General features: G+C 41.4%; 2 protein-coding genes and 1 long non-coding RNA gene across 6 annotated transcripts; 2 read left to right on the top strand and 1 right to left on the bottom strand.

The window, feature by feature from the left end:
* Positions 1-22912: 22912 nt before the first annotated feature.
* On the top strand, positions 22913-70212 carry LOC136875405 (uncharacterized). The gene is made up of 2 exons (XR_010860423.2): positions 22913-22986; positions 70028-70212. It is a non-coding gene; the product is annotated as an uncharacterized lncRNA (long non-coding RNA).
* Positions 70213-86072: 15860 nt separating this feature from the next.
* Positions 86073-324416, top strand: LOC136875406 (sodium-coupled monocarboxylate transporter 1). 4 transcript variants are annotated; one of them, XM_067148953.2, is made up of 15 exons: positions 86074-86166; positions 88508-88752; positions 123620-123779; positions 135728-135793; positions 155076-155127; positions 172416-172483; positions 172561-172715; positions 213429-213569; positions 214151-214259; positions 214343-214452; positions 231216-231399; positions 264142-264228; positions 264308-264489; positions 311685-311886; positions 323876-324416. In XM_067148953.2, exons 2-15 carry the CDS (start codon positions 88547-88549, stop codon positions 323942-323944), a joined length of 1791 nt encoding a protein of 596 aa, XP_067005054.2. In that variant the 5' UTR covers positions 86074-86166; positions 88508-88546; the 3' UTR covers positions 323945-324416. The 4 variants fall into 4 exon arrangements, with proteins under 4 accessions (XP_068084296.1, XP_067005054.2, XP_068084297.1 ...); XM_068228195.1 differs by lacking the exon at positions 88508-88752 and having other exon boundaries at positions 86073-86166; XM_068228196.1 differs by lacking the exon at positions 213429-213569.
* A 36591-nt stretch (positions 324417-361007) lies between these two features.
* On the bottom strand, positions 361008-546053 carry LOC136875457 (sodium-coupled monocarboxylate transporter 1-like). The gene is made up of 14 exons (XM_067149006.2): positions 545848-546053; positions 541325-541484; positions 527006-527071; positions 502760-502811; positions 462777-462844; positions 462545-462699; positions 420795-420935; positions 420155-420263; positions 419962-420071; positions 405057-405240; positions 392801-392887; positions 392570-392721; positions 365948-366167; positions 361008-361148 (listed from the first exon to the last, which is right to left on the bottom strand). The coding sequence occupies exons 1-14, from the start codon at positions 546051-546053 to the stop codon at positions 361008-361010; spliced, it is 1851 nt and encodes a 616-aa protein (XP_067005107.2).
* Positions 546054-572220: the final 26167 nt, after the last annotated feature.

Here is a 572220-nt window from a genome sequence, read left to right as displayed (position 1 = left end):
GGTTTCTGTCGTCACAACATCCAGTTCGTTGTCCCTGCTTGGTAGGTTTGCACACGTACCTGTTGACTCAGGAGTGCTGGCGTCGCTCACTGTACTGCTATTCTTCCGCTTAGTTGACGTATCAGGACAATGCCCTAGCTCACGTAGTTGACCAGCTGTCCATGCCCTGCTCCACGAATCGTCTGATATAATAAGTCTGTTTCCACGTATAAAGGCCTTTAGTCCCGAATGCCTAGATTTTCCTTGATGAAAACGTAGTGTTCGTACATTCTCCATTTCTTCCTTGTCGAGATCTTTCTTTATCCATATCTTCGTGCCTTTCAAGTTTCTCGTGTTTTCCAAAATTTTGCGGGCCTTCAAACCAGATACCATGCAGACTTTTACTGGTGTTTTTCCCACATTTCTTCCTAATCTGAAGGCGTTATCAATATCACTATCGTTGCACTCTATTTTCAAATTCTCTTTGATTAGAGAGAGTACTCTATCTATCAAGTCATTGAAGTTCTCTCTTCCTGGTTCTGCCAATCCGTAGATTATTATGTTTTTCTTCCTCTCTTCTTTCGACCGTGTTTTTCCTTTTTCCTCGAGTTTCCTTAATTTTTCTTCTACATCCAGTGCTTTCTTCTTCAAACCATATATTTCGTTTTTATTTTGTAATACACTCCCTTTAATACCCTTCAGTTCTGTTTGTATAAATGATTTCAAGTCCTTGAGTTCATTTTTTTGTTCTGGTAGCATTTCTTTGGTCTTTTCTGCATGGCATTCTTGCATGACCTCTTTAATCTTCTCAATATCGTCCCATGTCAGTCCTGGGCCAGGGTTCATCTCCACTCCGCCAATCACTAATAGTACCATCACTACAACTAATGACACTACTGTATGAGTGATGTTGATATCGTTTTTCACCGTTTGTAACGACTTCTTCCTACATCGGGCCTGCCATCTGCCTATAGCACATCTGTATTGTTCGATTGACACTCCCATGTTCGCGCACTCCTATACTTCCCGCACGTTCAGCACTACGTCCGTTCACCTCGCTAGCTGAATTGCAACTGAGTGGGTAGTATATGTTGAAATGTGGTGTTGGAAAAGTATGAAGATGTAGTAATGTAATTTGGCTATTTGTAAATTTTGGTTTGGTGGAAGATGGAGTTTTCGGTAGGTAATTATGATGGGTATTAGGATGAGTATGAGTGTATGGTAAATTGAGTATGGTAGATGAGTGTGTGCTAGAGATGAAAGGTGGTGTTGGAAATAGAGGTGGTATATGTTGAAATGTGGTGTTGGAAAGGTATGAGAAGTAGTGGTGCACTCATGAGTAAGTTGTAAATGAAGGTGGTTTGGTATTCAATGTGATATGAAATTTGGAGATGGAGAAGTGGTGGTACTTTTCAATGGCAGATTTAAGTGTTGAGAGGGACGCGAACTGAGAAGTGGTGTTTGTTTAAGTGTTGAGAGGGATGTGAATAGAGAATTGGTGTTTGTTTGTAAACTTTGGTTTGGTGGACGTGATGACAAATGGATGATGGACGTTTAATTATTGCTATATTATGTGAGTGTTAAGTGATGATGTATTGGTATTAAATTGCAGTAGAGACGGTAATTTATTGCTGAAATGTGGAGATGGAGAAAGGGTGGTATATGTAATGGCAGAATTTAAGTGCTGAGAGGGAGGAGAATTGAGAATTGGTGTTTGTTTGTAAACTTTGGTTTGGTGGACATGATGACAAATTTCAGGTGGAGTATGGCTTGGTATTTAAATTGATTAAGCATGGCTGACAAGGATAAAATTGCAACGTGAGCATACGTGAGCATGAATACGCAATGGCAGAATGTAACGTAAGTCTGGACTCAGCAACCTGGAGTGGGTCAAGTAAAATAAGGTAGGAGAAATCGAATGTGCAAGGGTTTGCGTGTCTAGTTAAGAGAGGCATGAAGGTCTTTGACATTCTTAATACTGCTGATTTTATTTCAACTTTATTATGTATTTTAATTATGTTTATTTAAACTACACATTCTGGGAAAACAACAGGAATATTCAGCAAGGACATTGGACGTGGCATGAAAGGGCCGAGGATGACTACCGTGGTGACCCTCACTTTGGGGGTTACGTTTCCGGAGTATCTGAGGAATTTCATGGCATGTCCATGGAGTACGTTTGATTTTTTTTATTTTATTAATATTGTTTTGTTTGCTCATTTTTGTTCTCTGCGTGTTTTATATTTCTTTTCTTTTTTCTGTACAGTATGTAGAGTTTGAAAGAGTGAATTTTGGCATGGGCTGAAGATGTTATTTTTCTCATTTAAAGGATCAAATGGGTATTATTACTGTAGATCTAGAGAAAAATAATAAAGTAAAGTATTAAGAAAGTACAATTACAGTTTATTAAAGGATTTTGGGCTTCGAGCCCCAGATTCACAATTCTTCAGCAATTAGCCCAACTTTACTTATGTATAAGGTTCAACAAAGGGGCAGAAAACCCCAATCATACCAAGGAGCACTAGCTCCCAATTACCCAGTAAAGCCTCCTCGAGGCACACAGAACCCAAATTTAAGAAAGAGCAACCCGCTCTCAAAGTTCAAGCCCATCAACGGCCACACCAAACTCCACCTTCAAGCTGTCCTCCGGACACATAAAAACAGGGGTAAAAATACCCAACCTACTGAGGCCTATTCAGTAAAGAAAGAGGACAATGACATGGCCCCAAAATAACAACTTGAGTGGAGGCGTACCGTACTCAGCACTCCTAATACACTTTATTAAAACCTAATTTGGCCCTAGGCCGCTTATGCAAGGGCTAATCCCATACTACGGAGGTGACACGAAATAAAACTTTATTACATTACGAAGAGATGGGAAACTGTTATAAAAATGTAGTCACCTCAAAACAATATGAGTGGGAGCTCGAGAGGGTAAGGCACTCTCTATCCCAATTTGTAGTTAAAGAGACAGAACTTTATACCAAGTGTCTTTTACATTTTAAAGGAAGGTTACATGATAAAAGTTTCGAACCTGCCCCGAGGGTTAAACTGCTGAGCTAGCAAACAAAGAAGTTATTAAAAGGCCATTACCTGATGGATGAACTGCCGCCTGAAGAAAGGGGCGCTTCCCGCCCCCTGCTATATAATCACACTAGGAAAGATGTTACTGAAGTGGCCCCGAGACCAGAAAATCAGCAGTTTATATATCCTCGTGGAAGATTCGAGACGTTTCATGAATTATTACAACCCGCCCACAAAATTTTATTGGTTACCGAACGCAGTTACAGAGCAGGTTGGGGAAGAAAGCCCCGATTGGTCGAAAATGAATTTAAGAAATTCGGGATTGGCCAATTTCAAAACTGGCGGAACGAACGGATTAATCTTGCCAACTCAAACAATGACAGAAAGAAATGTAACAAAGAACAAACTTATGACTACAAAATTTCTTCCAAAAAAAGGTTCCTTCACTTCTCAGTAGGGTGCATAATTGTAGTTCTTAAGTGGTGCCATCTAGAAGAGAATGTTCACACTTCTTGCTACAGAGAAAACAAAAACGAATCGAAACTGACATAGTTCAGAACACTTCAAAATTTACAGAAGTCTTAGAATTAATGTGGTTGTTAAAGTTCAGGCTTCCTCCAATAGAGGAGTTTCAACTGGCGCAATGTTTGAATTAGCGGCGTGGAGGTGTACCGCCCGGTACAATATATAAAACGTAAAGCATCCAATTATAAATTTCAGTATGACACCGTAGCGAAGCACGGCTATCTTGCTAGTTACTTATATATCAGAACATTATCTATAGAATATATCTAAGGTAATGTACTTTCTTCATGTAAATATTAACCGTAGGATCTATGGGCTATGCCATGAGTTTTACCAGTTAGTCTATAAGTTGCACAGTTATAGTATGTTGTAGAATTTAACATAAATTACATAGTGTATTATGGTTGGGCATAATAACAGGCTCTATAGCTTGAGCCACGCCATAGAAAACAAGACGATAATAAATAAATAAATACATTAATTAATTAATTAATTAATTAAATAAATACCGTAAATAAATACATAAATCGGCTGCGGGGAACTTTCAAATAACATACTTTTAGAATTAAAAATGGCAATATAATTCATTGTTAAGCAAATTTAATGAGAGGTTAATCATAGATTTTCGTACAACTCACCTTAAACAATATTCTTCTAAATGAGTTCAATCCGCCTGTCCTTAATTTTAGCAAATATGTCTATTACTCTCGTCTTCAGTTCCTTCTCTATAGCTAGAGTTCCCAAGTTGGACAGTCTCTGGTTGGTCATCGAATTCCTTAAATAGGTTTTAATTCGTTTCGAGGCACTCATAGCACGTTCGCTAGAAACTGACGTTAACGGAATAGATAGCATCAAGTAAAGAAATTTTGTTGTTTCCGTATACACACTCTGGTGTTCATTATTTAGAATGTACGCCAATAGTTGCTGTGGTCGAATATATTTATCGGGATCAGAGTAAATGTTGATAAGTTCGTTCTTAAGTTGATGTATATGGAAAACCTTAGGGTACATGGCCATGAGTTCGTTTAAATGCTGTTGGGGAAATTGTGAATGACAAATATTAAATTTAGCTTCATCAAGTAGTTCTACGAAACGAAGGCTTTCGTAATTACCGAAACGTGTTTCTAACTGAAGCAACAGTGAATTGTGTACCTCGTAGGCAAATCTTCTTTGACCTTGGTTAATATTCACGACATTTGAACACAAAGCAGAACATTCTTCTTCAATTTATTTAATTACTCTATCACTTCTGAGAGATCTGATGTTAGTAGTAGCAACCTTCACTTCTTTAATACACAAATTAACATCAGAAGAAGTTTTCGACTGCAGAATGATAAACAAGATGTCGGTGTAGACAACAATTCTACAAAAGAGACAGAGGAGGAAGAAAAATTTGTGATTGTTCAATATATTGTCTATTCCTATTTCTGTCTGGATTGATTCTAGATCCCAGGTGTCAGAATTTATGATATGATCCACTGCCCTTTTCAACTTGGAATAATATTTTTTCACGGTTATAACAGCCCGAGAATGATAATTCCATCGGGTGGGAGAAGGATGAGGAAGCAGAAAACCTTGCTCTCTCAGCAATTCTGCACGACGTGAAGAACGAGAGAAGAATGTGTGGAAGACAGATAAATTGCATATGAACAATTTAACCTCTCTTATAATTTTCTCAGCATGAAGAAGAACCAAACTGAGTTGATGGGCGTAACAATGTACGAAAATGGCAAGAGGTAATACTGTCTGACAATTGCCTGGACACCTCCTTTATGGCCAGGCATTACTGTAGCTCCATTATACGTCTGACATACGAGTCTGGTATCATCAATGTTCCATTCTTTCAGAACTGAGATTATGACATCAGCTAAACCCCTAGCAGTCTTGTCAGCAGACACGCCATAAAAGCCTAGAAACCGCTCTTCGACTTTACCATTAACACAATACCTCACAATAATACTTAATTGTGATTTAACGGAAACATCCGTAGTTTTGTCAGCTTGGACAGAAACGAATTGAGCTAATTTTATCTCTTTTCGAATACGTTCCTGAACGGCAACAGTAACAGCTGTAATCAAATCATTTTGTATGTCACTAGAAGTACTTTCGAAGACATTTTCTGATTCTAAATGGTCTTTCATGAAAGATTCCTCCGAAGCCAGTAAGTCAAGAGTAGCCTTTATTAAATGAACATAAAGAAGAACATTGACTTTCTCGATGACCCCTGAAGTGACAAACAACGTCTACTAATCTGCTGACAATTTTCCATTTCATTGTATTAATGACCTGTAGTCTCTGCCCCTCTGAAACGATACGGCACCACTTTATATGATTCTCAGATGCCGCGTGCTTTTTTAGCTTTCTTCTCGAATTTGTTATGGTGTTTACACCCGTTCTGCGCCAAGAATCTACCCCCGACAACGCCAAACATCAAGCAATAAAAACACAATAACTTTTGTTCACGACCTTTACCAGTTACACACAACCATTGATATTTTTCATACCAGCTTTGCTGAAATTTTCGAACAAATTTTTTATCGTTACCTTTTGTTCTAACAACAAGGAGGAAATACCGTTTTTAAGTAAGTACACAAGTGAATCGAAGTCAGGACTGTTAAATTCAGAAGCCATGATAGGACTATTATCAATAAACACAAACTGCCACACGAGAAAACAGGAACTGCACTTTATATTTTATCACCAGTAACTATTCATTATTCCTTTATAATGAAAAATTAACACTTCGGCCTATCACTTTATTATAAGACACTACCCTATTAGCCACTTGCTCTTAAGTCTCACACCACATTAGTAATTTTGAAACTGTAACAGTTCGTTTCCGTTATAATGCCGTACCGTAACTAATATTGGCGGGCAAGAAAATGCATATACTTGAAGGGTTTGGTGCTATCATTAATTTATTAGGTGTAAGTTTGCTATATTTCGTATTTGAATATTATCATATCATTACTTTATTTTTAGTAAATTCAAATTAATTGCATTTAAAAGCATGCCTGAGATGGTAGCCAATAAAGAGCATATTTATAACTGAGGTCCAAATACTAGCCAATGAGAGCAAGAGGAGACGCTGGTAAGTCTGTCTACTGGGCGGAGCAATCTCGCTATAGGAAAGTAATAGTTCCACAGTCAGCGCCTACAGATAGCGTTGGTGTCGCTCTACCTGAACAAGGTCTGTCTAGGGAGGTCTGGTCACGCTACCATAATCCTTTGCGGTGGCGGCCATATTGGGTCTTAAATATAGTTATATGGGCGTGCCCGATGTAATGATGTGAGTTATTAGTTGTATTTTGAAGGAAAATGGGATACTGTGCCTCACCAAATTGTCAAAATAACACAACTGACGGAATTAGAGTGTTTCGCTTCCCGAGAGTTAAGCAAAGGAGAGCTCAGTGGGTACAAAACTGTAGGCGTGACAAATGGTAATCTACAGATAATTCCGTCTTGTGCGCGGTTAGTGAACTTATACACTCGTATTATTCCTGAATAATAATAATAATATGTTTATATGAACTATGTTTCATATTTATAGGTCTTATTATGTATTTTCTTCTACCATAATTTTGAAGAATCGCAATTTGAACTAAGGAGGGCAGATGAACGTAAACTACTCAAGTGGAATTCCATCCCAACAATTTTCAACGTCCCTAATCCTCCCAAGTCTTTGACATATGATAGGAAATCTCCCAAAGAAAGAGAACTGTCTTTCAAAACAAGCAAGAAAAGTAACAGGAAATGTGTAATAGTAGTATTGTTGTTTATGAAAATTTCCTTTTCATGTGTCCGGCTCCATGGCTAAGTGATTAGTTGGTCATAGGGGTCCCCGGGTTCGATTCCCGGCAAGGTCAGGAATTTTAACCTTAATTGGTTAATTTCGCTGGCCTATCTCTTCAAACCAACAATTTGTGTCCAGCTTGCCATCATTACAACAATAATTGTTAATAGCAGTCTTATACGGTACTGCAGTTATTATTTACAGCTATATTTCATTCATCTTAAATGTTCTATGGAGTACGTTATATGGCTGGACAAATACTTAAAGATCACAACACTCGCACTAACCAACTACTGTAATTTAACGTACCGTAGCCAAACAAATATCCTAATGTAATCCCTAAAATAGCTTAACCTAGGTTAACTCAACTTAATAGTGACTGAATTTCTATTTCTTATGGAATCTTGTCTACCAATGGCTTTAATTTTCTTAACCATTATTATTATTATTATTATTATTATTATTATTATTATTATTATTATTATTATTATTATTATTATTATTGTACCGGATGGTACACCTCCATGCCGCTAATTCAAACTTTGCGCCAGTTGAAACTCCTCTACTGGAGGAAGTCTGAACTTTATCTACTGTGTTAATTCTCAAGTTTCTCAGAAGATGTCCCTACTTGTAAATTTTGAAGTTTCTGAACTGGGTCCTTTTCGATGTATTTTTGTTTTGCCTGTAGTAAGAAGTGTGGACATTCTCTTCCAGATGGCACTACTGAAGGACTACAATTATGCACCCTAGTGCGAAGTGAAAGAACTGTGTTTTTTGAGAAATTTTGAATTCATAAGTTTGTTCTTTGTTAAATTTCTTTCAGTTATTGTTTAAGTTGGCAATATTAACCCTTTCTTTCCGCCAGTTTTGATTTCGACCAATAAGGAATTTCTGTAATTAATTTTCCACCAATAATGTGTTTCTTCTTCATCTAGTGTAGGGGTTTTCGTTGTTAGCCAATAAAATGATTGTGGGCGGGTGTTCTCATTCCTGTAACGTCTCGAACTTTCCACGAGGGTATATAAACTGCTGATTTTCGGGTCTCCGCGCCACTTCAGTAACATCTATCAGTGTGTAAAGTACGTAGCAGGGGGGCGGGAAGCGCCTCTTTCTTCGGGCAGCAGTTCAACCACCAGGTAATGGCCGTTTAATAACTTCTTTTCTTGCTAGCTCAGCAGTTTAACTCTCGGGGCAGGTCCGAAGCCTTTTTACCATGTAACTTTCCCCTAAAATGTAAATACACTTGGTATCAATTCTATCTTTTTAAACTACATATTGGGATAGAGAGTGCTTAACCCTCTCGAGCTCCCACTCATATTGCGTTGAGGTGAACTTATTTTCACAACCGTTTCTTCCTTAACGTAATGTAAATTGTCTCCTTCTATAAGTCACCTCTTTAGTATGGGATTAGCCCTTGCATTAGAGGCCTAGCGCCAAGTAGGTTTTAAATAAAGTGTAGTAGGAGTGCAAGAACGCCTCCTCTCAAGTTGGTATTTTAGAGGCCATGTAATATTTCTGTTTCTTCTCTAAATAGGCCTCAGTAGGTTGGGTATTTTTACCCCTGTGTATGTGTGCTTGGAGGACAGCTTGAAGGTGGAATTTGGTGTGGCCTTTGATAGGCTTGATAGGGTCGCTCTTTCTTAAAATTTGTTTCTGTATGCCTCGAGGAGGCTTTACTGTGTAATTGGGAGCAAGAGCTCCTGGGCATGATTGGGGTCTTCTGCCCCTTTGTTGAATCTTGTATAGCGTAAGGTTGGGCTTATTGCTCAAGAATTATGTGTCCGGCTCTCGGAGCCCAAATCCTGTAACTCTGTAATTGTAGATTCCCGTTTGGTTGCTTTGCTACTCTGTACCTGCCATTCTTGTTATTTCTTGATTTTGCAAAGAAAATATAACCTTGTTAAATTTTATCTTAACTTTAATTTCGTATTTTTGAGACCTGTTCACCCCCGCACCTTCTTTCACCTCTGCACACCCACAAAACTCCGTAACAATTATTATTATTATTATTATTATTATTATTATTATTATTATTATTATTATTATTATTATTATTATTATTATTATTATTATTATTATTATATGCATGAATGTTAGGATTCAGTTAACAGCCCCGTGGTCGCCAACCCACGCTCCCTAGTTAGGAGCTCCTGACGCCCCTTTCAGTCACATCTTATGACAGGCAGGGGATGCCGTGGGTGTTATTCTATTGCCCCCACCCACAGGGGGAAATCAATTTGAGTTGTGACTACGGGGCCCTTAGCTGAGTCTTGACATTGCTTTCACTTGTGTTAGGCTCTCACCTATTCTATCCCATCCGACCTCCCCTGATCAACACTTGTTCTTTTCCGACCGCGACGGCATTAGCGTATTCGAGGCCTAGGAAGTTTTTCATTTACACGCACTTTGTGGCCTTCATCTTTCTTTTGCCGATACCTTCATTTTTCCAAGTGCTGGACCCCTTCCATTTGTTTTCTTCTGATTAGTGTTTATAGAGAATGGTTGCCCAGTTGTACTTCCTCTTAAAACAATGATCACCACCACCACCACTTGGTACTATATAGCTGCATGGGTTATCAATAAACTAGTTAAGAGTAGCTAAGAACATCACTCTTGTTGCACATGTGCAGAGTATTTTTACCTTAGAACCCAAAGAAATACCACATGAATGGATAACAACAGTTACCATACATCATTTAATGCACTCAACTCAAGAGACATTCAGTGTTTGTCAACATGCTGGGGTAACGTGTTAGAAACGCAGTATCGGTAATTACTTTCTTAATAAAGAAAACGCTGAAGGTAATTTATTACAACTGTCTTTTAGTACTTTGAGTACAGTAATTCAAGTTCAATATTTCATGTACCGGTAATCATAATATGACACAGGTACTGTATAGATTTGTATGTTTCTTTCAATAAGATTAGGTACGTATTTGACAGATGATATTAATAAGAAACACAGTAAGACAAAGTTGTAAGGAAGTAAAAGAGTAGGACATGATTACATGAGCTTTCCTGTTGATTCTTGTTTCTCAAAAAAAAAAAAAAAAAATCAGGCCCTGCTAATTATCTTCATATTCAAATAGCTGTGAATGTACTAATGTCATTTTAGAGTAGATGCCCAATTAAATTTCTTACGAAAAATAGTAGGTGTTTTGTTTTTATTTCAATGCACGGCATCGAAATCCTCTAAATTCAAATACACTTGCCTTTGGTTGCGCTCGCCTAAAGACCCAATATGGCGGCTCCATAAGAAGCATTCGTGACTTGACCTCCCTAGACAGACCTTGTACCTGAAAGCTTTGAAAATCATAGGGAAAATACACAGAATCGACAGCGTCTACTTTTGTCTACGTGCTTCGTGTAACTAACGCGAGCCTTAGCATCGCCGAAGTGAGTCGGAAATAAGTAAAGCGGGGAATACAATAATGTCTTGTATTTGGAAATAATTAATGCTCTATAAAAATAATAGAATTTACTAGACAATTTCTCGTTCACAAAATTTTAAGGGTACACGCTGTCTACCCTGTCTTCGCCCCTGCTATTGGGATAATCAGGCGTTCCATGAGCATGTACACGACATACAAGATAAGTTGGTGATGACGAAATAATCACAACGAACGCGAATGAAAGAGACAATGCTTTGTGAACAACCGTTCCAAGTCATAGCTAGGGAAAGAGGGTATTGTAGAGATCTTCAATAATCTTTATGGTCACGTGCTGTCAGTTTCGGCATCTACACGAAGGTCCACGGGAGACATTTGACTAACGCTGCTCGAGAATGGTTTGTTGTTATTGCAACGATAACAGCGCTGCCACGAGGGTTGGCTTGCTTTCAGTCGCTGTTGCAATATTGTTCGGAGTGGCTCTGTGTTACTTGTTTACGTGTTTGTTTTCTGAATATTATGTTGTTTTTTTCTTTTGTAGGTAAATAAGTGGCTAGTTGGAATGTTCTATTCTGTATTTAACATGTGCATTTGTTGAGGTTATTGTCAGAAACGGATGATTTTGTTAGTGGTTATGAAATCTCATATTTATCGGCAACTAGCTGATGTATCCGTGCTTCGCTACGGGATTCTCAGAAAGACTGACTTTGTGGTTTTCCTAACCTGAAATCAACATAGGTCATTACAAAAACGCAAGTATGAATGTAGCGATTAAAAGCAATGCTATCATATAAAATACTCGATCAAATGGAAAGCCGCACGTTTTATCACTTAACGAACCGTGCTGCAGTTAGATTGCGGTGCCGATCTAATAGTCCGAAGTTCCAGAGCTGGGATGACCAGGCCGCAGATTGCCATGAACACTCATCTGCCATTATTCCACTAAATATGCACACTGTTCATTCCAATCAGTGCCTCAGAGTAGGGATTGAATAGCCCGAATGCTATGATGATCCAGTGTGTTACGTACCAGTAGTATCAGAAAATTTATAAACCAGGGGAATGGCATGCTAAAGAAGAAAGTTATCTAACTCCCCAGCTACTTCCCATCAATATTCAGACAGGCTGTTACACACTGGACGACTGGGCGAGTTGACCGTGCGGTTAGCGGTGCGCAGCTGTGAGCTTGCATCCGAGAGATAGTGGATTCGAACCCCATTGTCGGCAGCGCTGAAGATGGTATTCTGTGGTTTCCCACTTTCACACCAGTCAAATGCTGGGCCTGTACCTTAATTAAGGCCTAAGGCACTCCTAGCCCTTTCCTATCCCATCGTCGCCATAAAACCTATCTATGTCGGTGCAACGTAAATCAAATAAAAAAAATACCCTGTACGCAGCAGTAATCCTATCTACCGGAGATGAGGGGCAACAGAAGACACAAAGCACATCACGACACACAATGGTCAATGTAATGTTATTGTTGATCAATGTTATGAGCTTTCTATATTGTCGGCCTTCACATTTAGTTTTCTTTCGACTCTGTGATTTGTAAAATATTTTATACCACAAACTGTAGTTTCTTATTCTCCGACTTTATATACCGATTTTCATTAAATACTGTTTACCCATTTTCTCGTTACTCGGCGCTGATATGGACTTAGTAACAAAAATCCAAATTCATGAATATCTTTGTGATCATAGCCAGTACGGTAACAATGTATAAGACATGAATAATAGGAAATTTAATACTATATAACCTTAGTTATTTAGCATTCATCGATTACACCTCTAATAAGAAATATTTGAGAATTACATTTTAGGCCTTCCCCTAAACTACCATTTCACTCAGCGTGAATAAAATAATTTACAGCCTAGACTATAGCGACTTGTTTCCTGACTTTGCATACCGATTTTCATCAAAATAGGACTACTAATAACAATACTTGAGAATTAAATTTTACGCCTTCCCCTAAACTACCATTTTTCTCAGCGTGAAAACAATTCTTGATAGCCTAGATTGTAGCAACTTATTCCCCAACTTTGTATACCCATTTTCTTTAAAATACGACCACTAATAACATAAATAGTTGAGAATTCAATTTTAGGTCTTCCCCTAAACTACCATTTCACTCAGCGTGAGTAAAATGATTTATAGCCTAGATTGTAGAGGCTCATGCCCCGACTTCACATACCGATTTTCATTAGACCACTAATAACATAAATAGTTGAGAATTCAATTTTAGGCCTTCCCCTAAACTACCATTTCACTCAGCGTGAGCAAAATGATTTATAGCGTAGATTGTAGAGGCTCATCCCCCGACTTTACATACCGATTTTCATTAAATTCTCTTCAACCGTTTTCTCGTGATGCGTGTACATACATACATACATACATACAGACAGACAGACAGACAGACAGACAGACAGACAGACAGAAATTACGGAAAAGTAAAAAGTGCATTTTCTTGTTACTATGGACATGACCGATACAGAAATACCATTATTTTCAAATTCTGAGCAATGTACAGACAAAGTCTTATTTTATATATATAGATGACGTGTTCTGTCTGAAATGCTGGAATTATTAACACGAGCTTAGGAACAGGTCAAAGGTTATTGAATTTAATTAGGCCTACGTGTTGTATTAAACACTGTACCTGTATGAACGAGTGATATGCCGCAGATTGAGGTAACTATGACAACGCAGTGTTCTTCATAGTTAATGCTTTCGCCGATCAAATGTCAGACTCTAATTCTCGTGGGCCCAACCTTAGCCTACAAATAATAATATAGCTTTTTATTTTTTGCAGTTGATATCGGTTATTTAAAGTGATTTATTTACAAACAACAGTTAATACAGTTTCCAATCGTTTAACAAAATTAACATAGAAAATAGAGAGAGAGAGAGAAGAACACAATCAAAAACCATCTTGCAACTTCCTGTTGCCTGAAGTTCGTGAACTAAATGTAATATTACACTTTTTTGCAGTTTTTTAACTTAAAAGAATCATTATACTTTTAAACTGACAAAAACAAATTAGTAATTGAACAATAACTTATACAACCAGAAAAAATCAAAATATTTTGTTTTTACAGTTCCACACTAATTTCAAATAAATGAAGCACATTCAATAGATTCACTGTTTCTTCCACTCCTTTTCGCGTTCACACTGTATACTCGAGCGTGCTCGAGCGCACTTGCACTTGGTCAACATAGGCCAATCCAGCTAGTTTACTGGCATATTACCCGAAGCTCGTTGGTTGTCAGTGTGACCTTGAGAGAATGAACTACGGTATTGCCATCTGTTGTCAGTTACTGGAACTGTTGCAGCTATTGAAACTGGTTTATGAAGCCCAGAGGAAGCTTCGTCACAATGAGAAATTCCTTTAAAGTGATGCCTAAAAAACTATAATTTAAAGTAAACAGCATGAAAATCGGCCTAGCAGAAGTCACTGGCGAATTATAGATAGAAAGCATACTTGTCGTATGTGGGCGAATAGCATTGGGCACATGTCAATTTCGTAAAATAAAATACTAATTATGCTTGACACATAACCACGTAAGTACATTTCATCTAAATCATTTTTCAGAAAAAGCGGTTCAGTGGACGTTTGCTAGCCAAAAGAAGACGCCCTGCGTTTTAAATAATAATAATAATAATAATAATAATAATAATAATAATAATAATAATAATAATAATAATAATAATAATAATAATAATAATAATATCGTATGGCAGCCCTCATCAGATAGACCTTCCAATTACGGTGTGCAGAGTATGTTGTCGTGTATGGAAAAGGCTGCCTGCTATTGTAGTGGAGGATAGTGTTATTTCTGCGGCGTAGATTGCAGGGTGTTGATATAAAGTCCCCGAGCCATAGGAATAAACCGTTTTAAGGTTAATATCTTCGACACGGCCGAGAGTCGAACCCGGAGCCCTCTGAACCGACCACTGTGCCAAGAAACCGGACAAAACAAGCTGCTGAGAACATTGAACGTACAGCTTTTCATACACCCTGGTAGTTTTAGGTTGGAGGAATGTGTTCACTATTAAGTGTCTTTAGTATCTATGAAGACAAATACTCAGTCCTCGAATTAGTGGAATTAATTACCGTACAATACAATTGCGCTTTACGTTTCGCCAATACAGATAGGTCTTGTGGCGACGATGGGACAGGAAAGGGCTAGGAGTGGAGAGGAAGCGGCTGTCGGGAAATGTTAAAATGTGGTCTGATTTCCAAAATATGTTGAACCTGTAACTAATTTATACTGAAAATGTTAATGATATTTTCTGATTTACTAACATTTACTATTGAATCGCATCGCCATTTCTCCTCACTCCCATCTCTTTTCATTCTTGAGGTCAGATTTTTCGATCTCAAGGTTGCAGAACTAGCCAACAATAGCCGAGAAAGGTGAGCAGTTTCTTTTGCGTTTAACAACTTATTTGTGTGAAAGACGATCCAAATAACTTGTGAATAAACACTGAAACATGCTAAACTTTACAAGCCTAATATAAAAAATGCAGGTTCATCCATAAGCAAGTACAGCTTGTTTTATTTAAGTATGTAAATGTTTACATTAAACTTTTTGTTTTGTATTAACCTGTGAACACTTATCTTCCAAATATGTGTAAAACTTACAAGCTTAATTTGATTTTTATATTTTTAAAAATATTTAAGCGTTCGTTATAAACCAGTAAACAAGTAACAGAGGCTACACTTGCTTTCATTTTGTTCTGAAGTAACTTATTCCCCTCGACGAATTTCTCTGCTGCTCTTTCTACAGTCTGCACAGCCCTGGACACAAGTGTTCTCAATTGAGAAGATTGTCCTCCCACTGGGGTTCCCCAATTGAGCCGCCGTCGTGATGACGTGGTCATCACTTTGCCACACCGGGAATCAACCTTGGCTTGTGGATCACGAAGGATTTATTCCTTCCCTACTAAAGTCGCATTGCACTTAATCCCTGGCTACAAAGCTCTTTCCTGATTGAAACCAGATGAAAGTGTCACTCATGTCCGTATATCTAACTCTGTATGTTATCTCTATGAATTCCTTCAATATTTCCCTCAATCGATGACTGTAACACTTCCTTGTGATTGAGTCCCGACTTCCAGCTGAATACCGCTCACGTTGGGTGTGGTATGTAGGTTATGATTTTCAATTAATTAACACTATTTTTATCTAACAGTGTATGTTGTTGTTGTTCGAGTCATCAGTTGTTAGACTGGTTTGATGCAGCCCTCCATGCCACCCTATCCTGTGCTAACCTTTTCATTTCTACGTAACTACTGCATCCTACATCTGCTCTAATCTGCTCGTCATATTCATACCTTGGTCTACTCCTACCGTTCTTACCACCTACACTTCCTTCAAAAATCAACTGCACAAGTCCTGGGTGTCTTAAGATGTGTCCTATCATTCTATCAGTTCTTCTTGTCAAATTTAGCCAAATCGATCTCCTCTCACCAATTTGATTCAGTATCTCTTCATTCGTGATTCGATCTATCCATCTCACCTTCAGCATTCTTCTGTAACACCACATTTCAAAAGTGTATGTGTATTTAAAACTCATTTACATAGAATAATAAAAATAATAATTGCGAATGGCCTCTGGAGAAGTGCAGGTCTTGGAACTACAGGTGACGTGCGCGTTTGCGAGAATGATGATTTCTAACGCTCAGTACGACGAACATACCCAGTCTCCATGCCAGAGGAAGGTTTAAATCCCCGACCAGAGCAGAATCGATCCCTGAACACCAAAAGAACGCTAACCATTTAGCCATGGAACTGAACGACAACGTCACTGTTTAGTTTGCTTTTCATGTGAATGATGATGGTTATGTTTTCACATTATGTTTTTCATTACGATGTACTGTTTCCATTTATTTTGTCTATTGTGCATCATGCTCCTTTTTGTTCGAAGAGCACAGGTGGTGGTGTTTTGTTGTTTTAAGAGGAAGTACAACTAGGTAACCATCCTTGAAGCGCACAGCGCGTAATTTTCAACCTATTATCCAGGGTTTGTTTGATCTACTGCCACAACGAAAACTCGAGTAGGTTTTCGTTTGCAAAGTGGGCTATGAAATAACAGTACAACGAGCCTACAGTGGCTTTTTTGCTATTTGCTTTACGTCGCACCGACACAGATAGGTCTTATGGCGACAATGGGAGAGGAATGGGTTAGGTATGGGAAGGAAGCGGCCGTGGCCTTAATTAAGGTACAACCCCTGGTGTGAAAATGGGAAATCACGGAAAACTATCTTAAGGGGAGCCGACAGTGGGGTTCGAACCCACTATCTCCAGGATGCAAGCTCACACCTGCGCGTCCCTAACCGCACGGCCAACTCGCCCGGTACAGTGGCATTTATTAAGACGAGTTTCATAACGAGCGTCTTAAAGATGAACAAAAATTAAATGTCTACGTTTGGAGTTCTTACAATATCGTATATATTACCTTGTTAATTCACTGATAATGATGAAACGGTGACCATTCGTCTTGTTCTCGTCTACTGCGACAGATATATTGACGGTGAGTGTTCCCGACTAGTTCAACAGATGGCTGTGATTTGTAGGTTTTAACCTCAAAGCAAGACACAGTAAAACACCGAAAAAGAGTTCCATTTTTCTTCAGTCCATGATCTGCACATAGAAATTTTCCTTGAGTTTTGGGGCAATAAATTGTTAATAACATTCAATGCTTCTGCCGCAATTTCCGACCGTGTTAGGATTGCACGTCTCTGTCTCTTTCAGAACTCGCACTGCTGCTTTCAAGACTTGACGATTGTTCCTTGTATGATACTGGTTGGTAGGAATTCGATAATTGGAGTAATAAGATAACTTTAATGTATATTAATAAGATATAGTGACATCACATTTAACTAGCATAATTATTATAGTATGGCCATGGTTCATGTATTGAAGATACATGGATATAATACATCCTATACAATATTTCTCTTCTTCTAGAAAATTCATGGCCTACTGTACATCAAGGCCTCCTCGATGTGCTTCCAAAGAACAGCCAATATCAAAGAGTACATAGTATAACAGCGTAAACGAAGAAATATCGGTAATAATTAATTTTTTAATTAATATTTAAGAATTATTATAATAGGTTTGTTAGCGAACAACTGATATTTTTGTTAAGGGAATAGTTATGTGTGCTGCACTTGTGTATTTCCACTGCTGAAGAGAGAAACATTCAAAATCAAATACAGGAAATGTCAGCGAAACGCAACTAGAGAAAGGATGAAGACCGAAAGTAACTAAATATGGTGGTGATGATTACTGTTCTAAGGCGATGTACAACTGGGTGGCCATCCTCTATTAACTTATCTGAGGGGGAAAAGAAAAGGTTCAACACTTTGAGAAATGAAGGTATCAGCAAATGATAGGGCAAGGCCACGAAGGGCGTGAAAATGAAATACTCCCTAATAACGTGGGGTTTGGAAGTGAACAAGAGTTGACCAAGAGAGGTCGAAAGTGAAGAGTCTGCCAAAAGGAAGTGTTGCAATGAGGAATCAGTCTGTATGCTCCGATTTGAAATACAGGAGAATATGGAGCGGTTCTTTACAGCAGTGGCACAACTGAGACCCCTGATTGGCAACAAAACTAGTTGTTTGCCCAGTTTCACACCTACTGCAATGCTGCATTCTCCCTTTTGTGCCAGGCTCCTCACTTTCATCTATCCTATCCGACCTCCCTTGGTCAGCTCTTGTTCTTTTCCGACCCCGACTGTTGAGACCTGGGGAGTCTTTCATTATGATACCCTTCGTTGACCTTCCGTTTCTCTTGCCGATACCTTTATTCTTGAAGGACGGAACTCTTGTTTCTTCCTTCTGATTAGAGAATGGTTGCTCAGTTGTACAACAACACCTACTACTTTCTCCAAATGGACGGATATTCTTCCCATTATCACAGGAATGGTTCTTCCACAGCGCTGGATTGCTTGTGGTACGGGTACCAAGGAAGACCTTCTTCCATGGCCACCCCATTCGCTGGACCTCACGCCTTGGGAGCTTCCCTTTGGAGAGTTGTTAAAGACAGGGTTACGTCGCACCATTACCCATGGTTGGGTAAGACGTACACTGATGTGATTATTAGGTCGATGTGTGCCGAGTGACCAAAAACTATTAATAATGCATCTCAAAATTGGACAGCGTAAATTGGACCCTCGTAAGGCAAGGAATAACTGCTGCATTTTATTTTTTGTAAAGACCTTTACACGATCATAACGTATAATAATTAGCCAATTAGCCTATTGGTAGTGTTATGTGTGTTTCCTTCGTAAGACTGCGTTTTACGTGTCGCATGGAGGGCTGACGCCGTGGCCTTGCTGTTGGTCGAATTTAATATCGAAATAGCTACTGTATGACGAACTCGGGAGCAACCGTTATTTACAGCTCCCCTGCTCTCACCAAGAGATAAGAAGTTCAATTTACGACATAAGCTCCTCTCTCCAGTAAGAACTACCTCACACCAGTTACTTGATTCTTTTTCGTCCCACTAACTACTTGTATGGTTTTCGGAGACGATGAGGTGTAAGAATTTTGTCCGTCAGGAATTCTCGTGTCGTCTCAAAATATCCGAATTCCACTGCACTGTAGCCTGTATGTATTATCAGAATAAATGTGAAGTAATAGAAGAAGATGTGAAAAGGTTTTCTATTAGCACTAGCTGGGACTGTCTGACCTCTTCTAATACTGGTACCTCAATCTTGAGGTGTGTCTGTCGTATGCGGATATAATGCGGATGTAAACTGTGTGGCAGTGCGGATAATTTTGCTGATAATTCCTAAATAACAATGTTTATTGATTTTCACTCAGGTACACTCTAGAAATCTCGACAAGTCAGTCTTTTGTGCATGTTATAGTTATATCTGCTTGTGAATAGGCGACCCTTGACGTTGCAATGGGAGAATGGTGATATATAAAGAGCCGTGAGTCAATAAAGCTGTAAATGTGACCCAGGCCTAACTGGTACCTGTCCGCAATTAGTGGAAGGAAGGTTCCCAAAGAAAGAAAACCACTCAATATGTCCGTAGGAAGAGGAAATCTCTCACAAACCTGTGAGTGTTAGGGGTCTGGTGCCTGGTTATGTTAACAGATCTATCCGTTTCAATACTTTGAGAGTAATATAGTCAAATAGTTGCAATATCCGCGGATGCCGATAATCCCCGCAGACCACGCACAAACATACACAACAGGGGTCAATTCACTGAATATGCAAAGTCACGCAGCTATGGTGTTACAATATTTTCGTCAGAATGTTGCCACACGTTTCAGTCCATTGTGATAACGTTAGAGATTATTGTGAAAATTGTGCAATTTCCTCATATTTAGCTGTAGCCTTGTTGATTCTTTCGTCCTAAACGCAATAGTTCTTTCTTCCCTTAAACCTTCGAAATTCATGTCCGTCCTGGCTATTTGAAGATTACATGTTCCAGCTTCTTTTTTCAAACAAGACACGAACTCCTTGAAGCGGGGATCAGGTCTTTTTGTCAGACGGTCGAACTTAGAATACCATCATTCAGCGGCATTGTTTGTTCGGTACCGGGCGAGTTGGCCGTGCGGTTAGGGGCGCGCGGCTGTGAGCTTGCATCCGGGAGATAATGGGTTCGAATGCCACCGTCGGCAGCCCTGAAGATGGTTTTCCGTGGTTTCCCACTTTCACACCAGGCAAAGGCCACGGCCGCTTCTTTCCAACTCCTAGGCCTTTCCTATCCCATCGTCGCCATAAGACCTATCTGCGTCGGTGGGACGTAAAACCACCAGTTTTCCATGACATTTCCACAGCTCAAGTGGCATTTTTAGATTGTCCAGCCACTGGTCGTCGAAATAGTCGAAAAAGTCTTTCATATAAAATTAATAATAATACAAAAAATCCCCCTCAACGTATCAAAGAACGGGCACTCAGGCAATAAACTTGAGAACTGTTTGTTTTTTGAAATCCCTGTCACCTGCACTTCTCGGTTATTTTGAGACTCATTAGCTTATCTACTGATCCTGCTTTCACCGGGCGAGTTGGCCGTGCGCGTAGAGGCGCGCGGCTGTGAGCTTGCCTCCGGGAGATAGTAGGTTCGAATCCCACTATCGGCAGGCCTGAAAATGGTTTTCCGTGGTTTCCCATTTTCACACCAGGCTGTACCTTAATTAAGACCACGGCCGCTTCCTTCCAACTCGTAGGCGTTTCCTATCCCATCGTCGCTATAAGACCTATCTGTGTCGGTGCGACGTAAAGCCCCTAGCAAAAAAAAAAAAAAAAAAAAGATCCTGCTTTCTGTCAATTACCTGTTGGGATATTTTGAGACAGCACGAGCAATTCACCGACGCGAGACTGGCGTATTTGATCACCACCACCGGACTGATCAGGGATCGAACCCTTGAGTTTGTACTACCCAGCCCGGCAACATCTGGGCAGCCTCCTCTGGCGCAGAATAGGTCTATAGATTTGGGAAGTTTAAAATCGAACAGTGTTAAATATCAAGGACCTCGATATGACACCATCTCGTGGGGACTGCAAATCCCGCTTTAGAATATCGACTCGTGAGAGAGGTGGAACACTGTAGGGGCAGCACAAGATGCGACCGTGACAATTCCTGTTACCATAAGCAACCAGGACCGTAAATATTATAATCTTGTCAAAAGTTAATTTGGTAATAAATAAGTTAAAAACCATTAAAAATATTAAAACCAGCATGCGGTGCACCTCGCTCTGGGTGGTGGTGATGGTTACTGTTTTATGAGGAAGTGCAACTAGGCAACCACCCTCCATTAACATTAATCAGAGAGAAACAATTGAAGGGGCCGAGGACTTCAGAAAATGAAGGGCCATGAAGGGCATGAAAATGAAAGACTCCGTAGGCCTTGCGATATGGAGAAGAACACGAGTTGACCAAGGAAGGTAAGCTTGGCACAAGTCTCAGCTAAGGCCTCGCTCCCAAGTGGGATACCGTAGCGTGTGATTTATCTCACTGAGTTCTATGCGCTCGTTGAAAAATTGAGGAACTTGTGTTGTCGCAGCGCATGGACAATAACTGGCTGGTCAGTGTTCCTAAAAGTATAAAATGCGGAGTGTCAAAGGGCGTCTGAAAGTTAAGTCGTCCGAATGTCGTCAGAGGAGTGATGGAAACGGATTTGGAATTCATTGACGCAATCTGCTCGAATTTGCCCTGTAGATATGTAACAATCTCATGGTGACTAGTTGGGCCTAGAAGCCCCCTGTCTGTTACTGAACCATCACATAGGCCTAAGCGGTAGCTGGCAATACAGAGAGGACAAAATACGACACAGGAAACGTGTACGTTAATGCAAGGTGTATTCGACCCATCCTTATCCACCACGCCCTCCCGCTCCTGGGAGTTTTACCGTGTATTCCGCTTTGAACATACACATGAACAGATTCTTCCAGCTGGCGAGTCCACTGTGTCAAAGAACCTGTAGCACTGTTTTCGAGTCATCGTTCGTTCCTCCATGCTTTTCTTGCGGGGCTGAGTGCTTTAGACGGTTGAGGCGCTGGCCTTCTCACCCCAACTCGGCAGCTTCCGGTGGTATTTGAGGCTCTTCAGCCTCGTGTTGGTAGATTTACTGGCATCATCAATAAATCACTACTGATCTGCATTTATTTATGGAAATTTATTGAACAACTCTCTTGGTAAGTTATTCCAATCCCTAACTCCCCTTCCTAGAAACGAATATTTGCCCCAATTCGCCCTCTTGAATTCCAGCATGTAAGATAACTCCTGCGGGACGAAATTTCGGCACCTCGGCGCCTCCGAAAACCGTCAAAGTAGTTAGTGGAACATAAAAACAATAACATCATTATTATTATAAGTCCGGCTCCATGGCTAAATAGTTAGCGTGCTCGCCTTTGGTCACAGGGGTTCCGGGTTCGATTCCCGGCGTGGTCGGGACTTTAACCATGATTGCTTAATTCCTGTGGCACGGGGACTGGGTGTATGTGCCGTCTTCATACTCATCACGACGCGCAGGTCAAATAGAAAGACCTGAACCCGTCCTGGGATATCCCGGCACTAAAAGCCATACGACATTTCATTTCATTACTCTACTTTCTCCAACCCTTAACAATTTAACATTTTGAACTTGTTATCTTGAAAATGCACAATGAACATTGCCGAACAGTAGTGGACAGCCCTGGCCCTCGCCCTTATAAATAGCATGAGAGAAGTGCGCAGTCCATCATTCAGTGTCAACATGACCGCCTTGTTTCTCGTGTTGCTGCTGCTGTCAGCAGGAAGCCTGCTCCATGGAGGTGAGTAAGCGCTTACTTCTCCACTGGTCGCTGTGAGCTTGCATTGGGAAGATAGTGGCAAGCCTACTCTATTAACAGTAAAGACAGGGGGAAAAATGAAAGGCACTTGGAAAGATGATTGAAGGCTTCGGGCAAACAAAGACAAGGGCTACGAAGGGCATAGGCATGAAAGACTCCTTAGTATTCGAATGCTCTAATACCGTCAGGACGAAAAGAACAAGAGGTGACCAAGGGAGGTCGGATAGGAGACATGAAAGTGAGGAGCCTGCACAAATAAGTGGAAGCAATGCTAGGACTCAGCTAAGGGCACAGTGGTCGCCAGACCTAGGGCAGACATTTGCGAGATAGTGCTTCGAATGCCACCGTCGGCAGCCCTGAAGATGGTTTTCCATGGTTTCCCATTTTCACACCAAGCAACTGCCAGGGCATTGGGACGTTAAACCACTAACCATATAGGCAAGGGCGACCTGCTCGTCTCGATGCCGGCACGAAGCCACAGTGTTATGTTTGGAAGTACTGCCGGCCATTTTTTCCCCCAGGAGGACTCGAAGTGACACACGTTGAGGACCATGGGCACGCACCTCGCCGTCATAGCGCTAACCGCTACGGCATAGACATGCTCAGATTCCAAACTTAGAAAGAAAGAGCTGACTTTTATTAACGTCCTTCATCTTATTGCGAGACCGCTATACAACTCAATGACTACTTATTATTCCGGACACAGTGTTAAGACCTAAAGCCAGTCTCTAAAGGGATAAGTGTACAAAAGAGCTAGTTTATTTTTCCAGGCGGTTACATAAGTTGAAGGGTTAACAGGACTCTCTTTTTGCGATATATAAAGCCAATCAAATACGGGATCGGTGTCTTCGACGAAATCCTATATGTGACGCTATTCATGTATCGCCAAAAGTGATTAGACTATGGCACGGTGTGACTTTAGATGCGAGATCTGACAGCAACATTAGAATGAGGTTGTAAATTTAAAAAATGTATAGTAATACGAATTCGGGCATATTTTAAAAAAAATGTTCATATATGAGAATAATAAGCGGGTGACGGCGCCTTACAGGAGGAAGTTAGACGCAATGAAGGATCGAATATGGAGAATTCTATCGGCTGTAACCTTCGCATGTTTTTTTTCGGCACATGTCCCGCCGGATGTTCCGTATTTTCGAATAGAAATAAAGCAACGTATTTGTTAATGTAATTTAATTTTAATTGCTGTTTTGGCTCAAATTCTCTTTGTTGTATTATTGTGTAACTGGAGGAATCGTAAACATAAGCAGATATGCTGTTATAAAGTTATGCACTTAAAAATGGAAACATCGAGTGTAAAAATGTGGAGGTGTTATTGAGCACAAATGCAAGGAATCTCCTCGATTTCAAACTCTATATGTATGATAAGAACTGTTTCCAATTGCCGTTGTCAAGACTCATTTTCAGAATCTCAGTTGTAAATAATTTCATGTTAAGTAACCACGAACTCTTGAAAGAAATGAACTCGTAAGAAATGCTTCACTTTCTGTAGATTATTAAAATGGCCACGGTGTGCAATCTTCCTCTAGCAATTGTGGATATGTAATCAGTCCTGTTTTGTCCACTTTCTAAATTTATGGTTTCTTTGAACGGCGTAACTAAAGGGATGTTAGTGGTTCAACCTCACACCAACACATCGAAGGTTTTCGGGACAGGCTAGGACTGGGAAGGTAGTGCTGGCATTTGCCTGACCTTCAGCGCTGTCGACGGTGGGGTTCGAACCAAACATCCGGCGATACCACTCTCTATGCACGATTCAGTACATCAGAACCTGTATTAGCTGCAGCGGTTTTGTAGTGTATCGATCGTTTTATATAGATGTCGAAGACGGCAGATGTATCGATTCGTCATTGACAATACATTGGTTGTCTAGTCGCCATATGTTATAAGAGATCAAGATGAACGATGTATGTTACTGTATTAGCAATATATTTAATAAAGTATTCAAAAAAGCAAAGTCACCTCCGTACAGGCATGGAAGGCCCTTGGAGGAGTGGAAGGTAAAGGCGTCCACCATTGTTAACCTCGGCACGTGATGGGGTAGAGTGGTTAGCTCTACGCCCGGCCGCCTTTGCCCCCAAGAATTAACCTGGTACACATTTTTGGTGTAGGCTGAGTGAACCTCACGGCCATATGCACCTCCGGAAGTGGAAATCGCGTTTCTTAAATTTTACGACTTCCTGACGGGGATTCGAACCCACGTCCTTCCTACCACCTCGGCCAGGCAGCCCGTTTAATAAAGTATTCAAGTATCTAATATCCAGTATACTACAGGTTAGCTTTATACGAGATTTCAGAATGTAACTTATTGCTCATTTTCTGTCAGTTCATGAGACACCAGTTACGAATATAACAAACGTATAAAAGAATTTTTCCGGTTACATTTAGTTTCACGCTGAAACTAGGCGCCCCGTTTCATTAATATCCTGGAAATATTTCTTGGAAAAAATGTACCAGTGCTATGAAAATTCTAAACGTCAGAGAAATAAGGAAGTACTGAGGTTCAGGAAGAAGGCAGTCAACTTCCCTTCCCACTGACAAGCTGACTAATTGCTTCTGTCAGCTCGACAGATCTATTATGCTGAATCTTGCAGTATTATTGCACTTCCTTATATAAAGTATCCCGTTACATATTGGAGCCATTCCGTCCCGGAAGTATCGGGTCCGAACTTCACGAACTCTAGACAGTGCCCACATTACCTGAAAGGCAGGGTTTATGTTCTGACCTGAAGACAGTGAAATGAAATGTCGTATGGCTTTTAGTGCCGGGATATTCCAGGAAGGGTTCTGCTCGAAGGCGATCTGCGCGTCGTGATGAGGATGAAATGATGATGAAGACAACACATACACCCAGCCCCCGTGCCAGTGGAATTAACCAATTAAGGTTAAAATCCCCAACCCGGCCGGGATATCGAACCCGGGACCCTCTGAACCGAAGGCCAGTACGCTGACCGTTCAGCCAACGAGTCGGACCTGAAGACAGTGATGGACCCGTAACAGCATGTAAGAGGTCTGCTGCAGGCCTGCGAGTCTACGAGGATGCGGCCCTTTCTATGATGAATTGTAATGCTGAAGGCCCAGCGGAATTAACCAACTAAGGTTAAAATCCCCGACCCGGACGGGAATCTAACCCGAGACCCCCTGGAACAGAGGCCATGGAGCCGGCCGTACATGACTCAGCTATCCATTACTTGTCTTCCGCATGTTCTAAGCAATGTTTCATGTTCCGCTGGTTCTCCAAACACCACCTGGTTTATTTACTTTCATAGCAAAACCTTACAACTCGCTCGACATTTTTCATGCATCCCAACTGAAGAGCCATTTTTAGTGGTGGTGGTGGTGGTGGTGATAGTGGTGATTATTGTTTTAAGAGGAAGTACAACTAAGCAGCCATCCTCTATATAACACTAATCAGAGAGAAACAATGCAAGGGGTCCGACACTTCGAAAAATGAAGGTATCGGCCAAAGGCTTGATAATGAAACACTCCCTAGGCCTCCGGTGCTCTAATACCGTCGGGTTCGGAAAAGAACAAGTGTGGACCAAGGGAGGTCGGATAGGATAGATGAAAGTGAGAAGCCCGGCACTAGTAAGTGGAGCAATGCCAGGACTCAGCTAAGGTTCCCGTGGTCGCCAACCCACGCTCCGAAGTTAACAGTTCTGGGGCCCCTTTTAGTCACCTCTTACGACAGACAGGGGTACCACTCACAGGGGGATGAAGAGCCACTGTCATTGGCAGAAATGCATTACGTATGACACCACTTCACTTCAGATATATTTCATTGCCAACTATGGCACAATAAAAGTTCCTGAGTGGATGGTCATAAATTAATATGCAAATACATAAAAGTGTCTAACCCCCTTAGACAGAGCGAACTGACAGTGACTAGCGATTAACCCACCTATAGAGCGTTCCAACCTTAAATTGCAGTACAGCGTAGATGGAGCGCGCTTTTGCGAAATCGACTCGTGAAGATCACGCTCGAGTGTGACTCAAACAGGGCGTCACAGGTCCACATTTTTCGTTTGTAATTTTGTAATTTTAAGTTCAGTCATTCATAAATTATTTTTTGTAGTATGGTAAAATAAATACAACATACCTTAATCACTGGCGTTGCTCTCAGACATTGGATGTACACATTCTAACATTTCTGCAAGGCCTGATGTTCCCGCTTTGGATGAAACGGGTTCGGGAGATGAACTTGAGGATGATCCGGACGATGACGAAAGTCGTATTAAAAACTTTTCATCGTCGACATCGTCCTGTAATTCGCCTGCTTTAAACAAAACTCTTTCATTTTTCTTTACTTCGTTCACGTAATTTGCCCAATTGTCTTATGTTTTTATGGCATAAAAATTTTAGTTCAGCATTTGGAACAAAACCATGTTCATTACCCGCGTGGACTAAGGCAAATCACGGTCCTCGGCTTTTCGGTGGCCTAAATCCCGAACTCACCCCTTCAAAAGCGGCCTGCCGTGCACTTTTCACTGTCGTATCCTTCCATTCTCTTGTCACTGTCTGCCCAATATTTACCCACGATTCATCTGTGTAAATTATAGCTTTATTTTGTGCCCTCAAACGTTTTATCTCCCTGAAATATCTGTGCCTTCAATTAATAATTTCATCGGTTTCGGTGAAAGCTGCTTTATTACCCCGTCTTAAATAACGGAAGCCTATATCATGTAAGAAGCGATACAACGTAGTTTTGGAAAATCGTGGCAAAGAATCTTCTCCATTTACGCGACTCAAAATCACGTTCAATGTCGGTGGTATGTTAGCAAATAAAAGAGAGTTAACCATCCGACTTCTAACAATTTCATCATATTTAATTTTTCTGTCGTCCTTCTCTTTTTTTTTTTTCTCGAGAGTTCGCAAAGGACCATGTGTGTGCTCCTTCCTTATAGCATACGTAGATTGTTCTTTCGGAACAACCTGTAGCTTTAGCTGTTTCACTGATTGCACTGCTCATATTCATAGTCTTTAAAAAAATAATCCAGGACACTCATTACAATATTGCGTTCTTTTCCCCTGAGTTCACCTACGGAACGTTTCTTTTTAATTTGACGATCCATTATACATCCTTCTGCACTTTTTCTTCGAACTAAGAACTATACATACGAGCACGAACTGACAAATACACAAACTACACAAACACAATCCACTCGTCCTCAAGAACTATACATTTATCACTGATCTTGTACGGCTCCATGGCTACATGGTTAGCGTGCTGGCCTTTGGTCCAGAGGACCCCGGGTTCGATTCCCGGCCAGGTCCAGGATTTTAACCTTCATTGGTTAATTCCAAAGGCTCCGGGGCTGGGTGTGTGTGTGCCGTCTTCAGCATTAGAATTCATCACAGGTAGGGAACCCATTCTTATAGACGCGCAGGTCGCCTATGCGGCGTCAACACTGGAAAGACCTGCACTTGGCCTCTTAGGAGGCCACACGCCATTAAATATTATATATATATATATCACTGATCTTTATTTAATTAATCTTATAATACTGATTAAATGAACACCACTGCACACGGCTGCCAGTATATTTAAAAGCTCAGCCAGCCGAGTCACTCGTGAAACGTAAACAAACGAGACGTTCTACCTGTCATAAATTAAGAGATAACGAGATAGGGACTTGAGGTATGATTTAAAAATAACTTCCATATTCTAAGAGCGTTTGCTTTGCTTTAACCACGCCATGATCCTTCTGCACATTTTCTTCGAAATTAGATCCCCACGCACGAGCACGAACTCACGAACCACACAAACGAAATACACTTTCCCTCAAGAATTGTGCATATGTCACTGATATGTATTTAATCACTATTATACATACTACTGACGAAATGAGCACTGAACTGCATGCGACTGTCAGGAAATGTTAAACGCTTATGTTTGGGAGATCACTACCGGTACTTCAGCCAGCCAGCCAGCCAGCCAGCCGAGTCACGCGCGAAACCAAAATTCAAGGAGATATTCTTCCTGTCACAAATTAATAACTAAGCAAGATAGGAACTTCGGGATTGTTTTAAAAATAACTTCCATATCTGAAGACCATTTGCCTCGCTTTGACCCTTCATGCAAATTCAATAGGAAAGACGCTGGCCAGCGGCTGACTTTTTCGTGCCTGTACATACAATTCCCTGAACATGACTGAAAATAAACGCATATGCTGCATTTTGTTATCATTTAAATTTAAAAATAAACTTATCTACATCGAGCTAAAATGTTTCTTTACCAGCAGTGAAAAAATTAGGAAAATAATGAATATAAAATAGGAGTTATGGCATGATAAGTTCTATGCAATGAAGATTTTGAATTTGGCAAAACTTTCCATTATATTACCATTTTCACACTAAATTATATTTTTACATTTTTTTTGTTAACGGCATCAAATGCGCCTTGAAATTCTGTACATAACACGATATTCACCCATTTTAACCGATAACATTCTGATTCATGGATATTTGGCAAACCCGCTGCATTAGAGTAGGACAGCGCTATCCGCAAAACATGGGAGAAGGAAAGAGACGGAATTATCCCATTACGGCTGTACTGCAATTTAAGGTTGGAACGCTCTATACCTTCATAGTGGTGTGACCAGTTCTCAAATCGTAGACCTTTCCACACGTACATATTTTAAAACAACGCATTTTTCAAAATGTACTGCCTTAATAAATAAAAAATAAATAAGTAAGGAAATAAATAAATACACAAATAAATAAGGAAATAAATAAATAAATAAATAAAAATAAATAATAAATAATTTTAGTTCACCGGGTTAGTGAAGTCCTTGAGGTTGAACGTTGCTTACAATATTTCAGTGAAGGGAGCTAGTGGATGATCGTCTTTACTCTTGGCGTATTTAATATGTGAGAAAGCTTTCATTTCAGAGAAAACCTCCCTACAAGGCCGTTCTCAGACGGGAGATTCAAGCACACCCCCACCCAAACAAGCATTTGCAAAATAAAACACTTGAATTTAACCTACAGATAGTGTTTCTCTATAACACATTTTCTGAAAGCATAATGAACATTTTAATTATCTTATAGATCGTTTGTTTTTAATGGTCTTAATACATTTCGCACCATCAATCTATTACTTTCACTCCAGACCAACTCAATTATGCTGAAATGTTTTGTTTGGTCATTTTATTATCGTCGTATAAATAAGGTGAACGGAAAACAAAGCCTATTATTTTGATATTACAAGTGTTATAGGCCTAACACTAAATATTTACAATAATTCTTGTTCACAGTTCATGTGGGTCAAGTTTCAGATATACTCTATCTGCGGTCAGCACTATATTTTTGTTTTACGGTAGGATGCCCTTCCCGGAAAAATGTATTCACTATTGCGTGTGACGTCACAAAGACCCAGTCCCCGAGCTGGCCAAACGTGATTAAAATCTCCTGCCTACTCGGGGAGATATGAACCATATGGCTATTCAGCTAAGGAGGCGCGCTTTCAGATACATTAAAGAGTCTGCAATAACATTCTTCATGTTCCATAGTCTATAGTATATACAGTAATTCAAATAACTGAGTTGTTTTTGAAAATAAAATAATGAATGTTTATTTTCAGATGGTTCGGTTTCCTGTTAGACATCGTCCCAAATAGTTGTCACACATCCATGAATATAAACAATGATTAATTAGTTTTAAACAATTCAATGCGATCACAATTCTTTTTAATCATTTCGAGTTTTCCTCAGAGTAACATTGCCTGAGTCAGTCGAGAAACGAAAGGCCAATCCCTGACTCGGAAGCAAGGAAAACAGCCCAACAGATGTAGTACAGATTCAGAGGGAAAACCCCACAGGTTGTTCTTATTAGCAGTAAATAAATGGAGAAATTTAGCAACGTTAGTCGGTCTAAAGTCTGACTATCGCATGGTGCTGGTCTCGTGAGTTATTTATTCAAACATCCCAACTACGTGGTGTGATTCATACTGTATTATGGTATAAGAATGCTTTACGTAAGTAGCAGTGTTGTCCTGGTATGAGATCCTTAATTCATTTGTGAAGTTAAATAAGTGGCAAAGTCAACAGCCATATGTAGTTGTGAGGCTGACTAATTGAAACCTTACCGTGCACATAACTCCACGTTTAATTCACGTTTCCAATGTTACTTTTAATCTTCACCACATCAATCTCTGATCGTTGTTCCAGCGCTAACAGCCTTAGTAAGTCTATGAAACATTTCATAGAAATAACTTTCAGCTCGTTTTTGTTGTTTGAGTCATCAGTTCATAGCTCCCCATGCAACCATATCCTGTGTTAATGTTTTCATTTCTACGTAACTACTGCATCTAGTCTAATCTGCTTGTCATATTCATACCTTCGTCTACCTCTACTGTTCTTACCGCCTACACTTCCTCCAACAAGCAACTGAAGCAGTTCTGGGTGTACTATCATTCTATCTCTTCTTCTCGTCAAATTTAGCCAAATCGATCTCCTCTCACCAATTCGACCCACCCCTGTGGGTGGGGGCGGTAGAATAACACCCACGGTATCCCCTGTCTGTCGTAAGATGCGACTAAAAGGGGTCCTAGAAGCTCTCAATTTGGCGACGTGGGTTGGCGATCACGGGGCCCTCAACTGAGTTCTAGCATTGCTTCTACCTACTTGTGTCAGGCTCCTCACTTTCATCTATCCTATCCGACCTCCCTTGGTCAACTCTTGTTCTTTTCCGACCCCAACAGTATTAAGTGCGGAGACCTAGGAAGACCTTGGATCGAATGTTTCCTGATCGATGGATAGATAGAAGTGGCCCGATTGCTTGGTCTCCACGCTCTCCTGATCTGAACTCTCTCGTTTTCTACTTGTGGGGCCATTTAAAATCATCGGTGTATTCGTCTCTGGTGCCTGATATGGAAACCCATCGGAATCGAATTGTGGCATCGTGTGAGGACATACCCAATACGCCTGGTGTTTGGGATCGTGTTCGCAGGTCAATGAGACATCGATGTGAGGTCTGTATTCAAGCAGGAGGTGGACATTTTGAACTTCTTCTGTAATGACAATGACCTGCGGAAGAAAAACGTTCCGGTCAAGTTCAGTGTTGTTGTGAAGGCCATAACTCGGAAATGAAGCATTTCCGGACACATGTTGTAATGAACTATTTTCATTGTCTACATATTACAGGTACATACCTGAAATTATGCCCCCTATTTTTGAAACACCCTGTATAGAGGACGGTTGCCTAGTTGTACTTCCTCTTAAAACAATAATCACCACCACCACCAATTCGATTCAGTATCTCTTCATTCATGTTTCGATCTACCCACCTCACTTTCAGCATTCTTCTGCAACACCACACTTCAAAAGTTTCTATTCTCCTCCTTACTGAGCAATTTATAGTCCATGTCTCACTTCCATACAGTGTCACGCTGCATACGAAAGTCTTCAAAGACATCTTTCTAGTTCCTATATCAATGTTTGAAGTGAGCAAATTTCTTTTCTTGAAATACATTATTTCGTTGCTTGTGCTAGTCTGCATTTTATGTCCTCCTTACTTCCGCCATCGTTAGTTAATTTACAGTATTCATCTACTGTCTTTGAGACTTAATTTCCTAATCTAATATTTCCTGCATCACCTGACTGCTTTCCATTACTTTTGTTTTGGTTTTATTTATTTTCATCCTGTACTCGTTGTTCAAGACTCTGCCCATACCATTCAGGAATTTCTCTAGATATTCTGTAAACTCAGATAAAACAGCTCCTGTCACGTTAAACTGTACATAGTGATTAAAATGACTGACGTAGATTCGCAGTATGGCGATTAAATTCCATGTCCTATCTGTAATGAATTTGGTAAGTGGACGTTAGGAGTAATATTCACATACACTTTATCCAGATCTAGCTTTTAATAGACGTTTCGGTAGATGTTGCCAAGTTTAAAGATCAGCTTTGTTTCCGTGCGACGCCACCAAGTCGCGAATGTAAAGCTCATGTGGAAAATAAAAATCTCAAACATAGCATTAAACGATCAGACGTAAGCACTTACATTGACACGAAAACAAAGAGTTAGGATTAGCGAGCACTTAAACAATTAACGTAAGATTTTTTGCTATTTGCTTTACGTCGCACCGACACAGATATGTCTTACGGCGACGATGGGATAGGAAAGGCCTAGGAATTGGAAGGAAGCGGCCGTGGCCTTAATTAAGGTACAGCCCCGGCATTTGCCTGGTGTGAAAATGGGAAACCACGGAAAACCATCTTCAGGGCTGCCGAAAGTGGGGCTCGAACCCACGATCTCCCGATTACTGGATACTGGCCGCACTTAAGCGACTGCAGCTATCAAGCTCGGTAATTAACGTAAGAAAAGTAATACGCATGTACAGGACGGAAATGACAATGAACATAATAACAAGACACATGAATGTCCTTGTGGCGATATGGAGGCCGTCAATCAAACACACAGAAGTGACATGAGCAGGGGGCAGTACAATCTCCCCTCTCTACAGAGACGATGAACGCCATCCAGAATTCTGTCGCTTTCCTAGCATTTCTGACTAACTCTCACCTCTCAGCTGTCACCGGGATTGCGGCCTTAGATTTTCTACTTGCCTTAAATTTTAAGTTGCATTGTTTCGGGAGTATGAGGTCTGTCGTCCGACGTAGTTCAAACTCACGCTCAAGCTCCCACGAAAAATGCACTTCAAACATGCACAGGAATTCCTTGACTCAAAAGACCATAAACAGGTAAACTGCGACAGAGAGCGAGTCAATAATGAAGATCCTTAATCAATATTTTAATGGGAAATGCTACAGACAGGTAAACGCAGCAGTACACTGCACTATTTACTGTGGTAACGAAATATTCGAGCGAAATCACACTGAAGCGTCAACAATAACAGCTAAGGCGCCCCAAGCATACGCATTGTCGACAACACGGGGTCGTCTCAGCCAACAGTATTTATTACTTACTAGCATGTACCCGCGGCTTCGCCCGCGTTTATTAATTCAGCCCTTAGATGTACCCATTTATTTGAAAATAAAAACATTATTTTTATTAGGAGACACATCGTTTTTACATAAATTGCATGAATTACATTAATCTCTACTAATATTATAAAGAGGAAAACTTTGTATATTTGTTTGTAACGGATAGACTCAGAAACAACTGAACCAATTAAAAAAAATTACTTCACCTATATAACGCTACATTGCCAGTGAGTAACATGGGCTGTATTTTATTTTCAAAACAATTCGAGATGCGGGGGTACAGGGGGAGATATAAAAATAATAGGCTAATATAGGCAAAATATCGACTTTGTCGTACAAGGACGAGACAAAGCTCTATTTAATCCCCTTGACGCAAAGAACAAAACACGGTAAGCCCTACTGGCCCGGAAACCAAGTTTCCAGGCCCTAAAACCAACCGTTACGTGGATATTGGCACCACACTACCCCTGCGCTAGGAATCAGATAAAGAAATGAACTGCCGTAACCATGGCAACGTCTGCTCCAGGATTCTACAGCAGCGAGATCATCTATCTATATAAATAAAATTGTAGGGGGTCCGCTGTCTGTAATTTTTTTTGTTTCGCCAATTTTTCAGATATTTATCCGTTTTAGGTCAACTCAAGACCGAATGGGTGGTTTTTACTTCTCGTGTCTGTTTGTTTGTCTGTTTGTCAGTTTGTCTGTTTGTCTGTTCCATCACCACGTCGAAACGGCTGGATAGATCTCAACCAAACTTCATATTTAGAGTATACTCATCCCGGGGGGGGGGGGAAGATTTCGATATGCATATCATTTTAAAATCTTTGAATAAACGGGGTTTATAGGAAAACCAAAATGGTTTTCCTGGAATTCCACCTCTAAAACTTTTCTTCATGTGCATTTTTTCGTCAGGAGGATTAATAAGGGAGATATCATGAATGGTCAGTTTTCCAGGTTAAGTCCAGCAGACATAGCCCAAAAGGTGTTGTACATGGAGCAGATTCCTTATCTATATAAATCAAATCGTAACAACTGTGTGCCTCTACATTGACTATTTGGCGAAATTTTCGAACAGCTTTCCGTTTAACGGGTAATAATGACCATCTGCATAATTTTTTGTTTAGTTTCCTGAAAGTCCTAATTTTTACCCTCCTCGCCCAAAATCCAGATTGCGGCATAATCTGCCAGAAGAAGAAAGATAATTGAAATTTGACAAAATTATACGTTTTAGCCTGTAACGGACGGAAAAAATCCAAGATCATTAAATTTTTCACTTTTTATCCCCGAAGAATATCGAAAGATGCAGGCAATTTTAATGATGGTGCAGACCTTCGGAAAGTCCTATCACACAACGAATTGCACAAACTTCGTTCAATTTGGAATGATCTACAACCTTGGTCTTATGACTTTTTGCCGTATCTGTATCCCTTTTACGTTTGATTTTTCTCTATTAATCGATGTTAAGTAAATTTGGACTTTTCACATGCATAATTCGTACTTTAAATTGATATGTATGTAGCTGTCACATAATTATCCGAAAAGTAATGCAATGTGAGATAATCTTACAAAACTTCACCCTGTTCAACGTTTCTAACTCAATCTGACCCAAGAATAGATGAGATATCATAGGACCAGCCATTTAGGCCACTAAATCCGGCATCTTATGGTATAATCCTTTCTCGATATGACGTACGTTTAGCAGCAGTTAATCTGTAAATGAAGGCCTGCAATATTGTAAACACGCATATACTTTCGTATGTCGATCTATATATATTCCACTGATGTCGATTTGTAGCGATCGAGAAAGGGTGGGTCTGCTATTGTAATTAGTACTCCCCACACGCACTTTGACTGGCAGTAGGAAAGGGGTCCTTCTCCAACTCCTGTGTAACTGTCATGAGTAAGGAAGGCCTACCATTGTAATGGTTAGTTCACTTCTCGATTTGACTTGCAGAAGGCAAGGGAGCATGCAGTTTTGTTTAAAACTCCCCTACCCGATTGTGTTTGGCAGTAGGCAAGGGTGCCCGCCATTATAAACAAATGTCCTCATCTAATATGTGACTGGCATTAGGCATAGTGGCCTGTTATTTTGATGGAACCTCACCAGCTTGGTGTGACTGGCAGTAAGCTGGCTGACAGTAGGAAAATGGGCCTGGCATTATAATGATAACTGCACAACTCAATTTCGAGTGATAATAGGGTAATGGCCTGCCATTATAATAAAAACACCTCAACTGTAATCTGTCTGGAAGTAGGAAAGGAGGCTGCCATTTTAACGAAAACTCCCCAAATGGATTGTGTCCGCGCAGTAGGCAGTGGGGCCTGCAATTATAATGTAAACTTCCCAACTCAATTGTGAATGGCAGTAGGCAAGTGAGCCTGCCGTTATATCACAAATCCGTAACAAACACTTTACATTGGAAACAACGTACGGGGACTTCCCCATGCTCTTTGTCGGATAACGCTAAGAGACATGCAATTTTAAAACAATCTTATTTACTGCATGTACAGTATTTACTTCGATATTCGAATACAATGTAGAATACCGTAGCGAAGCACGGGTATATTTGCTAGTATATATAAAGTAACTTGTCCTGACTGACTGACTGACTGACTGACTGACTGACTGACTGACTGACTGACTGACTGACTGATTGACTGACTGATTCATCATCGCCGAGCTAAAACTACTGGACATAAAGAAATGAAATTTTGAGGATATATTCATATTAAGATGTAGGTGCTCGCTAAGAGAGGATTTTTGGATATTCCGTCGCTAAGGGGGTGAAAAGGGGGGTGAAATCTTAAAATGAGTTTATCTATATCTCAAAACTTTAAAAGTTTACAGATGTGAAAATTGGTATTTAGAATATTCTTTAAAAATAAGGAAACACGTATTATTTAGTTTTCAGAAAATCCCAATAGGAGCGGTGAAAAGGGGTGGAAAAGGGGTTGAATGCCTTTAATCAGGATACCGGTACTTATATCTCAGAAACTGAAGATATTACAGACCTGAAAATTGGTACTTTTGATCGCTTTTAAAAATAAAGAAACACGTACTTTTTTGTTTTTGGAAAATCCAATTAATGGGAGGGTGAAAAGGGGGGTCAATTTTTAAAATGAGTCCATCTATATCCCAAAAGTTTTAAAGTTTACAGATGCAATAATTGATATTTAGAATCTTCATTAAAAATAAGGAAACACGTATTTTTTGGTTTTCGAAAAATTCCAATGGGAAGGGTGAAAAGGGATGAAAAATTGGTTGAATGCCTTTAAAGAGAATATTTATATCTCAGAAACTGAAGATATTACAGACCTGAAAATTGGTGTTTGGGATCTCCTTTAAAAATAAAGAAACATGTATTTTTTTGTTTTAGGAAAATCCAGTTAATTGGGAGGTGAAAAGAGGGTTAATTTTTAAAATAAATGTATCTATATCTCAAAACTTTTAAAGTATATAGATGTAAAAATTGGTATTTAGAATCTCCATTAAAAATAAACACGTTTTTTTTGTTTTCGGAAAATCCCAATAGGAAGGGTGGAAAAGGGCGAAAAACAGGTTGAATGACTTTAATGAGGCTACTTATATTTCAGAACCTGAAGATATTACAGACCTGAAAATTGGTATTTGTAATCTACTTTAAATATAAAGAAACAGGAATTTTTTCGTTTGTGGAAAATCCAAATAATGGGGGCGAATTTTTAAAATGATTGTGTCTACATCCTAAAATTCTTAAAAGTTTGCAGATGTAAAAATTGGTATTTAGAATCTCCCTTAAAATAAAGGAACACGTATTTTTTTGTTCTCTCTAAATCCCAACAGGAGGGGTGTAAAAGGGTGAATAATGGGTTGAATGCCTTTAATGATGATACATATATCTCGATAACTGAAGATATTACAGAACTGAAAATTTGTATATGGGATCTCCTATGAAAATAAAGAAACACATATTTTTTTGCTTTCGGAAAATTCAATTAATGGCGGTTAAACAGGAGTGAAAAATTGGGGTGAATTTTTTGAAAGACTATATCTACAGAATATCTGAGAAACGTAAAATGTTACAGACGTAAAAAGTGGGTATTTCAATCTCCTGTAAATGTAAAGAAACATAGGTGATTTTGTTTTGGGAATTCTACTTAAGGGGAACTAAAAAGGGATGAAATTTTAAAATGAGAATTTCTACAGTATATCTCAAAAACATAACATGTTGCAGAAGTGAAAAATGGTATTTTTTATCTCTATTAAAATAAAGGAACCTGTGTTTTTAGTTTTCGTAAATACCACTTGGGTGGAGGTGTGTGTGTGTGTGTGTGTGTGTGTGTGTGTGTAAAAGTGACTGAAAATTGTGTTGAATTCTTTTAATTAGGCTACTGATATTTAAAAATTAAGACGTTACAGACGTAAAATTTGATATTTGTAATCTGCTTTAAAAGTGAAGAAACACGTATTCTCGAAAAATCCAATGACGGGGGAGGGGGGTGAAATAATTTAAAAATTAATTGACTTAATTGTATGAGAATACATATCGGTATTTTGATCTCCTTTAAAAACAAAAAATGCGCGTTTGGGGGGGGGCATCTTGGGGCGGGAGTGAAAAGGAGTTGAATTCCTTTCATGAGGACACATAAATAAAAAAGTGAAAAAGTTACAGTCGTGATAATTGATATTTAGAATATCCTTTACTATTAAAGAAGCAAGAATTTTTTGCTGGAAAATTCACTTGGGAGTGGGGGAGGCGAGGGTGAAAGTAAGTGAAAAAATGTGAATTATTTTTATGGGGATAATTATATCTCAAAACTGAAGGTAATAGACAGTAGTATAATTGGACAGTTCTGCCGCCACCGCCACCGCGGGCTCCCAGAGGCCACCTCCACCGCCACCACAGCCAGAGGCCTCCCAGATGCCTCCTCCACCGCCACCACAGCCAGAGGCCTCCCAAAGGCCTCCTCCACCACCACCACAGCCAGAGGCCTCCCAGAGGTCTCCTCCACCACCCGCGGGAAATTTGAATTTGTAAACAAAGTCACGTGCTTTTTGACAGCTATCATCGACAACAACGCATCGCTAACCTCAGTACTGCCATCTTGACGGGCCTAAACATCAGTAGTACCAACTTAACCTAACTAGCGCGAGATTTGAATAGGTAAACAAATCCACATGTTTTTTGACAGCCACGTGCTTTTTGACAGACAACAACGCATCGCTAACCTCAGTACTGCCATCCTGACGGGCCTAAACCTCAGTAGTTCCAACTTAACCTAACTAGCGCGAGATAAACAAAGCCACGTGCTTCTTGACAGTTGTCATCCGCCATCTTTAAACCACAGAGCACCGTGCTGCCCTCTTTATCGTAGTAGCAGTAAATTCATCACCTGTCATCCGCAGTGCTGCCATCTTAACGGGCCTAAACCTTAGTGCTACCAACTTAACCACACTAGCGTGAGATTTGAATCGGTAAACAAATCCACGTGCTTTTCTGACAGCTGTCATCCGCCATCTTTAATCAACAGAACACCATGCTTCCCTCTATATCTTTGAAATGTGGTGGTGGATAATTTGAAAAATGCTTTTTGATAGCAGCCATCTTTAATCAAGAGAGCACCGTGCTGCACTCTATGTGGTAGCGGCAATTTGAAAACTTCTAAGTGCCCCTGTTTGGAAACAAACCACGTGCTTTTTTGACAGCTACATCCGCCATCTTTAATCAAGGGAGCACCGTGCCGCACTCTTTAGTTGAAATGTGGTGGCGGCAATTTGAAAAATTCCACGTGCACTTGTTTGGAAACAATGCTACATGCTTATTTGACAGCTACCGCCCGCCATCTTTAATCCATAGAGCACAGCGCTGCCCTCTTTAGCTATTTACCTTTGAAATGTGGTGGCGGATAATTTGAAAAATGCTTTTTGACAGCAGCCATCTTTAATCTAGAGAGCACCGTGCTGCCCTCTTTAGCTAGATACCTTTGAAATGTGGTGGCAGGCAATTCCACATGACAGCAGCCATCTTAAATCAAGAGAGCACCGTGCTGCCCTCTATGTGGTGGCGGCAATTTGAAAAATTCTACATGCTTTTGTTTGGAAACAAATTCACGCTCTTTTTTGACAGCCGTCATCCGCCATCTTTAATCAACAGAGCACAGTGCTGCCCTCTTTAGCTAGATACCTTTGAAATGTGGTGGCGGCAAATTCCACTTGCACTTGTTTGGAAACAAAGCCATGTGCTTTTTGACAGCTGTCATCCACCATCTTTAATCAATAGAGCACTGTGTTGCTATCATGCGGGCAATTTCGTCAGTTGTCATCCGCCATCGTTAATCCACAGAGCACCGTGCTGCCCTCTATGTGGTGGCGGCAATTTGAAAAGTTCTGTTAGCTGTCATCTGCCATCCTTAATCAAGAGAATACCGTGCTGCCATCTTTAGCTAGATACCTTTGAAATGTGGTGGTGGCAATTTGAAAAATTCTATGTGCTCTTGTTTGGAAACAAAGCCACGTGCTTTTTTCTGACAGCTGTCATCCACCATCTTTAATCAATAGAGCACTCTGCTGCAATCATGCGGGCAATTTCATCAGATGTCATCCGCCATCTTTAATCTACAGAGCACGGTGCTGCCCTCTGTAGTAGCGGGCAATTTGAAAAGTTCTGTTAGCTGTCATCCGCCATCTTTAATCAAGAGAGCACCGTGCTGCCATCTTTAGCTAGATACCTTTGAAATGTGGCGGCGGCAAATTGAAAAATTCCATGTGCTCTTGTTTAGTAAACAAACTCACGCGCTTTTTTTGTCAGCTGTCATCCGCCATCTTACATCGCAAACCTCAGTGCTAGACTCTTTAGTTGAAATATGGTGGCGGATAATTTAAAAAGAAAAATTCTACAGCAGCCATCTCTCGACGCTAATTGCACAAGATGGTGGCTATACATGACTCATTAAAGGTGCTCATGCAAGATGGCTACTATACATAGATTCTTATGAGACGCCCTTGGGATGCTAGCACAAGATAGCGGTTATACAAGGCTCCTTATGAGACGCCCTAGAGATGCTTGCGCAAGATGGCGGTTGCTCTTATGAGGCGGCTTAAGGGTCCTTGCACAAGATGGCTAGAGACGCCCTAAGGAAGCTTGCGCAAGATGGCGGACGCAAGATGGCAGCTATACACGACTCCTTATGAGACGCCTTAAGGGTGCTTGCGCAAGGTGGCTGCTGCTCTTATGAAGAAAGCCAGCTTAGAGGCTAACGTGTCGTGCTAGTTCGATTCATCAAATTTGGTGCTTAAATGCAAAATGTTAAATATCTCGAAAACGGTGCATCGTAGAACAAAACGGACAAAATTTTTCTACCCAATACCTCGGTTCGCAGTATGGGGAACAAGTAAAACATAGTCTATTGATGAGATCAACGGGTCGGTTCCTACTTAGGCCCTTTGGCATTCGCTCTGTTTTAGCTTGTATTGAAGCAAGTCTTCGCAACATGATCAAGTCTAGCTATGGTAGATATTATAACGTGCCGTGCAGGTTCGATTCATTTCATTTGGGGCTTAAATGCAAAATGTTAAATATCTCGAAAACGGACAAAATTTTTCTACCTAATACCTAGGTTTTGCAGTATCAGGAACATGATAGCATAAGAAAAACATAGTCTAATGATGAGATCGACGGTTCGATTCCTACTTAGGCCCTTTGGCATTGCCAGCTATCTAATTCTACAAGATGACGGCTATACATAGCTTCTTATGAGACAGCTTAAGAGCGCTTGCACAAGATGGCTGCTGCTCTTATGAGACGCCCTAGGGGTGCTTGCGGGAGGTAGCAGCGACAAGACGATAACTATACACAGCTGCTTATGATACGGCTTAGAGGTGCTCACACAAGATGGTGGCTGCTCTGATGAAGAAAGCTAACTTTGCATCGCGCAGGTATTTTTACAGCACTAAACCTCATACCTTTGAAATTTGGTGGCAGGCTATTTGAAAAATTCGACGTGCTTTTTCTTCTCAGCAGCTATCTTTAGACAATAGCGGCTATACATAAGCTGTTAAGGCCTCCTCTTATGTCAAGGCATAGCTCTATCGAATAAGTTTAAACCTGCACCGGGATAGCTAGAGTAAGCACGTGCTGCAGTGATGACGTCATTATGCATGTTTAGACTTGCAAATCACTAAAGAAACATAACAAGACTAGAATCGAACACTGCACTCTATACCGTGATCATGTGATCGGAACATTGATTGAAGTGTTTAGAACACTAAATAAGTGATCAAGACTATAATAGAACACTGTACTCGATACAACTTGTGTTTAGAACATGTCAGGGGATACCTTTGTTCTAAGAAGATTAGATTGCCGCACATTCCTTGTACGGCTAATAGGCTAAAGGGCTAATGGGCTAAAGGGCTAATGGGCTAAAGGGCTAAAGGGCTAAAGGGCTAATTGGCTAAAGGGCTAAAGGAGCAACAACCTCATCGATCGCTATCAGCAAGAACGCTTGTACTTTGTTAAGTGTAGAACATTAATCTTTATTGGTAAATGGTTTCATGTCCAGAACAAGGAATGGAACCTAGGGGTTACGTCTTACCTAATGAAATCCCCGAGGTGCGATGAGTTACCTTTTTCGAACTAGTGTTTGGAACACTGAACTTTTCAAGATGATAGCAGAGAGTTTAGCAATGTTCTGTTGTTGGATTATAAATTCCGCGCTACAACATGCATAAGGTGGCAGCCTTGAGGTTTACTGCCGTAAAGATGACAAGAGTGAGGTTAGCAATGTTCCGTTGTTGGATTTTAAATTCCGCGCTATAACATGCATAAGGCGGTAGCCTTGAGGTTTACCGCCGTAAAGATGGCAGCAGTGAGGTTAGCGACGCTCTATTGTCCTTCAAAGTGAGGTTAGGGTTCGTCAAGAAGACAGCTGTCAAAAAAGCACGTGGCTATGTTTACCAAACAAGAGCGTGTGGCTGTGACGTCATGGTCACGTAGTATGCTGCGTCAGCATGAAAAGATTAATGTCTACACCTACGTAGTTAACACTCTGCTATGTTCACAAGATTTTTTACACATAAGTATTCTTTATGCTTTACGTTCGTGTACATAGGTTATGTTAAGATAGCAGCAGATACAAGCGATGGTCACACGCTCTAGTAGAAGATGCATGCATTATCAAAAGGTGGTGTGTACACGCTTTTAAACCTTGCTATTCTTACCGCTGCCATGTTCACAAAATTTTTAAACATCGCTATTCCTTGTACTTTAAGTTCATGCACATAGGCTATGCTAAGATAGCAGCACAAACACATGCGAACTTCGTACATTCTAATGGAATAAGTTTAGTACTGCGTGCATCATGGATACATGATGTGTACACGCATTTAAACATGGCTGTACTTAATGCTGCTGCTTTGTTTACAAGATTTTTATACATTGCTATTCTTTATGCTTTAAGTTCGTGCACACACAAGCGATAGTCGTACGCTCTGGCAGGAGAAGTTTAGTACGATAATCGATACATACATTATCGATAGGTGATGGGTACACGCTTTAGAACATAGCTCTTCTTTGTGCTCTAAGTTCGTGCACAAAGGTTAGGGATACACAAAAGCGATTGCTACATACTCTAGCGGAAGAAGCCTAGCACGATACTCGATGCATGTAAAATCGATAGGTTATGCTAAGATCGCAGCCCACTTACACGATTTTAGCACAATCTAATGGGAATAGTTTAGTATGATAGTCGTTTCATGCAAAGTCATTAGGTAATGTGTACACGCTTTGAAACAAGGCTATTCTTTGTACTTTAAGTTCATGCGTACAGGTTATGCTAAGATAGCAGCACAATCTAGCGCAAGAAGTTTAGTACGATATTTGATGCATGCAAAATCGATAGGTGACGTGTACACGCTTTAAAACATGGTTATTCTTCGTACTTTAAGTTCATGCGTATAGGTTATGCTAAGATAGCAGCACAATCAGGCGGAAGAAGTTTAGTACGATATTTGTTGCATGTAAAATCGATAAGTGATGTGTACGCACTTTGAAACATGGCTATTCTTTTTACTTTAAGGTCATGCGTATAGGTTATGCTAAGATAGCAGCACAATCTAGTGGAAGGAATTTAGTACGAGAGTCAATGCATGCAAAATCGATAGGTAATTTGTACACGCTTTGAAACATGGCAATTCTTTGTACTTTTAAGTTCATGTGTATAAGTTATGCTATAAGATACCAGCATAATCAAGCGGAAGAAGTTCAGTACGAGATTCGATGAATGCAAAGTCTATAGGTAATGTGTACATGCTTTGAAACATGGCTATTCTTTGTACTTTAAGTTCATGTGTATAAGTTATGCTAAGATAGCAGCACAACCTAGCGGAAGAAGTTTAGTACGATATTTGTTGCATGCAAAGTCGATATGTAATGTGTACACGCTTTGAAACATGGCTATTCTTTGTACCTTAAGGTCATGCGTATAGGTTATGCTAAGATAGCAGCACAATCTAGTGGAAGAAGTTTAGTACGAGAGTCGATGCTTGCAAAATCGATGGGTAATGTGTACACGCTTTGAGACATAGCTATTCTTTGTACTTTAAGTTCATGCGTCTTAGTTATGCTAAGATAGCAGCACAATCTACCTGTAGAAGTTTAGTACGAGAGTCGATACATGCAAATTCGATAGTTAATGTGTACACGCTTTGAAACATGACTATTCATTGTACTTTAAGTTTTGGGTATAGGTTATGCTAAGATAGCAGCACAATCTAGCGGAAGAAGTTCAGTACGAGATTCGATGAATGCAAAATCAATAAGTAATGTGTACACGCATTGAAACATGGCTATTCTTTGTACTTTAAGTTCATGTGTATAAGTTATGCTAAGATAGCAGCACAACCTAGCGGAAGAAGTTTAGTACGACATTTGTTGCATGCAACGTCGATAGGTAATGTGTACACGCTTTGAAACATGGCTATTCATTGTACTTTAAGGTCACGCGTATAGGTTATGCTAAGATAGCAGCACAATCTAGCGGAAGAAGTTTAGTACGAGAGTCAATGCATGCAAAATCGATAGGTAATGTGTACAAGCTTTGAAACATGGCTATTCATTGTACTTTAATTTTATGGGTATAGGTTATGCTAAGATAGCAGCACGATCTAGCGGATGAAGTTTAGTTCGATGGTCGATGCATGTAAAATCGATAGGTGATGTGTACACGCTTTGAAACATGGCTATTCATTGTACTTTAATTTTATGGGTATAGGTTATGCAAAGATAGCAGCACGATCTAGCGGATGAAGTTTAGTTCGATGGTCGATGCATGTAAAATCGATAGGTGATGTGTACACGCTTAAGATAGCAGCACAATCTAGCGGAAGAGGTTTAGTACGAGAGTCGATGCATGCAAAATCGATAGGTAATGTGTACACGCTTTGAAACATGGCTATTCATTGTACTTTAATTTTATGGGTATAGGTTATGCTAAGATAGCAGCACGATCTAGCGGATGAAGTTTAGTTCGATGGTCGATGCATGTAAAAGCGATAGGTGATGTGTACACGCTTTGAAACATGGCTATTCACTGCACTTTTATTTTATGCGTATAGGTTATGCTAAGATAGCAGCACGATCTAGCGGATGAAGTTTAGTACGATGGTCGATGCATGTAAAATCGATAGGTGATGTGTACACGCTTTGAAACATGGCAATTCATACTGCTGCTCTGTTCCCAAGATTTTTAAACATAGCTAATCCTAATGCTGCTCTTAACGACGTCGAGCTAAGGATTGATTACGTAACCGTGACGTCACAGCCACGTGCTCTTGTTTGGTAAACATAGCCACGTGCTTTTTTGACAGCTGTCTTCTTGACGAACCCTAACCTCACTTTGAAGGACAATAGAGCGTCGCTAACCTCACTGCTGCCATCTTTACGGCGGTAAACCTCAAGGCTACCACCTTATGCATGTTATAGCGCGGAATTTAAAATCCAACAACGGAACATTGCTAACCTCACTCTTGTCATCTTTACGGCGGTAAACCTCAAGGCTGCCACCTTATGCATGTTGTAGCGCGGAATTTATAATCCAACAACAGAACATTGCTAAACTCTCTGCTATCATCTTGAAAAGTTCAGTGTTCCAAACACTAGTTCGAAAAAGGTAACTCATCGCACCTCGGGGATTTCATTAGGTAAGACGTAACCCCTAGGTTCCATTCCTTGTTCTGGACATGAAACCATTTACCAATAAAGATTAATTTTCTACACTTAACAAAGTACAAGCGTTCTTGCTGATAGCGATCGATGAGGTTGTTGCTCCTTTAGCCATTTAGCCCTTTAGACCTTTAGCCCATTAGCCCTTTAGCCCTTTAGCCCATTAGCCCATTAGCCTATTAGGCCTACAAGGAATGTGCGGTAATCTAATCTTCTTAGAACAAAGGTATCCCCTGACATGTTCTAAACACAAGTTGTATCGAGTACAGTGTTCTATTATAGTCTTGATCACTTATTTAGTGTTCTAAACACTTCAATCAATGTTCCGATCACATGATCACGGTATAGAGTGCAGTGTTCGATTCTAGTCTTGTTACGTTTCTTTAGTGATTTGCAAATCTAAACATGCATAATGACGTCATCACTGCAGCACGTGCTTACTCTAGCTATCCCGGTGCAGGTTTAAACTTGTTCGATAGAGCTATGAATTGACATAAGAGGAGGCCTTAACAGCTTATGTATAGCCGCTATTGTTTAAAGATAGCTGCTGTTAAGAGAAAAGCACGTAGAAATTTTCAAATTACCCGCCACCACATTTCAAAGGTATGAGGTTTAGTGCTGTTAAGATACCTGCACGATGCAAAGCTAGCTTTCTTCATCAGAGCAGCCACCATCTTGTGTGAGCACCTCTAGGCCGTATCATAAGGAGCTGTGTATAGTCACCGTCTTGTCGCTACTACCTCCCGCAAGCACCCCTAGGGCGTCTCATAAGAGCAGCAGCCATCTTGTGCAAGCGCTCTTAAGCTGTCTCATAAGAAGCTATGTATAGCCGTCATCTTGTAGAATTAGATAGCTGGCAATGCCAAAGGGCCTAAGTAGGAATCGAACCGTCGATCTCATCATTAGACTATGTTTTTCTTATGCTATCATGTTCCTGATACTGCAAAACCTAGGTATTAGGTAGAAAAATTTTGTCCCTTTTCGAGATATTTAACATTTTGCATTTAAGCCCCAAATGAAATGAATCGAACCTGCACGGCACGTTATAATATCTACCATAGCTAGACTTGATCATGTTGCGAAGACTTGCTTCAATACAAGCTAAAACAGAGCGAATGCCAAAGGGCCTAAGTAGGAACCGACCCGTTGATCTCATCAATAGACTATGTTTTACTTGTTCCCCATACTGCGAACCGAGGCATTGGGTAGAAAAATTTTGTCCGTTTTGCACTACGATGCACCGTTTTCGAGATATTTAACATTTTGCATTTAAGCCCCAAATTTAATGAATCGAACTAGCACTACACGTTAGCCTCTAAGCTAGCTTTCTTCATAAGAGCAGCAGCCATCTTGCGCAAGCACCCTTAAGGCGTCTCATAAGGAGTCGTGTATAGCTGCCATCTTGCATCCGCCATCTTGCGCAAGCATCCTTAGGGCGTCTCTAGCCATCTTGTGCAAAGACCCTTAAGCCGCCTCATAAGAGCAACCGCCATCTTCCGCAAGCATCTCTAGGGCGTCTCATAAGGAGCCTTGCATAACCGCTCTCTTGCGCAAGCATCCCAAGGGCGTCTCATAAGAACCTATGTACAGTAGCCATCTTGCATGAGCACCTTTAAGGAGTCATGTATAGCCACCATCTTGTGCAATTAGCGTCGAGAGATGGCTGCTGTAGAATTTTCTTTTTAAATTATCCGCCACCATATTTCAACTAAAGAGTCTAGCACTGAGGTTTGCGATGTAAGATGGCGGATGACAGCTGACAAAAAAAGCGCGTGAGTTTGTTTACTAAACAAGAGCACGTGGAATTTTTCAATTTGCCGCCACCACATTTCAAAGGTATCTAGCTAAAGATGGCAGCACGGCTCTCTCTTGATTATAGATGGCGGATGACAGCTAACTGAACTTTTCAAATTGCCCGCTACTACAGAGGGCAGCACCGTGCTCTGTAGATTAAAGATGGCGGATGACTGCTGATGAAATTGCCCGCATGATTGCAGCACAGTGCTCTATTGATTAAAGATGTTGGATGACAGCTGTCAAAAAGCACATGGCTTTGTTTCCAAACAAGTGCAAGTGGAATTTGCCGCCACCACATTTCAAAGGTATCTAGCTAAAGAGGGCAGCACTGTGCTCTGTTGATTAAAGATGGCGGATGACGGCTGTCAAAAAAGGGCGTGAATTTGTTTCCAAACAAGAGCATGCAGAATGTTTCAAATTGCCGCCACCACATAGAGGGCAGCACGGTGCTCTCTTGATTTAAGATGGCTGCTGTCATGTGGAATTGCCTGCCACCACATTTCAACGGTATCTAGCTAAAGAGGGCAGCACGGTGCTCTCTAGACTAAAGATGGCTGCTGTCAAAAAGCATTTTTCAAATTATCCGCCACCACATTTCAAAGGTAAATAGCTAAAGAGGGCAGCGCTGTGCTCTATGGATTAAAGATGGCGGGCGGTAGCTGTCAAATAAGCATGTAGCATTGTTTCCAAACAAGAGCACGTGGAATATTTCAAATTGCCGCCACCACATTTCAACTAAAGAGTGCGGCACGGTGCTCCCTTGATTAAAGATGGCGGATGTAGCTGTCAAAAAGCACGTGGTTTGTTTCCAAACAGGGGCACTTAGAAGTTTTCAAATTGCCGCTACCACATAGAGTGCAGCACGGTGCTCTCTTGATTAATGATGGCTGCTATCAAAAAGCATTTTTCAAATTATCCGCCACCACATTTCAAAGATATAGAGGGCAGCATGGTGTTCTGTTGATTAAAGATGGCGGATGACAGCTGTCAAAAAAGCACGTGGATTTGTTTACCGATTCAAATCTCACGCTAGTGAGGTTAAGTTGGTAGCACTAAGGTTTAGGCCCGTTAAGATGGCAGCACTGCGGATGACAGGTGACGAATTTACAGCTACTGCGATAAAGAGGGCAGCACTGTGCTCTGTGGTTTAAAGATGGCGGATGACAGCTGTCAAAAAAGCACGTGGCTTTGTTTATCTCGCGCTAGTTAGGTTAAGTTTGTACTACTGAGGTTTAGGCCTGTCAAGATGGCAGTACTGAGGTTAGCGATGCGTTGTTGTCTGTCAAAAAGCACGTGGCTGTCAAAAAACACGTGGATTTGTTTACCTCGCGCTAGTTAGGTTAAGTTGGTACCACTGATGTTTAGGCCCGTCAAGATGGCGGTACTGAGGTTAGCGATGCGTTGATGTCGATGATAGCTGTCAAAAAGCACGTGGCTTTGTTTACAAATTCAAATTTCCCGCGGTCGGTGGAGGAGACCTCTGGGAGGCCTCTGGCTGTGGTGGTGGTGGAGGAGGCATCTGGGAGGCCTCTGGCTGTGGTGGCGGTGGAGGAGGCATCTGGGAGGCCTCTGGCTGTGGTGGCGGTGGAGGTGGCCTCTGGGAGCCCGCGGTGGGGGTGGCGGCAGATCTGTCCAATTATACTACTATAGACGTGAAATTGGTGTTTGGAATCTCCTTTAAACTTAAAGAAACACGCCTTCTTTTATTTTTCGGTAGTGGGGAGGTGGTAAATAAACTTAACGGCCGTGGGGTGTAAAAGAAGGTGAGACCAATTGTTTTTAATGTTCATAATGTACTTATAAGGAGCCTTCGTTGCTCAGGCGGCAGCGCGCCGGCCTCTCTAGAGCTGGGTTCCGTGGTTCAAATCCCGGTCACTCCATGTGACATTCGTGCTTGACAAAACGGAAGCGGGGCAGGTTTTTCTCCGGATACTCCGGTTTTCCCTGTCATCATTTATTCCAGCAACATTGTCCAATATTTCATTTCATTTGTCATTCATCGATCGTTGCCCCAGAGGAGTGCTTCGGCAGCCGGCACAATAACTATTGTGGCCACTAGATGGGGCTTTATTCATTCCATTCCTGACCCTATCGAATGACTGGAAACGGGCTGAAGATCTTCGATGTACTCATTCTGATCATATACGGGACATTTTTAATCTTACCTGGGTTCGTTTTCAACAGCCACCTTTTCCTTCGGAGAACGTTTTTAGATTACAGTAGATTCTCGTGGCATATAAATAAAAATGTAAACACATTTGAAATAAACGATGGGAATGAGATTGACCGTCAAATTGTTCACCTCTATAATAAGGGCAATAATGCACGGAAGTACTTCATTCGTATCGCCAGAAATCCCGCACACTTGCCTACGCGCGACAATGGTGGTGGTCACATTGTCAACAATGACAATGGCAGCAGATGTAATTTACCGCCAAGTAGCTGCCTTGCATCTTGCTGTGGGATCCAGAACATCTAATAATAATAATAATAATAATAATAATAATAATAATAATAATAATAATAATAATAGTAATAATAATAATAATAATAATAATAATAACGTTCTGGACCGTCGTCAAATGTGCGGACCGCACTGAAAACGGGTCCTGGACGGGTAATGACTAAGAATGCAGTCCGGCCCGGCCGCGGGTTCAGTACAGCCAAGGCACCCAAGACGACACCACGCCGCATCTCTTGAAGGATTTGATCCATATTAAAAATGCTTATAGGAAAAGATGGCAAAGATTTAGGGACCCAACTGACCGGGTGAATTCCTGGACCAAGCTCGGGAAGTACGAAATCGATTGCTGGAAAGAAATATTGAAAAATGGGGGGGAAACTTGACGTAATCTACTAGAAAACGAGTGAGATAGCGAATATTGGCGGATTCTCGCAGAAAACGAGTCAGATCGCGAATTTCGGCGGATTATATATCTAAAACAATAAGCATTCAATTAAAAATTTCAGTATAATACCGTAGCGAAGCACGGGTATCTTGCTAGATTACAATAAATCACAAAAACCTAACATGTTACAGACATGAAAACTGGTATTTGGAATCCACTTTCAAAATAAAAGAACACAAATGTTGAGAAAATCCACTTAAGGGGAGGGGCGTGAAAAAAAGTGAGGAAGGAGTTGAATTAATTATTTATATGAAGATACATATATCTCAGAAAATGAAGATGTTACAGACGTTAAAATTGGTACTTGGAATCTCCTTTAAAAATGAACACACTTTTTTTTTTGGAAAAACCACTTAAGGGGGGTGAAAAGAATTTAAAAGCGGGTGAATTTTTAAACTGAGTATCTTCTTCTTCTACCGCTTTACCCACACCTGTGGGCTTGCAGGTGCGAAATGTGTCGCACATGTGGATTTTACACTGTTTTACGGCTGGATGCCCTTCCTGACGGCAACCGTATGTGTAGGGAAGTAATAACTATTGCGTGTTCCTGTTGTGGTTGGTAATGCGGTGTGTTGAGTGAATATGAAGAGGACAGTGTTGGGGCAAACCCAAACAACCTGCCCCCGCGCCAGATGAATTAATCACACGCGATTAAAAACCCAGACCTAGCCTGGAATCGAAGCCGGAACCCTGTGAACCGAAAAATTCAACGCTCACCACTCAGCCAAGGAGTGGGGCATATTTTATAATGAGTATATCTCATAAACGTAACCTGTTACATACGTGATGGTATCTGTAGTCTCCTTAAAAAATAAACACGTACTTTTTGTTTCCGGAAAATCAACCTAAGCTGGAGATCGAAAATAAGTGAAGAAGGAGTTGAATTCTCTTTATGAGGATACTTATTTCTCAAAATTAAGATGTTATAGACGGGGAATTTGCTATTTGGAATCTCCTTTAGAAATAAAGAAAACTTTGTTTTCGGCATAAAAGAGGACTGTTTCTCACACATGTCCCGTGTTTCAGATTTAGCTCTGCCAGTAGCTTGGTCATCTTAGCCCCAAAAGGCAATGCCACAAACGTGGTTTACAAAGAGATTTTGGGGTAAATGAAATGCAATATTTCAGCGAGATTTTATACTTTAGGGATTTACAGAAAATGTCTTAGTGCAGTGCCGAGGAAAAGTAAATTTTTATCAAATTACGAAATCCTCGCGAGCGAAGCCGTGGGTAACAGCTAGTTACTTGCTTCAGAAACCGGGCTGGTGGATGCTACAAATAAAATGCAAACAATCTAGAAACAAACTAATTTTTCCTTTTTCCAACTCTTGAACAACCCACGAATGGTTGAGAATGGAAGAATCACGAGTCCTATTGTCCGCGTGAGTTGTTGATGCTCGAACTGCAGACTTCATTCACCGCCCACTTGACTAAGTTGCAGCCCGAAGTCATCTTCATACCCGTACGCAGAACCGAGGGGGCTGTGTTTTAACATTGTGGTGGTGTTTATAAAATTACTAGCTGATGTACCCGTGCTTCGCTACGGAATTCTAAATTTTATACAGAATTCTAGGTTAGGTAGTGTACACGTTATGAGCAAGATTATATTAAGTTGCATGGCTCTTAATGTTGCCCTAGATACACGACGGGGAAGTCACCAACGTCTTTTCTCATATGAAGACCGGGTTAGGGAATTTTCATTGCAATGGTAGGCCAGCTTGCCTACCGTCAGTCACAATCAGGTTGGGGAGTTTTCATTATAATGGCAGACACTCTCAGCCTGCCTTTATAGATTCTCAGAAAGACTCTAATGAACATGGGTCATTACAATGACGTTAGTAGGAATGGCGCTATTAAAAGCAATGCTTTCATATGAAATACTCGATCAAATGAGAAACCACACATTTTCTCACTTTTAACGAACAGCACTATGCTTCAAACTAACAGTCCAAAGCTACTGAGCTGGAATGACCAAGACGCAGACATCCGTGATCCGTGAACAATCTTCATCCTTTTTTCGGCGGGGGGTTCAAATAGTGGACAGTCCCAAGGCAAAAACTATGCCCGTTTACTTATCTGTTTCCTGGGAGTACCCGATGAGTCGGAAAATCTCAATTCACTACACTGGCGGGGGAAAGAACTATCTGACGTGGAGGCAATTTTTCCTCCAAGCCAGAGAAGAAACCACATCTTCGCTGCTAATTTGGAATAAAATTAATGTAGATTTAATAAAAGTGAAGAGAAAGAAGCATTTCTTAAGAAACGGCCCTTTTCAGGGTTGAATTTTCAGTTATTTAGTGAACTATGGTACTATAATTTGGAATAGGCCTAAATTGTAATTCTAGACCAGTTCATACTACTACTAACTGAGCCTCTGACGTAAGTGCGCACACTGCTCATTCAAAACAGTGCGTCAGGGTAGGTATCGAATAACTGGCATACTATGATGAACCAGTGTGTTACGTACCAGCAGTATCAGAAAATGTATGAACCAGAGGAATGGCATGCTAAAGAAGAAAGTTATCTTAACTCCTCAGCTATTCCCACCAATATTCAGTTAGGCTGTTATACTCGGTACGCAGCAGTAATCCCATCTATCGGAGTTGAATGTCCGCATAAGAGACATAGAACATTACAACAAACAACGGTCAGTGTAATGTTATTGTTGATCAATGTTACACGCTTTCAATATTGTAGGCCTTCACATTATTAATTGTCTTCCGGTTCTGAAATACCACTCTTATCATAGTCGGTACGGTAAAACTGAATAAAACATAAATGATCGGAAATTGTATTCTCTATAACTTTTGTTATGTAGAACTTTTCCATAGGACCAAGAACATAGGTATTTAAAAATTAAATTTTAGGTGCCTTCCCCTAAACTACCATTTCACCCAGGGTGAATAACATTGTTTATAGCTTAAACTGTAGTTTCTTATTCCCCGACTCTATATACCGATTTTCATTAAATTCTGTTTACCCATTTTGTCGGGGCTCGGCGTTGATATGGACTTAGCAACAAAAATCCAAATTCATGAATATCTGTGTTATCATAGCCGGTACAGTAAAAATGTATAAAACGTAAATGACCAGAAATTTAATTCTATATAACTTTAGTTATGTAGTGTTTATCGATATGACCACTAATAATATAAATATTTGAGAACTGAATTTCAGGCCTTCCCCTAAACTACCATTTCACTCAGCGTGAATAAAATTATTTATAGCCTAGATTGTAGCGGCTCACCCCCCGACTTTACATACCGATTTTTATTAAATTCTCTTCAGCCGTTTTCTCGTGATGCGTGTACATACATACAGACAGACAGACAGACAGAAATGACAGAAAAGTAAAAACTGCATTTTCTTGTTACTGTGGACATGATCGATACAGAAATACCATTCTTTTCAAATTTTGAGCAATGTACAGACAAAACTCTTATTTTATATATATAGATTACCGACAGATTTCACATAAGCGGAACGAAAATTCAGTTGCTTTTGTTGGGAGCTTTCGCTTTTGAATACCACGAAAGTGCCCGCGTTCTAGAAAGTTGTTTTCGAACTATTAGACCTTTTCATTTTTGCCGCCTTGGTCCCGGGGCCATACGGCTCTGAGTGTACCACTCTGACACAATTCTCACACTCCTTTCTTAAGGATCTGGAGACAATTACATGAAGTTCTGTAAAAGAATAATCGATGCTGCGTGATACTTGATAGTGCCAGGAAGGTGAGAGGGAAGCTAGAAAGTCACTCACTTGGCATGCATAAAGAAAGTGTTTTATGGTGGAAGAAAACTACGTGATGAGATGAGACGATCCTGTCCGTCGTGGTGCCAGTTACCACATAACTTTATGAGTGTCCTCTTCTGAGTTCGTAAAGCCTGTGAACTTCTCCGCAGTCAGATCGCTTGATGATTGCCACCGCCGGCCGAAAGGAGACTCACATGAGGCTGTTCTACTCAGACTTCAACATTAGTTCAAAATTTGAAATTTCAATTCTGGGAAATAGGAAAAAATAGTAGGCCTAGTAAGGATTCTGATGGACTATCTATAGGTCATTCAATTCTATCTGTACCTAAGAACTTGCATAGCACTCCTCCGAAGAGGAGAAAACAATAAATATGTACTTTCGATGTTTGTAAATTCTCTTGAAATTACCGGACGAGTTGGTCGTGGGGTTAGCCCCCTGTGGGTGGGGGCGGTAGAAAAGGCTCTGAACTTGGGAGCGTGTGTTCGTGACCACGGGGCTCATAGCTGAGCCCTAGTATTGCTTCCGCTTACTAGTGCCATGCTCTTCACTTTCATCTATCCTATCCGACCTCCCTTGGTCAACTCTTGTTCTTTTCCGACCCCGAACGTATTACGTATGGAAGCCTACGGATTCGTTCATGTTTATGTCCATCGTGACCCTTGTCTTTCTTTGGCCGATACCTTCATTTCTCGAAGTGTCAAATACCTTGCATTTTTTCCCTCTGATTGCAGTTAGAGTGGGTTGCAGGCCTCAAGATCGTCGCCGATGTGTTAATGTGACGTGAAACCGAAGGCATGCCAGACTCAGCTAGGGCCACATGGTCTCCTGAAAGGGGAGCACGTCATTGTCACCTGCCCTAATTAATATTTTAGTCTCTTTCTGTTGCCTGCCATTTTTTAAGATTTTGCGGACCTTTCGGTTCAACACCAAACACATTTCCCCCCAATTTTAGAGCCTTGTCACTTTCACTACCGCCATTGCTAACGTCACAGAACGTAGTCAATCTCTAATGTTTTTTCTTCCATATGATACTTCGAATCATGCCTGCGCACTGAATAGTAGTTTCGTCAATCAGAGCATAGATAAAGTATGGACTTCTTTTACTTTCAATTACTGTATTTTCAACAGTGAAGAAGCAACTGCCTGAATCTACTAGATGCTAGTAGATGATCGCTAAATACTGACTCCGTGACTCCACCAAGGAGGCTGCTTCTAATTCCCTCGATTTAAAGTTTTATTTCTTTGTTGTATTCTGTGATGTCTCAGATAGTGCGGACCTGTTCTTAAAGAACATAGCTTTATAATGAGAGTGTTATGTTTTTATTTCAAGCAAACGATTATAGAACATTAATTACCATCTTTACGTCTATATATACAGCACCTCCTTATATACAATGCAATCTTCCAGCAGGCATACAAATTGCTAATCATTTTTGCAAATAGAAGAGAAAATATTATTGAATGATTTAACTCCGCAGAAAGCTACATATAATTGGCCGTGTAATGCAGTCCTGCTCGTCGCAATGTGTGGCCTTGAGATTTATTAATAGTCATAGCATATGCTATTTTAATGGGGAACTGCTTTCGCGTCATATGGAACGGGATAGTGGGATCCGATGGGGTTAGTGATATTCCGAGAATCACAACTGATAACTTTTCCAGTGACAGCGAAATCATGCAAGTGAGTTATGCCCATTCTCGCGCCGTTTATGAGCCCTTCCTTAGCATTGAGAGCATTACAGTAGTATTTTTCTTTAGCACTAATGTGTGTGACGGAAGGCCGGAGGGATTTAAACTGTGGAGAAATTCACCCGAGTTACGATTGAATCGCAGCTGTAATAAGATTTCGTTTCGCCTCGAACTATACTTTGAAGTCTTTGAACAATGCAGTTGTTAATTAGGCACTTCCAATAGTGAATTAGAAACATTGAACTCGATTTTAAATGTGAACTATGTGATGGCATCACCACGTCGATGCGTATCACTCAAGCAAAGGGGATCCGATGAGTCCAGTTCTCTTCAACGTGATGAGCAATCTATAGACTCAAGAACAGCCAAACTGCTTATGTATGCGGATGCCATGGTCATCCTTTCAAGATACCGTGAAGACATACAAACAGCCATGGAGAACATTAAGGTATGGGCGAAAGATAATTCTATGGTAATACGTAGTTCCTAAACAAAGTCTATGAAATTTAGAAGGGGAGCAAGGATATCTAATATTGAACCCTTTAGGTCCATATTGAGGGATACCTACCTTTCTTACCTATCAGCAAAGTTCATGAGATCTGTCTCTTGGGTCGTATCGGGTTCTTCGTCACTTGCTGAGGTAAAGGTAGGGTTCAGTAATTCTAATCTATCTACTGGAATGAAAGGTCTGTTTAAAAGATTCATATTTATTCAGGAAATTTTGAAGCCTTCTTTTATGTCAATGGTATCATAGAAGTCAATTGTGTCCACTGGACACCACAATCATTTTTACATAAAGGTCAGAACACTGGTGTGAGACTTTAACGTACCTGCCTGACGGGCATTCATACTAGAAACCATTGTCTCAATTATTAATCCTTTAAGAAAGGAAAGTCTGGAAATCCTTAAATTCGGCTTCCATGTGAGACCACATGTACCATCATAGTGATTCGTTATGGTCCAGCCCTCGTAACACGAACTCTGGGTATAATTAAGGCCGTCCAATCGGTGTGTGCCACACAGTGATTCTACGCCATGGACCCTTAATTGAATCGATGTGACCTGCGTCTATGTCATGGACCGACATCTAATCTTCTAAGTTACTTTAAAGTCATTGTGGATGATGACCGCAAGGAAAGGATGCTACAATGGCATATGGCCCTAATCTAAGTCACTGAGGTTGATGACCCCCTGACCATCCAAGTTTCTAGGCTGAAGGCTAAACACAATTAAGTTACATTGGTTGATGTCCAAAGTTCCACTTTACTATCCCAGCACATTCACTGCTCAATCAATCAAAGTTCAATAATTACAACAATAGCAATGCACACAAACTTTGTGGCAGTAAAATCCATTTCCTTCGGATATGTCCCTTTAATCGTTACTTTATTTTTTAATATTCCCCAGAAAACAAACTAAAATTTCCAGAATGCATCTCCAAGTTATTCGCTTGATTAAAGTTATTTCAAAATGCGGTTTCACTGAATTTAATAATTAAATAAATTTAAATGATTTAGCGAAATGTTAAAGAACAGTAAATTTTATCTCCGCGGACTCTGGTTTCTTCACAAATTTCTACGCAGCTGTGATGTGAATTCATTATTGCGATGTTTATCTGGCTGGAAAAGAATTGTTACATAAATCATGTCCATTTATATATCTTGTCTTGTGATCTCACACTTTTAAAATCTAATCTAGTCCTAACCGTTATTAACACTTGGATATCCTAATAATCTACGTACAAACCAAACAACTCGCCATATAATTACGATGTCATATCTCGTCTTACCATTACGAATTTTGCACACCCCTCACAGACAAACCGATCATCACAACCATCGCTCTATATTTTGGACAACCCTGAATTTGGTTACTCTGTTCCTTATACTCAAAGTACGTGATTTCAAATGTTAATCACGTCCCCAATTACAGTATTTCACAATACTCAGATCATTACCGGCTATGAATTTCAACTAAATCCAGCATTTTAACGTTTTCCCTGGCCGAGAAATACAATCTCAATTCCACGCCTGTCCCGTTATATCACAGCTGAGGCCTCTCGTCCCCCAAGCTTGCTTGGCAGTTACATGAAACACCTGGTTTATTCACAGTTGACTGGCTTCTCAAAATGCTCTCTTTAAACTCTGCCGACATAATTAAACAAATACGATATTCTAACCAACAAAATGCACAGATTATGCTTCAAGATGCCCACACTAATTATACGCGTCGCCAATTGATACCGCTATGGATTTCTATGAATTTCATTCCATTCTCAACATTATAAAATATTCCTCGGGCTATCATGTCCCGGCTTCAATGACAGGACTCTAACCTGAATCGCACATCTCATCTCAACTCATATAAAACATTCCTCGGGCTCCCGTGTCCCGGCTTCAATGACAGGTCCAACCTGATTCACAAATCTCATAACAACACAACTAACCCCTGTTTCCCAGCTCCACAATTATCATCGACAAAGAACTGGAATAAAATCCTCACTAGAAATCTCGACGTCTAATATGGCACAATGCATTACTCATGAATAACTTCGCATAAATGAGATCGTATTTAATAACTTGATTTTTACGAACAAAATGACTGAAACATTCTACTAGATCTTTTTATTGTCAGTCAGACACAGTTTAAAATGGGCATTAAAAAAACGTTTCTCTCCGTGACCAAATTCATCACCCTAGGTTCTCACCCGACAGCGCGCTTCCACTCGATTGAAAATGAGTGACCATGGATTATTATTATTAACGTCAAATTGCAGACAGGAAAAATTTACGTCGAATGAACATCTTAATTTGACATCACAAAATATAGGCAGTACACTCACACGGATAACGATCTACATTGGACGTGATATCACTTCGGAACCCTATTCAATAACTTTTTACAACATTATACGGCACTCGCAAGACTTCAAAATTTTATCCAAGTGGAAAATAAAACAAATGACTCTTTTAGTCGTACTCTCACATTTACAAAACTTAGTAGGGGTGACCACTGCGTCGTATATCCCCATTCAAATACACCTTTAGAGATCACGAGACAAGATATAAGAGGTAGTAAGATGGAAAGTCACCTACCTCATGTCGTCACGCCAGTGTTCGTCATAGGGCTCACCTGCGACCCTGGCATTTTATTTAGCCATTTTTACATTCATGGCTTTACAAACCATTATGTTTCTTCAGGTTTCCTGGAATAAAGCATAAAAAAAAGAAAATACCCTTCACTTGTTTGCTGAGTGCACACGATGGACTATAATTATTTCCGCACACGAATTACTTAATCACATTAGAATTTATTCAGTACTTTGACCCTCCTATCTGGTACAATTATTTCACTCAAGAAAACTATCTCCTCATGGAGTCAAGACCTAGCCACACTGGCTGAAATCTGCAGTTGAACTCAGTCTACTTTCGTTGTTTGATTTCGCAGAGCAGCTCAACAATTTTTCGTCCGCTTTGTATCACAAATGCCGGAGAAGGAGACTTCGTCATGGCGTCCCTTCATATTTATAGCAGTTACCCCCTCTCTTCGGATCTCTCCCTTTGCCGCCAAGAAAATTTCTATAAATTTTCTGACTTACCTAAACTGTAATTTCAAGAGTTTTGAAAGTGACTACATGCTTGCTACATTTCTGGCGGTAGTGTTCATGGACATTTAAAATTTTTACGGGTTCGATTTGTGAGATGATTGACCCCCTTTGATAGGCACTATATTTTTTTGACTTGGCTTGGGTCGCCATGTACACGCGCTTTGAAATAGTTCACAAAATGACTTGAGATTCTTCCGCCGTTGACACGTGTGGCTGACGTCACGTACCCCAGAGCGTGGGACCGAAGGTAATCACCTCCTCGTCACGTGTCAAATCCATGCTATCAAGAATCCAACTTTTAAATGATTGTTCATTTATGCATAATGTTCTTAGGGCACGAAGGTCATGGGTTCAATATGGACCAACTAAAATGCGGAGAAGAACCTTTAGAATTCGTATCCAACTTCAAATACCTGGGTGTCGTATTACAAACTACTGGAACTGCTTTCTCCCTACATGTACAGCAGCGACCTACTGTACCGGTAACGGCGGTACAAACTAAGTCCCCGCCATAGAAATTTTAAAAACTTACGTGTTACGCTCCGGGCCGCCTACGAAAGACTGACTGGACGGCGAGCAACAGCTGTGTGCGTGTGACGTAGAGAGTGGGTGACGTCACAGCATGCCTCGCCGAGATACAGAGCCTAGACTGATGTGGAATGTTCTTCGAGTTTCTATGGGTAATAACTTTCCCCACAATAATAATTAAACAAATTTAACAACATCACTATATAACTCGATCCCTTATCTATGTTCCTGCTGAGTTTCGCGTAAATCTGACATGAGGCGATGAAGTTATGGAACGAGAGGTGAAGGCCCGGATCAGATATAAATACGCACTGCTTCGCTCAGCAGACCAGTGTGTTGCCAGTGTGTTGCCTGAGTGTGTGGCCTGAGTATGTATGTGCACGCTAGGCAGTGGAGTTCACACAGTCGGTTCGCGAGCACCGTGATCGAGCGTGAAGCAGCTATTAATCTTCGAGTCCGTGGACTTAACCTAATCGCGTCGAATATGGACTGGTACGGATTTCTTTATACTGTGACAACTTTTTACTCCGACGGGACGTGATATGAATTGTGCTTCGTTTGAACATCATCAAGTGACTGTTATTCTACACGAGTGTCTGAGACTTGCGAATGTTTTCGAGTGCTCGTAATTTGAAGTTTCATGTTATGGACAGGACTTAGAACAGTTTGCTCCTTACAGAGTACTAAATACTTCGAGTTTATGAGACTGTATTTGAATCCAGATTTACTCGATTCCAAGCATGACTACGTCACTAATTTACCATTTCACGAACTGTGTAAATATTTTTAGGTCATGAACTGTGAACTGTGCATGTGTGAACTGTGCATTTCAATTCTACTAAACAGCACATTTCAATTCTACGAACATTCAGTTTACGAACAGTCGAACCGAGGACTGTCAATACTCGATTAATTTCGTCTTTTGATTTCATGTTGTTATCAATACGTGAATGAGTTCTAATTCACGAGTGGAACATCTTTATTTTCGAATCCAATTAAATTATGTTGAACAGTGCTTCAAAGAACTAAGTCGTGCGGCATTACTTTACATTGTACCAAGTGCCACAAACTTTAAGTGACTCTGTTAAAATTCGACGATAAGTTTCGAGTGGACTTTTATTTTTATGAGTATTAAACTTACATGCTCATTCGAGTCTAGTGGCCTTCTTTCATTTAACACGGGACAAAATATAGTGACATTTCACCGTGTGATAATCTCTCAAGGATACATTTTTGTGTTTGAACCTTGTTAAAACATTAATAAACTTTCCTCTCATCTGTGCAGAAGCAGTCTTTGCATTAACTCGCCCCAAGGCTTAACGATGTTCATTCACGTTCATCATTCACGAGGACTACCTCAACGTCCTTCATCAGCATTGTATGGATCTTCAAGACGTCGAATGGATTTTCTAGAACTTCCATCGGGGGATGAATGGTGGTTCACTGGTATGGGAAAAGGAGGAGCTGCCGGAATCCAAGGACATCGCCAGCCCTGGGACGAGGAACGTTTTCTACTGTATCTGCTGTACAGAGGTGACTTTGAATTTATTAATAAACTCAGAGGAAAAAATTTTAAGATTTATTTCTAAACAAACCCTCTCCCTCTGTATGCACTTCAACGAATGGTACACGCCCTGCGTCTCATGTCTACCGAAGTACCACATTTACTGTTACACTACGGCAGCAACGAACGTCTCACACGACATCCCCAAACTCCAAAACCTATCAACAGCAATGAAACTATTCAAAATTAAAGTTATGCCGACTGCCACATATGGTATTCAATTAATTTGGTCTTACTTGTCGGTGAACAACCTTAGGAAGCTAGAAAGCGTCAAAGCGAGATTTATTAAGACAGCTCTCTCAATATCAAAATTCTCAAGAAATACCTACGCCTATAAAATAGCGCAGGAAACCTTCTTCTTGGAAGACGTAAAGCACATTTTTGGTCCCCGGAAACGCGTGCATATAAAACTATCATCGAGGAGAGACAGAAAATAGCCGCCGAGATACCCCAAGAAATAATGGAGACTGATACAATGAGGTCAGAAATTTGGAAGGGACCGAATTTCAGGCTTCGAAATCTATACACACGATTCGCTGTCCACGGGTTTCATGGAAGGATTTGCTAGAATGAGGCATTTCATGAACCCAGGGAGGATTGCGTCTGCGAGAAATGCAATAATCCATGCTCTAAATACCATTTACTGGAATGTGTAAACAGACCTCAATCTCTAATTACAGAAATGACAGAGTGGTGAAAACCTGATTGTACACATTGTGTTTAATAAAGAAATTAATAATAATAATGATAATATTTAGGGCACAGAATAGCACAGTGTCGAAAGTGACACGCCTCCTCTGTTTGGTTGGTCGGTCGGAGTACAGACCAGCCGTGGTCACTTGTGGGCCGACGAGAATGCAATCAAAGCTAGACGAGCATTTTAAAGCTGAAATTTCAGAAGATGATCAAAAGTTCAAAACAATTATGAATTTAGAAATTCACATTTTGCTTCCAGGGCAACGTAATGTACTACAGAAGCCCTTTCCGTCCAGTACCACGCACTTGGTGAGCGTGAGCGCCGCCTTCTCCAAACAGAGCAGAATTTCTGGACGAGTTTCTGAATTACACGCTTCCTGGAGTTTCTCCTACAAGATGGAGTTATTTATCCAGGCTGGTAAATTGCGTTCATAGTGACCAAGAGCATTTGTGTAATATGCTTGACGTAATGTTAATAACCACTGACGAAACTGAGCAAGATATTCTGGTACAGGTAAAGGGACGCCTTTTCTCGATAGTGCTCTTTAGCACTGACAGAAGAAAGCAGCGCCCACAGGTGTCACGTATCCCAAACACTGTTGAGCCTCCAGACTCCCATTGGTTCTCCAAGTGGAATGTCACGTCCTTAAGACACACATAGGATCTGCAGTGTTACATTACCGTAGTGGCAGCAGTTACAGCGCTCATAGATTGTGTGTGAGAGTGTAATCTACGAGGATTGGGGCAAAAGTCATGGCAACTATCTGTTTCTTTTAGATATGTGAACGGATCACAAACGTATATATGTCGTGTGGAAGTTCTGCCGGCGTAGTGTGTATGCAGAACAACAGATGGCTCTGTGATAACTGGTAGTAGTGCAGCGAGGGATGTGAAATCTGTCAGTTAGTGAGTGTTGTGCGAGATGGAAGTAACCCGTGTTGAGCAGCGCACTTACATCAAAATAGCCGTTCTCCGAGGGAGAAATGTGATGGAATGTCACAGTAATGCCCTACCATACCGTACAGTAGCACGGTGGGTAGGAACGTTTCAGCAAGGACGTGTGTCAACCAGTGATGAGCATCGTTCGGGATGACCTGTCAGTGTGCGGACCGACGTGGCACGTGCCGTCATCGAGCAGCTCCTGGATGAAGACAGACGATGGACGCTGCTGGAGTTAGAGAGGGCAAGTGGCATCGAGAAACGCACCGTCAACAGGATATTGCGTAATGAGCCGCAACTGCTCAAAATCGCTTCGCGGTGGGTACCGCATGCACTGACGAAAGTTCAAAGATGGGTGCGCTATGCAATATGCTCCGACCACCTTGCACGCTGGCAACAGGACGGCGATCAATTCTTCTCACGAATAATCGCCATCGATGAATTTTGGGCCAGGGCATGCGAACAAGAACTGAAACGTCAGGCAGAAGGTCCGTCAGAATCCTTCCCCAGTCAAATTGATGGTGATCGTCGCGTATGACGTCAGGGGTGTCATTATTTGCCACTTTGTTCCACATGGCAGAACAGTGACCGCACAGTACTACAGGGACTTCCTGGTGCAACAGGTACGACGTGGCGTTCGGGAGAAACGTCCGGATCTTGTGGACAGTGCAATAATCCTGCACGACATTGAAAAAGCACATAAAGCAGAGTGTGTAGGGCAGCTACTGCGACGTTGGGGTGGGAAGAATTGGAGCACCCACCGTACTCTCCCGATATTTCTCCCTGTGACTTTGATCTCATTCGAAAGATTAAGGAACCATTACGTTGTAGACGGTTTGCAACACGAGAGGACATTGCTAATGCTGTGCACCAACAGGTGACCCGATTCACACATGGTGCGGCAAATGCTGAGGCAGATGGTATTCAGCGCCTCCCACATCTTTGGCAGCGTGTGGTGTCAGTAGCAGGGGACTACTTTGAGGGTCTTTAGGTCCAGGTTTGTCATGTCAACTGTATGTGTACTGTGTTGTCATTCTTTTGCACCGGGAAGGCCATATTGGCCTGTATACTACCGCAATAAATGAGTGTGTTACGATATTTCAGTGCTGTTAATTGTCCACACATGTAGGTAACAACTTGTCCTTTCGTCTGTATATGTCGAATTTTCCAACCGTACTGGTATCCTCAAGAAAAAAAAATAGTTGCCATGACTGTTGCCCCAACCCTCGTATGAACCTAGTAATCGGCAATTGGAGTACACTACCATAGATACCTCTTGTTACATTTTCGTGTGTAGCTGGCTGTTCGATTTTTTTATCTAAAGCTAGTACAATGAGAGGTGTGACAAACTGTTATTTTTTATAACTGCTACATCTGTCACTGTTACAATAAAGTAACTGTGAAAAGTAAAAGTTGAAAATAACGTCCACACCTTTTATTGGTCACAGCCTGATCACGAGCTCAAGCTTGTCTCCTTACAGCACATGCGCGCACGCATCACTACACTGTTGAAAGTCGGTGCAGCAAAACACGCATTCCTATTTGCTATAAAGTTAACGAGAGGCAGACAACGGATGAAATGAGAAGACAACATAGCGTCTTTTCTGAAATCTAGAGGAGTGAGTTTGACAATGCCCCGATCAAGGATAGAAGACAAGAAAACATGATGATCTGTTTGCCAAACCTCAACACAAACCGGTACAAGAAGATCGATTAAATAAAATGAAGTAATGTTACGTTATCTATAATATCAGTATGGAAAGTTAGCATACTAATTTATTTATGGTACAAGAACAATATTACGGGTGAAACGTATAATGATTAGAGGCCGGAAGTTAGGCATTTATTTTTGGTTAAAATAGGCAGGCAAAAAGGCACTTGAAATACTGAAAAGAGGCAGTACTGTAATTAAAATAGGCATTTATTAGGAGTGAAAGCAAAGCGGAATCTCACTCATTATTAATGAAAATATGTATTTTAAATACTCATTCATTTCTTTATTATCAATTTGTCACATATTTAGCGTACCTACTCTTACTTTCCTTGGTTACAACCAACAACAAGGTGCTTTTCCAAAGTATCAACTGTCATAGACAGATGCTTGTCGGAAAGAATGTTTATCATCATGGAAAAGGAACGTTCTACTTCCAATGAAGTGATTGGCGCAAATTTGAAACAAGCTATTTCGGAAGGACACATGCCAGTTAAAACAGAATTTTCACCTTTCAGAACATCACGAATGTTCTTCATTTTTTCAGTGTCCACATTAGCACTCAGAACACGTTTACACTTTTCACTAACACTGCTTCCTTTTTCTCATGGTGCTTGCAGCAGTTGATTTACTGCATCTTCGAAGATCGCCATAGATGATACCAGCGTATCATCTCTTTTCTCCAACTTCAAGATTGCTTCCGGTATCACACTATAATGTGCTGTTATAAATGCCAGATCATTGCTGAGCTCCTCATGACCCAACAACAATTTTACCTCGCGAACTGAAGCAACTTCGTCTACTGATACGGCATGAAGTACCTCACGTATCGTGTGCAAATTGTTGCTGTAATAAATGACTGCTGAGATCCAGATTCCCCGTCTGATGAGAACTGGCTATGGAGGTAAAGGGAGCTCTGGTGCCACGTCTTTGAAAACCCGGATTCTGGAGGGTGATTTTAGAATATTTTCTTGGTATTCGAAACTAACTTATCCACGTGAGGATACAAACTTCTTATCTCTTCAGCAATTCTGTGCAGTCCATGGGCTAGACATGTGAGGTGGAGCATTTTAGGAAAGAGAACTTTCAAGGCTGTAGCTGCTTTTTCCATGTAAGGTGGCGCACCTGTGATAATAAGTAGGACATCATCATGCGGTATTCCATCCTGCCAGAGTAACATTAATGAATTTGTGAACAACTGTGCCACTGTGGAACCATTTGCTCTCTCCATCCTTTCTGTCGTCAAAAGAAATACTGCTGATACGTCAGTTTGCTTTGCTTCCATAGTTTTAATGATGACGTTGGCCATGTAACGTCCCATTGCATCCGTAGTTTCATGAATGGAGCTCCAGATCTTCTTTTCTGCAACTCTGCTTCGAATCCTCTGCAGGGCCTCTTCAAAGGAGATATTAAAGTACGTTTTTCTTAATGTGGATTCTGACGGAGCATCTTCTTTAGTGTACTTCTGCAGAAACGTCCTGAGGGATTGATTTTCCAGTTTCCAGAACGGAATTCCGGAGTCCAAGAAAGCTTTACATAGATCCAGGGAAAACTGAGATTGCCTGCTGGATGTTGTAACTGCTGTTGATATTCTTAGGGCCAACAAGATTCAACCTAGATTTATGTTTCGTTGTTGCGAAATGTTGAGTTATAAAGTACTTTTTTCGTGATTAATAGATTTTTCAGAGATTTTGTAAAAGAGTATAGCTCTATCAGGAGAAAATGTATCCAAACCGAATTCGCGAACATAGCCATGTAATTTACCACGCAACGATGAAAATTTCGGCATGATAAATAAGTCAGCGCGAACACCCGAGTTGCCTTTAACAAGTTCAACAGTAGACTAACAGCTTCTTTTATGTTTGACCTGTTAGACAGAAGTGATTTCCTCCCTTCCTCTACATTTTATCATTTCGAAATCGGGAATACCAGATAATTACGCATTGTCACAGCAAAATTGGTGTGAGGAAGGAGAAGAGACGTACTTCCCTCATCCTCTCTCTTTCCTAATATTCATTACCCTTGTGCATTCCTTTCACTAATGAAGGTTCTGCTATTTACATAGGTTAAATGAATGGGTTGAGAAAATAAGCTTTCGAATGCCTGAAAACAAATTAACGATTTACAGGGAACAATATTCTAAATAGATATTTGTGACAGCAATATATAACTTACTTTGTGCAACCCTTTCTGTCTTCGATGTACGGAAATTCATTATGTGCTTTTTAAAATGTGTAAATCGCAGAAAATTATGCATAACGATCAAAAAAGCAAAAAAGGCTTTAGATCTTAAAATAGGCAACGGAAGCAAAAATAGGCAAAAAACACAAAATAAAAATTGTCTCTACACTTCTTAAATGCACGAAAACATATTTATCTCTATCATTCAATATATCCAGTCAGATAAAAAAGGCAATTTGCCTAACTTCCGGGCTCTAATAATAATATTATAATGTAGGTAGCGCTGCGCGATGTCTGAGCAGTTGAGTATGTCATAACAGTTTACACTTTAGTTAGCAGATGACAACAGCAACTTAAACAAATACACTATAGAGTATTTTATACACTACAGTGTATTTGACTTAAAGCGCTCTCACTTGGAAGACCTGCTTTATCTGAACTCTGAACGTCACATTCTGTGTCTGTAAGCTGCTACTAGTGACAGTTGCTACTTCCCAGTTACTGTTTTCACTAGCACGTTATTCTGTTGTAACTTGGTAACCTGTTATTTTTTATCCTCGTTACATTTGTAACAGTGACAGGGATGTAACTGTGACACAGCAACTGCTACGTTATTTTTCAGCCATCTCTACAGTACAATAAAGAAACATTTTAAAGCAGGACGCTTAACACGACAGTAGACTGAGCGGTACAGTACTAGTTTAACACACCCGGTAAATACAACACCATCACTTCACAGTCATCAGTTCACCGTACTTTGCTTTCTGCGATCGAGCTTTTACTTTAAGCACGTCGAATATAAGACCAAGTGTGAGAACTCAGCCATTATAGCATTGTAGTTTGTGGTCCCGCCGCTGCAAGCACTGCAAGCGTTTATATCCAACACGTGCTACAGTAGTTCCGGCAAGTCGGGTATAGGAAAGTGCGGGAGACGTTCCTATGCGAGACATTTCAGTCAATAAGTTGAATGTTCTTTGTTTTCAGTTCCTAAACACAGTTCATTGTGTGTTGTGTACTTCAAGCGTGTATCCTGTGTGCCTTGCCGTACTGTTTTGTGCCTGGCTGTTCGTGATTCTTTTCACCACCGAAGGATAGAAATCCATTTCAAAAGTGGGCTAGAGCTATTCCATGGAAGGATACTAAGTTAACGCGTAATAGCAAAATTTGTCATGTTCATTTCTCTGATGATTTGATCGTAAAATCAGGTAATTTGATACTGAATGGTGAAAATATCTCTACGCAATATCTCTACGCAAGCTTTCGAACGTCCAGTAAGCGACGAATTGAGTTGGTAAGTAGAGTAGTACCTTTAAATTTGTTATTTGTTTGAATATTTTGGGAGTTAAGTGCTATTTACTCTCCAGTAACCTGTGCTTTCCGCAACATGCGATGAAGGCCGTAGCTCTTATTTCCACATATGATTCTTTTCGTTGTTCCCTGCCGTAGTATTTGAATTGTAATCCCTCGTTTTTTTTAAGTACGGTGTATATACTTACGGAGTAATACGTTTCTTCTGGCGTCAGCTGATCGGTACTGAGGAGCTTGCCCACTCTAGCGCTGCCTGGCGTCGACGAGTCCTCACACTTGTTCTTATATCAACACGCCATCTCTAGTTCATCACGTAATGTACGCTTAGTAAATGCTTGTGTATGCCAACATGTTCGCTTCCTTAGACTCCTTGTAGTATTTCTTTTCAAGGGGAGTTGCGATTTTAGACCAGTTTTAACTTTAAAAATACCCCAATTCTTCCTTTTTCGAATCCCGTTATCACCTCTGCTCTAAGTGCCGGATTTAAAGGGTAGCGTTATGCCCCTTCCTCTCCGGCTGTGGGAAAGTTCATTCAGACTACCATCAATAATCGCGCTGTAGAAGGTCACAAGAGTAGAACGAAGTCTGAGGGAGCAGTTTTAAAGCAAGCATACTTCTTAAAACTTTCAATTCACTTCTGCTAGTTTTAATTTTATCAATTCATTGCCAAATACAAAATACTCCTTACGACAGAGTTCTCATCAGAATCCCCTTAAATTTTGTCTTTGCCTTAAATTACGTCTCATACCTGAATATTACCTTCATATTTTTTCTCCTAAAATACCACCAAACTAGATTTTTGTTATTATATGAATAATGAAAAAACGAAAATGTTGTATCTCCAATAGTTTACACCTGACTGCAAAAGCCAGAGTTATAATTAACTATATGACTAAATCTGTCCAAGTGTAACGCGAAAGTAATGAGAATTGTGCCGCAAGGAGCAGGAAACAAATATTATTTGTTAATAACTTGACATCAAATGAATTAATCTTCCAATTGTGTGGTGCTTTATGCTTGTGTTTTAAATTTGGTAAATTGTAGATGACAGCCATAAAACAAAAGTCACCACCACCACGACCGTCCATCTCCAAGTCGCTTGGACCACGTAATACTCGACTCCTGTTCTTCAACTAGTGAGCTGATTGTTACTGTTTCTCTTGTCTTGTTTCAGACCCGAGGGCGCTGCGAGTGCGCCGGGATGCCTGCGACCTGACGCCATGGGACAGCGTGAATCACGCTGCGTGCGAGGCCAAGTGCACGGTGGACGGCTACAGTAAAGCTCGCTGTATCTTTGGTCGATGTGTGTGTTCTAACATCTAGTAATCCTTCATCTCATTAAAGGACTTTATTAACAGATCTACTCGTTTATTTGTTGAATGTCCTGTTTCCTCCGTCTCAGGGCTCCTCCGCGGTGAGCCGACATCTACAGCACCACAAACCTTCTCATACAGAGTCCTCTTCAACTATCATTAATTTGAGGTATTGACATGGGAAAGGTTGTAAGTCATAAAAAGTGAATTTTACAGGAGAAGAAATGAGTACTGTACTTTTGTCATTTTTCTGAAAAAGATTTTATTGAAACAAAAATCATGTAAAATCAAGGAGTAACCCATTTATCAGCTTAACACGCAAAGTTATGCTAATTATGTTTCAGGCCCAAATTGTGTGATAAAACACGTGAAAAGTTACAATTCGTCAGATGGCGTGCGTGTTTTCGTTTCGTGGTTGTAAGGACTGTATGTTGCTGATCATGCTCCTTCCATGGTTCTAACTCACCGAATGATTGCATTTTCTTGATTGATGGGAGTTCAGCTCTTTAAATTCTTATCCACCTCACAGTGAGTGAGAGGCGGGGTATTTAAATATAGCGTATCCTACTTTCCATGGCGAAGTTACAAATATCCACAGGCATCATCATGATTACACAAAATGGTCGCCTGTCTGATCATTTTTCACAACTTCCTCTGCAGCCATTGTTTGGCACAGACAGTAGCTATTTATGAAAAAAAGAACTACTATGAACGTCATTTTTAAAACTAATAACAAATACATCGCAACTGGGAAAAGCCCGGTAGCAATGATCACTTACAGTGGTGTGATAAACAACAACAGCTACTCCACGGTACTTTAACAGCATCATTCACACACACTACGGCTTACTATGTTCAGTTTACTAATGGCTTAACATTGAAAAATGAAAATGAAAACCTACCACCTGTTTTCCAGTCAATGACCGGGTCAGGGTGAGATGAATGAAGCCTCCAACTTGCGGCGAGGATAGGAATTGTGTCGGCTACCGAGGCCTGTCGCATTCTTCTGGGGCAATGATTAATGACTGACAAATGGAATGAAATGATAGTGGAGAGTGTTGCTGGAATGAAAGATGACAGGGAAAACCGGAGTACCCGGAGAAAAACCTGCCCCGCCTCCGCTTTATCCAGGACAAATCTCACATGGAGTGACCGGGATTTGAACCACGGTATCCAGCGGTGAGAGACTGAAACTCTATATACTAACTAGCTACCTGAACGAAATACTCCTTAACAACCCTAACCTACTAAATATATCCTATACAAGATAATTTTATCTGTACAAGTCACCGATTCCTCGTTCCAGCACACTCATCACGTGTCTTTATGCATTCATCAACTTGCGTCACATTCATTGTTCCCTGACCTACTCTCGATGAATACCAAAACAACGCTAGTCAGCAATTACATTCCATCCTGTCATATCACAAACGAACAGTCCCTATCTTTACAAAATCACACACCATTCACCCAACTCCACCCACTCCACTATTTACCCAATACCATTACTCCCCTCACCATTAATTTTATCACACTATCTCCATCCAGTGCATATCATCAAATTATTAAACACGCTTACCTTATCCCCGTGTCCACCCTCTAACTCTGCTTCTTTCATTTTGCTCTCACAGGACTTTTTTTACCGCACATAGATACCTGTTCAACTCGCCCCCGTTTTCCCACTGCTTGATAATCCATCTTAAAATAGCCTGCTCATCCCCTCTTCCCAATAGTTTCCTATGTTCGGCACTCAGTAATCAACTTCTTATCTTACTTGTTCCCTCGCAGTCACTTAGTAAGTGAAAATCGTCATTCACTGACCCACATAGTATACACACTGTCTTGTCTCTCCCTAGTAACCATCCCTTATTTTTATGTAATCCCAAAATCCACCACACCATCCCACGCCTATTTATCCTGTCTACGTATCTAATATTTATCCCTGTTACCTCCTCTATTTTAATAAAAACGTTCAGCAAATTTCTCAGTCTACTTTCCCCCAATAATTTCTGCCTATGAATGTCCCTAATCATCCTCTCAAGCACCCTCATTCCTCTGGCTTCTGTCTTCGTCTAAACCACCCCCCACAGATACCCTATTCTAAAGTTATCAGCGATTTAAGAAATGAGTTAAAAGCTCGCGAAAATGAAATTCTGGAATTAAAGTCTTTATTGAATTATAAAATGGACGAAATTGAACAATACCAAAGACGAAACAGTATTCGAATTTTTGGGTTGCCCGAAGAATCTGGTGAGGATACAACTCACTTAGTGCTCAATGTGGCCCAAAAATTGAAAGTCCCCTTAAGCGCTGAAGATATTGACCGCTGGGTCTGGGAAGTCAAGGGCTATCATATGTAAATTTGTCTCCTACACCAAGAGATCTGCAGTTTTCCGTGCGAAGAGGCTGTTACGTGGATCCAAGGTGACGATTCGTGAAGATCTTACCTCTACCAGACATCATCTGTTGAAACAGGCAATTTCCATCTTTGGCGAAAAGCAGGTGTGGACTTCTGATGGCACAATTATCGTACTACAAGGGGGTGTTAAACACCGTGTGAGAAATACTGTCGAACTTAAAAAGATCTCTCCTCGCTGAAATTAAATTAGTATGTTCTATTCAGTATTCTCTTCTCTACTTTGCTTCAGGTAATCTAAAACTGTATGTAATTTTATTAGGACCTATAACTGAATATTAATTTTCTGGAATTTTGCAACCAGCCAAATTCAAGTATGTCTTCTAAACTTAAGTGTTCTGAAATTCACAAAATCATTGAAGATCTATCAGAAACCTATCCCTCTGATTTGAAAATAATTCACTTAAATGCTCAGTCATTAGTTGATAAGGTACATTTCGATGAGTTTTTTGACTGCTTTGTTGATTCAAATATTAACGTTATTGCTGTAAGTGAGACATTTTTCAAGGGGTCCATTCCGGACTCAGAGGTTAACATTCCTGGCTTTAATCTATATAGAAACGATAGATTGGGCAAGAGAGGAGGAGGGGTGGCTGTGTACGTAAGGAGCAATATAAAATGTAAAATAGTTCACACCTCCCCTGCAGAATATTGTCGTAAGCCAGAGTATCTTTTCCTACAACCTGAATTATCTATGGGTAAAGTATTATTTTCATGCATCTACCGTCCTCCCAAAATTGGTTTCATGGATTCGTTTGTAGAGGCGACGTATAATTACGTTTTTCATTATAAATATGTTATACTTGCAGGTGATATGAATGGGCATTTTGGATCAGGGTCCTCGGAAACTGTAGTAATCGATGATGCACTTGACTCATGCAATTTAACTAGAATACCATTTGATGACATATACCACACTGCATATTGTCACTCTAATCTCGATACCATAGCTTCAAATTGTAATGATACCCTTCTTAAATTTGGGCAGACCCCAGCGAGTGGATTTTCTGGACATGATATGCTATATGCTGTCTTCTCTATATCGACACCCAAATATGAAAGAAAATGGATCACATTTAGGGATTTCCGCAGTTTTAATCCTGAAGATTTTCGAAAAGACGTAATTTCCGCTCCCTGGTATGAAGTATTTTCTCAGCGTAATATCGATGATAAAGTCATCAAATTTAATAGTTTAATTTCCGCGTTGTACGACAAGCATGCCCCATTAAAACTCGTTCGAGCCAAACACCCACCTAACCCGTGGATAACGTCTACAATTAAGAAATTAATCTCTGCGCGGGACAAGGCAAAAAGAAAGCACATCAAAACCAGGAAACCTGAAGACTTTGAAACCTTTCGCATCTTGCGTAATAAAACCAAACTCGCGATCCGTGATGCTAAAGTCAAACACATGCATTCTTTGTTCAGTAAGAGAACAACTCCGTCTGCTGTCTGGGGAACTATAAAATCACTAGAAAAATTCGCAACATACTTCCTCATTCATATCTGAAGAATTGCAACATGATTATTTCTTAAAGATCTCACCAGTGAACAATTCTCACAGAATATCCGAAATTATTCATAGTTACATGAACACAAATGAACCTCAACATGATCTCTTTCACTTTTCGTACATTTACCCAGAGGATATAGTCAAGGTATTTAAGAGCATGAATACCAAGGCTGTTGGACCAGATGGTATCTCACATCCCCTCCTAATGAACTGTTTGGATATAATCACTCCGGTTATAGCTCACCTATATAATTTCTGTTTACAATCAGGAGTATTTCCAGCTGTATGGAAAATGGCCAATATAAGACCTGTTCCTAAAGTTCCTTCTCCTCAAAAATTTGATGATTTCAGGCCAATCAGTATTTTGTCAATATTAGGTAAAGGATTAGAAAGGATTGTTTACCAACAACTCACTTCGTATTTAAATACTCATTCTATACTTAACACATTTCAGTCTGGTTTTCGAACAGGCCATAGCACTACGACGGCACTTCTCAAAGTCACCGATGATATCAAGTTTGCAATGGACAGAAAGGAATTAACGCTTCTGGTATTATTCGATTTAAGTAAGGCATTTGATAGAGTTCATCATGACCTCTTTCTGAATAAATTACGCACAATGGGCATATCTCTATCAGCTCTCTCTTGGTTTGAATCGTTCTTGAAAGGGAGATCTCAGCGTGTAGTATTTGACAAACAAAATTTTTCTAAGGGGTCTAGTGTACATTCTGGCGTCCATCAGGGTTCCGTGTTGGGTCCCGTTTTGTTTTCGCTGTATATAAACGATCTGCCTGGAGTTTTACGCCACTCGAGACATATGTATGCCGATGATTTACAGATCTATTACCATTTTCCTGTGAATCGTGTTGTCGAAAGTATTAGTAAAATAAATCTAGATATAGACAGACTACATCAATATACACTAAGTCATAATTTACTATTAAATGAAAACAAAACTTTAGCTATTTTTCTAGGATATCGAAGAAACTTATCAAATCTTTTCAACAGGGACATTCCTCCAGTAATTGTAAACGGTTCTGTAGTCAAGTATCAGGAATGTGTTAAGAATTTAGGTATTCTAATGGATAACACTCTGTCCTGGACCTTTCATGCCAAGCACTTGGTCAAGAAAGTGTCTGGCATATTGCATCAGTTTCGACGAAACTTGCCGTATCTTCCTTTCTCGGTGAGAAAGATGCTGATCCAGACTATGGTATTTCCTATTTTAGATTACGGCGCTGTAATTTACAGCGATATCTCTGAGAAATATAATAGCAAACTCCAACGTATTCAGAATGCCTGTGTTCGATTCGTCTTCAGTATTCGTAAAGACTGTCACGTAACATCTTACTACAAAGCCGCAGAGTGGTTGAAACTCAGGGATAGACGATCATACTCAGCTGCTTGTTTACTTCTGAGAATTTTAAAATCTAATGCTCCCTCATATTTGACCAAGTCCTTTGTCCAGATGAGTCAAGTGCACGACCGGGACAATAGGTTTACAGCTAACACCCTTCAGGTTCCACAGCATCGTACGGTAAAGTGCAGTAAGTCGTTCACTGTCACTGCCTCCCAATTATACAACGATCTTAAACTATATGAAATTCAGCAAAGTAGTGTTGGAACTCAGAAAAAATCTCTTAAATACCGCTACCTTTCCACTTATTAAGCCATGTAAATCAATTTTCACCAAATTAATTAAATAGTACGAAATATCATAATCCCCTAGATACATTTTAGATGCTCAGTTTTACTCTTAATTCATCCTCGGCTTTAAAATTCTTAGGTTTCTGTTTCGTCTTCTGTTCCTTGTTAGTATAGTGTATGTTTATGAAATGTTAAAAGTATTATTGTAATCTCCTAGATGTTTAGTTTTTAATCTTATTCTTATATCCTCAGTACGAAAATGTATCTTACGCTTTTTATGTATTCTTTCATTAGATTTTGTATGTTAGGTGATACATTTAAGTTAAAGTGGCAGTTAGTTACAGCCAAAGGGACCTCTGGTCCTACTTGTAATTAACTTTAAATAAATATATTTCTATTTCTAATCCTATCATCTCCAAATATCCCTTAATTTTTTCTAGCCAGCCGCCCTTATACATGCTCTTTCGTTGTTGTTCATACGCGGCCTGTAATACTCTCCCCCTTCCTGTCTTTTTAAATTCATCCAATATCTAACTATTCTTTTCAACACTCAGATTCCAGATCCTCCCCACACATTAATTCCGCCCCTGCATTAGCTGTGCATCTCGGCAGACCCATCACTATCTTACCAAAACTACTAATAATACGTCTTAATTCACCTCTTTTCTCATCCAACCCCCATACTTCTGCGCCATACAAAACCTTCCCGAAAATCACCGATCTTAACACTAACCTCAGGGTTTTATAACTAATACCCGGATATTTAGCTAACAAGTTTTTGACTGAGGCTAGGGCTGCCAAGCCTCTGCTTTTCGCCCTAATAATCTGATCGTTCCAGTTTCCTTTACTGTTAATAATTACTCCTAAATATTCCAACTTCCTTACTTGTTCCAAGCTTTCTCCCTGCAGGACCCATTTTCCTTCCGCCCCTCTTCCTTTGTTTCCCTGGGCTACTAGCGTTTTAGATTTATTCCCATTAATTCTCAAGCCCCATTTCTTCGCAAAAAGCGACCCTACATTTAAAGCCTCCTTGCATCCCTCCTGAAGTTAGAGTCATCAATAACATATCATCAGCAAATATCAGTCCCAGTACCTCTAACCCATTAATTACCGGCACAGCCCAATTGCTGGTCCCATGCTCCTCCAAGATACGTTAATAAATTAAATAAACAAAATTGGCGATAATTTACATCCTTGCTTTAAACCCACCTTAGACTTCAAGGGTCTGCTCAATCTACTGTCTCCCAATTTTACACAAAACCTGACTACCCTATATATTCCCTCCACTGCCCTCAACATCTTTTCCGAAACCCCCAACCTACCTAATTTCTCTAATAGAGCCTCTCTATTCACCTTATCAAACGCTTTTTCAAAATCTGTTGCTGCTACATAAACCGTACTTCTAGACAGGCTCCTATACTTTTCTAAAACGGTCTTTACTATCATTATATTATCCACTGTTCTTTTCTTTTTTCTAAATCCTCCTTGGAAATCTGTCAATATTTCATTTCCCTCAGCCCATTCACTTAACCTGTTCGCCAACACCCCCGTGTAAATTTTAGTTAAGGAGTCTAACATAGAGATTCCTCTATAATTGTTCAAACTGTTCCTACTACCCTTTCCCTTGTATATTGGACATACAATTCCTGATTCCCATTCCTTCGGGTACTTATCCCCCTCATAGATCATATTGAATAGTTTAACTATGCCCTCTATCATTCTCTCATTTTTGATAATTTCTTTCCAAAACTTGTTATTTATCCCATTACATCCCCCCGCGGACTTGCCCCTGACTCTTCTTATCACTCTCAATGTTTCTTCCTTTGTAATTTCCTTGTCCAATTCATAATTCGCCACTCTCATATTCCTCCAAATTACTTCTTTCTCCGTCCCTCTCCACCTTTCTTCCCCCTTATCACCGAGTAATTCCCCAAAGTACCTCACCCACTTAACTTCCTCAATGCTCATTCTCTCTATATTCCTTCCACCCTTAATTATTCTATTCACCTTTTCCCATACTTTTTTCAATGCTGTTAGTCTTACAATCTTTATTTATAGCTTCAATTTGTTCCTCTAACCACGCCTTTTATTACTTCGCAAATTTTCTTTTTGTACTCCTTCCTCAATTTGCAGAAAACCTCCCTTTCTGCGCTCCCACCTTTCTTTCTATACTCTCCTAACTCCCCCAGCACCCTCCTCCTCATTCCTTCACACTCTCTATTAAACCATTCTTCACCCTCTTTCTTATTTCTCCTTCTACATTCTGCCTTCTGCGCTACCTCTAGTCAGTTGACCCCCCCTCCTCCCCGAGGCTGAGTGGACTCCGTCCCAGCTTACGAACCATTTTTCCAAATTTCGTAGCAGAGCCGGGAATCGAATCGAATCGAATCCGGGCCTCCGGGGGTGGCAGCTAATCACACTAACCACTACACTACAGAGGCGGACTTATAGTCAATCAAAATACGGAAAGGTTTGAGAAGTCGTTGCCGTGGTTAACAGGCGATATTTTTTTCTTAAATGGCAACAAGACTGAATAGTGTTTCTTTGATGTAAGCAATACGTTAACTGGAATGTTCGTACACAACTGCCCAGAGTGATCGGAACTAAAGAAGTGTGTTAGCAAACCTCACATGTTTGTTTTTCGCTCACATCTGCAGCAGGGAAGAATAGCAATTGCAAGTTGCTTTAACACAGATAAGTCTTATGGCGACGACGGCTAGGAATGGGAAGGAAGCGACCGTGGCCTTAATTAAAGTACAACCCCAGCATTTGCCTGATGTGAAAATGGGAAACCAGGGAAAACCATTTTCAGGGCTGCCGACCTACTATCTCCCGAATACTGGATACTGGTCGCACTTAAGGGACTGCAGCTATCGAGCTCGGTAAGGAAGAATAGCGTGGGGGCATTCCGGGAGGCCTCAGGACACTTTTATACGGTAAAAGAAAACAATCAGGCACATGCACGGATTATCCTGCAGGGCATTTTTCCAGAAACTTCCCTCATGCCTATTGGACACTGCGGCCGCTCTGGATGCGGGAGACGCCTGGGTTCGAACCCCACCTTTGGCTGCCTGGAAATGGTTTTCTGTGCATTCCCATTTTCACTTCCAGGCAAATGACAGGACAGTTCCTACTTGTAGGCCGCAAACGATTTTTCCCACCTTCTTACCCAGTTTCATTCACAATCATTCATTCCATTTTGATTAGCTCCTGGAACGTGCATCTCACCTCATCCCCGACCACTTAAGACGGGACTAAGGGGCAGAAGCCAGGTACGAGTAGATACTCTCGAGTTAGACGAAATAAAATTTAAAAATTCACATGTAATTATACAGGAACGATTCTTTTTAACAAGCTCTCATTGGAAGTAAGAGAACTGTAGACTGAAGACAGTATTTAGAGTATACTGGAATATGAAGATAAATTGGTGCCCCTATGTACAAGTATTAGTTTAGTACAGTACGTGATCGAAGGGAGATGAAGTGGAAGAATTTACCTGTATTGTGAAGCGTTGTATATTCAGAACTTTTTGAATGTATCTTTACAATCTACGTTGTTTAATGACAACAAATGATATTCTATTCTCTTCTATTGGGTGGTAAGAACAAGCCAGAAATACAGAACACCGAACGTTCTCTGAAATACAAACTTGTAGAGGATTTTCGGAATGAATTATTTATTAAAGGATAGAAAACTATATTTTGCGGAATTTCCCGATTCTTTAAAAAAACAGTGTAATAGCAAATTATACAAATAAAATATTAAATCACACCAAGAGTGATCGTCAGCTTCAAAATTATTCACAAATAAAGGTAATTTTGTGCAGATTTGTGCATGAAGTTGGTACTTTGAACAGGGTCGAAAATATTTAAACACTGTACTTGTTGGCGAGTGTTCGACACAAGCACGAACAATGTCTTCTCAATATGAAGGGCCGTTTGTTAACGACACTGGCTTCTCTTATGAGATGAAAGGATCCTATTTTTTGTTTTGTTTTGACTCTATAATTTTCGAGAAAACAATAGATCAACCACCTAATGAATACACAATAAATAATCTAAAAATATTATTTATCTAACAAAAGTGGACATGTTTCGGCTCTTGGAGCACTTACATGAGATTAATACTACATTTAAAAGGAAATCATGAATACCAAAATATCTTGCTGCTATTTATGTCCTATTAATATGTATTTATGTCCTGACGATGGCTGAAAGAGCCAAAACATGTCCACTTTTGTTAGATAAATAATATTTTTAGATTATACTGTGTTTATTTTCTCAAGTCATTACGGACCAATATGAGCAAAGTTACTTGTAATCTATAAAATTCTCCATTGTTTTCTGGATGCAAATGTATAGAGGGTTAGAGAGCTAAGGTATGTGCGTCAAATAACTCATAAACTGTTGTAGAGAGCAAAACACATTGTGGTAATGTTGCCCACAGGTTCATAGTCTTCCACTAACCTTACAAGTACGACACTTACTTGAGTGTCTTCACACTACCAATGAATCCTGAGCCGTTCACTTCTTTGAACAACTTTGTGTCCAAGGATATAAAATAATAAAATCATCGAGTGAGTTGGCCCTGCGGTTACGGACGCGCATTCGGGAGATAGTGAGTTCCAATCCAACTGTCGGCAACCCTCAACATGGATTTTTGTGCTTTACCATTTTCACACCAGACAAATGCTGGGGCTTCCTTCCCACTCCTAGGCCTTTCCTATCCCATCGTCGGCATAACACCTTTGTGTGTCGGTGCGACGTAAAGCAGACTTTAGAAGATAGTGGTGATAGTATTGTTTTGAGACCAATCAGGAGGAAAATCGAGACTGGACAACTCGGAGAATGGAGTCGACGAAGGAAACGATAGATCTCGCACAGCAAATACTGTCGCGGTCAGAAAACAACAAGAGGTGCTACCTGACGCAGGTAAGTGGGAGCAATGCGTGACTCAGCGACAGGCAGGGGATACCACGGGTGATATTCTGTTGCCCCACCCAAAGCGTGATAATAAATACGGCTCTGATGTTTAAAATCTAAAACGCATTCAAATATCCGAACAAATATGACCAAATATGTTTAAAAATAACTAAATATGACCCAAAATGGACTTTTCATGGCCCGTTTTAAATTGAAAGCCACAAGTAGAAAATTTGTTATGCTAAATTCCTGCATAAGTATTTGTTCTTATTCTTATTCTTATTCTTGTCACTTCCATAACCGGTTTCTGAATATACACATGTAACCACACGTCTTCAATGGCTGAGCTATGGAACTGAATGCGTGTGTAACGAGGCTACGTACAAGTGTTGGACGTTTGATAATGAGGTAAAAGAGGATTGAAGAAAACTGGAATCAATATTTTATTTAAAAATTATAATGTTAAAGTAATAGAGCCTCCGTGGCTCAGGCGGCAGCGCGCCGACCTCTCACCGCTGGGTTCCATGGTTCAAATCCCTGTCACTCCATGTGAGATTTGTGCTGGACAAAGCGGAGGCGGTACACGTTTTTCTCCAGGTACTCCGGTTTTTCCTGTCATATTTCATTCCAGCAACAGTCTCCAGTATCATTTCATTTCATCTATCATTCATTAATCATCGCCCCAGAGGAGTGCGACAGGCTTCGGCAGCCGGCACACTTCCTGTCCTCGCCGCTAGATGGGGCTTCATTCATTCCATTCCTGACCCGGAAACAGGCTGTGTGGATTTTCATTTTCAATGTTAAAGTAATAGTCACAAATGTTTCATTTAATTTCAACGAGAAAAAAATATACATTCCTAAACGAATTAGAAGCGATACAGTCGAAATGCATGCAGGCCTACTTCCTCACTACCTTCTATTGAACTGTATAACGAGACTCTTCTTCAGGCGGGTTTTGAAAAAAATCTTCAATTGAGAACTTTTCCGACGAATGAATAAGTAGTCGCATTAATTATGTACGTCGTATTCGAAAATGCAAATGAATTCTAATGTATTTATAGATATTTCAGGAAATTTGTGGCCAGTTAAATTAGATAAGGAAAGGGTTCTCTTGCTGTTGACTGATCGCTGCATCATACACGGTGAAAGCTAGAAAACCCCTTAAAGTGTTTCAGACCAATTTCAAGCACGTTAGCATGCTTAGCCCATGCGATGCATACGTCTGAGGTATGATAACGTGAATACACTGATTTATTCCACAAAAAAGGATATATAAATGCATAAAATATAATTAGTCTTGAATACATTTATGATTAATTAAATCGTATATTTAAAAGCATAATTTAATATTCTAAAACATGTTTTGACACAACAATTTCATATTAAGGGTATTCTTGAAAACTTCTTCTTGTACTGCCAGATTTGTCGTTGCCAGCACAGCCTGTTCTAACCGGATGGGGTATGGCATTATGCTGTCCGGCTCATGGCTAAATGGTTAGCGTGCTGGCCTTGAGTCCCGGGTTCAATTCCCGGCAGGCTCGGGAATTTTAACCAATATTAATTAATTTCGCTGGCAGGAGGCTGAGTGTATGGGTCGTCTCCATCATCATTTCATCGTCATCACGACGCGCAGGTCGCCTACGAGCGTCAAATCAAAAGTCCTGCAGGTGGCGAGCCGAACATGTCCTCGGACACTCCCGGCACTAAAAGCCATACGCCATTACATTTCAGAGCATTGTACTGGAATCTTTTACTGCGATAATTTCGAAGCAGTTATGTCAGTAAGAAATCATTAGTCTAGGTTGAATAGTAAACTTACTGAATTTTGATTGTATTATCAATGAAATGAATGCTATTTCTTGGGCATAATATGGCTTAATTGAATTATTTTTCCGGGTTTATGCCGTGGACAGTTTTCCACTAGATGACGCAACTTGCGTTTAAGAAGCGCGAGTGGAATTCAACAAAAAAGAATGTGAAGCAACACTTGATTTGTATAAAATCAAATGTTTGCAAATTGCCCGCTGCAACATCGAAGGTGGAAGCTACAGGTCCAATTGAATTGTCGAATTGCTAGCAGTTATTGAATATATTCAAACGTGTTTGCAATCATCTGACGGCGAATTAGCTGCGCCAATTGGAGATAAACTGAACAAAGCTGACCTTACTCTGTCCTAAATGTCTGTATTCAAGTTTGAACCTGCCACTTCTTGTGACGCAGAAAGAGCATTTTCTGTGTTCAAGAATGTGCTGTCACATAAACGGATGAGGTTAAATGAACGAAATTAGTTGTTGTACACTGTTTGAAAAGGAAATGAAAATCTAACAATGTTAATTGTGCATGTTCTGTCATATGATAGTGCATGGAGATCCGGGCTCTTCACCTCATTGACTTTAACAAGAGTATAGCGCTAAAAACCCGCTAGATCCTCCTAGTTAAATCGTTGTGGGGGGGGGGGGGGAGGTTGAAAGGTAAAGTGGACGCAAAGGCCGAGTATCTGCAAACCTGTTCAGAAGATTGCACATGTGTTTGAAAACTGAGGGACGTCACTTTGAGCGTCTCCTTTAACGGATGCCGGAAAAGAGCGAACACGGAAATTTGCAAACACATCATTAAAGCGGAAATTTGCGCACACTAGGGATTATTACTACTTGACGAGGGTTTCCCAGGTCTTGGTAAATATTTCGTTGCCGGAAATCTGCGAACACTATCCTGAGAATCCCATCTGGATCAGCTTTCCGATTTTAACATTGTGTTTGCAACCTCCCACACCATGTCACAAACATCTACAAGGTAGTTCTGTAACTATGCGAACAATAGTGGGGATATCCGCTGCGGCCGGTTCGGGGCGCATACCCGTACTTTTAACCTCCATAGCGTTAGCAATATTGAGTTACCACGAGCAGGGGTAGGCCCTCCGCTCATTATAATGGTTACGCGTAACGTAAGCATAGAGAAACAAAAGCAGGTGTTCTTACGTGGCTATGTTTACGCCAAAAGTCATGTCACTGTAAGGGATTGATACGGTCGAAGAAAGAAGGAGTACTTTATGTATCCGAACATTTGTGTGGACCACCTGATGACGCCGCTCAAGAAGTGAAGAAGCATGTGTGTGACGCCAAGAAGAGGGCTCGAGAAGAAACTACACAGTTATGCGAGGTATACACCGATGAAACAGAAAACCTACATAATAAAGGTTACTAAAGAAACGTTCTTATTTATATTATAATAACTTTCGTGTTATATTAATATAAAGTACACGTGCCATATGGTAAAATAAAGCAAGAATGAGTTTTGTATTACAAATCATGTTATAGGTCAATAAATAACAATGTGTAATGTATATTTACGAAAATTCATATATTTATTGCTAATATAGTGTACTATTATTTGGCATAGCCTGTACATCCGGAAACAATAAATTGTTGGAGCTCTTCTACTCTCTTGCCATGAATTGTTTTTTTCTGTTGTTGTGACTTTTATCTTTAGATGGAACTTCAAAGCAAATTTTGACCGAACACTAATTATAGAGGTTATTATGATTGAAAGGTTAGAAATAAGAATGACAGAATATATTTTGATGTTTTAATATATTCTCTAATAATATAATTAAATTTAAAAATTAATCAATATGGTCGTTTCAGGTTATGACTTTGTGACAAAAATGCTCCACGCAGAATCAGCGAAGTAACGAGCGTAGAAATCAACAAGAGCCAAAAGAACGTGCTGACATCATTCTCAATGAAGAAATCTTAAAAATGACAGATGGTAGCAGTTTTCTTCTTGTAGATGACGAACTAGAAGAAAGAATCCTAGTTTTCAGTAGAGACAAAGGAAAGGAAAGTTTAAAAACATCTAGGATGGTACATTTAGGTGCTACAGCAAACAGTTTGCACAAGTCTACACTGTTCACGCAAACCTAGGAGGCCGGCCGAACGAAACAAATGTGTTCCCTGTAACATTTGCCCTGCTCCCTATTAAGAAGGAAGACACCTACATTCGCCTGTTCCTTCTTGTTAAAGTAGTAGTTCCACAGTGGTGTCTCTGTAAAATCAATGTCGATTTTCAGGCAGCTGCAATATTGGCTCTACATCAAGTTTTTCCCTCAACTCAAGTGAGTGGGTGTCACTTGCATATGAAGAAATGTAATAATAATAATGTTATTTGTTTTACGTCACACTAACTACTCTTTTACGATTTTCGGAGACGCCGAGGTGCCGGAATTTAGTCCCGCAGGAGTTCTTTTAGGTGCCAACAAATCTACCGACACGAGGCTGACGTATTTGAGAACCTTCAAATTCCACCGGACTGAGCCAGGATCGAACCTGCCAAGTTGGGTTCAGAAGGCCACCGCCTTAACTGTCTGAGCCACTCAGCCCGGCATGAAGAAATGCTTATGGAGAAAAATTCAAAGTCTGGGTCTACAAGAGGAATACCATTAAGGCTTCACGTCACCATGTGTGCGGCACTGGCATTTTTGAAACCGGAGGACGGATGGCTCTAGATTCGTGCGGAAGCTCCCGACAACCAGAAACTCTTCGAGTTTTTCGACTACTTTGTGGATACACGGCTACAAAATGAAGAATTCCCCATCGAAATGTGGAGTTGCTACGGTAAGAGACATAGAACCACGAATGCTGTAGAAGGATGGCACAATGAATTAAATACTATCGTTGGAAGCCCCCACCCCAGAGTCTTTTTTTTTTCTAGTTGCTTTACGTCGCACCGACACAGATAGGTCTTCTGGCGACGATGGGACAGGAACGGCCTGGGAATGTGAAGGAAGCGGCCGTGACCTTAATTAAAGTACAACCCCAGCCTTTTCCTGGTGTGTAAATGGGAAACCACAGACAACCATCTTCAGGGCTGCCGACAGTGGGATTTGAACCCACTATCTCCCGGATGCGAGCTCACAGGTGCGGGCCCCTAACCACACGGCCAACTCGCCGTCTTTTTTTTTTTTTTACAGGGATCGCTTACATTACATATCTTGTTTCCTTTTTTGAAGATAGTGTTCGCAAATTTCCGACAACGAAATATGTACCAAGACTTGGAAAATCCTGTTCACGTAGTAATAATCCCTAGTGTGCGCAAATTTCCACTTTAATGATGTGTTCGCAAATTTCCGTGTTCGCACTTTTCCGGACACCCCTTTAACGCCAGGTTTCTTGACGTTGTGTAACGCACATTGTTCCAGGTCTTGTGCACAGTTGTAAAATAAAGACCCTGCACTTATCTCCCGACATATGACAGGTTATTTGGGAAAGAACTGCAGACGTCTGTCATTTCTTAATCCATCTCAAATAATGAAGTGACGTCACGATTCTGGAGCCAATAACAGTGAGCTCGAAAACAAAATGGCGGCACGGAGTTCGAAATTTGACAGAGTGAGTGTTCACCTTGGCGGTGAAATTTGTACTTAAAGAGGAGTTAATGCAGGACGAGGTCACACGTCACTCAGTGGAGCCGCACTCAGCAAAGAGCAGTGTCTGGAACGAGTCGTAAGTACAGTTCCCGTGCTAGTCTCAAGAGATTTCCAGTGAGTTGAAACTAATGTAAGATTAATAAATAGTACTAAATATCTGAAAAAAAAAAGAAAATATTTAATTATTATGAGGCCCCACGCCATGGAGGCACCGTAGCTGAGGTCGAACCATTATAGTAATAATAATAGTTTTATTATTATTATTATTATTATTATTATTATTATTATTCCGGTTTTCCCAAACAGTGGAGGGGTGGCGGGTGCGATTTGTGTCTCTCTCTTTCTCACACACATACCTATGCAAATATGTTTGTATGTAAGTAGGTATAAATATATACTGTAGATTGATTTGGCCCTGTTCTGCGGCCGGATGCACTACCCAATACCAACACTGTGTGGAAGGATGTGTTAAGTATTACGTGTTTCTGTGGTGTGGTGTGTTGTGTGAATATGAAGAGGACAGTTTTGGGACAAACACAAACACCCAGTTCCCGAGCCAGTATTAATGAAACACGATTAAAATCCCTCACCTCGCGGGTAATCGAATTCGCGACCCTCCGAACTTAAAGCCTCAACGCTGATCATTCATTTAAGGAGCCTATTATTATTATTATTATTATTATTATTATTATCCTAAAAGACTTTGCCATATGGACTATCGAAGGTAATGAACCTTAAGTGGAGCAAGCTCCGATTTACAGCTATGGTTGTTAACCACAGAAGTTGTAGAATTTATAATAAGGGGCTGGTACAAGATCAACCCGAAGAGCATAAAAGTTGGACGTTCCAAACGAAATTTAAGTTTAAACTGTTTAGGATTTGCTGATGACCTTGCTCTATTGTCCAACAATATTCAGGAAACTTGACACAAATTAAATCTGTACAGGAAATATCACAAAAAGTAGGTCTTACAATATCCTTTGAAAAACTGAGCTCATGTTTACACATGCGCCACTGGTAAATAAAATAACTACCGATGGGCAAGAAATCAAAATTGTTGATAAATTTAAGTATTTAGGAGAAATCATAACTTAAAGAGAAACCAGCTTGGTGTAACAGAATAAGTAAATTAAACAAAGCAAATTATTATTATTTTTTTGCTAGGGGCTTTACGTCGCACCGACACAGATAGGTCTTATAGCGACGATGGGATAGGAAAGGCCTAGGAGTTGGAAGGAAGCGGCCGTGTCCTTAATTAAGGTACAGCCCCAGCATTTGCCTGGTGTGAAAATGGGAAACCACGGAAAACCATCTTCAGGGCTGCCGATAGTGGGATTCGAACCTACTATCTCCTGGATGCAAGCTCAGAGCCGCGCGGCCAACTCGCCCGGTAAACATTCTATTAAATAAGTTTGGAATTATTATACATTTCAAAATTAAACTATTGTTAGTAGATAACATTTAAGATATTGAAAAAATATGGAATAGCAAGACCCAGCTTAAATGGATCACGGAAATTAATTAAAGAACTACAAATAACAATAGACGATCTCAAAAACAAAACAGAAAAATAAGATACTTGAGGACACACACACCAGGCTATAGACCAATGGGAGGGTATTTGCAACAGAACAAGTATTGAGCTGACTGGAAATCAAGAAATCCTTTGTATTATTGACTAGAGTGGCCATAAAATGTAAAATGAGATAAATGAATTATTATTGTTATTATTCACCTGCTCCTCTTCATGAACTCGCTATGCTGTTTCTTCCGTGCTTCGTTCAGCGAACGTGTGTTTTGCAACCAGAGTTCCAAAAGCCCTGAGATCCCTGATGGTATCTTCCGTGATGTTCTGCTTTATTTCCTCTAACCAGCTTATTTTGACCTTCATTGAATTAATTATACCAAACAGTTTTTTTGCATATCTAGTGTCGTCCATTCTACAGATGTGGCCATAGAATCCCAATCGTCTCCTGCGTACGGTATCGGTGAACTTGTCGATTGCTTTGTACAAATCTACAGTTTTTCTTTTGATCCAATGTACCATTTACATGAAAGGGGCTATATATTTTCCAAAAAAAAATTCGTTCTTGTTTTTTAATTTCATTCATTTAGGTGACCTCCTGGAGGTGTGGTTTCTGAGACAAACAAAGCTTCCGGAAGAACAACAGTCTTGTAATGCCGAAGTTTTTCATTTCGTGACATCACTCTGTTATTGTAGTGATTCCATGTTGTTCGGTATGCTTTCAGGAGTTATTATTATTATTATTATTATTATTATTATTATTATTATTATTATTATTATTATTATTATTATCATTGGGCTACAGTGCTGCTCGCCACACATCACTACTGTTTCAGCGGGGAGATCACATGCCATGCAGTGGCGTACTGCTAATTTAACCTTCGTTTTCCAGAGTGAAAGAACTGCTCTACACTCAGGAGCATACTTCATCATGACTGGCACCACTGTAGAGGAGCTTGGTTCGATGCTCCAGAGGTTTGCAGTAGCGGACTACATAGTATTTACACTGATGTTGCTGATATGTGCTGTTATTGGAGTGTACTACGGGTTCTTCAATAAGCAGGTGACATCAGATGACTACTTGGTGGGCGGCCGGAAGATGAAGATCTTCCCTGTCTCCATGTCTCTTATAGCCAGGTACGAGACCATTATTATTATTATTATTATTATTATTATTATTATTATTATTATTATTATTATTATTATTATTATTACTATTATTATTATGTGTATCTGTTTATGGGGCTGATCTCGAAAACTACGGCACGCATTTTGTTGTGGCTTTCATCGTTGTACAGAGCCTTTATGGAGGAAGGTTTTACTACGAAATATAATAATCTATGGCAAAAGGGAGCGTAGAAAGCCCGCGACAGGACCCTTGTACTGACAGGCCTTGCGTAGTTCGGTGCCTCCTGTCTGTTAGCTCGCTCCTGCGGTGTCACTGTAAGGGCGATAAGCATTCACATCCTGTAGAAACTATTGTTAATATTGAAGGGAATAAATAACTTCCTTCGGTAGGGGTTACACAGTTAATGCGAACTTATGGTGTCTAATTTTAACGTTCAAACAATAATAACATTGAGGGCTAGGTACGTAAAGACACAATTGTTATAGAGCTCTTTATGTTTTTGTACTTGGAATCTCTCTGGCGGTTTAAGAATCTTCAGTGAAGAAAGCTCTCGAAGTCCTGCACTAAACTGGTCACTTGTCGGCTCACGTTTCCGGCAAATTAATTTATTGTTTTATACAGTCAATGGTTCGTCGACGATAGCTCTCTCTACACAACGGTGAAGCCACATCAAGATCCGTTGGGTGGTTCTCGAGTTAAAACTTCTGGGGTCTTTCTTTTGTGATTTGTTGAAGTAAGCCTTACTCCTCTACATCTACTCAGTATTATGCCACATGTACGCGGATAGCCAGCACGCATGCAGGATGCCACCGCACTACAAACTACGCTAATCACCTACTCCTACCTACCACCTAAAAATTAAGTAGACTGGTCACTGCGTCAGCCCTGGTATGGAACACAAGCCCACCAACCCGCTGACAGCAGCCACCAGCCTCGCCACATGAGAACTGATATCCCTATCTCACCGACACTTGCTGACACTGTGTTCCTTCCCTACTATGCATAACAAGCCAGCTTGGCGGAAACCACACCCAACACTTGGCCTGCTACGCACTTCCGCTATGTTCGTCACACCTACTCTGATCCATTGTCAGCGCACTACCTTCCCTCTCCTTTTTCTTCTCATGCAGACATGCCCAAGCCTTACTTCTTTGGGGTGGGTCAAGTCCCCACCCCTCCCACTTCCCTTGATACGTCACCCTCTCTTCTCTCGCACTATTCCCCCTAACTACATCTCACCCTATTAAGCTTAAGTCTTAAACATCAACTAACAATCATTTTACATCCCTCATCAATGCACGTAAAGCAATTTAACAATTTTTTCACACCTCACTTACACACATGAAACCGTTAGTCTTATCCCAATTCCACTATCTTATTAAACTTAAGGCTTACACATCAACAATCCATCATTTTACTACCCTCATCAAGGCACCTCAAACACTTTAACATTTTTTGACTCTATGACATACTTTCATAGTTTCCATACTGCCAACATTTTCTCCTTAAATACAGTCCCACTTAATATGCCTTAATTACTATTGCATACACCTTCTTTATCCTCCCTCCTCACACAAATCCACTTGAACAATCCAAATTTTTCCCACACCTCATTTACACACAAACAAACAGTTCTCCATTCCAAGTCCATTAGTTCACTCAGTCTTCTCACTATTTTTATAGCCTCCAACTAAGCGTCATTTCAACCATCAACAATAAACTTACACTATATACCAACTTCTTAAATTTACACTACCCTCAGAGCCTACTCAAACTCCCCTTTTCTCAACTCTTTCCTAATTTTCTCAGGTTTTCCCTTGTTACCAGCTCTTCTCATAAACACATCTACTCTCGTATTCCTCAAGTCTTAAATCTACTACACCCTCCCATCCTACTATTCCTCGATCTACTTCCCAACAATTTGCCCCAGGCGGATCACCTTTCCACAGGGCAAGGTGCTCTCCCCACTTCTCCTAACACTACAGCCCCCTCTTCAAATATCATGGTCACCATGATACCCTTCCCGCATCTGCTCAGGGTGGATATCCATTCCTCTGAACAGAATGCCTTCCCCGTTCCTCCCTCGGCATGAACTTTATCTGCACAACCCCTGTTATTCCCTCAGTTTCTTTATAAATCTAGCTCTAGCCACATTTCAGAATTTCGCTATATTCGTTCCTTTCTCTCACTCTCTACATAACCAAGATGTCATCTTATAGCTTTCCCCTATTTTAACCACCTAACTAAGTAGTTTAATCTTTATCTTCTCCAAAGCTCGGCATTGATTAAAAATATGCAGGTCCGCTCACCTCTCTCTACATAATACACATCTATCCTTATTCTCACTACCTAGCCATTAACTGTTTCTCGGAACTCCCAATACCCACCAATACAAACACATCTCGTCCCTTCTACCTCAAACTCAGTTTTCAGGTTTATTACTTCCACCAATTTATTTAATACTGATAACGAGACTCTCTCTCTACATTCCCTTATTAAACTCTGTCCTTCAATATCTTTTCCCATATCCATTTATTCCCACTTCCCCCAAGCATCTCCATATACCCCCAATCCAATCTATTGTAACCATTTTTTGCACTTATTCACTCAGTAACCTTCATTCGTCATACCTTTCTGAAAACTAAACGTTTCTTGTACTAATACCCCACCCTTCCCTTCCTCTAATCTAATCCAATACTTGAACACCCTCTTAGCTATTTCAACCTCCATCGATTCTTTACAAACTAATCTGGTACCGGCATTGGCTGTATAGTTCGCGAGGTCCATCATGATCTTACTAAAGTTCGCCACCACCTGGTTTAGTTCAGCCCTGCCCTCCTACACTCCCCACACTTCCACCCCAAATAGCATTTTGCCCATTACCAGTGATTTAAACACCGTTTTCTGAATTTTGTATTTAGAATCTGAAAATTTATTTTCTATTACCTCCACTTCCGCAAGCGCTCCTCTTCCCTTTAATTTATCCTCCTACACTGTTCTTTCGAAGAACCATTCTTACTAATTATTACACCTAGATACTCAATTTTCCCCCCTTGTCTAATTTCTTCCTGATCAAGCCTCCAGACTTCCTCATTCTTTCTCCCACTCCTTTTCCTACAAACCATTATCTGAGTCTTTATTACATTTACTCTGAGAGACCACTTCCTAGTATACTCAACTACCTTGTCCAACCCTTTTTGCAACCCACTATCCGTCAAAGCCAAAAGCAATAGGTCATCCGCGAATAGCAACCCCGGAACCTCCATTTTCCCTATCCAAATACATTGCCATCCCTCTCCTCCATGGCCCTCTAAAATATTATTTATAAATAATATAAATAATATCGGGGATAGGTTACACCCCTGTCTCACCCCCCTCTTTGATTAAAACACTTACTCATCCTTCCATCCTGCAGTTTAATCATCACAAACACTTTCTCATAAATTGCCACCCTCATTTTCTTCGACATTCCAACCTCCCTTAATCTCAAGAATAGCACCTCCCTACTGACCGTATCGAAGGCTTTTTCTAAGTCAATCGCTGCTACATATCATTAAGCTCTGCTATCCTCACATACTTTGTAATCAAGGTGTCCAGAATCCAAACATTATCAACTGTGTTTCTTCCTTTCCTAAATCCATTTTGAAACTCAGATATCCTACCATACTGCTCCGCCCAATTTGTTATCCTATTCGCCAAAACCCCTGTGTACACCTTCGACAACGCGCCTAGGAGTGTAATTCCTCTATAGTTGTTAGGATCGCTACTAGCCCCTTTATTTTTATAAATAGGGCACAATACACCCTTCCTCCATTCCCTCGGAAATTTCCCCGTTTCCAGCAACATATTAAATGAACATCGGTTCATTTGCCCCAACCTCCTTTCACACACTATTGGAAATACCGTTCACACCTCCTGCAACCTTGGTTTTAGCATTTTTTAATACTCTCATTACCTTCTGCCTTGTTATCTCCTCATCCAATATGGGAATATTTATTTCCAATTCCCTTCCTACATACGACTTGTGTAGTTGTCTACCCAAACCCACTCGTTTTCTCCTATTTTATTCCCCTTCCCCACCGGTTTCGTTCTTCTAATCTTGTTTATTGACTCCCATATCCTCTCAAATTTCTTCTCTCTATAATATCTATTTATTTTTCAGCTTCCGCTCCTTCCATCCTCTTTTCTTCTCATTCAATACCAGCCTATATTCCCTTCTCAACTAACGATATTCCTTCCTTTTTATTGCTCCCCCTCCATCCTACACTCCGCTAGGGCTCTCATTACAACCTCACGTTTTTTCTCCTACAGTCTTCATCAAACCATCCATGCATTTTGTTCTTTTTTCCGTCTACCCTTCTTTTCACTTTCTTCCCCACCCTCCCTACAGGGAATTCTATTAATTCTAGCACCCTATCCATATCATTCCCTTCTGCGGCCCTTTCAATTCCTACCCTTAATGTATCTCCATCCTCTTTCAAATCCCGTCTCAATTTGTCTTTCGCATTATCATCCCAAACATACTCCCATCCTCCATTCCTATATCTCTCTCTACTTTCTTCCATCTTGCCCTTCTCCTTAGCAATCAAAGTTCTCAATTTTATTTTGATAGGTATATGTGCAACCTTACCAAAAAGCACACAAAACAACAAATGAAAAAAACACAATACTTACCGTAAGGGAGGTAGCACAAAAATACGAAGCGTGGAGGGCAAAAGCATGAAGGAAAAAGGGCAGGATCTTATCATTAACGGTTGACAGGTTGCCAGGTCAATATTACTAACTACTAAATAACACACGAGATAAAATTTAAAATAAATAATATCTACTTAGTAAATAAAATTTGAAAATTAGAATAATGTAAGAACGGCTATATATATATTCCATTTTCTAAAAAAAATGTAAAACGCAATTAAAATAAAAGGGAGAAACAGTATTTTAAACTGAAATTTAAATTAAGATGAAATGAAGCTAACATTAACATAGGCTTCCATAAAATTAAGTTGGAAACTCATATCAAATAACATTAAATTATTCAATTACATTACCTTAATTATTTCATGGAAATTCATTTAAAATATAAAATAGAGTATTACAGTATGCGGGCCCGCGATATAAATACTGTTCAAAATTGAAATTTGCTACACTACTAACAAATAAGAAGACACACGAAAAAAGCACACACAATAACACACGTACAATAGGCTAATAAATCAGTGGCTCCAACCGCGAATAAAATCTACATAAATTAACGCAACCAGAATAAATAAAATAAAGGGGAAAAATTATCCCAACTGAATAAAAATATCAATGGAAAAGATACAATATACGTTCGCACTTAATAACAGAACACAGAAGCACACAACAGGAGTGGCATTTTCCGACGCCAAGCCATCATCCCGTTATAATCATCAAAGCCACCAAAAGTTTAATCATCGAGTCCATCAGATAAGATAAGAAAGGGATGACCATTACGTAATAATCCACAAAGGCAAGGAACTCAAACAATGGGTAGTATGTGACAAGTAAACATTAAATTAAATGTCGACCAGCAAATTTCAATTTTTCACAGACTCGACCTTACAAAAAATCATAATAATAATTTAAATTATTACTCCCATGGGTTATAGTACGAAAATACATTTACCTATTTTTAAACAGTACGCCAACAGCTTAGATAATTTAGAATGGAGAGGGCTTTGGATAACGCTAAGATGCATACATGAGGTGTAATTTAATTAACGTCCCGACAATGCAAATAACGATCACATACAAGTGGTCAGCCAGGAAACGCAAAAGCAACACAGTTGGAAGGCAAATCCAAACAATGAAGAAAGATTAGAGAGGAAAATACACATAGAAAAATAATAATAATAATAATAATAATAAAAATCACGACGGAGATGATAATAATAATAATAAAAACATCACTAAGAATGGGTGGGCAACAAGATACGAACCACAACACAGTAAGTTTAAACAACACCCACGAACTACAGCCTCATACACGCATACCTAGCGATTCCAAGTTCCCGTAAAACTTTGTTACATACTTTTACAAATTTAAATCCTATCCGTTACAGTAAATTTTGTTACCAGACGTTTACAGTTTTTTTTAATAAACAGACGTTTCGAAGATGTGCTCCTTGGCTGTACGAGGTCACTTTAATAATATATACTTTACAGTACTTACTTGAGTAGAGTTAAGATATCCAACTTACAACACATTTTGCACATCCCATCGGGTTAACGGTAAACACTCACACGAAGTTTTCTTCTTACACCAATAAAAATAAATTAAGGTTGGAGCACACTGAGAAATATTTAAAAAATAAAGGGCATAGCCCTAATGTTCAGTAGATTATCCCCCGGAGTTAGGCTCCATTACAAAACCGCTCCCGTTACGCGAAGATGTCTCTTTAAAGGTTCTCCTCAACACAGCCATGTTGAAAGCTTCAACGCAACAGGCCGACTGCCTCACTCCCCGCAGAGAAACCGGAAGCTCACAGTACCCAGAATTCAAAGTCGCACACTGCGTTTGCCTGCACGGCAATCGATTAAACTCGAACGAATCAGATTAATCCAGCAAATACGTAATAATAGGAGAAATAGTTTGAATTAAGTGTGCATGGCAAGTTCCACAACTAGATGACAGTTTCCAACAATGAACGATAGATAACGTCTAGTTTCACAAGTACACATGCCAGAGACATAAATAAATATTCATAGGTGTTTTCAAGTAGTAATTCCATCATGCCAAATAAATGTTAGTTCCCATTTTCACGTCACAATATGGTCCGTTAACCCACATTCTAGAACACCTCAAAACTTATTATTCTCCTTAACGCTATTCTGAGCGTATTCCTATGTCCACTACACTCCCTCCATTTGTTGTAATCTACGTCAAATCTCCCACACAATCCCCCTTCATCCGCCCATTTAAAATAAATGTTATACAGCACATACAACTCTAATAACCTTTCTCCATAATTATTTACACCATTATCCTTACTCTTTCTTTGCAACCCCCGCCTACTTTTACTTCTTTCCCGTACATCAGTACCCTATTGCTCGCTCTCGGACTCCAATCGCCAATAAAATCATCCCATCTTCTACATACAGCCCTTTAATTGTGTTTATTACTTCAATCAGTTCGTCAAAATGTTTATTTGCATAAACTGAATCCCTCAGATGGTTATAAAGCAGGGCCAGACAAATTGCTTCCGCTGCCCCTTTCCCCATTTTTACTCTCAACCACACTACCTCCTCTACCCTACTCTGTAACATCTCCACCCATTCAGCTACCACATTTCTTATTAGAACTACTATGCCCCCTGGCTTTCGGCCCCTCTTCCCTATTTTTTCCTTATCATGTTAACTACTCTATAACCGTCCCATTTAATTTCAACCCCTTTCCCTAACCACGTCTCCACTAGAGCAATTATCTCAAAATCTTTCACTAAATCCGCAATTTCCCTATTTCCTAACTTCCCCATCAACCCCTCAATATTCAGCACCCCTATCGCCATCTCCAGTTATTTATTTCCTCCCCAACTCTCTATACTTCTCCGCTTCACGACTTCTCCCCTTACTTCTCGTAATTCTTCCTTGTGGCTCCTCCCCATTCCTATCCCCTTTCCTCCCTTTCTTCTCCCCCCATCCTTCCCCTTTTCCGTGTCGAAGCCTTTTTTCCTTCCCCATAAATCTTTTAAACTTAACGATCTCGCCTTATTCAACGCCTGATTTCTCTCCAACTTTCTTTCTGCATTCCTCTTATTCGGGGAGGTTAAGTCACTACCGTGACTCCTTTTCCCTCCCATCACCTCTTCACTACCTGTACTCACTTCACTTCGGTCTAGTGCCTTATTTGTCGATCCACTCATTCCTGGGTTGTTCTGACACTCCAAGGTCTATGCTATCCCCGCCACGAGACCGCTGACACCTCAGTCCCCTCTTCTCTCTTCCTTTTCCCCACTGCTCTGGATTTCTGCAACTCTTTTCCTCCTCACATTTCTCCATCCTCATCAGTTCCTCCTGTGCACCACGATCGGGACCAATTTCTACCTGAAGTCACCAGACACCTCTCCACTATCTTGACTCGCAATCCCTGCGCTCTAGCCCGCCACATGTGCCGCTTAAGGATATCCAACCGCATCCTGTTTTCTTTCTCTGTCTCAGCCTTCAAATAAATGTTCGATCCTTTAAAATTTCCACATTCCTCATAATTATATCTGCCATCAGGGTTGAAATTAATCTTAACTTCACTGGCCTATGTCCCTTGTTCCTTCCTACTCTATACATATCATCTGCATCCACTTCAGAGAAGTTTATCTTCATTTTGTTCGAAACTATGTCCACCACTTTCAATACTAACTCCACTCTTGATTCTGTTCCTTCCTCTTGTACACAATACACAAACACATTTTTTCTTGCTGATTCGTTTCTCGCTAGCCTTACTTCCCTTTTCCAGTACCAACACCTTCTTTTTCAAACCCCCTACTTCACCTTCTATCTCCGCCAACTTGTCATTTACCCCTCTAATTTCTTCTTTTATAAATTTTTTAAAGTCATTCATCTCCTTCATTTGGGTTGCCCGGTGTTCCTGCATCATCTCCTTTATTTCTTCTCCTTTGCTCGCTTCCTTCATCACTCTCTTGATTTCTTCAAGTTCCTCCCAACCGAACGGTCCCTGATTTGAACCCGAGTTCTTTTCTATACCTCCTACCACCAGCAACATCGCACACAACATAATCTCCAACAGTCCTTTATAACCACTAATTTCTCTCCCTCTCTCTGCTCCACCTTGCACCATGTCATCTTCTAATTCTTAGCCTCTATTGCTGTAATGTTACTCCCATCTTGCACTCCTCAGCTCACTCACACGTCCGCACTTCCCGATGTCTCGCTCGTGACTGAAAAGAAATTACTTCCTTTCACATCGTTGTACTTTGATTTCGTACCGTACCTATTTATTCCTTTATTGATCATGTACTGTACAACCTACAGATTACTGACGAATACCGAGGCGAAATAAAATTTATTTTTATTTTATAAGTGAATTCGTGTGAGGCTCATGGGGACTCACAACGAAAAGTATGCCGACGTCAGTATACGATTCCCTCTCGTGCAACGACTGTCATTGGCTATTTATCACACTTCAACAAGCTGAAAACACACCTGTGAGTTGGGTTGCAAAATACAATGTTTCCAGGAATGTTTTAAACATAGTAGTCTCGCCATTCGGAAGGTAGAACCCCTCATGACAACATTTCTGCAGGTAGAGGGCGGTTACGAATATAAATTAAAGTACAAATTATTATTATTATTATTATTATTATTATTATTATTATTATTATTATTATTATTATTATTATTATTATTATCATCGAATATGCGAAGGATCATATTCCCATACCATGTTCAGGCCCTTCCTGTTCCATTTACGGTGAGTGCATAGTTCGAACTAAGCTGACGAACAGCCAAACGTTTTCTCTCACGTAAACGTGGCATGCAGCTTAATTAAGTTACATTTTGCTTCATTTTATCGCCTTGATTGCTTGTTTACATAATTGAGACACTTTCTTAAAATTAAATGTTCAGTGACTTTAAGGGAAACGTGTCATCAGAAACACTCACGACATATATAAAGAGCCACAGGAGAGCATACGATATGGAACCACAAGAAAACATAAGAATTCCCTTAAGACAATATAACAGTATAAGTTTCATTTCTTCTGTTCCACTGAGACTACCGCTCGACGATTCATTGTCACAATTAACGCTAATCACAAACCTATCTTCCTCGCCATCCATTAGGAAGTCCACGTATCACAATTTCTTCTCTTCTTCCACCTGACACATACTTTTCGCGTGTGACTTCGGCGATTCCTTCCTGTAGAAACCTTTCGACACCGTCAAGTTTAAAAGTGGTGTTGTTCCGAGCAACGTAACCTTTTACCTGGCTCCATAATAGCTCTCTCGGGTTCAGTATACACTGATATGGAGGTAAACGGAGCACAGTATGTCCAGCCAGTTCAGCAATGCTGTCAATACGGTAACCTTCATACTTATGTTTTACAGTTTGAATGAGTTCTACTTTTATCCAGCTGTCCTCGAAGTACACTCCCTCCTCCCTTAGGAACTTCTGGATGTCAGTTTTCTTGGAAGATGATGTAGGGACCCTTTCAAGCTTTACAGAGTGATAACTGGCATAACAGTTATTATTATTATTATTATTATTATTATTATTATTATTATTATTATTATTATTATTATTATTATTATTATTATTATTATTATTATTATCATCATCATCGAATATGCGAACGATCCTATTCCCATACCATGTTCAGGCCCTTCCTGTTCCATTTACGGTGAGTGCATAGTTCGAACTAAGCTCTCCATGCCACCCTATCCTGTGCTAACCTTTTCATTTCTACGTAACTATTGCATCCTACATCTGCTCTAATCTGTTTGTCATATTCATCAATCACACTATTCGGCTGAAGTTTCGGCAATAGTTCTTTAAACCAAGCTTCGAACCTGGGACCGTCCATTTCCTGGTGATAATTTCCACTGAACTTTCTGGCTCTAAATACAAGTCCCGCACCGTGAACGAAACCGGTCTCGTTTCCACAATCTACTATGATTACCCGACCCCCCTTGTCATGTCCAGGGACACGAACCTTCATCAAGTAGCAGCACATAAGTAATACATAGTGAATATTTTGTTAACTCAATCCATTGGCCTTGCTGTCGAAGCAGCCATGTGTTGGGGGTGATATAGAATGACAGTTAAAAACAGAGTTGTGTGAGGTCAAGAGGTCTCACGAGGAAGTCGATACGGACAAATCTAAAAAGTCACGTCCTGTCGTCTGGAGATGGCAAGAAAATGGGGGTAGTTTGAAGGATACCATACTTAAAATTAATGGGCGACCCAATTAAGTGAAACGGGACGCAGTGTCATGTTTATGATGACAAGTATTAGAAATGGGGAAGTTATTTTATGAGCATAGGTTTAAGGGCGAGAAGTCAAGTTCATGTTAATAAATATTGCCACGTGCATAGTGTGGGATTTGAGATACATGGGGGAGGTGGTAGCACCAATAGTAAGCCAGTAAGGCTTTATCTGAGAGGAGGGGAGAACCTCATATCATATTGCTAGTCCCTTTAAATACGTATGTAATTGAAGGAACAAGCGTCTTATTGCATTAGTCTTCGCTTTGGGAGCCTTGCCTTCCGCTCACGTTAGAGGGTTGCGATCAATTCTCCAAGCGGTCTCGCTACTTAGAATATTTCTTAGTAGATCAGGTTGAACGGTGGTGCTAACACTTGGTATTCACCATTCATACTTTGATTCTCGACTTAAGCCCGAGTTCTTCTGGGTTTTATCGTAGTTGGCAACTTAAAGCTTGAGGAATCTCTGTGAGATTTCACGATACTCTGTTTTTAACATCGCTTAGCATTTCAGTGGTACTCTAATGCTTTAGAGTCCACTTGCATTTACTTGGAGTAGCCGTTCTGAGGAAGGCTAGTTCCAGTACGTCACAATACGTGACCGACTTCAATTGTACGTGTATATTCTTTGTACATCATCTGTCAATATACGCACATATATAGGAAATCATATGAGTTTCAACTCTTAACAACCAACTTACCTAACGCCTATAAATTACCATCTTATATCCCTTTCGTTTTTAGTACTGTTGTTAGCCATCAGGTGATTCCACTCACCGCTCGGCGTCTCACCTGTTGGCCGGGATACGACAGGAGAAGAAAAACTGGTGTCAGTTTTGTGGGGTTGGTCCTGAGTTCGACGTCCATCCAGGGTGTTTAACTCTTAACCAGGCGTTGGTGGTTTCCTAAGCGGCTGTCTATCCTAGTAGACTGAGGGGCGGTCGGAAGAAAGAAGAAGAAGTCCGGAGGCTGTCTATCCTAGTAGACTGAGGGGCGGTCCGAAGGAGAAAGAAGAAGTCCAGCGGCTGTCTATCCTAGTAGACTGAGGGGCGGTCGGCAGGAGGAAGAAGAAGTCCGTAAGCAGACAGAGAGCAGAACCAAGAAGGCGCAAGGGCTGGCCCACGGAGTAGCAGAAGGATTCATAGGAGTCCAAGGAAGGAAGACGCAATCGACCCGGCGTACCTGCACGTCGTCAGCTCACCATCAGCACGCAGTAGAAGACCAAATATTGTAAGGTAAGCCAAACTCAAAATCAGTATGTCTAATTCTGAAGTGGGAAGTGCCAGTGATAATTCAGATAACAATTATATTAATATCAATCAAGCGTTCAAGTTAATCGGAGATCCTTTTGACGGGAGAAATCGGAGTAGGTTGAAAGAGTTCTGTGCAAATGTAGATTCAGCAATAGAATTTGTTCAACCGGATGAACATCCGCTGTTTTTTAAATATGTTCTTACCAGAATAACGGGTGAAGCTAGAAGCAAGTTATTAGTAAGACAGGATGTTACGAGCTGGCCAAAAGCGAAGGCAGCTTTGTTTGAAAATTATGGAGAGCGTAGGACTATTGATCACTACGCATGTAAAATGTTTAAAGCACAGCAAAATAAAGATGAATCTGTAATAGCTTGGGGTTCGAGAATGGATGCAATGGTAAGCGAACTTAAGGAAGTTGCCACGGCAAGAGTCGAACCGGAGGCAAAAGTTCATAGAGCGAATTTAATAGGAGAGTTAGGGATATCATGTTTTGTACAAGGATTAATTGATAAAAGCATTCAAACGATTGTCCGTAGTAGGAACATTACGGATGATTTCGGTTTAGCAGTTGAGGTAGCGGCCCAAGAAGAGTCGGCCGTACTCTCAAGTAAAGAAAAGCACGGTGAATCAGTTAGGAGAGATAAATATTGTAGTAATTGCAATAAGAAAGGACATTCGGCATCCTCATGTTTTCTTAAAATGCGACCAAAAGAAGTTAAGGCAATAACGTGTTACAATTGTAATAAGGAAGGGCACTATTCACGAGAGTGCAGAGTAATAGTTTGTAAACGTTGTAAGAGAACAGGGCATGTAGAGAAAAATTGTAAAAGTAGTAAACCGCAGCAATTCACTAATTACAAGGGTAAAGGTTACGAGAACAAGCAGGCGGAAAACTAGAACAGGATCATGACGCAAGGCCGGTTATAGGTCCTAAAAGTGTTCACATAGGCCAAGTACACAATAAGTGTAATAACAATGAAGGGACAGTTTTACTATCTATAAATGATGTACACGGACCTTTTCGATTTTTAATCGATACAGGCTCAGAAATAAGTGTAATAAAGAAACAATGCGTACCGAAGGAAATAAAGATAGATACAAGTGATAGATTAAAATTGCTAGGAGTTAGCAAAGGAACACTATTCACGTGTGGAACCGCGAAGGTAACTTTGGGAACATCTCAATGCAAATTGCATGTAGTAGATGTTGAATTTCAGCTGTCACAAGACGGATTGATAGGTAGAGATTTATTGAAAGATTCTGTAATTAATTTCACGGAGGAATTCATAGAAGTAAATGGTGATAAACATCAAATAGAAATTAGAGAAGCTAAAGTAATAAAAGTACGTCCGAGAACGGAAACTATGTATGACATAGGACAAGACGAAATTGCGCACGTATTGAAGGTAGAAAAAAGTGACGCACAGAAATGTTCACAATCGAGAACTCGAAGAATAATCGAACTAATGAGGGCAAATCATATGTTAAAGAGTGATAGAGAAAGGATATTTGAATTATGTCCAGAATTTAATGATAGATTTTATTTAGATAGAAAATTAAACGAGATTACGATCGGTAGCATGTACCCTATACCAGGTACTACGGAGTTAAGTAACTCAATAGGGAAAGCGAATTATTTCTCGACAATCGATTTAGCCAGTAGCTATTATCAAGCTGAAGCAGAGAAAAAGATATTGAAAAGATCACATTTTCGGTATTAGATAGGCATTTGATATAAATTTATGCAAATGACGTTCATGAGATTAATTAGCGGAGTAAATGGAACTAAGTGTTTATGCTAATTATATTACAAGAAACACAGTATTTTCAGCATTAGATCGGAATTTTGAAAATAAACGTATGTCAGTGACGTTCATGAGATTAATGACAAATGTATTAACGGAAGTAAAGTGAATTAAATGTTTATTAAATGAAATTAAATTATATAATTATTTTGGAAATTCAGTAAAATAATAATAATAATAATAATAATAATAATAATAATAATAATAATAATAATAATAATAATAATAAAATTATCGACGTTTTGGGGAAGTTAAGAGAGCTTTTCTCAACCCATGACCACGAAACAACTTAAGGGATTTTTGGGATTATCGGGATATTACAGACGTTTTATACCAGATTATAGCAAAATTGCTAAACCACTGTATGAACTTTTAAAGAAAGAAGTAGACTATAAATGGGAAACTAAACAAGAGGAAGCATTTCAGACTTTAAAGAATAAGTTGATAACGTATCCGATTTTACAATATCCAGATTTCGAGAAGCCGTTTATTGTAACAACCGATGCAAGCAATGAAGCGTTAGGCGCAGTATTGTCGCAAGGGAAGGTAGGAAGCGATTTGCCAGTAGCATACATATCTAGAGTATTGAATAAGGCAGAAAGAAATTATTCAACAACAGAAAAGGAAATGTTAGGAATTGTATTTGCAGTAAAGTATTTTAGACCGTATGTCTTAGGACGAAAGTTCACTGTAGTGACGGATCATAAACCACTTAAATGGGTATTTAATGTGCAAGATCCAACCTCAAGATTGCTAAAATTTAGATTGAAGTTAGCAGAATACGATTTCGATGTTGTTTATAAACAAGGAAAGTTAAATACAAATGCAGACGCACTGAGCAGAATACACAAATTAGATGAGGTGAACAAGAAGAAGTTTCAGAAATGGAAACAGATGAGAAATTCACAGAGAAATTAACAGAGGATGAAAAGAAAGAGATTATGAAAGAATTTCATGCATCTTTAGTTGGAGGACACCAAGGCATTACACGCACGTATGCTAGGTTAAAAGATTGTATTGAGTGGCCAGGAATGAAGCAATACATTCGATTATGTCATTCATGTCAAACTAATAAGTTTACGAAGCCAGATACGAAGGCGAGTATGGTTATCACAGACACACCGCAGATTGTGTTTGAGAAAATAGCGTTAGATGTGGTTGGACCACTTCCACTTACACTCGACGGAAACAAATTTATTTTAACGTGTCAAGATCAGTTATCGAAGTACTTAGTAGCAGTGCCAATGAAAAATCAAGAAGCAGAGACAATTGCAAGGGCATTGATGGACAATGTAGTACGAACATTTGGAATACCAAGTGTAATATTAACTGACCAAGGTAGCAACTTTTTGAGCGAAGTTATGAAGAAATTATGTAGATTATTAAATATTAGGAAGATTCATACTGCCGCATTTAGGCCACAGTCAAACGGAAGTTTAGAGAGGTCTCATGCAGTATTAGCTGAATTTTTGAGACACTATGTATGTGGAACCCAAGACGATTGGGATAAGTTCATTTCAATGGCAACTTTTGTATACAATACAACGAAAAGTACGTCAACTAATTTCACACCATTTGAATTAGTATTTGGAAGAAAGGCGAATATACCAGGGACATTGCAGAGAAAACCAAACGAGAAGAATTATAACGAACACGAAAGCTATGTGGAGGAATTAGCTCGAAGGCTTAGAGAAAGTCACGAGGTAGCACGTAAAACTCTAATAGAAACCAAGTTGAAAAATAAAGTCCAGTATGATACAAGAATAAACGAAGTAACGTTTAAGATAGGAGACCAAGTTCTTTTAAGAAATGATTCAGTAAGACGAGGTCGTAGCAAAAAATTAAGTCCAAACTTTGTTGGCCCGTACACAGTACAGGAAGTTTCAGGAGTGAACAGCGTTTTGAATATGAATAAGCGAGGGAAGCGCGTTACAGTACACAGTAACCGATTAAAGTTATATATTTAAATGAGAAGGAAAATTGTATGTAAATACATTGTGAACAACCAGTAATAAATTATAGGCAACGCAAGGTAACACAAATCTGTTACTTGCAGGTCAATGGCGCTGATAGCAGCGGCGATCGCAGTGATGGCGATATTTACGAAAGGAGGAAGGGCAATTGATTTCCAGCTCCAACCATATGAGTCCACACCAGGGGTTTATTTCGACAAGCTAGGTGAAGTTCAACTCTATAACACTGAATGGAAGGTAGTAACTTATGTAAATTTAGGAAGGTTAAATGATGCGTATAATGTTGGTAAGAAATACATTCAGAGAACCATGAGATTGTGTTCAGAACTGGAAGTAAATTTAACACATACGTGTGAGAATGAGGTAAAGCTTTTAATTATGCACTTAAATAAAACTCAAAATTTGCGTGAATTAATAAGACAAACAACTAAGACTGAGGAGAAGGAAAATTCAGATCAAAATAGAATGAAGCGAGGAGTTCTTAATTTTGTAGGAAGTATTGCTAAAATTTTATTCGGAACCTTAGATTCGCAGGATGCAGCCTATTATCAAAGTCACATTAAGGATCTTGAATCAGAGAATTTGTCGATGTTAAAAGTCGCGAAAGAACAGATGATTGTAGTAAAAAGGACGTTACAATCAATGAATAGCTCATTGTATGACGTCGCTAAGAACGAAAAAGAATTAAGCGATAATATAGCAACAATACGGGGATATCTGGAGGATGAGATTGAGCAAATAGAAAGCGCATTTAGGAGAACGGAGATTGAAATCGCGGTCAATAGGCATTTAATTGACACGCAAGGATTCTTAGCGCAATTAAAAGATCATTATGAGATTCTGTTAAATGGAATAATGTTGGCTCAAAAGGGAGTCTTACAACCTCAGATTATAAGTCCTAGTGATATAATAAAGTCGTTTTCAAAGGCACAGAATAATTTCCCACCAGGAATGACATTACCTGTTGAGTTGAGACTGGCTTATGGCTATTTAATAACTAGAATAGCAGAGATTGAAGTGTTCATTACTAAAGAAATACTTGGTTACATTGTAAAGGTACCTTTGGTAGATAAGGTAAAATATGATCTTATTAAGGTTATACCATTCCCAACAAGAGTGAATGGTGAGGTAGATAACTTTGTTTTTATTAATAGTGAAAATGAATTTATTCTTTTGGACCAGAACAGGCAAAATTATGTAATGTTAACTGAAAATCAAATTAATAATTGTAAGAGGTTGAATGATAAACTTAAGGTATGCAAACAAGAGTTTGCTATCAAACTAGCTCATTCACATGAGGAATGTGTAGTAAAATTGTTGACAGGGGCACAGGTTATGCCACAAGATTGTCAAAAAAATGTAATTAGAGTACGAGAAGTGATGTGGTTTCCCTTAAGAGAAAATAAATGGATTTATATCGCTCCACAGGAGGTAAAAATAACAGTAATATGTCAAGAGTTGCACACAAGTGATGCTAAGTTAACAGGTACAGGAATAATAACAATGTTTAATAGATGTACGGCCTTTGGGCCAAAATCAAAAATTCAATCTTCAAATGTAATTAAAACAAATAGTACCAAAGATCAAGGGTTTGTACCTGATCTATTGTTACAGTATGACTGTTGCGATCATTTAGGAATTAACACTAAATTGAGTCAATTGCAGGATGAAGGAAAGATACCGTTGGTAAATGTGCTTCACCATGCAGAGGAATTAAAATTAGCAAGTCATAAAGTAGAGGCAGTTGAAAAATTAATACTTGAACAGGAGGATGAATTAAAGCAAAATCATAAATTGGATAAGTTGAATTTTCTGTCTTATATAGGTGGAGGAACAATTGCTGTTATTTTGTTATTATTATGTTCCTGCTGTTTTTGCAAAAGATGTTGCAAAAGATTTAGACTTGCTCATAAACTGTCAGAGCTAGGAGATGAGTGTTGCGGAAAGGTATGTATCCGCCAAACTATAATTAATAGTCCTAACTCACATTGTTCAGACGAGGACGTCACAGTGCACTTTGATAGGCAGGAGTATGTAAGAGGTAAGCGCGTAAATGAGCGCATGGGTAGAAGTATGACAGATCTTACTACTTCCAGTATAGAGCTTAATGAAAGGTCTCTCATCAGAGAGCCAAGGAGGCAATAAAGAGGGAGCGTAACCACATTAGTAAAGTAAAAAAGAAAAATTTCAATGACCATTGTATAAGTAATGAATCACTAGTAAGACAGTGTTAAGGCTGTAATGTAACAAATGTAACTTTAAAATTGTTAAAGTACGAAAAAAACAGACTTGCCAAAGGGCAGAGTCGAACAGGCAACCTTATGTTAAGGTAAAATTTCATGAGACTGGCCTAAGGAGGCACAGTTCGGGCTTGTCGAGGGAGGCAAGACCCAAGCGTCCATTCCTATGAGTTTGGTACGGGTAATGTCAGTAATAGCTGCACAAGAATTTGTGAGACTGGCCTAAGAAGGCACAGTTCGGGCTTGTCGAGAGAGGCAAGACCCAAGCGTCCATTCCTATGAGTTTGGTACGGGTTATGTGTCAGTAATGACTGCACAAAAATTTGTGAGACTGGCCTAAGGAGGCACAGTTCGGACGTGTCGAGAGAGGCACGGTCCAAGCGTCCATTCCTATGAGTTTGGTACGGATAATGTGTCAGCAGTGACTGCACAAGTTTGTAAGACTTACTCAAGAAGTATAGTCAGGGGAACCGAGTTGCTATTGCAATCTCGAAGCCGGCCATTCCAAGAGTTTGGTACGGAAGTAAAAACCGACCAGAGAAGGCTGGAAGGTAAAGTTGTATGTACTGTGAAGCATATAAATTGATATGTGTTAATTACTGTGAAATGTGAAATGAAAAAAATGTGAAATGTAAACGAGTGATATTAAGTACTGTAAAATGAAAAAAATGAAGTGTTATATGTACTGTGACATATATAAATTGATATGTATTAATCACTGTAAAATGTGAAATGAAAAATGTGAAATGTAATATGTAAATGAGTTATATCAGTACTGTGAAAAAAAAAATGAAATGTTATATGTACTGTGAAACATATAAATTGATATGTATTAGATGTTAAATCTAAACTATGTTATATTAAGTACTACATGTACTGTGGAATATATGAATTGAAATGTATTAATGCAATATGGTTTACTGTGAAAGAATATGTTAATTGTAATGTGAAATGTAATTTTGAATATTAATTGTATGCAGGGTAAAGAGAATTGTATTAATGTCAAAATGTAATAAGTTGAAGTGTATCTATGAACTGTAATGTAATGTTGCTAAAATGTAATGTGCCATGTAAGGTACATGCGGTAATTAACCCTGTATGTACGTGTACTCAGGTGGAAACCAGTTGCATGTGTGGCAACTAGTTTCTTTCCTAAGGGGGGAGGTGTCATGTCCAGGGACACGAACCTTCATCAAGTAGCAGCACATAAGTAATACATAGTGAATATTTTGTTAACTCAATCCATTGGCCTTGCTGTCGAAGCAGCCATGTGTTGGGGGTGATATAGAATGACAGTTAAAAACAGAGTTGTGTGAGGTCAAGAGGTCTCACGAGGAAGTCGATACGGACAAATCTAAAAAGTCACGTCCTGTCGTCTGGAGATGGCAAGAAAATGGGGGTAGTTTGAAGGATACCATACTTAAAATTAATGGGCGACCCAATTAAGTGAAACGGGACGCAGTGTCATGTTTATGATGACAAGTATTAGAAATGGGGAAGTTATTTTATGAGCATAGGTTTAAGGGCGAGAAGTCAAGTTCATGTTAATAAATATTGCCACGTGCATAGTGTGGGATTTGAGATACATGGGGGAGGTGGTAGCACCAATAGTAAGCCAGTAAGGCTTTATCTGAGAGGAGGGGAGAACCTCATATCATATTGCTAGTCCCTTTAAATACGTATGTAATTGAAGGAACAAGCGTCTTATTGCATTAGTCTTCGCTTTGGGAGCCTTGCCTTCCGCTCACGTTAGAGGGTTGCGATCAATTCTCCAAGCGGTCTCGCTACTTAGAATATTTCTTAGTAGATCAGGTTGAACGGTGGTGCTAACACTTGGTATTCACCATTCATACTTTGATTCTCGACTTAAGCCCGAGTTCTTCTGGGTTTTATCGTAGTTGGCAACTTAAAGCTTGAGGAATCTCTGTGAGATTTCACGATACTCTGTTTTTAACATCGCTTAGCATTTCAGTGGTACTCTAATGCTTTAGAGTCCACTTGCATTTACTTGGAGTAGCCGTTCTGAGGAAGGCTAGTTCCAGTACGTCACAATACGTGACCGACTTCAATTGTACGTGTATATTCTTTGTACATCATCTGTCAATATACGCACATATATAGGAAATCATATGAGTTTCAACTCTTAACAACCAACTTACCTAACGCCTATAAATTACCATCTTATATCCCTTTCGTTTTTAGTACTGTTGTTAGCCATCAGGTGATTCCACTCACCGCTCGGCGTCTCACCTGTTGGCCGGGATACGACACCCTTTCCACGTGGGGCTTTCAACCCGGTACTGACATCAAGAAAGCCTGGCGCTTGCTTTTAATCGTACTGTCCTGTCATACCTTAGATGGTGTGTGTCCAGCGTTACACCATGTTTCGTCAAGGTAATAAACCGTGCGCTTCTGTTTATGATAATCCTTGATTGACCTTAGTACATGTGACGCCACTGAATTAAATCCGTTCGTTCCAGTAAAGATTCCGCCTCTTGAAGATCATCAATTGTACTCTCACTGAAATCAGGTAACTGCAACTGTCACATTCTTACAATACAATGGATTTATTTTGTCTGGCAAGATTAAGGCCATTAGGCCCTCTCTTCCATCTAACCAGAAAATACAGTTTCTACATGTGCAAAATTGAAATAAATACACTTACAATTGAAAAATTTTGCAACTAGTAAACAATACAATATTATGATAAAAAATAAAAATAGGAGAAAAAGAGAACGATGATGATGATGAAGATGATTATTTACACAATTATGACATGATTAGCTAATTTCTATTGTGTGTGTTTGAGTCATCAGTCCATACTCTGGTTTGATGCAGCTCTCCATGCCACCCTATCCTGTGCTAACCTTTTCATTTCTACGTAACTATTGCATCCTACATCTGCTCTAATCTGTTTGTCATATTCATACCTTGGTCTACTCCTACCGTTCTTGCCACCTACACTTCCTTCAAAAACCAACTGAACAAGTCCTGGGTGTCTTAAGATGTGCCCTATCATTCTATCTCTTCTTCTCGTCAAATTTAGCCAAATCGATCTCCTCTCACCAATTCGATTCAGTATCTCTTCATTCGTGATTCGATCTGTCCATCTCACCTTCAGCATTCTTCTGTAACACCACATTTCAAAAGCTTCTATCCTCTTTCTTTCTGAGCTAGTTATCGTCCATGTTTCACTTCCATACAATGCCACGCTCCACACAAAAGTCTTCAAAAACATCTTTCTAATTCCGATATCAATGTTTGAAGTGAGCAAATTTCTTTTCTTAAGAAAGCTCTTCGTTGCTTGTGCTAGTCTGTATTTTATGTCCTCCTTACTTCTGCCATCGTTAGTTATTTTATTACCCAAGTAACAATATTCATCTACTTCCTTTAAGACTTCGTTTCCTAATCTAATATTTCCTACATCACCTGCCTTCGTTCGACTGCACACCATTACTTTTGTTTTGGACTTATTTATTTTCATCTTGTACTACTTACCTAAGACTTCATCCATACCATTCAGCAACTTCTCGAGATCTTCTGCAGTCTCAGATAAAATAACAATATCATCGGCAAATCTCAAGGTTTTTATTTCCTCTCCTTGGACTGTGATTCCCTTTCCAAATTTCTCTTTGATTTCCTTTACTGCCTGTTCTATGTAAACATTGAAAAGGAGAGGGGACAAACTGCAGCCTTGCCTCACTCCTTTCTGGATTGCTGCTTCTTTTTCAAAGCCCTCGATTCTTATCACTGCAGACTGATTTTTATATAGGTTGTAGATAATTCTTCGTTCTCGGTATCTGATTCCTATCATCTTCAGAATCATAAATAGCCTGGTCCAATCAACATTATCGAATGCCTTTTCTAGATCTACGAATGCCATGTATGTGGGCTTGTCCTTCTTGATTCGATCCTCTAAGATCAGACGTAAAGTCAGGATTGCTTCACGTGTTCCTACATTTCTTCTGAAGCCAAATTGATCTTCCCCCAACTCAGCTTCAACTTGTTTTTCCATTCTTCTGTAAATAATACGTGTTAAAATTTTGCAGGCATGAGATACTAAACTAATGGTGCGGTAGTTTTCACACCTGTCAGCACCAGCTTTCTTGGGAATAGGTATAACAACATTCTTCCGAAAATCGGATGGGACTTCTCCTGTCTCATACATCTTGCACAGTAAATGAAATAATCTTGCCATGCTGGTTTCTCCTAAGGTAGTGAGTAATTCAGAGGGAATATCATCAATTCCAGGTGCCTTGTTCCTATTTTGGTCACTCACAGCTCTGTCAAACTCTGACCTCAAAATTGGGTCTCCCATTTCATCAGCATCAACAGCCTCTTCATGTTCCAGAACCAAATTATCTACATCGTTACCTTGATACAACTGTTGGATATGCTCTTGCCATCTTTCTGCTTTGTCTTCTTTCCCTAGAAGTGGATTTCCATCTGAGCTCTTAATATTCATGCACCTAGATTTCCTTTCTCCAAAGGTTTCCTTGATTTTCCTGTATGCAGCATCTACCTTTCCCAGGACCATACAGCCTTCAACATCCTTGCACTTCTCCTTCAGCCATTCTTCCTTAGCTACCTTGCACTTTTTATCCACTTCATTCTTTAATCGCCTGTATTCTTTTCTGCCCTCTTCATTTCTAGCATTCTTGTATTTTCGTCGTTCATCAATCAGGTCTAGTATCTCCTGAGTTATCCACTGATTCTTAGTTGAGTTTTCTTCCTTCCTAACATTTCTTCAGCAGCCCTACTGACTTCATTTTTCATGACTCTCCACTCTTCCTCTACTGTGTTTCCTTCGGCCTTTTCACTTAGTCCTTGTGCAACATGTTCCTTGAAACAATCCCTCACACTCTTTTCTTTCAACTTGTCTAGATCCCATCTTTTTGCATTCTTTCCTTTCTTCAATTTCTTCAACTTCAGATGGCATTTCATGACCAACAAGTTGTGGTCAGAGTCCACGTCTGCTCCTGGGAAAGTTTTGCAATCCAACACCTGGTTTCTGAATCTCTGCCTAATCGTAATGAAGTCTATTTGATACCTTCCAGTGTCTCCAGGTCTCGTCCACGTATACAGCCGTCGTTTGTGGTGTTTGAACCAAGTATTGGCGAGGACTAAATTATGATCAGTGCAGAATTCAACCAGCCGACTTCCTCTTTCGTTCCTTTGTCCCAGTCCAAATTCTCCTACTGTGCTACCTTCTCTTCCTTGGCCCACCACTGCATTCCAGTCTCCCATCACAATTAGATTCTCGTCACCTTTAACATATTGTATTAAATCTTCTATCTCCTCATCTATTCTTTCGATTTCTTCATCATTCGCTGAACTAGTAGGCATATAGGCCTGCACTATTGTGGTGGGCATTGGTTTGGTGTCTATCTTGGCGACAATAATTCTTTCACTATGCTGGTCGTAGTAGCTTATCCGCTGTCGTATTTTCTTATTCATTATTAAACCAACTCCTGCATTTCCCCTGTTTGATTTCGTGTTGATAATTATGTAGTCGCCTGACCAAAAATCCTGTTCTTCCTGCCAACGTACTTCACTTATACCAACTACATCTAACTTTAGCCTATCCATCTCCCTTTTCAGATTCTCTAACCTACCACAACGATTCAAACTTCTAACATTCCACGCTCCGACTCGCAGAATGTCAGTATCCATCTTCCTGATGGTCACCCCCTCTCGTGTAGTCCCCACCCGGAGATCCGAATGGGGGACTAGTTTACCTCCGGAATATTTTACCCGGGAGGAAGCCATCATCAGTACATCCTTCATACAGAGAGAGCTGCATGTCCTCGGGAGGTAGTTACGGCTGTAGTTTCCCGTTGCTTTCAGCCGTGTAGCAGTATCAACACAGCTAAGCCATGTTGAGTATTATTACAAGGCCGTATCAGTCAATCATCTAGACTGCCGCCCTTGTAACTACCGAAAGGCTGGTACCCCCCTTTCGATGAACCATTCGTTAGTCTGGTCTCTCAACAGATACCCATCTGATATGGTTGCACCTGGCGAGGCGAGCGTGCAGTTATTATTATGTGAGGGCTCAGTAAAGACGTCAGAACTGAATATTTCTTTAACTTGCAATGTGATTATATTAGACAAAGGTATGTATTTTATATAGCATGTAGCATTTTCTGAAAATTACTATACTGTTGTCCGGAATATGCACTTAAAATTCAGGTACACGGTGTCCAAGCGCTATCTAATTATACAAATTTGAGCTGACTTGCCTTTGATTTCCGCAATGAAAGTCTTTTGGATGAGTTATCTATACCTTAATGAATAGAAAACTGTGACTTTCTGGGTGAATTTTGTAGGTAGAGTTTTGGTAAGGTGAAGTTGCTTATGATTTTTGAACAAAGCCGAGGATGTGAAATGATTATAGCTTGAGATTTTACGTTATTTAATGTAAGTCCATGCATGTCAGTCCAGTTACAGATTTCTTGTAAGTCTCTATTGAATTTTTTTTTAAATTTCATCGGTTAGTCTTTCCGGTTGACAGTGCAAGTATAGTTGTATATCGTCAGCGTACATGTGGTGTCTGCAGCTGTTTACCGACGACGTAATATCATTGATATAGACAGAAAAATAAGAGCGGTCCTAAGATAGACCCCTGAGTAACACCAACCTCTACGGATCGCCAGGATGCATATTCATTATTGTTATTTCTTACACACCGCAGACGACCGCGGAGGTGCGAATTCATCCACTCAATACTGTTTGACGAGAACTGGAGTTTAAATAGTTTGGAAAGTAGTATGTCTATGTCAACTGAGTCAAAAGCTTCAGAAAAGTCAAGAAGAGCTAGGATGGTAACTTGTCTTTTGTCCATCGTGTTGCGAATGTCGTTCGTAACCTTAAATAGTGCAGTGCTAGTGCTGTGGTTACGTCGAAAACCAGGCTGGTATTCGTCAAGAATATCGTGTGTTTACAAGTAGTTGGAGACTTTGAAAGGAGCGATGATATGCTCACAGGTCTGTAGTCGGTTACGTCTTCAGGCGGTGATTTTTTAGCGAGCGGGTCGATAACAGTATGTCTTAATAAGTTCTATTTCTATGTTGTCTATCCCTTTGGACTTCGATTTTATTCTAAACATGGCTTGTTTAACTTGCAAGGGTGTCACATATTGAAAAGTAGAATTCTTCTCTGTCAGGTGCAGGGGAGTTGTAATTGCTGTATAGCGTTCTATGTTTTCTTTCACTGTCAATGGCATGTCCGGGAGTGGTAAAATATGTATTGAGGGAGTCCTCTTTGTTTACCTATTCCCATGTGTCTTAGTTCTTTCCACGCCATAGCAGCTCTAGTATTTTGTTTTAGCAGGGTATGTGCATGTCTAATTCTAGCGTTGAGTACTGCCTGCGATGTTTTATTTCGTAGGCGTTTAAATGCGTCAAATTTTCTTGTGTTGGTTGTCGCTTAAACTTTCTATGTGCGGCATTAACTCCTTTAGCTCCAGGTATAGCCACGGTGCTGGGACTCGTGTTAACCGTACTGTTTTCGGAGGGGCGTGTCGATCATAGAGCGCTGTCAGATATTCGTTAAATATGTTTACTTTAATGTTAACTAGCTGATGTACCCGTGCTTCGCTACGGGATTCTCAGGAAGACTGACTTGGTAGTTTTCCTAACTGAATTCAACATAGGTCATTACAAAAACGTCAGTAGGAATGTAGCGCTTGAAAGCAATGTTATCATATAAAATACTCGATCAAATGAAAAACCGCACACATTCTCACTTTCAAGGAATAGTACTACGGTGCCGATCTAACAGTCCAAAGTTCCAGAGCTGGAATAACCAGGTCGCAGACTGCCGTGAACACTCCTCTGTCATTATTCCGTTAAATATTCACACTACTCATTCCTATCAGTGCCTCAGAGTAGAGATTGAATAGCTCGAATGCTATGATGAACCAGTGTGTTACGTACCAGTAATACCAGAAAATACCAGAGGAATGGCATGCTAAAGATGAAAGTTATCTAACTCTCCAGCTACTTCCTGCCAATATACACGCAGGCTGTTACACTCGGTACGACCAGGCGAGTTGGCCGTGTGGTTAGAGGCGTGCAGCTGTGAGCTTACATCCGGGAGATAGTGGATTCGAACCCCACTGCCGGCATCCCTGAAGATGGTATTCCGTGGTTTCCCATTTTCACACCAGGCACACCAGTCTGTACCTTAATTAAAAACTAGGCCGCTTCCTTCACACCCCTAATCTTTTCCTATACCATCATCGCCATAAGACCTGTGCCATGCGACATAAAGCAAATTTAAAAAACCTCGGTACGCTGCAGTAATCCTATCTATCGGGGATGAGTGGAAACAGAAGACAAAAAGCACATCACAACAAACAATGGTCAATGTAATGTTATTGTTGATAAAGTTTATGAGCTTTCTATATTGCAGGCCTTCACATTAGTTTTCTTTCGACTTTGTGATATTAGGGCGTCTTCAAAATTATTTATATAGACTGTATTTCCTTATTCTCAGACTTTACATACCTATTTTCACTAAATTCTGTTTACCCATTTTCTCGTGACTCGGTGCTGATATGGACTTAGTAACAAAAATACAAATTCATGAATATCTCTGCGGTTATATGCGGTACGGTAACAATGTATAAGACATAAGTGATTGGTAATTTAATAACTTCTTATATAACTACTACTAACTTACGACTTAAGTAATGTTATGTTAGTTATGAAGTATTTATCGATACGACCACTATTAACATAAATAACTTATTTGAGAATTACATTTCAGGCCTTCCCCTAAACTACCATTTCACTCAGCGTGAATAAACTAATTTATAGCCTAGATTGTAGAGGTTCATTACCCGACTTTACATTCCGATTTTCATTAAATTCTCTTCAGCCGTTTTCTCGTGATGCGTGTACAGACAGACAGACAGACAGACAGACAGACAGACAGACAGACAGACAGACAGACAGACAGACAGACAGACAGACAGACAGACAGACAGACAGACAGACAGACAGACAGACAGACAGACAGACAGACAGACAGACAGACAGACAGACAGACAGACAGACATTACGGAAAAGTACAAAAAGCATGTCCTCGTTACTGTGGACATGACCGATACGGAAATACCATTCTTTTCAAATTCTGAGCAATGTACAGACAAAACTCTTATTTTATATTTATATAGATTACACTCTTCAGGCCTTCCCCTAAACTACCATTTCACTCAGTGTGAATAAAACTATTAATGGCCTAGATTATAGCGACTTATTCCCCGACTTTGCATACCAATTTTCACGAAGATACGACCACTAATATAATAAATATTTGAGAATTAAATTTTAGGCCTTGCCGTAAACTACCATTTTTCTCAGCATGAATACAATTATGTATAGCCTATATTGTAGCGACTTATTTCCCATCTTTGTCTACCGATTTCAATTAAGATACGACCACTAATAGCATAAATATTTGAGAGTTAAATTTTAGCCATTCCCCTAAACTGCCATTTCACTCAGAGTGAATACAATTATTTATGGCATAGATTATATGGACTTATTACCCCTACTTTGCATACCGATTTTCATTAAGACACGACCACTAATAACATAAATATTTGAGAATTAAATTTCAGGCCTTCCCCTGAACTACCATTTCACTCAGGGTGAATAAAATAATTTATAGCCTAGATTGTAGTGGTTCATTACCCGACTTCACATTCCGATTTTCATTAAATTCTCTTCAGCCGTTTTCTCGTGATGCGTGTACATACATACAGACAGACAGAAATTACGGAAAAGTAAAAAATGCATTTCCTTGTTACTATGGACATGACCGATACAGAAATACCATTATTTTCAAATTCTGGGCAGTGTACAGACAAAACTCTTATTTTATATATATAGATGTCGTCAGCTGTCAGCATATGCTGCTATGGAACATCTAGTGCGTCTTCAGTGATCATACTGTAGTCAATTTTAGAGAGATCTCTGAATGTAAGAGTCCTTGGTTTTGTCTTTCGTGTCTTTAAGGAGTAGGATATGTATATTAGGTCATGAGCTGAAATTCCTGGTACAGATGTCTGTCCGTGCTGTAGTATCTTGTCTGTAATCTTGACAATCATAAGTCGATTGTCGTGTGTGACGTGGCGGTGTGGTGAGAAGGGTGTGTTTGCAAAATGCTCATGTTTATAAGCTGCCGACACTCGGCATTGTTGTTTCCGGTGTCTGTTTTAAAGTCGCCCATGACAATTACATGTTCATATTGCTAAAGTACGTGTAACAATGCGTTCTCTACGTCTTCCAAATGTCCAATCGCAGACGCTACAGAGACAGCACATTTCTGATTGGCTACGATTATTTTCAAGAGCAGGAACTCGGGTCGTCTATTGTATTCGCTATCTGAACATGCAATTATCCTAGGCTTTAAACTGGTTTTGACTATCGCTACCACACCTCCTCCCCTCTTTCCTGCTCTGTCGTTCCGAAGTAAACAGTAGCCAGGTATTAATGAACGTAGGTTTTCGTGGCTCATTGTATTAACATAAAGAAATAAATGAACTGGATTAAAGCCACTATATATACATTTATTTAATAATAAATCCAAGCTTTCAGCCAAATTGCATTGGCCTTCATCAGGGCATGTGAAGTTTTGCCTCCGACAGTGAGCAAAGAAATTCTCGGAAGGAATGTGGAAGTCATGCCCGTACTATCCACGGCCTACCCCACTAACTGGACTCAAGGATCGTGGCGCTGTGCTGTGGTGGTTGGGTGGGAAGTTACTGATTCACCGCCCTCTGTCGACAGTTTGAGTGCGTCCCGCTGTGCCATGGTGGTGTTATGTATGTATTTGTGTAGTACAGGTCTCCATGTATTTGATAACTTGAAGCTGTCTTCCCTGTTGATGTTATTTGGGCGCAGCTCTATCTCTGTGGCTTCCCTCACAAGACAAGCATAGAAGTCTTTTACAGGCGCGATGACCTTCGCCTGGTCAAAGAGGATTTCATGGTCTGTACTGTAGAAATGTTCTGCTATGGCAGACTGGCTTATAGCGTTCTCCGTGGAGGATGAAAGAGCGACATTCTTTACCGATCTGATGTGTTCTTTCACCCTGGCGCTAACAAGCCTTTTTGTCATGCCAACATATGAACAACCACAGCCACATGCAATTTCATATACGCCCGGTGTTTCAAGATGTGGGTTTTCTTTGACTGGTCGAAACAGAAATTTGAGCTTCCGGTCTGCGGTGAAAAGTGGAATTATATTGTACTTCTTTGTCACCAGTGGCTGCTAATGTTTGTAAGGAACACTTTGAGTCTACTACATTAACAACAGCGCCATTGAAACCTAAGTGCTTCTATCGTTACGTGGATAACACATTTTCTGTCCGGCCACATGAAGGGAAACTTTAAATGAATGTTTGGAGCACCTAAATTCCATTAACAGTAAGATCAAGTTCACAATGCAAGTAGAAAATGAAGGCAAATTACCTTTTCTTGATGTGTTAGTATACAAGCAGAACGATGGTACACTAGGCCATGCAATGTACAAGAAACCTACACATTCTGAGAGATACCTTCATAAGTATTCACATCACCACCCCTCCCAAAAAGCAGCTCTCCTTCGAACGTTATATACTAGGGTGAATAATGTTGTAGACGATGATAACCGCTCGAGTGCATTGAGAGAACTGACAACATCCATGAAGAAAAACGGCTATACATCTGGAGACATAACAGGAGCTATGAAGATCAAGGAGCCTAACTTGGATAGTACCAGCCAGGAATACAGCAAAAAGAAAAAGGTATTCTTTCCTTACGTGGCAGGTATAGCTGACAGAATAGGGCGCATTCTTAAGAAGTACAATACAATTTCAGTTTTCACCGCAGACCGAAAGCTCAAATCCCTGTTTCGACCAGTCAAAGAAAAACCTCATCTTGAAACACCGGGCGTATATGAAATTCCGTGTGGCTGTAGTTGTTCATATGTTGGCATGACAAAAAGGCTTGTTAGCACCAGGGTGAAAGAGCACATCAGATCAGTAAAGAATGTCGCTCTTTCATCCTCCACGGAGAACGCTATAAGCCAGTCTGCCATAGCAGAACATTTCTACAGTACAGACCATGAAATCCTCTTTGACCAGGCGAAGGTCATCGCGCCTGTAAAAGACTTCTATGCTCGTCTTGTGAGGGAAGCCATAGAGATAGAGCTGCGCCCAAATAACATCAACAGGGAAGACGGCTTCAAGTTATCAAATACATGGAGACCTGTACTACACAAATACATACATAACACCACCATGGCACAGCGGGACGCACTCAAACTGTCGACAGAGGGCGGTGCATCAGTAACTTCCCTCCCAACCACCACAGCACAGCGCCACGATCCTTGAGTCCAGTTACTGGGGGTAGGCCGTGGATAGTGCGGGCATGACTTCCACGTTCCTGCGGAGAATTTCGTTGCTCACTGTCGGAGGCAAAACTTCACATGCCCTGATGAAGGCCAATGCAATTTGGCTGAAAGCTTGGCTTTATTATTAAATATATATATAGTGGCTTTAATCCAGTTCATTTATTTCTTTATGTTAGTAGCCAGGTATGTTGAAAATCTACGAAGGGATCAGATCATGAAGCCAGATTTCAGTGAGAAGGCAAACATCAAATACGTCCGAGACAAGTTCTTTAAGTTCGTGGAAATGAGCTGACAATGAATTGTACATTTAGATGAGCATATGGAGACTAGAGATGGCTGAAAAATAACGTAGCAATTACTTTGTCACAGTTACATGTCCGTCACTGTTATAAATGTAGCGATGACAAAGAATAACTGGTTAACGAGTAACTACAACAGAATAATGTACTAGTGAAAACAGTAACTGGGAAATGGGAACTGTCACTAGTAGCAGCTTATAGACAGAATTTGACCTTCAGAGTTCAGATAGTCCGCATGTCTTCCAAGTGAGAGCGCTTTCGTAGGAGATCGCTTTAAGTCAAATACACTGTAGTGTATAATATACTCTATAGTGTATTTGTTTAAGTTGCTGCTGTCAACTAAAGTGTAAACTGTTATGACATAATGAACTCCTCAAGTTTAATCGTTGACTCAGACATAGCGCAGGGCCACCTGCATTATAATATTATTATACGTTTCACCCGTAACATTTTTCTTGTACCATAAGTAAATTAGTATGCTAACTTTCCATATTGATATTATAGATAACATAACATTACTTCATTTTACTTAATCGATACTCTTGTACCGGTTTGTGTCGAGATTTGGCAGACAGATCATAATGCTTTCTTGTCTTCTATCCTTGATCGGGGCATTGTCAAACTCTCTCCTCAGATTTGCAGTTTTGAAACATACTCCTAATGGCTTGGCTATAGTAATTCTGCAGACGGTCAATGACACCATGGACCACCAATTCCTTTCCCATCAGATAACAGTTTCCCAACAAGTTCTTTTTTCAATCTACGAAGCCGAGCAGCTAAGCGTTTCTGGACGTACAGCTTTTCGATTGAAACTTGATCTCCGTATGGCCTACTCTATCCCCATCTCCTACATATTGGTTGTATACTACTCACTCCTCATGTCTGAATGAATCTTCAGCACCTTCAGCTTCCATTCCACCGCTACTCCCCTCAAAATTTATTGCACAGTTTTCATGTTCATGTTCGGTAAAAGTGGGCGTTGTCTTTCACGGTGCAGCATAGTAATTTATATGTTATAAAATGATCAATTTTCATAGTTTTTTACTTTTTTAACAAATTCTTGTTCTCTACGTTGTAAACAACTGAAAACGCCCATTTTTTTTTCGTCCCAAGAATGGTCTCTGTTACCTTAGAGAGAAGGAAGTGGGTAATTCCAGGAGGGGTCAGTGGACAGTTGTCACAAGGTCGTGTTCAGTTTGTGGAGAGTGGAGGGGTGAGTGAGGCCTTGTGAGAGGAGAGTGACCCATTACTTCTTGTAACGACCTTATGAAAAATGAATAATTATGTGAATGAAATAATCTAACTACATTGAGCTAATCTAATTAAATTACACTAAGGTGGTATTAAAATAAAATAAAATAAAGTAAATAGAGATCAGAACAGTCAAGTTTAGTTGCTACCTCTATCCTCTGGTAAGTCACACACCCGGTTAAAGCGCACTTTACCCCCATCGGGTTTCTTAATGATGAATGATGAGATCACCGTCTGCAGTCCAACAGTTGCCTACATGGAAACGGTGAATAGCGGCCTTCAGTATGGAGAGTCTAGCGGACGTGAGATCTTCGCGGATGGTAACATGAGTGCTCTTTAGTCTCCTTTTGTTATGGAATACTTCTTGTCGTGTACGATAGGAAGTAAACTTGACAATGATAGGCCGAGTTTTCCCTACTGATTTAGGCCCATATCATTGATATTTACCGTATATTCACGCCTATATCTCTGAAGACGTTTGCGGCAAGTTCGTCAGTATTTTCTTGTGAGCTCTCCTGCACTCCAAAGATTCTAAGGTTATTTCTCCTACTACAGTATATTGTTCGAGAGACTCGCTTCTAGCTTCGAATTCTGACCGAAGTGCCTGGATTTCCTTGTCCCGACAGTCAAGTTTGTTCTTTAAATCCGCTACAAGTTCAGCATTGAACTGGAGAGAGTTCTCTAGTCCCTTTACAATAAGTGTGGCCACTCGTTGCGATCGCCTCTATAATTCTGTTACCCGAGCTGAGAGTGTCATTCAGGATCCTCGTGACGGTCGCTTCCTTGCTGTTGCGCTTGTTGTTCCTGGTCATCTTGTTTCACAATGGAATATTTTAATGAACTGATAAAAATATGGCCACGACAGGGAGACACTTTCAGATTATGTTTGCACACTTTAACACAATGCTTGATATATATTACTAGGAAATAACACCTGCTAATTCACTTTGATTGAGGAGCTGATCACACGCACGTACGTCAGCCATATTTCAGTCTTCTATCAAACAGTCGGAATTTCGTTCTTAAGAAAAATCTATGCACTTTTCTCCGAACGCCACTTAAAACAAAATCAGAATATTGTGTCACATGAACTCTCTGCCCTTTGGACGCCGGTCGACCTGTCGCCAGAGACTTCAATTTTCCGTGGAGCGGCGTAAACACTGTACACAGAAACGCCGGTCAGCTGCGCGGTCTTTTTCACCACGTCTTCCACAGTCCACAGCGGATTCTCGTCTCGTAGGCTACTGCAAACGTTTAAAACAATTTGTTTAGATTTTCAACTTAATTTTTCTCCACTTTTGTTAGCTTCAAAGCATTTCACAGCATCACACACGTGTTGCTCACAGACGGCAGCCGTTATGAATACTGAATACGCTGCTGCAGTCAGTATTGCCAACAGTTTTCTTCAACGTCGTAAATATTATGCGAACTTATCAGCAATGGAATGAACTCGAACAAAGCTTACAAAGTACTCAGTACAATAAAATATCAATCTCATGTTAAATAATTATTTATTTAGCTACATACACCTGAGTACAATAACTATTCACAGCCATTTACGTATCAATTATAAGAGTTGGTAACGAATCAGAATAACATACAACCTGTGATATATTTTCCATATTTATAGAGCACAAACATTTTAATTCGTCAAGTCGGTTCACCAGAATATCTAACCAAACTGAAGGACGCTCCTGACTTCAGGAACGAGCAACAAACCTAGTAACTATTTAGCGCTTCGGAAACCTTTTCACTGACCAGAAGTCTGACTAATATCAAAGGGTTGACTCTCAGTATAGTCGAACGAAGAGTGCAAGGTGGTGTAATGCTCCGCCAGTGGCTTGTTGGCCCCTAACGTTTGAGAAGTACCAGGTGTATGAATACGTTTTTGTCGGTTTTGTGGTAAAGAAAACTCGTAATTTTCAAGGGAAATTCATTTTTTGTTCATTCAAAATATTGGCCATCGGCTTTTACACACTTCGCCCATCTTTCAGGTAAGTTATGAATACCATGCCAGAAAAACTGCTTGTCTATTGCGGCAAACCATTCGACGAGCCATTTTCCAACTTCCTAGAAATTGGTGAAGTGCTAGAGGTGATAGTGAGATGGCGCCAGGTCGGGGCAGTACGGCGGGTGCGGAAGGATGTCCCATACAAGCGATTCCAAGGTGTCTTTCACTGTGAGACGGTGCATTGTCGTACTGATCCTCCGCTGTGTTTCTTGTGACACTTGTGCCAATTGCTGTTGAGTTTGAGTTGGGTCATCATCCAGTAACATCTGCAATTGTTCGTCTTCGCACGTCTGTGGTCTACCAGAGCGCGCACTGTCTTTCACCTTTCAATTGTCGAAACCATGTCTCACATGTTCTAATCGATGGAGCTTGTTCAGCTTATGTTTCTACCAACAAACTAAGACTTTCCACAGCCTTTTTTTAGTTTGATTAAATAAGAAAAGCAATGCGAGCCGCAAATGTTCTTCCTGAGGCACAAACTTCGACATGATCACTGAGCGATACAACACAGACTCGGACTCAACTTGTGTGTGTTGGTAGGTTATTATTAGACGAACAAACCGACGTATGTGTCAAATTCATACGCTGCGTACTGTTCGCTGGCGCCATCTCTTAGTGATACATGAAAAGACCTATGCATACACCTGCTACTTGAAAAATGACTGTTCCTTCTTATTTCCAGCTTCATCTCAGGGATCACCCTCCTTGGCACGCCCACTGAGATATACCTGTATGGAACGCAGTATCTCTATATTGGCATCGGCGTGGTGCTCATGGGCTTTGCCATGACCTACGTCTACCTGCCCGTGTTGCACGACCTGCAGCTCACATCAACGTACGAGGTACGTCACATGTTAAGAATTATCTCAATCGTGAAATACATTACCTTCTTGTTGATATTATCTTTTCCATCGGTGAAATTAAATTGTGGTTTTGTGCGGTGAACTTCCGCCTGTTGAAATAGCTTGACGAATGCCATATTCTCGTGTCAGGCCAGACCCATGGAGGCAGCTGAGCAGTGATATTCAGAGCACTGGATGCTCTGAAAGGGGCTATTCAAAGGGCCGGCCCTGCTGCAAGAGCATTTTATGGCTCAGTGTGAAAGCAACAGCAAACTACCTCACTGCTCGTCAATACTACGATGGTGCTAATATTTGAGAGTCCACCAAGCCTTCGGGCTGAAGACCTAACTGAGACAGGCATTCCGAGAATATTATAGTAGATTATGCAACAAGCCTATAATGGCAATAATAATCCATTATGGACGAGTTGCATGCGACTGTTCATGCTCGACGATAATTATAACTCTATTTTTTAAATATTCATACATTTCTGTCGAGATGTCGCTTGACAGTTGAGTTTACTGAACAGAGCGCAGAGCGCATGCGCAAGGTTATTGATTTTCCGTGAGTGGATCAGAGACTTTGACAATGTCATATGTTTTCTAAGCTTTGATAGAAGGTTATCATAACCTAGCTTTATTTCAAATACAAATTCTTTATTGTACAGTTGGAGACGTGAATTTGCGGGATTGTGCCGTGTGGTTGTGGAATATTGGAAGTAGAAGGTGTGTCCGACAGCCCCAGGGGCTCTGAACTTTGGAGCGTGGGTTGGCGACCACGGGGCCCTCAGCTGAGTCCTGGCATTGCTTCCACTTACTTGTGCCAGGCTCCTCACTTTCATCTATCCTATCCGACCTCCCTTGGTCAACTCTTATTCTTTTCAGACCCCGACGCTATTAGGTTTGCGAGGGCTAGGGAGTCTTTCATTTTCACGCCCTTCGTGGCCCTTCTCTTCCTTTGGCTGATATCTTCATTTTTCGAAGTGACGGACCCCTTCCATTTTTTCTCTCTGATTAGTGTTATATAGAGGATGGTTGCCTAGTTGTACTTCCTCTTAAAACAATAATCACCACCACCACCACCGTGTGTCCGACATGTTTGATTTCGGAAACAAGTCCGAAGCTAGTGCGTTGAGCGCAGGTGCGATGCTATCCTTACCTAATTGGTCGAACAGTTGTATCATAATGAAAATCTGAACTCTGATTGGTGGAGAACCTGTATCATAATGAAAATCTGAACTCTGATTGGTGGAGAACCTGTATCATAATGAAAATCTGAACTCTGATTGGTGGAGAACCTGTATCATAATGAAAATCTGAACTCTGATTGGTGGAGAACCTGTATCATAATGAAAATCTGAACTCTGATTGGTGGAGAACCTGTATCATAATGAAAATCTGAACTCTGATTGGTGGAGAACCTGTATCATTATGAAATTTGAACTATAATGAGCCTCATTTAGATTCAGTTTTCTCGCATATAATATTTATATGTCGGCATCGTCGAGCATCAAATATTTTATGGTTGGGGGTAGCAGCCTTTCGGAAGTTGCAAGGGTGGCAGTCTAGATGATCGACTGAAATGGCCTTGTAATAATACTCAACATGGCTTAGCTGGGTTGATACTGCTACACGGATGAAAGCAACGGGAAACTACAGTCGTAACTACCTCCCGAGGACATGCAGCTCTCTCTGTATGAATGATGTATTGATGATGGCTTCCTCCCGGGTAAAATATTCCGAAGGAAAAATAGTCCCCCATTCGGATCTCCGGGTGGGGACTACACGAGAGGGGGCGATCATCAGGAAGATGGATACTGACATTCTGCGAGTCGGAGCGTGGAATGTTAGAAGTTTGAATCGTTGTGGTAGGTTAGAGAATCTGAAAAAGGAGTTGGATAGACTAAAGCTAGATGTAGTTAGTATAAGTGAAGTACGTTGGCAGTAAGAGCACGATTTTGGTCAGGCGACTACATAATTAACAACACAAAATCAAACAGGGGAAATGCAGGAGTTGGTTTAATAATGAATAAGAAAATAGGGCAGTGGGTAAGCTACTACGACCAGCATAGTGAAATAATTATTGCCGTCAGGATAAACACCAAACCAATGCCCACCACAATAGTGCAGGTTTATATGCCTACTAGATCAGCGGATGATAAGGAAGTCGAAAGAATATATGAAGAAATATAAGATTTAGTACAATATGTGAAAGGTGACGAGAATCTAATTGTGATGGGAGACTGGAATGCAGTGGTAGGCCAAGGGAGAGAAGGTAATGCAGTAGGAGAATTTGAATTGGGACAAAGGAACGAAAGAGGAAGTCGGCTGGTTGAATTCTACACCGATCATAATTTAGTCCTTGCTAATACTTGGTTCAAACACCACAAAAGGCGGCTGTATACGTGAAGGAGACCTGGAGACACTGGAAGGTATCAAATATACTTCATTATGATTACGCAGAGATTCAGAAATCAGGTGTTGGATTGCAAAACGTTCCCAGGAGCAGAGGTGGACTCTGACCACAACTTGTTGGTCATAAAATGCCATCTGAATTTGAAGAAATTGAATAAAGGAAGGATTGCAAGGAGGTGGGACTAGACAAGTTGAAGGAAAAGAGCGAGAGGGACTGTTTCAAGAACATGTTGCACGGGGACTAAGTGAAAAGGCTTAAAGGAAACACAATAAATGAAGAATGGACATTCATAAAGAATGAGGTCTCTAGAGCTGCTGAAGAAAGGATAGAAAGAAAGGAAAGTTACCCAAGAATCAATAGACAGCTCAGGAGATACTAGACCTGATTGATGAACGATGAAAGTACAAGAGTGCAAAAAATGAAGAGGGCAAAAAGAATACAGGCGATTAAACAATGAAGTGGATAGAAAGTGCATGAAGGAAGAATGGCTGAAGCAAAGTACAACGATGATGAATGTTGTATGGTCCAAGGAAAGGTAGATGGTGCATACAGGGAAATCAAGGAAACCTTCCGAGAAAAGGAAAACTAGGTGTATGAATATTAAGAGCTCAGAAGGAGAACCAATTCTAGGGAAAGAAGACAAGGCAGAAAGTTGGCAGGAACATATCCAACAGTTGTACCACGGTAAAGACGCAGATGATATGGTTCTGGAACTAGAAGAGGCTGTTGATGTCGATGAAATGGGGGATCCAATTTTGAGATCGCAATTTGAGAGAGCTGCCAGCGACCTGCATAAGATGAAGGCACCTGGAATTGATGAGATTCCCTCTGAATTACTGACTGCCTTAGGAGAAACCAGCATGGCGAGGTTATTCCATTTAGTGTGTAAGATGTATGAGACAGTGGGCAGAATGTTGTTATACCTATTCCCAAGAAAGCAGCTCCTGACAAGTGTGAAAACTACCGCACCATTAGTTTAATATCTCACGCCTGCAAAATTTTAACCCGTATTATTTGCAGAATAGAAAGACAGGTTGGAAGTGGGAGAAGATCAATTTGGATTCAGAAGAAATGTAGGAACACGTGAAACAATCCTGACTTTACGTCTGATATTAGAGGATCGAATCAAGAAGGGCAATGCAACATACATGGCGTTCGTGGATCTTGAAAAGGCATTCGATAATGCTGATTGGACCAAGCTATTTTAGATTCTGAAGGGGATCGGGATCAGATACCGAGAACGAAGAAGTATCTGCTATCAGTCTGCAGTGATAAAAATCTAGGGCTTTGAAAAAGAAGCAGCAATCCAGAAAGGAGCGAGGCAAGGTTGAAGTCTGTCCCCCCTACTTTTCAATGTTTACATAGAACATGCAGTAAGGGAAATCTCAGAGGAATTTCGTAAGGGAATCGCAATCCAAGGAGAGGAAATCAAAACCCTGAGATTTCCTGATGATATTGTTATTTTATCTTAGATTTCAGAAGATCAGGAGAAATTTCTGATTGGTATGGACAGAGTCTTGGGTAAGGAATACAAGATGGAAATAAATAAATTCAAAACAAAAGTAATGGATTGCAGTCGAACGAAGTCATGTGATGCAGAAATATTAAATTAGGAAATGAAGTCTTAGAGGAAGTAGATGCATATCATTAGTTGGGTAGTAAAATAACTAACGATGGCAGAAGTAAGGAGGACATAAAATGCAGACTAGCACAAGCAAAGAAGAGCTTTCCTAAGGAAAGAAATTTGCTGACTTCGAACATTGCTATAGGAATTAGAAAGACGTTTTTGAAGACTTTCCTCTTGAGCGTGACACTGTATGGAAGTGAAACATGGACGATAACTAGATCACAAAAAAAGGGAATAGAAGCTTTGAAATGTGGTGTTACAGAAGAATGCTGAAGGTGACATGGATAGATCAAATCACGAATGAAGAGTTATTGAATCGAATTGGTGAGAGGAGATCGATTTGGTTAAATTTCACGAGAAGAAGGGATAGAATGATAGGACATATCTTAAAACACTGAGGACTTGTGGAGTTGGTTTTTGAAGGAAGTGTAGGCGGTAAGAACGGTAGGGGTAGACCAAGGTATGAATATGATAAGCAAATTAGAGCAGATGTAGAATGCAGCAGTGACGTAGAAATGATAAAGGTTAGCACATGATAGGGTGTCATGTAGAGCTGCATCAAACCAGTTTATGGACTGATGACTCAAACAACAACAACATGATCGTAGCAGAGACGTTGTGGTAAGGACGTAGTTTTTATCACACATTACTCCATTTCAAGGACTTAATTTTCGACTTTATTCGGAGAGATCCTCAGCTGGCAAACCCTGCTATGTTTTTGTTACTTTAGGCTACAGTTTTCATATACAGTGATAAGAGTGGAACGTGACTACTGGCTGCATGAGTAGCGAGATCTCAGCGCATTTGATTGCAGCCAGATTTTGGTGCCACAAGTAAGGTCCCCCTGTGGGTGGGGGCGTAAGAATAACACCCACGGTATCCCCTGCCTGTCGTAAGAGGCGACTAAAAGTGGCCTCAGGGGCTCTGAACTTTGGAGCGTGGGTTGGCGACCACGGGGCCCTCAGCTGAGTCCTGGCATTGCTTCCACTTACTTGTGCCAGGCTCCTCACTTTCACCTATCCTATCCGACCTCTCTTGGTCAACTCTTGTTCTTTTCCGACCCCGACGGTATTAGGTTTGCGAGGGCTAGGGAGTCTTTCATTTTCACGCCCTTCGTGGCCCTTGTCTCCCTTTGGCCGATACCTTCATTTTTCGAAATGTCGGACCCTTCCATTTTCTCTCTCTTATTAGTGTCATATAGAGGATGGTTGCCTAGTTGTACTTCCTCTTAAAACAATAATCACCACCACCACCACCATATACACGGGACTTACCTCACCACACCTGTCTGCTCCGGGGTGCGATGTGTTGGTAAGAGCACAGTCTCGCTATCTGCGCCATTTGACTCTCGAAGCAGACAAATGAGTCGAGATACCGACTGGTGCACACCGATGACAGCGTGCAGAGACAAAGGAGCCCTCCTGCCAGGCAGGTGGAGGTGGTGTCCTCGTACTGCGACTGTTCCTATGGAGCGAAATGGGACCACTGAAAGGCCAAGGAAGAGGAGATAATACAGTAGGAGAATTTGGACTGGGACAAAGGAATGAAAGAGGTAATCGGCTGGTCGAATTCTGGATCGATCATAATGCAGTCCATGTTAATTCTTGGTTCAAACACCACAAACGACGGCTGTTTGTTTCAGAAACGACACTTCTCCATCGTACCAAATTGTTCAGAAATGAGGAAAAAACTGTCTGTAGTGTGTAATGTCATTTCTATCCTTCCGATATTTATCATGGTTATTCTACTGTTGAAATGACTATGACAGATAGGTTGTTTGTATGAATTAGCCCAATAAGTTTCTTTACAGACTTTGTTGAAAATGATGGAGATGTGTTGTTTCTGCAACAAACACCATTAATGAGAATATAAGGAAGTGAAACATTGATTTTAACGTCATTTCAATTTCAAAAGGAACTTTATTTGTACTGAGGAAATAGTGTTTAAACCCATTATTTAATAGTTATTTGTAAGACTTACTTATTTCCACATATTATGATTAGACCATATTGTATAGAAAAATAAACAGAAGAATTCTCCTCTTATGTCCCTTTCCAAAGTTCAAAAGATATATAAAACAAAACAACACAATATAATACGAGTAACATGTAAGTCTCTTATCTTTGAACAATGCTTCTCACTTCTATTGCGCTGATGTTGTCCATGCAAACAGTTCGTTATATAACTCATGGTGTTCTTCTGGTATGTAAGATTCCACCTTCTTTATGTCTGCTAATTTATTTTCATTTAATGGAACACAGCCTTGTGGATAAGCAAGTCTAGTTGGTAACATAGGGAGACGGGTTGCAGAAATAAGCAACTTGAAAGTATGAACGCACAGTCCATCAATACAGTATTTTCCCGAGACATGATTTGCCTCATACTGAAACTCCATAATTTGATTTGTATGAAACGCGACTTTTGCATCTCTTTTCACACCTCTTCCTAGCGACTCAAGTGAAAGAACTGACTTCTTGAAGGTTTGAAGTAAAAACAACATCTCTCCAGGATAAGTGTTCTTTCTGCACAAAACGGAAACTTTCATTCGCGACTGACAGGCAGAGATATATGGTAGAAGTGTTTTTTCTCCACAAAATGGTAGCCCTTCGTGCATTAATAATGGCAGTATTAATAACTCATATAGTGTCAAAAAGTGGAGAAGTGCTGTTTCTGCAACAAACGATTCATATGTGGACGATACCTGGATATGCAGGAAGAAATAAAATAGACTGCGTTATGATTAGACAGAGATTCAGAAACCCAGTGTCGGTCTGCAAAATCCCAGGAGCAGACGTGGGTCTGACCACAACTTGTCATCCCAAGTTGAAGCAATTGATGAAAGGAAGGAATGCAAGGAGATGGGATCGAGTCAACTTGAAATAAAAGATTGCAACTGATTTTTTGAAAGAACATGTTGCACAACAACTAAATGAAAAGGCGGAAGAAAACATAATTCAGGTGAAGAATGAGATCAGTAGGGCTGCTGGAAAAAGGAGAGATCAAGTAAGATTCAGAGGATAACGTTGGAGATGTTAGACCTCATTGACGAATGGCGAAAGTACAAGAATGAAAAACTGAGAAGGGCAGAAAAGAATACAGCCCAGAAAGTGCAGGACAGCTAAGGAGGAATGGTTGAAAGAGAAATGCAAGGACGTTGAAGATGAATTGTACATACCACATGCAGAAAAATCAAGGAAACGATTGGGGAGACGAAATGAATATTAACAGCTCAGATGGAAACGCCATTCATAGGAAAAGAAGATACGGCAGAAAGACGGCAGCAACATACCCAACAGTTGTATCAAGGGAAACAAGTAGATGATTGGAGAGCCAATTTTGAGGTAGGAATTCGACAGAGCTTTGAGAGACCTAAAAGGAACAAGGCAATTAGAATTGATGATATCACCTCAGATTTACTGAATGCCTTAGAATAAACCAACATGGCGAGATTATTCCATTCGGTATGTTATGGTACAGAAAAAGTGCCAGCCGATTTTAGACTAAATGTTGTTAAAGCTATTCTCAAGAAATCAGGTGCTGACAAGTGTGAAAACTACCACACCCTTAGTTTAGCAACTCATGTCTGAAACGTTCAACACTTATTATTCACAGAAGAATGGGAAGACAAGTTGAAATTGAGTTGGTAGAGGAATAGCATGGCTTCAGAAGACAACTAGGAACGTGTGAATGAATCCTGACTCTACATCTGATCATAGAGGATCGAATTAAGAAGGACAAGCGCCCGTACTTGGCGTTAATAGATTAAGAAAAAGGCATTCAATGATGTTGATTGTCCCAAGCTATTTGAGATTTTGAAGGTGATCGGGATGGGATACCGAGAAAGAAGAATGATCTAAAATCACTCTGCGGTGATAAGTAATCCAGAAATATGTTAGTAGGGCTGCAGTTTGTCCCCTCTACTTATCAATGTTTATGTAGAATAGGCAATAAAGGAAATCGAAGACGACTTTAGAAAGGGAATCAAAATCGAAGGAGAGAAAATTTAAACTCTGAGATTTGCCGATGATTACTTTATTTTATCTGAACTCGCAGAAGATCTGGGGAATTTGCTGAATGGTATGGACCGAGTCTTGGTGAAGACTTAAATAATTCCAACACAAACGCAATGATATGCGGTCGAACGAAGTAAGGTGATGCCGGAAATATTTGATTAGGAAATTCTTAAATGAAGTAGTTGAATACTGTTACTTGGGTTGTACAAAAACTAATGATGGCAGACTTAAGGAGGACATAAAGCAAGGAAAGCTCACTTTCAACATTGATACACGAGGGCCAGGTACAGAGAGCAAGCGCGTCCGTCAGTTGTGAGCCAGACTTTCACATCTCACGTAGTGACCAGCGGTCTTACATCAAAATTGAAAGTCTGCGGAGGAAAAACACCTATTGAAGTTCACGACGCTCTAGTTGAAGTTTGTGAGGATGGGGAACAGGATCGAAGCACTATGCCACGGTGGGCTTCCCGTTTTCGCGGAGGCAATACAAGTGCTGAAGACAAGCCAAGGAGTGAGCCGCCGGTAACTGCAATAGACTACACTTCCGCTGTCATCATTGGTAACATTTTGCAAGAAGATCGACGAAAAACATGCGAAGACATTGCAGATGAAGCAGGAGACACGGACTTTTTGCGGCCAAAGAAGTTCCGACACTTTCTCAGTTGGACTGCTCATTCTGCATGATAACGCACGACCACATTCTGCTGAACCAGTACGCAGAGTTTTGGAGAATTATGAATAGACAATCCTTCCCCATCCACCCTACAATCCTGACATGAGCCCACCAGACTTTGGTTTCTTTCGAAAACTCTACTCCGAGGGAAATGTTTTCAAACCACTGATGATGGAAGGCCGTTGTTTTTGAGAAGAATGGGGATTACTTTTAAGGCTTGTAAAGAAGAAGGAAGCATTATTTTACGGTGTGCAGAATTTTAGAAATGACCTTCGTAGGAATTAGAAAGATGTATTTGAATACTTTCGTGTGGAGCGTGGCATTGCATGTGTTACAAGCCAAATGTTACCTCTACTACAGTGGTAACACCAAACAAGGCACAAACACAGTTAAAAGGGGAAGGTAAGAGCACAATACACAATATAAGAAAACACTACACACTCGGAAAAACAGTAGCTAGCATTACGCGGATCTCCAACAAAACATGTACGTAAATATCAGTAGGGCCAACTAGTGAACAATAAACCGGGAAGATGAAAAGAACTGGGAACCTACCAAAGGCATGGACATGGCTTAGATAGCGGATTCCGAAATAAATCCCCGTGATCCTTAGATCTTAAAAATATTATTTACAAAATAATTTTACAAATACATTTCAAATACAATTCCAAGTTACGAGCTATAAATTCAGTGATATACATAGCTTTTTCGTGGCAGTGTAAATTCAAATCTCAAATCAACTATACATCTATTTACCAATGCAGTTGTACAATGCAATATATTGTGATGTGAAAAGGGTTATCCAAAACTTAGCGTACCTAAAGTGATACAGAACTACCAGAGGCAAACCCCAAGGGAAATAATATTAAACTACATTCTACATATTTTAGTGAAACAAGAAATGGGAATGCCTCGGAAACGAACAGGTAAGCCCAGCTGAAAAACTAAGGCGTCATAAGTAACTAATTTGGTGAATCTAGGCGAGGTTAGGGCAGACTCCTGTATGAAAAGCAAATCGGAACATTACGGATATTTTAGCAGGACGGAATTCAAGAATGCTTACCCGAGGAGAGTGCCATCCCGGAAACCGGGGGACGTCAACCAGACAGGCTGCTCGCAGACAGATAGACCAAGACCGACAAAATTCAGGATACAGAATTAATTCGAACACTGCCTCGCTCCCTATATATAGGAATTTCTGGCCTTGGAGGCAGCCAATCAGCGTGCACGAGTTCCCTATCGCCACCTAGACTCACCAATCACAACCTTACTTTCGATCGCGAACTTTGACTAACATTCTAGAATACGCCTGATCGCGAATGTCTTATTTCCAGAACAGTCAGAAATATTTTCTAGAATACATTACAAACAAAGTAACACACCCTGTACAAAAGTTATGTAACGTTCTGGATCTTTCCAGGAACTATAGAACAGAATTCTGCTATTTACAAATGCCTATGTTACAATATTATACAGTACAGGTTAGGTCTTTAAATTATTTTATGCTCTACAAATAACAGTACAGGTTAGGTCATAATAAATAAAACATTATATAGTACTTCGCCAATAAAGTCTTAAAAAAATTACATTCCACTCACACTACATAGTTCACTTGTAACAGTATGGAAGTGAAACATAGACGATAACTAGCTCAGAAAAAGTTACAAAAGACGTTACAGAAGAATGCTGAAGGTGAGGTGGATAGATCGAATCACGAATGAAGAGGTGGTGAATCGAACTGGTGAAAAGATAACTTATTTGGAGAAATTTGACCAGAAGAAGATATAGCACGATTGGAGACATGTTAAGACACCCAGGCCTTATTCAGTTGGTTTTTGAGGGAAGTGTAGGTGGTAAGAACGGTAGGAGCAGACCAAGGTATGAATATAACAAGCAGATTGGAGCAAATACAGAATGTAGTTGTTAGGTAGTAATGAAAATTTTAGTACAGGATAGCGTGGTATGGAGAGGTGCATAAAACCAGGCTATGGCCAAAGAACAACGTGTATAGGTACTTTAAGACATAAACAGGATCTAGGAAGGACATTCCATGAATTATTGACGTGCGTGTATATTTTCGCACCGACGCAGTTACGGTGACGATGGGAGGCGCCGTGGCCTTAATTAAAGTACAGCCTGGTGCGAAAATGGGAGACTACGGAAAACCTTCTTTAGAGCTACTCGAAGCCACTGTAAGCTGACAGCTGCGGCAGTGTCTAGCCAGCAGGAATTAAGATTATGTCCAGGCGGAGGATTGCAATTTACAAGGCTATTTAGAAAAACGTTGCAAAAGTTGAAAGTTAAAAAAGGCCGCTGGATCTGATAAGATTTCTCGGGCTATCTAAATGCGTCCGCCTCTGTGGTGTAGTGGTTAGCTTCATTACCTGCCACCCCCGGAGGCCCGGGTTCGATTCCCGGCTCTGCCACGAAATTTGAAAAGTGGTACGAGGGCTGCAACGGGGTCTACTGAGCCTTAGGAGGTCAACTGAGTAGAGGTGGGTTCGATTCCCACCTCAGATATCCTCGAAGTGGTTTTCCGTGTTTTCCCACTTCTCCTTCAGGCAAATGCCGGGATCGTACCTAGCTGAAGGCCACGACCGCTTCCTTTCCTATTCCTTGCCTGTCCTTTCCGATCTTCCCATCCCTCTACAAGACCCCTGTTTAGCATTGCAGGTGAGGCCAGCTGGTCGAGGTACTGGTTCTCCTCCACAGTTGTATTCCCCCGACCCAAAGTCTGGCGCTCTAAGACACCGCCCTTGAGGGGGTAGAGGGGGGATCCCTCACTGAGTCCGAGGGAAAAGCCGAACCTGGAGGGTAAACAGATTAAGTTAGTATCTAAGGGCAATGCGTTGAGACATAGTACAATATCTGTAGCACTTAATTGGTTACTGTTTCCACGAAGCAGCTAAAACAAATGAATGGGGACTTGCTATAGTAGCTAGAATGTACAAACATCAAGTCAGTCATCTTGAATTGCTGGGAAAGCGATCTTATATTAGGCAGGTTGACGAAATTACCAACTGGTTTGATAGAAAGCAAAATACAGCAGGACCTCAAATGGACTGTACCGCTACTGCCCTATACAAGGCTTTTGATAGGGCAGATCATGGAAGTCTATGAAGGCTATTGTACTAGACAAAAGTGTGGCTAAATTTGTAGAAAATATAAGTCAGAGAATAAGAGTACTGTTTTCTTTACAAATGATCTCTTTCTCTTGCAGTACTTGGAGCTGAGGTTCAACAAACAAGCCCGCCTCTTCGGCTCCGTGCTGTTCGTCATCAGCTCGGTAAGTTACCTCCCAGCGCCACAGCCTTGGTTCCTAATCAAGTGCACTATTTGAGAAGGAGTCTCGTGACGGGAAGTGGGGACTACATTCCATTACGGTATATCACTGCGCTGTGAAATGCAATTGAATGGGTCAGATAAAAAGAGGAAAATATTCCACTCGCAGCAGTTTTCGATGAACTAAAAAACTGTTTCACTACAAAACTATTCCTCAGATCGAAAAACGTACCATCACATATTTGTTTGTATGTACCTAATTAGTCACCATACTGTAATGTATACTTTTTCTTTCTTTCTTAATCTGCTTGGGTTGGTTTTTCCCTGGGACTCGGCGAGGGATACCACCTCTACCGCCTCAAGGGCAGTGTCTTCGAGCGTGAGACATTGAGTCGGGTTGTACAACGGGGGAGGATAACCAATACCTCGCCCAGGCGGCCTCACCTGCTATGCTGAACAGGGGCCTTGCGGGGGGATGGCAAGATTGGAAGGGATAGATAAGGAAGAGGGAAGGAAGAGGCCACGGCCTTAAGTTAGGTACCATCCCGGGATTTGCCTGGTGAAGTGGGAAACCACGGAAAACTAATTCGAGAATGACAGAGCCGGGAATCGAACCCGGGCCTCTGGGGGTGGCAGCTAATCACACTAACCACTACACCACTGAGGCGGACTTTTAAAATTATTCAGCACGTAAAACAATGTTTTCAGTAGGCTATATTGTTTATCATATAACACTAGTCACTGCCATCAGCACTTATCGGTGGGCAAATTTTTGTGTTTTCTCTGTACATTGCTCAGAATCTGTATCAGTAACAAGGAAATGCACTTTTTAATTTTCCGTAATTTCTGTCTGTCTTGATGTATGTAGAAGCATTCACGGTGAGTGAAGAGCTAGTTTAGGGCAAAGCCTAAAATTTTATTCTCAAATATTCATGTTATTAGTGATCGTATCGATAAATACTACATAAGTAAAGTTATACAGTATTAAATTTCCGATCATTTATGTCTGATACATTGTTACCGTACCGGTTACGATCACAGAGATATTCATGAATATGGATTTTTGTTACTAAGTCCATATCAGCGCCGAGTCACGAGAAAATGGGTAAGTAGAATTCAAAGAAAATTGGTATGTAAAATCGGAGAATAAGGAACTACATTCTATGCTATAAATAATTTTATAAGACGCCCTAATATTACAGAGTCAAAAGAAAACTAAATGTGAAGGCCTACAATATACAAAGCTCATAAAATTGATCAACAATAACATTACAATGAGCGTTGTTTGTTGTGATGTGCTTTGTGTCTTCTGTTGCCACTCATCTCCAATACCGAACATTTTTTAAAATTTGCCTTATGTCGCACCGACACAGATAGGTCTTATGGCGACGACGAGATACGAAAGGGCTAGGAGTGTGAAGGAGGAGAAATGGGAAACCACGGAAAACCACTCTGAGGATGGCTGAGGTGGGAATTGAACCCCCTCTACTCACTTGACCTCTCAAGGCTGAAAGAACCCCGTTCCAGCCCTTTCCAAATTTCTTGGCAGAGCCCCTGGGGGGCAGCTCACCACAGAGGCGGACACCTGAAATTAATATATGCCTAGACTATAAGACCTATCTGTGTCGGTGCGACGTAAACCAACTCGTTGTACAAAACATATAGCTGCGACGAGACTCGAACTCATATCGTCCAGGTTCGCACAGAAGTACGGAGACCCACTGCCCACCGCTCCCGTTGACTGCGCTGTAAGTACATATGCGTTGTATTGGAATCGGGGATTCATCAATTTTTTGGAAATTATTAGGTTGCAGAGCTGACATGTTTAAGTAAAATTTGTTCGCCTTTTAGTGTTCTGTGACCTCTATTTGGTCCGAAGCGGATCCTGCCCCGTGACATTCGACCTCAATTTTTTCGAAAACGGAAGTGTATTGATCTAAACAAGAGTTACTGTTCAGTGCCCTCCAACAGGTACATCGAAGCACGCTGAAATGGGTTGAACGCAAGGTCTAGCCTCTCCATGACTGTTTCAAGCCTTAGACATCTTCTTAAAATAACCAGGCCGCATTTTTTGTAGTCCTTAATTTATTCATTTAGTAGGCTAATTTATGAACACAAAATAAAGGGGATATATATATTTGCTTCTATGATCAATTTATCGTATTTTCGAAGCCTTACAAAAGCAAATTGCTTACATGCTGAGTTCCCAGTTTTCACTCTGAACTTCAACCTCCAATAACGCCATAGAAATTCGTTTATTCTATTCCTCCTTTCCACTTTTTGTTGCGACTGCGTATAAGCTACGTAATGGCTATCTCAGTTTAATTTGACCAACAAATTTTAACCTCACCCATTCAATTAAAGTTATACAATTTAAAGATATCGTTCGATTGACACGATGTATTTACTAAAAAATGTTAATTTCTCACCTAAAATCATAAAATACAAACACTGTTATGTTGAGCTGTGTTCTTATTTTACATCCCTCCGACACAGAGAGATGTTATAGTGGCGATGGGACAGGAAAGGAAGCGACTGTGGCCTTAAATAATGTACAGCCTCGCGCACCACGCATAGCATTCCACACTCTGTAGTTAGTTTCACGAAAGAAAATGTTGAGAAAGCTTCTTAGAAACACAAGGAAATCCAGTTTTGCTCGAGCTCCCCTAAAGGAAGTGCGGTCCCAACTGGAACTATATTGAAAGTGTGGTGAAAATGGTGGGTAGAAAAAATCTGGAGAAGGAGAAACAGAAGATTAAGAATAGATGGTGGATGACATTGTGCAGTTGATGGACCAGAGAAGTTCACTCAAGAATAAAGACAGAGAAAAGTACCACTTATTTGGATCAAGAAAATAAGTAAGAGCTGCCAAGGAGGAGGAGCTGAATGCGAAATCCAAAGAAATTGAGGAGTTTCAGGGCAAACACGACCACTCCAGTGTTTATCGTAAAATCAAGGAAGCTACGTGCAAGTTTAAACATTCCTCCTCAACAATGATGGAAACCTGCAGTTAGAAACTCTAATATCGAGTGCTTATTCCGTACTCGACTCATTGGGCCGGCACGAGAATAACAAGCTCCTGCAAAGTGTGTATTCTCTAGTGTCAGATCGGTATTTCACAAATACTACCGACTGATTGACCAATAGGTAGGTAGGTAAGGGTTGTTCTGCCCCGAAGGCAGGTCCGAACCTCCGCAGAGGTTTTCCTGAGCCGGAGTTTACGTGCGGTAGGGTGGCCAGTTCCTTTCCGCTCCTCCATTTCCTTACCCCCCACCAACAGCGCGTGGCAACCCATCCAATTCCTGACCACGCCCAATGTTGCTTAACTTCGGAGATCTCACGGGATCCGGTGTTTCAACACGGCTACGGCCGTTGGCGATTGACCAATAAACCCGAGTAATTTGAGAAATAAGGAGCACATAAACAACTCAGCGAAATGAGCGCCTGCGGTCGACAGTGTGTGGCATGTAAAAGTGGTACCACAAAAAGTGTACGAACAGTGTAAACAGTTACACGGAGTGGACTTGCGACAAGAACCAAGAAACAGTGCGCGAAAATCAACATCATTGACTACCACGGCAGTATTTGCGAATTATTGAAAGAGTTAACTGAAGAAATGAGGAAAATGAAGGAAGACCAGAAGACTCGAAAGACAGATTTAGGTAATTCCCTTGAACTGTGTCACAAGAAATTAGATGATACGGTACTTCTGATTTCCAAACAGCAAAAAGATATGCAACAGTGTTTTCAAGCTACATAAACCTCACTCAGGAAAATCATCTTCTGAAGGATAAAATAAAATCCTTAGAAATCCGTGTGGGGGAAGCTGAACAGTATACGAGAAAGAATACCATCGAAATACATGGGATTCCGGATATACCGAATGAATTAGTTCTAGACACGGTAAAGAAAGTCGGGCGTGTGTTGGACATAGAAATTAAAAAAGAAATGGTGGAATGGTGGATGCTTGCCATTGACTCCCGAAGGCACCAAACCAGAAACATTGCGGGATCATAGTGAAATTTGTAAGAAGAACGAATATAAACCACTTCATGGAGCGGAGGCGAGTGAAGTGAAATCTCTCCAACAGACAACAAGGATTTCCTGGTGACAACATCATCTACGTAAACGAGAGTCTGTCCCCTCAGAAGAAGAAGTTGCTGGCTCAGGCCCGTGCAGTCCGGAGGGAGAAGAATTACACTTACATTTGGGTAAGGAATGGTATAATTAAAATAGGCAAGACCCAAAAGTCTGGAGTCATTGTTATCAATAACCAGGACGATCTGTCTAAATTGTAATTGTGATTGAGAAAGGTAGGCTTTCCATTTATCACCAGAATGCACGTGGTCTTAAGACAGTAATAATTTCGACGTTATAATGCTCACTGAATCCTTGCTAGATGATAGCATCTCGGGTAGCGAGGTCTGTTGTAAAAAGTATAAAGTATACCGTGCTGACCCAGTAAGGGGCTCAACAGCGCGGGGAGGTGGGGTAGTCATAGCAGTTAGAAGCGTCACCTGTCCTCAAGGTCGAGCAAACAACGGAAGAATTCGAGGGGTTATTTCTGAAGGTAAATATTCGGGGAAAGGTCTGATATCTAATTAACGTGTACGTATCTCCAAGCGCAAAACTAGAGGTTCATTGTGATTTATTTAGGTGGATGGAGTCTCACCATGAAATAATGGATAGTAATGTAATCATTACGGGAGACTTTAACTTGCCAACAGTAATTATTGAAAACAGTGACTTAAATTTAACGACACAAATCCAATACTTCCTCAGTTTACACGACTTGAATTCCTATAATTCCGTTTCCAATAGTAACGGTAAAACATTGGATTTAGTATTCGCCAGTCAGACAATAACGAATGTCACTTGTAAAGAGAACACTGATCCGCTGTTACCTGAGGACTCCCCTCAGCCCGCCCTAGAAATAGAATTAAAGATCACTCCAAACCGTAGAAACTGCAAAAGGGAAGCTCAAAATACTTACAATTTTTAAAAAGCTAATTTTGAACACTTGTTCACAGGACTAAGATAAGACCTGTACGAATGCACTGATGTAGACAAAGCAGAGGCCTGTCTTTATTCTAAAATTTACGCGGTGTTAAAGGAGACTGTTCCTAAAAGCGGCCCGTGGAAAGTCAGGACATACCCAATTTGGTTCACAGAGAGAGAGAGACCAGATACCGCCATATATTATAAAGGGTTGCAAAGATGTACTGAAATATCCTCTCCTCTTCATTTATAACTTACTTCTCAAAACGTCCGTATTTCCCACAGTATGGACACTGTCCCGTGTATGTCCTGTGTTTTTATCGGGTAAAATGTCGTATGGCTTTTAGTGCCGGGATATCCCAGGACGGGTTCGGCTCGCCTGGTGCAGGTCTTTCTATTTGACACCCGTAGGTGACCTGCGCATCGTGATGAGGATGAAATGATGATGAAGACAACACATACATCCAGCCCCCGTGCCATTGGAATTAACCAATTAAGGTTAAAATCCCCGACCCAGCCGGGAATCGAACCCGGGACCCTCTGAACTGAAGGCCAGTACGCTGACCGTTCAGCCAACGAGTCTAAATCGAGTAATCCAAGGTTAATAAAAAACTACCGACCAATATCAATTATTTCAGCTATTGCCAAAGTTTTTAAATTTATATTATGTCATACTCTCACTGTCTATACAAGACCTTTAATAACAGAACAGAAACATGGATTTATTTCAGAACGATCTACAGTAAAATATCTCATAAATTTTGCGCAATCAATATCCGCAGAACTTGAGAGAGGTGGCCAGAAGATGCAATATTTACTGACTTCGAAAAGGTCTTTGACAAAATTGACCACGACATACTCCAAAAAAATTAAATATGCTTTGATTATCTTACCCACTACTATGCCTTTTCAGCTCCTACCTGAGAGAAAGAAAGCAGTATGTAATTTATCAAAGAAACTCATCCAGAGAATACCCTGTAAATTCAGGAACAGTCCAGGGCTCTAATAGCGCGGCCGGGTGACTCATTTGCCGAGAGATATATTGCTTCATGGCCTGCTAAGGTGATCTATTGCAGTACGGTAGCGATAACCATTGCCTCTGTGGTATTGGTAGCGTGTTAAATGTGTTCGCTTTAAAATAGCGTAGTTTCTGTAGGAAAACTAATCGTGTGTTTAACGAGTGATGTATAGAGTATTCATTGTGTTGTGCTGTCGCTTTCGATTCATTCGCAAATTTCCACACGCATTCTCCCTCCCCATAGGAGTACGGTACGTAAAGAAGTTCCGCACCACCGGGTCCATTCTTAACAAGAAATCACGCAGGAGATGAACTATTTTAACAGAGGAAAAGCTTGACGAAATAGGAGGTCTCTTGGAAAGAACTCCAACAAAATCCCTGTCGCGTCTCACCGTACAAGCTGATTTGTCATTATCTTCCGGCCACAAAACAAAAAAACTGTTAAAAGCTAACTGTACAAACCCACCCCTGCGCAATATTTAAGAGGATCTGACAGTTTCGCTAGGGTCCGGTGTTGTAATTGGTTGCTTCAGTCAGTTCACGATGGGTACGCTGACCCAGAACTTTTATTTTATAGTGATGAAGCATGGTTACACTTAAGTGGCTATGTAAATAGTCAAACCAATCGCTACTGATGTGCAGAAAATCCCCACCAGTTGCATGTCCGTCCAATTCGTGATGTAAAAATAGGAGTTTGGTGCGCAATACGTAGTAAGTGCTCGCGGATTTATAAGGCCTATATTTTTCCGTGAAACAAATGCTGATCGATATATAGACCTCATTCTCAGAACATTCTCTCAAGAGATGACGGAAGAAGAAAGGACTAATGGTTCTGAAGGGGTGGGGCGGGCCACCTAGAGGGTGTCGCCCTCTCTCTGGCCAAGATATGCGGGCAGGTTGGGGAGATGTGACGGAAGAAGGATATGGGTAAAGGATGTGAATATGTAGGAGATGGCGAGGTGCTTTATTATATCAAGGGGTTTACAATAGGAAGTACAGAAAATTTTTCAACAGTGGTATTACAGATTTACAATTTCGGTTGCGGCATGTTATAAACATTATAAATATGTAGGGAAGCATGGTGGGGTAAAGGAATAATGCACAGGGCTGTGGGACTAGTGAGGGGTGTGTGAGAGGGGTGAAGGAATGGGCTAGGTTGTGGAAGATACAAGAGAAATGATGCAGTGAAGTGAGTAAGACATGGAGGGGGTTTGTTAGGGGTGGTGGTGGGGGAGAGAAATTGGGTGGAGGCGGGTAAAAACGGATGTGTGGATTCGGTGGAAGGAAAGGTGGAGCTGGCCGGGGACGGCGACGAGGTGTGGGAGGTCGGGTGGAAGTTTGGGGAGAAGAACGAGAGGGTTCAATCTGATGAAGGCGGCCGTGGAGATGAATTCCGTTGTCTATGAGGTGTTGAGCGGTATCCGGAGTCGGTAGATGAAATCGAACAAGGTGCGTGGGTCCTGAGGCATTGAAGATCCGCACTGGTGTTCCGGTCTGGCGAAGGGCTTGGACGATGGTATCCGTGGATAAGAGCAGGTCCACTCCTCCGATGACGCAGGTGTAAGCTGGCGATAATGGTGGCGTCGTGTCGGTGGCAGTTTCAGATGCTGCTTATTGGCTTGATGGGGTAAGGTTGGGAGGGGAGGGGACAGTAGTTATCATTATAGGGGTTGGATGGGTAGTAACCGAAGTGGTGAGAGAGTTTGTGATGGGGTTGTGAACAGAGGAGATGATGGTGGTAATAGAGGTGGTAGAAGTGATGCAGAGAGAGGACAATGGTTGTGGCAGGGTGGGGTAGGGAGGTGGCGTAGAAGCAGCAGTAGAAGCATCAGATGCAGGAAGATCAGATGAGTAGTCCGGTAATTGTTCAAGAACTTGGCTAGGAGTGGGTTCCACGCGATGGAGACGGCTGCGAATATGGGCACCAGTGGCGAGAAGATGGTCACGGTCGGTCGGAGAGGTGAGAAATAGAAGGATGTCTGGTGATGGAGCGGAGCCTTCGTAGAGTCTGGTTGCGCTGTACACTCCCGTCTTGCGGAGGTCGGAGAGGATGGTTTCCTCCGAGATGAAGCGGTGGACGTCCAGGACAATACAGGTGAACATTGTCTATAGCCGACTTCCAACTGGGCGTCCGGCCGATATGCTTGTTGGGTCGGCTGGGTGCGATGGTAAAGTTGTGACGTCACCCGGCCGAAGCAAAAGAATGAGGTGAAGGATTACCCCGGTTATGAATTGTGCGTTCCCTTTTTAGAGTAATGGTTACTTTATGCAAGATAATGCGACGGCACACACTGCTAATCGGTCTATGGAGTTAATACGGGAAGTTTTCGAAGATCGTGTGGTTAATTATCCCCCTAGATCCCCTGATTTACATCCCTGTGTTTATTATCTGTGGGGGATGCTGAAGGGAAAAGTGCATGTGAACAACCCTCACACAAGAGAACATTACACAGGTTAATTCGAACATCACACGCGCTGAGATTCGCCGAGTGTCTGCAAACATACACTGACTGACAGAGCAAATGCAACACCAAGAAGGAGTGGTTCGAAAGGGATGAAAGTTGGGGAAAAAACAGAGACGGCACGGATGAATAATTGATGTTTATTTCAAACCGATATGCAGGTTACACAATGCGCACGGCATCGACTCAGTAGGATGTAGGACCACCGCGAGCGGCGATGCACGCAGAAACACGTCGAGGTACAGAGTCAATAAGAGTGCGGATGGTGTCCTGAGGGATGGTTCTCCATTCTCTGTAAACCATTTGCCACAGTTGGTCGTCCGTACGAGGCTGGGGCAGAGTTTGCAAACGGCGTCCAATCAGATCCTACACGTGTTCGATTGGTGAGAGATCCGGAGAGTACGCTGGCCACGGAAGCATCTGTATACCTCGTAGAGCCTGTTGTGAGATGCGAGCAGTGTGTGGGCGGGCATTATCCTGCTGAAACAGAGCATTGGTCAGCCCCTGAAGGTACAGGAGTGCCACCGGCCGCAGCACATGCTGCACGTAGCGGTGGGCATTTAACGTGCCTTGAATACGCACTAGAGGTGACGCGGAATCATACGCAATAGCGCCCCAAACCATGATGCCGCGTTGTCTAGCGGTAGGGCGCTCCACAGTTACTGCCGGATTTGACCTTTCTCCACGCCGACGCCACACTCGTCTGCGGTGACTATCACTGACAGAACAGAAGCGTGACTCATCGGAGAACACGACGTTCCGCCATTCCCTCATCCAAGTCGCTCTAGCCCGGCACCATGCCAGGCGTGCACGTCTATGCTGTGGAGTCAATGGTAGTCTTCTGAGCGGACGCCGGGAGTGCAGGCCTCCTTCAACCAATCGACGGGAAATTGTTCTGGTCGATATTGGAACAGCCAGGGTGTCTTGCACATGCTGAAGAATGGCGGTTGACGTGGCGTGCGGGGCTGCCACCGCTTGGCGGCGGATGCGCCGATCCTCGCGTGCTGACGTCACTCGGGCTGCGCTTGGACCCCTCGCACGTGCCACATGTCCCTGCGCCAACCATCTTCGCCACAGGCGCTGCACCGTGGACACATCCCTATGGGTATCGGCTGCGATTTGACAAAGCGACCAACCTGCCCTTCTCAACCCGATCACCATACCCCTCGTAAAGTCGTCTGTCTGCTGGAAATGCCTCCGTTGACGGCGGCCTGGCATTCTTAGCTATACACGTGTCCTGTGGCATACGACAGCACGTTCTACAATGACTGTCGGCTGAGAAATCACGGTACGAAGTGGGCCATTCGCCAACGCCGTGTCCCATTTATCGTTCGCTACGTGCGCAGCACAGCGGCGCATTTCACATCATGAGCATACCTCAGTGACGTCAGTCTACCCTGCAATTGGCATAAAGTTCTGACCACTCCTTCTTGGTGTTGCATTTGCTCTGTCAGTCAGTGTATTTACGAGGTGTCAGGCGTGTTTGACAGCTGAGGGGCAACATTTTGAACATCAAAATTAATGTCAGGTAGGTTTTAGACTAATAGTTTCACTAGAAATGGATTTCTATAAGTAATATAATAATTTCGTGTGGTTATTTCTAGCCGAGTGCAGCCCTTGTAAGGCTGACCCTCCGATGAGGGTGGGCGGCATCTGCCATGTGTAGGTAACTGCGTGTTATTGTGGTGGAGGATAGTGTTTTGTGTGGTGTGTGAGTTGCAGGGATGTTGGGGACAGCACAAACACCCAGCCCCCGGGCCATTGGAATTAGCCAATGAAGGTTAAAATCTCCGACCCGGCCGGGAATCGAACCCGGGACCGTCTGAATCGAAGGCCAGTACGCTGACCATTCAGCCAACGAATCGGACATTTCTATATGTGTGAATTGCCGTGAGTAGTGGTGAGGAAAAGCGCGCTAGCGACAGCCGTGCCGTGTTGCAGAGCGAGCCAGAAATGATCCTGTAGAATACGCATGCGTTGTGCAGCCAACAAAATATATAATGCGCAGGTCGAAAAATTCCAAAAGATATGTTTAAAATACTTACATTTAGAGAAAAAGGTAATTACCCACACATAGCATACAACGAACTTCTCCTAAATTTTGAAATAGAAAGCTTGGAACTGAGGAGACAAAAGAATGACATGAAGTTTCTGTACAAAACTGTAAATTCTGTTATTGACAACCTGACTTTTTACGCCTCTTGTGCTTCCACGTGCCCCGCTTTAATGCGAGAACAAATGCAACTTTTTATAATAAAAACGTCAGAACAACTGCTCACAAAAAGTCTCCACTCTGCAGGCTATGCAATGTCTACAACAGTACAGTTCAGAAAAATAATTCTTTGGACTTCTGTGTACCTTTAGACCTGTTTTTACAACAATTCACCAGCTCCGTGAAAAAACTCTAATTTGTAATGCTGATTTGAACTACAAAATGTATTCTACATTAAGCCCTATCCCATGAATGTAATTATAAGTGTTAGAACTGCCGTAGAAGAAAATGATAGTTTAGATATGAAATTTACGATTTTTACAAATTTAATTATTTTATTCTATCCTTTCTTGTAAAGATTAAATTAGACTAGATGTGAAATAGTGTTCCTTTCTCATTAGAATAGTTCAGATGTTAGGTTATTAGAATATTTTAGATACCGAAATTATGCTTTTTATCTTCTTGTTTCTTGTAAGAATTAAATATGTAATATTATTTCTTTCTCAACGCAAATATAATATTAAAATAGTTCAGATATTAGTTTGTTAGACCGATTCGAAGCATTTAGAAAACACATGTAAACATTTGCCACTGTAATTGGGATTAGAAATCCTGCAGTGCGCAATAAATAAATAAATAAATAAACATGAACAGCACTCAGATATTTGCCGTGAGCGATAACTCGGTACGAAGAGGTTGTATTCAATTACGCACATGTTGGGGTTAGACGCCTCCTGATTGCCAGTTTCTGGTGTACCACAGCTGTGGTAATGCCCTGTCACCTAATGTTGTAGATGATACCTCATGAATCTTCTGTTCCGCCTAAAGAAATTCCCTTCTTGAATTTGGATCACGTATGAATGGAAAAACATCGATTTCCTTGCGACACAACATGTCCTGTGTCCGTCTTGGACAGGTGGAAGCGTTTGCGCCCCATTCCTTTGTTCCGCAGTTTTATTTTAATGTTCTTTCGAACTTCTGCTGAGTTACCTGTTGGAATGTCGGGTTCTACTTTACAGCAGTTCGGCAGGTGATGGAGTGTTCCTATATCGACCGCAGGAGGGTATCTGGGACCCTAATTTTAACTCCTCCGACACGAATCGGATGTCTCCATCTGAATAAAGGACTAGAGGAAGCCCATAACGGGAAAACCTTTTTTTCAATCGTGCTATAACCACTTGGGACGTCCACGAGCTCCAGGAAACGTGAGTAGTAATCTACCATTTGCCATTGAGATTTGCTGCCACGGACCTCCAGTCGTTAGAAGTTGGGCATGTGGCTTCTGCCTGTTGGCTGCAACATCCATGCTCTTCGGCATTTAAACAGTCCCTGGTGTCCAAATTGTAATTTCTCCGACTTTTCCGGTATAAAAATCTGCATTAGCAAGCCTTTCACACTGTTCACCTCTATCATGTTTCTAGAACTTTCCCATTCACCATGTAGAATATTTCTGACAATTTCCTTGCTTTCGGTGTCATCTTCTTGTCGTCGTTTCATTTCATGGAGTTTAGAGTCGGATCATGGCAACTCTGGACAATGCCATCTACTGGAGATGGCGGTATTTAACGTAACAGTTAAGATAACAATGTTCCAGCTTGCTGACATGTTGCCAGAATAATATGTTACTCAATTAAGCCTGTTATATTTGTAACAGGTAGCAATTCTTCCTCAACCCTTCATTATTTCCTTAGTCATTCCTTCGTTCTACATTACTCGGTAATTACTGAAGTTATTTTAGTTCAATACGATTTAACATGGTTGCGTTTCTTCGGCGTATCTTGTGGAACAGTGTTCCATCGCGATGACTGTTCAGTCGAGATAACGCTGTTCCACCACAAGCGAGTATTACGGCCAGGTAAGAGTCACAGCATTGTAATTCCTGAAGCGTGTCGTTATTCTGTGAAGTCCTAACGTTTCGAATGGTGTCCGCTCAGATTTATAATGAATAAAAGATCGATCACAGCTTAGACTATATAAATAAATATTTTTCAGTGAATAAATTCATTTTGTATGATTTTTGTGATCAAAGTCGCTAATTTCAAAAATTCCAATCTAAATATGAGAGCCCATTCACACTCAGCCTCTTCACTTTCTGCCGGAACTCACAATATAAGGAATAGTAGTGGAAGTGGGAGAGGGGGAGGGTGGGGGGCATAACAATTACAGACAAGAACAAGTACCCGGGTTTGTTAACAATTAAGTAACAAACCAGCTTGTACAAATTGATTGTCCTATAATTCCTAGCTTCGGGCGGCTAAAATGGAATAAACGTGTAATGTTTTTTCCGCAAGGTGTGGGGCGACTGCCTCGACCCCTCAATCCCCACTGTTTACATCACTTAAGGCCTACTATGCCGTCAAATTGAAATGAAGAACGGACACAGTCATCTCAATCACCACAACCTGTCACAGGCAAACAAATATCCATTTTTTTTTGGTAACATTCATACTGAAAAATGTTTTCCTAAAATATATGGTCTTGTTTCAGTGCGTGATATTTTGTGTTGACTTCTCTTTCCTGATTTACTGATTACCGAATGTGATTTTAACGTACGGTTGTCTAGTGAAATAGTAGAAGTTGGTTACGCATATTGGGCGGTGAGTTCATTACTTGTTTGAACTTATTTGCTTTGTGTATTATTTCCAGACCTGATTTTCAAGATAAAAGGTATTTATAACAATTTATAATCTATACCATATGCATTTTATGTTCAGTGATTTTATATTTGACTAGGTGATGTACCCGTGCTTCACTACGGAATTCTACATTTTATACAGAATTCTAGGTTAGGTAGTGTACGTGTTATGAGCAAGATTGTCTTAAATTGTATAGCTCTTAACGTTACGCTAGAAACGCGACGGGAGGTCACCAAACATCTTTTCTCATATGAAGACTGAGAGAATTTTCACTGTAATGGTAGTTCCAATTTCATACCATCAGTCGCAATCAGGTTGGGATGTTTTCATTGTAATGCCTTTTTGCATCCTCAGAAGACTGTCTTAGTGGTTTTCCCAACTGAAATGAACATACAATGACGTCAATAGGAATGGCGCGATTAAAAGCAATGCTTTCATACTACGAAATACTTGTTCAAATGAAACACCCCACATTTTCTCACTTTCAACGAACAGGACTACGCTGCCTATCTAACAGTCCAAAGTTCCAGACCTGGAATGACCAAACCACAGACAGCCGTGCTCTGTAAACACTCTTCGGCGGGGAGAGGGTTGAATAGTGGAGACTCCCAGGGCAAAATCTATGCCCAATTACTATTCTGTTTCCTAGGAGTACCGGATGAATCGGAAAATATCAATTCACTACACTGGCGGCGGAAAAATCTATCTGACTTGAAGGCAAATTTTTCCTCCAAGCCAGAAGAGAAACCCCTCTTCACTGCTAGTTTGGAATAAATTGAATGTAGAATTTAATTAAAAGTGAAGAGAAAGAAGCTTTTCTTAAGAAACGGCTCTTTTCAGAGTTGAATTTTGAGTTATTTAGTGAATATTGTGGTGCTATAATTTGGAAAATGCCTAAATTGTTATTCTAGACCAGGCCATACTACTACTACTACTACTACTACTACTACTACTACTACTACTACTACTACTACTACTACTACTACCACCACTAAGTGAGGCTCTGCCTTAAGTATGCACACTGCTCAAAGAAACAGCGCGTCAGAGTAGGGATCGAATAGCTGAAATACTATGATGAACCAGTGTGTTACGTACCAGCTGTATCAGAGGAATGGCATGCTAAAGAAGAACGTTTTCTAACTCCCCGGCTATATTCAGTCAGGCTGTTATACTCGGAGTTGAGAGGCAGCATAAGAGACAATGAACATCACAATAAACAATGGTCAATGTAATGTTATTGTTGATCAATGTTATGCACTTTCGATATTATACGCCTTCATCTTTTGTTTTCTTCCGACTCTGAAATACCACTCTTATCATAGTCGGTACGGTAAAACTCAATAAAAGATAAATGATCGGAAATGTTATTCTCTATAACTGTTTTATGTAGTACTTTTCGATAGGACCAATAACATTGGTATTTAAAAGTTACACTTTAGGCACCTTCTTCTAAACTACAATTTCATCCAGGATGAATAAAATTGTTTATAGCTTAGACTGTAGTTTCCTATTCCCCGACTCTATATACCGATTTTCATTATTTATTTTATTTATCGTATGGCATATACATGAACAGTACAATAAATTACAGGTTTATATCTACCGGTACATTATTTACATAGGTAATCGCCTGTGGTGTCGCCAGGAAAAATTCACTTGTTTCTCCACTGAAACGTCTCAGTGGGCATTCTTGTGTGATGTGCTTCACAGTTTGCCTCTCAGCACCACAGTCGCAGCAGGATGTAGACTTTTTCTTCCATTTATACAGAAGATCTGCACACACACCATGGTTAGTCCGGATCCAGTTTAACTTGGACCATACTTTCCGCGGATGTTCAAAGCCAGGTACCTTCTGTGTAATGCATGGCATATTTAAGGATTCTGCAGAAGCAAATTATCTCCATTCATTAGACCATCTCTCAGTCAGATTGAAATGACTGGCTACAAGGTTCTCCGCCGTACAGATGGGTGGACGTCTTGACTTAAGTCTGTCTATATCCTCATGAATGGGCAATCTTTGATTATTCTGGATCTTATTGTATTCATTCATCAGAGCAGTGCATCTACGGAGGTGGGGTGGAGGAATATGGCTTAGTACGGGCAACCATTGAATTGGAGTTGATCTGATCGTACCAGTGATCATTCTCATTGTATCGTTTAACTTAACGTCTATTCTCTTCACATGAGGACTGTTCATCCAGACGGGGGCACAATACTCCGCAGTAGAGTAAGCTAGACTTAGAGCTGAGCAGCGTAGAATAATTGCACTTGCACCCCAAGAAGAACCACACAGTTTTCGAATTATGTTGTTACGTGTCTGAATCTTGGCAGCGCTCTTTCTCAGATGTTCTTGGAATGACAGTGTTCTGTCGAGTGTAACACCTAGATATCTGGGGTGTCTATTGTGGCGGAGGAGAGTGTTATCGAAGTATACTTTGAGGTCCCTTGAAGCCATTCGGTTGTTCAGATGAAAACAAGAAACTTCTGTTTTACTCATACTTGGTTGAAGTCTCCATTTTCGAAAGTATTTTCCTAAAACAGAGAGATCTTTTGTCAACGTTTCCTCTGTCTGCTCGAAGCATAGGTCTTTAGTGGCAAGAGCCCAGTCATCTGCATACCCAAATTTCCTGGATCTTGTGGATGGTATATCTGAGATATATAAACTAAACAAGAGTGGGGCAAGCACTGAACCTTGTGAGAATCCATTATTTAGTTTGCTGGGTTTGCTGTCATTAAATTCTGTTAACCCATTTTCTCATAGCTCGGCGTTGATATGGACTTAGCAACAAAGTACAAATTCATGAATATCTTTGTTATCATAGCCGGTACGGTATAAATGTATAAGACATAAATGGTCGGAAATTTAATTCTCTATAACTTTGGTTATGTAGTATTTATCGATACGACAACTAATAATATAAATATTTGAGAATTACATTTAGGCCTTCCCCTAAACTACCATTTTACTCAGCGTAAATAAAATTACTTATAGCTTAAATTGTAGTGGCACATTCTCCGACTTTGCATACCAATTTTCAATGAAATAGGACCACCAATAACGTAAATATTTAAAAACGAAATTTTAGGCCCTCCCATAAGGTACCATTTCACTCGGCGTGAATACAATTATTCATAAGATATACTGTAGCGACGTATTCTTCGACTTTGCATACCAATTTTTATGAAGATAGGACTACTAAAAACAAAAATATTTGAAAATGAAATTTTAGGCCTTCCCCTAAACTACCATTTATATCAGCGTGAAGAGGGGATAGACGGGCGATCGTCGGCTGCTGGGGACAATAACGACCCAGATCTATTATTTTTCAAAAGTTTCCTGCCACAATCAAACAATTTGCTCTTTGAGTCAGCGATGGCCGTTAAAACAAGTGAGTGAATTGTTGGATGTGCTTGTGAACGGTCGGCTGTTGAAAGAGCTCTTGCATTATTGTAGTGACTAAAAACCTATTGAAATTGTTTAACTTTTGCGTGTGTGTGATCCATTTGGTGCCATTTATATATTGGTGTTTAGTGCTAGTTGGTAGAAATTGGGAGTGTGATATTTATTTGAATTTTATAACAAGTAATTCAATTGGTGTTCAGTAGATTAAGTTTTCTAGGTTAAGTACAACTAGCTAGGTGTACCTGTTTCGAATTTAGGTTTAAGAAATACTTTAGGTAATAATGTTAACTTTAAAAAATATTTTTAAACATCTGTACGTTCGTTAGTATAATAAAATAGTATAATATAAGGCAGATTATCACGAGGAGTTGTAACTTCCGCCGCAACATTTCCGTATTTCGTATAGATATCCGTTCAAACTATCACGCCTTGTAAACTTCGATTTAAAAAGAAGTTAAAGAGAATACACGGTAATTTAACTGGATAATTACGGTACTTAACAGTTTTCGGATTGTTGACGATTGTTGCTAACTACTATTTTAAGGTCTTCGGAGACGCCGAGGTGTCGGAATTTAGTCCCGCGGGAATTCTTTTACGTGCCAGTAAATCTACCGACACGAGAATGACCTATTTGAGCACCTTCAAATATCACCAGACTGAGCCAGGATCGAACCTGCCAAGTTGGGGTTAGAAGGCCAGCGCCTAAACCGTCTGAGCCACTCAGCCCGGCCCGATGAACTGTAGTCTAAGTTCCTGGCATACTTTGTACTAGTACCTTCGTTTATTCTTCGAGTAAAAGTTAATAATCAAATTCCTATATCCCAATAATATTGCATTTCAAGCCCCCGGCGTAGTTTTGACAGAAATTATTGTAGACAACCTCTTATTTTTCAGCATTTAAGGACACTTTTATTATCAGTCCCGCGTAACAGGGAAAATAATAGTAATCCGCCAGCGGTAAAAATCATTTAACCACATTTCAGTCTATTGTAGTGTAGATACGGTATATTTAGATAGTACCATATCTTGACTGCTATATTCGTGTATATCTTTGTGTGTGTATCTTTCGTGTGTATCTATTAGAGCATAGTACTAATAATAATCTGTCTAAGCATTTAGCTTTGTTGGTAATCTTTGAGTACAGTAGTTCTTGCATATTTCAAACTTGCAATTTTCATTTCTGTTTGTGCTTAGTAGTGACATACGGTACCGGTATTGTAATTAGGATACGTCTGAACGTAGTTTAAAATTATTGTAGTGTGCTGTACAGTAATATCTTATTAGAAATTAGCGTGATTATTTTATATTGTAAAATATTTGTGTAGTATAGTAGAGGTACCCGTAGAAACTCCCTTGCCAGAATTCTGTTGTTGTAGTTAGGATAGGCTTAACTGCAGTTTAGAATTGTGTAGTTCTTGTGTATTCCTTTTGGAATTCAGTAACTGAAAGCAGTTTTTATCCTGTTAGGGTGTTGTAGGATAAAAATACTGTACGACTAAGTAGTATTGTAGTGTAGGTAAGGTAAGGGTTATACTGCTCGAAGGCAGGTCCGAACCTCCGCAGAGGTGTTCCTGAGACGGAGTTTACGTACGGTAGGGTGGCCAGTTCCTTTCCGCTCCTCCATTTCCTTACCCCCCACCAACAGCGCGTGGCAACCCATGCAACTCCTGACCACGCCCAATGTTGCTGAACTTCGGAGATCTCACAAATAGGAAACAACGGAAAACCATCTTCAGGGCTGCCGACAGTGGGGTTCGAACCCACTATCACCCAGATGCAAGCTCACAGCTGCGCGCTCCTAACCGCACGGCCAACTCGCCCTATTGTAGTGTAGTCGTATATTAATTGCCTTATTGTCGTGTGATCTTTGAGTAGACCTACTATCCTAGACAATATTTCTTTCCGTTCACTTTTTTTTTGCACATAACAGGGTATTTTATTTTTCCTTTTCTTTTCATTCTTTCCGTAAAGAATGGATAAGAAGTGCAAGTGTAGGTACTGTGGGTGTGGCGAGGCATAGAGGGGTATAAGGGAGGTGTTGGAGAGTTTGAGGGAGATAATTAGGATTCTCACAGAAAACAAGAGGGCAGGTAGGCCTCCCTCAAACAATGCACATGTTACAGTAGGTGAAAAAGAAGAAGGGGAAGGAAAGGGGGGAATTGTAGAAGACAGGTGGTCTAATGTTCCAAGGAGAAGGAGATTGCAGGCTAAGGGCTCTATTCAGGATCAGAATTCAGGACAGGTGTCTGTGAGATATCGGTTCGAGCCACTCCAGGTAAAACAACAGAGGGAAGATGAGGAACAGGGAAGTGTTGCTGATTGAGTGGAAGTAGGAGGAAGGGAAATGTAGAGCAGAAGATAGGAAAAGACAGGTGGAACAGGGTCATGGGAGGGAGAAAAAGAGGAGGAAGTAGCTTGTGCAGCTATCAGGAAAGATAGGGCTGCCCAGCACGCAGAACTGCGCTGAACCAATCACATCGCTGTTATAAAGATGTTTCGTATGCATTGTCCATTGTGTTATTGTGCTCTAACTAACTGCTTCCATTGGTTGTTACAGATCACGTGGATACCCATTGTGATCTACGTACCAGCGCTGGCCTTCAACCAAGGTAAGTCTTATAGTGGAACATAGAACACGTACTGTATATACTGTAGCCAATGTTTTTGTTAGATGGCCTTTCAATTACAGAATATTAAATCTAGCAACCGACTTGCACATTAAAAGAAAAAGTTTTTGCAATGGTTAATTTTATGAACGGCACGAAATAACAATGCCATTGATAACTTTCCTCCTGATTTAGTATGAGCTCTACAAACTGCCACAAGTGGTGTCCTCGGAGCTGTGCTCGAGCTTGGCTTGGTGGTAGTGATTATTGTTTGTACCGAGTCCCGGTCGCTGTCTCACTGGGCTCCTACATTTGATTCGTGTCATCCCGCTTTTGTTTACTTTTTAACGTCAATGCGTTCCATTGGCTTAGTAATACTCTTCCGAAACGTTAGATGTCGCCAGTGCTCCGCTCTGCTGTATCAGATTATTTTCCCTTCCCTGTTTAATTTTACGTCTTTTGGTTGTTGCCTCTCTGCCCCTCGCTGGGACAAGAAGGAGTTCGTCTGTTTTTATTATCAGATTTTTTCACATCTTAAAACGCTTTGATGGGATGGATGTCAGGACATCCTAACTTTTGATCGGCTTGTGTGTTACATTCCTTTTTGACATTGATTATTTTTCGCTGCTCTGACACGTTCTTAGTTATCGTGTCGCCTCGTAAGATATCTCCATGTTGTTGACAGAGGGTTTTATTCCCAGCTCATTCTGCTAGGGTGTGTGCTTTTATCATTCCTTTTCCGTTCATATTTTTATGCGTTTTCCTAACAATTGGCGTACGATTCAGTATTGTATGACTGATGTTTCACGCGTGCCTTTTGCGGTGTCTACATGAGTTTCAAGCCGGTTTATAGTTTTGTCTCTATGGCTCAGTTCTTTTATGGAGTGGCATACTACCCCTTGAATCTGTGAGAGGTGTTGTGGTGACAGCGGTATCGGTAATTTTGTCCTGATTGGGTGAATGTCTTCATAATGACATTGATGTCCACGATATAATATGTGGGCCCTTTGACTCTATGTACTGCTCCTTGATTCTGGACTTGTGTCTGCATCATCTGTGTGGTTTATATTAATACACCTTTCCAATGCTATTGCTGGTTCTGAGTGTGTTTTATGCGCATGCCTACGAGATATACAAGGCCGGGAAATAGCTGCTAATTTGGCCACTAGATATCAGTTTTCTGTTCTGCTCTCGGCTGACTTTAACATTTTGATGTTGTGCTGATTTTATGCAATTTATTGTGAGTATTGTTTCTGTCCGGTGGTGGTGATTTTTGTTTTAAGAGGAAGTACAACGAGGTAATCATCCTCTCTGAACAAATTAGAAAAAAATGTAAAATAAAAACAAAATTATTTATTCAACAAATGAATTTGGAAACGCAGTACAAAATAAAACAAAAAATTATTGAATTAGGCCGAAAAATTAGTAATGAATCAAAAGGGAATCTGCGTTCCCTGAGTAACAATTCACTTGTAACTTACATACCCTTCATTAATCCACTGTCGCACATAAAGCGGGTGACGAGATCAGCAGTAGTCGCGTCATCGGCTAGTATGCGTTCGAGTGAAACACACAGGCCGAGGCTCCGTCTTAGGCCAGAGAGATCGGCGCACTCTGTGAGGATGTGGGCCACGGTGAAGTCGGCACCAAAAGAACACACTGGGGGGTCTTTCTCTTTAGGAGATAAGAGTACGCAGATTGTAAATGATCTATCCTCAGCCTGTACAGTACTATGGCCTCTCTCCGTGAAGGCCGGAAACAGGACCGCCACACGGTAGCTGTCTTCTTAATTGCTCTCAGCTTGTTGGGAGTTCGGATAGCTGGCCACTCCGATTCCCAGGACGCTAAGATGGTTCGACGTACCTGAGAACAAATATCGTTAGCAGGTAAATTGACAGGGCTTGGAGGTAAACGTACTGCTTCCTTTGCAGCTTCATCCGCAAGTTCGTTTCCCGCAATCCCAACGTGGCTTGGAAGCCACCGAGCTCGATAGCTGCAGTCGCTTAAGTGTGGCCAGTATCCACTAATCGGGAGATAGTGGGTTCGAACTCCACTGTCGGCAGTCCTGAAGATGGTTTTCCGTGGTTTCCCATTTTCACACCAGGCAAATGCTGGGGCTGTACCTTAATTAAGGCCACGGCCGCTTCCTTCCCACTCCTAGCCCTTTCCTGTCCCATCGTCGCCGTAAGACCTATCTGTGTCGGTGCGACGTAAAGCAAATAGCTTGGAAGCCACGCGAAAGTAATTCTGGTGCCAGCATAACTTAACCTGGCTAGAAGGTCATCAATCTGCTGCACCAGTGGGTGTTGCGAGAAACAGGTTTCAATAGACTGCACAGAGCTTAACGAATCGGTACACATAAGAAAGTGGGTTCTTTCGTCACCCAGTGCAAACTGCAGAGCTTCTAGGATGGCGTAAAGCTCTGCAGTATAAACGCTACATACACTAGGAAGCGATATCTTTGTGCTCATATCATCGGTGATGAAAGAGCAACCAACATTATCTCCGATTTTAGAACCATCCTTGAAGATATGTCTCGCGGCCGGATATTGGTCAAGGAATTCCTGGAAATACCTCCGATAAACGGAGGAATCCGTGTTCACCTTGGGGCCACAGAATAGATCTAGACGTATATCCGGTCGCGGAACCATCCACGGTGGTACCTCACTAAAAGTTTGTTCAAGACAACCACCGATATCGATATTGAAATCACGACACAGGCAATCAATTCGAAGCCCACCCGGCCGTGTGGCATTCGGCCGGTTTTGGTACCTCTGGTGGCATTGGGTACTAAAGATTCATTGCTAGCCTGGATGTAGCGGCATTTCACGAACGTGAGGATTAACTGCTGCCTCCTTATCCGTAAAGGTAGAACTCCCGGTTCAGCAAGTAGGCTAGTACTGAAAGCTCCCGTTGCCAGTTTAACACCACTATGGTGAATACTGTTCAAAAGACTCAGCGTAGACTTTGATACTGAGGCATAGTCAATTCGGGAGAGGACCGTCGCCGTGTAAAATAGTAGCAGTACCGCACGGTCAGCCCCCCACGAAGTGCCGCTGAGAAACTTAAGCATGTTAAGTCTCTTCATGCAGGCAACCTTCAGCTGACGGATGTGGGGGCTGCTACGTTAGTCTTTGATCAAAATGGAGACCCAGGAATCTGCAGGTGTGTACCACTGGTAAGACACTGTTTCGCAAGCGGAGCTCTGGTTCAGGATGCACAAGCCGACGTCGACAGAAGTGTACAACTGAGGTTTTCGCCGCTGAAGGCCCATCTGTCGACTCGGTTAATAGCTTGCTGCAGCTGTCTCCACCATTCCGGAGCTGTAATGTAGAGCTAAGTCGTCTACATACGGCGATGGAACGACTGCGGGCCCAGCAGCGGCAACTATGCCGTTGATGGCGATTGCGAACAGCATGATACTCAATACAAGTCCCTGAGGTACTCCATTTTCCTGAACGTAATACTGAAAAAAAAGCATTCCCTACTCGGACTCGAAAGAGCCGGAGGCACATGCAGTTCTCAATAAACGTGGGCAAATTTCCCCGAAATTCCGACTGGTGTAGAGTGGAGAAAATTCCATATCGCCAGGTAGTATGGTAAGCTTTCTCCAGGTCAAAAAACACGACGACTAGGTGTTCCTTCCGGAGAAAGCCCTGCTGAATGGCGCTCTCCAGTCTGACCAGATGTTCAGTGGTTGTTAGACAAGAGACCTTCCTTTTCCATGGCCCACACAAGACGCCGGTTAACCATCTTTTCAAATAGCTTACAAAGGCCATTTGTAAGGCATATTAGCCTATAACTATCCAGGAGATTTGGATCTTTACATGGCTTGGGAACTGGGATCACAATTCCCTCACTCCATATTCTGTTGAGTGTCCGTGAGGGGCATGGTGTACTGTTGTATACCTCTATGTATTTCGGATACCGATAAAAAGCAAAAAATGTGCATAGTTTTCCTTCGCATGCGGTTTAAGAGAGAAATTCAGGCAAGCTATTTCGAGGTACGAGTAAGTAACTTGCATTTTAATACATCAGATTTCAGTGTAAGCATATAATCAAACGAATTCTCCCCAACGAAGTTCCTTCTCTTTTGAGTGTATATCCTGGTCACAAACAGAAAAGTGTCAAACGCAGGAAGGATCCAGCTCCCATAAATGACGTATTGCCATCAAAATTTAGTAAAATTTCTGATTCAGATAACGATGAATATACCATATCTTCAGCATATAACTGTTCTACGTCAGGCACAAAAATAAGGTACAAGTTTAGCTTCTATGTCAAGGAAATGCTACGAGTATCTCTGTTAAATCTAAATACATATTGCTGAGATTTCAAATATCAGATTACGGAAAACAGTCCTTATATTGAGAAGTCGGATATGGTAATGAAATCAGAAAAATGCTTTAAGATACCTGAACTTGACCAAAAAGTAATCCTTATTGAAAATAATGGTACAAATGATCATTTAGTAGCTTTAATCCTGTTAGAACAAATTGAATCTTAACGGGAAGAAAAAGTGAAATGCGGAGAAAGGACGCTACAAATTTGCGTCCTCTGGCATAAGAAAGCACCGACCGGCTACAGATTTGAGATTATTGCACTGCCTAAGTGTACCACATCCGAAAATGCTGAAAAAATATATAGGATTTTCTAATGGCGAAACAGGTATAACACTGCTCTCCAAACAGCGGCTTCAATACGAATGTCGCAACATCAGATGTGTGGAGGAAAAATAGGATCGCTGATAACTGATAAGATGGCGATTAAACCCAAAGTCATTTATGGCCGTAATCTCGATCCGTTTTTCAGATACACTGAGACAGAATTTGAGAAAATGGGAAGAAGTGAGAAACTCGCTAATAGACTTCTCAGCTTCTTTCGTGATTTACTTATTTCGTTTAAGCAAAGTGTAAGAAATACGATGTAGAAAGTAAGTCATACAACTGCTCTTGGTCTATTTTTTAATCTCATATCTGTTTGCTGTCGTCTAGTTTTAATGAATTTTAATAACTTCTCCTACTAGAACATGTTGCAATGAGCCGGCGATACAGCGATACAGATGTTATGAAACGGTATCCTGGCGGAGCTTTCCTATTCCAAAGTGTACACATTTTATGAGTTGTTTCGCCGCATGCCATGTGTGCTTTACTATAAGCTTCAATTTGTACGATTAGAAACAGTGCCAGTCTCCATGTTTCTAATACCACTTCTCAGTATTACTACAATTTTTCTTACCCTATAATTTGATTTACGTTTTAAAACAATTTTAATCATGAGAGCACCGTGCTGCTACCTTGCGGGTAATTCCGTCCGCTGTCATCCGCCATCTTTAATCAACAGTGCATCGTGCTGCTATCTTTAGCTACATACATTTAACATCTGGTGGCGGCGATTTGAAATTCTATCCAGATGCCATCTTTAATCAACAGAGCACCGTGCTGCTATCCCTTTGAATTGCGGTGACGGATAATTTGAAATTCCGTTAGCTATCATCAACTTTAATGCATTTGCGAACCTAACCTCTCATCTACCATCTTGAAGGAGACCATACAACAAGATGCCCCTCCCGACGCTAATTACTACTTAGAGGTTACTACACAAGATGGCGGTGGCTGTTATGGCTACCTCCTCTATCACCTACTCCTCCTCTGTCAAGGCATAGCTTTATCCCCTGACATGTTCTAAACACATGTTGAAGTTAACAACATCGATTTAGGTCTTGTTATGTTTCTTTTGTAATCCGCAAGTCTAAACATGCACAATAATGTTTTCGCTGCACACTCTTGCCTTCGCGATGCGTGTTCGATAAAGCTATGCCTTGACAGAGGAGGAGGTAGGGGAGGAGGAGGAGGCAAGTCGTCTTGTTACGGGATGAAATATGATTATTATCTTTGTTCGAAGTCTCAAGCTGAGGGATATCGTCGTCAATAATTTAATTTATTATTATTATTAGAATTATTATTTATCCATTGTATTATCGTTGTGTCAATTTAGCGTAATTATACAAATGACGTCCGCGTAATTTTACTTGCTCCGGTCACATATTATTATCCCCCTGTGTGTGGGGCGGTAGAATAACACCCACGGTATCCTCTGCCTGTCGTAAGAGGCGACTAAAAGAGGCCACAGGGGCTCTGAACTTTGGAGCGTGGGTTGGCGACCATGGGACCCTTAGCTGAGTCCTGGCATTGCTTAAATTTACTTGTGCCAGGTTCCTCACTTTCAGCTATCCTATCCGACCTCCCTTGGTCAACTCTTGTTGTTTTCTGATCCCGACGCTATTAGGTTTGCGAGGGCTAGGAAGTCTTTCATATTCACGCCCTTCGTGGCCCGTGTCTTACTTTGGTCGATATCTTCATTTTCCGAAGTGTCGGACCCCTTCCTTTCTTTTCCCTCTGATTAGTGTTATATAGAGGATGGTTGCCTAGTTGTACTTCCTCTTAAAACAATAATCAACACCACCACCACTCACATATTATTATTATTATTATTATTATTATTATTATGATCATATTATTATTATTATTATTATTATTATTATTATTATTATTATTATTATGTCATTCTTATTATTTGGGTTATGACATGGTCACGCCCGTAGACTTCTCAACATACCGGTCGCGTTTACAGGCATTCAATAGTCAAAAAATTCCTTATTATTATGATAATAATTATTATTTTGATCACTACGATTTATCACCGTCCTAACGTTATTATTATTATCGGTTTTAAATCATCAGTTCTATTCCTCTTTAACACATTTATCATTGTCCCTTCAGTTACTACGGTCCAAATTTAGATCTATAATACTACTACTACTACTACTACTACTACTACTACTAATAATAATAATAATAATTATTATTATTATTATTACAATCATCATGATTATCATCACTCGTCATTCTTAATCATTATACCATACGATCATTTATGTGGAATCTGAACCTCTTTAGTCTTTGGATCCGTAGTCTTCCAAATGACCTCGTACGTACTGCACCCGATTATTTACATTGTTATTATTTAATACTGTCCGTGCTACAAATTTAGGATGGGGTCGTTAAGCGACTCATCTTGTTACAGAAGGTAACCAAATCTAATCAAATTATCCCCATTTTTCCAGTCACGCTAACATTTCCCAAATATTATTTACAGTTTAGTACTCATCTTAGTTATCGAATCCATTGCAGCTTGGCAGATGAGAGGCTCCTTTCGGCCCCTCTCCGCCGTTCTTACTCCTCCATTCTTGATGGCGTATTTCCACAAATGATTTCCTGGCACATTACCATTTTACACTAATACCTTAATTATCACAATAATTTACCATTGACAAGGTTAACACTGAACATTTACTTTTATAAAACAAATTAATACCCTAGACCCAAATTTTTAATATTTTACACTGTTTTAAGCTTCGTCCAATTACCGCACAATGGACATGGACACGTACGGCGGTGTGTCGAATTCTACGCCCGTCGCGATTTATGTCGTCCGACGCGATACGTCTGTTTCATACGGCCCTCTTGAAGTGTTCATGATATCGGTGATATTCCAAAGTACAGGCTATTATTCCCTCAAAGTACTGTTCGTCACACAGTATGTTATTTACGCACTTATTGCGGTGCAATTTATATTACTTACTCTTACAATGCAATTAACTGACTTCACTATGATATTTATAACTGACAAACACTGTCCTAAGTTAACTATTTCCAGTTCATGTTGCTTGAGCGCGATCACATTTTATAAGTACTGGCGGATGCTCGCGCCATTAAATGTTGAGTTACTATACGCCCGACGGATTTGAAGTCAGCTGCGAACGACGGTTCAGCTCCAGAGATTCATTTCAAGTGTGTTTGCGAGTATCCCTTGCGCTCGTATATATGGATGAAGCTTTCCCTCGCGGATTCATTGAGGCCATACCCATGAGGGAGGGGGTGGATTTTTAATATCGGCACTTGCACTCCGAATTTGACGTTAAAATTTATATCAAATTAATCCACTCTTCTAGCTTATTTGCTGGATTAAATATGAACTCCTGGCGATCATAGATTTAGGAGATACGGGTGGATTTAGCTCCTCACATTTCGCGCCTTTGGAAGCGTCCCTTACAACGTGGTCTTCGTCCAGCCAATGACATTCAAGCTGTCTGGTTTCCAAGAAATCCAGCCTTCAATTTATTTAATTTGCCAATAATTATTGATTATTTTTCCATGCGAGACATCTAATAAATTCATTACATTGCTCCGTGTACCCACAATAATTTATTACTGATTACTTTTGAAGTTACGAGAATATCTCATCCATCATCTCTTAAGATGGTATCCCTGAGTCTTCCATCAAATTTTAGCGATTGGCCGGCAAATGGTCACGTGATTTAAATTTCCACCTGCCCGAACCTAGGCTAGCGAATGTCCTCGCAAGCACTGTAGTTTTCCATGACGTCACGGAATCTCCGTTCGCCAAAAATATCCCAGCGCATTACTCATGTTGCGAGCTTCCTTTGTGTCACCTACCCCCTTCTCTTTCTGACCAAGACTTATTTGTGGACTTGTATTTTCCCTGTTCGCCAACTAATGAGATCCCCTGCTGTTAAGTAGCTAAATGTTGTTGTGTCGAGCTAAGCCTCACGGCTCCAGTTTGTCGCGTACTCAACCTATTATTTCAACAAAGCTTGTACGGAATAAGTTTTCTGTATTTCAATAAATGTACCATATATTATTTTATCAATCAAATCATGACTGACTATGGACCTATGTCACTCGGGTTCAGTACCACTACGGGTTCGAATCCTGCCCTCTACGTAATTCAATTTTACTCTGTTACATTGCCCGCATTCGTACACTCATTTTCTCCGTGTTTATCATTAATTTCATACATGTCCTCGTATCATAATATCTTTCTACACAGCTTCAGTATACAGTAAGTGTCCCCATACGGACTTCCTCTTTCTTCATATTTCAGCATAATTTTATTCAATTATTAATCGCAGAGTTCTCAACTGACTTATTTCTCATCGACGACATCGAACGATATATTTATATCCTGACTGCATGATTTTTACCACGTCTCTCTTCACATGTGATTTACTTCTGAGGTCATTCTCCATAAATAATCGCAAAGGCCTGTATTTATATTCGCGTAAGAATCATGAATAGGCCTACGTAGTCCTGCTAATAATTGCAAATTAAATATCCTACATTTATTTATAAAATATTAGGGCCGTAATTTAAACCACACATTTTATAGCATTTAGGGTTTGTTCGCACCGGTAATATTACTCATAATTAGTATATCACAAATTTTAATTATCGCCATATTTTAAGTCCAGTTAGAAAAACTATTCGGTCATTAACGATTCGCATTTATCTTAACATATTATCTATTAAAATTTAAATGTTTATCTGTGTTCACATTTTAATACGATATTTCATGAATTATTATTATTAGTTCGTGACATTCCCTACAAAATTCGTCCAGGTAAATTTATAAAAAAACGAAAAAAAAAACAAGAAAAGAATTTAACACAACGGAAAACAGTGGCATTGCAAGTGGCTGGAATTTCCATAGAAATTATCACACAAATTGTTACCAAATGACTGACATAAAAAGCAAACTCTGGGTCAGTTCTAACACTAAACATAAAATTAATATCGAGAAAAGCTCGGCTAGATTAATATTATAATATATGCATGACGTAAGTCACCACCCCACACCTACGATAAGTCGCTTAAGTGCGGTCAGTATCCAGTATTCGGGAGATAGTAGGTTCGAACCCCACTGTCGGCAGCCCTGAAAATGGTTTTCCGTAGTTTCCCTTTTTTCACACCAGGCAAATGCTGGGGCTGTTCCTTAATTAAGGCCACGGCCGCTTCCTTCCAACTCCTAGCCCTTCCCTGTCCCATCGTCGCCATAAGACCTATTTGTGTCGGTGCGACGTAAAGCAACTAGCAAAAAAAAAAAAACAACCTACGATAAAGTATGTACAACACAGGAAATCTATTATCTGACCCGACATTTACCTTACTATAATTTAATTCCGTTCGTGTATCCTAAATTTAGAATGGACTCGGGATGCGATCCATTTGTTAGATGAAGTAACCAAGTCTAGAATACCATTACTCCCCCTAATCACGGCAACATCCCCAAATAAATTTACATATTAGTACTCATCTTTGGTTGATATCCTTGGTCGGCATTGCGGACGAGAGGCCCATTCTGTCCTCATCCGACTTATTCTTCCATAATGGCTGGTTTCATTTCACACTCGCATTTGATTACAAGGCGTTCTGCCATTACAACACTGATTTAATATTTTAATACGTGAACACTGACACATTGGTATTTTAACTTCAACATATAGTAACACTGATGTACCTAAGACCCAATTTTATTCATATACACTAATTAATCTTCGTCCTTTCCCGCACAAAGAGCTGGACACAAAAACGACGGAGTGTCGATTAAATCGCTTGGCGCGTTCGCGATCTCCGACACGGCGCGCCCAAATTATTATCAAGCCGCACTCTTGATGTGTTCACATTGACGGCGGTTTATCTCAGCTACCTACAGTACAGGCTCAATTATTCTCTACGAATTCCATTTACTATCCGTCACACAGTTTAATATACCTGCTTTCACTGTTGCTTTAAAAGAAGACAGCTTATCACTCTCTGTTATTATTACATCTTCACTTGAATTTACAGTATACAAATCGAAGGCTCAAACCGTAACACGACCTGGCTTACTCGATACGCGGGTGACAACCTGACACAGAACACAAGTCACTTTGCCCGAGCTCCGAGTACAATTGAGAGTATGGTCCCTTCCTTTCACTCGTATTTACTGACGTCACACCTTGGAGAGAGGGGGTTGGTTTTCTCAAATCGCCACTGGCAGTCCGAACTGGAAGTTATAATTAACACCAAATTAATCCCCTCATCTGGAACATACTCTTGGTTTAATATGATCTCCTAATGATCGCAGATTTCTGAGATATGAGCAGATATCGCTCCTCAATATATCGCGGGTTCAGTAGCGTCTCTCACAACGTGATTACCTGTCGGCCAATAGCGTTCGAGATCCACCGGTTCCAAGAATTTCAGTCTTCATTTTATTAAATTTGCAGCTTATCATATCTTATTCTTCTACGCATGGCATCTAAACAGTTCCTTAATTCGATTCATATAATTGCAATTTTTGATTAATGATTACTTTGGGAAATAATTTATATTTCATTTCATCTCTTTTCAAAATGATATCCCTGGCTGTCCAAATGAATTTTGTGATTGGACTAGAGCGATCGGTTTCCTCCGTGATAACTTGACAGGAGCGCTGCGCTTTTCCATTCTCCAGTTCCGAGAATGCGTGACGTCAGGGAAACTTCTAACTGACAAAAATACATCTTCGCAGCGCCTATGCCATTGTTCCTGCTTACTGTACGAAACACATTTGGGGGATGTCACAGAACAATACTTACCGATGACAGAATTCAAAGTGGAAAGGAGAAGCCCACTCCAAGAGTAGAATCATCAAAAGGCCAGGAACAAATTCTGACCTAACGCTTTTACGCTCCTTACCATGTCATGTGGAATGAGCCACACCATTAAGGTTAAAAGTTTTCAATAAATGCATTTACACCTACAGATGCAGTTAAAATTTTACTAACTAAATGAAGAAATGTCTTGTCAATAAATTAATATGGTGAAACCAATAAAATCAGAACTTGAAATATTTCTTAGATCAAGATAAAATAAAAACAAAGCTTTGAGGTACCTCAGAACAACCTTAATTGTATCTTAATCACTTATTATCATCACAATAAATTATTATTGAAGTATGAACAGTATCCGGAACCTCAAAATTAGACCAGGTCTTGGTTAACTAGGCAGGGAATACAGTTAAAAATAAAAAACGGGATTTTGGTACTTGACATGCACAATCAACTGGCAATACCAACAAATTGACTAGCACAAATAATTCAACAAAAGGGATCTACATTTAACTGACTAGTTAGCAGAATAAATGACATAGTCATTAAGCACAACTCCATCCATGAGTAATATTCGAAGACAGTCATCTATTTCTCAACAACAGAGAGGGCAAAAAAAACAAATCATCATCAAACAAACTCGTAACCGGCAACCAGACATAATAATAGGCAAGGCAATAAGCTTAGAGAAATCTAACCTTACGGCCACTAATAATTTTGAGGTTTCGTTTACATTAGAGAAGAATGCCTCGAAATCCAGTTTTAAATTTTTAGGCCTGCACTCAGTATGCGATGTTCAGGTAACACCTTGAATAAACCTTAACCATGAATTAGAACCATGGTATAGCTTTTAAAACTTACTAGAAGGTTATCATTTTAGCACATTTTAAGGATTCCAACCAGAAAAATTGCGATTTACAGGAATAGCATATCTGCCGATCACACGGCCACTGGAATCAGATCCACATATAATTTGGATTTACAGCATCCTAAAGAATTACACACATATATATATGCCACTCTACTGAACTAGAAATAAAAAAATAGATCACCAGGTGAAAAACTGATTTGCCCTAAAAGAAAAATAAATATCATTAGTAAATCAAATAGCGGCTATTGCCGATTTGAAGTATACATCTCGAAAAGTTGAAACCCATAAGGGTTCCTATCCTGGATCAAAATCTTCTCTTCCAGAAATAATTTTCTGACACACAAACCAATTTGCTTCCAATTCAAAAAACATCTTGCTTGACTATAAAGGTCATAATTCACTTGTCCAGTTCAACTATTTGTGTCATTTGAAACATGCTACTGTAGCATGTTCTCTAAAATGATTTTACCCATGTCTTAATGAATATGTATCTGCTTCGCTTAAAGTGGCTTATGTACTTCTGCTTTCAATCGATAGAAGGCAGCTCCCTCAGTCGCGAGCACGAGGGATCATTATTTCGGCGAGACTCTTATCATCTCCTTGGAGAGAATCTTGTTGTGTTTATGCATGCTAATTTAATCAGGGAGCCCTCACACACAGTAGCGGCATTTTTATATTTTTAATGGGTGTTTAATAGATGTTAAGCTGATCTAAACTACCGCATATTTATCATGCCCCGATGATTGATATTGAAAGTACTGTAATAGTTTGAAATGATATTATTTTTGCATTCTCTGTTTTCTTTTTCTTTTCTTCATATAATGGCCGAACGATACGCATCTTTGTACTCGGGGTGAGAATGGTGGTATGTCAGGGTTGGACGTGATTGTGATGCATTAATAGCTGGGTCTCTGTTTATTTTGATTCGCTTCACTATGAAATATTTGCCATCGTTTGGAGGTATGCCCTGCATGTCGGCTGGGAGATCTATTCTGGTCCTACGCATTGTGTATGTGATGGGTCTACGCGTGACCGTGGGGTCACGAACGTCCTGTTGGCAATTGCCCTGGCTGAGCTAAGTATCTATAATTAATGTGAGACCTAATTTGTGAAACGATGGGTTGCACTGTACGAGTTGCCTTGATTTATTTACTCGTATCAATCTGCTGGTATTGTTTGCCTAGGAGGGCAAAAAGTCGTATGTTTGAATGAATGTGAGGATGAATGAGCGGGGTGTAAGTATGACGTGTCGACCAGCTAAATTAATTTTTATTTATTCTTTACCGTGCTTTGTTATTTCTTGGGTGCGATGTCGTTTATTTGTTTGGTGTCCGTCCTGGTCGTTTTTTAACCTGGAGGGCGCCATGTTATTTCGTTTCTTTCGGGGGCGTGCGCAGGCCCATGTTATTCTTTGAGATTGGCATTCTATTCATTGCTCCAGAGAGCTTTCTCTCTGCCCTTTGATGAAATCTTCCTTGGTCGTACACTCTCTGGTTTAATTTATTATTATTATTATTATTATTATTATTATTATTATTATTTTATCCGCTCCTCGGTGTGGGGAATCTTTTAACGAGAGGAATTGTTGAAAAATGATTTGAAAAGATAACAGACGCCCACGCTTGGATTTAATTTTTTCTCACTGATGGAATGATCAAATTAAGCCCGCGCAAAGGATATTGACATCACAGCATTATGTTGCGAGGTCACTGATTATTCGATGGAAACATTGTATGAATAACTATGCCTGGTGTTTAAAAGAATTGATGAGGTCACGTTATGTTGACACGTTTTCCATTTGGGTCGACATCAAACAAGTATGGATTGCCCTGTTTCAATGCTGGTATCTCCCCGTAAGTGATTTATTTGATTTGCCTTATATTTCAATAAACCCTCATTTGGTATTTGTATGGGTTTTTACTCATAGTAGTATTAGTCATTAACTTGAATTGCGTTGATAAGAGGGAAATTTCCAGTTCAGGGCTGCGTCGTTCGCCCTTCCTGGTCGGGGATCTACGCCTCATTTTTCATTGTGTAGTCTTTAGGGTGGGTGTGGCACACATTGTCGGAGTTCCGACAGGCAGCCGCGTGGAGCGCCACCGACTGGGCGATCCTTTATTAACGAGGCGCGCCAACAGTGAGCGAAGGGATGCACACTCGTTTCAATTCATGTGACACAAATCTCAAATTACTATCCAAAAGAGTACAAGTTCCTTAATAATGTCACAGGAAACATCCTTATCTTCTGGTCGGTAAATTAATAGGCCCCCTACCGGGATGAGCGACTCTGGCCATTGTGACAAACTAATCCTCACGGCTCCAAACAATCGCCTTGTCAGCTTGTATTTCCACACTCCTTCGGCCAGAAATATTCTTACCCGATTCTCTCCATTTTAACATGCGTACCATATTCTCCTTCAGATATCAAATCATGATTAAATTACGATCCCTATCATCCGGGTACAATATCTCAGGATTTGAGGTAAAGATGTTCTCTACAATATGATACTTGTAAGGAAGCTGTTATACAAAAAGAAAATCCTTAGCTGGGCTGAGTGGCTCAGATGGTTGAGACGTTGGCCTTTTGACCCCATCTTCGCAGGTTCGATCCTGGCTCAGTCCTGTCGTATTTAAAGGTACCGGTATTCAAATATATCAGCCTCGTGTCGGTACATTTACTGACACGTAAAACTCCTGCGAGACCAAATTCCGGCACACCGGCGTTTCGGAAAACCGTAAAAGTATTTAGTGGGACGTAAAAGAAATAACATAAACCATTATTATTATTATTATTATTATTATTATTATTAGAAAATCCTTATCCATTCCGCTTTTTTCCAGAATCGAGGTAATCAGTATGTTCCTACGAAAGATGTCCATGTGTTAAACTTACTGAGATGTATTTTGGAGAGAATACATGTATTGGTTTCAGCTCAGTCATGAAAGAAAACGTACCAAATGCAGTCACAGCCCAGTTGTATGTAACTTTTTCAAGTTAAAGCTCACATCCTTTAGACCTAAAATCCAAGGACATGCGCGTTTATCGCCTTATTAGTGTAATTTCATCGCTGTACCTGGAGAGCCCGCTTGATGGCCATGATCGTTAAGGCGTTGAAGTCTAAACGGTATGACACCGTTGATCGAAAACAATGTTGGTCGGCAGGGTAGGGGATTTCAAATCACTAAATTGCGTGACCAAACCCTAAAGTAAATTCCAAACCTCTCTGCAATACTCATATGGCGCTGTTGGACAGGGGTAGGCTATGTGTCGGTACCGGGATTCACCCTCTCCTTTCCTAGTATCATTCTCTGGTGAGGTTGACGTCAGGAACGGCATCCCTTCATGGCAGATTCATCTCACCTCATAGAAGAATGTGGTTTAAGCTCAGTCATGGGCGAGAACATACCAAATGAATTCACAGCTCAGTTGTATATAACTGGATTGGACAAACAAACAAACCTTAAAATAAGTGTGAATCATGCTGTAAGAGAGTTGAATGGAAATAGATTTGACGAAAGATCGGTCTAAAACGGGTTGGTTATTTTTAAGCATTGGTAAATTTCTATATCAGACTTTCTTTCTGTCAAGAATAAAATAAAGGAACTAATAGGTCTAAGTTATTATTTCGATGTGCTTTTAATTATTTTAATTTTCTCCTGTCCAATATTCCCATTTCGGTTGCTGTTTTACATTAAAGCATCGGGATACTGTAGTGACGTAAGATGGCGGCGGCCGCACGCTTCCAGCTTCAGAATCCTGCTGCTCATTGCCAGTCTAAATCTGTATGTCTGTGGGCAGAGCATCCTCCTTTCGTTTATTTTGTGTTACGTTCTAGTGTTGCGTCACCTTTTCTCTCTTGTCCTTCGCGATTGTAAGTGGTTTCCGTGATTTTGGTTTGTTAACGTCTGTGGATTCCCTCATTGGGACTTTTGGAATTATGGTTCATTGTGAATTAATTTCGGAATATACTCCTATGTTTCACATCTTCCTGTTCATTTTACAAAACCTGATACGGGATCCAGTAATACACCGTGACGGAGTGTTGAGGTCGTCTAACGTTATTAAAAGGACAGGTGAAGTATACGATTGAGACCAGTGAGTTCATGTTATCAGAGGTTGTAAAAACCAGATGGTTTAAATACTGCAATGGAGTGCTTCTGTGAGCACTATTCCTTGGCGTTACTTGTCTCAGTCGAGACAAGTTTACTATTTTTATCTTCCTTTTGATTAATAAAACCTGTGTTCTTTCTCTAGGCTTTGGTTTATTTAATCTTCTTGCAGAGTGTTTTTTTCTTTTTGGAAGCGGGGTCGGGTACTCTCATATCGGGTCCGACTTCATACGGATTTACGTTTGCCTCGGCTGCAATTTACGGCCCGTTGGATATTCGTTTGTATACTACCACCGCACTGGTGTTTCTGCCAACTTCGCGGTTGGTGGTTTCCCTGGGCGATGAACTCGGTACAAGTACAACTAAACAACAATCCTCTGTTAACACTAATCAGAGAGAAAGTTGGAAGAGGTCCGACACTTAAGGTATCGGTCAAGGAAAGACAGGGACCAGGAAAGACTCCCTAGGCACCGAGACCTAAAACTGTCGACACTAATGTCTAAGTAGTAGTGCTCTGCATATTGCCGAGACTGAAGGGGACGGCGGGCTTCCTAGAAGGTGACGCCGTCTCTCAGACCAGAGAGATGTGATACGGTGAAGGAGATGCTCGGAGAAGATGAGAGGATTAGGGGCCATGGCCTATACTAGGAACTGTCCCGGCACTCACCTTAGTGCAGGAAAACGGTGGGGATCAGCCCCGAATACAGAAGAGTGGAGCCACGATAGAGCTGAGGCCACCCATCCTCTGCAGCCTACTCTACAAGCGCCAACGTACTGCCAAGTGAGATTAGTGACCAAGCTCCCTCTCTGTTCCAGTGACTGGAGTCAACGTCCACGTGGTCACGCCGCTGGTCTGTGTCATCTGCATCTTCTACACGTGTGTGGTGAGTGTCCACTCCTTTTACTGAGCTCACACATCAAGTGTTCCTCCAGCTTCCGTAACTTGCTGCTTCTGTTCCAGGGAGGTTTGAAGGCCGTTGTTTGGACGGACGTCATCCAGACGATCATCATGTTTGGAGCGATGATACTCGTCGCTGTAAAGGGCTCCATGGATGTCGGTGGAGCCGCAGTGGTCTGGCAGAGGAACTTGGACAGTGGTCGAATAGAGTTACCAAAGTTAGTCCACTCAATACTTGTTCTGTGTAGAAATGTGAAATATGTGGACGTTCCGTAGAGCTTTCAAATGACGCGAGCAGCTGGACTGTATATCCCAGACTAGAGCTCCCATCACTTCCACAATGTGACCCACTGCGCCGATTCTTACCTCGCATGGCGCCTTTTCTCCATTATAAGCTGTAAGTCCGTCATCTAGGGAGTGAGACTATGACAGCTTATTTTCTTTACCTTACTTATTGGCACACAAGATACTTCGACAGCATGCATTCACCAACCAGACTCAAACTAGCAGCTGTTTCCTCTAAAATGGTGAGTGTCATCGGCTTCAGTGATGACGGTAGCTAGCGCCGTGTGTGGGGTCTGTGTATAACTAACTTGAAGATCGTCATGAAATTCAATGAGTGGCATCTGATCAATGGGGCTCGTGTTAGTAACAAACGTTGTATGGAATACCTATTACGGGAACATGATCTTTACAGTTGTGGTTAATCTTTACCAGTGTGAATGATATGTAGCTCCAACAGGTACTCCAATTCACTGAAATCTGTACATTATTACCTAACACAGCTAGATGTCATCACCAAACAATAAAATGACCTAAGCTAATATGGCTAAAAATGGCAATGAAACATATAAATTATCACATACATGCCGCTAAATGGGACTAATTTGTTAGTTCAATAATTCAAATTTCGAACATAGAATCCACTGCTGTCACGTTAATGATTATTTTTACCCTTTTTCTTCCTGTGGACATGTAGTATGTCCAGTCCGATGGTCTTGAGCTAAGAAAATCAGAAGTGTGCCTTACCCGCATGTTCGCACCCGTGTAGAGCACTATGCCTCACTCCAGGTCACTCGCCGGTCTATATGCACGCCAAGAAACTTACTCCAACCGCAAACACTCCCGAACGTACGAATAGAGTGTGCTCTTGTGGCACGTTGCTCCTCTAAACAAACCATCGAGGGAAGGGTACCAAATATTTAGCCTTAGTTTAACGGCCAATGAGCCAAGGCTGTATACACATACCTAAACAAAGTCCACGTATCGTGCCATTTCACTGTCCTGAGAATATAATTCAGTGGAGTTATGATGGTCGCAATTGCCGATAAGAAATTTAAACAGAAAGTATAAACTCGATAATATATATCAAGGAGATACGATATAGCGCGAGGTCGGAATAGTAAAGATCAACATGGCAGTGGCTGAGACAAAACAAGACTTATGCCCGGTTTCTGGAATGGTGAGAAATCTCTTCGATAGCTATTGCTTTGTTACAGCTGTCGACTCGATAAATCTTCGCTGCGTTGCGCAGCGGAACAGCAGCTAACTTATCAAACTGTCAACTATTGCCTCGTTGATCAAGTTTCATAAATACACACTAGATGCCACCCCTCGTACTGATATGTTTTTGTGCATTAGGTGTGCTTCCTAGATTGTCAGGCGCATCCGCAAAAGTAATGCACCACATTTCAGCTTTCCGTGCAGCTCCTCTGTGCCATGCAGCGATAAACTGGTATTCTACTAGTTCTTGCAGACATGGGTGTCAGTTTCGTAATGTTTAAGGACTGTCAGAAGAACCTGACATAGAGGAAATATGCACACCAGTATCACATGCAATTAGCCTTCCCTGTTTATCCAAAATGTGAACACTGACCGCAGTACAACGATATATATACAGGGTAATTGATATAATTATATAACCTGTTAGTTCCTTGTAATGTAATATCGTTAATTAAAAACAATCCCGCGATAAAAGTATAATTATCCTCACTGCCAATGCAAGTAGGCCTACTACGATAAATGTGTAATTATCTGCAATACTCAGTTAGTGGTACCAGTGATTTTATAGGCACTAATGCAGTCACAGATACAAATATGATAAGACTCATTAGCATTGAGTCTTAAAGTGTATCGTAATTAATAATCGATCAACAGGGGACAATGGAAAATTATTTGTCACAGGACGCAAATTGTCGCCTGTAACCTCTACGAAACCTATGACAGTATATTTGTTTAGCCTCAGTCTGTCTTTGAATTACTTCATTAGAACATTAGGCCGATGATGGTATACTGTAATGGTGGTTATTCAAGAATGTTGACCATTTCTTCGTCGGAAGAAGTTCAGAAAGCCATAGAAACTTTTAACAAACACATGTTAGCTGCTGATACTGAAGTACTGCGATATCTCCTGCTCAGGGTCCTAGGCAAGACCGACTCCAATCCTCAGACCGTAATATAAAAAAACATGGCGGCCGAAGTAGCCGGATTGCTGGTAGTGGCTAACAAGAAAATATCACGCACATATTATATAACCGGCGGTAATTTAACATGATAAATGTAACATCATAGGGAAAATCGCTTTTACACGTATGAAAACGCCTCGCCAAGAAGTATGCACCACATATATTCTACTAGAAAAGAGCCCAACAAGGTGATTATTTAGAAATTTCTTCGATAAATGACGTTTTCTCTTAGATTTCACTTCGCTGGAAAGATGAAAATACACGATAAAAATGTTAAAATGATATTTCTAACATCATTTTGAATGTTTCAAAATAAATTTAGGTTCGAAATTCCTCAATTTATTCGCTCTCATGAGAACTGTGAAACATAATTTGTTACCTTAGTTTTGAAGTGGTGGACAATTTCTTAAATTCAGCACCCAATGAATGGGAAGTACACCCGAAATAATCATGTTACGGTATTGGTTTTACGTCCTACTAACTGCATTTTTTACGATTTTCGAAGACGTCGAATTGCCGAAATTTAGTCCTGCAGTAGTTCTTTTACGTGCCAGTAAATCTACCGATACAAGGCCGACGTATTTGAGTACCCTCAAATACCACTGGACCGAGCCATGATAGAATCTGTCAACTTGGGGTCAGAAAGCCAGCTTCTTAACCGTCTGAGTCACTCAGCCCAAGTACATTCGAAATGATTATGTTAACCCAATGAACGACCCTGGTAATGTTAACATAATGTTGGCATAACAGCATTTCACACAATGATAGTAACATTAGTAATAAAACGTTCAGATACTAAAGATATAATCGGTTTTTACCCATTAAAGAACATGAGCGCAAAAACTATATTGACTAAACATTGGTATTTAACCACATGGACGAGCTTCAGTTCGGCGCTGTCTGCTTGATAACAGATAACCACAGCATGAATCTGAAGGTGTTGGTAAAGTAAAACCCTACGTTACAAACCCAGATAATCCTTCAAGTCACTATTTCTTCTGTGTAACACTATACAGATTGCTCCAACTGTCACACTTACAGTAGAAGTTTTGTTATACTCCAAGATCCAGCCAAACATTTCCGCAGGCAAAGCACAGCTTATTGTAAAATAAACCTGCATCTAAATCACTCGATATTTTGAAGCACATATACACTAACGGAATAACAATATATCAGTTATACTATACCTAAATTAATATTTGTCGAGGAATACGAATAGTTTGGAAGTAGAGAAATGGGCTCCCTAACCTCAGACTTATTCTCAAAATGATGTATGCACAGTACAATTTTCTCATGGACTTCAAAATAATCACGATGTATATTTCTAATCCATTTCTCTCTTAATGTTCTATTCCGAAGGAAACTTACGAATAGTTGTGTGAGAGGCATCGCCATAGTTAGATTAAAACCTGGTCCACCTAGTGCACTCATGTTCTCAATGAGTAAAAACATGATCAAAACAAGCACATTCTCACATTACTGTGTATAATTACAGATCCTATGTGTCCACTGACTCATAAATACACTCGCACACTTATATTCTACAAATAAACTAACATTTATCGTCAACTTTCATAAAATTACACCGACTACACACGATAACAACAAACCAAAACAAACCCACATTTCCAATAATTCCGGCTACTGGATTCGCCATCTTTGAACGATCGAGCGTAGCATTAAGGTCTGAGGATCGGAGTCAGTCTTGTTCTAAGTTAGCAAGCGATTTATCGAACCGATAGATGTACAACGCCAAAACACAAGTTAAACATTCGAAACCGCTATAGGTTCGATATCTCACGTTCCAGAAACCGGGCATAAGTTAGCAGGCGATTTATGGAACCGATAGATGTATATTACGTTCGTGCAACGCCAAAACAAATGTTAACCACTCGATACCGCTATAGGTTTGATATCTCACGTTCCAGAAACTGGGCATCAGAATTGTTAAACACAATACTAATGAAAAATGATAAATGAACTAACCATAATTGAGAGAGGACGTATTGATTCGAGGAAGCAAGACACGCAATTATAAATTCAAGACTTAGAAGAAAATTATCAGAAAAATAGGGATTATAACGCTAAAGCTAACTGAAAAGCAGATAGGTATAATAGCAGTAATATAATCTGCGAAATAAGAAGAGTATTGTAAAGGCAATACATATTTCAGTTCATCACAGCGAAGACTAGGCCTTGATTCAATAAGAAGAAAACGAACTCTTTATAAAGCACCAATACCTAATTGAACCTTTTAGAACAATAATATACGATACATATAAAGCTGAAACAACCGTAGACATATTGGAGATCTGCAACGTTATTCGTATAAAATTCGAGCTAAAAGAATTATCAATGAAACTGTTATGTTAGAAGGCTTTGAATTCAACGTAATGTCACAACTAACGTCCTACATGTATCGTTATATCCGTACAATTAAAGCTGCTCGGATTTGGTGGTTTGGAGCGAAATTGTGTCTGGAATAGGAAATCCGTGAACAGTAAATTGCGTTATTACGTGTCCTAGTTCATATCCAGGCTTTTACCTGAACGGTTGCCTTGTATAGTGTACGGTCAAGTGTAGTGTAGTGCAGTGTGTGCTACATAGCGTATTACTATCTTTTACCTCTTTGTGTAGTGTGTGCGATATGGCAGAACATAATGGGGGTGACGAATCGCCTGATCCGTCACAGCTACAGGTTGAAAGGGAAATAGAACTCCGTATGGAAGATGATAACTCCCTACTTAATTCCGCTCAATTACCCAATTCTTCTTCTCAGAATATGGAAGGATCTAATGATCCACCGCACTCTGATTCTACTCCGCCTGTTGTAACCGAAACGAATCCTAATAATCATTATGGACCATATATTGTATATGTGCAATATATCAATCCACGGAATATTAGTCATTTGCACTCGATGGGTTTGGGGCGCAAATTTCATGAAAATAATTTAAGACCCAAATCCATTACTCGCAAAGGACGTAATCGACTTCAAATTGAATGTTCATATGCAGTGCAAGCCAATTCTTTCTTAACTAATCCTCTTCTCATTACTCTCCAAGTTAAAACATTCATACCCAGTTCCAATATTATGTGTGTGGGTATCATCCGTGATGTTGAAAAATCACTTACTGAAGCTGAGTTTATTAAAAACTTAACATCGATCCCAGTTAAATCTGTTAAACGCCTTAACCTCCGAGTCACGCAACAAGGTAGTACAGAATATCTACCCACGGGCTCTGTTAAAATACTCTTTCGTGGTCACGCACTACCTCAACATGTTTCCCTATGCAGTGTTTATATGGAGGTTGAACCGTTAATCTTTGTTCCTATTCTTTGCCGCAAGTGCTAAAGGTATGGGCATACTTTGGTGGATACCTTTACAAGCGATCACTTTCCTATCATTATTACGTACGGCCTCAGTAGACCGAACCCGTCTCTGTTTTACAGCAGACATATTCCTACTGTACGATCGTTTAAGACCTTTAACGCGAACACCTTCAGCCACTTTATCGCGACTCAATTTTCTCTTATGCCTTCTCATATGCTAACATATGACTCACTCCTGCAGATCGTCTTTCGCTACATTAATATCTACCACCCTTTTAAAGTCGTTCAAACACCTCAATCACGGCAACCTTGTCGTCTACGTTGGTGGGATGATGAGTGCCACAAAATTATACAAAAACGTAAAAGCTTATTTCGTACTTATCGAAAACACTTAACGCCTCACAACTATTTCGCTTTAAAACATATTGCTTATTCTCGCCGAGTTTTTAATGCCAAGCGCCGGAAAGCGTGGGGGAACTTTATTTCATCACTTACAACATCCACACCGGTTACGCAACTCTGGAATGCTGTTCGAACACTGACTCGTGTTTCTCAACATGCCACAAGTGCGATAATCCCGACTGATGTGCTTGAGCAATTTCTTCATTCTCTCACTCCGGACTACGTCGTCCCTGCCAGTACCTTTTCACAAGCCGATTCCAGTCGTTATTCTTCCGTTTTATTACAACCTATTACATTATACGAATTTGAAGCAGTTATCCCTACAGTATGCTGCACTTTTTGCCTCACGCAGCTAAGCAAGTCATTCTTAAATACTGTAATACCATATTTTCTACACTTAAAGTGCCCTGTCAATGGAATGACTTCTTTCTTGTGCCAATCCTTAAATCGAATAAGATAGCCTCTGATTTTCACAGTTACCGTGGTATTGTTTTCTGTTCGTGTATGAGGAAAACATTTTTTAAAATACTACTCCAGAGATTTCTTTGGGTACTCGAATATTATAACTTGGTCCCAAACAATCAGTGTGCGTTTCTTAAAGGCCGTAGCACTCACGATGCTATAAATACCTTTGTAATCGACCTAATATTGGCCAAGGCACGTCGCCACAGTACCATAACTACGTTTCTTGATATTCAAGGCGCCTATGACTCTTTTCCGTTACATATGTTATGGGATTGTCTTTCTGCTAAAAACTTCCCACCTGGTTTTATTTCCCTTTTACAGCACTTATTTACATACCGTAATCTTATAATCAAATCGTCTCAACATACTATTTCTAGTCGGCAGATGTCAAATGGCTTACCTCAGGGGGACATTTTCAGCGGGATACTTTTTGCTCTTTATATGAGCGATATTGACAGGTTAGTAACACGCTCCGCTCGCATAATATCGTACACTGATGATATCGTTCTTTACCTATCTCACATCAACATAAATACATGCCGCGAGCGAATGTCGCAACTTATGAGTGAGGCTACCTCGTGGTTGGATTCCCATGGCCTTCAGCTTGCAATATCCAAATGCTCAAGGATGATCGTCACCCATCGCCGTAAATATGACCGGAACCCTCTTCTATTCGATACGTATTTTATCCCTATCTGTAACCATTATAAATACCTTGAACTACATTTATACCATAAACTAACGTGGACTCACTATATTAAACATTTACGTAACAAAGCTACTTCTTATATAAACGTCCTCCGAACTGTTACACGCAGAAAGTGGGGAGCGGAGCCGACCACCGCTCTTTCTTTATGTAAGGCCACCCTCCGTTCCTATATGGACTATGGTGCCCTTGTCCTAGATATGGCTTTAGCACATCTAAATACGACACAATTCAGCGCTCTCCGTATTTGTCTTGGTGCTCTTCACACAAGGCCTACTAACGCATTACTTGTAGAAGCTGGCGATCCCCCTCTAAAAATACGTCGACTTATGTTAACAACAAAATACCTCTTCAAGAAATTTGCTACCATCGCTACCCCCCTCATACCAAAATTACAACTATTGTTCGAACTATACGCTCTTCCCCGTCACCGTCTTTATATCATATATATCAAGCGTATAGTTATTTACATGGATATCGAGATTCTCTTTTGCGTATGCCTACACTGCCGTATTACTCTTTTTCTTATGAATGTTTCATTCATCGTCCTTACATTATTCTCCCTGTTGCTTCTAACTATTGCCGCGATACAAATTAGAACTGCACACAGGCACAGCTTCACAAAACATTACGTGTCTCCCCCTTGACAAGTACTGTCGATATATACACAGATGGCTCTAAGTCAGTGTCTGGCGTTGGAGCGGCCTTTTTTGCTGTTCAACCTCAGTTAGCCCAACAATTTAGATTACCTAATCACTTCTCCATTTATTCTGCTGAACTTTTTGCCGTACGCCAAGCTCTCCTCTACACTGATTCTATGAGTGTATTACAATCACTCTCCTCCATCTCCTTCTCATACAATTGGTACATATATAACGTAAAACATCTTATTTCAAACGTCTACCTCACTTTCGTCTGGGTGCCAGCGCATATTGGAATTTTTGGAAATGAACGAGCCGATACTTATCCAAAGCAAGCAGCACGTCTTCCGCTTCTCGCCTCTACTATAGCCATTCCCCCACTTATTATTTTATGCATGTCAAAAACAAGGCTCACTCTGATTGGCCATCAGATTGGCATGATACTGCCAACTACATAACAGGCCAGTACTCTAGACGACATATAACTACTATAATGCCCTTACTCCGCTTTATAAATATCGTTTTAATCTGACAACTCAACCCTTTTGTGAATGTGGTTACCCCGATGGAGATGCTAATCATATCTTTTTCCAATGTCCTTTATATCGTTCAGCTCGCCAACGTCTTTTACACCACCTTATCCAGCACAAATTTTCATTGCCTACCAGTATTTCTTGTTTACTCTATAATCTGATACCCACTGCAATATCAATAATTACTACTTTTCTTGATGACTCCAACCTCACTTTATAACTTGATATCATATTACTCTTTCATTTTTTGTCGGTATGCTCCTGGCTTTCTTTGTGTATATAACCTGATCGTTTAGGTTTTTTGTGGTGACTCTCTTCATTCTCAGTTTTTCTTCTATTTTGTTACTGGAGCTGATTAGTACCCTCTCTATCAAGCTTATCCCTTGCATACTATACCGTTACCGCTCTATGAGTTTATCAAGTCTATCATGCGCACCTCTTTTTCCAAACACCCTGTGTTTTATGCCGTGTGTATAATACAGTGCTCCTATTTCTTTATTTATTTTTATACAGATATCTATATAGTGTTTTATAAATCCCTTAAGCATATTGACTGGGCGAAAATCATAAGGAGCCCAACACAACATTTCATGAAGGAGAAGAAGTATCTTTATATCCCTATTGCGCAAGACCTGGCCGCCATGCAGTTTTAAGAAGACTAGGCCTATGGGGAGATTGTCTGGATGAGGCCAAGCTGAGATGACGGCAACGGAGGACCACATCGCCGAGAGCATCTCGATGACCAGCGGCAGACATAATGCAATCAAGGAGCCGAAGGAAAAAGACAAGTTTTTCATTAAATTAAGGTAAATGAGTGCGTTATAAATTCCAAAGTAGTCATCAAAATTGATTGTGAGTAGATGTTAGATCGTTAATATCTTAGAAATGATTCAATTATGTTAGATTATCGCGGAATAATTTTACATTTTTGTCGATTTACACGGAGATAGGTAGTAATACTAAAGTTAAAACCAGTCCTAATTAGGGAGTGAAAAGTGAATAAAACAGGTATATTAATGCCATTGCAATTAAAACAAAGAATATTAGAGAGTTATACTATGTGAAATATGAAGTGCTAAGTGGTAGGATATTTAAGGATATACACTGACTGACAGAGCAAATGCAACGCCAAGAAGGAGTGGTCAGAACTTTATGCCAATTGCAGGGTAGACTGACATCACTGAGGTATGCTCATGATGTGAAATGCGCCGCTGTGCTGCGCACGTAGCGAACGATAAATGGGACACGGCGTTGGCGAATGGCCCACTTCATACCGTGATTTCTCAGCCGACAGTCATTGTAGAACGTGTTGTCGTGTGCCACAGGACACGTGTATAGCTAAGAATGCCAGGCCGTCGTCAACGGAGGCATTTCCAGCAGACAGACGACTTTACGAGGGGTATGGTGATCGGACTGAGAAGGGCAGGTTGGTCGCTTCGTCAAATCGCAGCCGATACCCATAGGGATGTGTCCACGGTGCAGCGCCTGTGGCGAAGATGGTTGGCGCAGGGACATGTGGCACGTGCGAGGGGTCCAGGCGCAGCCCGAGTGACGTCAGCACGCGAGGATCGGTGCATCCGCCGCCAAGCGGTGGCAGCCCCGCACGCCACGTCAACCGCCATTCTTCAGCATGTGCAAGACACCCTGGCTGTTCCAATATCGACCAGAACAATTTCCCGTCGATTGGTTGAAGGAGGCCTGCACTCCCGGCGTCCGCTCAGAAGACTACCATTGACTCCACAGCATAGACGTGCACGCCTGGCATGGTGCCGGGCTAGAGCGACTTGGATGAGGGAATGGCGGAACGTCGTGTTCTCCGATGAGTCACGCTTCTGTTCTGTCAGTGATAGTCACCGCAGACGAGTGTGGCGTCGGCGTGGAGAAAGGTTAAATCCGGCACTAACTGTGGAGCTAGACAACGCGGCATCATGGTTTGGGGCGCTATTGCGTATGATTCCACGTCACGTCTAGTGCGTATTCAAGGCACGTTAAATGCCCACCGCTACGTGCAGCATGTGCTGCGGCCGGTGGCACTCCCGTACCTTCAGGGGCTGCCCAATGCTCTGTTTCAGCAGGATAATGCCCGCCCACACACTGCTCGCATCTCCCAACAGGCTCTACGAGGTGTACAGATGCTTCCGTGGCCAGCGTACTATCCGGATCTCTCACCAATCGAACACGTGTGGGATCTCATTGGACGCCGTTTGCAAACTCTGCCCCAGCCTCGTACGGACGACCAACTGTGGCAAATGGTTGACAGAGAATGGAGAACCATCCCTCAGGACACCATTCGCACTCTTATTGACTCTGTACCTCGACGTGTTTCTGCGTGCATCGCCGCTCGCGGTGGTCCTACATCCTACTGAGTCGATGCCGTGCGCATTGTGTAACCTGCATATCGGTTTGAAATAAACATCAATTATTCGTCAGTGCCGTCTCTGTTTTTTCCCCAACTTTCATCCCTTTCGAACCACTGCTTCCTGGTGTTGCATTTGCTCTGTCAGTCAGTGTATGTGAAGTGATGATTGATAATTTGGATTATGAAGGAAGTCAGAGTAGGATTATATGTGTGGATATGAGAATAAGCCGAAGACATGTTGAGAATAGATACGAAGATATTGAATCAATGAAGTAAATAATTTGGAATGAAATGATTTTAAGTGTCAAGATGAGTTATATATGAGAATTATTGGAAAGAAATTTAAGAGATATGATATGTGAGATGAAAGTGATGTTGTAATGTTATACGAGTATAATGAAGGATAGAGAGATAGAATATACGATGGTGCGTTAATGAAAGAATTTTGAAGAGAAAGGTGATGATAGTCGACGCAATCCAGGATCATTTATGTTCGTGATACCATGATGGTATTTCACTGACAGAGAATCCATATCCTATGATAGTAACGACGTGTTATGGCATAATTAGATCATCATAATGAATGACTTTAAGAAGTGTTGCAACCAGCTCGCTAACAGTGATGATGAATGAAGTTGGGAAGAGAACGTCAAAAGGAAATGCGCACACAAGACAATTAAAAAAAGCAAATAATTCTGAATAAATCATATAATAACACATCAAATATACAAGGAAGCGAGGAAAAGTACTGGAACCTACCCATAAGAAAGGAGAGAGGAGGGGCTCCCAGGAATTGCGAAGAAATTCACCAAGAACGACACCAAGATTTTCAAGAAATTTAATATAAAAAATAATGAATAAATAATATTTACGCTACTATTTAAATTTGAAAAATTAAATAAAACTCTGGGAAATAATGAAACTTGCAAATAACACAACATTAGGGAGGATAATAAACACTCATTAAATAAATGACTTAGATGTAAATAAATTCATATCAATAGTAAATAATTCCTTTCTATCCCCCCAAAAATATACTGATGCATCAGCCTACCTTAATAATTACCTTCGAAAAACACATATTTGAAATGTATCAACATTAAATGGAATTTAAAATTTAACAGAGAAAAAAATGGATTGGATGGCAAATCGAGGGCTTTTGACAGCACCCAGTGGAGGCAACGTCTCCACTAAACCCGCAAAAACGAAGGTCACACGACAATACAAACTAACACAGAACACAATAAAAACCGACCATAACGTCACCACACCAGGCTCGCCCAGAATAAGAAATTCAGCCCAAATTAAAAATAATTTAAAATCGCAAAAGCCATGGTAAGCAAAGGCAATAAATTAAACACCGGAAGCATATTTAAAAGGGACGAGCCAGTTCACATCACATCACCGAGACCGAAAAATGACACGGTTTCAGAAGAAAACAATCCAATGTAGTATTCACGGAGCAATACACAAGATGCTGTTATCGCGGCAGAGACAATTCACAATAATCATCAGGTTACATAACTGCCAAGCACAAGAGATAAGCAACAATTGGCAGAAGAGATAACAACAGAACCCATATTACGCACACTAGGGTTGTCCAAGCCCCTCGATTATAATAGAGACGTTACCAGTACATTGTTGAAAAGTAAGATACCAATGCGGTATTATGCGGATAATTTGGGAAAGAATAACGTTAAACGCCCGCAATAGAAATGAAAATACACCAACCCAGCCCAAATAAAAATTCCCCAGGAGATATTAAATTTTACAAACTTACAGCAATAATAATAATAATAATAATAATAATAATAATAATAATAATAATAATAATAATAATAATAGTAATAATAATAATATTTTAAAAATAGATAGTAGTGTAAGCGCAGTATTAGGTCAAACACGGGCACTCACAGGCCGAAACACACGAAACGGTGCACGAATCACATATAAGAGAATTACAACCAAAAGTAAATACGAAAAAGAGCACACATACACAACACGGATCACGAAAATAAGTACCAAATTTCAAACACGAGACCGCAAACGCATCCGGAAAATAGCAAGAGAAAACAAAAAACCAGCGCGAAATAAAATTTAAATAAAAGGAACGGGGAATTTTGAAAGTTATCTAAGCACTATAATGGACACACGCCTGAAGCAAGAACGCCCAAAAAGAAACTGAGATATAAGATAAAGTCACACCAAACACACGAACGAAAATTTCACTACAATACACAAGAAAAATCTACACAAGCATAAGGAAATCTTGAGAGGCGTACTTACTTGAATCCATATGTACTTAGATGATATCTCCCGTGTTTTAGGCCTAATACAATTACACTCACAAGTAAGAAAACAAACAAACTTACCAACGAGCTAGAAAGAGGACTATAGAGTGGCTATTGGACCGCCATATTTGAATCTACTTGAAAGCCACGTCCGCCATATTGTAAGCGACCAAATCGAGTGGGCTTGTGATGAAGCAAGTACAGAGGCTGCGGGAATAAATACCGTTTCACAGTTTTCTTTATTAGGGAAGCACTCAAAGATGCGCAATGTCTGTTTAAAAGGACATTAAAAAATACAAGATACAGGCTACGTACTTACATATTGTATAAAGAAAGAAAATTAGCGCATTTCCACTAGTCCGAATTACAAAACAAATCACAAGACATTGCCAAAAATTTAGACCCACTTACAGGGAATGAAAATATAGAACAGAAAACCTTGAGCAAAGCAATATAACAACATCGAGAAATAATTCATATAACTTTAATAATAATAATAATAATAATAATAATAATAATAATAATAATAATAATAATTCTGATATCTTTCCATTTACCTGGAATTGGCATTTTGTATGGATTTAGCCTAATTTTACGACCGGATGCCCTTCCTGACAACGCCAACCCTAGGTGGAGTGATGTATTTACTATTGCGTGCTTCTGTAGTGGTTTGTAGAATGTTCTGTTGTGTGTAGATGAAGAAGGTTATCCAGTCCCGGATCCAGAGGAATTAACTGTGGACTACCCGGTTAAAATTCTCAACCCGGTCGAATCTGGTGCCCTCTGAACCAAAGGCCAGCATGCTGATCATTCAGCCAAAAAGCCGGACACTAAACAACTTGGCAGGTTAGATCCTGGCTCAGTACGATAGTATTTAGGTGCTCAAATCCCTCAGAACTCCTGCGGGACAACATTCCGGCACCTCGGCTTATCCGAAAAAGTAGTTAGTAGGGCGTAAAACTAATAATAATTTACGAAAAATAAGTATTCTAGAGCCGTGGGGTACAAGGTTTGAAGTGAACAATGATGTAATAAAGTATCCCTTAATAATAATAATAATAATAATAATAATAATAATAATAATAATAATAATAATAATAATAATAATAACAAGAATTTGTAGGATAAACAATTTGAAATAATTGCTAAAAAAAGAGAACAGTTCTTCTTGTGATAATGATCTTAAATCACATAAGTTAACTTTCCTGAATAATTCACTTCGATTATCTTCGGAAGAAGATTATGGTAACGCCGATTTTTTATTTGCCTTATGTAGCACCCACTCAGACACGCCTTATAGCTACGATGGGATAGGAAAAGGCCAAGACTGCGAAGGAAGTGTCAGTGGCATTAAGGCACAGCAGCCCCCGTATTTGCCTGATGTGAAAGTGGGAACCACGGAAAACCAGCTATCAGTGCTGTCGGCAGTGGGATTAGAACTCACTATATCCCGAATGCAAGCTAAGAGCTATATACCGCGAACCACGTAGCCAACTCGCTCAGTAGTAGTGGTGATGTAGGACTGAAAGTCCTCATTACTCCGTATCGTTGGCAAAGGGGATGAGGTGACTAGGAAATTCTAAATATTGTAGGTGTGGCGTTGGACAGCAGGCGTCTTGTAACATCGTTGTTCACTTTATATTTATTTTCAAAATGCTGGGGAAATGTGCTCTGTAGGATACAATGTAATAATAAATAGTGGTATTGGTTTTTTCGTCCTACCGACTACTTAGTACGGTTTTCGGAGAAGCTGAAGTGCCGGAGATATGCCCCGGTGGAGTTCCCTTACGGGCCGGTAAATCTACTGACACAAAGGTAACCTATCTGAGCACCTTCAAATACCAAATACAAGAAAATAAAAGTAGGCCTAATGTACACGTGCTGGATTGTGCTACACAGGCAACGTAATTCTGCTAATCGCCCAAAACTGTGTACTTTAGTAAAAAAAGAATCTTATCTAAAATATGATATTTATTCTTCATGTTTTCTCTACAATTTATGCAATTGCATGCCACACACGTAGAGAGCATATTTTCTTCGATCTAATCTATTAGAAGTATCGCACCGTATGCGGAGAAATTATATGAATGGCGCTTAAACTATGGAGTCGCTATTTCGCCTTGGCACCACCCAGAGCACTGTAGCAGCCATGTTAGCCACTCTATAGTCCTCTTTCTAGCTCGTTGAAACTTACATAATTAATATAATAGTAAAATGTTACATTTTTAATTTATAAACCAAACATCTGTCCTCGTCCTAGGGGATATACTTCCAGTTACCCAACACCGATCACCTCGGTCATTATTATATTAGGAGCAGCACAGCCGTTAGACATGGCCATCAGCGTCTACTCGCGAGCAGTTCCAACACTGAACACTCCACTCTTCGCCACCTGTGGCGACACAGTCTGACACCGAAACACGCTCTGGCGGAGACCGCCAAAACACACACTGTAGTTGCAAAATACGCACACAGATAGCGTAGGAATACGCGTTGCTGTCCTCAGTTCTATCATACACACCAAATAAAACTTGCAGGATAATTAGGTGCAGTTATGTCCTAATAGCCATAGATACAATTAGTTGTTTACAAGCAAATTAAATGTCCAATGCGCCCATGCACAAAATTATCAGATTCCATCAGACACGTAATTTCGTCATCTAATACGTCAAATAGTGTCGAATTCCAGTCTCATATAATAATGGTAATTCCACAGCTCCGTATACAGGCACTTTGCCGATAATGCAGAGTTCAATAGTAGAATGCATAATTCCCCAAAGATCACTTGTACCAATAATGCACACAAATTAAATATATGTCGCGTATTGTCGCGTATACAGGTGATAGTCCAAAATATACCACATTATTAGTGTATTTTGCATAATAACGCCTCATTGTTGATTAGTAATTTGATAATTTGAACCTAGTATCTCTACCATAAGGTTATATTTTTCCTGAATGGTAAGCATGGCATACATCAAGTCACGTGGATAGGCAATGATGATTTTCTATAAATAATTCCACGAGGATAGTTAATTTCTAGTATCTTCATGAAAGATATCCCTTGTATATTTAAATAAATGACACAAGGTAATATGTTAAAATTCAGACACTCATGTGAGAATATATTTAATTAGTTAACTTTTATGGTTAAACGGAGTCAAAGATTAATTTGGTGAATGATATATTTATCCTTTTCTCGACTCATATACATGCTTTGATAGTCCCAAAACAAGAATTGAGCATAATACTCATCCTAAGTTATCTGGAGTCCGACAAAGACAAAACAACTTAACGTTATCCTTAACTTCCCAAGTGGATTTGTATTTATTTAAAGATAATTTAATTTTGATTTATACATATTTTCTTAATTCGATTGATAATATAATTTCCATCCTTAATATTTTTTTAGTATGCCTAATTATCATTTTAATGATCAACATTCATATTTAGCCTATCGAAGCAGTCTCAATGAATTTAATGCGAGATAATTTGATTTCATTCTTTTCTCAACTTTATAATTTGCATAAATGATTATGTTTAAGATATACTTGAAGCACTATTCATCAACTTGGTTAAGCATTTTAGATAGATTTAGAGTTAAGGCGTAATATAAATCATATTTTGCGATAACCAACGATTTGTAGGATGGAGACGTCAATCGTTATTTCTGGCAAGTAATTCGTTTATCAAGAAGCCGTTCTCGTCTTATTCGGAATTAACGTTAAAATATAATAATAATCGAAACCTGAGGGTGTGCTGGCCTGGCTTTATTTTATGACCCGTCCTGGACGCAGGAAAGGCGCAACACACACACACCATCATTATAGACACTTATGCCTTTCAGCGTTCAGTCCTCAAGCCTCTGTGAAGTGACTAACCGTCGCCACATTCCTCTATTCACAACTAGTGTTGTGGCGTCATTTAGTTCTATACCTTTTATCTTTAAATCGATAGAAACTGAGAATAACCATCGTCGTCTTGGCCTCTCTCTATTTCTCTTACCCTCCATAACAAGGTAAGGTAAGGTAAGGGTGTATTCTGCCCCAAGGCAGGTCCGAACCTCCGCAGAGGTCTGCCTGAGCCGGAGTTTACGTGCGGTAGAGTGGTCAGTTCATTTCCGCTCCTCCATTCCCTTACCACCACCAACAGCGCGTGGCAGCCTATCCAAATCTTGACCACGCTCAATGTTGCTTAACTGCGGAGATCTCACGGATCTGGTGTTTCAACACGGCTACGACCATTTTTTTCTTTTTTCCTTTCGCCTCACATGGCCCCACAACCGAAGCCGGTTTAAGCGTACAGCTCCATCCATCAAGTTCATTCCTAACTCGGCTCGGTACAAGTATAGCTCTATTAACACTTATCAGAAGGAAAGCTGGAAGAGATCCGACATTTAAGGTGTTGGTCAAGGAAAGACAAGGACCAGGAAGGACTCCCTAGGCACGGAGACCTAAAGCTGAAACCATACTCGTTTCCATTCTAGGCAACCCATCTTCCTCCAATCGCCTCGCATGACCCCACCACCGAAGCCGGTTTATGCGTCCAGCTTCATCCATCGAGTTCATTCCTAAATGAGCCTTTATCGCCTCATTCCGAGTACCTTCCTGCCATTGTTCCCACCTCTTTGTACCAGCAATCATTGTCGCTAATCTCATGTCTGTTACTTCTAACTTATGAATAAGATATCATGAGTCCACCCAGCTTTCGCTCCCGTAAACCAAAGTTGGTCTGAAAACAGACCGATGTAAAGAGTTTCTTCCAGGAGCTGACTTCCTCCTTACTACTGTTGATCGCAACTGCGAGCTCACTGCATTAGCTTTACTGCACGTTGATTCAGTCTCACTATATTACAATCCTGGGAGATCACACACATTCTAAATACTTGAAATTATCTACCTGTTCCAATTTTGTATCACCAATTTGACATTCAATTCTGTTGAATTTCTGACCTACCGACATCAGTTTAGTCTTAGAAAGGATAATTTTTATACCATACTCATTGCACCGGTTTTCAAGTTCCAAGACATTAGACTGCGGGTTTTCTGCACAATCTGCCATTAATACCAAGTCGTCAGCATAGGCCAGACTGCTTACTACATTTCCACCTAACTGAATCCCTCCCTGCCACTTTATACCTTTCAGCAGATGATCCAAGTAAACTACGAACAGTATAGGTGAAAGATTACAGCCTTGTCTAACCCCTGTAAATACCCTGAACCAAGAACTCATGCTATCATCAATTCTGACTGCAGTCCAATTGTCAACATAAATGCCTTTGAACGATTTTAACAATCTACCCTTAATCCCATAGCCCCCAGTATGTTGAACATCTTTTCCATCCGTACCCTCTGATATGCTTTTTCTAGATCTACGAAACATAAACACAACTGTCTATTCCTCTCATAGCATTTGTAATTACCTGACGCACACTGAACGTCTGATCCTGACAGCCCCTCTGTGGTCTGAAACCACACTGGTTTTCATCCAACTTCCTTTCAACCACTGATCGCACCCTCCGTTCCAAGATATCAGTGAATACTTTGCCAGTTATACTAATCAATGAGATATCTTGACAGGTGTTGCAATCCTTCCTGTTCCCTTGCTTGTAGATAGATGACATTACTACTTTTATCCAATCTGAAGGTACCTTACCAATACTCCATGCTAATCTTACTACTCTATGAAGCCATTTCATCTCTGCCTTTCCAGCATACTTCACCATTTCAGGTCCAATTTCATCTATTTCTGCTGCTTTATGACAATGGAGTTTACTTACCATCCTTTCCACATCCTCAAGCGTAATTTCACCAAAAATATTTTCCTCCTCCCATAAGCTCGGTTGTTGGCGACATCACCAGGAAGATATCCTTTTACGTTGGGAAGATTTTCAAAATATTCCCTCCACCTGTCCAGTGATTCCCTGGGATCTATTATTAGTTCACCTGAATTACTCAATTCCTTTTTCTCTCCCTTTCTAAGATTCTTTATTACACCAGAAAAGTTTCCCTGCTGCTTGACCTAGCATTTTCAGGTTATCAGTGCCGGATTAAGGTGTTTGGGGGGCCCGGGCTAATTAAAAATGTGGGACCCATTCTTCGTAACATCACGTAAGACTAGCATACTGAAGTCGTTTAGAATTACTTACACTTAAATTGATGAATAGGGAAGTGTTGAAATAGACTACAATTTTTCTCTATTTTTCATGTTAATATTTCCTAATGCCAAAACATATTTTACATTTGTCTCATCATCACTGTCAAATCGGCACACAAAAGAGAACTTAGGTTTTTTGGCACCACTAGGATATTTCTTATCCATTTTACAAGAACATTACAGTTGTAAGTTACGAATGGTTCAACAATCAGAGGTGAACTGGAAGATCTCTTCCTGATGCAAAGATATGGTATAGCATGAGCATTCCACCGTGCTTCTCCCTGTCCCCTCTCGCTCACTTCCTAGACCTCTTCCCCCTTCTCCCTCTGCCCGTATCGAAAACTGCCAGATTTAAAATTTTCATCAACAATAACCTTTATAATAATTACAGTGCGTAAGTAGCGAGGATTCGTGTCTGCGGACGGTAATTGATTCTAGCAGTGATGAAATACTAACGCGGACAGCTGATAAGAAGGAAGGAAGTGTGCGTGTTCGATATTTTGCGAGCGTAGCTATTCATATACATGCACGGAGGTGGAGTAGCAGGCCTTTGTATACAATTTGATGTTCGGCGAAGGGCCGCGGCGCCTTGGCACGCGGGGCCCGGGGCTGCAGCCCCATTAGCCCCCCCCCCCCTCAAATCCGGCCCTGCAGGTTATTACCAAAATCTTCCCACGACTTCTTTTTGGATTCAACAACTATTTGTTTCGCTCTGTTTCTTTTATCTATGTACAATTCCCTGTTCGCATCAGCCCTTGTTTGGAGCCATTTCTGATAAGCCTTCTTTTTCCGTTTTCAAGCTGCTCTCACTTCGTCATTCCACCAAGATGTTCGCTTTTCCCATCTTTGCACACAGTTGTTCCTAGGCATTCCCTTGCTGTTTCTACTACAGCTTCCCTGTATGCCACCCTTTCTCCTTCTATATCCAGAACCTGCCTACTGTACACTATTCGGAACTTCTCACTCATCATATCCGAACAAGAAAGCTGGATTAAATAATTTCTACATTGTGATGCGTAAACTAACATGTTTTGGTAAAGCGGTCTTAGTTAAACCCTGGTTTGAAAATACACAAGAACTTTCAGACATTCTTGGGGAGTGATAATTGTGATGATGACAGCATTTATCAACCATATGTGATCTAATCATCGACCACTTCTGTTTGGACACTAGTGTGGTCAGCGCTGAAAATGTTGGGTTAAATGAACCTAATAATAATTGACATATTCATATGTATGAGAACGTGGTTCAACTCATTTGAACTTTACTTGGTATCGACTGGAACTAATGTTTCGTGCTGTATGGCTCTGTCTGATGCTGCTCTCTCCTGGAGGGAGCGCGAACTTGCTTACTTTTGCTCTAAACTACTGCGCAGCTGATCGGGCATCTACCTGGCGTGTGTAAGCGAGCCTGTTGATGCGGAAGCGGGAGTGGATTCTGTCTACTACGAGCATGGAGGCCGGATGGGCGCTTTTATTCACGCCGCGCTGTGAATTCATCCGATCCGATGGATCCTAGTTGATCTCAAAGATACCACGGGATTAATTCCCCATGAAAAATTCTTCATGGGTTTGGTCCAGAAACACTTTCGCCTTTGTGTTTGTTTCAGAGCCATCTACAGTTAAAGCCGGAAGGTACGCTTGGCAAGTGGAGGCCGAGAAAAGAGGCGGCGTGTCCGATTTGGAATGACTTCACTACACTAGCTGATGTACCCGTGCTTCGCTACATTGTACACAGAATTGTAGGTTAGGTAGTGTACTCGTTGTATGAAATTGCATAGCTATTTACGTTACCCTAGAAACGCGAGGGGGAAGTCACCAAACTTCTTTTCTCATGAAGACTGAGTTGGGGAATTTTCACTGTAATGGGTGTCATTCCTTAATACCTCCTCTCAACATGAGAGGAAAGGTATGTGCTGTGTTTGACTGCAGTAATTACGAAGTAGAAAAAAATGCGCGGTCGTTCTTCAGGTTCCCTCGTGACAAGAACATGCAAGTAATATTGTGTGTTGCATATATATTCTTCCAGTGACAGAGATTTTGATAGTACTTCATAATCTTCTGACCTGCTCGACCCATATTTTAACTGGCTTAAAATATAATACGCATATTGTATTGTATAGTGCAGCAGTTAACCTTCAATCCCGATGTGTTGTTGTAGGTGTGATCTGTGGGTTTTGAAATGTCACAGAAGTGATTTGGATAAGGTGTACAAGAAAGAAGGGACGTTACGCTTATATAAGAATTATAAGATCTGTTCAGATCATTTCTAGGCCAGCGACTTTAAAAATCCTCGACTATACAGCCAAGGGTATGTTACATTTTTATTCTAATTGTACGTAAATATTCCTCAAAGCATCACTATCGACAACATTTTCATACTTTTCTTTCTTTAATCCCTCAGATTAAAGCCGGAATTTTATAGATTTTCTTTCTGTTAGTAGGCTTCATGTTAAGAGGAAAATTGTCCAGCTTTCAAATGTTAATTCATTGCATCATGTGTGTAAGGAATATGCCGATATTTTTATTGACAAGTGTCTTAATGTGATCATACAATGTTTTTAAATGAGAAAAAAGACAAATCCAACCGTAAAAGTTCAGGCAGGAATGCTAAAGCTAAAAGAGTAATGCATAAATGAAAGATCAAGCCATTTCACAGCAGCCCATTTCATATCTTGCTTGTGTGTCTAATTTCAGTCTTTGAATAATAACCTTTTAAATAATTCTTCATTCACTTATCCAGAATTGCTTTAGCAACTTCGAAGTTAATATCTCAATACCACTTTCTTTCTAGACGTAATTTATTTATACATTTCCGTATATGCATTTCCATTGATATTTGAATTTAGCGCGATTTGTTCAGGTCAAGTCACTAGGAGCGCCACCGTCGAATTGTCTCCCATTTTAGCAAGCCGAAATCCGTAAGTGTCGCGTATTGTCTCTACTGTATTTGGTATGCCCACTGCTCATTCAAAACAGCCCGTCAGAGTAGGGATCGAATAGCTGGAATACTATGATGAACCGGTGTGTTATGTACCAGCTGTATCAGAAAATGTACGAACCAGAGCAAAGTCATGCTAAAGAAGAAAGTTTTCTAACTCCCCAGCTATTTCCCGCCAATATTCAGTCAGGCTATTATACTCGGTACGCAGCAGTAATCCCATCTATCGGAGTTGAGAGGCAGCATAAGAGACAAAGAACATTACAACAAACAATGGTCAATGTAATGTTATTGTTGATCAATGTTATGCGCTGTCGACATTTACATTTAGTTTTCTTCCGACTCTGAAATACCACTCTTATCATCGTCGGTACGTTAAAACGGAATAAAACATAAATTACCGGAAATTGTATTCTCTATAATTTTTGTTATGTAGTACTTTTCAATAGGACCAATAACACAAGGTATTTAAAAATTATATTTTAGGCACCTTCCCCTAAACCACAATTTCATCCAGGGTGAATAGAATTGTTTATAGCTTAGACTGTAGTTTCTTATTCCCCAACTCTATATACCGATTTTCATTAAATTCTGTTAACCCATTTTCTCACGGCTCGGCGTTGATAAGGACTTATCAACAAAAATACAAATTCATGAATATCTGTGTTATCATAGCGGGTACGGAAGAAATGTGTAAGACATAAATGGTCGGAAATTTAATTCTATATAACTTTGCTTGTGTAGTATTTATGGATATGACCACTAATAATATAAATATTCGAGAATTAAAATTTAGGTCTTCCACTAAACTACCATTTCATTCATCGTGAATTAAATTATTTATAGCCTAGATTGTAGGGGCTCATTCTCCGAATTTTAATACCAACTTTCAATGAGATAGGACCGCTAATAATGTAAATGTTTTGTAATTAAGTTTAAGGCCTTCCCCTAAACTACCATTTTACTCAGCGTGAATAAAAATTATTTATAGCCAATATTGTAGCGACTTATTCCCCGACTTTGAATACCAATATTTATTAAGATAGGACTACTAATAACATTAATATTTGAAAATTAAATTTTAGGCCTTCCCCTAAAGTACCATTTCAATCAGCGTGAATAAAATTATTTGTGGCCTAGATTGTGGTGACTTATTCCCCGACTTTGCATACCGATTTTCATTAAATTTTCTTTAGCCGTTTTCTAGTGATGCGTGTACAGACAGACAGACAGACAGACAGACAGACAGACAGACAGACAGACAGACAGACAGACAGACAGACAGACAGACAGACAGACAGACAGACAGACAGACAGACATTACGGAAAAGTAAAAAGTGCATTTCCTTGTTACTGTGGACATGGCCGATACAGAAATACCATTCTTTTCAAATTCTGAGCAATGTACAGACAAAACTCTTATTTTATATATATACAGTAGATTTAGACCAAGACGATGATTATGATAAATGCACACTCTTCGTAAAATGGTCCTAAGAAACACACACATCAGTAAATTCATTCACTGAAGTTAGAAATACACATTTTACATGAATAAAAACAAGACTCTTTAAGAACAGTACTCAAGCTCAATTATTGTGGAGCGTTGACAGCTTCCTCCGCTCAGTGCTGACATAACTCGTGTTCTTCAGTCTGCTTTCAGCACTTATTTAACACGACATTGGAAAATGTAGACAATAAACAATCCATCGCACCATTATTGTCACGCCCACAATGACGGCGTTCAAACCAGAACTGTTGATTGTCATCTCTTCCTAAAGCAACTCTGGATAGAGAAAACAGAAATTATTTATAATATTCACAATCCAGGTGGTCTTCGTATACCACTGTTCTGCAGACACACACAACACAATGTGATGGCACCTCTCTGAAGTTCTTCAAAATAGGGATCAACTGTTTCATTACTCTGCAGAAGATCTAAACAAGTGTCACAGCTTATCCTTCTGGATATTGTCCTTAGTGTATAGACCTACCCTGAAATGTAAATTCACATGTTAAAAGTGAGTCTCACTTGTTTATTACTTCCATTGAGCCCAATACCATCTGTCTTGGTGGAATCAGACATTTCTAATTGACTACAGCCAAACCTCACTTTTCCACACCATCACCACCTCAACCCTGGAACACCCTTAGCCCTAATGTTCATCTCACTTTCTAGGACTTCAAGTGCAGTAACAATGTACTTACAACCAATAAGCTATAAGTACTGACTAAACCTTGTTTCTAAGTTATGACTTTGACAGTTCCTTGACAGTAAATAATTTGCTTTAAGAGTTCCATCCCCCTGTGGGTGGGGGCGGTAGAATAACACCCACGGTATCCCCTGCCTGTCGTAAGAGGCGACTAAAAGGGGCCCCAGGGGCTCTGAACTTTGGAGCGTGGGTTGGCGACCACGGGGCCCTCAGCTGGGTCCTGGCATTGCTTCCACTTACTTGTGCCGGGCTCCTCACTTTCATCTGTCCTATCCGACCTCTCTTGGTCAACACTTGTTCTTTTCCGACCCCGACGCTATTAGGTTTGCGAGGGCTAGGGAGTCTTTCATTTTCATGCCCTTCGTGGCCCTTGCCTTTCTTTGTCCGATATCTTCATTTTTCGAAGTGTCGGTTCCCTTCCATTTTTCTTTCTGATTAGTGTTATATAGAGGATGGTTGCCTAGTTGTACTTCCTCTTAAAACAATAATCACCACCAATCACCACCTTAAGAGTTACAAACGAAACTTATTAAGTAGGGCCTAAATCTTCTTCCTTTTAGTGCAAATAATAATAATAATAATAATAATAATAATAATAATAATAATAATAATACTTTCTTTATGTTCCATTAACTACTTTTACGGTTTCTGGAGACGCCGAGGTGCCGGAATTTAGTCTCTCACAAATTATTGATTTACCTTCCGAATGTTTTCTTTTAACAACACTTTTCGATGACAAATATTTTGGTAAATTTGGGAAAATAATTGGACATGCATCAGGGAGAAGCTCATTAGTATGTTGACTATCACAAATGTTATCCCCTACTGAAAAGAATTCGTGTGTGACATGTTTTTTGCATACGACCGAATCATTCCCAGGTTCCCAATTATCCCGTTTAAAATGTCAAGTCAAATTCAGTCCTCACTTTTACAAATAATAACGTTATTGATTTAACGTGCCACTGACTATTTTTACGACTTTTGGGAGACGCCAAGATGCCGGAATTTTGTCCCGGAGTTCCTTAACGTGCCAGTAAATTTACCGACACGAGGCTGACGTATTTGAGCACCTTCAAATATCACCGGACTGAGTTGGGCTTAGAAAGCCAGCTCTACAGTCCAAACTACTCAGCCCGGCTTAGCCTTCACATTATTTCGATAATAGACTCTACGTACGCTCATTCTATCACTTATCTTGTTGTATATACTCGAACCTATCCGTGAAACATTAAACGAAACACGAGGAAGTTCAGTAGACATCAACATACACGGATAGATACCGCGCTTTCACCTTGGCCTCCACTGAACGTGACTCCGGCTTGTAACTGTAGTCGGCTATGGTTTGTTTTAATTATGAGATTTTCCCCTAGCCTCATGGTCGTAAGTATGGCGTGTGCATTGGAATTTCGACTACACCTAAGAGATTGTAAGTTTTAACCTTTCTGATTGAATTTCGAAAAAATTCTTCAACTACTCAGCTATTGGTATTTCGACGTAGTGTAATCAAGCACTTAAAATATGTCGTACGAGTGATATTTCGGAATTATAAAACTGTCTATTATACCTTCTGGGAACTTGGTTCGTGTATTATTATTATTATTATTACTACAATTATTATTATTATTATTATTATTATTATTATTATTATTATTATTATTATTATTATTGTACCGAGCTCGATAGCTGCAGTCGCTTAAATGCGGCCAGTATCCAGTATTCGGAAGATAGTAGGTTCGAACCCCACTGTTGGCAGCCCTGAAAATGGTTTTCCGTGGTTTCCCATTTTCACACCAGGCAAATGCTGGACCTGTACCTTAATTAAGGCCACGGCCGTTTCCTTCCCACTCCTAGCCATTTCCTGTCCCTTCGTCGCCATAAGACGTATCTGTGTCGGTGCGACGTAAAGCAACTAGCAAAAAAAAAAAAAACAGAATTATTATTGTTCCGTGGTATTTCGTGGATCGCAGAGGTGAAAGAAGGTGCCGGGTTGAATCGGCCTAACTACAATGTCAAGATTTGAATTTAAAACTTAAACTGAAGATTATATTTTCAAACACAAAATTTAACAGTTTTACAGGTACAATTAGCAACTATTAAACAGGATTGTGTAAAATCCAAGATTCAGAACCTTAACTCTTTGGGCTTTAAGCCCATAGCTTTACGTTTCCTGAGCTACAAGCTCAAATTTACAAAGAGCACAAATTTACACAAGGGCAGAAATCCCCTTATACATGGAGCACTTGCTCCCTGAATTACATTATCAGGCCTTCCAGAGGCACTTTTATAAATAAATAAAAAAGAGCTAACGTGCTCTCAGTTTTCCAACCCTACTCACGGCAACATAACATGAAACTCTAATAATCTCTGGCCTTATAAGACACTATTTACACATAGAAATTTTATTACACAGAAGTATCTAGTACCCAACCTACATGGCCTTAGTGAAAAAGAACAGGTTAAATAAACGGCCCGATTACAATTTGAATGGAGTCGAAGACTGAGCTCCAAAAACATATTTAAGACCTATAGGGCCCTTGGCCGACGAAACAGGGGCTGGTTAAACTGCGAAGCTAGCAAGAAATAAAGATGATATGTAGCCATTACCTTGTCGAAGTTCCAGCAGCTGACGAAGAGGCCTCCCGCCTCCTGATTTGACATACACACTCAGTAAGGTGACAATCAATTGGCCAAGAAAATTGAAAATCCGTAGTTTATAAACCCTCGGGAAAGTACGAGACCATTCAAGATTAAACTAGCCAGACCCTCTCATTTTTATTGATCAGTTTAAAAGTTACACTCAAAATCGAAGAAGAAGGCTGTGATAGGTTGAAAATTAATTGCAGAAATTTGGGATTGGCTAGATTCAAAACTGGCGGGAATAAAAGGGAAATATTGTCAACCCAAAAATAAATGAACTTCAATCAGTAAAAAAAAAACTTATGCATACAAAACTTCTTTGAATAATAAGTTCTTATACTTCGCACCAGTGTGCATAATCATAGTTTTTGTTAGTGTCATCTATGAGAGAATGTCCAAACTTCTTGATGAATGGGAAACAAAACAAGTAGAAATTCACACAGTTCAGGAAACTTCACAATAACAAAATCACATCAGATTTTAATGGTGACATCTTCTGAGTAAATTTCTAAGTTGGTGTATTTTCAGTTTCACCGTTTCACCAATAAAGGAGTTCATTTAGGCGCTAGATTTAAATGCGTGGCGTTGGGGTGTACCTCCCGGTACAGACCTCCCCTCCCCAAATATCCTTCCTTGGGGTGACACAGAAGAATTTTGAAAAGAAAAAAAATTTCAAGTTGAAGAATATTTCTACGTTTTTTTGAAGTTGAGAGGTAGAAACTTGTTAAATTCCAGCTTTAGAGTGTCCTTGTACTCATAGCAGGTTAAATACATGTGAATATTTTTGACGGCAAGTTCTGCCGCCGCTGCCGAGATCCTGTTGAGGTCGCCCGGACCCCTCACGTACCCTCAGATACACCTCTCCCGCTACTATGAGAGGGGTAGTCGTGGTGATGGACGCCGCAGATTAGAAGTATATATACAGTCCCCGGATGAGTTGGCGGTAGGGGCACCGCACTTCAGCCTTTGCCGGAAAGATGCACTCTGGCGCTCCCTTCGCGAGGAGGCCTTACTAGAGCGAAGAGGGCCCTTTCATCTCCCTGGTGTCTCTCACCAGATGTTAAAATACGGCGGCAGCCAGCTGAGGGGGCACTGAAACAGTAAGATCTCGGCCACAGAAAAGTGTTGTTGGAGATTTGAGAGTACGAACTTTATTGGTGATGCTGAGGGGCAAGCGGCGTGGAAGGTGCTTTCTTGCCAATAGTGTGGATATGCAGGAGACGGAGGCTTGGTATTGGCCAAAAAGGAATTAACAGCGGGAAAACCAGAGGGGAAGATCGTACATACAAATTACATATAACTAAATCAAATAATTTAGGGCAGAAGGCCTCCAAAATAAAAATATATATGACCTTCAAACTCCTGTTAACGTCGATGGCTAAGTTAACAATGACATTACACAGGTTTCACCTGAGATAGGTGAACTCTAAAGATCCTGTCCGTGGCTGGATTGCTCACTAATAATGTAACGGGAGTCAGGCAATCCAATATGATGCACGGCTCATGAAATCTGGGGGCAAGTTTGCCCGCGGGAACAAAATTCCTAACCATGACTTGATCTCTGACTTTTAAATTGGTGGGCCTCCGTCCACGATCATATCTTTCCCTAAACTTTTCATGAGAAACTTTCAGGTTGTGCTTAGCTTTCTTCCATAGATCCCTAATATTATCGGGATCTATTATCTCTGGTAAGATATCATTGAGTGACCAAACGTTAGAGAGCGGCGTGTTAGGCACAAATTTAAACACCAGAGAAGCTGGAGTGAACTTATGGGACTCATGAACTGCCGAATTCAAAGCAAAGGCCAACCAATGCAGGGATGTATCCCATCTGGAATGATCTTCATGATGAAAAGCAATGAGAGCCGATCTAAGATTCCGATTGACCCGTTCGGCCAGAGAAGTAGTTACATGTGAAATAGACAAGTCAAAACAGAATTTACGGAAGTGGTTGAATGTAAATGCTTTAGCATTATCAGAAAATATATACTGACAAGGACCAAAAGAAGCAAAGATGGTATTCAAACAAGAAATAGTGGACTGAGCGGTTGCCAGCTTAGTCGGAAACAACCAGGAAAATCTTGTGAAAACATCTACACACACGAGAATGAATTTATTGGCGTTCCCCTTTGATTGGGGGAAGGGTCCGACGTAGTCTATATACAGGCGCTCCATGGGGCGCGACGCTTGATGAGAAGATAATAGACCTACCTTAGTGGACAAGGTGGTCTTACTAAGCAAGCAAGATTTACAAGCTTTTACCAGTTCTCGAATTTCACCGTCCATACCTTTCCAGATAAACATCTCTCGGATTTTTTCTCGAGTTTTGAAGATGCCTAAAGTTCCCCCCCCCCAATGGGGTCTCGTGATAATACTTAAAGATCATAAGCACAAGAACAGCTGGGACCAGTACTTTCATCGTTTGGTAATGCCTCGACGGGCAACACAAAACCCCGTTCCTCAACACATAAGGGACGATATGTTCCTCAGAAGAAAGGGTTTCCATAATAGGGGCCAGCTCAGGATCTTCACGTTGATATTTTTCAATAATCCTAAACAACATGGGGGCATCAGTTAGAACGGGATTTACACCCGGAGGTATGGGCGTGGGAAGAGAAGAACTATCTTCCTGTTGAAAGGTCTCCACGTCATGAGCAAACATGCGGCTTAGTCCATCCGCAACAACATTTTCGGATCCTCTGATATCCCTAACATCAAATTGGAAGGCAGAAATCCTAATGGCCCAACGGGCTATACGACCACTACGACGCGGTCTAGCTAAGACCCAACTTAAGGCTTAGTTATCGGTTTTTAGGTCGAACGTGACGTGTTCCAGATAGAGGCGGAACTTCTCTAATCAAATAAGACTGCCAAACCCTCAAGTTCATAGATAGAATATTTGGCCTTTTGAGCCGATAATGTCCTAGATGCATAGGCGACGGGTCGCCTTCCGAGTTCAGTTTCTTGAAGAAGCACAGCAACCACGGCCGGCGACAAGGTGTCGGTTTGAACGATGAATTTCTTCGAGAAATCAGGCATAGCAAGGACAGGGGCGTTGCAAAGAGTTAATTTCAGGTCTTCAAAAGCGGCTTGCTGGACGGCCTCCACTCAAATTTGACGCCTTTCCTACGAAGTAAGTTCAAGGGCGCCGCTCTGTTAGCGAAGTTAGGAATACATTTCCTGAAGAAATTCACCGTGCCGATGAACCTGGCAATACCTTTGATGTCCTTAGGGGGTTTGAAATCACGGATGGCATGTGTTGTAGAATGATCGATCGGAACACCATCGGGCGACACAATATGCCCTAGGAATGACATGGAAGGTTTAGCAAAAGCTACCTTAGATAACTTCACAGTCAACCCTGCCTTACGAAGGCGATTAAGGACTTCTTTTAGATGATCAAGGTGTTCTTCAAAGGTCTCAGAAAATACGACGACATCATCCAGATAATGGTACAAGTATTCAAATTTGACGTCGGACAAGGCCCTATCTAGCAGTCTCATGAGCACAGCTGCCTCCGTGGGGAGCACAAAAGGCACGCGGTTGTACTCATACAAGTTAAAACCAGCAGCAGAAGCTGTTAGATGTTTCGATTCTTCAGCTAGAGGGATCTGATTGTACGCCTGATTAAAGTCTAAGATGGTGAAGAACTTAGCTTTCCGAAACCATGAAAAACAAGAGTGAAGGTCGGGAAGAGGCACAGATTGTAACACCTCCTAACGATTTAAAGCCCTATAGTCAATCACAGGCCTGAAGCCACCTTGGTGTTTCGGAACCAGAAAAATGGGCGACGAATACGCCGATTTAGAGGGTCGAATAATATCATCCTTTAACATCTGATCGATGATCTCCTTGAGAGCCTTCATTTTAGGAGGAGATAGCCTATAAGGTGGAAATCTATCCGGGATCGAATCCGTAACCTCAATCTTGTATTCAATAAGGTCAGCAACACGAAGAGTATCGGAAAATACATCCGGAAACGACTGACACAACTTACGGATACTATCAGCCTGCTCCTCAGGTAGATGTCTAAGGTCTAACAACATCTCATCCTGGGTAGGCGGAACAGATGAACATGACACAGAATTACACTTAAGCAAAGGAATTTTTCAGTTACTAGCAAATTTGAAAGTGCACGACTTGCTCTGAATATCGAGCACTAGACCGGTATGAGAGATGAAGTCTGCTCCTAATATTATGGGGCAAGACAAGTGCTTAGCCACAAACAATTTAACTTTCCAGGTGAATTTAGAAATCCGAATTTTGGCAAAGATAAACCCTAAAATTCCTAATGGAGAGGAATTAGCCGAAACGCATTGAACCGAAGATGAACAATAATCAGAAAACTTACAGACAGACTTTAATTTAGAGTACCACTCCGCCTAAATTATAGAACAAACATTCCCAGAGTCTAATAGAGCCGTGACCGGTTCATTGTTCAACTCAATTTTGAGAAAAGGGACCAGTGCGGGGGTCTCCGCTGCAATCCTAAGGCATTCTTTTGGACCTTCAAATGATAAATTAGAAGAGCCTTCATCCGTACCTGAGCTTTCGCTGGGTTTAACAGGGGCTGAGCCTGGAAAAGGTGAACACGCCGACTCAGCCGATGACACTAGTCATTTCCTATTATTAGAGTTTGCGGAGGTTGCACCAGAAGTTGAACAGGAGGGTGTGCTATTGGAGTTAGGGCAAGTCTTAGCGATATGAGAAAACGAGCCACATTTAAAACATCCTTGTGATGACCCTGCTCCATTCTTTGTCCCACTCGATTTATAGATTTAATTACTGGGCACATGTTACGCAGATGATCCGTAGACCCACAAGCATAGCATTTGCGGGTGGTGAAAGTTCGGCGAGGTGAAGGCCGAAAGTTATCAGAAGATGGAGGGGGCTCCTTAGCGACTCTTAAGGTGTCGGCATACCTAACTCCTTCGGCTGAGACCGCCATAGCTTCTAATTCCGCAAACGTTTGAGGACGCGACGCGAAAGACAAATATGACCTGTATGGCGGGGAAATCCCTTCAACAATGGTCTGCACAATTTGATCTTCTGGGAAATGAAGAGCAAATACTCTTGTGTAAAACTTAATGTCCTGGATGAAGTTTGCTAGGTTTTCATCCAGTCGCTGTACTCTGTAAAAGTACCTTTGGATCAAGGAAGACAGGCTCGAGCCGGAATGAAATTAGCCAGCAGATATGCGTGGAAGTCTTCTATGGAAGATTGTTCGGCTATTGCTCTCACTATTTTGTCCGAGAGGACACCTATGGAGTAAGGGTAAATAATTTGGGGAATTTGAGAAGAAGAGAGAGAAAACACTAGGGCGTGATCTTGAAATTCAACTAAGAACCTTAAAAATGAAATGACCTCATTAGTAGAATTAATAGAAAACTTAGAAAACTTAGAAATTCCCCTAAGCAACATAGCCAAAGGATGAGGCAAACTACTGAACCCCCTTGACATAGTAGGTAACGGTCTAGGGGGTGAAGAACCTTCAGAGACAGCATTATTTAAAAAGAATAGTGGAATGGATGTACGACGATCCGGTTCATTACCGAATGGGGCAGATGTTTGTTGAACTGCTACCGATTTCCTGCTTTCTTCGCCCTTGGAAGAATCCTCCTCACTTACGATGCTTACCACAGTGGGTTGGTTGGTTTTAGTAGTAGTTGTCCCAGTCAACAATTGAAGAACTTTATTTGACATTTCAGAAAGGTGATAGTGGATAGAGCCTCATCAATTTCCTTTTCCCCCAAAGTGGGGATACTAATAGGTAACTCTAATGACTCTTTAAGCTTGGTGGTATCTGCCGCAACCGTGCCTCCAGATTGAACATTCCTAATAAGAAAAAATCAATTCCTCCTTGCGCAAGTAGCCGGGATGCCGGACTTAGCGAGGGCCAGACATGATGAAAGAAAATTTACAATTTTAGAAGAGAAGGAAAAAATCCAGCGACTGTGAAAAATTCTTAGAGTTCGAAACGGATACTATGATTAGCCGTCAAAAGGGCTTAATTGACACCCATTCAATCACGCTCTGCTACCACTTGTTCCGTGGTATTACGTGGATCGCAGAGGTGAAAGAAGGTGCTGGGTTGAATGGGCCTAACTACAATGTCAGCAATTGAATTTAAAACTTAAACTGAAGGTTATATTTTCAAACACAAAATTTAACAGTTTTACAGGTACAAGAAGCAACCAATAAACAGGATTGTGAAAAATCCAAGATTCAGAACCTTAACTCTTTGGGCTTTAAGCCCCTAGCTTTACGTTTCCTGAGCTACAAGCTCAAATTTACAAAGAGCACAAATTTACACAAGGGCAGAAATCCCCTTATACATGGAGCACTTGCTCCCTGAATTACATTATCAGGCCTCCCAGAGGCACTTTAAAAAAAAAGAGCTAACGTGCTCTCAGTTTTCCAACCCTACTCACGGCAACATAACATGAAACTCTAATAATCTCTGGCCTTATAAGACACTATTTACACATAGAAATTTTATTACACAGAAGTATCTAGTACCCAACCTACATGGCCTTAGTGAAAAAGAACAGGTTAAATAAACGGCCCGATTACAATTTGAATGGAGTCGAAGACTGAGCTCTAAAAAAAAACAAATTTAAGTCTTATAGGGCGCTTGGCCGACGAAACAGGGGCTGGTTAAACTGCGGAGCTAGCAAGAAATAAAGATGATATGTAGCCATTACCTTGTCAAAGTTCCAGCAGCTGACGAAGAGGCCGCCCGCCTCCTGCTTTGACACACATACTCAGTAAGATGACAATCAATTGGCCAAGAAACGTGAAAATCCGCAGTTTATAAACCCTCGGGGAAAGTTCGAAACCATTCAAGATTAAACTAGCTACACCCTCTCATTAGCTGCCTCTGTGGATCAGCGGCAGAGTGTCGGCCTCCGGATCCCAAGATAGCGGGTTCAAACCCGGCAGAGGTAGTCGGATTTTTGAAGGGCGGAAAATAGTCAATTCGACACTCCATGTCGTACGATGTCGGCATGTAAAAGATCTCTGGTGACACATTTGGCGTTTACCCGACAAAATTCATTAAATCTCAGCCATAGACGGCCAAGAGAGTTTCGGTTTACTTGGTCTGCCATCTAGTGGGGGCCTAGAGTAAAACGGAACGTCGAAATTGACTAGCAGACAGCCAGATGGCGTCAAATTAAAATGTCTGCACACGGTAGCTGAGGCCATACGATTATTATTATTATTATTATTATTATTATTATTATTATTAATATTATTATTACCCTCTCATTTTTATTGGTCAGTTTAAAAGTTACACTCGAAATCGAAGAAGTAGGCTGTGATAGGTTGAAAATTAATGACAGAAATTTGGGATTGGCTAGATTCAAAACTGGCGGAAATAAAAGGGAAATATTACCAACCCAAAAATAAATGAACAGCAATCAGTAAAAAAATTATGAATACAAAATGTATTTGAATAATAAGTTCTTATACTTCGCACCATGGTGCATACTCATAGTTTTTGGTAGTGTCATCTATGAGAGAATGTCCAAACTCCTGGATGAATGGGAAACAAAACAAGTAGAAATTCACACAGTTCAGGAAACTTCACAATAACAAAATCACATCAGATTTTAATGCTGACATCTTCTGAGTAAATTTCTAAGTTGGTGTATTTTCAGTTTCACTGTTTCACCAATAGAAGAGTTCATTTAGGCGCTAGATTTAAATGCGCGGCGTTGGGGTGTACCTCCCGGTACAATTATTATTATTATTATTATTATTATTATTATTATTATTATTATTATTATTATTATTATTTTGGACGTAAGGAAATCTTTGTAAATCAGTTCCCATTGGTTAAAACGAGTGTCTGGCTAATTATTATTCTAAAATGGTGTTCTAAACCATAATTTTATTACTGTTATTATTGATTGGTAAAACCTCGAGCGCTTGTTTGAGGGCTGTGTCTGTGTAATTGTAAAGTTACTAAGCGAGGCGGTGTTCACAAGATTTATGTGTTTGATGTTTCATTTCCTTCTTTGATTTTATTCTGTTTTCTTTTTTCTTTTTCCTTTTGTTTAATTTTGCTGGGGACTTGATTTTCTGATTTTCTTTTGTCCCTAACTTTGCATTGTTCCGTGCCTGCTTGGGATTGGCCCAACCCTTTCTATCGTGGGTGTGTTTTGATGTTGTTGTTGCCATGGTAATATTTATTAATTTGTAAGTAATGTTGATTGCTAATCTTGCCTATTTTATTACCTGAAGATAATTTGAGTGTGATTGTGTTAATATCGCCCTATCACTTTCGCTTTTCGGGATATGTTTCTACTGTCTTACGCCCGATTCCTTTTGCGTAATTTATTCATTTATTTTACCTCATTCTATTAGTGAATATGTCGTAAATTTTCTAGTGGGAGCTCCTCTCTTAGCACCCTATCTAGGTTTTAAACCTGATTTAAAGGTATTTCTTATGGATCTGAAATTTCAAGCAAATGGGATGACAAAGCTGGTGAAGTCAAAGGCACCGAGCTTGTAAACTAGGTTAGTTGGTTGGGCCAGTTAAATAATAGATATTGTTAATTAGGATCGATCGATCGCTAGCGAAAACACTTAGATTGCTTAATATCTTTTTCTATTTCTTGAAGGTCTTCTGCATTTTTATTGTCCAAAGAATATTTTAAATTAAAATTGCCTATGTATTTTGAGAAGAACCATGATGTTGTCTTTAAAATTCATACAGTGACGCGTCTATTTTCTTTCCACGCTTTTGTGGTCACCTGCACAGCTTGGGGTAAGTAATTTCTGTATTCCTTGTGTTGTTGTGATTTTTTAAATGTGACGTTGGCTTCCACTTGTTTCTTTTTTGTTGTAAAGTTAGTTTTATTGTTACTGGCAGTGTGGACAATTGGGGGATGTTGTCCGACTGTGGCAATGTGAACCGTCTGCAGAGCAATGGGTGGCGCGTAGTTCACGGTAATTACAGTTACTGTTGTACTGTTTCAGAAAATGTCAGGAAATCCTCATCTGTAAGTATGGAAAAGTAGTCTCTCGTTAGAAGGTTTCCCAGTGACTCCTACATTCCGGCAATCTTCACCATTTAAAAGATTCTTCTTCCTCAAATTAGTTTCTTTTACACAACAAGCAAAATTTCTCGGAAATAAAAAGATATACATCCCTCTGAGGACCCGTATCATCACTGGGCATCTCACCCGCTCCCTCTCTTGTCTCAAAGACAAGATCTACTATCACGCTTGATGGCTCACGGGTGGCACAAATGTTTTCTTACATATCTTATTTGGAATAAACTGATTTTCGAGAATGCTGAGTCATCGCCCTCTTGTACTAAAACTCTCAGTTCAACAGTAACAATATTTTCGAGGGGTTCGGAAGTAGCGGAGTTCTTAGAACTGCTCGTGCGTTATTCAAAGAACTTATCAAACTTACCACCAGGTGGAAGAAGTACTCACGTTGTAATTTCATTTTCTGATGCCTGAACTCTTGTCCTGAGCACCGGATCTCGCTACCTACTACAAGGTCTTCCTTTCCTTTTCCTTCTCGCGACAGTTTGGAACAGGACCCGACGATGCCACACACGTTTTGGTCCGTGTCAGAAGGTAGCAGAACATGTTGGTATGGTATAAAGACACAGTGATTTTTGGCGGTTGTAAGTGTTAATCATTTTAACGTGAATACGCCTATTGTTTTCTGCCGAGGTATGAATGACAATATACAAATCGCATGACGACACGCCGTGGTCAACTATCATAACTCAGAAACGAATAAACCTAGGGCTAAGTAACATATCGACGGCCTAGTTTTAATACCATATCTATGACAATACTGCTCCTATCCATCAGTCTCCTTATGACTGGTCGCGCCTCCCAACCACATATGCATATGCATCCATTTTCGTTGGGCTCATTTCCCTATGATGATGTGTAAAGGAAAATGAGCCTTACTGTGCAGTACTGGACTGTCATGTCCAGGGACACGAAACTGCACTAAGTAGCATAGAGTGGTTACTTTGGAAACTCAGTCCATAGGCCTATGCTAACTAAGCAGCCATGTGTTGGGGTGAAAAGGAATAAAGTAAAACAGAGTCTTGTGAGGTCGGAAGGTCTTACAAGTAAGTCGATACAGGCAATCTAGTCACGTTCCATTGTTTGGAAATAGCAAGTGAAGGGGTAGTTTGAAGTGTCCTATAACTTAAAAGTAATGGACCACCCCAATCAAGTATTACGTGGCTGAGAGTCATGTTGATTATGGCATATATTAGAAAAGGGGGAGTTAGGTTCTGAATATAAATGTTAAGAGGTTAGAAGACAAGATTGCTACGTGTATAAGAGTGGGAGTTTTCATACATGGGGGAGGTCATAGAACCAATAGAGGGTCGGAAAAGACTTAGCTAAGAGTAAAGGATATTCTCATATTAATTGCTAGTTTCTTTAAATACGAATATAAACGAAGGACCAAGCGTCTTATTACATTAGTCTTCGCCTTGGGAGCTTTCCCTTCAGCTCACATCAGAAAATCGCGATCGATTCCAGAAGTGGTGTCGCTACTTAGAATATTTCTTAATCGATCACGTTTGGAGGGTGTTGCTAACACTTGGTATTCAGCATTCATACTTTTATTCTCGTCGTAAGCCCTAGTTCTTCTGGGTTTATCGCAGTTGGCAACTTAAAGCTTGATGAACCTCTGTGAAACTCCACGATAATCTGCTTTTACACCGCTTTAGCATTTCAGTGGTACTGTTATGTCTTAGAATCCACTTGCATTTATTTGGATTAGGCATTCTGAGGAAGGCTAGTTCCAGTACGTCACATTAAGTGACCGACTTCAATTGTACGTGCATATTCTTTGTATATCATCTGTTTAAAATACGCACATATATAGGAAATCATACCAGTTTTAACTGTTAACAACCTACTTACCTAACACCTATCTTCTTCAGTCCCTTTCGTTATTAGTACTGTTGGCCATCAGGTGATTCTACTCACCGCTCGGCGTTTCACCTGTTTTTTATGCCCTCCTACAGAATAACGTAATTAAGATTCATTTTCCTTTACACATACGCCGAGGAAAATGAAGACAACGAAAATTATTCTGAGAGAATGCATATCAAATAACTATTATCGGTGGAAAACGGTAAATAAAAATGTAAACAGGCTCTGGGATGGGTTTAAAGAAATTGTTGAGGAATGCGAAAACAGGTTTGTACCTTTAAGGGTGGTAAGGAATGGTAAAGACCCACCTTATTATAATAGAGAAATAAAGAGACTAAGAAGGAGGTGCATACTAGAAAGAGTTAGAAATTGCTGTGGAAGTAAGGAGAAATTGAAGGAACTTACTAAAAAAATGAATCTAGCAAAGAAGGCAGCTAAGGATAACATGATGGCAAGCATAATTGGCAGTCATACAAATTTTAGTGAAAAATGGAAGGGTATGTATAGGTATTTTAAGGCAGAAACAGGTTCCAAGAAGGACATTCCAGGAATAATTAATGAACAAGGAGAATGTGTATCTGAGAATCTTCAAAAGGCAGAAGTATTCAGTCAGCAGTATGTAAAGATTGTTGGTTACAAGGATAATGTCGAGATAGACGAGGAGACTAAGGCCAAAGAAGTAATAAAATTTACATATGATAACAATGACATTTACAGTAAGATACACAAGTTGAAAACTAGAAAAGCGGCTGGAATTGATCAGATTTCTGGGGATATACTAAAGACAATGGGTTGGGATATAGTACCATATCTGAAATACTTATTTGATTATTGTTTGGTCAGAGGAGCTATACCAGATGAATTGGAGAGTTGCTATAGTAGCCCCTGTGTGTAAAGGAAAGGGTGATAGACATAAAGCTGAAAAATACAGGCCAGTAAGTTTGACATGCATTGTATGTAAGCTTTGGTAAAGCATTCTTTCGGATTATATTAGACAAGTTTGTGAAATTAATAACTGGTTCGATAGAAGGCAGTTCGGTTTTAGGAAAGATTATTCCACTGAAGCTCAACTTGTAGGTTTCCAGCAAGATATAGCAGATATCTTGAATTCTGGAGGTCAAATGGACTGTATCGCGATTGACCTGTCTAAAGCATTTGATAGGGTGGATCATGGGAGACTACTGGCAAAAAAGAGTGCAATTGGACTAGACAAAAGAGTGACTGAATGGGTTGCTATATTTCTAGAAAATTAGAGAGAATTAGAGTAGGTGTAGCTTTATCTGACCCTGTCATAATTAAGAGGGGAATTCCTCAAGGCAGTATTATCGGACCTTTATGTTTTCTTATAGATATAAATGATATGAGTAAAGGAGTGAAATCGGAGGTAAGACTTTTTGCGGATGATGTTATTCTCTATAGAGTGATAAATAAGTTACAAGATTGTGAGCAACTGCAGCGTGACCTCGAAAATGTTGTGAGATGGACAGCAGGCAATGGTATTTTGATAAACGGGGTTAAAAGTCAGGTTGTGAGTTTCACAAATAGGAAAAGTCCTCGCAGTTTTAATTACTGCGTTGATGGGGTGAAAGTTCCTTTTGGGGATCATTGTAAGTATCTAGGTGTTAATATAAGGAACGATCTTCATTGGGGTAATCACATAAATATGATTGTAAATAAAGGGTACAGATCTGTGCACATGGTTATGAGGGTGTTTAGGGGTTGTAGTAAGGATGTAAAGGAGAGGGCATATAAGTCTCCGGTAAGACCCCAACTAGAGTATGGTTCCTGTGTATGGGACCCTCACCAGGATTACCTGATTCAAGAACTGGAAAAAATCCAAAGAAAAGCAGGTCGATTTGTTCTGAGTGATTTCCGACAAAAGAGTAGCGTTACAAAAATGTTGCAAAGTTTGGGCTGGGAAGAACTGAGAGAAAGAAGAAGAGCTGCTCGACTAAGTGGTATGTTTCGAGCTGTCAGCGGAGAGATGGCGTGGAATGACATTAGTAGACGAATAAGTTTGAGTGGCGTTTATAAAAGTAGGAAAGATCACAATATGATGATAAAGTTGGAATTCAAGAGGACAAATGGGGGCAAATATTCATTTATAGGAAGGGAAGATAGGGATTGAAATAACTTACCAAGGGAGACGTTCAATAAATTTCCAATTTCTTTGAAATCATTTAGGAAAACAACAGATAGGGAATCTGCCACCTGGGCGACTGCCCTAAATGCAGATCAGTATTGATGTATTAATGGGAGGCGTGACCATTTTTAACAATGGATAAGAACAGTATTGTCGGCTACGTGGTATTAGAACTAGGCCGTCGATATACCATCATATGCAGTACATAATTATGGACGGAATAACATAACAATCACACTCACTGATGTCATTACAGCGCAATTACGGAAATCAAAATGGCGCCGATTGCAGCGACCTTAAAAAAGATGTCAACTGTAACTTGGAACTCAATGGACGAATTTCAATAAGCGAGACATCATTTGTCATAGAATAACGAGTCCTTTAAGACATAATAGACTGATGTGCAGTGACATTTGAAACAATGGTATACAAGACTTGCCTTGGACACTGATGACTATGGACTGTAATGATCAGAGTGCCAATATGCAACTTTCAGAGGGCTTCAGAGAGGCGGTTGTTATGAAACAACAACAACATCGACAACTCACATTTCGTTGAGGTGTTTCTGGAAAATGAATTTGACCACGAGCGATGATCGTTGGCCGTTCGAGTGCGACTTGAATCCCCATAAAATACATGTTAGCATTTAGACCAGATAGACGTATTCACGCTTGCGACTGAGCCCAATTCAGCCTAACCACAATATTTTTTGTTGGCAGCCTGAGTATAGATCCCTTAGAGCGACACACTCTTGTAATAATGGTGATTGGAGGATGTGTCCACTGGATTTATAATGGGGGGATTCTGCAGATCATGGCCCAGCGGTACCTGTCGCTGCCCAAGCTGCGTGACGCCAGGATGTAAGTACCTGCCGCCTCTCTCGACCCGTGCGAAGCCCGCGCTGCGAATAGCTTCGCAATGACCTTACTGCACCTTCCAACATTGCCAAGAGAAAAAGGACGATGTTGATGATGAGGAGGAGGAGGAAGAGGAGCAGTAGGAGGAAGAGGAGGTAGAGGAACAAGAGGAGGAGGAAATTGTGGTGGGTATATTTGGTGGGGAAAACAGAGGTTTCTTAAGAAATGGGAATACCGAGGAAGTCTACAATACCGGTATTCATAATGTTCTATCCAACTTCGTAAGATTCCTTCGTCATGTGTTTCTGTACTCCTTGTACTTGAAGTCGCATAACACTGGCTGAATTTAGACTTCTTCAATCAATTTCTCTTCCACTTTGACAGTGGAAGTCATTTAGATGCTCCGTCCAGAATAGAAAAATGTGGTGGGACGACTCAATCCCAAGTTGCACAGATCACTCCTCCTAGGTCCTGTAGCTCGTGCGAAGGAGCTACGCAACTCGCGCCTCGCATGGGTCGAGTCTAAACTAAGTGTTTTGATTATGTGAAGCTCGTGAGGCTGAGTACGTCAATGCTACTTACAGAGCTGTTTGGATCTTCGTGGTGGGAGCGCTGTCGCTCGTCGCAGTGTGTGGCTACAGTGGTCTGTTGATATACGCCACGTACTATGACTGTGACCCACTGGCCACCAAGGTAAGTGTGGTTTGGTTGTTCTAAGTGGAATACAACAAGGTAACACTCATGGTGGTGAGTGATGGCGGGTGTTCTGTTCGCAGCTCGCCAAGGCTAAGGACCAGCTGCTCCCCCTGTTGGTGATGCGGACTCTTGCCGACTTCCCCGGTCTGCCAGGCTGCTTCGTGGCGGGAGTGTTCAGTGCAGCTCTCAGGTACAGAGTGTAACACCATTCCTCAATGTTATGTCCACTCTGATATCAGGAGGTTGCTTCGGGGGGACTGGTGTTGTATATGAAATGGGCCGATCCAGCCACAAACCGAGTGAGTGTGAAGAGCAGCATTTGTCTCGAACAGGAGCTACGTTGGCTAGTCACTTTCTGAGACAGGATTTGTTTCGAACAGGAGCGAGGTTGGCTAGTCATTTTCTGAGGATTTGTTTCGAACAGGAGCGAGGTTCGCTAGTTACTTTCTGAGACAGGATTTGTCTCGAACAGGAGCGAGGTTGGCTAGTCACTTTCTGAGACAGGATTTGTCTCGAACAGCAGCGAGGTTGGCTAGTTACTTTCTGAGACAGGATTTGTCTCGAACAGGAGCGAGGTTGGCTAGTCACTTTTTGAGACAGGACTTGTCTCGAACAGGAGCGAGGTTGGCTAGTCACTTTTTGAGACAGGACTTGTCTCGAACAGGAGCTACGTTGGCTAGTCATTTTCTGAGACAGGATTTGTTTCGAACAGGAGCTACGTTGGCTAGTCATTTTCTGAGACAGGATTTGTCTCGAACAGGAGCGAGGTTGGCTAGTTACTTTCTGAGACAGGATTTGTCTCAAACAGGAGCGAGGTTGGCTAGTCACTTTCTGAGACAGGATTTGTCTCGAACAGGAGCGAGGTTGGCTAGTTACTTTCTGAGACAGGATTTGTCTCGAACAGGAGCTACGTTGGCTAGTCATTTTCTGAGACAGGATTTGTCTCGAACAGGAGCTACGTTGGCTAGTCACTTTCTGAGACAGGATTTGTTTCGAACAGGAGCGAGGTTGGCTAGTCACTTTCTGAGACAGGATTTGTCTCGAACAGGAGCTACGTTGGCTAGTCATTTTCTGAGACAGGATTTGTCTCGAACAGGAGCGAGGTTGGCTAGTCATTTTCTGAGACAGGATTTGTCTCGAACAGGAGCTACGTTGGCTAGTCACTTTCTGAGACAGGATTTGTCTCGAACAGGAGCGAGGTTGGCTAGTTACTTTCTGAGACAGGATTTGTCTCGAACAGGAGCGAGGTTGGCTAGTCACTTTCTGAGACAGGATTTGTTTCGAACAGGAGCGAGGTTGGCTAGTCACTTTCTGAGACAGGATTTGTCTCGAACAGGAGCTACGTTGGCTAGTCATTTTCTGAGACAGGACTTGTCTCGAACAGCAGCGAGGTTGGCTAGTCACTGTCTGAGACAGGATTTGTCTCGAACAGGAGCTACGTTGGCTAGTCACTTTCTGAGACAGGATTTGTTTCGAACAGGAGCGAGGTTGGCTAGTCACTGTCTGAGACAGGATTTGTCTCGAACAGGAGCTACGTTGGCTAGTCATTTTCTGAGACAGGATTTGTTTCGAACAGGAGCGAGGTTGGCTAGTTACTGTCTGAGACAGGATTTGTTTCGAACAGGAGCTACGTTGGCTAGTCACTTTCTGAGACAGGATTTGTCTCGAACAGGAGCGAGGTTGGCTAGTTACTGTCTGAGACAGGATTTGTCTCGAACAGGAGCGAGGTTGGCTAGTTACTGTCTGAGACAGGATTTGTCTCGAACAGGAGCGAGGTTGGCTAGTTACTGTCTGAGACAGGATTTGTCTCGAACAGGAGCGAGGTTGGCTAGTTACTTTCTGAGACAGGATTTGTTTCGAACAGGAGCTACGTTGGCTAGTCACTTTCTGAGACAGGATTTGTCTCGAACAGGAGCTACGTTGGCTAGTCATTTTCTGAGACAGGACTTGTCTCGAACAGCAGCGAGGTTGGCTAGTTACTTTCTGAGACAGGACTTGTCTCGAACAGGAGCGAGGTTGGCTAGTTACTTTCTGAGACAGGACTTGTCTCGAACAGCAGCGAGGTTGGCTAGTTACTTTCTGAGACAGGACTTGTCTCGAACAGCAGTGAGGTTGGCTAGTTACTTTCTGAGACAGGACTTGTCTCGAACAGGAGCTACGTTGGCTAGTCATTTTCTGAGACAGGATTTGTTTCGAACAGGAGCTACGTTGGCTAGTCATTTTCTGAGACAGGATTTGTTTCGAACAGGAGCGAGGTTGGCTAGTTACTTTCTGAGACAGGATTTGTTTCGAACAGGAGCGAGGTTGGATAGTTACTTTCTGAGACAGGATTTGTTTCGAACAGGAGCGAGGTTGGCTAGTCACTTTCTGAGACAGGATTTGTCTCGAACAGGAGCGAGGTTGGCTAGTCTTTTTCTGAGACAGGATTTGTTTCGAACAGGAGCGAGGTTGGCTAGTCACTGTCTGAGACGGGATTTGTCTCGAACAGGAGCGAGGTTGGCTAGTCATTTTCTGAGACAGGATTTGTTTCGAACAGGAGCTACGTTGGCTAGTCATTTTCTGAGACAGGATTTGTCTCGAACAGGAGCGAGGTTGGCTAGTCACTGTCTGAGACAGGATTTGTCTCGAACAGGAGCTACGTTGGCTAGTCACTTTCTGAGACAGGATTTGTCTCGAACAGGACCGAGGTTGGCTAGTCATTTTCTGAGACAGGATTTGTCTCGAACAGGAGCGAGGTTGGCTAGTCACTGTCTGAGACAGGACTTGTCTAGAACAGGAGCGAGGTTGGCTAGTCACTTTCTGAGACAGGACTTGTCTAGAACAGGAGCGAGGTTGGCTAGTCACTTTCTGAGACAGGACTTGTCTAGAACAGGAGCGAGGTTGGCTAGTCACTTTCTGAGACAGGATTTGTCTAGAACAGGAGCTACGTTGGCTAGTCACTTTCTGAGACAGGATTTGTCTCGAACAGGAGCTACGTTGGCTAGTCACTTTCTGAGACAGGATTTGTCTCGAACAGGAGCTACGTTGGCTAGTCACTTTCTGAGACAGGATTTGTCTCGAACAGGAGCTACGTTGGCTAGTCATTTTCTGAGACAGGATTTGTTTCGAACAGGAGCGAGGTTGGCTAGTCACTTTCTGAGACAGGACTTGTCTAGAACAGGAGCGAGGTTGGCTAGTCACTTTCTGAGACAGGATTTGTTTCGAACAGGAGCGAGGTTGGCTAGTCACTTTCTGAGACAGGATTTGTCTCGAACAGGAGCGAGGTTGCCTAGTCACTTTCTGAGACAGGACTTGTCTCGAACAGCAGCGAGGTTGGCTAGTCACTTTCTGAGACAGGATTTGTCTCGAACAGGACCGAGGTTGGCTAGTCACTTTCTGAGACAGGACTTGTTCATATAAATTTGGAGGGGGATTAAGGCATCGGCATGCAGAAAATATTAGGACTGATGTAGGATATGGTAGCTACGTAGCGATGAAGAGGGTTGGGTGATACGGAAACTGCATCTTTACGAAACTGTCGTCATTGTGAATAACACATTAGGACTGATGTAGGATATGGTAGCTACGTAGCGATGAAGAGTGTAGAGAGATACGGAAACTGCATCTTTACGAAACTGTCGTCATTGTGAATAACACATTAAGGCTGATGTAGGATATGGTAGCTACATAGCGATGAAGAGGCTTGGGTGATACGGAAACTGCATCTTTACGAAACTGTCGTCATTGTGAATAACACATTAGGACTGATGTAGGATATGGTAGCTACGTAGCGATGAAGAGTGTAGAGAGATACTGAAACTGCATCTTTACGAAACTGTCGTCATTGTGAATAACATATTAGGGCTGATGTAGGATATGGTAGCTACGTAGCGATGAAGAGTGTAGAGAGATACGGAAACTGCATCTTTACGAAACTCTCGCCATTGTGAATAACACATGACTGGTGCCAAAGGACTGTGTCATTGGCTGAAAATATGTTAAATGTCACTTTACTCCCATAATTCAACACAGCGATATGTTATGACCAACTTTGGCCGAATAAAAAGTCGTAAAGCAATGAAGCCAGACATACTAATCAATATTTTAGATAAAAGGAAGAGTGGAAAGAACAAGCAAATGAATAGGTAAATGACAAACATTTCCTATTTCATTAATAATCCCGGACACTGTTAAGGTTAGATTACGCTACTGCCATCCTTACAATATTATTTTAAGGGAGAAATTAAGAAATCAAATGCGCAGATGTCAGTCTTATAATTCATAACAGAGTAATAATAATAATAATAATAATAATAATAATAATAATAATAATAATAATAATAATAATTGTTACCGTATTTTTGTGGTAGGTAGAGGTGAAAGAAGGTGCGGGGGTGAACGGGTCTCAGACTACGAAATTAAAGTTAATGTAAAATTTAACAAGGTTATATTCTCTTTTCAAAATCAAGAAATAACAAGCATGGAAGGTACAGAGTAGCAAGGCAACAAAAGAGCAACAACAGTATTTACAGGCTTTGGGCTTCGAGCCCCGAACTCACAATTCTTGAGCAGTTATCCCAAGCTTACATGTACATAAGGTTTAACAAAGGGGCAGAAAACCCCAATCACGCCCAGGAGCACTTGCTCCAAATTACACAGTAAGACCTCCTAGAGGCACGCAGAAACAAATTTCAAAAGAGCGATCCGCTCTCAAAGTTTTAAGCCTATCAAAAGACCACACCTAACTCGACCTTCAAGCTGTCCGCTAAGGACGTAAACACAGGGGTAAAATACCCAACCTACTGAGGCCTATTAAGCGAGAAAAGGATAATTACATGGCCTCTAAAATACCAATGTGAGAGGAGGCGAACTGCACTCCTAATACATTTTGTTTTAAAACCTAATCTGGCTCTAGGCCACAAATGCAAGGGCTAATCCCATACTAACGAGGTGACTTTCGAAGGAAACAATTTACATTACGTTAAAGAAGAATTGGTTGTGAAAAGGTAAGTTCACCTCAAAACAATATGAGTGGGAGCTCGAGAGGGTTAAGCACTCTCTATCCCAATATGTAGCTTAAAAGAGAATAGATACTAAGAGTCTTTACATTTTAGGGAAAAGTTACATGGTGGAAAAGCTTCGGACCCGCCCCGAGAGTTAAACTGCTGAGCTAGCAAGAAAAGAAGTTATTATACGGCCATTACCTGGTTGTTGAACTGCTGTCCGAAGAAAGAGGCGCTTCCCGCCCCCTGCTATGTACTTTACACACTGAAAGATGGTACTGAAGTGGCGCAGAGACCCTAAAATCAGCAGTTTATATACTCTCGCGGAAAGTTCGAGGCGTTTCAGGAAAGAAAACACCCGCCCACAATCATTTATTGGTTAGGGTTAAGCAGCATATCCAATTTGAAGAAAAAACACCTTATTGGTCGTAAATTAATTAAAGAAATTCGGGATTGGCTAAATTCAAAACAAGGGGAAAGAAAGGGGAATACAGCCAACTTAAACAATACCAGAAAGTAATTTAACAAGAAACAAACTTTTGAAATAAAAATTTCTCCAAAAAACAGTTCTTTCACCTTGCACTAGGGTGCACTATTGTAGTTCTTCAGTAGTGTCCTCTAGAAGAAAAAGTTCACACTTCTTACTCCAAGCAAAACAAAAATACGTCGAAAACGACCCAGTTCAGAAACTTCAAAATTTCCAAGTAGTGACATCTTCTGGGTAACTTGAAATTTAATACATTAGATAAAGTTCGGACTTCCTCCAGCAGAGGATTTTCAACTGGCGCAAAGTTTGAATTAGCGGCGTGGAGGTGTACCGCCCGGTACAGACCTCCCCCGACCCAAAAGTCCCTCCAGGGGTGACACATGAAATTTGTTTGAAAATAAGGTCCAAGTTATGATGTTGATATGGAGATAAATTGCAGAAGCATTTATAAAAATTTTCTAAATTTGGTTTGATCCAGTTTCAAAATTCTTGTAGTAACTGTTGAAGTAATGTCTTTATGTTTGTAGTAATTGAATTCAGAAGAAAACCTTTTAATACTTGAAAGTGAAGAAAATTTTCCTAAGTCCACCAAATATTGCAGTAGAATTCCCAAGTGTAGTAATTGCTGATAGTAAATGTCCATGTAGTTGATTAAATTGGATGGCCAGACCGGCCGCTGCAGCTTGTGTCCAGAGGAGGCTGCTCGGACCCCTCAAGTACCCTGAGATACCGCTCGCCCGCACTATGAGAGAAGTAGAGGTGTTGAAGCACGCCGCGCCCGCGGTGAACATATACAGGCTGCGGGCCGGTAGCAGATCGTGCGCCGCACATCAGCCTTGGCCGGGAGGAGGGCTCCGGCTCGCCGTACACCGGTTGGCCTCACTGGGGAAGGGCGGGCCCATACCCTGCCTCAGGAACGGTACGGCGCCGCGCTGCTGCGGGGGCACTGAAACATTAAAGCTCGGCGGCAGAATTTTGTTTGACCAGAATGATTTTTAGGGTACAGTCTCAGTGGAGGAGATGAGTGGCCAGCGGCGTGGAGATATTTATTTCATTCCTCTAAGCCACTGTGTGTTGTGGAGCAGGAGACGGGAGCGTGGTAATGGCCGTGGCAAGGACAGGATGGCAGTTTAACTAATCGGGGGAGGTTTACAAAGAAATAATTACATACAAAGGAAACAGATACCAAGAGCAGAAGGCCTTAAAGGTGAAACCCCTAAAAAAAAATATAACCTTCCTATTTCTTTCAAAATTATATGAAGCAAGTTAACACAGAAATTACACCGGTTTCACCTGTGACAGGTGAACCCTAAATATCCTCTCGGTGGCTGGATTACTTAACAATAAGGTAACGGGAGTAAGGAAATCGAGAATGATACACGGCCCATGAAATCTGGGGGCAAGCTTGCCCGCAGGAACAAAATTCTTGACCATCACCTGGTCACCTACCTTCAAATTGGTGGGTCTCCGTCCACGATCATATCTTTCCCTAACCTTTTCCTGAGACACCTTAAGATTGGCTTTAGCTTTCTTCCAAAGATCTTTAATGTTATCCGGATCTATTGTCTCAGGTAGAATGTCACTCAGAGACCAGAGGTTAGAGAGCGGCGTGTTGGGAACGAACTTGAACATCAACGAAGCTGGGGTAAACTTGTGAGATTCATGAACCGCCGAATTCAAAGCAAAGGCTAACCAATGCAGGGACGTGTCCCACCTAGAATGATCTTCATGATGATATGCAATAAGCGCGGACCTGAGATTACGATTAACCCGTTCAGCCAGAGATGGTTGAGGGTAATAAGCAGAAGTTGTCACATGAGAGATGGACAAGTCAAAACAGAATTTACGAAAAAGATTTGATGTGAACGCCTTAGCATTATCAGACACAATATATTGACGCGGACCAAAAGAAGCAAAGATAGAATTTAGACAAGTAATGGTGGACTGAGCGGTAACCAGCTTAGTCGGAAATAACCAGGAAAATCTTGTAAAACCATCTACGCATACAATGATGAACTTGTTGGCATTTCTCTTTGACTGAGGGAAGGGTCCTACATAATCAATATACAGGCGTTCCATGGGGCGCGAAGCCTGATGCGAAGACAAAAGGCCTACCTTGGTGGACATGGTAGGTTTACTAAGCAAACAAGATTTACAAGCTTTTACTAGTTCACGGATTTCACCGTCCATACCCTTCCAGATGAACCTTTCACGAATCTTTTCACGAGTTTTAAAGATTCCAAGATGCCCCCCTAATGGGGTCTCATGATAGTACTTGAAGATCATAGGCACAAGAACAGCTGGAACGACAACTTTCATCATCTTATCATGCCTCGAAGGGCAACATAGAACACCATTCCTCAGAACATAAGGGACAACATGTTCCCCAGAAGAAAGGGTTTCCATTATCGGTGCCAGCGTCGGATCTTCACGTTGGTATTTCTCGATATCCCTAAAGAGCATGGGAGCATCTGTTAAGATGGCATTAACATCAGATAGCATGGATTCGGGAGGAGATGAACTATCGACCGGTTCATAGGTCTCAACGTCGTTGGAAAACATACGGCTGAGTCCATCAGCAACAACATTTTCGGTCCCTCTGATATGCCTGACATCGAATTGGAAGGCAGAAATACGGATGGCCCAACGGGCTATACGACCAGTACGACGCGGCCTACCTAAGACCCAGCTTAAGGCTTGATTATCTGTCTCCAGGTCGAATTTGACATGTTCCAGATAGAGACGGAACTTTTCTAAGGCAAATAAGACTGCCAAACCTTCGAGCTCATAGATGGAATACTTGGCTTCTTGAGCCGATAGAGTCCTAGATGCATAGGCGATGGGTCGCCTCCCTAATTCTGTCTCTTGAAGAAGGACCGCTGCTACTGCTGACGACGACGCATCAGTTTGGACGATGAATTTCTTTGAGAAATCAGGCATAGCAAGGACAGGGGCATTACAGAGAGCTAATTTAAGATCTTCAAAAGCGGCTTGTTGAGAAGGTCCCCACTCGAATTTGATGCCTTTCCTACGAAGAAGGTTTAAGGGCGCCGCTCTATTAGTGAAGTTAGGAATAAACTTCCTGAAGAAATTCACCATACCAATGAACCTGGCGATACCTTTAATGTCCTTGGGAGGTTTAAAGTCACGGATGGCCTGTGTTCTAGAATGATCGACTGCCACACCATCAGGTGACACAATATGCCCTAGGAATGACATGGAGGGTTTAGCGAAGGCAACCTTGGACAATTTAACAGTTAACCCAGCCTTACGCAGGCGATTGAGAACTTCTCGCAGATGAACTAGATGTTCTTCAAAGGTCTCCGAAAATACGACGACATCATCCAAGTAGTGATACAAGTACTCAAATTTGATGTCGGAGAAGACCCTATCTAGCAGTCTAGTGAGTACAGCTGCTCCCGTGGGGAGCCCGAAAGGCACGCGGTTGTATTCGTATAAATTCCAATCCGTGGCAAACGCTGTAAGATGTTTAGACTCTTCGGCAAAGGGAATTTGATTATAGGCCTGATTCAAGTCCAAGATAGTAAAGAACTTGGCCTTACGAAACCATGAAAAACAAGAATGAAGGTCGGGAAGGGGCACAGATTGTAACACCACCTTCCGATTGAGAGCCCTATAATCAATGACAGGCCTGAAGCCCCCTTGGGGTTTCGGGACTAGAAAAATAGGCAAAGAATACGCCGACTTAGAGGGCCTAATAATACCATCCTTCAACATTTGATCGATGATTTCTTTCAGAGCCTTCATTTTAGGTGGAGACAACCTATATGGTGGAAAACGGACAGGAATCGAATCCGTGACCTCAATTTTGTATTCAATAAGGTCAGTAACACCAAGAGTATCAGAGAACACCTCTGGAAACGACTGACACAACTTACGAATACTATCAGCCTGCTCCTCAGGTAGATGTCTAAGGTCTAACAACATCTCATCCTGGGTAGGCGAAATAGATGAACATGATGCAGAATTACATTTTAACAAGGGGATTTTACAATTGGAAGCAAATTTGAATGTGCACGACTTACTCTGAAGATCGAGCACAATACCAGTGTGAGAAATGAAGTCAGCTCCCAATATGATGGGGCAAGACAAGTGCTTAGCCACAAACAATTTGATTTTCCATGTAAATTTAAAAATACGAATTTTGACCTGTAAAGAACCTAGAATTTCTAATGGAGATGAATTAGCCGAAACATATTGGATCGAAGAGGAACAATAGTCAGGAACTTTACAAACAGATTTCAATTTTGCATACCATTCAGCCGAAATAATAGAACAAACACTGCCTGAATCTAATAGAGCTGTTATAGGCTCATTATTTAACTCAATTTTGAGAAAGGGAACCGGTGCGGGGGTATCCGCCCCAATCCTAAGACACTCTTTGGGGCATTCAAAAGATGGATTTGCAGATTGAACGTTCGCTGAATTTTCGATCTGTTTACCAGGGGCTGAGCCTCGGAAAGATGGATTAGTCGACTCAGCTGAAGCCACTAGTCACTTTTTATTATTGGCATTGGTGGAATTTGCACCAGAGGTTGAGCAGGAGGGGGTGCTATTTGCATTTGGACAATTCTTGGCGATATGTGAGAAAGCCCCACATTTAAAACAGCCTTGTGATGAACCAGCTCCATTATTTGCCCTACTAGTTTTGACCAATGGACATTTATTGCGAAGATGGTCAGGCGACCCGCAAGCATAACATTTACGGGGTGTGACTGGTCGGCGAGGTGGAGGCCGAGTATTACTAAACGAAGGAGGGGGTTCTTTCGCGACACGCAAGGAATCGGCGTATCTAACTCCTTCCGCTGAGACGGCCAAGGCTTCAAGTTCAGAGAAGGTTTGCGGGCACGCCGCGAAACACAAATATGATCTATAAGATGGTGAAATGCCTACCACAATAGCCTGTACAATCTGATCCTCAGGGAAGTGAAGAGCAAACACCCTAGTATAGAACTTAATGTCTTGTATGAAATCAGCCAGATTTTCATCCAATCTCTGTACTCGATAATAGTACTTCTGAATCAGAGATGACCTCGCGCGAGCAGGAATAAAATTTGCAAGCAGATGTGCATGAAAATCTTCAATAGATGACTGTTCGGCAATGGCTCTTATTTTTTTATCTGAGAGAATACCAATTGCATAAGGATAAATTATCTGTAAAATTTGACACGGAGAAAGAGAAAAAACAAGGGCATGATCCTGAAATTCAACTAAAAACCTTAAGAATGAAATAACTTCACTGGTGGTATTAACAGAAAACTTAGAGATACCTCTGAGCAACATTGCTAATGGATGAGGCAAGCTGCTGAACCCAGGTGACATAGTAGGTAAAGGTTTCAGTGGCAAAGAAGTTAGTTCAGAACGTACATTATTCAACGACGTACGGCGTTCAGACTCGTTGTCCAATGGGGCAGAGATAGTTTGAGCTCCAACGGTTTTCCTAATGACTTCTCCCGTAGGAGGCTCTTCCTCGCTACCTACATTCACCGTAGCGGGTTGATCAGTTTTGGGAGGAACTTCCCCAGTTAACAATTGAGTGACCTTACTAGATAATTCAGAAATATTTTCAAGCACCGTACTAGCTTCCTTCCTCTGAACGTCATTCAACTTCAGAGACAACAGATCGTTAACTCTATTTGAAAAATGAAACAGCCTGGCTTGCACACGCTTAATTTGATTGGGAGAAGGATCACTTTCGTCAAAAAAACTAACTACAGATGCTAGCCCAGTAATATTCTCGATGATCGTGGAAAGAGAGTCGTCAATTTCTTTCTCTCCCAAAGTGGGGATGGAAATGGGCAAATCAAGGGACTCTCTAAGCATGTTTGTGTCTACTGCAACCGTGCCTCCTGATTGCACATTTCTAATAGTCAATTCATAGATCAACTCCTCCTTGCGCAAATAGTTAAGATGGAGAACATCGCGAGGGCCGGGCATGATGACAGAACAATTTTGAAACAGGAAAAGTCAAAAATTCCAGCAACTGAGAAAATTGTTAGAGTTCGGATCAAAGCAATGTTTAGCCGTCAAAAGGGGCTAAATTGAGATCCATTCAACCACGCTCTGCTACCACTTGTTACCGTATTTTTGTGGTAGGTAGAGGTGAAAGAAGGTGCGGGGGTGAACGGGTCTCAGACTACGAAATTAAAGTTAATGTAAAATTTAACAAGGTTATATTCTCCTTTCAAAATCAAGAAATAACAAGCATGGAAGGTACAGAGTAGCAAGGCAACAAAAGAGCAACAACAGTATTTACAGGCTTTGGGCTTCGAGCCCCGAACTCACAATTCTTGAGCAGTTATCCCAAGCTTACATGTACATAAGGTTTAACAAAGGGGCAGAAAACCCCAATCATGCCCAGGAGCACTTACTCCAAATTACACAGTAAGACCTCCTAGAGGCACGCAGAAACAAATTTCAAAAGAGCTATCCGCTCTCAAAGTTTTAAGCCTATCAAAAGACCACACCTAACTCGACCTTCAAGCTGTCCTCTAAGGACGCAAACACAGGGGTAAAATACCCAACCTACTGAGGCCTATTAAGCGAGAAAAGGATAATTACATGGCCTCTAAAATACCAATGTGAGAGGAGGCGAACTGCACTCCTAATACATTTTGTTTTAAAACCTAATCTGGCTCTAGGCCATAAATGCAAGGGCTAATCCCATACTAACGAGGTGACTTTCGAAGGAAACAATTTACATTACGTTAAAGAAGAATTGGTTGTGAAAAGGTAAATTCACCTCAAAACAATATGAGTGGGAGCTCGAGAGGGTTAAGCACTCTCTATCCCAATATGTAGCTTAAAAGAGAATAGATACTAAGAGTCTTTACATTTTAGGGAAAAGTTACATGGTGGAAAAGCTTCGGACCCGCCCCGAGAGTTAAACTGCTGAGCTAGCAAGAAAAGAAGTTATTATACGGCCATTACCTGGTTGTTGAACTGCTGTCCGAAGAAAGAGGCGCTTCCCGCCCCCTGCTATGTACTTTACACACTGAAAGATGGTACTGAAGTGGCGCAGAGACCCTAAAATCAGCAGTTTATATACTCTCGCGGAAAGTTCGAGGCGTTTCAGGAAAGAAAACACCCGCCCACAATCATTTATTGGTTAGGGTTAAGCAGCATATCCAATTTGAAGAAGAAACACCTTATTGGTCGTAAATTAATTAAAGAAATTCGGGATTGGCTAAATTCAAAACAAGGGGAAAGAAAGGGGAATACAGCCAACTTAAACAATACCAGAAAGAAATTTAACAAGAAACAAACTTTTGAAATAAAAATTTCTCCAAAAAACAGTTCTTTCACCTTGCACTAGGGTGCACTATTGTAGTTCTTCAGTAGTGTCCTCTAGAAGAAAAAGTTCACACTTCTTACTCCAAGCAAAACAAAAATACGTCGAAAACGACCCAGTTCAGAAACTTCAAAATTTCCAAGTAGTGACATCTTCTGGGTAACTTGAAATTTAATACATTAGATAAAGTCCGGACTTCCTCCAGCAGAGGATTTTCAACTGGCGCAAAGTTTGAATTAGCGGCGTGGAGGTGTACCGCCCGGTACAATAATAATAATAATAATAATAATAATAATAATAATAATAATAATAATAATAATAATAATAATAATAATAATAAATGTTATGGAAGAATCAATAACATTGTTAAATAGTGCAGACCTACCATAATTTTGTAATAAGTATCAGTAGGGCTGTCGGTCGAGAGGAAGCGAATTATGTTAAATTATTTCGTAGTCTCACGTAAACAAAGTCTAACATACGTATTATAGGAAAAACAATGTAGAAAAATTAATTGTACATTTCTTAATGGAGAGGAGTTCCCTCCTCTAATACTCAGTTTCGTGCGATGCCCGGTTTTTCAACTTTTCTTTGCCTGGTTATTAGGCCGTGATTAAAGTAACGCGTCAATGAACTTTCGAATTGATGTTTTCATTGATAACCATAGCGACGAGTAACTTATTTATTAAACATAGCAACTGGTAACTTATTGACATGGCAACTGGTAATTTAATTATTGACATGGCAACGTCGGATAAGAATCCCCCCCCCCCCCTCAGTTGGTGTAAGTCACTAGGAACTAACTACTTCTCCAGCGACAGGTGAGCGTTCGGTAAAGATTTACCGCCAGGAAAATCGGGCAATACTTAGCTCCTTGGAGGACCTGATGGCGACATAGAGAGTCGTAGTGAGGTGGTAGACGGGTGAACTGTCTGCCTAGTAAGTTCAACAGATCAGTTCTTGAACTGGAGGGTGTCCCAGACCCATGTCTTGAGTGATTTTGGAAAATTTATACAGAATGTTTTCATGTTTGTCTGAACAAAGAGGTTCCATGACCGCGGTATGTTAACAGCACAAGAACACTGTCAGGAGAATATTTCAAGAACTCCATGTTCTACTGTGATTCCTAAATTAGAAACGGGCTGCGCTCGAGATACGAGTAAGACAGGACGACGATGACAACCAAGCATCGACTAGGAAGATGCCTATTGGCAACTGCATTTAAACTCACTCGGCTTCCAAGAGTGAAAATATCACAATCCAACAACCTAACAACTGTGCAGGCTGTGATGTAAGGTATGGATGGATGGCCATGGCCGAGATACGTATTTATGATCGTTTGATTTTCCCATAGGCACCTAACGATAATAACCAGCAAGTAATCAATCAGAGATAAACGAAATACCGCAGGTATATTTAGGCGAGCGGTCAAGGATGGTCCTTGGATTTCCCCCGGAACAAACGTGGAAACGTTAGAAGTTGGACCCCATATAGGAAATAACAACTCGAGGGAACTATCTACAGCACAAGGGAAACACCGAGTTTATTAATTTATTCAAAGGGATAAGATGATAAAGTAGGTCAACAAGGGATAATAATAGTTACAAAGTACTCGTGTCCTTAAACAAGCTTGCCATAATGTGTATAGAGCTCACCTGAATCGTCTTTGAAAGTATAAGCGACATGAAGGCTCTTAAACCCCCAGTTTACAATTACAATAAACCTATTTGTTAGCCACCCACACGACCAGAATATTGAACACAGAGAATGCCAAGGAGGATAACTGGCGGAAGCTGAGATCTGTACGTCACTGGCCTGCACACAAAATGGACCCTGGCCGACCAAAAGATGTGTCGCATCACATAAATAAAAGGGCGTTGCATAAAGGAAACGGAAACAAGAAAGGTAACTGCACGTAATATGAAAACAATAAACGAGTAAAATAAAAGGAATAAGATGAAATAAATATTCCTCCTCCCAAACAGCAAGGACCAAACACACACAACACTCACGCATCCGGAGCCAGCAGTATAAAGGGAGGACCAAATCACGAGTCAAAGCGCTCGCTTATTACTCACTAACAGTACAGAGTGCGGATTACTCTTATCACAACTCGTTGCCTTAAATGGCCAATAAAGACATAACTGACGTCAACACGCACACGGAGCTTGACGCAAGCTGCGCGGAGGTAGGCCACAGGCGTGCATCCGTTAACGGAGCGACACAACCTGGGAACAGATCGGCGGATTTATGTATTTGTGTACCTTGTACAGTGTTGTTCTCGATCATGTCGAGTACATCCAGTGATGCTACTGTTGTTACACTGCACTACGGCGAAGGCAAAGGAAACCTCTACTTACAACTGCATGTACATCGTAGGCAATTCGTAGCAGCAAAAGACCTTCCGTTTACAGAATATCCAAGCAATAAGCACATGCTTAACAAACTTTTCATGTTTCGCTTCTGTACAAAACGTCCCTCTTCTCCGACGAACCGGACTGCAATGGTGCCTGACCCCAACGACCAAGTGACATGGTGATTGTATTTTCAACATTTTTCGTCATTCGAGAGCCACGCCCCCTTGAAAACAGGGCGGACGTTCGAGCCAGGCAGCGCTGTTATTCCAGAACACGACAATGCAGCTTGTGACGCGCATCTTCGTCCCCTCCTAACCGCGTGCTCAAGGCCTAACAACATGTCTGCCAGAAACACCTTCGAGTGGCGCAAAACCGCTCTTAAACAAGCTGAGCCACAGAAACAATCATAATAATGGGCCTCGGATTGCTCCTGTACAGGTTGGTGGTGGTGGTGAAGTACAACCAGAAAACCATCCTCTGTATAACACAGAGAAAAAATATGGAAGGAGTATGACACTTCGAAAAATGAAGGTATCGCCCAAAGAAAGACAAAGGCCACGAAAAGGGCATGAAAATGAAAGACTCCGTAGGCCTTCATACGTAATACTGACGGGGTCTGAAAAGAACAAGAATTGACCAAGGGAGGTCGAACAGGATAGATGAAAATGAGGAGCCTGGCACAAGTAAGTAGAAGCAATGTCAGGACTCAGTTGAGGGGCCCCGCGGTCGCCAACCCACGCTCCAAAGTTCAGATCCCCTGAGGCCCCTTTTAGTTACCTCTTACGTCACGGAGGGGATACCGTGGGTGTTATTCTACCGCTCCCACCCACACAGAATCATGTACAGGGGTCGGCGACGGAGAGAAGGGACACAGCACCTCAAAAGGCGTACGTAAAACACTATAACATGCACAGAAATACACCAAGAATAATTTGTACTGTACGCCAAGCACTATGGAGTCAAAGAAAGAAAAATATGAGCTCGGGAGAAAAGCAAAATCATAAATGAAACCAAATCAAACCCCATGGCACTACAGCCCTTCAAGTGCCTCGGTCTACCAAGCGACCATTGTTCAACCCCTACAGATTACGAGGTGTCGTGTGGTCAGCACGACGAATCCTCTCGGCCCTTATTCTTGGCTCTCTAGACCAGGGCCGCCATCTCACCGTCAGATAGCTCCTCAATTCTAAACACGTAGGCTGAGTGGACTTCGAACCAGCCCTCAGGTCGAGGCAAATATCCCTGACCTAGTAGGGAATCGAACCGGGGGCCTCCGGGTAAGAGGCAGGCACGCTAACCCTGCACCACGGGGCCGGCACATAAACATAAATAGGCTCGGAGTTAAAACATGACACCAGTAACATAACAGGCTTGCGAGACGCCATGGTGACCAAATAAATACACGGAACATCATAAAAGCAAAAGAGGATGGTACGATATAACCACACTAAATACAGGCTCGTGGCAGCTTTCCCAGAAACGAGAAAATATTCGGAAATAAAGGCAGAATGCCACACGCCCATAAAATGCATTCATCTTCCTAGAGAGGACATGGAAAATAAAATAATGCCTTACTGTCCCTCTAGTGAACCGGAAGAGCACTAGCGGATATGAACGAAACCTCCAAAGAGTATGAGAGGTTCTAGGGTCCACGGACTATCATCGTGTCTGTGAGTCGAGCCAGAGCGGACCTCGTAGCCCGCATTTTACACGGAATTTGCTTATCGCTTAGAAAACATTTTGATAAAAAACCAGTAATTTTACAGACAGGAATTATCGGTATTTGCGCTCAAATACTTGTTGCTATTTTTACAGTTCCATGTCGACCGCCATGAACTCGATGGCAGCTGTGATATTAGAAGACTTCTACAAGCCTTTCTTCGCCAAGCCTTTAACAGAAAGACAGACGAGTGTCTTAATGAAGGCTGTCGTCATTATCTTCGGCTTCGTGTGCGTGGCACTCGTCTTCGTCGTCGAGAAGCTGGGATCTGTACTGCAGGTGGGTAAATTCACTCTGTTATGTCGTCCTAAACTGAGACATTTTTATAGATTTTCGTCCAATAGAATTAATTATCGACAACTTCGCATGCAGAATTCCATGTTAAGTAGTGTACACGTTGTGGGTAGCTCTTAACGTTACCCCAGAAACACGACAGGCAAGTCACCATACCTCTTTTCCCATGTGAACACTGGCTTAGGGAGTTTCCATTGTAGCGGCAAGCCCTTTCGCCTACTATGAGTCACAATCAAGTTGAGCAGTTTTCATTGTGATAGCAGCCACACTCCACCTGTCTTTTTTCATCCTCCGAACGGAAATCAACATAGTTCATTACCATTACGTGAGTAGGAATGCCGCGGCTAAAAACAAAGTGTTATGATATGAAATATTTTATCAAATGAAAGACCGCACATTTTCTCACTTTTAACGAACAGTACTCCGCTGCTGATCTAACAGTCCAATGTTCCCGAGTTGCAATGACCAGGCTGCAGACAGACATGAACACTCCTCTGCCATTATTCCGTTAAGTGTGCCCACTGCTCATTTCAGTTAACGCCTCAGAGTAGGAATCGAATAGCAGATATATTATGATGAACCAGTGTGTTACGTACCAGCAGTATCAGAAAATCTATGAACCAGAGGAATGACATGCTGAAGAAGAAGGTTGTCTACCTCCCCAGATACTTCCTCGCCAATGTTCAGACAGGCTGTTATTCTCGGTACGCATCAGTAATCCCATCTATCGGAGATGAGTGGCAGCAGAAGAGAGAAAGAACATTACAACAAACAATGGTGAATGTAATGTTACTGTTGATCACTTTTATGAGCTTTCGATATTGTAGGCCTTCACATTTAGTTTTCCTCCTACTCTGTGATATTAGGGTGGCTTATGTATTGGGAGTCCTCCTTTCTTGTCTCATTCTTCAAGCGGTCGTTCCTTTACGGTTTTTCTCATTTTCATAATCATCTTCACAACTTTCCTTGTCGACATAGACCACGCTACTGAACAGTGGACACTAAACAACAATAGTCGTATCGTAGTCGTGGCGATAGAATGACACCCACCGCATCCCCTGCCTGTCGTAAGAGGCGACTAAGGTGCTGTCAACTTGGGACCGTGGGTTGTGACCAGCCGTGAACTGAGCCGTGGTATTGCTTTCGAACCCGCTATCTCCCGAAGTAGCGAGAATGATTGCGGGTACAAGAGTGTTGAGGGTGATTCATCTGTCGGATGGGGGCGATAAGCTGTGTGCAGGTATCTTCGGTAGGAGTAGGCTATTTACCGGCACCGGGTTTTACCCTCTCCCTACTGTAGTATATTACATTCTTAGGCAGTTTCGAATAACCAGAGAGTGTGCAAAAAGCCAGCATTAAGTAAGGGTATATAACGCTGTTGATGGGGGTGTTAAACCTTGTGCAGGCTCCTTCAACAGGAGTAGCCTATGTGCCGGCGCCGTGCAGGCTCTTTCGATAGGGGTAGGCTATGTGCTAGCACTAGGTTATACCCTCCCCGTACAATCATAATATTTTATGTTAGGAACTTACACCAGAAGGAATTACTAACACGATTAAGAAAATGTTCCGTGAGTTCAAGGTTACTACAGCCGGAAGACGAGTGTACAATTTCAGTCAACGCATGCATTCCTCCCCTCGCTCTAGCTGACTACACAGGTGCAACTTCAAAGACAGTGTTCTAAGCGGTGGAACAAAAAAATGTAACCCGGTGTGAGCACATAGCCGGCTACTAAAGCTTAACACTTTTTTACAGCTAGATGCGGTTCCTAACGTAACAGGACCGGGATTAAAAATATACTTTACAGCCGAGTGCCCCTTCCTAACATGAGATTTTAAATAGCAAGAATCTGTTTTACGGCCGGTTGCCCTTCCTGACGCGAGATTTTAAATCACAAGAATCTCTTTTACAACTGGATGCCCTTCTAGGAACTTAAATATCAGTATCTAGCCTCTTACATCATACACTATTGTTTTACGGTCGGTTGCCCTTCCTGACGTCAAAGAACTGGGATTAAGAATCTGTTTTACAACTAGATGCTCTTTCTAACACGAGAATCGGGGTTTTACAGCTAGATGATCTTCTTAGATTTTAAATCACAGTATCTAGTGTTACACTTCACGAACTATTGTTCTACGACTGGTTGCCCTTCCTGACACAAAACTAGCAGTATCTAGCCTCTTACATCACACACTATTTTTTACAGCCGGTTGCCCTTCCTGACGCTGAAAGACCAGGATTTAGCCAGTTACCCTTCCTGATGTAACAAGACTAGGATTTATTTTTAGACTGCACTTAGCTAGAAATAGCTACAAGAAATTATTATATAGAAAGAGAATTACCGGCTCCTACGGTTTGGTTTAGTGTGCTTGCCTCTCACCCGGCAGTCTCTGGTTCGATTCTCTTGGGATTAAAAATATGTTTTACAGCCGAGTGCCCCTCCTGACGCAAGAGTTTAAATCGCAAGAATATGTTTTACAGCCGATTGCCCTTCCTGACGCTGAAAGACCAGGATTTAGCCAGTTACCCTTCCTGATGTAACAAGATTAGGATTTATTTTTAGACTGCACTTGGCTAGAAAATAGCCACACGAAATTATTGTATAGAAGGAGAATTGCCGGCTCCTACGGTTTGGTTTAGTGTGCTTGCCTCTCACCCGGCAGTCTCGGGTTCGATTCTCTTAGAATGAAGGTGCACCCCAAACACATCATTCAAAGTTCTGATCATATGTTGTATCGAGTACAGTGTTCGATTATATTCTTAATCACTTCTTTTGTAATATAATTTTCAAGTATTCGATAAAGCTATGCCTTAACAGAGCAAGGAAAATGAGGTTAACACCATCTAGACTTCCACAATCGCTATCTTAGGCAAGCCGTTCAGAACTGGAGTCTTTTCTTCTCCTAGAACAAAGGTATTCTTTGACATGTTCTTTTTAAATGGTCCGCTACTACGATCAAGAGCGCAGCACGGTGCTCTCAGATGGTGGATGTGGAATTTGCCACCACCACATGTCAAAGAATAAAGATGCCAACACGATGCTCTCTTGGCAGCTTTTCAAATTGTCTGCCACCACATTTCAGCTAAAGATTGCAGCACGGTGCTCTGTAGTAAAATGATGACAGCGGACGAAATTGCCCGCATGATAGCGGCACGCTGCTCTGTAGTTTAAAGATGGCGGATGACAGCTGACGCAAGAGGGTAGCACGGTATTCTGTGGTTTAAAGATGGTGGATGACAGCTGACGAAATTGCCCGCAGGATAGCAGCACGGTGCTCTATCGATTAAAGATGGCGGATGACAGTTGTGACGTAGAAATTGCCTACTACTACGATAAAGAGGGCAGCACGGTGTTCTGTAGATTAAAGATGGCGGATGACAGCTGACGAATTTGCAGCTACTACGATAAAGAGAGCAGCACGGTCCTCTCTGGATTAAAGATGGCGGATGACAGCTGACAAAAAAGCGCGTAGGTTTGTTTGAAAAACAAGAGCATGTAGAATTTGCCGCTACTACATAGAGGGTAGCACGGTGCTCAAAGATGGCTGCTGTCACGTAGAATTGTCTGCTACCACAGGTATCTAACTAAAGAGGGCAGCACGGTGCTCAAAGATGGCTCCTGTCAAAAAGCATTTTTCAAATTATCCGCCACCACATTTCAAAGGTAAGTAGCTAAAGAGGGCAGCACGGTGCTCTCTTGATTAAAGATGGCGGATGACAGCTGTCAGAAAAAAGCACGTGAGTTTGTTTCCCAAACAAGAGCACGTGGAATGTGCCACCGCCACAAAGAGGGCAACACGGTCCTTTCTGGATTAAAGATGGCGGATGACAAAAGCACGTGAGTTTGCAAAGCACTTCGACTTTGCCGCCACCACATAGAGTGCAGCACGGCGCTCTCTCGATTAATGATGGCGGATGACAGCTGTCAGAAAATACACGTGAGTTTGTTTCCCAAACAAGAGCACGTGGAATTTGCCACCGCCACAAAGAGGGCAGCACGGTCCTCTCTGGATTAAAGATGGCGGATGACAAAAGCACGTGAGTTTGTAAAGCACTTCGACTTTGCCGCCACCACATAGAGCGCAGCACGGCGCTCTCTTGATTAAAGATGGCGGATGACAGCTGTCAAACAATTCACGTGGCTTTGTTTATCTCACGCTAGTGAGGTTAAGTTGGTAGCACTAAGGTTTAGGCCCGTTAAGATGGCAGCACTACGGATGACAGGTGACGAATTTGCAGCTACTGCGATAAAGAGGGCAGCACGGTGCTCTGTAGTTTAAAGATGGCGGATGACAGCTGTCAAAAAACACGTGGATTTGTTTATCTCGCGCTTGTGAGGTTAAGTTGGTACTACTGAGGTTTAGGCCCGTTAAGATGGCAGCAGTGAGGTTAGATATGCGTTGTTGTCTGTCCAAAAGCACGTGGCTGTCAAAAAACACGTGGATTTGTTTACAAATTTAAATCTCGCGCTAGTTAGGTTAAGTTGGTACCACTGAGGTTTAGGCCCATCAAGATGACAGCAGTGAGGTTTGCGATGCGTTGTTGTCGATGACAGCTGTCAAAAAGCACCTGGCTTTGTTTACAAATTCAAATCTCGCGCTAAAATTTAAATTTCCCGCCAAAATTCAAATTTCCCGCGGGAGGAGGAGGAGGAGGCCGCCGAACTGTCCTATTATACTACTACTTCCAAAGTTAGTAACGTTAATAGGAATTATCACTTATGGAAATCCTACCTGGAAATCCTTTTAGAAGAGAGATGTGTTCATTGCGATGTCCTGGAAGCACCATCCCTCCCCCAGAATTAAATTTACCCATAAAACCAAATAAAGAGCAATATTCGTCATTGCGTCTTGCTTGCATTCCTGTTGGACAAGGCATTGTGGCGCCATTATCGTCAATCGTAATGTATTACTAACCCGCGCAGAATTAAAGCACAAATTACGCATCTAAAATGAACAATGCTGAATACGGGATATGAATACACTTACTTTAATGCAGATGTGGATATAGAGCAGCAACGGGGGCGAAGTGTTGTTTTCTCCTGCCGACCCCTGTAACTGAACAGCTGCCGTGCTTCACATGTCTCCATCTATTTTCGATATTTTGCGTATGCATGACAGGACAATTTTTGGGCATCGCCCTCCTATTTCCCTATTTTATTTATGTATTTATTTATCTATTTTTTTGTATTTATTAATGACTTTCTGTACATGGCGGGGCTCAGGTTATGAAGCCTGCTATTATGACAAACCATATAATTGTGGCGTTTGCTGGCGGGACCTAGTGTTCACAGTACACTCTGTCTTCTGGTATGGGCTAGAACAATGCTGTTACTTTCACTGATCTGTCTCTGTCTTATCCTTGGCTTTGACAATATGAAAGTGACCGAGGTATGAGCGATGCTAGTAATGCCATTCCTTATGCAGCCAGTCCCTGCTATGATTGGTGTGAAAATGTTGCTCATAGGGTCGGTTGTTGCATGCATTTCAGTGGGATTGGCAGACTGATATGTAATAGCAACTTCTGGCTCGGTGAGGAAAACAATGGGAAACTACCTCACTCCTCATTTCCCTAGTACGCCTCTTCAGTGATGCCCAGGCCATCTATGACAGCTGGTGGCAGAGCTGCTGAGAATCCAACCAGCCTTCGGGCTGAGGACCGAACATACTTATATAATTACACACCTGCATAGACATAAAGCATTGTACTGTAAGTACTTAATATTAACATAAATTTAAAACAATCTAAAGTAGACTTAAAATGTAATTTAATTGAAATTGAAAGTATAAAAAAATATTTTAAATTTGTTAAATGAGTTTACAGTATTTAATATTATTAAAACGTCTTCTTTCTTTATACGTGTCAGAAGTATCAACTTTACTTACAGATATTTAACAAAAAGCAACAAGATATCTACATTCCTACTATACAAATATACAAGTCTATTATACAGTCACAGATAGAGCAACAATATTCGAGAGCTAGATGACGCTTGCCCAGTATTGGGCGACGTCAATAGCGTTGGGGGAAGCTGCAATCAAGTCTTTCATAGTGCACATTGAAGGACATAAAACACACTGACATACATGTTGGATCGTCTGCTGCTCTCCGCAATCACAAAGTGATGAATCACTTAAGAAGCCCCACTTCCGCAAATTTACTTTTGTTCTGCCGACTTCTGTACGCAGTCTGTTAACGGCTTTCCATACTGTCCACTTCTCCTGGTGTCCACATGGAAGACTTTCCTTCGGCTCTATCCAGTTGGAAAGGTGGTGGATTCTTTCTTTCCACATTGTGACTCTAGCATTCTCTGCTTTCCCCTCAAGGTTCACTGATGTGGGGAGAAAACTTTTTCTAGATTTTAGCCTCTGTGTTGCTGGGTGGTATCCATAAAGAGGATGTGCTTCTGAAGAAGATGACTGGAGCCTTTCTTTGTTAGCTGCTACCTCCCTACGAATCTCACCGGGAGCAATACCAGCTAAAAGTTGGACCTTCTCAATGGGTGCAGGTTTCAAACATCCAGTAATGATCCTGCAGCTTTCGTTTAAAGCGATGTCGACCTGCTTCGTATGAGCTGACCTGTACCAAACCGGGGAGGCATATTCTCCTGCAGAATAACATAGAGCTAGAGCTGATGTTCTAATTGTTTGTGGTTGTGTTCCCCAACTTGTTCCTGATAACTTTCGTAGAATGTTGTTTCTGGCAGCTATCTTTTGTTTCAGGTTTTGGCAATGTTTCTCATATGTTAATGTGCGATCCAGCATAACTCCCAGGTACTTTGGTGTAAAACAGTGTTCCAGTAAGTTTCCCTTCCACAGTACTTTGAGTTTCTGAGAGGCCTGCGCATGCCGCAGATGGAACGCACAAATTTGAGTCTTAGCTGGATTTGGTTTGAGTTGGTTTTTCTCATAGTAGGTACCTAGCTCTTCTAATGCAGCAGTTAAAGAGATCTCTGCTTCATCAAAGGTATCAGTTTGAGTTGCAAGTGCAAGGTCATCGGCATAGATAAAGCTTTTAGTATTTTCTGGTAATGGCTGGTCATTAGTGTAGATGTTGAAAAGAATAGGAGCCAGTACACTGCCTTGAGGTAGTCCATTCCTTTGATTCCTCCATCTGCTTCGGCGTCCTTGGAATTCGACAGAAAAGCGACGATTTTCCAGGAGAGTAGCTATCATCTTGGTTACCTTGATGTCTGTAATCATTCTATAAAGTTTGTGTAATAATATCCTGTGATTTAGTGTATCGTAGGCGGCTGAGAGGTCCACAAAAGATACACCAGTAATCTTCTTCATTTCAAACCCGTCCTCGTTGTGCTGGGTTAGATGTAAAACGTGTGCTGTGCAACTCTTTCATGGGCGGAAGCCACATTGCTGAGGGATTAGGACTTGGTCTACTACTCCCATTAAGCGACTAAACAACATTCTTTCCATTATTTTGTATAGGTGGCAGAGTAAGGAGTTTGGTCTGAGATTTTTGGGGTTCGAAGGTTCCTTTCCAGGTTTCAGAAATGCGATCACCTTGGATTTTCTCCATATTTTTGGAATTTTTGGGGAAGTAAAGCCGTTGTTGAAGAATTTTAAAAGCCATGCCTGTGTGGTTGAACTGAAGTGCTTTATCAGTCAAAATTATTAAAACTAAATCCCGAGAATTTTAAACTATAATGTTACTAACCTTATATTTACATTTTATTTATTTAACAATCTAACATTTGACGGTGCTTCTTAGAGTAATTAATCTCAATGTAGAGAAAATTTCCAGCACCTTCTTCTGAGTAGCTGTAGGTTACTTACGTCTCTAATTTCAGCCGGAAGAGAATTCCAGGAACGTGTGATACTCGGTACAAATGAGTTGATATACGTACTGCGGTGATGAGTGTGGATGGACAGCAGGGATCGTATTCATGACCTTGAGGAGAGGGTTAGTTGAGGTCTACTCTGAGATAATCTGGTTTACCTGTTTACAGTTGTGCAGAAGAGAAACAGCTCGGTACTTACGTCTATCACATAATCTTAACCAGTACAGCTGATGTGGGAATGTAGTGGTACATTTAGAATGAATCGAATGCGCCCGTTGACGTTTAGAACCAAGTGATCAACTTATGTTATTGCAGACTACATCACCATTGGTAGTATTAGTCGAGCAGCTTCAGAATGTCCCTCATTTTGTACACTGAGTGTAATGAACCGAATACACGTTGACAAATTTTTGTTACGTGCTGTGACCAAATTAAATACATATAAAATTATACCAAGGTTCTTAACGGAGTCTTTCAGTGTTATAGGTGTTTATTGACCCTGAAGAGATTGGTTCCTCTAAACGCCTTCCAACTATCCGGGCAGCATCCACTCCTTTATACAAGCTAAGAGAGTCTCCTTGTCTCTTTTCACTGTTGGAAAACGTTTCCACGCCTCCAAATAGCGGACCTTCCTCCACTCTCGGCAATCTATACTATTACCCCGGGTCCTACTGTTTGTTTCTTGTTCCTTCCCAGCCACTTCGCGGCAAAAACTTGACCAGTCAACGATCGTGGGAGCACCGAAGCCCAACTCGTTTTTGACAGTAGGACCCAAGGACCACAATACAACAATACAACCTATTTCAAACAAGTTCAAACTTTCAAAGAATGTATTTTTTCATGCACTCACACGCCAACCGTATTTAACATCCCCTGCGACTCAACAACCCCATGTAAATTTTATACGATTGCCGTTTTCAATCACACACAATCGAGTATCACAACCACACTTTTCACAAACTCTCTTTCTAGAAAGCAAACGGTGACGTTGATATAACACGACTAAATCACTCAACTTGTTGTCATATTTGGGTACAAAACTTATTCCGGTAACAGCACAGTCTGGTCAATCATTTCGTGAATCTACACCCGACAAAGAATTCAAATTGCCGGGGAAGAGTCGAAGGCCAAATCGAATCCGTTGTTATTGGCCTGGAGCAGTAACTACTGAAAACAGTTTTAATTCAGCTTTCCACTACTGGACCGTCTAAAATGCGCCCCTCGTCAATCGAAAATATTGCACCTGCCCATAGCTCCAGAACATAATTAAATATTTCATTTCACTAATACGATGGATGAATGGAATCTGTTGAATGAGACCTTCCAGAAACAACCCCAGCATGGAAGTCCCATCACCCCTACTTTCACAGTATCCACGGCTAAACTCAAGAGCATACGGATCGATGGTCTGTTCCCTATAAAATGGGCACTAAGTTAATTGTCTAGAAAGTAGGGGAATCTAAATATGAGAGGAATACGACTTTGTTTACCAGTTGAGAAGAATGGTGTTCTTTGCGTTAAAACGCAATCTTTGATGAACTGAGAAAAACACGTATTCAATTATATACGAGAAGGTATGCCATAACGTTTTACATAAAGTAATGTATATTTGATTTATGAGTAGTAACTTAAATGTCTTTCAGTCTCTATCTGATTTGCACCTTTGCACTTCATACTCTTAACGATATCGAAGAGGCGTCCCCCCTTCTAACGAATAAATGATCGTTGACACTCACTATATTATTACAAACTGATTAGTTAAACAAATACACTTAATAAGAAGGTACATCGCATAGAATAAGTGCAACTATTCCGGTATCATGGTTTCATAGTTTCACCATTTTATGGTACACGATGGTTGAGGCGTTTAATAAAGCTATATTAAGCACACTTCCAAAACACGTGAAAGTCATTAAATCCTATCTGAATATATTTATGAATGATCAAACTGTCGCATAACGCGATACTCTTAAACACTATCTAACAAAACATATTTCAAACAACGTTGTTTTCTGTAAGATAATACATTCAAGGAACAAAATAAACACACAATATACGACATAGAACACTAGCAATTATCTGAAAATGAAACACAATGGATACCACATTTTATACGCAATAAGGCGTGTGGAAGGTGTGATCAGTCCAGGATCACTGACAGAGACCATGGAGATCATTGCCGCACGGGAATCGAAGCCATGTTCTTCAGACATCAGGGGTACATTTTTGTGAAATTCCCTATATCGATTTAATTAAATACACTGACTGACAGAGCAAATGCAACACCAAGAAGGAGTGGTTCGAAAGGGATGAAAGTTGGGGAAAAAACAGAGACGGCACGGACGAATAATTGATGTTTATTTCAAACCGATATGCAGGTTACACAATGCGCACGGCATCGACTCAGTAGGATGTAGGACCACCGCGAGCGGCGATGCACGCAGAAACACGTCGAGGTACAGAGTCAATAAGAGTGCGGATGGTGTCCTGAGGGATGGTTCTCCATTCTCTGTCAACCATTTGTCACAGTTGGTCGTCCGTACGAGGCTGGGGCAGAGTTAGCAAACGGCGTCCAATGAGATCCCACACGTGTTCGATTGGTGAGAGATCCGGAGAGTACGCTGGCCACGGAAGCATCTGTACACCTCGTAGAGCCTGTTGGGAGATGCGAGCAGTGTGTGGGCGGGCATTATCCTGCTGAAACAGAGCATTGGGCAGCCCCTGAAGGTACGGGAGTGCCACCGGCCGCAGCACACGCTGCACGTAGCGGTGGGCATTTAACGTGCCTTGAATACGCACTAGAGGTGACGTGGAATCATACGCAATAGCGCCCCAAACCATGATGCCGCGTTGTCTAGCGGTAGGGCGCTCCACAGTTACTGCCGGATTTGACCTTTCTCCACGCCGACGCCACACTCGTCTGCGGTGACTATCACTGCCAGAACAGAAGCGTGACTCATCGGAGAACACGACGTTCCGCCATTCCCTCATCCAAGTCGCTCTAGCACGGCACCATGCCAGGCGTGCACGTCTATGCTGTGGAGTCAATGGTAGTCTTCTGAGCGGACGCCGGGCCGGGAGTGCAGGCCTCCTTCAACCAATCGACGGGAAATTGTTCTGGTCGATATTGGAACAGCCAGGGTGTCTAGCACATGCTGAAGAATGGCGGTTGACGTGGCGTGCGGGGCTGCCACCGCTTGGCGGCGGATGCGCCGATCCTCGCGTGCTGACGTCACTCGGGCTGCGCCTGGACCCCTCGCACGTGCCACATGTCCCTGCGCCAACCATCTTCGCCACAGGCGCTGCACCGTGGACACATCCCTATGGGTATCGCTGCCATTTGACGAAGCGACCAACCTGCCCTTCTCAGCCCGATCACCATACCCCTCGTAAAGTCGTCTGTCTGCTGGAAATGCCTCCGTTGACGGCGGCCTGGCATTCTTAGTTATACACGTGTCCTGTGGCACACGACAACACGTTCTACAATGACTGTCGGCTGAGAAATCACGGTACGAAGTGGGCCATTCGCCAACGCCGTGTCCCATTTATCGTTCGCTACGTGCGCAGCACAGCGGCGCATTTCACATCATGAGCATACCTCAGTGACGTCAGTCTACCCTGCAATTGGCATAAAGTTCTGACCATTCCTTCTTGGTGTTGCATTTGCTCTGTCAGTCAGTGTACAATATATACATGCTTACAAAACACACAAAAGAAGAAAAGAAACCATGAAAACAGAAAAGTGTTTAACATTTGAAATGACGGAAGGAAGGAAGAATAACTTTCACTTACCAAATGCACAGAACAAGTTGCAAGGAACAACACACTGTCCATGAAGCGTCCATAAGATGTCTGCGAATTTCACCAGCTGACCATCCCGCAGATTTCGTTCAGGGATCTTAGGGCCTGCATAAACCAAGAGTTCCTTTGGGATTCCGTTCTCCACCTGGGTAAGTGAAATGTGACAGCCTGTCGGGTGTTGTCGGAAGGAGCATGAATTGGTAGCAGCTGAAGTAAGTAGTATAATTGGACAGTTCTGACGCCACCGCCACCGCGGGCTCCCAAAGGCCACCTCAACCGCCACTACAGCCAGAGGACTCCCAGATGCCTCCTCCACCACCACCACAGCCAGAGGCCTCCCAGAAGCCTCCTCCACCACCACCACAGCCAGAGGCCTCCTAGATGCCTCCTCCACCACCACCACAGCCAGAGGCCTCCCAGAGGCCTCCTCCACCACCACCACAGCCAGAGGCCTCCCAGAGGTCTCCTCCACCACCCGCGGGAAATTTGAATTTGTAAACAAAGCCACGTGCTTTTTGACAGCTATCATCAACAACAACGCATCGCTAACCTCAGTACTGCCATCTTGAAGGGCCTAAACCTCAGTAGTACCAACTTAACCTAACTAGCGCGAGATTTGAATTTGTAAACAAATCCACGTGTTTTTGACAGCCACGTGCTTTTTGACAGACAACAACGCATCGCTAATCTCAGTACTGCCATCTTGACGGGCCTAAACCTCAGTAGTACCAACTTAACCTAACCAGCGCGAGATTTGAATAGGTAAACAAATCCACGTGCTTTTTGACAGCTGTCATCCGCCATCTTTAAACTACAGAGCACCGTGCTGCCCTCTTTATCGCAGTAGCTGTAAATTCGTCACCTGTCATCCGCAGTGCTGCCATCTTAACGGGCCTAAACCTTAGTGCTACCAAACTAACCTCACTAGCGCGAGATTTGAATCGGTAAACAAATCCACGTGCTTTTCTGACAGCTGTCATCCGCCATCTTTTATCAACAGAACACCATGCTGCCCTCTAAATCTTTGAAATGTGGTGGCGGATAATTTGAAAAATGCTTTTTGATAGCAGCCATCTTTAATCAAGAGAGCACCGTGCTGCACTCTATGTGGTAGCGGCAATTTGAAAACTTCTAAGTGCCCCTCTTTGGAAACAAACCACGTGCTTTTTTTGACAACTACATCCGCCATCTTTAATCAAGGGAGCACCGTACAGCACTCTTAAGTTGAAATGTGGTAGCGGCAATTTGAAAAATTCCACGTGCTCTTGTTTGGAAACGATGCTACATGCTTATTTGACAGCTACCGTCCGCCATCTTTAATCCAAAGAGCACAGCGCTACCCTCTTTAGCTACTTACCTTTGAAATGTGATGGCGGATAATTTGAAAAATGCTTTTTGACAGCAGTCATCTTTAATCTAGAGAGCACCGTGCTGCCCTCTTTAGCTAGATACCTTTGAAATGTGGTGGCAGGCAATTCCACATGACAGCAGCCATCTTATATCAAGAGAGCACCGTGCTGCCCTCTATGTGGTGGCGGCGATTTGAAAAATTCTACATGCTCTTGTTTGGAAACAAATTCACGCGCTTTTTTGACAGCCGTCATCCGCCATCTTTAATCAACAGAGCACAGTGCTGCCCTCTTTAGCTAGATACCTTTGAAATGTGGTGGCGGCAAATTCCACGTGCTCTTGTTTGGAAACAAAGCCATGTGCTTTTTGACAGCTGTCATCCACCATCTTTAATCAATAGAGCACTGTGCTGCTATCATGCGGGCAATTTCGTCAGTTGTCATCCGTCATCTTTAATCCACAGAGCACTGTGCTGCCCTCTATGTGGTGGCGGTAATTTGAAAAGTTCTGTTAGCTGTCATCCGCCATCTTTAGTCAAGAGAGTACCGTGCTGCCATCTTTAGCTAGATACCTTTGAAATGTGGTGGTGGCAATTTGAAAAATTCTATGTGCTCTTGTTTGGAAACAAAGCCACGTGCTTTTTGACAGCTGTCATCCGCCATCTTTAATCAATAGAGCACTGTGCTGCTCTCATGCGGGCAATTTCGTCAGCTGTCATCCGCCATCTTTAATGTACAGAGCACGTTGCTGCCCTCTGCAGTAGCGGGCAATTTGAAAAGTTCTGTTAGCTGTCATCCGCCATCTTTGATCAAGAGAGCACTGTGCTGCCATCTTTAGCTAGATACCTTTGAAATGTGGTGGCGGCAAATTGAAAAATTCCACGTGCTCTTGTTTAGTGAACAAACTCACGCGCTCTGTGTCAGCTGTCATCCGCCATCTTACATCGCAAACCTCAGTGCTACACTCTTTAGTTGAAATATGGTGGCGGATAATTTAAAAAGAAAAATTCTACAGCAGCCATCTCTCGACGCTAATTGCACAAGATGGTTGCTATACATGACTCCTTAAAGGTCCTTATGCAAAATGGCTACTATACATAGGTTCTTATGAGACTCCCTTGGGATGCTTGCGCAAGATAGCGGTTATACAAGGCTCCTTATGAGACGCCCTAGAGATGCTTGCGCAAGATGGCGGTTGCTCTTATGAGGCGGCTTAAGGGTCCTTGCACAAGATGGCTAGAGACGCCCTAAGGATGCTTGCGCAAGATGGCGGACGCAAGATGGCGGCTATAGACGACTCCTTATGAGACGCCTTAAGGGTGCTTGCGCAAGATGGCTGCTGCTCTTATGAAGAAAGCTAGCTTAGAGGCTAACGTGTCGTGCTAGTTCGATTCATTAAATTTGGGGCTTAAATGCAAAATGTTAAATATCTCGAAAACGGTGCATCGTAGTGCAAAACGGACAAAATTTTTCTACCCAATACCTCGGTTCGCAGTATGGGGACAAGTAAAACATAGTCTATTGATGAGATCAACGGTTCGGTTCCTACTTAGGCCCTTTGGCATTCGTTCTGTTTTAGCTTGTATTGAAGCAAGTCTTCGCAACATGATCAAGTCTTGCTATGGTAGAGAGTATAACGTGCCGTGCAGTTTCGATTCATTAAATTTGGGGCTTAAATGCAAAATGTTAATAATCTCGAAAACGGACAAAATTTTTCTACCTAATACCTAGGTTTGCAGTATCAGGAACATGATAACATAAGAAAAACATAGTCTAATGATGAGATCGACGGTTCGATTCCGACTTAGGCCCTTCGGCATTGGCAGCTATCTATTTCCACAAGATGGCGGCTATACATAGCTTCTTATGAGACAGCTTAAGAGCGCTTGCACAAGATGGCTGCTGCTCTTATGAGACGCCCTAGGGGTGCTTGCGGGAGGTAGCAGCGACAAGACGATAACTATACACAGCTGCTTATGATACGGCCTAGAGGTGCTCACACAAGATGGTGGCTGCTCTGATGAAGAAATCTAGCTTTGCATCGCGCAGGTATTTTTACAGCACTAAACCTCATACCTTTGAAATTTGGTGGCGGGCAATTTGAAAGCTTCGACGTGCTTTTTCTTCACAGCAGCTATCTTTAGACAATAGCGGCTATACATAAGCTGTTAAGGCCTCCTCTTATGTCAAGGCATAGCTCTATCGAACAAGTTTAAACCTGCATCGGAATAGCTAGAGTAAGCACGTGCTTCAGTGATGACGTCATTATGCATGTTTAGACTTGCAAATCACTAAAGAAACATAACAAGACTAGAATCGAACACTGCACTCTATACCGTGATCATGTGATCGGAACATTGATTGAAGTGTTTAGAACACTAAATAAGTGATTAAGACTATAATAGAACACTGTACTCGATACAACATGTGTTTAGAACATGTCAGGGGATACCTTTGTTCTAAGAAGATTAGATTACCGCGCATTCCTTGTAGGGCTAATAGGCTAAAGGGCTAATGGGATAAAGGGCTAATGGGCTAATGGGCTAAAGGGCTAAAGTGCTAAAAGAGCAACAACCTCATCGATCGCTATCAGCAAGAACGCTTGTACTTTTTTAAGTGTAGAAAATTAATCCTTATTTGTAAATGGTTTCATGTTCATAACAAGGAATGGAACCTAGGGGTTACGTCTTACCTAATAAAATCCCCGAGGTGCGATGAGTTACGTTTTTCGAACTAGTGTTTGGAATACCGAACTTTTCAAGATGATAGCAGAGAGTTTAGCAATGTTCTGTTGTTGGATTATAAATTCCGCGCTACAACATGCATAAGGTGGCAGCCTTGAGGTTTACCGCCGTAGAGATGACAAGAGTGAGGTTAGCAATGTTCCGTTGTTGGATTTTAAATTCCGCGCTATAACATGCATACGGTGGTAGCCTTGAGGTTTACCGCCGTAAAGATGGCAGCAGTGAGGTTAGCGACGCTCTATTGTCCTTCAAAGTGAGGTTAGGGTTCGTCAAGAAGACAGCTGTCAAAAAAGCACGTGGCTATGTTTACCAAACAAGAGCACGTGGCTGTGACGTCACGGTCACGTAGTATGCTGCGTCAGCATGAAAAGATTAATGTCTACACCTACGTAGTTAACACTCTGCTATGTTCCAAGAAATAAGTATTTATACCCGAGCAGCATGTGCAATGCAGAGAATGTTTTCTGGGTGATGCTCGTAATATGCGTTTTCCATGACATATCATCGAAAGTAACGCCTAGGAATTGTATTGATGGCATGAATGGTATGTTATGATGCCTTGAGTTGTTGTGGGTTTAACGTTAGACCACATCTTAAAGACTAAGAAGAAAACGATGTTAGATCCTGATTGATTTTGTCTATGGCCGAAAATATTATTTCTGGCGATGTAAGGAGGTACATTTGCACATCATCGGCGTATACATGGTATTTGCAGTGCGTTAGGTTTTGGCAGACATTATTAATGTAAATAGAAAAAGAAGGGGTCCTAAGACCGTCCCTTTGGGCACACCACACTGCACGGACTGCAAAGTTGATTTGTTTATCCTATCTGTAACACACTGCTGACGGCCATACAGGCAGGAATGAAACCAAAAGAGGGCATTGTCCGAGAAAGGGAGGGAATACAATTCCTCAGTACTGTAGCGGTACAATTATGAGGACTATGTGGAATTACCGCTACACCGGAAATCTGTTCGTGTGGAATTTAAAAGAAAAGGTGAAAGGAAACTATTGTTTAACCTTGCCCAATGGAACGCAACTCCGCGATAACTAATTGTTGTACATTTAAGGTTCTTATTGGTGTAAATTGTAATATAACGGTAGGCTGATCCATCACCATTGGATATTCCGTGGAGCTTTGTTGTTATGAAGTTGGTATTGGTTAGCGCCACTTGACTAAACTGTTTTCCACAGCGTACCCTGACGTAAGCCGCTAGTACTGGTGTTGTTGTAAGCCCGCTTTGCTTCAGGCAACATGTCGTGCTTACGGACTCCTGTTACAATGGCCAACAGACGGTCTGTGTGTGTATTCAAATCACACTAATGGTGGGTGATGATAGAAAATTACGAGTATTTGTGTGCAGTTTTTACTTCAAGACACTAGATAAAGTGACCGTTCCTTTTCACCATCGGAGCATGCCGTAATACAGGGATATAAGTCGCCACGGTTGTAAGTTGTGAAGTATTATATGAAATTGGCATCCTAATCCCTCTTATCATATCTATACCTCGACCACGCTGGAATTTCAATAAGGCTGACTGGCTTGGTTTCGCAGAAGAACTTGATAAATGCGTAGGTCGGATACCACCTGCACATGACGTTCATGAAAGATTCGTAGGAGCTGTGGTGTCAGCAGCAAAGAAATATATCCCTAGAGGGTTTCGGAGGGAATACATCCCTGGACGGAACGAGGAAAGCGAAAACTTTTACCAACAATTTATTGAGAGCAGTGACCATGAAATTGCAGACCAGCTTCTACACAGCCTAGATGCAGCCAGGAGGCAAAAACTGAAAGATAAAGTTAGCTCTCTAGACTTCACTAAATCGAGTCCACCAGCATGGTCTCTCCTAAAGAAGCTTGGAGACGGAAAATCAACTGGACGGACGACGTCAGAAATCCATCCGAACAAGATCGCCTCTCATCTGGTCATGTCTTCCAAAAGTAAAAGAAATAAGAAACTTACTAAGAACTGAAAGAAAGAATTGAAACTCCTGAAAAGTAGTTCCCCGGTGTCACACTCCAAACCATTTAGCGTGGAAGAAATAAATATAGCTATCAGTGACACTAAATCAGGTAAAGCCCTGGTGAGGATGGTATGCACCCAGAGTTGTTCGCTCACTGTGGAGAAAAGGCCTGGCTGGCCTGGCTGGCTCACCTTGAAAGAGGCAAGACACCAAAACTATTCAGACAAAGATTATTGCGTTGCATAAGAAAGGTAAACCAAGTGAAAAACCGGAGGGCTACCGCCCTATTGCCTTGCTCAGCGTTGCATATAAACTACTAGAAAGACTTCTGGTCAACAGAATTGGTCCCAAGATACTCAAGAAAATTCCAGTGGAACAGGCGGGCCTTAGACCATACGACTGATCAAGTTATGTTTCTTACGACCTACATAGAAGCAGGCTTCCAAAGAAAACTCAAGACTTCAGTGATTCATAGACTTGACAGCAGCCTATGACACCGTCTGGAAAGAGGGATTACTCTACAATTTCCTGAAAGTGGTCCCATATAGGATAACTGCACGACTCCTGAACAACATGTTAAGTGAAAGAAAATTTCATGTGTACAATGAGACAGCTATAAGCATCGAAAGATCGCTGAACAACGGTCTGCCACAGGGATCAGTTCTCGATGCTTTGCTGTTTAGTTTATATATTGCAGACATGCCGAAGACACTTTCAAGGAAATTCGGATACGCAGATGACTGGGCACTTGCTATCAGGGACAAAACAGTTGAGAAAACAGAAGAGATCCTGACTGAAGACCTCAAGACACTGGAACACTACTTTAAAATAAGGGGACACCAACCAAACATCAGCAAAACTGAAGTTTGTTGCTTCCACCTAAATATTAAAATGTCTAACAGGGAGTTAAATGTGTACATGGACAACCAGAAATGAAGACATAATAGGTACCCTAAATATCTAGGAGTCACACTGGATAGAACATGGTCTTATATACAACATATTCTGAATGTCTCTGCCAAAATAAGAACTCGCAACAATATAAGTCATAAGCTATGTGGATCTACAGCTGCAACTCTGAGATGTTCAGCTTTAGGGTTGGTGTACTCGACTGCTGAATACTGTTCTGCTGTTTGGCTAAATAGTGCCCACACAAAAATCATAGATACCCAGCTGAACACTACAATGCGTCTCATCACTGGCACAATCAAATCTACTCCCACGCAATGGCTACCAGTGTTAAGTCATATCCCTCCTCCAGATCTCAAACGTAGAGATGCTCTCCTAAGAGAATTCACTAAAATAGTGAATAATCCAGAACTCCCGATTCATAATGAGATCGGCGATGCGAATATTAATCGTCTGCGTTCGAGAAAACTAGAGATGCCATGAACTTGTGGAACAGCAAATACCAAACTTCTGCTGAATGGCAGAAGAGACTCAAGGACAAATACTGCTCGACAATGCCTTCTGTGAAGAAGACCCCGCCGCCAGGTTTCAACCTCCCTCGTAGACATGGTTCACACTGAACAGGATCAGAACAAACGACGGGAACTGTGCAGCCTTCCACTACAAGAGGAACGGAGTGTGACTGTGGCGCTACACAACAGACAGTGAAGCACATCATCGAAGAATGCAGGCCTAGAAAATACAAGGGCAGTTCTGGTGACTTTGCTTTTGCGACTTCAGAGGCTATAGACTATATAAACTACTTGGACATACGTATATGGTGTAGATCTTACAATAATAGACGCTGTATCTCTAGCCATACGCTAAATAAATAAATTATAAATATCGTGAAACAGCCTCATCACCTTGGTAAGTCCAACTTTATATGTTATATGAACTGTCTCGGCGAGATTAATGTGCGTGGCTTCGTCCAGCTTACTGGTGAACGAAATTCAAAATGTCGGCTCAGGATGTAATATTATTTAAGTTTTTTATACTGAAGATACCATTCACTTTATGAACATATTAAGTTTTTTAGTGAACATTTTCTGGTTGAAATTATTTAATTCAGCAAATTTAAACCATGCCCAAGCTGTTATGTTTTTTATGGAGGGGGGAGTTAATAATTACCATTGAAAGGACATACTTCTACGTCACGAGAACCGTGTGGTTTTTAAAATGACCTGCTTTTTAACAGGAGCAGTGAAAAATTAAATTACTGCATCCGTTGTTATTAATTTAAAATTGTCCCCGTGGAAAGAAAAATAAAATGGAAAACTATTTACAGTCCATGTAGTCTGGTTGTACAGTTAGCCTACTAAAGGCGCGTGAATATTTAAAATTAATGTGACCTTTGCTGATTTTAAACTCATGTGAATACTGAAGCGTGCTTGGGGTCGAACTGAATTTTATTCCAATTTCTTCTTTTAGATTAATTTTCTTCCTTAATTATTATTATTACTGTTAAATTTTCCTTTCTTTAAATTATGAGTGTGGTTTCGGTTTCTGAAGCTACACTCCATTTATTGCATTGTTGTGGTATGTTCCCGCTTTGGTTTCTCCGATAACGGTTTGATTAGTTTGCATTATCGTGGCGTAGTCAGAGTTGTAACAATACTTGAGATGTGCTGACGTTCGTTGTAGTGTGGTGTACTTACGCGGTTGGTGTGATAAACTGGGCCACAAGATGAGTTTTAATTGCTTCAATAATATTGTGTTACCTTATTATTGATTTCTTTCCAAAATTTATTTGTTCTCTTTTGACGTGGGCTCTTTCTTAATTTTGTTTTAGCCTACCTTTGGTTACTTGAGGACATTGTTCGTCTGTTAGGGGACGCGCTTAGAAGTTTTCATTTGAAACGCTTCCGTGTTCACTGAGGGATCTCAAACATGTAATAATTTATTGTATTAATGCCTGTTGGCTTTTAATTGTTCGATAACAATTTGGTAAATAGTTTATATAATTTGATAGAGGCGTGCGCGTATCCAGATAGGTGCACCTAAGATATGAATGACTTTGAAAATTTGTATTGTGTCTTTTTTTAAAAGGAAGATGGGTTCGAGCTCGAACAGTACATTGTTATGAACCTCTAAGCCAAAGTCAAGTTAATTCCGTCTGGAAAATACACTGACTGACAGAGCAAATGCAACACCAAGAAGGAGTGGTCAGAACTTTTTGCCAATTGCAGGGTAGACTGACGTCACTGAGGTATGCTCATGATGTGAAATGCGCCGCTGTGCTGCGCACGTAGCGAACGATAAATGGGACACGGCGTTGGCGAATGGCCCACTTCGTACCGTGATTTCTCAGCCGACAGTCATTGTAGAACGTGTTGTCGTGTGCCACAGGACACGTGTATAGCTAAGAATGCCAGGCCGCCGTCAACGGAGGCATTTCCAGCAGACAGACGACTTTACGAGGGGTATGGTGATCGGGCTGAGAAGGGCAGGTTGGTCGCTTCGTCAAATCGCAACCGATACCCATAGGGATGTGTCCACGGTGCAGCGCCTGTGGCGAAGATGGTTGGCGCAGGGACATGTGGCACGTGCGAGAGGTCCAGGCGCAGCCCGAGTGACGTCAGCACGCGAGGATCGGCGCATCCGCCGCCAAGCGGTGGCAGCCCCGCACGCCACGTCAACCGCCATTCTTCAGCATGTGCAAGACACCCTGGCTGTTCCAATATCGACCAGAACAATTTCCTGTCGATTGGTTGAAGGAGGCCTGCACTCCCGGCGTCCGCTCAGAAGACTACCATTGACTCCACAGCATAGACGTGCACGCCTGGCATGGTGCCGGGCTAGAGCGACTTGGATGAGGGAATGGCGGAACGTCGTGTTCTCCGATGAGTCACGCTTCTGTTCTGTCAGTGATAGTCACCGCAGACGAGTGTGGCGTCGGCGTGGAGAAAGGTCAAATCCGGCAGTAACTGTGGAGCTAGACAACGCGGCATCATGGTTTGGGGCGCTATTGCGTATGATTCCACGTCACCTCTAGTGCGTATTCAAGGCACGTTAAATGCCTACCGCTACGTGCAGCATGTGCTGCGGCCGGTGGCACTCCCGTACCTTCAGGGGCTGCCCAATGCTCTGTTTCAGCAGGATAATGCCCGCCCACACACTGCTCGCATCTCCCAACAGGCTCTACGAGGTGTACAGATGCTTCCGTGGCCAGCGTACTCTTCGGATCTCTCACCAATCGAACACGTGTGGGATCTCATTGGACGCCGTCTGCAAACTCTGCCCCAGCCTCGTACGGACGACCAACTGTGGCAAATGGTTGACAGAGAATGGAGAACCATCCCTCAGGACACCATCCGCACTCTTATTGACTCTGTACCTCGACGTGTTTCTGCGTGCATCGCCGCTCGCGGTGGTCCTACATCCTACTGAGTCGATGCCGTGCGCATTGTGTAACCTGCATATCGGTTTGAAATAAACATCAATTATTCGTCCGTGCCGTCTCTGTTTTTTCCCCAACTTTCATCCCTTTCGAACCACTCCTTCTTGGTGTTGCATTTGCTCTGTCAGTCAGTGTATTATTGAACCTTTAAAATTGTTTGAAATTGTTGGCATTCTAGCTTGGTGACCACGCTTGGTAGTAATTTTGAAAATGAGCCTTGTCATTAGTTTTCTTTTTTTAAACTTAATTGTTTTCAATATTTTTATAGATTTAAATTGCACCACAAACCCGACTTATTGTCTTTCTCTTATTATATTAAATTTTTGTCTTTAGGTGTGACGGTGAGTGTTGTTATAGTGAATTTCTCTACCCCTTACTCCTTCCACCCTCTGTTAAGGTCGTTGACCTATTGGCCTTGCCCAGATTCCATTGCTTCCCTTTTCTGTGTTGTGTTTTATCGAGGCCCTTCCGTCTGTAGTTGGCGTGAATCTATGCTGGGAGGCGCCTCTTATCTCTGGTAATTGCACTGACAGTCGAAGACTTGGGCTGCGGTATTGTGACTTCTCTTGTTTGCCTCCTCCATCTTCTTCGATTTTTGGTATGCCACAGTACAGCGTAAGCCACGGACGTGTTGAGTGAAGGCTACCGGTAGGGCGAGAGATGAGCGCAGGAGTGCAGGGCGATAATAGGAAGAAATAAGTGCTCACTATTTATAAAGTGGTGGACTTAATCCTGGGGAAAATGAAAATCAATTTTATCAAAGTTGACATAGACGATGTGCAGAGAATAGTTAGAGGTTTCCACGTTGATGGCTGATATTGTGATTGGAAAGCGGGAACATACAGAGGGAAAAGTATGGATTAAGAGGGACGTGGGAAGTGAAGGGATGAGGAATGCAAACATTCTCAAGAAACGTATGATACGAGCTAGACACCAAGGATTGAGAGCAGTTATCAGGGGACAGGAACTAGTTGTGACAAATGGCAGCTGGAGCAGAACTTGGCATGTGACTAAATTGATGGTCATAGAAGAAAAGGTGAAACAAGAGGAGGTAACGGAGAGAAGTATAGTGATTAGTGGGGAAGATGGGCAAGGTGATAAGAAAAATACCAAGGGAAACAGGTAGCTGAACGAAGAAAGACAGGGAGAGGAGCATAGTGAAAATGTGAACATAAACAATGAAAAGTAAACTGCTGTAGACAGCGGAGTGAGAACAGGAAGGTCTACGGATCTATCTAGCTAGGCACAGCCAGAGAAGAGGAAAGGCAGAGAATTGAATGCAGTGAAGTAATGGAAGCGCGGGGTGAAAAGGCAAGGTCTGAGGCAACCTAGCCGAGACTCGAAATGGATATGAGCAGAGTGAGGAGTAGGAGTAGGGAGTTAAAAAATGATGAGAGTACTGTAACAAGAAGCAAAAACTCTAATAAAGTTAGTAAGTAAGGGTATGGTTATCGACGACATGGTGATTATATAAGAAAGAGAGTTGTGTCTTTATGTTATTCGTATTGGTGATGTGTGTCTTGGAGGTGTGTTTATGAGGTGGGGTTGGAGGTAGGTGTCTGTACAGTGAATTTGATGGTGATGGTGGTATGTGTTGGTATAGTAGGTATAGTGAATTAATGGAGTAAGTTGTAATTGGTATGTAGTAAGGTTTATGAGGTGGAGTTGGAGGTATGTGTCTGTATAGTGAATTTGATAGTGATGTGGTATGTGTTGGTATAGTAGGTATAGTGAATTAATGGAGTAAGTTGTAATTGGTATGTAGTAAGATAATTTGGAATTGATTTGGAGTGTTAAGTAAAAGTGAATGCTTGTGGAGTTGGATGGAGTTTTTAGTAGGTAATGAGGTGTGTTTATTTGCAGTATGAGATTGAAGTGGCGGTATGAGATTGACAAGTTGACGTATGGTGATATATGAAGAGTGATTGGGTTTATTAAATAGGCAGGGTTGGTAAATTTTGGCTTGGTGGACATGATGACAAAATTTATTGTGGAGAATGGCTCGGTATTTAAATTAGATTAAGCATGGTTAAATATGATGAGTAGGAACAGAGAAGTAGTACACAGGATAAAGTTGCAACGTGAGCAGAATTAGGAACACGTAAGCGGCTGGTGACGTAACTTATGTCTTGACTCAGCTAGCCAGAGTGGGTCGAGTAGAAGGATGGTACGACGAATGAAATGTGGAAGGTATGCATGACTAGACAGGAGGGACAAGAAAGTCATGACATTCACAATGCCTTTATTTTATTTCAACTTCATTAGGTCTTTTAATTCTATTTAAATTGCTAATTGTGAATATCCAGGGAGGTGATTGGGACTGAGAATGACTACTGTGGTGTGTGTAGTGTGGCATATCCAAGGAGAATCGTGTTCTCCTTCGCTTGATTATCATTATTTGTTTTCTGTTTATTCTGTTTACTTATGCCCACTGCATTGAGCACCAGTAAGGGTCGATCATGGGCCAGATGGGGATTGATGGCTTTTATTTTCATTTTATTTTATTTTGCTGGTTTTGTATTTTATGACGTTTTACTAGATTCTAAATTACTGTTCTTTTGCATCCTGTAATTGGCCTAGGCTATTCCAAATTTGAACCATGTATTGGGCGGAAACCTATGAGGTTCAATAAAACAAAAAGGATACAATTTCGAGAGCAAAATGCCAATGTCAACAGAGCCAAAAGCTTTGCTCAAGTCTAGAAGTATTAAAACTGTCGCTTTCTTGTTGACCATGTCTTCTGTGTCCTTCAGTAGGGCCGTTGTAGTACTGTGTGCTTGACGAAAACCAGATTGTAGTGGGTCAAGTATGTTGTTAGTCGTCATGTAGTCTGTCATTTGTATATGAGCGATGAACTCTAGCGCTTTGGATAAAGCAGAAAGTATGCAGATGGCTCTGTAGTCAGATGGTTCAGGAGGGGAAACTACTTATTTTAGAGGACGTATAATGCCCGCTTTGCATGTTTCGGGAAACGTGCTGTCTACAAGGGAAGAGTTAAACGTGGTAACTAGTGCAGCTAATATCACATCCAGAATAATATTTAACATCTCTATTCCTGTAGTGTGATTTCCTTTCGCCGATGATGTTATCCGATTTATAGCAAACCCGATTTTTAATTAGTTGCCGGACGGAAGTACAAGTTTTCTCTATCAGTTCGCGTCTTTGCATAATCCCGGTCTAGAACTTCCTGTTTCAGGGCTGCATTTAATGTGCAATTAGTAGTTGTCCAGTGTCTGAAAATCTCTTAAGAACAGCGACAACTTGTGTGGTGTGTTTTGGACTTATAAAATCTACAGCATTTAAGAAAAACCAGGTAAGTCTATAAAGTAATTTTTTACAGGAAAGCTATTCAAAGTTCACTGCTAGCCCTAAAATCAGCATATTCAAGCACAGAAATAAAATTTATAAAATATGGTTATCTTGATGCCTTCTTTATATGGGATACTGTGAAAATAATTATATGTATATCATCGGGGCACAAAGTGACTTACACGGTTTTCCCCACTAATGACTGGCGAAAAGGAAAACTTACCCTGTTTTGAACTTTCACTTTTAAAACTACCACAAAGTAATTTATTCAAACAATTTTGTTAAAAGAATGTGAGAAAAGGATAAAAGCAAGTCGGGCTGGAGCGATGTATATATAAATATTTAAAAATGAAAAAACACGTGAATTAATGAGGCACTTCCAGAAATCTCAGAAATTTGAAACTTCGTACGGGGGAAACTAATGACCCCGGGATCCCTAGAAAAATCGGAAATTCTCAAAATTCCCTGAAGGGGGCACGCTGGGGGGGGCTCAAATTTTGGGCTCAGCATAAGAACACAGTCGTATAGTATATCCAAAACGATAACCTATAAGTTTCGTGGGCTTAAAAATTTTCGGGAATTTCCTCATTTTTATCCCCTATCCCCCCAAATCAAGATGGCGGCACAACCTGCCAGACGAGGTAGACAATTGAAATTTGGTGAAATTATAGCTTTTGGTCCTTAACCGAGGGGAAAATTCCAAGATGTTCAAATTTTTCACTTTTTACCCCCAAAGATATCGAAATATGGAGGCAATTTTAATGACTGTGCAGACATTCCTTTTGAGCTATTTTTTGGCTAAACGGTAAGTCGTATCACAAAACGGATGGCACAATGTCCCTTCAATTCGGAGTGATCTACAACTTTGGTCCTGTGACATTTTGTCGTATCTCTGTCCCTTATACGTTAAATTTGGCCTATATCTGGATTGTTCGTAAATTTGGTGATTTTTACAAGTATATTTCATTGTTTGACACACTTATAAGAACGATAGGATCATCACGTTGTGTGCACACATTGGCACGATTAAGGGACATATGTGTACCAAATTTCATGATTCTAGCTTATACATAAGTAGGCAAAAAGTAATGTAAAATATTTCAAATGCACCCAAATTTCACCCTATTCTAAATTTGATCTCAATTTACCCCCTTAATATGGGAGATACGAGGATTTGGTTTAGAAACAAACATTTAGAGCGATAAATGAGGCGTCTGATGGCGCAAACCGTTTCTTAATATCATAAACCCTTTAGGAGATATGAATCTCGAAGTGGAAGTCTGCACTTTTCAACGTGCTCATGCTTATCCGTCATCTATATAACTAAAATCGGAACAACCGTGTGTCTGTACATTGATTATTTTGGCGAAATTTCCGTACAGTTATCCGTTTCAGGTGTAATAATGACCATCTGCATCTTTTTTAGCTTTGGTGTCTGTTTGTCTGTTTGTCTGTCCTTCTATAACTTGAAAACTACTGGATATATTTCCACCAAACTTCATATTTAGAATCCACCTCTCCTTGGGTAGGTTTTAGAGCAAATATCGTTTCTAAATCCCTGAACTGAGTGGGGATTTTTACGAAACCGAAACCGTGATTTTGCACTCCCTCAAAGTATACACAACCGAACTTAATGGAAATCAACCTGCCTTAATGAAAATTAATTTCTAAACCTTTTTCTCTCATGTGCATCATTTCGATAACAGGATTTTGTAAGGGAGATATCATTAACGGACCGTTTTTCGGTACACATCCCAGCGGACTTAACGCAAGAGCGGGTGCGTGTAAAGCGTACTTCTTACAACTTGAAAACTAACAAGATATTTGAACCAAATTTTATATATAGCATCCATCTGTCCAAGGGTAGGTTTCCCTGGTGTCTGTTAGTTAGTTAGTTAGTTAGTTTGTTTGTTTGTTTATTTGTTTGTATGTTTGTTTGTTTGTTTGTTTGTTTGTTTGTTTGTTTGTTGGTCTGTTTGTCTTTCTCTAACTTGAAAACTACTCGATATATTTCCACCAAACTTCATATTTAGAATCCACCTGTCCTTTGGGGAGGTTTTAGGGCAAATATTGTTTCTAAATCCCTGAACTAATTGGGGGTTTATACGAAACCGAAACCGTGATTTTGCACTCCCTCAAAATACACACAACCAAACTTAATGGAAATCTACCTGCCTTAATGGAAATTAATTTCTAAACCTTTTCTTCTCATGTGCATCATTTCAATCACTTACAGGAAAGATAGTATAATCAAACTCTACACGAACATTGGCCCACCCAGTACCCATATGTGAGCCAAATGCTATGTCACACAATTATCCGAAAAGTAATGCAATGTAAGGTATTCTTACACAAATTTCAACATATTCAACGTTTCTGATTCAATCTGACCCATGAATAGATTAGATGCGAGAAAATATCATAGGACCAGCCATTTAGATCGCTAAATACTGCGCCTTACGGTACAATCCTTTGTCGATATGACGTACCGTTTAGCAGCAGTTAATCTGTAAATGAAGGTCTGCAATATTGTAAACATTCATATACTTTCGTATGTCCATCTGTATATATTCATTGATGTCGATTTGTAGCGATCGAGAAAGGATGTGTCTGCCATTGTAATCAGTACTCCCTACACCGACTTTGACTGCTGGCAGTAGGAATGGGGTCCTTCTCCAACTCTTGTGTAACTGGCATTAGTAAGGAAGGCCTACCATTTTAATGAATAATTCACTTTTCGATTTGTCTTGCAGAAGGCAAGGGATCATGCAGTTTTGTTCGAAAGTCCCCTACTCTATTGTGTTTGGCTCTAGGCCAGGGTGCCCGCCATTATAAACAAATGTTCCAATCTAAAATTTGACTAGCATTAGGCATAGTGGCCTGCTATTTTCATGGAAACTCACTAATTCTGTGTGACTGGCAGTAAGGTGGCTAGCAGCAGTAAAAAGGGACTGTCATTATAATGATAACTGCACAACTCAATTTTGACTGGTGGTAGGGAAGTTGCCTGGTATTATAATAAAAACTCCTCAACTGTAACCTGTCTGAAAGTAGGAAATGGGTCTGCCATTGTAACTAAAACTCCCCAAATCGATTGTGACCACGCAGTAGGCATTGGGGCCTGCAATTATAATGTAAACTTGCCAACTCGTTTGTGAATGGCAGTAGGCAAGTGAGCCTGGCGTTATCATCTCAACTCCGCAACCCTCACTTTACATTGGAAACAACGTATGTGGACCTCCCCATGCTATTTGTCGGATAAGGCTAAGAGACATGCAATTTTAAAACAATCTCATTTGCTGCACGCACAGTATTTACGTCGATATCCGTATACAATGTAGAATACCGTAGCGAAGCACGGGTACATTTGCTAGTTTAAAATAAAAATAACGGAAACATCCAAGTCATTGTACTTCTGAAAGTTCCTTTCATGCATTAGCACCAACTTCTTCGAGATGTGGATCACTTGTAGGAATGGCAGCAAAGACTTCTCTCTGGGCCTGCATGGATCAGTGGTAGAGCAGTTGGTAAATATATTTCTTCTCGTCTTCGAAGAGGCAATTCTCAGAAATTTACGTCCTCATTGAAGATGTCTTTTAAAAAATGGTACTTACTGGCTTCTTAACATACTTCAGCCAATGTGCTGAGTGCCATAAAATTTATTTCCCTCAGTATTAACCTTCTTCATTTGAAATGGCCCGTTGTCTTTAGGAGGGTTGAGAAATCCAGAAAATGTCTTCGTTCCATAACGAACACATCAAAGGGATGCATGACCTCACTAACTGGCACCAGTCATTCGGGTGGTTGTTCTTCTTTTCCTCTTCAGTTATTTCATGATCTGCATCGTATTCCATGTCGGTATGTGTACTTATCAGGAATTTGTGGTGTATTTCTTGTATGTGGTCATTAGTCTGCATAACATATGCGGACATTGCAGCTACAATGCAGTTTCTATTTGGCCCACCACAACAGTCTGAATAAAATACTACAACTTGAATATTGTCAGGCAATTGCGAAATGAACTGATGTATACAGGAAGCAACTTGATTTCCACCTCTACCAGAAACATTTTCATCCCACATGAAACACGTTGATTTGTTTGTCTTCAAGTCATGTACGGTCAGGTTAAATGTCCATAATTGCCGTTTGTAGAATGATACTCAAGTAGTCAGAAAGGGCGTGGGAAGACTTTGCTGAATTTCAAAGGAAAAAATTATTTCCTTTCATCCAATAGGGCAGCCTCTTTGTCCTGGCGTTTTGCATTATAAGCTGCCTCTGCAGCCCTGTGGTGGGCATCACGTTCTTTGATAAACTCTTCTTTGGCGTCCCCAGACAATGTGTTCATTTTCATGTTAATTAAATCGCACTTGTGACATGCGTCTCGTTTAGGTTTCTTAAAAGTGAGATCCAACTCATGGAAACATTTAGTATAGATATTCAAGGACATTGTTTATACAAATCGTACATCTTACTAATGCTCAAGTCTGGGGATAGAAATTTTTTGCTGTCCTCGGTCGACAACAATGAATTTCATGGCTCGGAAGAGACATAATGTGATTTTTCACAATTTCCAGTTTACTGTATGATCTTTTATTTGGGGGTGCTGCCTTTCCTCTTCCATCTACTGGCACTATTCCCGTCGATAAGGTCCTTTTTTCTTCGTGACCCGTTCTATGAAACCTGTAGTCTCTCATAATGTTCGCCGAAGGCATTCTCTGCACAGCTGATGACTTTTGCCTTCCAAGATGATGTACTTAGAAGTACACTCTCTTGATTTCCCTTGACTGCCTTGCCGAACTCTGCGTGTTTTGGGTGTATGAATTGTGATGAGGGAAGATAGGTACCGGACTCTGCTATCATGATCACCAATAGCCCAATAGTTTTTAAAACATTCTTGCCCGTCTAACTCTGAGATTCGCTCACTGCATTCCATACGGCATGTTTTCAAAGGCAACATCTGTCTTTCTTTAACTCTCTTCCCTTTAATTGTTTCGTAAGTTAATCCCTTATTTCTGAGTTCTTTGTTGAGTCTTCTTTGATATCGTGATGTATCAGTCTTTAGTGGAACACGTTTAACCATACGATTTTATGCTTTCTGTAATCTTGAACTGCTGTTACTTATGGCTGAATCGTTGTCAGGGTAACTGGAAACTTCAGTGGCACTCTCAGAGACAACATCTGGATCCTTCCCACTCTCATCCAAATTAAAGGCAGTATCTCCGTCCTCATTTTCCAAACATTCAAGTTCTAATAGCACCGTTGACTCCAAAACTGGCAAATCTGTAAAATAATAACACGACAGTCACGAATACATTTGGCATTTTGTTTCTTTTATAAGAAAAAGAATCTGTTTATAAATTCCTAGCAAGAAAGTTGTGATCGGTCGAGCCAGGAATTCCTTAATTTGGCTATCCGTGGTATTTCTTCACTTTATTAACAATTTATTGCTAAGTTGAGGTGGTGAATATGAAGCAATTTCTAGAATATTACATCAATAATAACAATAATCGTACCTTGGTCAATCAGCACATCATATTTTTGATGTTGTCCACTCATTCTCGCATTGGTGTTACTGGGTTTAGCCTGTGGTACTGAGACTAGTGTAGAAGAATCTGAAATAAAATGTATAATAAATATTAATAATGTGATTTGAAATATGATTAATACATTAACAATAGTCATAGTATAATAACAATAACAATAAATTTTTTAAAAACTCACCGTTTTGGTTTCCACCACCATTTTCTTCTGGGTTCTCAATCCGTACTTCCATATTCACTCCATCAGAACATGAATTTAATGTTCATTTAGCCAAATAAACTAATCGTTGTCCACGACTAAACATATTTCCACGCCCTTCCATGTTAACAAGGGAACTACAAATATCTGCACATAAGCCAGTGCCATTATGAAAATGCGAGCGAAATCGACAATGCATGTTATTGTACTATAATGGAATTATTTTAAGAACTACCGTACATAGTTCTATAAAGTCCGTCAATGGATTTGACATTTAAGTGTTTATTACCTCCACTGTTCAGTTATAATATAATATATTTTGATTTCCGTTTGTTGTTAGTCATTACTTAATGCTTTGTAACTTACTTAATAAACCATGCAAGTAGATTTACCTGATTTTAACAGCCACTACAATAATGATTCGCAAGGGTCAAAATAATGTAACTAGACTTACCCGTTTTTTCCTTATTCTCAACGTCCTCTGATGAAAATCAAGTAAGTTGACTTTCCCGTACAAATGCATACTAACTGACTCACCTCGAAAATTAAATGCGCAATACACGAGATCACTTACCCGTGTTCACACGATGCGAGTATCATCAGAAGTGATCGTTTGGTGCACTTAACACATTTTCGACCAAAAGTGGACTTAGCCAGTTTTTCCCAAATGCTGTAGGAATGTTCCCGATACATTAATCCTGGCCTTGCCCTATTTCATCTTGCCTCGCCATAAATTAAAATGATATCACACATTTCATAAACTGATAAATCCGTTTCACATGTACTGCCACTTGCAGACCCACAACCTGCGACGGGAGGGCGACCTGGGGATATTACAGGTGTGATAAATAGAAAGGAATTTACTGTGCCTATTGATTAAACCCTGCACAGATGCGGATTTATCCGCGAAGTTAGTGTCTTGGCGGATGCAAATTGTATGGCAGTGCGGATAATTTTGTTGATAATTTCTAAATAATGACTTTATTGATTTTCGCTTAGGTATACTGTTGTTTATTCTCGACCTTAGGCGACCCTTGACATTGGCATGGGAGAACAATGATATATAAAGAGGCTTGAGATCATAAAGCCGTAAATCTGACCTGAGCCTAACTGCCTCCTGCCCGAAATAAATGGAAGGAAGAAAGGTATTTGTCACAAGAGAAAATCCCTCATAAACCTGTGACTGTTGGGGTTCTGATGCCAGGTGTCAGGCCTGTTGTATTATGTTAGCAGATCTATCCTCAATACCTTGGGTGTAATATACTGTAGTTAAATATTTACCATATCCGCGCAGGACTCTACCTATTGACTTCTCAAAACTCTCGATTGAAGTTTCTCGTACACTAACGAAGATAGAAGTCACATCTTTGAGGATGTTTGAACCATCTTCCAGCAAACTTCAACTGACGTCAAGCGGATCATTGTGGTCAACCCCTGGACTCAGAAACTAAGGGGCATACGGAATGTTAGAGTCCTTCAGTTTAATATTCTTTATTTTAACTTTGAACTAAGGATTTTAATTAAAATGAAGAATGTTTTTAAATCAATGACTGAACTATGGTAATATAGAAGCTTTGTAACTTTTAATTATTTATGTTGTTGATTACGCTCTAAATAAGCCTTTGAGCAGAGCGAAACATGTATGGTTGATGATGGTATTGCTTGACTGTTCTTGCAGATGGCGATGTCTCTTGGAGCTATCACTAACGGGCCGTCACTGGGGTTATTCAGCATCGGCTTCTTCCTGCCGTGGGTTACGTTCAAGGTACTACCGGTGATTTTCACACGTTATGTCTAGGAGGGAGTATTCTTCAGTTTGAATTGAGGAGTTCTCTCTGCCACAGGGAATGGTGGCTGGTGGTGTTGTTAGCCTGGGGTTCATGTCCTGGATTATCCTAGGAGCTCAGACAGCAATCGCTACTGGTCGCATGGTATACCAGACCAAGCCGCTGACAGTGGAAGGCTGCACGTACGAGTTTCTATCTTCAAACACAACATTCACCACCCAGCACGCATCAGACATGAGGTTTGTGCATCAAACTGTTGCATATTGATTTTACATTTTCCTGCCTGTCTTTAGAGATTGTGGCATGTGTATGAGTGAATTACGTATATACAGCCTGTCACATTTGCGTATGACGGTGAGTGATTTGTGAATTATATACAGGATCTCCCTTTCTTAATATTGTATTCATATTAACAGAACACTTACCATTTGTGTTGTTTGAATTGTAATTCAGTAATAACAATAGCAATAGTTCGTTGTTGATAGTACTGTGCACCACCTGCAGTGTTGGACATATCCCGATTGAGCCTTCAGAGAATCTAAAAAATATTCATTTCAAAACTGCAACTTACAACAGATGGAGAGAGACGGAACGCGTGCAAAGGAAGAGGGTAGAGGTTCTAGGGAACATGACTATCAACAACATCTAATCAGCTAAAATTTATAATAATTTAATAAAAATAAGGGGGGTGAGTTTTGGGATAATACAAATACAGAGAATTTAGATATATATAAACTAAAAATGGCAAGTGATGGAATTAAAAAGCACAGGTTAGTAAAAACCAATTAAACCAAGAACTAGAAAGATTTTAAAATTGTACAAGTAGTGGGCTACTTACCCCAGCTCGGTTCACTATTTTTATGGCTTCGGCTGTCCCGGTATTTAAATTCTAGTCGTTCCATTGAAATAAATTCTTAGTTTCATAAATAAAAGATGACGAATGCTAGTATTAATTCTTATTATAAAATTATAATTGTTATTTTACCTTTAGTTACCTCAATTTCCTGCAAAATAAATACTAAGAGTAAAGTGTATAGGAAACTCTAGAAAAATATAAAATTCACTCCAATGGGAAAATATGGAAAATAAACGAACATTAAAGTAACATGAATCTGAAATAAAATATTAAGGTTGTAACAAGAAGAAAACCACCAACAAATTAGGTGATTAACCCAGAACGAAAATTTATGAAAACCGGAGGAAATCCAAATAAGTTTAATTAATTTAATTACACTACAGTGACATACGTTCCCCGTAATGAATATTCAAAATGACATTATACCACTCTTGCCGAAAAATCAGACGCCTGCCACAACATCACGTTATATCTTCTCGGAAGAGTTAGGGGAATGCACGAAAATAAAAGGAAAGAAATTGGGAAAACAAAGAACAAAGCTGCATGTGTGACGTCAGTTAGCGGGCAAAATTGCAAATCGTATCTTTAAAAAGAAATACACTTCGATATACACGAAGGAAGTTCAATTAAAAAACGACCGTGAAATCAGCTCAAATTCTTACGAATACAGTTGCATACTCTTTGTCATGTAAGGGTACAGACTTAATACAGAAGGTAGTGATTTATAGTTATTTTCTGACTGTTGCGTTCAGTTCATTGTCGCTAAGAATACAGTTTACTTGCCGATACAGTTATTTGCACGTTGGCAAGATTTACGTATTGCCACTGTCTTATTGTGGAAAACACTCGTTTGCGGGTGTATGTAAAGCATAGTTCCTTTTCCTGTGGGATTATGAATCTGTTTTGGTAATACGCGGTAAGTAGAATTGCGGCATGTTCCCATAATGTAATTAATAATGTAGCTGATGTTAAATGTACGGTCTTATTTCGTCCAATTCGTATATACAAAATGCAATTAGTTTGTAAGAAGAAGCAAGAAAAATCTGCAAGAACTCCTGCGAAAAGGAAAGCAACATTACCTCCTCTCTAAAGATCAGTTCAGTTACAATGGAAGGAAATTTCTTCATCAGCCTAACTTAACCTAATCTTGTCGTGTCACGACTTTGGTACGATTTGCAGACAGCCTTTGTGCATTCTTATTGATTTACGGCAAATGCGCATGTAATATATTTGTGCGTGTGTATTATTACAGCGTGGTTCCACGTAAGTCGGACAAGTAACAGCAAATTTCAGGAAGGGACCTGAATCATGTACACCAGGCAAACCTCGAAGAATACGGTTATAATAATGCGTATAAATCAAAATAAAGGCAGAAATACGTAACATTAAATTGAGCGAGGCTGAGAGAGAGTGTATATTTACTGAATTCATCATTGAACTTGAAAAGTGACTTAATTATGAATATCTTGATACATAATTTACTTGGGTAACGTGGCCTTATTGATACATTGACGTTAGTTTGTTGATTGTTATGTCTCGTGATATCAATATGTAACTAGCGATGTTGACAGCAGTGATGAACCGTTAAAATTAGAGAGCAGGGTGGCGATAGTTGCTTTTTAGTTCCTAGTCTTACGTGATGAGTGCCATACAACCATAACACTGTACGTCGCTAGATCAGAACCATTCGTGACATGCATTTAAAGTAATGATGCCCCTGTAAAAATTATACTGAATAAGAAATGGTACCCCAAGTAAATAAAACATAAAATAAGAAAACCTCAACCACAGATACCACAATGGTGGTGGTGGTGGTGTTTACTGTTTTAAGAGGAGTGCAACTGGCCAACCATGCTCTATTAACACTAATCAGAGAGGAAAAGAAACGGGTCGTAAAATAAAGTTATCGGTCAAAGAACGACAAGGTACACGAAGGGCGTGATACTGACGACTCCGTAGACCTACCGTCACGATCGGAAAAGGTCAAGAGTTGACCAAGGGAGGTCGGATACGATAGATGACAGTGAGAAACCTGGCACAAGTGGAAGCAATGTCAGGGGACAGCTAGGTGCCCCGTGGTCACCAAACACGTTCCCAAGTTAGCAGAACCTTTTAGTCACCTCTTACGACAGGCAGGGCATATTGTGGATGTTGTCCTACCCCGTACCCACCCACGGGGGGGATACGAACAACAAGACACACCAACTATTAAAAGAAACTTAACTTTACACTCAACTCAGGAGAAAGAAGGAAAACTGAACCAGAAACTGGGCCCTTACAAACAACAGAAACAATTACAATTTAAATTAGTCGATATTTAAGTTTTCAAAATCTATAGTTCCGTTTCTATTAGTTTCGACTTGAAAGTTAACCGGAAGTCAGACATTGGTGCCAAGTTGTCACGAGTACAAACAGCTGATTCACGAACGGAAAACTATATACTCGAGTATAAGTTTCTTTGTAGCAACATGTATAGCTCACATAGCGTAGTTAGGATAAGACTACAAGATCAAATCTGGAGCAGATAAAACGCGACAAAATGAAATTTACTCACAATCTACAAGAGCTCGCGTTGCTAATCGATTCAATTTCTCCTAAGGAAGGGAAAATCCCACAAATGGAACACGTCACTCATTTCTGAGTCACTATCGGCGTTGTCTTCGTCTGTTGAGGTTTCACTCTCGCTTGACTAACGAGATAATATCGTCTTCAACATAATCGTCTGTGGGACTTTCACTTATCTCGGATTGTGTCTCACAACCTTGCTCCAGTCTTCCGCAGTAACACGCCTACGGCTTCCCAAAGAAGTCTTTCAACTTCCGAAACTGTGAAGAGTTGGTTATTTGCAGGTACATAATCCTTCATTTGATCCCAAATGGTGTTAAAATGGCAATGGTATGGTGGAAAATGAACACCTGGCTATTTGATCCACCACGTAAACTGAGCATTAGGGCTTGTTTTGTTTCACAAGATGCATGAGATCCCCCCTCCTCATGTCATCGCGAACTGATACATTGTGCTCTTTCAACCACTCTATGAACTCATGATTTCTAGTTGCCATTGTTGGTGCTTTGACAAGAATATCCGAGTGAACTGAAAAGACCGCGAACAAATCGACAACACTGGTACCCGGAAGTAGAGTCTAACGCGCTCTATCGGAGCGATCGCCTGCCTATGATTGCTGTTTATTAATTCACTTAGACTCCGGCAAAAGACAGCACTCAAATGTCAAGTCGAAACTCATTAGAACTGAACTATAAGTGAATTGCATGGACGAAATTGTCGAAATGCTGAAGATATTTCTGGAATAACACACGTTGTACAATTAACAGTGGAAAACTAGAAGTAGGGTTTTCGACATTTCGAATGTTTCAGAGTCGAAGAAGCCAAAGTCTCATCTACAGTGTATATATAAAATTGGATGTTGGTATATTTGAGATCAATAAACTCAAAAACTACTCGACCGATTTCACTGAAATTTTCACAGTTCGTTCTTATTACTTCTGAGAGCGATTATGAAGTGGTTTGAACGAAATCGAATAGGTACTTTTATTATTATGAGTAATTTTATGTAATTTTATTAAATTGTAGGAGACAAACCTCGTGGTAGAAAGACACCACAAACACACTTAAATACGAAGGGCGAGAGAGCTAAGTTATAAAAACAATCGAAAATAGTGTCAAATCCATATTTGGGGTCGCTGGGAAAAATAGTGGCAGTGAGGCTTTTTAAAGTCCAAGTTCAGCCCCCTTTGGGGGTGGGAGCCAGGGGGGAGTGAGATATAAAAATAATCTAAAGAGTCGAATCCATAGTTGTCGGGGTCGCTGAGAAGCATACTGACATTCCGGACGTCGTTGAAGTCCATCTTCAGTCCTCAACGGCGTGGAGATGAGAAGGGGTTGAAAAGAAATGGTCGAGAATGACCGAAATTACGGATGTATGAGTACTTCTTCCAACATAGCCCTCATACAAAATTGGTACACATATGATTTACTATCTGAAACAATTACTTGCACTCCTAGCGGAGGAGGTGAAATATAAAAATAAATGAAAATGAGCGGTATTAATGTCGAATACCATCGTTTACGAGGTCGCTGAGTTGAACTGTGACATTCTCGATGGTTAAGTCGTACATATGGGTGTATGAGGGTATGCTCCAGAATAGCTCTCAACGAAACGCGGTACACATATGACTTACAATCTGGAAAAGTAATACTATGGAGATAAAACATACCAACCTCCTTTGGGGTGGGGAATGAAAGGGGTGGCATTTAAAAGTAATGGAAAATAACCGATATTAATGTTGATCCATTTGTCATGTGTCGCTGAGACGAACTGTGACGCTGTGAATACCGCTTAAGTCCACGTTGATCCTCCATTCAGATGGGAGGCTGAGAGGGATTTATCAGTAAAGAGTCTAAAATGACCGAGATTAGTGTTGAATCCACTGCTTTCGGGGTCGCAAAGCTGATTGGTGACAATCTCAAGGACAGTTGAAATCGTGTAGATCATATCTATAGCGCGACGGATGAATCCATGTAGTTATCACATATTATTTTTTTCGAAAGGAAACTTCCCTGTAAATTCGAGATTCCGCAAAGATGAAGTTCTACTCGAAATGTAAATAATCTAAAACTTGAAATCAAACATAACTCTAAAACTACATAATAGGTGGTAAAAATCAATATCCCGAAAAGGAGTTCTATAAATATTAACTTCACACACAACTAACTGGTAATACCGATCTTAAAAGTAAACATTCAAAAACCAACCGGGCAACGCCGGACACTGCACCTAGTACAACATGTGGCGAGGGTCAGAGCTTGCACGAGTATACAGCTGGGCGCACAGTCACTGTAGCTAGTACTGTGTGTATAACATGTGGCGAGGGTCAGAGCTTGCACGAGTATACAGCTGGGTGCACAGTCACTGTAGTTAGTACTGTGTGTATATCATGTGGCGAGGGTCAGAGCTTGCACGAGTATACAGCTGGGTGCACAGTCACTGTAGTTAGTACTGTGTGTATAACATGTGGCGACGGTCAGAGCTTGCACGAGTATACAGCTGGGCGCACAGTCACTGCAGCTAGTACTGTGTGGGTAACATGTGGCGAGGGTCAGAGCTTGCACGAGTATACAGCTGGGTGCACAGTCACTGTAGTTAGTACTGTGTGTATAACATATGGCGAGGGTCAGAGCTTCCACGAGTATACAGCTAGGCGCACAGTCACTGCAGCTAGTACTGTGTGTGTAACATGTGGCGAGGGTCAGAGCTTGCACGAGTATACAGCTGGGTGCACAGTCACTGTAGTTAGTATTGTGTGTGTAACATGTGGCGAGGGTCAGAGCTTGCACGAGTATACAGCTGGGCGCACAGTCACTGCAGCTAGTACTGTGTGTATAACATGTGGCGAGGGTCAGAGCTTGCACGAGTATACTGCTGGGCGCACAGTCACTGTAGCTAGTACTGTGTGTATAACATGTGGCGAGGGTCAGAGCTTGCACGAGTATACAGCTGGGCGCACAGTCACCGTAGCTAGTACTGTGTGTGTAACATGTGGCGAGGGTCAGAGCTTGCACGAGTATACAGCTGGGCGCACAGTCACTGCAGCTAGTACTGTGTGTATAACATGTGGCGAGGGTCAGAGCTTGCACGAGTATACAGCTGGGCGCACAGTCACTGACCAGTACTGTGTGTGTAACATGTGGCGAGGGTCAGAGCTTGCACGAGTATACAGCTGGGCGCACAGTCACTGCAGCTAGTACTGTGTGTATAACATGTGGCGAGGGTCAGAGCTTGCACGAGTATACAGCTAGGCGCACAGTCACTGTAGCTAGTACTGTGTGTGTAACATGTGGCGAGGGTCAGAGCTTGCACGAGTATACAGCTGGGCGCACAGTCACTGCAGCTAGTACTGTGTGTGTAACATGTGGCGAGGGTCAGAGCTTGCACGAGTATACAGCTGGGCGCACAGTCACTGCAGCTAGTACTGTGTGTGTAACATGTGGCGAGGGTCAGAGCATGCACGAGTATACAGCTGGGCGCACAGTCACTGTAGCTAGTACTGTGTGTATAACATGTGGCGAGGGTCAGAGCTTGCACGAGTATACAGCTGGGCGCACAGTCACTGCAGCTAGTACTGTGTGTGTAACATGTGGCGAGGGTCAGAGCTTGCACGAGTATACAGCTGGGCGCACAGTCACTGTAGCTAGTACTGTGTGTATAACATGTGGCGAGGGTCAGAGCTTGCACGAGTATACAGCTGGGCGCACAGTCACTGCAGCTAGTACTGTGTGTGTAACATGTGGCGAGGGTCAGAGCTTGCACGAGTATGCAGCTGGGCGCCCAGTCACTGTAGCTAGTACTGTGTGTATATCATGTGGCGAGGGTCAGAGCTTGCACGAGTATACAGCTGGGCGCACAATCACTGCAGCTAGTACTGTGTGGAGCTGGTCATCCGTCCATGTTAGAGGCAGCTTAAGATAGATTAGTATAGATTTAATGTTGTAATTAGTTATAGGCTTAATTTAGAGATAGGGGGTGCCCTAACATGTGAGCCGGCCATCCGTCCATGTTAGGGGCAGCTTAACAGATTTAGCTAGGGGTGGAACCTTGCATGGTTGTCCGGTATTCCGCCTGTGTAGGGCCCACCAAGTTAGTAGTATGTAATTTGGATTACTGGACATTGTTATTTTTCTTTATAAAGGATCAAATGGGTATTATTACTGTAGATCTAAAGAAAAATAATAAATCTAAATCTAAATCTAGTACTGTGTGTGTAACATGTGGCGAGGGTCAGAGCTTGCACGAGTATACAGCTGGGCGCACAGTCACTGCAGCTAGTACTGTGTGTGTAACATGTGGCGAGGGTCAGAGCTTGCACGAGTATACAGCTGGGCGCACAGTCACTGCAGATAGTACTGTGTGTGTAACATGTGGCGAGGGTCAGAGCTTGCACGAGTATACAGCTGGGCGCACAGTCACTGTAGCTAGTACTGTGTGTGTAACATGTGGCGAGGGTCAGAGCTTGCACGAGTATACAGCTGGGCGCACAGTCACTGTAGCTAGTACTGTGTGTATATCATGTGGCGAGGGTCAGAGCTTGCACGAGTATACAGGTGGGCGCACAGTCACTGCAGCTAGTACTGTGTGTATATCATGGGGCTAGGGTCAGAGCTTGCACGAGTATACAGCTGGGCGCACAGTCACTGCAGCTAGTACTGTGTGTGAAACATGTGGCGAGGGTCAGAGCTTGCACGAGTATACAGCTGGGCGCACAGTCAACGCAGCTAGTACTCTGTGTGTAACATGTGGCGAGGGTCAGAGCTTGCACGAGTATACAGCTGGGCGCACAGTCACTGCAGCTAGTACTGTGTGTGTAACATGTGGCGAGGGTCAGAGCTTGCACGAGTATACAGCTGGACGCACAGTCACTGCAGCTAGTACTGTGTGTATAACATGTGGCGAGGGTCAGAGCTTGCACGAGTATACAGCTGGGCGCACAGTCACTGTAGCTAGTACTGTGTGTATAACATGTGGCGAGGGTCAGAGCTTGCACGAGTATACAGCTGGGCGCACAGTCACTGCAGCTAGTACTGTGTGTGTAATATGTGGCGAGGGTCAGAGCTTGCACGAGTATACAGCTGGGCGCACAGTCAACGCAGCTAGTACTCTGTGTGTGTAACATGTGGCGAGGGTCAGAGCTTGCACGAGTATACAGCTGGGCGCACAGTCACTGCAGCTAGTACTGTGTGTGTAACATGTGGCGAGGGTCAGAGCTTGCACGAGTATACAGCTGGACGCACAGTCACTGCAGCTAGTACTGTGTGTGTAACATGTGGCGAGGGTCAGAGCTTGCACGAGTATACAGCTGGGCGCACAGTCACTGTAGCTAGTACTGTGTGTATATCATGTGGCGAGGGTCAGAGCTTGCACGAGTATACAGCTGGGCGCACAGTCACTGCAGCTAGTACTGTGTGGAGCTGGTCATCCGTCCATGTTAGAGGCAGCTTAAGATAGATTAGTATAGATTTAATGTTGTAATTAGTTATAGGCTTAATTTAGAGATAGGGGGTGCCCTAACATGTGAGCCGGTCATCCGTCCATGTTAGAGGCAGCTTAACAGATTTAGCTAGGGGTGGAACCTTGCATGGTTGTCCGGAATTCCGCCTGTGTAGGGCCCACCAAGTTAGTAGTATGTAATTTGGATTACTGGACATTGTTATTTTTCTTTATAACGGATCAAATGGGTATTATTACTGTAGATCTAAAGAAAAATAATAAATCTAAATCTAAATCTAGTACTGTGTGTGTAACATGTGGCGAGGGTCAGAGCTTGCACGAGTATACAGCTGGGCGCACAGTCACTGCAGCTAGTACTGTGTGTGTAACATGTGGCGAGGGTCAGAGCTTGCACGAGTATACAGCTGGGCGCACAGTCACTGCAGATAGTACTGTGTGTGTAACATGTGGCGAGGGTCAGAGCTTGCACGAGTATACAGGTGGGCGCACAGTCACTGCAGCTAGTACTGTGTGTACATCATGTGGCGAGGGTCAGAGCTTGCACGAGTATACAGCTGGGCGCACAGTCACTGCAGCTAGTACTGTGTGTGTAACATGTGGCGAGGGTCAGAGCTTGCACGAGTATACAGCTGGGCGCACAGTCAACGCAGCTAGTACTCTGTGTGTAACATGTGGCGAGGGTCAGAGCTTGCACGAGTATACAGCTGGGCGCACAGTCACTGCAGCTAGTACTGTGTGTGTAACATGTGGCGAGGGTCAGAGCTTGCACGAGTATACAGCTGGGCGCACAGTCACTGCAGCTAGTACTGTGTGTGTAACATGTGGCGAGGGTCAGAGCTTGCACGAGTATGCAGCTGGGCGCACAGTCACTGTAGCTAGTACTGTGTGTATATCATGTGGCGAGGGTCAGAGCTTGCACGAGTATACAGCTGGGCGCACAATCACTGCAGCTAGTACTGTGTGGAGCTGGTCATCCGTCCATGTTAGAGGCAGCATAAGATAGATTAGTATAGATTTAATGTTGTAATTAGTTATAGGTTTAATTTAGAGATAGGGGGTGCCATAACATGTGAGCCGGTCATCCGTCCATGTTAGAGGCAGCTTAACAGATTTAGCTAGGGGTGGAACCTTGCATGGTTGTCCGGTATTCCGCCTGTGTAGGGCCCACCAAGTTAGTAGTATGTAATTTGGATTACTGGACATTGTTATTTTTCTTTATAACGGATCAAATGAGTATTATTACTGTAGATCTAAAGAAAAATAATAAATCTAAATCTAAATCTAGTACTGTGTGTGTAACATGTGGCGAGGGTCAGAGCTTGCACGAGTATACAGCTGGGCGCACAGTCACTGCAGCTAGTACTGTGTGTGTAACATGTGGCGAGGGTCAGAGCTTGCACGAGTATACAGCTGGGCGCACAGTCACTGCAGATAGTACTGTGTGTGTAACATGTGGCGAGGGTCAGAGCTTGCAAGAGTATACAGCTGGGCGCACAGTCACTGTAGCTAGTACTGTGTGTGTAACATGTGGCGAGGGTCAGAGCTTGCACGAGTATACAGTTGGGCGCACAGTCACTGTAGCTAGTACTGTGTGTATATCATGTGGCGAGGGTCAGAGCTTGCACGAGTATACAGGTGGGCGCACAGTCACAGCAGCTAGTACTGTGTGTGTAACATGTGGCGAGGGTCAGAGCTTGCACGAGTATACAGCTGGGCGCACAGTCAACGCAGCTAGTACTCTGTGTGTAACATGTGGCGAGGGTCAGAGCTTGCACGAGTATACAGCTGGGCGCACAGTCACTGCAGCTAGTACTGTGTGTGTAACATGTGGCGAGGGTCAGAGCTTGCACGAGTATACAGCTGGACGCACAGTCACTGCAGCTAGTATTGTGTGTGTAACATGTGGCGAGGGTCAGAGCTTGCACGAGTATACAGCTGGGCGCACAGTCACTGTAGCTAGTACTGTGTGTATAACATGTGGCGAGGGTCAGAGCTTGCACGAGTATACAGCTGGGCGCACAGTCACTGCAGCTAGTACTGTGTGTGTAACATGTGGCGAGGGTCAGAGCTTGCACGAGTATACAGCTGGGCGCACAGTCACTGTAGCTAGTACTGTGTGTATATCATGTGGCGAGGGTCAGAGCTTGCACGAGTATACAGCTGGGCGCACAGTCACTGCAGCTAGTACTGTGTGGAGCTGGTCATCCGTCCATGTTAGAGGCAGCTTAAGATAGATTAGTATAGATTTAATGTTGTAATTAGTTATAGGCTTAATTTAGAGATAGGGGGTGCCCTAACATGTGAGCCGGTCATCCGTCCATGTTAGAGGCAGCTTAACAGATTTAGCTAGGGGTGGAACCTTGCATGGTTGTCCGGTATTCCGCCTGTGTAGGGCCCACCAAGTTAGTAGTATGTAATTTGGATTAGGCTGGACATTGTTATTTTTCTTTATAACGGATCAAATGGTTATTATTACTGTAGATCTAAAGAAAAAAAATAAATCTAAATCTAAATCTAGTACTGTGTGTGTAACATGTGACGAGGGTCAGAGCTTGCACGAGTATACAGCTGGGCGCACAGTCACTGCAGCTAGTACTGTGTGTGTAACATGTGGCGAGGGTCAGAGCTTGCACGAGTATACAGCTGGGCGCACAGTCACTGTAGCTAGTACTGTGTGTGTAACATGCGGCGAGGGTCAGAGCTTGCACGAGTGTACAGCTGGGCGCACAGTCACTGCAGCTAGTACTCTGTGTGTAACATGTGGCGAGGGTCAGAGCTTGCACGAGAATACAGCTGGGCGCACAGTCACTGTAGCTAGTACTGTGTGTATAACATGCGGCGAGGGTCAGAGCTTGCACGAGTATACAGCTGGGCGCACAGTCACTGCAGCTAGTACTGTGTGTGTAACATGTGGCGAGGGTCAGAGCTTGCACGAGTATACAGCTGGGCGCACAGTCACTGTAGCTAGTACTGTGTGTGTAACATGTGGCGAGGGTCAGAGCTTGCACGAGTATACAGCTGGGCGCACAGTCACTGCAACCAGTACTGTGTGTGTAACAAGTGGCGAGTGTCAGAGCTGCACGAGTTTACAGCTGGGCGCACTGTCACTGCAGCTAGTACTGTGTGTGTAACATGTGGCGAGGGTCAGAGGTTGCACGAGTATACAGCTGGGCGCACAGTCACAGCAGCTAGTACTGTGTGTGTGTAACATGTGGCGAGGGTCAGAGCTTGCACGAGTATACAGCTGGGTGCACAGTCACAGCAGCTAGTACTGTGTGTGTAAAAAGTAGCGAGGGTCAGAGCTTGCACGAGTATACACCTGGCCGCACTGTCACTGCAGCTAGTACTGTGTGTGTAACATGTGGCAAGGGTCAGAGCTTGCACGAGTATACAGCTGGGCGCACAATCACTGCAGCTAGTACTGTGTGTATAACATGTGGCGAGGGTCAGATCTTGCACGAGTATACAGCTGGGCGCACAGTCAACGCAGCTAGTACTCTGTGTGTAACATGTGGCGAGGGTCAGAGCTTGCACGAGTATACAGCTGGGCGCACAGTCACTGCAGCTAGTACTATGTGTATAACATGTGGCGAGGGTCAGAGCTTGCACGAGTATACAGGTGGGCGCACAGTCACTGTAGCTAGTACTGTGTGTATATCATGTGGCGAGGGTCAGAGCTTGCATGAGTATACAGCTGGGCGCACAGTCACTGCAGCTAGTACTGTGTGTATAACATGTGCGAGGGTCAGAGCTTGCACGAGTATACTGCTGGGCGCACAGTCACTGCAGCTAGTACTGTGTGTATATCATGTGGCGAGGGTCAGAGCTTGCACGAGTATACTGCTGGGCGCACAGTCACTGTAGCTAGTACTGTGTGTATATCATGTGGCGAGAGTCAGAGCTTGCACGAGTATACAGCTGGGCGCACAGTCACTGCAGCTAGTACTGTGTGTGTAACATGTGGCGAGGGTCAGAGCTTGCACGAGTATACAGCTCGGCGCACAGTCACTGCAGCTAGTACTGTGTGTATAACACGTGGCGAGGGTCAGAGCTTGCACGTGTATAGAGCTGGGCGCACAGTCACTGCAGCTAGTACTGTGTGTATAACATGTGGCGAGGGTCAGAGCTTGCACGAGTATACAGGTGGGCGCACAGTCACTGCAGCTAGTACTGTGTGTGTAACATGTGGCGAGGGTCAGAGCTTGCACTAGTATACAGCTGGGCGCACAGTCACTGCAGCTAGTACTGTGTGTATAACATGTGGCGAGGGTCAGAGCTTGCACGAGTATACAGCTGGGCGCACATTCACTGCAGCTAGTACTGTGTGTGTAACATGTGGCGAGGGTCAGAGCTTGCACGAGTATACAGCCGGGCGCACAGTCACTGCAGCTAATACTGGGTGTGTAACATGTGGCGAGGGTCAGAGCTTGCACGAGTATACAGCTGGGCGCACAGTCACTGTAGCTAGTACTGTGTGTGTAACATGTGGCGAGGGTCAGAGCTTGCACGACTATACAGCTGGGCGCACAGTCACTGCAGCTAGTACTCTGTGTGTAACATGTGGCGAGGGTCAGAGCTTGCACGAGTATACAGCTGGGCGCACAGTCACTGTAGCTAGTACTGTGTGTATAACATGTGGCGAGGGTCAGAGCTTGCACGAGTATACAGCTGGGCGCACAGTCACTGCAGCTAGTACTGTGTGTGTAACATGTGGCGAGGGTCAGAGCATGCACGAGTATACAGCTGGGCGCACAGTCACTGTAGCTAGTACTGTGTGTATAACATGTGGCGAGGGTCAGAGCTTGCACGAGTATACAGCTGGGCGCACAGTCACTGCAGCTAGTACTGTGTGTGTAACATGTGGCGAGGGTCAGAGCTTGCACGAGTATACAGCTAGGCGCACAGTCACTGCAGCTAGTACTGTGTGTGTAACATGTGGCGAGGGTCAGAGCTTGCACGAGTATACAGCTGGGCGCACAGTCACTGCAGCTAGTACTATGTGTATAACATGTGGCGAGGGTCAGAGCTTGCACGAGTATACTGCTGGGCGCACAGTCACTGTAGCTAGTACTGTGTGTGTAACATGTGGCGAGGGTCAGAGCTTGCACGAGTATACAGCTGTGCGCACAGTCACTGCAGCTAGTACTGTGTGTATAACATGTGGCGAGAGTCAGAGCTTGCACGAGTATACAGCTGGGCGCACAGTCACTGCAGCTAGTACTGTGTGCATAACATGTGGCGAGGGTCAGAGCTTGCACGAGTATACAGCTGGGCGAACAGTCACTGTAGCTAGTACTGTGTGTATATCACTTGGCGAGGGTCAGAGCGTGCACGAGTATACAGCTGGGCGCACAGTCACTGCAGCTAGTACTGTGTGGAGCTGGTCATCCGTCCATGTTAGAGGCAGCTTAAGATAGATTAGTATAGATTTAATGTTGTAATTAGTTATAGGCTTAATTTAGAGATAGGGGGTGCCCTAACATGTGAGCCGGTCATCCGTCCATGTTAGAGGCAGCTTAACAGATTTAGCTAGGGGTGGAACCTTGCATGGTTGTCCGGTATTCCGCCTGTGTAGGGCCCACAAAGTTAGTAGTATGTAATTTGGATTAGGCTGGACATTGTTTTTTTTCTTTATAACGGATCAAATGGGTATTATTACTGTAGATCTAAAGAAAAATAATAAATCTAAATCTAAATCTAGTACTGTGTGTGTAACATGTGGCGAGGGTCAGAGCTTGCACGAGTATACAGCTGGGCGCACAGTCACTGCAGCTAGTACTGTGTGTGTAACATGTGGCGAGGGTCAGAGCTTGCACGAGTATACTGCTGCTGCGCACAGTCACTGTAGCTAGTACTGTGTGTATATCATGTGGCGAGGGTCAGAGCTTGCACGAGTATACCGCTGGGCGCACAGTCACTGTAGCTAGTACTGTGTGTGTAACATGTGGCGAGGGTCAGAGCTTGCACGAGTATACTGCTGGGCGCACAGTCACTGTAGCTAGTACTGTGTGTATATCATGTGGCGAGGGTCAGAGCTTGCACGAGTATACAGCTGGGCGCACAGTCACTGTAGCTAGTACTGTGTGTGTAACATGTGGCGAGGGTCAGAGCTTGCAAGAGTATACTGCTGGGCGCACAGTCACTGTAGCTAGTACTGTGTGTATATCATGTGGCGAGGGTCAGAGCTTGCACGAGTATACAGCTGGGCGCACAGTCACTGCAGCTAGTACTGTGTGTGTAACATGTGGCGAGGGTCAGAGCTTGCACGAGTATACAGCTGGGCGCACAGTCACTGCAGATAGTACTGTGTGTGTAACATGTGGCGAGGGTCAGAGCTTGCACGATTATACAGCTGGGCGCACAGTCACTGTAGCTAGAACTGTGTGTGTAACATGTGGCGAGGGTCAGAGCTTGCACGAGTATACAGCTGGGCGCACAGTCACTGTAGCTAGTACTGTGTGTATATCATGTGGCGAGGGTCAGAGCTTGCACGAGTATACAGGTGGGCGCACAGTCACTGCAGCTAGTACTGTGTGTATATCATGGGGCTAGGGTCAGAGCTTGCACGAGTATACAGCTGGGCGCACAGGCACTGCAGCTAGTACTGTGTGTGAAACATGTGGCGAGGGTCAGAGCTTGCACGAGTATACAGCTGGGCGCACAGTCAACGCAGCTAGTACTCTGTGTGTAACATGTGGCGAGGGTCAGAGCTTGCACGAGTATACAGCTGGGCGCACAGTCACTGCAGCTAGTACTGTGTGTGTAACATGTGGCGAGGGTCAGAGCTTGCACGAGTATACAGCTGGACGCACAGTCACTGCAGCTAGTACTGTGTGTGTAACATGTGGCGAGGGTCAGAGCTTGCACGAGTATACAGCTGGGCGCACAGTCACTGTAGCTAGTACTGTGTGTATAACATGTGGCGAGGGTCAGAGCTTGCACGAGTATACAGCTGGGCGCACAGTCACTGCAGCTAGTACTGTGTGTGTAACATGTGGCGAGGGTCAGAGCTTGCACGATTATACAGCTGGGCGCACAGTCACTGTAGCTAGTACTGTGTGTATATCATGTGGCGAGGGTCAGAGCTTGCACGAGTATACATCTGGGCGCACAGTCACTGCAGCTAGTACTGTGTGGAGCTGGTCATCCGTCCATGTTAGAGGCAGCTTAAGATAGATTAGTATAGATTTAATGTTGTAATTAGTTATAGGCTTAATTTAGAGATAGGGGGTGCCTTAACATGTGAGCCGGTCATCCGTCCATGTTAGAGGCAGCTTAACAGATTTAGCTAGGGGTGGAACCTTGCATGGTTGTCCGGTATTCCGCCTGTGTTGGGCCCACCAAGTTAGTAGTATGTAATTTGGATTACTGGACATTGTTATTTTTCTTTATAACGGATCAAATGGGTATTATTACTGTAGATCTAAAGAAAAATAATAAATCTAAATCTAAATCTAGTACTGTGTGTGTAACATGTGGCGAGGGTCAGAGCTTGCACGAGTATACAGCTGGGCGCACAGCCACTGCAGCTAGTACTGTGTGTGTAACATGTGGCGAGGGTCAGAGCTTGCACGAGTATACAGCTGGGCGGACAGTCACTGCAGATAGTACTGTGTGTGTAACATGTGGCGAGGGTCAGAGCTTGCACGAGTATACAGGTGGGCGCACAGTCACTGCAGCTAGTACTGTGTGTACATCATGTGGCGAGGGTCAGAGCTTGCACGAGTATACAGCTGGGCGCACAGTCACTGCAGCTAGTACTGTGTGTGTAACATGTGGCGAGGGTCAGAGCTTGCACGAGTATACAGCTGGGCGCACAGTCAACGCAGCTAGTACTCTGTGTGTAACATGTGGCGAGGGTCAGAGCTTGCACGAGTATACAGCTGGGCGCACAGTCACTGCAGCTAGTACTGTGTGTGTAACATGTGGCGAGGGTCAGAGCTTGCACGAGTATACAGCTGGGCGCACAGTCACTGCAGCTAGTACTGTGTGTGTAACATGTGGCGAGGGTCAGAGCTTGCACGAGTATGCAGCTGGGCGCACAGTCACTGTAGCTAGTACTGTGTGTATATCATGTGGCGAGGGTCAGAGCTTGCACGAGTATACAGCTGGGCGCACAATCACTGCAGCTAGTACTGTGTGGAGCTGGTCATCCGTCCATGTTAGAGGCAGCTTAAGATAGATTAGTATAGATTTAATGTTGTAATTAGTTATAGGCTTAATTTAGAGATAGGGGGTGCCATAACATGTGAGCCGGTCATCCGTCCATGTTAGAGGCAGCTTAACAGATTTAGCTAGGGGTGGAACCTTGTTTGGTTGTCCGGTATTCCGCCTGTGTAGGGCCCACCCAGTTAGTAGTATGTAATTTGGATTACTGGACATTGTTATTTTTCTTTATAACGGATCAAATGGGTATTATTACTGTAGATCTAAAGAAAAATAATAAATCTAAATCTAAATCTAGTACTGTGTGTGTAACATGTGGCGAGGGTCAGAGCTTGCACGAGTATACAGCTGGGCGCACAGTCACTGCAGCTAGTACTGTGTGTGTAACATGTGGCGAGGGTCAGAGCTTGCACGAGTATACAGCTGGGCGCACAGTCACTGCAGATAGTACTGTGTGTGTAACATGTGGCGAGGGTCAGAGCTTGCACGAGTATACAGCTGGGCGCACAGTCACTGTAGCTAGTACTGTGTGTGTAACATGTGGCGAGGGTCAGAGCTTGCACGAGTATACAGCTGGGCGCACAGTCACTGTAGCTAGTACTGTGTGTATATCATGTGGCGAGGGTCAGAGCTTGCACGAGTATACAGGTGGGCGCACAGTCACAGCAGCTAGTACTGTGTGTGTAACATGTGGCGAGTGTCAGAGCTTGCACGAGTATACAGCTGGGCGCACAGTCAACGCAGCTAGTACTCTGTGTGTAACATGTGGCGGGGGTCAGAGCTTGCACGAGTATACAGCTGGGCGCACAGTCACTGCAGCTAGTACTGTGTGTGTAACATGTGGCGAGGGTCAGAGCTTGCACGAGTATACAGCTGGACGCACAGTCACTGCAGCTAGTATTGTGTGTGTAACATGTGGCGAGGGTCAGAGCTTGCACGAGTATACAGCTGGGCGCACAGTCACTGTAGCTAGTACTGTGTGTATAACATGTGGCGAGGGTCAGAGCTTGCACGAGTATACAGCTGGGCGCACAGTCACTGCAGCTAGTACTGTGTGTGTAACATGTGGCGAGGGTCAGAGCTTGCACGAGTATACAGCTGGGCGCACAGTCACTGTAGCTAGTACTGTGTGTATATCATGTGGCGAGGGTCAGAGCTTGCACGAGTATACAGCTGGGCGCACAGTCACTGCAGCTAGTACTGTGTGGAGCTGGTCATCCGTCCATGTTAGAGGCAGCTTAAGATAGATTAGTATAGATTTAATGTTGTAATTAGTTATAGGCTTAATTTAGAGATAGGGGGTGCCCTAACATGTGAGCCGGTCATCCGTCCATGTTAGAGGCAGCTTAACAGATTTAGCTAGGGGTGGAACCTTGCATGGTTGTCCGGTATTCCGCCTGTGTAGGGCCCACCAAGTTAGTAGTATGTAATTTGGATTAGGCTGGACATTGTTATTTTTCTTTATAACGGATCAAATGGTTATTATTACTGTAGCTCTAAAGAAAAATAATAAATCTAAATCTAAATCTAGTACTGTGTGTGTAACATGTGACGAGGGTCAGAGCTTGCACGAGTATACAGCTGGGCGCACAGTCACTGCAGCTAGTACTGTGTGTGTAACATGTGGCGAGGGTCAGAGCTTGCACGAGTATACAGCTGGGCGCACAGTCACTGTAGCTAGTACTGTGTGTGTAACATGCGGCGAGGGTCAGAGCTTGCACGAGTGTACAGCTGGGCGCACAGTCACTGCAGCTAGTACTCTGTGTGTAACATGTGGCGAGGGTCAGAGCTTGCACGAGTATACATCTGGGCGCACAGTCACTGTAGCTAGTACTGTGTGTATAACATGCGGCGAGGGTCAGAGCTTGCACGAGTATACAGCTGGGCGCACAGTCACTGCAGCTAGTACTGTGTGTGTAACATGTGGCGAGGGTCAGAGCTTGCACGAGTATACAGCTGGGCGCACAGTCACTGCAGCTAGTACTATGTGTATAACATGTGGCGAGGGTCAGAGCTTGCACGAGTATACAGCTGGGCGCACAGTCACTGTAGCTAGTACTGTGTGTGTAACATGTGGCGAGGGTCAGAGCTTGCACGAGTATACAGCTGGGCGCACAGTCACTGCAACCAGTACTGTGTGTGTAACAAGTGGCGAGGGTCAGAGCTGCACGAGTTTACAGCTGGGCGCACTGTCACTGCAGCTAGTACTGTGTGTGGAACATGTGGCGAGGGTCAGAGGTTGCACGAGTATACAGCTGGGCGCACAGTCACAGCAGCTAGTACTGTGTGTGTGTAACATGTGGCGAGAGTCAGAGCTTGCACGAGTATACAGCTGGGTGCACAGTCACAGCAGCTAGTACTGTGTGTGTAAAAAGTGGCGAGGGTCAGAGCTTGCACGAGTATACACCTGGCCGCACTGTCACTGCAGCTAGTACTGTGTGTGTAACATGTGGCAAGGGTCAGAGCTTGCACGAGTATACAGCTGGGCGCACAATCACTGCAGCTAGTACTGTGTGTATAACATGTGGCGAGGGTCAGATCTTGCACGAGTATACAGCTGGGCGCACAGTCAACGCAGCTAGTACTCTGTGAGTAACATGTGGCGAGGGTCAGAGCTTGCACGAGTATACAGCTGGGCGCACAGTCACTGCAGCTAGTACTATGTGTATAACATGTGGCGAGGGTCAGAGCTTGCACGAGTATACAGGTGGGCGCACAGTCACTGTAGCTAGTACTGTGTGTATATCATGTGGCGAGGGTCAGAGCTTGCATGAGTATACAGCTGGGCGCACAGTCACTGCAGCTAGTACTGTGTGTATAACATGTGCGAGGGTCAGAGCTTGCACGAGTATACTGCTGGGCGCACAGTCACTGCAGCTAGTACTGTGTGTATATCATGTGGCGAGGGTCAGAGCTTGCACGAGTATACTGCTGGGCGCACAGTCACTGTAGCTAGTACTGTGTGTATATCATGTGGCGAGAGTCAGAGCTTGCACGAGTATACAGCTGGGCGCACAGTCACTGCAGCTAGTACTGTGTGCATAACATGTGGCGAGGGTCAGAGCTTGCACGAGTATACAGCTGGGCGCACAATCAACGCAGCTAGTACTGTGTGTGTAACATGTGGCGAGGGTCAGAGCTTGCACGAGTATACAGCTGGGCGCACAGTCACTGCAGCTAGTACTGTGTGTGTAACATGTGGCGAGGGTCAGAGCTTGCACGAGTATACAGCTCGGCGCACAGTCACTGCAGCTAGTACTCTGTGTGTAACATGTGGCGAGGGTCAGAGCTTGCACGAGTATACAGCTTGGCGCACAGTCACTGTAGCTAGTACTGTGTGTGTAAAAAGTGGCGAGGGTCAGAGCTTGCACGAGTATACAGCTTGGCGCACAGTCACTGTAGCTAGTACTGTGTGTCTAACATGTGGCGAGGGTCAGAGCTTGCACGAGTATACAGCTTGGCGCACAGTCACTGCAGCTAGTACTCTGTGTGTAACATGTGGCGAGGGTCAGAGCTTGCACGAGTATACAGCTTGGCGCACAGTCACTGTAGCTAGTACTGTGTGTGTAAAAAGTGGCGAGGGTCAGAGCTTGCACGAGTATACAGCTGGGCGCACAGTCACTGCAGCTAGTACTGTGTGTGTAACATGTGGCGAGGGTCAGAGCTTGCACGAGTATACAGCTGGGCGCACAGTCACCGTAGCTAGTACTGTGTGTGTAACATGTGGCGAGGTTCAGTGCTTGCACGAGTATACAGCAGGGCGCACAGTCACTGCAGCTAGTACTGTGTGTGTAACATGTGGCGAGGGTCAGAGCTTGCACTAGTATACAGCTGGGCGCACAGTCACTGCAGCTAGTACTGTGTGTATAACATGTGGCGAGGGTCAGAGCTTGCACGAGTATACAGCTGGGCGCACATTCACTGCAGCTAGTACTGTGTGTGTAACATGTGGCGAGGGTCAGAGCTTGCACGAATATACAGCTGGGCGCACAGTCACTGCAGCTAATACTGGGTGTGTAACATGTGGCGAGGGTCAGAGCTTGCACGAGTATACAGCTGGGCGCACAGTCACTGTAGCTAGTACTGTGTGTGTAACATGTGGCGAGGGTCAGAGCTTGCACGACTATACAGCTGGGCGCACAGTCACTGCAGCTAGTACTCTGTGTGTAACATGTGGCGAGGGTCAGAGCTTGCACGAGTATACAGCTGGGCGCACAGTCACTGTAGCTAGTACTGTGTGTATAACATGTGGCGAGGGTCAGAGCTTGCACGAGTATACAGCTGGGCGCACAGTCACTGCAGCTAGTACTGTGTGTGTAACATGTGGCGAGGGTCAGAGCTTGCACGAGTATACAGCTGGGCCACAGTCACTGTAGCTAGTACTGTGTGTATAACATGTGGCGAGGGTCAGAGCTTGCACGAGTATACAGCTGGGCGCACAGTCACTGCAGCTAGTACTGTGTGTGTAACATGTGGCGAGGGTCAGAGCTTGCACGAGTATACAGCTAGGCGCACAGTCACTGCAGCTAGTACTGTGTGTGTAACATGTGGCGAGGGTCAGAGCTTGCACGAGTATACAGCTGGGCGCACAGTCACTGCAGCTAGTACTATGTGTATAACATGTGGCGAGGGTCAGAGCTTGCACGAGTATACTGCTGGGCGCACAGTCACTGTAGCTAGTACTGTGTGTATATCACTTGGCGAGGGTCAGAGCTTGCACGAGTATACAGCTGGGCGCACAGTCACTGCAGCTAGTACTGTGTGGAGCTGGTCATCCGTCCATGTTAGAGGCAGCTTAAGATAGATTAGTATAGATTTAATGTTGTAATTAGTTATAGGCTTAATTTAGAGATAGGGGGTGCCCTATCATGTGAGCCGGTCATCCGTCCATGTTAGAGGCAGCTTAACAGATTTAGCTACGGGTGGAACCTTGCATGGTTGTCCGGTATTCCGCCTGTGTAGGGCCCACAAAGTTAGTAGTATGTAATTTGGATTAGGCTGGACATTGTTTTTTTTCTTTATAACGGATCAAATGGGTATTATTACTGTAGATCTAAAGAAAAATAATAAATCTAAATCTAAATCTAGTACTGTGTGTGTAACATGTGGCGAGGGTCAGAGCTTGCACGAGTATACAGCTGGGCGCACAGTCACTGCAGCTAGTACTGTGTGTGTAACATGTGGCGAGGGTCAGAGCTTGGACGAGTATACTGCTGCTGCGCACAGTCACTGTAGCTAGTACTGTGTGTTTATCATGTGGCGAGGGTCAGAGCTTGCACGAGTATACCGCTGGGCGCACAGTCACTGTAGCTAGTACTGTGTGTGTAACATGTGGCGAGGGTCAGAGCTTGCACGAGTATACTGCTGGGCGCACAGTCACTGTAGCTAGTACTGTGTGTATATCATGTGGCGAGGGTCAGAGCTTGCACGAGTATACAGCTGGGCGCACAGTCACTGTAGCTAGTACTGTGTGTGTAACATGTGGCGAGGGTCAGAGCTTGCAAGAGTATACTGCTGGGCGCACAGTCACTGTAGCTAGTACTGTGTGTATATCATGTGGCGAGGGTCAGAGCTTGCACGAGTATACAGCTGGGCGCACAGTCACTGCAGCTAGTACTGTGTGGAGCTGGTCATCCGTCCATGTTAGAGGCAGCTTAAGATAGATTAGTATAGATTTAATGTTGTAATTAGTTATAGGCTTAATTTAGAGATAGGGGGTGCCCTAACATGTGAGCCGGTCATCCGTCCATGTTAGAGGCAGCTTAACAGATTTAGCTAGGGGTGGAACCTTGCATGGTTGTCCGGTATTCCGCCTGTGTAGGGCCCACCAAGTTAGTAGTATATAATTTGGATTAGGCTGGACATTGTAATTTTTCTTTATAACGGATCAAATGGGTATTATTACTGTAGATCTAAAGAAAAATAATAAATCTAAATCTAAATCTAGTACTGTGTGTGTAACATGTGGCGAGGGTCAGAGCTTGCACGAGTATACAGCTGGGCGCACAGTCACTGCAGCTAGTACTGTGTGTGTAACATGTGGCGAGGGTCAGAGCTTGCACGAATATACAGCTGGACGCACAGTCACTGTAGCTAGTACTGTGTGTGTAACATGCGGCGAGGGTCAGAGCTTGCACGAGTGTACAGCTGGGCGCACAGTCACTGTAGCTAGTACTGTGTGTATAACATGTGGCGAGGGTCAGAGCTTGCACGACTATACAGCTGGGCGCACAGTCACTGCAGCTAGTACTGTGTGCGTAACATGCGGCGAGGCTCAGAGCTTGCACGAGTATACAGCTGGGCGCACAGTCACTGCAGCTAGTACTGTGTGTGTAACATGTGGCGAGGGTCAGAACTTGCACGAGTATACAGCTGGGCGCACAGTCACTGCAGCTAGTACTGTGTGTGTAACATGTGGCGAGGGTCAGAGCTTGCACGAGTATACAGCTGGGCGCACAGTCACTGTAGCTAGTACTGTGTGTATAACATGCGGCGAGGGTCAGAGCTTGCACGAGTATACAGCTGGGCGCACAGTCACTGCAGCTAGTACTGTGTGTGTAACATGTGGCGAGGGTCAGAGCTTGCACGAGTATACAGCTGGGCGCACAGTCACTGTAGCTAGTACTGTGTGTGTAACATGTGGCGAGGGTCAGAGCTTGCACGAGTATACAGCTGGGCGCACAGTCACTGTAGCTAGTACTGTGTGTATATCATGTGGCGAGGGTCAGAGCTTGCACGAGTATACAGCTGGGCGCACAGTCACTGCAGCTAGTACTGTGTGTATAACATGTGGCGAGGGTCAGAGCTTGCACGAGTATACAGGTGGGCGCACAGTCACTGTAGCTAGTACTGTGTGTATATCATGTGGCGAGGGTCAGAGCTTGTACGAGTATACAGCTGGGCGCACAGTCACTGCAACCAGTACTGTGTGTGTAACATGTGGCGAGGGTCAGAGCTTGCACGAGAATACAGCTGGGCGCACAATCACTGCAACCAGTACTGTGTGTGTAACAAGTGGCGAGGGTCAGAGCTTGCACGAGTATACACCTGGCCGCACTGTCACTGCAGCTAGTACTGTGTGTGTAACATGTGGCAAGGGTCAGAGCTTGCACGAGTATACAGCTGGGCGCACAATCACTGCAGCTAGTACTGTGTGTATAACATGTGGCGAGGGTCAGATCTTCACGAGTATACAGCTGGGCGCACAGTCAACGCAGCTAGTACTCTGTGTGTAACATGTGGCGAGGGTCAGAGCTTGCACGAGTATACAGCTGGGCGCACAGTCACTGCAGCTAGTACTATGTGTATAACATGTGGCGAGGGTCAGAGCTTGCACGAGTATACAGGTGGGCGCACAGTCACTGTAGCTAGTACTGTGTGTGTATCATGTGGCGAGGGTCAGAGCTTGCACGAGTGTACAGCTGGGCGCACAGTCACTGCAGCTAGTACTGTGTGTATAACATGTGGCGAGGGTCAGAGCTTGCACGAGTATACTGCTAGGCGCACAGTCACCGCAGCTAGTACAGTGTGTGTAACATGTGGCGAGGGTCAGAGCTTGCACGAGTGTACAGCTGGGCGCACAGTCACTGCAGCTAATACTGAGTGTGTAACATGTGGCGAGGGTCAGAGCTTGCACGAGTATACAGCTGGGCGCACAGTCACTGTAGCTAGTACTGTGTGTATAACATGTGGCGAGGGACAGAGCTTGCACGAGTATACAGCTGGGCGCACAGTCACTGCAGCTAGTACTGTGTGTGTAACATGTGGCGAGGGTCAGAGCTTGCACGAGTATACAGCTGGGCGCACAGTCACTGTAGCTAGTACTGTGTGTGTAACATGTGGCGAGCGTCAGAGCTTGCACGAGTATACAGCTGGGTGCACAGTCACTGTAGCTAGTACTGTGTGTGTAACATGTGGCGAGGGTCAGAGCTTGCACGAGTATACAGCTGGGCGCACAGTCACTGCAGCTAGTACTGTGTGTATAACATGTGGCGAGGGTCAGAGCTTGCACGAGTATTCAGCTGGGCGCACAGTCACTGCAGCTAGTACTGTGTGTATAACACGTGGCGAGGGTCAGAGCTTGCACGAGTATAGAGCTGGGCGCACAGTCACTGCCGCTAGTACTCTGTGTGTAACATGTGGCGAGGGTCAGAGCTTGCACGAGTATACAGCTGGGCGCACAGTCACTGCAGCTAGTACTCTGTGTGTAACATGTGGCGAGGGTCAGAGCTTGCACGAGTATACAGCTGGGCGCACAGTCACTGTAGCTAGTACTGTGTGTATAACATGTGGCAAGGGTCAGAGCTTGCACGAGTATACAGCTGGGCGCACAGTCACTGCAGCTAGTACTGTGTGTGTAGCATGTGGCGAGGGTCAGAGCTTGCACGAGTATACAGCTGGGCGCACATTCACTGTAGCTAGTACAGTGTGTGTAACATGTGGCGAGGGTCAGAGCTTGCACGAGTATACAGCTGGTCGCACAGTCACTGCAGCTAGTACTGTGTGTATAACATGTGGCGAGGGTCAGAGCTTGCACGAGTATTCAGCTGGGCGCACAGTCACTGCAGCTAGTACTGTGTGTATAACACGTGGCGAGGGTCAGAGCTTGCACGAGTATAGAGCTGGGCGCACAGTCACTGCGGCTAGTACTGTGTGTGTAACATGTGGCGAGGGTCAGAGCTTGCTCGAGTATACAGCTAGGCGCACAGTCACTGCAGCTAGTACTGTGTGTGTAACATGTGGCGAGGGTCAGAGCTTGCACGGGTATACAGCTAGGCGCACAGTCACTGCAGCTAGTACTGTGTGTATAACATGTGGCGAGGGTCAGAGCTTGCACGAGTATACAGCTGGGCGAACAGTCACTGTAGCTAGTACTGTGTGTATAACATGTGGCGAGGGTCAGAGCTTGCACGAGTATACAGGTGGGCGCACAGTCACCGCAGCTAGTGCTGTGTGTATATCATGTGGCGAGGGTCAGCGCTTGCACGAGTATATAGCTGGGCGCACAGTCACTGCAGCTAGTGCTGTGTGTATATCATGTGGCGAGGGTCAGAGCTTGCACGAGTATACAGCTGGGCGCACAGTCACTGCAGCTAGTAGTGTGTGTGTAACATGTGGCGAGGGTCAGAGCTTGCACGAGTATACAGCTGGGCGCACAGTCACTGCAGCTAGTACTATGTGTATAACATGTGGCGAGGGTCAGAGCTTGCACGAGTATACAGCTGGGCGCACAGTCACTGCAGCTAGTACTGTGTGGGTAACATGTGGCGAGGGTCAGAGCTTGCACGAGTATACAGGTGGGTGCACAGTCACTGTAGCTAGTACTGTGTGCATATCATGTGGCGAGGGTCAGAGCTTGCACGAGTATACAGCTGGGCGCACAGTCACCGCAGCTAGTACTGTGTGTATATCATGTGGCGAGGGTCAGAGCTTGCACGAGTATACAGCTGGGCGCACAGTCAACGCAGCTAGTACTCTGTGTGTAACATGTGGCGAGGGTCAGAGCTTGCACGAGTATACAGCTGGGCGCACAGTCACTGCAGCTAGTACTATGTGTATAACATGTGGCGAGGGTCAGAGCTTGCACGAGTATACAGGTGGGCGCACAGTCACTGTAGCTAGTACTGTGTGTATATCATGTGGCGAGGGTCAGAGCTTGCACGAGTATACAGCTGGGCGCACAGTCACTGCAGCTAGTACTGTGTGTATAACATGTGGCGAGGGTCAGAGCTTGCACGAGTATACTGCTAGGCGCACAGTCACTGCAGCTAATACTGAGTGTGTAACATGTGGCGAGGGTCAGAGCTTGCACGAGTATACAGCTGGGCGCACAGTCACTGTAGCTAGTACTGTGTGTAAAACATGTGGCGAGGGTCAGAGCTTGCACGAGTATACAGCTGGGCGCACAGTCACTGCAGCTAGTACTGTGTGTGTAACATGTGGCGAGGGTCAGAGCTTGCACGAGTATACAGCTGGGCGCACAGTCACTGCAGCTAGTACTGTGTGTATAACATGTGGCGAGGGTCAGAGCTTGCACGAGTATACAGCTGGGCGCACAGTCACTGCAGCTAGTACTGTGTGTATAACATGTGGCGAGGGTCAGAGCTTGCACGAGTATTCAGCTGGGCGCACAGTCACTGCAGCTAGCACTGTGTGTATAACACGTGGCGAGGGTCAGAGCTTGCACGAGTATAGAGCTGGGCGCACACTCACTGCAGCTAGTACTCTGTGTGTAACATGTGGCGAGGGTCAGAGCTTGCACGAGTATACAGCTGGGCGCACAGTCACTGCAGCTAGTACTCTGTGTGTAACATGTGGCGAGGGTCAGAGCTTGCACTTGTATACAGCTGGGCGCACAGTCACTGTAGCTAGTACTGTGTGTATAACATGTGGCAAGGGTCAGAGCTTGCACGAGTATACAGCTGGGCGCACAGTCACTGCAGCTAGTACTGTGTGTGTAACATGTGGCGAGGGTCAGAGCTTGCACGAGTATACAGCTGGGCGCACAATCACTGTAGCTAGTACTGTGTGTGTAACATGTGGCGAGCGTCAGAGCTTGCACGAGTATACAGCTGGGTGCACAGTCACTGTAGCTAGTACTGTGTGTGTAACATGTGGCGAGGGTCAGAGCTTGCACGAGTATACAGCTGGGCGCACAGTCACTGCAGCTAGTACTGTGTGTATAACATGTGGCGAGGGTCAGAGCTTGCACGAGTATTCAGCAGGGCGCACAGTCACTGCAGCTAGTACTGTGTGTATAACACGTGGCGAGGGTCAGAGCTTGCACGAGTATAGAGCTGGGCGCACAGTCACTGCGGCTAGTACTGTGTGTGTAACATGTGGCGAGGGTCAGAGCTTGCTCGAGTATACAGCTAGGCGCACAGTCACTGCAGCTAGTACTGTGTGTGTAACATGTGGCGAGGGTCAGAGCTTGCACGAGTATACAGCTAGGCGCACAGTCACTGCAGCTAGTACTGTGTGTATAACATGTGGCGAGGGTCAGAGCTTGCACGAGTATACAGCTGGGCGAACAGTCACTGTAGCTAGTACTGTGTGTATAACATGTGGCGAGGGTCAGAGCTTGCACGAGTATACAGGTAGGCGCACAGTCACCGCAGCTAGTGCTGTGTGTATATCATGTGGCGAGGGTCAGAGCTTGCACGAGTATATAGCTGGGCGCACAGTCACTGCAACCAGTACTGTGTGTGTAACAAGTGGCGAGGGTCAGAGCTTGCACGAGTATACAGCTAGGCGCACAGTCACTGCAGTTAGTACTGTGTGTGTAACATGTGGCGAGGGTCAGAGGTTGCACGAGTATACAGCTGGGCGCACAGTCACAGCAGCTAGTACTGTGTGTGTAAAAAGTGGCGAGGGTCAGAGCTTGCACGAGTATACACCTGGCCGCACTGTCACTGCAGCTAGTACTGTGTGTGTAACATGTGGCAAGGGTCAGAGCTTGCACGAGTATACAGCTAGGCGCACAGTCACTGCAGCTAGTACTGTGTGTATAACATGTGGCGAGGGTCAGAGCTTGCACGGGTATAGAGGTGGGCGCACAGTCACTGCGGCTAGTACTGTGTGTGTAACATGTGGCGAGGGTCAGAGCTTGCACGAGTATACAGCTAGGCGCACAGTCACTGCAGCTAGTACTGTGTGTGTAACATGTGGCGAGGGTCAGAGCTTGCACGAGTATACAGCTAGGCGCACAGTCACTGCAGCTAGTACTGTGTGTCTAACATGTGGCGAGGGTCAGAGCTTGCACGAGTATACAGTAGTGCGAACAGTCACTGTAGCTAGTACTGTGTGTATAACATGTGCCGAGGGTCAGAGCTTGCACGAGTATACAGGTGGGCGCACAGTCACTGTAGCTAGTACTGTGTGTATATCATGTGGCGAGGGTCAGAGCTTCCACGAGTATACAGCTCGGCGCACAGTCACCGCAGCTAGTACTGTGTGTATATCATGTGGCGAGGGTCAGAGCTTGCACGAGTATATAGCTGGGTGCACAGTCACTGTAGCTAGTACTGTGTGTATAACATGTGGCGAGGGTCAGAGCTTGCACGAGTATACAGCTGGGCGCACAGTCACCGCAGCTAGTACTGTGTGTATAACATGTGGCGAGGGTCAGAGCTTGCACGAGTATACAGCTGGGCGAACAGTCACTGCAGCTAGTACTATGTGTATAACATGTGGCGAGGGTCAGAGCTTGCACGAGTATACAGCTGGGCGAACAGTCACTGTAGCTAGTGCCGTGTGTATATCATGTGGCGAGGGTCAGAGCTTGCACGAGTATACAGCTGGGCGAACAGTCACTGTAGCTAGTACTGTGTGTATATCATGTGGCGAGGGTCAGAGCTTGCACGAGTATACAGCTGGGCGCACAGTCACTGCAGCTAGTACTGTGTGCATAACATGTGGCGAGGGTCAGAGCTTGCACGAGTATACAGCTGGGCGAGCAGTCACTGTAGCTAGTACTGTGTGTATATCACTTGGCGAGGGTCAGAGCTTGCACGAGTATACAGCTGGGCGCACAGTCACTGCAGCTAGTACTGTGTGGGTAGCATGTGGCGAGGGTCAGAGCTTGCACGAGTATACAGCTGGGCGAACAGTCACTGTAGCTAGTACTGTGTGTATATCACTTGGCGAGGGTCAGAGCTTGCACGAGTATACAGCTGGGCGCACAGTCACTGCAGCTAGTGCTGTGTGTATATCATGTGGCGAGGGTCAGAGCTTGCACGAGTATACAGCTGGGCGCACAGTCACTGCAGCTAGTACTGTGTGTGTAACATGTGGCGAGGGTCAGAGCTTGCACGAGTATACAGCTGGGCGCACAGTCACTGCAGCTAGTACTATGTGTATAACATGTGGCGAGGGTCAGAGCTTGCACGAGTATACAGCTGGGCGCACAGTCACTGCAGCTAGTACTGTGTGGGTAACATGTGGCGAGGGTCAGAGCTTGCACGAGTATACAGGTGGGTGCACAGTCACTGTAGCTAGTACTGTGTGCATATCATGTGGCGAAGGTCAGAGCTTGCACGAGTATACAGCTGGGCGCACAGTCACCGCAGCTAGTACTGTGTGTATATCATGTGGCGAGGGTCAGAGCTTGCACGAGTATACAGCTGGGCGCACAGTCAACGCAGCTAGTACTCTGTGTGTAACATGTGGCGAGGGTCAGAGCTTGCACGAGTATACAGCTGGGCGCACAGTCACTGCAGCTAGTACTATGTGTATAACATGTGGCGAGGGTCAGAGCTTGCACGAGTATACAGGTGGGCGCACAGTTACTGTAGCTAGTACTGTGTGTATATCATGTGGCGAGGGTCAGAGCTTGCACGAGTATACAGCTGGGCGCACAGTCACTGCAGCTAGTACTGTGTGTATAACATGTGGCGAGGGTCAGAGCTTGCACGAGTATACTGCTAGGCGCACAGTCACTGCAGCTAATACTGAGTGTGTAACATGTGGCGAGGGTCAGAGCTTGCACGAGTATACAGCTGGGCGCACAGTCACTGTAGCTAGTACTGTGTGTATAACATGTGGCGAGGGTCAGAGCTTGCACGAGTATACAGCTGGGCGCACAGTCACTGCAGCTAGTACTGTGTGTGTAACATGTGGCGAGGGTCAGAGCTTGCACGAGTATACAGCTGGGCGCACAGTCACTGTAGCTAGTACTGTGTGTGTAACATGTGGCGAGCGTCAGAGCTTGCACGAGTATACAGCTGGGCGCACAGTCACTGCAGCTAGTACTGTGTGTGTAACATGTGGCGAGGGTCAGAGCTTGCACGAGTATGCAGCTGGGCGCACAGTCACTGTAGCTAGTACTGTGTGTATAACATGTGGCGAGGGTCAGAGCTTGCACGAGTATACAGCTGGGCGCACAGTCACTGCAGCTAATACTGGGTGTGTAACATGTGGCGAGGGTCAGAGCTTGCACGAGTATACAGCTGGGCGAACAGTCACTGTAGCTAGTACTGTGTGTATAACATGTGGCGAGGGTCAGAGCTTGCACGAGTATACAGGTAGGCGCACAGTCACCGCAGCTAGTGCTGTGTGTATATCATGTGGCGAGGGTCAGAGCTTGCACGAGTATATAGCTGGGCGCACAGTCACTGCAACCAGTACTGTGTGTGTAACAAGTGGCGAGGGTCAGAGCTTGCACGAGTATACAGCTAGGCGCACAGTCACTGCAGTTAGTACTGTGTGTGTAACATGTGGCGAGGGTCAGAGGTTGCACGAGTATACAGCTGGGCGCACAGTCACAGCAGCTAGTACTGTGTGTGTAAAAAGTGGCGAGGGTCAGAGCTTGCACGAGTATACACCTGGCCGCACTGTCACTGCAGCTAGTACTGTGTGTGTAACATGTGGCAAGGGTCAGAGCTTGCACGAGTATACAGCTGGGCGCACAATCACTGCAGCTAGTACTGTGTGTATAACATGTGGCGAGGGTCAGATCTTGCACGAGTATACAGCTGGGCGCACAGTCAACGCAGCTAGTACTCTGTGTGTAACATGTGGCGAGGGTCAGAGCTTGCACGAGTATACAGCTGGGCGCACAGTCACTGCAGCTAGTACTATGTGTATAACATGTGGCGAGGGTCAGAGCTTGCACGAGTATACAGGTGGGCGCACAGTCACTGTAGCTACTACTGTGTGTATATCATGTGGCGAGGGTCAGAGCTTGCACGAGTATACAGCTGGGCGCACAATCACTGCAGCTAGTACTGTGTGTATACCATGTGGCGAGGGTCAGAGCTTGCACGAGTATACTGCTGGGCGCACAGTCACTGCAGCTAGTACTGTGTGCATAACATGTGGCGAGGGTCAGAGCTTGCACGAGTATACAGCTGGGCGAACAGTCACTGTAGCTAATACTGTGTGTATATCATGTGGCGAGGGTCAGAGCTTGCACGAGTATACAGCTGGGCGCACAGTCACTGTAGCTAGTACTGTGTGTATATCATGTGGCGAGGGTCAGAGCTTGCACGAGTAAACAGCTGGGCGCACAGTCACTGCAGCTAGTACTGTGTGTATATCATGTGGCGAGGGTCAGAGCTTGTACGAGTATACAGCTGGGCGCACAGTCACTGTAGCTAGTACTGTGTGTAACATGTGGCGAGGGTCAGAGCTTGCACGAGTATACAGCTGGGCGCACAGTCACTGCAGCTAGTACTGTGTGCATAACATGTGGCGAGGGTCAGAGCTTGCACGAGTATACATCTGGGCGCACAATCAACGCAGCTAGTACTGTGTGTGTAACATGTGGCGAGGGTCAGAGCTTGCACGAGTATACAGCTGGGCGCACAGTCACTGTAGCTAGTACTGTGTGTATAACATGTGGCGAGGGTCAGAGCTTGCACGAGTATACAGCTGGGCGCACAGTCACTGTAGCTAGTACTGTGTGTGTAACATGTGGCGAGGGTCAGAGCTTGCACGAGTATACTGCTGGGCGCACAGTCACTGTAGCTAGTACTGTGTGTGTAACATGTGGCGAGGGTCAGAGCTTGCACGAGTATACAGCTGGGCGCACAGTCACTGCAGCTAGTACTGTGTGTATATCATGTGGCGAGGGTCAGAGCTTGTACGAGTATACTGCTGGGCGCACAGTCACTGTAGCTAGTACTGTGTGTATATCATGTGGCGAGGGTCAGAGTTTGCACGAGTATACTGCTGGGCGCACAGTCACTGCAGCTAGTACTGTGTGTATATCATGTGGCGAGGGTCAGAGCTTGTACGAGTATACAGCTGGGCGCACAGTCACTGTAGCTAGTACTGTGTGTAACATGTGGCGAGGGTCAGAGCTTGCACGAGTATACAGCTGGGCGCACAGTCACTGCAGCTAGTACTGTGTGCATAACATGTGGCGAGGGTCAGAGCTTGCACGAGTATACAGCTGGGCGCACAGTCAACGCAGCTAGTACTGTGTGTGTAACATGTGGCGAGGGTCAGAGCTTGCACGAGTATACAGCTGGGCGCACAGTCACTGCAGCTAGTACTGTGTGTGTAACATGTGGCGAGGGTCAGAGCTTGCACGAGTATACAGCTGGGCGCACAGTCACTGCAGCTAGTACTGTGTAACATGTGGCGAGGGTCAGAGCTTGCACGAGTATACAGCTGGGCGCACAGTCACTGTAGCTAGTACTGTGTGTGTAACATGTGGCTAGGGTCAGTGCTTGCACGAGTATACAACTGGGCGCACAGTCACTGCAGCTAGTACAGTGTGTGTAACATGTGGCGAGGGTCAGAGCTTGCACGAGTATACAGCTGGGCGCACAGTCACTGCAGCTAGTACTGTGTGTATAACATGTGGCGAGGGTCAGAGCTTGCACGAGTATACAGCTGGGCGCACAGTCACTGCAGCTAGTACTGTGTGTGTAACATGTGGCGAGGGTCAGAGCTTGCACGAGTATACAGCTGGGCGCACAGTCACTGCAGCTAGTACTGTGTGTGTAACAAGTGGCGAGGTTCAGAGCTTCCACGAGTATACAGCTGGGCGCACAGTCACTGCAGCTAGTACTGTGTGTGTAACATGTGGCGAGGGTCAGAGCTTGCACGAGTATACAGCTGGGCGCACAGTCACTGTAGCTAGTACTGTGTGTGTAACATGTGGCGAGGGTCAGAGCTTGCACGAGTATACAGCTGGGTGCACAGTCACTGTAGCTAGTACTGTGTGTGTAACATGTGGCGAGGGTCAGAGCTTGCACGAGTATACAGCTGGGCGCACAGTCACTGCAGCTAGTACTGTGTGTATAACATGTGGCGAGGGTCAGAGCTTGCACGAGTATTCAGCTGGGCGCACAGTCACTGCAGCTAGTACTGTGTGTATAACATGTGGCGAGGGTCAGAGCTTGCACGGGTATAGAGGTGGGCGCACAGTCACTGCGGCTAGTACTGTGTGTGTAACATGTGGCGAGGGTCAGAGCTTGCACGAGTATACAGCTAGGCGCACAGTCACTGCAGCTAGTACTGTGTGTGTAACATGTGGCGAGGGTCAGAGCTTGCACGAGTATACAGCTAGGCGCACAGTCACTGCAGCTAGTACTGTGTGTCTAACATGTGGCGAGGGTCAGAGCTTGCACGAGTATACAGTAGTGCGAACAGTCACTGTAGCTAGTACTGTGTGTATAACATGTGCCGAGGGTCAGAGCTTGCACGAGTATACAGGTGGGCGCACAGTCACTGTAGCTAGTACTGTGTGTATATCATGTGGCGAGGGTCAGAGCTTCCACGAGTATACAGCTCGGCGCACAGTCACCGCAGCTAGTACTGTGTGTATATCATGTGGCGAGGGTCAGAGCTTGCACGAGTATATAGCTGGGTGCACAGTCACTGTAGCTAGTACTGTGTGTGTAACATGTGGCGAGGGTCAGAGCTTGCACGAGTATACAGCTGGGCGCACAGTCACCGCAGCTAGTACTGTGTGTATAACATGTGGCGAGGGTCAGAGCTTGCACGAGTATACAGCTGGGCGAACAGTCACTGCAGCTAGTACTATGTGTATAACATGTGGCGAGGGTCAGAGCTTGCACGAGTATACAGCTGGGCGAACAGTCACTGTAGCTAGTGCCGTGTGTATATCATGTGGCGAGGGTCAGAGCTTGCACGAGTATACAGCTGGGCGAACAGTCACTGTAGCTAGTACTGTGTGTATATCATGTGGCGAGGGTCAGAGCTTGCACGAGTATACAGCTGGGCGCACAGTCACTGGAGCTAGTACTGTGTGCATAACATGTGGCGAGGGTCAGAGCTTGCACGAGTATACAGCTGGGCGAACAGTCACTGTAGCTAGTACTGTGTGTATATCACTTGGCGAGGGTCAGAGCTTGCACGAGTATACAGCTGGGCGCACAGTCACTGCAGCTAGTACTGTGTGGGTAACATGTGGCGAGGGTCAGAGCTTGCACGAGTATACAGCTGGGCGAACAGTCACTGTAGCTAGTACTGTGTGTATATCACTTGGCGAGGGTCAGAGCTTGCACGAGTATACAGCTGGGCGCACAGTCACTGCAGCTAGTGCTGTGTGTATATCATGTGGCGAGGGTCAGAGCTTGCACGAGTATACAGCTGGGCGCACAGTCACTGCAGCTAGTAGTGTGTGTGTAACATGTGGCGAGGGTCAGAGCTTGCACGAGTATACAGCTGGGCGCACAGTCACTGCAGCTAGTACTATGTGTATAACATGTGGCGAGGGTCAGAGCTTGCACGAGTATACAGCTGGGCGCACAGTCACTGCAGCTAGTACTGTGTGGGTAACATGTGGCGAGGGTCAGAGCTTGCACGAGTATACAGGTGGGTGCACAGTCACTGTAGCTAGTACTGTGTGCATATCATGTGGCGAGGGTCAGAGCTTGCACGAGTATACAGCTGGGCGCACAGTCACCGCAGCTAGTACTGTGTGTATATCATGTGGCGAGGGTCAGAGCTTGCACGAGTATACAGCTGGGTGCACAGTCACTGTAGCTAGTACTGTGTGTGTAACATGTGGCGAGGGTCAGAGCTTGCACGAGTATACATCTGGGCGCACAGTCACTGCAGCTAGTACTGTGTGTATAACATGTGGCGAGGGTCAGAGCTTGCACGAGTATTCAGCTGGGCGCACAGTCACTGCAGCTAGTACTGTGTGTATAACACGTGGCGAGGGTCAGAGCTTGCACGAGTATAGAGCTGGGCGCACAATCACTGCGGCTAGTACTGTGTGTGTAACATGTGGCGAGGGTCAGAGCTTGCACGAGTATACAGCTAGGCGCACAGTCACTGCAGCTAGTACTGTGTGTGTAACATGTGGCGAGGGTCAGAGCTTGCACGAGTATACAGCTAGGCGCACAGTCACTGCAGCTAGTACTGTGTGTATAACATGTGGCGAGTGTCAGAGCTTGCACGAGTATACAGCTGGGCGAACAGTCACTGTAGCTAGTACTGTGTGTATAACATGTGGCGAGGGTCAGAGCTTGCACGAGTATACAGGTGGGCGCACAGTCACTGTAGCTAGTACTGTGTGTATATCATGTGGCGAGGGTCAGAGCTTCCACGAGTATACAGCTGGGCGCACAGTCACCGCAGCTAGTACTGTGTGTATATCATGTGGCGAGGGTCAGAGCTTGCACGAGTATATAGCTGGGTGCACAGTCACTGTAGCTAGTACTGTGTGTGTAGCATGTGGCGAGGGTCAGAGCTTGCACGAGTATACAGCTGGGCGCACAGTCACCGCAGCTAGTACTGTGTGTATATCATGTGGCGAGGGTCAGAGCTTGCACGAGTATACAGCTGGGCGCACAGTCACTGCAGCTAGTACTGTGTGTGTAACATGTGGCGAGGGTCAGAGCTTGCACGAGTATACAGCTGGGCGCACAGTCACTGCAGCTAGTACTGTGTGTATATCATGTGGCGAGGGTCAGAGCTTGCACGAGTATACAGCTGGGCGCACAGTCACTGCAGCTAGTACTGTGTGTGTAACATGTGGCGAGGGTCAGAGCTTGCACGAGTATACAGCTGGGCGCACATTCACAGCAGCTAGTACTATGTGTATAACATGTGGCGAGGGTCAGATCTTGCACGAGTATACTGCTGGGCGCACAGTCACTGTAGCTAGTACTGTGTGTGTAACATGTGGCGAGGGTCAGAGCTTGCACGAGTATACAGCTGGGCGCACAGTCACTGCAGCTAGTACTGTGTGTATAACATGTGGCGAGGGTCAGAGCTTGCACGAGTATACAGCTGGGCGAACAGTCACCGCAGCTAGTACTGTGTGTATATCATGTGGCGAGGGTCAGAGCTTGCACGAGTATACAGCTGGGCGCACAGTCACTGCTGCTAGTACTATGTGTATAACATGTGGCGAGGGTCAGAGCTTGCACGAGTATACAGCTGGGCGCACAGTCACTGCAGCTAGTACTGTGTGGGTAACATGTGGCGAGGGTCAGAGCTTGCACGAGTATACAGGTGGGTGCACAGTCACTGTAGCTAGTACTGTGTGTATATCATGTGGCGAGGGTCAGAGCTTGCACGAGTATACAGCTGGGCGCACAGTCACCGCAGCTAGTACTGTGTGTATATCATGTGGCGAGGGTCAGAGCTTGCACGAGTATACAGCTGGGTGCACAGTCACTGTAGCTAGTACTGTGTGTGTAACATGTGGCGGGGTTCAGAGCTTGCACGAGTATACAGCTGGGCGCACAGTCACCGCAGCTAGTACTGTGTGTATATCATGTGGCGAGGGTCAGAGCTTGCACGAGTATACAGCTGGGCGCACAGTCACTGCAGCTAGTACTGTGTGTATAACATGTGGCGAGGGTCAGAGCTTGCACGAGTATACAGCTGGGCGCACAGTCACTGTAGCTAGTACTGTGTGTGTAACATGTGGCGAGGGTCAGAGCTTGCACGAGTATACAGCTGGGCGCACAGTCACTGCAGCTAGTACTATGTGTATAACATGTGGCGAGGTTCAGAGCTTGCACGAGTATACTGCTGGGCGAACAGTCACTGTAGCTAGTACTGTGTGTATATCATATGGCGAGGGTCAGAGCTTGCACGAGTATACAGCTGGGCGCACAGTCACTGCAGCTAGTAGTGTGTGGGTAACATGTGGCGAGGGTCAGAGCTTGCACGAGTATACAGCTTGGCGCACAGTCACTGCAGCTAGTAGTGTGTGTGTAACATGTGGCGAGGGTCAGAGCTTGCACGAGTATACAGCTGGGCGCACAGTCACTGCAGCTAGTACTATGTGTATAACATGTGGCGAGGGTCAGAGCTTGCACGAGTATACAGCTGGGCGCACAGTCACTGCAGCTAGTACTGTGTGGGTAACATGTGGCGAGGGTCAGAGCTTCCACGAGTATACAGCTGGGCGCACAGTCACTGCAGCTAGTAGTGTGTGTATAACATGTGGCGAGGGTCAGAGCTTGCACGAGTATACAGCTGGGCGCACAGTCACTGCAGCTAGTACTGTGTGGGTAACATGTGGCGATGGTCAGAGCTTGCACGATTATACAGCTGGGCGAACAGTCACTGTAGCTAGTACTGTGTGTGTAACATTTGGCGAGGGTCAGAGCTTGCACGAGTATACAGCTGGGCGCACAGTCACTGTAGCTAGTACTGTGTGGGTAACATGTGGCGAGGGTCAGAGCTTGCACGAGTATACAGCTGGGCGAACAGTCACTGTAGCTAGTACTGTGTGGGTAACATGTGGCGAGGGTCAGAGCTTGCACGAGTATACAGCTGCGCGCACAGTCACTGCAGCAATACCCGAGTTCGAGATGGAGGCGGAAAATAAGGAAAGAAAGAAGGCAGAAATCGACGACATTTTCAATTTCCGTTCTTAGAAATAAGTGACCTTTGTAACATAAAAACTTTCCAGTCTGTCAAACACACGATAATGTCAATATAAATTATAAAACTATAAACATACCAGTAAAAATTCACACTGTTATACTTTTATATTATTATATTTATATTATATTTTGACTGAATACAATAAAGTCAATATACATCTTCATTCCCATTACATGCAAAAACTGTCAAAAAAGAGACACCCAGCTGGCTGTCGCGCAAAAATGTAGCGATGCGGCAGATGCAGCAAGAAATACAATACAAGAGACACTAGTTAAATGCAGTAGGATCTTCTCTAAGAGACACCTACAAACAGCAAACATAAGTAAAGAACAAAATGTGTAGGCGTAATAGATAATATCCCTTACGAAGAAGCTTCAACCCCCATCCTACTCTACCACATTATTTCCCGTCATTAAGTGAAACGATCTGACAATGCCAAACCGCGTAAGCGTAAAATAACTACACTAAAATATAAGGAGAACCAAACAACTACTCAGCCAGGGTATGACAAAGAAACGTATTTAAACATCGTAAGAAACCCCCAATTAGAACAACACCCAGTTAAGGTGTCACACACTCACAATAATGCTACACAGGCTGATCATTTAAACTATCTACCACCAATGAATCGGTAATGTAAGTAGTATAATAGGCGGATTCGGGCGCCACCACCTCCTCCGGCTCCCAGAGGCCTCCTCCACCACCACCACAACCAGAGGCCTCCCAGAGGCCTCCTCCACCACCACCACCACAGCCAGAGGCCTCCCAGAGGCCTCCTCCACCACCACCACAGCCAGAGGCCTCCCAGAGGTCTCCTCCACCATCCGCGGGAAATTTGAATTTGTAAACAAAGCCACGTGCTTTTTGACAGCTATCATCGACAACAACGCATCGCTAACCTCAGTACTGCCATCTTGACGGGCCTAAACCTCAGTAGTACCAACTTAACCTAACTAGCGCGAGATTTGAATGGGTAAACAAATCCATGTGTTTTTTGACAGCCACGTGCTTTTTGACAGACAACAACGCATCGCTAACCTCACTGCAGCCATCTTGGTGGGCCTAAACCTCAGTAGTACCAACTTAACCTCACAAGTGCGAGATTTGAATTTGTAAACAAATCCACGTGCTTTTTGACAGCTGTCACCCGCCATCTTTAAACTACAGAGCACCGTGCTGCCCTCTTTATCGCAGTAGCTGCAAATTCGTCACCTGTCATCGGCAGTGCTGCCATCTTGGCGGGCCTAAACCTTAGTGCTACCAACTTAACCTCACTAGCGCGAGATAAACAAATCCACGTGCTTTTTTGACAGCTGTCATCCGCCATCTTTAATCTATAGAACACAGTGCTGCCCTCTTTAGCTACTTACCTTTGAAATGTGGTGGCGGATAATTTGAAAAATGCTTTTTGACAGCAGCCATCTTTGAGCACCGTGCTGCCCTCTTTAGCTAGATACCTTTGAAATGTGGTGGCAGACAATTCCACATGACAGCAGCCATCCTTGAGCACAGTGCTGCCCTCTTTGTAGTGGCGGGAAATTCCACATGCTTTACAAACTCACGTGCTTTTTTCAGACAGCTGTCATCCGCCATCTTGCATCACAAACCTCAGTGCTGCACTCTTTAGCTAGATACCTTTGAAATGTGGTGGCGGCAATTTGAAACATTCTATTATATTATATATTATTATATTTGCCTTTATTTGTAGTGGCGAAGTTAGGACTCATGGTCCTCTCTTACACTTAACCACACTTCATTAACATAGTACATCTGAGAGCAATATTCATAATCTTATCTTAAAACTACCATTACAAACTAGAAACAAAATATGAAACAAAATAACAAACTCTATAAATATTCTTAGTCATGTCTTAAACTATCGTTACAAATTAAAAGTTGATTGACACTAAATACCCTAAGCACAGTAAACGTACATTCATACACACATTCACTCTGCCAGAATTGTTCAGCCTGGCGGCACACATCGAGGAGATGCTCACGGCAAGACAACTTGAATGAATTTAAGGATTGAATGGCTCTAATGTTGTGGGGGAGAGAATTCCATATTCTAGCTCCATTTGCAACAAAGGAACGGCTGAATGCTGCTGACCTGCTGAGAGGGATAGCATGTATACTGCCAGAGCGTGTGTTATGCTGGTGGAAAGGGGATAGGAAATTGAGTTGTGAAGATAAGTAGTATGGGATATTCTCTTTTAATACTCGAAAGATTAATACTGCCACGTGGAGGTTTCTATATTGTTCAAATTTTAGAAGGGAAAGTTGTCGTAACATGAACATCATAGCGTAAGGAAAAGATAAATCTAATACACGAATTCATAGCACGTTGTAATCGGCTTAGTTGTTCTCTCGTGGCATCAATTAGTACTACGTCACAGTAGGAAAATATAGGGAGGATAAGAGTATTTATAAGCCTAATTCTCATGTTTAGTGGCAGCATATTTTGATGATATTTTAGTGGGTGAAGGGACGCGTACACTTTTCTACAGATATTTGTAATGTGCTCTCCCCAGTTAAGATTCTCGTTTATAATTACACCAAGATTTCTTACCGAGTTTTCGTACGGAATAATTTTACCAGATAAAGTTAGTGGAGGAATGTTTTTGTTTTTTGCCGCACTGATTTGTTTCGTCTGCCCAACAATAATAGCTTTAGATTTTGATGGATTAATTAAAATACAGTTTTCATGAGCGTATGCACATATATTATTTAAGTCAGAGTTCATATAACCTATTGCTTGATTGATGTCTGAAATTTTGGAATGGTAATAGATCTGCATATCGTCAGCATACAAGTGGTATTTACAGTGTCTTAGCCGTGTCGATATATCGTTAATATAGATAACAAAGAGAAGTGGTCCAAGTACAGAGCCTTGTGGTACTCCTGAAAATTTCATTACCCATTCGGATGACCTATTCTGAATAATTACGCGTTGTTTTCGTTCCGTAAGATATGAGAGAAAGAATTCTAGGGCTGTCTGTCCAAGGTGAAGCGATTTCAATTTAGCAACCAGTACGTCTATATTTACTGTGTCAAAAGCGCTGCTAAAATCAAGAAGTGTAAGTAACGTCACCTGCCTTTCGTCCATAGCGCGTCTTATGTCGTCTGTAACTTTCAGCAGGGCAGTGGCCGTACTGTGTCCCTTTTTGAAACCCGATTGTAAAGGGTCAAGTAGTTTGTATTTATTTAAATAGTCGGTTAATTGCGCGTGTACTATGCTTTCAAGAGGCTTGGAGAGGGATGAAAGTATGCAAACGGGTCGATAATCTGTTATAAGTACAGGTGAGGAAGTTTTGGGAACAGGATTTATAATGGCATTTTTCCACATTTTTGGAAATAGGCCACTTGTGAGGCACGTGTTGTATATATGAGTAATGGCAGGAAGAATAATGTCAATGATGTGTTGTATTATGAGTATGGGTATTTCATCAGGTCCTACAGCAGATGATGTAATTGATAATACCTCGCGTTTCACGTCAATCTCTGTGACTTCGCGAAATTCAAAGAATGGCCTATTTGGTGGTGGCTGGTTCAGAAGAGATTTTATAGTCTGTGATATTGTGCGTATTTCCGGTTTAATTTTTACTTCAGAAAAATGAGCATTCAATCTCTCCAGAGAGATGTCTGGATTACATGGCTGGGGCAAAGCTTTCCCAATTCCAATGGAACGAAGTTGTTTCCAAGTGTTTGGCACATTTAAATTTCCAGCCAGGTGATTGTAAAAAGAAAATTTCTTATTTCGAATTATTACTTTAATTCTATTCCGAAGTTGTCGATACTGTTCAAGCGCTCTGGAAGAGTGTGTGCGTCTGTAGAGCCGGTGTAACGCGTCACGGTGAGACATCATTTGTTTAATGTCATCGGTCAGCCATGGGGAAGGAGGTCGGGAGACTTTGGCCGAACGCTTAGGTGCATGTTTATCAAGGAGACCAAGTATAATTGAACTTAAAGTTTCAACTTTCTTATCGATACCATTTATATTTTTTACGTCATACCAAGGACTATTCAAGGCGTCAACTCTCAGATGATCTAAGTTTATATGTTTAATGTCCCTGAATGTGATGTATCTGGATTTATACTTCGGTACTTTGAGCGAGTAAGATAAGTATATTAAGTCATGTGTCGATATACTAGGGGTAGGAATTTGTCCATGTGATACTATTTTCTGTGGGTTGTTAGTGACCATTAAGTCAATTGGTCTATGTGAAGATGAGGTATGATTTGTCGGTTTTAGTGGAAGTATTGTCATGTCACACGTCTGGAAAATACTTAAGAGTTGCTTTGTATCTCCAGTCTGTTCCAGTAAATTAGTATTGAAGTCTCCAAATATTAAAATATGTTCATAAGCAGGTGATAGTCTCTGCAGGATGTCTTCAATGTCTGAGAGGTGACCTACCCGTGGTGGCCGATAAACAACTCCTATTAGGGCTTTAACTTTTGTCACAGTTATCTCGACAAAAATAAACTCAGGTCTCGGGTCAGGACAGTGGGCAGATGTGCATACGATTTTACATTTAATATCATCTCTACAGTACAAGGCTACTCCTCCGCCTCTTAAATTTATTCGGTCATGCCTGTAAATATTATAGCCCGTTATGTGTACCATACTACTAGGGATAGTTGCGCGTAACCAACTCTCACTGATACAAGCTACGTGTACATTACTGTTTTCAAGGAGAGCTGTTAGCTCCTCATGGTGAGCAGGTAGGGATTGAGAATTTAAATGAATGCAGTTCAATGAACGTGCGTTGGCCTGAAATACTTTCGCTAATGAGCCTTGGCAGCGGGGTGTCTCCGTTCTCGGATAGGAGAGGTTAGGGGTAGCCGGACAGTCAGGTCCACAGCTGGTAGTGGTTATAACAGTATGCATCACACAAAGCAGAATACCAAGAAGAATACATGCTTCTTACCTGCGTATTTCCTCTGATATCGCGCCGGCTTTTCATGCACTCAATCACATTCACACTCAATAATAAAACACTATAATACAAACGTAAACTAATCCACATTGTCGTTACTTCACACTGTTTGACCCCCTAGCTGCTTGAATAACATTGTTAAGGTCAGCTCGTGTGGTCACTTGAATTTTCTTCCCATCAGAGCTTAGAATAATGATACGTCCATCCTTAGTCCATACAGATTTCTGACCAAAGTGGTCACGCGCAGCGTTTAGTATGTCCTTTCTCGTTGCTGTTAGCGATTCTGTTATCAGCATACCCGATCCCTTCAGCGATTTCTTTGCACGCCAGATACGGTCACGTTCGTGATATCGCGTGAACTTTATTATGATGGGCCTCTTCCCTCCCGTCAATACCTCAGCTGTTGTTCTCCTTGGTTTCCCAATCCTGTGACAGCGATCTAAATTGTCCAATGTCAAGTCTATTCCTAGGTGAGATTTCACAACACCGAACACCTTGTCATAGACGTCCTCGTTCGGAGCTTCTGCCACCCCGTGGAGTAATAGGCAGTTTCTCCTGCTGTACTGCTCTGCTTCGTCGATTAGGTCGTCCTGTTTCGAGATCTGGTTGTGCATTTGGGTAAGTTCGGAATTCACCTCCTTGAGCTCCTCGGTGACAGCAGCTCTGAAAGACTGGAACTCAAGGGCGAGTGCGTCTAGTGAAACATCGCCGGGGTTGGTAGCACTGCTGTTGGCGGCGCGCGTTGCTTTCTCGAAGCGAGCTTGGATGTCGTTTAGCTTTTCTTCGAATGAAGAAATCCGCTTGTTCAATGACTTTAGAGACATTGTGAATGAATGTATGTAGCTACTGAGTGTTATTTAGTTATGAAACTTGACCTAGTACACACGAATTGCAGTTAAACTTGCTGATTTGCTAGGTGGTTTACGGAGCTCTCTCACATGCACTTCTTCACTGCCGCCATTTTATATGCTTTATATGTGCTCTTGTTTGGAAACAAAGCCACGTGCTTTTTTCTGACAGCTGTCATCCGCCATCTTTAATCAATAGAACACTGTGCTGCTATCATGCGGGCAATTTCGTCAGCTCTCATCCGCCATCTTTAATCCACAGAGCACCGTGCTGCCCTCTGTAGTAGCGGGCAATTTGAAAAGTTCTGCTAGCTGTCATCCGCCATCTTTAATCAAGAGAGCACCGTGCTGCCCTCTTTAGCTAGATACCTTTGAAATGTGGTGGCGGCAAATTCGAAGTGCTTTACAAACTCACGTGCTTTTGTCATCCGCCATCTTTAATCCACAGAGCACCGTGCTGCCCTCTGTAGTAGGGGCAATTTGAAAAGTTCTGTCAGCTATCAACCGCCGTCTTTAATCAAGAGAGCACCGTGCTGCCATCTTTAGCTAGATACCTTTGAAATGTGGTGGCGGCAAATTGAAAAATTCCACGTGCTCTTGTTTGGTAAACAAACTCACGTGCTTTTTGTCAGCTGTCATCTTACATCGCAAACCTCAGTGCTACACTCTTTATGTACATACTTTTGAAATATGGTGGCGGATAATTTAAAAAGAAAAATTCTACAGCAGCCACCTCTCGACGCTAATTGCACAAGATAGTGGCTATACATGACTCCTTAAAGGTGCTTATGCAAGATGACCGCTATACATAGGTTCTTATGAGACGCCCTTGGGATGCTTGCGCAAGATGGCAGTTATACAAGGCTACTTATGAGACACCCTAGGGATGCTTGCGCAAGATGGCGGTTGCTCTTATTAGGCGGCTTAAGGGTCCTTGCACAAGATGGCTAGAGACGCCCTAAGGATGCTTGCACAAGATGGCGGACACAAGATGGCGGCTATACACAACTCCTTACGAGACGCCTTAAGGGTGCTTGCGCATGATGGCTGCTGCTCTTATGAAGAAAGCTAGCTTAGAGGCTAACGTGTCGTGCTAGTTCGATTCGTTAAATTTGGGGCTTAAATGCAAAATGTTAAATATCTCGAAAACGGTGCATCGTAGAGCAAAACGGACAAAATTAATCTGGCTAACACTTAGGTTCGCAGTATGAGGAACATGATAGCATAAGAAAAACATAGTCTAATGATGGGATCAACGGTTCGGTTCCTACTTAGGCCCTTTGGCATTCGCTCTGTTTTAGCTTGTATTGAAGCGAGTCTTCGTAACATGATCAGGTCTAGCTATGGTAGAGAGTATAACGTACCGTGCTTGTTCGATTCATTAAATTTGGGGCTTAAATGCAAAATGTTCAATATCTCGAAAACGGTACATCGTAGAGCAAAACGGACAAAATTTTTCCGCCTAATACCCAGGTTCGCAGTATCTAATGATGAGATCAACGGTTCGATTCCTACTTAAACCCTTTGGCATTGGCAGCTATCTAATTCCACAAGATGTTGGCTGCTCTTATGAGACACAAGATGGCTTGAGACGTCCTAGGGATGCTTATGTAAGATGGCGGACACAAAATAGTGACTATACATAGCTCCTTATGAGACAGCCTAGGGGTGCTCGCACAAGATGGCGGCTAGTCTTATGAAGAAAGCTAGCTTAGAGGCTACTGCGCAAGATAACGGCTGCTGTTATGCATGCGGCGCAGGGCAATTTGAAATTCTGTGTGCAAAATCAACAGAGCACCCTGCTGCCCTCTTTAGCTGAAATGTGGTGGCGGATAATTTGAAAAATTATTTTGACAGCTGTCATCTTTAAACAATGGTGACTATACATAGGCTGTTAAAGCCTTATCATTCTCCTCCTCCTCCTCCTCCTCCGCCTCTTATGTCAAGGCATAGTTTTATATCGAACAAGTTTAAACCTGCATCGCGAAGGCAAGTGTGTGCAGCAATAACATTATTGTGCATGTTTAGACTTGCGAAACATTAGAAGAGTAGAATCAAACGCTGTACTCGATACAACATGTGATCAGAATATTGATTGATGTGTTCAGAACACAAAATAAGTGATCAAGACTAGAATCGAACACTGTACTCAATACATCATGTGTTTAGAACATGTCAGGGGATACCCTTGTTCTAAGAAGATTATTTATTATTATTTATTAATTATTAATTATTTCATTAAAAGTCGGTGTTTCATTACAGTGTTTATAATGTGTCAAGTAGGGTTAATATTCCTTTACTACAACACCTTAAATAGATTCAAGAAAATAATCTATGTTTACTGCTAATTAGAGATAAATAATTACTTCAAAAGAGAGATCATAATCTCGTCCACAGAAATATAACATTAGTTAAAAAAATTGACACTCATATGGCAGTGATGATTGTTGATTTCCCTTTTACGTAGGCCAGGATTAGGCTGTAGACCTGGGTTCCATTGGCTGAGGTAGAGGTTTTGTATCGATGACTTAGCAAGTCATTTTGGCGAATGAGTCCCACGTAGTAAGCAGAGGTGAGTTCATGGTGTTCTTTATTTTCATCCGTCGCTGCAGACGAAATAAGTCGACTGATGACCACGTTGATTCCATGGAATACGAGCTGATCGTCTTGCGCGCGCCCCATATTCCATGTACGACACTGCTGAGAGCGAACCGTTCAACGATTCAGCATAAGACTCTTGGTTCTCTAAAACTGTTCCTCGCACCTGCCTTCAAGGACGCTCTCCGCCTGGCCCTACTCCCTGATGCAGACAACTACTTGACACATCATCATTCCAAGACTCGTAGAACTGAAGATTGTTAGCTTGTACAAATTCGTAAGTAAGAGAAACTGTTTTATAAGGGAGTCTATTTCGTAAGACAGTTTGTTGGTAAGAGAACTGACATCAGCTTATATTATCTCGTATTCCTCCATAGTGGTAAGGGTTATATTTATTCCTATTGGCTGGAAAAAATCACTTCATTCTTTATTGGTTATTAAAACGCGTTGGGAATCCTCCCAAATTATAGCTGGGCTCGTCACGTCCTGCTTGCTACTCGCCGCTAGAGCGCCCCCCTCCTGTAACCTTGAGGATTGACTCTCCTCGTCACAGCTGTTCGTTCGGTGAAAATAAGTATTGGAAATGAACAAATTACAGTATATGGAAGAAAAGGACATTTTGTCATTTCTTCTAACAATAACCATTTTGGACGCGTACTGTATCTGTTTGTGTGTCCAGTGACGTCTTCGTGCTGTTCCGTATTTCTTACCTGTGGTACACCGTGCTGGGCGCTGTGGTCACCATGGTCGTGTCTCTGGTGGTGAGCTTCGCGACGGGGCCCAACGATCCCAGGGACGCAGACCGCCGGTTGCTGAGTCCAGTCGTCAGGTGGATGATGCCGCAGCACAACACAGAGGACGCTCTCAGCAAGGGGTACAAGGTACGTGTTGATGTCTTTCCTGGAAATTAAATATCTCCATGTTTCACTTACTCCCTTGTCAATACCAAACGACACTCACTTGTTACTGCATTCGTGCTGTAGCTACACTTGGAGGCGATATGTAAATAACATACTCGTTTAAATTACTTCCGGATCTGTCAACGCCTTATAAAACAAAAAAGCATCGCTAAATATTTGTTAATTCTGATATGCAATTCATTTCGTTCCCCGTAACGTGCTATTTCTGGTTCCGCGAGTACAGGCTTACACTTTACCGACATATTCTAGTCAACTTGAGCATTTAAATCATAGCAAACACGCATCCAATTACCAATATATACTACAAATGTAAATTATTTCTGTACCTCGCTATTTCCACTCCATCAACATTTCTGCTTTCCTGGACCTCCAACCTCCAACAATAGGAAACATTAACTGTGTCACTAAATTAAACTGCTGTTAAAAAATTTAGATTCTGTAACAGCAAATATAAACTATACAATTATTTTCATCTTCAGTTTTCATGGAATAACTCAGCACATGAAGTTCGATAGGAACAGTTTTAGTCCTCAATGCATAAATTGGACTAGAATTTTCAAATACACCGAACTCAGATAAGACGTACATCTGCTTTACCGATGTTTTTGACTCACCATCTAGACGAGACATTTGAATTTGCGTCGGGGTTTGGTCTTCAGGAAAGTGATTAATACATACAATTGCGTTCTCATTAACTAATATTCTGGAAAGGACAATGGCAACAGCAATCCTCGTTATCAGAGCATTACATCATTGAGAACCCGTGAAAGTGCCCAGATGGATTTTTCCTTCCCAGACGCACCGGCCAAGGTAGATGGGGTGGAACACATCATCGCAACGTGGCTGCGGAGAAGAGGAGCAGTGCGTGTCCTTTGCATGCTTATAGAGGCTCTATAGAGGACTTACACTGTGTCTCAAGCGAAGCTCTTTTCTGGCTCACAAGTTGTGATATAGAAATTTAGATATGAACTTGAGATGGTTGTTGTACATATTGTATATAATATTGTATAAATAATTATAGTCTCCCTAGGAATAGCCTTCTCCTATAGTCTGGAGAATTCTCCTCTCGTTTAGGAGTAGCTTCAACCAGTCACCCGCAAGGAGCTTAATTGTTAATAAAACACCGAATGCACTATCTCAATTAATATTACACTGTGAATAAAATAATACACAAGTAAATTAAAATACTAAGAGTGATCTTAGGCTCACATATAGGTTTTATTCACTAATTAAGCACTTTTCACTTAAAAATGCAAGCTGCCTCAATGTCGCCATCCAGGTAGCGGGTTCACTTTTAGCTCTTCTGTTCGAATTTCTTTTGCCTGCAAGACTTTCAATATTTTAATCGCCATGTTTGGGCAGTACCATTGCTGTTCTGTCTCTTCTTTGTCTTGAAACATGTCTTTTGTTTTCTGTTAGTTGTTTTATATTCCTTTCTTGCGTCATTATATTTCCGTAGGGATGTTTCTGTTGGCGTTGTCCTCAGTGCCTTCAGCGTGTTGTGATTAAACCAGGGCTTCGCTTTTCAATTTTCTCGATTCTTATATATGTCGTTATCTTTGATACATCTTTCTAAATTGGCATTATCTATATTTCCTTCACGAACTTTTTCAGTTATTGCATCTGTGTCCATTTCAGCTAATTTAATTTGGTCAACTCTTCTCCCCCTCTTGGGTTTTTCTTTTTCATTTTCGGTCTTTTACATCTCTCCCAGTTTTATGATAGTGTCCACTGGTAGGTGCTTCCTTGCAACTATATTTGATAGTACCTTCTGTTGCGTTGACCTTACATTGCTGAAGACTAGATCAATTGTGTTGCAACTATTTACACATATATATGTTTTAGAGTATATTTTATTTACTATTTTCATGCCTCCGCTTTCTAAATACTCGACTACGTTCTCCGACTTATTTTGACTTATGTCGACTCTGCAGTTTAAATCTCCCATTAATATGGTTATTTCGTTCCGATGTATCATATTTATTGCAGTGACCAGCTTATCGATTATATCTTCTTCTTTATATTCGGGCTGAAAGTAGACAGCGATTATTATGTATAGTTGGTATCGGTTTACATTATGGCACTGAATGGCCACGTACACCTTGTGTGGCGTGACCTTTCTACGGTGAGTTAACTTAAGATTACTGCATCATGTGGTAGGATTAAGTTTTCTGGCATCAAATCCAGGGCATTTTTCAATCCTTCAAAGTTCCAGAGTAGTGTCTTTAATAAATCTGGGGTGCAATCTTTATTAATTTTTGCAATTCTGTGGACGTTCTTATTTTTTTTGTTTGTATTGGCTTTATCTTCACATGTAAGTTTCCAGGTTGATTCCCTGAGTTGGCCTGTTTCTGTGTCGACGATGGAAACGAAGGGGCCTTACAATCACTCCGTTAGGCCAAAATCTTGCGTCTTCTGTTGCCGTTAGTTGCCTATATGGTAATCCTATTTTGAACGATTTAAAAGTACCTGGTAAATTTAACTCCTCGCATTTACATTTTATTCTATTCCTTTCTGTTGAAGGAAGTTTCTGACGCTTTCTGTTGTGATGCTTTTGGATAGTTTTCCCAAGTACAGCCATGCATTCCTTTCTGCTGCTTGATTCCTAGAATGACTTGTTGTTAGCGCATACTTCTTCTTCTGTTAATTATTTCTTTATAATTCTTATGTTGATATTCTTCACCTTTTTTATTGCAATGGTGTTCGAAGTTTTGTCCTACATATGGTCGTTGCCGGGACAAAACCTCCTATGTGATATACTGACCCGCAGCACATACAGAATGCCTTGACCATCTTCACACAATATTGCACCTTAGATGACATAACCTTACTGGCCAAAGTTCTAAGCTAAAATATTTCACATAGGAGGTTTTGTCCCGGCAACGACGATATTCTATGTTCTAGTCTTGGATGGTAGCTTTTTTTTTCGCTGGTGATAGGTTGCTCTATTGATTTTGGTCTTCCCTCTCTCATTTGGCCTGTGTTTGCTTTCCGAGGGCTGTAATCAAGTTTTGTCTCGTTCACTTTTCTCTTTGAGGCATTCTACGGTTAGCTTCGGCTTCGGCCATTTGATTTATTTTCAAGTTGAAGTCTGACATCTGAGCGACGACAGCAGCCATAATTACCTCACTCTGAGGCATAACACCCTTTCACACAATTATCTTGGCCAAATGCAATTCAGTAAACTGTGACCCGTTCGTGAAGCCATGCTAATAATTCCTGCATTTAAGACAGAACTGACAACAAATGCACATGTTAAATAGAGAACAGAACAGTACAACTAGCCACTGTTTAACTTACAGAAACATAAACTAACGAAAATAATATCCATACATAAACCAGCAACAAACAACACAGCGACTGAGAACACGTGGCGATAGCTTCCTTACCATCGCTGTTATCGTTGCCATAGCAACAGATAATTTTCGAGCAGTGTTAGTCAACTTTTTCTCACCGGTGGCGCTAACTCTCGTGGACCCAGCTATAGTTCTGCACGCATGTCTTCCAGTGCTCCCTACATGTTCTTTCCTGCTGTATATAGTGTGAAATCTTGATCACAGCTAACACTTAACCACCGAAGTTTTGACTTCTTTTTATTGGTTGATTTAAGAGCGTTAAATTGACCTTGTTGTAGCTGCGCATATGAGAGGTGGCATAACCCGTCGCAGGTCACAGCTGTATCATTTTCTTCAACTCTTTTGTCGCATATTGAACAGATTTCATGCTTATCAATTTCCTCCCTAGGTGTCGCAGTGTGCTGGTGGCTTTCTTTCGGCATGTCTGGTTGGTATATCTGTCTCTCCTGTGTTCTTTGTGAAGCAGGCTCCAAGAAAGTAGATCCTGCAAAAAACTTGCCTAGTGCTCTCTTGAAATAGGTGCTGTCTATTCTACACTAGGATTATCAATGATTACACTTCCTAACACAAATATCATTAACGGCACTTCGCTTAGACAGATATCACTGTTGCAAGTTATGAATCTCATTCCGTATTGACGGTTATCACTTTACAAAAGAAAATATTTATAAAATCCTCCTATCAATACAATTCAAGTCATCTGTTAGATGAAGCAAAGTCTATACATGTTTCAGCCTAATCTCAAGGCCATCTTCAGTAGTAAAACAATTATTACATAATATACAAACAAATTAAAACACGTAATGATGTGAAGTGACAGTGATCATGATAAGTGAGTTAAAAACACATTGAGGTGCAAAGTCCTCTCATCTAATAGATCTTGCTGGCTGTTAAATAAAACATTATGCTGAGGAGTGTAGTGAGACCGTCAATACTACGAATAAAACGTGTAACATCTGTAATGAGAAAAAAGGAATATATGAGTGGATGAGGAACAAGTTAAAATGATGTACGAAAAGAAAACTCAGCCATGAGCGAACATTGTAGAGAGAAAAATCATAAATACACAACAATTGATCAAGATTTAAAGATCCTGCATTACGAACAGAAAGGTCCCTTACTTAATATACTAGAGAATATATATATAGATATTGACCAATATAACAATCCCGTCTATAACTTAAATGAAATCAACGAAAAGAAAAATATTTTATTGGAAACCTTTGTCCCGCTCATCTGCGAACAGTTCATTAATAAAAAAGAGTTTCACTACCGATATTCTAGAACAAGACCCGCCCTTCCATCAACACCCTCCTTCCGCGAATCACAACGTCCCTCCCTGCCTGCCCCTCCCCCTCCATTACCCCTCCCAACCACATCGACACAGATACACAGTAAGCCACACACAGGCTTAGTTGTCAATGTGACTTGAGACCGACAAGGTCATCTCCATTCGAGACGACAACTTTTAGTTACAAGTAAGTCATATGAGTTTTCTTTTCGTACATCATTTTAACTTGTTCCTCATCCACTCATATATTCCTTTTTTCTCATTACAGATGTTACACGTTTTATTCGTAGTATTGACGGTCTCACTACACTCCTCAGCATAGTGTTTTATTTAACAGCCAGCAAGATCTATTAGACGAGAGGACTTTGCACCTCAATGTGTTTTTAACTCACTTATCATGATCACTGTCACTTCACATCATTACGTGTTTTAATTTGTTTGTATATTATGTAATAATTGTTTTACTACTGAAGATGGCCTTGAGATTAGGCTGAAACATGTATAGACTTTGCTTCATCTAACAGATGACTTGAATTGTATTGATAGGAGGATTTTATAAATATTTTCTTTTGTAAAGAGATATCACTGTGTTGTTCTGTATTTAACAGACACGATTTGAATTGCGTGCTCATCAAGCAATAATCAATTTGCTTTTTTAATGCACAATGTGCGAAATTAAATTAAATTAATAAATAAGATAGCGGATTCACAAACGGCAGAGGTAGTCGGATTTTTGAAGGACGGTTAAAAATCCATTGGACACTCAATATCATACAATGTCTTCATATAAAAGATCTGTAGTCACACATTTGGTGTTTACCCGACAAAATTCATTACATCTCAGCCATAGACACCCAAGAGAGTTTTGGTTTACTCGATCTGCCATCTAGTGGGCCTAGAATAAAACACAACGTCGAAATTGACGAGCAGACAGCGAGATGGCATCAAATAAAAATGTCTGCACACGGCAGCTGAGGCCATGCGATTATTATTATTATTATTATTATTATTATTATTATTATTATTATTATTATTATTATTATCATCTTTTTCTTATATTTATGAAAATAACCAGCGAATGATAAATATTTCCATAGTACAGCGAAACATTCACGAGTAGGAACTCGTTCCCGCGCTTGTTACAATCACCGGGAGGTTCAAGAGGCTGAGTAGCCCTCAGATACAACAATGTTTGTGGCAAAGTGTCATCATCAAAAGTCGTTATACTCAGCGGTGAGCGTCGTGCGTGACGTCATGAACTAAGATGTCAACAGCTTGTCTTAAAGCCTCATGAAGAGATAGACCGGTTATCTTATTGACTTGTCCATCCACCTGCTCTCTGTTCTCCCCCTGCCCTAAACCTTCCCTCCCATTACTACTTTTTCTTGATTTCCTCCACCTATTTTTATAATACGTCCAAATAACTGGAGAACGCATGCGAAAAAAGACGCTTGGAGATGTTAAATCCTTTGAGAATGGAGTTCATCTTTAGTCCATTTATTGCCTAGCATTCTGCGCCATCAAGGAAACTCGCAAGTTTCACAAACGTATAAGAAGCGGGAAAACACGAGGCGGATCTTTGTGCTGTTCTGCCACATCTTGGCGAGCTCGTCTTCACAACTGCCCGTGTCACACAGAATGCACCAAGTCCCTTATGAGTGCTTCTCGATCAAGTTTGGATTTGCTGAGATTGATGTGTAATCCATATGGCAGACTAAGTTCATCTTCTCTGCTGGCTATAAGCACAGTGTCATCTGCAAATCAGAGATTGTTTATAATTGTTCCACCAATTGATATGCCTACAACCCTCTGCTACGTGATTGTTGCACAGAGCTGATGTCCATGAGCACCTTCTTCCAGACAACGCAATCAAAGACTTTCATATAGTCAAGGAAGAATATGAAAACGGGGGCACAGAACTCACGCGAATTTTTAATTATTTCTCTCACATAAACCTACACTGCATAGTGTAGCGTTTTCGCTACATAATATTCTTCTTGCAGTTCAGCAACATGCTAAAAGATGGCAAACATTACTTTGTATATATTACCCTTGACATCTGTAGTTCCAGAAATTATGCTACACGGGGCTACGGACAATAATTTTCTCCGTCTATGTGCTATGTTATCTTTGCATGCGGCAGTTGGACATGCATGAGTAGCATTGGAATATAATTCTAGGTGACTCGATGACGACTAAAGTTTAACAAAAACACACTGCTCTGCCAAAAATACATTTATATTTCATCATAAATGTCTAGTAATGTACAGTTTACAATATTTGTTACTAAAAAGTCTTGAAATATGATTGTAGCGTTTTTGCTACATCATGCAGCTAAGGCTATTCCTTTGAGATGCATATTTGAAGGTTATGGGCAGCAATGACTTGAAGTACGTAATGGTAGTGTTCAATTTGATGATTATTTCATTAATGCTGCAAGACTTAAGTGCAAATAATGATAATAATACTGTATTTTAATATGTATTGAATGTTCTCAAGATGCAGTTGTTTACTTTTAGCAAATCTATTCGTAATTCCTTTTGCCATAAATGTTATATGGCTGGAGATCATCTGAAAATATGCGATACGGAAGTTAGCTAGACAGAAGTGTAACCCTAGCAATCTGCAGCCTGTGGTATAGGGTATGGACGGATGGCTCGACACTGTTACCTAGCAATTGTGCGGGCTGTGATGTAAGGTATGGATGGATGCCCCGACACTGTTACCAAGCAACTCTGCAGTCTCTGGTGTACGGTATGGACGGATGGCCAGACACTGTTACCTAGCAATTCTGCAGCCTGTGGTGAAGGGTATGGATGGATGGCCAGACACTGTTACCTAGCAATTCTGCAGCCTGTGGTGAAGGGTATGGATGAATGGCCAGACACTGTTACCTAGCAATTCTGCAGCCTGTGGTGAAGGGTATGGATGGATGGCCAGACACTGTTACCTAGCAATTCTGCAGCCTGTGGTGAAGGGTATGGATGGATGGCCCGACACTATTGCCTAGCAACTCTGCAGCCTGTGGTGAAGGGTATGGATGGATGGCCAGACACTGTTACCTAGCAACTCTGCAGCCTGTGGTGTAGGGTATGGATGGATGGCCAGACACTACTGCCTAGCAACTCTGCAGCCTGTGGTGAAGGGTATGGATGGATGGCCAGACACTGTTACCTAGCAACTCTGCAGCCTGTGGTGTAGGGTATGGATGGATGGCCAGACACTGTTACCTAGCAACTCTGCAGCCTGTGGTGTAGGGTATGGATGGATGGCCAGACACTATTGCCTAGCAACTCTGCAGCCTGTGGTGAAGGGTATGGATGGATGGCCAGACACTGTTACCTAGCAACTCTGCAGCCTGTGGTGTAGGGTATGGATGGATGGCCAGACACTGTTACCTAGCAACTCTGCAGCCTGTGGTGTAGGGTATGGATGGATGGCCAGACACTGTTACCTAGCAACCATGTCTTATGGCTGGTGCTCATCTGAAATTAGCAGCAATTGATTGAGGGCCATGACTGAGCATCAATGTGTTGGAAAAGGAAGGCAAATTCTTTATTTTAGCTGAACTGTGGACATGACCTATCCATTTGAGCAAGCTATTATTTTACAATTCCATCAATGTAATAAATCTCTTTTACAATAAAAATTCTCGTTCTTATATACTGTATGGCTAACGTTTGTACATTAAGTAGCCTTCAATGCATGATGTAGCGTTTTTGCACTCTCCTGAATTTTCCCTTTTTGCTCTCCAGCATGATTAAATATATCAAAATCTGTTGTCTATCTGTTGTTATATATTTTATCACCTTCTAAAAATTTTTCACGTCAGAGTTGTGGGTGTAACTATCTTCATGCCGTGTATAGTTAAGGCTCTCTTTTCTCGGGTGCCTTTTCCTTCAAAAGAACTACTTCTTATGCAGATATGTGAGGGAGGACATACGGCTTCAAACTCTGGTTCAAGATGTACAGGAAGATTTCTCTTGCCTGGGATATGAGTGCAACAGTTTCGCCTGGCTACTCCCCACTTTCCCATACTCCTTTACACAATGACACCGTCCTGTGCCATCTACACCAGGAGACTCGGAGTTATTCAGATGTTGAATTGAATTTTCTATTTCGCTGCGTAAGATTGGAGCCTCAACTGCTACATGCTCTGCACCGTTGTTATTTCCAAAATGCAACTCTTCACAGTATTGTTTCGACCTCGCAACAACATCTACCTTATCTCTGATAGGGTCCCCATTCTCGTCGTCTACCACCCAAGTACCAGGTTTAAAGTCGCAGGTGAAGTTTCTTCAAGAGATAGGTTACCTGATTCTGATTGTTTGTTATTCTCATAAGCATTTTGCTCTGTCACTTCTACAGTTATGTTCTATTTCACTGCACTTATCTTTCTTGATCCTGGGTCAGATTACTTCTGTGTCAGTTCATTGTGATATCCAAGGATGTTTTACCGTTTTTCGGTCGTTGTTCTGATGCCGAAAGAGACCCCATACTTGCGAGACTGGTTTGTCTTACAAGGTCACCAATTTCCCTGTCTTTTTCTGTCCTTCTTGGTAGATTTTAGCATTTTCGTGGACAGCTCCAGGAAATGTGTTAGAAAGTACAGTAGGACCGAAGTCTACGCACTAAGACGGAGTCAATTTGCCTTATGAATCTATCTACAGCCACTACTTGTAATCTCTCGGAGGTTCTCGAGTTAGAGAGACACTTACATGAGTGCTCAAAAACCTTTGTGCAGACATCATTCTAGGACCCAAACCTACACTCCCGATTTCTACCTTTGTTCCAGCCATTGTTCCACCGGCTAAGTTCTTTTATAATCTGCTTCCATACGAAAAACCAGTCGCTCGCACACCAGGGCGTCATTCAAAAGAAGATGCTGATCTTATTCAGTCACAAATAAAGAAACTCTTGAATGAACGGGTTATAGAGAAAAGCCATTCTCCTTGGCGAGCTCAAGCACTTGTCGTAACTAGCGCAAATCGCAAGGAAAGGATGGTTGTAGATTGTGCCCAAACGATCGATTTACATTAGTAGATGCCTTCCCTTTCCCACAAGTACATGAATTAGTTCAGAAAGTATCCAGTTACTCATTTTTGAGCTCTATTGATCTCAGAAATGCATACCATCAAATTTCAGTTCCTCCTGAATATAAGCCGTTGTCTAAAGCTTTACCAGTTCCGCAAGATCCCTTTTGTAGTACGGTAACAAACCCAGTCGCTTGCTTCGAACGAAATAATACGAAATGAGTATCTTCGAGATACATATTTCGATGATATTACAGTTTGTGGAAGCAATAAAACTGAGCGTGATGAAATTTTGAATTAGCTTCCAAATACAGACTGACCTTAAATGGAACCAGATGTAAATGTTCTAGGACTACTCTCAACTGTTACCGAGAATACGATCAAACTGGATCCGGAGCGTCTCCGTCTTCTGCTCACATGGCCTCACTCCGGCAAGCAATGGGTATGTTTGATCATTATTCCAAATGGATTAAGAACTTCTCCGCCAAGATAGAACCCATAACAAATTGCTGAACTTTTTTACTCTACGCGTCTGCTATGGAAGCTAAAGGAGGGCATCGCGAACACTCTACAGTAGAAACTGCGTGGGAAAGTTGCAAGACCTGTAGGCATTACATCGACGGATGCTAATTTCAGATGGCATCCACCCGTAAAATAGCCTGCACTGTTGTTAGCCTCTTCAGTGGCACGCCCGAGAAATTCTCGGGTGGCGCACGCCTGCCCATAACGTCACCGCCCGAGAAATTCTCGTTTAGCTGCAGTGTTCATTTCGCGATCGCCCAATAATTTCTCGGGTACTCTAATCGCTTGGGAAAATGTTTTCAAGTATTCTCAACAGATGGCGGGAGGATTTCCAGCTGTATTCACGTAGCGTCTGGCTTAAAATATGCCTTATCTTCTCTACTTTACATATACAACCTCTGTCCAGCTTACGAGGTAAACAGAAATGGCGAGCGCGAAACGGAAGAGAAGTTTGTCTGAAGACAAAATAAGGAACTACATCAAAGATGAATCTCTAAGTGACATTAGTATTTCTGATAGTAGCTATAATGATTCAATTTATTCTTCAGATGATGACCTTAGTAATTCTAGTGAAAGTGAAGAAGATATTACGTCAGACGCTAAGGTGATGGTAGATGTTGAATATACATTCGTTTGGAAAAAGTGTAAGCCTGGGGATAGTGTGCGACCTAATATTATTCCATATACGGGAAATCCTGGTGTGAGGCTTAGCTTTTTACCAGAGGTGAGTGCGATTGACTGTTTTGAACTGATTCTAACAGACGAAGTTGTAAATTTGACAGTGACCGAAAACATTCGTTGGCCCTATGCTAAAAGTGCATTGAAAACCTTGTAAATAAATCTCCGCATGGAAGGGTACAGTTTTGGAAAAAAGAAGCTCTTACAAAATTTGGCAATTTATTGCGTTAGTATTGCTGATGGGAGTAATACAAAAGCCTGAAATAAAAATGCATTGCTCACAGGACAGTCTAGGCCCTACTCAAAACACCAATATTTTATGAAACTATATCACAAGTCAACTGTAAAAAAGTGTAAATAGAGTGTAAAGTAAGTTTTTATTAACCTTGAATAATATATGAATGTGTTCCATTAATAATTGTTACTCATTCCTTGCTTCCGAAAAATAAATAAATTCCTCCGAAAAAACCTCACTTTTCTGGCACAGGAGGTCTGCCAAAACCCGCCACCGAAGGGGCTAGGTAACATTGTCTGGCCATCCATACATGACAGCTTGCACTGTTGCTAGGTAACATTGTCTGGCCATCCATACGTCACAGGCTGCACCGTTGCTAAGTAACATTGTCTGGCCATCCATACATCACAGGCTGCACCGTTGCTAAGTAACATTGTCTGGCCATCCATACGTCACAGGCTGCACCGTTGCTAAGTAACATTGTCTGGCCATCCATACATCACAGCCTGCACTGTTGCTAGGTAACATGGTCTGGCCATCCATACATCACAGCCTGCACTGTTGCTAGGTAACATTGTCTGGCCATCCATACATCACAGCTTGCACTGTGTCTAGGTAACATTGTCTGGCCATCCATACATTACAGCCTGCTCTGTTGCTAGGTAACATTGTCTGGCCATCCATACATCACAGCCTGCACCTTTACTTTGGTTACACTTCCGTCACACATTTTGTCGCATTACGCTGCACAAATTTTCGGATGACGTAAGACATATTTGTATCAATATTATGTAATTTTGAAATGTCAGGCCATGTGGTGTGGTTCTCTTTACAGCCCGTGGAACTACTTGTCATCGAGGGTCCTGGTCGTCACGAGAACACAACACAAAACATCGAGGAATAAACAACGGCTGGTCCCAGAAATATATTCCAAGATGTTTATGGCGGAGTTGTGACTGAGGAGTGAAGAAATGTGATGTTTCCGTTTCCGTCGCTCATAACAGGAATCTCTGTAATCTGTGTCAAGAGTATGAGTAATAATGTCGAGTATCAGACATCTGGTACTTACATCCCCATTTTCTATGATATTAAAAATTCAAGATTATTCATAATCTTATTTTGCTTCCAAAGTGTTATATGTTATTTATTGTGTATACCTTAAAAAGAGCACGTAATAGGGGAACTAACGTGGCTGGGCAATGCCTTGTGTTATATTTCAAAGGGGTGTCTTCTAATCGAGAAGCCTGATAATGGCCCACTTTCAGCCTGATTACATTTTCTATTACACTTTTAGAAGATGCTCTAGAGTATGTGTCATTGGTTTGTAAATTACAATATTTAATGTATATAAACTTACCACATGCAATTGAGTTAAAATGCGGTGCACTATAATTGCAGTTGTCTTAGTTTAATTTATTGTTCTCATCTGGTACCTTCCCGTCCCAAGATGTCTAAACATAGAACATAGAATATTTGAGGTTTTGCATTCACATAACAAATTGTCAGAAACTCGAAAAAAAAACCGTAAGGGAGGGGCCCTAAGTTTGACGTTGGTGTTATTGTCTGCAGGCATCGGGAAATTCATCGTCTAAATATCCGCTTCCCACCCTTCTGTCGGTTACCATTAAAATACTCCATATTTCGTTTTTCCGTACTGTTATTTATATTACAGGATTTGAACATATTAAGGTATACAAAGAACGCCTTTTAGTAAATTAGCACAGGTTTACAACAATCAATTGCCAAAAATTTGCATCATGTCATAAATTAAAGTCATTATCGGTACAATTTATGAACATATTTAAAAAAGTTACAAACATCGTTTATACTCTACTGTAGAGGCACTACACTGTCAAAGTTTCCCCTAACTTTACAGTCAACACTTTCAATAACTCAAACCTCTGTTCACTTCCAACTGTCACTGAGTTTAATTTCAGGGAGCTTGAACTGGACAAGCATGATTACACCGACGCAGCATTTAAATAATATTAATTTAAAAAGTAAAACAGAACAAGCGATGAAAATGGTTCATAATTGTACGACATGCTTTAGTGCGGCTTGCGTACATGAACTTCAATTGTTCCGCTCACACTGGAGTTTGTAGAGAATGTAAAGGATCCTGGATGGCGATTTTCGTCCTTCAACTGTTTTAGGAACTCACTAAGGGGCTTTCCGTCCGCCTACATGCAGTGGACAAACACAGGAAGAGGATGTTGTAACACACTGCGTAATGATGCACATCCATGTCCAGATTTCATGTATATTTTGCAGGTGACGCGTATCCACTCTTCCACATATCCTGAAAAGGGGTGATTGTAACATGTCAAGAAGAAAGTTATTTTGTCCTATCGCAATTATGTCGTTGACAGCTCTTCTATACATCTATATTTTGATACATCTCAAGCTGCCACTAAAATATTAAAAATTTCGGATAAAAATATATGAGCAGTCAGGGAAACAGAGTTTCAGACAGTGCGCAGACGATTCGAAGTTTGCTGAATCAGTATTTGTGGTTGGTGAAGACGTCAATAAGGTCAATGACCTCTGGCATCATCATGGCGTTAATAAGTCATGACGTCATAACCTAATCTAACCTAACAGTCCTGACCTAACCTCACAGCGGTCATAGCGGTTGGTGAGATACACATGTAAAGTGCAATGTTCAAATGTCGTATCTGTCAGTGAGAAAGAAACAACTGTGTAGTGAAGTCATGATGTAATTTCTATTTGATACTAAGTGTAATGCTATTGAAAAGTCGGTCGTTAAATTTGTTAGCAAAAAGAAACTGAACCCTTTTACTGAAGACGAGCTGAATGAGTTGAATTCATTGCCAAAGGCGTTTCTAGTCAATGTAGCGGCGAATGCGGTAATGAAAATCTGGAAGAAGGTGGGTCGTGAGTGGACGCAATGTTCTGTTCTGTCCGAGCTCAAGCTGTTCAGTGTAAGTATCAACTAGTGAGTCTAGCTATGAAATCCTCCGTGCGACAGGTCGTACTTGCCAACTCATTTGACTGTATCAGAGACCTAGAAATAACGAGTTGACTTCGTTTATGATCGCTTATCATGGCTGGGAAGAGAGCGGACAAGCAGATACAGCAAATAATGAGGAGGCCTGCTGAGAGAAACGTGAGGACGTCAGCTGGGCGTAGGCTCGTCATCCTCCTACTCCTGGCTGCCGCGAGGTGCTGCTGGCTTCTCGTGCTAGTAAACGTGAAGGCAAACATAAAGTGAGACGTGGCTATGATAAAAATCTGTTTCGTAATGGTGTGTAGCGTTTGACGTCACCTAAAGCTACAGTTGCACTTGTTGTCGCTGGTGCAATGGAAAGGAAACTTTTGTTCAATGGAGATACACGTGCATTGCCCCACTCCAACTCCCAATTTAACTAGCGATCATCCTCACTGAAAAGAAAATACAAGGTTAATCTGGTTTCCCGGTTACAGAAAGTAGTCGAAAGGAGAGGTAGATTTTCTTGTTTGTCTGCAGTAATGAAATACGCCGAACGTTTAAATTACATCTCCTTTTATGTTACATCGCACCGACAGAGATAGGCCTTATGGTGACAGTGGGACATGAGTGGGAACGAAGTGAACCTGCCCTTGCCTGGTGTGAAAACGGGAAACCGAGGAGCGCGCGGCTTTTCGCTGGGTCTTTATTAATCAAAGAATTGATGTTACTAGAACGCTCAAAGGTGCTTATAGGCACTTATGAGCTCTTGTTGGTACTGTAGCGGTATAATTTAAGGACTACGTGAAATCACCGCTACACCGGAAATTTGATTATGTGGAATTCATAAAAAAAGGAGAAATGGAAACTATCGTTTAATCTTGTCCCAAAAGAAGGGAACTCTGCGGTAGCTAATTGTTGTACTGTTGGGATTATTATTGGTGCAAATTGTAATATAACTGTAGGAAATTGCTTCGCCATTGGACTTTTATTGAATGTTGCTGTCTACGAGTTTCTTATTGGGTATTCCCGCTGCTCGATAGTCAACTGTTCTGCAGTGCGCGCCCTAGCGGCCATTATTCCAAACGAACACTTCTGTTCCAGCGGTCGGCTAGTGCAGGCGTCATGTCGCTTGGCTTGCTGCCAGTCGCTATGGCAGGCAAGAACGATTTGAATCCACCGTAGGAGATTGTGAAGGGAGGCGTAGGCCTGTGTAATGACATTTATGTGGTGGTGGTGCAATTGTAGCTTGTAAGTAAGTGTGGAATGCAACCTTTTTGCGACTACGAGTGCCTGCAGCTATATAATATTTTTCTTGGGAATGTTTGCACCAAACTGTATAAGTGAGTATTGAAAAACGTCTTCAACAATCCGGTAAGTGATCGTCTGGCATCATATTTACCCTGACAGACTTTCCATGTAATCTTCTGGGAATTATTCTGCAGTGAGTAAAACGCCAACCTTCGATGTTTTGAATTAATAATAATTTCTTCGGGAGACGTCTTGTGAATCACAGCCTCGACATACCACTTGCAGGAGAGCAATGTGTATTCGCCAAATTATGTTCTGAGAAGATTCCCGTGTGAAACCCCTTTGATACGCTGATTTTTATGTGTTGCACTAATAATAATAATAACTGCCTTACGTCGAGAACCTATATAATCTAGTCGTGAGAAATGTGCTTGTTCCGTAAGCAGTCTTGTGGCTTTCTTCTCCCAAATCTGCTCGGGTTAATATTATATTGTGTCATATCTTGGTGATGTGATAAAGCTGGGTTCCAGGCCGTAATAAATGCAATGTTTCGAAACTACTTGGTAAAAATATTAGCTGCTGGACACTCTCGCAAATTTATATTTGTTAATTTGAGATTTTAGGTAGATTCTTTATATTTTCTTCCTTCTGAAGTATACGGAAATTGCTAATGCTCATACTATTATTGTAATATCGATCTTGTGATCGTTAGATTGAGTTATCTTGATCTTATTTGTGATTCTCGATCGCATCTTCCATTATTGAATTCCGTTAATCTAAATATGCCCTACCAATTAGGTTATACTTAAACAAGTGAATAATTTTTATTGATGCACATACTTATGCGTCACCGGAACAGTGTGGTTTAAAATGATCTGCTCTTTGAACTGGAGCTGTGACAAGTGAAGGTGTATGTAGTATCTTGTATCATTAGCCTCATAAAGGCAACTGGATATTTAAAATTATTTTAAACCCTAGTGAATACTGAAGCGTGTTTTGGATGAAAGAAAATTTAATTTAATTTTCCCTTTCAAATTATTTTATTATTATTATTATTATTATTATTATTATTATTATTATTATTATTTGAAATCTTCTTTTTTTTGAATTTCGATTAATGTTACTGATTTGGAGCTTCACTCCATTTCTGTTCCATTGTTGTTGATATGCTTTCATTTGTTTTTCTGATAACGGTGTGATAAGTTTGCATTGTAGCGGTGTGAGTGTCTTAACAATACTCGTGACGTGCAGACGTTCGTTGTTGCATGGCGTACCTGTGTTGGTGATGTGATGAACTGGTCACAAGATGAGTTTTAATTGTTTCTACATTATTGTGCTACCTTATTATTATTATTATTATTATTATTATTATTATTATTATTATTATTATTATTATTGATTTCCTTCCGCAATTCTTTCCTTTCCTTTTGATGTCGGCTCTTTATTCATTTTAAATTTTGCCTTCCTTAATGTTTCTTGAGGACATTGTTAGTGTGTTAGGGGACGCGGTTGTAGGTTTAAATTTGAAACGCTTCCGTGTTCACTGAGGGATTTCAAAAATGTAATAAGTTACATTTTGGGGAATTTTATTGGGACGCGCGTACCCACTACTGGTGCACCTGAGTTATTTATGACTTCCATTATGGAAGGATGGATTCGAGCTCGAACAACCAAATTTAATTAACAAGTAAATTGTCACAAACTAGCTAATTGTAATGAAGCTTTTAAATCTACTGAAGTTAATTGTGTCTGGGAAATATTGTTAAATTTCTTTAAAAGAATAATTTAGTTGTAATTATAGGTACGGTGACTACGATTGTTTTTTTGATATACGAGCCTTGTCATCAGTTTTCTCTTTTCTTAAAGGATAATGTTTGTTTTAATTTTCTTATATTTCAAAATGCACCACCCACCCTTATTTTTCTTTTAAATCAAATTATATTTTGGTCCTTTTAATTGTGACTGAGTGTGTCATTATTGTGAATTGCTCTACCTCATATTCCTTCCACCCTCTGTTATGGTTGTTAACCTATTGGCTTCGCCCAGATTCCCATCGCTTCCCATTTCCTGTGTTTGTGTTCTATCGAGGCCCTTCTCGAAGTAGCTGGCATGTTCACGCTGGGAAGAGCCTCTTATCTCTTTGTTGGTTGCGCTAGCAATTGCGGACTTGGGCTGCGGTGTTGTGCCACCTGTTGATTGGTTGCCCTCCTCTGCGATTGTTGGTGTGCCACAGTACGTATGAGTGTTTACAGGCTCTTACAGTGTCGTACGAAATAAATTTTTATGTTATGCACGTCTCACTCAATTCTTGCTTTCAAGTTTACTAGTACGATAAGCAAGCAGCACCTCGCGCTAGGCGAACATTGAGTCCGATTCCAGGCCACAATATTGGTAGCCAGTAAAATGAATCTCAGTAGGAAAAAAGACTCTATTGATGAGCCCATACCTAGCACTATTCCTCACCTTTCTCTCAGCAGGCCTCCGCATTATTTGCTGTATCTGCTTGTCCGCTCTCTTCTCAGCCATTATAAGCGATCATAAACGAAGTTAACTCGTTACTTCTAGGTCTCTGATACAGTCAAACGAGTTGGCAAGTACGACACTGTCGCACAGAGGATCACTTTTTTACAAGTTGTTTTACGTCGCACCGACACAGATAGGTCTTGTGGCGACCATAGGACAGAAAAGGGTTAGGAATGTTCTTTAGCCTTAATAAGGTACAGCCCAAGCATTTGCCTGGTATGAAAATGGGAAACCACGGAAAACCATGGGTGCCGACAGTGGGGTTCGAACCCAGTATCTCCCGAATACTGGATACTGGCCGCACTTAAGCGACTGCAGCTATCGAGCTCTGTTGAGGATCTCGTAGCCAGACTGCACGGCTTAAGCTCCGACAGAGCAGAATCTTGACTCCACGCACCTTCTTCCAGATTTTCATTACGCATTCGCCGCTACATTGACTAGAAACGCCTTTGGCAATGAATACAACTCATTCTGCTCGTCTTCACTATTGTTTTCCAAATTCGTACGTTCCTCTTCACCAGATGTGTGTCAATGTCATAATTTCCTCTCATACCGATTCTGATGGTTCCGTCAGTTTCCGCTTCGAACGTTAGCGCTGTACTGCGTACGGTGAACCTTCTGTTCATCTTTACATAATATTTCGTCCGTATATTTTAAAAATATGGGGTGTAGCTGCCTAGTAAATAAATAATTTGATATCTATTGTTGGTTCATGTTTTATTACGCATGCTATTATATTTATTTTGTGTTAACATGTTTTTTCTGCACAGGCTAAATTTAGACTCGCTGAGTTGCGAGTAGCTGAACAGAATGTAACAAAACGTGGAATGTAAAAAACAATTCTATCTTGTAGGTTATAAATAATTTCAGTCACGCAAGCTGGGATTGTACGTTAGGGCAAAGTCTCTATCTCTGTTATTATGACCTGTACAGTGAGCCAAGAAACCTTTTCTTGACTTTTTACCTTCTGCTCTGTCCTACTAATATTACGAGATTTTGATATGGTGGTCACAACAGATGTCAGTTAGATCGCTCTTGTGATTTCCGCCTTGATTTCCGTCGTCTCTGTTAGAATATCTTTGATCTCCTGCAGGAATGAGCTATTCTATTCTGTGAATTTCGCAAACCTGATTTTGCCTTTTACTATCCCGATGAGGGATTTTGTTCCTTATATTAAACGTTACGATGTATAATCTGACTGGGATAACCTCCGTATTTGCATGGTGTGTAAGACATAGTTCCAGGTGGGAGGTTTACTTGGACGCAAAGACTGAAGCCAGACAACAAACAAGCGATAAAGTAAATGTATACAATGTATGTACTACTATGTAAAGTATGTGAATACTTTGTACATAAAAGACTCGCATAAACGGGCGATAGTGGGGAAAACTATCGGGGTGCCCGTTGGGTGTCCGTCGACCTCTGCGCCAGAACCAACGTTTGTACAAACATACAAACTCATCCAACTACCAAAACCAATAATTTCGAATCAAAGGCCTAAGAGCTAGTAGTTTAGCTCACGACGCCTGTCGAAGAATCGACAAGAATGAAATAACTTCGTTCGGTTCGCTTCGTGCAAGGCTCATAATTTATACTTACTTGTATCTTAACCTCACGTCTAAGCGGTTTATTGGCGGACACGATATCTCTTTATGTGAGGAGTTTTAGTCATTTCTTTTTATTCATGTTTTCATTATTTAGCCAGCACACTCTGAATGGTGGTTTCCTTGTATTGGTTTAATTTCCTTTTGTTTTCCTTGTACCTTGATTATATACAACGCGAGATATTTTGATGACATTTGGTTTTGTGCCTGTTTCTTTTAGTTGTCATGGCTTACTTGTGTACGCACAGTTGGTTCAGTCGTGCATGCTCCGCTACATATCCGTCCACAGGTTCTGCCGCGGAAATTGCGTTCATTTACCTGTCGCAGAAATATGTGTATTTGTACGGAAGTTAAGTGCTGGGATTCTACCGTCGTATGAGCTACTCAATATTGGTGCTCTATTTACATGTGATATGATTGCGTATCAAATCCTATATTTTCTGGTCTCCTTGCTTATCTCCCTTCTTGTGTGACTGAGTTTCGAATGACTGTGCTAATGTGTCGCCTTGTTTCTAATTCTTTGATTTGTATGCCGATACATAACCTTCCCTTCTCCTGTGCGGAAGGACATTTCGTTATCGTGACGTCAAGCGCCCCAAGTAGACGTAAACCTTTTCCCTTTTCTTAGTCCATTGCCCTCTTATTTTAGTCGTTGTGGCGCTATGCGTGCCCCACTCCAAAATAGGCTTTGCACCAGGAACGTTGTCTTGGAAACGAAGAATAATAACAACAGATTTGTTGGTGAACAACAAAAAGGTAAGGCAAGGAGGTCATGTCGAGAAGGAGAATTCCAGGTGATAGGAATTCCCTCGAACAAATAAAGGAATCAAAGTCCGTAAGTTCTATCCTGCCACCATCCTTGTATCCTTTATCCTGTGTATGCGCCGCAGTCCTTTAATTATGTGGTTGTATATATTATTAGTAATAGAATTACTCAGCTTCTTTTTCACAATTACATCAATTGATGCCATAAGACAAACGTGTGACTTCATCTTATCGTTTGTATAAAGTAGACTAGTTTATTTATGTTTAGCGTTGGTCCTACGAACCTGGATTCGGAAGATTTTTGGTCCGTTCTGAACCACGATCACCGCCCTTTATCTAACGAATTAGGTACCGGGAAACCAAAAAAAGAAAAAAAAGTATGACAAAAATGATTAGAAATGATATCTTCTACAACTTTCTCGGATTGAATAGGTGCTAATCAGGTTATTTGAGACTGCAGTTGTAGCACGTAAAACGAACACTTTAAGCTAAACAACAGCTTTCTGCGACCATCGGTTGAAGAAATAATGAATAATATCATGAATAATAATAATAATAATAATGAATAATAATATCATTCGAGACTTGTTTTATCGTTCGAAGTTATTTTTACCCCAACATTTTGAATAAAACCAGTCGGGATAAGTTGATATGTACGAAGAGCGTACTATATTGTTTTACACTTTCTTCGTTTCTACCCAAATGAAGGGCGTTACACATCAGTTCTTACGTCCACCTCCTCCTTGTAACTGTATGCACTTTTGCCATCGATTGTCATCTCTCCAGACCTTCCAGAAACCATTCGTTCGGAGTGCTGCGTACCCATGCCTTGACAGCTGTGTCCAGTTCTGAAAATTCCACAAAAGGGCGAACAGGTGATAATAACTTGGTGCCAAGTAGCGAGAGTACGGTGGGTGTGACAGCACCGTGAATCCCATTTGATCAATGGCAGCGGTGGTCTCTCGGCTAGTGTGGGGCCGTGCATTGTCGTGTTGGAGAAGCACACCTTTAGCCAATTTTCCTGGCCGCTTAGTTTGAATGGCACGACGTAAGCGCTTAAGGGTTGCCACATATGCTGCACTCTTAATCGTGGCCCCAAATCCCAGCTAGTCGATGATGATGATGATGCCCTTTGAGTCCCAGAACACTGTCGCCATTCGCTTGCCAACTGATGGCACTGTTCGACATTTCTTTGGCGGTGGAATGCCCCTATGGTTCCATTGCATCCATTGTTGTCTCGTTTTTGGCTCACGGTAATGAAGCCGTGTCTCATCACCAGTTGCAAGCCTAGCCATGAAGTCGGCTGGATCTTGATCATGGCGTTCAAAAGTTCTCTGCACACGTCCACACGCCTCTGCTTTTCGTCTGCAGACAAGAGTCTAGGCACCCACGTGGAGAACACCTTCACCAACTCTAAGTGGCCGTGCACGATCCGCTGCAGCGTGTTTCGGCTAATTCCCGTGTCTGTCTCCATTTCCGTAAATGTGATGCATTAGTTTCCTTGGATGGCCTGTTTGACCCGGGCAATGTTGGCTGGTGTGGACACTGTCATACTCTTTCCAGAACTGATTCCCTTGTCCACCGATGTGTGCCCTGTTTTCCAACCTTCCACCCAGTTTTAAACAGTTTTCCGTGACGGCCCATGTTCTCCACAGACTGCCACCAAGCGCCGATGAATTTCTACAGTGGTCATGCCTTCCTTCCGTAGGAACCAACTCGTTCAGCGCTGTCCTTGACGGTTGCTTTCCACGTTGTCTGCTCCTATGCTGACAGTGTTGTTGTGAGATGGCTATGACGAGTGGATTCGTTGGCCCCTGTACGTGTGCTGCTATCAAACGGTGAAACAAGACACTAGTTACCCGTCACCACCTTCAAAAGTGAAATGTGAACCATACCCGGACGTACAAAATATGAAGTGTAAAACAATGAAGTACACCTCTCGTATAACCTGTTAAATGATACTTTTCGATAAATTTTAAACTATCAGTTTTGTAAGCTCGCCCAATTGAACCCATTTTTGCCAGTGGTCTCCCATGATCCACCCTATCAAAAGCCTCAGACAGGTCAATAGTAATACAGTCCATTTGAACCCCTGAATCCAGGATATCTGTTATATCTCGCTGGAATCCTACAAGTTGAGCTTCAGTGGAATAACATTTACGAAACCCAAACTGCTTCTATGAAACCAGTTATTAATTTCGCAAACATGTCTTATGTAATTAGAAATAATGTTTTCCAAATGCTTACATTCTATCCATGTCAAACTGACTGGCCTGCAATTTTCAGCTTTATGTCAATCGCCCTTTCCTTTATACACAGGAGCTACTATAGCAACTCTCCATTAATTTGGTATAGCTCCTTCATGCAAACAATAATCAAATAAGTACTTCAGATATTCAGAACTTTATAGTTTCTTCAGATATTTACACACTTGTTGCAAATATAGCTAGGAATGGATTGCTCAACGGTGGATGATTTTTCTAGAGTTACACAACAATTGTCAAAGGATGAATCTATTATAAACAGACAGGATTGTGAGGCGAATACGTGTGTTAGAATATTTATCTGGCATTGGATCTATATTTTACATTCGTATTCTGCTAAGCTTGCGGCTATGACGTCATCACATCCAGTTTGACGCCTTGACTACCTTATAGGTTGTTCTCAGCCAACTTTGCAGACAAGAATTCGACTCTTTGCCTAGCCTTATCCTAACAAGCTCAATTTTGACACACACTGCAGTAGTTTAGTTTTCAGCGCTTTCTAAAGTGCACTATAATGCGTTAAAGTACACTAAAGGACAAAGGAGCCAAAGGTCTAAATGGTACTAAAGGGCTCAAAGGCACTAAAGGGCTAATGCACACGAAAGGTCACTAAATGCAACTAAAGGGCACTAAATGGCTAAAGGACATGAAAGTGCTAAAGAGCTAAAAGGCACTAAATGGCTATAGAGCATTACAGGGCTGGAGGCATATAGAGCATTGAAGAGCTAAAAGGCACTAAATGTATATTGAGCATTAAAGGGCTGGAGGGATATAGAGCATTGAAGAGCTAAAGGCACTAAATGTATATTGAGCATTAAAGGGCTGGAGGGATATAGAGCATCGAAGAGCTAAAGGCACTAAATGTATATTGAGCATTAAAGGGCTGGAGGGATATAGAGCATTAAAGAGCTAAAAGGCACTAAATGGCTATAGAGCATTAAAGGGCTGGAGGGATATAGAGCATTAAAGAGCTAAAAGGCACTAAATGGCTATAGAGCATTAAAGGGCTGGAGGGATATAGAGCATTAAAGAGCTAAAAAGGCACTAAATGGCTATAGAGCATTAAAGGGCTGGAGGGATATAGAGCATTAAAGAGCTAAAAGGCACTAAATGGCTATAGAGCATTAAAGGGCTGGAGGGATATAGAGCATTGAAGAGCTAAAAGGCACTAAATGGCTATAGAGCATTAAAGGGCTGGAGGGATATAGAGCATTGAAGAGCTAAAAGGCACTAAATGTATATTGAGCATTAAAGGGCTGGAGGGATATAGAGCATTGAAGAGCTAAAGGCACTAAATGTATATTGAGATTAAAGGGCTGGAGGGATATAGAGCATCGAAGAGCTAAAGGCACTAAATGTATATTGAGCATTAAAGGGCTGCAGGGATATAGAGCATTGAAGAGCTAAAAGGCACTAAATGGCTATAGAGTATTAAAGGGCTGGAGGGATATAGAGCATTAAAGAGCTAAAAGACACTAAATGGCTATAGAGCATTAAAGGGCTGGAGGGATATAGAACATTGAAGAGCTAAAAGGCACTAAATGGCTATAGAGCATTAAAGGGCTGGAGGGATATAGAGCATCGAAGAGCTAAAAGGCACTAAATGGCTATAGAGCATTAAAGGGCTGGAGGGATATAGAGCATTGAAGAGCTAAAAGGCACTAAATGGCTATAGAGCATTACAGGGCTGGAGGGATATAGAGCATTGAAGAGCTAAAAGGCACTAAATGGCTATAGAGCATTAAAGGGCTGGAGGGATATAGAACATTGAAGAGCTAAAAGGCACTAAATGGCTATAGAGCATTAAAGGGCTGGAGGGATATAGAACATTGAAGAGCTAAAAGGCACTAAATGGTTATAGGGCTGGAGGGATATAGAACATTGAAGAGCTAAAAGGCACTAAATGGCTATAGAGCATTAAAGGGCTGGAGGGATATAGAGCATTGAAGAGCTAAAAGGCACTAAATGTATATTGAGCATTAAAGGGCTGGAGGGATATAGAGCATTGAAGAGCTAAAAGGCACTAAATGGCTATAGAGCATTAAAGGGCTGGAGGGATATAGAGCATTGAAGAGCTAAAAGGCACTAAATGGGTATAGAGCATTACAGGGCTGGAGGGATATAGAGCATTGAAGAGCTAAAAGGCACTAAATGTATATTGAGCATTAAATGGCTGGAGGGATATAGAGCATCGAAGAGCTAAAAGGCACTAAATGTATATTGAGCATTAAAGGGCTGGAGGGATATAGAGCATTAAAGAGCTAAAAGGCACTAAATGGCTATAGAGCATTAAAGGGCTGGAGGGATATAGAGCATTGAAGAGCTAAAAGGCACTAAATGGCTATAGAGCATTACAGGGCTGGAGGGATATAGAGCATTGAAGAGCTAAAAGGCACTAAATGTATATTGAGCATTAAAGGGCTGGAGGGATATAGAGCATTGAAGAGCTAAAAGGCACTAAATGGCTATAGAGCATTACAGGACTGGAGGGATATAGAGCATCGAAGAGCTAAAAGGCACTAAATGTATATTGAGCATTAAAGGGCTGGAGGGATATAGAGCATTGAAGAGCTAAAGGGCACTAAATGGCTATAGGGCTGGAGGGATATAGAGCATTAAAGAGCTAAAAGACACTAAATGGCTATAGAGTATTAAAGGGCTGGAGGGATATAGAACATTGAAGAGCTAAAAGGCACTAAATGGCTATAGAGCATTAAAGGGCTGGAGGGATATAGAGCATTAAAGAGCTAAAAGACACTAAATGGCTATAGAGCATTACAGGGCTGGAGGGATATAGAGCATTGAAGAGCTAAAAGGCACTAAATGTATATTGAGCATTAAAGGGCTGGAGGGATATAGAGCATTAAAGAGCTAAAAGGCACTAAATGGCTATAGAGTATTAAAGGGCTGGAGGGATATAGAGCATTGGAGAGCTAAAAGGCACTAAATGTATATTGAGCATTAAAGGGCTGGAGGGATATAGAGCATTGAAGAGCTAAAGGGCACTAAATGGCTATAGAGTATTAAAGGGCTGGAGGGATATAGAGCACTGAAGAGCTAAAAGGCACTAAATGTATATTGAGCATTAAAGGGCTGGAGGGATATAGAGCATTGAAGAGCCAAAGGGCACTAAATGGCTATAGAGTATTAAAGGGCTGGAGGGCTATAGAGCATTAAAGAGCTAAAAGACACTAAATGGCTATAGAGCATTAAAGGGCTGGAGGGATATAGAGCATTAAAGAGCTAAAAGGCACTAAATGTATATTGAGCATTAAAGGGCTGGAGGGATATAGAGCATTGAAGAGCTAAAGGCACTAAATATATATTGAGCATTAAAGGGCTGGAGGGATATAGAGCATCGAAGAGCTAAAGGCACTAAATGTATATTGAGCATTAAAGGGCTGGAGGGATATGTAGCATTAAAGAGCTAAAAGGCACTAAATGTATATTGAGCATTAAAGGGCTGGAGGGATATATAGCATTAAAGAGCTAAAAGGCACTAAATGTATATTGAGCATTAAAGGGCTGGAGGGATATAGAGCATTGAAGAGCTAAAGGCACTAAATGTATATTGAGCATTAAAGGGCTGGAGGGATATAGAGCATCGAAGAGCTAAAGGCACTAAATGTATATTGAGATTAAAGGGCTGGAGGGATATAGAGCATTAAAGAGCTAAAATACACTAAATGGCTATAGAGCATTAAAGGGCTGGAGGGATATAGAGCATTAAAGAGCAAAAATGCACTAAATGTATATTGAGCATTAAAGGGCTGGAGGGATATAGAGCATTGAAGAGCTAAAGGCACTAAATATATATTGAGCATTAAAGGGCTGGAAGGATATAGAGCATCGAAGAGCTAAAGGCACTAAATGTATATTGAGCATTAAAGGGCTGGAGGGATATAGAGCATCGAAGAGCTAAAGGCACTAAATGTATATTGAGCATTAAAGGGCTGGAGGGATATAGAGCATTGAAGAGCTAAAAGGCACTAAATGGCTATAGAGTATTAAAGGGCTGGAGGGATATAGAGCATTAAAGAGCTAAAAGGCACTAAATGTATATTGAGCATTAAAGGGCTGGAGTGATATAGAGCATTAAAGAGCTAAAAGGCACTAAATGTATATTGAGCATTAAAGGGTTGGAGGGATATAGAGCATTGAAGAGCTAAAAGGCACTAAATGTATATTGAGCATTAAAGGGTTGGAGGGATATAGAGCATTGAAGAGCTAAAGGCACTAAATGTATATTGAGCATTAAAGGGCTGGAGGGATATAGAGCATCGAAGAGCTAAAGGCACTAAATGTATATTGAGCATTAAAGGGCTGGAGGGATATAGAGCATCGAAGAGCTAAAAGGCACTAAATGGCTATAGAGCATTAAAGGGATGGAGGGATATAGAGCACTGAAGAGCTAAAAGGCACTAAATGGCTATAGAGCATTAAAGGGCTGGAGGGATATAGAGCATTGAAGAGATAAAAGGCCCTAAACGGCTAAAGGACAGCAAAGGGCTAAAGAGCAGAAAACGCCTAAAGGGTGAATGTGCTATAAGGGGCTAAATGTTACTGAAACGCTAAAGGGAGGGGAAAGCGGAGGTTGGAGCTAAGGTTGAGGTGGAGGTGGAGGCGAAGGTGGAGCTGGTGGAGCTCCCGCTCGAAACTTTAATCTACAGCTATGTCTAACGCGTGTAGTAGTGTTGAGCATGTGTGGTTCTAATGCCACGCTGTTTTGACATACAGTGGTCATGCATGTTTAGACTTGTTTGTTATCAGGTACTCTCTCTCTTTATCTCTCGTATTTTCTCATAGACGACAAGATACTGTGATGGAAAAGTTCGTGTAGTTTTGTTCCATTATGACGGGAACATTGACAGTTGATGTTCAAAGCTTTAAAGCAAACGGAAATAAATTTGTGTTCAAGGAGGTGACTGTCGGATTCCATTGTGTTGTGGACACCAAAAGTCGTCAGGTTAGTGTACCTTTACCTTACTATTCGAAAAGAGATGAAGATGAAGGCAGACGCAATTGATTAAAAATTATTTAGGACTGCGGTTGCAAGCAAAAGGTATTTTTATCACTTCCTGGCTATGATCATGAACGCTCATTTGTGAAGAGCACATCTAGTGTATGTAGAGAGTCGTGAAAAGAAAGAATGGTTGTGCGAGTGCTTACCACAAACATGTGATGTTATTGATATTCGTCCGTCAATACAAACTGTTCTCAAGGAACATAGCGCCGAAAAGTTTATACAGTCTTTACGCCGTATCGGTATGCTCATTGATTGGTTGTAGCCGAATGCATACCGGAAAGTAAGCGTCATATGTAAATTGCAAGTTTAAATGTCGTCAGAGAGAAAGAAACACTTGCTACTAGGTGTAACGCAGTTGAAAAGGCGATCACAAAGATTTATGCTTGCAAAAACAAACTAAACGCTTTTACTGAAGAACATTTGAATGACCTTTGTCTCCCACAAGTCCAACCCCTCGCCCACGTCGTGAGAGAAGGGAGTTGCCTATGGGCCCCGAGACCGCTACGGTAGCTGTGAAGAACCTACAGGAATTCTGAAAAAGATGGCGGCTAACGGGGCACGACAGGCCTAGCAAGCTTTCAAGGAAACAAGAAACGATGAGCCAGGCAGATGTAACAGACGACGACCCTGGCGAGGAACATTGACCAAGAAAGTAGAAGAGGTTGTAGAAATGATGGAAAGAAGAAAACTGGATGTACTAGGGCTGGCAGAGGCTAAGTGGAGGGGTGAGGGTAGGAGAGAGCTGCGGAATGGTTTTTGGTTGTACTGGATAGGAAATAACGAGGGAAAGCGAAATGAAGTAGGAATGGTAGTAAGAAATGGATTGAAAGAAGAAGTAAAAGGGATAAGTGACAGGTTGGTAAAAGTCAAAATAACAGTCAAAGAAAAAACCTGGGAAATTGTACAAGTGTATGCTCCACAAGCAGGGTGCACGCAACAAGATAAAGATGACTTTGAGGAAGAATTGGAGAGATAATTGACGGGAAAAAATAACGTGGTAATGGGGGAGTTGAATGCCCATGTAGGCATGGAAAGGAAGGGTTATGAGAACGTGCTTGGAGCGGAAGGATGGGGAAATAGGAAAATGGAAGGAGAAAGACTACTGGATTTGTGCAAAAGAAATGGGATTATATTATTGAACTTGTGGTTCAAAATGAGAGAAAGTCATAAGATAACGTGGTATAGCAGTGACTGGTCTAGGAAATCCATTGTAGATTACATGATCTACGACTGGAAAATGAAGAGGAATGTTATAGATGTAAGGGTAATACCATCAGATGCCCTAGAGAGTGACCACATACTACTGGTAATGAAACTGAAAACAATGACGGAAAGGAAGAGAACAGAGAAACGAGAAAGACGCATAAAATATGGAAACTGAAGAAAAAGGAAACCAAGGAAGAATACCAGGAAAAAGTAAGATTGAACGTTCCAACAGATGATACAAAAATAGGAGAGGAGGAATGGGAAAGGTTCAAGAGGACACTAGTAAAAACAGCAGAGGAACTCTGTGGGAGAACTTGTGCCAGGAAAAGATGCAAGGAGACCCCATGGAGGAACGACAGAGTCAAAGCGGCAGTTAGGGAGAAGAATAAAGCTTTCAGAGTGTGGTTTCAACAGAGGACAAGGAGACAAGACAAGAATATAAGACAAAAAAGGAAGAAGCTAAAAAGGTTGTAACAGAGGAGAATAAAAAATGGATGGAGAAGTGGACAAACATGATGGAAGAGGATAGCTAAGGAAATTAAAAAGTAATGTATGGAATGGTCAAGAGTAAGAGCAAAGGCAAGAGGGAAGATGTTATAATGAAGGACAAAAATAGAAATGGAGAAACTCAAAGGAATGTGGAAGGAGTATTTTGCAGATTTTCTAAACCCAGAAGGATGCACAGAGGAGGAAAGTAGAAGCAGGGAGGAAGTAAGAAATATGGAAGAAGAAAAAGGCTTAACATGGGCAGAAGTGGAGCTAGCACTGGACAGTATGAAAGGAGGGAAAGCTCCAGGTTTAGATGAAGTGAGTATTGAGAGGTGAAGGCAGCAGGAGAGGTAGGCTTTATCGTCAGTCGAAAGTAGTATGGAAGGAAAGGAAGACCTCTGAAGATTGGCAGAAGAGGGTAATCATACCTATTTTCAAGAAGGGGAATAGAAAAGAGTTTAAAAGCTTTAGGGGAGTCACATTGATATGCTACTCTTCAAAGGTGTTTGAGAAGATTCTAGTGAATATAATCTGAAAGAGGGTGGAAGAAAAGTTAAGAGAAGAGCAGTATGGTTTCAGATTAGGAAGGTCTACAGTACGTCAACTACAAGAACGTCATTATGAATGGGGTAAGGATCTTGTGATGGCCTTCGTGGACTTTGAAAAAGCTTATGATCGTGTGTGTAGAAACAACAAGCCTTACAGAGAAAAGGTGTCGAGGAACAGACCGTAGAAAGAGTGAAGGAGATGTACAATGGGAGTGTCAGTTGTGTGAAAATAGGAGGGAGAGAACAGGCTGCTTGGAGCAAAGAGGTGGATTAAAACAAGGAAGTGCTCTGTCACCTTTGCTCTTCGTAGTAACAATGGACGAGATAACAAAAGTGGCAAGGAAAAATGAAAGTGATGATATTTGCAGATGACCTGTTAGTCTGGGGAGAAAAGGAAGGGGATATCCAGGAACAGTTAAATGCTTGGGGAGATGAGGTGGAACAATATGGAATGAAATTTAATGACCAAACAGCGAGATAGTGATCACAACTAGAAAGAAGGAGAGACCTACGAAAGGGATAATGCTTGGAGGGGAACAGCTTAGGAAGGTAGAGAGTTTCATGTACTTGGGAAGTATCATAGAGGAAAGTGGAAAAAATGATAAGGAAATAATCAAGCGTGGAAGACAAGCAGCACTGGACAGTATGAAAGGAGGGAAGCTCCAGGTTTAGATGAAGTGAGTATTGAGAGGTGAAGGCAGCAGGAGAGGTAGGCTTTATCGTGAGTCGAAAGTAGTATGGAAGGAAAGGAAGACCCCTGAAGATTGGCAGAAGGGAGTAATCATACCTATTTTCAAGAAGGGGAATAGAAAAGAAAGTGTCAGAAGCCTGGTTTGGAGCAAGGTGTCCCTCAGAGAAGCAAAAGGGTGATATACAGGATGTACTATGTACCTATTCTGACGTACGCAGCTGAGACTTAGGGAATGAGGCAGAGAGCCGTGAATAGAATACGGGCAAGTGAAATGAAATTTCTGAGAAGCAGGATAGGAGTGACAAGATGGGATAAGATGAGAAATGAGAAGGTTCGAGATATAGTAAAAGAAGAGCCACTATAGAATAGGATAGAGGCATCTAGAGAATGACAGCGGAAAGGATACCGAGGAGAATGCACAAAATGGAGATAACAGGTAAACGGCCAAGAGGAAAACCGACAGGTGGATAAAAGGAGTGGAAGAGCGTGTACAGAGAAGAGGAGAGGACTGGGCAAGGGTGACGAGGGAGAAGTGGTGGGAAGACAAGAGAGGCTTATGTTCCAAGCAGACCCGGCAAACAGCTGGAAACTGCAGATGATGATGGTGATGATGATGACTGTGGCGTTTCTTATGCAAAGATCGATTATTGGTCGATTGTCACAGAGAATAGAGATGTATATCACTCCACCTAATTTTGAAATGGGAGTTATGCAAAGTCGTGAAAATTTCATCAAGTAGACACCTATTTTAATGACAGTATATAATTGGATTATCGAATTTATGGGCATTATATGGAAAGATTATATTCCATTATTCATATGGTGAATATTGCAGCATCAGCCGTCATCTATCCTGGGGCCCCAATCAAGAAGGTATTGGAAAACACGGAACAGGGAGCAAGAAATCTCGGAAGTCGTGATGCAGTAGTGATCATCGGCGGGACGAACGACGTAGCTCACAACGACTCTAAGAATGTCATTTCTGAACTTAAATGTACACTAGGTAAGCTGACTCACACTAACACCTTTGCAGTGAACGTCCCCCACAGGCATGATTTGATTAGAGACTCGTGTGTGAACGTTGAAGTGAACAAATTTAATACAGATATGTTTAAAATTTGTAAACATTTTCGTAATACACAGGTAATTGATAGCAGCAGTTTCGAGAGACACTGTTACACAAATCATGGCCTTCATCCAAACAATTCAGGTAATGAAATGAAATGGCGTATGGCTTTTAGTGCCGGGAGTGTCCGAGGACATGTTCGGCTCGCCAGGTGCAGGTCTTTCGACTTGACACCCGTAGGCGACCTGCGCGTCATGATGAGAATGAAATGACGATGAAGACGACACATACACCCAGCTCCCGTGCCAGAGAAATTAACCAATGGTGGTTAAAATTCCCGACCCTGCCGGGAATCGAACACGGGAACCCTGTGGCCAAAGGCCAGCACGCTAACCATTTAGCCATGGAGCCGGACAACAATTCAGGTAAACGAAAGATAGCAAATATTGTTCTAGATTTTATTAATCTTAAGATATGTACTGTAAAAAAAGGCAACTCCCTTGAATTATAATTCTGACCAGGAAAACTAGTAGAAAGAGCCAGCGGTACTTCAAGCTGGCTCAGTCAACTAGAAAATGAAACTCAGAAAAGTAAGGAATTTCAAGTTACCCAATTGCAACAGTCAAGTTTTAGGGAGGAAGGGGGTCTGAGATTGCTCTTGGTAAACTGTCAAGAGTGTAGTAAATAAACAATTAAAATTCGGTACATTGTTGGAATCTTATGAGACTGATGTGGTGATAGGAGTGGAATCGTGGTTGAGAGAAGGGGTGGGTAATAGAGAAGTATTTCCAGAAGGGTACACAGTCTATTGTAGAGACCAAGGAGATAAAAAGGGAGGAGAGTGTTTATTCTCGTGAAGGAAACTTACTGTTCACATGAGTGGTTTACCGATGAAAGGGGTGAAATATTTGGGATAAAATTAGTTTGTGATAATATGAAGGAGGTGGGAATTATAGGAACATACAGGCCTGGAAGAGAGGAAAGAGACATGGAAATCTTTGAGAAAATAATAGATTAATAATAATGATAGGGTAATAATTGGGGGAGATCTAAACTTGCCTGAAGTTGAATGGAATGGAGCTGCAAGTGAAGCCCATGAACAGAAACTGGCAAATAAGTTAATTTAGGAGGGAGGATTTACACAGGTAGTACAAGAACCGACTCGTCTCAATAACTTACTAGATGTATTCTTGGTTAAACCATGGGAAATTGTTGATAAAACTGACGTAATTGAAGGAATAGGTGACCAAAAGGCTGTAATAATGGATGTAGGACTGGTACCAAAAAGGCTTAATAAGAGGGTCACACAAGACAAGAAAGTGTACAGAAAAACTAAAGATGATGAATTTGGGACTTACCTTAAATCACAATTCAGTTGTTGGATAAGTGAAGGGAGTAATGTTGACACACTTTGGGCTAAATTTAAAGGAATCATTTGGGAAGGAAAGAAGAGATTTGTACCTGTTAAGAAGGGTAAAATGACCTCGGACCCTGTTTATTATACAAGGGAAATAAGAACATTAAAAAGAAAATGTAGAATAGTAAACAGGAAAATCAAAGAGGGTAGGGAGAGTAGAGAAACTAGAAAACAGCCAATGAGGGAACTGAATAGAGTAAAAATGGAAGCAAAAGAGAATTACAGTATATGAATGGCATACTTCAAGAGAGTAATGACCACAAAGGGAAATGGAAAAAGCTGTATTCATATATCAGGAACCAAAAAGAAAAAGGAGTCCAAATTCCTACAATGGTGGGAGAACGAGGTGAACACTATTTAACAGATACTGAGAAAGCAAACCTGTTTAGTAGGGAATTCAGAGATTCAGTAGATGATTGTCAGGAGTTGGAAACCGAAACAGAAGATAGAGAGGGAGAGACACAGAGGGAAACAAGAAGCTTCTCATTCACAAATGAAGATATTTTCAGAGAAATCCAACTGCTTCAGCAAGGAAAAGCAGCAGGAAGTGATCAAATTACTGCGGAGGTGTTAAAGACAATGGGGTGGTACATAGTGCCTTATTTAAAATTTCTCTTTGACTATGTCATAAATAATAGTGTAATACCAAAGGAATGGAAGGAATCTATAATAATACCAATTTATAAAGGAAAGGGTGATAAAAGGAAAGCAGAGAACTACAGACCAATCAGCCTGACCAGTATATTCTGTAAAATACTGGAGAGTTTAATATCAAAGTACATCAGAGGAATATGTGATGATAAAAATTGGTTCATGAGGATTTAGAAAGAAATTTTCTTGTGAGATACAACTGGTGGGATTTCAGCAGGACATATCAGATCATTTGGATTCAGGAGGCCAGTTAGATTGCATAGCCATAGCTCTTTCCAAAGCCTTTGATAGAGTGCAACATGGAATATTATTAAAGGAATTGGAGGGAATAGGATTGGACGTAAGGGTTACACGTTGGATAAAAATATTTCTAAATCCAAGGGTTCAGAAAGTCAAAGTAGGAAATAATGTATCGCAGGAAGAGAAAGTTCGAAAGGGAATTGCACAGGGTTGTATAATCGGTCCGTTACTTTTCTTAATATGCGTAAATGATTTAGGGAATAATATAACATCAAAAATAAGATTGTATGCAGATGACATAATTGTTTATAGGGAAATAAATAACATTGAGGATTGTTCAGAATTACAAAGGGACCTTGAGAGTATCCAACAATGGGTAGAAGAGAATAATATGAAGGTAAATGGAGGCAAATCAACTGTTACAACATTTACAAACAGGAGTTTTAAAACTGAATTTGAATATACTTTGGATGAGGTAGTTATCCCAAAAGATGGCAAGTGCAAATACTTAGGTGTGAGATTCGAAAGTAATTTGCACTGGAAGGGTCACGTTGATGACATTGTTGGGAAAGCATACAGATCGTTTGTTTACATGTCATAATGAGGCTACTTAAAGGATGCAAGAAAGAATTAAAAGAGAAAAGTTACTTAAGTATGGTTCGTCTATTATTGGAATATGCAAACAGTGTTTGGGATCCTCACCAAGAATACATAATAAAAGAAATAGATAGTGTGCAGAGGAAAGCAGCAAGATTTGTAACAGGGGATTTCAGGAGAAAGAGCAGTGTATCAGAAATGTTAAAGGAACTTGGGTGGGAAACTTTAGGTAAGAGAAGGGAGAAAACTAGACTTATAAGATTATATAGAGCCTATACAGGAGAAGAAGCATGGGGAGATATCCATGAAACGCTTCAGTTGGAAAATAATTATATCAGCAGGACTGACCACAAATATAAAATTAGAAGGAATTTTAGCAGAAGTGATTGGGGTAAATTTTCTTTCATTGGGAAGGGTGTGAAGGAGTGGAACAGTTTACCAGGGGCAGTGTTTGATCCTTTTCCAAAATCTATCCAGATATTCAAGAAGAGAATAAACAGGAACAGAAAAAATAAATGAAATGTTAGAGGGCATTCGACCAGTGCAGATTAATGTAAATAAAAATGTGTGTGAATAAATTAATTCCATCCCCTGGTCTAAGGAGTTTGGACAGCCAAAGTAGGGGACTGCCTGTAGGGGTGAAGTACAGTGGGGACTTTGAGGGCCCTGGGACCGCTACGGTAGCTGTGAAGGCCCTTCAGGAACTCTGAAAAGTGGTGGCAAAAGGGGCTCTGGTTAAGACGCAGCAGGTCGTTATGCTACTTAGGTTCCAGAATGAGTAAAAAAAAGTAAATAAATGCAATGTAAATTTTAATCTTATACCAGTTGTATAGTATCATTTGAAGTAATTCCACATACTGTATATCAGTTGACTGCATTTGTAAGTAGTACAGGAGATATAATAAGTAGAATTTTGTAAATAATATAAATTTTGTTAAGGATGAGCTGTGTGTTTAATAGAAAAACTTGTTAGCATAAATTGTATAATATTGTATTGTGTATGTTGGGTATTCAGCCCGAAGGCTGGTTTGATCCTCTGCAGCTCCGCCAAGAGCTGTCATAAATATAGCCTAGGCGTCACTGAAGAGGCGTACTAGGGAAGTGAGGAGTGAGGTAGTTTTCCGTTGCTTTCCTCACCGAGCCAGCCGCTGCAGACATATCAGTCTGCCAAGCCCACTGAAATTCATGCACCAACCGACCCTATGAGCGATATTCTCACACCATTCATAACAGGAACTGGCTCCATAAGCAATGGTATTACTAGCATCACTCACTTTCATATTGTCAAAGCCTAGGATGAGACTGAGACAGGTCAATGAAAGTAACAAATTGCTCTAGGCCATACCAGAAGACATAGTGCACTGTAAACACTACATCTCGGCAGCAGGGAAAATTTTCTTCCTGTTAATTTAATATTTAGTGCTTGACAATAATGTTTTTTAGTGTAGCATTTGCCACCGAGGTAGACACCTCATTTGCAAATGAAGAGATTTTAATTTTTTTAATTTTGAATTTTTAAGTCGTACGGTTACTATGCTTGGAGTAATTTTATTACTACATCAGGTATGTATTTCGAGACTGTACGACTAATGAATGGTAGCCGTTCGGCTTACACTTGAATTCCTACCGTTCTAGTCAACGGTAGATACTTTTGTTCGTCCTGCTGAATTCTGTTATAAAATTACTGCATATGGTCACCGCAAGATTGTTGTACGGCGAGTTACGTACAAGGCTACAATGCTGGTTATTGGCGATATTTACGAGTTGTGTCGAAGGTAACATTGAAAGTAAATATGCATTGTTAAAGTTGAAAACAGTCAAGAAGCATGTAACATATTGAGCATTTACGTAGTGAGAACTAACAGTGTAAATGTTAAGTTTACTGTGGACATGAATAGTGCAGCACAATTTGTGAAGAGTGGTGATAAGTGCATCCGCACATTTAACCATTCGTTACTATACCTTACAAGAATGTCATGCGTAAAGTAAAGTGTAACATAGTCGATTTAAGCGTAGAATAAATGTCTATACTGTAAAATGCGCTTGTGATATTTACACATTATTTCAATATATCTTGTTGATGAGATGCCACGTATATTGTTGTGAAAGTATTTATGTTTTGTCAGTTGTACGTAATACATATAGAGAAGTATGATAATAATGAAGGAAGGCAGAATATGCACTAAATTCTCATTACGACGTGTTGTAGTCCAGGGAGGTAGCAGCTAATTCCAGCAGCATGTGACGCAACAATCATCACGTAGGTAAGATTTTCTTATACTTGTGTAGTTGATTTTTAATGGAGATTCCTCGCATATAGTTCCATTCCTATGAGTTTCGATTTGACAGATAACAGGAAGTCAGACATTGGTGCCAAAGTGTTACGAGTACAAGTACAACCTGAACGGAAATGTCTATACTCGAATCCAGAATCAATTATTCTCTGTAGCAACTTGCATAACTCACATAAGATTAACAATAACAGAGCATATTTGGGATAAGACTATAAGATAAATATAGATCAATACTCAAAGAGATAAAACGCGAGAAAATGAAATGAAATTTCTACTCACCATCTAGGAGAGTTCGCATTGCTGATAGATTGTTTCTCCTAAGGAAGGAAAAATCCTACAAAGGGAACACACCACTCATTTCTGAGTCACTATCGGCATTGTAAATGTAAATTAAATGTAATATGGCTGCCAAATGCAAGATCTAGTGTGATGTAAGAGCATCAAATATCCATATATAAAGGGAACTGTGCTTTGTTAGCGGCTTCTTGGCAGTATTTATGACACCGTGGCATATATTTACTGTGTGTGAGTGTTGTCTAGTGAATTTGTGATCATTTGATATTGATTTTTAACGTAAGTCTATTGTGTTTTTATGCCATAGGCGATAGTCATCTTGTTTTGCCCTCAATCCATAGACAACATTACTAAGAGGGACACTCGATATAATTATTTACTATATTTGCATTGCCCTAAGTGTCGGCCATTTTGTTCTATCTGCCATCAATGCCATGGAAACTATGACAAAGACGGGAACTATGCATGCTCTTATCGACGTTGCCAAGGAACTAGAGCCTACACCTGTTGACACCATTACATTGGACGTATTTTTGACGGTATAGAGTAGACAGAACAGCCAGCGACTCCACGCCGACTGTTAGGCGGCGAGAAATAACCTGACACCCTCAGGGAGCCAACGGCTTCGGGCGGATGAGCTCCTTGAGGAAGGGCGGTGGTCCCTCAGTGGAGGAAATGCCACTGGAATCCACTGAAAACCTGATGTCGGGCAGCAGCGCCATCAGTATCTACTTGATGCACAGAGCAATTCATGCTCAAGATGGGTCAAGAGCGGGGAGCCTCAAGCGTCACCAGAATGACTGGTTTTTCGGTTGTGGTACTGCGGTGTGGAAGAGAGAGGGACCTCACTACACTATTATCTCCATGAACACTATCATGATAGCTGCTTTAAATGGATCTAATTCGTCATGCGACCCGGCTGACAACCGGCACTTTTGCGGTTCCAGGCTGCAAAGTGTGAAATGTGCTACTGGGCATGTGCATGTAGGCAACCAGGCTGCATATGCGAAATTTGCGACTGGAAGAACAAAGCAGAATGTGGGTACTTGGAATGTGAGAGGACTTCTCTCCTGATAATACAAGAGTTGGAAAGGTGTAATATAGGAGTGGCTGGGCTAAGTGAAACTCAGTGGAAAAACAATGGCCATTTTAGGAGTGGTAATCATTGGGTCTACGTTTCTGGAAATTAAGGAAAAAGCAGTAACGGGGTCGCAATTGTGATCAGTGACAAACTGAATGGCCTAGTGAAAGGATATAAACCTGTTAATGATCGCATTATAACACTAAGTCTCAAGTGCAAGCCACTTTCAATCAACATCATTCAGGTTTATGCCCCAACAGCGGATGCGTCTGGTGAAATAATCGACCGCTTCTATCAAGATCTTGATGCTACTGCTTCAGCTTTTCCAAGCAGAGAAATAACTATTATTATGGGAGACTTCAATGCCAAAATTGGTTCAACACAACATGATGAGCATCTCAGAACATCGATACGGAATGGGAGAAAGAAATGAACGGGGGAACAGGCTTCTTGAGTTTGCAATTCAAAACAGGTTCACTATGACTAATACAGTCTTCAAGCATCACATACGGCACATGTACGTATGGACATCGCCTGATGGTCAATATAAAAATCAGATTGACTACATCTTGATCAGTTCAAGATAGAGGTCTTCTGTAATGGACACCAAAACTTGTCCAGGTGCAGTATGTGGCAGTGATCATCAGCTTCTTAGAGCATAAATACGAATAAAACTTCAAACACCAGTTAAAAGATCACACAGGATACCACAAGTAGTTAATATGTCGTCTATCAAGGAATCATTGGCGCGAAGAGCCTCCATATTACAGGATCCAATAACAACTGCAGAAGGGCTGTGGAATGTGACTAAAAACTGGATAGAGTCCTCCTTGAATGAATCTCGAGTACCAAATACTAGAAGGCAACAGTGGATCTCTGACTTGACCCTTCAGCTTGTAGAAGGTGCCTTAAAAAATCTGGCATTAACACTAAAGGAAAAAGAGAGCAAATGTCTGATCTTGATAGAAGGATTCAGTCTTCTTGTAGAAGAGATAAGAATAATTTCCTTAGTAACATTTGTTTTGAGACTGAAGACCATGCAAATCAAAACCACAGCAAGGATCTTTTCGACAAAATTAGAATAATCACTCGAGAATTCAAGCCATATTCCTGGAATATACAGGACTCAAAGGGGGATGATGTTGTGGATATAGAGAATGTTCTGGAAACATGGAGATTTTACTGCCAGGATATCTACAGTGAACAATGTAATGCACAAGACCAATTGAATATAGACAAGCAGTCAGATCCTGAACCTGACATCCTCCGAGATGAAGTAGAAATGGCTTTGAAAATGCTGAGAACTGGAAAAGCATGTGGACCAGATGGAATAAGTGCAGAAGTCTTGAAAGCTACAGACGATGCTGGAATTGAAATGCTGTTGAAAATCTGCTAAGCAATATGGAATTCTAGAAGATGGCCCGAGGAATGGATACAGTCAATCTTTGTCCCAATCCACAAGAAAGGATCGAGGAAAAATGTGGAAATTATCGCTTAATTGCTTTGATGTCACATGCCAGTAAAGTTATGCTTCATATCCTGCACAAGAGACTCCGGGCATTCCAAGAGTATCAAATTCCTGAAGTCCAGACTGAATTCATGAAAGGAAAAGGCACTCGAGAACAGATCTTAAGCCTAAGACAAATCATAGAAAAGGCTAGAGAATTCAATGTTCTGGTTTATCTGTGCTTTATTGACTACCAAAAGGCCTTCGATACTGTCAAATGGAACCATCTTTGGAAAATTTTGGATGACATGGGTTTGCCACTCCATTTGATTGATCTCCTCAAGTCCCTGTATAAGGAAAATACAGCCACTGTGAAGATTCAAAACAAACAGTCTCAGCAGTTTCGTACAAGGACTGGAGTTCATCAGGGATGTATCCTGTCACCGTTACTTTCCAATCTCTATGGTGAATATGCAATGAGAACTGCATTAGATGGCTGGGACCAAGGGTTTTCCATTGGGGGATGCAAGATCAACAACTTGAGATTTGCTGATGACACCACCTTGATAGTAGTGTTGGCTACTGAATGCATGATTCGAAGCAGTGTATCGATTCATTCAAGTGTCCGAGTGAATCGATTCACAGGAAAGGCGAGCTCACGGCACACGATTCAGCTTACTCCCAGCGGACAGTGCTGAGTGGCGCACTCACTGGACGTTGGCGGGGAGCCGAGCTTCCGCTGCAGCGAGACAGTGTATCATGGCACATCGAAAGAATTGTGAACGAGCGCGGCTCAGTGAGACACATGATACACACGGCTCTTTATCGGCTCACTGGACACGCGGAGAGCCGAGCTTCCGCTCCAGCGAGGCATACAGTGAATCATGGCACATCGAAAGAATCGTGAACGAGCGCGGCTCAGTGAGACACATGATACACACGGCTCCTTATCGGCTCACTGGACACGCGGAGAGCCGAGCTTCTGCTGCAGCGAGACATACAGTGAGTCATGCTAGACTGAAAGAATCGTATGCTATAATGGACTCTCGAGCTCAGCTCATTTGAAAATAATACCCATTTGCATTCACTGTTCTCTTCTTACAGGGAGGTTTAAATAATAGATGGATTTATTTGCAGTGTTAAAAAGGTAGTCACAACATAATTCTGAAGTAGCTAGTAAGTAGGTAGGCTATTAGGTTATACTATTTATTAGTTTAATGAATCTTAGTATTAAAACTTAGTCGACATTTGACAGTTAAACTCGACTCTAGCCTGCCTTATGACTATGAGTCATGCTCATGAGCCATGACCACTCAAAAGTACCTGTTTTATATTGGGAAGAACGGCTCAGTATTCTCTCAGTTCATAAGTCACATCGTTGCACAAGACTTCAATCATATGTGGACAGACGCAATAACAGTATGTTAAATCAGAAAACCAGCGGGCTACTGTACATCTCGGGTAGCCTATACAAAATACGACGATTTAAACAAATCCTCAGCTGATAGAAAAATACTTTAAAAAAAGACTGAGCGAGTTGTCGTGCGGTTAATATCGCGTGGCTATGCGCTTGCATTCGGGGGATGGTGGGTTCGAATCCCACCGTCGGCAGCCGTTAAGATGGTTTTTCCGTAGTTTCCCCATTTTCACACCAGGAATGCTGGGACTGTACCTTAATTCAGGCCATGGCTGCTACCTTCCTAACCTTTCCCACCCTGCGTCGCCGGAAACCTTCGATGTATTAGAGTGACTAGCATTTTTTCTAAGAAAGGAGTTCATAGTATGAAGACCAGATGGCAGCTGCAGGCACTGAATGCTGTTGCTGCTGTCTCACCAGCACATACTACACAGATGCAGTAGGAGCGGTGACCAATGAGCCGTGAATCGGATCACTGTATAGATTCAGTAACGTGAACGGAATCAAATGAATTGATTCAGTAAAATGAATCGAATGTCCCATCACTACTTGATAGCATTATCTGAAGAAGAGTTGACAGAGCTGATCAAGGGAGTAGAGGAAGCAAGCCTAGAAATTGGATTACACCTAAATCGACAGAAAACCAAATACATGATTGTTGATCGTAAGAACAACAACAGTCCACATATCAAACAGATTGGAGGGTGTGAAGTTGTACATTAGTACGTATACCTAGGCTCCTTACTATCCAATTCTGGTGGTTCCAAAGATGAAATAAAGCGAAGAATGGAAATGGCAAAGATAGCAATGATCCGTCTGCGGAAGATCTGGAAAGATGTCAATATCACCATTAAGAAAAAAAGAAGCTCTCTGAATCTCTAGTCTTCTCAGTCTTCTTGTATGGCGCAGAGACGTGGACCATCCTCAAATGTGATCGTGAACGGATAGAAAGCTTTGAAATGTGGTGCTGGAGGAAAATGTTCGAGATTCCTTGGACAGCACATCGCACGAACATATCAATCCTGAACCAACTTCACATAAAGTTCGTCTATCGTGTAACGTCTCTCAGCGGATTGTACGCTACTTTGGACATATAATGCGCCGAGATGGTAGTCTTCAAAAGCTGATTGTTGAGGGCAAAGTCCAGGGAACCAGACAACGAGGATGAGTACCAACGCGATGGATTGACATGGTGAACGGCCCCCTACAGTGTTCTCTCAGAGTAATCACATTGAAAGCTTTAGATAGGGAAGAATGGCGGAGTATGGTTCATCGGCTAGAGGGCTGAATATTATGATAGTCACGACGCCTCAGTCATGAGGCAAAACGAAGAAGAAGAAGAAGAAGAAGGATATCGGCATTGTCATGGTATATTGAAGTTTCACTCTCGATAACGAGATAATCACGTCTTCAACATAAACGTCTGTGATACTTTCCCTCTCCCAAGCCTCACCTATCTCAGATTTGTCTCACAACCTTGCTCCAGTCTTCCGCACTCACAAGCCTACGGCTCCCCAAAGAAGTCTTTCAACTTCCGAAACTGTGAAGAGTTGGTTATTCGCAGGTTCATAATCCTTCATTTGGGCCCAAATCAGTTCTATGGTGTTAAAATGGCAATGGTATGGTGGAAAATGAACACCTGGCTATTTGATCCACCACATGAACTGAGTACTAGGGCTTATTTTGTTTCACAAGATGAATGAGATCCCCCTCCTCATATCATCGCGAACCGAAATATTGTGCTCCCTCAACCACTCAACGAACTCATTATTTGTGGACGCCATTGTTGGTGCTTTGACAAGAACGACCGAGTGAACTGAATAGACCGCGAAAAGAACTAAACACAATAAAACACACAGCTGATAGCACGTGGTTTCCGTAAACAACAAATCGACAACACTGGTAACCGGAAGTAGAGACTAACGCGCTCTATCGGAGCGATCGCCTGCCTATGATTGACTGCTTATTAATTAACTTAGCCTCCGGAAAAAGGCAGCGCTCAAATATCAAGTCGAAACTCATAATAAAGGAACTATCGTTTGTTAGTGAAGTGATTCAATATATATTGAGTTGTGCCTAGAGATATAAATGACCTAATCGGAAGGAAGTCAAACTAATCTTCCAACCTCATCCAAAAATTATGAAACCAATCATGTCATCACTTATAGAGATATTAATGAAATTTAAGATTCTGGGAAGTGTATTAATTCGACATTCACATTCGCATTTTCATGTTAAGTTTATGGAATAATTTTATACGATATTCAAAGAAAGACCAATCATGTTAACATTACGCGCTGGATAATAGATTACAGTTCAGCAATAATATGAATATGTAATGTTGCGATACAGTGGAATAATATCGTGACGGAATAGGATGATCCCTTATGTGTGGCAAGTTGTGAATTAAGTCGTCATAATGGTTTGAAAGGTAGTCAATCATTACTAATGGCCAAGTAGGGCAGGCAATTTTCTATGTTCTAGGTTCTTCAGGACACAATATTTAAGGTACTGTCGACGTGCTAATGGAATCATGGATATGGAGCTAGTAGTGTCCGTGAGTTTAATAAGGCCCTCGTACTGTTTACGGGACATGATAAGTCGTCGATATTATTTTCAAGTGTGCTAAATATTTGATACTGTCTACGAGTATTAGAATGAATATGTGAGATAATATAGGGGAAGCATATGTCTTCGCTAAGCACAATATATAGTAACTAGACTGACTTGCATAGTTAGTGACACGAGGATCAGACATAATTAAGCCTAGAAAGCAGTTATCCACCTGACGTATTTATTTCAGATCCAGCGGTATCAGTAATGCGCACCTCGTCATGTTATATTGGCAATAATACGGTATTATTTGTTCATCGAGAAAGTACGAATGTGAGGTGATATTTAACTACAAGAGTAGTTTCTTCAGAATCTCCCAGATGCGTGTGTTTTGAAGCATGTGTTGTGGTTTGAAATTTTGTTCCGATTTATTTTCAGTAGGAATTTATTTTGAAGGTGTACATTCTATTACATTAAGTGTGTTTGGTCGTAATTTCGCCGTTAAGGGATGGAGACATGTTGGAAGTGTCCTATTCTAACTGCGTGCATTGGAGTGTAATATGGGTGTTTATTTACATTTGATTTCAAGATGGAATATTTTGTTTACCATCGTATTGTGGAAATATTCATTCACATAACGTCGAAGTTAATGCACATATTTTATTTTTCATTGCATATTCGAGGAACATTGGCCTATGGTATGCGGTATTCATTTATTTTCTTTTAGAATTTGGAGTACTTATCGAACTTGGTGACCATTAATTTAAATATTCGACTGGGAATAAAACATCAATAATATTTTTGGTACTGAACAAAGCATTGGTGTGCTGCTAATTTTATGTGAACTTTGATTTTGTTTGGATTTTCATTATTACATTTCTTTGGAGATGCTTTTGGAATATTAACTACGTTTTTAATCAAGGTAGTATTGTTTAGTTCGTTTCCGTTCGTCATATTTAATACGATATTGAGAGCTACTACCGTCCCAAGTCTGTTTATTTTCGTACTCCTAGATTGAGTTATGTCATACTAATTTAGAGAGTATTACGATGATTCTACTCCTACTTCTCTACATGTATTTGTCGAGAGTTATTGCATGATCATTTACACATTTTAAGTTGTAATGAACGACTTGGTTCGTTGTATTTGAGAATAAACAAAGAGACTGTAAGGTAAATAAAGGCGTAATTTTTCAATGTTAGGTAGCACCGAGGAATATAAACTATTTAGTGGATATAAACAACTAAACCACTGAATATTATCTAAAGGTATTTAGTTGAGTTGATAGTAAAATATTTATGGTAATATACGGGACAATTTTTTATCAAAGCGGCATGTCAACGGAGTGTTGGTGACATTTGATATGTCACCGTAGACAGGCTTTGAAATGCAATTCACCAGTAGTACTTATGAAGGTAATGCAATCGTGTCACACACGAGATGTCAAAGACAATGTAACTACGCATAGAATGGATAATAACTGTGTAATGACCACAGAAATATCGCTGAGTGTCGGTTAATGATTGACGAGTGTACCGAATACAAACATGTGGTCCATTCTTATTTAATTCATCCTACGATACATTTTTGGTAGGCAGATGCTGTATTGCTGAGTATTATTGGTTTGTCACTCTGACATTTGAGATTATTACCAGTTGCCGCCGTAAATTCCATTTGTAGATAATGTTCTACTCCCACACTACTTGACTTGTATATCTTGAATTGATCGGGAGAAGGTTTTCTCTTCGATTTCTGGTACTCATTTTATCATTTATAGTTAACTAATATTCCTTCACCTAACCTTCATTTTCTGATAATGCACTTTCGTTATTTTTGCAAATGACTCTCTGAATGTTCATATATCGTGTTGCGTCCACCTGGAACATACTACCTATGATGAAAATTCCCTTGCTCATTATTATTGACGTAAATGTATGTTAACATACGTAGTTATGGCATACGTCACTGAGCAGCCGACGGTCTGTTTTTTGGGTACTACACGACCACTCCACATCATAACGCGGGTCGCTCATCGCGTGGTATTATCAAAGGCATTTTTGTTAAATGTAGTTGCGAATGCTGTTTAGAAGATCTGGTGGCTCGTGAGTGGAAGCAAGATCCTGTCCTGTCAAAGATTCAGACATGTAGTCTATATCATGAACAAGTGAAGTTTAGCTAAGAGACCTTCAGCAGTGTCATACATATCAACGCATTAGACTGTATCACGAGCCTAAGAAAGGAGTTTACTTCTTTTATGAACACTTACCACGACAGCGAGGAGAGCAAGCAAACTCTCGCAGAAAGTGATGCAGAGACGTGCTGGAGAAAGGTGAGAAAGTATATTGGAAATGGACCCATCAATAAGGTGATCGATCATCTTCCTAGCTACCAGTACTGTGGACCTGGCACTCGACTCGGTGTTCGTTTGGCGCGCGGTGATCCTGGTATTAATATGTTCGGTGTTGCTTGCACAGAGCTATCGACCGGGTACCTGAGGGCTCCTCACACGCTGTAATCACTGTTCTGGTGATCACATCTACAAAGCTAGAAAGGGTTCCGTTTGTGTCAACTGTGCTGGCAGCCACCCGCCCGCCCATTTTTGTTGCCCGGTATATAGAGCTATTGCTCTGGCAGAGAGCAAGGAGGCCCTCAGCTTTGAGTCTGCCTCCTTCAGTACGCTCCCGCATTGTCCGGGATCGGAACCTACAGCTCATTCCATGTTAAGAAAACAGTATTGCTCTTATAGACCTACAAGGAGTGAACACACCCCCTCTGAGACACCCATAATTCCTAATGACTAAGGGATATTAAACTGTACTTTGTAATGTATTATGAAAGATAAAATGGACGAGGAATATTTGCCCGTGAGTTATTAAAATACTACATAATATTTTCTTTTTCATAAATACATTTGTAGAGAGGAAGCACAATGGCGGGAACAGCCATCGCTTCATTGCCTTCCTTCATTTTCCTCCTTCTGTGTTGCTCGTATAGTTCTTCACTGCGTGAACCGCGGGCAGCTCACTTTTGTAGTTAAGTCGTCTATAGTATTTATTTGTTGCGCGTGCGTTCTTAGGTTTAAAAAAGTGCGTAATTGTGTTGAGTGAGAGTTATGCGAAAAGCCAACGCGTGTAATTTCTTTCCTTAACATTAATACTGTGATCTTTTGTTTGTTGCGTCGGTTTTCTAGCCTTTATTGTCTGTATAAAATTATTAAATGCAATTATATGCATGCCTCATCCCTCGAGTCCGCAACAATTATTTTTCTATTTTCTCCCCCAGTTTGCCTTGCACTTCAATGCTACCTTTGATTCTGTACAAACCAAAAATAGCCCCTATGTACACCCCGTAGCTTAGTTTCTTCCGCTTCTTGTCTTGAATTTAAATACTGAATTTTACAAATTTATGTGCTGCTGTTTTCCCATAATAGTGTTGAGCAGAGCTGTTCGATATAGTAATCCTGTTGTCATAAGATCAATACTGTTTTCTTAACATGGAATGACCTGTAGGAACCAGGGACTTCAACGGCACCGGGCTGTGCGATATGGTATAGCTTGGTAAGCAGCAAGGCCCGCGCTAACCACAGCAGTGCTTGGATGTACTGATCCCCCGAATAAAGAGACTGGCTTGGAATGTGTTAGTGACTTTTGCATGATACTTGTTTCTGACCAAAACTATTACCTCGACATATCCAGCCCGCATCCTTGCATGTGCTGTCTGCAATTATTCAAATTTTACGTGTAGGCACCTTTCTACTTTTGCCGTCTGTGGTTTTCTCCCGACCCTCACTACCCAATTACACCACTCACCTCATCCGACCATTTGACATGAGGAAAGGCAGATACTTCCTACAGTATCACTCGTTTCCAATCTTCCCTGTTGTCTCTTTCCTTAGAAGCTATAGGGTGTTGGAGTCGATGCAGCTTGAGATAATCGCCACGCAGGGAGTGCGAACTTCAGGTCTGCAAGCTACAACTTCGGACGTAGACCCGGCCATTAAGCCTGAGAGAACAGGTGACTGCTCTGCTGAGAAGGCCGGCTGAGAAGATGACGTCATGATGATGCCAGAGTCATTGACCTTACCGGCGTCTTCATCCACGAAAAATACTGATTCAGGAAAATTAAATCGTCTGCACTCTGTGTGAACATCTGCTGCTCTCACTACTCATATATTTTTAACAGAATTTTCTCAATATTTTTCTGACATCTTGAGATATTTAACATATATATGCGTTCATGACACTTTACGATCACCCATTTCCAGAATATGTGGAGCAGTTTATACGCAACACCACAGATATTCTACCTGTAAAAAACAGCTGGAATCTGGACATCGATGAGCAACACTACGCAGTGAGTAAATTGTAACATCTTTAGCTATGTCTACTGCATGTAGATGGACGGGAAAGGTTCATAGTGAGTTTCCTAAAAGTGTTGAAGGACCAAAAGTGCCATCTAGGATACTTTTTATTCTCTACAAACTCTACTGTGAGCGGAACAATTGAAATACAGGGGCGCTACTAAGGCACGGCAGCTTATGAACCATTTCCATCGCTTCTTCTGTTTTACTTTTTAATTCATATTATTTAAATGCTGTGTCGGTGTAATCATGCTTGTTCAGTTCAAGCTCCCTGCGACTTAAAACCAGTGACAGCTTGAAGTGAACACAGGTTCGAGTTACTGAAGGTGTTGACTGTGAAGTTGGGGGAAACTTTGACAGTGCAGTTCATCTACAACAGAGTATTCAAGGAACATCTCCGATATTTGCCATTTTTAAAATATTTTTAAAGTTGTACGGATATTGACATTAAATTTTAGACATGGTGCAAGTTTATGGAAAGTGGTTGTTGTTGTTCTAACCCTGTGCTAACTTAATGATAGGCGTTCTATGTACACTTTAATATGTTGGAAAACCCTGTTACAAAAATATTAGTCGCATTATGTAATATTAACAGTGCAGTAGAGGGCGGGGAGCGCCAAAGTTAGCGCTCCTCCTTTCCAGTGATGTTTTCAGACTGTTTTGTTATATGAATGTAAAACCTGAAATGCTCTATTTTAGACATATTGGGAAGGGAAAGCATCAGATGAGAACAATAAATTTAACTAAGACAACTGCTATTTTAGTGCACCACATTTTAAATCATTTTCATATCGTTCGTTTATATACATTAAATATTTATTTTACAGACCTGTGGCATATACCCTTATACCAATGCCGTATTGGAAAATACAACCAGGCGAAAACAGGGACATTATCAGGCACCTCGACTAAATAATTATGCTGTTATAAGACACGCCTCAGAAGACGTGGATTAATTAAACACATAGGGCAACCCCTTTAAGATGGCCTTTTAAGGTATGTTCAATTAATTGTATATAACAATTTGAAAGAAAAATATTAATATTCTTGACATTTTAAATTATGTAGCAGGTGCGATTATCAAACGTTTGCCTGAGTCATCATAAAGCCTAGCTACGAGTGGTATGTACTCTGATTAAACATCTTAATAACGGTACATTATTACTCATATGCTTGACACGGGTTTGAGAGAAAAGTATATATTTATATCTGTTATAGACGACGGGAACGGAAATATCACATTTCTTCAGTTAAATCTCCACCATATAGGCCTACATCTTGGAACTTTTTTCTGGGACCAGCCACTGCACATTCCTCGATGCTTCGCGTTGTGTTCTCGTGACGATCAGAACCTTCGATGTCAAGTAGTTCCACGGGCTGTAAAAAGAACCAGACCACATTAAAACACAGAGCCTGACTGTTAAAACTTACATCTATTGACATAAATATGTATGACTAGGGTTCAACCGAACATCATTGTAACGTAATGCGACAAAATGTATGACGGAAGTGTAACAGTAGCAACAGTGCCGGCTGTGATGTAGGGTATGTACATGGATGGCCAGACAATGTTACCTAGTAACCGTGGAGGCTGTGATGTAAGGTATAGATGGATGGCCAGACAATGTTACCTAGTAACCGTGGAGGCTGTGATGTAAAGTATGTACATGGATGGCCAGACAATGTTACCTAGTAACCGTGGAGGCTGTGATGTAAGGTATAGATGGATGGCCAGACAATGTTACCTAGTAACCGTGGAGGCTGTGATGTAAGGTATGTATTGATGGCCAGGCAATGTTACCTAGTAACCGTGGAGGCTGTGATGTAAAGTATGTACATGGATGGCCAGACAATGTTACCTAGTAACCGTGGAGGCTGTGATGTAAGGTATAGATGGATGGCCAGACAATGTTACCTAGTAACCGTGGAGGCTGTGATGTAAGGTATGTACATGGATGGCCAGACAATGTTACCTAGTAACCGTGGAGGCTGTGATGTAAGGTATGTATTGATGGCCAGGCAATGTTACCTAGTAACCGTGGAGGCTGTGATGTAAGGTATAGATGGATGGCCAGACAATGTTACCTAGTAACCGTGGAGGCTGTGATGTAAGGTATGTATTGATGGCCAGACAATGTTACCTAGTAACCGTGGAGGCTGTGATGTAAAGTATGTACATGGGTGGCCAGACAATGTTACCTAGTAACCGTGGAGGCTGTGATGTAAGGTATAGATGGATGGCCAGACAATGTTACCTAGTAACCGTGGAGGCTGTGATGTAAGGTATGTACATGGATGGCCAGACAATGTTACCTAGTAACCGTGGAGGCTGTGATGTAAGGTATGTATTGATGGCCAGGCAATGTTACCTAGTAACCGTGGAGGCTGTGATGTAAGGTATAGATGGATGGCCAGACCGTGTTAACTAGCAACCATGCACACTATGTCTTATCGCCGGTGGACATCTAAAATAACCAGACGTTGATGGAAGGACATGAGCGGGAGATATATTTATGATCAATTGATTTTCGCAATGGTTAAGGTGGTTTCTTTGTTTCCCAGTTCTCTGAAGTTGGAATTTGATGTGCATTTGGCCTACCCTATGTTGATAAATATATTCAGTGCTGTGCATTCGTTCATTTACCCGCAGCATCTTGTTGAGATTTAGATACTCCTGTACTACGACTTCATGAGTTCACACGTGATTTATTGTGGCACAGCAAGAAACAAATGGCGTTATGGAAGTTGCATTGCCCTAGCTGAATGAGTGGGCCCTAATAAAATTGAGAACATGAGTGTGACATGGAAACTTTGTTTGGGAGCGATCATTTTAAATTGCAAGGAGTCATGTTTAGCCTCACTCAGTGATTGCAGCCTCTTAATGTATAGTCTATATGCTTTGTTAAACAATGTCAGTTAGTTCCCTACAGACTGTCGTTCTTATGTAACTGTAATATTGATTTTACTGATCACTTTTTGAAAAAGTAATTTGTAGCCCTATTTCTATTGAGTGAATAATTTCTCGGGTAACTGTAGTACAACCCCATTACTTTTTTATATACTTCTCTACCACTGTATATCTCCTCGCTTCTCTAGTTTTCTTCTTCTGGCAACTTATAAAGCAAGTTGTATTGGACAGGCCCAAACTCTCTGTAGTTCAGTTGTCCGCGTGTAGCTCCGGCCTTGCATTCGCGAGATGTTAGCTTCGTTGCAAACCTTCACAATAGTTTCCCATTTTCATAGCAGGCAAGGCTGTTTGGTCGCTTCCTTCCAGTGGTAGCCTTGTCCTATCCCGCCATAGCCAAAGAAGTTTCGTTGTGGCGTAAATTCTGCAAAAGAATAATACGAGCTCACTCCTACTTCGCGTATTTATATTGAAATATCAACAAAACCGTCCAGGTCACAGAGAATTGAGGCGAGGTTGTGTGTGCATACGCCGAGTGCTATGCTAATAACAACTAAACGAAAACGGGCGATCCTTTGTGGTCACACTGAGATACAATGAATATCGTGGGTGACTAACTTCATTGATTCTTGGTTCTGTGTTGTTCACGAATGTAGAGCATTTTTGCAAAAAGAAACCACTATTCTCTTTGCGAAAATCAATTGATCGTAAATATGTCTCCCGATCTCGGCCATCCACAAACGTCTGCTAATTTCAAATGGCCACCAGCCTTAAGGTATATTCATGCCAAAACCACTTTAAATTTTTAACATCGATATGTCACATAATCAGGAAGATATTGAGGAGGCCTTCGCAGTCTCTCTGAACGTCGAACACGAACGTCCCTACTGGCGTATCCTGATACGAAACATCTCTGTCTTCTGTTGACAGATGAGTCACGTGTCAACTGAGAGTGCATCACCTGAAGGAGTCAAGTGTCGTTCCTGGCCATTACGAAGAAGAACATGTGCATACTCAGGATTTACTTTGATGAGAAGAATTTCATCAATTAATGGATCACCGGGCGAGTTGGCCGTGCGTGTAGAGGCGCGCGGCTGTGAGCTTGCATCCGGGAGATAGTAGCTTCGAATCCCACTATCGGCAGCCCTGAAAATGGTTTTCCGTGGTTTCCCATTTTCACACCAGGCAAATGCTGGGGCTGTACCTTAATTAAGGCCACGGCCGCTTCCTTCCAACTCCTAGGCCTTTCCTATCCCATCGTCGCCATAAGACCTATCTGTGTCGGTGCGACGTAAAGCCCCTAGCAAAAAAAATTAATGGATCATACTTGGAAGCTCGGACATGCCAGTTCATTAAACCTGAACGTAGTGTAAGGAATGTCTCCGCTGATGTTGGAACACACATTCGCAAGGATCGACAAAGCATGTTGTGAGGCAGTTTCCCACTTCATTCCATGAGCAGTCAGGAAAGTCTAGACGAGCCTCGGACAGAATGAATAACATGCCCAAAAGATAACTGAAATATTTTAGCACAATCACGGTGGATACTTCAGGACAAGGTAATACAAAAGGAAATGTTGAATATTCCTTCACCACGACAAAAAATAGGGATTTATAGATACAAGTGGTAATCGTCCTATGAAGTCAATATAAAAAATTCGACGGGTGAAGTGGCTTTGATGAGTCTGCCAGTGTCGTCAACCCCCTTTGCTTACTGTACAGTGTTATTCAGCAGCCCCTTCCACTTCGTTTGCTGCCGTCCAACTAACGTGCACGTGATTATGTGGGTACTATTCCCCTGCAGGCGTACTGTATGTTTCTAATGTTCAGTGAAAACATTTTCCACACGATTATGACCCCCAGCAAAACATGACGCCTTGAAATCATGTAGCAACTTTCTTTTACCATGTAACTGTGTTGATGTGTCGTGCCTCGTGACCGGGTGTAACGAAGAACGGAGTTAATGCATAAAACTAGGTAACAGTTAAGTAATGAATGTTTTAAACACCGAACCGAATGGCGTATGTACTCTGCATACGTCCTACTAGCAGTAGGTTTCAAGCGGTGAAGCGTAGCTGTTTTCGTTAAGCGTTCATCTCGCAGTTGACGGAATGTGACAACGGCGGATCAAATCCTGCATCGGTATGATGTTTAAATACGTAAGCAAAGGCCCACATTTGCCCCTTTAAAACAGTAGAATGACGCTGTTATTTATCTTGTGCCTTGCGCATCCTCCGCTGGTTAGGGCCTGAATGTACTGTATTGTATGCTGTCATTCGGCATGTTTTTCACAGAGGAATGCGTTGACATGCTCCTCATTTATGGGGAAGCAAGACAAAACACATTCGAGGCACGGCGTCTGTACCAGGAACGGTATCCCGACAGCCGACATTCCACCGTGTTGAAAGACGTCTAATGACAACAGGCGTAATTTCCAACCAGCCACGGTCCGCGATAGGCCCGTTATATCGGGTGAAACAGAAGAGGCAGCGAACATGAGATCAATTGCACTTTTGAACATCCGAGTTAATTATTGTTGACATGTAACATTTTTTGCCCCAGCGTGCATTCAGTTCGACATTTTTATCTCCGATGAAATGGATTTGGGAAAAGGAAGGAAAGAGTAATGATCTGTGATAAATTTGTCACTGAATTTTAAATGTCGGCAAAAAATGTTCTGCTATAACGTTAGCGCCTAATGAAGTCATCTGAAAAAGGAATTTATATTTCTTATGTTTTGAGGAAATATTTTGAATCACCAGTAATTATATTTAGCAAACTTTTCAGTGATTCTTATGGCTGCTCAAGTTCACTTTTCCGTTCCCGCAGCACACTCCTGGGGTTTCTGCATTACATTTCAGTGCGGGCAAACTTTGTCCCTTTTTCCGATTTGAACAAATTTACGTGATATATTGTACTGAATATCCGATTGATATGAATACACATTTCGCTGATATGAAGCTTGATCTCTCTGATATTGTACCTTCATACGTCTTCGCTGTTTATCTAATTGTTCTTGGCGTTGTTGAGATGGTTGTGCTGAACTTCTCGATTTAACTCATAAGATCTTCCGATTCTTCTGCTCGCCTTTTACAAGTTCTGACTCTAACACGTTCTTGATCAGTGCGGTTTGATATCCATTGATGTTCTGTGATTGCGAGCCGAGAACCGGCATCTAACTCTAACAGTGGGGTCACGACACTCAGTAATGAGTAACAAGACTGACGTTGCCAGCACGGAGGCAGTAACAAGTGAGTGAAACATGGACCTACCTTGTACCCCTTGCTGAGAGCGTCCTCTGTGTTGTGCTGCGGCATCATCCACCTGACGACTGGACTCAGCAACCGGCGGTCTGCGTCCCTGGGATCGTTGGGCCCCGTCGCGAAGCTCACCACCAGAGACACGACCATGGTGACCACAGCGCCCAGCACGGTGTACCACAGGTAAGAAATACGGAACAGCACGAAGACGTCACTGGACACACAAACAACACTCACTTAACGGGACACTTCTTCTCAACAAAGTTTATTGGAGGGTTCCGATGCCTTTACGCCTCACGAGCTGCGCCCACATTTAATTTATGCTCCGTGCCTATGGGAGGGTTTGGAAGTCTCATTCAGATTGAAACACATAATAATTTTATAGCGGACTAGCAAATGTACCCGTGCTTCGCTACGGTATTCTACATTGTATACGGATATCGATGTAAATACTGTGCGTGCAGCAAATGAGATTGTTTTAAAATTGCATGTCTCTTAGCCTTATCCGAGAAATAGCATGGGGAGGTCCACATACGTGGTTTCCAATGTAAAGTGAGGGTTGCGGAGTTGTGATGATAACGGCAGCTCACTTGCCTACTGCCATTCACAATCGAGTTGGCAAGTTTACATTATAATTGCAGGCCCCAATGCCTACTGCGCGGTCACAATCGATTTGGGGAGTTTCAGTTACAATGGCAGACCCATTTCCTACTTTCAGACAGGTTACAGTTGAGGAGTTTTTATTACAATACCAGGCAGCTTCCCTACCACCAATCAAAATTGAGTTGTGCAGTTATCATTATAATGACAGTCCCTTTTTACTGCTGCTAGCCAGCTTACTGCCAGTCACACAGAATTAGTGAGTTTCCATGAAAATAGCAGGCCACTATGCCTAATGCTAGTCAAATTTTAGATTGGAACATTTGTTTATAATGGCGGGCACCCTGGCCTAGAGCCAAACACAATAGAGTAGGGGACTTTCGAACAAAACTGCATGATCCCTTGCCTTCTGCAAGACAAATCGAAAAGTGAATTATTCATTAAAATGGTAGGCCCTCCTTACTAATGCCAGTTACACAGGAGTTGGAGAAGGACCCCATTCCTACTGCCAGCAGTCAAAGTCGGTGTAGGCGTACTGATTACAATAGCAGACACATCCTTTCTCGATCGCTACAAATCGACATCAGTGAATATATACAGATGGACATACGAAAGTATATGAATGTTTACAATATTGCAGACCTTCATTTACAGATTAACTGCTGCTAAACGGTACGTCATATCGACAAAGGATTGTACCGTAAGGCGCAGTATTTAGCGATCTAAATGGCTGGTCCTATGATATTTTCTCGCATCTAATCTATTCATGGGTCAGATTGAATCAGAAACGTTGAATAGGTTGAAATTTGTGTAAGAATATCTTACATTGCATTACTTTTCGGATAATGATGTGACATAACATTTGGCTCACATATGGGTACTGGGTGGGCCAATGTTCGTGTAGAGTTTGATCATACTATCTTTCCTGTAAGTGATTGAAATGATGCACATGAGAAGAAAAGGTTTAGAAATTAATTTCCATTAAGGCAGGTAGATTTCCATTAAGTTTGGTTGTGTGTATTTTGAGGGAGTGCAAAATCACGGTTTCGGTTTCGTATAAACCCCCAATTAGTTCAGGGATTTAGAAACAATATTTGCCCTAAAACCTCCCCAAAGGACAGGTGGATTCTAAATATGAAGTTTGGTGGAAATATATCCAGTACTTTTCAAGTTAGAGAAAGACAAACAGACAAACAAACAAACAAACAAACAAACAAACAAACAAACTAACTAACTAACTAACTAACTAACTAACTAACTAACTAACTAACTAACTAACAGACTCCAAGGAAACCTACCCTCGGACAGATGGATGCTATATATAAAGTTTGGTTCAAATATCTTGTTAGTTTTCAAGTTGTAAGAAGTACGCTTTACACGCACCCGCTCTTGCGTTAAGTCCGCTGGGATGTGTACCGAAAAACGGTCCGTTAATGATATCTCCCTTACAAAATCCTGTTATCGAAATGATGCACATGAGAAAAAAAGGTTTAGAAATTAATTTTCATTAAGGCAGGTCGATTTCAATTAAGTTCGGTTGTGTATACTTTGAGGGAGTGCAAAATCACGGTTTCGGTTTCGTAAAAATCCACACTCAGTTCAGGGATTTAGAAACGATATTTGCGCTAAAACCTACCCAAGGACAGGTGGATTCTAAATATGAAGTTTGGTGGAAATATATATTTAGTAGTTTTCAAGTTCTAGAAGGACAGATAAACAGACAAACAGACAAACAGACAAACAGACAAACAGACAAACAGACAAACAGACAAACAAACAAACAGACACCAAAGCTAAAAATGATGCAGATGGTCATTATTACACCTGAAACGGATAACTGTGCAGAAATTTCGCCAAAATAATCAATGTACAGACACACGGTCGTTACGATTTTATTTTTAGCGCTAAAACCTACCCAAGGACAGGCGGATTCTAAATATGAAGTTTGGTGGAAATATATATAGTAGTTCTCAAGTTATAGAAGGACAGACAAACAGACAAACAGACAAACAAACAAACAGACACCAAAGCTAACAATGATGCAGATGGTCATTATTACACCCGAAACGGATAATTGTACGGAAATTTCGCCAAAATAATCAATGTACAGACACACAGTCGTTACGATTTTATTTATATAGATGACGGATAAGCATGAGCACGTTGAAAAGTGCAGACTTCCACTTCGAGATTCATATCTCCTAAACGGTGTATGATATTAAGAAACGGTTTGCGCCATCAGACGCCTCATTTATCGTTCTACATGTTTGTTTCTAAACCATATCCTCGTATCTCCCATATTAAGGGGGTAAATTGAGTTCAAATTTTGAATAGGGTGAAATTTGGGTGCATTTTTAACATTTTACATTACATTTTACCTACTTATGTATAAGCTAGAATCATGAAATTTGGTACACATATGTCCCTTAATCGTGCCAATGTGCGCACATAACGCGATGATCCTATCACTCTTATAAGTGTGTCAAACAATGAAATATACTTGTAAAAATCACCAAATTTACGAACAATCCAGAAATACGGCCAAATTTAACGTATAAGGGAGCGAGATACGACAAAGTGTCACAGGACCAAAGTTGTAGATCACTCCGAATTGAAGTGACATTGTGCCATCCGTTTTGTGATACGACTTACCGTTTAGCCAAAAAATAGCACAGTCATTAAAATTGCCTCCATATTTCGATATCTTTGGGGGTAAAAAGTGAAAAATTTGAACATCTTGGAATTTTTCCGTCGGTTAGGGACCAAAAGCTATAATTTCACCAAATTTCAATTGTCTACCTCGTCTGGCAGGTTGTGCCACCATCTTGATTTGGGGGGATAGGGGATAAAAATGAGGAAATTCCCGAAAATTTTAGAGCCCACGAAACCTATAGGTTATCGTTTTGGATATACTATACGACTGTGTTCTTATGCTGAGCCCAAAATTTGAGCCCCCCCCCAGCGTGCCCCCTTCAGGGAATTTTGAGAATTTCCGATTTTTCTAGGGATCCTGGGGTCATCAGTTTCCCTCGTACCAAGTTTCAAATTTCTGAGATTTTTGGAAGTGCCTCATTAATTCACGTCTTTTTTCATTTTTAAATATTTATATATACATCGCTCCAGCCCGACTTGCTTTTATATGTATAGATGGGATTCCTACTGTGAAGAACTGAGAAGGTGAGCACCCACAATTACCCTCTGTTTTCTCTTTGGAATATACTATTGATAATTGACGGTCGCAATAAGAATGGATGTTTTGTAAGACATATTATTATTATACGTTACCATTGGTGCTTTCACGGCCCGTACTTATAGACAGGCGTATGCCGTGTCAAGATATAGGTGAAATTCTTTACTTTTCGCAAAGAAATTTGCTCTGCGTCTTCAGAAGAAAGTCTCGACTGCTCACGAGGAAGTCTTCTCCAAGAGTGGCGTTTGAATTTAGACGTTAATTGTATAAGTGGAAGCGGTACGTTCATTCGTCACCGTACGCGACACAGCGGAAGCTCAGGGAACCTTCAGAATCAATCTGTGAAGGAGTCACAAAACAGATGTACATACGTACGAAAGTATGATATTGACGAAACCCCTGGTGAAGAGGACCGTACGAATTTGGAAACACCGAAACGAAATAACAATAGTGAAGGGACCTACAACCACGTATTACTTAATTGGTTGCGAGTGTCTCTGTTGAAATCGTTGCGTTTTCTACGTATTTCCACAGCTTCCCGTATCATCCTGGACCTGTTGTGTCTAGTGTGGGTAAGTCCTCGGGGATCTTGGAACACGACATTATGACCCGACGATAGGGCGTGCTCAGCTATTGCTGATTTGTCTGGTTGGTTTAGACGAATATTTCGTTCATGTTCCTTGATACGAGTACCAATGGACAAGCATGTTTGGCCAATGTATAGCCTGCCGCAAGTACAAGGAAATTCATATACCGCCGGATGTAAAAATGGGGACAATTCTGCCTTGGTTTTACCTAGACTGTGAGCAAATTTAGTGACGGTGCCAAACACAATTTTTACATTTTGTTTGCGGAGGACCTTGGCAATTGTCGGGATAGCATGTTTATATGTGATTTGTTTACACTTATTTACGCCTGCTAAGTTGGTGAGCGTATGAAGGGAAAGTCTTCGTGCCAGTAGAGTAGAACGCAACCTTTTGAGTCAGAGAAGTCACAACATAATTTAAATACACTCGTGGTGAAGCTAATACAGTCCAAGAAACTCAGACGTCTGAGCAGGGCGTATGGATCGAGAATTGAACCAAGTAGGTATTACCACACAATTTTGCAGCAGAGTTCATTATGCGTAGGAAGCAATACTGTGGGACAGACCCAGGAGGAAAGGCCGTGGTAAGTACAGGATCATCTGGATCATCTGGATGAAACAGGATAAGAAAATGTCTCTTTCTTTCTTGGACAACCAAGAGGCAACAATATGCATTTTGAAAATAATTGTTAAGAAATGTATAACAATTAAGACTAACAGAAAAGATTTACAATATTTTTCTCTATATAACGCTCGAAAACAGTTTTTTCACAACACCCAAGCCCAACAAGTGCGTCCATAGAAATGTAACTACTACACAATGCTTAGGCATGACAATGAGTCTGACGAGAAGTTTGCACGCCTCACGCGTTATTTGAACAAACATAATTTGCAATACAACAGACGATACACGAAAGGTGAAAGGGCATGGCACGAAACAAAGTGCGAAATTTGAACAACAGACACTGCTCGTAATATTATTTAGAGTGAACATGCGCTGTGAGTTATTCTACAATGACATAAACCACCAGGGCTGTACCAAACATTACTCAAGAACGAGGGTAAATTCAAATCTAAAAGCAGAGTAATAGGCACTTCTCACAATTAAAAGAATAAGTCAAGGTAAGAAACCATTTTGAATGGAACAGCCACTAGGTTTGTACTAACATTAATAATAGAGAAAAGTTTAAGTAAAAAAATGGAATAGTAAGCCATTTCTCATAAATACCGCAATATAATCTCACTTCAAACCATTTCAAATAGAATGTCCATAAGGGTCACACAACTGGTTATTGACGAATGGGAGTAATTTTTACAATCCACATGAGACACATGAGAAGGGTGAGGAGAGAGGATGGGAAAGTCTGCTCACTCTAATCCTTGATAGTTGCCACTAGCTTAATTCGTACCAAATAAATAGGCACGACAGTCCCAAGATCTACAAGGCACCAATAGTTAAGTTGAAAGTTAAATGTCCTTAGTTGGAGACAGAGCCGCAATACAGTTCGAGGCGATAAGCGGCTCAAAAGTGGTGAAAACAAGTTTTAAATGTCACGCCAGAGGGGGCGAGACCAATAGGTTGTAACAAAATAGTTTGTGTCCATGTTGGTTGTTCACTCACTCCTCGTATAAACAAGTCCCGTTGATGACAAGCAGTACAGTCCAGCTGCGCAAGGACAGAAAATCCCTCCACACAAATATCACTCCATAACCCAACTCGGCGCGGAGCTTTTATAGGCGGGAGGCAGCGAGGTGACGTGAGTGGAGGAGGGAGGTAAGCAAAATCGTGCACAGTAGGCGTAGAGCAGCAGGCGGTTTGCAGAATGGATGACGAAATGTGCAAGAAGGCAGAGTCCAAGATTATAGAATGTAGCGGTGAGATCCCGCCTCGTAGAAAGGACGTACAGACGTTAGCAGCAAGGAGCGGATACAAGGGAAAGGAAAATGAGGTCACCAAAATGTTGGGGAAAAGGGAAAAATCACGAGAAAAGGGGAGGTGGGTGCAGGAAAGAACAAAAAAGGAAGAAACATAGGAGGAATGGAGAGATATGGTCCGGACCAAATATACCCGTATTTAAAATTTGCATGTGGCTTTACAACAATATTTGAAGTGTATTTGTCCCATGAATAGTTCACAATCAACCCATAAGGGGTAAAATTATCATGGGTGGAGTCAAGCAAGGGAGTGGTAGGTAGTGGGAGGTGAGTGAGCACGGAAAAGGAAACATATTAATCAATCATAAATATCAATGCGCAAAGTACCCTCAAATGTAGATAAAAGAGAAAAAACAATATGTGGGAAAGAAAGACTAAGAGCGAGAGAGATAAAATCACCCTCTCCCCCATGACCAAGGTTTATTCCGAAAACTTCTCCAAGTGAGAGGAATGTGCATTCTTGATATCTTGAGGATTAGAAACAGATTGTATAAGAACAGTAGTAAGGGAAGGAAAAGAAAGAATCCGAAATGGACCAAGCCATCGAATAAAGAGCTTGGCGGAAATATTGTGAGAAGCAGAAATAATGGGCTGATTCTTAAGTAAAACGAGATCAAAATGCTTGAAGGTAGGTGTACGGACACGGCCTAGCCTGAAGCAGTTTCTGAAAAGCATCGTTCAATTGAGACTGAATAAGTAAGTGAGGAGGGTTTTCAAGCAACCGTGACAAGTTCCAAGTTAAAGCCAAGGGTGTATGCAATTCACGGCCAGAAACAACTTTGCGGGAGTGTAAGATGTACAGCTATTCTCCGTAGCATTAAGGGCAAGGACAAATTGGGGTAATTCCTTATTCCAAGATTTGTCGTCGTGGGAATGAAAAATAGATAACAAGGATTTCAGATTTTGATGACGTCGCTCAACGATATTTGCTTGTGGATGGTACGGTGAATTGCAAATATTTCTCACACCATTAGAAAAACAATAATCATAAAAGAGCTTAGATATAAAAATGGTAGCGTTGTGAGAAATCAAAACTTTAGGAAGACCTATTATGAAAAATTTCGATTATGCAGAAGATTAATAATAACTTGGGAAGATATATTCCACCACAGACGTACGATAAGGGATTTTGAAAAGCCATCAAGTAGGGTGAAAATGTAAGAATTAGATTTGGAGTATTTGACTAAAGGTTCTACAATATCAATGTAAAACTTTTCAGCAGGAAAAGTAGCCGGAGAAGCAGCATAAGCGCCATAGGGTTGCTGATTAAGGGACTTATGCTTATGACATAGCTCACAAGAACGTATCCACGTATTTAAATCTCTCCTCATACGGGGCCAGAAGAATTGAGAAGCCAAGCGGGAATAAGTTTTAGCTATCTCAAAATGTCCCCCAACAGGGGAATTATGGAAGTATTTAAAGACCATATATTGTAAATCAGGATGAAGAACAAGACGATGAGTAGCATTAGGGGTGGGTTTGAAAATAAGGAGTTGATTATGTAGACGAAAGGGACCAGAATAATCTAATAATCTGTTGACAATAAGAGTCACGGTTTTGGTGATCTGATGATGATGATGATGCTTGTTGTTTAAAGGGGTAGAACATCTAAGGTCATCGGCCAATTTTGGTAATCTAAACAGGACTGAAAGCAAAGGGGAAAATTAGTCAAAGATGAAATGGGGGTGACAGAATTTATGGGAAGTTGATGGATTTCAGAATCATGGGAGAGTTGGTCGTCAAAAAGACGAGATAAAGCATCGGCGACCGATTTATGGAAACCAGAGATAAATGTCAACGAAAATTTGAAACGAAACCACCGACCAGTTCGACCTATTTTAGGGGGGTTGTTGAGTAACCAAGAAAGAGCCCGATTATCGGTACTAACCAAAAATTCACGATGATCAAGGTATTCAGAAAAATGTTCAATGGATAAGATAAACGCAAGACCTCCTGTTTCGTGTATAGAGTATTTGCGTTCTGCCGGAGATAAATGCGGCTAAAGTAGGCAATAGGGAGTGTCTGACCATTAAAATTCTGTTGCAAGACCGCTGCAATTGCAACATCGGAGGCATGGTAGGAAGTTCGAATGTGAGATTAAAATCGGTGATTTGTAAAATAGGGGCCTGAGATAGTTTAAATTCAGAGTACAAAATGAAGTTTGTTGAGGTCAGCCCAATGAAATTTTACTCCTTTTATTTTTAACAAATATAAAGGTTCCGCAATTTGTGAGAATTTGGGAATATATTTTCCATAAAAACCGATCCTGCCGAGGAACGATCGTAGTTGTTATAAATTCTTGGGTGGAGGTATTGTCCCCTTCAAATTTTGCCTATAATGAACATTTTATTGTATGTGGAAATGGGATGTTATCGTTCCTTCACTGAGGGTGATATGTTACAAGTTTATGCCAACGCAGTCGCGTCTTCTTATAGAGAACCGGTTTGGACAGGCAGGGAGCACAGTATTGATTTTCCAATCGACAGGCCAGCTGAGTCATGTGACCTACTGGGAAACTTTCAAGGCCGCTCTAATTAGCAGCGCGTGTGGAATATTCTGGAGACAGTAATCTCTACAATTATGTGATCCTATCAGGGGAAGTACGATGTCCAATTACGAGAGACAACCACTCGGTGTAAATGCTTAAATACCTGTGTTTTAGGAATAAATGCTCTCTTATCTCTTGTCTTCTGGTAGTCGTCGAGTGAAGCAGATTTTCGAGAACTAAGTTACGTACTGTTCTTCGATATTTTCCACGTGATTGTGTGTGAGAAAACAGTCTAAAGATTTGTGTCAGTTTCAGCTCTCATCCGGTCAACCTCTACGTGTTCGATAATCTTCGCCAGGGGAGCAATCTACAGGATTATGGATATCGACTTTGCTGTCAACGTGAAGAACTAAGATGTAGCCATTATCTAACCTGGGGTAGATAGCGACAGGAAGCAGATTGCCATATGAGCAGATTCAGTCACCGACGGAGAGATCCACGTTCATCAGAAATTTAAGTACCACTTTATAATGATTTTCTGTTCATCTTTTAGAAATAATACTTACTTATTCATTAATTGTAGTATTTCTATTAGATTAGAACATTTTGACAATATTTCCATTCTTCTTTCCTATAGGAAATGGTAGTGTTGTTACGTTGTGAGTGTATGATTTGTTGGACGCTATTAGCGTAGTTAGACTGTGTGTGTCTTGTAATATGATTCTGAATGTCCTTCCAACAGCTTGGAGTGCTATTTAAAATCATAAACCTCACCGATAAAGATGATTGTTTTGAGAGTATTTTCGAATGTTTGAACTCATGTGGGACAAAATTTATGTCACATTTAACATGTTGAACTTCACAGTAAATTTCATCTCACGTTTTTCATTGGATTTTATGTGAGTTAGCGTCATCAGATTCAGTGTCGAATTCAGATTTTGTGAAATTAGTGTCCAGCACTAATAATAATAATAACGATAATAATAATAATAATCATAATAATAATAACAACATCGTAGATCTCTGCCGAGAAAACAAATTTTTTGACGAATATAAAAAGTACCCCAAAGTTTTTAGTGACGGATATTGGTCAAATAGAAAAGGTAAAAATTCAAATATTTGGGTGAGACAATTCAAGAAAATGGTTTAGAAAAATCTGCTATAGAGGAGAGGATACAAAAGATGGAAAGAGCGTACGGTATAACTAAGAATACTTATAACAAAAAGTGCTTATCAAGGAAACTTAAAATAAAGCACTACAACACAGTAGTGAAACCAGAATGCCTTTATGCCAGTGAATGTCTAGCACTGAACTAGAAGCTTGATAAATTAGAAATATTAGAAAGAAGAATTATAAGGAAAACATTAGGTCCTCTAAGAATTGCAGAGTTTTGGAAATTAAGAAGTAACAATGAAATTTACCAGAACGTAGAAAACATATCAGAAACAATAAGAAAAAGGATATTGCTATTTCTTGGACACATTTACAGAATGGATGACAATAGACTAACTAAACGAATCTTCAAGTACCTTTGGGAAAAGAAATCAACTACCATCTGGATTCAAGAAGTCAAGAAAGACCTGGAAAGGAACAACATACGAGAAGAAGAATTATTGGAAAGAAAGGTTTTTAGGAAGAAAGTCTTATAAATGGAAGGATTCTAAGGGAGGAAGGAAAATAAAATAGGCACAAAGTGGACTGAAGACAGGAAAAAGAAACAGTGAAACAATGAAAGAATACTGGAAGAAAAGGAAAGAACAACTAGGGAGGAACAATTGAAATTGTAACGTGGTCCTTAGAAGGCCGGAACGCAAGAAGAAGAATATCGTAGATCGTGTTAAACGGAATGTTAATGGTAATGAGTTATAAATGTTACTTGCTCTTATTGTGTAATGTTTGATGTGTGCTCTATTAAGTGGAATATGAGCCTGGAATACGGCAGAATCCTGAGGGATAAATTATATAGTTTATTTGGGAAGTATGTGTCTAGTTAACCATGTCTTCTGAAAATTTTGGAGCACGTGTTAAATGATGTAAGATTTAAAAGTAATAACAATTTTGTCGTGACTCATGAACCACAGGTTCGATGGTGTTAATGTTTAACATATATTTATGTGCCGGTTAATTGTCGACAATTCTTCTGAATATTGAACAGCTGATATTCTTGATGTTCAACGTTGTGAGAACTCTGTTATTTCTGAATAAGTGATTGCCCAATATTAATCAAATTTCTGTGAGCGTCTTGAGTGATATTTATCCGATAACGTCATCTTAAAATTCTATGAGTGAGAGAATAAAAATCAGAACTTAATGATAAATTCCAGAATCCGAACGTAATGTATGTAAATAATAATCGTGTACCATTTGTGTGATTGTGGAGTGAGTGTAGTAGTTAATTACACTTTTCTGTGATTTATTGAAATATGGTTCTGACCTGGCCACGTGTTCATCGTGCTGGGCCCAGGTTAGTTTCAGCGTTGTTTGTGATGATTAATTTTGAGATGGTTAAAACATTTAGTAAGTTTTACTTAAAATTTACGTAAAAGTAATATTACGGTACCAGCCAAAAATGAATAAGTGCGCAATAATTCAATTGTATGGGCAAGGTACCCAAAATTTGTAAAGATTGTTAACTTCATTTTTTGAGGCGTCAGATAACGTGAATCGATTAATTTCACACATTATTCAGAGCAGTTTCGAAGGAGTTTCGTGGAAATAACATTTCTTGTGAATGTATTTAATGGTGATAAAATCTTGAATAGACATGTTTGAGTAAATTTATTTATTAAAATATTTCAAAAGCATAGTTCAGTAGAACTCGCGTAATAATGTTAACGGAATTTATTCACGAGAAGGACGACAATGTTATAATATTTCTGTTAGTATTTGTGAAACTTAATGACGCCACAATTAATTCACTTCTTCATAAAATGTAAACTTTCTTTGTGTGAATGTAGACGCTATCACTATAGCACACGATAGTATTCGACAGATTAGGACAGTCTAGGATAGCCTAGGATGGCATAGGATAATTTACGAGCCATGGAAAGCTTATTGCTATTTAATTTTCTTGTAATGGGTTAATAATCCAACCATTATTTTATTTTCTTTATTCAAGACAGATGTGGGCTAATGGGTATTTATTGTATATTTCAGTTAAATTCAAGTTTCAATATGAGTGAATAACGAAGATGTAACAAATCAGGCTACTTGTGGAGAAGAATTTTGAACAAAATCATCAAGATTTGTTTGTTAATTTTGTTAAATTTGTGTTTTAGTGCTAGTTTTAATAAATGTCAAACCTGTTGTTTTAAATGTTTTTTATTGTCGTCAGTCCTTGTATCTTACCTGCCCTTTAAAAACAAGCAAGGCTCGACAGCGAACTGTCCACGACTGGGAGTTTCGCTCTCCGGCTGAGCCGACCGGGAATAAAGGGGCAGTATCAGCTGAGACCATCAGAGTCAACAGCGACACCTTGAGAGTTGAGAATGTGGCCTAAAAACTTTATAGATGATTGAGCAATTAGAACCTTGGAGGGTTTGATGGTCAACCCAACGAACCGTAAACAGGTTGGAACTTCACGAACATGTTGGCCTTGAAAAGAAAAATCGGGAGAGTAAATTAAAATATCATCGATAAAGGGAAACGAAAACTTGTACTTAATATCAGAAAAGAAAACGTCAACGAAACGTTGCATAATCTGTGAACCGAAATTTAAACCAAATGGAACTTTTTGAATTGATACAATCCATTTGAAAGCCGTGTATAGAGAACTAATATCATCAAGCGGTATCTGGTAATGAGCCGAAATAAGATCAAAATAGTGAAAAGTTTTGAGTTAGAAAAATGCTGAAAAGCTGACTGTAATTTTGGCATAGGATTAGCATCATACAGTATTCGAAAATTTAATTTTCGATAATCCACAATGAACCTTGATGAACCATCGGGTTTATCGACAATAAATGCGGGAGACGCGTAATTAAATGATGAGGGAATGATAGTATTATCAAGAAGCATCTTGCCAACTAATTGATTGAGAATTTTAATCATGGTGGGCTTAATAAATATGGAGAAGAACGAACAGGAGTAGTATCTCTTAAATCAATATGAGCAGAAAAGTTTTTAACAGTTCCCAGGGTCGGAGTAATAACGTCGGAAAATTCAGTAAGTAAGAATTGTACTTGATGAGAGTGAATGGAACTAATATTAAAAGGGGTGGAATGGTAAGAAGAAGGAAGGAAAGCAGTATTGACCAACGGAATGCATTTTGAAGGAAAATGAAAAGAAACCGTAGAATTGGCAGCATCCAGAATGAGGCCGCTATGAGAAAAAGATCGTTACCTGAAATAATAGGAGAGGATAAATCTGGAACAACTAAAAAGGGAACCGTTTAAGAAAAATATTGCATTTTCACATTTGGTTAGAAGCAGAAACACACTGAGTGTGTGTTTTTATAGATTCAAAAAGGCTAAAACTAATAAGCGAGACAGCAGCTCCAGAATCTAATAAAGCGAGAGTAGGTACTCAATTAATAGTTGCCAACACATGGGAAGCGCTAGGTACAGATGGAGGAGAGTTGGTAAAAGAATAGGCAGAATAATTTTGTGACGCAGATGAAATTAAGGACGCGTTTTGCAAAGAAACGGAAGCAATTTCATTCTGAACTGGCAGGTTTTCCCCATTATTACGTCCCCTCGCCTACGGACGAGGGTGAAAGGAGTTTCCCGAATAAATAAGGGGGCAATTTCTAGACATGTGAGCTGTACTCTTACGACGAAATCAAATCGTGGGTGGACGAATAATATCGGGAGGACGAGATGACGGCGATACTGATATAGCTGGTTGGGGAGAAAGAGTTATATATATGAAATATCTTATAATGCATAAATTGCATGAGATTGTGCCATACAGTGTAAATTAAACAAGGAAGTGGGGGGATTCAATGCATTAAATAATTGCCGAAAAGAAGGAATGACATAAAATTGCACAATGGAAATTAATTCAATGGTGGTTAAGCAATATTCAACACGTCGCTGTATGTAGTAATGGAATCCAAATAATCATGTGTCGATTCACTCGGAAGTTGGTGCCGTCGAAAGAACTCCCCAATAAGCTTGTATTGAATTTCATAAGGGAGAAAGTAGTTATGTATAGCAGTACGCAATTCGTACCATGAAGAGAAATGAGACATATTATCTGTCCAAAATTTTGAAAAAGGCTAGTGGTTTTAAAGAAAAATGACCAATTAACTGGGGGAAGTGTCATTTTTAAATTTAAAAATTTTCTGGCATGGAAAAGCCGAACAGTAAGATTACGAGGGTGTGTAGCTAACAACGGGGGAACCTGAAATAGTGATTGTTTGATGAGTTGTATATTGATGGAACTGTTAACTGAATTAACTGGAGGTTGTGGATGTGGAAACAGAATTCTGACGAACGAATGAAGATGGTTTAATATCATCAGTAGTTAATAAATCAGATACCACTGTGGAAGAGGAAATCTGACCCGATGAGGCAGGTGTGTTAGGAAAAGGTATTAGATCCGCAGACGGTAAATCAGACAGGTAAAGATTCTTGTAAGATGGAGGGGTGGAAAGGTTTGTACATCCCCTAATGCCTAATGGACAGTTATCTGAGAAACACGCAATAGTCACAGATTAATAATGCAATATGTATAACGAAAAAGCTACATATTAATTATAATTAAAAAATGTTCTGCTACCATGTGTCGGGATAGCATATTTAGAGGTGATAGCTAACTCCCTTTTGTTTACATTTTCACTATGTGATCAAAAGTATCCGGACACCTGGCTTACCCTCCATCGCCATTGCTGGAATTCAGAATGGTGTTGGCCTTGATGACAACTTCCACTCTCGCAGGCATACATTCAATCCAGTGCTGGAAGGTTGCTTGGGGAATTGCAGCGCATCATTCACGGAGTGCTGCACTGAGAAGAGGTAGCGATGTCGCTCGGTGAGGCCTCGCACGAAGTCGGCGTTCCAAAACATCCCAAAGGTGTTCTATAAGATTCTGATTGGGACTTTGTGCAGGCCAGTCAATGACAGGGATGTTATTGTCGTATAACCACTCCCCCACAGGCCGTGCATTATGAACAGGTGCTCGATCGTGTTGAAAGATGCAATCGCCATCCCCGAAGTGCTCTTCAACAGTGGGAAGCAAGAAGGGGCTTAAAACATCAATGTAGGTATGTGCTGTGATAGTGCCACGCAACACAACAAGGGGTGCAAGCCTCCTCCATGAAAAGCACGACCACACCGTAACACCACCACCTCCGAATTTTACTGTTGGCACTACACACGCTGACAGATGAATGTTCACCAGGCATTCGCCATACCCACACCCTCCCATCGGATCGCCACATTGTGCACCGTGATTCGTCACTCCACAAAACGTTTTTCCACTGTTCAATTGTCCAATGTTTACGCTCCTTACACCAAGCGAGGCGTCGTTTGGTATTGACCTGCATGATATGTGGCTTAAGGGCAGCCGCTCGACCATGAAATACAAGTTTTCTCACCTCCCGCCGGACTAACATAGTACTTGGAGTGGATCCTGATGCAGTTTGGAATTCCTGTGTGATGGTCTGGATAGATGTCTGCCTATTTCACTTGACGACACTCTTCAACTCTCGGCGGTCTTTATCAGTCAACACACGAGGTTGGCCTGTATGTATGCTTTCGTGCTGTCCGCAGCTGGAGATACAGCCGCAATACAGTTCAAAATGTATCAGTCACGAGGCGATAAGTGCCTCAAAAATGGTGAGTTCACCTTCAAAACAAGTTTTAAATGTGAGGCCAGAGGGGCGAGACCAATAGGTTGTAAAAAAAAGTTTGTGTCCATGTTGGTTGTTCACTCACCTCCTCGTATAAACAAGTCCCGTTGATGAAAAGCAGTACAGTCCAGCTGCGCAAGGACAGAAAATCCCTCCACACAAATATCACTCCATAACCCAACTCGGCGCTGAGCTTTTATAGGCGGGAGGCAGCGAGGTGACGTGAGTGGAGGAGGGAGGTAAGTAAAATCGTGCACAATAGGCGTAGAGCCGGCCGGGCGACCAGATGCTTCGCAGACCAATGGGAAGTTTGAAGAATGGATGCCAAAATATGCAAGGTAGACGAAGAAAGGCAGAGTCCAGGATTATAGAATGTAGCGGTGAGATTACGTGACACAATACGGTGTGTGGTGTTGTGAATGTAAGGCAGGTAGGCAGTTCCCTTCACTTCTTCCTTCTGTGAGCTTTGCTTTGTCCTTTCTCTGGGATTCAGGGCTCTATGAATGTGCAAATCGCAGTAACCATTACCCTTGAACGTGACTTTGAGTGTGTCCATCTCCACCAGGATATTTAATGGCTCACAAATTCGTATCCCCTCTTGGTGTGTGTCTTGAGAATGCCTTTTTTTTGTGCTGAATGGTGGTGAGAATCTGCATTCAGATAGCGAATTGTGTGGGTAGGCTTTCGATAAACGGCATGTCCTAAGGAGCCGTCCGATTCATTTCTTAGTAGAACATGCAAGAAATTGTTGCATCCTGTCGACTCCTCCATAGCGAAACTAACTGAAGGATGTTGCTGACTTAGGTGGCTTAAAAATAGATGAAGTCTCACAGGACCATCTGTCCAGACCACAAATGTATCATCAACATACCTCCATCAAATCATAGGCTGCATGGCGCTAAAGCAATAAACTCCTTCTCGAAATGCTCCATAAAGTAATTAGCTACTACAGGCGAATGTGGACTTCCCATAGCCACCCCGTTCGTCAGTTGGTACAAATTCCCATCCCGCAAGAAATAGCTAGAAATCATTTAGTGGTAAAATAGCTTAGTAATGTCCTCAGGGAACAGGTGTTCAATGAAAGACATGACCGAGTCAGTCGGCAATTTAGTGAACAAGAACTCCACATCGTAACTAACCAAAACTGCATTAGGTTGAAGGGTTATGGTCGACAACTTGTTGACGAAATGCAGAGAATTCTAACGTATGAATCTGTACGTCGTATGTCTGGATGAAGCAATTTTCTTAGGTATTTAGCCAGAACATACGTAGGAGAACCTACCGCACTAACAAAATATCTGAGGGGAACATCTTGTTTATGGATCTTAGGAAATCCATATAATGTAAGTTGTACTGTGCCCCCCGGGGAGCTTCAAAGTGGTGTTGGACACACGAGCTCAGTCTGTAAACAGGCTCTGACAATATAGCCGATATCTTATTCTTATACTCGTCAGTGTCTATAACCACTGTCGCATTACCCTTATCAACTGCCAGGTACGTATGCAATCAATCAATCAATCAATCAATCAATCAATCAATCAATCAATCAATCAATCAATCAATCAATCAATCAATCAATCAATCAATCAATCAATCAATCAATCAATCAATCAATCAATCAATCAATCAATCAATCAATCAATCAATCAATCCTGATCTGCATTTAGGGCAGTCGCCCAGGTGGCAGATTCCCTATCTGTTGCTTTCCTAGCCTTCTCCTAAACGATTTCAAAGAAATTCGAAATTTATTGAACGTCTCCCTTGGTAAGTTATTCCAATCCCTAACTCCCCTTCCTATAAATGAATATTTGCCCCAGTTTGTCCTCTTGAATTCCAACTTTATCTTCATATTGTGATCTTTCCTACTTTTATAGACGCCATTCAAACTTATTCATCTACTAATGTCATTCCACGCCAACTCTACGCTGACAGCTCGGAACATACCACTTAGTCGAGCAGCTCTTCTTCTTTCTCTCAATTCTTCCCAACCCAAACATTGCAACATTTTTGTAACGCTACTCTTTTGTCGGAAATCACCCAGAACAAATCGAGCTGCTTTTCTTTGGATTTTTTCCAGTTCTTGAATCAGGTAATCCTGGTGAGGGTCCCATACACTGGAACCATACTCTAGTTGGGGTCTTACCAGAGACTTGTATGCCCTCTCCTTTACATCCTTACTACGACCCCTAAACACCCTCATAACCATGTACCCTTTATTTACAATCCCATTTATGTGATTACCCCAATGAAGATCTTTCCTTATATTAGCACCTAGATACTTACAATGATCCCCAAAAGGAACTTTCACCCCATCAACGCAGTAATTAAAACTGAGAGGACTTTTCCTATTTGTGAAACTCACAACCTGACTTTTAACCCCGTTTATCATCATACCATTGCCTGTGTCCATCTCACAACATTTTCGAGGTCAGGCTGCAGTTGCTCACAATCTTGTAACTTATTTATCACTTTCCACTCCTTTACTCATATCATTTATATATATAAGAAAACATAAAGGTCCGATAATGCTGCCTTGAGGAATTCCCCTCTTAATTATTACAGGGTCAGATAAAGCTTCACCTACTCTAATTCTCTCTAATTTTCTAGAAATATAGCAACCCATTCAGTCACTCTTTTGTCTAGTCCAATTGCACTCATTTTTGCGAGTAGTCTCCCATGATCCACCTTATCAAATGCTTTAGACAGGTCAATCGCGATACAGTCCATTTGACCTCCAGAATCCAAGATATCTGCTATATCTTGCTGGAATCCTACAAGTTGAGCTTCAGTGGAATAACCTTTCCTAAAACCGAATTGCCTTCTATCGAACCAGTTATTAATTTCGCAAACATGTCTAATCTAATCAGAAAGAATGCCTTCCCAAAGCTTACATACAATGCATGTCAAACTTACTGGCCTGTAATTTTCAGCTTTATGTCTATCACCCTTTCCTTTATACACAGGGGCTACTATAGCAACTCTCCATTCATCTGGTATAGCTCCTCCGACCAAACAATAATCAAATAAGTACTTCAGATATGGTACTATATCCCAACCCATTGTCTTTAGTATATCCCCAGAAATCTGATCAATTCCAGCCGCTTTTCTAGTTTTCAACTTTTGTATCTTATTGTAAATGTCATTGTTATCATACGTAAATTTTATTACTTCTTTGGCCTTAGTCTCCTCCTCTATCTCAACATTATCCTTGTAACCAACAATCTTTACATACTGCTGACTGAATACTTCTGCCTTTTAAAGATCCTCACATACACACTCCCCTTGTTCATTAATTACTTCTGGAGTGTCCTTCTTGGAACCTGTTTCTGCCTTAAAATATGAGAATAAACAAGTATGACAACCACAACTAAAGCTAGGCCTAATTTCATGTGCCAAGGCATTGCTGTTTTACAAGTTTTTGAAGCTCAGAAGAAGGTAAGAGTGCAGAGTTTGCAAGGATTAAGGTCTGCAAAATATAAAGGTAAGGTAAAGGGTTATTCTGCTCGAAGGCAGGTCCGAACCTCCGCAGAGGTGTTCCTGAGCCGGAGTTTACGTGCGGTAGGGTGGCCAGTTCCTTTCCGCTCCTCCATTCCCTTACCCCCCCACCAACAGCGCGCGGCAACCCGTCCAACTCCTGACCACGCCCAATGTTGCTTAACTTCGGAGATCTCACGAGATCCGGTGTTTCAACATGGCTACGGCCGTTGGCTGCAAAATGTAAAGAAATATCTTTAAGCAAGGACATGTTTGAATTAGATTCCGATTCATTGAACGTACTTGATGAAACAGATATATGCAGTGAATTTTCCTGTGTTCTAGTTAAAGTAAATGAAATAGAAGTAGACTTCGATAACATGTTTCCTGTCATTTACATTTCAGGTTATGTAGATTTTAAGCTAACCAGTAAACTTAATTGCAAATACTGTATCTCAAACATATCAAATGAGACAGTGGAAAATGACATGCTTAATAGCTTAAACAGAGGTGGGTTAGCGGTGTCATCAGAATTGCTCCTAAATGTGTGTACAAGTGCAGAGTTAATATCTGAGGAATATGAAGTAGCATTCTTTCGGAGTAAGAATTAGAAATGTATATTGATTCAGCTTACAGTGCAAGGGAGTGCTGCTCATATTGTACAAATCCTCTTTACGAAATTCTTTTCCTATTTATTCCCCATTTTGCAAATATTTTAATCAACGTCTACACGAAACACGGTATTGACGTTGATGCTATGATTAAGAGTTCTGGCAAGAAAAGAAAACTGATGACCCTGGAGTGATTATCTTGTAAGTTGATTCCCAATGTTGAAATTGAATTTTGATGGACATAGGATTGTATTGTTCTTCTAGTTGTAGCGATATACTTGTTTATTCTCATATTTACATTGACGTATTTATTTTAATTTTCAGCTTGTTTGATACGTATCTAATGAAAACTGCTCTTCCATCAACGTTTTATTTAAGAAAAGAGATTTGAATGTTAACTTCCCATATGTTACAATTAAGACTCCAAGGAGTAGCAGTACAGTGTTGCCAAGTGTCACCGTCACGGTTAGTGAAGTTTGGTCATGATAGTACTCATCACGTAAGGCTATGCACTAAAAAGCAAACATCGCCGCCCTATTCCCTGTTTAATGGCTCATCAGTGCTGCCAACATCACTAGTTAGATATTGATATCACGGGACATAACCATGAACACACTCACCTCAATGTATCAATAATGGAGGTTCCCTTACCCAAGAACATGATCAATAAAGATATTCATAATTAAGTCGTTTTTCAAGCTTAATGAGGAAGTAAGGAAATATACACTCGCTATCACCCTTTATTTGGGTATACACATTACTTTCGTGTTCCTCGGGGTTTGCCTGGTGTTCTCACCAGTACTTGCTAGTACTTGCTAGACCTTCGTGAAACCACGCTGTAATAATACACACGAGCAAAATGTACATATGCCGTAAGTCAATACGAAGACACAAAGTCGTGACAAGACTCTCTTTTGGGAGGAGTTCTCGCAGATATTTCCTTAGTTCTTCTCACATCCTAATTGAATTTTATACGTACGAATTTGACGAAATAAGACCGCATTATAAAAATCGTGCGTTCGTCATGTTATTAAATGCATTATTAGAACACAAAACAGTTCTACTTACCTGGTGTTACCGGAAAAGATTTATAATCCTACAGGAAAAGAAAATATACTTTGCATATACTCGCAAATGTAATACTAGTAATTTTTACAATATGGCCATGAAAATACGTAAATCTCTCAAGACACGAAAAAACCATGACTATATAGCGCCAATGAGCAAGTAACTGCAAGACGTCGTGTCGGCAAGTAGATTCCCTAAACTGTGGTTAAGCAGACTAAATTGAACCCAACAGTTAGAATATTCAATATTAACACAGATATTCAGCTGAACTGGTAAAAATGTGAGCTCATTTCACGATAATTTTCTATTGACTTTACTTGTTGTATATCGAAGTGTGTTTTGTTTCCTTGTACAAGTTACACAAGCACCTTTGTTCTTTGTTTTCCATTTTTTTCGATGAAGCCAACTCTCCCTATTGTAGCGGTGTTGCGACACAAGTCTCATTGTTCCGTGTAATGTACCAGGAACTGTTCCAGCCCTGTACATTGTTTTATAATTACCGAATATATGAAAAAGGGACGGCAATAAGACGTGTTCGTATGCCCGACATCTTGTACGAGCGCGATACGAAGCTCCTCGTAGCGAGCTGGACACGTCACGAGCAATGAACCTGCGGGTGACGTCACGGCCACATGTTGTACGCCTCTCTCTCGAATGTACTGGAAGGAAAATGTCTAACTTTTTAGCTGATAAAGATACGGAAATGAGACATACATCAACGTGTAGCTCATGTCCTGAATGTAAACATATGTCAATTTCAATAAAATCCATCACGGCATTCGAGAGATATAACCGAGAAAGGAATCACACTTCCCCCAGTGACGTGGCAAGCAACCTTGGGTCGTACAGAATATAAGCAGCGGACCAGACCGTAGCAATTCAAAGGAGCAGCTGACTGCCGCAGCGGAAGGACGTGTGCCTCTCGCTCTGCTTTCTCTCTCCTTGCCAGGCGCTCTGTACTTTTCAAGTATCAGCCAGGCACTTGTACTTATTAGTACATCTTCGAAGGAGCATTTGTCTAAGCTGAGCACTTCTCAGTGCTCGCTTCTCTCTTTCAGGATTTTATTATTTCAGGATGGCCACGACGAACTTCAGGGACGGTCCCTATGGCATGGCGTTGGCGAAAGGAGTTATCTACAGGGGAGGCCGCTTCTACCCAACGCGGCAATGGATGGAGGACCACCCCGAACCGAAGACAACGCCCTCACCGAGGGAGCAGGACGCGTCGCAGACCGAGGTGGAGACGGAGTCGCACAGGGACGGGTGCGACCCCCCTGACGGCTTTTTCTTCTCTGAGGGCTACACCGATCCGGAGTACGAGGCGCTGCTCGTCTACTACAGGCCAGGTCGCCCTGTTCATTCCGAACGGGCCCTAGTACTGGACAGAGTGCGGCGCGCCCTCCAGGGAGGCAGGAGGCTACCGACGACCATGTCCGTGGAGAGCTTTCTACCAGGAGGCCTTATCATAAGGCATCACGACCAGGAGCGGATGCACGACATGGAGATGTAGCTCTCTACTCTGTTTCAGGTCGTCCGACTACCTGGGAGTGACGGCGTGCCAGGGACGAACGCCGGCGCCCTCAGGAGGAATGCTGAACCGGAGACAAAGGAGGCCATCACCCAGACGCCGAGGAGACTAAGGCATAGGGCGGTCAACACCGACCTAGTCCAGTCCACCCAGCCGGAGACCACCGACGCCACTACGGAGGTGGAGCATGCCGCCCCCTGGCGCCGGACTGTGCGAACCAGGCTGAGCGACTCGGAACTGCGAAGTGGACGCAGACCGCTCCTCCAAGGGCCACCTCCACGAAGTGGTCACAGACCCGGGCCTACCAGGAAGGGCCTGTCACCCGGGCGCAATCTAGGAAGGCGCCCCTGATGACGGATGGCAGCACAGCAGTGGAAAAGGACGCCCCATGGCGTTCGGAGACTGCTACCCAGGCCCAGCCTGCTATCGTGTCTGTCGAGCTGCAGACCTCGATGTGCGCCCCCCAGGACCGGGAACGCAGTCGAGTGTTAGCACCGACCGACGCCGCCGCCGCCAGCCAGGAGAAGGAAGAAGACGGCGACGCAGCGAGCCACCAGCCACCCCGGGGTCACCAGGCCGGGAGGAGGGCCACAAGGACGAGGACTCTTCCCCCGCCGAGAAGAAACCCCAGGGAAGAAGAAGAAGACGACGCCGGACCAGGAAGCAGAAGGCGATGCCGGCCCATCAGGAGATGGCCGCCCAGCCGCAACCCAAGACAGCTCCAAGGACAGCAGTCAGCCGAGGAGCCAATCAGGAGAGGACCTCAGCAGGTAGCAGTAGCAGTCAGGTGAGAGTAAAACGTCCCCCTCAGCAGCTCTTGCAGTGTTTCCACCGTCAGGTCAGCTGTGGGCTCGAGGTGAGGTGCAACCGCTGTGGTGGTGATCACCACTACACTGGCCTGCGCAGCACTTAGGGAGGCGCCGGTGTGCGCCAACTGCTCGGGAGGCCACCCGGCCTCCCATCGCAGTTGCCCTGTCTACCGGGCCATGGCGCGGGCAGAGAGGAAGGAGGCCCGGCGCCATGTCCCACAACCATCCAGCAGGTCCCCGCCTCGGCGGGCTTGGCCTCATTCTCCGGGATTGGAGACTGGGTACGAGGGACCTCAAGGGGGTCGGGCGGTGCGGCAGGCACTAGTGGCTATTGCCGCATGGCTCGGCAACCGGCACGGCCCGCGCTAGTCACAGCAGTGCCCAGAAGGACTGATCCCCTGAATAACTGGTATGGCGAGGAATAGGCTTATGACTGTGCATGATACCTATTCCCAACTAACACAATTACCTGGACCTCTCCAGACCCACATCCTTGCATGTGCTATCTACAAAATGTCAGGTTTTACATGTAGGCACCTTTCTATTTCCGCCTATGTGGTTTTGTCCTGACCCTTACTACCTGATTACACCACAATTAATAACCACCACCACATCCGGCCTGGTAGCATGCTGAGCATGGGGACAGGCAGATACTCCTGTAGTATCACACTTCCACTCCTCCCTGCTATCTCTTTCTTCTTAGAACTAACAGCATGTCGGAGGCCATGTAGATTGAGTCGATGGTCACGCGGGGGGAGCGGGCTTCGGGGGCCGCGCCGAAAAAAAACGTAGCAATTCAGTTGACATTCTACACAGCTGACTCGCATGTCATGCTGCACGCGCCGAGTCGAACTCAGTATTCAAACTGCCGGACATCGTCTGACTGCAAGTTGACACTTAGTTTATGTGAATACCAGTGAGTAACTTATAAATTGTGGGACTTGCAATTCGTCAGACATTCAAACTTAGGAAGTTAACGTGTGTATAATATCTAAGTCATGAGACTTATAATATTTCACCAATATTTGAACTTGACAAATATCTTAATTTTCGTGTGGATAACTATAACAAACTGGAAGTTAGCACGGCTACTTTAAATTGTAATGATCTTGGACTGTTTCAACTCCGAATACCGTGAGTGTAGGTCGCAACACATTGACGATTTTGAGTATCATCAGAGCCTAGAACACTTTAATTTGTGCCGAAAGACTGTTCGCGTATCGTCATAACAGACTGTTCCATTTAAAACAACCCCTGTGGAAAGACTGTATAATGAACTTCGTAATTCAGTGATATTGTGAAATATAGGATTCATACATGAATACTTGTAGAACTGTGATAGTGAGAAGGAACATTACGAGATATCACGACAGAGAGCCATTGGTGTGAAAGTGAGCCATGATAAACTGTGCTTCGAATGAAAGTTTTTTTCAATACGAACAGTGTGCAGTAAGTGTCAAGATGAACTGAGCAGGGAAGTGTATTTTCTCATTATCGTGATTTACGATAATAGACAGTGCTCCGACGTATTTCTCATCCAGTGAATGGTGATTACTTATGAGACAGTGATAATCAGTTCTGACAGTGCAAAATCAAATGGTGCACATTTCAACCTAGTCAGTTGGACTTTCTCGTGTTAAAGCCACTCTTTTAGTAATATGAGAAATTGTGACTTGAGACGACGGAGATCGACGGAGATTTGATGCAGATCAACGCGGTACGTGGGACAGTTCCAGGGAAGTGGTACTATGGAACATCGTGGTGTTTGCTGTTAGCTGACTTCCAGATTGCTGCTTGCAGAGCAGTATTCAACTGTTCGAGTTCAACAAGAAGGCGTTTGTCAGGTGATATCAGTGATTCAAAAATATGATTATAACTTTGAACAGAACATTGTCATTACGGACAAAGAACATTAAAAGCCCACTTACTAAATATTTTACATGGAAAATTAACGTTTTACAATTCTTAAAAGTAAAGATATATTTTCGTGTGCTCTCGTCGTATATTTTCATTTATTGGAACTTTAAAATATCAATTGAGTGCTTAATTCCTAGTGAAAGTGTATTATAAACTCTTAATTTACAAAACTTTATGCTAGAAGATCAGATTTAATTTCAAGTGTTTCATATTTGAGTTTGATGTGTTTACGAGAAGGAATTACCAAATTTACTTTATTTAATTTATGTAGAAAGCGTAACCTGAAATCGCAAGTGCCAATAGAAAAGACTTTAGGGTTTCTTATATACTTACAACATGCTTTGTTATTAATTTATGGCATGAAAGTTATGATGGACTTAACTGACTGAAGAGGACATTATTCAGTTGCATTTTACTTGATCAACTTAATTTTTCGTTATTCTGTTGTTGAAATTGGGATTTATTTTCTGCTAAATATCTATGATTCGGCGATATAATAGGGTGACCTCCCAGAGATTGAACAAAGGAAAGAAAGATACAATATCCATTATTTCTCCCTCTCTGTACCATGTCCTAAGGACAAGGCACCCCTCGAAAGACTTCGTGCTCTTGAAAATCAACTTTTCCTGGTACAGTAATTAAATTCATTTACTTATTTGGATTTCCTCTGGTTTTTACAAATTTTCCTTCTGCGTTAATCACCTATTTTGTTGATGGTTTTCCTCTGTTAGACCTTCATATTTTATTTCAAATTATTTTTGCTTATTTTTAATTTCCAATTGCTTTCTATATTTTCCAATTTGGGAAAGTGTTTTATTTTTGTAGATTATCCTATAAACTTCACTGGGAGTATTTAATTTGCAGGAAACAAGAAGTAACTAAAGGTATAATAACTAGTATAATTTTATAACAAATATTAATGAAGCAATGGTCATCTTTTGTCTATGAACCTAAGAATTTATATCATTGGAACAACTAGAATGTAAATATCGGAACAGCGTTAGACCTTAAAATAATTAGCTGAATTCGGATATATAGCACACTACTTGTACAATTTTATAATCTTGTTATTTCGTGGTTTAATTTGTTTTAACCTATTTCTAACTCTATTTCTTAATTTTTCTTGATATTATTTATATCCAAATTCTCTATATTTGTACTATGTCAGCCCTCATCACTCTATTTTTTTAAGTTAATATTAATTTTAGCTGATTACATGTTTTTCGAAGTATTTCAGTAGTGGCGTTAAGTTCCTCTGAACTTATCGTAAACCCGCACCCGTCCACTTCCCTTCCCTTTTGCACGCGTTCCGTCTGTCTTCATCTGTTGTAAGTTACAGTTTTCAAATGAATATTTGTTTAAGATTCTCCGAAGTCTCAATCCAACACTACAGATAGTACACAGTGCCACCAACAACTAACTATTGGCATCGTTAATACTGATTTATAATTAAAACTACAGAATGGTAAGTCAACTGTTAATATAACTGTAATATTAACGAAGGGACAGCCTGTATATAATTCACATTTACACACATGTTACAATCTCTAAAGAAGAGCAGGAAAATTTAAAATCAATATACAACAGTTTGATGCTGCACAAACCTCATGTCTGATGCGTGCTGGGTGGTGAACGTTGTATTTGAAGAAGGAAACTCGTACGTGCATCCTTCCACTATCAGCGCCTTGGTCTGGTATACCATGCGACCAGTAGCGATTGCTGTTTGAGCTCCTAGGATAATCCAGGACATGAACCCCAGGCTAACAACAACACCAGCCACCATTCCCTGTGGCAGAGAGAACCCCTCAATACAAGCTGAAGAATACTCCCTCCTAGAAATAACGTATGAAGATCACTGGTAGTACCTTGAACGTAACCCACGGCAGGAAGAAGCCGATGCTGAATAACCCCAGTGCCGGCCCGTTGGAAATGGCTGAAAGGGACTGCGTCATCTGCAAGAACAGCCAATCAACACCATTACCCATTATACATTTTTCGCGTCGTATAAAGGCTCTTCGAGCGTAATCAACAACATAAATAATTAACTTGTGTATTACCATACCTCAGTCTTTTATTTAAAAAGAGTACTATAATTGGATGGTTCGGCCGCCACCTCCACCTCGGGCTCTCGGGAGAGGCCTCCTCCGCCTCCTCCTCCTCTGGCTCCCAGGGGCCCACTCCTCCTCCCGGGAGGAATTCCCAGAGGCCTGCTCCTCCTCCCGCGGGAAATTTGAATTGGTAAACAAAGCCACGTGCTTTTTTGACAACCACGTGCTTTTTGACAGCTATCATCGACAACAACGCATCGCTAACTTCAGCGTTACCATCTTGACGGGCCTAAACCTTAGTGGTACCAACTTAACCTAACTAGCGCGAGATTTGAATCGGTAAACAAACCCACGTGCTTTTTGACAGCTGACACCCGCCATCTTTTATCAACAGAGCACAGTGCTGCCCTCTTTAGCTACTTACCTTTGAAATGTGGTGGCGGATAATTTGAAAAATGCTTTTTCATAGCAGCCATCTTTAATCGACAGAGCACCGTGCTGCACTCTGGTGACAGGCAATTCCACGTGACAGCAGCCATCTTTAATGAAGAGAGCAAAGGGTTGCACTCTATGTGGTGGCGGTAAATTTCACATGCTCTTGTTTGGAAACAAAGCCACGTGCTTTTTTGACAGCTACCATCCGCCATCTTTAATCAAGAGAGCATCGTGCTGCACTCTTTAGTTGAAATGTGATGGCGGTAAATTCCACGTGCTCTTGTTTGGAAACAATGCTACATGCTTATTTGACAGCTAGCATCCGCCATGTTTAATCAAGAGAGCACCGTGCTGCACTCTCTAGTTGAAATGTGGTGGCGGCAATTTGAAAAATTCCACGTGCTCTTGTTTGGAAACAATGCCACATGCTTATTTGACAGCTGCATTCCGCCATCTTTAATCCATAGAGCACAGTGCTGCCCTCTTTAGCTGAAATGTGGTGGCGGATAATTTGAAAAATATTTTTTGACAGCAGCCATCTTTGAGCACCGTGCTGCCCTTTTTAGCTAGATACCTTTGAAATGTGGTGGCAGGCAATTCCACGTAATAGCAGCCATCTTTGAGCACCGTGCTGACCTCTTTGTGGCGGTGGCAAATTCCACGTGCTTTACAAATTCACGTGCTTTTTTTCTGACAGCCGTCATCCGCCATCTTGCATCACAAACCTCAGTGCTGCACTCTTTAGCTAGATACCTTTGAAATGTGGTGGCGGCGAATTCTATGTGCTCTTGTTTGGAAACAAAGCTACGTGCTTTTTTGACAGCTGTCATCCGCCATCTTTAATCAATAGAGCACTATGCTGCTATCAGGCGCGCAATTTCGTCAGCTGTCATCCGCCATCTTTAATATACAGAGCACGGTGCTGCCCTCTTTATGACATGTAGTAGCGGGCAATTTGAAAAGTTCTGTTAGCTGTCATCCGCCATCTTTAATCAAGAGAGCACCGTGCTGCCATCTTTAGCTTGATACCTTTGAAATGTGGTGGCAGCAAATTGAAAAATTCCACGTGCTCTTGTTTAGTAAACAAACTCACGCCCTTTTTGTCAGCTGTCATCCGCCATCTTACATCGCAAACCTCAGTGCTACACTCTTTAGTTGAAAAATGGTGGCGGATAATTTAAAAAAAATTCTACAGCAGCCATCTCTCGACGCTAATTGCACAAGATGGTGGCTATACATGACTCCTTAAAGGTGCTTATGCAAGATGGCCGCTATACATAGGTTCTTATGAGACGCCCTTGGGATGCTTGCGCAATATGGCGGTTATACAAGGCACCTTGTGAGACGTCCTAGGGATGCTTGCGCAAGATGGCGGTTGCTCTTATGAAGAAAGCTAGCTTAGAGGCTAACGTGTCGTGCTGGCCTAGATGTGCTCACACAAGATGGTAGCTGCTCTGATGAAGAAAGTTAGCTTTGCATCGTGCAGGTATCTTTACAGCACTAAACTGCATACCCTTGAAATGTGGTGGCGGGTAATTTGAAAAATTCTACGTGCTTTTCCTTAAGAGTAGCTATCTTTAAACAATAGCGGCTATACATAAGCTGTTAAGGCCTCCTCTTATGTTAAGACATAGCTCTATCGAACAAGTTTAAACCTGCGTCGGGATAGCTAGAGTAAGCACGTGCTGCAGTAATGACGTCATTATGCATGTTTAGACTTGCAAATCACTAAAGAAACATAACAAGACTAGAATCGAACACTGCACTCTATGCCGTTAACTTTATCATGTGATCGGAACATTGATTGAAATGTTTAGAACACTAAATAAGTGATCAAGACTAAAATAGAACACTGTACTCGATACAACATGTGTTTAGAACATGTCAGGGGATACCTTTGTTCTAAGAAGATTAGATTACCGCACTTTCCTTGTAGGGCTAATAGGCTAAAGGGCTAATGGGCTAGGGTGCCTCTCCTCTCTTTATCCGGGCTTGAGACCGGCTCTACAACTAGAGGCGGAGTTAACACCCTATGGAAGGGAGAATGTTGGGAAATAATCTATACGAATATAGCTACTCGATCGACTATATACTACAGATGGATGACTTAGGTGAGGGTAAGCGCTTACTTAATAATACCTACACGTCGTAATTCATGCTCTATTTCAAAAATATCCTCTTTGTACTGTGTGTAACCAGCATCATGATAGGCTCTTAGCAGTTGTAAACGTTTTACGAGTACGTTGAGGTCTTTACAGTATCTTATATCTGCATAGGGTAACAGAGGCTTGTTGTGAACTTTGAGTCTATATGCAGATAGTTGATGTGTAGGGACTTGTTTTGATGTAATACGTGCTTCAGCAGTAGCGTTTCTAGGTACAAACTTAACTTGTTTCGATAGCGATGAAGTGTTGAAATTTCCTTCTTCTTTACCTTGCATCTCTTCTTGAGATGTTTGCACTGCGACAGAACGTGTAGTAGGCTTAGGAAATGAAGTAAAATCATCAAGCTGTAATGGCAATGAAACATTAAGGTTTTCTTCTTCTTCTACTTTCCCTTTACTACTGTTTTGATGAACATCATTATCCTTATTATCATAATCATGATCTTGCCTCTCTTTACCTTGAAATTTGTGATTAGTAACAGAACTTGTAACAGGCCTAGACAACGAGGGAGAATTAAAAATCTCTCGCAGAGGTGTACTTTTTAAACATAAATCAGTGTTCGCTTGAATATGGTTGAGCTCTTTGTATTTTGTTAGCCGATGAAGCTACATTACGCGGCTTCATGACGTTCAGCGTTGTATGCGTTCTTGAACTCTCTTCTACAATGTTTGCATTGAAAGATTGTCCTACATGATATCTCATGACGTCTCTTGTGATAGCTTCGGGAAAATGCTTTTCCACACTCTTCGCAAATATACCTAGAAATAGTTTTTTCCATGACGGACTTTTATCTTCTGCTAACAGATTCTTCTTTAAATCTACTTGACACTTGTTACTCTGTACTTCGATGATGCGAACAGCTTAGCGATTAACAGTAAACTAACACAAAAGCGTATAACCAAGGTAGCAACAGTAAGGTTTAAGCACATCAAGATGGCAAGAGTGAGGTTAGCAATGTTCTGCTGTTGGAACGGCCCTATACACAGTTGACAAAGCTATATCCTCACCATTCCGTTAGATTACAGGCCACCCGCGTACTAGAATCCAGTACCCCAGGCGCTCCGTTTCCCTCTTTCCCTCTCTCCCTTCATCTAATCACCTTTGTCAACAACATTTGGCATAGGCCCGCCCTATCCCTCCCTCTTGTGATATTCCCTTGCTCCCTTCTACTATGTGGGCGCTCACATGGGCGGAGACCAATCCTCATGTGAGCGCCACCCCTAAACAAAGTCTACTATGTGGACGCTCACATGGGCGGAGACCAATCCTCATGTGAGCGCCCCTCCTATGACAAACTTATTCTAAATTCCTCTATCTTAATTCTTACACACACTTATTTACTCAAGACCTTCAGACCTGCCCTATATTATTCAGTCCACTTAAAATCAACATTTCATCCTCAGCATAACACTGCTTTCCAGCTCCACTTATTTAGCAATCTGTTATCCGCAGCGCACATGTCTTAATTCTTTCTACCTAATCGCCGTATTCACCTACTGACTTATCAATTCTTAATATTACTTATGCACTACCCTACTTCCAGTTGAGTCATGTTCCTTATCTAACTTACTACTTTATTTCAATTATACGTCCATGTCTTGCCATATCATTATAAAAATGACCTATCTTTTTCACTTGCACCTTCCAAATTACAATATCTTGCTACTTCCCTACTCATATTTACACTTCACACACCTTTCACAATCACTGTGTATACTCTACGATCAGATATAACAGAACCTACAACTTTTTGTCTTTATGTGAACTAAATTTCATTCAGTCATCAAATACATTTGTAACCATACTTTTCCTACTTAACCTCACTAATCAACTCTACACGTACACATCTTTATAACTAAAGATTTTGCTTATCACTTATACACACTCGTCGAATTCATTCTCACTTTATTCCATTAGCTCTTTCAACTTCCTTAAACTGTCCACTTTTAACTTTATTTCACAAGCTCTCCTTACCGCACGTAAATACCTGTTTAATTATCTTCCGTTCTCCCATTCATTGATAACCCACCCTACGATTTTTTGCTCATCCCCTTTTTCTAATAATTCCCGAATATTGGCACTCAAAAGTTTATTCCTTACCTTTTCCGTATCTTTATAATTACCTGTTAGGTGTAAATCATTCTCTGGTAACCCACATAATACGTATAATGTCTTATCTTAACCCTTTATCCATCCCTTATAGTTGCATATCCCCATCAACCTCCATAGTAATACTCCTGTGTTTAACCCTGTCACGCCCATTACTTTATTAGAAACACTAAGTGATCCACTGTTCCTGCGCTCTTCTATCCATTATTCCTTTGAATATCTCTAATCCTCCTCGAAGGCATTCCCAGACCTGTAGCTTCTTTTTTCTTCCAAACCTCTTCCCACATGTACCCCAATCCCACCCTCTCAAAGTACAGTTTATTTTTTCTAACCAACACCCCTTGTACATACTTTTCTGTTGTTGTTCGTATGCAGCCTGAAGTACCAACCCTCCTTCCCCTCTTTTCGATCTCATCCAGTATTTGCCCACTCTTTTCACACACTCAGCCTCTATTCCCCTCCCCCCTTATTCGCTGTGTACTGAGGGAGCCCCATTTCTGCCTTACCAAATTTAATAATAATTTACCTTAAGTAAACTCTCTTTACTTCCAGCCCCCACAATTCCGCCCTATACATTATCCTACCAAATACTACTGATCTTAAAATCAACCTCAAGGTTTTATAGCTGATTCCCGGAAATTTAGCCTCTAAAATTTTGACTGAAGCTAAGGCTGCCAACCCATAACTCCTCGCTCTTTTAATATGATACTCACATGCCCCTCTTCTGTTTTAAATCACTCCTAGATATTCTAACTCATTTGTTTCAACCTCTCTCCCTGTACCATCCAAATGATTTATTTTTTCTACCTCTATGTTTCTGCATTACTAACACTTTAGATTTGTTCCCGTTAATTTTCAAGGCCCATTCCTTTGCATATTCTGACACTGTAATTAAACTTTGCTGCATCCCACCTGCAGTTAATGTCAGCAAAAATCAGTCCCGGTATCTCCAACCCATTAAGCCTCGGTTATTCCCGCCGTGTCCATCCAATAAACAATATCGGGTATAATTTACATCCTTGTTTTAAACCGACCTTGCACTCTAAAGGCCATCACAACCTGTTTTCCTCTAGCTTAACAACGCATCTGACCTCCTTATATATCGCCTCCATTGCACGTATCATCTTCCACGAAACCCCCAACCTACCCATTTCTCCTAATAACGTAATTCTATTTACCTTATCAAAAGCTTCTTCAAAATCAATTGCCGCCACAAACACTTTGCCTCTTCCCATACTCACGTCTTCACTATCATTATATTGTCTACCGTTCTCTTTCCTTTTCTAAAGCCCCGTTGATACTCTGACAAAACCGAGTTCTTTTCTGTCCAGCCACTTAAACTGTTAGCTAGCACTCCTGTATAATTTTTTTTAGAGAGTCTAACAGAGATATACCCCTATAATTATTCGTGCTGGTTCTGTTACCTTTCTTCTTGTATATTGGACATACAAGTAATGTTTCCCATTCTTTGGTGCAGTTACTCCCACCAAAAATCTTGTTAAATAATTTCACTATGCTCTCTATCATTGTCCCAATTTTGCTTACTTCTTTCAAAAACCTATTGTTAATACCATGGCATCCTCCCGCAGTCCTCCCCCTGATTTTACCTATCACTCCCAACACTGTTTCCTTTGAAATTTCTTTGTCCACTTCGAACATTGATACCCCCTATCTCTGCAGATAACTTCTTCTCCCTTCTTCCTGTACCATTCATCCCGCCGAATAATTCACCCACAGCTCATCCCCAATACTTGGTTCTCAAATCTCTTCCTACCCTTGACTATTACGTCTCATTCTCTCCCATTTTTTCCATTTTATTCTTCCTTCATTCTATATTTATCGCTTCCGTTTGTTCTTTCTTCCATGACTTTTCCTCTAACTGATTTTCCTTTTGTAGTCTTTCCTTAAATTACAGAAAACTTCCCTTTCTCTACTCCCAACTTTTTTTCTACATACTCTTAACGCACCCATAACCCTGTTTCGCATTTCCTCACATTCCTTACAGTACCATCCTACCCCGTCTCTCTTCTTCCTCCTTCTGCCTCTGTCAATCTGTGCTATCCTGTAAATCAGTTTGAAAGCTCTATCTATGTTGTTTTCCTCCATGCTACCTCCCATCCATACCTTACTAATTGTACCTCTTTTTTATTATCTTATCCAATTCCCGTTCTGCTTTCTCTGTTCATTTATACTTAATATACCCTCTCCCTTTATTAACTTCTCTCTTCTTGTGCCCCCTTACCTCCACACACTGGAAAATGATGTGATTGAATCCAATCTCCTACCTCCAACACTCCCTGCAATCCTGTCGCCCTCCTTCCATCCGTTTAGAATGTATCAATTTCCCGCTGCACACATTTCTAAGAGTTTACCTCCATAACTCTTTGTGCCTTTATCTTCACTTCTACTTATCCTCATTAACCCCCCTCCTTCTCCACTGTACACTGGGCTCTGTTCCCCTATTCTCGCATTCCAGTGTCCAAATGATAACATACCATCTTATTCTGCAAACTTCTCTCTTATCATGCTAATATCCGTCAATAACTCTTCAAAAATATTTATTTGTGTATAAAGAACTCCTGGGGTGGCAATATGCAAACGCTAAACTTACCTTCTTAACCCTCCCTTCTTCCTTCCCCATATTAAATATAATCCAGATGACTTCTTGCATCTCCGTCTCAATATCTTCTACTAATCCACTAATTTGTTCATTTAATAGAACCACTGTTCCTACTGGGGATCTTTCCTTATTCCTCTCCTTTCTTTTGTATTTATATTTAATCAAAACCCTTTCCATGTTATCCCCTTCTCTGTTTCAAGCCATGTTCTCAAGAGTGCCACAATATCGTAACTTTCCACTACTTCTTCAACATTTTATTGCCTAATAACCCTTCAATATTCAAAAAAACCTATTTTTCAATTTTGTTATAACTTAACCTCCCCCCCACCTTTCCAGATTACCTCCCCTATTCTTACTTCTTGTTACCATAACCCTCTCCCTCTCTGACTCCATTTCTCCTTTTAATATCATTTTTGTCATTCTCTTCCCTCTTTATCCTCCAAACCCTTATACAATTTACCCCACAAGTCTTTTAGACTCATACCTCTTCCTTTGTTCATACCTGCTTTTCCTTTCTGTTCGGCACGCATCTCACGACCTTTATTGTTCCCTTGATCACTGTACTCTGCTCTTAACAATTCTTGAGACTCTCCCTCACTCACCACTTCCCGACTCATTTCTTCCAAATCTGCACTGCACTGCCCACTTCCTCCTGGATTGTTCTCCTCACTTACCTCCACTCGATCCATAAATCGTTCTGCGTCCTTCCCTCCATCTTGCTTTGCCATCACTTCTACCTCCGTTCTGTCTTGATCGCCCATCTCTTTCAATTTTGCCACTGATCACTCCCTAAACCATTTTCCATTTGACACCACCAGCCGCTGCCCCCTTATGTGTGCTGTCAGTCCTTGTTGTCTCGCCCTCTAAAGATGCCGTTTCAGAGTTTTCATATTTTTACTTCCTTCTTTACCCATATCTCTTTTTACCCAGAATTTCTGACCTTGTAAATTGTTGGCGTTTCTTAACGTTATTTCTGCCATTAAAGTTGACAATAACTTTACTCTAATTGGTCTGCGTCATTTAGCTTTACCCACTCTTTCCACATCATCTATAGCCACTTCACTAAAATTTATTTTCATTTAGTTCTGTTTGACGTCCACCACCTTACAAATTATGACCACCTCCTCTTCCTTCTCATCTTCTTGAACGCCATCTACAAATATGGATTTTTTCACCCTGTCCTGGTTGCACACGTCTGCTCCCTTATTCATCTTCAACACCTCCTCTTCTAGATATTTTACTTTCCCTCTTAACAGCTCTACTTCTTTCTTATTACTACACGTTCTGTTCATCGATTCTTCTGTCTATGTTTCTATCCATTTCTTCATATTCCCTACCTCCTTTGATTGCTCTTTTATCATATCCTTAACTTCTTTCATCTGGTCCCAAGGGCAGGTTTCTTGTATGACTTCTCTCACTATCTCTTTTATTTCCGCCAAATCTTCGCAGCTGAATTTGGCACTGGTATTCTGGCAGGGGTTTACTTCCACCCTTCTCCAATGCCAACAAGCACAGCTATCACTACTGCTACGAGTACCGCCTCACCCATCTTTCCCAGCTCTTCCTTTTCTCCAAACCATTCTTGGAATTCTTCCCCTGCTTCCACTGCCACCTCCCAATCGCGGCCCGGTACTGTTCCACCCCCACCATACTTCACAGCACGCACTACACAACACGTCCACACTCACCGCTTGCTTAAGCTAGACTGTGCTGGAGGGCATTGATTTGCGTGGCCTAGACATATAGCTGTCTCTATGAAAAAATCGACTGGGTATTAAATGACAGCAAGAAGAGTATCTTAGATGCTTTGCCGCGGAGAACAATGACGCATGACGAAGTATTAAAATATGTCGAACAGTTGGAAATTACCCATTTTCCAGGCGTGTTTTATGTGTCATCGATTACCGCCAAGGCCGTGGCGCTACGAAACCGCTGTCGTTAATCTAGACGATAGCCGTGCAGTAGGCAAGCATTTTGTGGCTTATGTAAAGCGTGGTACCATCTTGCGCGACTTTGACATTTCCTCCTCAAGCAGAGCTCGTGCGTTATTTCGGAAGCAGTACAACAGTGCGAACACATTAGCACTGAGTACTGGGCTCGCCTCAATCCCACTTTGCAATAGAAGAGACAGAAAAGAGAAAAATCAATGTGCAGGACCTAAAGACACTAGCCATTTGTGTTGGGCCTCGTTTCGTAGGAAATTTTGTTCCGGCTTACGCAGAATCTTCAGGCGTCGTAGGATCACGCAGTTTTTCAATGGACGTGGAGCTTTCGAATGGAGTAGCGGAAAGGAGATACCGTACACTCATCGAGATGGCCAGATGTTTTTAATGCAGTCCGGACTTCCTCCTCCTTTCTGGGCAGAGGCTGTTGCAACAGCGAATTACATTGGGAACAAATGTCGAACAAGTAAACTGGGTCGACGAACTCCTTACGAAGCCTGGACTGGAAAGGTTCCAAATGTTTGTAAATTCGAAATATTTGGATGTGAAACCTGCTGCCTAATTCGATCGCCGAACGTAGGAAAATTCGACCCTCGGGGAAAAAAGGGCATATTCCTCGGATATGCGGAGCAGTCCGAAGGTTTCAGAGTTTGGATACCACAGGAAGGAAAATTGGAAAACTCACGTGATGTCAAGTTTCAGAATGGAGACAGAAAAGAGCAAAAATACGATTTTGATATTTTTTCAAGTCAGCTCCAAAATGTACAGCACTTTGATGAAGATCATCCCAGGATAGACCCAGAGCAGGTTGATCCTTTTATCAAAGTAAACATAACTCCTAGACACACAGAACGTACAGAAAGCACCAAAGATCCGGATAGTTCAGAAGCAGAATTTCTTGGTTTTGAAAATGAGTCAGAACCAGAAATAAGACAATCTCAACATTCTCCAGGAAAACAAAAAATGATTCGTTCGGGAACACGAGGCAGATCTCGAAAGCTTTACCAGGAACACGTGATTCGGTATGTCTGGCTGAGGTTACAATTCAGATGGCATTTTCAGGTCCAGAGAAAATTGAGTGGATGCTGGCGATGGCAGAAGACCTGGGATCTTGTAGACCGCGCAGAAAGAAGGACGACAATTGGAAGTCATGTACGGAGCAAATGACAAGATCACAAGAAGGAAGGCTAGAGTGGTGGCCAGGGCTTTTTCCTAGAGGCCAGGTATAGATTATACTGAAACATTCACACCAGTAGCACGGCTCAGCTGAATACGATTGGCTATTGCGCTCGCTGCTTATCATGGAATGTATGTCCGACAATTCGATGTAGCAACTGCATACTTAAATGGAATCGTTGAAAAGGAAATCTTTATGGAGGTACCAAACTACACCAGGGAAATACTCGAATTCATCGTACAGGAAAGCAATGCAACATCCGAGATCATAGCTGAAGCCAAGAGAGTGCTAAAGATGTTGTACAAGGATTGTGTATGCCGTATAAAAAGCTGTGCAATGCTGGAAGCAGGCTGGCAGCTGTTGGCACCGACGCTCGAAAGAGCAACTACTAAAGCTTGGTGTCAAACCAACGTCCGGCGATTCGAGCGTCTATGTGTAGGGTTCGCTCTCCTAATCATAGATAAAGTTGATGACATTATAGTTTTGTCACGGAACTCGACAGAAATTGACTAGGTCCACCAATTTCTACAAAAGTCGTTTGACGTCAAAGACCTAGGAGACATTAAGTACTGTCTCGGGATTGAGTTTTCTCGAAATGATTCTGTTATCACCTGAAACAGAAAGGTTACGCAATGGACATCTTAGATCGCTTTCGAATGTCTGATTGCAAGCCGTGGCCACACTAATTCAAGCTGAAATTAAACTGTCAAGATGAAGTACTTGGTCCAAAGATGATAGTGAGAGGCCCTCCCACAGAGAGCTCATAGGTGCTCTTATGTACCTATCAACTGCAACGCGTCCAGACAAATCTCATGCAGTGAGTGTCTTAAGCCAATACAATGATTCTTTTGCCAAAAAACACTGGCAATTGGCAAAGAGGGTTCTGAGGTACGTGAAGGGATCTTCTGATGTGGGAATCACCTTTGGAAGCGATACCAGTAATTTAACTGGCTATGTAGATGCTGATTGGGCTGCATGCATCAACGATCGCAGATCATACACTGGCTTTGCCTTTACAATGTATGGTAGAGTCGTATCTTGGGAATCCAGGAAACAACGGACAGTGGCATTGTCCTCAACGGAGCTGAATATATGGCCTTGAGTGAGGCCTTGAGTGAGGCAGTGCACTTACTACGACTAACAAGGGAGATAGGCGTTAACAGCGTGTCGACTGTGCAGCTATATAAAGACAAAATTGGAGCTCAGAAGCTTGCTGGAAATTCTATTTTCCACTCTCGGACCAAGCACATTGATGTGCGACATCATTCTGTACGAGAGGTTCTTTCATCTGGGGACATTCACCTCGAATACTTGTCAACTGAGAAGATGCCTGCAGATATATTTACCAAGGGACTACCGAAGTGCTTAGAATGTCTGGGTGTCAGAAGACTGAAACGTTGAAGTTGGTTCAACCTTCGAGAGAGAGTGTTGAGAATATTTATATATATCCACATGACTCTGGCTGAGCCACCATCAAGTAGCGCCCCCTACACACTACGGTTTCTTTTTCTATTCTGACAGGTCACGATGCTTTCACTGCATCCATCTGTGATTTACGTATGTAATAAATAGTGTCATTCTAATATAAACCGTGCTGACCTTATTACTTCCCGAAATGACCCACCTGCAGTACGGAGCCCAGCTTCTCGACGACGAACACGAGGGCCACGCACACGAAGCCGAAGATAATGACGACAGCCTTCATTAAGACACTCGTCTGTCTTTCTGTTAAAGGCTTGGCGAAGAAAGGCTTGTAGAAGTCTTCTAATACCACAGCTGCCATCGAGTTCATGGTGGACGACATAGAACTGTAAAAATAGTAACAAGTACTTAAGCGCAAAATGAACTTCGTCACTCTTCACATACTGAAGATCCCTCTCTGTAAAATCAGGGATTTTCTGTGTTTTTGCTTTTGATTTTATTAAAAGGTTTTCTAAGTGAAAATGAAATTGGGCGAAAATGGGTGGCTCCGTAATTAGTGAGTCCCCGGGTATTCAATGGTCCTTTCCTCTGACTCGGCTCACGCGATGATCGTCAACTTGAAGGACGTGCACCATTCATTGTCATTTTACGTTAACATTAGAAACCTAACCGTACAGGGCAGCCATGTTGTAAAAGTAGTGAATCATGTGATTATCCGAAAAATCTTCCCTCCGCATTTGTATCATTCCTTGTTTCTCAAAAATGTCATAATTTAATTGTTGCTGATATACACTGCCTGACAGAGCAAATGCAACACCAAGAAGGAGTGGTCAGAACTTTATGCCAATTGCAGGGTAGACTGACGTCACTGAGGTATGCTCATGATGTGAAATGCGCCGCTGTGCTGCGCACGTAGCGAACGATAAATGGGACACGGCGTTGGCGAATGGCCCACTTCGTACCGTGATTTCTCAGCCGACAGTCATTGTAGAACGTGTTGTCGTGTGCCACAGGACATGTGTATAGCTAAGAATGCCAGGCCGCCGTCAACGGAGGCATTTCCAGCAGACAGACGACTTTACGAGGGGTATGGTGATCGGGCTTAGAAAGGCAGGTTGGTCGCTTCGTCAAATCGCAGCCGATACCCATAGGGATGTGTCCACGGTGCAGCGCCTGTGGCGAAGATGGTTGGCGCAGGGACATGTGGCACGTGCGAGGGGTCCAGGCGCAGTCCGAGTGACGTCAGTACACGAGGATCGGCGCATCCGCCGCCAAGCGGTGGCAGCCCCGCACGCCACGTCAACCGCCATTCTTCAGCATGTGCAAGACACCCTGGCTGTTCCAATATCGACCAGAACAATTTCCCGTCGATTGGTTGAAGGAGGCCTGCACTCCCGGCGTCCGCTCAGAAGACTACCATTGACTCCACAGCATAGACGTGCACGCCTGGCATGGTGCCGGGCTAGAGCGACTTGGATGAGGGAATGGAGGAACGTCGTGTTTTTCGATGAGTCACGCTTCTGTTCTGTCAGTGATAGTCACCGCAGACGAGTGTGGCGTCGGCGTGGAGAAAGGTCAAATCCGGCAGTAACTGTGGAGCGCCCTACCGCTAGACAACGCGGCATCATGGTTTGGGGCGCTATTGCGTATGATTCCACGTCACCTCTAGTGCGTATTCAAGGCACGTTAAATGCCCACCGCTACGTGCAGCATGTGCAGCATGTGCTGCGGCCGGTGGCACTCCCGTACCTTCAGGGGCTGCCCAATGCTCTGTTTCAGCAGGATAATGCCCGCCCACACACTGCTCGCATCTCCCAACAGGCTCTACGAGGTGTACAGATGCTTCCGTGGTCAGCGTACTCTCCGGATCTCTCACCAATCGAACACGTGTGGGATCTCATTGGACGCCGTTTGCAAACTCTGCCCCAGCCTCGTACGGACGACCAACTGTGGCAAATGGTTGACAGAGAATGGAGAACCATCCCTCAGGACACCATCCGCACTCTTATTGACTCTGTACCTCGACGTGTTTCTGCGTGCATCGCCGCTCGCGGTGGTCCTACATCCTACTGAGTCGATGCCGTGCGCATTGTGTAACCTGCATATCGGTTTGAAATAAACATCAATTATTCTTCCGTGCCGACCCTGTTTTTTCCCCAACTTTCATCCCTTTCGAGCCACTCCTCCTTGGTGTTGCATTGTCACTGTCAGTCAGTGTATTTTAAGCTATATGAAGTGCAGAGCAAATTTTGTCAAAATAAAATAGCGACAAATTTCACAAAGGGCAAATCAAATTATTATAAATATATCATACATGTCACTCTGCCATGCCCATCGATCCATACCTTACATCACAGCCTGCACGATTGGTAAGTAATATTGTCTAGCCATCCACTCATACCTTACATCACAGCCTCCACGGTTCCTAGGTAAGATGGTCTGGCCATCCAACCACACCTTACATCACAGGCTGCAGAGTTGCTAGGTAACATTGTTAGGCCATCCAGCCTTACCTTACATCACAGCCTGCACGGTTGGTAGGTAATAACATGGTCTGGTCATCCAACTATACCTTATGTCACAGCCTGCACGGTTGCCAGGTAATATTGTCTGGCCACCCATACCTTATATCACAGCCTCCACGGTTCCTAGGTAATATTGCCTGGTCATCCACCCATACTTTGCATCACTACAGCACGTTTGCTAGGAAATATTGTCTGACCATCCATCAATACCTTACATCACAGCCTGCACGGTTTCTACGTAAAATTGTCTAGTTATCCATCCGTACATTGCATCATAGCCTGCAAGGTTGCTAGATAACATAGTATGGCGATCCATCTATACCTTACAACACAGCCTGCACCTTTTGTAGGTAATATTGTCTGGCCATCCATCCGTAACTTGCATCACTGCTGCACTGTTGCTAGGTAACAATGTCTGGCCATCCATCCGTAACTTGCATCACTGCTGCACTGTTGCTAGGTAACAATGTCTGACCATCCATCAATACCTTATATCACAACCTGCAAGGTTTCTAGGTAACATTGTCCGGCCATCCATCCATACCGTACAAATTAGCCTGCACGTTTGGTAGGTAACACTGTCTGGCCATCCATCTATACCTTACATCACAGCCTGCACGGTGGTAGATAACATTGCCAGGCCATCCATGCGTACTTCACATCATAACCTGCACGTTTGCAAGGTAAACATTTTCTGGCCATCCATCCACTTCTCAAATCACATCCTACAATTTTGCTAGGTAACATTGTCTGGAAAACCACCTATACCTCACATCATAACCTGCACGTTTGCTAGGAAACTTTGTCTGGCCATCCATCCATCCATCCATCCATCCATCCATCCATCCATCCATCCATCCATCCATCCATCCATCCATCCATCCATCCATCCATCCATCCATCCATCCATCCATCCATCCATCCATCACGGCCTACAATTTTCCTTGGTAACATTGTCCGGCCATTCATCCATACCTTACACCACAGCTTGCACGGTTGCTGGTAACATTGTCTGGCCACCATTCCTACCTTACATCCCAGGCTTCTCGGTTGCTAGGTAACATTATTTGGCATTTCAAGCATACATTATATGACAGCCTGCACGGTTGCTGGTAACATTGTCTGGCCATTCATGTATATCTTGCATAACAACCTGCACAGTTGCTAGGTAATATTGTCTGGCCACCTTCCCTACCTTACTTCACAGCCGGCACGGTTGCTAGGTTACATGACGCTATTTCGCTACACATATTTTCGGACGGCCTCTTGCTCTAAGACATACCCACGTCTAGATTACAGTAACTAAGTGTTGGCTAGTGAAATCTTCAATGCTGGAAGTCAAATCATCTATTTCAATGTGAGTTGGTAAATACTGTTGCCAATAGGGTACTGCTTATTGGATGCCTGGTGTCGTTGAGAACTGTGCGTCGTCGACTTCGCTTCTTACCTCGAGAGATGCTCGTTTCTAATTTAGGAATCACTATACAAAGTCAGGGAAATTTTCATGAAATAATCTCCTGAAAGTAGGACCTTCATCATTTCTTAATACATGTTGTGCGGTTTAGCTCAGACGAGTTACCAAACTCACACCGTTGGTGCTGTCCAACGTCGAACCACAGTTCATATTCCCAATGCCAACATTTCACTGTAAGATGAATTCACTAGCCCCACAATTTTTAGACTGTAGCGGTATAATTTATTGGGACTGTGTGGAATTACCACTATATCTGAACTTAGTACATGTGGAATTTAAAAAGGAAACCATAATTTATCTTTGTGCCATATAATACAACACAGCAATTGGCCGTAAATAGTTCATTGTTAGCATTTAAAAGACCTTATTGGACTAAATTATAATATAACAGCGACCAATCACCTTTTTATTGGATGTTAGTGGTACATTGTTGTTTACGAACTTGGTATTGGTGAGCTTCCCCGCTCGACTTTCAACTGTTTATGAAGCGCACTCTTGCACCTGCCGCATGATACGAGTTGTGATGTGATGCTCCGACAGGCAAGATGCCGGTAGAGGGGTCTCCTTTTACGATGCCCTCAAAGGGGGTCGTATATATCTTCGAACCACCCTAGCATGGTTATTTAGTGATTTTTTAGTTCTTAAAACTTGTGTGGAGGGTGGTAATTTCTACTATTGGGACAAAAATGAGTTTTTAAATTTATTTTATGTGTGACCGTTGCTTCTGCTATACTTGACCGTTCCCTACGGCATTACTGCTAATTTCAACCGTAATTTATCGAAGGATTTACCTTAATCATCATCTTCATCATCTTGGTAAGTCAGATCCTGCATGAATTACCTCTGAAGTGCAGCGCTACATTGCACCTGGGAGTGACATTCGGCCTGGAGCTCGGTCATTTTTGAAGACGCGAATATTTTTGCGCTGGAAAAATTCACTGATGTGAAATTCAATGTGTCCATTCAAAATACCGACAGTTTAATTAGGTGAGAATTTGCTAATTGAACCGTGTAAAACTTGAATTGTTAGAAGGGTTGTGGTAACTGTTGGCACGCGATCTTGATTATCTGCAACCTAACTGCGTTGGTTGGTACTTATCTTGAACAGTGGAATAATGTTATCAAAAGTTTTACACCTGTGTAAATACAGAATTTTCTTATTTCTTTTCCAAATTGAGAGTTCTGTTCGTAAGGCTGACCACCTTTCAGCGAAATTAGTTCGTAATAATTCATTGTAAATGTAATGAATTTTAATTCTGTACCAAGGTGAATACCGAAGTGTGCTTATAGTTAATTTTTCTAGTTATCTCTGGCCTTCCTTTGATATTATTGTTATTACCTCTTATTGTCATTATTTCGTATTCGTGGTTTATGTTTCTGAGGCTATCCACCGTTTATGGCATTGTTGTGGAATGCTTCCTTCTTTTGTTTATTTGATAACGGTTCTGATTAGCGCGCATTGTCGCGGCGCGAGTCGCTGGTGTGATTAATTATGCATGGGATGTTCGGATGTTGTGTGATGATTTTATGCTGTTGGTGTGATGAACTGGGTCACGGAAAAGTGTTTATTTCTTTTAATATTATTGTGTCACCTTATGATTGGTTTACTAGGTTAACATTAATTTATTTTGACGTGGGCTCTTCCCTTATTCAAATTTGGCCTACCTTAATGTTCCTCTTTCGTATTATCGTTCTGATTTAGGGACGCGGATAGGTTGTTACTTTAAAATGCTTCCGTGTTCACTAAGGTGTCTTTTGAAAACCAAGTATATGTGGTCACTGGGCCTGTTGGCAATTCATTGTTTATTTGAAAAATAATTTGGAAGTATTCCAATACCTTGTGAGTTGTGTAAATAATACTAATTTGTTAATTAGGTAAATTTAAAGACGGCCTACAAAGGAAATGTACAATTTGTTTATAAATTTTGAGAGTATTTATTATTCTAAATTTTCTTTTAATACCGAGCTCGGAAGGTAACATTATCGGTATATATTTTTTAAATTGCAACGCCCACTGAAATAATGATGAAACTTACCATAACGTTTCTACATACAGATATGAAATTTTGCGCACTCATGTATTAGTGTACTGCGATACAAAAACTCTAGAAAACGTTGCTCTTAAATTGTGTTTTATAAACCTTTTTTGTTGTTAAGTGTAACAATATTTTAAAATTAAGTTTTAATTTATAACTGAATACATAAATATTTATCAAATGTTAAAATTCTTGAGTGTCTTTTTTAAGCCTTGTTCATTCCAGTGTGTTTGGGGACCTTTAAGTTAATGGTCATGTATTTGAGTAGTTTCTTGGAAAACTACTTGGTTGAAAGGTACTTAATTTTCTGCCAATTGTGAATTCTACTCTAACTGTTAGTCCACCCACCCAGCTTCTCGATTTAATATAGTATTAAATTTTGGTCCTGAAGTCTGAGGGTGAGTGTTATTGTAGTTGAATTGCTATATCCTTTGATCCTTTTTCACCCTCTGTTATGGTCCTTGACCTGGTATTGCCCAGATTCCATCACTTCCCTGTCATATGTTTGTGTTTTAATCGAGGCCTTCCCTAAGTAGTTGGCATGATTTCGCGCTGGCATTGCCTCTAATCTCTTAGTAGTTGTGCAAGCAATCGAAGACCTGGGTTGCGGTTTTGGGCCACCAGTTGTTTGAATGTCGTTTTCTTCGGTTGTTGGTATGCCACAAGACAAACATGAAAACATTGGGTATAAATTTTCCAAAATCACTCAGGAACATGGGCTGAACAACATCCAGTTCAAGAACTGATTTGTTGTACGTACAATACCAGGCAGATAGTCCGAACGTCCATTACCTCACTACAACTTTCTATGTTACTTTCCGTTCTTCTAAGGTGCTAAGTATTGCTTGATTGGTCTCGCGGTAAATCTTTACCGAACTCTCACCAGCGGAGATATCGTTGTTTGATGTTGATTTGTCGCTAGAGACATACTTAGTTCCTTGCCACTGATATCAACTGAGCGAGGGGGTGCGCTGTTTAACTAATTGGTTGCTACGTCATTAAATATGTTACCAGTTGCTATGTTAATAAATAAGTTACCAGTTATCCATGAGGTATATTTTGGGCTTATGCCGTGTAATTAATTATAAAAACACACTCAACGCGTTTCAAAAGGATCCTTGCCTTTCTTCACCAGGAGACAAAAGAGGAAAGAAACGACGTAGTGATGGTTGCTAGGAGAAAGCAACAAGGAAGCTTCAAATTGTGCCCAAAGATGAAAAGGGGACGCCATTTTAGCCCAATGCTAGAGACAATGAATAGTAACAGCAAAGCATTACTCTCTAATGGGTCTGATTATAGGTAGCCATGATTCACAGAGGTTGTAACCTGTATCGCGGTTGAAATTATCTGGGTGTTTACGTATTTCAACCGCCTCCCTGATAATTCTTGGGCGATATTGCTTTATACGGGCAAGAACATCCACTACTTGCAACAAAACATCATGACCAGGTGTTAGGGCATGATCAGCAACAGCTGATTTATCAGGTTGGTTGAGTCTGATACATCTGATACGTTCTTTGATGCGAGTACATACAGTTCTCCAAGTCTGCCCAATATAAACCTTGCCACAAATACAGGGAACTCTGTAGATACCAGGTTGTTGCAATTTAGGCAGATTATCCTCAGTTGGTCGCAGGAGTTGCCTAATCTTAATTGATGTTCCAAAACAGTTCGTACATGGTACCTACGTAAGATTTTAGCAATACGATCCGTCGTATTATGTATGTAAGGTAGTAAGCAGTTCCTTTTACATCTTTTTCCTTAACAGACGTCCGATTACGTGTCAATGCAAGAACCATTGAGATCATAGAACCGTTGCTCTCAAGGTGTTAATTTCCTCTTGTAGAGCTGCCACTTCACAAATCCTTCTGGCCCTGGTAGTCAGAGTTTTAAGGATACCATGTTTCTGGGCAGGGTGATGGTGATTACATGGCATAAGCCCAAAAATATACCTCATGGATAGTTACACGGGCCGTGAAAGTCTAAATGATAATATAAGTTACCAGTTGCTATGTTAATAATTAAGTGTTTCGTTGCTATATCAATAAATAAGTTGCCAGTTTCTATGTCATTAAATGTTTCGTTGCTAAGTCAATAAATAAGTTGCCAGTTTCTATGTCAATAAATGTTTCGTTGCTAAGTCAATAAATAATTTGCCAGTTTCTATGTCAATAAATGTTTGGCTGCTATAACGATAAACAAGTTAGCAGATTCTATGTTAAGAAGTAAGTTACTAGTTGCTATGGTAATCAATAAAAAAGGCAATTCGAAAATTTATTGACGTATTACGTTAATTGCGTCCTAATAATTAGGCAAAGAAAACGTGAAAAGTGTGTGCCTAGCACGAAATTGGCATTAAGGGATGGGCATACATACATACACACATACATACGTACATTATCATTATAGACTGTTATGCCTTTCAGCGTACAGGCTGCAAGCCTCTGTGAATTTACTAAAGTTCGCCACAATCCTCGATTTGCAACTAGAGCTCCGGACTCATTTACTTCTCTACCTCTTATCTTAAAATCGTTAGAAACTGAGTCTAAGCATCGTCGTCTTGGTCTCCCTCCACTTCTCTTAACCTCCATAACAGAGTCCATTATTCTCCTACGTAACCTATCCTCTTCCATTCCCCATACATGACCCCACCACCGAAGCCGGTTTATGCGTACAGCTTCATCCATCGAGTTCATTCCTAAATTAGCCTTTATCTCCTCATTCCGAGTACCCTCCTGCCATTGTTCCCACCTGTTTGTACCAGCAATCATTCTTGCTACTTTCATGTCTGTTACTTCTAACTTATGAATAAGATATCCTAAGTCCACCCAGCTTTCGCTCCCGTAAAGCAAAGTTGGTCTGAAAACAGACCGATGTAAAGATAGTTTCGTCTGGGAGCTGACTTCCTTCTTACAGAATACTGCTGATCGCAACTGCGAGCTCACTGCATTAGCTTTACTACACCTTGATTCAATCTCACTTACTATATTACCATCCTGGGAGAACACACAACCTAAATACTTGAAATTATCTACTTTGTATCACCGATCTGGCATTCAATTCTGTTGAATTTATTACCTACTGACATCAATTTAGTATTCGAAAGGCTAATTTTCATACCACACTCATTGCACCTATTTTCAAGTTCCAAGATATTAGACTGCAGGCCTTCGGCATAATCTGCCATTAAGACTACATTTCTACCTAACTGAATCTCTCCCTACCATTTTATACCTTTCAGCAGATGATACGAACAGCAAAGATGAAAGATTACAGCCTTGTTTAACCCCTGTAAGTAGCCTGAACCAAGAACTCATTCTTCCATCAATTCTGACTGCATCCCAATTGTCAACATAAATGCCTTCGATTGATTGAAATAATCTACCTTTAATTCCATAGTCTCCTAGTAAGGCGAACATTCTTTCCCTCAGTTCCCTGTCATATGATTTCTCTAGATCTACGAAACATAAACACAACTGCCTATTCCTCTCGTAGCATCTTTCAATTACCTGGTGCATACTGAAAATCTGATCCTGACAGCCTCTCTGTGGTCTGAAACCACACTGGTTTTCATCCAACTTCCTCTCAACGACTGATCGCACCCTCCCTTCCAAGATGCCAGTGAATACTTTGCCTGATATACTAATCAATGAGATACCTCGATAGTTGTTGCAATCCTTCCTGTTCCCTTGCTTAAACACAGGTGCAATTACTGCTTTTATCAACCTCAAGGTACCTTACCAACACTCCATCCTAATCTTACTACTCTATGAAACCAATTCATCCCTGCCTTCCCACTATACTACACAATTTCAGGTCTAATTTCACCTATTACTGCTGCTTTATGACAATGGAGTTTATTTACCATCCTTTCAACTTCCTCAAGCGTAATTTCACCAACATCATTTTCCTCCTCCTCATGAGGTTGGCCGTTCGCAACACCACGAGGACGATTTCCTATTACGTTGAGACGATGTTCAAAATGTTTCCTCCACCTCTCCAGCAATTCCCCGGGATCTATTATGAGTTAACCTGAATTACTCAAAACACTGTTCATTTCCTTTTTCCCTCTCTTCCTAAGATTCCTTATTACTGTCCACAAAGGTTTCCCTGCTGCTTGACCTAGCCTTTCCAGGTTATTACAAAAATCTTCCTACGACTTCTTTTTGGATTGAACAACTATTTGTTTCGCTCCGTTTCTTTCATCTACGTAAAAATCCCTGTCTGCCTCGGCCCTTGTTTGGAGCTATTACTGATAAGCCTTCTTTTTACGTTTACAAGCCGCTCTCACTTCATCATTCCACCAAGATGTTCGCCTTTTCCCATGTTTACACACAGTTGTTCCTAGGCATTCCCTTTTTTTTTCTACTACGGCATCCCTGTATGCCACCCATTCTCTTTCTACAACCTCAACCTGCTTACTGTCTACTGTTCGAAACTTCTAACTAATCATATCCATGTACTTCTGTCTAATTTCCTCGTCCTGGAGATTTTCTACCCTTATTCGTTTGCAGACAGATTTCACTTTATCTACCCTAGGCCTAGAGATACTTAGTTCACTACAGATCAGATAGTGGTCTGTATAATCGAAAATTCCCCGGAAAACTCGTACATTCGTAACAGTTTTTTTTGAATTCGAAGTCGGTTAAGATATAGTCTATTATGGACCTAGCCTCTCATGTGCAGCGGTGAATTTCGTTATGCTTGAAGAATGTATTCGTAACTGCTAAACCCATACTAGCATAGAAGTCCAGCAAACGCTTCCCATTCGCATTAGCTTTCATATCTTCCCCACATTTTTCAATCACCCTTTCGTATCTTTCAGTTCTATTTCCAACTCTCGCATTGAAATCGCCCATTAGCACTATCCTATCCTTGCTGTTGACCCTGACCACGAAGTCACTCAATGCTTCATAAAACTTGTCAACTTCATCCTCCCCTGCACCCTCACAAATTTCGTCCTAATTCCTCCCATTGACAAATCTACCCACATCATTCGCTCATTTACGTGCCTAACAGAAACTATGTTGTGTGCAATGGTATTTCTGACAAACAGCTCTACCCCATACTCTGCCCATCCCTTTCTTACACCCGTCAAGTATACTTTATCATCTCCTAACTCTTCCTCGTTTTCTCCCCTAACCCGAATATCACTTACACCTACCACATCCAAATGCATCCTCTTTGCTGACTTTGCCCCATGAATATTGAAAGCTCCCCATCGAATTCCATGTCGTTCGGCAAGTTATTTCCTAGGGGTCCCTCGCCTGTAAAATGGGAGTGGGACTGCGTTACTCCCATAGGTCCGAGGCTTGCTTAAAATGTCCTGATCTCGGTAGATTCATGAGGCAGGATGCTACCCTACTTGCACATTGTCCAAGTGAGGAACTCTCCTCTAACGGGTTAGGGACCACCGGTGTATTGTATATTCCTAGCCGCCTGAGCACGAGGAGGGCCATGACTCAGATTATGTCCGAGATGCCCACCCCCATTCCATAGCAACTGGTATCCCGACCCTCAGGACCACTTACTAGGCCACTCAGCCGTTGTCCATAGTTCACGAGCTAGGACGTGACTACAGTAACCCATACCATGAAACCTTTACAGGAAGTATGCACAGTTAATTTTGCTACTGTAGCGGTATAATTTTGAGGACTATGTGAAATCACCGCTACACCGAAGGTTTGTTCGTGTGGTATTTGTAACAAAAGGTGAATGGAAAACTATTGTTAATCTTGCCCAATGGAACGGAACTCTGCGATAACTAATTGCTGTACATTTATGGTTCTTCTTGGTGTGAATTGTACTATAACCGTGGGCTGATCCATCACCATTGGATATTTCGTGGAGCTTTGTTGTTAAGAAGTTGGCATTGGTCAGCGCGCGACTCGACTGTTAACTGTTGTCCACAACGCGCCCTTGTTTAAGCTGCTGGTACCGTGGTTGTTGATGGCCATCTCTGCTTGAGTAAGGTTGTCTCGGCGACAGCCTTGTGTTACAATGGCTAGCAGACGGTCTGTGTGTGTGTGTGTGTGTGTGTGTGTGTGTGTGTGTGTGTGTGTGTGTGTGTGTGTGTGTTCAAACCACCCTAATGTGAGCTTTCGTGGTGAATTATATTATTGTTAGTGGTGGGTGGAAGATAGAAAATTACCAGTATTTGTGTGAAGTTCTTGTTTTAAAAGCTTAAAGCATGCCTTAATACATGGAGAACGTCGCCTCGGATGTATGTTTTAAAATCTTAACAATGTGAAAAGGCCTCATCACCTCGGTAAGTCCAACTTTATATTTTATATAAACTGTCTCGGCGAGTTTGAAGAGGGTAGCTTCGTCAAGCGTTCTGTAAACGAAATTCAAAATGTCGGATCGGCATGTAATATTAATTATGTTTTATTTTGACTGAAGATACTGTTCACCTTCCGATCAGATTATGTTTTGAGTGAACATTTGTGGTTGAAATTTATTAATTCCGCAATATTTAACCATACCCTAGCTGTTGTCTTCTTTTGGGCGAAGTATAATTTTCATTGAAAGGACATACTTGTACGTGACGAGACCGTGTGTTTTAAAACGACCTGTTCTTTACACAGGACCTGTGACAAGTTAAATCACTGTATCTGTTGTTAAGATTTTAAAACTCTTCCCCGTGGAAAGGAAAGAAGCCAAATGGAAAAGTATTTGCAAGCTATGTTGTCTGGTTGTATAGTTACCCTACTAAGGATGAAAATTTAAGATTAATATAACGTTATGTCAAATTTTAAACTCAAGTGAAAACTGAAGCGTGCTTAGGGTCGAATTGAATTTAAATCCATTTTTCCTTTAAATTAATTTACTTTTTATTATTAGTATTATTATATTAATATTTTCCTTTCTCTAAATTTTGATTAATGTTACTGTTCTAATACTACACTCCATTTTATTCCATTGTTGGGGTACGTTCCGTCTTTTGTTTTTCTGATAACGTTTTGATTTGTTTGCATTATTTCGGCTGGTCAGTGTTGTAACAATACTCGAGGTGTGCTGACGTTCGTTGTTGCATGGCGTACCTATGCTGTTGATGTGGTGAACTGGGTCACGAGATGAGCTTTAATTGCTTCTATATTATTGTGCCACCTTATTATTATTGATTTTCCTCTATCATTCATTGTTTTGCTCTTGATGTGGGCTGTTTATTAATTTTATTGTTTGCCTTCCTTAATGTCTCTTGAGGGTATTGTCGGTCTGTCAGGGGACGCGGTTAAAAGTTTTAGTTTCAAACGCTCCATGTTCACTGAGGAATTTCAAACATGTAATAATTTATTGTTTTAATGCCTGTTGGTTTTTAATTGTTCAAAAACGTTTAGCAAAACCAGTCTCTGCCACTGTTGCTGCTTCTGCTCAAGGTACATGCCCTTACAAGCGTAGAAGAGTTTTTCTCGCCACTCCATATTGCCTGCGAACTTCGCCATTTGTGACATGATTATGAAGTGCAGGCCTGTAACCCCGTGTTGGCATGTCCCCAGATGGTGGATAAGTGCCAGATATGAGCAACTGGAGGGAACGGACCATGAAGAAAATGCTACCCTATAGGTGGACATTTGCGTATCAACGACTAAGGCCCACAACTTAAAACTGTGGATCATCGACAGACCAACTGATATACAACTTTCGTCACATCGTTGTGGCTCGGTGTCGAAAAACAAAATGAAACGTGATAAACAAAATCCTCCCAGCCAGTCATACAATCTATTTTTGCTAGGATTTCTTTCACCCATATTTTAGGCCTAGGCAAATTATATGCAATAAAATTTTGTTAAGACATTTGTGCAGGGGACAACAAAAAAGAACGTGTACTATTGAATAGACGAACAAAAACAGGGATATGGAAACACTAGATAAGCTTTCTTTCCCGACCTGAGAGCATTTTACGTCCTTTGTCTGCAGGTACAGTGATAGCTGTATTTACCATTTCTAGACATGAGAGGAAAGGTGAAAGGTGTGAAAAACACGAGAGAATACATATGAAAACCTTTTCCACTGGGGCTTATAAAATAACAAGTGTACTGAAATGTGTGAAAAACACCAGACCACAAATATGAAAACATGTGCACGGTGGCCAGTAAAACTATCCGAGTATTATTGCAGATCACACTCTTTCTAAAACAAATGTTACTAGAACTCTTTTATTTCAGAACAGTGGGTTATTAAGCATTATGTTCTGCTCATACTCCTTCCACCCTTTGTTATGGTCGTTGACCAATTGGCCTCGCCCAGATTCCCATCGCTTCCCCTTTCTGTGTTTGTGTTTTATCGAGGCCATGGCATGATTCGCGCTGGAAGGCGCCTCTTATCTCTTTGGTGGCCGCACTGACAGCCGAGGACTTGGGCTGCGGTATTGTGGTTTCACTTGTTTGATTGCCCACTTCTTCGATTGTCAGTATGCCACACTACATTTCTTTTTCTATTATACGTTTTAGACTTTGTTTACGTGCGAATATAAAATAATTTGTTAACGTTCGTTTATCGTGGAAGAAGTCCTACTGCTATTCATTACAAAATTATATCTGGTCCTCGACCATTTAAAAATGTTGTTATTTCTTCCATAAAATATATTATTATCATTATTATTATTATTATGATTATTATTATTTCTCCGTTATGAATTATAAGAGTGGCAACAGAGCCTTTAATTTTTCATTATTTTCCTCGTAAAAATAGTTATAACAGTGAGAGTTGCGCAATCTATCCTTAACAGTGCACAGGATTGTTATTAATGAAATGTTTTTCACTAACCTACTCAAGTCCTTATTCTTCCTCCAGTCTAAAATGTCGACTAGTATCTATCCCATATTGCCTCACTGCTTTACGACATGTATACCGCCAAATTTGGTCATAATATCTCGCGGTGTTGAATTATGGCAGTTACGTTACATTGGACAAGATTTCAGGCAATGGCAGAGCCCTTTGGCGCCAGTCATAATGAATATGTTATTCACAGTGGCGAGAGATTCGTAAATATTTACCACCCTGGTTTGATGCAGTTTCCGTATCTCCCTACCCTCTTCATCCATTGAGGAATGGTGTTACACGCTGTACCTGAGAGCTGCACTGAACACTCCCGCCACGAAGCAGCCTGGCAGACCGGGGAAGTCGGCAAGAGTCCGCATCACCAACAGGGGGAGCAGCTGGTCCTTAGTCTTGGCGAGCTGCGAACAGAACACCCGCCATCACTCACCACCATCAGTGTTACCTTGTTGTGTTCCACTTAGAGCAACCATCCCACACTTACTTTGGTAGTCAGTGGGTCACAGTTGTAGTACGTGGCGTATATCAACAGACCACAGTAGCCACACACTGCGACGAGCGACAGCGCTCCCACCACGAAGATCCAAACAGCTCTGTAAGTAGCATTGACGTACTCAGCCTCACGAGCTTCACATAATCAAAACACTTAGTTTAGTCTCCACCCATGCGAGGCGCGAGTTGCGTAGCTCCTTCGCACGAGCTACAGGACCTAGGAGGAGTGGTCTGTGCAACTTGGGATTGAGTCGTCCCGCCACATTTTTCTATTCTAGTCGGAGCATCTAAATGACTTCCACTGTCAAAGTGGAAGAGAAATTGATTGAACAAATCCACATTCAGCAAGTGTTATATGACTTCAAGCACAAGAAATACAGAAACACATGACGAAAGGTAACTTACGGATGCAGATCGCATCAACTTGGATAGGACATTAGTATTCCTGTTTCTGAAGAAACTAATGTCTTCTCCACCAAATGTACCCACCAGAATTTCCTCCTCCTCATCATTATGGTCCACTTTCTCTTTGAAATGTGATAAACCAGAAACTCCCGTAAGGTCATTGCGAAGGTATTGGCAGCACGTTCATCGCACGGGTCGAGTCTTAAGGAGAAGCGGCGAGTACTTACATCCTGGCGTCACGCAGCTTGGGCAGCGACAGGTACCGCTGGGACATGACCTGCACGATCCCCGCGTTATACATCCACAGGACGCCGCCTCCAATCACCATTGTTACCAGAGAATGTCGCTGTAAGGGGTCTAAACTCAGGCTGTCAACAAAGAATATTGTGGTTAGGCTGATTTGGGTTCAGGCGCAAGTGTGAATACGTCTACCTGGTTTAAATGCTACCTACCATATATTTTATGGGGATTCAAGTGGCGCTCGAACCACGACCGACCGCTGTATATTCGAAGAAGTTACGTCATTTTTTAAGGTATTCATAGACGTCAAAACACATGGAACACAGCAAACTCAAGAAGCCACACACAACTGATAATTCTTCTCTGTAACATCTTTTAGTGCACATTGGACTTTTAATGATATACGGCGCACTGGACTTTATTCATAAATATAGAACATAACTTCCGTTCAGTGCTTCTTCAATTGGAAGAATTATTATTTTTAATATATTGCTGCTCAATACCCCACATAGTATGTACTTTTAAAAAGACTGTACTTGTGTTTACATTGTTTATTTTTTCTTCGATATTTATGCTTTAATTCACTTTAGGCTGACGATGACCTATTACTAGGTCGGAACTAGTCCCTATGTAATTTAAAATATTTACAGTTTGTATTGAAAAGGTGGACCCAAAATAATATATTAATTTACTCTATTGTAATCACAGTTCAATACGGATCTATCATTATGAAACTTATTTCTTTTAATTACTTCTCGAAAGTCTTGGCGCAAACGCATTCAACTTTCTCAGATCATTTTGCTTTATAGTTTTCTTAGTAGGCTTTCGAGCACTCTTTGCAAATGTAATTGTTGGTGCAATTTAAACACCGTCTTTCTCTTGGAGGCCGATAACCGCATTTGTGAATATATCTGTTGCTGTTTCTAACTTCTTGTGTGCAAGTAAATGTTTTTTCTTCCAGTCATGTTCGAGTTTTTGTGTGTTCTGAATGCTGTTTTGTCTTGTTTCTGTACACTGAACACACCCGCTCTTTGAAGGCAAATTCTGCTTAGTGACTTTAATTTCTTTGCACATTTCTTTTTCTTGGTTGCACAAGGGGCAGATAACCATTAAAGGATTTTCCATCTATGAAAGAAAAAATCTGTGAACATTTGGAGACTGAAATTGATAGCCGCTATCCACATCTGAAGACCGTTTCTTTTTTACTATAGAGTGCCGGGCTGAGTGGCTCAGACGGTTAAGGCTCTGGCCTTCTGGCCCCAACTTGGCAGGTTCGATCCTGGCTCAGTCCGGTGGTATTTGAAGGTGCTCAAATACGTCAGCCTCGTGTCGGTAGATTTAATGGCACGTAAAAGAACTCCTGCGGGACAAAATTCTGGCACCTCGGCGTCTCCGAAAACCGAAAAATTAGTTAGTGGGACGTAAATCAAATAACATTATTATTATTATTATTATTATTATTATTATTATTATTATTATTATTATTATTATTATTATTATTATTTACTATAGAGTTCCAGAGGACGGGAAGCCGTACCCTGAAAATTATAAATATCAAATCTCCTGGGGGATGGCTATCCACCACGAAATACGTATATATTACAGGTGGGATAAGCATCTTGCCTAGAATCCCGATAGTTTTTTTACTATATAAATAAAGTCACTTTTAAAAATGTTTCCAAACAAATGGAGCAAATGATGGATATTAAAAATAATAAGGTTGTGTACAATGGCAAACAAGTGTTTGTGGTCATGGATGGAAAAAGTAATCCTTGGTTTTACGCTAATCAAGTAGCTGATATTTTAGGATATGAACGCCCTCGAAAAGCTATTCAAGATCATGTAAAGAAAAAATATTGCAAGACCTATGAGACTTTTGGTAGTCCAGAAACTGTGCTACCTAATTATGTGCAAAAAAAAAATTGAAATTTATTAACGAACCCGGACTCTATTGCTTAGTTATGAATTCAAAAATGCCTTTTGCAGAAGATTTTCAAGATTGGGTTTATGAACAAGTTTTGCCGTCAATCAGAGAACACGGTGAATATAAACTACAAAATAAAATTACTTATTTAGCAAATAAAGTTGGAAGTATTACTAGAAGCAATAGAATTATGTTCAATGCTGCTAGAGACCTAATTCAAGATAGTCATGCTACTCCAGCAACCGATAATAGAAATAAAAATAGTGAATTTATTTTAATCAAGAAAAATCATATGTGGGAATATCCATATTATGTTATAAGAACTTTAAATGTTTCTGTAAATTCTAGATTGAATGAATTGCAAGAAGATTGTCCAGAAATGGAAATAATTTTAAGAATCAGAAATCCAAACTCAATAAATCTATATAATTTAATGAAAGAAAGATTACCAATAATTTCTCAAGGAAATCATTTTGAAACAAGGCCCAGATAATATTACAGTTCGTGTATTACGGCACCTCAAGGCTACTAAATTTCTGACGTTACTTATCAACACGATGCTTCATTTCTCCTACGTACCTTCAAAACTCAATATGGCCAGGACAATTTTAATACATAAGGGTGGAGACATAAATGATATTAAAGAATGGAGACCTATAACCATATATTCGGTGATTAGGAGAATAACTGAACGAGTACTAGATATGAGACTGCGTTCATATGTCACACTAAGTTCTCACCAGCGTGGCTTCGTGCCATTACCTGGTACTCATGTCAACGCTTCCCTCGTGAATGGTTGCCTCCAGGATGCGAAACGCAACAAAAAGGATTGTTGCATCATATTTTTAGATGTCACAAAAGCATTTGACTCTATTGGTCATGAACATATCAAACGATCTCTTCGACAATCTGAAATTCCTCCTAACTTATGTAGGTTAATTGAAGCATTTTTTACAAAGAACACAGTTCAAGTGGAAGCTGATCATAAGAAATCAAAACCCATCGAGATTAAGTGTGGCGTAGCTCAAGGGTCCCCTATCTCACCACTGCTGTTCAATTTAGCAATCAATACTGTAATGCAAAATCTCACCGACCATGCCATATGCCAACGTTATGGCTATGCTTTATCTGATGATCTACCGCCGTTATCCTCAGTTGCTTTCGCAGATGACCTAGTCATACTCAGCAAAACTGAAAATGATGCTACTACCTTGTTAAATTTGGCTGAAAGCAGCTTTGCAGAAATTGGTTTACATATCCATCCTCTTAAAAGCAAATCTATAATCCTGAAGAAGGGAAAATTAACTGAAGGAAACGTCACTACAGTCGAAGGATCAATAATCCCATCGATAAAAACAAACAATGAACGAATCAAGTATTTAGGAATTTACTTCAACAATGAAATCTCTCTTGACAGACATAAACTAATAAGCACAATAACTTGTGACTTAAATAATCTGGTAAAAACAAAACTTCTAAAACCAGAGCAAAAGATCAAGATTATTAACGAGTTTGTTTGGCCGGGTTTGATCTATCCTCTACAATGTGCCCCTCTGACACAACTATCAAACACTTTTCTTAAAGATCTGGACAAAATTATATGAAGTTCTGTAAAAGAAATAATGATGCTGCCTGATGATACTCCAAATTCGATGCTGTATAGTGCCAGAAAGGTCAGAGGGATGGGAATAATTTTCGCAGAATGGGAAGCTAATATACAGCATTACAATATTTGTAATCGCTTACTCCATGTTCAGGACGTTCACCTACCATACGTAAGGAAGTTACCTGAAGAACAAGATATGGCACTCCACAGACTTGACATATAAAAGGAAAGTCTCCCCCCAAAGATTGACGGAAGAAAACTACGCGAAATTATGAGAAATCGATCCTTTCAGTCGTGGTGCCAGCTACCACATAAAGGAAAAGGAGTAGTGTTATATTCAGACTGCCCGAAATCAAACTCCTGGATGACTCATAAATCACCTCTGTCCTCCTCTGAATACATAAATGCAGTGAACATGACATGCAACCTCACCGCAGTCAGGTCGGTTCCCGGTAGGTCATTCAACACAACCCGTTGCCGCCAAAATGGCTGCAACGAGACAGAAACCCTTGGACATGTGCTGGGATTCTGCCGGAGTACTGAGCTAATGCGGAACCATCGCCACCATCGTGTAAGAACGTCGATTGCTGAAGGCTTGAGACAGCGTGGATGGGAGGTTCACTGCGTCTCTACCGATGACTCTAATCGGAGGGCGGACATCGTAGCTATCAACATAGAGGACATTAAAGCAATGGTCTTAGATCCCACCATGCGCTTTGAAAGGGACCTGGATCAGGCTCGGGATGTGGACCTAGAAAAGCAAGCTATTTATGTTCCATGCTTGCCTTACCTTTCATCTAAGTATAAAATATCCATCGATCGGTGGATTGTCACAGGCCTGCTATTCGGAGCAAGAGGCGCCCTTCCTAGTCAGACATCGAACTTCCTACAAAACTTGAAAGTTCCATTCTGCAACTTAGAAAAAATAGTAATACAGATACTGAGAGACTCTCTGCAAATCATTCACTTCCATCTGTACCTGAGAACGTGATTGACATTTCTCCCCCACTAACCCCTGGAAAAAAGAAGATAACAGCTTCAACGATTACATCTTCATTTCTTGATATTTTTAAACTCCATTGAAATTGAAACTGTATTCCGGATCCAAATGGTCACCCTCATTGGAGGACGGATGATTTATTTCTTTAATAAATCTCTCTCTCTCTCTCTCTCTCTCTCTCTAGACCCGGAAATTCACCGGGTCTCACTCATAACGAAAGAAAATCTGTTTTTATCCATGAACCTGGATTATTTTTCACTTAAGATTTTTTCTTACATAAATGGAGACAATTATGAATATCCTGAACACCCAACTTACCTGCAATGATAAATAAGTTACTGTGATTATGGATAATGAAAATATTCCATGGTTTAAAGGAAAAGAAGTGGCTGAAATATTGGAATATAAAGATACCAAAAAGCAATTAGTAAAAATATAGATGTAGATGATATTAATATTTTAGAAAACATAAAGGGGGACTGCTGGTCCCCCTTAAGAGGTAATGGAAAATCAGCTGTATTTATCAACGAATCCGGCTTGTATTCTCTTATTTTGGTTTCAAAGAAGGAAGAAGCAAAAAAGTTTAGGAAATGGGTTACTAAAGATGTTCTAGCATCAATTCGCAAAACAGCGGAATACAAACTACAAAAAGAAAAGGAGCAATTTGCTTTAAAAATGCAACAACTAGCCATCGAAGCCCAACAAGGAAAAGAACAACTCACTAGATAGTACGAAGAAAAATTAAAAGAAGTAGAAAACCAAATAATAAAGCTTAGAAAAGTTGTAAAAAGAGATCGAACAATGAATTAAAAGATGTTATCTACATCGTGACTACAGACATACTCCAAAAGGACCAGTTCTTCAAAGTCGGAGGTACAACACGTTTACTATACATCTATTGAAGGCTTGTTCCAAGACGTTCGAAGGTATAAAACATTATTTGGACATTTTTATTGACTCAGAATCCGACTTCATTTTTAGTCAGTTAAAACAAAATACTCAAGAAATAACTGAAAAATTATATGATAATCTTTTACCTCCAAAACTGAAAATTGAGCCATTACAAATTTCTCAAGAACTCGTCACTATAATTAACAATAAAGTTATGGACAAGATATTTTTAAATGATCTAAACACAGAAGAAGTTATTGACATCATTACGGAGTGTTTTGAAACTTATCCGCGTAAACAGGAAATTATTAGAAAAGATTTTCAATTGTGGATACAACATAAGCAAGAAAAGACCAATGTTTAATTTGGCAAAACAAGCTCTAGGAAGTAGAATAAAGTACAAATTTTAAATTCACAAAAACAACTCAGTGATGGTGTATTCATGTTTAGTAGCAAAATAAAAATTAACAATGCGCTTGCCTTTTCTACAGACATCACTACACCCACTATAGTGGTGGTATTCGGCAATAGCCTCTTTGAACATAGAAAAATCGCCATCAGTGTAGTTATCGATGTGTATATATTCGTGTTCAGTCTCGAAACATAAATCAGTAATGTGCTCGCTTATGCCGGCGGTAGTTTCCCAACCATTATAATCCTCAAGTTAAGTTACTGTGTCTTCAAATTTTGAAAATTTTATTCTGTCAAAGTTTTCGATATGAAAGGTGTACGCCATAAATACAGTATCATTACTGAAGAACACTTTTGCTTGTTCACTCAAATGATAGTCTATATTGAAATTTTTTAGTTCTCTCAGGATAGTGTACAACACCATTTATATATCTAAAAATTAGGCGACACTATTTTCTAACTGAGCTACAACATTTCTCACATTATTTAACATTTATATAAAAGAAGAAGGCTGTTTCGGACAATATAAACCAAACAAAGGCTTTCACTAACGAATTTGTAAACTCGTTGTACTCGTAGTACAGCTGGAGGTAAACCGCGAAAACTTCTTGAAATTATTTCGTGACGTTTAGGCCTAAAATTACACTTATCAATTTCTGTAAAAGAAAAGCGTCTTTGCAGAAGATAAACGTATTCTGAGCTGTGTGGACGTTTGTATCCGGCCGAATATTCCACAGCCACTTGAAATTAAACTCGGATAGTCCATCATGTAAATCTGGTTGTGGATGATCATGACAATCTCACCGGATGGTCTTTGATGAAATCTTGAGACAGGAATGTTTACTAATGAGTTGAGGACGCGTATTTTTTATCGTTGTCGAATTATCAAGTACAATAATCCAGAACCATTTTTCATTAAATAGGAACATCAGTTGGTTGACGATGTGTTTACATTCAAATTGCACAGTTTAGGTGCAGTCTTTGGTAACTCGGGGGTGTGATTATGTTTTTCAGGTTCATCACGGTTGGTGGCTTTTCCATACAGACTTCGAATAGCGACAATATCATCTTGGTGTAGTTCTACTTGATTTTTATTGTACGCGTACATGATGGCATCTGGATTATTTGAATGTGCTATTCCTAGAGCATGCCCAATTTCGTGTAGCAAAACAGCATAAAGATTTGTTTGAGCTTGTGGTGTATTGGGATCCGTGTTCAAGTATTGTTGGGAGATCAGAAGAATGCACGTGCTCGGTGAGGAACGGGGCGAAGGGGGTTTCACCAGCAGAGCCAGTGACGCAATGGTTACTATAGAAACTCCGCTACTACCCAGACGACTTTATATTGTCTTCTACTGGCAGCTCCTCGCTCTTGTCGTTGTAATCCAGCAAACTGCGAAGTGTGAGTCAATGTTTCTGTGTAGCAGATAAGACCAGATAAGAGCCGATCTGTCTGGGCAGAACAGGAAGTTCGTGCTTGCAGGCCACATTCCTCACTCTTGCATTCTTCTCATCTCTACACAGTACCAACTTTCGTCATGATCGATGTGAATTTCAATCGGTGAATTAACGCTATTTGGGTAATTTGCGTGAGCCAGTATTCCTTCTTTACCATCAAATCTACCAGAACATTGGCCGCCAATTTTATGATTCCGATGCGGATTTCCTCGCTTGTTAGAAATAACGATATCTGGATTCCGTATATCATTTTCAAACTGTAGATCAGCATGTTGCTGCCACGCTTCGAAAGCAGCTTGAGCTATTCCTAGTACTCGTTGACTAGCTAAAGCATAATGCCATTTTATATTTTTATTGTTCCACTTGTACTTTCTTGTACTGAAATAGATTTCATCGTCCGGAACACCACATCTCGGACTGCTGTTTAATTTTAATGTTTCTTGGTCTAATGTTCCAGTAACTTTGAGATAGTACTACTCTTGGGATAATTTTAGAGCTTGTTGATAAGTCATTACATTTACTTCTGAAATTTGCTTTTCATCTACAGCTGATAGATAACCGAATTCATGTAAATAATGTATGGTAGATAGAGTTTGATTCTGAGTGGATAGTGTTGTTGGATAGCCATTCAAGACTGTGATCATGGCTGAAACAAGGATTAGCCTGTTCATTTATGTAAGCGAAAATTGTAAATATCTAAGGGTCCCTTTACAATACCACACTGTCTTTTGGTACCCAGCTATTGTGCGAACGATCGAACCCAAGCCACTTCTCCTTTCTTTCGTACCACTTTTTCAACCAAGTAGTCTTTAGGATGTTTTGTTTTCTGTAGTTCTTGTTCGTAGAATGTACCTTTAATTTCTTCATCTGTAGAGTCTTTGAAAAAGTAGTAGGGTAGATTCGTTGCAAAAACTTTGTAAATTGTAAATATTTCTGTCGACCTGTTACCTGTGTATCCCTTTCCAAAAAGTCATTTTATTTTGCTAACGCGTACGTAGTTACCTGTTTTAAATTTTGGTTTTGTGTGTACAGGAGTGTGAGAATACAAATGATCATATACAACTTATTGGTTCTTTAAACTTACATCGACTGGTTTCATTTTGATCGTGCGGTGTACTGTGTGATTGTACTCGTGTACTAATTTTGGAAGCATATCGACCCAGTTATAATTTTCTTGCAGGGAAAACTGCTTCCGAATTTTTTCCTTCAATGTTCTATTAAATCGCTCTACAATAGCCGCTTTGATGGTTGTATACGTAGAGTAGTGATTCATGTCCAATTTCCTCACGAGATCTTGTACGTCCTTGTAAAATTCCTTACCCTTGTCCGTCTGCATATTTGAAGGTGATCTATTCGCTGTTTTAAACATGTGCTCTAGCGCGTCTCCAACACATTTACCTGATTTATCTTTAAGTGGAATAGTCCATACAAACTTGGAAAACCCATCGATGATCGTCAATAAATATTTGTAGCCTTTATTGATTTTTGAAATTCCTTTCAATTTACCAGAGTCCATTTCTAAAAGATCAGCTTGCCATAGATCATCGATACTGTACACGACTGTTTTTCCAGTAGGATACTTTCTTCTAGCTGGTCTATGTACTTCATCGATGATATCTTCTCGAACACCCTCACCAATCAATTTATTTTTACAAATTGACTTTTCTTTGTTTTGCAAACTGTACACTTTCCAGAAATTCTCTGTCGTCCATTTGTTGTTGTCGCGCGGTGAGCATTAGCTGCGTCCGTTACTCTTTTGCACTTCAAGCACCAGATTTATAGTAAGGAAAATTGAATTCATGCAACCTATTGCATTTCCAAGACTACAGTCATCGTAGCGCCATTAAAGTCGATCAAGTTATTTTTCTCATCTGTGATTTCGAGACGTATGTTTTGAATTTTGTCATGAAGAGGTACAAGGGCATTGCGGTTCGTAATTGATAGGGCCACCAAAATCAGCATCTAACATAAAAGAACCAATCACATTTGTTTCTCGGTGGTAGTGGTGCCCATCTTTTTCAAACATTCCATCGGCTAAATTAAAAGGAACTTTGATCATGTCGAAGGGAATTATTTTTGGTAAGTCACGCGTAAGAGTTTTTGTTTTCGGCTCTACAATTTGATTATTAAACCTCAATACTGATCCAATGCTCTCTTCTTTGTCAAGTACAATTTAAAGTCGCTCTCGATTTCAAACTCTGTTTAGCTGTTTATTTGCTTCAATATATATGTTTGTAGCGGTAAAAAGTGCTTGACTCTGAATTACTTTTTCTAAATCTTCTAGTGTATATTGGCCTAGATGAATAGTTAATGTTTGTACAGGTTCCTTATCTTCTTCATAATGTAGTTTATTGCTTTTTGAAGTAACATTTGGCGTCAGAAATCGATAATAAAAACCCGCAAGTCTAACGTGAGTAAATGTGTTGCTGATAGGCACTGTTATTCTTTTTCTAGGATAGATGTATCTCCACTCAACTTAATAATCTACTCATTTATATACAAATGAATGAAGACGGCGGCTCATCAGGCCATTTATTGAAATGTTATTTTTATATATATTCAGGTGTAAGGCATATATGTTTTTATTGTAGGAAGCAAGGATTAAGTTAGCTTATGTGGTAGGATGTAGTATACATAGTAGAACGGGAGCTTGTTTGTGAGCTTAGACCAGTGTTCCTTGGTGTCTGGCGTCAAAAAAATCTGCTTGTAAATATGGGTTACTTAAGACAGTATTCCATTTCTCTATATTGGGAAGGGTAGTCTGATCTGCGTAACGTAGAGCATGCATGCTGCCTGGATTGGATGTTTACTTCAATGCTTGCTTTTATTTGATCAACTGTGAATGTAATAAAACTACACCGTCGGCTGTGTCATGAATATCTGCGACCCGTTTTACTCTGCCAACTAAGGGTTTGAACCCTAGACTTGAGGGTTAGCAGGAACACGTCAGATGGATTGACGGTGATGTTTTATGTGAATAACAGGGCAAAGTACTTTATAAATGAGACCCATGGCGGTCTGTTGCGTATAGAATGTGATGTGATTCCTCACTCATTATATGGCTATTAGTTTGTAATGAGTAGAGGAGCGGAAGGAGCTCTGAGCGCTTGGAAACTAGGCCGTGTTACATTTTTCGTAGTGAGGGAGGTTTCACTGGCGAGACTTGGATGTCATTCCCCCAGCCAGCAAGACGGGGGGGGGGGCTCGCAGCCATTTTTAAAGGGCTAGGTTAAGAAGAATTCTTTCTTTTCAGGCAAAACGTGTATGTGACAGCGGTTCTTTCTTTCTTTCTTTCTTTCTTTCTTTCTTTCTTTCTTTCTTTCTTTCTTTTTTTACTTGTTAGAGGTGTCTTATGTAGGAACTGGGGCACTCAGGAACTAGTTTAATTAGTATATGTTGTAAATATAATGATTGTTAAATGGACCTGTGTTAGCATCCATATATATATTTCCATGCGAGATAGGGAAAGATATGCCTGTAGTAGTAGATTCGAACTTGCTATTTGTTGTGTGTACTCCCCAGATATGTGTGGGGACCCTTTCAATGGCTTTATTTCTGCAAGACAGTTCTGACCCTACCATCACGTCTTTTTATTTGTAGGTTCCGTGTAAGGGACACATCCTTTCTTTTTTGGCTCACTGATCATCTCCTCCGCACAGCATCATCAAGCTATTGTATATTTGTTGTCTTTGGAATTATAGATGTAGGCCTTTGGGGCATTTATTTTAGCACTACTAGTGCAATCAATTGTAAAGGAAAACTGATTTATGAATACAGAAACTTATGCTCAAAAAAATTAAGTAAAGTGACAGTGTTCCTCATTTCGTAATTTAATGTAATAGTATAATTTCCTAAAACCCATACTCTCGTCACAAGAACCCTGTAAACGACCTTCTGCCGACTGCAGTTAGGCTGGTGCATTTATCTAGTAACAGGTAAGAAGGTAAGTTCGAAGCCCTGTAGGGTACAGTATGGGTCAAAATGGATTAGGACTGTAAACATGAGTTCTTTGTGCGTTGTCCAAGTGGCAAACCTACACCTAAGTATATTTCTTTCAAATTTTCAGACGATCAGCTAAAGAAATACGATGTCCTCAATGATTACCTAACTGAACCACAAAAGAAAAAGAAGAAAACTCAGATAAAGAAAGGTGGAAGTTTACTTCTAACTTTTGCTATACCTGTAGCGAAAATTTTACAGGAATATTTAGAGAAAAAGAAACAATGTTCGGGCCTAACAGAACATGAAGGAGGATTTCTACCTATTGTAATTGCAGCATTAAGCGCTGTTGGTGCACTAGCTGGAGGAGCTGCAGCCATAACAAGCACCGTCCACAATAAATAAAAGAACGCCGCAGAACTAGAAAAGCAAAAGAGACATCATTTGGAAATGGAGAAGAAAGGATCCGGTTTGACAGCAATTACTGGATCACTTGTAGTCAAGTATGGTCTAGAAAAAATTATTGAGGCACTGAAAAAGAAAACTGATCGAGAGATTTTTTAGAGGAATATATGCGGACGTCCTAAATTCCTTGAACAAACAATACCCACGTCCGCTAAGATATTGAAAATTTAGTTAAAAAATTAAACATTTCAGAGGAGTGTTTATGATTGATGAGCTGCCAACTAAACCGGATAAAAATATTGAGTCAGGCATTATAAATCTAGATACTTCTGATCATGTTGATACGCACTGGATTTGCTACTTCAAGAAAGGTGATGAAAAATTTGTATTCGATTCCTACGGTGGCAATGTGCCCAAAGAATTGATTGATTATCTCAAACCCGAAAAATTATTCTTTAATGCGCAAAGAATACAAAATTACGATGAATACATCTGTGGTCATTTGTGCCTACTTGTTTTGAAAATGTTTTCCGAAGCAAGCGATAACCCAAGTGATATTTTAGATGGCTTTAGACATTTTTGGAAACCAACTTGGAGTTAAGTTTGGTGTGACAAAAGATGAACTGGATGCAAAAATTAAGAGTCTGCTCAATAGTCTAAATAAGAATCGCTCCAAAATGTTCAAGCCGTACGACAACTACCGGTATGTTAATTTTCTCAAGAAACGGTTAGCGAATGTAGCTGAACCTATCGATAAACGAGATGTAGTCACCAAAGAATATTTAGAAAAACAGTTGGCATCATCAACTGCTTCTGGTTTGAAAAATTATTTCACTAAAGAAGAAATAGAAATACAGTTTGGCGATCACTCTACAAAAGCAGATATTGCACCTTTAACCAATGAAATTCATAATCTAACTAAAAAAATATTAGATAGGGATAAGAAGGTGTTTGACAAGATAGAAGTCAACGCTGAGCTGAAAACTGATACGGCCTTTATCATTCACACTTTCTGCTACGAGTGCTGGATCAGAAAGATAGTTATTGTTGTAACAAGTGATGCTGGAATACTTAAAATATTCCCAGAATCTAAAATAAGTCACTTTTTGATGTACACATTAATGAAAAAGAAAACAAAATAGATGTGACTGCGCTACCGATCAAAATTAAAGCAAGACATATAATTCATTTTGTTCCAAAAAGTTTAATGAAATGTACATGCATATTCATGTTTAAGTCATCATGTTTGGAGAATTAACCGCTGTCTAGCCTTTAAAATCTGAAACTGTATATCCTGACGAAGGAGTCATGTAAATGACGTCACATTTTCTTTTCTATAAATGGATAAAATTGAAAGCTATCAGTGGCATTCAATGAAAGAACTAAAAATAATATTATGGTGCCTAACAAAGAGAAATAAAAGTTGGCGATGGAAATTCCATCTAGTGATGAATTTTGACGTTACTCACGTCAGTGGTACCGACTATACTAATTACGAAGGGAAATGAAACGTAACGCTCAAAGATAATTTCCCTGCATTTCTGTGGTCTGCAGTAACTATCATAAAGGGTAACCATCTTGTTTCTAGAGTAGAACATCCAGGTATCGTCACATCGGTACTGCATCAACTCACTTCATCTTTACGTAACGAAGTTCGACTAGAATCCAACGTGGTTAACAACAGTAAGCTGAAATCAAAATTAAACGAAGTGCTGTATCCTTTGGAAAACCTGGGTGGATTCTTTAAAGATTTCCAAGAGATTGAGTGGGAAGGATATTACACAGTGAGTTTCACTTGGAGCCCATACGCAAAAGATGCGCTATATAGATGGTTTCCTTGGATGGGGGGAGGGGGTGATGTCCGTTCATTGTTTTCAATCGGCCGTGTGGAATTAATATATTCGATTTATTCACAGATATGGAACATTATATAGTATAACTCACTAATAAGTAAGGGCGACAATAATAATAAGTTTAGTATTATGTTTCGTTTTTATATTTGTTCAGTTTTGTTTCTTTGTTCCTTAGGTATTATATATTTCTAATTAGTAGATTCAGTTCATTGATATGTAAGCCGTACTGTATACCTTCTAATGAGGTTGTTGGTTGTTTGTCTGCCCGTTTTTATTTTGGTTTTATTTTAGTTTGGTTTTGTTAGTTTGTTTGTTTTTGGCTGCTGACGTACAGTAGAGTTGGAAGAGGGGGAGATAGGCCTGTCCTATCTCAAGCTAAAGTGTTGATTCGGTACGTCTACACATGTAGAGTAAAGTAAAGTAGTGAATAGTGTTAGGTTAGAGGAAGTAAGTTGTCAATCAGACAGTGAAAGATGAGCCGAGTTATGGAATCCGTCTCGGCAGTGAAATACAGGTGTGACAGCCTACATGTAGAGCTAGGCAATCCGCACACATGTGGGTTGTTATAGGAAGGAGTGGTGAGGAAACAACATTGACAGCTTAAAGGGTCTATGAGGTATCGGTTCCCGAGCCTCATGAGACATGTCTGGTCGTGACATCCCAGGGAAGGGTGGTAGCAGTTCCTCACCAGGGGTGATGTTGCGGCCAGACAGATTTAGGATAGATTTAGTATATATTCATGTACAGTAGTAAAGTAGTTGGTTTAGTTAGGTGGTGTGTTGCATGCCGAGCTGGCGATCCGCCCATGTGCAAGATGCTACAAAGTAGATTTAGAAGTAGTTAAGTAGTATATTCATGTAGTAAAGTAGTTGGTTTAGTTAGGTGGTGTGTTGCATGTGGAGCTGGCGATCCGCCCATGCGCAAGATGCTACATAGTAGATTTAGAAGTAGTTAAGTAGTAAGTAGTTAGTGCCTAGCTATAAATAGTCTGTGAGTATTTTATTTTGAATTGCATATTGGAACATTGTAACTGGGCGAAAGCCTGTTATGTTCAGTTCAATAAATTCATTCATTCATTCATATAGATGGTTCACTAAAAGTGATTCAGGAGGTGATGTCGCTGGAACTCGCCCTGAAGAAGGAAAAGTAACCATTACCCACATAGAAATTCAAGCCTCTGTTGTCAAGTACGAGCCAAATCATGAAGCTGAACGCAGAGAACAAATATATAAAAATCCGAAAAGTCTCATCTCATTTTTCGATCTACAAGCCCACGAATTTCCTGATATTGTTGGTAAAAGAAACTTTGAAATAGACGTCACCAATTAATATCAGTATGGAATTTGATCAGCCTCTATTTATGTTTGTAGCTTTCCAAACCAACAGAAAGGGAAATCAACTGTTCGATTCATCTCGATTTGATCATGTTCGGCTTCAAAACATATATGTAAAAAACGATCGAGATGAAATATTTCCAGAGGAATCTTGGAATCTTGACCCTCCGAGAAAATTCTTAAAAGCTCACGATGCGTTTACATATTTCAAGAGAATTACTCAAATAAGCTTAGATGTAAGCACCAGTCCTCGAGAGTTTATTCAATCGTATCCTATTTACCTCATCAACATGAGTAAGCGTAGGTATGTTGTAACTGCTGAAAAGACAAGTATGAAGTTGTGCGCTACATTTAATGCTCCTATACCCGCTGAAACACTGATCTATGTGATCATGTATGTAAAGAAAAATTTAATTTTTTATTCTCAACATAGGCTAGTTACAGAGAAATCTTGAGCAAGATAAATGAATAAAAATCTACAAAGCATTCTTTAGTTGATTACTGTATGTTTCGTTGAGTATCTTAGAAGACACAAGAAAGGAAATAATTCTAAGTAAGAATTTTCATCTATAATTTTCAACAAATATTCGTCAATTTAATTTCTTCGCCCCACCAGTTGGTGCATTTGCAATAATATCTATATTGCTTTTCCATGTACTCTTCAAGTTCGTTTTTCTTTTGTAGTTGTTCAGAGGGATTCATGGCTAAAAAATTGCCAACAGTTTGTCATTCCTCTTCAAATTGTCATTAATTTTTATTTTGTGTTCCATGTTCAAGAGCTCGGCTATTTTTGCTACAAAAAAGTTATGACTTTGTAGTAGCTGTTAAAAACCTCAAACATCTCTTCAATTTTTTTATACTGTCGAGGCTCGGAAGTTTCTTTGCGTGAAATAAGTCAACTAAAATATTGTGCATTCTCTTCTTTCGGTATGCAAAGTTGTTGTGTGGATTCTTCGCAGCTGGAGAATAGTAATAACAGCGGTTACCAAGTTTACTCGAAGTCGTACAAGTCTCACAAAATTCAGCTTCTTGTTCTTCTTCTTCTTCTTCGGGTCACCAAATATTTCGTTTGCGAAATGAAAAAGAAAACTAGAATAGATGAGATTTATTAATTCATTCCGCTTGGTATATCCTTTTAATTTTCGCTCTTTGACTATTTCCCTCAACTCACTCGTTTTCAACCTGTGCAAACTTGCCATTTATTAAATATTTTTCAACTATTTTTTAATTTTCTACTGGGAAAATAATTATAAGTCGTGTGCATTCCGTCTCCCTAGCTATTTTTATATGTACATTTAATTGTTGTCTAGGACTGCTACAAGTTCTGTTACTAAGCACATATTTCGAGATAAAGTAAAAGGAGATGTCAGTACTTCCTTGTCATTAGAGCTTTATTATTTTACTTGATTTTCTAAGGCTACTACACGTTCTGTCACAATGCAAACATCTCAAGAAGAGAAGATGAAGTAGAAGAAGATTTCAACGCTTCTTTGCTATAAAAACAAGTTAAGTTTGAACCTGGAAACCCACTGCTGAAGCACGTATTACATCAAAACAAGTCCCTACACATAAACTGTCTGTATGCAGGATCAAAGTTCACAACAAGCCTCTGTTGCCCTATGTAGACGTAAGATACTGTGCAGAACCCAACCTACTCGCAAAACGTTTGCAACTGCTAAGAGACTATCAAGATGCCGGTTACACAGGGTATAAAGCAGATATTTTTGAAATACAGCAAGAATTACGTCGTGCAGCTCTTCAAAGTGAAGACCTTACCTGTAAGATCTCTCTCGACAGTAGAGCAGCCTAAACACCTTCCTACATTCCCAGCCCTCACCCTCATCCTCACCTAAGTCATCCTTTTGAAGAATATAATGGATCGAGTAGCTATACTGGTACAGAGTCTTTTCCAACTTCCTCCCTTCCTTAGGGTGTTAGCTCCGTCTCTAGATGTAGAGCCGGTCTCAAGCCCGGATAAAGAGAGGAGAGGCACCCTAAATATTAGAAAAATATAAGTCCTGTTGCCCTTTAGCTCTTCATCCCTTTTGTTATTTAACCCTTTTGCCTTTAAACACTTTTGCCACTTTAGCCTTTTTGCCCTTTGACCCTTTCGCCATTTAGCTCGTTTGTTCTTTATTCGCAGAGGGAGTAGAGTACTAGCTCCACTTCTGTAAGACAGGCTTACAACCCTGCTGCTGTGTTAATAACGATTTCTACCTCCTAACGTCCGACTCGTTGGCTGAATTGTCAGCGTACTGGCCTTCGGTTCAGAGGGTCTCGGGTTTGATTCCCGACCGGATCTTGCACTTTAACCTTAATTGGTCAATTCCAATGGCTTCAACATTCGAAATCATCCTTGTTTTGCCATACGAAATAATAATAATAATCCTAGGTAGGGCCCTCATCTTCACAGACATGCAGGTCGCATAATAGGCCCGCACCAGGCCTCTCCGGAGGCCATACGCCATTATTATTATTATTACATTCTAACACCCCGGTTAGCTTGTAACGCTAACACCTGCATACCTCCAAGCTTTGAGCGGCTATCTTACTTCGAGAGCCCTAGTGCACATCTCCCCGGGTTAGTCACATCCGAGCCTATGTATACGCAAGAGCCCCTGCACTAGACTGAAGTTAGGAAGGGCATCCCGTTAGGAGGATTAGCCCAATACGCGAAAAACCCTAGCATAGCTCTCTCGAAGTTAATTCAATAAAAGCCCATGTATCGCCACTAACGCCTGTGCTAGACTAACGTTATGAAGGGCTGCTGGTTATAACGATGAGCGATAGTCCAGCACCTTAAATTTAGTCTCATATAACAAATTTACAGCGGCTACTTTGCCTAGTAGCCCCTGCCTCAGTTCCTAAAAGTTAGGCGATAAAACAAATGGGTCATATGTTACAAGTTGTAAGCCCGTGAGTTAGTTCTCTCTAGTTCGGTCGATGAGAATACAGTATATCAGCTACCTTGCATAGCAGCCCTTTCCTCAGTCTCGATTGCCAGGCTGATAAATGTAATAGGTCATAAGGTACAAGTTGTAAGCCTCTGAGGCAGCTCTCTAGTTAGGTCTATACGAATAGAGTATAGCAGCTATGTTGCCTCAGTTCTCAAATGTCAGGCAGATAAAACTAATAGGTCATAGCAATACGGACTGCAATATACCAGACCGCAATATCGAAACCAAAATGGTGGACGTCGTGGGCGCAGGAAGGTTAGGTAGCGCGTAATAACTTCATTTCAACGATAAACTGCCGCATATCCATAATAATAATAATAATAATAATAATAATAATAATAATAATAATAATAATAATAATAATAATAATAATAATGTTCCTTTACGTCCCACTAACTACTGCTTACGTTTTCGAAGATGCCAGAATTTTTCCCCGCAGGATTTCCTTTATGTACGTGAATCTACCGATACGAGACTGACGTATTTGAACACCTTCATTTCAGGATTAATGTTAAAACGTACTTACTTACAAGATAATTATTGAAATGGTGTACTTTAAAGAACAACTACCTAAGAGGCCACTGAAGACAAATACCCACAAACATGAAGTTATGTAAAATCAATTCCTTTAGCAGCAGGTACATTATGAATAACACAACACTGACATAGAGAAATATGCAAGCAAATAAATACCACACGCAATAGGCTTCTTTCTGATAAACAACTTTGCCTAAATAAATAGTAACAAGACTTAAGAGAGAACAGGTAGAAAATAGAATATAATGTTATGTAAATAGCAGTTTACCTGGTAAGTTTACATGCTGTTGAGCTCAAGAATCTTGCGGACCTTCTGCTTCGCTCCTAAGTCCTCAGTATTGCTCCTCTTCATCTGTTGAATGTGATTTTTTTAGCAATGTCCTTGGAGACATTTTTTGTCATGCAGAAGTTCTGAGTAGTTCTTGACAGAGATGTTCGCCAGGACTTTAATGCACTTCTTCAAATTTTTATTAATGGCATGCGACACTTGCAGACATATTCAGCATTACTTAATGTTTTTCAGCCATTTTGGAGATCTAGTTTCACCACGGCATCTCTCTGTTTGCCTAATTTCAAAAATGTGTTTCATATTCGACAATGATAAGGGTTTAGAAAAGGCAATACACATCAAAAGCAAGGGCTAGAAGGAAAGCTGAATGATGCTTCAATCCACCTCTGTTTAGCTGAGTGAAGTACGAATAAAGTTCTATATTGTCGCAATCAACACTTCAATAAATGCACGTTGCAAAGAGAAGAAAGAGGGACTTGCAAGGATCAGCTGGTTTTAGGATCCCGCCGCTTAATAGCTCGAACATTTTCCTATTAGTTCGATGATTATCAGAGACTAAGCACACTACATCAAAGTTAAGTTCATTCATGACTTTGAGAACATCTACCGTTATTTTCAGTAGTGTTTCAGCATTCAGGTCTTTTACTGGGAAGAGACGTATGACATCCTTGTACTTCGAATGAAAGGATGAAGACTCAGACCCAGTTTTAGCAATCCCTATCATCTTTCCTGCTTTATATGTCAGCTTGGCATTAACATGACTGTAAAAACTTAATCCTCGTCATTTGAGACGATCCAATACCACAGCTTTTTGGGCCTATTCTACGTAATAATTGACGAAGTTATACATGATGAGGTAGAGTCATAAGGTTAGTTTCACGAATGGACAGATAGGCTGCTGGATATGAGTAAGAAACTGTGGCAGCCCATGTAAGAAGCCCTGACGAATACTTTACATGACTTACTACAGACAATTCCAACTACCGAGCTCGAAAGCTGCAGTCGCTTAAGTGCGGCCAGTATCCAGTATTCGGGAGATAGTAGGTTCGAACCCCACTGTCGGCAACCCTGAAAATGGTTTTCCGTGGTTTCCCATTTTCCCTTTCCTCTCCCATCGTCGCCATAAGACCTATCTGTGTCGGTGCGACGTAAAGCAACTAGCAAAAAAAAAAAAAAAATCCAACTGTTCTAGAGCAAATTTAATTTTTCTACGTCTTACTATACCCAGATCACTGTCAAGAACCAAGACCTCCTTTAAAAATTTACTGGGACAGAAATTCTATCAGATGTGGAAACATGTTCATTACTGAAATTTTTTATTGCTTAGTTTCTTTACGTCGCACCGACACAGATAAGTCTTATGGCGACTGCACGACCAACTCGCCCGGTCACTGTAATTTGAAAGATGACTCACTAAATTTAATTTGCTAAACCTTAGGCTGATCAGGTGTTGAGTATTGACAGTAGCAGTGGCCAGGGTAGTAGCTTGTGAAGCAGCCTAGACAACACAGTTGGCTACTCGGTTGGCTATTGGCTGCACCTCAAAACTCTTAAAAGGCTTGACATTCACTAAACCAACCATAAAAAAGGGGTAACCTAAGTTTAGTGGTAGCCCACGTCTTGAACTCAGCATACGCCACTGGATCACTGTTTCCAGTAGTGCAACAGTCGGACAACAGTGCCACTGTCCTTTCGAGAAGTAAAACAACAAGCGCGTCACTCTATGGAATTTTAAAAGTTCAACCACCAAGTTCCAAGTTAGGGACAAATTAAAATCAGAAAAACGAGTCCCGGAGAAATTAAGGAAAAGATCAAATGAATTAATAAAATAAGGAGGGAATGAAACTTTAAACACATAAATCTTGTGAAAACTGCCTCGCTTAATCAGTTTTCATTTATCCATATACAGTCCTACTAAACAGGGCTAGATAATTTACAATTATTTTAATAACAACAATATGGCTAGGGTGCCCATTTTGAATTATTAGTTGCCAACAAGGCATTAATACCAAGGGAACATCGACTTACAATTACAATTACGCAAAAGAAATTAAATCCTAGGATTTTGTTACTTTCAAACAATAATAATAATAATAATAATAATAATAATAATAATAATAATAATAATAGTTCCCGAACACAGTTTTTAAAACTCCGAAATATCACACCCACGGCACATTTTAAATGGTTGATAAGACTTCATTGAAATTCAAATAGCTGTATAACAGAGATGTTCCTGAAAATAATTTAGAATGGTCAAAACTTACAGTCTCGGATATGTAGTAGAAATTCCAAGGCACACGCCATAACATACGACGGTGAGGCTTGAAGATAATCAATTGATTAAAAAAAAACAAGTATATGAAGTTATTTCTGGAATACAAAGACCAAAAGAGCTTGGAGAAAGTCCTTGGGGTATTAAACCCGTCGAATCATTGAACTTAGCCAGGATCCATAGAATCAGATGGGTTTACGGCGAGGCGTGAATAAAGAGCCCACCCAGCCTCCATGCTCGCAGTAGCCAGACTCGAGGCTCGCTTCAGCAACAACAGGCTCGTTTGTATTCGCCAGGAGAAAGGTGCGCGACCAGACTGCGCAGTAAGTTAGAGCAAAGCCAAGCAAGTTTAGACTCTCTTCGGGATAGAGCAGCACCAGATAGAGGCCTACAGTCTGAAACATTAGCTCCAGTCGGTACATAAGTAGAGTTTAAATGAGGTGAACCACGTTCGCAGACGCAGGAGATATGAGCAGTTCGTGACTTCAGATCAAATTTAAAATAAAATTAGTCCACATCTTGATGAAAGGTATCCGTATACAGAACTCTGGGGTAATCAAACCCAGTTCCGAAAATGCCGATGAAGGGAGCTATTTACGTTAATTCCGTCATAGTAGGCACACTCAGATTCCTACAAAATGCTTTTACAACTAAGGAACTCGATACTTGGAAACACACATTCATTGATGGTACATCGTTAAATTTACCACCATCACCTATCTTAATAAAAAGACACTATTTCCACTGATAATCACTGTGGACGGAGCCACCTGTTAGCTGTCGAGAATTCTTCTGAAGTCTTCAAAAGACGGTGTTAAATCCTGCTCACACCACTTAGCAAAATTCTTCTTCTCTCTGTCGATTATTTGTTGTAATCGTTCATCAGGATTTTTCCTACCTTTGGGATAAATTGGGAAAATTGTAGGAACTGCATCAGGAGTTAATTTAGGAATTTTACGAGGGATGCGAATAGGCTCACCATTTTCGGTTGGAAAGAGAACTTCCTAACCATAAATTTCCGTTCGAAATGTTTCACACATACAACAGTTTGGTCTTTGATTTACAAATTTTCCCGATGAAATTTCCTTATCCATTTCTCTCGCAAAGCTCTAACTTTAGGGAATTTAAAAGTAGAAATATACGCAACGGTATAGTTCGATCTACAACCAGGAACGCCGCAGAAACGATCCATTTCGTAAAATGTTACGGTACGGAAACATATACACAATTATATACTAGCAATACCATTATATACACTCCTAACAATGCACCAAAATAATAAACCCTTATAGATTACTATTTCACCAAATATATACTTCAATTACTCGATCAAAATAACACATTTAACACAATGTAAACATAACCATGAACCAACCACATGTCTCAAACGTTCGCGAACCGAAGCGCCATTTTCCTCCCAACCGATAGTAGTATTAAGGTCTTATATATTATAGTCGGTCATCGTCATAGTTATAAGTTGTGAGCCCCTGAGGCAGCTCTCTAGTTAGGTCTATACAAATTAAGTAGAGCAGCTATCTTGCATGGTACCCCTTGCCTCAGTTCTCGAATGTAAGACTGATAAAACTAATAGGTCATAATTACAAGTTGTGAGCCCCTCAGGCAGCTCTCTAGTTAGGTCTATACGAATAGAGTACTTTTTTGATATTTGTTTTAAGTCGCACCGACACAGATAGGTCTTATGGCGACGATGGGACAGGAAAGGTCTAGGAATGGGAAGGAAGCGGCCCTGGCGTTAATTAAGGTACAGCCCCAGCATTTTCCTGGTGTGAAAATGGGAAACCACGGAAAACCATTTCCACTGCTGACAGTGGGGTTCGAACCCACTATCTCCCAGATGCGAGCTCACAGCTGTACGCTCCTATCCGCACGGTCTACTCGCCCGGTCGAATAGAGTATAGCAGCTATCTTGCATGGCAACCCTTGTCTCAGTTCTCGAATGTCAGGCTGATAAAACTAATAGGTCATAAGTTATAAGTTGTGTGCCCCTGAGGCGGCCCCCTAGTTACAGCCATACGAATAGAGTGTAGCAGCCATCTTGCATTGCAGCCCTTGCCTCAGCCTCGAATGTCAGGCTGATAAAAGTAATAGGTCATTAGTTACAAGTTGTGTGTCCGTGAGGTAGCTCTCTCATTAGGTCTATACGAATAGAGTGTAGCAGCCATCTTGCATTGCAGCCCTTGCCTCAGCCTCGAATGTCAGGCTGATAAAAGTAATAGGTCATTAGTTACAAGTTGTGTGTCCGTGAGGTAGCTCTCTCATTAGGTCTATACGCATGGAGTGTAGCAGCCATCTTGCATTGCAGCCCTTGCCTCAGTTCTCGAATGTCAGGCTGATAAAACTAATTGGCTATAAGTTACAAGTGTAAGCCCTTAAGGCAGCTCTGTAGAGTTCGGCCTATATGAACTATGTATCACCATTAGTTTCTCCTTAAAGTTAGTCTTATATAACCAATGAATAGCAACCATCTTTCTTCCCGAGCCCTAGGACTAGGGAGTTGTACGCGGCCGCCATCTTACGCTTTCGCCCCTAGGCTGTCTCCTTGAGTCCTATGTATACCGTCTAGCCTACCCTGAGCCAGCTTTTTCCATAAGAGCCTATATATAGCCGCCATCTTGCACATTTGCCCCTCGCCCAGGTCGCAGGAGTTAGTCCCATAAGAGCCGATGTATAGCCGCCATCTTGCATATTAGCCCCTAGGCCAGCTCCGGCCTTTTTACCCCACTGTTATAGCATATGAACACTTACGTTGTCTGCACCCTTCTGACACGAACCAAAATGTTTCGAGTCCAGTTCCTAACGATGACTGAGACTAATTTTTTCCAGTAGCTTCCGAGATAGTGTCCCATCTGTAAACATAAATATTTGAAAATAGCGGGGTTTTATGTATAAAGTCCATAGGCGGCAGAACTCTCGCACACCAGACAATGGAGGAGCATCAAATTATGTTTTTGTTTAAGCCACGGAAACTTACGAAAAGCTGAAGCAAGCGTACGGTGAAGATGCACTACCTCGTGCAAGAACTTCTCTGTGTTAAGCAAGGTGGGCCTCGTGTTTCGGCTCAGCTGCTGTGATTGTCCGTGACCTCAGTGATACGGTAGTGTCTTTACGATCATCTGGCTGTGCGAATGGAGACAAGCGGTGAGGTGTTGCGTCTCTTTGCTGATGGAGGGGATGCAGTGATTATCACCGGTGATGAGTCAAGCCAACATTGTGGAAATCGCCAACACCAAAAGTTCTTCCATCTGCAGGGAAAGTGATGCTGATCTGTAATGGAATGATTTACCAGCATGCAGTTCCGTGTTACAGCAGCATACTACACATCAGTATTGCCTACACTGAGGAAGCACATTGCAAAGAGCTTTCTCAGACTGGGTGGCGACTTCATCATGACAATGCACGGCCTCATGTCGCAAATCAGGTCATGCATATTATGGCTCCATTCAACATTACCTGTGTACCGCATCCAGTCTATATCCCTGATCTTGCACCCTGTCATTTTTTATTCCAATCACTAAAGGCAAAGCTTAGAGGAATTCGATTTGAGAACTTTGAAGCAGTGCTCAAGAAAATTGAGCCAATTCTCAAAGACCTGAGAAAGAATGGTCTGCAGCATGTGTTCAAGGACTGGCACAGACGCTATAAAAGTGCACTGATTTGAAAAAGATCATGTAAACATTGAAATGGAGTAATAAACATCTGTGAAAAAAAATCAGCCTCTGTTTTTGTTGATCAGTCCTCGTAGGTAGCTTAGGGCAGCAGTTCAGGCATCAGAAAATAAAACTGCCACGTGGTGGTAAGTTTGATAAGTTCTTTGAATGATGCACGAGCAGTTCTAAGAACCCCGCTACTTGCAAGGAAGCCATCAATTTTCTATTCACAGAAGCACCTCCACAGTATTGTTACTGTGGAACTGAACGTTTTAGTGCAAGAAAATCAGTTTATTCCAAATATTATCTGTAAGGAAATATTTGTGTCATCTTTGAAACAACAAATGTGATGGTAGACCTTGTCCTTGACACAAGAGAGGGAGCTGATGACAACACCAGTGATGACGCAAGAAAAGATGAATACGGATCCTCAGGACGATGGGTATCTTTTTATTTTTGAGAAATGTCGATGTTTTAAAAATAAACTAATGTGAGGAAAATGGTAAAGACTGCCGGACGTAGGTGTCACCGGCAAACCTGACTTTCTGAACAGTAAATCAAGAAATCCCTGGCCTGGGGACTGGCTGCTTGTGTCGTCCATTAAAAAAAGGCAAGTATTGATTTGTTTCTTTTGAAATTATGTGTGTTGTATTTTTCTCTATATCAATGTACTTAATACCCAATTTCAGGTCACAGGTCAATGAGAATGTTTTAAATAAGCCAACTATGGAAAGGATTGAGAAAGCTCTAAATGTGTCTAACTAAAAAAGCAGGGGACTGCAAACCCAGTTAACAGATGTACCCGTGCTTCGCTACGGAATTTTACCTTGTATACAAAATTCTAGGTTAGGTGAGTAAGATTGTATTAAATTGTATACCGGTAGCTCTTAACGTTACGCTAGAAACGCGACGGGGAAGTCACCAAACGTTTTCGTTGTAATGGTAGACACCCACTCTCCACCTGCCTTTTTACATCCTCAGAAAGACTGCCTTAGTGATTTTCCCAACTGAAATGAAAATAGGTCATTACAGTGATGTCAGTAGGTGCGGTTAAAAGTAATGCGTTCATATGAAATACAGGATCATATAAGAAACCACATATTTTCTCACTTTTAACGAACAGTACTACGCTACCGATGTAACAGTCCGAAGTTCTAGAGCTGGAATGACCAAGCCGCAGACAGCCGTGATCTGTGAACACTATTCGTCTTATTTTCGGCGGTGGGGAGGGGGCCGAATAGTGGAGAGTCTCAGGGCGAAAACTATGCCCTTTTACTAATCTGCTTCCTAGGAGTACCCAATGAGTGGGAAAATATAAATTCAGTACACTGGCGGCGGAAATATCTCTCTGACTTGGAGGTAAATTTTTCCTCTAAGCCAGAGGAGAACTCCCCCCTCTTCACTGCTAATTTGGAATAAAACGAATGTAGAATTTAATAAAATGATAAAATGAAGAGGAAGAAGCTTTTCTTAAGAAACGGCTCTTTTCAGGGTTGAATTTTGAATTATATAGTGAATTGTGGTGGTACAATTTGAAATATGCATACATTGTAATTCTAGACCAGGTCATACTACTACTACTACAAGTGAGCCTCTGCCTTAAGTGTGCACACTGCTCATTCAAAGCAGCACGTGGGAGTAAGGACCAGTGTGTTACGTACCAGCAGTACGGTATCAGAAAATGTATGAACCAGAGGAATGGCACGCTAAAGAAGAAAGTTTTCTAACTCCCCGGCTATATTCAGTCAGACTCGGTACGCAACAGTAATCGCATCTATCGGAGTTGAGTGGCAGCATAAAACATCACAACAAACAATGGTCAATGTAATGCTATTGTTGATCAATGTTATGCGCTTTCAATATTGTAGGCCTTCACATTTAGTTTTCCTCAGACTCTGAAATACCTCTCTTATCACATTCGGTACGGTAAAACTGAATAAAACATAAATGATTGCAAATTGTATTCTCTATAACATTCGTTATGTAGTACTTTTCGATAAGAATTTTAGGCACCCTCCCCTAAACTACCATTTCATCTAGGTGAATAAAACTGTTTGTAGCTTAGACTGTAGTTTCTTATTCCCGAACTCTATATGCCTATTTTCATTAAATTCTTTTCAGCCGTTTTCTCGTGATGCCTGTACATACACACATACTGAACCCATGACCTTTGTGCCCTAAGAATTGTAAGTATGAAAGTTACTTCATGAGGCCCCATGTCAGTTGTAATGAGGAGCTTGTACACAGTCTTGATATCACGGAAGCAGCACGTGGCAGGGGGTGGCTACCTCCAGTCCCACGCTGGGATTCGTGACCTCATCCGCACGTGTCGTACGTGGAAGGATACAGAAGAAAGTTTATGTCGAATAAATATAATTAAATGAAAGAATTAGTGGTGAATGCAATATAATGATGGTCCTGTATTTATCTATAAGACAATTGGTCTTTAGCAAGACAAATTTGAGACTGCTAAGCCATTTCTGGGGATTATTTCAGAAGGGTGCGCGTGTCTAGCGTCCCCACGCGAAGTCGACAGAAAAGTAGTGCCTATCAAATGAGGTCATCTGACCAGTTAAATTAATAAGTATAAATTTTAAATATCCAGGAACTCTACCGATAGCCATGTAGCAAGGATGCGGTTACATACAAAACTCTTTTAAATAAGGTTCATTTAAGTCAGAAAGGTTACGCAAATTTTCTTGGCGGCAAAAGGAAAATGCCTGGAGAGAGGGGGTAATGGTTATAAATATAGAAGGGACGCCATGTTGAAAGTCCTGCATTGTGTTATTGAATCTTGAGCGAGAGAGTTAGACTGTTCTGTAAATCAAGCGACAAAAGTAGACTAAGTCCGACGAACAGATTTTGGCCGATGTGGCTGGGGACGTAAATCCAAGTGGATTTAGTTTTATAAAAAGACGGTCAAGTTACCGCAGAAGTATAAAGTGGTAAAATATTTTCTTGTGTTGTAAAAAGTAATTCGTGTGCGGGCAGTTACCACTATCAGTCGAGTGCGATCAACGGAGACACGTGTGAAGGGTATTTTTTTATGTTTTATTTTCCGGAAACTAAATAAATATTATGATGTACAGCCAGAAATTTAAAATGGCTAGATAAGCGACAGAAGGTCACGGGTGAGCCGAAAGATGGAATCTAACGTAAATCTAAGGTAGGTGCCTTGCCACCTTACCACCTACTATATCTTGTTTTGTGATGTCAAACTTATGTGCATTTTAAATGGGTTTTTATGACGCAGTTGGTAACCATATGTTTTTTGACGAATGTCAAAATATGACGAAAGGTCATTTGTTTTATTTTCTGCTTGGATAAATTTTAAAATATTGCGAGTGCCGTGTGACATTTAAAAGTTATTAGTGAGGGTTTCGAAGTGACATCACGTCCAGAGTAGATCGTCATTTCCGTTATTTTGTGATGTTCAATTAAGATAATTTTATCTGACGTAAAATTTTTCTGTTTGAATTTTGACTAAATGATGTAAGAAATCCATTGGTTACCCATTTTCAATCGAGTGGAAGCGTGCTGTCGGATTGAGAAATGTAGAGTGGTGAATTTTGTCACGAAGTGAAACGTAATTCCATGACCATTTAAACTGTGCCTGACTGACAATATATAACAGTAGAATTTGACAGTCATTTTGCGAAACCCAGTTTTTGAACAATACGAGATCGTTATGCGAAGTGTTCATTGTTAATGTATTTGTGCGTATTATGCATCGTGGATTCTAAGTATTTTTATTCCAGCTTTTGTCAGTGAGAGCCGTCGAGTTGAGACAAGAGTTCAGATTGGTCGTATGAGTTGAGATAGGATTTGTGAATCAGGTGATTGGAAGCCTGTAAATGTGCCGGGATATGTATAAGCCCGAGGAAGATTTTGTGTAATGTTTGGGATGGAAAGTAGAACTAGAGAATCCATGCCGGTATTAATTTGCGACTTGTACAATCATTGTAGGGCATTTTGAAGTATAATCTATGTGCATTTTGCTGGTCAGAAATATTGTATTTGTTTAATTATGACGGCGAAGTTAAAGGTTTCATTCTGAGAGGCCAGCAGGCAAGATGAAACAGATATTTCATATCACAGCGGAGCAGGGGTCGTGTTTCAATGCCGTCAGCTGATAGGAGCTTGCAGCTCGAGAATAACGGAACGTGCAGAGTGTACTACGCATTGAAACGGGATTGCATTTCTTGACAGTGGATAACGTTAACTGTTGGATCTAGTTTAAATTTTCATCCGGAAATAATGTGTGTGTTATTAGATACTGTAAATTTGTTTAATTGAGATTGAAATGTACATTTGAGACCACGAACTTAGAGTATAATGACTGAGGTTAGCCAATTTCAGGGTTATCCAAAATGTAGAGCGATGGTAATGATGATTGTTTTATTTGTGAGGGGCGCACAAGGCTTCGCGGGAATGTTATGACAAGATATGACATCGTAATCGGTTTACATTGTACGGCGAGTTACTTATGATTTGTACTTAATTATCAGGGTTATCCAAGTAGTAATAATGGTTAGTATTAGATTAAATTAAAGTGTGATGTCACGAAACAAGATAAATACTGGAATAAATGATGTAAATTTTTTCCAGCTACAGGAATAAACAACCAACGATGTACATCCAACATGATTAAAAATGAATTACGTCTAGACTTGTGTAGGGACTTGTGAAAGAAACCATTCGTCCGCGGAGATAGAATTTGTTGTTCATTAGGATTTTCATTAAATCATTTAAATTTATTTAATTATTAAATTCAGTGGAAACGCATTTTGCAATAACTTTAAATCAAGCGAATAAATTGAAGATGCATTCTGGAAATCTTAGTTTATTTTTCTGGTGAATATGTAAATGTTAACGTAACGATTAAGGGGACATATCCGAATGTAATGGATTTTACTGCCACAAAGTATTGTGAGCATTGCGGTTGTTGCATTATTTGACTTTGATTGATGGGGCAGTAAATGTGCTGGGGTTAGTAAAGTGGAAACTTTGGTCATCAACCGATGTAACTTAATTGTGTTTACCCTTCAGCTTACAAACTTGGATGGTCATGGGGTCATCAACATCAGTGACTTAGAGTAGGGCCATATGCCGCCGTAGAATCATTTTCCTTGCGGTCATCATCCACAATGACTTTAAAGTAACTTAGAAGTTTAGATGACATACTCGCAGGTCACATCGATTCAATTAAGGGTCCATGCCGTATAACCACTGTGTGGCACACACCGATTGGACTGCCTTAATTATACCCAGAGCCCAGAGTTCGTGTTACGAGGACTGGACCATAAAGAATCACTATGATGGTACATGTAGTCTCACATGGAAGCCGAATTTAAGGATTTCCGGGCTTTCTTTTCTTTAATTAATAATTGAGACAATGGTCTCTAATAAGGATGCCTATCAGGCAGTTATGTCAAAGGCTCATACCAGTGTTCTGACCTTCTGTGTAAAAATGATCGTGGTGTCCAGGGGACACGATTGGATCCCAATGATACCGATGATAAATCATTAATCATTCAGAAATTATATGAATAAATAAGAATATTTTAAACAGACCTTTCATTTGAGTAGATAGATTAGGATTACTGAACCCTACCTTTACCTCAGCAAGTGACGAAGGACCCTATACGACCCAAGAGACAGATCTCATGAAATTTTCCTGATAGGTAAGGTAGGTAGGTATCCTTCAGTGTGGACAAAAGGGTTCAGTAAATACATACATACAGACAGACAGAAATTACGGAAAAGTAAAAAGTGCATTTCCTTGTTACTTTAAACGTGACAGATACAGAAATACCATTCTTTTCAAATTCTGAGCAATGTACAGACAAAACACTTAGATTAAGCACCACAGCATGCGGTAGCGGTGTTCCAGCAAAGCCAAGTACTGTATTTCTCCTTTCTGTAATTTTATTGGCAATTATTTTCTTTGTCCCACGTATGGTAGTGTGATTCACGTAATGCCATTTATTTAAATGCGAGGAAAATAATGTGGAGGTAGTTTGAAAAGGACCACAATTGTCCATTATTGGTTTGTTTACCTATGCAATTTTATCAGAAGTAACCCTATGTAGCACCATATGCATTTTTGGAAGATTGGGATTATATCGGGTACGTGTATTTAAGTTCATCTGAATTATTTGATTTTTGGTCTCAGTTGATGAATTTTATGGTGGAATGTGTGTTATCCTGACAGTCATTTGAGATCAAGCCTTCGTAATTGCTAGAAGCGCATTTTAACATTGATGAGGAGGTACTTTACTCTCGTACGTATTATGTGACGTGGCTCAGGCGGCAGCGTGTCGGCCTCTCACAGCAGGGTTCCGTGGTTCAAATCCCAGCCATTCCATGTGAGATTTGTGATGGACAAAGCGAAGGCTGGACAGGTTTCTCTCCGGGTACTCCGGTTTTCCCTGTCATCTTTCATTCCAGCAACACTCTCCAATATCATTTCATTTCATTTCATCTCTACTTGATGACATTGTTCCCAACTCATAATCTAAACATTCATCGAATTTGAATAGGCCTATATGTATTAGTAAGATTAGTGAGAAATTAAAACTCGTTACCAATGCTCATTTTCTGTGGATTAATAATCAGTAGAACTTCTATGACTTTTTCGTACATATAACCGTTTAGATATAACATCCGCTTCACTTCGCGTTTTTCATATAGGCCTAAGTTCATTTCCCTCTTATTTTACATGTCTTTCATGAAATTCCTCAAACTTGAAGAGATTTTAGAAGTATTATAAAATGATAATCTACAGGGTGAAGTAGATATTGTTATAATGCCCCCTGAAGAAGGAGATGGGGACTTGACAGGTGATGAAGCTGGTGACGATGACGTAATATGCACATATGAGCAAGATCTGCCTGCAGAAGTGTGCGGAGAGGTGGAACTACACCATGCTACTGAAGATGATGCTGATGATGGCGGTGAGGACTAGGTCTGAAAAAGATCCACGCATTTCCTGTAACACGGCAAGTAGTAATGGTAACAGAGAAAGAAGTCGGAAGAATATATAGCCAATCTACAAGAAACTCCTATTGACAGTTTGGAAGAAAGTCATCCTCACCTTTTAAGACTGGAGCCGTTTTTCCTATTCCGTTATTTTTCCAATAATCGTACTTTGGACATGTTTCTAAAGAAAATGAAAAGATACGGAGATCAAAAATGACTAATTTTTACTGTGATGAAACAAATGTGCTAAAAATGTTTGGAATAATATTTACGAAGGCCATCCAGAAAGTGGTACCCGTTTGCGCAATAAAGACACAGGAGTAAATATTAACAAATAGACTCATTTTGATTGGAAAGAGCATACTTTACACTACTTCTCCACATAATCTCCAAGCAAATTTAGGCATTTATCATAACGTGGAACGAGTTTTTGTATTCCAGCGTCATAGTCCTCCGCCGCCATACGTAGTCACGGCTCGTTTTAAGTTCTCCATCACTGTCAAATCTTTTTCCCGCCAGAAAGTCTTTAAGCTTCGTAAAGAGATGAAAATCCGAAGGGGCCAAGTCTGAGCTATACGGGGGATGGTCGAAGGTTCCCCACTTGAATTGCTGCAAAAGTTGTTGTGTTATCGCAGCTGCATGAGGCCTGGCATTGTCATGAAGGAGAATGACACCTGTAGACAATAGACCTCGCCGTCGATTTTGTGTTGCCCGCCCTGATTTCTTTAATGTTTCACAATACCCATTAGCATTAATTGTGTCTCCACGAGCCATAAAATCAATGAGCAGTACACCTCGGCGATCCAAGAAAACGGTTGCCATGAGTTTCCAGGTGGACAGAATTGTCTTGAATTTTTTTTGGTTTGGTTGGTGAATGAGCATGATGCCACTCCATTGACTGTCGTTTACTCTCAGGTGATGCATAACAAACTCATATTTCGTCCCCAGTAATGATCCGAGTCAGGAAAGAGTCTTCTTCATCGGAATAACGTCCCAGAAACGTCGGTGCTGCAGCCATACGCTTTGTTTTGTGCTCCTCTGTAAGCAGGCGAGGGACCCACCTTGCACAGATTTTTGAATAATGCAGATGGTCTTTGACAATTTCATGAACAGTTGTTCAAGACACATTAGGAAAATGTTCACAGAGTTCATCAATTGTGACGTGCCAATCGTTCCTCACGCAGCAGTTGGTCTGTAATGACAGATGGTCTCCCTGAACGCTCCTCGTCGTGTGTATTCCCCCTCTCCAGGTTGAAGTAGCGACACCAGCGCCCAACAGACGACTCGTCCATCACATTGTCTCCATACACCTCCGTTAATTGGCGATGAATATCACAAGGTCGAACGTTTCGTGCATTAAGAAATTTAATCACGGCCCTCACTTCACAACTGGCGGGGTTCTCAATTTGTTTAAACATTTTAAACGACCATAGACAACACAGGCAATGCTAGCGTCACGCAACCTCGCACAGAGCAGGCAGACAAGCCACTGACGCGGTCTGACCTTGCCCAGCGGCTACCCGAGTCGTCAGCGCTTCATGCGGCGCTAACGGGTACTACTTTCCGGATGGCCCTCGTATGTCAGAGTATCAATCCTCATCACGAGAAAAACTGTATCGGTCAAAAGCAGAAGATGTTTCTGTTCCACTTGTTTCAAGGCAATTGAGTCATAACAAATTTCAGGCGATGAAAAGAAACGTTCGTGTTGCCAACAATGAAGAGCTGACACCTGGAGACAAAATGGCAAAAGTGAGACTTCTTATTCAGGCAGTGAATGAATCTTTACAACAGTTCGAGATTTTTGAAAGAGAATTGAGCGTGGATGAACAAATGGTACCTTACTATGGACGCCATAGTTGCAAAATGATGCTGCGTGGTAAACCAATCAGATTCGTATTCAAACTTTGGATGTTATGTTCTGCTAGTGGATATCCATTCGACAATGATCTATATTGTGGTAGAGACATCAATAATCAGAAATATGGTATTCCTTTGGGCACTCAAGTGGTGAAAAATATGTTGAGTTGTGCACTCAACCCGTCATGTCGTATTGTGTTTATGGATAACTTTTCACGTCATATGACCTCCTGGCTGAATTACGTCTTCTTGGATTCAGGGCTATGGGAACAGTGCGCGAGGTGAGACTCAAGAACTGCCCTCTCCAGAATATTACCTCAACAGGCAAGTCCATTCAAGAAACATACGTCTTCAGAACTGTTGGAAGTGTTCTCGCAGCAAAGTTGAAATTTGTTTGTGTTGCAACAAATTTTGCCAAAGTACATCCTATCCAGCAGGTGAAACGGTATAGCCAAAGTCAGAAAAAGCACATACAAGTTACCCAGCCTCCTTTGATAAAACCTTACAACAAGTAGATGGCAGGAGTGGATTTGCTTGACCGTTTCACTTCGCAGTATAGGCCGCTAACAACGTCAAAAAATTGGTATTGAGCTATACTTATGAACTGCATCAATATGCTGAGAATTGCTGCTTGGCAGGTCCACACACTACCATGTCCAGAGTCAAAGCTTTCATCAGAATGCTAGTCAGGGGTATGTTTACATCCGCTCCACCATTTCGTACCAGCAAAGAAACAAGGAAGATGCCGTGTCTGCAAAAAGAACGCCCATCTAATGTGTTCAACTTGCAGTGCAGTGAATTGTGTGGGAAGATGCTTTTAAATGTGTTTCGCACTCTAAAATGATGTCAATAAATAAAATAGTTACGATGAACTGCAAAAACAAATTTTAATGGGATTGGGTCCAAATGGGTTAATCATTGCCCCAGAGGAGTGCGACAGGGTTCGGCAGCCGGCAAATTCCTATCCTCGCCTCATTCCTTCCCTGACCCGCTCACTCACTGGAAAACAGGTTGTAGGTTTTCATTTTTTCACTGTGACATGTATATGAATGTTATTGTCAATGAGTCCTCTAAATTAATAAGTATGGTTAGAGATAGCCAGGAGTCTTGGAGAGATGTAAGAGTACACCGCACGTTCGGGAGATTAGTAGTCAACGAGAGATATCATTGTCTCATTCCACGCTCATTTTGTTATTATTGGAGACCATGCAGATAATTAATTCTATGTCTGATATTATTGAATTCAGACTGTGGTCGTCTATAACATATTGAATAGTTATGATTTGGATCTTCTGTCAGAAAGGAATTTTCAGAAGCTTTAAAATTTCAATGTTTCCATATACATTTCTTTTATGTGTGTATGTTGCATGATCTATAATTGGTCATTTGAGATGCTATTCTTGTGTTATGTTCGAATTACAGGTGCAAACAGCGTTGTTCTATATGGGTTATTAGTGAGATCTGATCCTATTGTTTTATTCTCCATTCCTTCATTTATTTCTCACTTATGTTTGGAATGATGGATATTCATGTATATCGTACGTGATTGTTCGTCTAAAATTTAGCAGCCATTGCTTGATTCTCATTTTCTGTGGTTTGTTTAGTTTATCGACGTGAAAATTTTCAAGTTATACTATAATATTTGGTCCTTTCCTTTTTGCGTTTTTAAATTATTAATTAAGTATCTATGAAGAAATCGCAATATAGAGAAATAGAGGACTTTCGAACACCGTGCCATGAGAATAAATAATCGCTATGCCAAACAAAACAAACAGAAGATACACAAATAAATTGTAAATTTATCGTAATGTCAAACAAGATTATTTTAAAGCAGGTTATATAAGGCCAGATTATTTTAAACATATTATATTAGATCTGGTTGTACGAGACCAGGCTCTGTTATGCCAAGCAGTTGGCATTTCATAAATACCATAGGCAATAAATGAATTTGTCATTTCAAGTCTCAGAATACATACTGCAGAACAAACCAGTATCCTATAGCCAAAGCAGTTTGAGTAACTTAACCTAACCACATATGAAGGAGATATTAGTTATTGCCATGTAACTTTGGCTCATATTTGACATCTATATAAATAAAATTGTAGGGGGTCCGCTGTCTGTAATTTCTTCTGTTTTGCCAATTTTTCAGATATTTATCCGTTTTAGGTCAACTCAAGACCGAATCGGTGGTTTTTACGTTTCGTGTCTGTTTGTTTGTCTGTTTGTCTGTTCCACCATCACGTCGAAACGGCTGGATAGATCTCAACCAAACTTCATATTTAGAGTATACTCATCCCAGGGAAGGTTTCGATATGCATATCATTTTAAAATCTTTGAATACACGGGGGGTTTACAGGAAAACCTGAATGGTTTTTCCACCATCACTTCGAAACGGCTGGATAGATCTCAACCAAACTTCATATTTAGAGTATACTCATCCCGGGGAAGGTTTCGATATGCATATTATTTTAAAATCCTAGAATAGACGGGGGGTTTATAGGAAAACCCGAATGGTTTTCCTCCATTTTCTCTTATACTATTGATTTTCTGTAAACTTAGTTTACCGTACGTGAAACGTCTCTTCATTATAAACAACTTTCGTTATGTTCATAATTTACCTTACTCTTCACATGACGGAGAAATTTACAGTTTTCCGCTGGTATCATGCTCTGCATTGAGTGACCGACAGACCGACAACGAACCTACAGGTTACCATGGCAACGTCTCAGGGAAGTAACGTATTGACATTTTCCTCATTATGCTTTTACATTCGTGTTTGTTCCTTGGGTAGAAGGCAAGAGAGGCGTCAATCGGCCTATCCGAGGGATATTGGCGGAATATCGTTGGATATTATAACCGCCCTCGAATAGATTAAGTAATAACACCATTAGTCATCTTCTTATTATTTGTTTACCTAAGAATCACTGGACCTAAATTTCTCCTCTGTTACCGCTTTATTATATCCATAACTCACACTAGCATAATTTATTGAGGGGCATTTGATTTTCCAATACATTCACTTGGCATTTACATATTTGTCGTTATCCGGCTGTCCTCAGTTATAATCCATTTTCTATTACTTTCAACTTTCTTAACTGTATTATTTTCTTCCTTAATTACGCCGTATGTACTCGAGTGCTACAAACTACTGGATGTATTTCCACCAAGACTCACATTTAGAATACACCTGTCCTTGATAGGTTTTGGGCAAATATTGTTTCTAAATCCCTGAACTGACTGGGGGTTTATACGAAACCGAAACAGTGATTTTGCACTTCCACAAAATATACACAACCAAACTTAATGGAAATCTACCTACCTTGGTAGAAATTAATTTCTAATTTTTTTCCTCATGTGCATCATTTCGATACGAGGATTAATAAGGGAGATATCATTAACGGACCGTTTTTCTGTACAAGTCCCATCGGACTTAACTCACGAGCGGGTGCGTGTAAAGCGTATTCCTTACAACTTGAAAACTACTGAAGACATTCGAACCAAACTTTGTATTTAGCATCCACCTGTCCAAAGGTAGGTTTTAAACTTAAATAACATTTCATGTTCCGGAATGGACTGGTGGTTTATAGGGAACCGAAATGGTTATTTTACTCTTCCACAATATATACAGAACAAGACCAACCTGACGAAATCGACCAAACGTGATAGAATTCCACCTCTAAACCCTTTTTTTCATGTGCATTTTTTCGTCAGGAGGATTAATAAGGGAGATATCATGAATGGTCACTTTTGCATGTTAAGTCCAGCGAACATAGCCCAAAGGGTGTTTTACATGGAGCAGATTCCTTATCTATATAAATCAAATCGTAACGACTGTGTGCCTCTACACTGACTATTTTGGCGAAATTTTCGTACAGCTTTCCGTTTAAGGGGTAATAATGACCATCTCCATAATTTTTGGTTTAGTTACCTGGAAGTCCTAATTTTTACCCGCCTCGCTCAAAATCCAGATTGCGGCATAATCTGCCAGAAGAAAAAGAAGATAATTGAAATTTGACAAAATTATACGTTTTAGCCTGTAACGAACGGAAAACATCCTAGATCATTAAATTTTTCACTTTTTATCCCCGAAGAATATCGAAATATGCAGGCAATTTTAATGATGGTTCAGACCTTCGGAAATTCCTATCACATAACGGATTGCACAATCTCCGTTCAATTTGGAATGATCTACAACCTTGGTCTTATGACTTTTTGCCGTATCTCTATCCCTTTTACGTTTGATTTTTCTCTATTATTCGATGTTAAGTCAATTTGGAATTTTCACATGCATAATTCATTCTTTCATTTACTTATATCAAATACAGAATCATCAAACTCTTGGCCCACTCAGTAGCCATATGTGAGCCAAATGCTATGTATGTAGCTGTCACATAATTATCCGAAAAGTAATGTAATGTGAGATAATCTTACAAAACCTTTACCCTGTTCCACGTTTCTAACTCAATCTGACCCAAGAATAGATGACATATCATAGGACCAGCCATTTAGGCCACTACATGCGGCGTGTCTTATGGTATAATCCTTTGTCGATATGACGTACGTTTAGTAGCAGTTAATCTGTAAATGAAGGTCTTCAATATTGTAAACACGCATATACTTTCGTATGTCGATCTATATATATTCACTGATGTCGATTTTTAGCGATCGAGAAAGGGTGGGTCTGCTATTGTAATCAGTACTCCCCACACCGACTTTGACTGGCTGCAGGAAAGGGTTCCTTCTCCAACTCCTGTGTAAGGAAGGCCTACAATTGTAATGAATAGTTCCCTTCTCGATTTGACTTGCAGAAGGCAAGTGAGCATGCAGTTTTATTTAAAACTCCCCTACCCGATTGTGTTTGGCAGTAGGCAAGGGTGCCCACCATTATAAACAAATGTCCTCATCTAATATGTGACTGGCATTAGGCATAGTGGCCTGTTATTTTGATGGAACCTCACCAGCTTGGTGTGACTGGCAGTAAGCTGGCTGGCAGTAGGAAAATGGGCCTGGCATTATAATGATAACTACACAACTCAATTTCGAGTGATAGTAGGGTAATTGCCTGCCATTATAATAGACACTCCTCAACTGTAATCTGTCTGGAAGTAGGAAAGGGGGGCTGCCATTTTAACGGAAACTCCCCAAATCGATTCTGTCCGCGTAGTAGGCAATGGGGCCTGCAATTATAATGTAAACTTTCCAACTCGATTGTGAATGGCAGTAGGCAAGTGAGCCTGCCGTTATATCACAAATCCGTAACAAACACTTTACATTGGAAACAACGTACGGGGACCTCCGCATGCTCTTTCTCGGATAACGCTAAGAGACATGCAATTTTAAAACAATCTTATTTACTGCATGTACACTATTTACTTCGATATTCGAATACAATGTAGAATACCGTAGCGAAGCACGGGTACATTCGCTAGTATGGAATATTACCACAGAGCCTCTGTGGCTCAGGCGGCAGCGCGCCGGCCTCTCACCTCTGGGTACCGTGGTTCAAATCCCGGTCGCTCCCTGTGAGATTTGTGCTGCACAAAGCGGAGGAGGGACAGGTTTTTCTCCGGGTACTCTGGTTTTCCCTGTCATATTTCATTCCACAACACTCTACAATATCATTTCATTTCCTCTGTCATTCATTAATTATTCCCCAGAGGAGTGCGTCATACAGCCGGCACAATTCCTATCCTCGCCGCTAGATGGGGGCTTCATTCATTCCATTCCTGACCCGGTCGAATGACTGAAAACAGGCTGTAGATTTCCATTTTCAATATTACCACGTGTATGCTACGTACTGGTCCGCCTCTGTGGTGTAGTGGTTAGCGTGATTAGCTGCCACCCCCGGAGGCCCGGGTTCGATTCCCGGCTCTGCCATGAAATTTGAAAAGTGGTACGAGGGCTGGAACGGGGTCCACTCAGCCTCGTGAGGTCAACTGAGTAGAGGTGGGTTCGATTCCCACCTCAGCCATCCGGGAAGTGGTTTTCCGTGGTTTCCCCACTTCTTCTCCAGGCGAATGCCGGGATGGTACCTAACTTAAGGCCACGGCCGCTTCCTTCCCTCTTCCTTACGTATCCCTTCCAATCTTCCCATCCCTCCACAAGGCCCCTGTTCAGCATAGCAGGTGAAGCCGGCTGGGCGAGGTACTGGTCATACTCCCCAGTTGTATCCCCCGACCAAGAGTCTGAATCTCCAGGACACTGCCCTTGAGGCGGTAGAGGTGGGATCCCTCGCTGAGTCCGAGGGAAAACCCGAACCTGGAGGGTAAACAGATGATGATGATGCTACGTACTGGACAACGATGTGTTGCCATGGGATATCTTGTGTATTTTATTGCAGATTGAGTTGTTCAATGTTGCTGTGAAATTTGACGTGTGGTTTGGTTGTGTGGAAGGATGTGAAATAAATAGGCAAGATACATGTTCAGGTCATTCTAGACATATTTTCGTCGATACTATCAGAACTAGTTTTACGTTGGCAACTCAGGTTATTGTGACTGACGTGGTAAAAGCTGTTTTCTTTATTCTTGGAGCATACGTGTTTATGAAGACGTGCTAAATTGCGGAGTCAAGATAATACAGGATCCCATCCTCGGTTTGTTTTCATTATGCGCATTGTTGAATCACATGTTTTGACGGACGGCACAAGGTGCTTTGTAGTTGGCCTTCATTGTTTATCAGTCCTATTCATTACTTTAATTTGACTTTAGAATAAAACTGTCAATCCTCTCGATAATTCGATTTGTTATTATTTTAAAAGTTAGTCGCCTCTCATTAGTTTGTAAGTTAGAGATGGTAATGGTCACCGATTGATTTACGTAGATGTTGCGTTGTGTACTCGCCACAATAAACTCACTCCCTCGAGACACGAACTCTGCTCTATTTTACATATTTCTGCGTATGCTAACCCTTACTGAACAACAATAATCCTTTCACTATGCTGGTCGTAGTAGCTTACCCGCTGCCCTATTTTCTTGATCGCTATTAAACCAAATCCTGCATTTCATCTGATTTTGTGTTGATAATTCTGTAGTCGCCTGACCAAAATTCCTGCCCTTCCTGCCAACGGACTTCACTTATATCAACTACATCTATCTTTAATCTATCCGTCTCCCTTTTCAAATTTTCGAACTGATCACAACGATTCAAACTTCTAACATTCCACGCCCCGACTCGCAGAATCAAAGAATCCACTTTCTTGATGATCGCCCCCTCTCGTGTAGTCCTCACCCGGAGATCCGAATGGGGAACTATTTTTCCTCCGGAATATTTTACCCGGGAGGAAGCCATCATCAGTACATCATTCATACAGAGAGAGCTGCATGTCCTCGGGAGTTAGTTAAGGCTGTAGTTTCCCGTTGCTTTCAGCCGTGTAGCAGTATCAACACAGCTAAGCCATGTTGAGTATTATTACAAGACCACATCAGTCAATCATCTAGACTGCCGCCCTTGCAACTACCGACAGCCTGTTACACCCCTTTCGATGAACCATCAGTTAGTCTGGTCTCTCGACAGATACCCATCCGACCCACGGCTCTGCTACTTGTTCATTGGAACGTGCGAGCCTCCCCACCGCGGCAAGGTCTCATGGTTCGCAGAAGAGGACCTTATGTGTACGGGAAGAAAAGGGGTAAAAATAATAAGAAGAATGTGACAGCAGTGCATTCTGTTTTCGAAATTTGAATTATTGAACTAACAAATTAGTCCCATTTAGCGGCATGTATGTAATAATTTGTATGTTTCATTGCCATTTTTAGCCACTGGACATTTTATTGTTTGGTGATGACATCTAGCTGAGTTAGGTAATAATGTACAGATTTCAGTGAAATGCAGTGCCAATTGGAGCTACATATCATTTACACTGGTGGGAGCCTCGTAAAGATTAACCACAACTGTAAAGATCATGTTCCCGTAATAGGTATTCCATACAACGTTTGTTACTAACACGAGCCCCATTGATCAGATGCCACTCATTGAATTTCATGACGATCTTCAAGTTAGTTATACACAGACCCCACACACGGCGCTAGCTACCGTCATCACTGAAGCCGATGACACTCACCATTTTAGAGGAAACAGCTGCTAGTTTGAGTCTGGTTGGTGAATGCATGCTGTCGAAGTATCTTGTGTGCCAATAAGTAAGGTAAAGAAAATAAGCTGTCATAGTCTCACTCCCTAGATGACGGAGAAAAGGCGCCATGCGAGGTAAGAATCGGCGCAGTGGGTCACATTGTGGAAGTGATGGGTACTCTAGTCTGAGATATACAGTCCAGCTGCTCGCGTCATTTGAAAGCTCTACGGAACGTCCACATATTTCACATTTCTACACAGAACAAGTATTGAGTGGACTAACTTTGGTAACTCTATTCGACCACTGTCCAAGTTCCTCTGCCAGACCACTGCGGCTCCACCGACATCCATGGAGCCCTTTACAGCGACGAGTATCATCGCTCCAAACATGATGATCGTCTGGATGACGTCCGTCCAAACAACGGCCTTCAAACCTCCCTGGAACAGAAGCAGCAAGTTACGGAAGCTGGAGGAACACTTGATGTGTGAGCTCAGTAAAAGGAGGGGACACTCACCACACACGTGTAGAAGATGCAGATGACACAGACCAGCGGCGTGACCACGTGGACGTTGACTCCAGTCACTGGAACAGAGAGGGAGCTTGGTCACTAATCTCACTTGGCAGTACGTTGGCGCTTCTAGAGTAGGCTGCAGAGGATGGGTGGTCTCGGCTCTATCATGGCTCCACTCTTCTGTATTCGGGACTGATCCCCACCGTTGGTTGCCCCGTTTTCCTGGACTAAGGTGAGTGCCGGGACAGTTCCTAGTATAGGCCATGGCCCCTAATCCTCTCACCTTCTCCGAGCATCTCTTTCACCGTATCACATCTCTCTGGTCTGAGAGACAGCGTCACCTTCTAGGAAGCCCGCCGTCCCCTTCAGTCTCGGCAATATGCAGAGCACTACTACTTAGACATTAGTGTCGACAGTTTTAGGTCTCGGTGCCTAGGGAGTTTTTCCTGGTCCCTGTCTTTCCTTGACCGATACCTTAAGTGTCGGACCTCTTCCAACTTTCTCTCTGATTAGTGTTAACAGAGGATTGTTGTTTAGTTGTACTTGTACCGAGCTCATCGCCCAGCGAAACCACCAACAGCGAAGTTGGCAGAAACACCAGTGCGGTGGTAGTATTAAAAACGAATATCCAACGGGCCGTAAATTGCAGCCGAGTTAAATGTAAATCCGTATGAAGTCAGACCCGATATTAGAGTACCCGACCCCGCTTCCAAAAAGAAAATAACGCTCTGCAAGAAGATTAAATAAACCAAACCCTAGAGAAAGAACACAGGTTTTATTAATCAAAAAGAAGATAAAACAATAAACGTGTCTCAACTGAGACAAGAGTAACATCAAGGAATTTTACTGACAGAAGCACTGCAGCGCAACATTTAAACCATCTGGCTTTTACAATCTCCGATAACGTGAAGTCGGTAGACGACGTGAAACCTCCGTCCCGGGAATTGTATGTACCACCATCTTAAATACGGTAGATTGAATCAATTAATCACAAGGAGCACGCCTAATACTCAGGGGCAGCGCGAGTTATTGTTGCAGGGTTACACAACTCCCAATAATTTTGCACTTCATTTGTCGTCTTTTTCTTTTAATGTTTTAGTTTAATAAACCTAACATGTATTCGAAAATATGTTAAAATTAACCATCTTCGGTCGTTGGCTGTACTAATGCTTCGTAACGGGCCAACAAACGCTGCTAGCTTCGAATCCAACTCGGGAGTTTGCTTTCCTAAGCGGACACCGCGGCATAATGTACCTCAGCAGGGACGAGCATCAGGTAGCACGCTCGCCGGTATCGGTCTCAGGGAGTTGCACGAGACTAGCAAGTCCAGTTCCAAATGTCCCCGTCAGATTGCGCCACTCTACTTTCTCTCCTCTCGCAATTGTACACATTTCATTTACGTTGCACCGACGCAGATAAGTCTTACGGTGACGATGGTATAGGAAAGGGCTAGGAGTTGGAAGGAAGCGACCGTGGCTTTAATTAAGGCACAGCCATAGCATTTACCTGATGTGATAATGGGAAACGACGGAGAACATTCATTTAGGGCTTGCGGCAGTGGTGCTCACAGCCACGCGACTCTAACCGCACGGCCAACTTGTCCACGCACAATATTACCAACATCTTGCTTCAATAAAAATAGGACGGCAAATTTTCAATTCAAGTGAGGCTAAAGTAACTGTGCCAGGCTGAGTGGCTCACGCGGTTGAGGCGCTGGCCTTCTGACCCCAACGTGGCAGGTTCGATCCTAGCTCAGCCCGGAAGTATTTCAAGGTTGAACGTCAGCCTCGTGTCAGTAGATTTACTGGCATATAAAAGAAGTGAGGCACCTCGGCGTCTCCGAAAACCGTAAAAAGTCGTTACTGGGACGTAAAGTCAATAACGTTATTGTTAAGAGTAACTGTAGTTAGCCTGTTATTTCCTGGGTTGTAATTGCCAGATATATTACAGTTTTAGAGTTTCAAGGTATTTCTGTAAGCTCTAAATATGTGACACTGAAAATGTTGGCGCAACACCCAGCTTCAGATACCAGCAGACGCCACTGCTAATACTGTGGATGACCGCCTTGTTCCCTCAGTGCTTGACGTTGATGCCACGATTGGCCGGTAGAAACATCTGTCTGTTTGTATGCTCGAAGGCTTCTCCTATATAACAAGGCCTCACGCGACACATAAGGGGAAATATAGTTCCCATGCTGCCTCCGGGAAATTAAAAAAAATTAAAAAAGATACGCACATAAAATGCACAATCAACACAAGAGGGAAATAAAGCCCAGATTATAATAAACAATGTGAGAGATACAAAGATTTAATAACCTTCCTCTAACACAACAGATGGCAAACGATTTACCGGGCATGCACACTACAGCAATGGCATAAACCACACACATTATCCAGACACAAGGCCAGAGTCAAGGAACAGCACAGACTTTGGGGGAGACAAGGTGCTTTCTGCCCCGTCCCAAAATGATCTTATTGTTAGTGGGGTAGAGTCCCCCCCCCCCCTTACAACGTGGAGCTTCGTAAGGCTGCTAAGATGTTCAATGTGGAGAAGGTGGTTGAACTCTTGTAATGCCACATTTTGACTATTGTGATGTTGTTTTCAATGACGTCAGGCCGCAATTTTCCCTTAGGCTACAGCGCGCATGTGTGAGATATACAGGGTTATTCACCAAACATGTTACACGGACATAACTTCTAAACCATTAAAGATATCAGCATTCTGTTTTCATAGTCGTAAATGGTACGCAGGGACTTGTAAAATAACGTGCTACTTAGTGATTAACAACCGAGATATTGATACCAACTCCATATTTTTAAATGGAACGGCACACATTCATACAGCTGATTTAAAAGTTCATCTGCGTACAAGTTCAAATATGTAAGTATTTTCAAAATCGGACAATTACTTTTTGAGATATAAGTAAGAACAGCATGCGCTGTTTTGCATGCCGCATCAGATAGCGTGAAGTCGGGCAAGGACATTTTGAGGCGCAAGCAGTTACCTGGGAGTGAGTTGCAATAATTGCCGGAATTACCTGACCCACACGTTACATCGTGGACATCAAAGTCATCAAGAAGACATTCACACAATCAGAACAAAATCACCAATACCGCTGTCACCACAATACCTCTCAGAGATTCAAGGAGCAGCATGCCACTCCATAAGGCGCGCGTGAAACATCAGTCATAAAATAGTAAATCGTACGCCAATTGTTAGGGAAACGCATAAAAATATGAACGGAAAAGGAATGATAAAAGCACATACCCGAGCAGAATGAGCTGGGAATAAAACCCTTTGTCAACAACATGGAGATATCTTACGAGGCGACACGATAACTAATAAGACAGTGTCAGAGCAGTGAAATATAATCAATGTCAAAAAGGAATGTACACTAGTGTCCAAAAGTTAAACATAATCACCGCCTGATATGAATGCGAGACCGATTGCTGAACAAACGGAAGCTGACTCACACACCATATGTCCAAGAAGACAGTGTTGGAAAGGTTCTGATAACAACTAACAAAACAAAATATGCTGGTAATAGGGTGTACGGTTACCCCTAATGGTCACACATGCTTCGCAGCGACGTGGCATGCTCTCTATGAGATGGTCCAAGAGCTCTTGTGGCAGTCGATCCCATTCCTCCGAAAGGGAAATGCGAAGGTCTTGGAGGGTCCTTGGTGGAGGCTGACGGGATGCAATTCGCCTCCCCAATGCATCCCAGGCATATTCTATAAGATTCAGATCCGCAGACCTCGCTGACCATTCCATGCGATGAAAGTCTTCCCCAGCCAGAAATTCATCCACCAGAGCAACGCGGTGCGGTCGGGCATTATCGTAGATGTGCAGGTCCGTACGGCCATTCAACATGATGCCACTCCACACCATGACGCCACCACCACCATACTGGTCCCGTTCCACTATGTTCCTGTGGTTGTATTGGCTACCCGTCTCTCTCCAGATTAATGTGCGACGGGAATCGTTCTGCAAACTGAAGCGGGATTCATCTGTGAAGAGCACATGCCTCCATTCATTCATGGTCCAGTTTCGATGTAGACGGCTCCACAGTAAACGGGCCCGTCTCTGTGCTGGATTGGGCGGGACGCACACCGCTGGACGTCGGGCAAACTGCCCTGCTGTTCTGACCCTCCGGTACACAGTTTGCCGGGAAACGGCAACCTCCGAGACGGCTGCAAGCTCCGCCGACAGTTGTCTTGCAGGTGCACTCCGATTTCGTCGGACGGTTAAGGCCAGATATCTGTCCTGCTGTGGGGTGGTTACCCTTGGTCGACCTAGTACTGGCCTATGACTAACATCTCCTGTGTCTCAAAATCATCTCCAAAGCCTGGAAATTACACTTTCTGGCACATTCAAGGATACGGCGACTTCGTCCTGTGTCTGGCCTGCTTCCAGGCGGCCGAGTATTGTACCCTGCAAAACGGGGTCCAAATGGCGTCGTTGTGCCTTTATGTTGTCACGTTCACCACGAGGCTATAGTCGCACACTATAACAGGGCAGACACGACTGAGGGAATATGGGGCGCAGGCACTGTCTGTGTTTACCTTGAGGTTACGCCGCTAGTCAAAGCAGGGAACACTCCTTTCCTATACAGAGCGAACACGTAAGGTTGGTAGGTGCATATGTCGTGCGATTTGCGGTCTATTTCCTGTTGCCCTGGTTACTCGTAACTTATGCTTAACTTTTGGACACTAGTGTAACACAACTTGCAGTATTTCCAACACACAAGCCGATCAAAAGTTAGGATGTCCTGACATCCATCCCATCAATGCGTTTTAAAACGCGAAACAATCTGATAATAAAAACAGAAGGCCATCCTCCCAATGACGAACTCCATCTTGTCCCAGAGACGGGCAGAGAGGCAACAGCCAAACAACTTAAAATTAAACAGGAAAGGGAAATTAATAACAAGCGTCTCGGTATAACACTACGATAATACGACCTGGCCAATCCGAATGCATTCTCGAAAAGTACGGCCGCTGATGGCCTCAGCCTTATACTAAAGTATACGCCGCTATGATTCGTAGTAAATATGACAGTTGATTAGCAATTGTTTTTGCATAAGTGGAGGGAAAAATTGTTGTTTGAATTGTGTTTAAGACGTGGTCAAGGCGTTCGTTTGAATAATTTTGGCTATTTGTTTGAATTGCGCCAACATGTAAGTTCATTTGGATCATTTCTGCTATCTACACGATAAAAAAATCATATTTAGGAATCACGAAAACCCGTGCAATCTCTGATAAGTCTTTTGCCACGAGAGATCTGGTAAAGAGACATAAATTACAAGTACGCAAGTTGTGGGCGGCCCAATGGAACTGGGTTTACTTATAGATGAAGGAGCTGGGGCACTTCTAGCGAACGAGAGTTGCGGCGAATTTTCGGTCAGAAGATGCAAAATTAAATAGAATATCCTGGATAGATCTTTTGCCCTACTTGTACCATGTGATATGGACCTGCGTGGTATTGGAATAGAGGAAGTGTAGAGTGTTGAATGTGAGGAAAGGAACGTTAAGGACGACAAAAACACCCAGTCTCCAGGCCAGGGATATTAATCATTTACAATTAAAAACCCCTGACCCAGTCTGGAATCGTACCCGGGGCCGCCGTTGACCCCTACACCGCGGGGCCGGACTGGTTATGTTCTTAGTCAAAGCCTTTCTTTTTTCATTTCAGTGGTGATCGCTGTGACTCACCATCAGTCTTCCGGTAACATGGAGCCATATCTTCATATTCATAGTTTCTGTTCATCCACATGGAGATAGTTAAATGCATAAATGTTATTTAAATACTCATTAAAGAATATCACAACCTGCTATAAGCTATTCACAACATTTCATGACATGTTCCCCACATGCTCATTAAACATCAAAACTACTTAAATCAGCATAATTTTCTGTTCCTATTAATAGCTCCATAAGTGATGCTCGAAATATACTCGCCACTTAACCTTTTATAAGTTGCTGGTAAGTATATTTACCACTTGCTCTCTACGTCAATATTATACACAAGAACCTGCGTACATTAAATATTGTAGCTGATCACTACAGCTCCAAACGGTCTCTGGTATAAATACTCACCACATTCTGAAATTCGCGCTGCTCGCCACATTGATCACACAATAACTAAAAGTGGTAAGTATGTATACCAGCGTTCTCTATCGGCAGTGTATTGGCGCATATTGAGTAAAAACGTACTCGTATGAAAATATCTGCCACAAATGTTTCTTAGAAAGGTAAGAATATCATTCAATATATATTATAGCATACTTAGTGAAGTAATGCATACATTAGTGAACGTACAGACAATAATATATTTGAAAGAAGCGCAGTACCTATGGATATCGAAAAAATCATGGCTTTTTCTGCCGTTTTTGTTACTTTATTTATACTTCCTACCGGTGTATTTTGGTAATGCATGCTCTGATTTGCATTTTATGAAGCTTCTAGTTCCTTATTACCATTGCAGATTTATTCATAACAGTCCCGCTAAGATGTTATATTGTTGTAATGAATAAGGTGTTCCAGAAAACTGAGGTTATGTACGATAACTTGTAAAATGAAATCTAGTAATGATGTGCGTATAACCGCCAAAACACTTGGAAAGCATGTCAATGTGTATTTATAACTTAATTTGATAGTTCTGAGCATTATTATATCCATTCTTGGCTTTATTACAGGTATGGCTGACCCTAGAAGATGGTTGGCAGAAAGTGAGTTAGTGGCGGAACTCAACAGGGTTACGGACGAAATGGCTGAAGATTCAGATGAAGGCGGCGATGAAGATGCAGAAGACTGTCTGCCTGTAAATTTGAGCAATTCCTTCGGTTCTCAGAGTGCAGAGGCAGTCTCATTTTATACTAATAACATGCCAATTGTTGATGGAGAAAGTGAAGTAGAGCAAGAAGAAGCAGAATATAACGGAGGTGAAAATGAGCCTTCAGATGATAGGCCTGATGAATTACAGTGGTCAAAGCATTGTAAAGTACCACAGCAATTTTCTTCTACATACTTTTCTCAGCCATTTGGTGCATTGTCAACAGTTTTATATTGTACAAAATCACATTGAAGGAATGCAGTCCGAACACAAAACCATTCACACACCTAAAATACAGATCATTGCTGGCAACAGAACTCATTGGGTCGTATTGCGGACAAGTGAAGAAAGGTCCAGTAGCAACGGTCGGGAGAGGGAAGAAGATAAACCATACAGACGAGCAACAAACAATCCCAAATGCTACAAGACTTTAAAATGTAGAAAATCATCTTCCAAAAAGGGTCCCACTTTTCGAAGATATGCCCACTGTAGCACTTCAAAGAAACAAAAACGTTCGACAACAGTGTGTGTTCAGTGTGATGTAGCCCTTTGTTTGGAATGTTTTATGCCATTCCACAAACCTGGCATATGAAGTGTGAAGCTCATTCTGTGTTCAGTGTCCAATACATTGTAAGGCTAATTTTTGCTATACACTGTATCATCGGATCTATTTTTATGTTTTCTGTGCTTTTGCAATTTATATTCTACTCACGAATTGTTCAGATATCCCCACTTACAGTAATTTTCAATTATGAATGTAAAATAAATATTTAGAAAACAAGATTTCTTACCATTTCATTCTATGAAAAAATGGTAAGTCTTCTTACCAGAAACCATTGAATGTAATACAGTACTATAAGCGGTCTCTGGTAAGTATACTTACCATGCCTTATCAGTCACATGATAACAAAATTAGCCAAAAATCTTCAAAATTATTTTACTTCCCGTAGAAGATGATTTTTCCATTTTTCAAATTTTAGTTTTGTACCCCAGGGTACTGCCCTATAAAGGGTTAAAGTGAAGCTTTCAGAAAGATTTTTCTTAATATATTCAGTATTTATTTGAAATAAACTATTTGCATGAGGAGAAGATACCCTTAGGGTGCACTTTCAGATTTCTTTATATATATATATATGTCATCTCGAATGTTTATACTGGTACTAACTACCTTTTACCATTCTTTGAAATCTGAAGACGGGTGCCTATGGATTTGATAAATTCATTAAAATATTATTTTAAGAATTTATGTTAGGACTTATCTAGTTCTAGCAGTTACAGTGTTATATCCATGGAAATCATGTGCACAAAATTCCCAACACATTAGTCCATGATGTAACCTTGCATTTTACATTATTTGTCTGCTTTGAATATGGGATGATTACTTTTCCCTGAGAAATATAATTGAAGCAAGGCTGAAGAGGCCGGAGTGAGTTCTGATTTCCATTATACAATTAGCATAGGAAGTCACACAGTCCTGTATTCTCCAATTGATCTAGAGCAAACCTGCATTTTATGCAATATTTCATTATTATTTTCATTCTGAGATATAATTATTATTTTAACTTTCAGGAATAACTTAGAGATGGAGATTTTTGCATAGTAAGATTGTATACCTATTTTCTTTAATATTGTCTGCAATCTGTACTTCTTTCCTCCATTCCACTGTTCATGGCAAACTGGAAATTTTGGCTACATTTTCTATAATCCACCGATATAGTTCCTGGGGGAGTTAAAGATCTGTTTTGTCAACTTTACTTTCAAAGAAATCATTGACAGCACCACCAATATTATTACATACGGTATTCTTTTTCTTTGTGAAGTGGCAAGAAAAGTGCTCTTTTCTTTGCCAAAATCTTCCTGGTCAGTGGCGTATACTGAGGGCTACCAAGGCTATCGGTTAACGTATCCACGAAGACCCACACGAAATGCTGTCAGTTGGTACAGTTATGTATTCACATATATTTACAAATTAACAGACATTAATCACAGTAACGCAAACAACACGCTTCGCTCCGAGAGCATCAACAAAGCCGCCATTTTAAACAACTGCCGATCACTTCAACATGGAGACTGCACCAACTGCATGTCATCAAGAGGTCACAAGTACATTCTTGCTACACCATAACTCTACTAAACAATAACTCATCTTTCCGTCAAGATCGCTTCCTTACATATGTACCTGACCAGGCTTCTAGAAAGCTACATTACAACTATATTTTCTCGAAACTTCTAGAGTGCTTAACAACATGATTATATTGTATAGAATATTCTACCATCTTGTGCCTTTCTGGAAGTTACAGTGTGTTTCAAAATACCGTAGTGGATTACAAATTATATATTCAGTTAAGAATAAATTATATAATATTAATTTATACATATTTACGTTAACTAAACTCATATAAATATTTATTTACAGCACATATTTCATGACATAACCTCACAAACAACGCGATCGTATCATAATAATGCTAACTGTTGTGTATTCAAACTCTGTGTAACAAATGCGATTTCACACCCGACAGTTGGTAGTATGGTGACCACAGAGAGATTTGCAACTACTAACCATGAGTTTTGTTTTTCTCTGTACTTAACTGTAGTTTCACCCTGTAAATAATCAGTTTGTGTTATTTATAACCCACAAATACAAAAGTGGTGTCAGAAGTGGGATGGATAAACGTCACGTGCACTCGAGAAAAAGTGAAGTGAAACTCCTGCGCGAAACTTAACCTCAACGCAACCACGTGCTAGTGACCGGAGCTCTACATCACACGTGTTAGAGTATCAGTAAATCAGTGAACCATCCTCCTTCAACATGTCACAAGGAGTTCTTCAGGCTCTTCATGGGATGATCGCCAACGCTCTCAGGGAATCCACCACAAACGAGTCAGCGCCACCAGCACAGTTCTCGATGCCAGCATATAGCGCTGCCGATGAGACCATTTCACGCGGTTTACCTGGGCGCTCGGTCTGAGTAATGTTCCGGAAGAAGAGCACGCGCAGTACGCGGGCGCCGAACCCCGGAAACTCTCTCATACAGCGAAATCCTGTCGAAGTTGATGGACCATTCTGACGCCATTCGCAATAAAATTCCGGAGCGTTATGTAGAGGGCTGGGGAGGCGATCGCCAGCTTCACTCTCAGATGAAGACAAGCAGCAACACACTGTATGGAGAATTTCTAGACCGCATGGTGATTGAAAAACTCCTCAAAGGTTTAGAGTTGTCGAGGGAAATGTGCGATGAAATTATTGCAAAAAAATACCAGGAGCTTCACAGCTGCATACGAGATAGACTGCACACTCGAAGCCACCCGGAACACTGCCGACGAGGTCAAGAACCTGAACGTAACCTCAAAACGCGATTCAACCAACCGGATAGGCTACGCAAAGCCACAGTCGCGGAGTGGCAACGTGAGAAATCGACCACTCGCCAATAGAAGTCTGACCCAGCTAGGCCTCAGCCAATCAAGGCACACCACGTGATCAATCGTCATCGTCGTGAGTGTGGTGGGGACCATCAACGCTGATTGCCGGACGTGTGGCAAGAAAGGTCACATTGCTAAAGTTTGTAGGTCCAAACCAAATCAGCGCAAGACAAATCACGTGACCGAAGAAGAGCAACCAGCCAACAGCATTGATGCCATACATCATTTCAACAAAGCTGAGGTTGTCGGAGCAATACATTCTCCAGGGAAGCAATTGATAGATGACAACATAGAGAGAACCACCGTCAAGATGGAACTCGACACTGATGCCCCCTGTTCGATGATGAGCAAATTGAGGTTAGGTATGATAAAGCCAAGTTTTCCTTTGCAGAAAACTGATCGCAACTTGGCGAGCTATACTGGCCACCGCATTAACTGCATCGGCAAGTTGCATTCACCGCCACCATTGGCACCACTTCTAGGAACCTTGACCTCTACATCGTCGACGATGAATTTGACACGCTCCTTAATCGAGAGTGGATCTATGAGTTCGCACGAGAGATCAATTTCGAGCAGATTTTTGGAAGACCAGGGCAGATCCATCAATTCTCCGTTAAGCGGTCTCTGTCCCTGGACCAGCAAAAGGAACTTGATGCCGTCCTCAACTAGTACCAGGATGTCTTCAGCGATACCCCCGGGAAGCTGTCAGGCCCACCAGCGAAGATACACCTGAAGGATGGTGCCACCCCTATCTTCTTCCGAGCATGTGAAGCTCTTGTGGCCCTGCAAGTTGCCGACGTAAGAGAAATCGATGCCAAGGTCGAATCTGGTTTCTACAAGAGAGTAGAATACTCAAAGTGGGCGTCAACAACTCAAGTCGTCGTGAAGAAGAACCACAAGTTGAGAATTACGGCTAACTACAAACCTACTCTCAACCCGCGGACATCATCGATAAACACCCAGTTCCGAAAGTGGAGCACCTGTTCAAACCTGATGCGCGGCGCCATCTGGACGTCATGGACGCGTGCACTCATCTCGAAGTTAATGATGAATTCAGCCGTGCCCTCACGCTCAACATCCCAACACATGGCGTGATCCTCCCAACTCGTGCTGTCTGCGGAGCAGCCAACATCCCCGCCTTCTGGCAGCGGCGAATGGACACTGTTTTGCAGAACCTCCCAAATGTCGTTTCTTTGACGACACCATTGGTTTTGCCGACAGTCTTGAAAACCTGATAGAGGCCCTCACCGCTACACTGGAGCGCTTTCGCCAGCGGAACCTGTCCTGGAGGCTCTTGGCCACACGATCGATGCAATCAGGCACCACATGTCTGACGCGCACATCCGAGCTGTACGAGATGCGCCTAAACCTACGACACCAGAAGGACTCCAGTTGTTTCCGGGTAAAGCGACATATTACAGCGCCTTCATCCACAACCTGTCAACAAGAGATCGACCACTCAGGGACATGCTGCTGAAGGGTCCTGTCGTATGGACGCCAGAGGGCGACAGGGCTTACCAGGATATCAAGGATGCTCTAACCTCGCCGCAGGTTCTTATATAGTATGATACAGCATTACCACTTTTTCTGGCAACAGACGCCAGCAAAACCGGCCTTGGCGCAGTGGTGTCACAGCGGCTCATCAACGGACACGAACGGCCTATCGCATACGCTAGTCGGACAATGTCGGCAACGGAACAGAGGTACCCCCAGATCGATGAGGAAACACTCACCATCGTCTGGGCAGTACAGAAGTATTTCGACTATCTGTTTGCTCGCCACTTCGCGTTGATCGCAGATCACAAACCCCTGACACAGATCCTGCACCCAGAGAAGTCACTACCAGTCCTGTGCATTAGTCGCATGGCCAATTATGCTGACTACATCGCACACTTTAACTACAATGTGTCGTTCAAAACGTCAAAACAAAACGCTAACGCTGACTACTGCACCAGAGCGCCATCACCATCGACTGTCAACAAGATCCAAAACTTATTCCTGCACCAGAGGGAAGAGACAGAGGATTACGACGATTTTGATTTATTTACAGTTCACCAGATGCAGCAGTTACCCGTCAAAGCCGAAGCCATCGCATGAGGGACGAGGAAGGACCCTCATCTTGGCAGAATTGTCAAACTTTTGGAAGGAGGCCTAGATCTCACTCGCCATGACATCAAGGCACCCGAGGCAAATTCCATACTCGCTGCCAACTGCTTGATATTTGAGCACAGAGTAGCAGTCCTGCCTGCACTACTAGAAGCCATCCTCAATGACCTGCACGCAGCTCACCTCGGAATCGTCAAAATGAAGGGAATGGCACGTTTCTTCATGTTTTGGCCAGGCATAGACTCCGACATTGAGAAGATCGCGAAATCCTGCACACACATCACCCAAGTTCTGCGAACATCACTGGGAGTAGCCGAAGGCACCGTGGGAACGCATCCACATCAACTATGCAGGCCCAGTACCCGACACCATGTTGTGATTGTTGTAGACGACTACAGCAAGTGCTTCGAGGTCAAGCTGACGACCTCCACGACAGAAGCAGCAACAATTGACCTGATGGATGAGTTGTTCACAACGCATGGTACTCCGGCCACCGTCGTCTCGGACAACGATAGGCAGATCATCGCAGAAAAATTCAAGGCCTTCATGCAGAACAGTGGTGTGAAATACCACAAGCTTACAGCGCCGTACCATCCATCAACTAATGGCCGAGCAGAACTGTATGTCCAAACAGTGAAGGACGCCCTCTACGCGATGAAGACCACCAAGGGATCTCTGCAGGCCAACCTGAACGAGTTCCTTCGGCAATTCAGAAAAACGCCGCACTCTACCATGGGACAATCTCCATTCAGCTATTTCTGGGACAAGAAATTCAGACATGTCTCAACCTGGCGAGACCTAAAGATGTTCGCATTTGAGTCTGGAAAAAACAGAAAGCAGTAATGGACTCAACGTTCTGCACACTTGAACTGGGACAGTCTGTTTACTTCCTATCTGGCAAACCGAACCTGGACGAGTGGCTTCGCGGTACCATTGCAGCCCACATTGGTGATCTACATTATGAGATCAGCCACAAGGGAAAATAAATAAAGCGCCACATCGACCAAATTAGGCAATTTCCTGGAACACAGGTGAACAGAGAGAACCCGGAATTGACCTGTGACGGACCTGTCAAAATTCCACATAAGCCATGATGTGTTCAGTTCTTCCAAGCACCAGCTACTGCAGCACCAGTCGAGAGGATGCCACAAGTGATCCGTGGAAACCAAACACCAACACCAGGTACACCAGCTACCCGAGTCATACCGCGCACATCTACACGCACATGTCGCAGACCAGTAAGAATGACCATAGTCATAGCTAGTACAATTTAAAAGAGGGAGGAAATGTTGTGTATTCAAACTCCATGTAACAAATGCGAATTCACACCCGACAGTTGGTGGTATGGTGGACACAGGGAAACTACTAACCATGAGTTTTGTTTTTCTCTGTACTTAACTGTAGTTTTATCCTCTAAATAATCAGTCTGTGTTATTTATAACCCACAAATATAAAAACAACTGGACATAACACTTCATAGCCACAATAATAATAATAATAATAATAATAATAATAATAATAATAATAATAATAATAATAATAATAATAATAATAGTGCATGGCAAAGATGTGATAAACACCCAGTCCCCATTCAGGGAATTAAGAGTATGAGGGGGTTGATTCTGAGAATTAAACTGGGCCCATCATACCAATGATAAGAATTCTGTCCATTTTTTCATCACAAAGCCGGACTTTAATTTGCTAAACCTGATCAGGGTGTTGATTATTAACAGTAGTAGAGGCCAGAAACAGAACTGACAACACAGCAGGCTACTCCGGACAGAGCTCGATAGCTGCAGTTGCTGAAGTGCAGTCAATATACAGTATTTGGGAAAGTGGGTTCGAACCCCACTGTCAGCAGTGCTGAAGATGATCTTCCATGGTTTCTCATTTTCACACTAGGTAAATGCTGGGGGCTGTACCTTAATTGAGGCCATGGCTGCTTCCTTCCAAAACCTTGCCCCTTTCTGTCCCATCGTCGCCATAAGATCTACCCGTGTTGGCACAACGTAAAACAACTTGTAAAAAAAAATTTAAAAAAAATAAAAAATAAAAAATTCTCTGTTCGCTATTGGCGTCAACTCAAAACTCTTAGCTCTTGACATTCACTAAACAAACTATTGAAAACCTGTAACCTATGTCCTGTTCCCAGCATATGCCACCATTCCCAGTATTTACATAAATTTATGAATATTTGATTTGTTACATCCTTATGTAATTCATCAACTTCTCTGAAAAAATATATACGGTACTTTAATCTTTTGAGCTAACTACTAAGGATATACTATTTTTTCATTCAGTAAGCCTACTTGAAACTCTGAAAGAGGGAATTAAATAGTGAATGGTTTATTCCAGATGTAATGAATTGCATTTTGAAGAATAGAGGTATAGTTTTCCAGAAAATTATTTATAACCACTACTTTCTTCCAAATAGCTTTTTTGCAAACTGCTGTTGGATTGAGTTACAGAAGTCTTAGTGAGTAAGTAATTGAGTCAACTGTATTGTAAAATGCTGGTAACCACTGCTTATATATTAATGAATTAAGCGCTTGATTACAAGATATTAGAATCATTCTGTATCGATGGTTTTCACTTTACAAAGGAAAAAATTAAAAGTATCCTCCTAAATCAATACATTACGTTACAGTAAATTTACATAATTCCTTCATTATTTCATTCCTTATTTTTGGCACATTTTTAGCTTGTATTATGTAAAAAAATTTAACGCCCTCCCCCCTTACTTCACTGAAGATTGCTCAAATGAGTCGAAACATGTTTGAATTCTATTACTCCATCTAATCATGAAACTATGTGATTTAGGAGGATACTTTTAATTTTTTCCTTTGTAAAGTTAAGCACTTGAAGAGTGATTTCCAGTCCCCATGCCTATGGCAGCAGCGTGCTGGCCACTCACCGCTGAGTTCAGTGTTTCAAATCCTGGTCATTCCATGTGAGGTTTGTGCTGGACAAAGTGGAGGCAGGGCAAGATTTTCTCCACGGAGTCCGGTTTTCCCTGTCATCTTTTATTCCAGCAACGCTCTGCAGTGTCATTTTGTTTCACCTGTCAGTTATTAATCATGGTGTGCGACAGGCTTCGGCAGCTGGCACAATTCCTATCCTCATTACTAGATGGGGCTTCATGCATCCCATTCCTGACCCAGTCGAGTGACTGGAAACAGGCTGTGGATATTCATAGTCAAGAGCAATTTCCAGTAATATTCATATGAGTAATTCAGTGCTTGTATATACTGATCAGAGGTTCAGGCTGGGCTGGGTAGCTAGGGCAGTAGAGTACTGGCTTTCTGAGCTCAAGGTGGCGTGTTCGATCCTAGCTCAGTGTGGTCCTACTTGAATTTAGTGGTGCTTTCTGAGGATCCAACTTAACAGACCGTAGTCATAGGTATTTAACAAAATTATCTGAAAACCACTTAAAATTCTCAAATTCAAACTTCATTTGTAAAAATATGCAAGGAAATTATGTTTTTATGTTGAAATGGTCATTTTTAAAATACAACAATTAACACTAGATCACAAATATCAATACTGTACAAACAAGTTTTGAAAGTATAAAAGAAATTAAATGTCTAATTTGTTGTCATAGTTTATGAGCTTTTATTGAATGACACAAGTTCATTATTATATTAATATTAATAACTAGTAATTCAATTTTTCTTTTCTTTTCAAGAATTTAAGGCATGGAAATCAAAGGGAAAAAAAACACTCAATCCAGATACATTCTAACTCGTCCACCAAGGCTTGTAAGAGGACATCTACAACTGTATCTACTTATTTCTGTCATATCAGTGGATTGGTCAAAAGAAAAGGAAATGGAATACTGTATATGAAAATTCAGGGTTCATGTGAAAAATAAATAAATAAATAAATCGAGTGTATGTGTGTTATTTACAATGCTGTACACTTTGGACATCACAGAGAGGTTGGGATTATCCCACTGTCAAAAGAAGAGGGAGAGAACAGATTGCTGCCCAGTTGGTTCCGAACGTTCCCTTTGACACTATTTTAAAAAATATCAGAGACAATTCAGATACTCAGCAGATCACCTTCTGCAAAGACATGACCTGAGTATATTATTCACGAGTTTAGATTAGATAGTGATAAACAGAGTCAGAATCATGTAGAAAGTGTGTGCATTTGGATAGAGAACATGGTAATGAGTGTGCTGTTTAGTAAATTCCAAGGGATTTTCAACCCAGAAAACGTATTGACAGACAATGTGATTTTGTATTAATAATTATGACTGATGCTAGTGGCATTTGGTAAGAAGTCATTTCTATGGACAGTACGCATGGCACAATTGCCTACGACTTTTCACTTACAACATTTTTGGTGATTCCCTGTTATTCTAATTGAACAGACTGCAATGTGCTGAAATGTTTTTTAATGTTGTCAAACAATCAATAACTGCATTTGATTTTCCTGTGCAAATGCTGATGGTTGGTGATTAAATTTCATTCTATACTGCATGGTTGGAAGTCATGGGCACCCCTGCATGTGGCAAGTGGATAGGACTTGGTAGCCAGGAATTCAAAGCAATTGTGTACAAACACCAAGCACTGAGAAATTTAGTGAACTCACAACTTCCTAGATGCTTGTGAAAATGATGACACATGTAGAGAGTTTGGTGTGGAATATGCTAGTAGGCCTACTGTTACCAATTAGGAATGCACATTAATACGAATATGCATTTAGAAGCCTTCCACCAAGTCCTAAAACAAGTGGTAATGGAAGATCTCAGAGCCAGTAGGATGGATAAATGCTGTGATGTCAGTGGTAAAACACAAAGTGTTTGATCGGTTGCTAAAAGTAAATGAAAGAAAACTTAGCAAAGCTGTGCATCGTATAAGGCAGAGACACAAAACCAGTCTAGAAATGTGTATTGGTGACATGACAGTGGAATGTTCCACTTCATGGAAGGTTAAAAGTAGGAGACAGATGAATTTTATAGTGCCAAGAAAGAATGTGTAACAGGTCATTCCAACTGCCCACTGATTTGCTCTGAATGTAAAATATGTATTCATGTACATGCTGTGACTATTCTTTACATTCTACAATATGCAAACATATTGATTTGGTTTTGCGGAGTGTACATTTTCAGAAGAGGAAAGAGAGGAAGTCCATGAAAGAAGTAATAATCAATTTATTTTGAATTCCTGTCAGCAACATCAGCTAAGTTGGAAGAAATTAGCAGCATGAATAATAAATTAAAACCCTGGACCCTACACTAATAAATGAGCCCTCAAAGGTAAATTATATGCATAATAATTTAACGGCTATGCTCAGTCCTTATGGTACCTCTAAGTGAGAGAAAGAAAAATCCCAAATTGATTTGAGAGGTACGCAGTTGTTTACTAGCAATAATGTGTGCAATGCAAAGTTTTTAAAATGAAGATGCACTGTGTATAAAGGCTGATTCCTTACTGTTGTTTGGACACCACGAAATGGAACCAGTGTGCTTCTTGAGTATACACACATTAGTGTTACCCAGTCTACCCCATAATACGTGGGATTAGCCATCCAATTGTCTGCTCATGCACTGTGCTGTGAAGAATGACATCGTCTGTGGGAGACTGGTCAAACGGTTCATGTCCAAGATGTTCTTAAAGTAGGAACAATGCAGCCAAATTAAAATTTGTACGAGTCCAAACTGAAATGTCAATCAAATGAATGGCCTCATTATGGATCCCCACGAAAGTCAAAAGTGTTTTTTTTTTGCTATTTGCTTTATGTCGCACAGACACATGTAGGTCTTATGGCGATTATGGGATACGAAAGGTCTAGGAGTTTGAAGGAAACGGCCGTGGCGTTCATTAAGGTACAGCCCCACCATTTTCCTGGTGTGAAAATAGGAAAATACAGAAAACCATCTTCAGAGCTACCGACACTGGGATTCAAACCCATTATCTCTCGAATGCAAGCTCACAGCTGCTCACCCCTAACCGCACGGCCAACTCGCCTGGTAGTCAAAAGTGTATCAGAACCCCCAATAACATGAAGGTAATGGTACTTCTGGTGTAAGATTATGATGGTATTATCTTTGTCTTAATGCATACCATACCCCAAGGACAGACCATATTATTTAGTTCTCATATGGCTTTTAGTGCCTGAGGACATGTTTGGCTCGTCTGGTGCATGTTAACAATGGTGGAAGCCTTTACCTTCAACTCCTCCAAGGGCCTTCATGGCCTGTACGGAGGTGAAAGAAAAGAAGAACACCCCCCATTGCTCCATTTGCATCATCCAGACCAGAAGCACTTCAAAGTGATACTCTGGCTTCCACATTGCTGGCAAGGGGTTCTACACCAAGGGACTGGAGACATTTCTTTTGAATTGGTTGTAATTAAGAGTTGCCACTAATAAAAAAACAGCCCTTATATTTTATGAAAAATTGTAGGTGAGAAATTAAATAGAAAGTAGTGTAAGTTAATTTTAGTGCTGTTAAACAATATCATATTAAAGTATTTGGTTACTATACGTATTGAGCATAAAAATAATAATTAGAATACAGCGGTCAAAATGACCGCATCGGCGGTTCTAGATATACAGCTTGTTCCGGCGGTCCTAGTGTTAACATTATAAATAAATTGTTTGAAAAAGGGTACAACCATCTATTATTCGCCCTGCGAGTCTATCCTGCTCTGTACCGGCTCCAAAAACCAACTTCCACTACCTGAGATCCTTCTCATGCCTTACGCCCCGAACTTTTACTGGTACAATACATACATACATACAATATCATAATAGACTGTTATGCCTTTCAGCGTTCAGTCTGAAAGCCTCAGTGAATTTACTAAACGTCGCCATAATTCTCGATTTGCGACTAGTGTTGTGGCCTCATTTAGTTCTATACCTCTTATCTTTAAATCGTTAGAAACCATTGTCCATAACAGAGTCCATTATTCTCCTAGGTAACCTATCCTCCTCCATTCGCATCACATGACCCCACCACCGAAGCCGGTTTATGCGTACAGCTTCATCCATCAAGCTCAATTATAAATTAGCCTTTATCTCATCATTCCAAGTACCCTCCTGCCATTGTTCCCACCTGTTTGTACCAGCAATCATTCTTGCTACTTTCATGTCTGTTACTTCTACCTTATGAATAAGATATCCTGAGTCCACCCAGCTTTCGCTCCCGTAAAGCAAAGTTGGTCTGAAAACAGACCAATGTAAAGATAGTTTCGTCTAGGAGCTAACTTCCTTCTTACAGAATACTGCTGATCGCAACTGCGAGCTCACTGCATTAGCTTTACTACACCTCGATTCAATCTCACTTACTATATTACCATCCTGGGAGAATGCACAACCTAAATACTTGAAATTATCGACCTGTTCTAGGTTTGTATCACCAATCTGACATTCAATTCTGTTGAATTTCTTACCTACTGACATCAATTTAGTCTTCGAGAGGCTAATTTTCATACCATACTCATTGCACCTGTTTTCAAGTTCCAGGATATTAGACTGCAGGCTTTGGGCACAATCTGCCATTAAGACCAAGTCGTCAGCATATGCCAGACTGCTTACTACATTCCCACCTAACTGAACCCCTCCCTGCCATTTTATACCTTTCAGCATATGATCCATGTAAACTACAAACAACAAAGGTGAGAGATTACAGCCTTGTCTAACTCCTGTAAGTACCCTGAACCAAGAACTCATTCTACCATCAATTCTCACTGAAGCCCAATTGTCAACATAAATGCCTTTGATTGATTTTAATAATCAACCTTTAATTCTATAGTCCCCCATTATAGCGAACATCTTTTTTCCTCGGTACCCTGCCATATGCTTTCACTAGATCTACGAAACATAAACAACTGCCTATTCCTCTCGTAGCATTTTTCAATTACCTGGCGCATACTGAAAATCTGATCCTAGCAGCCTCTCTGTGGTCTGAAACCACACTGGTTTTCATCCAACTTCCTCTCAACGACTGATCGCACCCTCCCTTCCAAGATGCCAGTGAATACTTTGCCTGGTATACTAATCAATGAGATACCTCGATAGTTGTTGCAATCCTTCCTGTTCCCTTGCTTATAGATAGGCGCAATTACTGCTTTTGTCCAATCTGAAGGTACCTTACCAACACTCCACGCTAATTTTACTACTCTATGAAGTCATTTCATCTCTGCCTTTCCACTATATTTCACCATTTCAGGTCGAATTTCATCTATTTCTGCTGCTTTATGACAATGGAGTTTATTTACCATCCTTTCCACTTCCTCAGGCATAATTTCACCAACATCATTTTCCTCCTCCCCATGAGCTTGGCTGTTTGTAACACCACCAGGATGATTTCCTTTTACATTGAGAAGATGTTCAAAATATTCCCTCCACCTCTCCAGTGATTCCCTGGGATCTGTTATGAGTTCACCTGAATTACTCAAAACACTGTTCATTTCCTTTTTCCTTCCCTTCCTAAGATTCTTTATTACTGTCCAGAAAGGTTTCCCTGCTGCTTGACCTAGCCTTTCCAGGTTGTTACCAAAATCTTCCATGACTTCTTTTTGGATTCAACAACTATTTGTTTCGCTCTGTTTCTTTCATCTACGTACAAATCCCTGTCTTCCTCAGCCCTTGTTTGGAGCCATTTCTGATAAGCCTTCTTTTTACGTTTACAAGCTGCTCTCACTTCATCATTCTACTAAGATATTCGCCTTTTCCCATCTTTACACACAGTTGTTCCTAGGCATTCCCCTGCTGTTTCTACTACAGCATCCCTGTATGCCACCCATTCACTTTCTATATCCTGAACCTGCTTACTGTCCACTGTTCGAAACTTCTCACTAATCATATCCATGTACTTTTGTCTAATTTCCTCGTCCTGGAGATTTTCTACCCTTATTCGTTTGCAGACAGATTTCACTTTCTCTACCCTAGGCCTAGAGATACTTAGTTCACTACAGATCAGATAGTGGTCTGTATCATAGAAAAATCCACAAAAAACTTGTACATTCCTAACAGATTTTCTGAATTTGAAGTCTGTTAAGATATAGTCTATTATGGATCTGCTACCCCTAGCCTCCCATGTGTAGCGGTGAATAGCCTTATGCTTGAAGAATGTATTCGTAACTGCTAAACCCATACTAGCACAGAAGTCCAGCAAACGCTTCCCATTCCCATTAGCTTCCATATCTTTCCCATATTTACCAATCACCCTTTGGTATCCTCATAAAAAATGGATAATAATACTAAGATAATTTTCATTTCAGATAAGATAGAGAATAAATGTATATTTAATAAATCAGGAATTTACAAATGAACATGCCAAACATGTAAACAACGATACATAGGACAGTCTGGAAGAAGTTTGGCTATAAGGTACAAAGAACATGTTAATGCGGTCAAACATAAAAGATATTCGGCAATGGGAGAACATATGGTTGAAATGAATCATAAATTTACAGATATTTCCAATGACATGAAGTTATTACATTCGGCCAAAAAGAGAAAATTAATTAATGTTTTGGAAAATTTAGAAATTTATCTTACACAAAAAGTAATTTTGAATCAAGTTTAAATGAGAAAAGTGCAGAAGTTAACCCACTGTATAGACTACCATGTGATCATTTAAGGAACAAAAAGAAGAAAAGAAGAAAAACTTGAAGATCCTAAATTTATACAGTATTCTCATTCAGTTAAACCAATTTTTTTTGTATTGACCATTTTTACAATATTTCATAAGTTCTCTTTACTCTTTGATATGGTGTATAAGGACACAATGCCTCTTTAAATTGTAAAACAAATGATTGTGTAATATTATTTTATTATTTGATCCTACCACTGATGAAGGGAATGGTTGAAACTTCCCCAAACATGTTTGGTTTAATAAATAGTATTTCTTTCATTTAATGAGTGTATTGATCAAGGCGGATTCAAATAAACTATTTTAAATAGTTATATTATAATTTGAATCTTGTATATTTAAACAGTACGGTACTCTACTTTGGGTAAAATAATTCCCAGCAATACAATTTATTAACTACTTGGGCAATTCCTGTCTACGTTCTTGAATACAGGGACAGTACAGTAATTGTAACTTTCAGACAATCTGAAGTAGTACATTCTTTAAATGCCCAATTAATGAGAAGTCAAAGTGAGTATTATAATTTTAAGATAAGATCAGAGAGCTCATAGTATTTATCTGTCCTGAACTTCCTGAGCTAATTAACTATTTTGAAAAAATTCCCTAGGTGCAACTTCATGCCAGGTATAATTTATTTCTCTTGTTCTTGGTAGGTTATAGTTACTCAGTATATCTGTAAATGTATCTTCATTCTCCTTTCCAGTTTAGATGTTTTTTTTTGTTTGCTATTGGCTTTACGTCGCACCGACATAGATATGTCTTATGGCGACGATGGGATAGGAAAGGCCTAGGATTTGGAAGGAAGCGGCCGTGGCCTTAATTAAGGTACAGCCCCGGCATTTGACTGGTGTGAAAATGCGAAACCACGGAAAACCATCTTCAGTGCTGCCGACAGTGGGGCTCGAACCCACTATCTCCCAATTACTGGATACTGGCCACACTTAAGCGACTGCAGCTATCAAGCTCGGTAGACATTTTAAATTTTTTTTATTATTATAATATTATATTTGCCTTTATTTGTAGTGGCGAAGTTAGGACTCATGGTCCTCTCTTACACTTAACCACACTTCATTAACATTGTACATCTGAGAGTAATATTCACAATCTTATCTTAAAACTACCATTACAAACTATGAAACAAAATAACATAAACTCTATAAATATTCTTAGTCATGTCTTAAAACTATCATTACAAATTAAAAGTTGATTGACACTAAATACCATAAGCACAGTAAACGTACATTCATACACACATTCACTCTACCAGATTCATTCAGCCTGGCGGCACACGTCGAGGAGATGCTCACGGCAAGACAACTTGAAGGAATTTAAGGATTTTATGGCTCTAATGTTGTGGGGGAGAGAATTCCATATTCTAGCTCCATTTGCAAGAAAGTACGGCTAAATGCTGCTGACCTGCTGAGACAGACAGCAAGTGTACTGCCGGAACGTGTGTTATGCTGGTGGAAAGAGGATAGGAAATTGAGTAGTGAAGATAAGTAGTATGGGATATTCTCTTTTAATACTTGAAAGATTAATACTGCCACGTGGAGGTTTCTATATTGTTCAAATTTTAGAAGGGAAAGTTGTCAATAATATGGGGTAACATGAACAACATAGCGTAAGGAAAAGATAAATCTAATACATGAGTTCATAGCACGTTGTAATCGGTTAAGTTGTTCTCTCGTAGCTTCAATTAGTACTACGTCACGTAGGAAAATATAGGGAGGATAAGAGTATTTATAAGCCTAATTCTCATGTTTAATGGCAGCATATTTTGATGATATTTTAGTGGGTGAAGGGACGCGTACACTTTTCTACAGAAATTTGTAATGTGCTCTCCCCGGTTAAGATTCTCATTTATAATTACACCTCGATTTCTTACCGAGTTTTTGTATGGAATAATTTTACCAGATAAAGTTAGTGGAAGAATGTTTTTGTTTTTTGCCGCACTGATTTGTTTTACAGTATTTACAAATGAATCTTTCAGTATATTTAGTACAATAGCTCCGGGCTCCTTTGTTACCTTCCTACCAGTTTCATGTCCGATTCATTGGCTGAATGGTCAGCCTACTGGCCTTTGGTTCAGAGGCTCCTGGGGTCGATTACTGGCCGGGTCCGGCATTTTAATCTTTATTGGTTAATTCCAATGGCCCGGGGGCTGGTTGCTTGTGCTGTCCTCAACATCCCTGCAACTTACACTCAACACATAACACTATCCTCCACCACGAGGATACGCAGTTACCTACACATGACAGATGCCGCCCACCCTCCTCGAAGGGTCTGCCTTACAAGGACTGCAATAGCCACACAAAATTATTATTATTACTAGTTTCATTATTTCAGCACAAGTTGTCTTACATTTATTTTTAGAATCCCTAATGAATTTGTCATTGGCACCTATTTTTCATTTTTCAATGTGTCTTCTATATACCAGTAACTATTTAATAGCATTGTACCTTTCTTTGCCTTCCGAAACACCCTGCTTAGCTTTAATGTAAAACAGTATATTGAGTTCTCAATGGCTGCAAGGTGAGGAGTGCACTGTTTTCTCATGTACTATTGTATTAATATTTTAATGAATAAATCAACATAAAAATTATGAGTTGAAATTTATTGAAAATAATTCCTATATATTAAAACACAGTTGGTGGCTCAACGATGATCCTGAAGTAAAACTGGATTTGGAGATAATTCTTCTTGTGGATGACATCATAAATAAGTTACAAGCTTGTGAGCAACTGCGAAAAGACTTTGACAATGTTGTGAGATGGATGGCAGGCAATGGTTTTAAAAGTCAGCTTGTCAGTTTCATTAATAGGTGAAGTCCTCTCAGTTTTCATTACTGCATTAATGGGGTTAAAGTTCCTTATGGAGGTCACTAAGTACCTAGGAAAGATCTTTATTGGGGTAATCACATAAACGGAACTGTAAATAAAGGGTGCATGGTTGTGAGGGTACTTAGGGGCTGCTGTAAGGATATAAAGGAGAGGGTAAGACTCCAACTAGAGTATGGTTCCTCTGTACAGGACCCTCACCAGGATTACTCGACTCAAGAACTTAAAAATCTATTTTAAAAAAGCAGCTCAAGTTTATTTTGGGTGTTTCTGACAGAGAGAAGTGTTCGGAAAATATTGCAAAATTTGGGTTGGGAGACTTGGGAAACAGGGGACACAGTGGCATATTCTGAGCTGTCAGCCGAGAGACGGCGTGGAGTGACATTGGAAATCAAATAAGTCTGAGATCGCAATATGATGATAAAGTTGGAATTCAAGAGGACAAACTGGGGCAAATATTCTTTTATAGAAAGAGGCATTAGTGATTGGAATAATTTACCATGGGAGATGTTCAATAAATTTCAAAATTCTTTGCAATTCGTGTAGAGAAGATGAGGAACATGCCACGTGGGCAACTGTCCTAAATGTAGATCAGTGGTGACTGATTGATCTGAATGACAGAAACATGACCAACCCAATGGTAAATAAGTTAATAAGGGAAGTACATATGAATCAGGAAGTTGTGGAACAAAGAATATAGAGGGAAAAATATTCTAGACATGGTGCTAATAAAACCAGATGAGCATGATAGAAATACTGAAGTGATCATGAAGATTTTTCTGTCGTACTTGAAAATAAACATGAGAGAGTAGAAAGTTGTAAAAGTAAGAATATTAGGCAATATCATATAGTTGATTACAGAGACGTAGGAGAATTTAAAAAAAAGTAATTATTATGAGATAGAAATGGTGAACAAAAATATAAACAGACTATTGGATGGGTTTTAATGAAAGTGTTGGGGAGTGTGAAAACAGGTTCTATAACAGAAGTGCAGGCTAGAAAGAAATAGGAATATATGAGGAAGTAAGGAGAGACTAGAGGAACTTACTAGGAAATTTAATTTATCAAAAATGTCAGCTAAGGATAACATGATGCCAAGGATAATTGACAGCCATATGAATATTAGGGAATACTGAACGGATATGTATAAGTACTTTAAGGCAGATACAAGCTCCAGGAAGGACATTCCAGGGAACATTAATGAACTTGGAGAGTGTATATGTGAGGACTTCCAGGAGAGATAAGAATTCTGTCAGCAATATGTAAAAATAGTTGGATGTAAGATTAAATTTCGACGTTGAGGAGGTGACTAATACAGGGAAAGTAGTGAAATTTACCTATGATAATGAAGATATTTACAGAAAGATGCAAAAGCTGAAAGCTAGAAAAGAAGCTGGGTTTGTTAAGAATTCAGGGCAATCAGTTAGAATATGCTGCCATATTTCAAATAACTATTTGATTACTTTTGTAAGAAGGACTTCTAGCCTCAGGGTGATAAACATAAAGCAGGTAAAGTTTGCTTCAGTTGATAGAAGGCTGTTCATGCTTAGGAACAGCGTGGCTCAACTTGTAGGATTTCAACATGACATTGCAGATAATTTAGATTCAGGTCAAATGGTCATTATCAATTTAGGGTAGTGGCGGTGATTATTGTTTAAAGAATAACTGGGCAACCATACTCTCTTAACACTAATTAGACGGAAGAAATAGAAGAGATCTGACACTTCGAAAAAAAGAACGTAGCGCCCAAAGGAAGATGAGGGCCATGAAGACTGGTAAATTGAAAGTATCTCTAGACTTCAAAAACCTAATAAACTGGGGTCAGAAAGAAACAAGAAATGAGCAAAAGAGATCAGATAGGATAAATGAAAGTGAAGAACTGGTGTGCAAGTAAAGTGAAGCAATGCCAGGACTCAGCCTAAGTGCCCACGGTCACCAACCCATGCTTGCAAGTTGAGAGTTCCTGAGTTCCTTTTAGTTGCCTCTTACGAGAGGCAGGAGATATCATGGGTATATTTTACTGCCCCCACCCACCCACAGGGCGTATTAATCCAAAGATTTTGAAAGGAGAGATTATTAGGGACTACTGAGAAAAATGAAGGCTAATGGGTGGCTAAATGTCTGGAAAGAACTCATAGTAATAGAGTAGTTGATCCTGAAATGGTTATCTGGACGATGTTATACTCTACAGTATATAAGGTACAGGATTGAAAGCAACTACAAAAAGAGATCAAGAATGGTGTTGGACGGACATCAGACAATGGGTTGTAACTTCCACCCAGATTTAATTACTCTGTTGATCATGGGGATCACAGTGTAGATCTTCATTCATTAATAAGATAGTTATGAGGGTTATGAGAGGTATTTATGAGACTCAGAGTGTTTGAGACTCCCACCAGGATTGCTTGATACAAGAACTGGACAAGATCCAAAGGAAAGCAGCAGAATTTCTTCTGGGTGATTTCCAACAAAGGAGTAGTTTTTCAAAATGTTGCAAAGAAGAAAACCTGGCAGTTAGAAGCGGGATGCAGTAAGTGCAGCGACAGGGGAGCGGGCTGAGTGGGGGTTACAAACCCCCCAATGGAAATTTTATAAAATACAGTAAACCAAAACTGACAATAAACAAGTGAAAGTCGATGCAGTGGGTTGGCTCTTTCGAATATTTGCAGAGACATAATTGTAAAACCAACAGATCTCTTGAATCTATTTTCTAAGAAGCCTGGAATGTTGGATTTTAGATTGTAAACTGAACATACCAGTCGCTGTAAAACTGCTGAGCTTGTTCTGTATTTTATTGTAAGATTTTGTAATGCACTCCAATCTGAATATCAACGTAATTCATTTGTATTAATGTCTTCATGACACTCGTGCACACAACCACCTTCATCATGATCAATCATCATTTTGTTACTATAAAGCCCTCCCATAGGTTGATCCTAGTGAATAAGCTTGAGTGCAGCTTTTAAACATATGCTAGATCATAATATGAGGATAAAGTTGGAATTCAAGAGGATAAATTAGAGCAAATATTTCTTTATAGGAAGAGGAGTTAAGAATTGGATCAATTTATCAAGGGAAATGTTTGACAGATTTCCAAGTTCTTTGAAATCATTGCAGAAAAGTTGTTGCCTACGCCTTTTCTGGGATAGTGGCAAAGAGCGAGAAGAATGAAGCTGGTGGTGGTGTTGCACTAACATTAATACTGTAACAAGAAACTCTATCATCGTTAAGTAATGAACTACATTCCTACTAAAATATATCTGGCAATTACAACTCAGGAAATAAGAGGCTAATTTTACACTGTAACTACAGTTACTCTTAATAATAATGTTATTGGTTTTACGTTCCACTAACGACTTCTTACGGTTTTCGGAGACGCCGAGGTGCTGGAGTTCCTTTACATGTCAGTAAATCTACTGGCATGAGCCTGACGTATTTCAGCACCTTCAAATACAACCGGACTGAGCCAGGATCGAACTTGCCACATTGAGATCAGAAGGCTAGCGCCTCAACCGTCTGAGTCACTCAGTTTGCCTCACTTGAATTGAAACTTTACCATCCTGTTTTTCATTGAAGCAACATGTTGGTAATATTGTGGGTGGACTGGTATGGCCTGGAAAAGAAATTACCCATCAAGTTGGCCATGCGGTTAGGGTCGCATAGCGCTGAGCTTGCATTCGGGGTATAGTGGGTTTGAACAACTCTGTCGGAAGAACTAAAGATGGTTTTCCGCGTTTTCCCATTTACACACCAGGCAAATGCTGTCGCTGTGCCTTAATTAAAGCCACGGTTGCTTCTTTCCAACTCCTAGCCCTTTCTTATCCTATAGTCGCCGTAAGACCCATCTGTGTCGGTGCAACGTAAATGAAATTTGTTAATTTAAAAAATGGAAATGAAATTACCTTTGCTAGAGGAGAGAAAGTAGAGTGGTGCCATCTAACCGGAACATATGGAACTGTTTCTTGGTAGGGGACTTGCTAGTCTCGTGCAACTCCCTGAGACCGATACCGGCGAGCGTGCTACCTGATGCTCGTCCCTGCTGAGGTACATTATGCCGCGCTGTCCGCTACGGAGTTGCCGTAGGAAAGCACACCCCTGAGTGTGATTCGAAACCAGCAGCATTTGTGGGTCTGTTACGAAGCATTAGTACAGCGAACGACTGAAGTTGGTTGATTTTAACATGTTTTTGAATACATGTTAGGTTTATTAAACTAAAATATTAGAAGGAAAGACTACAAATGAAGTGCAGAATTATTGGGATTTGTGCAACTGTGCCACGCACCGCCCCTCGTTGAAATATCTGAATCTCACCCTCTGTATGATCAGCAGCCAGCTTGTCCACGTTTGACTTCAAGTAAAAGTTTCCTCAGAACAACGAAGGCTCTTGTAGGGACTGTACACCAAGCCCAAATTTGTAAATGGCAAGGCAGGTTCAAACGCTCGGAAGGGTTATGTCGCGCATTCCTATCTATGAAATGTCACTGTAAAATTTGTCGCAAATGGAACATAATAATTGCTTTTACACAGTTGAACTCTAAAATCTGCGGTAAATTAAGAAATATTTTATTTTTGAAGAATATTATGTACACCTATTATCTGCGCACCTTTTAGTGATAGATTTACACCCTAGTACTAGAGGTGGGGACGGAGCGAGTAATACCGATGAGTAATCCGGTTGTAGCGGTAGAGCGCAGCACCGATCCCCTCCGCTTACAACTGTAAGTACTCGCGGAGGACCAGAGCACAGTGTAGCGCACGACAAGTGTTTAACAAGGGCAGACCACGACGTTGAGATCACGGATCATCTTCAAATTTTGTAAACTTTTAGTAGTCTATTAGGACAAGATAATGTGCAAATAGTAAGGCGTACTATTAAAGCGTTTTCAAGAAAATAGCAAGAGAATTTTCGCGTCGAATGTGTACCGGTGCGTTGCAGTCAGGAGCACGAGGTGGCGGTGGTCGAGTGGTTAGCGTTCAAGCTCCGTAATCGCTGGATCACTGGATCGAGTCTCGCTTTTCACTTTTTGTTTTTCAACACTGGTCATATTCTTTCATATATATTGCAGGTCAGAGCGTCCAGGTGCAAAGCAGTTCCGGGTACCTTACTCGATTTCACTGTCAGGTATGAGGGATTTCACAAATCGCGACAGGCATACCTTTTCAGGAATACTTTATGCATTGGGCCGTTTACTTGTTGATAATTATAAATGATATATTTGTTTTGTAGTCCACCTCTGTCGTGGAGTGGTTCGTGTGATTGGCTGCCACCCCCCAGATGCCCGGGTTTGATTCCCGGCTCTGCCACGAAATTTGAAAAGTGGTACAAGGGCAGGAACGGGGTCCACTCAGCCTCGGGAGGTCACCTGAGTAGATGGGGGTTCGATTCCCTCCTCAGCCATCCTCGAAGTGGTTTTCCGTAGATTCCCATTTATTTCTCCTCCGGGTAAATGCCGGGATGTAGGCCCCTACCTAATGTAAGGCCACGGCCACTTCCTTCCCTCTTCCTTGCCTATCCCTTCCAATCTTCCCATCTCTCCACAAGGCTCCTGTTCAGCATAGCAGGTGAGGTCACCTGGGCGAGGTACTGGTCATCCTACCCAGTTGTATACTCGACCCAAACTCTCGCACTCCAGGACACCGCCCTTGAGGCGGTAGAGGTGGGATTCCTCGCTGAGTCCGAGGGAAAAACCGACCCTGGAGGGTAAACAGATAAAGAAAGAAAGAAAGAAAGAAAGAAAGAAAAATATTTTTTGTAATGATAAACATTAGTAAAGAGCCAAATAACATTGGAAATCCAATAACGTTGATGCAAATATACCTTTTTTTCAGTATATTACCTTTGAATTGTAATGTATATGAAAGAATTTGACCAGTGTTGAAAAACAAAACAACACGCGGGACTCGTTCCAGCGAGCCAGCGCTTACGGAGCTTGAACGCTAACCACTCGACCACCACCGTTTCACGCAATGTTCGCAACGCACCGGTACATATTCGACGCGAAAACTTATCTTCAGATTTTCTCGAGAACGCCTTAGTAGTACACCTTACTACTTGCACATTATCTTGTCCTAATGGACTACTAAATGTGTACAAAGTTTGAAGATACTCCGTGATCCGAACGTCGTGGCCACCCCTTGTAAGAGTATTATGCCTGTATTCAGTCTATGTTTCTTAATTTGCGTCTATATTTCCTCCGCTTGTTATGGTTTGTAGATAATACAAAGCATAGTAGATAATAATTGTGGCATTAGTTTGATATTTAATCCCATTTTGAGATGGTATTCATGTTTTAGAAAATTTAAGGAATTGCATAAATTTTTACAGAAATTTGTACCACAAATGCCACGAAAACCGTCTGATGCATGGCATTTCTTTGAAATTACTGGTGATAAAAATAAGCAAAATGCAAATTTTGCGGCCGCATTTACTTGACGGGTGGTGGCGTATCAAATTTGTGGGATTATATCAAGAGGCATCACAAGGATGAAATGCGCAGGGCGGCTTCTCCAGCAGAAAGCAACATTGCTGTATTCAGCAAAATGGTTATGTTGTGAGAAAAGGGCATTGAATTTACGTTGCCATACCAATAACGTATTTAAACGTGCCGCCACATTACATTCACTCGGTAGTTTACTCGGTACTACCGGGTAATGACGTCACAACAACTGCTCCGCTCCGCTCCGCTCCGCTCCGTCCCCACCACTACCTAGTACTGAATCGGTCGACTTCGGTTATCTTCAAGATTCGTATTGGCAACCTTTGAAACACAAACTAAGAATTGCTTATCATCGCTGTGTGACATCTGGCGTACACTTTAAGTACTCGTATTGTTGTTATTTACACAGCAGAGCCAAACTATAGAATTCATGCTAGGAACACGTTTCGTATCGGGAAATGTTATATAGTATTATATATTGTGTGTGTGACACAGTTGTTGGTGTAAGATAATAAAGGTTTAGAAAATTCATATCGATCGATCATATTATCGATTCAATTCAAATTTCATTTCCATTCAGTTGGCAGTACTACCGGAACCGGCAGTGCTTCCTTCTTACTCCTCAACCGAGCACAAAAATCTATCAGTAAAAAGTGCGTGTACAGTACTTTACTACTTTGGTGCTACGCTCACACGTATGTCTTTTGTTTGTCTTACACTTTCAACAATTTCGTGTGTGATGTCTGTGTTAACTGAAGTTCTTTGCTTTCGTGTCATTGCTCCAGTTGTCAATGACATCACTTCCTGAATTGTATCGCAATATGCAAGATTTAATAGGTGACAAAAAGCTATGGCCAATGTACGTAAGAAGAATTCTGTGGACTAGTGATTTATTGGTCCAGGGATCATGCTATTTTTATTTCAACAAAAATCATTTTTGTGGTTCTTAAGATATTTCTCTGTAATGTGCAGCACCAAGTTGTTGAATGCGTCCTTAGTTGTTTTTTCGTAGAGTTCCAGCCACATCACTATAACATGGTCATTTGCCCCATTGAAGAACGAAATAACATCGTGAATGCTGTTGACCTCCATTTTGCTGTTTGAACTGGCCACTCTAGTCATATGGACAAAGATAACGAGAATCCAGAGACATAGGGCTCCCATTCCTCGGTGCTAGCCCTGGACCTCAAGAAATTAACAAAATACGTCACCAGCAGCGGAATACGTCATAAAGGAGTCCTGTCAACAAGCCTTATGCATTTCTCTAATAACGACGGTATTTCTTAATTTACCGCAGATTTTTCACTTCATTTAAGTCAATTATTATGTTCCATATGTGACATATTTTACAGTGACATTTCGTAGATAGGAATGCGCGATATAACTCCTCAGAAGAATGGCTGACTCTAATCGAAGAACTCGCTCTTGATCATACACAAGACATGTTTGCGAAAATAATAACTGGTTTGATAGAAGGCTGTTTGGGTTTAGGCAAGGTTATTCCACTGAAGCCCAACTTGTAGGATTACGGCAAGATATAGCAGATATCCTAGATTCAGGAGGGCAATTGGACTGTACTGCGATTGACCTATCTAAGGCATTTGATAGGGTGGATCATGGGAGACTACTAGAAAAATGAGTGCAATTGGACTTGACAACAGAGTGGCTGAATGGGTGGCTGTGTTTCTAGAAAATAGAACTCAGAGAATTAGAGTAGGTTAAGCTTTATCTGTCCCCTTAATAATTAAGAGATGAATTCCTCAAGGCAGTATTATTGGACCTTTATGTTTTCTTATATATTTCAATGATATGTGTAAAGAAATGGAATCAGAGATAAGGCTTTTTGCAGATGATGTTATTCTGTACACAATAATAAATAAGTTACAAGATTGTGAACAACTGCAAAATGACCTAGAATATGTTGTTAGCTGGACAGTAGGCAATGGTGTGATGATAAATGGGGAAAAACGTCAAGTTGTGAGTTTCACCAATAGGAAAAGTACTCTCAGTTTTAATTACTGCATTGATGGGGTGAAAGTTCCCTTTAGGGATCATTGTAAATATCTATGTATTATTGTATTTACGCGAATAATCCCCGCATATTTTTTAAAAAAATTAACGCACGAAATTGGAGTGCGGGTTTTATTTGAGTGGATGTTTGCATTTTTAATGAGTCCTCCTAAAGTTAAGGTGCGGGGATTACTCGGTGGCGAGGATTATTCGCGTAAATACGGTAATATAATGAAAGATCTTCATTGGAGTAATCATATAAATATGATTGTAAATAAAGGGTACAGATCTCCTCACATGGTTATGAGGGTATTTAGGGGTTGTAGTACGGATGCAAAGGAGATAGCATATTTGTCTCTGGTGAGACCCCAACTAGAGTATGATTGCAGTGTATGGGACTCTCACCAGGATTACTTGATTCAGGAACTGGAAAAAATCCAAAGAAATGCAGCTGGATTTGTTCTGGGCGATTTCCGACAAAAGAGTAGTGTTACAAAAATGTTGCAAATTTTGGGCTGGGAAGAGTTGGAAGAAAGGAGACGAGCTGCTCGACTAAGTGGTAGCCTATGTTCCAAGCTGTCAGTGGAGAGGTGGCGTGGGAGGACATCAGTAGATAAATAAGTTTGAGTGGTGTCTTTAAAAGGAGGAAAGATCACAATATGAAGATGAAGTTGGAATTCAAGAGGACAAATTGGAGCAAATATTCATTTATAGGAAGGGGAGTTAGGGATTGGAATAACTTACCAAGGGAGATGTTCAATAAATTTCCAATTTCTTTGCAATCATTTAAGAAAAGGCTAGGAAAACAAGAGATAGGGTATCTGCCACCTCGGCGACTGCCCTAAATGCAGATTGATTGATTGCTTAATATGGAAATCTCTCAATAGATTGTGCTCAGGCATAACAAGATGCAAATCTAATCCGTTGAAGTGGGGTTTTCACGCTTACTATTATGAGATCGTGGTTCTCCACAGACAACGCCTCATCTTCTCCAATTTCATATAAGCTACACCTGAGTCCCCGAAAGTGGCTACCTATTGGTCAAGTTTGTTCTTGTGCCAATGCAGCATCTATTTTTCCAAGCACCGTGCTCAACAGGAAGTCAGCTATAGAGTCCAAATCCATCATATTGGACCTCTTTTTCCCTCCTTTTATGTTATGATTGTTACTGCTATATATTTGTCTTTTGGTTGTACACCTTGGATTCATATGTCTAGGCCTATATTAGTGCTTCTGATATGATAAATAAATAATCCTTCATAATCCGTCAATGATATTATAACACGTAAAAGAACACTCCTAATCCTCATTCTTTCTGCTAACCAAGCTTCAAAAGTATATTAACTCGTACAAAACTACAGGTGAATAACGAAAGCACCGACATGAATTCCTCGAAGAAGGATAGGGATGATTGATTTCTTAGAATCCTTCATAATTCATCAATTATGTAATAATGAGTAAAAGAAGACTCCCAATCCTTGAAATGTCCAACACCTTATACAAAACTATCGGTTACATAATTGTAAACGTGGACAAATAAGAGTACTGACTCTGATTTCTGTGTAACAACCTGAAATCATCCCATAATTAAAACTTGGAATATAAAAACACTGCCTCGGTTTTCTGAGTAACTCAACATGAAATCATTCTATAATTATTAACGTGGAATATAAAAACACTTTCCGGCTAACTTAACCTGAAACCATACGTACTAAAGCCCAAAACGAATCGCATTCTTGGCAAAAGTTCAGTTACTGCAACAATTTTTCAGCGCAAACATCTAGGCGCGATTGCACTCAGGGGCCTATTCCACGAACGAACTTTGCAACTTTTCACTTTGCACTTTGCACTTTTCAGTTCAGATTTTGTTCCACCATCGCTTTTCACATTTAGCTTGCAAAGTGAAAAGTGAAAAGTTAGAAATCTTTTCACTTTTCAAGCCTGTTATGTTCCTCTATTGGTACAGAAATGCAAAGTGCAAAGAAATGAAGTGAAAAGTTTTCATAAATCTTGCAAAGAGATGATTCCCTTTCCATATGTTAATTAACAAGTATGTACATCAGTTTCTCGGCGTAGAATTTGGTTTAGTGATATAAACACGTCACGACGTGAGCTTTTGTTAGCATCAAGTGAGGACAGTGATGAAGAATCCAATAATGGAACGTACAAAGACAGGATTAATTTTCATAACCTCACTTCGACGTAATAACGCGAGTGATTTCGTATTATCCCAAGAGGCTGACTATATTCTTGAAATGAACGGTAATTTATTGAAAGATAAAGAAGTGAATTCCTTTCCAAAAAAGAACAAATTCTTATGTTTACATTTTATAGTAAATGGTGCCCAGCTGTTCTGTGTAACAGCAATGCAAGGGACATCAAAATCAATTATTTGCAGAACTGTTACCAAAGTCGTAGATATTATAGTAAATGTAATATTTCCTAACCGTACGTTGGCCTGATAATCCACTTAATACAGCGACGGGATTTCTAATGAAGGGTGAATGTCTTTCTGTGTGTGGATGAGTTGACGGTACTCTCGTTAATTGATGTGTGTCATCACTTGAGAGGTTATCTTTAAAGTTGTCAAAAAAGGATGTCACGTTTCTCCTTGACAACTTCCAGCACAGCCAGCTTCTTATAATAACCTTTCTTTCCCACGATAAAAACTTAAACCGTACGACAATTATACCGCCAAGTAAAGCATTAAAATAATAGAGTATTAGGCCTATACAGTTTGCTCATTGAATAAACACGATCGGATCACTCATTCGCAAAGACTTTTCACTTTGCGAAGAAATTGAAAAGTACAGCCTAGTTCATGGTGGAACAGAAAGACTTTGCAAGAATTGAAAAGTGAAAAGTGCAAAGTTGAAAAGTTGCAAAGTACGTTCGTGGAACAGGCCCCCCTGGTCGTGATCGCACGGTACACAGGACTGCCAACACGTGACACGTGAAGTAATTTATCATGCCTGCTAGCAAATACAGTAGAGACAATACGCGACACTGAGCGAGATATCGAGGGACAGCTATTGGAGCTCACTCTAGCGGATAGACCTGAACGGTACTGATTCTGTCATAAGAGCACGTGTATTTTTGTGTGAAGTTTTTGGTGTTATTTATGCGTTTTCAGTGAGTTGACATAATTAAATAGTAGCGTGTGTCTTTCCTTGATATCTCCTCTCAACATGAGGGGAAAGGTATGTGCTGTGTTTGGCTGCAGTAATTACGAAGTAGAGAAAAATGCGCGGTCGTTCTTCAGGTTCCCTCGTGACAAGAACATGTAAGTAATATTGTGTTTGCATATTTATTCTTCCAGTGACAGAGATTTTTATAGTACTTCATAATCTTCTGACCTGCTCGACCCATATTTTAACTGGCATAAAATGTAATACGCATATTTTATTGTATAGTGCAGCAGTTAACCTTCAATACCGATGTGTTGTTGTAGGTGTGATCTGTGGGTTTTGAAATGTCACACAAGCGATTTGGATAAGGTGTACAAGAAAGAAGGGACGTTACGCTTATATAAGAATTATAAGATATGTTCAGATCATTTCCAGGCCAGTGACTTTAGAAATCCTCGACAATACAGCCAAGGGTATGTTACATTTTTACTCTAATTGTACGTAAATATTCCTCAAAGCATCACTATCGACAACATTTTCAAACTTTTCTTTCTTTTATCCCTCTTCTCAGATTAAAGCCGGGATTTTATAGATTTTCTTTCTGTTAGTAGGCTTCATGTTAAGAGGAAAATTGTCCAGCTATTAAATGTTAATTCATTGCATCATATGTGTAAGGAATGTGCCGATATTTTTATTGACAAATGTCTTAATGTGATGATACAATGTTTTCAAATGAGGAAAAAAGACAAATCCAACCGTAAGATTTCAGGCAGGTATGCTAAAGCTAAAAAAGTAATGCATAAATGAAAGATCAAGCCATTTCACAGCAGTCCATTTCACACCTTGTTTATATGTCTAATTTCAGTCTTTGAATAATAACCTTTTAAATAATTCTTCATTCATTTATCCAGAATTGCTTTAGCAACTTCGAAGTTAATATCTCAATACCACTTTCTTTCTAGACGTAATTTATTTATCCATTACCGTATATACATTTCCATTGATATTTGAATTTAGCGCGATTTGTTCAGGTCAAGTCACTAGGAGCGCCACCGTCGAATTGTCTCCCATTTTAGCAAGGCGAAATCCGTAAGTGTCGTGTATTGTCTCTACTGTATTTGCTGCTAGTGACAAAGCTAATGTTACGTTACACATTATATTTATTTGTGTTTTTTTTTTTGCGCGTGGGTTGTTAACGGAATGTACTTCACTTCACTGCTGTGAATGACGTCATATCCGATTGTATCTCAGCCAGTGGAAATGCTACAGCACGCTTGAGCAATGAACAAAGGCGTGTGATAAATTATATCAGATACAAAAGTAAATGTACTTCTGGGGGACGGCGGGTGGGTTCCTGGTTTTCTCCTCTACAATGTATTCCACGATGCTATAAAACTTATGTTGCGCAGACCGTACTGAATGAGTTTCTACCGTATTCTTTCGTATTCGAGTTTTAATTATTGCTTTGATCAATTGTACTCTTCTCTTTTAGGTTATCAGACAAATGTATATAATGCAGATGACATAAACAGGCTGGATTCGATGCATTCCAGTTCATTTCTCAGCTGATCAGCGTAAACAAACTATAGCTTATTCCACGTTAAGAAACAGTACTGCTCTTATGGACTTACAAGGAGTGAACACACCTCCTCCTAGACACTCATAATTCGTCGTGATTGAGGGGTATTATACTGTACTTTGTAATGTACTATGAAAGACAGATAAAAAGGATGAGGCATTTTTAAAGATGAGTTAATAAAATAACTACATAACATTTTCTTTTTCATAAATATATTCGTAGGGAGGAAGTACAATGGCGGTAACAGCCATGGCTTGTTTGCCTTCTTTCATTTTCCTTCTTCCATGTTGCTCTGGTACAAGCCTCGTGTAGTCCCTCATTCTCAACTCACTTCTGTAGTAAAGTCATCTACAGTATTTATTTGATGCATGTGTGCCGTTAGGCTTTAAATCAGCGCGTATTTGTCTTGTGTTGAGTGAGAGTTGGTTGTATATTGCATAGTATTTGTGATTCATTATTTTCGTACTGTACATAACTTGTTACTGAAGATTTTGGTATTGTGGTGTGCAGCGATACGTCATGGCATAACTTGTACTGATAAAAGAAGTCGTCGTGTGTTTTATTTGTGCTTGGTTTTGTTATTTATATGTTCCTTCTAAAGCGTCTTTTAATTTTACCACTTTTTTAAGACCGCGTTTAATTTTTACTATTGTTTTTGTGAGCGATACGACAGAACAGTAGTAACCCAAGTTGCCTGGTGAAATTTATTAAATGAAATGAAACGCATCCCTCACCCCTCGAGCCCATTAAAATATTATTTTCTCCCCCAATTTGCCTTTCACTTCAGTGATGATATTTTTATGTGCCGTAGTTTACCACTGATTCTGTACAAACCAAAAATACCCCCTGTAAACTCCCCGTTCCCTTTAGTTTATAAACTATTCTGCAGCTTATTTTCTTCCGCTTTTTGCCTTAAACTTAGATACTGAATTTCACAAATACATATGTCGCCGTTTCCCCATGATTGTGTTGAGCAGAGCCGTTCGATATGGCAACACTGCTGTCATAAGAGAAATACTGTTTTCTTAACGTTAAATGAGCTAAATCACCAAAGCGAGGGATTATAGGAATAAAAGCTGTCACGGCCACATACACTGCTAAAATGCATTGTGATTGGCCAAATACAGAAGACCAGAGCATTGGCGACATCTAACGTTTGGGAAGAGTATTACTGAACCAATGGAACACATTGACGTTAAAGAGTAAACCTAAGGAGACTGACACGAACTAAATGTACAAAGAAGACGAGCCCAGTATGCAGAGCACATGGACAGCATGTAGCCTACTTCCTCTTAAAACTATAATCACCACCACCACTACTTACTCCCTACAAATATACTATAGAGAATGCGTGACACTTTGCGAGATATCGCAAGACATTGATTGCCGGCGCACCTAGCGGGATGGTCTTGAAACTTAGTACCGATCCGCTGATGTAGTGTGAAATTTTGATCTTGGATTTGTGTCCAAAAAAAAATTTTCGTGAAAATTTAATATATCCGGTGACAAAAGTTTTTGGAATTACAATCATACAAACACTGAACCATGTTTGAACTTGTTCAGCTATCGAAATCTTTCTTCTCCTCGAGACAAAACATTCCACTGTATACTGTGTACATCACATCAGGTTTAACATTTAGTTGTCAACAAGTATTCTTACTGCATCTTAAAGTAATTACATGAAGAAAATGAAAACATCTTTCCCACATGTGACAGAGTGATCCTGCTGTAAGCCAAACTTGAGCAGAGCAATATTGTGTCAGTTTGTAATCGAACTTAGGAGCACATATTAATTCAGAAGGAAAGTTATTAAGTACATTTTTATTTCGTGTTGCACATAAAAATAACCATCGCAAAACCTTTTTCTTTTAATGTGCAACTTAATTCCTAATGTTTTATATAATTTACGTATTCCAATATTATGTAATTTAAAGGCCATCTAACAAAAACATTGCCTACAGTATAGTCTAGTTCATTTACACACCATGGATGTGTTCTATGTTCCACCTCCCACTCGAAGACTTACCTTGGTTGAAGGCCAGAGCTGGTACGTACATGACAATGGGTGTCAACGTGATCTGTAACAACCAACGGAAGCAGTTAGTCAGAGCCCTGGTACTTCCCGAATAACAAACGGGTACTGCCCAGTAGAACTTCCTCTTAAACCAATAATCACCACCACACAAGTACTAAGCCCTGGTACCACCGCCACCTCCGGTCCCCTGGACGAGGCCTCCACCTCACTGACTGCGCTGACTAAGACTCCATGCTTAACCTCACATGACCTTACTTGGAGGGCGATTTGAAAAGTAAAGTGGTTGGCTAAAACTTCACCCTTAACCTCACTACAAGTCCAGGCTCAACTTTACAGACCTCGGTTTCGACCCTAGGTCTAATGGCCTAAGACCCTAGTTCGAAGCAAGCATCCAGGTTTAACTTTACAGACCCCCGGGTTAGACTCCAGGCCTATGGGCGTTAACCGTAGACACCTTAGTTCGAAGCATGTGTCCAGGCTTAACTGTACAGACCCCGGGTTCAAACCTAGGCTTAAGGGCCTAAGACACAAGTTTGATGTCAAAAGTGCAAGCTGGACACAACTGCCAACGTGATTATGGTAAAATATGTAAGCTTAACCTAACGGGTACGGATTCAATCCATGCTTAACTACACAGGTCCTGGATTCGACCCTAGGCTTAAGGGTGTTAACTTTACAGGCCCAAGTTTGATACCCGAGAATGCCAGCTGAACCAAACTACCAACGTGATTGTGGTTAAGAGGGCTAGCTTAACCTAACAGACATGCATTTGACGCCAGGCTTAACCTTACAAGGGCGTTACAGACTCTAGTTTGAGAGTCGATCCCAGACTTAACAGAACTAGACAATATGATACATGGTCCAGGGGCTCTGAGGTTGAGATTGGTGGAAGCTGAACTTGAAACAAGATGGCGGCTACACATAGGACTGCGGAGATGGTGTAAGGCGTAATACATATGCTTTAATTCTAGAGGCATAACGTTGAAAGGTAACCTTAGGTCTATGAGCTGAACGACCTCATAAATGGCAAAAGGGCAACAGGCTTAACTTTACAAGGGCGTTACAGTCTCCAGTTTGAGTTTCGATCCCAGGCTTAACTTAATTAGACAAGATGAGACATGGTCCAGGGGCTTTGATGCTGAGATTGGTAAAAGCTGAACTTAAAATAAGATGGTGGCTACACATGGGACTAGAGATATACTTTAAGGTGTAATAAATATGCTTTATTCATAGAGGGCGTAGTATTGGGAAACATCTTTGAGGTTCTAAAACGGAGTTCGAGTTAGGGGACTCCCTTGAACTAAAATATAACTACTGTGGGACTAAATTCTGGCACTCCGGCGACTCCAAAACGTATTTAGTAGGACGTAAAGCATTATTAATAGTTGACCAAAAACAGAGATCGATTCTGGGAGCATCCTTGAACAAAAGTAACATTGGTCAAAATATCTAACCTACACAGAGATCAAGTCTAGGACTCCGTTGAACAAAAGAACAACGGATATGGAACTTGAAACTCTTGTAGAAAAAAGTTCAACATTAACCAGGAAAATCGAACACTAGACTTATTCTTAGACCGTACCGACCCGACTAGGATTCGAATCCGTAGCTCCTCTACTTGGGTGTCTAACAAGCATAACTGTACATTATATATTTGTGCGTTTAATTGAAACAACATAACTGAAGTGTTATTGTTTAATTCGATACACCTAACGTTTGAGCTGCGGAAAATCCCTACTCCCCGACTAGACTCAGAACTAAAGAGCTGAAAAAATCGATGGCAAGCTTCTCTTTTCCCCCCTGAATATTAAGTGTCGACTGTTAGTATGGCAGTGAGAAACAAGTCGTGACAGAAAATGCATTTCAGAAAAAAGATTGACTGCGTGAGCAAGATGATTATACTTGGAAGTATTTGCTGAGACCTGAAATAACAAGTTTATTGACTTAGGATTTAGCTTAGTACACACATATCAGTAAAAAGTCACTGCATGAGAAAGTTGACTAGCCTTGGAAGTAACTTATTTGCTGAAACAGGGAATACAAAGTTTATTGTTTATACAAGTTCGCCACTTAGGTACAGTCACAAAGGAGAACCCAAACTATCTTCGTACTGAATACACAATATGAACATCCACAATATGAAAAAACAATGCAGTGCTGGAATTTAGCTCCGCGGGATTTCGCGTGTTATCTGAATTCCCCAATAAAGTTCGTTACCCGGGCTAACTGCAGTAACCTGAACTGTTGCCTTTCCTTACACCAGCTCGGACATAACATTACATCCTAGCTAATAGTGCAGGGTTAAGCTCACGCTGACCAGGCGTTAACCTAACTTAACCTCCAAAGACTTCGAGCTGAACTTGGAACAAGATGACGGCTATAATGTTTAATTCGTGTGCTTTATTCGTAGGGGCGCAACATTAGAAAGCGACTTAAGGCAGCTTGGAGCAGAACTTGGAACACGATAGTGGCTATAGGGGTCAATATATATTGTGCCCTAACATGATATGGGAATTTGGGTGAGCATGGAATCTAGGGTCGATGCGGGTTAAAATAGGATAACGAGTGCATAGGTAGCTAGATACACAAAGGGCGGGGGTTATAATTTTAATTAGTAAGAAAAGAATAATGTCCAAGAATACAAATATATATTACCAAAAGTAAATAAGAACAATAACAAAAGTAAATGACATTGCCTCACAAATCCAGCATCGCATTAAACGTAACAGACATCTGTACTATGGCATAAGCGTTGTAAATTAAGTAGAATGAAATTAATAAATTTACCTCGCCATCAAATAAAACATAGGTTTCATATTTAAATGCGGCTTCACTTCCCTTTTATCATATGTCCAATAAGTTCCTTATGTTGTTATCACACACTGTCACTTAAGTGTATAGTTTAATAATTTACCAGTTTGGTTCACTATAGTTTGATTTAAATACCTATGAACTGTATGATTTATTACCTCATATTTACCTTAAGAAAACAGATCAAACATGGTTAAATCACTGATATCACTCCTACACGTACTCCAGAAATATACTTACATGTTACTTAACCTATTAAAAATAAATTTACATTGTACTGTCACTGAAGTACACCCATTGAGAACTTCCTTGTAAAACGCAAGTTAAATCAACATCTCAATTTTAATTCATACCACAAAATAATAATCATCACCATCATCATGTAGGCTAATCAACAGTTATGCTGGAGTTTGTGGCAACTTAATCCGATATGATTTCACTTTAGGAATGAGTAATAAATAGAATGATGCAAACTCACATTTGGTCTTCTGCTCCCACCATGTGGTCATGGCGGTCTCCATGATTTATACCTCATGGTTAGGCGTTTTGGAAGTCCTTCACGACCTGAGTAATCCTTCAGCTCTCCTCCATGATTTAAGCTTCCATAATGGTGTTGGAAAAGGCTGCCGGTTGGTTGATCATCTTTGGACTCCTACTTCTGTCGAATCCAGGTGAAGGGAAGGTGAGGACGACGTAAATCTTGCGTATAATAAGATGATGCCTCATCCCAGATGAACTCGTGCCGTGATGAAATCAATGTAAAGAATTGCGCTTAGCCTTCTTTACACAACGCTCACTTCGACCAAGATCGATGTCTACTCCCACGAGTAATATAAGGTGTAAAGTTATAATCACCTTAACACAAGATAACTTCTTCATCGAAATGATTAGTTGCATCGGTTTTCCACTTTGCATTACCCGTATGCGTACTTAAGCGCACTCACGTTCCGCATGATGAACCTCATAACAAAAAAAAACTTAATTTGACGATCTGTCAGCATTTTGCATGTACATGTCTCACTTCGCACAAGAAAAAAAGTACCTTGACTATAACACGTCAGAATTAACACACACGTATCATGGTTCATGAAACACAAGAAGAATATGTCTTACTAACAAAACGTCTGAATATTTACAGTAATTATTGCGTACTTCCCTGCATTTGGCAGTCCATTCTGCCAAGTGTCCAATTCGATGTGATAGACACCGCTATCTCGAATAACAATAGACTCTTGAATACATGTTTAAATTCATTCCACTCCTTTATCACGGCCTTCTCGAGGTTACGAACATCTAACATTGAATAGAGACTTCATGTTGTAAAGAGGTTATTCCATAACGTAACCTTCTCGAAGCTTCGAATTATTAACAATTCACAAATACTTGGCCGTACAAATTCTGCATGTCCCACACAGAAAACAAACTCTACTGTTGTACAGACGATGTTTCACGCATCTTCTTGATGGCCGTATTTATTCCCTCCATGTTGGTCAAAGACGTTGGATGGAAAAACGTACTACTTCCGAATACCAATGCGTGCTCCAAAGAACATATAGCGAAGATATCACGCATGAGCTTTGGAAACATCTGGATGGACTCGTGCATGTAATAATTCCGGGTACAGTATGCTTTATTCATAGGCACGGAACATAATAATAGAAGGCTGACGCAGGAGCTAATGCGCAAGATGCCCACTATACAAGGGCTCATATGGGACTAACTCCCAGAAATGAAGCTACACCCCATATCAAGGTGTCAGTTAACGATGAATCAGAAATACATCAACATATTACATATATGAACGATAACGGCAAGGCTATCAGCCTAGACAGTGCCCAAAATATTAATTTCTAAACAATTGCAGGTACACCCTATATCAAGGTGTCAATCGATAAAACAAGATGGCGGCACGGGTCTAGGTAGATGGAGGAAGGCTTAGTACACCTGCTTTTCATAGGTGCGTAACGTCGGAATGCAACTAAAGGGGCTTGGCGCTGAATTTGGAATTCTGAAAAAGGATGGTGACAATACATTGTATGGGAATAGGGAGGTGGTATAAAGCATTGCTTATATGGATGTAGTTAGAGGGTGATCTCTGGGTCTCGGAACTGAATAACTGTAGCGTTTGTGCTGATGTGGAACGCTGTTGTTTTTATTTTAACTTTTCGAGCTGATAGATTTGAAATATAGAGACTTCTAATTGCCTGCCGTAATGTTCACATCACTTAGAGATTAAAACTTATTGTTCAGAACCGAGAGCAGTTCGCGCTGTAAATGTAGTGGGAAGCTGCGGGATTTTGACTTGGTGCCATAAGAGCAGAAGGGAAAAAGAGCAAAACGGAGCAAGGGGAAGAGGGCAGAAGGGCAAAAGAGCAAAACGGCGCAATGGCATAAGGGCAGAAGGGCAAAAGAGCAAAACGGAGCAAGGGGAAGAGGGCAGAAGGGCAAAAGAGCAAAACGGCGCAATGGCATAAGGGCAGAAGGGCAAAAGGGAAAAGGGGTAGAAGGGAAAAAGGGCAGAAGGGCACAGAATTACCTAATAAAAAATAAAATCCCCGACCTGTTAGTGGCGCACTGAGTTGTGTTTTCTAAAATAAATCGGTACCTGCTTGATAGTTTTTAGTGTTTGGAACATTGAATTTTTGATTTTAACATTTCCTGCTTATAGATTTGAATTTTAGAGACTTTCAATTGCCTACTGTAATGTTGACATTACTTGGAGATTAAAACTTTGTGTTCAGAACCAAAGCAATTCGTGCTACACACAGGACAGGGATTGAAATCCAGGGCTAACATCTGATCAGAAGGGGAAAATGGTTCATGCTCCTCCTCGTCATCCGCCTGGCAAAAGGACAAAAGAGATCCTTCCTCAACCAGACACGGATTCAACTCCAAGCTTAACCTCACAGGCCCTGGATTCAACCCCGGCGTTAGGACGGGGAGAAGGAGGAAGCGGAGGAGGAAGTCTAAGTCTATGAGGAGGAGGCGTAGGTTGTCATACGCTACTAGGTTGATGACGAGGAGGATGATATTTTCATAGATGAGATAAGGAAGTATAGACTTCCTCCTCCTCCTTATCCTCCTCCTCCTCATAGACCTAGAAGGGCTTGGAGCTGAACTTGGAACAAGATGGTGACACGGGACCAGGAAGACGGTGTAAGGATTAATACTTGTTTCTATACTCCTCAATATCTAGGCGTATATGGTGCCAGTTAGGACCGCATTTCCTTCAGAGCAGCTCCAGCAAATCCGAATTTCCTTCTCTTTCTAGTGAGCCTTCTTCAACATTTTCATGCGTGAAACTAACTGCAGAGTATGGAATGATTTGCGTTGTGCGTGCGAAGCGAAGTGGAAGTTGAAACCTGCGGAAGATCTCTCGTTCCAGATAAAGACTGCCGCTGTGAGTTCAAAAGTCAGGAAATAGTGAAGTGTAGTGTGTTTTCACTAATTGGGTCATTCTCGATTAAATTAGCTCACACCAGGCTGTACCCTAATTAAAGCCACAGTCGCTTCCTTCCCATGCCTAGATTTTCCCTGTCTCATCTATCTACGTCGGTGTGTCGTAAAATAAGAAAAAAGTTCAATATAATAGTGCCTGTATTTCATGACTTTAGGTGAGAAATGAAGACTTTTTCAGTAAATAATTCGTGTCAATCAAACGATGTCATTACATTGTGTAACTTTAATTGAATGGGTGAGATTCCGCTTCTTGGTCAAATTAAACTGAGGTAGCCATTAGGTAGCTTATACGCAGTCGCAACTTAAAGAGGAAAGTAGGAAAAGAACCGGCAAATTTCTATGGCGTATTGGGGTTGAAGTTCAGAGTGAGTTTTAAAAGGAAAACGTTCCCTGAAGCTCAGCTTGTAAGCAATTTTCTTTCGTAACGCTTCGAGAATATGATAAAAAGATCATAGGAAGCATTGTAGCTTCATGACATGTTGTCGAGAATGGTGTCATTCTTGAATCCCTTTGTGGGCTAACGCATGTCTCATTGTTGTCATTTCGGTAATTATTGTTGGGGTTGTATTTACTGAGTACCTAGTTACCCTTCTTGGTTTAGGACGGTATTGATCTTGTGATTTCCTCTTGTTTTCGGGTAGTTTGGGACGTTAATATAATTAGAGGTGTCCGCAACTTCTTTTCTAACTAATATTCTTATTTTTCTGAGATTTTGTTGCTTGTCCTGCCTTTTTTCCTACATAACTTGTCCCTCGGATGGTGTTTAACTTAATGTGTAGTTTTTTGAAACGCTCAATTAAGGTTTACTTGCCAAGCTATGTTTTTTTCTCACTGGAACGTTGGATTTGTTGTTGTTGATCCACTCTGTGGATCTGCTAGATGAGTATGGGATTATCATGGCGACTCCCAGTTGGTGCTGAAGTCTTCCTACTATTGGATTATGTATTTTTAGTAGTATTTCCTCCATCGTCATTCTTTCATTGAGCTTTTTCTAACGATCGTTCTCATTATCTACCGTTTATGTCTTATTTGCCTGTTCTCCTGGTTATTGGAGGAGGTACCTGTCTTCTGATGTGAGACAATGTGAAACTATGAATTACACTTATCTTTAGTCCGGGTTGCACCAAGGGTTCCTTGCTCCCTCGATTCTTGCTGGTCATCGAACCGGAGGTATTTTCTAACCTTTGCATTTGTTCGAATCTCCATCAAGAAACGTGGTTTGTGTTTTTGATGAAGTTGTTTGGTTATTTGGTTTCAGAACAATGTTCCTTCTGAGTTTTCACTAAACATATCCTGCCCTCTTATACCCATGGTGGTTAAGTTTCTCATGTAAAGTATTAATATCTTTCCATCTATATATTACTTGTGGCTTGGTGTCGATTGACGGAACTGTTGTTGATGACAGACTAATTGCGCACCCACCATCTTGAAAATATAAGAGGCCTCCAACTGTTGTTCTCACGTTTACCCTTGCCCGAAAAACCAGTTAAAACTTAATCATGGATTTTAAACTTTGCTATTCGACGAATTAGCAATTGTTTGCTATTATTGCTCACTACCCTCTTTCTTCTTCTGCCAAGTTATGTAGTTGTGATGTAAGTGTGGGGTTACTCCATTCTGGTTTGTATTCGTGTTTATTATGTACTGAAAATTTGTTTTGTGAGTAGGTAAAATTCTAAAGGTAGATACATATCTGATTTTTTAGTCCTGCTTTCCTTTCGGTTATGTGTGATGTTTCGAGATTGTTTCTCTTGGTTTTCCGGTTGCTCTATGATGTTGGTTCTGTATTAAGTTCTTACTTATTCAGTGTCAAATTTTGCTTACGGCATGTCCGGTAAGTTGAACCTTGTTTGTGTTTCGAACTCTAAGTTTACCTTGGTTTGATGTACGGTGTGTATTTGAAAGGTTTCCCTTATGTAATTGTAATTGTTGGTTATGGTGTTGAAATAGGGTAGTATATATGCGTTTACTTAGCGCCTTTGCAACTGCTATTTGGAAATTGGTCCGTGGGGATGATTAAGTTTAATTTCCTAATTGATTGTTTCCCTAGTGTATTATGTGCAAATTTGTTTACTATCATGCTTGGAATTTGGTGATACGTATGTAGGGTTTCCTTTTCTTGGTTTTATTGATGTAAGTGGTCCTTATTCCCTGTACCAGTGAATTCTACCTAGTTTTTGCTGTGTATCCATGTTTCATTTTCTTTTTCATTCTAGTGATGCACTTTAGTTTTGAGCTAGACTAGAATTTTAAAATTGATATAAAAGGGTTATTTATGGATCACGTGATCTTTCTAACGTATGCTCACCAAACTTGCCTCTCCTTTCCCCCTCTTTTTCTTCTTTCTTCCTGTCTTTGCTTGCGAGTCTTGTTGTTTTTCTTATGCCCCTTTAACTCTCGTCAGGAGGACTTCTATAATGGCTTTCCTTTTAATAATGAGAACTTGATAACTAAAATTGATATTAAGATTGAGAATATCACAATTGATATCTCGGAAAGTGTAAGCTCTGTGTTAGGTGGTTTTCTATTAATCAGCTGAAACATGTTCGGGTAAGGAAGTGATGTTGTTTGGTAAAAATAAATACTCAAGAACTTGCAAATTAATGTTCCTTTTAGGAAGATAATAACGAGTATTCATCGTGATGGTGATGCATTTATCTACAATATGTGAACTATGAATCAACATTTTGGTTATGAGGCTGGTGTAGTACAACGGACTTATTATTCACGTGTTGTCAGTGCTAGACTAGTTTTTGGTTTAATGACACTAACTACTATTGGAAGGCACATACATTGATATGCTGGTGCTTCTGGGACATGATTTAGTCGTATTTATACAGCACGTGAATATGAACTCATCTCGGTGTGCCGTTTTCTCATATGGACTCCTTCACCAAAATTTAGTATACTTCTGAAACACCGCAGTATGTGTGCATTTAAGTACGAGTGTGCGTGTGGTTTCAGGGCGGGAGACTGAGACAGAACTAATAAAATAGTCTCCTTGTTGGACATTTCTGCGTTGGAGTTTGTCTCCGTTGAAATTCATTTGTGGTTTCTCCCTGCGAGATGTGGACTTAATCTCTAATGTGATTTAAAATGATGATGTTACTACACTCTACCGGTGGTAGAACTAGTTCCCTTGCTGGGCTGTAGCCTATTGCGCAGCCCTCTGGCGCATCGCCCTCCAGGTGTAATTAAGCCAACTTCTGCTTGCCATTGTGAGAGGAAGAGAGAGGCGGTCTGCCGTGAACATGGAAGGTGAACAGACGCGTGTCCCTAGCTTCGCTATGAAGCTCATGTACAAGTTGGATCCAGGATGATCTAGTGTATATTATTGGATTCATTCCCCTACTAATTCGCCTTTCTTCTCTAGACGGATTCTTGGAACATTGCAGATGTAGTATATTTAACAAATTTTATTTCATTTTCTGCCTTGAGTGAGTACGGAGTCTGGCTTCAACTACACCCCCAAGACTGTAAGTTCAAAAAAATTTCAACTTCATTTCTATTATGGTTTCATCGAAGTGCTTGTGCTGGGTGATCAGTGATACATGGGAAATCTTATCTGAAATTACAACATCGGAATTTCCTTGGAGTTGAGTTTGTGAATAATAATGAATGTTAATGTTGGAAATCAGTTCCCATGGATTTGTATTGTAGTTTGGGTGTGGACATTCAAAGTTAGAATCCTTAACAAGATTTTATTGTTATTGTAATATTTATCTTGTTATTGTTATTATCATTTTCCTTCCCAAAAGGTAATTCCGTGTTGAGGTGCAGTGTTGAGGGTGATGGAAAGATACTAAGCGAGGCAGTATTCATAAGATTTTACCCTGCGGTTATTTTCTAATTCTGTTTAATTCTGTTTTTATTTCGGGATGTTTCCTCCCCTGGGAGCTTGTTTTTATGAATTTTCTCGTGTTTTTATTGTTGTTGTTTCTGTCGTGTGTCTGCGCACGCAACAGCCTGGGTTGTTCTCGACTCTACGAGACGTCTGCACTGCGCTTGCCTGTCACATCAGCCAGCGCTGCCTTCCAGCCACAGGCGAGGACTTGTCAGTGCCCAGCACCAGATTACGCCGAATGTCGAATAGGTGGACTGATTCTGAGTGTTTGAGGTTTCACCTCGGGTTACTGCCTCCGCTCCCGTTTCCCGCAGCCACGTCGAGCCCGATGACAGTATTCCCTCAGTCCCACCTAGGCTCAAACACATCCATTAGTATTCTACTAATTATGCATTTCAATGTCAGTTCCTGACATGTTTACAGAAACAACTAATATTCTATTAGTGCAAGCTTTCGCTACTGATTACACTTGTGACGGTATAGAACAGATAGTTTTCAACTATCAAGAACTCTAACTTTTCAATGAGCTTTCGCATCAAGATAGATTCATGTATATATGTATATAAAGTGTACATTTTTTGGAACTTCAGTCTTCAAGCAACGTTAACTGTTTATAATTTTCATACTGGTTCGAGGAAAGTTTTATTTGAATGTATGTATATATGTTGTTAAGACTATCTGAAGCAATAAAATATAGTTGTGTTCCTGTATACCTGTTCTTGTATACAACAGTTTCCATGGTGATTTGGTAATGACCGTTGGCGATGTATGGATTTTATGTTCCTGTGGGATGCTGTAATGTTGATTGCTAAATTAGTTTAACCTTATTTTTCGGCAGATAATTTGAGTGTGATTTGATTTATTTCTCGATATCTCTGTTTGTCCTCGGGATATTATTTTTCCAATTTTTCCCTAATTTATTTCCGGGATTTTCATTTTTTTACCTCCGTGTGTAAGTGAGTGTGAAAATCCTTGTGAGAACTCCTCGCCTAGTACCTTAAAGAGATTTTAAACTTACTTGGTGTATTTTCCAAGAGAAGGGGCAACGTTCAAAAAATTAATTCAACTGATAATTTATATGGATTTAATCAAAGCCAAGGGTATTAAACTGTGTCGTTATATGTTTGAAATTAATTAACAAGGAAGGTAGGCTAGCTTAGTAAAGTCACTAACATTGGGTCCCAATAATCTAGGCCTGATCGATCCGTAGGGTAGTTTGTTGATTTTTCTTTGTTAAATTTCTATTTTAAATTCCTGCTGATGTTCCGTTTTCTGATTGTCCAATGTTTATTCTTTTTTCTTTCTTTTATTAAATTTACATATTTATTCCAAAAGTACCTGGGCGTGTCTTTCTTGTAGGCATTTTGAAACCATACAGTGACAGTTTTACTTCCTTTCCTTCCACGGGTTATGGTCACCTGGTATAATCGTGGTAAGTACTGCATTTTTTCCTTGTGCGGTGTTTTTCTTATTGGATGACAGATGCTTCCACTTTGTTTTTCTGCATTTTTTCGCCTTTGTTGCTACCAGTGCGGACACTGTGGGGATGGGTGTTCGTGCGGGTTAGGAAACATTTTTTTAGTTTGTCGAAAACTGCTGCGAATGAAAACATTTAACTTTTTCTCATCCGTTCAATTGCATATTCAAACATATTTAAGCACCTTTAATTTTACAGCAACCGTTTTTTAGTGTACACTGAGTGGCCAAAAGACATTGAATATGACGTTAATAACGAGTTGCTCCTTTGCGAGCCCTCAAAAGCATAAGGCGAGGCTTCTACTCTACAAGGTATTGGAATCGTTATGGAGGGATATGCACCCACGCATCTTCCACTGCTATCCACAGTTGATCTTGTGTAGTTGGTACGGGGTTCATGGAGCATACAACAGCATCGACAGTATCCCATAACTGATCGTTTGGATTACGATCTTGGGATCTGGGGGCCAATCCCTGTCCGTAACTTATTACCGGCGTAATCATTTATACCCTCTCCGTAAATACCGTTGGACTGGCTGCATGGCTATTGAAATTCGTGTCTTTATAGTGGTTCGCCGCTACGTTATTCATCAATTAATTCATGGTGACAGATACCATTGTTTTTAATGTTTATAAACAGAAACTACAACTGGCTTGAAAGGTGATAAAGATGCCAATCAGTGGCGTATGCCCAGATGGTGCCTTTTCTGTGTTCTAATATCGCTCGCAATTCGCTCCCCCTCCACTGGGCCATCATTGCGGCTGTGCACTGACTGGAGGCTCCTGGGTAATCGCCATTATCGTTTTGAGAGTGAAGCGAGATGCAACGGTGGCGTGCTTCTCTGCTTGTCGGCATGGATTTGGTATTTAAAATGGACCCTGGGTGAAATTAATTCGATAGGGCTCACGCCCTTGTGAACTTCAAAGTGTTTTGTTAAATTTTAACAAATAACTTCATCTTCCTCGCCTGGAGTTTTGGTGTATCCTGAATCATTTCTTCTGCCATACGTAAGTAAGCATGTGAGACTGGAACTACTTCTCTACCGCAGCAAGCTGATGCAATGTAAGTTTTTTCACTACGCTCCCTTTACTGATTCCGTGTGTTGAACAGAATATTTCGAAAAGTGGAGTACACGCAGGAACATAATGAAGCTTTGCGTCATCTAAATTCTGTAATTTAACCTTGTGGTTTTCGAACTTTTTTCTTTTTCCGGTTCCAAAAGAAAAAAAAGAAGTAATTGTGTGTCATCTAGTTCTGTTCACTGAGGACTTGCGACTACTGTTAAGTATTATTCTATTAAATTGTAAATTTAATATTTAGCGTTTGGTGGTGTTCTTTCTAGGCCCGATAGTTTGTGGCTAACGCAATATTTTGGCAAGGTTACTAACCAAGCGAGTTGCTACAAGGATGTGGGGTTTACGTTCGTTTTCTATTTTCATTCTAACTTCTTTTCCGACTTCGTAACTAAATATTATTATTAATTTGGGTTGTATTTTGGTGGTATTTCGGCGTCCCGTTTTTCTTTTGTCTCTTAATATGTTTTTGCCTATTGTTGTTTGGCGTCCTGTGATTGGCCCCTTCCCTGAACTGACCTAGCGTGTGTTCGTCGCTATGGGAACGCTAATGTGGGTGTTGCTGATTGTTGATGGATGTTGATGGAAATGAATTGATGTTCCTGTTATAAAATTAGTATTGTGGGTGGTTCAACCTGTTTCCTTTAATTATATTTGGCACTTTCCTCTCTCGGTTGGCATGTTTTCCTACCCCTTATTGCTGACATTATTATTATTATTATTTTGGGGAACGCTTTTCTTGATACTCGATAGTGATATTACTCCTTTCCTTGTAGGAACTGTTTGGGACGTACTTCAAATAACATTTTAGTTATTAAAAAACGAAGAGGCAATTAAATGAACTCGATTTCTAAAATTCAAACCAAGTATATGGTGGCAATATCAAATTTGGAGTGAGGTGTTTTGATTTTATACTATATCTAAAGGTGGAAGAAGTGTTTCAATATGGCGTATGGCCTTAATTTATTTACTTATTTATTAATTAATTTATTCTATTTATTTCTAACGAATCGGTCGACCGTAGGTTTTCTTAAAACAATTTTTAAGTACTAAGTTTTTAGGTTTATTTCCAGCGAGGATTATTCAATTAATGTGTAAGCTTCGTATGGTTTATCATTAAACCTCTCTTTGTTTCCAAGTAAGAGGTTGTGTTCATTTGTAAAAGGTAAACATTTTAAGATGACCAGGTCTCCCCTCTGGTGTCACCGGTTCATTAAGCGATGAGTACTTGTTCACTTTTCTCATTGAATTTTGTTTGGTCTCGCACGTTTCCACAACTCTGATCTGTACGTTTTAGGTGTGGTCAGAAAATTTTTGCTGCCACTTAGAGTAATTGTGTATTTGATTGCGCTGAGTGGTACCGTGAGTGTTAGCAGAGCTCTGGTTTATTCTTTTGTTTTTACAGTGCTCGAAGCTAACTGTGTGCTACATGCTTTACTATCCCTTTCTTTAAACTTGTTATCTATTCTATTTGTACTGACTACCAGTGGGTTAATTGCATTTTCCCTTTAAAAATCTGGTCGTGCTGTAATTTTGAATTGGTTAGGGATTCAAAAAGAGTAAGAATTGAATTTTGTAATGTATCTTCCTGTGAAAGGAACGCTTTTATTTGGGTTAATGTGCTAACTTGTTGTTTCATGTACCACAACGCTGTCGGGGGCAGTTCTGTATCCACATCAGATCAGAAAATCCGAGTTGGTTTCGAGCTAACTATCCGGTGCATCAAACGTGCTAACACAGTCGCGGAGTGTGCTGCTTTATTGACCTCGCATGTCCAGTTCCTATTAATCTCGATTTTGTCAAGATATGCAATTTTGATGAGTCATTGAATTTTATTGCTGATGCCTTAACTAACATTGAGATAATTAGAGAGGAATTCACTGAAACCTCCCCCACAAAGGGGCAGATTAACAGACTTAAGTCTAGGGTGTGGTATAATTTAGCTCGCATCCAAGATTTAATTACTATGAGTCTTGAACCTAGCTTTATCTCTGAATGTACTAAACTCTTGACCATTGATTCTAGTATTTCTGCTGAACTAGACATAATGTTAGCAAGTAAGGATATGGAGAATTTATTGGTCGTTCAAAGGGGAAGCTGCTCCGTTCCTCCCTCTAGTAATGCCACTAATCATACCTTCTCTAATTATCACGGTGCATGTTTTTCAGCCTCCCCAGTTTTAGAGAATCTGTTAGCCCGTTCAAATTCCACTCCTTCTCACTCCTCATTAAAGGACCTTTCCAATGGAGTTAACATTTTTCAGTCAATTCAATTGAAGAAAGTACCAGGTTTCTGAGCATCCTGGTAGAAATGACCGAGTCTGGTAGTGTATATTCCATCGATGACCTGGGAAGTTTCCGTGCCCTGTTCTCCCATTGTGAGGGTATCTTGAAACGTGAACTTTCTGAAGCTATTTCAAGGAATTTAAATATTACGGAATTTCATGAGCTTGTGCTATCGAAATTTATCCCTTCTTTGGCATTGCAAAGTTTGATTCCTCAATATTGTTTTAGGACCCAACAGCTCAACGAAAATCTTTTAAGCTATATTTTGGATTTGAGGTTTTATTGCAAAGTATTTCGGATTTCGGTGCCGGAAGAAGAAATGGTGGCTCGTATTTTGAAAGGTATTTTTCCTGCCTACCGGTCCTACCTCTCCCTCACGAAGAGACGGACTAATTTTGTTGAATTAGAGGCTGCTTGTACCTTTGCTGAAGATGTGAAGCACGGGGATGCTGCTAGACCTATCTGCTATCCTTCCCGTCCTGTGAACCCATCTAAATTCTGTACTTTAACCTTGTGGTTTTCGAAAATTTTTCTTTTTCCGGTTCCAAAAGAAAAAAAAGAAGTAATTGTGTGTCATCTAGTTCTGTTCACTGAGGACTTGCGACTACTGTTAAGTATTATTCTATTAAATTGTAAATTTAATATTTAGCGTTTGGTGGTGGCCTTTCTAGGCCCGATAGTTTGTGGCTAACCCAATATTTTGGCAAGGTTACTAACCAAGCGAGTTGCTACAAGGATGTGGGGTTTACGTTCGTTTTCTATTTTCATTCTAACTTCTTTCCGACTTCGTAACTAAATATTATTATTAATTTGGGTTGTATTTTGGTGGTATTTTGGCGTCCCGTTTTTCTTTTGTCTCTTAATATGTTTTTGCCTATTGTTGTTTGGCGTCCTGTGATTGGCCCCTTCCCTGAACTGACCTAGCGTGTGTTCGTCGCTATGGGAACGCTAATGTGGGTGTTGCTGATTGTTGATGGATGTTGATGGAAATGAATTGATGTTCCTGTTATAAAATTAGTATTGTGGGTGGTTCAACCTGTTTCCTTTAATTATATTTGGCACTTTCCTCTCTCGGTTGGCATGTTTTCCTACCCCGTATTGCTGACCTGACTATTAATATTAATATCATTATTATTATTATTTTGGGGAAAACTTTTCTTGACACTTGATAGTGATATTACTCCTTTCCTTGTAGGAACTACCCGAGATGTACTTCAAATAACATTTTCGTTCTTTTAAGAAAAGAAAAGGCAATTAAATGAACTCGGTTTCTAAAATTTGAACCGCTGTGACCTTGCATCCGGGAGATAGTAGGTTCGAATCCCACTATCGGCAGCCCTGAAAATGGTTTTCCGTGGTTTCCCATTTTCACACCAGGCAAATGCTGGGGCTGTACCTTAATTAAGGCCACGGCCGCTTCCTTCCAACTCCTAGGCCTTTCCTATCCCATCGTCGCCATAAGACCTATCTGTGTCGGTGCGACGTAAAGCCCGTAGCAAAAAAAGTTTGAACCAAGTATACGATGGCAATATCACATTTGGAGTGAGGTGTATTGGTTTTATACTATATCTAAATGTATAAGAAGTGTTTCAATATGGCGTATGGCCTTAATTTATTTATTTGTTAATTAATTAACTTATCCTATTTATATCTAACGAATCGGTCGACCGTAGGTTTTTCTTAAAACAATTTTTAAGTGCTAAGTTTTTTAGGTTTATTTCCAGCGAGGATTATTCAATTAACGTGTAAACTTCGTATGGTTTTTCATTAAATCTATCTTTGTTTCCAAGTAAGAGGTTGTGTTCATTTGTAAAAGGTAAACATTTTAAGATGACCAGGTCTCCATTTAATCCACCCCTCTGGTGTCACCGGTTCATTAAGCGATAAGAACTTGTTCATATTTCTCATTGAATTTTGTTTGGTCTCGCACATTTCCACAACTCTGATCTGTACCTTTTATGTATGGTCAGAGAATTTGTGCTGTCACTTAGAGTAATTGTGTATTTGATTGCGCTAAGTGGTACAAACTTCACTGGAGTGCTCCTCCAACCACCTGCGCGCCACCACAGATTGGTGCTATGGCGCATTGTCCTTTTGAAGCTTGGCATCCCCGTCAGGGTACTCTAGGGCCAGAAAGGGATGCAGATGGTCTGAAAGAATGTCCTCATAACGTACACTAGTCAGCGCTACCTGTAGTCGGACAATGGGGCCTAATAACAACCATAAAACGCCGTTCACACCAGAACTGAGCCACCTCCCGCATGGACACATCCTTGTCGACACGCAGGATTCACAGCTTCATGGGGAATACGCCACACTCTCACACTTCTAGCAGCTCGATACAACTGGAACAGGGATTCATCGCACCATACCACACGCCGCCACTGTTCCATGGTCCATCGCCAATGTTCGCGGGTCCATGCACGTCGTTGAGCTCTGTGTCGAGGTGCCAGGAAAGGGACACGACTAGGTCGTTGGCTGGTGAAGCCTGCACCATCCTGCGGGGAATAATTTTCTTGCACCATCGTGGGCGACCTATCAAATGCTCCGGCTATTTTCCCCTCCTCCGACTATCATCTCTTAGGATCAGTAGAATGGATCAATGCATTTATGAAAACGATGCTTAGTTTCGGTAGCTATACTTGCTTCTGTTAATAAATCAGTGACCGCGCCATTAAAAAAATTAAGCTACGCCGCAATCTTCATTTCGCATGTCACATTTGTCATCAAAATAGTTTCCAAATTGCCACGCGACACCTCTCAGGGATAATTAAAATGCACCTGTGAATAGTATTTTTAACGTGAGGTCAACTGGGAACCCGCATTTCCTTCTAATAATTTACCAGCAATATCATCCTTCCGTCGGAATCGATGTCAAGTTGTTCATGTCCAATCATTCAAAAAAAAATGTTTTTAATTAATTCAAAATCATCTTACCTACCATAATTATACCAGCCTATTTTCAATAATAACCTCTTAATTGTATAAATCTACATTTTTATTCATGATTCTAGAATCATAAAAGAAAATATGTTAACAGTCATTTACATCAATCACCTATCTCCTCTTTCTGTTGAAAAAAAAATATAAACCTAAACTCTCTACGATCTGATTCAATTAATCCTCTTGCTAAATATTTGTTATCCGCATCACAAAAACAAAGAAAAATTCTCATAATCACATAAGTCGTAGGTAGCAGTCATATTTGATGAGAATGTAGTCAGATATTCTTTGAAATTAAGTATTTCATATTAAAAATGACAATGAATTGATAAGTAGATAAGTTAACATTGGTTTAAAAAATCTAAGTCCCTAAGCCTTAGAAAAATGCAAAGTAAATATGCTCGGCTCTTGTTTTTTTAATGCTTATTTTCGTCGGTATTTAATTCGTATTTTGTCACTGAACAAAATATATTTCTCCCAAAATTGTAGCATCAGCAGTTGCAAGTAAGTTCAAAATGTAATAGCTCAAAAATAGCTATTTCGAACATATATCGATCATTAAATGAAAAATATTGGTCAGTTTGACCATGTCATTTGGTAAAAATAATCATATTACCTCGTAAAATTAGATGTAGGTATCGTATAATGATCAGTTATTATCGTAATTCTATCAGAAATTATACCTATCATGATTTATGGTTGCACTTATGTCCAATCAAGTACCCTAAAATTCGTAGGAATATATTTAGTAACATTATTTATTTAATTATTGTGGTAGAGATTTAAATTATGAAGACGCTTTATCCATTAAAGTATATCCTTGAGACCAAACAGCAAATAACATTCATTACAACGTTGACATATTCTCCATGAAGACAACAAGTTTACCCTTATTTATTTGGAGATTTAATCTGAAGACAATTTACGGTAACCAACATACGAATTCTGCGACGTATTTCATTGTATACATGTATCATTAACCCAACATATCTTGCATTACTATTTTAAAATCATGCCGCATACGTTAAATAACATTATTGGTTAGTAACACATCGCATTTACTACCAAAAATTCATAAGTATATTTATCTTTCCATATACCAATATTTAACATTATAATATCGCGTCATTCATTACCATAAATATATCTTGTTACTGCTTATAACTCTTGGTCACTAATCAATATTTAATACATTTATTTACACTGCTGCATGTACAACAATAAGATTTTACAAGCAAAAAAACATCATCTTAATGAATTCGCGATATCGGGTTCCTACTTTCTTTTTTTCTGTTATTTCTTTTGTCTCTTGTCTTTCACTGCCTTCTAAAATCTGCTACATCACTCTCCTGCCAGTAACTAAGTTAGGTTAACAGAAGATGAAAACTTTTATGAACTGTACATGACAAAAGGCTAACCTAACCTAACCTAAGAAGTCATTAATGTCCCTATATCTGGTAGGAAATCTTATCACTCTACCACTACGTGTAGTCTTGACTCGTTCTCTGTCCTGGAAGGTATTTTCCTGTTTCTGGTTGGCATGGTATTTTTCGGAAACAGGGGCTGTTATAGGAGGTAGATTAGGATTCCTCACTGTATCTCGTTCTGTTTCTTCATCTGCTAGAATATAAGCAGGTTTGAGTCTATCAATGGAAACGTTTACATCTTTGCCCTTGATACTGATGGTGAAATATTTGTCCTGCCTCTTTACCACTCGGAACGGTCCTTCATAAGGTGGCTCGAGGGATTTTTTAACTTTGTCTGTCCTCAAGAACACATGTGAACTACAAGAGAGGTCTTTGTGAATAAATGTAGATCTGGATGTCACTGTTCTAGGTTTAGCAGGCTTAAGATGCTTTATGTGATCCCAGAGTTGGGTCACAGAGGTATCTAGATTGCACTGTAACTGCACTGAATGTTCGAAAAACACTCCAGGAAGTCTGATGGTGGTTCCATACATCATTTCTGCAAGTGAGTAGTTGGAGTCTTCTCGAATGGCTGCTCGTAGACCAAGTAGAACTGTCGGTAGGCTCTGAGTCCATCTGGGGTCCTTGTGTGCTCTAATTGCTGCTTTGAGAGTACGATGTAGCCGTTCTATTTTTTCATTAGCCTGGGGATGGTACGAAGTTGTATGTTGCACCTTCGCTCCGCAGAGCTTTGTTAAGTCTCTAAATAATTCTGATTCAAATTGTTTCCCTTGGTCCGTAACAATTACTTCTGGAACTCCAAATCTACTTATCCAATTGTTGTAGAATGAACTTGCTACTGACTGGGCGGTGATATTGGCCATTGGAATGATTTCCATCCAACTGCTGAATCGATCAATGCAAGTAAGGCAGTAAATGTTTCCCTCTGATGGTGGCAAGGGTCCAATTATATCTACATGAACCACTTTGAATCTATCATCTAGTTGCTCGAAATTTCCAACTGGAGACTTAGTGTGCCTTGTCACTTTGTTTTGTTGACAACTAATGCAAGATTGAGCCCATTTACGCACATCATTTCTTATTCATGGCCCTGTTATTATATCCCAAATATTCTCGATATATTTTGGTTCGAGTTGGGCAATTATGTAATTAAATTTGGTTTCTTCGGATGTGATTCTATTAATGTTGAACTGGGCTTCTACTTGGAAAAACCAAATTTCGGGCTTCTCAGACCGAAACGGAGGAATTTTTATGCTAACCTTGTTCGCTTCGCAGCCTACGGTTGGAATATCTTTGTTTTCCTGGGTTGCCATTTCGGGGTTAGTTCCTATTGTATATGTTTCTGAATACACAATTTACAACACAGTCTACGGCCTAAGACTGATATTCATCACAGGATGATGAAATGAATGCGACTGAGAACTTCTACTCACGTAACAGTGCTGTTGTTTAATTGGTGGCTTCTTTATGTTTCACTTCACTACACTTCGAAAACTTGCCGTTATTGTATCACGTCGGAGGTCACCAATGTTACTGCTTATAACTCTTGGTCACTAATCAATATTTAATGCATTTATTCACACTGCTGTATATACAACAATAAGATTTTACAAGCAAAAAAAAACATCATCTTAATGAATTCGCGATATCGGGTTCCTACTTTCTTTTTTTCTGTTATTTCTTTTGTCTCTTGTCTTTCACTGCCTTCTAAAATCTGCCACAATCTCAACGAATAATTATACGTATAACCTCATCAACACGACGTTCAAATCCTTACTTTCCTACATAAACATTAATCACTTCCATCTAGGCGGCAAATCATCTCAACATATCGTTAATATACTACAGCGGTGCATTTCTGGGTTAAATCTCACTTCTTCTTCTTCTTCTTGCGTTACGGCCTCTGTAGGACCACGGACAGCTCCTTCACGGATTGCATTTTCTTCTTCTCCTCCCAGAACCTCTTCATCCTTTCTCTTCTTCTCTCCCGCTCTTCTTCCGAGATATTCAGTATCCTCTTCTCTTGTCTACTCCACTGGTGACTCTCAATCCTTTTCCTGTATCCATCCCTATCATTGATCTCTGGCATATTAGTCGGTATGTACTTGCTTTTCCAATTTTCCTTTTCTTCCACCTTGATCCCCAATTCTGACCAATCTTTCCGGAGTTCAACTACCCACTTGGTTCCTGTCTTTCCTCGTGTCCTCGCTGTTGTTTCCCATACTCTTTTCGTCATTCTATCCATATTCATCCTGATTACATGTCCCGCAAACCGTGCTCTTTTCAGTCTGATTTCTTCTGAGATTGTCCTCATGTTCCGGTATAGTTCTTCCCTGGGTCTCCTCATCCATCTCTCACCTCCTCTCTTAGGGCCTAGTATTTTCCTCAATATTTTTCTCTCTTCTTTCTCTAGTTGTTCCGCACCATTTCTTCCTAGTGCTATTGTCTCAGCAGCATATAATACAGCATTTCTCACCGTTGCCTTGTAATGTCTGATCTTTGCGTCTGTAGATATATTCTTTTTATTGTATATATCTCTGGTCATACAGAAGGCTGATCGCATCTTCTTTATCCTCTCTGTTATTCCCTCATTACTCCTATTCCTTCCTGTTATAAATTCTCCTAGGTACTTGAATTTGTCCACCTTTTGTACGGTGCCTTCCGGTGTTGTCCAATCCTCAGTGGTATTCAATGTCTTTGTCTTGTTAAATCTCACTTATAATACATATGATCACGTTATTCTGTAAACGAAACACATGTATAAACTAAATAAGTTAATATTTACTCACATGTAGTCGCATCGTAATAGTAACCAAGTATAAACAACTCAGAAATTAATTATCTTCTTTAAAACGTTACGTCTGGAATATATCACATTGTGTACGTCGTTTCATTTCCATAATGGTTGAAAACATCATTTGAAATCTCTCCTTGTTTAACTTTAATCATTCGTACATCATGACGTTGATTATATACACTCGAGGAATACCTACTCCCGTAATAATAAATCAACTAGGATAATCTCATTGCGAAGATAGTATCGACTGAAATTTCATCATGAAGAACTGCGTAACAAGCTACACTCCAACGTTTACTGCAAGTATTTATATACTACGTCTACGACACATAAATTTCAAGAATATAAAATAATTCTTTGGAACTTAACTTGCGACTGCCGATGTTAAATGACTGGGTTAGGCTCCGATGTTGTCATCTTAGGGATGCGTAGATAGTCTCCATCATCCGTTACGTCATCATCAAGCGGTAGACTCAAGACTCGGGCTAGCAGGAACAGCTGGGCGGTCTACGTCAGAAAGTCGGCCCCATCTCCGATTTAGCCTCTCATATTGTAGCCGTTAGTCACATGTGAAAGAAACATTTCCAGCATCGTAATTCATGTCACGACCATAGCCTTCAAAATGTACTACAAAGAAGCTAGATTATAGTTTTGTAGCAGGTTATTATAGCAGAAAATCAATGTCAATTTTCTCGTAACAGACTTTAACAAGTAAATTATCGAATTAGCTCTTAGTTTTTCATTCAGACATTCAGCATATGAGAAGTCTAATTTGTTTTGGTATTTCGCGGCGACCTTCAGTTTGTATTCCGACTACTGTCCAAATATTATTCAATTTCTTCTGCTTATCCGCCTCGATATTAGGTTGGATATCGGAGTAACTTAAAAAAATTCTTCAATGTGCTGGATCTTTAGCTCTTGCTCTGTATATATCTCTCTTCTTCTTCCCGCGAGGACTATTTTCTTCGTGGATGAACTTGCTTCGAAGTTTTGCGTACATTTTTTTTATTGTTCACTAACTTTTTTTTAACAATTTTTAAAACTTTCTATTATTTTTTATCACGGCCGCATGGATCCTTTATATCTTTATGTCTAATTTCGTGACCTAGGCATACTTGATTCGCCAGATGAACATCTTTGCCGTCACATTCATGGCCTCCTTGATTTTATGCGTCCGTATTTTATATATTATGAAATCATGGCCTATTTAACCAGTTATATCCGTTTTTCTTAGATGTATGGCTCAATTACATAATCTCTGTGATCTCATTACCGTGCATGGCAAACGTAAATATTGTAACACCTTCGTTTTCTCGTCATCAGGATGATGGAAACGGTACAAGCCTATGCGGTGCAGTTGCCTCCTTACAGTCCTGGTAGAAATTGGTTCCTGACTCCCAGCATTCAACTGGGCGGTGATTTGATTCACAGTAGCCCAGGATGGCTCTACGGAGGCGACGTGATGCCCGTTCGTTAAACACCTGTGGTCTTTCCGTGCGGCGGTATACGCGCGATTTGAAGATCCATCCTCAACACTGTTGACCCCGTAAACGAGAATTCGCGTGTAATCGCCGCAATGCGCTGTGCGACGATGATCATCCTACGTTCAAAGTCGGTTAACTAGTGATGCGTTGTCATCTTCACGACACTGCTCAGCTATCCACAACGCTCAGGGGTCATACACGGCACATTTTCTAATGGGACACACGTTCCCGTGACTTTTGGATACTCAGTGTATAAGAGTTGGAAACATTAGTTATCAGACTAAATTAAGAATATATAAGTAACAATAGGCAAAGTGAGTCCCGATGAGTGTTTATTTCACTTTCCCATGTGTGTACACAGTTGGCTCGTGTTGTCAGCAGACTATTTCAAGGACAATCGATCTTCGAGTCGTATTCTGATTTATAAATTTGCTATTCGATGTAAGAAAAGACCTTCTCGGTGACACCGCGCATCGCCGAGGTAATCTCTTCCGCGTCTTGCTCACCAGTCGGGACTTTCAGACGGCAATGGAATGAAATAAAGTACAGTAGTCCCCACTTCCCGTCACGCGAGGCCTCCTTCTCAAATAGTGCACTTGATTAGGAACCAAGGCTGTGGCGCTGGGAGGTAACTTACCGAGCTGATGACGAACAGCACGGAGCCGAAGAGGCGGGCTTGTTTGTTGAACCTCAGCTCCAAGTACTGCAAGAGAAACAGATCATTTGTAAAGAAAACAGTACTCTTATGAGTATATTTTATACAAATTTAGCCACTCAGTCGACCACACTTTTGTCTAGTACAAGGTTACGTACGGCAAAGCTATCGGCGAAATATCACTCTAATATTTGTCCCAAATAGAATGTAATAATTCATTTTACTCAAATAAAGTGTAAAATCTGCGGTAAATTAAGAAATCTTACGAAATATTTTACTTGCAGGGAATAATATGGATACATACTTTACTACCTTACACCTATTTCTCTGCTACGTCGCAGCTCTTCCGTATGTTTTGTTTGTCTAACACTTTCGAATGTGATGTCTTTGCTCACTGAAGTTGTTTGAATTAATTAGGTGTCGTTTTCTTATGTTGCTCATTCCACTGCTCGTACCGTCTTTTGTTTCTTTGTTGAGGTCCAGGGCTTGCACCGACGAATGAGAGTGCTATGTCTGTGAATTATAATTATCTTTGTCCACATGACTAGCGCGGGCAGTACAAGCAGCAAAATAGCATGATCGCTGGACCAATAAATATATCACTTAATGAATGAGTTAGGGCAAAAAACGAATGAGTAACGCGAAGAAAACGACACCTAAATAATTCAAACAACTTCAGTGAGCAAAGACATCACACACGAAAGTGTTAGGCAAACAAAACACGTAGGGAAGAGCTGCGACGTAGCAGAAAAAAAAGTTGTAATGTAGTAAAGTATGTATCCATATTTGTTGTTCATTCGTTTTGTGCCCTAACTCATTCATTAAATGATATATTTGTTGGTCCATTGATCATGCGATTTTCCTTTCAACAAACAAGTAATATATTTATTGGTCCAGGGATCATGCTATTTTGCTGCTTGTACTGCCCGCGCTAGTCATATGGACAAAGATAATGACAATTTACCGACATAGCACTCCCATTCGTCGGTGCAAGCCCTGGACCACAGTCTAATAAACAAAGTCGCGAAGCTTGGTTCATTTTTTTCATCCATGTGACTCCAGCGCTCCACGTGGCAAGCAAGCGCCTGGTCTGCTGAGATGTGTAAGTTGTGTATAATTTGCAAGGTTAGTGTGAGGTAGTTCCATTACAAGTGATTCATTTTCTGTTAAATTAAGACGGTGTTCACGAAATGAGATGTGTGTAGTGCAGTTAACTGCTCCAATAACAAGAAGGCTTCCTAAAGATGCTGAAAGGTAAGGCAAGGCTTATTGGCTACGGTTTACATTTTCGTACAATAGACCAATATTGTGAAGATGTAAGTTCAAATAAGTAGGCTTTTGGTTTCTCAGTTATCCAGAAGTATAACTCAGTGGGGGAAACCCACCCAATTATGAAATTAAATAACGTTTTAACCCAATCTTTCCCTCTAACACTTAGCGATATTTTAATTTTCAGGTGTAGAAAATGGCTTGTAAATAGTAGGAGGGCTGATTTAATGAAGAAAGATGTGAATTATTTGTACAATAACATAAAGTTATGCTCGAATCATTTTGAAGACGGCCAGTTTATGTCAGTCCAGAAGAATAGATTAGTGTGGAATGCAGATTCAACCGTATTCGACATTCCAAATAAACCTCCACGGATTTCCTTAAAGCGAGCGTTATTGATTAGAGATGATGGACCCATGTCAAAAAAGAAGAAATTATCTTGCAGGCAGTCAAGAGGTGTTGAGAGAACACACATTGCACCATCTGTATCGAGTAATCCAGTGGGAGTGTCAGCAGCAGAAGAAATACATAAATTGAATGAAATTATTGATAGCCTGAAGAAGAAGTGCAAATATGTCAGCTGAAGTGGTTCGTTTGCGGCGGAGGTGTAGGGAGCTAAAGAGGTGTACATGCACATGCAAATGTCAAGGTAGAAAGCATAAAGTAGCTAGGAAAAGTGTTCTCTCGGACAGAGAAAAACTGAAATGTATAGGTTCTAAATACCTGACGAAGGAGCCACTTAATGTATTGTTACACCAAATTAGGAAACCACAAAAACATTAGTGTGGAGTTAGATGGAATGAGGAAATGAAGTTTTTCGCTCTAAACTTATTATACTGTAGTCCGGAAGGCTACCGATTTCTGGGTCAGTACTTTGATCTCCCCTCTGTACGAACACTGCAGAAGTGGATTAAATGAAGGTATTTTTGAACTACTGAAAGAAAAAGCAAAATATTTTCCAGAACATGAAGGATTAATTAATATTTCAATGGATGAAATGTCATTAATGTGCAACATGGCATATGATCCTTCTAGTGACAGTATCATAGGGTTTGAAGATTTAGGTGATGAACGTGCACCAAAAGTTGCAAATAGTGCATTTGTTATGGCGATAAATGGGTTTTTTATCAAGTTCAGGCAGCCGTTATTATATTGTCTTACTCAGGATAGAATAAGTGCCAAGCATTTGAAAAACTTAGTTTTTACTGTTGTAGATAAACTGAAAGAAATAGGATTGACTGTTAAGACTTGTGTATGTGATCAAGGCCCTAATTTTATGGAGTGGAGAAAGTATTTGGGCATTACTGAGTCAAAGCCATACATAACAGTTGGTGATAACAACAGTTATTTCTTTTATGACACACCTCATTTAATAAAAATAATGTTTGGAATAATTCATTTAAATATAATGTGGTGTAAAGCTTAGAAAGTGGTGAAGTAGGAACTGAATCTTGGCAATATGTCAAAGACTTGTATGAAAGTGACACTAAAAGAAAATATAAACTTGCACCAAAGCTTACAAAAAAATCTGTAGAGCTGCCACCTTTTTCAAAAATGAAAGTTAGTACCACTTGTCGTGTGCTAAGCCACTCTGTGGCAAACACTTGTGGCAGGTGTCAGCCTTGCCTACTGCAGAGTTTTGCCAGAAGTTGAATGATTTATTTAATACTAGCTGATGTACCCATGCTTCGCTACGGGATTCTCAGAAAGACTGACTTTGTGGTTTTCCTAACCTAAAATCAACATAGGTCATTACAAAAACGTAAGTATGAATGTAGCGATTAAAAGTAATGCTATCATAAAGTACTCGATCAAATAGAAAGCCGCACGTTTTATCACTTTTAACGAACAGTGCTGCGGTTAGATTGCGGTGCCAATCTAATAGTCCAAAGTTCCAGAGTTGGGATGACCAGGCCGCATATTGCCATGAACACTCATCTGCCATTATTCCGCTAAATATGCACACTGTTCATTCCAATCAGTGCCTCAGAGTAGGGATTGAATAGCCCGAATGCTATGATGATCCAGTGTGTTACGTACCCTAGTATCAGAAAATTTATAAACCAGGGGAATGGCATGCTAAAGAAGAAAGTTATCTAACTTCCCAGCTGGTACCCATCAATATTCAGACAGGCTGTTATACTCTGTACGACTGGGCGAGTTGACCGTGTGGTTAGCGGTGCGCAGCTGTGAGCTTGCATCCGAGAGATAGTGGATTCGAACCACATTGTCGGCAGCGCTGAAGATGGTATTCCGTAATTTCCCACTTTCACACCAGTCAAATGCTGGGCCTGTACCTTAATTAAGGCCTAAGGTACTCCTAGCCCTTTGCTATCCCATCGTCGCCATAAAACCTATCTATGTCGGTGCAACGTAAATCAAATAAAAAAATTACTCTGTACGCAGCAGTAATCCTATCCACCGGAGATGAGGGGCAAGAGAAGACACAAAGCACATCACTACAAACAATGGTCAATGTAATGTTATTGTTGATCAATGTTATGAGCTTTCTATATTGTAGGCCTTCACATTTAGTTTTCTTTCGACTCTGTGATTTGTAAAATATTTTATACCATAAATTGTAGTTTGTTATTCTCCGACTTTACATACCGGTTTTCATTAAATACTGTTTACCCATTTTCTCGTTACTCGGCGCTGGTATGGACTTAGTAACAAAAATCCAAATTCATGAATATCTTTGTGATCATAGCCATTACGGTAACAATGTATAAGACATGAATAATAGGAAATTTAATACTATATAACCTTAGTTATGTAGCATTCATCGATTACACCTTTAATAAATATTTGAGAATTACATTTTAGGCCTTCCCCTAAACTACCATTTCACTCAGCGTGAATAAAATAATTTACAGCCTAGACTATAGCGACCTATTTCCTGACTTTGCATACCGATTTTCATCAAGATAGGACAACTAATAACAACAATACTTGAGAATTAAATTTTAGGCCTTCCCCTAAACTACCATTTTTCTCAGCGTGATTACAATTTTTGATAGCTTAGATTGTAGCAACTTATTCCCCAACTTTTCATACCCATTTTCTTTACAATACGACCACTAATAACATAAATAGTTGAAAATTCAATTTTAGACCTTCCCCTAAACTACCATTTCACTCAGCGTGAGTAAAATGATTTATAGCCTAGATTGTAGAGGCTCATCCCCCGACTTCACATACCGATTTTCATTAGACCACTAATAACATAAATAGTTGAAAATTCAATTTTAGCCCTTACCCTAAACTACCATTTCACTCAGCGTGAGTAAAATGATTTATAGCCTAGATTGTACAGGCTCATCCCCCGACTTCACATACCAATTTTCATTAAATTCTCTTCAACCGTTTTCTCGTGATGCGTGTACAGACAGACAGACAGACAGACAGACAGACAGACAGACAGACAGACAGACAGACAGACAGACAGACAGACAGACAGACAGACAGACAGACAGACAGACAGACAGACAGACAGACAGACAGACAGACAGACAGACAGACAGAAATTACGGAAAAGTAAAAAGTGCATTTTCTTGTTGCTATGAACATGGCCGATACAGAAATACCATTATTTTCAAATTCTGAGCAATGTACAGACAAAACTATTATTTTATATATATATAGAGATTTTTAATTGTTATAGTCTTAAAGGTCTAGTTATGTTGAGAAATGTCATCATATGCCATTCTGAGCATTTCGAAGTGCTCCTTCGTCTTAAAGAATTTGTAGAATCGAAACAGACTTTCAACGTATTAGGTCGTGTTACGTACATGTAGTACGTGTTGAAGAGATGTTAAGTACAGAACAAAAATGGCCAGCCGGACACCAGTGGGATCCGAACCCACAACCTCCCGATTTCGCGTCGGTTGCTCTCCCACTGGTGTCCGGCTGGCCATTTTTGTTCTGTACTTAACATCTCTTCAACACGTACTACATGTACGTAACACGACCTAATACGTTGAAAGTCTGTTTCGATTACAATGCGGTCGTGAAAATTCAATATTCATTAATTTGTAGAATCTTGGAGATTTGTGGATGTGTACAATAAAGATGTAACAAATGGGAGAAAGTGTATAAAGGTTGAGAATGAATATTGAATAATGAATCGCTGGATAATGATAATGGATACCTGTTAATGCGAGAAATAAACCAGGATCGCCTGGAACGTTTCCTCTCTATAATAAGGCAGAAAGGAGGGTTTTGATCCAATCCATCTCCAAAACAGTTCATTTCTGCATCCAACAGTGCTACATTCAGTCAACTATTTAACAACACTTCAAAAGAGAGTAGCAACTGTGAGGTATTCAGTAGGGACCAATTAATGTTGGACATAAAAAGTGCTCATAAACTTAAATTGTCAACATTATTAAACAGTGTAAATGTTCAATCAGTTATTGATGTTCCGAATGTCGAACTGTCAAAAGATTTTGGTGAGTTAAATAGCATAAAATATGTGTTCGGTTACTTGTTAAAACAGTTTCTCTCTGTTCACGATTGTAGTACATGCAGACAGTTTCTAGAACATAAGACAGATTCTTTAGATGATAGTGTTAAGATTTATGAACATAATAGTGCTTTTGGTGGCCTGACTATGTGTAACGATGTGTGAACATAGGCTTTCCTGTGTGTTTGAGGAGAATGCTCACAAGCTTCTGTGTGCTACACTGTTCGTAACTCCCTAACGGAAATACCTAATTTTCCACAGGAATGCTGTGAAGGTACTAAGTTGTTGCTATTGAAATTATCTGTGAAACTAAGATTATATTACATCATCAAAATTTGTAATGAAAGTTTTCAGTGCCATAGTAAAAACACAAAGTACCTAAAATTCAGTCACTTAGGTTGCTGAGATCTTAACCAAATTCAGTTCAATAAAAGGTCTTTGAAAATGGCTAATCTTAACAAGGCTTTCCATGCTGTAGCAATAAATAGTCTAGTCTATCAGCGTGTTTTGTAAAATTTACTATTAAAATAGTTGTTCAGGTAGTTGCAATGTTTATAATTTACGGGAAGGTACAATCCGATGTTGTGTAGAGAACAGTACCGGCTTGCTGGCCGCTACGAGCGCTGGTGTCGTTCCGCTTGTCAACAGGATGCCATTTCATCACTAAGGAGCTTCGCGACTGTGTGACTTCAAGAAAGAAACAAAAGACGGCACGAGCAGCGGAATACAACATAAAGGAGTCCTGTCTACGGCCCGTAAGTACGTATACATATTTCTCTAGGTATTTCTCTAGTAACGACGGTATTTCTTAATTTACCGCGGATTTTTTACTTTATTGGTGTAAAACCAATTATTATGTCACATTTGGTACAAATATTACAGTGACATTTAGGCGATACATTTGCGCTACATAACCCTAGTACAATAGCCTTCATAGACTTCCATGATCTGCCCTATCAAAAGCCTTGAATAGGGCAGTAGTAGTACAGTCCATTTGAGTTCCTGCTGTATCTTGCTGTCTATGAAGTCAACCTGCCTTATACAGGATGTTAGGTGTATACCTGCAGATATTTCTTCTATCAATAGAGAACGATGTGACGAACCACTATATATCAAACTTTTAGTAATTCTCGGAAGTTATTTTCGAGAGCAAAGAGATACGATGTTTTTAGAATAGGTAGTATGCCTTGTTCTTGTGAATGAATAGCTTCCCTTTGAGAACAGGCGAGTCACGCGCCATGCGTGCCAAACTGGTTTCTGTTTATGTTTACGTGCAACAGCTGAACACCACCTATGCAATGCACGAGATGTTACGTAACATACTTGTCAAACTGGTTTTATGTTTAAGAGCAACTGAGCTACGATAACAGCTGAAGGTGGCTACTACAGTAGCGTATGCCTTGTTACGTTACATTCTCGCCAGACTGGTTTCGTAGTTGTCAGTATTCAGTTTCTGTCTTAGGTGCTTCAGACGACCCTGGTCATCGGTTTCGGACCCTGGAGATGTACCGAATTCTCAGCGTTAATACTGGTTCATTTGCTATTATGTCCTTTAAGGGATTGGGATATGTGTCGTCATCAGCCCCGTGGTCTTGTGAGTATGAAAATGACCTGAAAACCTGAATCGGTGCGGGACCTGTACGAGCGTGTGATATAATTTTTGGTTGGGATAGGCGCGCCGGGACGTGAAATACAGTAGATCCCCGTTGTGCATTGCGTAAAGGTAGAAGAAAGATGGCAGGTCCTTACGCCAACGAAAGCAGTCATGGGATGCCCAAATGAGTAGCATCGGAATTGAATTATCGAAACACATCGAACGTTTAGTTTTAAAGGAATATTGGACATGTTATACAACTAAATAAATTAAACGTACTTACATTTCGTGCCTCCTTCCGGGCTGAGTTGCTCAGACGGTTGAGGTGCAGGCCTTTTGACTCCAACTTTACAGGTTCGAACCTGGCCCAGTCCGGTGGTATTTGAAGGTGCTCAAATACTAGGTCAGCCTCGTGTCGGCAGATTTTCTGGTACATAAAAAGAACTCGTGCGGGACTAAATTTGGGCACCTCAGCGTCTCAGAAAACCGTAGAAGTAGTTAGTGGGACGTAAAGCACTTAACGTTATTATTATTATTATTATTATTATTATTATTATTATTATTATTAGGTCATTAAAAGCTGAAATACGTGGAAGAAAATAGTAAAATATGTGCGGTTTAAGAGGAAACAATATGAAGTGTATGTCACGTGAGTTAGCATCGGTCGCAGTAGTTACCTACAGATTACTATGCGTAAAACGAGAACCAGGTCAAGCTCGTGGGGATGAGTCAGCTGTAATCTCGTATTGTGTTTAAACATCAAACATACACATCAACAAATATAAGAAACATAAACAAGGTTACACGTTAGAGACATGTAGCTATTAACCTGAACGCCAGGCCGACGGTCGCTTTCATGAGTACAGATGAGTTATCAAATTATACACAATCCACAGATGTCGAACATATCTAAGAAGACTCCGCCACAACTATATTACATTTTATTATGATGGTGCTAATAACAAATCGCAGCAGCTATTGGCTTTACGTCGCACCTACACAGATAGGCCTTATGGCGACGATGGGACTGGAACGGGCTAGGACAGGGAAGGAAGCGGCCGTGGCCTTAATTAAGTTACAGCACCACCATTTGCCTGATGTGAGAATGGGAAACCACGGAAAACCATCTTCTGGGCTGCCGAGAGTGGGGTTCGAACCCACTATCTCCCGAATAATGGATACTGGCCACACTGAAATGAAATGTCGTGTGGCTTTTAGTGCCGGGGGTGTTCGAGGACAAGTTCGGCTCGCCAGATGCAGGTCTTTTGATTTGACTCCCGTAGGCGACCTGCGCGTCGTGATGAGGATGAAATGATGATGAAGATGGCACATACACCCAGTTCCCGTGTCAGCAAATTTAACCAATTAAAGTTAAATTTCCGACCCTCCCGGGAATCGAACACGGTACCCCTGTGACCAAAGGCCAGCATGCTAACCATTTAGCCATGGAGTCGGACTTAAGCGACTGCAGCTTTCGAGCTCGATAAATCGCAGCAGATTACGCTACTGCGTGTTGAGATGATGTCGGTAGAATACAGTATACCTGTTAAGACATAAGGCTACAGTAGAAGAAGAGGAAGAAGAAGGTAACGAGAGCCACATAGTCAAGCAGCACACAGCTGAACAAAGTGCACATTAGTGACACAAACATAAGAGTGGCGTGGTCGCGGGAACTACAGTCGCATTCGTAACACACTGTTGTAGCAAAATAATGAACTAACATACAGTACGGGCTCCGTAATTCCAGGTGGACGGTAACAAGACTATCTCGAATAGAAAAGTACGGATTTATGAACGTACACGAAACGCCTGTGAACAACATAATGTACCTATGTTAAACATTACAGTACAACAGTTTAGAAAACAAAAACATACAGATTGCATTAAAGGAAATGTTAAACTTTCTTTTGTAAATTAACAAAACACTCTAGGCAATCTTCTTAAGTTAAATGTTAACTTATAGTTCCTATTTCAGTAATGATGAATATAAAACGATTATTTTATTAAATATTTATACGTGACGACGACGACGACGACGATGATGATGATGATGATTGCTGTCTTAATGTCATCGACCCTTAAAAACGCATAGTGTCCTCTGTTTTAACTCGTAGGGAATAAGAAACAAAATATAAATTGCTGGAAGCCTTTCCCGATAGATTCATGAAGGGCGACCCGTGTTCTGTTCTGCCACACGATACACTAGCAGCATATAATGGTATTCGTGGTATTCATACACTGGCATTATTCAAATACTACTACTGATGCTACTACTACTACTACTACTACTACTACTACTACGAAGTAACTCGCGTACTAGTACTGACGATGATTCGCATCTCTGACAGCTGTTATTCAGGTCAAAGACAGACAGACCGGTTTCGTGTAGGGGTGGGGAACCCGTCCAGCCACATTTCAATCGCTAGGAACAACAGACAACCGGCATGTGACAGGCCTAGTGCTTTTGTCGAACTGCTTACGTGGAATATTCTCCCACAGTGCGATTTCAATATCATGGTCTTTTGGGAGTCCAACTCGCCGTATGCAGAAACAACCCGTGTTGACGTGTACGTAAATAAAGTTTATTACGTCAACGAAAGAATGCATGGGATAGAATTTCAAAGTGAGTAGTATCGGAATTGAAATGTCAAAAGACATCGAACCTTTTACTTCATACCAGTACGGGACATGTTATAAACATAAATTAATTAAACGTACCTTCCTTTCGTGCTTACAACTGAAGAGAACATGTTTAAATGTAAATGAGAACCTTCTAGCTTACTGCTGATTTTGCAGTGCCTATTCAACGTATCAAAATAAACGTTGCCAGGCTGAGTGGCTCAGACGGTTCAAGCACTGGTTTCATGAACTTAGCAGGCTGGATCCTGGCTCAGTCCGCTGGTATTTGAAGGTGCTCAAATACGACCGCTTCTGATCGGTAGATTTACGGGCACGTTAAAGAATACCTGTGGGCAAAATTCCGACACCGCGTGTCTCCATTGGCACGTGAAGATTTATTATTATTATTATTATTATTATTATTATTATTATTATTATTATTATTATTATTATTATTATGATTATTATTATTGGGCGAGCTGGCCGTGCGATTAGCTTGCATCTGTCGAAAAGCCACTAACAATACTATAATAAAAACTGTGTTAGTCTATTATTACTGACTATTATGAAAATAAAAGTTAATCGCCCCACTCAAATTCGTAGCTCGTAATCTGTCAGAAAACACTAAAGAAAATAGTGAACTTTTAACAGGTCCGAATTATTATTAATATTATAATTGCAGACATGTCTCCGAAATTTCCGAAGCATGTACTTACAAATTGTTTTACGTCGCACCGACACAAATAGGTCTTACGGCGACGATGGGAGAGAAAAGGGATACAAGTGGGAAGGAAGCTTCGAAGTCTAATAAAGGTACAGTTCCAGCATTTCCCTGATGTGAAAATGGGAAACTACGGAAAACCATCTTCCCGGCTACCGACAGTGGAGTTCGAACCCACTATCACCAGAATACAAGCTCACAGCTGCGCGCCCCTAACCGCACGATCAACTTACTCTAAGCTCCAATGCCGGTCTGCGTAGCTCGGACGATAGAGCGCTGGTCTTCTGATCCCACCTTGGCAGGTTCGATGGCGGCTCAGTTCGGTGGTACTTGAAGGTGCTGAAATACGCCAGTCTCGTGTCTGTGGATTTACTTGCATTTAAAAAAGTACTGCTTTACAAAATTCTGGCAATTCAGCGTCTTCGAAAACCGTGAAAATTAGTTAGTGGAACGTAAAGATATTAGTAGTAGTAGTAGTAGTAGTAGTAACATTATTATTACGGAAGTTTTAATTAAACGGGTCCGTTTCATTACCTATCGGCACTTACTGTCCAGTAATTAGCCTTCTGTCCACCTCTGTGGTACAGTGGTTAGTGTGATTAGCTGCCAACCCCCGGAGGCCCGTGTTCCATTCCCAGCTCCGCCACGAAATTTGAAAAGTGGTACGAGGGCTGGAACGGGGTCCACTAAGCCTCGGGAGGTCAAATGGGTAGAGGTGGTTCGATTCCCACCTCAGCCATCCTGAAAGTGGTTTCCCGTAGTTTCGCACTTCTCCAGGCAAATGCCGGGATGGTACCTAACTTAAGGCCACGGCCGCTTCCTTCCCTCTTCCTTGTCTATCCCTTCCAATCTCCCCATTCCCCCGCAAGGCCTACACAAGACCCCTGTTCAGCATAGAATGTGAGGCCGCCTGGGCGAGGTACTGGTCATTCTCCCCAGTTGTATCCCCCGACCCAATGTCTCACGCTCCAGGACACTGCCCTTCAGGCGGTAGAGGTGGGTTCCCTCGCTGAGTCCGAGGGAAAACCAACCCTGGAAGGTAAACAGATTAGGAAAAGAAGAATAAGCCTTCTATTAGAAATGCCCGGCGGCAATTCCACAGTAGACCGAGCTCGATAGCTGCAGTCGCTTAACTGCGGCCAGTATCCAGTATTCGGGAGATAGCAGGTTCGAACCCCACTGTCAGCGGCCCTGAGGATGATTTTCCGTGGTTTCCCATTTTCACACCAGGCAAATGCTGGAGCTGTACCTTAATTAAGGCCACGGCCGCTTCCTTCCCACTCCTAGCCCTTTCCTGTCCCATCGTCGCCATAAGACCTATTTGTGTCGGTGCGACGTAAAGCATCTAGCAAAATCCACAGTAGCTATTTTTTCCTTCGAGCAATCTTCACGCATGGTTGCAACTACGGTTTTTGAAATCTGTCTCATTAATAACAATATGACTGAATACTTACAGCCTTTTCATTCAGTGTCCACCGTCCTTTCATTGACCTGAAATGTTTATGAATAAGCATAGACAACTCGCATTGTCTATTGTCAGAAATTCATCGTAGACTGTCGCAATAACAGCACAGAAATGTTGCGCTCATTTTTCATTTACTTATTAACTATTTCCTTTCATTTTGTCAGCTTTGATCACTGAGTAATGCCATTGACGTCTTATAAATCACACACAACTACACAATACTTTATTCGCACGTATGTGCTGGTGCGTATCTTCGAGGTCACTGTAAGGATCCTGTGTACATTTCACACAGAGTACCCTAGACCGGTTTTCGAGTACAGCAAGTGGCCTGGCACGTGAGTCAAGCTCTCCTACTTGCCAAGCCTTTAGGGGAAGTGCACAACAACATGCGTTGGCCTGCGATAAGAAACAGGTTCAACAAGCCCTAGACTCTGCTACTGTACTTCCACTACGCGTGGACAGAATGACGTAACCGGCATATCCTGCTACGGCCGTTCAAAACACATTAGGTCCTGAAATATTTGGCTCAGTTATGGGCAAACTAATAGGACAAGATAAAAAGTACATAGCATATATTGTGAGATGTCTTTTTCTTTGCCGACTAGCTTAATATCTGCACGTATACACCTAACAACCTGTATAATTAGAAAGAACGCTTTCCAGCACAACTCAAGATGTTTATCAGCCATTCCCTTGTACACTGCAGCAAGTCCCCATTCACTTGTTTTAGTTGCTTCGTGCACACAGGAACCACTTAAATACTATAAATATTGTACTAAGCCTCAACTCATTGGCTTCAGAAATCTGATCAGTTTCAGCGCCTTTTGTTAACTTTCAGCTTCTGCAACGTTTTTCTAAATGTACAGATACTCCCGTAAATATTCGGTCACTCTGATTTTTCACACTCTTTCATTGGGTAGCTATTCTTACACTATAATACAACGAAACATGTAGTAAAACAATAACACGTTATGCAGACATTAAGTCAAACTCTTCTGACAGTCACTAGTACGCCCTGTTGTACATTAAATAAAAGCAATAATTCCAATACCGCCTCAAAAATATTCGGTCATCATAGAAAAAGCAACATAAGCTCGCCTAATTCACAACATTCAGTACTTTGTAGATCCAACTTGATGTTTTAGGACTATTCCGGTCGATTTGGCATACTGGCGATAACATTCTTGATATAATCAGGGCTTAATGCCGCCCAAACTTGTAGCAGTCTCTTCTTCAAGTCCCAGTACGAGGATACCGCCTCTGTCTGCCCTGGAAGGAGGGCTCCTTTGTCTCTGTACGCTGTCATCGTTGTGCACCAATCCGTACCTCGACTCACTTGTCACTCTTCGAGAGTCAAATGGCGCTGTTTGAACAGACTGCGAGGAGAGGATTGCTGACGCTGCGCTCTTACCGTCCGAGCTAGCTGTCGGAATCTTCAACACTTCGCACGCCAGAGCATCCCACCCCCGGCGGCGGAGGTTTTCACGGTACACTCCTGACAGGTATGGCTAGGGAAGTCCCGTGCGTGGAATGGCCCGTACTTGTGGCTGCAATCAAATGCGCTGAGATGTCGCTACTCATGCAGCCAGTAGTCACGTTCCACTCGTATCACTGTATATGGAAACTGTAGCCTAAAGTAACAAAAACATAGCAGGGTTTGCCAGCTGAGGGTCTCTCCTAATAAAGTCGAAAGTCAAGTCCTTGAAGTGGAGTAATTTGTGATAAAAACTACATCTTTAGCCCAGCATCTCGCTACAACCATAAACCATTTAATATTCTCGTAATGTCTGGCGGAAGAAGTAAGCTACGTGTCTCTGTTGGGTCTACAGCCCGAAAGCTTAGTGGACCCTCATATATCAGCACCATCGCATTGACGAGCAGTGAGTTAGTTTTTTCGTTGCTTTTACTCTGGACCAGAAAATACTATTGCTCTGAATGTCACTGCTCAGCATCCTCCATGAGACTGAGACTGCTCTGGCCTGGCACGAGAATATGGCAGTCGTCAAGTTATTTCAACAGGTGGAAGTTCGCCTTACAGAACCATAATTTAATTTTACCATAGAAAGGATAGTATCAACAAAAAGATAAATTATTTCACGATTGGAAAATCTTTTAAGATGTCAATTCTTGTTGATATAACTTTCAAAAGAAGATAACATGTGACGTACCTCGTACGTTGATGTGAGCTGCAGGTCGTGCAACACGGGCAGGTAGACGTAGGTCATGGCAAAGCCCATGAGCACCACGCCGAAGACAATATAGAAATACTGCGTTCCATACAGGTATATCTCAGTGGGCGTGCCAAGGAGGGTGATCCCTGAGATGAAGCTGGAAACGAGAAGGAACAGTTGTTTTTCAAGTACTTCTCAAACGTTAGCGGCCAACACGCCAATGACGGAGCATTACACCACCTTGCACTCTTTGTTCGACTAGCAACGAGAGAGGAAGCTCTGCTCTTAACAGTGTATGTCAGGGTTTCCCAAACGTTTTGTGTTTGAGACCCCCTTAGGATCATAATACTGCATTCAGTGAACAAAAAACTGAATTTTACAATGTTACCATGTTTGATTGTATTCGTATAATCTAGGACTAATATTTACTTTCCTTTAAATTTAAATGTAACTTCATTTACCTAAAGATACTTTATACAGTGTATGCTTAGAAATTATGAAATATTGTGACACTTGGCTAATATTTACAACAGTCTGAATCTAGAAACTTGTTGGATCAATGGGACGGATGGTGCAGGTTTCTAAAGCGTAGTCACTTCAACCGGATATCATCCTCTTCATTGTGTGAGAGCAGACAAGGCACACTCACACAGGTATATTTTCACGGGAAGTATTAAACGAAGTATTTCCTATTTAGAATTTGTAGCGTGTGGGAGATGACATGATACTGCCAACTTGTTATAACCTTTCACCATATCAGATTTCCGACATGGCCAACAATGCTGACTGAAGAAGACAGGCGTCATGGAATTTAAGTAACATCTGCTAAAGGAACGGTTATGTGTAGATTATGATATCTCTTTGTGCGTTTATTATTATTATTATTATTATTATTATTATTATTATTATTATTATTATTATTATTATTATTATACTGATATTGTTCATGTTTAATGTCGGTAATTGGGAAAAATATACTATGAAATAATTTCTGAGAACGTCGAAGGAACATACAAAATAAGTCAACTGAAAGAAATATAGGTGACTATCTTAGGTAATAACATTACAGTTGAGGTTATTTGTGTATTAAGCAAGTCTGGTAATGTAAGATCAGCTGATTTTATTGATGATTTGTCACGATTTGTCAAGCTTAAAAGGTAAGTGTGTGTAACATGATATAAGAACAAAATGTTGCAAATTGCAAATGAATAACATTGTTTCGGTAAGTTTCAGATGAAAAGACCGTGTACGAGGATTATAACTGTAACCATAATGAGACTTCGATACTAAGGTAAGGGATGACAGTTCACGAACGCAGAAGGACAGTAACACAGAAAACGACATGGATTCATTAAATTTGGTAATATCATCGCGAATTAATTCAGTAATATCTATAACATTATTCGTTGTTGCAATTTATTTCTTTTCGCGTCAAATCAGTGATTTGGGTATTACGCCAGCTCGGCTGTCATCTTATTTGTAATGTTCTTTTAAGTGGAAATTAATGAAATCTTACTTGGAGGGCATCTCAGAGGAAAGATGAGTTCATTGTGATGTCCAGGAACCCACCATCCCTCCCGAAGAACCTAATGAAGACTGTTACACGCCACTTTAATTTGTGAAGTAGCTACTTGCATTACTATTGGCCAATGTGAAGAGGCACGTGATCTACCGCTACCAACTCCGACCAATGGTCTTATCCAGGTCCTATCCTAACCGTCCGCATGGGAAGAACCAGTCCAGACCAATCGTGTTTCCACACGAAAGCAGAGGCCTAGGGTCGCTTCGCAGCTTCTAACCTGGGGGATTATGCCCCCAGAACGCCTTTGCTTGTCCCTCCAGCTATCGAAGCACCACTCACTCCTTAGATCCTAAGTACAGAGGGTGTCAAAACTGAGCACCGTTTGACGACATCCTTCCCGAGAAGGCCGCGAGCGTGGAAACAAACGGGTGTGAAAATCTTGACAGCCGGGCTGGAGTAATAATATGATTTGAATTCTTTAATAAAAATACTTGAAGAAGAATGAGTGACGAATTAGTCAATCTTGAGATGGTAATCAAAGTCAAGTAGGCCTACTAGGTGTGACTATTGATTGTGGTCTGTGGTGTTAAATTAGGGGTGAGGATAGTTCAGAATTTCATGTCACGTTCGTATAACTTAGGTCGTTGGAAGGATTGATGATATGTTCTTGACGATGTGTTAATTAGGAAGAGTATACTGATATGGTTTTAGTCAGCGCACAATTATTTAAATGAGGTAGGATGTTGAAATGATGAATTGAGAACGTTATATTAAATAGTGTCGTCAAAATGATGAAAATGAAGTATAGGTGGGTGTTCGTGAGTTAATGTGTAATTAATGGGTGTGTGCGAATAAATACGGTACTAGTAGCCCGTCTAAGCCTCCGTGGCTCAGGCGGCAGCGCGTCGGCCTGTCATCGCTGGGTTCCGTGGTTCAAATCACGGTCACTCCATGTAGGCCCTAAGATTTGCGCTGGACAAAGCGGAGGCGGGATAGGTTTTTCTCCGGGTACTCCGGTTTTCCCTGTCATCTTTCATTCCAGCAACACAGTCCAATATCATTTCATTAATCATTGCCTCAGAGGAGTGCGACAGACTTCGGTAGCCGGCAAAATTCCTATCCTCGCCGCAAGATGGGGGCTTCATTCATTCCATTCCTGACCCGGTCAATGTCTGGAAAACTGGTTGTAGGTTTTCATTTTCATTTTCTTTAAGAATATATTTGAATGAGTTGAGGAGAATTTCTTCCGATAACATTTACTTATTGAGGAATAATGTTGTGTAGAAAGTTGTATCATTAGCTATAGTAGACTACCTTTTGAGAGAAATTTTATTCCAGCAGCTTTTACACCATGAATTGAATCAAGGACTTCGAGAACGAGAACATAATTGGGAAATTGATCCATCATCGTATTGCTATATACTGTATGAATATTAGTCCAAGTGATTGTCGATATGAATTGTCATTTAGGTGGAGAACTCCTGGATGTTGGTGACTTGGATTATTTATGTAATGTGTGTGTTTATCTTCGTTGTTGTTTGAAATGTAACTGTCGTTAGTTATTCACTCAAGTGCAATACGTTTGACAGATAATTTATTCATGAGTGACTTTCTGTTGATATTTCAAATTAGATTATTTCAAAATATTTAATTTTATGTCAAATACAACTTGCGGAGAAATTATGTTGATATATTTGAAGAAATACGATACAGTCGTCACAAGCACAAATATTTATTTTTATTAGAGATTCGCACATTCAAATATTTCACATGGATTTTAATATCACTTAATTACTATAATAATATTCTAATTTCAATGATTTGATATTATTTAAATAATTTATATCATTTAGAATTTTATAACGGAAAACTAATTTTAAAATTTGTAAAGATACTTCCAAACGTGATCCTCTACATGTCTTTGACATAAACACGAGTCTTTATCTCAATAAATAGACGTGTCCATCCAACTGTTGTCTGTTGTGTAGGCCTACTTTCATTCGTAAATTAAATAAATATAAGAACTAACAAATAAAGAGTTTTCATTTCATAGATTTGGAAATTAGAATCGAACTTGCGAGGAATTCACGCGCCTCCCATAGGAAGCTCGAACGCCCTGTGGGTAGTTTCTTGTTTTGTTCCGAACAATGCCGTGGGTATGTAAGCTATATAACAGTGAAGACATACCGTATGTTCCTAAATTTAGAATAATGATCTATGAATTGTGTGTGTACAATGAAATTTCGCCCTTCAAGTACTTACAACTTACATTATTTTTATTACGGACCACAGTTTAGGAATAACTGGACTGAATGTTATAATTAGTGTTGAACAGCCGGAGTTACATTATCTGTGTCAAGGCTTCCTTCAGAACAAATCTCAAAATAAAGTCTCCATAAGGTTAATCTCGAGAACCACGCACCGTTGTGCAGAGAAGGTTTGGGTGCAAAAAACAATAATTTACGGGAAACGTGGCCGACAAGTGACCAGTTTAGTGCAGGACTTCAAGAGCTGTCTTCACTGGCGATTCTTAAACCGTCAGACAGATCCCAAGTACATAAATATAAAGAGCTCTACAAAAATTGTGTGTTTACGTACCTACTCCTCAATGTTATTATTGTTTGAACGTTAAAATTAGACACCATTAGTTCACATTAGCTCCGTAACCTTTATCGAAGTAAGTTATTTATTCGCCTCAATATTTCTGCAGGACGTGAATGCTTATCGCCCTTACAGTGACAGCGCAGGAGCGAGCTGACAGAGTACAGGAGGCACCGAACTACGCAAGGCCTCGCTCCCTGTTGCCATAGATTATTATGTTATGTAGTAAAACTTCCTCCATAAAGGCTCTGTACAACGATGAAAGCCACAACAAAATGCGCTCCGTAGTTCTCGAGATCAGCCCCATGAACAGATACACATAATAATAATAATAATAATAATAATAATAATAATAATAATAATAATAATAATAATAATAATAATAATGGTCTTGTACCTGGCTATAAGAGACATCGAGACGGGGAAGATCTTCATCTTCCGGCCGCCCACCAAGTAGTCATCTGCTGTCACCTGCTTGTTGAAGAACCCGTAGTAAACTCCAATAACAGCGCATATGAGCAGCATCAGTGTAAATACTATGTAGTCCGCTACTCCAAACCTCTGGAGCATCGAACCAAGCTTCTCTACAGTGGTGGCAGTCATGATGAAGGTATGATCCTGAGTGTAGAGCAGTTCCTTTCACTCTGGAAAACAAAGGTTAAATTAGCAGTACGCCACTGCATGGCATGTGATCTTCCCACTGAAACAGTAGTGATGTGCGAACAGCGCTATAGCTTAATAATAATAATAATAATAATAATAATAATTTTTTTTGCTACTTGCTTTACGTCGCACCGACACAGATAGGTCTTATGGCGACGAAGGGATGGGAAAGGCCTAGGAGTTGGAAGGAAGCGGCCGTGGCCTTAATTAAGGTACAGCCCCAGCATTTGCCTGGTGTGAAAATGGGAAACCACGGAAAACCATTTTCTGGGCTGCCGACAGTGGGGCTCGAACCCACGATCTCCCGGATGCAAGCTCACAGCCGCGCGCCTCTACGCCCACGGCCAACTCGCCCGGTAATAATAATTGTAACGGGGCTATACCTTCTCTGGCTATTTAAACTGCGAACCTTCTCTACGGCCAACAGACTCAGACTTTTAATTTCACAAAACTTACTTCTTCAGTGGCAGGGTGGCTCTGCCATCGATTTAATAATGCTACCTGCTGGACTAAAAGCAAACTAACTTACAGAGAAATATTCATTTTGGTTCCTCCTCTATTGTCATCTACCTCTCAGGTGCCTGTAAATACGTTCTCTAGCCAATCATATCCGGGGGTGTGTATGGAAATTCAGCCAATCAGCAAAGGGAATCTTCCCCTACGGAACTATAAAACCAGGCCAGGTCTTGTCTGAATTGCTTGAGAGTGCGACTGGACGGAGGCCGGGCCGCGACCTGCTTGAAGAAGATCCAGCGATACAATGTCATGGCAGAACTTACCTAAACATATGATAGCACCTGCGGGTAGTTTGAGTCGAAGGTTTCAGCCGTTTCTTTTAATGTAGACTAATATTTACTAGTTGCTTTCCGTCGCGCCGACACAGATAGGTCTTATGGCGACGATAGGACAGGAAAGGCCTAGGAATGGGAAGGAAGCGGCCGTGGCCTTAATTATAGTACAGCCCCAGCATTTGCCTGGTGTCAAAATAGGAGACCACGGAAGACCATCTTCAGGGCTGTCGACAGTGGGGTTCGAACCCACTATCTACCGGATGCGAGCTCACAGCTGCATGCTCCTAACCGTACGGCCAACTCGGCCGGTTTAATGTAATTTTTTAATCTGGTGGTTTAAATGTAGGATTTGCGGCGAAGTCTGAGGACTGTTGTTCTAATCCCTACTGTAATGTAAGGGCCACGCGCGTGGTGACCCTCTGCCGTCTCCCATGCAACCTTTCAATTGGGTGACTAAAGTTTCAGCCTCTAAATTTTGGAAATATTATCTCGGCTTTGAATGTTGCTCCTTTAGACGGGATTAGACCTCTGTATCACTTAGGTTTCCAGAAATTGCTATGCGGAGTGCTGCTGTTTCGCCTCCTTGTGGTCATGTGCGACCTTTTCCTTTTACTTCTATGGCCATGTAGTATGGGTAGTCATGCCCCGTAACTGTTTCCTTTCGGAACGGTGACTAGTATTATTATTGAGCAATGACAACCCCAACATGGGGCAACCGTGTATGAAAACTTTGAAGTGGGGTCACCCGATGGGTTGCCTAGTGTAATTTTAAGTGTGTCATGAGAAACTGATTGCCTCTTCGAGGCTAGACTCTTGTATTTTGGAGCTCAGACTCCAGTGCAGTCTACATGCTCGGAGCAAATCTTGCTCTTGCAAAATATTGTACGTCTCCGGAGCAATATCTCTATGTAATTTAACGACTTGGCAATTATCTCAAGTTGTACCTGATGTCAGGACTTCTAATTCCCCGATATTGTTAGAGCTGCCGAGCTCGCTATTAACCTTTCCAATTGTCCTGTTAGATTTTCTTCCCTCAATTTTAGGAAAGGAAAGAAATGAAATTTCCAGATTTGTTATACTCAAAGTTGCTCTAAGCAATTCCTTGCCCAGCCATTCTACCCACGCGCTTCCTATTCCTCTGTGAACCACGGAAACTCCGTAACAAGTGGTGGCAGAGCGTGGTTGAATGGACCTGGACAAAGCGCCTGTTGATTGTTTTCTCTAAATTTAGTATTTCAACACTAGAATTTTTTCAGCTTTCCACATTTTCTAAATTTCGTCAGCATAGTTCATCATGTCCGGCACCAGAGATGTTCTTGCTGCTTGGTATTTACTGTACGTAAGGAAGAGTTTATGTACGAACTGGCAATTAATAAGGTACGGGTTGTCTGGCCGAGGCGGTAAAGGCATGCTCGGTTCACCCGGAAGGACGTGGGTTCGATTTCCAGTCAGAAAGTCGAAAATGTTAAGAAACGAAATTTCCACTTCCGGAGGTGCACATGACTCAGCCTACACCAGGTTGATTCCCGGGGACAGAGGCGGTCGGGCGTAGAGCTAACCACTCTACCGCACCAAGTGCCGAAGTTACGGATAATGGAAGCCTTTACTTTCCACCCCTCCAGGGGCCTTCATGACCTGTATGCAGGTGAATTAGAAAGGTTCCGTTTGGTAGCACGGTTGTGACAGACGTGTCAAGATTAGAGGACTCTTTAGGTCTACCTGTTTCTATTCCTGTTTATGGAGAGAAGGAAGTTAGTGAGTCTTTATCCACCAAAAATGGTGCTGATCTCGCTTCTATTGTTAGGTTTAAGGAGGAGGTGAACCCTCCGGTAAACAACTTAAACGTGTTCAAGATAGGCTCTTTCACTTCTATAACAGAGTACGCGAAGTGCTGTTGTAATTCCACCTACTTATACAGTGCAGGATACGGTACGCTGCTCGCCTATTGGCCGCTATGGTGGGGGGGCGGTCGTTGATTGGCTGTTCTTCGGCCAATGGTTGAAGCGTTAGGGAGCCCGATGTACACTGACCTTCCTTGGCGGAGACAGGCAGCTGATCACACGTTGCTTTCTTCTGGTCTGCCGCAGCTATCGTGTTCTTCAGGGTTAGAGCTTTCAAGACTGGAAACCAGGCTTTGTTTACCCGTTCAGATTCCTCCTTACGGTTGAAGCTGTTGGTATGCTTTAGGATTTCAATGGCTTCCCTCTGTAGCCGGGCGTGATAAGACACAGTAGTTGACAGTACTTCGGTGTTGCTGTACTGTATGTCATGGCCTGCTAGCACCGAGTGTTCAGCGACTGATGATCTATCTGTCTGCCCCAGCCGGCTGTGTCTGTTATGCTCCTTCAGTCGTGTGGCGATGCTGCGTTTGGTAGTCCCTATGTATACCTGGCCGCAGCTGCACGGGATCTTGTAGACACCTGTTGTGGAGAGAGGATGGCGCTTGTCTTTGGCAGACCTAAGCAGTTCCTGGATTTTCCCTATTCTGTCAGTTACTTTCTCGATATACGGCAGAAAGGCTTTAGCTGCCGTCCGCTCCTCTTCTTTTTTCTTGGTTGTTGGACGTCTGGGATGGAGCGCTCGCTAAATATCTTTAGGGCTGTACCCGTTAGTGAGTAGGGCCCTGTTGAGGTGGCTGAGTTCTTCGTTTAAGTGCTGAGGTTGACAAATTCTCTTAGCACGGTCGGCTAGCGTCTTAATCACTCCGTATTTTTGTCGTGGGTGGTGGTTGGACGTCTTCTGAAGATAGCGGTCTGTGTGGGTCGGCTTGCGGTATACTGTGTGTCCCAAGTTTAAATCGGTAGTCTTCATTACCAGAACATTGAGGAAAGGGAGCTTTCCCTCGTTTTCTGTCTCCATTGTGAACTGAATACTGTTGTTAATAGTATTCAGATGCTGTAGAAACAGCTGCAGTTTTTCCTTTCCGTGGCTCCAGATCACAAAGGTATCATCTACGAAGCGCAGCCACACCTTAGGTTTCAGCGGTGCGGTCTCGAGTGCTTTTTGCTATCACCGGACTCAGAGGACTGCCCATGGCAACGCCGTCCACTTGTTCATAGAAATTGCCATTCCACAGAAAATAGCTTGTCGTGAGGCGGTGGTTGAACAAGTTGGTAATGTCCTCGGGAAAAATCCGGGAGTAGTATAATGGGAGAGTTCGGCCGCCACCTCCACCTCAGGCTCCCAGTGGCCACCTCCACCTCCACCTCAGCCAGAGGCCTCCCAGTGGCCACCTCCACCTCCACCTCAGCCAGAGGCCTCCCAGATGCCTCCTCCACCTCCCGCGGGAAATTTGAATTTGTAAACAAAGCCACGTGCTTTTTGACAGCTGTCATCGACAACAACGCATCGCTAACCTCAGTACTGCCATCTTGACGGGCCTAAACCTCAGTAGTGCCAACTTAACCTCACTAGCTCGAGATAAACAAAGCCACGTGTTTTTTGACAGCCACGTGCTTTTTGACAGATTTGTAAACAAAGCCACGTGCTTTTTGACAGCTGTCATCGACAACAACGCATCGCAAACCTCAGTACTGCCATCTTGACGGGCCTAAACCTCAGTAGTGCCAACTTAACCTCACTAGCATGAGGTAAACAAAGCCACGTGTTTTTTGACAGCCACGTGCTTTTTGACAGATTTGTAAACAAAGCCACGTGCTTTTTGACAGACAACAACGCATCGCTAACCTCAGTACTGCCATCTTGACGGGAATAAACCTCAGTAGTGCCAACTTAACCTAACTAGCTCGAGATAAACAAAGCCACGTGCTTTTTGACAGCCGCATGCTTTTTGACAGCTGCCATCCGCCATCTTTAAACTACAGAGCGCTGTGCTGCCCTCTTGCGTCACCTGTCATCGGCAGTGCTGCCATCTTGGCGGACCTAAACCTTAGTGCTACCAACTTAACCTCACTAGCTCGAGATAAACAAATCCACATGCTTTTTGACAGCCACGTGCTTTTTTGATAGCTGTCATCCGCCATCTTTAATCTATAGAGCACAGTGCTGCCCTCTTTAGCTACTTACCTTTGAAATGTGGTGGCGGATAATTTGAAAAATGCTTTTTGACAGCAGCCATCTTGCATCGCAAACCTCAGTGCTGCCCTCTTTAGCTAGATACCTGTGGTAGCAGACAATTCCACGTGACAGCAGCCATCTTTAATCAAGAGAGCACCGTGCTGCCCTCTATGTGGTGGCGGCAAATTGAAAAATTCCACGTGCTCTTGTTTGGAAACAAACTCACGTGCTTTTTTGACAGCTACCATCCACCATCTTTAATCAACAGAGCACAGTGCTGTACTCTTTAGCTAGATACCTTTGAAATGTGGTGGCGGCAATTTGAAAAATTCTATGTGCTCTTGTTGGGAAACAAAGCCACGTGCTTTTTTGACAGCTGTCATCCGCCATCTTTAATCAATAGAGCACCGTGCTGCTATCATGCGGGCAATTTCATCACCTATCACCCGCCATCTTTAATCTACAGAACACCGTGCTGCCCTCTTTATGGCTACTACCTTAAGCATGTAGTAGCAGGCAATTTGAAAAGTTCTGTTAGCTATCATCCGCCATCTTTAATCAAGAGAGCACCGTGCTGCCATCTTTAGCTAGATACCTTTGAAATGTGGTGGCGGCAAATTGAAAAATTCCACATGCTCTTGTTTGGAAACAAACTCACGTGCTTTTTGACAGCTACCATCCGCCATCTTTAATCAACAGAGCATAGTGCTGCCCTCTTTAGTTTGAAATGTGGTGGCGGCAAATTCCACATGCTCTTGTTTGGTAAACATAGCCACGTGCTTTTTTGACAGCTATCATCCGCCATCTTTAATCCAGAGAGCACCGTGCTGCCCTCTTTATCGCAGTAGATGTAAATTCGTCACCTGTCATACGCAGTGCTGCTATCTTTAGCTAGATACCTTTGAAATGTGGTGGTGGATAATTTAAAAAGAAAAATTCTACAGCAGTCCTCTCTCGACGCTAATTGCATAATATGGCGGCTATACATGACTCCTTAAGGGTGCTTACGCAAGATGGCTGCTATACACAGGTTCTTATGAGACGCCCTTGGGATGCTTGCGCAAGATGGTGGTTATACAAGGCTCCTTATGAGACACCCTAGTGATGCTTGCGCAAGATGGCGGTTGCTCTTATGAGGCGGCTTAAGGGTCCTTGCACAAGATGGCTAGAGACGCCCTAAGGATGCTTGCGCAAGATGGCGGACACAAGATGGCGGCTATACACGTCTCCTTATGAGACGCCTTAAGGGTGCTTGCGCAAGATGGCTGCTGCTCTTAGCTTAGAGGCTAACGTGTCGTGCTAGTTCGATTCATTAAATTTAGGGCTTAAATGCAAAATGTTAAATATCTCGAAAGCAGTGCACCGTAGAGCAAAACGGACAAAATTTTTCTGCCTAATACCTAGGTTCGCAGTATGAGGAACAAGAAAATCATAGTCTAATGATGGGATCAACGGTTCGGTTCCTACTTAGGCCCTTTGGCATTTGCTCTGTTTTAGCTTGTATTGAAGCGAGTCTTCGTAACATGATCAGGTTTAGCTATGGTAGAGAGTATAACGTGCCGTGCAGGTTCGATTCATTAAATTTGGAGGCTTAAATGCAAAATGTTAAATATCTCGAAAACGATGCATCGTAGAGCAAAACGGACAAAATTTTTCCGCCTAATACGTAGGTTCGTAGTATCAGGAACAAGAAAAAACATAGTCTAATGATGAGATCAACGGTTCGATTCCTACTTACGCCCTTTGCCAGCTATCTATTTCTACAAGATGGTGGCTGCTCCTATGAGAAACAAGATGCCTTGAGACGTCCTAGGGATGCTTACGCAAGATGGCAGACACAAAATGGTGACTATACATAGCTCCTTATGAGACGGCCTAGGGGTGCTCGCACAAGATGGCGGCTACTCTTATGAAGAAAGCTAGCTTAGAGGCTACTGCGCAAGATAACAGCTGCTGTTATGCATGTGGTGGAGGGCAATTTGAAATTCTATGTGCTTAATCAACAGAGCACCCTGCTGCCCTCTTTAGCTGAAATGTGGTGGTGGATAATTTGAAAAATTCTTTTGACAGCTATCATCTTTAAACAAAGGCGACTATACATAGGCTGTTAAGGCCTTATCATTCTCCTCCTCCTCCTCCTCCTCCTCCTCCTCCTCCTCCTCCTCCTTCTCTACCTCCTCCTCCGCCTCTTATGTCAAGGCATAGCTTTATATCGAACAAGTTTAAACCTGCATCGCGAAGGCAAGCGTGTGCAGCGATAACATTATTGTGCATGTTTAGACTTTCGAAACATAAGAAGAGTAGAATCAAACGCTGTACTCGATACGACATGTGATCAGAACATTGATTGATGCGTTCAGAAAACAAAATAAGTGATCAAGACTAGAATCGAACAATGTACTCAATACATCATGTGTTTAGAATATGTCAGGGGATACGCTTGTTCTAAGAAGATCAGATTGAAACATAACAAGACTAGAATAGAACACTGTAATCGATGTTGTTAACTTCAACATGTGATCAGAACATTGATTGATGTGTTCAGAACACAAAATAAGTGATCATGACTAGAATCGAACACTGTACTCGATACAACATGTGATCAGAACATTGATCGATGTGTTCAGAACACGAAATAAGTGATCAAGACTAGAATCGAACACTGTACTCAATACAACATGTGTTTAGAACATGTTAGGGGGTACCCTCGTTCGAAGAAGATCAGAATGAAACATAACAAGACTAGAATCGAACACTGTAATCGATGTTGTTAACCTCAACATATGATCAGAACATTGTTTGATGTGTTCAGAGCAAAAGTACAATTTTGATGATTTGCGCAGCTAACTCGCTCGGTAAACGATATAGCCAAAGTATAACTTCAAATTATTTACCTTCCATCATTTGTCTTGTGTGTAAAAATCAGTCGAACAAGTTATCGCATAAACATGGCTGAAAAAAAATCGTGATAGGGTATGGAACCCAGGGGTTACATCTTATCAGAAGGGCAAAAAGGATGAAAGGACTCTTCCTCCTCCTTACCGGACATTCCTTGGCTAAAGGGCTAATGGGCTAAAGGGCTAATGGGCTAAAGGGCTAAAGGGCTAAAGGTGCAACAACCTCATCGATCGCTATCAGCAAGAACGCTTGTACTTTGTTAAGTGTAGAAAATTAATCTTTATTGGTAAATGGTTTTATGTTCAGAACAAGGAATGGAACCTAGGGGTTACGTCTTACCTAATAAAATCCCCGAGGTGCGATGAGTTACGTTTTTCGAACTAGTGTTTGGAACACTGAACTTTTCAAGATGGCAAGAGTGAGGTTAGCAATGTTCTGTTGTTGGATTTTAAATTCCGCGCTACAACATGCATAAGGTGGCAGCCCTTGAGGTTTACTCCCGTAAAGATGGCAAGAGTGAGGTTAGCAATGTTCCGTTGTTGGATTTTTAAAATTCCCCGCTATAACATGCAAAAGGTGGCAGCCTTGAGGTTTACCGCCGTAAAGATGGCAGCAGTGAGGTTAGCGACGCTCCATTGTCCTTCAAAGTGAGGTTAGGGTTCGTCAAGAAGACAGCTGTCAAAAAAGCACGTGGCTATGTTTACCAAGCAAGAGCACGTGGTCGTGACGTCACGGTCACGTAGTATGCTGCCTCAGCATGTAAAGTTCAATGTCTACACCTACGTAGTTAACACTCTGCTATGTTCACAAGATTTTTATACATCACTATTCTTTAAGCTTTAAGTTCATTCACATAGGCTATGCTAAGATAGCAGCACAAACACATGCGAACTTTGTACATTCTAATGGAATAAGTTTAGTACTGTGTGCGTCATGGATACATGATGTGTGCACGCATTTAATCTTAACTATACGTAATGCTGCTGCTTTGTTTACAAGATTTTTATACATTGCTATTCTTTATGCTTTAAGTTCGTGCACGCACACGCGATACTCGTACGCTCTAGCAGGAGAAGTTTAGTACGATATTCGATACATACATTATCGGTAGGTGATGTGTACACGCTTTAGAACATAGCTCATCTTTATGCTTTAAGTTCATGCTCATGGGTTAGGGATACTCAAAAGCGATTGCTACATGCTCTAGCGGAAGAAGTCTAGTACGATAGTAGATGCATGTAAAATCGATAGGTTATGCTAAGATAGCAGCACACTTACATGATTTTAGCACAATCTAGTGGGAAATGTTTAGTATGATAGTCGTTTCGTGCAAAATCATTAGGTAATGTGTAAACGCTTCGAAACAAGGCTATTCTTTGTACTTTAAGTTCATACGTACAGGTTATGCTAAGATAGCGGCACAATCTAGCGCAAGAAGTTTAGTACGAGAGTCGATGTATGTAAAATCGATAAGTAATGAGTACACGCTTTAAAACATGGTTATTCTTCGTACTTTCAGTTCATGCATCTTAGTTATGCTAAGATAGCAACACAATCTAGCGGAAGAAGTTTAGTACGATATTTGTTGCATGCAAATCGATAGGTGATGTGTACACACTTTGAAACATGGCTATTCTTTTTACTTTAAGGTCATGCGTATAGGTTATGCTAGGATAGCAGCACAATCTAGCGGGAGGAGATTAGTACGAGAGTCAATGCATTCAAAATCCATAGGTAATGTGTACATGCTTTGAAACATGGCTATTCTTTGTACTTTTAAGTGCATGTGTATAAGTTATGCTAAGATGTCAGCACAATCTAGCGGAAGAAGTTTAGTACGAGAGTCAATGCATGCAAAATCGATAGGTAATGTGTACACGCTTTGAAACATGGCTATTCTTTGTACCTTAAGGCCATGCGTATAGGTTATGCTAAGATACCAGCACAATCTAGCGGAAGAAGTTTAGTACGAGAGTCGATGCTTGTAAAATCGATAGGTAATGTGTACATGCTTTGAGACATAGCTATTCTTTGTACTTTAAGTTCATGCGTCTTAGTTATGCTAAGATAGCAGCACAATCTACCTGCAGAAGTTTAGTACGAGAGTCGATACATGCAAATTCGATAGTTGATGTGTACACGCTTTGAAACATGACTAATCATTGTACTTTAAGTTCATTGGTATAGGTTATGCTAAGATAGCAGCACAATCTAGCGGAATAAATTTAGTACGAGATTTGATGCATGCAAAATCAATAAGTAATGTGTACACGCTTTGAAACATGGCTATTCTTTGTACTTTAAGTACATGCGTACAGGTTATGCTAAGATAGCAGCACAACCTAGCGGAAGAAGTTTAGTACAATATTTGTTGCATGCAAAGTCGATAGGTAATGTGTACACACTTTGAAACATAGCTATTCTTTTTTACTTTAAGGTCATGCGTATTGGTTATGCTAAGATAGCAGCACGATCTAGCGGAAGGAGTTTAGTACGAGAGTCAATACATGCAAATTCGATAGTTGATGTGTACACGCTTTGAAACATGGCTATTCTTTGTACTTTTAAGTTCATGTGTATAAGTTATGCTAAGATACCAGCACAATCTAGCGGACGAAGTTCAGTACGAGATTCGATGCATGCAAAATCGATAGGTGATGTGTACACACCTTTTTACTTTAAGGTCATGCGTATAGGTTGTGTTAAGATAGCAGCACAATCTAGCGGAAGGAGTTTAGTACGATATTTGATGCATGCAAAATCAATAAGTAATGTGTACACGCTTTGAAACATGACTATTCTTTCTACTTTTAAGTTCATGTGTATAAGTTATGCTAAGATAGCAGTACAATCTAGAGGAAGAAGTTTAGTACGATATTTGTTGCATGCAAAATCAATAAGTAATGTGTACACGCTTTGAGACATAGCTATTCTCTGTACTTTAAGTTCATGCGCATAAGTTATGCTAAGATAGCAGCACAATCTACCTGCAGAAGTTTAGTACGAGAGTCGATACATGCAAAGTCGATAGGTAATGTGTACACGCTTTAAAACATGGTTATTCTTCGTACTTTCAGTTCATGCATCTTAGTCATGCTAAGTTAGCAGCACAATCTAGCGGGAGAAGTTTAGTACGAGAGTCGATGCGTGCAAAATCGATAGGTAATGTGTACACGCTTTGAAACATGGCTATTCATTGTACTTTAAAGTCATGCTAAGATAGCAGCACGATCTAGCGGATGAAGTTTAGTTCGATGGTCGATGTATGTAAAATCGATAGGTGATGTGTACACGCTTTGAAACATAGCAATTCATACTGCTGCTCTGTTCCCAAGACTTTTAAGCATAGCTAATCCTAATGCTGCTCTTAGCGACGTCGAGCTAAGGATTGATTACGTGACCGTGACGTCACGACCACGTGCTCTTGTTTGGTAAACATAGCCACGTGCTTTTTTGACAGCTGTCTTCTTGACGAACCCTAACCTCACTTTGAAGGACAATAGAGCGTCGCTAACCTCACTGCTGCCATCTTTACGGCGGTAAACCTCAAGGCTGCCACCTTTTGCATGTTATAGCGGGGAATTTTAAAAATCCAACAACGGAACATTGCTAACCTCACTCTTGCCATCTTGAAAAGTTCAGTGTTCCAAACACTAGTTCGAAAAACGTAACTCATCGCACCTCGGGGATTTTATTAGGTAAGACGTAACCCCTAGGTTCCATTCCTTGTTCTGAACATAAAACCATTTACCAATAAAGATTAATTTTCTACACTTAACAAAGTACAAGCGTTCTTGCTGATAGCGATCGATGAGGTTGTTGCACCTTTAGCCCTTTAGCCCTTTAGCCCATTAGCCCTTTAGCCCATTAGCCCTTTAGCCAAGGAATGTGCGGTAAGGAGGAGGAAGAGTCCTTTCATCCTTTTTGCCCTTCTGATAAGATGTAACCCCTGGGTTCCATACCCTATCACGATTTTTTTTCAGCCATGTTTATGCGATAACTTGTTCGACTGATTTTTACACACAAGACAAATGATGGAAGGTAAATAATTTGAAGTTATACTTTGGCTATATCGTTTACCGAGCGAGTTAGCTGCGCAAATCATCAAAATTGTACTTTTGCTCTGAACACATCAAACAATGTTCTGATCATATGTTGAGGTTAACAACATCGATTACAGTGTTCGATTCTAGTCTTGTTATGTTTCATTCTGATCTTCTTAGAACGAGGGTACCCCCTAACATATTCTAAACACATGATGTATTGAGTACATTGTTCGATTCTAGTCTTGATCACTTATTTTGTTTTCTGAACGCATCAATCAATGTTCTGATCACATGTCGTATCGAGTACAGCGTTTGATTCTACTCTTCTTATGTTTCGAAAGTCTAAACATGCACAATAATGTTATCGCTGCACACGCTTGCCTTCGCGATGCAGGTTTAAACTTGTTCGATATAAAGCTATGCCTTGACATAAGAGGCGGAGGAGGAGGTAGAGAAGGAGGAGGAGGAGGAGGAGGAGGAGGAGGAGGAGGAGGAGAATGATAAGGCCTTAACAGCCTATGTATAGTCGCCTTTGTTTAAAGATGATAGCTGTCAAAAGAATTTTTCAAATTATCCACCACCACATTTCAGCTAAAGAGGGCAGCAGGGTGCTCTGTTGATTAAGCACATAGAATTTCAAATTGCCCTCCACCACATGCATAACAGCAGCTGTTATCTTGCGCAGTAGCCTCTAAGCTAGCTTTCTTCATAAGAGTAGCCGCCATCTTGTGCGAGCACCCCTAGGCCGTCTCATAAGGAGCTATGTATAGTCACCATTTTGTGTCTGCCATCTTGCGTAAGCATCCCTAGGACGTCTCAAGGCATCTTGTTTCTCATAGGAGCAGCCACCATCTTGTAGAAATAGATAGCTGGCAAAGGGCTTAAGTAGGAATCGAACCGTTGATCTCATCATTAGACTATGTTTTTTCTTGTTCCTGATACTACGAACCTACGTATTAGGCGGAAAAATTTTGTCCGTTTTGCTCTACGATGCATCGTTTTCGAGATATTTAACATTTTGCATTTAAGCCTCCAAATTTAATGAATCGAACCTACACGGCACGTTATACTCTCTACCATAGCTAAACCTGATCATGTTACGAAGACTCGCTTCAATACAAGCTAAAACAGAGCAAATGCCAAAGGGCCTAAGTAGGAACCGAACCGTTGATCCCATCATTAGACTATGATTTTCTTGTTCCTCATACTGCGAACCTAGGTATTAGGCAGAAAAATTTTGTCCGTTTTGCTCTACGGTGCACTGCTTTCGAGATATTTAACATTTTGCATTTAAGCCCTAAATTTAATGAATCGAACTAGCACGACACGTTAGCCTCTAAGCTAAGAGCAGCAGCCATCTTGCGCAAGCACCCTTAAGGCGTCTCATAAGGAGACGTGTATAGCCGCCATCTTGTGTCCGCCATCTTGCGCAAGCATCCTTAGGGCGTCTCTAGCCATCTTGTGCAAGGACCCTTAAGCCGCCTCATAAGAGCAACCGCCATCTTGCGCAAGCATCACTAGGGTGTCTCATAAGGAGCCTTGTATAACCACCATCTTGCGCAAGCATCCCAAGGGCGTCTCATAAGAACCTGTGTATAGCAGCCATCTTGCGTAAGCACCCTTAAGGAGTCATGTATAGCCGCCATATTATGCAATTAGCGTCGAGAGAGGACTGCTGTAGAATTTTTCTTTTTAAATTATCCACCACCACATTTCAAAGGTATCTAGCTAAAGATAGCAGCACTGCGTATGACAGGTGACGAATTTACATCTACTGCGATAAAGAGGGCAGCACGGTGCTCTCTGGATTAAAGATGGCGGATGATAGCTGTCAAAAAAGCACGTGGCTATGTTTACCAAACAAGAGCATGTGGAATTTGCCGCCACCACATTTCAAACTAAAGAGGGCAGCACTATGCTCTGTTGATTAAAGATGGCGGATGGTAGCTGTCAAAAAGCACGTGAGTTTGTTTCCAAACAAGAGCATGTGGAATTTTTCAATTTGCCGCCACCACATTTCAAAGGTATCTAGCTAAAGATGGCAGCACGGTGCTCTCTTGATTAAAGATGGCGGATGATAGCTAACAGAACTTTTCAAATTGCCCGCTACTACATGCTTAAGGTAGTAGCCATAAAGAGGGCAGCACGGTGTTCTGTAGATTAAAGATGGCGGGTGATAGGTGATGAAATTGCCCGCATGATAGCAGCACGGTGCTCTATTGATTAAAGATGGCGGATGACAGCTGTCAAAAAAGCACGTGGCTTTGTTTCCCAACAAGAGCACATAGAATTTTTCAAATTGCCGCCACCACATTTCAAAGGTATCTAGCTAAAGAGTACAGCACTGTGCTCTGTTGATTAAAGATGGTGGATGGTAGCTGTCAAAAAAGCACGTGAGTTTGTTTCCAAACAAGAGCACGTGGAATTTTTCAATTTGCCGCCACCACATAGAGGGCAGCACGGTGCTCTCTTGATTAAAGATGGCTGCTGTCACGTGGAATTGTCTGCTACCACAGGTATCTAGCTAAAGAGGGCAGCACTGAGGTTTGCGATGCAAGATGGCTGCTGTCAAAAAGCATTTTTCAAATTATCCGCCACCACATTTCAAAGGTAAGTAGCTAAAGAGGGCAGCACTGTGCTCTATAGATTAAAGATGGCGGATGACAGCTATCAAAAAAGCACGTGGCTGTCAAAAAGCATGTGGATTTGTTTATCTCGAGCTAGTGAGGTTAAGTTGGTAGCACTAAGGTTTAGGTCCGCCAAGATGGCAGCACTGCCGATGACAGGTGACGCAAGAGGGCAGCACAGCGCTCTGTAGTTTAAAGATGGCGGATGGCAGCTGTCAAAAAGCATGCGGCTGTCAAAAAGCACGTGGCTTTGTTTATCTCGAGCTAGTTAGGTTAAGTTGGCACTACTGAGGTTTATTCCCGTCAAGATGGCAGTACTGAGGTTAGCGATGCGTTGTTGTCTGTCAAAAAGCACGTGGCTTTGTTTACAAATCTGTCAAAAAGCACGTGGCTGTCAAAAAACACGTGGCTTTGTTTACCTCATGCTAGTGAGGTTAAGTTGGCACTACTGAGGTTTAGGCCCGTCAAGATGGCAGTACTGAGGTTTGCGATGCGTTGTTGTCGATGACAGCTGTCAAAAAGCACGTGGCTTTGTTTACAAATCTGTCAAAAAGCACGTGGCTGTCAAAAAACACGTGGCTTTGTTTATCTCGAGCTAGTGAGGTTAAGTTGGCACTACTGAGGTTTAGGCCCGTCAAGATGGCAGTACTGAGGTTAGCGATGCGTTGTTGTCGATGACAGCTGTCAAAAAGCACGTGGCTTTGTTTACAAATTCAAATTTCCCGCGGGAGGTGGAGGAGGCATCTGGGAGGCCTCTGGCTGAGGTGGAGGTGGAGGTGGCCACTGGGAGGCCTCTGGCTGAGGTGGAGGTGGAGGTGGCCACTGGGAGCCTGAGGTGGAGGTGGCGGCCGAACTCTCCCATTATACTACTTCCGGGCGATGTGGTCCATGGCCTCATTCACAGGTACCTTAGTGAAGAGTAAATTGCGAACAGCAGCTTCGATATTCGCGACGATCTCCTCAAGAGAGGAAGGTCATCAAAACTGTCTGTCAGCTTTGACGTGGTCTCACTCTTCACTTCATTCCTTCTAGAACCTTGTCATCCTTAATTCAAAAATACTATTTCAGATTTAAGCGGCTAGACGAAAATCTATCTGATTTTATTCACGACATCAAATTCTACACCAGAGTACTTTCCTTTCACTATTTCGAAGCTCAAATAGTACAGACCATAATAGAAGGTGTTTATCCATCTTATCGCTCATATCTGTGCTCTGCTTCCCGTCCTCAAACGTTTAGAGACTTGGAGGCCATGTCGGTTTCTGCAGAGGGAGTGAAATATCCCGACACACCTAAGAATTGCGCATGATCCACGAGCTTTTTCTAATATTTCTCGGCCACCCCCGTAAATGTTAGGCTTGTGTGTCTGCGGACGATTTAAGGAATAAGTCTCCCCTACTAAATGCCAAAGGTTCTAAAAGTGTTTCTTCTGCCTCTTCAGGCTGTTTTAAATGTGGTTCATTCACGCACTTGGCAAAGAACTGAAATTCGTCGAATACTACGCCTTCTTTTTCTACCTCAAGTAATAGCAGTAACAGAATTTGACTAGAGTGCCAGGCTCAGTCCTTTTCTCAGTCAATGTCTCCACGCTCAGCCCAGTTTTAATCTGATTATACCATTTCATGTATTGAGAAAGGTAGACCGTCTACAGCGTTCTTTGAAGGTCTTAGAGAATGCTTGAAAATTGCTCGTGATGCTCCTGAATTTGTGCCATTCCTCAAAATTGAAACAAACACTGAACTTGTCACTGCCCTCTTAGAGTATCCGTTATACAATGTACTGTTGTAAATTTCCTGAATATATTTTCTCCAGTGTGAAATGTGTTTCGGCCAACTTTTCTCCTTTTGATATGTTAGGATTTATCTATGGGAAAATTCTTATTTCGAAATTTACTTGGAAATTTAAGTTGTTTCTTGCTAAACACCTGACATGCCCTGTGATATTGGGAGCAGAATTTGTGTATCATTCTGGTCTTGTGCTTGATATTCAAAGTAAATCATGCACTTTCAAATTTGATAATAAATTGCTTATTCCCATGTTATCTTCGTATTCGCCTGTTTCGCCTCCTCAGAGTGAAATGACGTTAGATCGTAGTCATCTATATGAGGATCAGGCTACCAGTATTATTACATTATGTCAGTCATTTTTCGTCGCATTTGCGGAAAATCTAGGTGTGACTGACATCAAATATAAGCCGGAGGTCACGGATTCGATCCCTGTAAGATTTCCTCCTTAAAGTTTGTCACCTCCTAAGTTGAAACCCTTTGTTCTGGGGAACATGTTGTACCTTATGTGCTGAGGAGTTGGGTCCTGTGTTGCCTGTCCAGGCACGACCAAAAGATGAAAATTGTTTTTCCATCCATTCTAGTACCTGTGATCTTCGAATATTACCGAGAGACCCAGTTAGGAGATATCTGCGCATTTTTAAAACCAGAGAGAAAATAAGGGAGGTGTTCATCTGGAAGGCCATGGATGGCGAAATTAAAGAACTGGTTAAGGCATGTAAAATTTGTCTGATTAGCATGCCCTCATTATCTACCGAAGTAGGGTTGTTGTCATCGCATTAAGTTTCTCGCCCCATGGAGCGACTGTGTATTGAGTATGTGGGACCCTTCCCGGAATAAAAAGCGAACGCTGATAAATTCATTCTTGTGTGTTTTCATGGCTGTTCCATACCACTGACCACTATTTCGTGCCTCAATTCTATATTTGCATCATTCGTACCCTGTCAGTATATTGTTTCCGATAACGCTAAGGCTTTTTTCCCAACCTATTTCTTAACTTCTGTTTCGATTTCTCTTTTTCACACGTCACTACTTCGGCCTATTGCCGCAGCCATCTCTCGCCGAGCGATTTAATCGATTTCTTCGATCAGCACTTATTGCCTTCCACCATGAAGATAATTCTCGTTGGCATACATCCTTGCATTGGTTATCATTGGCATTTAATTCGTCTGTTCATGAGTCCCATAATTTCTCACCAATTTCTCCTATGTTCGTCCCAAATACTCCAATGTCTAATTTGTGGTCTATCAAAGAGCTCTTACCAGTGATAATAGATCCATTGAATATCCAGAATCTATGGAGGAAAGCCATCACAGCAAGCCACGTATGAAGATCTTAAGTTTGCTCCGTGTAACGCCTCAGTCTAAGCTATGCCTGATTTCTCTAAGAAATTCATATTTCAAACCGATGCCTCTTCATCTGCTGTTGCTACTGTTCTTCTTCAAGATACCGAACTTGGAAGGCGGTCTGTTGCCTATGCGTCTGGGATCTTATCTGCTCAAGAAGCCAAGTACTGCATCTATGAGTTAGAAGAGCTTGCAGTCCTGTTTGCCTTGCAGAAGTTCCGCCTCTATCTGGAGCATGTTAAATTTGAGTTAGAAACTGACAATCAGGCTTTAAGTCGGGTTTTAACTAGGCCTTGTCGTACTGGACGTATCGCCCGTTAGGGTATCCGTATTTCAGCTTTACAATTTGATGTGCGGCACATTATACGATCAGAGACTGTGATCACATATGGACTAAGCCGCATGTTTTCTGGTGAAGTTGAGTCCATTGAACACGAGGACAATCCTTCTCCTTCCATTTATGAACCTTCTGATGTTAATGCTTTTTTGACCGATGCCCCTATGTTATTTCGTGATATCCAAAAATATCAACTGGAAGGTCCAGTGCTGGCTTCTATAATGGAAATACTTTCTTCTGGGGAACATGTTTTCCCTTATGTGCTGAGGAATGGAGTCCTGTGCTGCCCTTCGAGGCACGATAAGACTATGAAAGTAGTTATTCCAGATGTTCTTGTGCCCATCATATTCAAGTACTATCACGAGACCCGATTAGGGGGACATTTAGGCATCTTCAAAACCTGAGAGAAAATCAGAGGAATGTTCATCTGGAAGACTTGTAAATCTTGCTTTGTCTACTAATCTAGGGCAAGCAACTCACCCCATGGAGCGCTTGTATATAGATTACGTCTCACCCTTCCCTCAATCTAAAGGGAACGGGATCAAATTCATCCTTGTATGTGCAGATGGTTTCACCCGATTTTCATGGTTATTTCCGACTAAGCTGGCTACCGCCCAGTCTACCATTTCTTGCGTTAATACTATTTTTGCTTCTTTTGGCCCTTGTCAATGTATAGTCTCCGATAACGCTACGGCATTCACATCTAATTTTTCCGAAAATTCGGTTTCGATTTAACTCTATCCCATGTCACTACTTGTGCTTATTATCTGGCTGAGCGTGTCGATCTGCTTTGAAGATCCTTCTAGGTGGGTTATTCTCTACATTGGTTATCTTTTGCTCTAAAGTCAGCTGTTACGAGTCATACAACTTTACTCCTGCCTCTCTCATGTTTAAGTTTGTTTCCAACACCCCGTTGTCCAGTATGTGGTCCATCAATGAGATATTGCCGGAGACAATAGATCCCGATAATATTAGGGACCTGTGGAAGGATGCTAAAAGTAACCTTAAGGCTTCTCATGACAAGTTTAGAGAGAGATACGAACGTTGACGGAGACAGACCGATTTAAAGGTCGGAGATCGCCTTATTTATTTATCTATTTATTTATTTATTTATTTATTTATTTATTTATTCGTTTATTTATTTATGTATTTATTTATTGGCTTTAGCAGTGGCGCTGTTAGGGCTCGTGGCCCTCTCTTACACTTAACCACATAATTAATTTACAGATAAAATATATATATATAAAAGAAATGTACTATTCTGTTATAAAAACAAAGATAAGCTAAAAATTAGAGATTTGGACAACATATAATGAAGAAAGAAATCAGAGTGCAGCACATAAAATAGAATAAAATTCGGAGGACAGAAACAAGGAGACATTTAGGGAAGAGCTGAAAACCCACCCCATAAAAAAGGAACTAAATGAAGGTGCAGTGCGTGCCATCAACATGGTCGGTATTGAGCAGTACCGGGCCGCGATTGGGAAATGGCAGGTGAAGCAGAGGAAGGAGGCCAAGAATGGGCTGGTGAGAAGAAAAGAAGTTAAAATGGGTGAAGAGGTGCTGGTAGCGACAGTGATAGCTGTGTTTCAGGTGATTGGGGCGGAGGGGGGTGGAATTAACCCAGGCCCAAATGCCAGCGGAAAATTCAGCATGGAGGACTTGTCAGCAGTTAAGGTGGTAGTGAGAGAAGTTTAACAAGAAAATTGTCAATGGGATAAGGTATTAAAGGACATGATGGAAGAGCAGAGAAAGCAGATAGGGAACATGAAGAAATGGTTAGAAACGGAGACGGAGGAATCGAACAGGAGAGTGAGAAGGAAATAGAGTCATTAAGAGGGAAAGTGATACATCTAGAAGAGGAGGTGTTGATGGTGAAGAGAAGCAGAGGGGTATAGGCAGGAGAGAATGAAGAAAGCCATATTTATACATGGTGTGGAAGGAGGTGAGAGGGAAGGCAAGACTGAAGTAATTCACTAGGTGGTAGAGGTCATACTTCAGTGAAGTGGACATAGACGATGTGGAGCGAGTGGGAAAAACTAAAGTGCGGAGGCCAATTAGGATAAAAATTTTCTCTATCCTAATGGTAGAAATTGTGACAAGAAACGGTAACATTTTACAAGACCAGAAAGTAGGGGTGAAAAGAGACTTGGGAAGAGAAGGCAGTGAAATTATGAAGATACTGAACAGACACCTTTGGAGAGCGAGACAACAGGGTCTTAAGGCCCGAATAAGGGGTCAAAGGCTGGTTGTGACGAATGGAAGATGGGTAAGAGAGTACTCAGTGGCGAACCTGAAAGAGATGGACGAAAACTGAGTGCCGGGGGGGGGGGGGGAAGAGATGGCAGTGCAAGATAGAAGGAAGGAATAAGGAACAATGAGGGGTGGAGCGGAGGGAGGAGAGGAGATCAACCCAGCTGGAACTGGACAGTGTCGTGTGCATACAGAAGATCAGAGCAGTGAAGGGGTGAGTGAGGGTGAACAGCAAGAAACGGCAAGAGCTGAGTGCAGTGTTTTAGTGAACAAGAAAGGACATGGGAAGAGTGATCGACAGGAAGGTAATGCAGTTATGAGCAAAGTCAGAGACTTACGGGGTAAAGTAACTAAGGGGATGGAGGATACGGCGGGCATGGAAAGGCAAAGGTTGCTAAAAAAGGAGGAATGGACATAGGGGATGAGCGGACGAGAACTACAAGGACTAAAATTAGGGGAGGAAATTTAGAAGGGAGGGAGGGGAAGTTATAACTATATTGGAAAATAGGATGTGTGAATATTGAGGGACTAATAAGAAAACTACGAAATAAGAAAGTTCGGGAAGTAGTAGAAAGTTTCGACGTTGTGGCACTCTTGGAGGCATGGCTGGATACAGGGAAAGAGATTACATGGAAGGGGTTTGTGATTAAATATAAATATAGAAGGAAGGAGCGGACTAAGGACGAGCCCCAGGAGGGATCGTAGTATTAATTAGGGAAGAAATTAGTGAACTTGTGGAGGACATCGTGACGGATATGGAAGAAACCATATGGGTGAGATTTAATATGTGATGGGTAGAGGGAAGAATGAAGAAAATAAATATAGCGTTCGTTTATTGTCAGCCTAGGAGTTCAGCATATGCTAATAAGTATCATTTGAAGAGCTATTGGTGGATATTAGTATGATAAGAGAGAGGTTTGCAATTCGGAGGTTGGAACGCGAGAATAGGGGAACAGAGCTCAGTATATAGTAGGGAAGATGGGAAGTATTTGTTGAAAAGTAGAAGAAGTGAGGATGAAATTGTAAACAACTATGGAGAGAAGCTCCTAGAGATGTGCACGGCGGGAAATTTGTATATTCTGGATGGATGGAAGGAGGGTGACAGTACGGGGAAATTGACCTATGTTACAGATAAGGGTGGTAGTTTGATAGACATGGTTTTAAGCTCGGAGGGAGTGTTGGAGGATATTGCAAGGATGGAAATAGGAGACTGGGTTCAATCTCATCATTTTTAGTATGGGTTATGTTAAAAAGAGGGGAGGAGAATCTAAGGAAGGAAATTAAGATGAAGGATGAACAAGGGAGTGGATATAAGAAGTACAAATGCTCGGAGAAAGTGGAAAGGGACTGGGGTAGGGTAGCAAAAGAGGAATTACAAATTCTGAAATATGAATGGGAAGGAGCGTTAGAGGAGAATAATATTGATAAAGCCTTGGAATTACTGCAACATCCAATAAAGATGATTGCACAGGAGGTAAAATGTAGAAGGAGGAAAAAGAAAGAGGGTGAAGAATGGTTTAATTGGGAGTGTGAAGGTATGCGGAAGAGCGTGCTGGGGGCGTTAGGAGAGTATAGAAGAAAGGTGGGAGTGGAGAAAGGGAGGTCTTCTGTAAGTTGAGGAAATAGTTTGTTTGTCCAACCCTTGTCCCGTTTCCCTACGGGGTCGGGTATGAGGTGAGATGAATTTGTCTTGGCAGTTTTTTATGACCGGATGCCCTTCCTGACGTCAACCTCATCAGAGGAGTTAATGAGAGATGAAATGAATGACGTGATATATGATAGTAGGGAGAGGGTGAAACCCGGTGCCGGCACATAGCCTACTCCTGTCGAATAGCACCAAGGGGTCTGCTCAAGGCTTAACGTCCCCATCCGACGGACGAATCACCATCAACAGCGTCATATGCCCTCACTCCATATGAGCACTGCGGAGAGGTTTGGAATTTAATCCAGGCTTTTGGCACGCAATCTAGTGATTAGAAATTGTATACCACCACCTCCCCTACCCTGCCGGCCAACATTCTGATGGTGAAAATTTTTTCGACCAACGGGACTCGAACCGGCTAACCTCGGTGTTAGACCGTTTTTAGACTTCAGCGCCTTAACGATCATGGCCACCAGGCGGGCTAAGTTGAGGAAATAGTATAAAAAGAAAATTTGTGAGGTAAAGAAGGAGTGGTTAGAGTAACAAACTGAAGCCATAAATAAAGAATGTAAGACTAACAACATTGAAAAAGTTTGGGAAAGGCTTAACAGAATAACAACGGGTGGAAGGAGTCTAGGGGTAAAGAGCATTGAAGATGTACAGTGGGTGAGCTACTTTGGTGAATTACTCGGGGGTAAGGAGGAAGAATGCTGGAGGAAGACGGGGGAGAAGTAATTTGGAGGAATAGAAGAGTGGCAAATTACGATCTGGACAAGGAAATTACGAGGGAGGAAACCTTAAGAGTGATAAGAAGAATCAGGGGCAGGTCGGCGGGGGATTGTAATGGGATCAATAATAAGTTTTGGAAAGAAATTAGCAAAAATGAGACAATGATAGAGGGCATAGTGAAACTATTTAATAAGATCTTTGAACAGGGAAGTACCCGAAGGAATGGGAAACAGGAATTGTATGTCCAATATATAAGGGAAAGAGTAGTATGAACAGTTTGAATAATTATAGAGGAATATCTCTGTTAGATTCCTTAAGTAAAATGTACACAGGGGTGTTGGCGAACAGGTTGAGTGAATGGGCAGAAAAAATGAAGTATTGTCTGATTTCCAAGGAGGACTTAGAAGGAAGAAAAGAACAGTGGATAATATAATGATAATGATGACAGTTCTGGAAAAGTATAGGAGCCTGTCAAAAAGGAAGGTGTATGTGGCGGCAATCGATTTTGAAAAGGCGTTCGATAAGGTGGATAGAGAAGCTCTATTAGAGAAACTGGGAAGATTGGGGGTTTCGGGAAAGATGATGAGGGCGGTAGAGGGAATATATAGGGTAGTCAGGTTCTGTGTAAAATTGGCAGACGATAGGTTGAGCAGACCATTAGAGTCCAAGGTGGGCTTAAAGCAAGGGTGCAAATTATCGCCAATTTTGTTTATTTTATTTATTAACGATATCTTGGAGGGGCATGGGGCAAGCAATAGGGCAGTGCCGGTAATTAATTGGGTGGAGGTCCCAGGATTGATTTTTGCTGATGATGTGATTTTGATGACTCTAACCCCAGGAGGGATGCAGAAGGCTTTAAATGCAGTGTCGGATTTTGCAAAAAGAAATGGGCCTTGGAAATTAATGGGAATAAATCTAAAATGCTAGTAGCCCAGGCACACAAAGGAAGAAGGGATAACGGGAAATGGGTGGTGCAGGGAGAAAGGTTGGAACTGGTAAGCAAGTTAGAATATCTAGGAGTCATTATTAATAGTAAAGGCACCTGGAATGAATATATTAGGAGGGTGAGGAGCAGAAGGTGGGCCGCCCTAGCCTCAGTCAAAAACTTGCTAGCGAAATATCCGGGTATCAATTATAAACACCTGAGGTTATTTCTATGATCGGTGATTTTCGGGAGGGTATTGTATGGCGCGGAAGTTTGGGGGGTTGGATGACAAAAGAGTTGAATTAAGACGAATCATTACTAATTTCAGTAAGATGGTGATAGGGCTCCCGATGTGCACAGCCAATGCAGGGGTGACATTAATGTGTGGGGAGAATTTGGAATCTGAGTGTGTGAAAAGTGTAGTTAGATATTGGATGAATTTGAAAAGACAGGAAGGAAGGAGGGTATTACAGGCCGCGTACGAACAACAACGGAAGAGTATGTATAAGGGATGCTGGCTAGATAAAATTAAGGGATACTTGGAGATGGTAGGGTTGGGGTACATGTGGGAAGAGGTGTGGACGAAGACGGAAGCTATAGGGATGAAGGTACTGGTAAGGAGGATTAGAGATTTGGGTAGGCAGAAATTATTGGCCGAAAGTAGATTAAGAAGTTCCCTTAGTGTTTTTAATAAAGTTGAGGAAGTAACGGACATAAATATTAGATACGTTGATTGGTTGAGAAGGAGAGGGGTGGTATGGTGGTTGATGAGGCTACATAAAAATTCGGGGTGGCTAAAAGGTAGAGATAAGGCAGTATGTATACTTTGTGGGGCGGAGAACGATGATTTTCACTTATTAGTTAAGTGTGAAGAAACGAGTAAGATTAGACATAGTTTACTGAGTGCCAAACATCGGAAAATTTTAGGTATAGGGGATGAGCAGGGTATTATAATTTGGATTATTAAGGAATGGGAAAACGGAGGAGAACTGAACAGGTATTTATGCGCAGTAAAAAAATTCCTGTGTGAAAACATGGAAGAGGAAGGGGCATAGGACGATAAGTCAGGATGAAAGGAGAAGTGGTTAAGAGTATGAGGATTTGCAGTCGATGGAGTTTGTTGGAAAGTTTAGAAGCTAGTGAAGTGTGGGCGATGTGAATATAGTGAAGTATTTTGAATTCGAGCCTGGAGGCTAAGTAAGACCAAGTGATAACAAAGGTCGTTCAGGTGGCGAGGTAGTTGCGTGAGTAAATGTTATGGTATCTTGGAAATGTAGATGCCTTAACGATTGTGATTCTGAAGATTGTACGCAATTGTTGTCATTTGGTTTACTTGAATCCAAAGGAATTAGGTCATGGAACAAAGAATGTGGAGTAAGCTGTAGTGATTACAAGGGAGTGAGCCGAAACTGTGGTAAAGTACAGTCAGCGGTTCTTGCAGCATAATTTGTTGTGAAAGTCATGTGGAGTGTACAGTCATATGGTGAATGCAAGATCAGGGTAGGGCCAGATTAGTTGTTTTGAGGTAGATTTTTTATTATTATTATTATTATTATTATTGGTACTTGGTTGTATATACTAGGGCATGTGCTTTTTTCTCACTATTCACGCATGGTAGGAGCTGGTAAGGAATGATGAGCGAGGGAGAGTAGGACACGGGGTGGGACGGGCCCACTCCAAATAAGTAAAGGAAGAGAGAAATGTGAGAGGCGGGAGGAGAGCGGCTCCTGTTTCACGTGGCAGGCCGCAATGGAACGCGTTGTCATCTGGTAGGATTGTTGGGGTCTTCCTTAGATAGGGCCGGTCGTGTCATCGTCGGGAGAGCGGCCTTCTTCTCACCAGGGGTGATGACACGGCCGGACAGTAGCAATGGTCAGCAATAATATTTCTTGCTTTATTTTATTGTCCTTTATTGTTTATTTTATTTTGTGTCTTAATATTAAGTGGAGACGAGGGACTGAGGATGACTGCCGTGGTGATGAGCGTCACGTTTCCGGAGTATCCAATGAACCTCATGGCATGCCCAGGGAATCCGGTATTTCTTTTCTTTTCTTTTCTTTTCTTTTCTTTTCTTTTCTTTTCTTTTCTTTTCTTTTCTTTTCTTTTCTTTTCTTTTCTTTTCTTTTGATGTGAGTTGTCCATGTGAGCATGTATCGGTGCAAATTCGCCTGTTATGTTCAATAAATGTCTATCTATCTACTAAATGAAGACATCTGTAACCGGGCGAGTTGGCCGTGCGATTTGAGGCGCGCGGCTGTGAGTTTGTATCCGGGAGAAAGAGACAAAGTCATAATGAAAAGTAAGATACAAACTGAAAAAATAAGCACTGCATAAAGAAAACACAATAAGTAATAAGGTAAATGGAAATATAAATATAGCCATAAAAGTGATCTATGTACATGAGTAAGAAGCTAAATATAATGTACATTACACAATAATAATAATAACCACAATCACACAACCTATCATCCGTCATCATACACACGAAACAATCAGTGGTATTCAACAGGTGATCTCTACATACAGTCTTAAATTTCGATATTGAGTTTGAGTTCCTGACAGCAGCTGGGAGAGAATTCCAAAGTCGTGACCCAGCCACAACGAAGGATCTGTTGTATATTGAAGAGTGGTTGACGGGAATAGCGAGGGAAGTGCCAGATCGAGTGTTACAATTTTGGAATGAGGATAATAAATGGAATTTTGAAGATATAT

The sequence above is a fragment of the Anabrus simplex genome, chromosome 6 (assembly GCF_040414725.1).
Source record: "Anabrus simplex isolate iqAnaSimp1 chromosome 6, ASM4041472v1, whole genome shotgun sequence".
Lineage (NCBI taxonomy): Eukaryota > Metazoa > Arthropoda > Insecta > Orthoptera > Tettigoniidae > Anabrus > Anabrus simplex.
This window is presented reverse-complemented; position numbering and strand designations above follow the sequence as displayed.

Excerpts from the sequence above, each read along its gene's own strand:
- LOC136875406 (XM_067148953.2), top strand. The coding sequence starts at position 88,547 with ATGACTGGCACCACTGTAGAGGAGCTTGGTTCGATGCTCCAGAGGTTT. Across the intron at positions 231,400-264,141 it reads AGCTGGGATCTGTACTGCAG|ATGGCGATGTCTCTTGGAGC; the intron begins GTGGGTAAATTC and ends CTGTTCTTGCAG. Across the intron at positions 264,490-311,684 it reads CAGCACGCATCAGACATGAG|TGACGTCTTCGTGCTGTTCC; the intron begins GTTTGTGCATCA and ends TTGTGTGTCCAG.
- LOC136875457 (XM_067149006.2), bottom strand. The coding sequence starts at position 546,053 with ATGACTGCCACCACTGTAGAGAAGCTTGGTTCGATGCTCCAGAGGTTT. Across the intron at positions 420,264-420,794 it reads AAGCTGCGTGACGCCAGGAT|AGCTGTTTGGATCTTCGTGG; the intron begins GTAAGTACTCGC and ends TGCTACTTACAG. Across the intron at positions 420,072-420,154 it reads GTGACCCACTGACTACCAAA|CTCGCCAAGACTAAGGACCA; the intron begins GTAAGTGTGGGA and ends TTCTGTTCGCAG.